The sequence below is a fragment of the Mauremys reevesii genome, linkage group 8 (genome assembly GCF_016161935.1).
Source record: "Mauremys reevesii isolate NIE-2019 linkage group 8, ASM1616193v1, whole genome shotgun sequence".
Classification (NCBI taxonomy): Eukaryota; Metazoa; Chordata; order Testudines; family Geoemydidae; genus Mauremys; species Mauremys reevesii.
Window position 1 is genome coordinate 74,740,443 of NC_052630.1, and position 468,280 is coordinate 75,208,722.

At 43.6% G+C, this 468,280-nt stretch overlaps 6 protein-coding genes and 2 long non-coding RNA genes across 17 annotated transcripts; 5 read left to right on the forward strand and 3 right to left on the reverse strand.

Annotated features, from left to right (window-relative positions):
* The first annotated feature begins 27,600 nt into the window (after window positions 1-27,600).
* On the forward strand, window positions 27,601-36,810 carry F3 (coagulation factor III, tissue factor). Its single transcript, XM_039486778.1, has 6 exons — window positions 27,601-27,820; window positions 29,504-29,618; window positions 32,963-33,147; window positions 33,603-33,784; window positions 33,917-34,076; window positions 35,824-36,810. The coding sequence occupies exons 1-6, from the start codon at window positions 27,733-27,735 to the stop codon at window positions 35,967-35,969; spliced, it is 876 nt and encodes a 291-aa protein (XP_039342712.1). The 5' UTR covers window positions 27,601-27,732; the 3' UTR covers window positions 35,970-36,810.
* Window positions 36,811-40,765: 3,955 nt separating this feature from the next.
* On the reverse strand, window positions 40,766-59,300 carry LOC120369710. 2 transcript variants are annotated; one of them, XR_005583349.1, is made up of 4 exons: window positions 59,117-59,300; window positions 48,938-49,039; window positions 41,735-41,814; window positions 40,766-40,789 (listed from the first exon to the last, which is right to left on the reverse strand). It is a non-coding gene; the product is annotated as an uncharacterized LOC120369710 (long non-coding RNA). The 2 variants fall into 2 exon arrangements; XR_005583348.1 differs by lacking the exons at window positions 40,766-40,789; window positions 41,735-41,814 and adding an exon at window positions 44,630-44,733.
* Window positions 59,301-67,790: 8,490 nt separating this feature from the next.
* Window positions 67,791-134,039, reverse strand: ABCD3 (ATP binding cassette subfamily D member 3). 2 transcript variants are annotated; one of them, XM_039485858.1, is made up of 23 exons: window positions 133,829-134,039; window positions 111,025-111,061; window positions 100,749-100,847; window positions 98,548-98,636; window positions 92,353-92,422; window positions 90,910-91,007; window positions 90,560-90,683; window positions 88,847-88,903; window positions 86,100-86,242; window positions 85,667-85,736; window positions 82,042-82,111; window positions 81,814-81,911; window positions 81,628-81,719; window positions 80,822-80,913; window positions 80,658-80,730; window positions 79,862-79,925; window positions 75,196-75,273; window positions 75,023-75,088; window positions 74,822-74,911; window positions 74,105-74,224; window positions 72,854-72,958; window positions 71,190-71,246; window positions 67,791-69,614 (listed from the first exon to the last, which is right to left on the reverse strand). In XM_039485858.1, the coding sequence occupies exons 1-23, from the start codon at window positions 133,939-133,941 to the stop codon at window positions 69,537-69,539; spliced, it is 1,983 nt and encodes a 660-aa protein (XP_039341792.1). In that variant the 5' UTR covers window positions 133,942-134,039; the 3' UTR covers window positions 67,791-69,536. The 2 variants fall into 2 exon arrangements, with proteins under 2 accessions (XP_039341792.1, XP_039341793.1); XM_039485859.1 differs by lacking the exon at window positions 133,829-134,039 and adding an exon at window positions 133,296-133,317.
* Window positions 134,040-183,454: 49,415 nt separating this feature from the next.
* On the forward strand, window positions 183,455-264,588 carry ARHGAP29 (Rho GTPase activating protein 29). 3 transcript variants are annotated; one of them, XM_039484803.1, is made up of 25 exons: window positions 183,470-183,597; window positions 185,113-185,294; window positions 187,039-187,384; window positions 229,067-229,210; window positions 241,317-241,413; window positions 241,752-241,824; window positions 244,013-244,079; window positions 244,586-244,723; window positions 245,010-245,074; window positions 245,679-245,789; window positions 245,890-245,970; window positions 246,281-246,469; window positions 246,802-246,939; window positions 248,659-248,849; window positions 252,043-252,206; window positions 252,886-253,014; window positions 253,198-253,296; window positions 254,626-254,789; window positions 255,088-255,276; window positions 255,471-255,608; window positions 258,091-258,323; window positions 260,300-260,606; window positions 260,774-260,882; window positions 261,312-261,431; window positions 262,697-264,588. In XM_039484803.1, the coding sequence occupies exons 3-25, from the start codon at window positions 187,123-187,125 to the stop codon at window positions 263,602-263,604; spliced, it is 4,116 nt and encodes a 1,371-aa protein (XP_039340737.1). In that variant the 5' UTR covers window positions 183,470-183,597; window positions 185,113-185,294; window positions 187,039-187,122; the 3' UTR covers window positions 263,605-264,588. The 3 variants fall into 3 exon arrangements, with proteins under 3 accessions (XP_039340736.1, XP_039340738.1, XP_039340737.1); XM_039484802.1 differs by lacking the exon at window positions 185,113-185,294 and having other exon boundaries at window positions 183,455-183,597; XM_039484804.1 differs by lacking the exon at window positions 185,113-185,294 and having other exon boundaries at window positions 183,455-183,597; window positions 252,889-253,014.
* Window positions 264,589-280,391: 15,803 nt separating this feature from the next.
* Window positions 280,392-390,249, forward strand: ABCA4 (ATP binding cassette subfamily A member 4). 2 transcript variants are annotated; one of them, XM_039484729.1, is made up of 49 exons: window positions 280,392-280,457; window positions 288,755-288,848; window positions 292,190-292,331; window positions 294,872-295,011; window positions 297,745-297,872; window positions 304,138-304,335; window positions 307,986-308,075; window positions 308,480-308,720; window positions 309,735-309,874; window positions 310,663-310,779; window positions 311,641-311,838; window positions 320,466-320,671; window positions 322,915-323,091; window positions 325,564-325,786; window positions 328,053-328,274; window positions 331,659-331,863; window positions 334,462-334,560; window positions 339,764-339,988; window positions 342,806-342,983; window positions 344,146-344,277; window positions 346,579-346,718; window positions 347,582-347,719; window positions 348,863-349,056; window positions 349,902-349,992; window positions 350,620-350,825; window positions 351,268-351,316; window positions 351,897-352,141; window positions 352,619-352,743; window positions 354,154-354,252; window positions 356,003-356,192; window positions 356,731-356,825; window positions 358,578-358,610; window positions 363,412-363,517; window positions 363,633-363,707; window positions 364,972-365,141; window positions 366,022-366,199; window positions 368,722-368,837; window positions 375,262-375,409; window positions 376,465-376,588; window positions 377,522-377,651; window positions 378,628-378,748; window positions 380,185-380,247; window positions 380,356-380,462; window positions 382,048-382,189; window positions 382,702-382,836; window positions 386,257-386,360; window positions 386,460-386,552; window positions 387,512-387,761; window positions 389,836-390,249. In XM_039484729.1, the coding sequence occupies exons 1-49, from the start codon at window positions 280,392-280,394 to the stop codon at window positions 389,944-389,946; spliced, it is 6,999 nt and encodes a 2,332-aa protein (XP_039340663.1). In that variant the 3' UTR covers window positions 389,947-390,249. The 2 variants fall into 2 exon arrangements, with proteins under 2 accessions (XP_039340663.1, XP_039340662.1); XM_039484728.1 differs by lacking the exons at window positions 280,392-280,457; window positions 288,755-288,848; window positions 292,190-292,331; ... (6 more) ...; window positions 310,663-310,779; window positions 311,641-311,838 and adding an exon at window positions 319,614-319,856 and having other exon boundaries at window positions 389,836-390,244.
* Window positions 390,250-391,337: 1,088 nt separating this feature from the next.
* LOC120370281 (very-long-chain enoyl-CoA reductase-like) lies at window positions 391,338-433,105 on the reverse strand. 3 transcript variants are annotated; one of them, XM_039484730.1, is made up of 13 exons: window positions 433,004-433,105; window positions 416,961-417,011; window positions 416,338-416,389; window positions 415,918-415,962; window positions 413,520-413,623; window positions 411,158-411,273; window positions 410,935-411,040; window positions 396,286-396,358; window positions 396,152-396,195; window positions 394,682-394,739; window positions 393,527-393,615; window positions 392,744-392,789; window positions 391,338-392,635 (listed from the first exon to the last, which is right to left on the reverse strand). In XM_039484730.1, exons 1-13 carry the CDS (start codon window positions 433,028-433,030, stop codon window positions 392,508-392,510), a joined length of 939 nt encoding a protein of 312 aa, XP_039340664.1. In that variant the 5' UTR covers window positions 433,031-433,105; the 3' UTR covers window positions 391,338-392,507. The 3 variants fall into 3 exon arrangements, with proteins under 3 accessions (XP_039340664.1, XP_039340665.1, XP_039340666.1); XM_039484731.1 differs by lacking the exon at window positions 433,004-433,105 and adding an exon at window positions 421,442-421,474; XM_039484732.1 differs by lacking the exons at window positions 410,935-411,040; window positions 411,158-411,273.
* LOC120370282 lies at window positions 397,423-423,053 on the forward strand. Its single transcript, XR_005583685.1, has 3 exons — window positions 397,423-397,531; window positions 421,022-421,120; window positions 422,983-423,053. It is a non-coding gene; the product is annotated as an uncharacterized LOC120370282 (long non-coding RNA).
* A 5,616-nt stretch (window positions 433,106-438,721) lies between the features above and the next one.
* On the forward strand, window positions 438,722-464,991 carry GCLM (glutamate-cysteine ligase modifier subunit). 3 transcript variants are annotated; one of them, XR_005583996.1, is made up of 8 exons: window positions 438,722-439,289; window positions 445,798-445,863; window positions 448,355-448,439; window positions 452,001-452,057; window positions 455,466-455,668; window positions 458,402-458,516; window positions 458,842-458,939; window positions 461,221-461,311. XR_005583996.1 is itself a non-coding variant. In XM_039486120.1 (7 exons), the coding sequence occupies exons 1-7, from the start codon at window positions 439,164-439,166 to the stop codon at window positions 461,388-461,390; spliced, it is 822 nt and encodes a 273-aa protein (XP_039342054.1). In that variant the 5' UTR covers window positions 438,725-439,163; the 3' UTR covers window positions 461,391-464,991. The 3 variants fall into 3 exon arrangements, 2 of the variants coding, with proteins under 2 accessions (XP_039342054.1, XP_039342055.1); XM_039486120.1 differs by lacking the exon at window positions 458,842-458,939 and having other exon boundaries at window positions 438,725-439,289; window positions 461,221-464,991; XM_039486121.1 differs by lacking the exons at window positions 438,722-439,289; window positions 458,842-458,939 and adding an exon at window positions 441,189-441,259 and having other exon boundaries at window positions 461,221-464,991.
* Window positions 464,992-468,280: the final 3,289 nt, after the last annotated feature.

Consider the following 468,280-nt stretch of genomic DNA (forward strand, 5'->3'; position numbering starts at 1 on the left):
GCCATGCTGATCTACAAGGAAAAAGTGATACAAACTAGTGTCAATTTAAAAACAATTTAAAATTAAAAAAATCAAGCCAACTTTTAATAGAATAATAAATTTTTCAAAGGCTGAGTTTTCTTTCAGGATTAAAGTGGGACAGTTTTCCAGTGTAAAGTACAGATGAAAGACAGGAGAGGTAGTCAAGGATACTAACAATGCACGCTGTGTTCATGCTGGCTTTTTTTCCCCAATGGGGAGTTCACATCATTGAGAACTAGCAGAATAACAAACTCAGCCTCTATTTTATTCTTGGCAGCAAGAAAGTGTGAATACCCTTCACCAATGCACAATTTTTAGTTCCTCTGGAATCCTGCTTTTATGTCATCGTGGCCAGAATAGGTGATGTCTGGTCTCATCCTTTCTTGAAAGTAATTCAGTGTCGGTATTAGATGTGTGATCAGAATGGGCCAGTGAATGATGCATTTGGAATTTCTGGATAAGTATCTATTCCGAAAGTGTGCCTGTTCCACATGCCCTGGGTCTACCACCTTGTAGATTCAAATTACATGCAAAGTGAAAGGATCATGATTAAGGCTAAGATTTAGTCACAAATATTTTTAGTAGAAGTCACAGACAAGTCACAGACAATGAAGAAAAATTCACGGAAGCCCATGACCTCTCTGTGAGTTTTACTAAAAATATCCATGACAAAATGGGAAGCTGTGGAGACTAGTCCCCACACCACCCATTGTAGATGGGCAGCTGTGGAGCCCTGGCTCAGAGCTCCAGGGCCCCAACCATCCCTGGAGGTTCATAGCTGCACGGTCCCCTGCTGCCTGTGGCCCAGAGGCATGGGGTTCCCCCCTCCACCCATGGCAGCCAGGAGCCCCCAGGGCGTCCCCGCCAGCTCGGGGCGGCCAGGAGCCCTGGGGGAACCCCTGCCAGCTCAAGGTGGCAAGGGGTACCCTGCAGTTCCCAGCCACCATGGGCTGAAGTCACACAGCTCTCTAGAAGTCACGGATTCTGAGATTTTTGCGACCTCCGTGACAAAATCGTAGCCTTAATCATGATTGCTCAACTGTTGCATGTAAGGGTTTAGGAATTAGCAGCAGTACTGAAGGAGGTAAATCTCAATGTCACTGTAAACACACAATAATTCAAAGAACACAGCTGAAGAAACAGAACTATTAACTGAATATTTTCTCTTCACCGCAATGCAGGATTTTCCAATTAGTGCAGGAAGTCTTTTCATAAACTCTCATTGAACTTTTAAACTAAATGTTCCCTGCAGAAGAAACGACAAAGTATTTGAAAGTACAATGATACACTCATGAAAGAACACAAGAATCAAAACTGGCAGAAGGATTTATTTCAGGGTGAGGGGACATAGTTTTGGAACTAACACTGGGCAACAAGCCTGGACAAGAGTAGGATTGTGAGAAGCAGGAGTGTGAAAGGAGTTTTGAAATCTCATTAACCTCAAACTTACAGGAAAGTAATTCCAACCTCCTATTCAGTGACCATCCCTGATTGGAGTGGCAGCAATAGTATTAAGTCAATAATTTTTTTTTAAAGAGTAATGTCTCAAGTTCAAAAACAAAGTGTAAGATTACCCTCCCCCACATTTTGAGAGGTTTCAAGTTCCAAGGCAACCACAGCCTTAGCTCAAACTTGTGTTTGATATGAGGGTATAATGCCTGTGCCAAGCTTGCCTCCCTCAGGGCAAAAGGACAGAGGGAAGAAGGAGCTTTGTCAGATATCATATAAAATACAATGCAAAATTTTATTTGCCATACAAGACTTTACATGTTAGTTACAGGATTTAAAGGCTGTTGAGAGTCAAACCATAGCATAACAAGGTTAAGTTGAATATAATGTGCAACGTGTACTACCACAGTGTTTGTGCCTTTTAAAATAAGCATTTTGGGAACTTATAGAGTCTGATCTTGTAAAAAAAAAAAAAAAAAGTCAGTGGTAACACTCTCACTGACTTCACTGAAAGCAAGACCAGGTTCATAATCCCCACTCTATTTATTCTGGACACTTTACCTACATTATTTATAATCAACACAACCTTTACCAAGCATAATATTTTAAAAAGATTAAGTAGCAAGTAAAGCAAGGGGCCACTGGAGCTGTTGCAGGTCACTAGCAAATAGATGTAATGTACACATGTGTTATATGAAAACAAAAACCTTGCTGCTATTCTAGAGTTAATGTTGGCTGAATACTCAGTATAATCCATGCTTTTATTGATCCATAGACACCTGAAGGCAGAAACCGTCTGAATTGCATTTATGAAAGTATTTTTCTTCCCACCTCTTAGTTTGCATTAGAGACTGAAAATACATCTGATAAGAATTAACCTTTGGACATGGGTGGATCTGCATATGAAACATTAGTACTACTCTTCGGTTAGGTACCTCAGTAGGTATGAAATGGGAGTGTCTGAGGTATAAATCCTTGCAGAATTGTCATCTCTGTCCTCAGACAAATCTCCACAGTACTGTCTGCCTCTCAATCCAAAGGAGATTTCAGATGTAATGTAACGCTGTCTGTCACTGCTTATGTTGTTTTCCTCTGCATCCAGTGACCACCCTGCGAATGCAGTTTGGAGACAGCAAAAATTGCCAGAATGGCTCCTGAAAAAGTGATTTTATGGGACTGGGAAAGCTGGAAGGCAATGTGGGAGTACAGGACCTCTGCCAGGTCTATTAGATTTCTTAATGGCAATTCACAGTACATTGTTGTAGTCAGGGGCGGCTCTAGGCACCAGGGCAGGCGCGCGCGCCGCTGGGGGGGCCTGGGGCAGAGGGGCGGGGCTCCTGGGCTCCCTCCGCGCCGGCCTGCGGACGCCGCGGCCGGCCCGGACGGAGCGCTGCTGCTGCCGCATGCCTGCCGCGGCGGGTCCCCTTCTCCCGGCTCTCGCTCTGCAGGCATGGGCATGCCAGGTCCGCGTCGTCCGCCCGGCCCGGGACTGCCCCCGCTGCCGGCGGAGCTCCACCGAGCCAAATGCCGCCTCCCCCCGATGCCGGCGGAGGCGGGAGGGGGACCGCCGGGGGGGGGGAAGGGGGGCGCGCGCCTCGCGCTGCTTGGGGCAGCCTACTTTGTAGAGCCGCCCCTGGTTGTAGTTAATAACAACATGCTGAAATGATTCTGGATTTTTTTTAAATTATAGTTATTCATTACTTCCACAGGTGTACACATGACTTTACAAACATATTAGAAGATGAGGCTTTTCTTCAAGCACTTGACAAGCTAATCTAGATACATATACCCACATTAAATACCAACCACAAAAGTGGGAGCAGGTACCGCTGAAGACAAACTTAATGTTTTCCTTTTTATTGGGATCTTATTGTAGAATCCCAGTTTTTACTAACAATGGGCATGAAGTTTGTGTATTTTAAGGGTTTCCTCTATCTTCTTGTTAATACATCCAATTCTTTGTATGGTTAGATTAAAAGAAATTCCCTATCTAACCCAGTTATTTATATAGAAGGTTCTTTCCCTTCCATGCTGAGAGTTCCCTTCCACTCTAAGAGTTTATTGACAGTATACGGAGAGCCTGATCCTGCACCATTTAAATCCATGGGAGCTTTGCCATTGGCTTCAGTGGAAACAGAATTAGAAACTAGATAATACTGAGATTGGCCATTTCCTCTTCTAAGTATTCCTGATGGCCATGGCAATATTGTCTAGTGCTCTGTGTGCTCTGATGGTGAAGATCAAGAGGCAGAGCTCAGATGGCCAAAGCATAAGATTTTTAAAATTAGAGATCAAACAGTAGAATAACAAACAGGTTCCAACTAACATCAGCTTTTCAAGACAGCTTATAAATTTTACTCCCCACAACTGTGGGCTGCCTGTGTTTATCCATTGGCACCATTAGCTAAACACCACTAAGTAAATAATGTTGTTTATCAGCTAAAGTGCCTGGAATGCAGACAGATCCACACAGTTATGCTTTTTAAAATTTAAAACAGTCAACCTACGATGTTTTTTCCCTTTCCTGTGTCTACTTTATATCCTATTAAATACTTGTTCTGAGGTCCAGAAGGAGATGAGAGGCCAACCAGTTGAAAGTCTCTGAGTAAAGACAAAAGGGGGACAGAAAATAGAGTTATGGCCTTGTAGGGTCTTCTATATACCACCAAATCAGAAAGTGGAGGTGGATGAGGCATACTTAGAACAAAGAACAGAAATATGCAAAACAAGACCTGGTACTTTGTGTGACTTTAACTACCCAGACGTCCGTTGGAAAAGTAATACAGCAAAACAATTTTATTAAGTTATTCGAATGTATTGGGAACACCTTTGTTTAAAAAGGGAAGGAATTGCCTTCCACCTTCAGATTCACAACCAATTCATCCCCGTTGGTCAGGATCAAGTCTAAAATGGCTGTCCCTGTGGTTAGGACAGCCATTTTAGACTTGACCCTGACCAACAGGGATGAATTGGCTGTGAATCTGAAGGTGGAAGGCAATTTGGGCGAAAGTGATCATGATTCTAAGGAAAGGAGGGAGTGAGCAGCAGAATAAGAAGAGGGGACTTGGAAAAAAAACAGACTTTAACAAACTAGAGAACTGGTAGTAAAGTCCCATGGAAAGGAAATCTAAGGGATAAAGGAGGTCAGGAGACCTGGCAATTTCTCAAGAAGACAATATTAAAGGCAGAACTGCAAACTATCCTGATGTAAAGGGAAGATAGGAAGAATAATAAAAGGCCAATATGGCTCCATCAGTAGCTCTTTAATTACCTGAAAATCAAAAAGAATCCTATAAAGTGAAAACATGGACCAGTTGTAAAGAGGAGTACAAAAAATAGCACAACCATGTAGAGACAAAATCAGAAAGGCTGAAGCACAAAATAAATTACACCTAGCAAGGGACATAAAAAGGCAATAAGAAGAGATTCCTTAAATACATTCGAGCAAAAGGAAGGAAAGTGTAGGTCCCCTACTTAGAGCAGGGGTCTCAAACTCAATTTACCTTAGAGGCAGTGGCAGTCCTCAAATCCTCCCAGCAGGCGAATAATGTCACTGAAGATGGTGTTCAGTAAAGAAAACATTTATATTGTATTTTTTATTTTCAATTTCTTAGAAATAATAAAACTGTCATACAACTTTATACAATTCTTTGCCTGCCAGAGAGTTTTTAGTGTTTGCCAGACACCTGACAACGCTTCAGCGCTGTCAGTTTGTTGATGTTTGGCCTCAGTGACTGAGCAGTTGAAACCTTCAGGATTGCAGCAAGGTATGCATCAGATAGTTGTGTTCGGTATTTTGACTTGTTTATATTCATTGTGGAAAAAAGTGACGCTGCCTCCATGGCTGACTCTGCCTGGCAACTAATGATGCTGCCTCCATGGCTGACTCTGCCCGGCAACTAGTGATGGTATCTCTGTCCCTCTCCCCCACCCAGTGAGAGCTGTCGGAGAGGGGCGGAGGGAGAGGGGGGTGCCTGCAGCAGACATTGCCAGCAACATGTCTGCATGCGCCTCTCCTCTGCAGGCCGCGGTGGGGAGGTTCTTGGGCTGCAGGCCCACAGGCCTGGACTTTGAGACCAGGGCCGCCCAGAGGATTCCGGGGGCCCGGGGTCTTCGGCGGCGGGGGGGCCCTTCCGTTCCGGGACACGCCGCCGAAGTGCCCCGAAGACCCGGGCCGGGAGCCCCCCGCCGCCGAATTACCGCCGAAACGGGACCCACCGCCAACGTGCAGCCCGGTCTTCGGTGGTAATTCGGCAGCGGGGGACCCCCCGCCGCGGGTCTTCGGGGCACTTCGGCGGCGGGTCCCGGAACGGAAGGGCTCCCCCGCCGCCGAATTACCGCCGAAGACCGTGCTGCACGTCGGTGGCGGGTCCCGCTTCGGCGGTAATTCGCCAGTGGGGGGGGGGAGTCCTTCCGCCCCGGAGCAGAAGGACCCCCCGCCGGCGAAGACCGGGAGTGCCCTCTTGCGCCCTCTTGCCCCGCCCCCTCTGGGCGGCCCTGACCCTATCCACCCCCCCCAGAACACCCACAATCCAACCCCCCCCATTCCCTGCCCCCTCCCCCAACCTCTGCCCTGACTGTCTCCAGGGCTCCCTGCCCTTTAGCCAACCCCCCCGGCCCCAGCCTCTTACCCCCGGCTCCCTCCTCACGCGCAGCCTCAGCGCCTCGGCTGAACAGCCGCAGCGTGTCTCCGGCGGGGCCTGAGCTCCGTCCCGCTCAGAGCCGCGTGGTGAGGGGGCGGGGCTGGGAGCTCCGGGCCCAGCGGAGGGAGCAGAGCTCAGGCCGGAGCTCCCAGCCCCGCCCCCTCCCCACGCGGCGCGGGGCGGGGCTCAGGGGCCCCGGCTGAGACACGCCGCTTGATGTGCTAAGGCTCCAGGAGAGGGGCGGAGGCGGGAGCCTCCGCTGTTCTCTTGGGGGCCCCTGCGGAGCCCGGGGCCCGGGGCAAATTGCCCCCTTTGCCCCCCCCTCTGGGCGGCCCTGTTTGAGACCCCTGACTTAGAGGGTAAAGGGAGCTAATAACTGATGACATCAAGAAAGCTGAGGCGTTTAATGCCTATTTTGCTTCAGTCGTCACTAAAAAAGATTAGTGATGACCAGATACTCAACACAATATTAACAAGGGGGAGAAGGAACACAAGCCAAAATAGGGAAAGAACAGGTTAAAGAATATGTAGCTAAATTAGATGTATTCAAGTTGGGCAGGGCCTGATGAAATTCATGTGTGGGTACTTAAGGAACTAGCTGAAGCAATCTCAGAACCATTAGCAATTATCTTTTAGAACTTGTGGAGGATGGGTGAGTTGTCAGAGGACTGGAGAAGGGCAAACATAGTACTTATGTTTAAAAAAAAAGGGTACAAAGTGTGGATTGGAGGAATTATAGATCAGTCAACCTAACTGCAATACCTGGAAAGATACTGGAACAAATTATTAAACAATCAGTTTGTAAGGATCTAGAAGATGACAGGGTTGTAAGGAATAGTCAATAGACAACATGGATTTGTCAAGAATAAATAATCCAAAATTAACCTAATTTTCTTCTTTGACATGGTTACTGATCTAGTGGATGGGGGCTGGGGTAGGGAAGCAATAGAGGTGATATATCTTGATTTTAGTCAGGCTTTGAACAGTCCCATATGACATTCTCATAAGCAAATGAGGGAAATGTGGTGTAGATGAAGTTACTGTAAGGTGCATGCACAACTGTTTAAAAACAGAACTCGAAGAGTAGTTATTAATGGTTCGCTGTCAAACTGGAAGAGCATATCTAGTGGGGTCCCAAAGAGGTTAGTCCTGGGTCCGATACTATTCAATATTTTCATTAATGACTTGGATAGAGGAGTGGAGAGTATGCTTATCAAATTTGTGAATGAAAGAATTACAAACACTTTGGAAGACAGGATTAAAATACAAAACAACCATGACTAATTGGAGAACTGCTCTGAAATTATCAGGATAAAATTCAATAAAGAGAGGTTCTCAGCATTTGATTTAGGAAGGAAAAAATTAAAGACACAACTACAAATGGGAAATAACTGGTTAGTTGGCAGTACTGCTGAAATCGTTCTGGAGGTTATAGTGGATGGCAAATTGAATATGAGTCAATGTGATGCTATTGTGAAAAGGACAAATATTCTGGGATGTATTAACAGGAGTGTTATATGTAAGACATGGTGCTTTAGTCAGTACTGGTAAGGCTTCCGCTGCAGTACTGTGTCAAGTTCTGGGGGCCACACTAAGAAAGATGTAGACAAATCGGAGAGAGTCTGGAGGAGAACAAAAATGATAAAAGGTTTACAAAACCTGATCTATGAGGAAAGGTTAAAAAATGGGCATGTTTAGTTTTGAGAAAAAGAAGATTGACTAACAGTCTTCAAATATGTTAAGGGCTGTTATAAAAAAGACTGATCAATTGTTTTCTGTGTCCACTGAAGGCAGGACAAGAAGTAATGGGCTTAATCTGTAGCAAAAGAGATGTAAGTTAGAAAGTTCTCTCTAATAAGAGTAATTAAGCTCTGGAATAGAGTTCCAAGGGACATTGTGGAATCCCCATCATTGCAGGTTTTTAACACGAGGTTGGACAAGTACCATTCAGAGATGGTCTAAATTTACTTGGTCCTGCCTCAGCACAAGGGGCTGGACTTGATGACTTCGAGGTCTCTTCTAGCCCATACATTTCTATTATTCTACGAAACACCCCTCTTACACATACACAGGAAGAATGTTAACATTGCAAAGTCAAGCACTCAGTTAGGAAATGCCAAAATTAAGGCTGCCTGTGCAACCTTAATTTGTCCCCCTTACACATATGCATTATGATAGTCTTCAAATATACAATCACGTACAGTTTTTCACAGGATCCCTGCCTCATTCAGTGCACAGGATGCATGGGGCTCACTTAATGAGTAGTTATTCAATATTTTGTTTTATACTAATTTTTCAGTGTTTGGCCCCAGGCCTTACTTTACTGCACTCTAATCAAACCCTACTATGAATACAAAATTAATTTTACCATGGCTTTTTCTGTGGCAGTCATCATACAGTGTCTGTGTTTTACAAACATTAATTAATGTGAGGTCAGAGGATGTTATCCCAATTTTTATTGATGGGAAGCCGAGACAGAGAGATTATTAATTATTTGTATTACTGTAGCATTTAAGAGCCCTAATCATGGACCAGGACTCCATTGTGCTAGGTACTTTACAAACGGAGCAAAGACATAATCCCTGTCCCAAAGAGTTTACAGTATAAGGTCAAAAGTGTCCACTAATTTTGGGTGCCCAATCTGAGAGACCTAGGACCTGAGTTTCTCAGAATGCTTAGCACAGGGGTAGGCAACCTATGGCATGTGTGCCGAAGGCGGCATGCAAGCTGATTTTCAGTGGCACTCACACTGCTCAGGTCCTGGCCACTGGTCTGGGGGGCTCTGCATTTTAATTTAATTTTAAATGAAGCTTCTTAAACATTTTAAAAACCTTATTTACTTTACATACAACAATAGTTTAGTTATATATTAAAGACTTATAGAAAGAGACCTTCTAAAAATGTTAAAATGTATTACTGGCACACGAAACCTTAAATTAGCATGAATAAATGAAGACTCGGCACACCACTCCTGAAAGGTTGCCAACCCCTGGCTTAGAATTTTATAGCACTTTACATATTAAAAGCAAATCTGCCTATGATTTTGAGTGCTCAGACCCTGGTCTCAGGTTGGGAACCATAAAATACAAAATACACAATTAATGTGAAAAGTCTTGTGTAAGTGACTTGCCCAGTATCACATAGGAACTCTGTGGCAAAGAAAAAGATAAAAGCTAGTTCTCCAGAGAAACATTTAATTGCCTTAGCCCTGAGACAATGCTCTCTCTTTGTACAGTCCCTTGCCTTACTCGTTACACACTTTCCAACCTCTTTGTGCGCTCTGATCTGGTGCTGGTGTGGAGAGTGAGCTCAGGATGCTGTGTGGGTTACATGGTCTCAGCTGTCCTGTCAGCTCCTCTACGAGTCCCCTTAGCATGATTCACAAACTCCCCTGACGCCTGTACTTTCTGTGGAAAGAGGAAGACTCCAGCGCCCATCCACACAGAGTGTGTCAGGTTCAGGGCTGGCATCAGCACAGTAAGCAGGTGCTTGGGGGGGCCAACGGAAAGGGGCGGCATGTCCAGCTCTTTCACAGCAATTCGGCAGCGGGTCCCTCAGTCCCTCTTGAAGGGAAGGACCTGTGCCGAATTGTTGTCAAAGAAGAATGAAGCAGCGGCAGTAGGGCTGCTGCCAATCGTGGCTTTTTTTTTTTTTTTTTGGCCGCTCGGGCGGCTAAAACACTGGATCCGGCCCTGGTCAGGTTGCAGCCCCTCTTCCAGCTGCTCCAGAACCTCTTACTGAGATTCTGGATGCACTCTCCCCCACACCTCCTAATCCTTGCACATCCCATCCATGGCCGCACAAAGTCATGGAACCTCCTCATCAACCTCCTCCTGGCACTGGCCAAGATGGCTGTCTATAGCCCCAGGAAGAGGAAGTTGGACAGGGGGTGCTCTGCAACTGTGGGACCTATTTCCATTCCCTTATCCGATTAGGCCTGTGGGCAGAGTTCCTGTGGGTGATGTTCACTGACTCCCTGGAGCCTTTGAGGAGCAGTGGGCGTTGTCAGGGGTTCTCTGCTCACTGTTTGCCTCTGGATCCCTGATTTTTTTCCCTCTGACCTCACTCCTGCTCCTGTTTTCTCATTTGTTATCCCCAGAAATAACTAGTAGCCTGGACTCAGCGGTTCCTCCCACTGAGTTGGGGGGCAGGCCTTTAAACTTGGCCAGTCCTACACCCACCTATTCTGGTTCTACTGGTACATTCCATCTAAAATCTGCAACAAATGAGGAAAAGGTCCTAGAGACAACAGTCTCCTTCACTCCACAACCCTGGATCAGCTTCAGAGCATCCTGTGAACCAGATGATTGCAGGGGTTCTGTGGAAAAGTTAGCATGATTATACAGAATCATAGAAATGTAGGGCTGGAAGGGACCTCAAGAGGTCATCTGGTCCATCCTCCTCCGCAGAGGCAAGACCAAGTAAACCTAGACCAGGGATCGGCAACCTTTGGCACGCGGTCTGTCAGGGAAATCCGCTGGCGGGCTGGGACGGTTTGTTTACCTGCCGCGTCCGCAGGTTCAGCTGATCACAGCTCCCACTGGCTGTTCCAAGCCAATGGGGGCTGCGGGAAGTGGCATGGGCTGAGCCACTGCGCCCCCCCATGCCTGCTGAACCCTGAACCGCAGTGAGTGGCGGCTGCGCTCGGCCTGCGGACGCTGCGGGTAAACAAACAAACCCGTCCCCCCAATGAATTTCCTCCACAACAGGTGTGCAAGGCAACAATCAGTGTGCCCAGAACCTGACTGACCTATGTTTGTTTGTTTGTGGCTTCTGCAGGGGGGTCAGGACCCCTGGGGGTCGTGAGTTATTACATGAGGTTCGTGAGCAGCTGCGCCTGCCCTTCACCCCAAACCCATCTTTGCATCCAGCATTTATAATGGTGTTAAATATATTTAATTTTTTTTTTAATTTATAAGGGGTTTGAACTCAGAGGCTTGCTATTTGAAAGGGGTCACCAGTACAAAAGAAAAAGAAAAACTCACCATCTAACTGTTCTTAAAAAAAAACAAGTCCAGTGACTTCACACAACCCCCCTGAAGCCAATTCACACTCTAAAATATATTATAGTTGGAAAGTTTTTCCTAATATCTAACCTAAATCTCCCTTGCTGAAAACTAAGCCAATTATTTCTTGTCCTATCCTCGATGAACATAAAAAAGCGGGGGTTCTGAGCGCCAACGAACCAAACTGTAAACCCTGTATATGATGGAAACCACTTCAAACCAGGTGGAGCTGCAGCAACCCTCTGTGCCCTTAGTTCCAGCACCTATGTAAAAAACAACTGTCACTCTCTTTAAAACAACCTTTTATATGTTTGAAGACCATCATCATGTCCCTTGCTCAGTCTTCTCTTCTCTAGAGTAAATGTGCCCAATTTTTTCAACCTTTCCTCATAGGTCATGTTTTATAAGACTCATCATTTTTATTGCTCTAATATGGACGGTCCCATATTTGTTCACTTCTGAAAGTGTAATGTCCAAAACTCTATGTTCTTAGTCTCATTTTCTCAGTAGCCTCTTTAAAATAGAATTTTATCCAATGAAAAGTAGTGAAAACAAATAAAGAGAAATACAGTGGTAGCTTGCAGTGTGTAACAAGGACCTTTTCATGACCCCAGGTTTCCTTCTGTCTTTACTAGGCTTGAGTAACTGCTGCCACCACCACCATGACCTTGTCTCCAAGTGCAGAAGGGTGAGGAGTGCCTCATTGACAGATATGGTAGGTGGTCTTTGAAGCCAGTGCAGGAAAACCCAGTCACCACAGCTCAACTCCAGACTCGACTAATGAACTCTTACTTTGTTGATTACAAGTAAGCCTATGAATGAATGTGGATTCCCTTCCTGGCACTTTCAGCCAGGTCCCAGAATAACTCTGCCAACCAGCCTCAACCCTCTCTCCCAACCATCTTCACCCACCTGCTGGAATTCAAACATTCCATGGTGGCTCCTAGCACCCAAAGGGGCCTTGTGACGGGGTAGGCATACCCTGCATTGGAGAAGAAAGGGTTAATCCCACACTATGGGTGGTGGAAATCCCACCACCCAGGCCGTGCTGGGCATGCTCCAACTGCTGCCTCAGTATAAAATGGAGCAACCAAGCTCATTCTGGGCTGACTGCTGGAGGGGAAATGCCAGCTGAAGAGCCGCCACAGCCCTCGCCTGCAAGAGCCAGAGACCCTGTGAGCTGGATTGGAGGCCTGGAGCCCAAGGAACGCTGGAGAACCACCCACACTGAGGAGCTCAGAGACCCTGACGCAGGGCCACCCAGAGGATTCAGGGGGCCTGGGGCAAAGCGGGGGAGCTGCAGCGCTTGTACTCACCCAGCGGTGGTCTGGGTCTTCGGCGGCATTTCGGCGGCAGGTGGCCCTTCAGTCGCTCCGCGTCTTTGGCAGCAATGAAGGGCCCCCTGCCGCTGAAATGCCACTGAAGACCCAGAGTGACTGAAGGGCTCCCCGCCACTGAAATGCCGCCAAAGACCCAGACTGCCGCCGGGCCAAGGCTCGTGGGGCCCCTGCGGGGCCTGGGACAAATTGGCCCATTTGCCCCACCCCTGGGCAGCCCTGCCCTGACGCCACCCAGACAGCAGAGTCTGGAACTATGGTAGGAAGTGACCCAGGGAGGGTGAGCAAATGGTATCTCCCGCCAGAGTGAGGTCAGTATGTTTCAGTGGGATTCCCTGCTGACCCTGTGACGGACTGCTCCGTCACTGTTAGGGCCCTGGGTCGGAGCCCGGTGGAGTTGGACAGGCCCGGGCCTCCCTACCTGAGCTGTCACACACACACCCTGGTAGCAGCCCCCACCTTTCCCCGCCATATTGACTCTAGCCATTAGGCTGCACTGCCCTCCATCCAAGGGCTGCCATATTGACTCTGCGCTCGCCCAAGGACCGCCGGGGAGATTCACTGCAGTGATATCACCACCCTGCCTTGCCCCAAAGCGGGATGGGGTATGCATACATTGTGACAGGCCTCTACAGAGTGCTCAGATGTTACATCACTGTCTCCTGTCCAACCATGGATTTACTTACTACAGCCCCATATTTAAAACATGAACTGAACACATTCCCTTATATTCTCCACAACCTGTTAGGAGATTTCAAATTAATACTGATATGCTTCATTTTTGTATTTATTATTTATATCCAGGGAGGAGGGAGAATCAGGGACTGAGCGCCCTTTTCTCTGCCCCACCTCTGTGCCTTACAATGCAATCCAATCTGTAACAAGCACGCTATTCTGGAACCGAGTTTGGTGGAGAAAAAAGTCCGCATTCAATGTTCTAATTTCAAACTCCCCAAAGTGGGCTTTGACACAAAGTGCAAGGGAAAAAATGCTGACTGACAGGGTAAAGGAGATAATAGATGCTATAGAAAAAGATGTTCATCGTGAGTAATTTAAATATTGGTAGGTGTATGTAGTAAATGGACTGGATATGCAGGGATGTCCCTAAACATCCATTAACCCTGCCAGTGCACCCCTTTGGGAAACAGTAGTGAGAGTGGGTGTAGTTTTCACAATTTTGTGAAAGGTACAAATGCTTCCTATTTTATAGTCTCAAGGGCCTAATGGAATCCCTGACTGGGAACTTAAGAGTTTAGCAAGTTCTCTCTTTCCACTCTGAAATAAGCTAATGGTATACATATAAAGTGATGGCACTTTCTGGGCCAGTTAAGTCTTTCAACTTTCACCCCCTTCTAATTTCTTTATAAGAAGCTTTTATGTGTTCCTTTGGGTGGAAGGGTGAATGCACTAAAGCCACTTCATATTTACAGTTGTTCCTCCAGTTCAAGAATGATTTAACTCGTACACAAAACTACCATTGATTTTACAGTGGTTTAATTAGACAGTAGCAGTTTTTGATAACTTTGTCAGGCTCTTTCGATTGTATGCCTAGTATTTGGATATTGCTTTCTCTATTATTTAGAGGATTTTGTAAGTACACAAAGATATCAGAATATCTTCCTGTAAAAAAAAAATACAGGTGTCCCTATATCACTATTGTCCCTAAACAAGGAAAAAAGTATATATAACCATAAATAGACCTATGGCACTTAACATGTCACTATACTAACTTGCGTTGCTATGTTTCGTTTTCCAGAAAAAGCCCACTCACATGGATACAAGACTACTAACCCTCACCATATATTTGCTTAGTAAGTTCACTGCAATGTAAATACAAAAACCTCACAACGCAAACTGCAATCCGTCTCATAACTGTTCTTGCCATGCAAATTCTTTCCCACTAGACAGAGAGCTTTCAGAATTAAACATTGTCTCCACTCTGTTGTTTAGTCTTTCAAATGAAAGATGCTGGATTGACAGGCCTGGTGATTTAAATCTTCTATTTATCCTCAAAACAGAAAAAGGATGACCAGCAGCAAGGTATTCGGGTTCATGCAACTCATGCAAAATACCTCATCTCTGATCTGGAAGGCAATTTGCTCTACATCAGGGGTTCCCAAACTTGGGTTGTGGCTTGTTCAGGGTAAGCCCGTGGCAGGCCGCAAGATGCTTTGTTTACCTGAGTGTCCGCAGGTACAGTCGCTCGCAGCTCCCAGTGGCTGCAGTTCACCGTTCGTGGCCAACTGAAGCTGCAGGAAGTGGCGCGGGGGTGGGCCACCGCTTCCTGCAGCTCCCATTGGCCGGGAACAGCAAACCGCGGCCACTGGGAGCTGCAAGTGGCTGTACCTGTGGACACTCAGGTAAACAAAGCCTCTCACGGCCTGCCAAGGGCTTACCCTGAACAAGCCGTGAACCAAGTTTCGGAACCCCTGCTCTACATGTTTGTTTAATTCTTGACCTCTCTGCTGAGACTGCCAACAAAAAGGGCAACACTTGTGAAGTGAATAGCTATGCGTCATTGGAATAAGAGTTAATGTAAGGAGTAGGTTCTCTAGGCCAGCAAACAGTTAAACAACAATTTATCTTTCAAACTAGTGAGCCACAGTGTAAATAAAATACTCCATTTCCCATTATCAGTCTCCTGAGCCATATAGTCCCCCCCTATTGTCTCATATGTAACAAAAGTAAATTATAAACTAGAGTGTGCAATTGTGCTTGATTAGAGTTAGTCAAGAAAGGACACAAACTACAATACTATGGTGGTAGATTCCTAAAGATACACTTAATTACATTATAAAAGATTGAAGCAATATCACAAACCATTGTCTGGTATCAGAATTACAGAGTCATAGCTGGCTTGCATAATTATTGGTGTATAGATGGCAAATCAAGATTAGAGGATTCTGAAAACTGCTTACATGTTTTTGTCTTGTTTTCCATGCTAAACTGGAATGTCTGTGACAAATTTTTTAGACTATAGGGCTTGGGTTTTGTGATCCCACTGGAGTGTTGAATGAGGAGTGAACTTTGGAAGTGGAGTAATTACTCCAGAATACAGTCACATTTATTCAGAATAGAATGTCCACTCAGGGGAGTTGTACCAGCATAGCTGTAGCAGAATAATTATAGACTTTATCTTTAACCTATTCCATATCTGGGTGAGCAATTATAGACGTGTCTACAAAGTAAGATAAAGTCAAGTAACATCACAGAAATGAAACTTACTAGAGAAATACCTAGTCTAGGTTTTGCTGGAGAATTTCAGCCCAGTTATATTTTTAGTTCTTATTAAATTTCCACAAAGTCAGAGCTATGCTACAAGAGATTTAAACACTTAAATAGCCAAATCAAACAGAATGGGCTTTAGGTTCTCTCTCCTACAATTCCCAGCTGTGGGTGTAATGGCAATCTGAGGACTGCATTAGCTCAGACTGAGACTTTGTGTCTTCAAGGTCAGACAATTAAATGGGTAAATTAGACAATCATATCCGTTATTTTAAAAGCTCTGAACTGGGCTGTCAGTGTGTTTGTAGGAGTTATGTAAGCCACATACAGCATTAAAAACAAGCAGCCATCCCTTATTTTAACAAGCATTGGAGGAAAATTTAATCTTTATTAGCAACTGTAATTGATTAACTGGATGGATTAACCTATTATGGTTATCTGGTGGACAGGTTGAGAGCTAGGACTGGATTTAGCACTGAAGGAGAAACTGCCCTCAACTTACATACCTCCTTTTATCATCATTTACTATTTATATTACAATAGTACCAAGAGGCCCCAGAGAGAATCAGAGACCCACTTTGCTAGATGCTGTACAAGCGCATACAAAGACACTGCTTGCACAAGAACAGCTTACAATCTAAACTATATATATAATTTAGGACAGGTCAATTAAAGTGTAGATGTTAGTCACACTTTAAAAAAAAGTTCCCTGTTTCCCTGGACATATGCTATTGCCCCTCTTCCCACATGTTCTCTTAAGGCCTGATCCAAAGTCAATTGAAGTCAATGCAAACATTGACAATGGGCTTTTAATCAGGTTCTCAGACATGATGGACTGGGTAATAGGTAGGTACTTTTTTCTTTTTAAACTGTTAACACTTAGAGTTTTCAGAAGATTTCAGCCATTCTATACAATAGGTAGAAGCAGCAAAAAGTTTTCACAAATATTTATCATTGAAAATTTTTGACAAACTTGAGTAACATAAAAACCTGAAAGCATAGTAGGCCTGATTCCAATCTCACTTTCACTGTAAATTAGGAATAACTCCACTGAAGTGAATGGAGTTCCACTTTGTAAACTCAGAATAAATATGAGCAGACACACTGACTTTACAACGGCATCCCTCTACATCACAAGTTCAGCCACATTAAGAAAACATCTAAAAATGGCCACGTATGGTTGTTCCATGGGTGTCTTTGTTGAAAGACTAGTCATTTAGGGACAAATTCTGCAACGGAGGTGCAAAACAGATATAAAATGAGAAAAGGAGTAAATCCAAGATGCTATTCTGCTGTGTTGGTGTAATCCCTGGTGAAACAGCAGGACAAACTGCAATACAGTCTGAGTGATGGGCCAGATTTACTGCACCAATGTGGCTAGCAAATCCCCAGAGGAAAATCACTCTGGGACAGAGTACATGCTACAGTTTAGTAGCACAGTTTAGGCCAGTCACAAGAACCTAGACTCAGAAGGAAATTCACACCCCTTGCTGTTTCTTTCTACATCCATATCTGCTGTGCTTTGATGGCATATCTTATTAGCAACTTTGGAGCTCCTGCCAGGTAATCAGTGGAGAGCTAGTCATGACACAGCAGCTGTATATAGTGCTACAAAGGAACCCTACTACTCATGGCAATATAGCTCTGGTATTACTATAGCCACTCCGGTTCATGGGGTATTCCTTCCTTGTGAATGTCCATTGACTGGTGGCACAACTTTAAGCCTGGCAAGGCATTTTGTTCCAAATGGTGACTTCTGTGACACTGGGAGCTTTGTGTGCTGCCCTATACAGTGAGCACAGAGGCTGTTTTAGTGACATGATCCTACTAGTCACTTTTAGCTATGTGACTTTTCTTAAATATATTAATCCCACACAGGCACATGCGTGCACACACATATATCAAAACAGCCTAGTACTTCCTTTTTTCAAATAGGAATGCCTATTGAAAAGGTTTCCACAATCTTACATGTCAAACCAACTAAGCAAGGAGCAGTTTCCAATTTCAATTGCCCCCACACAATCCTATTTGTGCTGTTTCTGAGTAAAATATTTCAAAATAAAGGAAACCAAATTAAATGTATGAACCTGTGTAAATATAAATCCCTTCAGAACAAGAAGGCAGCAAAAAGTGGACGGCTAATTGTTGCCTCTGGCACTCAGAGCTCCGATGGAACGGAGCGAGATGGGACCACCGGTACGCCTCTGGCGTGATAGTACGCCCAAGGTGACTAGAATGACCACTGATAGGTTTCCTGGAAGACTCTGGAGGGCACATCAGAAACAGAGTACTGCGTATATGAAGTGTCCCATGGGACAACACTGATGCGTGGCTGGATGGCCCTGGAGGAGCTGAAAAGCCCTTGGTAGCGTCTCCCTCTCTAACTGACATCGCTCGACGCGGCACCGGGGATCGGTACCGGGAGACATACCGGGAACGGGACCTGCTACCGGAGCTGTGCCGGGCGGTCGACCGAGAGCGCGAGGCTCGATGTTCGGGAGTGGCTACGGGCGTCCCGGTGCCTGGGGCGGTGCCGGGAGCTGGAACGGTGCTGAGTGTACCGGACCGGAGAACGGGACGCTGACCGGTGCCGTGAGTACTACTGGTACCGAAATGGAGAACGGTGCCGAGACTGCGAGTGGCGTCGGGACCTCGATTGGTGATAGGACCGAGAACATCTGCGGGACCGCGATCATGAACGGTGCCGCTCTGCGGTGCCGACAGAGGGTGGTCTGATCAAGACAGGCTTGCCGATCGACTATGTAACGCATACCGGCGGTGCCGGGGGTTGAGGCAGCGCAGGCTCTGCCCTTGCCATCAACTCCCTCGCTATGGAAATGTTTCCAGCGTGGAGGGAATAATGAGCTCAACCACAGCTCGCACCGGGGAGCGTTCAGGTGCCGGACTCGACGGCTCTTGCGTGGCCGGAGTCTACGGTGCTGATACTGTCGGTGCCGCAGCAGGTACAGGTGCCGGCAGTGCGACGTAGTAGAGCGCTCGGGCTGCGGAGCAGGCGGCTCGGACGCAGTGTCATAGCGAGCTCGACCACGGTTCATACCGGGGAGCTTTCCAGCACCGGACTCGACGGCTCTTGCCTGGCCGGAGTTAATGGTGCGGATATTGTCGGTGCCGCGGCAGACATCGGTGCCGGGCGATCCGACTGAGCATAGCGCTCGGCTGCGGAGCAGGCGGCTCGGACGCAGCAAGGATATTGTGCCTCTTCATCCTCCAGGAGAGGGATCCATGCCGAGGAGACGTCGGAGCCCGTGACGGTCAGTGCCGAGAGGTCTTGGTGGTACCGGCGATCCGGTGCCGAGGGAGCGCTCCTTGAAGACTAACCAGCGCTCGGCGCCGAGAGCGGAGGAGCAAGAGCTGCCTCCCTCAGGAGCTGTTTGAGACGAAAGTCCCGCTCCCTTTTGTTCTCGGATTAAAGGCCTCACAAATGTGGCACTTATCTGTGAGGTGAGATCCCTCGAGGCACTTAGGAGAGGATCTCTTGTCGGCAGCGGCTTGCGGCCGGCCGAGCCTTATAAAACCCTGTGGACCAGGCATCGGACCCGGCACCGGGTGAGGGGAAGCGGATAAATCCCGAACCCCTGTGAAATAAATACACTATACTATACTACAAACAAATAAAGTTAACTACAACTATAAACATCTGAACTATATATTTAACGAGAGAAACTACGAATAGCTAGGGAAGTGGAGGTCAGCTCCACTGTTCCAACGACCGACACGGGCGGTAAGAAGGAAGTGAGGGGCGGATGGGTCGGCAGGGGTATATATCCTGCGCCATAGCAGCGCCACTCCAGGAGGCGCCCAGCCGACCCACCGAGTGTTGCTAGGGTAAAAATCTTCCGACGGACGTGCATGCGGCGCGCACACACCTAACTGGAATGCATAGGAGCAATCACTCGAAGAAGAAGTGATAAAAACATCACAGTTCACATCTGTATTGAGAAACAGATGAGAAGTCAGCAATTTTGAGTTAATCAGAGGAATGTTCATCAGTATGTTCAGTGTCTGAAACTGTCAGCAAAGTTTCTAAGGGTACAGCTTCTCATGCTGAAATGCAGGGATGATTACTGTACTAACAGGAGACAAGAGCAAATCCAGACCAGAACAACCCCCACATAGTTTCTGCCTCTGGGAATGCCTGGCTTTAAACTACTAAAATAATAACGGATAATATCAGGCTATGTTTCCAAGATTAAAGTAATAGAGGATGAATTTTAAAAACACAGTATCAGAAGTCACATTCTTGAGTAATCAGGAATTTATCTAACTTTGGCTTGCTGAGCTTAATGCTGTGTATGACCAGTGCAAATACAACATAAAAGACTCTGTATCATTCTGGGTGAAGTTCACCCAGGGCAGAGGGCTGGTACAAGTTGATTATTCAACTTTCTAGATATTTAAAGAGATATCTGAAAAAATATTTTTATTTTTGGGGATTTCTCCTTTATCATCATTATAATACTTCAATTTTTCCAGTGAGTTCAAACCCTGGTTATTTTGCTTTTTTAATCAAAGAGGAAGGATGATCTTGCGTAAAAGCAAAGGAATAGAAGTCAACAGGAAATCAAGACAAGAAGGAAATGTAAAGTGGAGATAATACTTCCATGTCACTGGGTGTTATGAGGTTAAATTAACTGATAGCTGCAAAGTGCTTGAATCCCCAGGTGGAAAGTGCTGCTGATACAAAATCCCCCTCCCCCACAACACACTTTGTGATGTTTAAAATGGGTCTTTTCTGTTGGCAAATGGGTTGGAATTGGATAAGGAATTGATTTGTGCAGTAATTTGGGACTATTTCAGCATTACTTACTAGTACTAAATACAGTTATGTCCTCATTTGCCATACAGCCTTTTATTAATCCAAAGTTAAAATTTTATAATGCTGGACAGTTCTTAAAAGACAGTGGAATGTGTATGCACATCTTTATAGGAATACTGTATCTGAAAGCATTAGATCTGTGAATGAGATTTTAGGGTACAATGTGTATTACATTACTATAGGTATGAATAGGTTAGAGTTGTTCCTTCAGAGTTGTTCCTCTTACACAACACTTTATTTGATTATGCTGCAACCTGCTGCACTTAATTCAATGATACAAGATATATAAATTCATCTCACAATAAGGTAGGTCATTAGGGTTTGTTGAATAAAGATTTGAGAAGCAGGGTGAAAGCAGCAGCCATCTATAAATATTGTGAATGTATTTCAGTATAAATGTCTTTTGGAGACAAAAAAGGCTAAAGGAAAATTTGTACCCAGTATTTCAAGTCTTATTCATGAGAGTACGGCCATGTCTACGCTACACATTTCTGCTGGCATAGCTCTATTGGTCAAGGGTATAAAGAGGTGTGATCCTTGACCAACAAAGCTATGTTGGCAAAAACTGTTAGTTTAGATGCAGTTTTACCAGCAAAACTAAGCTTTTGTCAGTACAGTTAACTTTGCTGGCAGTAGAGGCTGGAATAAGCTATACGAGTAAAAGCACAGTTTTGCCAGTTGCATGCATATGAGACACCTTTTGTTGGTATAGCATACTGGTATAGTGATACAGGCAACGTGCTCCTAGTGTAGAGAGCCTCTGTGGTGGATATTGTAACCCTATGCAGTACCTTTGGGACCATTATTGAATTTATGAAAGGTTTACAGTTGTGTTCTACTCCATGAGGGAGGGTTACTACAGCTCCTCCAGGAATTAAAACCAATGGGGCGTGATTACCTCTGGGACTAAAAGTACCACCTTCTGAGTTGGTTTGCATATACTGGTTCAAACTGGGTTTTCCAAAGATCAAGACACAAAGAAGGGGCTTTGGGTATAAGAGGCTGAGTTTAAACAGAGTCAGGGGCTTCTTTTTGATTCAGCAAACAGGAAGGGCCTTATGCCCAAGGAAAGGCCTCAACCCTTGCTGAAGGGGATATTGGCCTACCAGACTCCCCAGGTAGAAGAGGAGGTGATTTCTGGTATGTTTAGTAAGCTTGTAAATCCATCTAATTTTTTTGTATTTTCTCTGTATGCTTTTTTATTCTGAATAAATGTAATCTGCTGAGAAAGACATGTGTGGTAACTTATAAACTGCCAGCAATACACTGGTCCTAGCCCTTGGAGAGAAAGCAAAGCACAGGCGCTCACCTTTAGGTAGACTGGATGCCTGGGACATTGCTGTGTATGGCAGGGGACTATGGAGCTTCAAACCCCCATTCAGAAGGGAGTGGGATGTGGGTCCCAGAGACAAGTGATGGCTAGAGACCTGACTGGGCACTCCTGGAATGGACAAAGGATGGAGGAATACCAATACAGTTACCCTGAAACTGACAGACTCTATTAGTAGGATTATTCACACTAACAACTAACTACTACTCAACAAGAGGAAGGGTTACAGAATTAGGAGCATTGCCTGTAGCACAGGTGAAGCTGAAATTGTGCAGGTGAAGTGGTATAGGCTCAGCCTTCTCAGGAAACTATGCTTTACAGTTGTGGTGTGCCAATAGCAGAGAAGAAATGTAATGGATCTTTAATATCTATTCCAATTATTCTAAGAGAAGGCCAAAGTGTTAAACACACTAGTTTAAGTGTTATAAAGATTTTGCATGGAAAACAGTTTCAAAGCCCCATCTGCCCTAGGTAATGGATCTATTACCATTACTGGTGTCAGTGTATGGATTCTATTTGTGTTAGTAATTTTGTATGAAGTTTGTGTACGAAGTGGATGGTGTTGAAACTGTTTTGCTCTCCACTGCCAGGTCTGTGCCATTTCCTCAGTGGCTGGTAGGGGAACCCAGGCCTGCCCTCTACTCCGGGTTCCAGCTCAGGGATCCTCTCCTCAGCAGCCAATGTCTGCACACAATCCTATACCTTGCGGCTCTCCCCCTGAACCTTTCCCACCTATCTAGCTATCCCCACTCTCTGGCTTTGTTAGCCACATGCCTCCCTTCTCTCAGGGAGTGATTGCAGACTACTTCCCTGCAATTCCCTCTGTGCTCAGCTCCTGGGCTTTATACAGGCCTCCAGCTGAGCCTCATCTAATTAATCTCTGCTCCTTGGCTCCTCCTCCAAGTGCAGCCTGGATAGTTAATTGGCCTGCCTAACCATCTTCACCCCTGGAGGCCCTGTGCAGGACACATCTCTGGGCATATTAATACAAAAGATAATGATAATGCAACATAAATGGTCATTCTATAGAAGGAATGTGACCTGTCATTGACAAAAGTTGTCAATAAAGGTTTTCCTGTTGGTCCCACTCACCTGGTGTGGACTACATTCCACCAGGGTGGTTTTATCCCATCTATACTAACAGATAAACGGTTTTCAATATTAGTTGAGGGGAGACGAGGGTCACTCTGTGCTGATGATTGTCAGAAATGGGTCATTTTCCCACCTCAGACAGGGCCTAAGATTCAGTACCACAGCCAGGATTTATTGGACCGAGGACATGATATTGAAATAGTGGCCTTGGTATCACACCTTGTTCTCTTTGAGGTGCAACCACTCCCTCAAACGAGACAGGAAAGGAGCAGCCCTAGTACCCCCCAGAACACAGGGACTCAAATTCTATATGCCATTAGACAACGAGCAGTGAAAAGGGCAGTGGGGCAAAAGCTCCTTGTTTCCTTTCCCATCCACAGCCCTTCCCCTGCATGGCACTGTAAAGGTCAGGCAGAGTTTGTCCTCACATTAGTACGAAGCTTTACTTCAGTGTCTTCGCTTTCATATTCACAGTGAAAAGTCTGACTTCACATTTTTTCTACTGATTTCTGACCTGGGGAGTTTTAAGACAGATATGTGTAAGATAGCACTTGAGTGATTTTTTTTTTCTACATAACTTAACATTAGAATTATCTTCTGTAATCAGTACATCTTATATATGATAACTGCAGACTACTACTGCTTATATTATTACTTCCTGGAAATTCTACTGTCTGATCAATAGTTTTCACAAAGCCTTCGCAAGAAGACAGATCTTTAGTGGCTCTAAGCACCCCTTGCTCCCACTGATTTCAATAGGAGTTGCAGGTGCTTGGCCCATCAAGAATCGGGCAACAGATCTAAACTTATTTGCTAAACATTACAAAATGGCAAATAAAACCTCTACATCCTGTTTAATGGTTGAGATTCCCTGAAATATGCAACACAGAATGAAAATCTGGAGTGTATACATGAGTATGCACCAGATTTCGCATACCTTCTCCGTGCTGAATAGCCTTCATTCCAATGTAAGCATGTAAGAGGGCAAAAGGTCATCCTCCTGACTAGGGAATGCAGCTCAGCCGTGAGTTATGGTAACTGTCTGTCTGTGTTTCATCCATACTTAAAAATATAGGGTGACATCCTAGCCCCATTGAAATCAGTGGTAAAACTCTCATAAACCTCAATCATTCAAAAACCATGAGACAGGCTTAAAATCATGAGATTTTAAAAAATAAATATATTTGGGAATCTTTTTATTTGCTCTTTGAGCCTTTAGGATACACTCAGGTCACATTTTCAAGCTTTTCTTTGTAAACCTAGAAACACACTTCCTTTTTTAAATGAAAACTGAGATTCAAGGAACTGGGGAGGGGGGAGTTAAAAAAACCACTGCATTTTGCAAGGCTTCTGATAAAATTGTAGGAACTGGCAACTCTGTGAAATTTTTGCTTTTTCCTAAAAGCGGATGGCCTTTTGCATCTTGCCTCACAGTAGACGCAAAGGGTCAAATTCTGACCTGGCACTGACACTCTGAGCTGCATATGACAATCTTCAGAAGTTCAAGAGCCGGCGCGCACCTGCCGGGACTCACGTCTTTAGCCCTGCAGGAGGTGCCTGACAGAGCTCTGGAGTCCCCTCTGCACTGGGCAGTCTGGTACGTGGAGATGGGGGCTCCATAAGCCACACTTTAACAGTATGTGGCTTTGAGCTACAGTTTGGCCACCCCTCCCATATATCCATGTAGCTCATATCTGTATCTATATAAAAATCTGCCACTCTTTCTTATCCCCCAGTATTGGCCCCTTGTAATCAGAGGTGTGTGAAACTTTGGAACAAACGGCAGGATGGTAATTTATTTTTATGCTTCATTACAAATTCAAAACTTTGGCCAGGTGAGACAAATTTCTTGAGTGCATGTGGGCTGATTTGTGGTTATTGGTGACATATGCACAAATAATTGCTTTACATAATTTACATCTGAAACCAGGTAAAGCTGTGAATTGGGCTGAGTTGTACTTTGTGATGTTGGTCCATTCAAACCCCAGACTCAAACATTCAGGAGGTATAAACCCCATCTGGAACCTCCCCAAAAAAACCCCAAAACTGGAAAAAATGTTTTGCATGAGATCAAGCGCATAGGGGTTTGCACAACCCTACTTGGGATGAATTTGTGAAGGTGTACCATTATTGCCATCTATTGGAAATAATTTCCTGCTCATATAAGATATCAGAACAACTAGAGGAATTGTTCTTATTCAGCAAATTAGAATCTTGTAGCTTTTGAAAATGAAAGTTTTCTGTGCATAGGTGCTGGAGGTCCTGCTGCACCCCCTGGCTTGAAGGGGTTTCCATCATCTACAGAGGTCACACTTTGGCTCAGTGGCTCTCAGCACCCCTGCTATACACATTGTTCCAGCATCTCTGTTTCTATGTAAACTCTCATGCCTTCCCATGATGATAATCTGATATGGACCATTCCATGAACTGTCCTACCAACATTCCCCCCCCCCTTTTTTTTTAATATTTAAGTATTTATATAGCACTCATCACCATAGTATTTGAATACTTCTCAAGTGTTTATGGAGTTGGTCTCATATCATCTCTGGAAAGGAGGAACATATTATACCCGTTTTACAGATGAGGTGCTGAGAAGATAAGTAACTTGTACAAAATCATGTAGAAGCCTGTAACCATGTCTCATTGGATCCAAATCTTCTGAGTCCTAGTTAAGAGCCCTAACCACAAGCCTATCCGTGCTCTGACTACATCGTCCTGACTTCTCTCTCCATCTCTTTTTCTGACTAGGACTGCTTACTTCTCTGCCTCACTTTTTTATTTTTATTTTTTTTTAAACTCAGCCTTAGAAACAGAAGTTCTTTATGCTGCATGTGGATACTAGATATCCTGTTGCACTTTCCTTCCTGCATGGCACCCTACTTTATTTTGCAGTGACCCCTCTGGCTGTGGCATTTCAGTATTGTATTTATTTGGAGATCTGAAAAGTGCCAAATAAAATGTAAAATAGCAGCAATGCTATATATAGAAAATACTATCAAATGAGAAAGCGTATGTAGATTTTATGGTATGAAGCTGACTTCCTCTGTAATCAAAGTTGAATTTGACAAAGTCTAATGCTTGGAGTCTGTGGTAGAGAGAGAGGAGAGAAAAGGAAGGAGAGAAGAAAGAGGAGGTCAGCATCTGTATATGTTTACAAAACATTTCAGTTTTAATTGCCTTTTACTTGCAGGCTCAGCACATAAAATCTTTTAAACAGTCAGTTCTGTTTTGTAATTTAAAAATAAGTATTTAAAGACCAAGCTAAATTCAACCACCCTGTGTTGCATCATAATTAATCTAATCTATTTTAAGGTGCTTACATAGCTCATAATTTAAAATTATTAATCAGCACCAGCCACAAAGTCTAATTTTTCTTCACTGTTTTAGATTAAATTTCAGCATTGTATCCCACTATGCAGCTGCACTTTTCCAGCAGAAAGCTTGCATTCTTTAACTCTGTATAACATTTTTATTGTATATGTGGGATTAGATTGTCTTCTGCAATAAATTCTTTGATTACAAGATTATGACCTTGTAAATTCATTGGTCTGTGTATTAATTTGAAGAGAAGTTTATATGGAGAAGTCTTTTTCCTTTGGTTATAGAAAAGAGCCATTTATGTGAAGTTTTTACGCTCCCTTAAACTTTTATTTTCATTCAACTTTCCTTACAGTTTTGCTATAAGGAATGGAAATTAAGAGCATAAGAATGGCCATACTGGATCAGACCAGTGATTCATCTTGCCCAGTATCCTGTCTTCTGACAGTGGCCAGTGCCAGAGACTTCGGAAGGATTGAACAGAACAGGGCAATTTAGTGAGTAACTTTGGCCACCCCGATACATGGTGCAGAAAGGTGTTTCTACCACCTTGAAATCCAGGTACTAAATAAAAGAACACTGCAAAACCAGGCCTGTTTGAATGACTTTCTCCCCTCTCCTTTCCAGTTTGAGACCCTACACCTGCTGCAACCCCCCAGGGGCATATGGCCCCAGAACTGGCCAGTACCAGAGGAAAGGTGGAAATGCTGTCATGCACATGAGGGTCCAGCATTTGTTCCTTTACCGCCCCACCCCTTGATGGGACCAGCAGATGAACTGAACCGCGATTTTGTGCCCCTCTCTGGAAGGAAGGGGCTTGGGGCGGGGGGTGCCACCGAAGCACAGGCTACAGACTCCCGAGGTGCGATCCCATCCTTCCTGAAGGCCCGGCCAGCGAGCCCTTCCCCCGAGGCAGCCTGCTGCGTGCTCGGGGTAGAGCAGGGGAAGGGGTCAGGCTAGGTCAGAACAGCGGAGCTCCCCGGACTGTGCTGCCCTCTTCCGCCAGGCAGGGAGGAAATAAAAAGCGGGTTCAGGGAGAAGCGTCGCCGCCTCCCCACCCCCGGCTCTCCCAGGAACTGGGGTTTCACTTCTCTGCCCGCCTCTGTATTGCACCATTCGCAGCAGCACAAGCAGCTTCCGCGGTTCAGCCCGCAGCGCAGCAGCGCCGGGGCCCCCGCCTCGGTCGCTCTGTCCCCTGACCCCGGGCACCTGGCCTAGGGGAGCGGCTCAGAGCTCCGCACCTCCGTGCGGCAGGCGCAGCAACTGAATCACCGCCCGTGACTCATCCCTCAGCCCGCCCCGTCTGGCTCCCTGGCCCGGCGATAAATAGCGTCAACTCCGCCTCCTTGGCAGACTCCGCTCCGGCAGCAGCAGCCGCTACGCTCCTGGTACCTGCCTCGCACCGCTCCGGCCGGATCCCCGCTCCCTTCTCCGCTGCCGAGGGCGCAGGACGCGACGCGACGCGACACGAGGGATGGCGAGCGCTTGGGACGCCTTAGCAGCAGCCTGGAGCCGGGCGCTGCTCCTGGCCGCGCTGCTCTCCCGGTTGGAGCCCTGCTCAGGTGCGTGCTGCTGCCCCGGGGCTGCGTGCCCAGCGCCACCAGGTGCCTTCGGGGCTGCCTGCACCGGTCCCAGGTTACTGTACGGAGCTGCCTCTCTGCGGCTTGTCCCAGCGTGGAGCCAGTCTGCCTGCGCTGCGCCGGCCCGAGGGGCTGCCCGCGGCAGGGGACAAGGGGCACACGGAGATACGTGTGGGACATGCTGCTCCGGGGGTGGGGGGTGTAAAGACTGGCGAAGGGATAGTTCAGTGGTTTGAGCATTAGCCTACTAAACCCAGGGTGGTGAGTTCAGCCCTTGAGGGGGCCATCTGGGGATTGGTCCTGCTTTGAGCAGCGGGTTGGACTAGATGACCTCCTGAGGTCCCTTCCACCCCTGATATTCTGTGACAGTGTCTGGAATGGAGCCTGGGTATGCCAATGGAGAAGTGAGGTTGCAGGAGGGATTTTGAGGATAAAACATAACCCAGGAGCCCTCAGTGAGGGAGCATCCTGTGTGGCACAAGGTGCTGTAACTGGTTTGGTTCCTGCACCTGGCATGATCAGTGGCCAGAAACCCCATACAAGTTTTCTGTAGCTAAAGGGGCAAGAGTTACTTTGTTGTGTTGGAATTCCCCATCATCTAACTTGGCTTGCCTCCTTTGCTGGGGATGTTTGGTGGGAGCTATGTACTTGGGGCCAGACCCCGCAAATGGACCACATGCCTCCATGAAACACCAGTGAAATCAACAGGGTTCTGCTGAAATCTAAACTGATGCCAGCGGAGCCCATGAGCGATTTGTGATTGGAAATGGTTGAAAATTAAGAAATTAATACTAGAGTAAACAATAATACAATACATGCACTTATTTTTCTTGACTGATTTTTATTTATGCACAGAACACTATAAACACGTTTACATAAACATAACTATTTAACTGATTAGACACTTTTATAGAATGAAATTGTGCATTTATTTTAGTATGCAATTTGCTTGTCTGTGTGCTTTTTAAAAGAAATACAAATAATATACAATTACTATGGCTGAGAATTCATCTGAATAAAAATCAGGAAATTCAGTTATTGGATTCCACAGCAACTATAACTGTAGATGAATTTTACCTATACTGTATATGGTAAATATGAATGTCAAATATTATGCAAGTATCAGAGGGGTAGCCGTGTTAGTCTGGCACATCCGACGAAGTGGGTATTCACCCACTACGAAAGCTCATGCTGCAAAACGTCTGTTAGTCTATAAGGTGCCACAGGATTCTTTGCAAATATTATGCAAAATCTCACATTTTCTTCAAGTCTTTGCAAACTCATTATAAAGTGCTTGTGTTGGCTTAAACAGCAGAAGGAAACACTAGAAGCAAGCACAATTCTGAATTGTTCCTAGATGTATCAAATGGTCTTTCTGCACATTTGATTTGGTGGCCAGGGAAACAACTATGCTGAATTACAAAAGATTCAGATCACCAAGGGGAAGAAGAGGAACTTTCTTCCCACATTCAGCATTAAAAAGGAATTTCCCATGGCAGAAGTAAAATAAGTATGATTTCTGTGAATTATTTCTCACAAACAGAATTTTATTATAATCACAGATACTTACTTAGAGAAATCTCTCTTCTGCTAAATAGGGAATCTAATCAATTTAGAGCTCCACACAGTGTGACTCATAACTTCTTTTTTTTTTTGTCTCTAAAGGTAATTCAGAACTGTCAACAGCAGTTAATATAACTTGGTCATCAATCAATTTCAAAACAATACTACGGTGGCAACCTGTGCCAACCAACTATGTCTATACAGTAAAAATATCTGGGTAAGTAGATATAATTGTAAGTACGAGTGCCTGGTGTACCCCTGCCCTTCTCTCCATGCTCACTAGAAGTGAATGTAAATTTTAAAAAGACATTTGTGATTGAGGCAGAAAAAAGTGTAGTCACGGTAGAATATTTGAAATATCTTGAGTCTATGAATGTAATGCAGAGTGTACCTGATTCCTGGCTCTGATTCTGCTCGTTCTAGAAATAAAATGTACGCATCTAGATCCTGACACTGCGGTTTAAGTACAGGCCACCTGGTACTGGAAAACTTGGCCCAAAATATTTTGCAACATTACACCCATTCAAGAAGACTGTGTAGATTTGATCTTCTACATTTAAAAAAACACCATAGTTTTCATCTGTAAAACAATTCCCTCTTTTTAATGTTGAGAGAATTTTCAGAGATATGACTAATTTTATTCTAATTTAACTAATACATTAATCATTAAGTGGATCAGTATTACTTAATCTCACTGGGTAACCTTAAAAAAAATGACTCCTCCATGTAACTTCCTAGACTTATACCAATTCATGGTTTATAACATTAATGTTAGACTTCTACAAAACACTGGGCTAATAAAATCCAAGCACATATTAAGTGCCTAATTTTATTTTTTATTACAAAACTGACAAATATGAAATGCTCACTGTGCACAGAGTCTATGAATTAACATGAAAACAATGACTGAACATGCCCCAAAGAGAAACTGCATTATTAACCGTCTGCACATTTTTAGAAAGCATTGTACTGTAATAGTTTCTGGCATGTTCCAATGTCTACAACTGGAGGCTAAATTTCATGAGTAATGGGTGAAATACCCAATAACACTTGTGGATTTTTTTCTCTGTGCACATGGGGTGGGGTTAAACGTACTTTGCCATGTTCCTGACACTGGCTTTATAAAATCAATATAAAAACAAATGTTTAAGCAGAATGGCATAATGCAGTTTGGTTTTCAACCTATGGTCCATGGAACCCTGGGTGTCCGCAGACTGTCTTAAGATTTCTAAAGGGGTTCAGACCTCCATTTGAAATTTTTTAGGGGTTCACAAATGGAAAAAGGTTGAAAACCACTGATATAATGCAATCTAAAGGCCCAAGCCGACAGACACAAATGGACATAGGCCCCAATCCTGCATTGTGATCCAGGCACGTTTACTGCTGCACCCACACTGATTTCCATCTATCTTAGTGGTACACCATATGAGTGCAGCAGTCTGCTCACCTGACTTGCGGTGTAAGATCCAGACATTATGGAGTTAGGCATTAAGCGCTTTAAAAAAATCCCACTAGATAACGATTTTCTTCTTCAGGTGCCTAAATCTAGTCCTTTTACTTTTATTTGGCTCTTTTGTAGGGCTAAATTCTCATTGTATGTAATCGAACTGAATTGAATATGACTGTTTGTGCACGTAAGGCAAGCAGGATTTGGTCCTAATTCAAGAATATGTCTCAGATTTTCTTGCATGTAGTTTCATAGGCAGAAGCGTCTTTAACACAATTAGTTTCAATTAATGATTCACAAGAAAGCTAAAAATAGTATTTTAGTTGATTTAGACTTCCAAAAGGATGGAAACTTGAGAGAACTTCTAAACAATGTAAGTTTAAGTAACCTTTGTTACTTGCAATGAATGGGTGTGGCCTATATAGTTGTTAATTTTTAAACTGAAGACAGCTGTACAAGGAGATTTGTTAGTAAGTATTGTAGATCTCCACAGCTGTACTAATATGGACATAATTATTCTTAGCATAAGCACTGTTTGTTTTGTTTTTCAAATCTTGGAGCCTTAATTTTTACAAATTATATAGATAAATTAAGGGTCCAAAGATTTCAAAAACACAGTGCTTGTGCTAAGAATAATTGTAGGGCATTGTGTCTCAAATAGGATTTCATTTATGGGAATTTTTAAAAAGTTACTGTGCACCGGCGAGATGGGATTTTTCATGGGCAGAGAAAAAAGATAAAGATAACTTAACTTTAAAAGTTTGTGTCCTTTTTTGCTTCTTTATTGTGGATTTTAAAAAATCCGCAAAGATGGGTTATTGGTGTGTGGGTTTTTTTGTTTTTTTTTTGTTGTTTTTTTGTCCTGTTTATGAAGATCAGGTATTATCATCCCTGTCTTTTCTAGAGGACTCTGTAAACCACTTTGAAACTAATAGAATTATGACATCACAAGAAACTGAAATCTGAGCAAACTCCTATTTAATTAAAAATTCTGACAAACACGTGGAGGAAAATCCCTTTGTTAACATACACTCAACACTCCTGCCATTTCAACTGAACTACGTGAAAGCCCTCACACTTGTCCTTTGATTCTCCAGCAAAAACAGAGGAGGCCAGATTTGATATTTCTGCTCTTAAGCATATATAAGCTTAATTTTTTTGCTTCCTTTTTATATCATCAGGAAGCAAAAAGGGACAAAGACACTTTTTCCCATTTGCAAATATCTTTAAAAAAATCTGCTTGTTTTAATTTCTGAAAAATACACAAACTTTGCCATTTAGACACCCAGAGAAGTGTGTGTCATTTTTTGCAGTCAGTTATTATTTAATGTATCTGAACTGAAACTTTTATTCCTGTATGACTAGTACTGATTATGTTGTTACATGGTTTTAATTATGCCCAGGCCCATACCCATATGCAGAATATCTAGTAAACAAGTGACAACATTTGCTAGAATAGTCTCTTTTATGAACTATGTATAGTGTCCCTATCAGATCCCTCTCCTCCACATCCCTAACAGTGCATTCAAGATAGTTAGAGGTTCTTAAGTTACTTAGAGCCTTTGAAAATTTTACTCAAAAGCAATAATACATTTCCAGATATGTCCTAAAGAACCTCTAAGTCCCATTGTCTTCAGTCACTGAGGCATTTGTGAATATTTCACCTCTTACTGCTTTCTATACAGGGGGGAAAATGCCCGGTGTCAAAATTATTCAGAGTGGCAATTTCCTGCTAAATGTACAGACATGAAAATGTTATCAAATCAAAGCATACCCTGAAGAAAACATGTTTCCTTAATTATACATTGCATATTGACAGAGAAGGCAGATAGATTGGTTCATTGCGAGTTAAATTTTAGTTGCTTGATTCAACTTTTTAAACTATGAATCAAGCATGTTTGCATAGTATGGATTTTTACACTCAACTACGCAGACTATGGTTTACAGGTACAAGCATGATGTATTCAGAACACATTGTAAAAATTCTGGACTTTGACGATTACTGAGAACCATTTTATCCCAGGCATTGTATAGGACATGCATGAATGTATGCATATGCATGAAACTTTGTTCAGAAAGTGTTATATCAATATTTCATTCTTGGTTCCTTTCAGAATCAACTCAAACTGGGAAAAAGTGTGCGTCCACACAAAAGAAACAGAGTGTGATGTTACTGACAAACTGGAGAAGGTAAAAGACACCTATACTGCACACATAGTGTCTGAAATGCTTTCCGGGACAGAAGAGTTTGAGGAGCCGCCTTACGCAATCTCCCCAAAATTCACACCTTACAATCAGAGTAAGTAGGATTGCCTAGTAATGGTCTGTTATATCACATCCCATTTTTTCCTATCACCCCAATTAATTCAATGGGGCTTGGATTGAGCCTAGTTTTTCTGTTTAGGTTCTTGCTCTTGTGGTGCTTGACCACCTTTTAGCTGTAGCTGAAATCTTGCCCACTGCGGGGGACTTCATAAGACCTCATGCACCACTTTATCTCTTAACACAGGATTTAAGTGGTGCCTAGAGCTTTGCGTGAACCCCATGCACTGGGTTGAAATTTTATTAATATGCATTGACTGCGCCAGTCACTGTGTTACATAGGCACTGTGTTTAAACCTGGTAAAGTAGAGAGATTGTGTGTGGGGTATTTTGTTTTGTTGAGGTGGTAGTAGAGAATGTTGTGTGGAAAGGATATTTTGCAAATAAAGTTTTTACTATGCCTAGAATTAATTCTAAAAATGTTTTTATTAGCTACAATTGGGAAACCAGGGATTCAAACTTATGAACTAATTGACTCCAAGCTGAAAGTGTTGGTTGAAGATCCACTTACACCATACAGATTTCCCAATAAAAGCTTTAAAAGTATCAGAGATATTTTTAAAAATGACCTGGAATATACACTCTATTATTGGAAAGATCAAAGTACAGGAAAGGTAAGCCCTTATTTTCAACTTCCTATACCTCTGATTGTGTATGTTTTATAGTTACAAAACTTCTGTGCTATTAAGAGCTAACACTTTAAAAAGAATGTCTTGAAGAAAGTCTTTTTTTTTCTTTATACATAGAAAGAGGCAATGACAAAAAGTAATCAGTTTGAAATAAGCATTGACAAAGGGGAGAACTACTGCTTCTATGTACAGGCAACTATTCTCTCTCGCAGAGAGAACCGCAAAAGTCAGGAAAGCCAGATGAATTGTACCCGTCATCAGAGAGACGGCTTGGCTGGTATGTATCTGGTGAAACAAGTAAATAGACTGTTTTTCTTGCTGTCTCATGCATTTCAACAAAAAATTCTAATTCTCTGTATGAAACATTGAGGTATAGAAGTTTTATTGATTCCAGAATAAATGGCTTCCTGTTTAAATTACTATGGGCCGTTTTACCCCTCCCACATGGAAAACCCATGAGAAGAAATCTCCATGAGGTAACCCATCACTGAGATTTCTACCATATCACAAAATTGCCATTGACTTCAGTGGGAGCTGAGTTAGGCCAACACTGAGCACTTTTGAACATCCCACCTTTGTCCACCATACACAATTACCTGTTCACTTAAAAAAAAATGTTTTTCCTCTTTGGGTGGCCTGCATTGATGACTTTTCACTGAGATTTCAAATTGCCTCATCATTGGGCCTATATTTTTCTTGTTTCCCTTTTCTTGCCTTTGATAAATACTAGTTTACATATAATGAAGTTTTCCCAACTAGTGGCCCAATAGTGAGTGCTTGCATAATGAAGCCTTTAGATATGCATGCCAGTAAACTATGGAAGACTTAGTCAGTAGGAGCTGTCCATATATTTGAATGAGGCTAACTCCTGCTTTTTCCCTGTGCTCTAGTCATTTTCTCAAGTGCAGGTGATCTTTTAAGGCAGGGGTTCTCAAACTGGGGGTTGGGACCCCTCAGAGGGTTGCAAGGTTATTACACGGGGGGGGGGGTGGTTCGCAAGCTGTCAGCCTCCACCCCAAACCCCGCTTTGCCTCCAGCATTTATAATGGTGTTAAATATATTTAAAAGTGTGTTTAATTTATTGGGGTGGGGGGTGTCGCACTCAGAGGCTTCCTATGTGAAAGGGGTCACCAGTACAAAAGTTTGAGAACCACTGTTTTAAGGTTTACTGTCCTTCAAGTTGCAGCGCCCATAATCCTAACTATGTTTTCCCCAAATTTTGTACATTAAAAATGTGTCCAACCAGGCAAATATATAAGCTCTTTATGAAACAATGAAGAGGTCAGTGAGGGAATGGCACTGGAAAGAAGACTTATCCATTGTGCCCTTTGATAGTAGTTGCTTTGAAGGGGAGGGGAGGAGGGAAGGTGTGTGTATGTGTGTGGGTTTTTTTTGTTTTTATGGGGGGGTTTTTGGGGAGGTTGTTTGTTTTTAAGCTTTATCCTTCATTGGTATCAACCATTTTACTGAAAATACCGTATATCAGGTTGTAAATCAGTGCTGTCAGCTCTCCCTTATACTCCCTCCTCTTTCCCAATAGGGAAAGAATCTGTGCATTTTATATTAATAAGCAGAAACCTTTTCTTCTCCCAAAACGTCATTGTCCTCTCCCCACCACCCAAAAAATAAACCATTCCCTCAATATAGAATTTTCAATGTGATATCACAAAATATTTGAGTTCAGTAAACTTTGTACAAACTATTCTTGTTTTTGCCAGTTTAAAACCCTAGAATAAGTTTGTTAGTGTACAAAACGGTTGCACAAGCATGACATTTATGGCTATAACTGAGGGCCTGATCCTTTGAGGTGCAGAGTCCCTCATAGGAAGGGACTGGCTTCAAGGAGACCTGAATGGTTTTCGCACTTCATGGGAGGTATTCAATACCTTTGTAGGATTGGGTCCCATGTTAGTTATGACATTAAGGTAAAGCAAATTACCACTATATAAAAATCTGTATGCACTGATGAGCTATTAATTCTTTGCTTGCTTTTTCTCTCTTCCCCTCCCCTCTCCTCCAACCAGCATATGGAACTGAAGTGTTTATTATCATAGCAGCTGCAGCCATTGTAATCCTCATTACAATCATTGGCTTGTCTGTGGCCCTGTATAAATGCAAGAAAACAAAAGCTGCAAAGGAAAAAGAAACCATGCCGCTTAATGATGTTTAGGAAAAACACAAGTGCCTTTTCTTACTACTTCAAATGCTGCTGCATTCCCAGACAAACGCTTATGGTACTTGTGGGGAAAAAACTACTGTCTCTAAATATTATTAACCTTTACTTAAGTGTAAAGGAACACTCCCTGTTTCTGTGAAACTTTTTTTTATATTTAAAGCAAAAAACACTACTTTTTAAACCCTGTTTTATTTTGATTTTAACAATGTTAGTAAACTGATGAAATGTTAGCTCACAAGTATGAAAACACTACTGTTCCTTCTGCACTTTTTGGATAAGTCAATTTTAAATGGGTTATTCTGTATATCAGTTGATATTTATTTAGTTTTGATAACCTATGACTGTCTATATGACATCCTAACAAGTTCACTTGTGAGGTAGTGAGAGTACCATATCAAAACCTTAACATTCAAAACCATAATACAACAGATCCAAACTAACAGTCATTTTCAAAAGAGGAACCTGCTATCAATATAGACACAGAATTACTTGTCTAACCTTTTAAATATACTTTAGGACAACTCCAAGTAGTAAACTTAGTAATTTGCAATATTTGCAATTCATTTGAATCAATAGGTAACTAATTTCCTGCACATACTCAATAGGAAGTAGAATTTATCACTTATATTTTATACTGATGATTAAACACTTGAGAGATTACTTATTTTTATAATGGGATGTCTATATAAATGAACTACTTTGGTGATGTGATTTGGAGGTGCTACAATTTTTAATATATTTATGATTTTTATAAATGGGAATAATTTTATATTGGTATATTTGTATATATTGTGGTAACTTATTTAATGTACTTTCTTACTGAAATAAAGGTGAATGGGAAAACAAAAGACTCATTATTGCAGAGCAATGTTCCTTCTAGAAATAAAGTTAAACATGGATCTAAGAAATATGTGGAGCAGAGCTTGGCCTCTTTTAGAAACTCAGGCCTCAGATTATTGTTTTGTAAAACAGAACACCCAGTCAGCTACCCCATAGAGGGGAAAAACACCATATGAGAAGACACAACTCTTGAACTGGACAAAAAGTCATGAAGTGTCCTAGATTGCTCTTACTTTTGTATTAATTCCTGAGTAATCCCACTTCATATGTTACTAGTGTAGCCTGGCTTGCTGTATCATCTCTAGAGATTTAAAAATATATACTGTAGTTATGTTTAGTGCTTGTCAGCTGTTGCCATCAAAGCATTTTAACTGCCCTAAGGAACAGTCCTATTGAATTTATTAGGGAATGAATAGCATCTTGAAGAATTTTTATACCAACCTACAGTAGGCATGTCCCATTCCTTTACATTCTATAAACGTTTAGAGCAATTTATATAGAACTCTATTAATATAATCTCTATTGCATTATACAGGACTTGCTATAAGAGAAGGTAAAATACTGTAAATATTTGTATGCCTGTTCCACAGCTGAGGTAGCAGAGTCACTGAGATGTTTCATAACTGGGCTAAGGCAACACAGCAACCCAGTGGAACCAGGAATTAAAACCAAGTTTTCCTAGTTCTGACTCCTGTACTCTAGCCCAGTTGTGCGCAAACTGGGGGAGCATATATAATCAGAGTTCACCCCTTACTTCTAGTATAGCAAACTCGGCTCTTTGCAGTGGGGGAAAGTCTGCTGCTGAGAGGCATAAAATGAAAATAATGTGATTATGAGCTTAACTTGGATCATTACTCATATGACAACTCCGGACAAATCGTTTATGGGCTTGCATAAGTGACAAACTGTGAAAGAGATTACACGCCTGCATTTTTGGAATGCTGATTATTGTTTAGCCTGGTACTAAATACTGCACCATTCCAGAGCCTTGCAACACAGGAGACTATTACAATTCTACCAAAGAAAATGTATAGCAGATTAAAATAGGCAGAGGGCCATGGTGTGCTCTCACTTGTTCCTGCACAACTCCACTGCTTTCAAGGGGCTTGTCTGGGTGTACACTATCAGAAATTAGAATTTGGAACATAGTCTTCAGTTTAATCAGTGCGGTTAGTTATGTACATGCAAGTAGTCTCTCCTTTCATGCATGGGTGCCTCACTGAATTCACTAGAAGAGAGTGTGTGTGAGAAAGTGAGGTATGCTGGAGCAGATCCAGAAAAAGGTGTGGATTTCTATTTCCCATTAGATGAACTAACATTTGCCTGTTCTCATCACATCTGCCTACTCCTTGTAACTAGTTCAGCATACTCACCTTCTTAATAGCAGACACCTGTGCAGAAAGGAATCACATCCTTTCCTTATTTGTGATTTATTGTGTGTACTTATAATATGGAGAGTGAAACTGTACAGAAGGCCAAAATATAATAAAAGAAAAAGCCTTGTACAGAGCAGGATGCTGTGCGTTTCTCTCCACATCGGTGGTGGAGGCGAGGCATCTTCAAGCTTAATGAGAACCCCCCATTTCTCCCTAGTTGAGCTCCATTTTCAAATTGCCAGAAATTCTCCCTTTAGTCCATGGAGCACAATTCAGTGTCTCTCAGGGTATGTCTACACTATGAAATTAGGTTGATTTTATAGAAGTCGATTTTTAGAAATCGATTTTATACAGTTGATTGTGCATGTCCACACTAAGCGCGTTAAGTCGGCGGAGTGCATCCTCACTACCGTGGCTAGCATCAACTTACAGAGCGGTGCACTGTGGGTAGCTATCCCACAGTTCCCGCAGTCTCCATTGCCCATTGAATTCTGGGTTAAGCTCCCAATGCCTGATGGGGCAAAAACATTGCCACGTGTGGTTTCAGGTACATGTCGTCAGTTGCTCCTCCCTCCATGAAAGCAATGGCAGACCATAGTTTTGCACCTTTTTTCCTGGGTTACCCGTGCAGATGTCATACCATGGCAAGCAAGGAGCCCACTCAGCTCACTGTCACCGCTGCTGTTGTGAGCATTGTAAACACCTCATGCATTATCCTGGAGTATATGCAGAACTGGGCTAAGAGACACCAGCATGAGGAGGATTTTGATGAGGACATGGCACAGACGTTCCTGAAAGCATAGGCTGTGGCAATTGGGACATCATGACAGCACTGGGGCTGGTTGATACAGTGGAATGCCAATTCTGGGCCAGGCAAACAAGCACAGACTGGTGGGACGGCATAGTGTTGCAGATATGGGATGATTCACAGTGGCTGCAAAACTTTCACATGCATAAATCCACCTCCCTGGAACTCTGAGTTGCTTTCCCCCACCCTGAAGCGCAAGAATACCAAAGATGAGAGCTGCCCTGACAGTTGAGAAGTGAGTGCCGATAGCCCTGTGGAAGCTTGCAATGCCTGACTGCTACCAGTCAGTCAGTCAGGAATCAATTTGGAGTGGGCAAGTCTACTGTGGGGGTTGCTGTGATCCAAGTAGCCAATGCAATCATTGATGTTCTGTTATCAAGGGTAGTGACTCTGGGAAATGTGCAGGTCATAGTGGATGGCTTTGCTGCAATGGGGTTCCCTAACTGTAGTGAGGCGATAGACGGAACGCATATCTCCATCTTGGCACCGGATCACCTAGCCAGCCAGTACATAAAGTGCAAAGGGTACTTCTCAAAGGTGCTGCAAGTACTGGTGGATCACAAGGGATGTTTCACCGACATCAACGTGGGATGGCCGGGAAAGGTGCATGACGCTCGCATATTTAGGAACTGCGGGCTGTTCGAGCAACTGCAAGAAGGGACTTACTTCCCAGACCAGAAAATTACTGTTGGGAATGTTGAAATACCAATAGTTATCCTTGGAGACCCAGCCTACCCCTTGCTCCCATGGCTCATGAAGCCATACACAGGCAGCCTGGACAGTAGTAAGGAGCAATTCAACTATAGGCTGAGCAAATGCAGAATGGTGGTAGAATGTGCCTTTGAACGTTTAAAAGCTCGCTGGTGCTGTTTGCTGAGTAGGTCAGACCTCAGCGCAAACAACATTCCCGTTGTTATTGCTACTTGCTGTGTGCTCCATAATATCTGTGAGAGTAAGGGAGAGACGTTTATGGTGGGGTGGGAGGTTGAGGCAAATCACCTGGCATCTGATTTTGAGCAGCCAGACACCAGGGCGATTAGAAGCGCACAGCTAGGCGCACTGCGCATCAGAGAGGCTTTGAAAACCAGTTTCATGACTGGCCAGGCTTCGGTGTGACAGTTGTGTTTGTTTCTCCTTGATGCAAACTCGCCCCCTTTGTTGATTTTAATTCCCTGTAAGCCAATCACCCTCCTCCCTTTGAAATAAAGTAACTATTGTTTTGAAACCATGCATTCTTCCTTTATTAATTTTTTTTAAAAAGAGAGATAACAGATAAGGAAGCCCAGGTGGGGTGGGGGAGGAGGGAAGGACAGGGCCACATTGTTTATTGTAGCCACACTAACAATCAAACTGTTTGAATTACAGCCTTCTGTTGCTTGGGCCATCCTCTAGAATGGAGTGGCTGGGTGCCGGAGCCTCCACCCCCACATTCTTGGGTGTCTGGGTGAGGCGGATATGGAACTTGGGGAGGAGGGCATGTGGTTATACAGTGGATGCAGCGGGGGTCTGTGCTCTTGTTGGCTTTCCCGCAACTCCAACAGATGCTTCATCATGTCCATTTGCTCCCCCATTAGCCTCAGCATCACCTCCTGCCTCCGCTCTTCGCACTCACTTAATTCTTTCCTGGCCTCTGCCATTGAATGCCTCCAGGCATTAACCCGTGTCCTATCAGTTCAGAAGGACTGCATGAGCTCGGCAAACATGTCATCGCGAGTGCGTTTTTTTTTGCCTTCTAATCTGCAACAACGTCAGGGACAGAGATGATAGGGGGAGCATAGAAACATTTGCACCTGGGGGGAGATAAAAAGGGAGAGTAACATTTAAGATGATACATTTCTGAGAACAAAAGGGAGACTCTTTCACAGTGAATCAAGAAATTCACAGCAGACAACACATGTGCTTTAGGTACAAGGTCACATTTTGCCTTTTATATTGAGTGCCTGCCAGTATGGTGACACATCACACACACACACGGCTGGGCAACAGAATTTGATTTCCAGGCAGCCATGGTAAGCCAAAAGGTACGCGGGGTTGGCTTCTAACACCTTCATAACATGTGGGAATGTTTTCATACTGCAGCGCCCTCCTTTCCCAGAGCAAGCAATGGGTTGAGTTTCACATTTAAAAGGAGGGGCTGAGGTTTTTGGGTGGATGTGCAGCACACACCTACCCCCACCCCACCATGTGGCTATTCTCTGGGATGATCCCTTTATCCCCCGCCCCCCCCCCCCGCCACATGGCTATTCTCTGGGATGATCCCTTTTAGCCAAGCGCAAACAGCCCAGCATGAACGGGGTCCTTTTACTGTTCCCTTACAAAAATTCCCATATTTCAACCAGGTGACCATGAACGATATCCCTCTCCTGAGGCTAACATGGAAAGATATAGACCGAATGTTGCTTGAATGCAACCAAAACCAAGGACCATTCGCTGCCATGCTTTGTGCTGCAGTGATTCCAGAATACTTGCTACTGGCTTGGCATAGTAAAGTGTCCTACCGTGGAGGACGAAATAAGGTAGCCCTCCCCAGAAACCTTCTGCAAAGGCTTTCACAGTACCTTCAGGAGAGCTTCATGGAGATGTCCCTGGAGGATTCCTGTGCCATCCCCAGACATGGTAAGAGACCTTTCCAGTAGCTGTACTGGCCGCGAATGCATCCCAGTTCTTCAGGGCAAATCAAACATTAAACACTATTGCCTTTAAACCCTATACTGTAGTTACAAATGTGCACTCACCAGAGGTGCCTTCTCCGGCTTCAGGGTCAAGGATCCTGCCTTGGGAGGGTATCGGCTCCAGGGTAATGAAAAGTTCCTGGCTGCTGGGGAGAACAGATTCACTGCTTGCCTGCTGCGCATTCTCCTCCTCCTCCTCCTCCGCAAAATCCTCCTCCCTGTTACGTGAGCCTCCCCCCTTGCATGTGTCCACGGACAGTGGTGGGATAGCAGTAGGGTCCTCACCTAGAATGCCATGCAGCTGGTCATAGAAACGGCATGTATGGGGCTCTGACCTGGAGCGACCGTTTGCCTACTTTGTCTTTTGGTAGGCTTGCCTGATCTCCTTCACTTTCACACGACACTGCTGTGTGTCCCTGTTGCAGCCTCTGTCCAACATGCCCTGTGAAGTTTTGGCAAATATATTTGCATTTCTTCTTTTTTGACTGGAGTTCGGCCTGCACAGATGCTTTTTCCCATACAGCAATCAGATCCAGTGTCTCCCTTTCGGTCCAGGCTGGAGCTCATTTGCAATTCTGGGGGGACTGCATGGTCACCTGTGCTGCTGAGCTCGCCACGCTGGCCAAACAGGAAATTAAATCCAAAAGTTTGCAGGGCTTTTCCTGTCTACGTGGCCAGTGCATCTGAGTTGAGAGTGCTGTCCAGAGCGGTCACAATGGAGCACTCTGGGATAGCCCTCGGAGTCCAATACCGTCGATTTGCGTCCACCCTACCCCAAATTCAACCCAGCAAGGTCGATTTTAGCACTACTCCCCTCGCCAGGGAGAAGTACAGAAGTCAATTTTAAGAGCTCTTTAGGTCGACGGAACGGGATTGGTTGTGTGGACGCAGTCATTTTTAACAACCTAACGTGGCAAAATTTGACTTAACCACGTAGTGTAGACCAGGCCTCAGTGGGACACACTCTATATCCCCAGTGCTCCTCCAACTGCAATATGTTGTGGCTAGGTTAGGCAAATATGTGATTCTATGAATTCTATTAAAAAGCGACCTAAGGGGTGCTTCCTCTTACTGGAACCTTAGACATCTGAAAACCAGGAGGGAAAGGACTACTTTTTCTGGGTCAGGTCCTTTTTCTTCAGTTACATTCTTCTATGGACTACTGAAAAGTGAGGTAGGCATCACCAATTCTTTATGCTCTGTTCCCATCCCAGGATTTTCTGGGGCCAAGAATTGAGCCGAGGGCTCTTTCTTATTATTCATAGATATTGACAGAAGTGCTCCTGAATAAAGTTGCAATATCCCAGAATTTTTCTACTGCTCCCGCAACAGCTTCTTCTAATCTCCCACCTTCTCCCTTTACTCTCACTACCTGCACTGGCCTGCAACTGCTTTCCGCTCCCTCCCTCAGGAGGCAGTAACTGGGCCTCAGGAGGCAGTCAAGTGCCTGAGGATTAAAGCAGGAGGTGGGTGAGGAAGATGAAGGGAACACAGCTTCTCCCCCTCTGCTAAAACCAAAGAGGGGCTCCCGCCCTCATGTCTCTGGCTTGGGTAAGCAGTGCCTCTCACAGCTCCTCCTCCTGCTTGGCTGGTGCAATGAAAAGTCCCCATCCTCTTTAAATAAAAATATGGAATGATTATATTGAATCAGCCCTTGGATCAGCACAATTAAGATACTATCAGCATTTCCCAGCTCTCCATAGCTTCTCCTGGCTGCCAAAATTAAACATGTATACAAATAATGGCAAACTAACCCTAATTTTCCTTAGACTAAACCTTTAAAATAAACCCTATTGAAAATGTGATTATTGTGCTCTGATTCTTTTTAAGACCCTTCTTTAGCACACACCACGCTGCTCACCCCCCAGCCTCTGAAGCAGCTGCAGCTCTGGGGCTGGCAGGCTGCGGCTGCACTGCTTGGCCCGGCCCACCAGAGCAGGCTGTGGCCACGTCACCCTGCCTGCTGGAGCATGCTGCGGCTGTGCCACCTGGCCCAGCCTGCCAGAGCATGCTGCGGCCGCACCGCTCGGTCTGGCTCCCAGAGCAGGCTGCGGCCGTGTCGCCAGGCTGCTGGAGCAGCTCCGGCCAGGCCAGAGACATCCTCCCTGGGCCTGCCCCAGCTAAGGTGGGAAGGGATGGGATGGGGAGAGTGTGGAGGTCCCGGGACAGGGGTGGGGTCACCTCATCCCCAGCTTCTCCCCATCAAAAAATTTTCCCCACCAGTTGCAGTCCCGGCCCGTCAGGGTAACCAGCTGGTGGGCCAGAACACTTTGTTTACTTAGGTTTACCTCCATGTCTGCGGATGCTCGAGGTAAACAAACCATCTCAGCCCGCCAGCGGCTTATCCTGATGGCCCGGGAGCCAAAGTTTGCCAGCCCCTGAATTATAGGGTCGGCTTATGAATGCGTCACAAAAAATTTCCAATTTTACTTATCCACTTTGGGGGGGTTGGCTTTTAAATGAATGAGTTTATGATCGAGTATATACAGTAATTAATTTAACCGAATAGCTTTTACACAATGTAGTGGTGTCCTGCATGCTTTATTCGCTGTTCGGATCACATCACAGACACTTTTGTTGCAACAAAAATGGCAGTGGATTTGGTTTCTTGCCCTTCCATTTTATTCTCAGTTCATTTGTTTCCACAAAACATCAAGAATACAGCCAGCTCCCCTCCTTGTGAGGTTGCTTTAGTCAGCCACTTCGGTAACATAGCCATAGATAATATTACATACAAAGGGCCTGATTCTTCACTGTTTTCTCTCTGTGTAATCCAGTAGAAACAGTAGCATTCCACACACACACACTTTGCACTGCATGAGCTATTTATATCATGTTAATCCCAGGACAGAGTGATTGGTATAGGAGCTCATTCCCAGTACGAGTCTTCCAACTAGTCCGCATAATCTGCTTTTCTAATTTGTTTGAGCAATCTGCGTCGCATTATGAACATTTTATCTCGGGATCTAACTTTAAAGTATTACCAGAAACAAGGCTACATTAACATTCCTTGGATGGGTAGTATGATTATCTACCCTTTGCCTGCATGATGGGGCTGATGCCTAGAAAAAAGCATATTAAATTCTGTTTGCAAACAAATTCTCTTGATCTTCTGAATGCTTGCAAAATACAGTAATTGTTCCTAATGCCAGAAAATCTTGCCATAATATTACCATTAACATGTTGGACTTTTCTTTCTCTTTGGTGTATTGTAAAGATGCTTCACATAAAGTAAATGGAGTGCTGTCCTTCATGTTTTAACTCATGGAGAATGGATTCTGAAGCTTCAAAAAGTGGTGGAGATCCTCCAACGTCCCTAAGTATTGTCACATTCTTTGCTACAAAGACTGCAGTGCATGGAAAGTTCACTTGCTTTTTTTTTTTTCCAGATCAGAGCTCACAGCATTTGTCTTGCTTCATCAACAAAAGCTCCAACCTCAGTCCTTTGTACTTCCTATTTATGTTCACCTCTTACACAGTTACCACACTGCCCTTCTAAAAATATGCTAGAGTGTTTGACCGTAATCACATAGTAATAGCAATACACCTCTACCCCGATATAATGTGACCCGATACAACACGAATTCGGATATAATGTGGTAAAGCAGTGCTCTGGGGGTGGGGCGGGGTGGGGCTGCGCACTCCGGCGGATAAAAGCAAGTTCGATATAATGCGATTTCACCTATAACGCGGTAAGATTTTTTGGCTCCCGAGGACAGTGTTATATCGGGGCAGAGGTGTATAAGCAATAAGGTTTTGAACTGTGATAATGTGCCATCTCCTCAGCAACAGGAAAGAAAACTAAAGGATGAGTGGAGCATAACAGGTACTTACCAGCTGGAAGAGAGAAAGATGCAGCCATTTGTACAAGTGGCTCCTTTGAGTATTGTCTACACAGTTGCTGAAAGCAACAGACTAATGCTAGCATATCTTGGACTAGTGCACTAAAGTTAATTTGCAAACTAGACACCATTAAATTAGGCTTGAATAGAGACTGGGAGTGGATGGGTCATTACACAAAGTAGAACTATTCCCCCTACTGTTACTCACACCTTCTTGTCAATTGTTGGAAATGGACCATCCTGATATCACTACAAAAGTTTTTTCTCCTGCTGACAATAGCCCACCTTAACTGATTACTCTCGTTACTCTCGCAACACCCATTTTTTCATGTTCTCTCTGTGTGTGTGTATATATATCTTCCTACTGTATTTTCCACTGTGTGCATCTGATGAAGTGGGTTTTAGTCCACGAAAGCTTATGCTTAAATAAATTTGTTAGTCTCTAAGATGCCACAAGTACTCCTCGTTCTAAAAACAGCTGTGTGGCTGTTGCATTGACTGGTTCCCTAGGCTTCAGAGCCTGAGCTCCAGTCTGAGCCGTAATATCAACAATGTTACTTTGAGTGAGCTAGCATGAATCCCACCACCACAAATCTATGGAGCCAGGCTGTGAGACTCGCTCGCAACAGCAGTGTAGACATACTCTTAAGAGCTACAGCTCCTTGGGCTCTGCCACATTTAATGGGCCAGCCCCAGAACAGCCTCTGGTGGAGAAAAAAAAAATCCTTGAAGGGGACAACCTTGCACTTGGGAGATACAAGGGATCAAGAAATCACCAGGAAGGGACTGCTTCTCTGTGTTGTACATCTCACCACTGTATCACATGGACCATTATGGTAGGATATTATATAACATTTGTATGATGTTAAAATGTATTAAATTGTGAACATAGGAATTGCCAGACTGGATCAGATTTATAGTCCTTCTAGCTCAGTATCCTGTCTCCAACAGTGACCAGCACTAGTTGCTTCAGAAAAATGTGCAACAAACCTCATAGGAAGCAGATGGGTGGTAATCTGTCCCCATTAAAGTCTCACCCTAATGCCCAATAGTTAGAGACTGGTTTAAACCATGAAGCATGCAGCTTTATATCCACTCCAAAACTTTTTATTTAGCAAACTATTATAATTCTGGGTGCCCTCTTTGAATTTTGCTAAATATTTGGTCTTATTTATATTAATACTCTAGCACTTTTTCTTTTAAATATGAATGTCAGGCTGCAAATTTGAATTGTAGCCTTTAACTCCCTATCACATGAAGAAAATAAACATTTTGCATATATGACCTGCCTGGTTTTCCAGCAAGGTCCTGTATCAATATAAAAGATCATGCCTTAGGTTTTCAGAGGTGCTCTGCACATCAAATCATTAATTTAACCACTGCTTCTCAAAATAATTTAGCTCATCTTCCATTTTTTTGGTTTTCAGTTTCTCATACATCATATTTTGTTGGTTGCTTTCACAAATGTCCCACATTAGCAATTCTCACAAGTAGTTGTCTCTGGCTGTAACAGCCACTTTCTGTGTCAATACTTTTTACTGTGTTCCTACGGTAATTTACCATATTTTTAAAAAGGCATTAGAAGGGTTTGAGGCTTGCAAACTCTATGCAGCAGTTTGGATACTAATATTTGTTTCATTGCTGTGTAGCATATAAAGCTTATAATTAGTCAAATAATTTTTGCTGCCTGCTTGTTATAAACCATTCAATCTAAAGCAGTGGTCACCAACCGGTCAATCGCGATCGACTGGTCGATCCTAGAGGATCTCCCAATCGATCACGATCTCCGACGGTGCAACGTGGCTGCCGTTAAGGCAGCATGGCCCTCGGGGTGGGGAGGGGCAGGGGTCTCCCTCTGTGCGCTGCTTCTGCCTGCAAGCACTGCCCCCACAGCTCCCATTGGCTGGGAGAGTTGTAGGGGTGGTGCTTGCAGAGAAGGGCAGCACAGCGGCATGTTGGCCCCCTCAATGAGCGGTGTGGGGCCAGGGTAGGGAGGGAGCCTGCCTTAGCCTTGCTGTGCCCGCCACCGACCGGGAGCCACCAGAGGTAAATGCTGCCTGGTGGGAGGCCGCATCCCAACACCATCCCTGAGCCCCCTCCTGGAGCCAGCACCCCATACCCCCTCCTGCACCCCAAACCCCAGCCCTGAGCTCCCTCCCAGAGCCAGCACCCCATACCCCCTTCTTCACCCTGAACCCCCTCCTGTATCCCAAGCCCCAGCCCTGAGCTCCTCCCAGAGCCAGCACCCCATACCCCCTTCTTCACCCTGAACCCCCTCCTGTATCCCAAGCCCCAGCCCTGACCCCCCTCCTCGAGCCAGCACCCAAAACCCCCTCCTGTACCCCAACACTCTGCTACAGCTCAGAGCCCCCTCCCAGAGCCAGCACCCTCCTGCCCCCAACCCCCAGCCCCCCTCCCAGAGCCAGCTCCTGAAACTCTCTCCTGCACCTCAACCCCCAGACCTCAGCCCCCCTCCCAGAGCCTGCACCCTGCACCCCAACACTCTGCCACAGCCTGGAGCCCCCTCCTGCACCCAAACTGCCTCCTAGAGCTTGCACCCCTCACCCCCTCCTGCACCCCAACCCCATGCCTCAGGCTCAGCCCAGAGCCCCCTCCCACACTGCGAACCCCTTGGCCCGAGCCCAGAGCCAACACCCTCCCCCCCGAACTCCAACCTCCTATCCCAGCCCAATGAAAGTGAGTGAGGGTGGGGGAGAGCGAGCGACGGGGGGGGATGAGGGGGTGGAGTGAGCAGGGCAGGGCTTTGGGAAAGGGGCAGGGCCTCGGGGAAGGGGAAGGATAGATCCTGAGTTGCCCTTAGATTCAAAAAGTGATCTTGGATGTAAAAAGGTTGGAGACCACACATCTAGAGGTTCATCTCTCCAGACCCCTCATCTGACTTTGATGGTATTGTTGCAGGGATGAATTTGGCCTAAGCACTCTGCCTCCCCTATCCCAATATGGTATTAAGAATACTGAAGTGGAGCTGTGATTCAGAGACAGCTTTTTTGTACTAATACAGTACCATCGGTGTGTTACTCAACACTGCTCTGCACAAAACTTACACCATGAAATAGTTATTCAGTTAATCTTTCTGGACACTGCAAGCACCATTTGGTACCTTACCAAACAAACGTATCAAATGAGCAATCCTTAAGTCATTTTCTTTCAGTGTTAAAATGATCCATAATTATGAGTCAAACAAAAATGTAAGATCTAACTAAGACATGAAATTCATGAAATTTGAAAACGTTGCTTGGACGGTAGAGGCAGTAAAGAAACCTAATACCATAGTACTCTAAAATCAAGCTGAACATGATAGATTAGGAAAGCAATGGAATAAAAATGTATTAATGAAAGAACAACATTTTCTGAAACGCATATACAGTGAGACTTGTCTAGAGTAACAAAAATTGGTTGCTACCTGATGATGATCTTCTAATACAGATGCAGCAGAATTTACTTTTTACATTTGGATCAGTCTCCTACTACGAGAAGTTGCCTAATATTTCTTGTGCCAGTTTCACTGTAAATTGAAACAAAAGGCATAGATTATTCTCCATTACATTGCTAACCCCCTAAAAGCTGACTATTTTGGGGGGAAAAAAGGTTATATGGCCCTGATCCTGCTCCCAATAAATTTTGCCAGCAAAACTCCCACTAACTACAATAAGCAAGAATCGCACTTTAATATGTTTGCGAGAACTTCTTCCTATAATGCTAAGATTAATGGAATTTTGAAAGATGATTAAAGCAATGTAATAGACCATAGTAGAAAGAATTCCCTAGAATTCTTCTGAATATACTAATGGAAGTTATATCAACCATTACACAATCTATAACCACATAAAATGCAGCCAGAGGACATAAGGTCTTTCTGAGCATAGCCTTCATTGATTTGAGATCAATAGGGAAAACCTATAATGGCAACAGGCTGTAAGAGAGACCCAGTTTGGGAATATTTTAATGAAGTTTCTCTACCTATGGGTAAGACAGGCATGTGTTCAAAATGCAAACAGTGCAACAAAGAAATGCAAGGCCTGGTTGCCTGAATGAAACATCATGAGAAGAGTTCCTTCTGAGGAGGAAGCTGCGTTGAAGATGATGAAAGGAACATGTCTGAACATGCAGGATCTTCAGGTTGGTAAACTTTTTTATTTCATACTTCTTTCTCAAGGACTGCCTGTCTTCCTTCTGGACTAGTCTTGAATTCTCCTATTTGAGAAAAAATCTACAGTTGTTACTCTATGGTACTATCATTTTAGATGCAGTTGTGATAAAAAATAAATAGCTGAAATAGGCAGATCTTCCTTTTACAATTTCACCGTTAAAGTAGAACTGAATGTCAGTGAATGCAATGAATAATACTAGATGAGCAATATGGTAATAATAATTAAATAACTGCATTGGCTTATTTTGTTTAGGAGAATCCATCCTCAACATACAGGATTCAGAAGACTATCCACCTTCAAGATCACCATCATTTTCTATAGTTTCAGAGTTATCTGCCAATGATAGTGTCTCAGTCACATCATATGTCACATAACCACAGTATATCACCTCTAGCAAAAAGAAAAAAAAAATCATCATCCAGAAAAAAACAGATAAGTTTGTGATAAGAACCAGAAGATTACAAAAAGAGGTAACTGATGGAAAAAACTGCCCAGTTTGTTTATACAACAAAAACTCTCCTTTCCATAAGATTGAGAACCCACACTTCATTAACATGGTTCAGACATTAAGACCAGGATACAGTCCACCCAACAGAGCAGATGTCTCAGGCAAATTGCTGGATAAAGTGTATGAAAGAAAAATTGAGCAGTGTGCTAAAGGTCTAGAGGGTAAAATTGTTAACCTGAGTCTTGATGGGTGGAGTAATGTCCACAATGATCCTGTTGTACGTGCTTGTGTGACAACAGAAGAAGGGAATGTCTTCCTTACAGAAACAATTGATACATCAGGAAATGCGCACACAGCAGAATACTTACAAGAAGTAGCAGTAAAAGCTATAACAAACAGTGAAAACAAATTCAAATATCTAGTATGCAGCTTGATCACAGACAATGCTGCAAATGTATCCAAGATGAGAAGAAATTATTTAGAAGAGTCCCAAGCTAGTAACATATGGTTGCAGTGCTCATTTGATGCACCTCCTAGCCAAAGACTTCAGTGTTCCAGAAATAAAGGCTAATGTTGACATTGCAAAATACTTCTGTAACAACCACTTTGCAGCAGCTACTCTGAAAAAAATGGGAGGAACCAAGCTAATTCTCCCACAAGACTTGCCATGGAACCCAGTAATAGACTCTTTTGAGTACTATATCAAGAATTGGCCTAATATGATGACAGTTTGTGAATAAAATCGTGAAAAAATAGATGGTACTGTCACAGCCAAAGTTCTCAACATTGGGATAAAGAGAAATGTTGAACACATGCTGGAGTACCCTGAAGCCTATTTTTGTAGCCTTGAACAAAATGCAGGGAAATAGCTGTTTTATTGCTGATGCTGTTGAAATTTGGAAAGAACTGAGTGAGATCTTAAAAAGAGAAATATGCAATGACAGAGTTAAATTACAAGCATTAAAAAACCAAATGGGACAAGCATTATCTCCAGCTCATTTCCTTGCAATATTCTCAGTACTCGGTACCAGGGTCAAACCATAACTGCCGAAGAAGAGGAGTTGGCTATAACATGGACATCCAATAATCATCCCTCCATAATTCCAGATATAATAAACTTCAGAGCTAAGGGTGAACCATTCAAGAAATATATGTTTGCTGATGTTTTAAAGAAAGTCACACCAGTGAACTGGTGGAAGTCACTTAAGCAATTGGATTCGGAGACTGCTGAAGTGATAATCTCACTTTTAACTGCAGTAGCTTCTTCTGCTGGTGTAGAAAGAATATTTTCTTCCTTTGGACTAATTCATTCCAAATTTCCCTTTTTATCGGATTTATTCGATTGTTTGTTTTTTTGTTTGTTGTGTCTTGTCAATACCAATGTTGTTAGACAAACACAAACAAAACAAGCAGCAAGGGCTGGAGCCCGCTTGCGCCCTCTGCCCCCCCCCCCCCCCCCCCCCCCCTCCCCATCATCCCTTCCCCCCCCCCCCCCCCCCCCCCCCACTGCCCCCTCCTCCCTCCCCCCCTCCCTCCGCAGCATGCCATGCCCAGGAGAGAGACTCAGAGGGGGGAGGGTGGGGTGTGTGAGTCTGGCCTGGCAGCAGCAGGGCACTCGGGCGCGTACCTGGAGAGGGAGAGGGGGGGGCCCGTGGGGCTAGGTGGCGGCTGTTCTCCCGGGGAGCACTGCTGCTGCTGGCTGCCACAGCCACTGCTGGGGCGCGGGCTGGCGGGGCGCCGGGGCGCGGCCGCGGTGGGCCCGGGCCGGGCCGGCGCCTGGCTCGGGGCGGGCCTGCGGGCCGGCGCGCCCTGGGCGCCTGCCTGGGCTGCTGGCTGCCTGGCTGGCGGGCCCAGGGCGCTGCGGCCCCAGGCCCAGCGCAGCGCTCCCCAGTCCCCGGCGGCCTGGCGGGGCTGGGGGGGGGCCTGCTGCTGCGGCGGCCGCCAGGCCCACACCAGGGCAGCAGCCAGCAGGGCAGCTGGGGCCAGCCGGGGGGTGGCCGGGCTGGCGCGGGCGCGGCGCGCCCGCTGCAGCCCCGGCCCAGGCCCAGGCTCAGGGGCCAGAGGTGCCAGGCCAGCCCAGCCGGCCAGCCCAGCCTCCCCCCCGGCTGGGAGGAGCACGGCTGAGCTGTCTGCTGCTTGGCTGCCCTGCTGGCTGCCCGGCTGCTGCTGCAGCGCTGCTGGCCCTGCAGGCCACCCTCGTCTCCTCGCTCCTCCTGCCCTGCCTGCCTGCCCTGCTGGGACTCTCACACCCCCCAGCCTCCCCCCCCCCCGCTCCCCTGAGTCTCGGCCCTCGCTCAGAGGGAGGGGAGGGAGGAGGGGGATTTTTTTTTTTTTGCCTCCCCCCCCCCCCGCGCCGCCCCCCGCGTCCCGATATTTGACGTGGGTGATCTGGTCACCCTATTCCAAATTGAGAAATCATTTGGCACTTGAAAAAGCAGGAAAGCTTGTTTTTATTTTCCAGATTATGAACAAACAGGAAAATGAAGGTGAAGACAACTGAGTTAGCTGCAGAAGCCAGTATTTTGAGTTTCTCATGTTGACCTGGCTGACGTCCTCGATTTAATTTTTTTTTAATATTTAACGATTTTAGTTAAAAACAATTTTAACAAAAACAAACCTGATTTAAAAAAAACGTGAATGTTTAACTAAATTCAAAAATTCATATGCTTGTTTTGTTAATTATTATATGTTCGCTGTTAAAGAAAAAATCCAGAATACATAAAGTTGTTTTTTTAGTTAAATAAAACAATTTAAAAATCTGTCTGGTGATGTTCTCCTCCTAATACAGCATGGCAAAAAAATCCTCCAAATATTAATGATTAATCTGTTGAATTGGAGATAATTATGAAGTCATTGGGAGGTGAACTATCTGCTTCAATTACCTTTGGTAAATGAAATAACCAAACAATCATTCATTTTCTGATATAGCTTTAAACTAATCTGAAAAGTTTTCAAAATAAATCACTTTAAAAATGTTTAGTGTGTACCTTCTAAAAATGAAACCTACATCTATCTCTGAGTTGTGAAGAATATGTTTGAAGGTTATAACAACCAACAAGAATGAACTTTTATGTAGAAATCCATTATTAAATTGAGTCTTCCTGACTAGTGATTCAAATCAAATCCACCCAGCAGTCAGCAGTTTATAAGCAAACTACTGACTGCTGGAGTCTATACTAATTTATAACACTTGATTAACCACTTATTAAGACATCTATTAATCATGTATTAATCCTGTATAAGCCATTTATATAAATATAAATATAAAAGTGTATTAACTGATTCTTAGAAGATGCACCAATCACCATGGTATTTAGGCACAAACCACTACCCTAGTTTTGTGATCCACGCAAACAATCATATTCAGCTGCATAAGAAGTTTGTATCAGATATGGAAACTATATCAAATGAAATTAGCATTCAAAATAGAGTCAAGGGTGTGCAACAATGCTTATTTATCTCCTTCTCAGTACAGGTGTCTGCACCATATTAAACATTTGAGAAGACATTTCTAGCTCTTGACCAAGCTGTAAAACTCCTAGTTATTAAAAACCCTGGGTGATCCCTTTGGAAAGTTTCTAGTTGGGTAAATACATGGGCCCAAATTCTAGCCTCCTGTACAATGCCTGAGCAAACAGACCTTGTAAAGTGCAACTCCGTTGGTCAGGAGAGGTAGAATCCTGTCCTCAGGACATGAAACACCACATGCTGTAACAGTAGCTGTGGCTGCCACATTCCTCCTTCTCTTGCACAGAGATTTTACATCTGTGGATCATCGTACTATAGCTAGTCTCTCTGTGGCCCGTTTTCCCACTCCCAAGACTCTGCTCAGCACTGGTGTGAAGAGTTGACCCATAGCACTTCTGTTTTATGCGCAGAAGATGTGCAGTCCCCATCACCCCATTTTTTCGCCATAGCCATCCACTCTGCACAGTGAAAGCAAAGAGGTTCTTCTGCATTTTAAAAGTCTTCTTTGCCTGCAATGTGAAGGCAGGACTTGAACTTAAATGGAAATGTAAAATAGAATGATTCAACTGGGGAAGATCTCATTTCTCTAAAAAAATTGCTGAGTAGCATTATTGGTGCAGCGTGACTGCTGAATTCCACTCCAAAGGTGGGTATATTTCGGAAAATAAAGTATCTGGGGATTGTTCTCAATGATGAGCACTATATTAGTTATCTTCTGAGAATTTCACAAACTTTTAGGGTTTCTCTTTCAGCAGGTGGAGAAATATAGCCCCAGCAAAAAAAGTTTCAGAGTTGGTAGCCTGAAACCACAGCAAGTTCCCAAGTCTGGTCTTTGAAAGATATTTTCCATGGAAATGACCTTTCCTTTCCCAAGGGGAGTTGCCTGAATGCCCCCATGTCTTACATTTCATCAAAATACCAACTGCATGAGCATCCTCATATTGCACTATTTCTCACTGAAATACTGGCACCAAGTCCTCTCTTTATGAGGAGGCTGTACCCACAGAAACGTCACCAGATGTTTGGAAACATGATTTCAGTTTAAAGTTGAAGTAAAAAAAATTGTGTGACTGAGATTCAAGTCTCCTTTGAATCATGACCCCCTGTGTCTGTGGCTTTTATGGGTGTTTTATCTGGCTCTACTCCTGCTTCAAGCCAGAGGATGTTGCAGCATTTCAAAGATGACTGGAACAGCTTATCTGATAATTTATTTAACTAACAGGAAGAAATAAAATGTAATGTAAACATATTGTTTCTGTGATAATCTAGCCTAGCTTTATTCTGTCTCAGTATCTGCAACTGGTTCCTGTGTGTGTGCAGAAGAGAATATGAGAGAGTCAACAGGAAGTGTAGGACTCTACATACACCTCTACCCCAATATAATGCGACCCGATATAACACAAATTCAGATATAACGCGGTAAAGCAGCGCTCTGGGGGGGGGGGGCTGCGCACGCCGGTGGATCAAAGCAAGTTTGATATAACCCGGTTTCACCTATAACACGGTAAGATTTTTTGGCTCCCGAGGACAGCGTTATATCAAGGTAGAGGTGTATTGTTCTACAAGATGTATCAGAATTTTAAACTTCTAGCTGAAGTTTAATGTGATGGAGTCGACTTTGGAGGAGGATGGGTGGCAATCTGTCTCTTTGTACAAACAGTAGAAAAAGGAACAAGTGGCAGATGGCCATTTATTCATTTTAAATAATATAATAAGGAAAGGCTGTACAACAGTAGATTAAGTTGAACTATTAATTGAAAGATACCTTTAAAATCGTAAATTACATTCTCACTAGCAGCAACATGTGGAGTAATAGCTAACCACATTCATATATTTTCCAGCATGCTGTCACTTTAACTTACAGAGCAGAAGTTCATGTGTCTTCAAAACTAGGTGTGATCCCTGGAGCAGGACCAGGAGGGATCATGTGACCCACACCACAGAGGCTCCCTGGTGATTAGAGCAGAGGTGGACAAACTACAGCCTGCGGGCCACATCCAGCCCAGAGGACCCTCCTGACCGGTCCCTGAGTTCCTGCTCAGGAAAGCTCACCCCTGTCCGTCTCCCGCTGTTTCTCCTCCCCCACAGTCTCAGCTCACTGCGCCGCTGGCACAATGCTCTGAGTGGTGGGGCGGCGAGCTCCTGGGGCAGCACAGCCGCAGAGCCCAGCCTGACCTGGTGCTCTATGCTGTGTTGCGCAGTGCGTGGCTAGCTCCAGCCGAGCAGCGTGGCTGTAGCACCACCAGCCATCGGTGCTCCAAGCAGTGTGGTAAGGGGCGGGAAGGGTTGGATAGAGGGCAGGGGAGTTCGGGGTGGTGGTCAGGAGGCAGGGGTGTGGATAGGGGTCGGGGCGGTCAGAGGGCGGAGAACAGGGGTTGAATGGGGGCAGGAGTTGGGGGGGCAGTCAGGAATGAGAGGAAGGGTTGGATGGGGCAGTGGGGGGCAGTCAGGGGACAGGGAGAAGGGGTGGTTGGATGGGGCAGGAGTCCCGGGGGGGCAGTCAGAAAGGAGAGGAGGGTTGGATGGGCAGTGCAAGGCAGTCAGGGCAGGGGTTCCGGGGGTCAGGGGGGTGGATGGGGCAGGGATTCCAGGGGTGCTGTCAGGAAACAGGGGGGGTTGGATGGGCCAGGAGTCCGGGGGGGGCAGTCAGGGGGCCAGAAGCAGGGAGGAGTGGATAGGGGGTGGGGGCCGGGCCACGCTCCCCTCCCCTCACAGGCCCGCCATACAATTTCCAAAACACAGGCCTCGGGCCAAAAAGTTTGCCCACCCCTGGGTTAGACCCTCATTTCAATGGGAGTGCTCCATGAGGAGACCTTGAGGAAACCACCCTGAATGAACCAGATTTGAAACACTGATCAGGGAGATTTTAAAATTTCTCAATGAAATACAGTGCAAATTCCTTTGTTATAAGAGGGAGATTATTGGAAGTTACTCAGCTCCCAAACGAATGCACTTCCCTCTCAGTGAGTGAGACTGGGCATGTCTCATGAAGAAATTTTACTGGAAAAATAAAATAATCTATTTTAAAAAAAATTGAAAATATAACCTCAAACACACTGATGGAAAAGAACCTCAAGAAATGGGTTTATTTTGAATATAAGCCAGGCTTTTGGTCATGGGTAGCTGTCTATCTACCCATCCTGGTATTTCTAGTGCACCCACCGCCATAGTTGGGCACCAGATAACAGTTGTATGAGAAACATATTTTGATATTTCAGAAGACATGGGGATGCATTAGAGAAATACAAGTAGTTTCAGACAATGGAAACAATTAGCACAACAAGTGGGAAGCAAACTGGAAAGCTACTGGGAAGCAACAGTGAGATTGTCAAGAAAGATGTACATTACACTGGACTGTGAAAGACATTGTCTATATTACTAACAGAAGATGATCACACTATTAGAATTAAAGATCTACATTTATCCAGCCTTTTGCTTCTCTTGTTTTCACACAGGTCGTCAATTCACTGGACACATAAAAACTTCCACTGACGCTGGTGCGCAAGGAATTTGGGATTTTTATTTATTATTTTATTTATTTATTGCTTATCTGTTAGTTTCACCCTAATAAGGAACATCTCAAACTTTTGCATTGCACTTTTCCAGTTCTCCTTCTGAAGAAGATTGGGAAAGATTTAGTCACTTACTGATCCTTTGTACGAGTTTAGGAATAATTCCTTTATTAAATAAATTAGTCAAAATAGTATATTTATAATGGAAAAAGGCATTCTGAGAAGGTAGTTTTACAGCTTGGTTTGGAAAACACATGCCAATCATTCAGCAAAAGGATGTAACAGTGACACATAAAATGTGCAGACACAAGTAAACAATAGTAAAGCTGTTTTGGTTATGGTGCCATCTACAGCTTATGAATAATATTTCACAGCTGAACAAAATACTAAGGCTAAGTTTTTGTCAGGGATATTTTTAGTAAAAGTCAGGTACAGGTCCCGGGCAGTAACCTGTGACCTGTGCCTGACTTGTCAGGGATATTTTTAGTGAAAAAGGGGTAGGTGGGATCAGCAACCATTGCTGCTGGGGCTCCTGGGTCCCCCACCACTGCGGTGCGTGGGATCTCCAGGGTCCCCCAGCCTGCAGAAATTTCTAGAAATGAAATTAGGCTTTGTCTTGACTGGGGACATGCCCCAATTACAGCCTTTAACGAAACTGTACCAGCACAACACCTAGCATCGACAGGCAAGCTTCACACCAGTGGTTTACCCTCAGGCTTTCAAAGCCGGGATAAACCCAGTGGATCCAATTAGTGCCTTTGGCTGCCTACATCAAGGATTGCACTGGTAAAGTTACACCAGTTGCTGGAATTGGGCAAAAGCCCAGTTTAGATAAGGTCCTAGAGTGACATTGCATGGCCTCCCAGCCCAGTGACAGGGGAGCTGTTGTGTGCTCTCCCTCCTGGGCTCCCCCTCACACACACAGCTAGAAACCTCCAGTCATCTGACTCCAGAGACTACCCCTGTTATAAAAATACAGCTAAGGATAGCATAAAATCCCTTCTTTACCTGTAAAGGGTTAAGAAGCTCAGATAACCTGGTTGGCACCCGACCAGAAGGACCAATGGGAAAAAGAAAATACTTTTAAATTGGGGGAAGGGGGAGGCTTTGTTTTGGGCTCTGTGGGTGTTTTTTTGGGAGACAAAGGGAGAGACCAAGCAAGTAATCCAGCTCCTACTGAAATGATACATTTAATATTACAGAAATAGTAATAGCGAGGAAATGCGTTAGAGTATTTTTTGTTATAGCTTGTGAATTTTCTCTATGCTAAGAGGGAGGTTTATTCCTGTGTTTTTTTTTTTTGTAACTTTAAAGTTTTGCCTAGAGGGAAATTATCTGTGTTTTAACTCTTATTACCCTGTAAAATTACATTCCATCCTGATTTTACAGAGGTGTTTCTTTTATTTTTTTCCTTTCTAATAAAAGTTCTGTTTTTAAGAATCTGATTGGGTTTTCAGTGTCCCAAAAACCCAAGGGTCTGGTCTGTGCTCACCTTGGTTACTCTCAAGCCTCCCCAGGAAAAGAGGGGAAAGGGGCTTGGGGGGATATTTGGGGTAAACAGGAACTCCAAGTGGTCCTTTTCCTGAATCTTTGTCTAACTCACTTGGTGTGGCAGCAATACCATCCAAGGACAAGGAAGAATTTGTGCCTTGGAGAAAATTTTAACCTAAGCTGGTCGAAATAAGCTTAGGGGGTCTTTCATGTGGGTCCCCACATCTGTACCCTAGAGTTCAGAGTGGGGAGGGAACCCAGACAACCCCCATCAATTGCTGTGTCCCCCCATACAAAGGCCCCACTCCCAGCTATCTGCTGCTCCCCTCAAATTAATCTGTCATTTCCACCTCCCCCCCAAAAGAGGCCTCCTCAATTGACCTGCTCTTCCCCCTACAGACTCCCCCAACTGAATTAATCTGCTGTATCCCTCACCTTGCACACAGAGACTCCCTCATTAGTTAATTAGCTGCCCCCTCACACACTCGAGTAACTAGGCCTGGCAAACACACCTCTTCACATGCTGCTGCTCCACACTGTGCTAGGCCTCTGCTCCCCTCCTGGTACTAGCTGAGGGTGGGGCTCCAGGGCTGGGGAGTGTTTCTTCTCCCCCAGGCTGCCACAGGACAGCACAGGGGGCCGGGCAGTCCCTCTCGCAGGAGCCAGGCGCGCTCCTGTTCCTTTCACGGGAGGGAACTCTGCCTGCGCCTCCAGCTGCTGTGGGAAGCCCCCCCCCATGAAACACTCTCAGTAGCTGCCTTTCCCCAGTTGGTGGGAAAAGTTAGCCAATCAGAGGCGTTTATTGTGTAAACTGACAGATTTCCTTTCCCCCTAGAGCTATAGAAAGGTCTGGAAACTCAGTGTCTACTATGGAATGAAGCCACAGCTGGCAGTGGTGAACTCGAAAAGGGAGGGAAACCTGTTTTAGTAACCACACAAGGGACCTGCAGAAATAGCTGCCTATTGCGGTGTAGTTTTAATGAAAGACTGAATAAAATCATACTGGAAGGCTTGGAGATGTTTTAAAGTGGTCATTTATAAGGCTGCGATTTAGTCACGGAGGTCACAGAGTCCATGATTTCCAAAGACCTCCATGACTCAGCCAGCACTGGGAGCTGCAGGGTCCCCCGCTGCTTGCAGAGGCAGAGAACTGTGGAGTGCCCCCGCTGTGCCAGGCAGCAGGAGCTCCCCGCAGCTCCCCACCACTGCAGCCAGCTGAGGGGACTCCAGGAGCTACCTGCAGGCAGTAGACCCCCACAGCTCCCCATCACTGCAGGGGGGACCCCTGCAGCTCCTGACAGCAGGAGGAACCCCCGCAGCTCAGAGCTGCCAGCTGGTGGCAAGAGGAACCCCCACAACTCAGAGCTGCCAGCAGAGGGAGACCCTGGAGCTCCAAGCCCCCATGGGTGGTGGGGGTCCTGGAGCTGCCAGCCCACACAGCTGCCCGGGCTCCCCATTTTGTCACCAAAAGTTTTAGTATAAAGGTAATAATTGGAGATATACTAATCTCCTAGAACTGGAAGGGACCTTGAAAGGTCATTGAGTCCAGCCCCCTGCCTTCACTACCAGGACCAATTTTTTGCTCCAGATCCTTAAGTAGCCTCCTCAAGGATTGAACTCACAACCCTGGTTTAGCAGGCCAATGCTCAAACAACTGAGCTATCACCAGCTTCTATGAATTTTGGACCTGTCCCTGACTTTTACTAAAAATATCCGAGATAAAATCTTAGCCATAGTCATTTAACAGTGACCTCGCAAACAAAAAGAGTCTCCCCATGTGTTTCCCCCACTTTTTTTTCTTGGCTTCTTTATTAGGTTTAAAGGCCTGAAAAAGTTGATTGGGTTTTTATTTTTTGTTTAAAAACAAAGCCGTATTTTTTTCTTCTGCTTGTTTTTCATGCTAGAAATTGGGGTCTACTCCCCATCCCACCCCAAGAAGGTCTGCTAGGATTATGACATCACAAACACTATGGCAGTGAAGCCTGATTACTAGAGAGGGGAAGTGATGTTTAATCAGACTACTTAAAACTCTGATTTATTGACTGATTTTGACAGCACCTTCTTAGGACACACACCTAATTATGTCACTGGCAAAACTTTCATTACCTTCAATTTGAGCAGTAGCAAGGCCTTATGCCTTCAGTAGGTACAGAATCAGGGTTTTTTAAAAAAAAGACTATCCAAAAACTTTTGCTCTGTTAGAATGATAACTTCTGAAGACTGTATAAATTAAAAGCAGGAGTAACGGGCAACTAAAGATGCAGCATGTTCAGGCCAGAGGCATAAGGGAGGAGAGTGAGTCTCATTTGCTCCTTATCTGGAGTGGCTCTGGCAAAACAGCCTCCAGCTCTCAGGCAGAAGCCATTTAAAGGTGGTGAAATCCATCCCTCTACAGAGGACCAGCACACCATCTGTACACCACCATAGGCCTCAAAGCATGATTTAAGTCAGGGGCGGGCAAACTTTTTGGCTTGAGGGCCGCATCAGGTTTTGTAAATTTTATGGAGGACCGGTTAGGGGAGGGGGGTTGTGGCCTGGCCCCCACCTCCTATCTGCCCCATCCAACCCCCCATTCCCTGATGGCCCCTCTGGGTCCCCTGCCTCATCCACACACCCCTGCTCCTTGACTGCCCCCAGGCCCCTGACACCCCATCCAACCCCTCCTCTCATTCCTGATGCCCTCCCCCCGGGACCCCTGCCCCATCCAACCACCCCTTCTCCCTGTCCCCTGACTGCCCCCTGCTGCCCCATCCAACCCCCACTCCTTCCAGCCTGCCCCTGGGACCCCTGCCCCCATTCAACCCCCCCGACCACCATCCACACCCCACCCCGACCACCACCCCGAACTCCCCTGCCCCCTTACCACGCTGCCTGGAGCACAGGTGGCTGGCGGCGCTGGAGCCGCACCACCCGGCTGGAGTTGGGCCATGTTGCCACCACCACCACATAACACAGAGCACTGGGTCAGGCCAGGCTCTGCAGCTGCGCTGCCCCAGGAGCTCACAGTCCCACTGCCCAGAGCATTGTGCCGGCAGCAGAGTGAGCGAGATGAGACTGTGGGCAAGGGGCCACAGGCGAGCCTCCAGGGCCAGGAACTTGGGGGCCGGGCAGGCGGTCCCATGGGCCAGATGTGGCCCGGGGGCCGTAGTTTGCCCACCCCTGATTTAAGTGGTTCATAGATCTCATTTACCCCCTGCTGAGGGTCAGCATTTCAACCAGGAATCACTGAATGTATGTCCCCCTCCCTCCCGCCTCAGAGTTTGGGGCCATTATTCCCTCTTTCTGGACATAAACACTGTGAAGAGATGAAAATCCCTATGGGTTTGAGTGGAAATAGTCTTCTAAAGAGTTACTAATTGCCATTTAGTGGAAAGGACTATCAAGTGGTGGCTTCTATTTCTGCACAAGTTGCTCCTGAATGGAAATACAGAAACAGAAAGCCACAATGAGTGTCATACACTTATTCCTTTTCTCACCACCCTACTTCATCCTATTACGTAGCACTGAGTTTATATTTAATAGTGTAATACTACGTTGCCATTCTCCTCATACTACAAACTATCTTCAGGTGGTACCTATGGGAATTTGACACTTACCTTTAAAAACCTATATATAGAATACTTTTCTTACTGTAATGCGGGGAATGTAGTATCTGAGCACCTGGCAATAATGCATTAAGGAACATGAGTAACAGCTGTTACATTCAGTTCATGCTCTCCTCTCCCGGAGGAAGAATTGTGTATGGAGTGGTTTGTTTAGGGAGCGGGGGGGAGATTCCTTTGGCACACAAGGGCAGAAGATGGTGAAGGTTTCCTTAGTTCCTACTGGAGTTCATTCCACAGTTTCAGAATAGCGGTTGAGTTAGCACTGACTCTTGCACAGACAAGCTTTAAGCCTTGTGGTAGAAAGTTCCACTGTGCCTGAGGAGCAGAGTTGTGGACTATGCTCTTCATCCCAGAGTTTTAGGTGGTCTTTTAGACATGCTCATCCCAGGTTGCTGGAGTATCTTGAAGATAAAGTTGAGACCTTAAACTTGATTCTTGAAAATGAATTTGATGTTGTGTAACTAGGTCTCATTGTGCCATGAGATCAACTGGAGCAAGACTGTAAGGGAAAATTACTTCATGTATTAAATAAATCAGACTATTACACAAAAGCAAAAAAAATTGAGGTTTTAGCATCAGAATCCATATTACGCAGCACAAAATCTATTACTCACATAAAAAGATTAAAGTTACCACCATGACCGCAACTCTACTGGTGAAATTCCCAGCAGGAATCAATGTGAGTTTCCTTTGCATAGACAAAGCATGTTAACTTTGACTTACTGAGGGAATGGATTTGCTCACAAGATTAGTAAAAAGAAATTACATCTCTCACTTATAAGTTATTCGTTCAAATTTGACCCAGTAAATAATTATTGCTATCTGATAGTTGGCTAAAGGTGCATATGAAGTGACCTGGTTGTTTTAGGCTCTATCTACATTAGGAATTTGATCCAGTGCTGACAACGTTTTCAGCAACTGGTCCTCCGGACTTCAATCAACTGGTGTTGAAAATGGTTTTACTGCTAGCATAAAATGGATGTCCCTTCTACTACTGCCATAAGACAAAACATGCTTCGGGTTATATTCAACAAGGTCTCAGCTCTACTTTATGTAATAGCAATGACTATCATCTTGCACCATATACATTACAAGCTAAACTACTGTCAACACCATCTGGAATCCCTGGTAAAAATATGAGAGATGCCAAAGAATGAACAAAAATGCCCAATTTCTAGGGATGATCACTTCGGAACACAACTGAGGACCAGTGGAAAGTAGCTTGGAAAAGCTTGCACTGCTACTGCCTGTCCATGCTTTTTCAACAAAAAAGCTCAATTTCCAGTGGCGCCATTGTGGCACTTTTCACAAATATTAGCATTTACTTAAAAAAAAAATCAAATCCTATTATCCAGGCATTGCAATTCATATGGTCCTCTGCTACAACGACTCAGCACTGGGTGACTGCCTATCTTGGTTAGCTCTTTACTAATAGATCACATTTTACACTGAAGCCACACAATGGTCTAGCTTCTAGGTGCTACTGCAACAAAAATAATGAAAAACAAATCACCTCTTACTGTCTTAGGCCCTGATCCTGCAGTGAGTGCATGCACATGGACTTCTGTGCCTATGCAAAGCTTTGCTGATTTCAAGAGGACAATGCAGGGGTGTAAGAGTCCACCCATGTAGATCAGTTTTCAGGTTAGTTCTGGTTAACTGGTGATCTCTAAGGGTTGTCTCTGGGAATCAAGTTTTCAGCTGCTTTGCACTGCAATTCTGTAACATCTTGTCAAATATGAACTCAATCCTGCAATTTGGAATAAAACTTACCACCTCACTTCTCTCTGTGCAGCAGGATCCAATTCCAGCGTTTCCCCCAGTACTGTATGTTTTCACTAAGACCATCAACACAACACCATTATAGGGGAGTCCGGCAACAATGCAATTAAACTGTAAGTCTTATGTGAGCAGTGTGTATCTCATACTGGTTTTAATTAGATTTTGTGTCTAGAAGGGACTTGATTTACTCAACAACTGAAATTTATAAATAAGTACTGTAGTAAAAGCTGCACGTATTAAGACCTTGATACCCATGCAGAGTCAGTTAAAAAAACAACAAATCTAGGCCCTGATCTTGTATTCCCCAGCCCCCCATCTACATACTGATCCCACATTGGTGAAATGGTATTCACTGGAATTTTCTAACAGAGGGCTATATCCCTTGAGAAGACTAGACAACATATTTTTTTATAATCTTATGATTATACTCAAGATCTATATCTCAATTAATAAAATGAGGAATAGGTATATCAGGATTAAAATGAATGAAAAGTAAACTACATCACAAGCTGCTTAGAATTAATTCACGGTGCAAAGCTTGGTTCATCCTTCATACAACTATACTCTAAATGTTCAGATACTGGAGAATTTTACCCTGGGAAGGAAGACTGAGGAAGCAAGAGAGGACAGAGTAGCCAAACATAACTGGAAAAATTTTCTCTACAGCTTAAGTAATAGACTGAAATATAGAGCTTTGGTCTGCACAGCTCCGTTCAGCTTAAGTGGAGTTTACTACTCACGCTCCTTAGCTATTTTTCCAAATGTAAATATTTTCTTTCCTGGATATATAGTCAAAGGCACAAACACTCAGTCTCTGATTTTTTTTTTTTAAATTAGGTCTTTCCCCTTTTTTCAGATACAGCCTGGCAAAAATGAAAAGGATTTTATCCCTTTCATGCCAGAATTATTTGCTGTGTCACCCATATCTATGTTGTATCAAGTGTTGTGCTGGTCCCAGATATTAGAAAGACAAGGTGGGTGAGGTAATACCTTATTGGACCAACTTGTTAATGAGGCAAACTTTTGAGCTTAGGCAGACCTGCATAAGAGCTCTGTGTAAGCTTGAACGCTTGTCTCTCACCAACAAAAGTTGGTCCAATAAAAGATATTACCTCACCCACCTTGTCTCACTCATACCTATAGCATTTAGCTCTTCGTTCCATTAACTTACACTGATTACAGTTTGACTGATTGTATGAAATTCATACTTTGATGTAATAGAATTTTATAAAGTTGATCCTAAATAATTCAAAAGTCTCATTGGTTCTAGGTTTGTCAAACATCTACCCTTCCTGTATTGTTACACAAGACAATTGCTAATTACATGATCAACAAATATAAAAAGCCTAATGCAATTTTCTCTTCAGATTTATTATTCCAGAGGCACTTAAATGTCTTACATTTATATAGCGCCTTTCTTCTCACAGCGCTTTACAAACTACAGTATGTACACATACAGGAATATCTCCCAACACCTAGGAAATGCAACCATCTCTGACTACCACTAGTGCAATTTTGAAATGTCACCAGCTTGAGACTCCGTAGTTGAGGATATGGATATGCTTTTATCAATATTTTCATTCTCGCTATGACTGATTATTTTCAAACTCCCAACTTGAGCAATTAAAAAAAAAAGACTACAACCAATATATACCACAGCTCCGTTTTAAAACTGAACTAAGATTCAATCATTTTCACCGGATTAAAAATCTCTTGACAATACAAGTTTATACTTTAAGGTATTTTTATGTAATCTTTTAAAGAACAGTGGTCTAGAATATCTTTACAAATTATTTTTACTATATGTTCCTCGTTGCTCACCAGGTTATTCTTTGATATATCCACAATATAAACTAAAGCTTTTAGGAATTAAATGAGAGGACCCTTGGTTCTCAAACTGACTTCAGTACACAACAGGAGCAGGCCCATTTCTCCTTGTTTATGAAGCTGGATTGGTTTTTGTTTTTAAAGCAAAATTGAAAAAGTTTATGCTCAGTGCTGTTACTAATCAATGTTGAATTGTAAATCACCCTTGGACTTGCTGCAGAGGAGGATATATAAATGTGCTTTGAGTGGTTTCTGCTTGTTAGTGTCAAAACTACACAAATACATTTAAAAAAAATCCCAAATCCACTACTTTACATTACCACAAACTTCTCCTTAGCCAAAAGAATAAAAACAGATATTTGAATTTGGAGAAATATTCTTTGCTTTGTCTCTCTAAAAAGCTACTAAAACATTTCTTTTTAAAAAAAGTTGCAATTGGGTGACAACTTTCACAAAACAGCCATTATGGTAAACCCTGAAAATATAGGGCTATCATTAAAGCACTAAAATCTCATGTATAGCAGCACCACTTGCTTCACTATAAATTAGTTTGATATCAGTGTTTAAGAATTTGAATTAAAAACTGGTAAAAAAAGCTAACTTTGCCATCTTGCGGAATGAAAGTTTATTTTAGTGTCAGGTGATCCATGGATGCAGTTAAGCTTCAAACACATGCCTTTTGGAGTTTCACTGATGCTATTTAACATGTTGAATTTATCGCCTATGTCAGTGGGTACCTGTACTAAGACATGAGGGCACTAGCATTTCTTCTGCTATGTAAGAGTATTTTAATATTGAGAGTGGTATGGGCAAGAAGTGTAATAACCTCAAGTTTTCAAGTTTCAAGATAAAAGGGGAAAATAATAAGTAATAATATTAATACGAAAGATGGTATTCAGTATTCACAGAGCTGAATTCATAGAATCATAGAACTTAAGATCAGAAGGGACCATTATGATCATCTAGTCTGACCTCCCGCAAAATGCAGGCCACAAAAGCTGACCCACCCACTCCTGAAATAATTCTCTCCCTTGACTCAGATGTTGAAGTCCCTAAATCCTGATTTAAAGACTTCAAGTAGCAGATAATCCTCCAGCAAGCGACCCCTGCCCCATGCTGCGGAGGAAGGCGAAAAACCTCCAGGGCCACTGCCAATCTACTCTGGAGGAAAATTCCTTCCCGACCCCAAATATAGCGATCAGCTGAACCCCGAGCATGTGGGCAAGACTCTCGAGCCAGACACTCAGGAAAAAGACTTTCAATATCCCAACATTGACCCTCGGTACTAATTACCAGTGGTGGCACGTTATTGACCTATTGACTAAATCACGTTATCCTATCAAACCATTCCCTCCATAAACTTATCAAGCTTAATCTTAAAGCCAGAGAGGTCCTTTGCCCCCACTGTTTCCCTCAGTAGGCTGTTCCAGAATTTCACTCCCCTGATGGTTAGAAACCTTCGTCTAATTTCAAGCCTAAACTTCCCGACTGCCAATTTATATCCATTTGTTCTCGTGTCCACATTAGTACTGAGCTGAAATAATTCCTCTCCCTCCCTGGTATTTATCCCTCTGATATATTTAAAGAGAGCAATCATATCTCCTCTCAACCTTCTTTTGGTTAAGGAAAACAAACCGAGCTCCTCAAGTCTCCTTTCATACGACAGGCTTTCCATTCCTCGGATCATTCTAGTGGCCCTTCTTTGTACCCATTCCAGTTTGAATTCATCCTTCTTAAACATGGGAGACCAAAACTGCACACAGTGCTCCAAATGAGGTCTCACCAACGCCTTGTATAACGGGACTAGCACCTCCTTATCTCTACTAGAAATACCTCGCCTAATGCATCCCAAGACCGCATTAGCTTTTTTAACGGCCACATCACATTGCCGACTCATTAATTAGTCACTAAGAGGAAGATATATACCCGAGTATATATTGATTATAAAAAAAGAAAACCTTGATAAAAGATGTACAGAGATCACATTTATTGTGTATTTAGTGCATGTCTTCATGTAGTGCATTCCTATGTTACATCATGTGTGCAACACTACTGAGCCACCAGAAGAACATCAGTGTATGGCAGGGATTTTTAAATGTTTTCATAGTCTACACAGTCTCATGGACTATCAGCCTCCCATTCCTGATCACACAAACCATCTCTTTTTGCATTTGTGATCACTTAAAAACATGTGGCAACTACAGTAATTGTTTACATGGAAAAGCAATATTAGGAAAGAATTTAATGTATTTTTAGCTGTCTTTTTATGAGATTTGGCAGTTATAATAAAAGAACCAGCAATCCATAGACTAGTGGTCCACGGACCACTGTTTGAGGACCATTGTCATATGATTTACTAATTTACATTAAAATTGCCTAAAAAACCCTCAGGATATGGAGTCAAATTTTGATGAATTTTGAGATGTGGCATCCCAGACATCACATAAAAAAAGTGGATAGCAAAACAGAGGGCACCATCATTATCACTCCCTCTTAAAACCCAAATCTATATAGCAGCTGGACAGGGTACATCCTATTTTAACAAGAGGGACAAAGAAGGACTCTGATGGAAGACCACCACCACATATCCTAGGAATGGGAGCAAAGAGGACAATTGAAAGTCTGCTATTGAAAGCAACAAAATTTTGCTTTCAAGGAGGGATGCTAAGTGTTTTAGAAGGATACACTTTGGGCCCAATTCTTGATCCCATTAATGTCGGTGGCAAAACTCCTCTGACTTCAATAGGCAGATTTGTCCTTTAATAATTCTCCCTCCTCCACCTTGCTGTGGGAACTAAAATCATACTCCTCAACTTCCCAGAGCTGTCAAGTGTGTCTACGCAACTCCAAATGAAAAATATTCAAGGACCCTGACCCCTGAAATACAGAATACCATTTTCACTACTATTATTTTTTCTTTCAGTTCCCTTCCATCTCAATTTCTTCCCAACTCTCCCTATTTGCTTCCACTCCTTTTTCTGGGGGAGGAGGAGAACACAGTTCAGCATTGCTTTTGTTGAATGGGGGAAGAATGGGAGACAGTGAGAAGCACAGGAGAGCTGTGGACCGACAGGCTGAAAAGGCCTAGGGATCCACAGTGGATCAGGTCTAATCTCTTTAATAGCAGAGGGAATTAGGCTCCTGCCATCTTGGATTCAGTCCATCCTGCACCATAAATGGTGTGCATACAACACCCATCACAAAGCTTGGCCTCTACCCAGGTCTGGCACTGTACAGGATAGCAGGATATAGCTATGAAAAGGGGAGGACATCCTGCATCATGTGAGATAATTCAAAAGTATGCATAGACTAGATAGTGAAAATCCAGAATTGTTGCCAGAAACAGGAGAGGCAGTAACCCTAATTTTAGCAGAGTTCTTCACTGAAGGAAAGGAAGGTCCAATAAAAGTCAAATCAGCTGACTGATTTACATCCCAGGATGAATCAGGTTATATTGATTTAAGCCCAATTTAATTTAGGCAGGTTTTTAACCACAAGAATAAGGACATTCTTAGTACATATTAATAATTAAACCAACATATACACAATTAGCAATATCCTACATAATAATAAATGCTTAATAGCTTGCTTTGGATTATCCTATACCTAGTTAATTTGTTTAAAAACAAGCCAAGTAGTTTTATCTTGCTATGTACTTTTCCTTTCTACATGTTCTCTGTAATTATCAGTCTTTGTAGTAGTTGCAGCTTTATGGATTTTAAGATCCAAATTCAACTGTGTCTTCAGTTATCTTCTTGAATTCGTAATTTCCTCTACCATCCATGTGCAGGTAAAACTGGAATGAAAAATTTACATCATCAACCAAAAGACAAAAAATATTTTTATATTAGCTTTATCATAATAAATTATATAAGCAAATAATTTGTTAAAGAACAAAAACTAAAACCCTAAATCAACTGGTCAGAGGATGATCTCCTACTGCAATACTTAGCCAATTCAATTGCCTTTGAGGAATAACACTATGACTTTTTGGATATGTTCTGTCTCTATCTTCTGTTAGTTGGTCATATTACTCATCACTGGGATTTGGTTTGTTGTGACAGATGCCTAATTTGCATGCATAATTATAATTCTGTGTACAAATCTGGTATTTTTACACATAGTGAGCCACTTACACCAATACCTGAATTGCAGAAATGTGTGCATAAATTAGGTGTGAAATGGTGCACATCGGGGTAGTTAATAGGCGCCTCATGGGCCAAACCTGGACCACCAGACACTTTTGAATGGACCTCAACATCTTTTTATTTACTTACCACCACCACCACCACTAATGGTTTTTTAAATTATTTTCTCTGGAGTCTGGATCCCGACCAAGAAATGTCAACTTAGACAATTGACTACATTTTTGCATACACAAACTAGGCATGTGCTTTTTGAAAATCAGGCCCTTGTTAAATGAATATTGATTTAAGATTTGGCTGGTGCTGCAGGACAGAAATTAGTGAAGGAGTATCCCCACAGAGCTTCAAATTTCATAGATTTTCTAAGATTAAAATTATTTCTTCAATTATTATTTATTACAAACCTTATGTTATCTACTTCAGAACAATGATACCACATGAAATTATGAGAAAGAACTTAGGGGAGAAAAGGAATACCTTGTATCACAGTTTTACATGTTTAGAATGTTTAACATTCCTTTTCCCAAATATCTTCATGAACATTGAATTCCCCAATCCCTATCTGAACAAAATATCCACAGATTTTATGCTTCACCACATACATGCCCCCTCTAGGGGGTAATCCTATCTTACTGTAACTGGAAGGGGAAACATTTGCCAAAACGATTTTATAGGATTATAAAAGCCTTGTATATTTCAACTATATCAGATTTATTTTTTATACTTAAAGAAGCGTTCTCTTCATTATACCTCAGTGCACACACAAAATTTAAATTCCCACCAATAACAAAACCCATTACTTAGTTATAGAGTAAACAAGGAGTAGCCCCATAATTAAAAATACATCTTGCACTGCACAAAGACCCTTTATAAACATGTGCATTAGCAGCTTCGTAAGAAAAGTTTTACAAGATTGTTTAGCTACAGGCTCTTTTAATCAAGTTTCCACAGATGAAGAAACACTAACTTTGAATATTGTATATGGATAACCCTTCAGAACAGATACATTTAGAACTGTCAATTTCTTAGTTTTTCATAACAGCTTTTTTGTGAATCCTTCAAATACTGATGTTGGACTATGAAAATATAATCTATGATACTATTTTCTGAAAAGAGTGTGTCTGGCTGGAAGGCAAGACACCTGAATGCAACTGAACTCAAAGTTCATTTAATACCTACAAAAAGGCTAAATTATATAAACATCAACAAAAATAAAAATGACATACATCGTGGTGTTTCCAGAGGGACTTTCTGTGAGAGACAGTGAAGAGAGTGATGCCAACCTATAATAAAAAGAGAATACAAACATTAAGTAAAACTTCACCCATAAGACAAATTCAAGTAATTTCCTCAATTCCTCACACTTGGAAACATTTTAAAAGATGAAACTAAAAGCTCATACTAATAAATAGGAAAGTTTTAAAGCCTTAAATCATTTATACTATGCGTGTGTAGCCTCAATATTGCACATTTTAGAGGAAAAACAAAAGAGATTTTAGGTTTGGTTTTTTAAACCTACTGATTTAAATGTTCTGTTTTTCCTGCAGGAGCTGAAAATGTCAGGCTACAAAATTCACTCCCTTGTGCATAGAGGTTAGCAATATCATAGTTTCTTACAGAAAAGACTAATTCCTGAACTTGAGCCCTAGCAGGTAAGTAAGAGAGGAAATTATTTCCAAATATTTTGTTTTTAAATGTATTTGATTGCTAACTAAAGTGTATGATGTTAATGATTTAAGAACTTAAAGTGCTTCTTAAATGCAACGAAAAATTCACCTTTAAAATCACCTGTGTACTGAATGGTTAAATTGTAAATGGTTAATGATTAAAACAAATAGAAATGAAAAAGTGATAATAATCAAACTATTTATTTTTTAATCTTCTGTAAGAGACAGCTGACAAGGGATTTGATTTTCCAGAGGGATGCATTATCAGCCACTTTGCAATGGTAAATCCTCAAAATAGAAAGCAGTACAACCTGGCATCCAAATGGTAAATGTACTTAAACAATGAAATAGAAGAATCATAGAATATCAGAGTTGAAGGGACCTCAGGAGGTCATCTAGTCCAACCCCCTGCTCAAAGCAGGACCAATCCCCAGACAGATTTTTGCCCCAGATCCCTAAATGGCCTCCTTGACGACTGAACTCACAACCCTGGGTTTAGCAGGCCAATGCTCAAACCACTGAGCTATCCCTACCCCTATAACTGATGCTTTTTCGCACAGAGCCCACCCAGCGTCAAAATTACTACTATAAAAGGATCTTAGGGCCTGCTCCTGCTCCCAGAGAGATTTGGATAAAGGTTTCAGTACCTGTAGAGTTTCTGTTTCCTTTCCAAGGACATCACTACTCCATAATTAAATTCAAAGCAAGTTTCCCATTATAATCTCTATTTTCAAATCCTTCTCCCCTTCCCCAAAAAGAAATCAACCCCCTTGATATTTCTCCTACCACATCTCATATGACGGCAGACATTTTTTTGTTGAGAATTCTGGGGGAGGATGGGGAATAGAAAAGAAGTTAAATCATCATGCTTTTTTAAATACTCCCTTTTCATTTACTTTTTGAAAGTTCTCCTAGTGTTGCTGGCTCCTATCTCCAAAACAGGTTCACTTACAAGTCCTTTTGTTTTGTCAGCCTTGCTGAGAAGGGTTATTTTCCATAAGGAAAGTATAAGATTGTTTTGGGTGTTATCTGGATTCCATTTCACATTTTAACCAAGTTTTGGAAATTTAATATTATCATGTCTAATATTGTTGCTGAAGTCCAGTTTTACCAATCCGTCAAGTTGACATTTTCCAAATTAGAAATTACTTTCACAAAGAACAATTTAAATGCATCTCAGCCTTCTTTCTTTATCTAGAAAAAAAGAAACAAAACAAACTTACTTTCCGGCAATGACTGTAAATGTAGCCTTCTACATCAACGCTAACAGCACTTGTACATTCATCCAGAATTGCAAACTGAGGTTTATGATAAAATAATCTTGCCATCTGGAATGCAAAACAATACACCATTTGTGAATAGAGAGAACAAGGACAATGCAAGTTTCTTCATCTTTATAATAGCATAACCTATTGTCTAAATAAGCATTTAAGAGCTAAAACTACTGTAATCTATTGGAAATATAACAAACATTTTAACAAATGGTTTGAAATATTTACACAGCTGCTCAAAAACTTCAGTTTTTGTGCTGCCATTACCTCTCTCCCCAAAAAAGGTATAAATGAAAACTATGAAGCTATTTAAGTTTACAACTAAAAATGGAGATAAAACATTTGAAATTTAAAGACATTTTAGTCTGATTTCACCCATTACTCCTAAGTTCTCAGCAGATACAGTAATATGTACATTGCCATGCAATAATCAGAGACTTGAGTAATACTGAAGCACAGTGAGTTACATCCAGCATGAAATGAAAATTTCCTTTGCTGTCTTGTCAGTTTGTCTTCTAGCAGACAGTTAGGCAGATCACAGTCAATATGAATATTTAATTTAAAAAATGGTAATAGTTTATCATACAACATAATCTTAGGTGTATGTGTAACTTATAAGCAGCTTTCCACAATTATGTGGCTACGTATTAACCCAGAAATGTTGTGTATGTACTGCCATATCATCATTCTGTCTTGATTTTTGCTAGAGGAAAAAGGATGAATGCTGAAATATTTACATATATAATGATCAATGCTGTTAGTAGAAAGTCAAGTTTTCTCAACAATCACAACTAATACTGTAGTCTTAGAAGTTTTAACCAGAAATTATTGACTGAAAATTAAAAGAGGAAAGAATTTTTTTAACCATCATTTACTGAACCTCACTGAAATTTGAACATTGTGTAGTATTCTCTGTATACTTTCCAAGGGTACGAAATCAATATTTTACAACATCTGCTTACATAATAGAAGAGAATATGTTGATCTGATAAGAAAGCATTCAGAAATCTGTATTACAATGTGAAAATAATAATGCCTACCTGTAGTAATTTAAGTTATTTTCATGCGCACTAAGATTATAAAAACCTTAAATTATTTCTTTAAAGAATAAAGCAGTAGAAAAATGTACTGACTAGATATCAACATTTCAGATTAGTTATACTAATTTACAGTATTTTTCAAGTACATATAAGAAAGACGTACTGCCATCCTCTGTTTTTCTCCTCCGCTGAGCACATCCATCCAGTCCTGAACACTATCCCAGCCACCTTCACGTTCCAGGATTTGACCCAACTGGACATTATCCAAGTACTCCTTCAGCACCTTTTAGCAAAACAATAATGCTTACAGATACACCTAAACATATTTCATGTTGCATTAACTTCTCAGATTTAGTATACTATACTATAAAATATTAAAATCACTATCACCCAAGATATTGGTACCAAAACAACATTTGAAAATGTAAACAAATCTCATGTTCTTACTTGCTATACCAATACAGTTAAAAAAATGAATGATACTTCAGAACAAGTTTAAATGAACAGTGAAACTGTCATTAACAGACAGATGACATCCTTGACATCTGCTGGCAGGTAATATTAGAGGCTGTGTATGACACATTTAAAGCCACAACTGATGACCTTTGGTTAGGTGAACCTTTATTTTACAGCCAATCAGGTTCAAGAATGGAAAGGGTGAATTAAGAGAAAAACCAAAATGCTATGAAGTCTCCCAAAGCAAACAGTTGTAGGGAAGCCATGGTTCCATCAACATTTCCTATTTGGACCTATGTGAGGAGAAACAACTTGGGTTTCTCTATCATTTAACAAATTTAAAATACAAATAATCCCACACTACAAAGAATCAGGAAAAGAAATGGCTGCAAATAATGGTTATTGAGGAGAATGTCTTTTTTACCTGGTCAGATATCCCCTTCTTCCTCTGGTCTTCTACAGTATCTGGATATATTACTTGGTCTCTGAGGGTTCCTAGTGTCATATATGGTCTCTGGGATTAAATTGCAAATTATTAGAACAGCATTACAGATATGTGTAACAGTCATAAAATAAAGAGGTAACAAAAAATACAAATATCAATTACTATGGTACTTTGTTTTACCTGAGGAACATAGAAAAGCTTTCCTCTCTCAGGCTTGGTTAAACATCCACCAAACAGAGGCCACAACTGCAACAAGAAAACAAATGTCATAAAGAAAAAAATTCTCTTAAGAAATTAGGATGAGAGGTTTTGTGTTTTTTAAAATGATCAATTTCATTTTAGTATTTCTTTACCTCGCCAAGAACACGGAAAAGTGAACTCTTCCCACATCCGTTTGGCCCACAAATCAGAACATTTGCACCAGACCGAACCTAAAATATATGGCAACACATTAAACAATAGGAAAATAATTGGAAAATTTGTACTGCTGTAGAGATGCCAGTATCCCCATTATTAGACTGGAAGCCATCCTTTGCACAGTAAGTCCAATTTTGACACACATCCACCAATATTAACTTTTGCCTAAACTAAATCAGTCTGTCTGAAGTGATCTGATGACACAGTAAAATTATTGCATAGTTTTTTTTAAAAAGGCAAACTGAATAAAAATCATTTTGGAAATACTAGTGTTAAAAAAATCAGATTTTAATTATTGGAACATTTTCTGATTTTTCGGGGGCGGGGAGGTGTTACTCAACCTAGAAGAAGCTTAGTTTAGAAACTTCAAGTTTATTTTATTTGATTGGCCTCAATGAGCACTGGTAAGTGACTACTTGATGAGTTTCCTGAATTAATGGCAGAGCTGGTTTGAAAACTGATGAAAACAACACTGATATAAAATGGAACTGAATTTTTTTTTTTTTATGAATTTGTCTTTTCTGTTTTGACCACCTCTAGTTAATAGTCTAATTACATATCATTTTCGCACTATTTGTTAAACCTTCATAGGTCACCACGTGAAGATTATAATCCCTGCACAGCCCTATAAAATCCAGACCATGACTTCCCAAGACCTCAAAACTGGAGTAAGCCTCTTCATGTGCCATGATGGAGGGGTGGTGGGGGATTGCATGCAGTTTGGTCTGGTACAGGGGGAGAAAGCCACATTGGAGAAAGAGTGGTGAGCAGAAAACATTGCTGAAAAGTTTTGTGTTTGACTGGATGGAGTAAATTGGCAAGGCAGTGGAGGAGGTGGGAGAGAAGGAAAGTAGAAGCCGTTGTTGCTCTTGAATAAATCCACATCAGAGAGCAATTATTTGATTAAAATAGTTAAGAAGCCTAAAGAAATTCTAACACAAAAACGTTTCTTAAATTTTAGTTAATATTAGAAACATGAGGTTTTGTCTACATAAGGGGACTACACCAGCAGAGCAATGGTGCCAAAACTATCCCACCATAACCCCATAGTGTAGACACAGCCTACATTGATAGAAGGGGTGTTCCCACCAGTGACGGAACACACCTCTATGACAATCATGGTCCAGACACCCCAAAAGAAGAATAGGGGGTCTGAACCTCAAAGAATAAGCAACTGATTTACACAATATAACTATTATAAAAGTGTATTGAGTAAGATCTGGTATGTAAGCCTGTCACACATTGGTGATTAATATCACTGTAAAATGTATGTATTAATTATATGAGGAATTATGGTTACTCACCGATACTATATTTCAAAATTTGCAACCAAAGGGAGAAACAGGTTTTCTCCCAGATTGGAGACAGGTAGATAGCTACCTTCCCTCCTATGTAAATTAAACATTATGGAACCAAAACAACAGAAGTGCCATTTACATATGAATCATCAGGAAAATAGGACGTCAACAGGAAGGGAAGAATAGTAGGAAGTCATCCTGACTCTGGGGACAAAACAATGAGTTTTGGGAAATATAAGCAGAAACTAAAAGCCATTTTGGCATCCATCACTTAGGGGACATAGGGAACAGCACCCTGTGAAAGCTGGATCCCATACTCTGGTGGGCTAGTGATGCTGGTAACTTGATGTAAATAAGAAAGCGGCTTACGCAAAGATTGTAACTTGTTAAAATTAAGTTTTAAGTCACTAGAAAGCCTGTTTTGTTTAATTTGTAACCATACCTCTCTCTTTTATTTTTACTTAGTATCATCTCCTTTCTTTGCTAATAAACTAATTCTTGTTTTATTAAAAATCTCAGCGTTGTGTATTTAAGTGAAGCATGAGTCTTCAGCTAACCTACCAGACTGATGTGTGCCCTGTCTCTTGCCTTGTCACTGCCTATTAGGGAAGTGACCATAATAATTTCTGAGAGTGTCCAGCCAGAGGGACTGGACACTGCAGAGAGATGTCTCTGGGGAACACTGATTGTTACAAGAAAGGCAAGGTTTAGACTGAGACAGGACCAAGTACTGATTTTTGCCCCAGATCCCTAAGTGGTCCCCTCAAGGATTGAACTCACAACCCTGCGTTTAGCAGGCCAATGCTCAAGCCACCTTACCTCTACCTGTACCACCACCAAAGAAATGAGCAAAGCCCCTTCTACAGTAATAGGTAACTACCATTTAACTTGAGATATAGACATTTCAGCATCTCAGTGGCTTTTCAGAATAATATCAGAATTCAAAACAGGTTTTTTTCTCATGAAACACACGTTATGTTTTTAAACCATCATGAGATGAGCTTAAAGAACCTGCAGGCACTTGTTCTATCCATCTTTACGTCTGTCCACACGCAAACACACAAACAATAGTAATTGGGGATTTATAATCTTAAAGCAACAGATTCTTATGCTCTTATGCCTGTAATCCTTCCTTGGCCAGTCTATCACACCCTCCACACTTCCTCCTCCTAACATACTTCTTCCAAGAGCCCTAACAACCTTAATGCTCCCCTCAAAGAAGTGTCTATTAAATCAGTAACACCTGATCTGTCCCATCTACTTGCAAAGAACCAGACATGTGCCAAACAACTGCATTTATCATCTTGCTTTTGTTAAATCCCTTCCCTACTTTTGTCTGCAGGTTGTCTACTTGGAAGACTAGCCCTTTAGGGCTGGGACCATATTGCCTTGACTGCCTTTAGCACACATAACAAAGGTAGGCACTATATAATAATGTCAAGATTCAAGGCAAATGACTGAAGTTTAAAATTTAAATGGTCAAGCCTGTTACGACACTTGTGAGATTAAGCATACGTAATCATCTTGTTTATCAAAGATTATCTACCAGTCTAACAAGCATCCTTAATTTAAACATCAAATGTACCCTAAGTGTAATTATGCCAAGATTTAACAATCTTAAGAACTTAAAACACTAGATCCCACAGGGAAAGTTAAGGATACCCTGTAAAAATACAATGTGAAATTCAATTTCCTAGCTTTATGATTTTTTTAAACAAAATTTTAAGGCATATCCACTGAAGTTACAGGTTTATTTTTAACTGTAATTCAAACCTTTTTTTTTTTTCGGCCTTGAACTTATCTACTGTGTTGATGGGTACTTTAAAAGAAACTTTAAAAAGTTTTATTTTCATTCAAACGTTTTACTTAAATATTTTTCAAAATTACAAGATGCCATAACATTCTAGAAAGCAAAATAATATAATCAAGTCTTCAGGAATAGAATATAAAACTAGTATAATTGTTTAATGGGATTTTACTATTCCTGCTTTATGTCATAACTGGAACAAAAGCATCAGATGAAACTGAGTACTGACTATTCTACTTAACTAACTTTGCACACCTATGGCATTGCAATTTTGTTTTCTAGAATGACAATGAATTTTTTACTGTAAATCGATCATTAAAATCTCAATCCTTGAGGGGGCCACTTAGGAATCTGGGGCAAAAATTGGTCCTGCTAGTGAAGGCAGGGGGGCTGGACTCGATGACCTTTCAAGGTCCCTTCCAGTTCTAGGAGATGGGTATATCTCCAATTATAAAAACAAACAAACAAACAAAAAAAAACAGAGGAAAAACCTTCCAGTGCCACCTACTGGATATGCTGTATAAAAACAGCAAGAGGAAAACTGCAAACTGTGATACATCTGAGCTGACACAATCAATCTTACACCACATAACTTACACTCTGTTTCAGTTGTTGGCACAAACAGGTTTTTATCATAAAGAACACTTCACTGATAATGTCTGTTAACATTTTAATTAGGCAGACTAATATCCAGTAACACTTTCTTTTCATATTCTTTCTCCCTCTACCACTCCATAAATTGTTTTCTCATTTGTTTACATCTTAGGTTAAATTATTCATGCTATTGTGTGTACATTTCTGCTATATATTTGTAGATGCAGAAATGCTATGATAAGGAAAAGATCAGTAATGCTTTCAACTAGTTTAGACCCAAAATGCGTGTTTGGGTAGAAAAGAGGGGGAAGTTTTTAAATATAATGAAAACATTTCTATTTACAATAGATTTACAAACATTTACTCCTTTCTACTCATGTCAATTTTTAAAAAAAAATTACTGTATGTATTCATCATTTTTATACTTTTTGTGTCATATACAGTGGTGTAGAGCTGGTATTTGAACAAGACTCATATAAATTCCCAAAGATGGGTAAAATTGCTGGTTTCCTAAAACTATAAGTTGAAATACACACAGACACTTCAAGACAAGTTTTGTGAGTTTGTAGTGCCTCAGCGTCGTGCTAGTGCAGGAGAGCCCAAAGTGAAACAGTTTTTAAGTTTCAGTGCCATTGCCAAGCAAAATGTTAAAAAGTGGTATATGTATAAAGCAAGCATTAAATGTGAAAAGGGAATAAAATTTTGAAAAAAGTCCATTTTAATAGCCCAGTATATTAACACAGTTAATTAAAAAAAAAATATGACCACCACACTGACGGTATCCCTGTCCTACACACATCTTTTGTTCTTATTCTTGATTGTTCATAACACAGAATAAGTTTGTGGGAAATACTCACCTTCATTTTTGAAGTGTTACATGAAGATTTATATCTTAGAACTTACCTCAAAATTAAGGTCTCGAATCAATATGTCTCCATTAGGCGTTGCTAACGGAACATGATCAAACCTATGGGTAAAATTGACACATTACTACTACTATTATGTATAGTTCTTTACCAACTGGTCAACTCTGAGGAAGAACAGGATGCTAGAACACAAGCAGGTGCTATGAAGGTATAGAATTGCATGTGGCCAGAACTGGACTGTTTCTTGGATTTTTTTTAATTTATTTTTTTTATTTATTTAATTTAATTTAAAGAAGAGTAGGCGGTATCTTGACAAACATTAACTGAAAGCTTCTTCCTGGCATATATAGCAAGACTTGGCTAAAAGGGTTGTAAAAGTCTAAAAGGGTTCTAAAAGTCGCTAAAAGGGTTGTAAAAAAAGTCAAGGACAACTATATAGGCAAGCCATAGCTCTCAAGTGCCTCAATGATGAAGTGGCTTGACATGTATATGGAGAATGTTGGAAAGCCAATGCAGAAATTCTAGTAAGAGATGGGGTCTAACTAATGGGAAATATAATGATCTGGGTAGTCAAGTTCCAGGGGAGAGCAGGACAGGTCAAAATGGATATTGATTCTGGAGAACAGATAGTACCAGTAGTCCACAGTAAAGAGTACTAAGGTTGTAGAACGCCTTATGCAGTGAGGATTGAGAAAGAAATTCTGAAGACATTGTACAGAAGGAAGTGGCTATAAAGTATTGTTCTATATAACAAACTGTATTAAAAATAGTGATATAAGGCAAGACTAAAAAGCAGGTTTACATTTTCTATACATTACACTTTCTATACATACTTGATAAGATTATCAGTGTTGATAATTTCTCCAGTCCCAGGTATCAAGGGAATAGTTTGGGTTCTATCGCCATCTTACATTTTAAAAAAAGAAACAAGTATTAGAGACTAGATTTGTGTCTGCCAAGGTGAGAGTATTGCGCATTAAACTTACGTCATAATTACCTTTTTCATGTTGCGATATCATAGTACGCTGATATCTGCCCCTGTTCAAGTCCTTTAGTACTTGCATTAATTCTGTAATTCGAGCTGTGAAGCTAAAGTAAGGATGCATTAAGAATTCATCTTCAGAAACATTTCAAGGATTTTATTGTTATGCAGAAAAATAAACTTTTAATAAGTACCCTAAATTGTCAAAATTAAATTCATAATAAAGAAGAACTGGAATCACTATTTTGCAGCATGATTGGGATACAGTACTGAATGCAAGCTGTTTCAAAACATGTGCATTTATTTTTTGTTGTATGTCTTGGGCTGGTTACCTCAAGCACTGGATACTACAAAACACTGGAATATACTCAATTTTGCTCCAGAACAGCATTAAAAGCTTCCTAATTCCAATAAATTAATCTCCCAACCTCTGCAGTTCACAAAACTGGCCCTTAAGATGGTGAAATATTTAACACTTTAGAAAGTTAAGCTTTAAGGTAAAACTTTGATATTAAAATATACCCCAACAACATTACATTAAGATGGACAATGGTTTACTTCCATACTGCCCATCACTGCTGATCTCCCATTCAAAACATCTGCAACTACTAATAGGCTCAGAAATTACCAATGTAATTGAAAACATTAATTTTCCCTAATTCTCACAGTTAATATTAATGTCTATATTTTTGCTGCACTGTGCAAAATGAGTGCACGTTTGTTTTGTTTTAATCTACAGTCCATTTATAAATAACAGTTATGGAGGACAGGAACTACATATATAGTTTTAAGCAGCTGTGAATACCAGTTATCAATCTTACCCAGCCAATCTGGTCATTTCACGGCCTGCCAAGACTATTCTGCCCAGAGCTTGAGACATTCTCAACAACATTCTTCCGCTTTGGTAGTAATCCTTAAATAGCAAAATACAACTATGTTTACTTATGCGAACTAACAGAATTCAAGCAATTACTATATTTTACTCATTTCTATTCTGCACTACTTACCTCCAGGAGTTCTGAATGGGTACTCTTTTGATGGCGAGGATGAGCTAGGTTCAGAAACGGACGACTAACGACCAGGTAACCAACCACAGTAGCTAAGTCTGGAATATTTAAAAGTAAATGTTTTCTAGCAAGAAAAGTTAAATCAGAACATAAAATGAACACATTAAAATATTTGTAACACCACTTGTACTATCAATAGCAGTCCACTAGCATTGGGAAAACACTTACATTTGGCAATGATAGTATCTATGAATCCCATAGAAAACCGAAACAAGATGAAATTATGCAAATGTTCCACCTGGGGGGAAAAAAAACAAAAACAATAAATGTGAAAAAATGTAGCGTACACAAATATTTGCCATGCACCCTGCAATTACAATAGAGAAGCAAATTTAATTCTAAAAAAAAAAAAGAATTTATTTTGCAGTAAATCACGAAGGCCCCAATAAAGATTGTGACCTAATTGTGTTAGGCACTGAGCAAATCCAGATAGACAAAGTCCCTACCAGCAAGTGCTTACAATGTAATCTAAAAGAACACACAAACAACTGAACAGTAAATGAGAGGAAAGTTTGCAAGTGATGGAAAGAAAGGACCAGGTAGTGAAATAAAGGTCATTGTTAGATAGGTTAGCTATAGTTTCAAATAATCAGAAAATGAAAAAATATTAAATAAAATCAGCTAATCCTAACTGCTAAAATATCTAGCAATAACTGGTTCACCTTTTTGGAGGTGTCACAACAGAAGTGGATCTGGAGAAGGCATTCGATGAAAAGGCTAATAGTTTCACAGACTAATTCAAGGAGGATGTACCACTTACAAGGAAGTATGGAAAAAAGTGTGGAGATGTTTATAGGAGAAGTGGACAGATATTAAAATCTCATGTCACTGGCAGAACGAAGATGGGAAAGGCAGCAAAAAACAAAAGTGGATAGGTAATGGAACAAGAGTTGAAAAACCTTCAAGGTGAGGACATGAACTCTGAATTTTGGTGTTATAGGAAAGAAAATTAGTGAATAGATTAAAAGACTGGGGGTTGTTCCCATAGTCAGGACGACAGGCTAGAAAGAGTCGTAGTGGCAGTTTTTTGAATGGGCCCAAGTGAGGTAAGACGGGTGTCAAAGAAGTCCAAGGGGGGGGGCGCGTCACAGTAATCAAGATGGGAGATAAGGGCCTAATCAAGAATTTTAGGGTAACAATTAAATTATATACTTTTGCCAGTGTGTGGGCCCCTCATGCATTTCCAATTAAAGTCCACAGCTTTCATTTCTTCCTTCATATTTCCCACTTGATCCTATTCCTTTGCTGAATACACCAACCATAATTCTTTATGGAATAGGAGATGCATGCTCTCTCTCAAGACTGGCATTGCAGTCACGCAATTTACTAACAGGGGCTACTACAGAGGTTAGTACATGTCATCTTTTCATTAGGGTCCAAATAGCACATTCCTCAAGACTGCTTCAAAATCTGCCATCTTCTGTATGACACTAGTGAGAATGCAGTGTAATTGTAACTATGTTGGTCCCAGGATGTTAGAGAGACAAAGTGGGTGGGGTAATATCTTTTACAGGACCTGAAGAGCTCTGTGTTGCTTTAAAGTTTGTCTCTTTTTCACCATCAGAAGTTGGTCCAATAAAAAAATATTACCTTACCCACCTTGTCTAACTAGTGAAATTATCACTCACTTGGCCAGTAGCACTCTTGCAAGTTTACTTACTGTGTGCTAAAACTAATTTAAGTAGTAAATTTTACACACACACACACACACACACACACACACATACACACACACACCTCTAAAGTGCTGGCACATATCAGTAGTTTCAATGAACATTATCTTTCAAGACGTTTAGAGTTTAAAAAAACATTAGAAATCCAGGAAATTTAGAGTTACATTTCTAAGGGTACGTCTACACCTGGATTAAAAACATCAAGAGGACTGTATAATGCAAATGTAAAACTCATGGCTGAGCAACAAGGCAGATGAGATTTAATCCTATGCAGACACAAATGATATGAAGAACTTCTATGATACTCTGAGGACAATCTATGGGCCGAAGGCATCAGGAACATCTCCAATACTGAGTGCCGATGGCACCACACTGCTCATTGTCAAAGAAAAGATACTGAAAAGGTGTGCAGAACATTTTAACAATATCCTCAATCAACAATCATCTATTAGTGAGGAGGCAATTGACTGTTTTCTGCCATGCTTACAGATGCCTTTCATGACTGTGACACTGGGATTGGCATCAGATACCAGACTGATGGCAAGCTTTTCAATCTGAGGAGACTACAGGCAAAGACCAGTGTACAGGAAGTGACTGTTCGTGACCTTCTGTTTGCTGATGATTGTTCCCTGAATGCCAAATATGAGCCTGACATGCAGCAGTGTATGGACTATTTCTCTTCAGCTTGTGACAATTTTGGTGTAACAATCAATATTTAGAAGACAGAAGTGATGTACCAGCCTGCACCATGAAAGCATTATGTAGAGCCTATTATCACAGTGAATGGTCATATCCTCTAGGCAGTGGACAAGTTCACCTACCTCAGCTGTACATGGTCACGTGCAGTTCACATCAATGATGAAACCAATACCAGAATTGCTAAAGAAAGTGTCACCTTTGGCGGACTACATACAAATGTGTGGGAGCGCAGAGGCATTAGTCAACAAACAAAACTGAAGGTCTACAAAGCCATTGTGTTGCCAACTTTGATATGTGCATGAGAAACCTGGACGCTGTATAGACGCCGTGCTATGAAGCCGAATCACTTTCACGTGGGTTGTCTGAGGAAACTAATGAAGATAAGATGGCAAGACAAGGTTCCAGATAATAAGGTTCTCATGTGGGCAGACATTCCAAGCATCCACACACTGTTGATGAAGTCACAGGTAAGATGGGCTGGCCAAGTCACCAGAATGTCAGATGAGTGACTGCCAAAGATGATCTTTTATGGTGAGCTAAAGGGGAGAAAGCACTCTCAGGGAGGCCAGAAGAATGTTTCAAAGACTCCCTCTAGTTATCCTTGAGATGTTTCAACACTGACCCAGAGTTATGGGAAGATCTTGCTAATGGATCGTTCTACCTGGCAAAGTGTCATCCATACTGGAGCTAGTGTCTATAAGCAGAGGAGCACTGAGGCAGAGCAGAAGCACCAGCAGTGTAAATCTCACAACAGCGGCATGTCTGTTGTTAATCAAGTAACCCATAGTGGCATCTCTTGTTCAGTGTGCCACAGACTGTTCTAAGCTCAAATAGCCTGATCAATCACTCATGTGTTTACAGAAACTAAATCAACCAGTGATGTAATGGTTATCTTTGAAACTGAAGGATGAGCACCACCACCACAACCACCTTTTAAGAAGTTCAGAGTTTAACAAAACTCAGTAGAAATCCAGGAAATTTAGAGTTAAATTTCTAAGGGTATGTCTACACAGGAATTCAAAACCAATGGCTGGCCTGGGTCACATGATTTGGGCTCTGGGGTTGAAAAATCACTGTGTGCATGTTCAAGCTTAGTCGGTAGCCCCCACCCTCGCAGGGTTCCAGAACTCGGGCTCCAGCGTAAGCCCGAATGTCTACACAGCAATATTTAGCCCCACAACTCGGTCTTTTACCCCTGTACCTTAAGAAGCTACAATCAATTTGGTGCATGTGTGCCAGACTGTTTGCAGTAAGATTTCTCCCCCCCATAATACAGTTTTGAACTGAAGGAAGGATTGAGGCAAAAACAAAAAGACTAGCACAAATTCAGCATTATGAACCACCATAACAATATTCCTTAGAATTTGGTTAAGTGAAAATTTAGCATTTAAGCTATAATCAAGTATTTTATGCTCTCTTACCAGTTTATGAAAGGTTTTGTGAATTGTCTGTTTTTCCCTTAAATTCCCATTATAAAAAGCAATTTCTTCACTAAAAAAAAAAAGAGAATTTATTTTTAACATAGACAATCCTTGCAGAGAGACCAGCCTGAAAAAGTTAGCTATAAAAATAAAGCTCTAATAAAAGACATTATTTTAATTACCTTCTCACCAAAGACGAGTTCATAATATTACCACAAGATAACTGTAGGACAGAGGTTTATAGTATCTCAACTACAGTTTGCCTTTTAAAATGAGTAAATAATGGATATGGGAGTTATTAAATAATTAGTCCACATAGAAATATAAACATTTTCCTCAAAATTAATTCACTAAGTTTTAGAATTTACTTGAATAAGTACCTTGCAATACTACAAAGATTTCATTTACAGTTAGTCAACAAATAAATCCATACCTGTTTGTAATGAGCCGGGAATTGACAAATCTGTACTCCCCTTCATATTTTTGTTCAGCAATTGTCATCTTGCCAATGGGCCTCCTTAGACGTGTAAGGAAAAAGCCTGAAACTATCAAGTAAGCCATCATGGTAGCTGGACCCTGTGAATATTAAAGAAAAAGATAAGACTATAAAACCTCTAGAACTAAGGGGCTGCACACTTGTAATTTCTGCAGGTCAAGCACACTGGACCCACCAGAGGCTCCTTGCACCCCTCTATTCCTCCTGCCAAGTTCCCTGTGTGCCACCCTCCCCGACCCCTCTATTTCAGGAACTCCTGTCCCCTTACCCACTATACCACTGTCTCCCATTCCTCCTCCATGGCAGGGGCTCTGTGTCCCCTCCGCCCCATTCCTGGTTCTCATTTCCTCCCCTACTTCCTCCCTGCTTTCACCTCTCCAGATCCCTGCTTCTGTGCCCCCACCCCCTACGTGTGTGTGTTAGGGGGAGCAATTCCCCCTATGATCACCAAGTCCACTGCCCTCCAGGTGCCTGCTTCTCCCACCATCACCAACACCCCACTCCTCTGAGTTTCTGCTTCCTCCCCCTCCACCACCACTGCTCTATCCCTCCAGTCCCTGCTGCTATCTCCCTACCCTCACATTCTTGCCCCTGTCCACAATGGATCCCCATTCCATCTCCCTGCTCTCACACCCCTTCCCCCTCGCAGTTATTCCCCCACCCATCCTCAGGTCTCTGATTCACACCCTATAATCCTTCCCTGTAAAGGTCTCTTATTTCTAGTGCAATCTAGATTTCACATACTGTTCCCACACAGCAAGTTAAGCAGCTGCTGCTCTGATGTATGTAGGCAGCAGCCACAGGTGGCAGAGAGATTAGTCTGGGGCCTAATATTCCTGAAAATCAAGGAATAGTATTCCAATTTGCACCAATTCCAATTTGTGCCATATATTTCTAGAATATTCCCTGGAATTTTGTAATTGATTGGACACAGCATTCCAAAGTTATGGCATTGCAGATAAATGCCATCAAGTGTTGGACCTTGCTTCACTCAGCCATAAAGGATAAGCATTTCTTTTAGCAATAATTTTACAACTTCAAAATCATTGAAAAAATAGTATAAGTCATGCCATCATAGTGATGAAGGATTAAAATCTGATTTCAATTCAAAGCTAGAACCTGGACATTTTAATAGGTGCTTATGTAACAAGTTAAACTTTCAGAGGGCCATATCACATGCATGGAAGTTTTGGGTTTTTTTATTTTAAAATCAAATTTATTTTCTTGTAGTTACTTTATAGTTAATGCTGCATTAACAGACTTACTAAATTATGTAACATCTGAAAACAGCAAGAATTAATTTGGTTTATTTGAAAATAAATCTTATGTTAACACTGGCCACAGTTTTGCCACAATTAGTCAAAAGATTTGCCACTTAACTATCTTGCTTACCCTTACTCCAAACCTGACAATGCACACACTAGTTACTTGCTGCTGGAAACTGAACATTTTTGTTAATGTATAAAGTTTGTAAGATTTGGCTTTTAGACCAGTAACAGGATTGGAAAATACTTACTAATGTTACTATTTTGACAGATTTTTATTTTTAGGTTTACTACAACTTTAGCACCACTAAAGCAGTTACCCTAAACAAAGAAAAAACTTCCATTTCCTTCCTATAGCAAAAGTACAGTACACAGCATTTCCCGTTAACAAGGCAACATTGAAAACAGTTGTATAGTGGAATCCAAGATGATATCATTTGCTATTCCAAATACAGAGAAATAAATGTGTTCTCAGATGTAACTGAGAAGAAACTCTCTTACTAGAAACTTGAGACTATCACATGTTCTACAATTCTGAAGTTTAATAATTATTCAGGTCACCTGTAATTTTTAAGATAACCCTATACATTCCTCCCTCTTGAGGCACATAGACAGAGACCCTACTATGAATTCTCTGGTGCAGTCTTCAATGTGAAATTATGGGAAATCAGTAAGCAACATTTATCCAGGGGAAAAGAAAGGGTGATGTATGCTAAAGGAATACTCCTTGAAAGAAAATTAGGGTCCCACTGTAAAGTATAACTTCTTTTATCTTTCTACAACTCATGAATAGAAGTAAGATTAGCAAATAGTAACGAAGCAAGAATTAGACAGAAAACAATTGGTCTGTATGAGGACTTTTTTCCCCCCGAGAAGATAAAGCAAATAATGTAAAAAGAGCTTGTACTGATTCTTTTAAATTGTATGTTAAGCCTAAGATGTTGCTTCACACATTTCTGTCTTCTGTCCCAACTCTGAGCAACAAACAGCTCCCCTTTGGTGTTGGTGTAGTAGGTTTTATAGAGACAGGAAATATGTTTTTGCAGAGTGTAAACAACCATGGTACAAAGCATAAATCCAGCTAGAAAAGGTACTGCACAAAATGAGCCTTTTGTGCAACTGATGAAAGGAAACTAAGAACCTGCAGGTCTTTCTAGAAGTCAGCTGTTCTCCTGAAAGTCTCCAAATTCTCACATATCCGTTTTTTTATTTTGTTTGCTTCAAAATAGTGAGCTTTTATCGCACTTCATAACTAGTATGAAAATGGATGCCCATTTTTTGAAAGAATACAATATATTTAAAAGTAACTGAGTCTATGATTTTCATCAATCTCTAAATGGATAAAATAGCCAAGACACTGAAGGGTTTATTTATTCATTTCAAGCATAGTAAACTTTTTTTTTTAAATAAATTTTTTACCTGAGCTCCTATTGCATTTGTCAGCTTGAAGATATACAAAACTATATCCAAAAATGGCTGCAACAGAAAAAAATTTGTATTAGAAGACAGAAGAAAATAAGGATATAAACAGTAAAATAATCAGATTTTGTAGCATATTAAACTGGTACATACTACAGTTGACACATTTATAAAAATATACATTCCATAATTTAACAAAATGCTTAAACAAAAAGCAACATTTCAGACAGCCTGATAATTTAGGCTATATATTTTGCTCAGCAACTGAAAATGGCATCACATGTGCTTAATACTAATTTTCAAACAGCCTGCAGAGTACATTAACAAGCTTAAACAAAATTGGGAAGTATCATTTTTTTAAACTGAACAACACAGGGGTAAATCCTACCCTTTCTAAAAACAATCATGCAGAGTGGGGATGGACTGGGAGGAGTGATAGCATACAGTTGGTCATGCATATGGCACAAGGGACACTCAACTTTGAAGGCAAGGATGGCACCAGGCTCAGCCTGGATCCCGCTCCCTCACTGCAAACCCCTTGGTCCCAGCCCAGAACCTGCACCCCGTCCCAAACCCCAACCTGCTGCCCCAGTCCAGTGAAAGTGAATGAGGGGTAGGCGAGAGCAAGTGACGGAGAGATGACGGGGGATGGAGTGAGCGGGGCAGATCCTGGGTTACCCTTAAATTCAAAAAGTGATCTTGGATGTAAAAAGGTTGGAGACTACTGACCTATTGTATAACTCCAGATACATGAATATTTCATTTTAATCTATAGTCAATTTCTAATATTTGGACTGAAATACTGCAAGGGAATATTCTTCTATAAAATTAAACTGGTTCCTTTAAAGAAAAATATCTGTTTCATAGACATTTTTCTGTTGATGTTCGATTTTGTGAAAGTCTTTTGCTTCATCCAACCAAGTCCTAATGAAACATGCCAGATGCTACTCTTATAAAATTGCGAAGCATTACGTTTATATTCACCACAAATCTAGCACTGTCCAACCAAACTTCCATGCAGGAGTAATTTCAAGGACAGAAAGTCATCCTAATAAGTATTTTTAAACCTGCTAGCTCTGCTCATTTACCCACCCACTTACTTCTGCACATAGAGCCAACTTCTAGCTACTTCGACACTAAATTACAAAATTGCCTTCAGAGTAGGCACTTTTGCTTCCCTACTCCAAAGTTAGGAAACACACCTGAAACCATTTAGTAAAGACGGCATTTCCTTATTCATCCCACTCCTTCCCACCCTTGAAACACAAACCACTCACATATTAAAATCAAAGAGAAAAGACAAATAAGAATGAGAATTTTCTTTCCCTTGAAAACTAAATAATTGACAAAAGACTGTGCTCTCGCAACCTTCCCAAATGGTGAACATTAAAAGAAAACCAAAGGAAAAATTACTGTTTGTGGAAGGAGCATGGAAGAAAAAATCACAAATAAAGAAAAAAAGACAACTGTGTAAGGAAAAAATATTTTCCCTCACATAACTGACTGAAATTAACTCACTAAATACAAAGTGGACTCAATACTATACAATAATTCATAAATGAAAGTGATCTTCCTAAACTGACAAGATTTATCACTCATACATTTATTCAATGCTATTTGTATTCCTTGACTCTTGTAAATGTTTGCACAGTGTTTAACAATTCCAAACGACCAGTATTAATAAAAGATTGAAGTTTTATTAAAGGAACTCACCTTACTAAGGTTTGAGTAGAGGTCCACTACACTGTTACAGAATTTTTCCACATCCTGTGTGAGCAGTTGATCTGGATTAGCTATTCTGTTGTCCAGATTTCCCATTTTGTAATACGTATAAGCCCTAAAATATTAAACAACAAAACAATCATTGAAAAACTTGTTACGTTTTACCTAAAACGAATCAATGATTCAAGTAGTATTAAATGAGCAGCTGAAAGCCACTTCAGAACATTTATAAAATCCACAAACAATCCCATCTCTTATTTGATATTTACGTGGATTTATTTTACGTTGATACATTACACCGCACTTTTAACATTTTAAGCATTAAAAAAGTTATGACTTACTGTAGATATTCCTCATAGAGGTATTTGGTGAGTCTTACTCGGAAACAAAGTTTAAGTTCATTTAACCCATACTTCAAAAAGTTGTTTACCAGGGAGATCTAGGAATAAATAATAGCAATACAAGTTAATACAAACAAATCAAAAACAGCTGGATTTTATAATTGGAGATATACCAATCTCCTAGAACTGGAAGGGACCTTGAAAGGTCATTGAGTCCAGCCCCTGCCTTCACTAGCAGGACCAATTTTTGCCCCAAATCCCTAAGTGGCCTCCTCAAGGATTGAACTCACAACCCTGGGTTTAGCAGGCCAATGCTCAAACCACTGAGCTATCCCTCCCCGCTGGATTAAATACATCATGCAAATTGCTTGCTTAAATTGGTGAAAGTACAAAACACAATTTTACCTAGTCAGACTTTGTACACAAATTGATTTAAATTAACTAGATCCAGATCTTGCAAATGTCTAAAACATCAGAGTAGTCTCATTTAAGTCAATGACACTATTCACATACTTAAAGTCAAGCAAGTGCATAATTATTTGCAGGTATCATGGCCTAATATTTCTATTTCAATTTTAAAAATCTTTGGATTATCAAAGGAGTATTAACAATACATACTATAGTATTTATAAGAGTTAAAACTGGTCTTATTGTGTCAATAGATATAGCTCAGAACTCTGTTACAACCAAATATCATGCATCTGACGAAGTGGGTATTCACCCACGAAAGCTCATGCTCCAATACATCTGTTAGTCTATAAGGTGCCACAGGACTCTTTGCTGCTTTAACCAAACATTTAACTCTCAATCAGTTTTAGAATGTATTTATCGTCTCAGCCCCACGCCCCACCTTTAAAATATCATTTCTGGCCTATTATATATTTCTGGCCTATTTCAAAATTTGGTTGCATTTTTCTTTAATTGGTGAGAATCATTCCCCTTAATGTGCTGGGTTTATTTCCAGAACACTTTGTTTTAGCATTCCTATATGAACAGGGTGTAAGTCACTTGAGAAAAAACCTGAATGTTAAAAACACTGTATGTGTTTTGAAAGATGGTTAATGTGAAAAATCTTACCTTTATTTTGAATCTGCTTGAAAAACAAAACTAACTAAGTAGTTACCTCATCACAAGCCTTGACAGCTTACTGTAGTCAATTGGCAACAGGGATTTTAAATTACTCATCAGTGCTAACAGACAAACCTAGCAGTCTAAAAGAGTAAGTCAATTCTGCTAAATCAATAGGCAGCCAATAGTGAAACCTGCACTCAAATATTTCCCTACTTCTTACAGCCAGAAAATGAAATGAAACCACCCATTTAAAAAACAAACAGTTTACTTCTAAAAGTTCTGAGAAATTCATTTGGAATCTCTTCATGATTTCTGAATTTATATTTTAAATCACTTTTAACAAAAGGATGGCAAGGGAAAAAAAGCACTTACAGCAGGCATGGCAGCGATGAAGTTGAACAAGTACTTCTTGAAATCTTTTCTGCTGCGACCGATGATAGCACTGCAAACCACCACATGCTACATGTTAGTTGTGAGAGAAAGCAAGTACTACATGCACCAGTGTTTCCCCAGGGGAGGGCAGGTGGGTGTCCCTGACTAGTTCAGGAGGGCAGGGGTAACAGGGTATAAGAAAGGATCACTGTGGAAAACTGTAGTACCAACTGTGTCAACTTCATCTTCAGGTAAAGCAGAAGGTGGCTCACTGAAAGCCACCCGCCTTCTCTCCTCTTGTTCTTGTTGTGGCCCCTAACATAAGAGGCTACAGAGGGAGCTCTCATATACTCTTCTCTGCTCCCATGGCACTTAGTAACCTTGGGTAACAAATGGACACTACTCACCCCAGCACCATACAGCCTTCAGGGGTGAGGTGGGAGGGAGAAAGGAAGGTGCAAGGTGGAGAAGTTAAGTTAGCAAGAAATATGTAGAAGAAAAAGAGGAATAAGAAAGAGGAGGGGGGAAATACACAGAAGAGAAACAAAGAAAAAACAACAGAAGATGAGAAGTGAGAAAACAAATGGACAGGAAAAGAGAATGAGTACTTGCAACCATATCAGAACATGGTGTAAAGAGATTGGGTAGGGCCATCTGCCAATCCAATAAAATGTGGGGGAGGGGAAGAGAGAAGGGAGTGGAACCATGGCTCCAAGTTGTTTATGGTCTGGAGTAGAAATTAGCCAAGACAAAAATAATTCTTTAAGCTTACATACATACCAAGTATCACAGTGTTCCAGATTTCATAAAAAATTAATGGCATTTTAGAACTATATTTAGCACCTAAAAAAATCTGTATGTCGTCTCAGCTAGAAATTATTCAGTGTATAAAGTCTCTTATACATAAAAGATAACTGTGAAGCCAAAAAAACTAAAAAACTTTTCATACGGCACACGTTCCAAACCCCTAATCATTTTAGTTGCCCTTCTCTGAACCTTTTCTAATGCCAGTATATCTTTTTTGAGATGAGACCACATCTGTACGCAGTATTCAAGATGTGGGAGTACCATGGATTTATATAAGGGCAATAAAATATTCTCAGTCTTATTCTCTATCCCTTTTTAAATGATTCCTAACATCCTGTTTGCTTTTTTGACTGCCGCTGCACATTGCGTGGATGTCTTCAGAGACCTATCCATGATGACTCCAAGATCTCTTTCCTGATTAGTTGTAGCTAAATTAGCCCCCATCATATTGTATGTATAGTTGGGGTTATTTTTCCCAATGTGCATTACTTTACATTTATCCACATTAAAGTTCACTTGCCACTGTGTTGCCCAATCACTTAGTCTGCTTTGGTCTTAACTATCTTGAGCAGTTTAGTATCATCTGCAAACTTTGCCACCTCACTGTTTACCCCTTTCTCCAGATCATTTATGAATAAGTTGAATAGGATTGGTCCTAGGACTGACCCTTGGGAAACACCACTAGTTACCCCCTCCATTCTGAAAATTTACCATTTATTCCTACCCTTTGTTCCTTGTCTTTTAACCAGTTCTCAATCATGAAAGGATCTTCCCTCTTATCCCATGAGAGCTTAATTTATGTAAGAACCTTTGCTGAAGGACCTTGTCAAAGGCTTTCTGAAAATCTAAGCACACCTCTACCCCGCTATAACACAGTCCTCGGGAGCCAAAAAACATCTCACTGCCTTAGAGGTGAGACCATGTTATATCCGGTTTGGTCTGGTACGGTGTACCGGCAAGAGCCGGTACGCCATGCCGGAGTGGACCAGCTTCCTCGGCGGTGATTTAAAGGGCCCGGTGCTCCAGCCACTACGGGGAGCCCCGAGCCCTTTAAATCACTACCGGAGCTCCAGCAGCAGGGCTTGGGCGGGGATTTAAAGGGCCCGGGGCTCCCCACAGCAGCTGGAGCCTCTGGCCCTTTAAATCACTGCCTGAGCCTGGCTGCCAGAGCCCCAGCAGGGATTTAAAGGGCCCGGTGCTCCAGCTGCTGTGGGGAGCCCCGGGCCCTTTAAATCACCGCCTGAGCTCAGGCAGCCGGGCTAGGGCGGTGATTTAAAGGGCCCAGGGCTCCACACAAATTCAGATATAAAGCGGTAAAGCAGAGAGGCTTGGGTGGCACTTTAAAGGGTTCGGGGCTCCCCGCTGCTTTACCGCTTTATATCCGAATTCGTGTTATATCGAGTCGCGTTCTATCGGGGTAGAGGTGTATACTATGTCCACTGGATCCCCCTTGTCCACATGTTTGTTGACCCCTTGAAAGAACTCTAATAGATTAGTAAGACATGATTTCCCTTTACAGAAATCATGTTGACTTTTGCCCAACAATTTGCATTCTTAACTATTATTTTAACTAGTTTGCCTGGTACTGATGTTAGACTTACCGGTCTGTAATTGCCGGGATCACCTCTAGAGCCCTTTTTAAATGTTGGTGTTACATTAGCTATCTTCCAGGGACTGGGTACAAAAACTGATTTAAAGGACAGGTTACAAACCATAGTTAATAGTTTCGCAATTTCACATTTGAGTTCTTTCAGAACTCTTGGGTGAATGCCATCTAGTCCTGGTGACTTGTTACAGTTAAATGTATCAATTAATTCCAAAACCACCTCTAGTGACACTTCAATCTGTGACTATTTGTCACCTACAAAGGATAGCTCAGGTTTGGGAATCTCCCTCACATCCTCAGCCATGAAGACTGAAGCAAAGAATTAATTTAGTTTCTCCGCAGTGACTTTATCATCTCTAAGTACGCCTTTTGTATCTCAATCATCTGGGGGCTTCATTGGTTGTTTAGTAGGCTTCCTGTTTCTGATGTACTTAAAAAACATTTTATTACCTTTTGAGTTTTTGGCTAGCTGTTCTTCAAACTCCTTTTTGGCTTTTCTTATTACATTTTTTTACACTTAATTTGGCAGTCTTTATGCTCCTTTCTACTTACCTCACTAGGATTTGACTTCCACTTTTTAAAAGATGCCCTTTTATCTCTCACTGCTTCTTTTACACAGTTGTTAAGCTATGGTGGCTCTTTTTTAGTTCTTCTACTGTGTTTTTTAATTTGGGGTATACATTTAAGTTGGGCCTCTATTATGGTGTCTTTGAAAAGTGTCCATGTTCTTACCCTCATGCAGGGGGTAACATTAGATTGCAAACTCCAGAGCAGGAATCTCATCTATGTTTGTAAGGCATTTATAGCACTCGTAAGGACTTTAAAACAAATCTTTAACAATCACCCCCAAAGAGAGGAAGCAATCACCGACTATTTCTAATGTTAAAAAATAAAAATAAAACAAAACCATCTCCACACAACAAGCAGTTAAAAATTAAGGTATAAAAATGGTCTCTAACAAAAATATATAAGAAATAAAAGATTCACCTTCATGAAGACACTGTACTAGAACCTATCCCATTCTTTATGTTGAGATAACTGTTGCAGGGAAAGCTATTCTTTATAATAGTTTCCCTGATACTATAACATTGGGATTGGAGGCTTTGAGATAGTGTGCACCATTGGGAAGAACAATGAAGGACCCATTTGGATCCTTCATATCTTTACTTTTAATAAAAATTATCACTGTTGCCTTCGTAGACAGTTTAGAAAGGAAAATGGATATGAAAAGTGACAAGAGGATGAAATTAAATGATGGGGCATCTATTTAATTCATCAAAAAGAATACACGTTGTATTAAACCATCTGAGAATTGCAAATTTATTTTTAGGTAAGCATTTAAACTACATTTAGAATCAAGATTTATTTTTCTACATCTGTTTGTTGAGAAAAATTAAATATAGATTTTTATTTTCAGAGAGATGACAGGCAAGAAGGAAGAATCCACACCATTTAATTTAAATATCACAATAAACACAGATTTTGAAGCAAAAACAAATAGGAAAACATAGGAGCAATGGAGATTTTTTTTTAATTAGCTGAAATTATTCAAAATAAATCTATTATAGCAAAACATCTTTAAGATCAAAAGCAAATTGCTTCAGAACTGCATCAGTTATGAAACATTTAGCATCAGTAGAGCATGTGCATGCTACTATTTTCAACAACTGTTTACCAAGTCGGATTGACACTATAAATGTAAAAAAAAAATTCTTACTTATGATTGCACCGCAAGAAAAATAACATTGTACATAATTCAACAACTATATATATTTCTGATTATAGAACCAAAGAAATGTAATGCTGGAAGGGACCTCAAAAAGTCATCAAGTTTAGCCTCCTGCGCTGAGGCAGGACCAAGTAAACCTAGACCATCCCTGACAGGTGTTTGGAGGTTCTTAAGGAAAGGTTGGACAATGATGGGGATTCCACACCTCCCTTGAAAGCCTATTTCAGAGCTTCACTACCCTTATAGTTAGACAGTTTTTCCTAATACCTAACCTAAATCTCCCTTGCTGCATGTTAATCCCATTAATTCTTGTCTTGCCTTTAGTGGATGTAGATAACATAGAAAATAATGTTGCTTTAATGACTGCATAACTACACATGTCAAAAGCACTGCAAAATACATTACTGCAGAAGTGCAACAAGAAAATTGACTTTTTCCATCTATTATAGGGAACACTACAGCAGTATTATATTATGGATTGCTCTCTGTAGGAACAGTTGATTTCTATCTCATGAGCCGATAGTGCCCTCAAAGACTCCACTATCCAGAAAACAAGAGGGACTGATAATACCTACAGTATGAAAGAGCTAACTTCAATTTTAAAAAAATGCATCCCGCTTTAGAATCATGTAACTCAGATTTAAAAAAAATCAAATCTTCTTTCCACCGCACAAGTTAAACTGGGGGAACATATACAGTGGGGGTCTGTGCTGGGTCTAGTAATATTCAATATTTTTATCAATTTCTTAGATAATGGAGTGGAGAGTACTCTTATAAAATTTGCGGCTGACACTAAGCTGGGAGGCTTTCTAGACCTTTAGAGGACTAGATTGGATTAGAAATCAAAACAACCTTGACAAATTAGAGAATTGGTCTGAAACCAACAAGATGAAATTCAATAAAGACAAGTGCAAAGTACTATACCTAGGAAGAAAAAAAAATCACAACTACAAAATTAGGAACAACAAGCTAGGTGATAGTATTGCTGAAAAGGATCTGGGGGCTACAGTAGATCACAAGTTAAATGAGTGTGAACTATGTGCAGTTGCAGAAAAGGCTAATATTCTGAGATGTATTACCAGGACTGTTGTATGTAAGACACATCAGGTAATTGTCACATTCTATTCAGCGCTGGTGAGGCCTCAACTGGAATACTGAGTCCAACTCTGGGTACCATCCTTAGGGAAAATGAGTGTGTCCCCAGCGGAGAGCAATAAAAATAAGAGGTTTAGAAAACCTGACTTATGAGCAAAGGTTTAAAAAAGGGAACATGTTTAATCTTGAAAAAAGAAGACTGGGCGGAACCTAACAATTTTCAAATATGTTAAGAGCTGTTATAAAAAGGATGGTGATCCATTACTCTCCACATCCACTGAAGGTAGGACAAGAAGTACTCAGCTTAATTTGCAGCAATGCACATTTAGGCCATGTCTACACTAACAAACTTACAGCAGCACAGCCGTACCGATGCAGCTGCGCCGGTGTAAGATTGGTCATGTAGCCACTCTATGCCAATGGGAGAGAGCACTCCCATCGAAATCATAAACCCACCTAAATGAATGGAAGTAGCTATGACACACCCCTGAGCGACATAAGTTTTGCTGACATAAGTGGTAGTGTAGACATGGCCTTAGGTTAGATATTAGGGAAAAACTTTCTAACTGTAATGATAGTTAAGCACTGGACTAGGCTTCCAAGACAGACTGTGGAATCACCCTTGCTGGAGGCTCTTCAGGAAAGATTAGACAAACACCTGTCTAGGTGTCCTTGCCCTGCCTCAGCACAGGGAACTGGACTAGATGACCTCTCAAGGTCCCTTCCAGTCCTACATTTGTAGGATCCTATATGTATCGTTTTATGTTTTTCTTTTTAAAATATTACCATTTAATCAGAGTTGCAGATATTCATATTTTATATATCATGGCAGTTCATATTATTTGGCTTAGACAGTTCATATTTATCACAGGATTTTCTTCCATGATCATCATCATATCATTGTATATGAGAAACAAGACAATATTTAAAAGTAGCTACTTAAATAATTTACAGGTACCTTTCAATAACTGTTCCATTTTGAATCATCCAAATATCACAATATGTGCGCACTATCAGCATAACGGCAATAAGTATCAAATAACCTGTCTAATACAAAACAAGCAAGCAATTAATCAATGTTTAGTAATGACAACACAAAAATTAAAATAACCTAATGGAAAATTATCAGGAAGGTAGAAATCTTCCACTCCTTTTTAAGGGAAACACTTTGCTTACTTTATAGGTCAGATTCTAATACATAAATGTTTTCTATAACAAAAGTCCGTTACTACACTTGTTATCAGGAAGATCTCTTTTGTAGAAGAAGAGGTTACTTTTCTGCATTCTAAATGCTAATATGGTTTATTACATATACATAAGGCTACATTTTAGTCACGGGTCTTTTTAGTAAAAGTCATGGACAGGTCATGGGCACTAAACAAAAATTCATGACCCGTGACCTGTCCGTGACTTTTACTGTATACCCTTGACTAAAACGGGGAGGAGGGCAGGCCCGGAGGGCGCTGTGGGTGGTGATCTGGGAGGAGGCATGGGTGCTTGGGGGGGGGGCGTACAGCCCAGGGAAGCGCCGCAGATGCTGGAATGGGGGGCGCGGCCTGGGGGGGCATACAGTTGCTCGGGGGGGAAGGCACGTGGGTGCTGGGAAGAGGGGCGTGGCCTGGGGAGTGGGGGACAGCCCGGGGAGGGGCCACAGGTGCTTGGGTAGTGCAGCAGGTGCTGAGGAGGGACAGTTGGTGGGTCTGGGGCAGGTTCCCTACCCAGCTCCTGGGAAGCAGCAATCCCAGCTCCTAGCTCCATGTGCTGCCTCCGCTCTGCCCCAAGCCCCAGTTCTGCAGCTCCCACTGGCTGGGAACCACGGCCAAGGGAAGCTGCAGGGGCGGTGCCTGCAGGCAGAGGCAGCATGTGAAGCTAGGAGCTGAGGGAGGGAAGTTCCTGTCACCCTTCTGGGGAACCCCCCCCCACCCCCCGTAAGCACTGCCCTGCATCCCAATCCCCAGCCATGAGCTAAGGAGGTGTGGGGGCCGAGACTACCCCAGAAGCAGCCAGTGTGCGTGGCCCAAGGGTTGCCCGAGCTGCTCAGGTGGCTCCTGGGCCAGCCACACCAGGCTGCTGCAGAAGTCACAGAGGTCACAGAATCCGTGACTTCTGCAACAAACACAGACCTTTACATATTTACCCACTGAAAACTGTACACCACACATGACACAAGTATTCTAACAAATGGAGAGAAAGTGTAGGCATGTTAAGGAACAAGCTTATGTACCAAATTTAAGCATTCAGGGGCAACTTTTCAGCCTAGAAAGCCAAACAATGCAATCCATAATGAGCCTCTAATGCCTGTACATCAGAACTTGTGTTCAGAGTTCAACTGATTCTCTCATTCCAAAAATATCTCCAGATGCTTACAGAATATACAAGTTTGGGGTATGGCGACCCACGGTTGGTGCATACAGCAGAGAATTTTATCTTGAAAATTCTAGTCTGAGCAGTTTTCCTACGAAGACATTCATTGATTTTGGCCAAAATGGCCCTTTAGTAGGTGGAACTTGGCCACCAAAAGCTAAATCACGATTCACAATGAAGGTTATTAAACTCCAGAAGAAATCACCAAGAAAGGTAATCAATTCTCCATCATATATAGTAAATCAACACTAGCTGTCCTTCTAAAAGGATACTCTACAGCTCAACCACAAGTTACTGGGCTCGATGCAGGAATTACTAAGCGAAGTTCTATGGCAGTGGCTCAAACTTTTTTTTACTGGTGACCCCTTTCACATAGCAAGCCTCTGAGTGTGACCCCTCTTATAAATTAAAAGCACTTTTTAATATATTTAACACCATTATAAATGCTGGAGGCAAAGCGGCGTTTGGGGTGGAGGTTGACAGCTTGCGACCCCCCCATGCAATAACCTTGCGACCCCAGTTTGAGAACCCCTGTTCTATGGCCTATATTATAACTATCAGACTAGATAACCATTTAATTTTAAAATTATCTACTTGTGAACTTGAATTTCTAAAATTTAATCCAAAACCATGACTTTCTTTTTAATGTGCCACTAATGTCATGCTATTTTTCTAGTCTAGTACAAGAAAGAAAGCAATCCAAGTATTTATGTTTTCAGACCTATGATTACAACGAAAAGCTACATGACTAAGAAATTGGATCATTTTTATTTGTAACCGGATGGCAATGCTTACCTCTTTACAAAATGTTCTAGGGACCATTATTTTCAGGATTCGACAAATTCTTGCAACGAATACTCTGTCCACAACTGCTCGCTCTTTCTTTCCTTCTTTCTGCATAGGCATGGATAACATGACAAGAAAATTTTGTATTAAGTTAAATTGTTAAAAGCAGCAGATATGACCTTTTCCCCATCCAAATTATGAACAAGTTGCCTTGTGCAGTATCTTGACATTTCTCTGTAATTAAGGTATGTTATAACATACCTTAATTACATGCCAGGATTATAAAATTGTAGTTCAATACCTATTTACGTTAAGAGTAATAAAAAACTAAACTAAACTAGATAGATACAAGCAATGCAGACCATAAGCCATAACAATAACTGGTTATGGTATCTATGAATGCTATTGCTATATTAATAAAGGTAGCTCCGTCGGATAATATAGACCTTAAATTTGTCATCTCAAAATTGCTAGACTCAGACATTACCCTTTTGATCATGCAGTATTTTTTTTTAAATATATTCCCTCTCGTCAAGGAGTTAGAGGAAAAACAATAGTTCATGTTAATACTAATCCTTCACACTGGGCTCCGTTAGCGTCAGAACAGCTTACCTATATATGTTTAAAAAAACATGAGGAGTCCTTGTGGCACTTCAGAGACTAACAAATTTATTTGGGCACAAGCTTTCGTGGGCTAGAGCCCACTTCATCAGATGCATGGAGTGGAAAATACAGTAGCAGGTAAACCCTGCAACAAACCCCGGTGCCAATTCTGTCCACATATCTATTCCAGGGACACCTTCATAGGACCTAACCACATCAGCCACACCATCAGGGGCTCGTTCACCTGCACATCTACCAATATGATATATACCATCATGTGCCAGCAATGCCCCTCTGCCATGTACATTGGCCAAACCGGACTGTCTCTATGCAAAAGAATAAATGGACACAAATCTGACATCAGGAATTATAACATTCAAAAACCAGTAGGAGAACACTTCAGTCTCCCTGGTCACTCAATAACAGACCTAAAAGTGGCAATTCTTCAACAACAACAAAAAACAGACTCCAAATGTGAAACTGCAGAACTGGAATTAATTTGCAAACTGAATACCATCAAATTAGGCCTGAATAAAAACTGGGAATGGTTGGGTCATTACAAAACCTAAGACTAATTTCCCCCATACTAATTTCCCCCTACTGTTACTCACACCTTCTTGTCAACTGTTTGAAATGGGCCACTCTCATTACCATTACAAAAGTGATTTTTCCTCCCTTGGTATCCTGCTGTTAATTGAATTGTCCCGTTAGACTGACCTCCCACTTGGTAAGGCAACTCCCATCCTTTCATGTGCTGTGTATTTATACCTGCTACTATATTTTCCACTCCATACATCTGATGAAGGGGTTCTAGCCCATGAAAGCTTATGCCCAAATAAATTTGTTAGTGTCTAAGGTGCCACAAGGTCTCCTCGTTGTTTTTGCTAACACAGACTAACATGGCTACCACTCTGAACCCTATTATTTTAAGTTACCTTAAGACAGATGATATAGAACAAAGATACTGATGAAAGGCTCATTTTAAGACTCATCAGAACTGAGTAAAAAGTAGGTTTGTCAAATGTAGAACAACAGCCATTTGGAAAATAAACAATTTTCAACCTTTAAGAGGGTATGACAGAAAACTGCAATTAAATTTTAAGTCTATATATAAAAAAACCTCACCCAGGCTTATTTAAATCACGAAGAAAAAATATTATAAGGATGGGATCAATTTTAGTCATGGTAATAAAATATTTTCATCTAAATTAACAACAAATCTAAAAGACAAGCAAATATAGCACAGTAACTCTTCACTTAACTTCCTCTCGCTTAATGTTGTTTCAAAGTTACATAGCTGCTCAATTAGGGAACATGCTCGTTTAAAGTTGTGCAATGCTCCCTTATAACATTGTTTGGCTGCCTGCTCTTTCCACTGCTTGTCAGATTCTGTGGAAGAGCAGTGACTTTACAAGGGAGCATTGCACAAGTTCTCTTCTCCACCTCATCCCCCTTCCTCCCAGCACTTTCCCCACCGCCAAAAGCTGTTTGGCGGCGCTTAAGACTTTCTTGGAGGGCGGGGGAGGAGCAGGGAAATGCTGCACCTCCGCTCCTCTCCCTCTAAGCGTTGCCAAACAGCTGTTTGGTGGCAGAGAAGTGCTGGGAGGGAGGGGGATGAGCGGGAAAGTGCCACATCTCTGCTCCTCCCTCTCCCTTCCAGAAAGTCCTAAGCGCCTCCAAACAGCCGTCTGGTGGCACTTAGGACTTTCGGGGGGGGGGGGGAGGAGAGGGGATGCAGTGTGCTCCGGAGAGGAGGTGGAGTGGGGGTGGGAAGAGTTGGGCCTGGAGTGTAGCGAGGTCAGGAAGAGGCAGGCCTGGAGCATCCCCGGCAAAGTCAGCGCCTGTTCTTCTCCAGAGAAGCTGCTGCTGCGAAAGTGCTTCCTAGCGTCCTTGCCTGCAGAGGGCTAGGGCTGTGCCTGTGTGGGGTAAGCTAGGGGCACTTCCCAACCACAGTACAGTACTATACACTATATAATGCCTTTTGTCTGCCCCCCCCCCAAATTCCTTGGCACCTAACCCCCAGCATTTACATTAAATCTTATGGGAAAACTGGATCTAACATCGTTTCAATTAAAGTTGCATTTTTCAGGAACATAACTATGACCTTAAGTGAGGAGTTACTGTAACAGTAAGGCCCCGATTCTGCACACTCTTATATGCAAGATACCCCATTGAAGTCAATGGGGGTACTGCGGTGCATGAATTTGAACATGCACACAAATGTTTGCAGGATCATGGCTTACAAATGCAGTGAACAGACAACAGATAAGGCAACAAGAAATTCTAGCAATGAACATTTATCTTGGACCACTGGCTTGACCAAACTCTCAGGCATTCTCTACTCTCTAGAATTCAACAGTTTGTAACTGAACTGATGGCATCACATACAAACAGTTCATTGTGCCCATACTAGCCATGCTCTTTTGCATCACATCCACATTAGCACTGATCTAAACTGTGCCACTTGCAACCTGCTCTGGATACCCATCCCACAGTTCCCAACACAGTTTCCAGGAACAAGACATTCTGGAGACTTCAAAAAGATAGCGGTGCACTAAAGCATTAAGAGGGTTACTTGAACTTCAGGTAGCCTGTATCCATACCATCACTTACAATAGTTCACGCATTGTATTCAGCCCTGCTGTAAACAAGTACAGTCCAAATGGTATTTAGCACATTTATTCAACTGTTTGAGAGAATTTACATGTGGATGCAGAACATGTTACAAACATGCCACAGCAAACATACACTTTTTAGCATGATAAATTTCTCTACTGTACACAGGCCTACGACTATGTTGCAGAAATTATACGTGAAAATTGCTTTGTGCAAAGCTGCTTAATTGTTCTGGAAACTATTACAACCTACGTTTCTGTAAACTGCACCAGCCTATTTAGCGCCATGCAGGCACTCAGGGAACCCGCCTGGGGACCGGCTGGGGGAGGGGCACCCTACCCCCTTCCTTGACCCTCCCCTGCTGCCTATCCTGCAGCCCCAGCGCTGCTGCAACAGAGAGAGGTGCCACTCCCCGGCCCTCCCGACCCAGGTGCTGCTGCTGCAGGGAGAGAGAGCTGGGAGGAGTCCTCTCTCCCTGCTGTAGCCCTCCCGGAGCACCCTCCTGCACCCCATCCCAGGCCCCACCCCAGAGCCTGCACCCTCAGCTGGAGCCCTCACACCCCTGCACCCAATCCTCTGCCTCAGCCCTGAGCCCCCCCATCATTCCACACCTCTCAGCCTCCCCTCCACCACATGAATTTTGTTATGTGCACCAATATGAAGGAGATGTGTGACACATCTCCATATTGGTGCACATAACAAAATTCATTCTGCACAAGGGTGGGAAAAATTAGAGGGAACACTGATTACAACACATTACAAAAAATTAAAGGTGACCTGCAAAGAATTTCTTTTAAAATTAGGCTTGTGCTCTTTTTTGCTTCGTTATAATGTAGGAAAGGGACACCAACGTTGTTTTTTATTTTGTTTTGTTTATTTTGTGTGTTCACTTTTCAGTTTAGAACTATCAGAAATGTCAAGCCCCGTCTCCTCTGGTTCTGGTGGTGGATGTGCTAGATCATGTTTATCATGAGCTCTCACTACTAATTGAAGGGGTGGAATAAAATCTTGGACATACATTCTCACTAAGGTGTTAGTAACTGAAATTAAATACATTGTTAATAAAAAAGCCAATCAAACAGTGACTAAAATATCACTTCCCTGCCCTAACTTTCACTTGCTTTGTTCATAAAATGTCAGTTTCACTAGGTCTCCAGTCACAGAGTGTCTTTCCAAACTAGAAAGGACATGAATTTCTAATATTAAAAACAAGCAGAAAAAAATTTCAGGCCTTTTTTATGAATCATAAAGCAGCCTACTTCTGACATTTACTCAGTAAGCCTAACGCTACTTTTAGCAACTTTTGAAAACTCATTTTATATTGTACTTTAAGATCAAATGCAAACAAATTTTGGCTTTAAAAAGGTACATTTTTTTTAAAAGAAACCCGAAAAAGTTGAACTTTTCAAAAGCTTTTGTTTTTAAAAAAAGGATTATAATTATGTCAGATTTGACACTAATTTCCACACTGAAAATTGAAAAAAAAAATAGTGATGATCACTTTAAACATCAAATGAACTATTCCAATCAACTAATGCCAGTATACGAAGTTTATAGGCAGTGATTGTTACAAGAAATGTGGCCAAACTTGTAACACTGGTTAACTTAATGTCTGTAAAATGTCATGATTTTACAATCTGCTTCTAGCCCACAAAATGGTCCTGATTCTTCTCTTGGTTACTGTGATATGATATTGCAGTAACTTCATCAAAGCCAATGGCATTACACTAGATTTACACTAATGTAAACAAGACTAAGATCTGTCCGTAGCTATCAAGAGCAAAGGCATTTTCTCACATCATAAGATTTATTCACAGGAACAAAGAGGCTGGACCCTGCTCCCATTGTAGTTAGTTCAGCAGGACTGGGCCCTGAATCTTTCTAGCCATTCCTTTGCTATAGCTAAATTATCTGTTACACAATGAAAAAATACTGAAATAGAAAAGTTTAAAAAATTATCTTGTTTTAGGGTACAGGATGATCTTGGAACTAAACAATGCATGTCTCTCAGCCTCTACAGATAAAGGTCCCAAATATACAGACCTTATATTTGTTAAAGACTATCTAAAATGTCCTTTGGGGAATGGGGGGTGGGGGCTATGGCTCCTGCTGCTGAATACTGCATTAACAGCCTGAAGAGGGTCGTCCTCCATCCCCCATCCCCCCCCCCGTCGCCACCCTTAAAAACACCTTTTTAAAAAAATAAAAAATAAAAAAATCAAGAATGCCAAATCTGGTATTCCACAGTTTTACTTGTGTACTTTCTTTACATATCAGGGCTGATCTACATTTGAAAAAGTTGTAAAAATACAATTAAACTGATCTAGCAACTTAAGATAAATTTATTTAAACAGAATTTAAAACACTATGTGCTTTTACATTCAGGGCTTGGCTACACTGGAGAGTTGCAGCGCTGGTGGTGGGTTTACAGCGCTGCAACTTACACACCGTCCACACTTGCAAGGCACATCTCCCTGGCTGCAGCGCTGGTTGTACTCCTGCTCTGCCTCGGGTATAACTATTGCAGCGCTGGTGATGCAGTGCTGCTCCGCCAGTGTGGCCACCAAAAGCGCTGTTATTGGCCTCCAAAGGTATTTGGAGGTATCCAGGAATGCCTGTTCAGCCACGCTGCTCATCAGTTCGAACTCTACTGCCCTGGCCTCAGGTGACCCGCCCTTTAAATGCCCCGGGAATTTTAAAAATCCCCTTTCTGTTTGCTCAGCCAGGTGTGGAGTGCAATCAGTGAATCTTTCCAGGTGACCATGCCTCCACGTGCCAAACGAGCCCCAGCATGGAGCAATGGCGAGTTGCTGGATCTCATCAGTGTTTGGGGGGAGGAAACTGTGCAGTCCCAGCTGCGCTCCAGCCGTAGGAATTACGATACCTTTGGCCAGGTATCAAAGGCCATGCTGGAAAGGGGCCATGACTGGGATGTGGTGCAGTGCAGGGTTAAAGTGAAGGAGCTGCAGAGTGCCTATTGCAAAGCCCGCGAGGGAAACCGCCGCTGCCCCCACAACCTGCCGTTTTTACAAGGAGCTGTACGCGATACTTGGGGGTGACCCCACTGCCAATCCGACGACCACGATGGACACTTCAGAGCAGGGGGAGGAAGAGGAGGAGGGGGCGGGGGGGGAGGAAACCGAGAGTGAGGGTACTGCTGTGGGGGAAGACACCCTAGAGTCCCAGGAGGCATGCAACCAGGAGCTCTTCTCAAGCCAGGAGGAAGGTAGCCAGTTGCAGCAGCCGGTACTTGGTGAAGGAGAAGCAGAGGAGCGGGTTACCGGTAAGCGGCTTTTATTTTCAGGATGGAAATGTTTCGGGAGGGGGGGGGGGGGTTAGGGCTGCATGCATGCCTAGATGTGGAATAGCCCATTGATGTGGTCTATCATGTCGCGGTAATTGGCCTCAATAATCTCTTCAAAAGTTTCAGCCAGAGCATGGGCAATGTGCTTGCACAAGTTTATAGGGAGAGCCACTGTGGTCCTTGTCCCAGTCAGGCTAACGCGTCCGCGCCACTGTGCCGCGAGGGGTGGGGGGACCATTGCTGCACACAGGCAAGCTGCATAGGGGCCAGGGCGGAATCCGCATTGCTGTAGAAGAGCCTCCCGCTCTTCCCAGGTGACCCGCAGCAGCAAGATATCTTCCAGGATTAACTCCTGTGGAAAATGTTGGGAGGGTGTTCAGTGCAGATGCCCCCTGTAGCTGTTTGCTGTCCCCAACGCACAGAAACCCCTGCACAGCCCTGAAGCAATCAGTCCCCCTTACTCACCATTTCGTGGCCCCTGTTGGGTTATGTGTGCTCTGTTTGGTATGGGAAAAGTATGCTAAAGTGAAGACTGTAAACTCCTTCAGTGTGTGGGAATAACTGTCTGGATGAGATTATAAACTATGCTGCCTCTGTTAACTGTTGCCATTTTTGCCTTTTGAAAAGTGTCCTTGACTACTGGATGGCCCGTATCATCGACTGCTCAGAGGCTACAAAACCTCAGGAAGAAGCCGCGAAAAAGCAAAGAAGACACGCTGAAAGCAGTTATGGATCAGTCTGCCAGAGAGAGTAAGAAACTGCAGGACTGGAGGGAAAGGGAAAGCAAAAGCAGGATCTGCCAGAGAAACGCAGCGGCTAAGAAGAAAAGCACAAAGCAGCTGATAAGCATCCTGGCACGCCAAGCGGACTCTATCCAGTCACTCGTAGCCATGCAGGCAGAGCACTACCGTGCCGGCCTCCCCCCCCGTCCCAAAGCTCTTTCCCTTGTGCCCCAATGTCAGCTCCAAACCCCCTTCCCCAGCATCCAGGTTCTTACCACCCCCAGCTGCCCCCAACACCTGTACGTTCACCAACCAGCCCTGAGAACTACGACCCTTACCCTCTGCACTCAACCCCCATCACCAAGCAGTATTTTCATCCTGAAGTGCAGCACTCATTGCACAGCACTCCAGACAGGACATATTCAAACCTGTGATTGTACAGTCCACCACCCCACCCCCCTGCCCTTTTAGGTTCCCAAAATGTTGTGTGTCTGCCAATAAAGTTATTTTCTTTTCAATAAATGAATTCTTGGCTTTGAAAAGTCTTTATTATTGCAGAAATTGAAAGATACCGTAGCCCAGGAAAGAAACAGGCACTGCAAATCATTTTAGGAAAAACAGATTCCTACTAACATTGTAACCACTGCACTTCACTCCCGTGCAAGGCAGCAAACATTACTGTTGGCTTTCAGCCTCAAATTCCTCCCTCAAGGCATCCCTAATCCTTGTAGCCCTGTGCTGGGCCTCTCTAGTAGCCCTGCTCTCTGGCTGTGCAAATTCAGCCTCCAGGCATTGAACCTCGGCGGTCCATGCCTGACAATGTTTCACCCTTCCCTTCACAAATATTATGGAGGGTACAGCACGCGGATATAACCGCAGGGACGCTGCTTTCCCCCAAGTCTAGCTTCCCATACAGAGATCGCCAGTGCCCTTTTAAACGGCCAAAAGCACACTCCACAGTCATTCGGTACCGGCTCAGCCTGTAGTTGAACCGGTCCTTGCTCCTGTCAAGCTTCCCTGTATACGGTTTCATGAGCCAAGGCATTAAATGGGTAAGTGGGGTCTCCAAGGATCACAATGGGCATTTCGATGTCCCCTACTGTGATCTTCCGGTCTGGGGAAAAAGTCCTGGCCTGCATCTTCCTGAACAGGCCACTGTTCTGAAAGATGCATCCATCATGCACCTTTCCAGGCCAGCCTGTGTAAATGTCAATGAAATGCCCACAGTGATCCACAAGCGCCTGGAGAACCATAGAGAAATACCCCTCCCGATTAACGTCCTCGGATGCTAGGTGGGGTGGTGCCACAATAGGAATATGCGTCCCATCTATCGCCCCTCCACAGTTAGGGAAACCCATTTGTGCAAAGCCATCCACAACGTCCTGCACGTTCCCCACAGTCATGGTTCTTCTTAGCAGGATGCGATTAATGGCCCTGCAAACTTGCATCAACACGATTCCAACGGTCTACTTTCCCACACCAAACTGGTTCCCGACCGATTGGTAGCTGGCAGGGCAGTTCTCAATCTCGTGTCCTTGCGCCGCAGGGTGGGGGCGAGCTCAGCACAAAGTCCCATGAAAGTGGCTTTTCTCATCCGAAAGTTCTGCAGCCACTGCTCGTCATCCCAGACTTCCATGACGATGTGATCCCACCACTCAGTGCTTGTTTCCCGAGCCCAAAAGCGGCGTTCCACGGTGCTGAGCATTTCCGTTACCGCCACAAGCAATTTAGTGTCATACGTGTCAGGCGACTTGATGCCATCATCGTCGGACTCCTCACTGTCACTTTGGAGCTGAAGGAATAGCTCAACTGCCAAACGTGATGTGCTGGCGAGACTCATCAGCATATTCCTCAGCAGCTCGGGTTCCACTTCCCACAGAAATCGTGCTGCACAGAAACCGTTGGGAGAGTCACAATGACGCCAAATGTGGACGGAAAAACAGTGACTGCTGGGATGTGAAGCGATTCATCACGGGGCGTTGGGACAGGAAGTGGAATGACCCGCACCCTTCCGTCCCCTTCCCACAGTGCCAAAATGGGATGAGGTGCTCTGTGGGATAGCTGCCCATAATGCACCACTCCCAACAGCGCTGCAAATGCTGCAAATGTGGCCACACTGCAGCACTGGTAGCTGTCAGTGTGGCCACACTCCAGCGCTTTCCCTACACAGCTGTACGAAGACAGCTGTAACTCCCAGCGCTGCACATCTGCAAGTGTAGCCAAGCCCTCAGGCTTTGCACTGCTGTAGGTTGATTGATTTAAAATTCATTAAGTTATTCCATGCAACATCTCTAGTCTAGGCCAGAATTCAGAGCACTTTGCCAAAACTGTCACTTATTAGACTCTCTTTCCCATATTTCTAGAACAGACTACCTTGGCATATTATTAAGGGGTAGGCATGCTGAATCTGTAAGATGTCCTTCCTCCAAATGTTAACAAAGCACAAAAATTTAACAGACATTAAAATTCTAGAGTGGCTAAAAATCTCCTTCCTCTCTCAGTTTTCCTTGTATTATGATAATTTCTTCAGTGATCATGGAGTATTCCCAGGCACACAAGACCTGAACATCTAAAGAAAGACCACAGACAAATAAACAAACAAAAACAAACCAACCCACTCTTTCAGGCCTTGATTATATACCTTGACAAAAGCAAAAAGGCACAAGGCTATTTTTTTTTCCTTTGGAAAGTAACCTTTAAAGAATTTGAAGACATTGAAGCCTGGCACTTTCAAAATGTACCCACTTTATTTATTGCATTTATAAAATGCTTTGTGTTTTTCCCTTAAAAGGAAGCTTCCGTACTTTTTTTTTTTTTTAAATAAAGAAACATCACAATCCAGTACTCAAAATCTAGAAACCAACCACCGCAAACCTATGCATCCTTCTTAGCTGCATTAGTTCTACAACCACTATAGTTCAGATTTGAAAAAAAAAAAGAATACAAGAAACTCAATTTTGGGAAGAAGAGGATTCATTAAATCTAAACCACATTTTATTGGAATTATTTAAAATAAAATAAAAAGACAAGAAATAATTACCTCATTATTCTGCAATGTTGGTTTTTCATTTTTCTTACTGTGGAGGAAAAAAGGATTTTACTTAGCTTTTGTCTAACATTTTTTGGTACTTAATTTTGCAATATCTTGGCCTCTTTAGAAAGTTCTAACAGAGCAAAGGGATTCTCAGGAAAGACATTGCATCTATATGGTACAGTACATACACTGTACAGTAAAACATCTTATGAAATCTGAGAATTGTAAGTACAGTTCAGGCACCTGTACCAAATCTAATTCAGAATTTCTGGTCATTTTGTTTATATTTAGGCATATAGTAGAACTAAACAATCAGTGAGAATTCTCACCTGATACTATAATCTTTAAAAAGATTAAGAGGATTATGTTTTTGCCTATGTTACACAAGCCTGATTAATCACTTCAAAGAACACTAGACCGTAATCCTTTAATTTCTTGTATATAATTACCAAAAACCATGGACTGATTTGCGGACTCTATTAGTCCAGATTTCAAAGATTCTAAGCATGTTTCCATTAGTTTTCCATATTCATACCAAAGTATTTACCAACTGTATTATTGGAGAACATTGATCTAGGCATTTACCTGGGCCTCCCATCACTATTGTATTTGAGTACCCTACATACATAAATGGATGTCATGTTATGAATACTCTTAAGGGATGGGAAGCATTATCATCCCCCATTTTATAGAGAGGGAATTGAGGCACAGAAAGCTTAAGTGGTTTACACACAGGAAGTCTCTGACAGAGCTGGGAACTGAACTCCTATTTTCTTAGTTCTAAACCACTGCCTTAGCCACAAGACCACTCTTCTTCTCAAAACTATGTATTTAACAGAAACATTACAACTTTTTTCAGTCTAGGTGACAGTAAGACACTTAATCCCGAGACTTTATGCTATATGTCGTTTTCTATACCAGGGGTCGGCAACCTTTCAGAAGTGCTGTGCCGAGTCTTCATTTATTCACTCTAATTTAAGGTTTTCCGTGCCAGTAATACATTTTCACATTTTTAGAAGGTCTCTCTCTGTAAGTCTATAAACTATTGTTGTATGTAAAGTAAACAAGTTTTTAAAAATGTTTAAGAAGCTTCATTTAAAATTAAATTAAAATGCAGATCTTATCAGTTTAGTGCAGTGGTTCTTAACCTGGGGTGCACGCACCCCCTGGGGCATGCACCCGCTGGGGCAGGGCACCGGTGCAAGGATATTTTGCGCCCTAGGCGAAACTTCCACCTTGTGCCCCCCACACACACACATTAGTTCATTGAGGGGCAAATCGCAACAACTTTTTATAGACCCCAGGGGCCAGCTGTGCCCAGGGGCTGCTCCCCAGACCAGGTTCCCCCCCTCCCTGAACTCCCCTGGAGGGTGCATAGCCCCCCCGCGAGCCCTCCCTACCCCACCCCAGTGGCCCCCGCCCCAAGTCCACTCACTGGTTTTGCCAGGCTTGGGCTGCTGCAGCAGCTCGGCAGGGAGGAGCTGCCTTCCGGAGGCACCAGAGAGCCAGAGCGTCCCGCTTGCGGCAGCAGCGAGCCCCAGCCATGAAAGAGCTGGTGCGGTGCAGGGGGGGCAGCAGCCCTGCAAAGGCAGCAGTTCCGCTAGCAGGGAGCAGCCGTGACACCCCCCCTGCCCCTCCTGCCCAGGCTGCATCCCAGTGCCCCCGAGGGGGCTCCTGCAGGCTGCAGTGGATGTATGCGGGCGCCAGCCCACATGAGCTCCCCAGCTCCCCCCTCACCTAGGGTTACCATATTTCAACAATCAAAAAGGGGAAGAGCCCTGTCCTAGCCCCGCCCCCATCCACACCCTCCCACTTCCCACCCCAACTGCCCCCGTCAGAACTCCCAACCCCCCCTGCTCCTTGTCCCCTGACTGCCCCCTCCTGGGACCCCCACCTTAACTGTCCCCCAGGATCCTATCCCCTACCTGTCCCCTGACTGCCCCAACCCTTATCCACACCCCTGCCCCCAGACAGACCCCCAGGACTCCCATGCCCCATTCAAGCATTCCCCACCCCCTGACAGGACCCCCCAGAACTCCCGACCCATCCAATCCTCCCCCTGCTCCCTGAATGCCCCCCAGGACTCCCCTTACAATGCCCATGCCGGTCAGATACTGGCTCCACGTGCAGGCAAAACTCCCTGTGGAGTGCTGAGGCAGCGGGAGGGGGAGAGCCACAGGAGGGGCAGTGGCGGCAGTGGCTCACACTTCTGGGAGCCGCAGAACCCGAGTGCGGTGAGGGGGGAGCTGGGGAGTGCACCTGCCTGGGCTGCGGCCCTGTGTCCCCCCCGGGGGGGGGGGGCTCCTGCAGTAGATGCATGTGTGCAGTGGTCCTTGTGCGCCCCTCGGCTCCCCCCTCGCTGCGCTCGGGCTCTGCAGCTCCTGGGAGTGTGAGTCGCTGCAGCCGCCCCTCCGATAGCAGGCTCACACTCCTAGGAGCCGCAGAACCCAAGCATGGTGAGGGGAGAGCCAGGGAACGTGCCTGCTGCTGGTCCGGGGTCCTGGCCACCAGCCCGGGGTCCCGCCCACCAGCCCCGCTCAGCCTCCTGCTGGCTGAACGGAACGCCAGGCTGTCAGGACACTGAGCGGGGCCGGCAGCCGGGACCCCGGCCAGCAGCTACATGCCAGGCAAAATCAGCTCACGTTCCACCTTTGGCACACATGCCGTAGGTTGCCGACCCCTGTTCTTTACTATACAGTGCTGGGATTTTCATCTAACAAATGAAGACTCTCCAAGCATATCTGCAGTTGCTCCACTGACTAAGACTGAGAGATCTATGCCCAGGTACAAGTTAAAAAAATAAGTCATTTTAGCTTTGCTGTTTCAACCCATATACAGAAGCTGAACTATTATGTTTTGTATGGCATTTGACATGAAACTGCAAATAATTGTATTATAATAGAGATTTTAGATAAACTTTTTACAGAAGAAATTAGACTTCTTGAAACCAGATTTCGGAGAGAACTTTTTTCCCTCCTGTATTTCTCAAAATAGTTAAAGAAAAACTTGTTTACTAACAACTGCCATTAATTAGGAGTTCTAAGCCACTCCCTCTCCCATATTTCTAGAACAGACTACTTTTGCATATGAGAACACAATCACTGGAAAGGAAGAAAAATGGTAAGCATTCAGAAAGCACGCAGAATAAATGGAACATTTAAACATGCAAAAGTTTAGAGCATACCCACATTAAGTTCTCTCAACAAATGTATTAGTTCCAAAATACGTTTTTATCAGAAGCCCTGAGGCTGTAACAGCATGCAGTTGCAGATGGCACCTCAGGAACCCAAGATGGGGTATCAGAAGTAGCAGGCAAAAAGAGGAAGGCAGGCACAAGCAGGAGCACCAATGTCTGTGCTGGATGGCTACTAAAGTGCCTATAATATGTCCAACCATCCTGCCACGGCAACAGCATCCTCCTCCAACACTTGCACCTGAAAGCTCTGTTCTGACAGCACTGAAAAAGGGCCCAGAACGAAGTGTAAGTTGTAACAAATCCCTACTGGAAGGATCCATGTGTGTCATGGCCCAATCAGAAGAAAGAAGAGACTGAACTACAAAAAAGCGGAGGAGGTAGGAGGAAAGGGAGGAAAAGGGAAAGAAAGAACAAAGGTGATGGAAGAGGAGACCTGCAAAGTGGAGCAGGGAGAGCGAGGAGAGGTCTACACTTGGAAGGCTTTGCTGGTATAACTATACCAGTACACCGGTCCAGTGACACAGTCGCACAATTAGGACAGATGAAGCAATGGTAATTTAAGGTTCAGTGTTTCACAAGTCATGCATGCCATGAACATTACAGCAATGATGAGGAAATGCTTGTTTTATAATCAACCTCTACAAGGAAAAAACCCAGAGAAATGTAAATTTCATTACACAACAAAGAAACTAATGACTGTCAGAAACTAACAAGTGAATCCATTGTCATTTTATCTAGTAAAAATTGTATGTCTTAGCTATAAGGGCATTCTGTTGATGATAAAAAGCTGTGTCACAGAATGGTTGTTACAAACTTACTTCTAAAGGCTGATTGCTACAGGGTTTGCTTCGTTTCTTTGTTTTCCCCACCTTAGGAGTCTCATTTCTTCAGCTTGGTACACACTGACGCTAATCCAGATTCTATTATCCTATTGTAAAGCTTTCTGTGGAAACTGAATCCACTGAACATGTAACCACAAAGACCAAAGAACACCCTCAAAATCAGTTAGCAAGACTGGTGGCTGTGAGCAATACTGTATTATATTGTAACCAAGTATATTTGGGTTTAGAAAAAGATTCAGTTCTCCACTATTCCAGGCCTCTCTCTTCCATACAAAGAGGGTCACACACTTAGATGCTCACGTAAACCAGTGTTATCCAGTGTAAGTGAAAATGACGGTTCAGGTGTAAGGGCCATCTAAGGGGTACCCAGAGAGCAGATTATTAGTTCAGCTGCCCGCAGCACTGAGGCTGGAAGCATCCTAACAGTGAAATCGGGCAGGGAGCAGAAAATTCCCAAAAGATTTGGATGGGAGTAAAATCGTGATGGTGATGTAAAAAGTGTCCTGATAGAAGAACATGAACTTGTTGTAGCTTCTGTAGGCCAAGCGAATGGCACATCAGTGGCTTCTTGCATTCCTCCATTCCCTACCACAAGTTCCCCAGGTGCCACCCTCCCATCCACTTTTATTTCATGGATGCACTCTGATCCACTCCTACCCCCTCCATGCCAAGTGCTCTGTGTGCCCCTTCTCATCTCTCCCCTCCCACATGCCAAGGGCTTTGTGTACCTCCACATTCTCCACTCATGCCAGAGCTCTGTCTCTCACCTGCACCATTATCAGCCATTTCCCACCTATGCCAGGGGCTCTGCATGCTTCCCTGCTCCCCCTCTTCCCCAACCACAGGTTCTGTGTCCCCCGCATTTCCCCCTTTCCTCCCACCATTTTCATTTCTTTCTGTATGGGAGACAAGTCTTTTGGGGTGTCAACATTTAAAACTGTAATAGGAGGCTGTGCAGAGCTTCCATGGGGGGAGGGGGAGGTATTTTTATGCTGGAATGTGTTAATGGCTGTCATCAACATGTTCTTTGCTCTATAGCAGGGGTTCCCAAACTTGGTTCGCGGCTTATTCAGGGTAAGCCCCAGCGGGCCACGAGACGCTTTGTTTACCTGAGCATCCGCAGGTACAGCCACTCGCAGCTCCCAGTGGCCTCAGTTAGCCGTTTAGGAACCCCTGCTCTAGAGACAATTACAGAGGTGCCTGAAGATGCTGGTGCTGCCAACCAGATGCAAGGGGCTCTATGTGTCCCCCATTTCCCCTTTTCAGTTTCTCTAGTTTTCACTAAAATCAACAGGGTTCTGGCCATTGATTTCTGGAATTCCATGAAATTTTGGAACCACAGAACCATAGGGATAAAAGGGACTGTAAGGGTCATCTAGGCAGGTCTTCACTACAGGGCTAAGTCAACCTAGGTTACGCAACTCCAGCTATGTGAATAAGCTATGTCAACTCTTGCTACCTTAGCTCAACTTATTGCAACGTCTACACTATGCTAGGTTGACGAGAGAAACTCTCCCATCAACTTATCTTATGCTTTTCGTTCTGGTGGAGTACCAGAGTCGATGGGAGAGCCATCGGCAGTCGATTTAGCGGGTCTTTCCCCCGGTGAATCGATCACCGAGCATTGATCCACGGTAAGTGGAGACAAGCCCCTAGTCTAACCCTCTGGAAAGATGCAGGATTTGTTGTGTTTAATTCCAAGGTACAGCTGCTCAGAGGCAGCATTCAAAAGTTAATACATTACAAACAGAAAGACAAGTGCCATCACATTGAATTTAGGACCTTGCTTTGCTCAGCCAAAGAGTTATACTGAAAGAATGTGAAGATTGCAAGTACAAGAAAAAAAAAAAAACAACTATGTGAACATGCAAATGAAGATTGTACCATAAGGCATATATGCCAGGAGACTCAATTGTGGCCTCTCCTAACTTTTACAATAACGTGATCCGCCTGTACCTGGAACAGCAGGCACAGTTTTAAGAAACGACTGCACAACAATTTTTAATGCTTGACTTTGCAATCCTAATGCTCGCTTACTTTAGTATTTTTTTATGAAAATTTCTTAGTTTTTTTTTTTTTACTGAACTCTAATGACTCAGAACAGTTGCAGAGATAACCTTGAAAAGGTGACCTGATTGTAAATTTTTATAGTGACATCTGCCTCAGAGCCAGTCTACACAGAAAAATTAAGTCAACCCAGCTGAGTTGCTCAGGGGTGTGAAAAATCCACACCCTAGCAATATAGTTAAGACAACCTAACTCCACCATGTAGACAGCACTAGGTCAATAGAAGAATTCTTCCATTGACCCAGTAACAGGCTCTCGGAAAGGTAGATTAACTGCAGTGATAGGAGTACGCTTCCTATTGCTGTAGTGAGTGTCTACACAGAAGCGCTGCTGCTGTGCTGTTGTAGCGTTTAAGTGTAGACACAGACCATGTCTACACTAGCACGTAGGTCTGCAAAACTTTTGTCACTCAGGGATGTTTTTTCATACCCATGAGCGACAAAAGTTTTGCTGACATAAGTGCTCATGTGCATAGTGCTATGTTTCATTATGTCGATGGAAGACCTCTCTCCTGTCAACATAACACAGTTACACAAGCGCTCTTAAGGTAGCATAGCTATATCAGTACAACTATGCCGCTATAAGCTAGTAAGTGTAGATATGGCCATAATGTCATTCTACACAGAAACTCATGTAGCTCTGAAAAGTGTGAAATGCCCCATTCATCTCAGTCAGGCCCTATGGACACTGTCTGGAATTTGGTATTTTCCAAGATGCCACAGAATTCAATATTTTTGTAGTATTTGACATTTTGCTATAGCCAAGGAAACAAATAGTTGGTTGCCATCTACTTGCAGCTGCTTCTTGTCCTGCACTTTTCCCCACGGGAGGGTGCTATTACAGGGCATGCTCCCTGCACAGTTCAATTGAGCCAACCAGGTAGCAGTATGTCAGGGAGCCAAAGATTGAATTCAATTTGCAGCCAGGAAGTAGCAGAAGAGTAGGATGTCCAGGTGGGCTGCCTGAATACCAATACAGCAGCCAAAGCAGGCAGGGAGATGAAGCCTACTACAAACTTCCCCACTTCCCAGGGAGAGGATGGAAGAAAAGGAGGTTTGAGCAGGGTTACACTGACAACACTGACAGCGAAGGCCAACTGACACGAGCCATCTGAAGAACATAATGAAAAAAGTCCACTATTGAAAATCATTGACTAATTTTTCAATCAATGAGTATTTTCAACTGTGAGCAATAATTGTGAATTTTTTGTAAGGGAGGGAATAAAGCATATTCTGTGGAGATAGAATTCTGAAGAACCACAGCAATATTATTCATTCTTTCTACAGAATTTGGTTTCATCATGTCATCGTGTACATGGGACACTATTCAGAGAGAAGTGTTAGGTTTATCACTATGCACTTTACGTGTCAGCAACAAGTACTACCCTACAGTTCAAGTCCCTGCCAGTCAGCTTCCGATGCTAGTTTAAGGGTATGTCTACACTACGAAATTAGGTCAAATTTATAGAAGTCGTTTTTTTAGAAATCCTTTCATAGTCAATTGTGTGTGTCCCCACACAAACTGCTCTAAGTGCATTAAGTCAGCAGACTGCGTCCACAGCACCGAGGCTAGCATCGACTTCCGGAATGTTCACTGTGGGTAGCTATCCCACAGTTCCTGCAGTCTCCGCCTGATGGGGCAAAACTAGTGTCACAGGTGGTTCTAGATATATGTCGTCAGGCCCCCCTCTCCCTCCCTCCCTCTGTGAAAGCGATAGTAGGAAAAAAGGCGCGAGACAATTGTCTGGGTTACCAAAGCAGATGCCATACCATGGCAAGCATGGAGCCTGCTCAGCTCACCGTACGTCTCTTGGGTGCTGGCAGACATGGGACTGCATTGCTTCACAGCAGCAGCTCATTGCCTTTTGGCAGCAGACGGTGCGTTACGACTGGTAGCCATCGTCGTTGTATTCCTGGGTGCTCTTTTAGCTGACCTTGGTGAGGTTGGTCGGGGTGCCTGGGCAGACATGGGAGTGACTCAGCCAGATCATTCCCATCTTCTGCCGAGCACCCAGGAGACGACGACGGTTAGCAGTCGTACTGCACCGTCTGCTGCCTGCCTAAGATGTAAAAGATAGACGGAGTGGATCAAAACAAGAAATTGACCCAATTTTTTTGTGAAATCAACAGCCTGCTAAACCCAGGGTTTTGAGTTCAATCCTTGAGGAGGCCATTCTGTGTGACAATTGTTCGTGATTTTCCTTGATGCAAAGCCACCCCTTTTGTTGATTTTAATTCCCTGGAAGCCATGTCATCAGTTGCCCCTCCCTCCATCAGAGCAATGGCAGACAATTGTTTCGCGCAAAACCAGGCGAGGAGGCGATGGCAATGCGGTGACGAGAGTGATGAGGACAAAGATATGGTCTTAGACTTTTCACAAAGTACAGGCAATGTGCCCCAGAAATGTGCACATCATGCTGGTAAGCTCTGCATGGTCACCTGTGCTGATCAGCTTGCAACGCTGGCCAAACAGGAAATGAAATTCAAAAGTTCACGGGCCTTTTCCTATCTACTTGGCCAGTGTATCTGAGTTGAGAGTGCTATCCAGAGCGGTCACAATGGAGCACTCTGGGATAGCTCCCAGAGGCCAATACCGTCAAATTGCGTCCACACTATCCCAAATTCGACCCAGCAAGGCCGATTTCAGCGTTAATCCCCTCGTCGGAGGTGGAGTAAAGAAATCGATTTAAAGCACCCTTTAAGTCGAAAAAAGGACTTCGTTGTGTGGACAGGTCCAGGGCTAAATCGAGGTAACGCTGCTAAAGTCATAGTGTAGACCAGGCCTAAGACATTGATCTTAATTTTCAAAATAATAAGTGGATCAAGCCCCAGCTACATCAAAGAATTAATTTTGATCTAAGAACCACATTAATACCTACACTCCTCTGGGACAATGTAGATCAAAAAGCCCAGGATGAAGCACAAATGCTAGGACAGAGCATTCTTGATGGAGGGGACCCAATTACTGAACAAGTTTCTACAGGAGATCATACAAAACTGACAGTCTTTAGGAAATCCTACAAAACTGACAGTCTTTGAAAAATTTTTCCACCAAAAGAGCCACCTGGATATTTATAACTTCCAATTAATAGCAACACTTTGCCCAAAACCAATCCTGTCCCATTGACTTTAACATCAATGGGATTTGGATATTGGCAATGGCATGTTGCTTAACAACATTTTTTGGAACAAACACCTCACCTGCAGGCAGGTTTGCAAGGCTCCAGCCAGAGAAGGAAGCACTGGGATGTGCCAAGCATGCAGGTTTGCGGGGCTGCAGCCTGGGAATGAAGTGTTGGAATGCACCTTCCCTGGCCATCACCCTGCAAACTTGCCTGTGGCCAGTGCTCAACCCATTCCAGCACTTCCTTCTGGGGCTGCAGCATTGGAAATCAGCCTGCACACACAGGGACTGCATGGGAGCTAAGTAGCTGCAGCCCAGAAGCTGGAGCTATGGGGCACCTCTCTCTGCACAGCCTGGGCTGCATCTCACTGGAGGACTGTACCTAGAGAAGGAATCGCTGGGAATGCTGAGTCCCAATTCCTGGAGAGTGCAGAGGAAGTATGGTGCAGTCCTCTCAAATGTCCCATACTTCCACTCCTGTAGAAAGCCTCTACATCAATCGTCAGCAACCTTTCAGAAGTGGTGTGCTGAGTCTTAATTTATTCACTCTAATTTAAGGTTTTGCATGCCAGTAATACATTTTAATGTTTTTAGAAGGTCTCTTTCTATAAGTCTATAATATATAACTAAACTATTGTTATATGTAAAGTAAATAAGGTTTTTAAAATGTTTAAGAAGCTTCATTTAAAATTAAATTAAAATGCAGAGTCCCCCGGACCGGTGGCCAGGACCCGGGCAGTGTGAGTGCCAGTGAAAATCAGCTCGTGTGCCGCCTTTGGCACGCGTGCCATAGGTTGCCTACCCCTGCTCTACATCCAGGCTGCAGCCCCACTCCCTGCTGCTGCCCTGCCACAAGCAAGAATGCTGGACTGCAGCCAAGGAAGGCACATCGCAGCGCTTCCTTCCCTACCTGGTGCCTTGCAAACTGGCCTTCCATTTATTAGCATCTGCTGGATAATAGCAACTTTTTGCTGGCAACAGAGGAGTTGCTAATAAGCGGAATTTACAGTATGTCTTGTGGCAGTGGTAGAGAGAAGGGTATTCTCAATGAAGAGTCTATAATTATGGAACAAACTTGCACGCAAGTCAAGCCACAATCTCACCATTTGCAAAGCAAGGTACAAAATACACATATAAACAAAAAGACTTCCCTCAACAATTATGCAGTAGTTATACCTACACAGAAGGAATTCACCTTCACTCTACTCTATAGAGAAATGTCAAATGGATAAGGAAGAAGAGATCTATCTTCTTGACATAATTTGGATGTAAACAATTATTGTGAGTTGTTGAGGTACTTTTGTGATGAGTGCCACAGAAATGTCTATAATTAAATGTTGGTAACAGACAAAAGCATCAAACAAAGTCATTAAGTACTGTACAGTTACAGTTGCTTAGGGCAAACAACAAAACCATAAAAATCAGGAAGTATGGAATAAAGCCATACTCAACTACTCAAATCACCTTCCCAAATGGACACACCCAGACAGTCTTTACCATAAAAAAAGTCAACAATTATTGCAATACTGGGTGTTGCAGCCATCTAGACAACTTTAACTCTGCCCTCTGTAGGATGATGCTGTATTTCCTAGTTTATGTGGTTTGATTTGGGTGATGTTTATTCTTTAAAACTTTAACCATTTAAGGACTGCTTGACATATTGGATTTGTGCACTACTATAATATGTTGCTATTAATCAGAAGTGTTCACAGGAAGAGGTACAGTGCATGGTGTGTAGAGTAATTGTTATTGATTGTGGGCCAAGGAAGAGGGATACAGTATTATGGCAGGAGTCACCAGATGGTGCTACTAGTCCTACAAGTTCTTTTTCTTAGATGCGAACAGTGCACACACTGGGGGGGGGGGGGGGGGAGCGGGGAGAGAATGTATTGTTGCTAATTTTGTGGTGCACGTTATTTTGGAGGACTGTTGCAAACAGTGAGAGTGTTTGCTCTATTCTCAATATTTCAGTTGCTTCCTGCAAACTAGGCATCAGTTTTTGGATTGAGATTTCTGAAAGGGGATTGCCTTCACACTGTTTGTGACAACTCTGTTTAAGAGCTGGTGTATACAGCATAAATAAATAAGTTACATTTAGAAAGTAACCTGACTCCATGAAATTGATTTCCTTTTCAATGAGAAACCAACTCGCAAAACTCTGAAAATGAGTGCTGAAAGGTTTCCAATGTCCCTGAAAAACCATATTCACTTCCAAACCCGCCCCCAGAGCCCAAGGATCCAGAGGGAGAAACAATCTGATGCTGGGTCCTGGGCTTGCACAGAGTTTCTTGCGCAGTGCCACCTCCTTCCTTTAGCATGTGCCGGGAACTGCAGCTGCTAGGAACACTCCAGTTCCCTCCTCCACCCCGTCCTTATCTTCTATTTGTGAGCTGTGCTCGGCCAGGTCAAGCAGACCCTAGCCGCAGCCAATGTCTCTGCATCCCATTTCAGGGTGGGGGGGGGGGGGGGAGGGGGATTTTGTACTCACAAAGTTCATTTCTGCATTGCACAGTGGCACAAAATTCCCCCAGCAGTAATTTTTTGTGTGTACTACACATGCTAAAACGCTTATCAGAGGTCACTTCAACTCCAACCTAGGGCTCTGGTAGGTTTTTAGTCCTTCAAAACCCACAAGTGAGGTTTCCCTGTGGCTACAAGTTCATCTCTCTTAGATCCAGAACTAGGATCCAGGCTGGGCAGATTGCCATTTCTTTATATAGCTTGGGCCTTTGACTTTGGCCTTCTGTAACAGGTAACCAGCAGACAATCACCCTCTTCTCGGGGCACATGTTCAAAAGACTAGGTTTCTGCATAACCAGAACTGGGTAATTTGCATTAACCTCTGCCTAGAGATTTCCCAGGAAATCCTCTTAACACCTATCGTCCCAAAAGTCTTTACTTGTCTGGCACATTTTCAATATAGTATTTTGAACTCCTGGGTCTTACATCTATCACATCTCCCTTCTAAAGAGGTTACGTACAATCCTAGCGCACAATAATACATAAACTTAACACAATATGGTCTTTCAAGCTTATCACAGGAAATTGCTCTGTTGCACCATGCACTGCAGATTCTTTGTGAATTAATTTCTGACAGTTTTTATTAAACAATTTATTATACATAAATCAAAAATAAACCTGATTAGAACAACAAAAAAACATCTTAAAGTTAAACAGAGTAGTGGATGGTGGGGGGCGGGGAGAGGAGTGCCTCCATTTCATAGGCAACTACACTTCTTGCCTCTGCCTCTTCTCATTCTTCTCCTTTCTGGTGTTACTATTAGCCAGGTGGGCAGGGATGGTGTTTAGCCTTTGTTTGCCAGAAGCTGTGAATGGGCGACAGCGGATGGATCATCTGATCACTGTTCTGTTCATTCCCTCTGAGGCACTTGACACTGGCCATTGTTGGAAGACAGGATACTGGGCTAGATGGCCCTTTGGAATGGGTTACCATGGGAGGTGGCGGTATCTCCATCCTTAGAGGTTTTTAAGGCCCGGCTTGACAAAGCCTTGGCTGGGATGATTTAGCTGGTGCTGGTCCTGCTGTGAGCAGGGGATTGGACTAGATAACTTCCTGAGGTCTCTTCCAACCCTAATATTCTATGTTTCTATAACCCAGTATGACTCTTCTTACGTTGAGTGTTGGGGCCCAAAGTTACCAGGGATGTTTGATGATTCAATGAGCTGGGCTCCCACATGCAATTGACTTTGCTGCCCTGAGCTGGGACCAGGAAAAGAAAGGGAGCATGGCTGTAGGGGTACAGTGGGAAACATCTGTTGTGCAGAATATATCTGGGTCCTGAGGGCACTAGATTGACAGTGGGCCAACAGACAGTATGCACTCCAGCAGAGCATTCAGCTTCCGTACTGTCTCCAGGAGTTGCCTCTGCTTGTCCCTCTTTAATTAGTGTCTTTGGCCACTGCAATGCTGTCTCTGGCCACTACAACTCTCACTGGATAGTTGCTTTTCTTTTTCCCCTCTCTGACCTCAAAAATAATCCCCAGCTCTCCGTTGCTTTCATTTGGGGAAATGAGGGGAAGGAAGCAAGCCTGCAATGAGATCTCCAAACACGTCATCCTGCATTCTCTGTTTCTTCCCCTTCGGGTTAGGCAGCTGCTCAGCCACTGATAAAAGCCCTGTCCAGAGGTCTAGCCATTGCAGATGCCATGGCAGGGGAAATATAGAAAACAAACAAGTGGTTACTGTTTCCCAGAGAGGCAATAATACATTTTTAACATGCATTTCTGATTTCCCTCCCTGAGATAGATAAATGGGTACCGTATTTTCCGGCGTATAAGACGACTTTCTATACTAAAAAACAACCCCCAAAAATCAGGGGTCGTCTTATGCGCCGGGTATAAACAGCGGGCGGCTGGGATTTAAAAGGCTCTGTGCTCCCCGCCGCAGCGGGCGGCCCAGAGCCCTCTGATTCCCGGCCGCGGCTGGGATTTAAAAGGCTCTGGGCTCCCCCCCTCGGAAGGGGGGGTCGTCTTATACGGCGAGTATAGGCCAAAACCTATGTTTTAACTGTAAAATTAGGGGGTCGTCTTATACGCCCCGTCGCCTTATACGCCGGAAAATACGGTATGTGCTCTTCATGACATGGGCTTGTAGGCAGTTGATGGTCATGGCTAAGGCTGCATGTTTGTCATGGCAGGAAAAAAGTCAGAGTGATTTACCGGGTTGTCTGTGTCTTTTTTTGTGTCTGTGACTGACCCTGCACCAGCTCACATGCCACTCAAGTTAGACCCACCTGACCCTCCATCATAACAAGGGGAAGAGGGGCAAACATGACCAGTGTTACAACCCCGCATGCCAGGTCTCAATACCTGGAGCCATTGTTGCAGGGTAAGTGCAGGGCAGCAGGCCTAGCCTGTGGGACACAGGAACCACTGCTATGGGGCGAGTGCAAACCAGGCTTGCTCTCCAGCCCCCTGCCCCCTCTGCTCTGCACAGGGCAAGGATAAGGGCTGCAGTGCCAGAAGAGGAGGGTACTGCTGCGGGAGATCAATGCCTTTAGATAGTGCAACGAGGAGGACAGCATTTTAAAATAAAAAATCAGGGAGCAGTCACAGGAAATGTAATAATCAGGGGGAGGGGAGGGAGAGAGAAGAGGAGGGCAGAGTCCACAACCTCCTTGGGTTCAGTAGTGGTCTAACTATATAAAATCCTGTCCACCTCCTCAAAAAAATGGACAGGTAATATATCCACGGCCCAACAGTTTCCTACCATCCCTGGTTTTAATATAAGTTCTCATGAGCTGTTTGCTCTTTATCTGGCACTGGAAGGCATCCTGGTTGTGACTCTTCTTGAACAGCTGATTAGCAATGTCCACGAACCCATCTTTATTCTGATGGCTGGGCTCAAGAGCTTCCTGCACCGTTGCTTCTCCCCAGATGGCGATTAAATCTAGGGTCTCAGAGCAGCTCTAATCAACTGCTCAAGGCATGTTGTAAAGGGTGCTAGAGGAATATTGAGCAAATAAACCAATTCTGGGACTGAGCCTGCTTTTAAACAGGGGAGGGGCCATCTGGACAGCTTGGCCCCGGAGCAGTGGAGGGCACAGCTAAACACACAGCTCAGTCATTGATATTCTCAAAGAAGTGTAGATAGCTGCTGGAGGACTATCAAAGTAGCGTGCGGCAACAATACGTGCACATGAACAGATTAGGTAATAATTGGAGATATACCAATCTCCTAGAGCTGGAAGGGACCTCGAAAGGTCATCAAGTCCAGCCCCCTGCCTTCACTAGCTCAATTTGCATTAGTACTCCGAAGTTCACAGTAAATGCAGTTACAACACTCTAAGAAGTTGGGTTATGTTTACGCAGATGTTTCCAGACCAGACCAACTCAAGTTAGTGTTGACTAAACCAATCAACTATCAGCACTCAATAAGTAAAATATATTTATTTTGCTGTATTTTTACTCAATCAAGTTTTACTAAACATGTACACATACACACAAAAAGAGGAACAATTCTCATTACCTGAAACATTAGCGTATCAAGTTTCTTTAAGAGATTTTATTTGTAGAGTAGACAAGCTCAGAACATTTTTTTTGCTTTTCCAGGCTTCTTTTTCTATGTGGTATGCTGACCACATGGTAATCAGAGAGCATAAGTAGTGTAATCAGATAATACATTACCTTTCAACTAAGAGGACCCGGCTCCAAGTGTGTTTTAGGTCAACAGTAGAGTATATATTGCTTTTCACCTGAACCACAGCAGGTGTTTGTTCATATTACAAACAGATCATACGATTACTTTCAAAGGTCTCTTCACAGGGAAAGGGTGGGTTAGTGGTGTTCCAGCAGCAGTGTTTCAATCCATATTGATTTGTAAGGAAGCTTCTACAGTGATGTAAGAGCACTGGGATCTAAAGAGGGAGACCAATCTATTTATTTTTATTGTATAGCACTGGGAAATGCTAGGCAGTTCTCAGAAGCTACATAGCTGCTCTGCTGAGTTTACAATTTAATTAGTTTCCAAGCACTATATTTCTTAAAGAACTTTAGAAACAATCAAATTCATAGCTATTACATTTTAAAAAACGTTAAAAGAAAGTTAAAGTTGCAAAGTCAAACACTCAAAAAGGAAATGATTGAACTAACTTTGCCTGTACAATCTTAATTTGGTCTCCTGGTCTATTATGCATTAGGATATATATTACACGATCCCATACTGCTGTATAGGCAACCTTAATTTTGGTATTTCTTAACTTCTGAGTGATTCACTTTTCAACCATAACATTTTCTTAATGTCATTTTTTGGATTTGAATTTCCTAAACCTTTACGAAAGCAAACGGAAAAAAACAAATACCAGCCTGGAACCATACTTATTCCCTACCTTATGCATTATCAGCAGGGTCAGGACCTTCAGGTCTACAGAACAAACCTTTATCACTTGAGCTAAAAAACCTATAGGACTAGTAAATTGTTATCCTCTAGATCATGGGTGACCAACCTGAGCCTGAGAAGGAGCCAGAATTTACCAAACATATGTACATTGCCAAAAAGCCACAGTAATACATCAGCAGCCCCTCAAAAGCTTCCCCTCGCAGCCCGTGCCTCCCACCCACCGGCAGCCCTGCCAATCAGCACCTCTCCCCGCACCTCCTGATCAGTTGTTTTGTGGCATGCAGGAGGCTGGGGGCGGGGGAATGGAGTGGGGGCAGGGCCTATGGTAGAGCAGTGAAGTGGCACCCCAGCACATTGGAAAATTGGCACCTGTAGCTCCAGGCCTGGAGTCGGTGCCTATACAAGGAGCCGCATATTAACTTCTGAAGAGACGCCTGTGGCTCCTGAGCCACAGGTTGGCCACCCCTGCTCTAGATGGCCCAACCACTACAAGGAGAAGTCAAGTTTTGCCAGTAAATTTCATAGCTATTTGCTAGAGATGATAAAAGAATGTTAGGCTCAGGAATCCTGGGTCAATTCCAGGTTCTGGAAGGGAGTATGCTCAATGGTTATAGAATGTTCTGCCCCCATGCTCTAGCAGCCTATCCCTATTCCACCCCTCTGTTCCTATCCTATCCCTTTCCAAGCTCCAGACCATGTTCCCTTCTGTTCATATTGCTCCCAGACAGCTTCTGTCCCTCCTCACTTTGCATTCCATGTAGGCACCTTTCTCCTTCTCCACACTGCCTGAGCACCAGTATGGAGCAGTGAGCGCACAGGAGAGTCTCCTTGATTTCAGTTCTCATTCCTGGTGCTACAGTGCCATTGAACACCCAGGAGGCGCAAATGCAGAAGTCCTGCTTGGCTCTTCTAATCCTGGGATGAAGTATGCTTAGTCCTGGTGGCATGTAGGAGCTGCGTGGAGATGGAGTATGGTCAGTACAGAAGGAATCTTTGGAAAATTTAACTGCTGGCCTCCAAAACTCTAACACTGAAAATTGCGATTTGCATAAAGAGTTGCAAAGCGGCCAAATTTGGCCATATTTCGTGGGAATAGTGAAAAAAAACTGAGCTATACCTATCTCATAGAGCTGGAAGGGACCTTGAAAGGTCATCAAGTCCAGCCCCCTGCCTTCACTAGCAGGATCAAGTACTGATTTTGCCTCAGATCCCTAAGTGGCCCCTCAAGGATTGAACTTCACAACCCTGGGTTTAGCAGGCCAATGCTCAAACCACTGAGCTATCCGTCCCTTCCAGAACCTGGAATTGACCCAGGATTCCTGAGCATAGCATTCTTTTATCATCTCTACCAAATAGCTGTGAAATTGACTGGCAAAGGGTATATCCCTAACAATAGGGCATCAAATTTTATGTTCCTCCTACAAAACATGAAGGCACTAGAGTGTCTCAATAACTGTAGACATTTTAAACATTGTTTTCCCTATGTATTTTCCCCAACCTCATTCCCAGAACTGGTTGAACCACTTTAGCTGAAACTTTCCACAAAAATTCATTCTGAAGCAGACACCAAACTTGAAAAATGTCGGTCCAATTTAAATTTTACAAAGATATAAGCAACTCAAAACAGTCTTATAATGGAAAATGTTAGGCAACCTTAACTAGAGTGTCACTAACAGTTCTACCCTTAGATGTGACTGACTTAAAAGGAGGGTGACACCAGTGCATCCAAAAATAGCATTTAGCCCAGTGTTCTTAATCTCAAAAAGTAAAATATTCAGAGATGAATTGCTTCTTTTATGGCAAATTCTTTAAGGATACAATAATTATATTACATTGGAATTCACAGGTCTTTAAACACCAAAGAATTCTACTCTTCCAGTACCACTTTGAATTAATTTGAATATGTCTAGAAAGCCAATTAAAATTTAACAGCTACCCATTAGAATGTTTTGACCAGGGACCACCTACTACCAAACCAAAGATATTTTTTGTTATATTACAAATCACATGATCTTTGGGCCCATTAACGACTTCTAATCACAAGAATAAAGTGAAACCACAAGAAAGTTGCTTATGACCAACTTACTTATTTCCTGTCTCTGCATGAAGGTTGTTGGTCACTCTGTCAATGGCATATTTTTCCCACTGATGGTAATTCACATAAAGAGCTCTTAGATCTTGCAAAATATTATCCCTCCATCTTCTTTTTGGTTGGACACATCCCAAGAGATGTGGTATAACAAAATATATGCAGAAACTTCCTGCCCTATTGAAGTCAATGTACGTTTTTCCATTGACATCCAAGGGGCCAGAATTTCACCCAGGATGCAATCAGATATTATGATTATACCATACCAAAACAGATCTCTGCCTAGAGACAATAAAGTTAGAATGTACTAAGCAAACCAGTAGGTGTATAGATTGAGAGTTATCTCCACTGGTTATGCATATATCTATATTTTCATGTACTTTATGGTTCACACAATAGTTTTTTCAGTATCAGTTATTTACTTGATTACACTAACAGCCATTCCAAAAATCAGACTTCTTTATGACAAAGTACTAAAGATTAAACTTGCTTATTGATCTCTGGTGATATGGTGCAAGAACTGGGGCAGGTTTTCATTCTTGGTTGTCCAAACTTTCTTTTTAATTTATTTCAATGGCTGCCACTGTAGAATAGAACACCTTGCTTTTAAAAGCTAAAACACAGATTTTAAGAGTCAGTCCCTTTAACAGAAGCAACAATTTTCAGCTGTCAGGCACTGACCATCACTATTGGAATAATTTTTGTTCACAGCAACAAATCTTAATTGATGTACAAGGGGGAAAAAAACACATTTCAGCATGATGTAATCTCTCAAATAGGACTAGTTTCCTATGTATCACAGGTGTCTACATTTAAAATTCTAACAAAAGCCACAACTTCACTTATATTTTTATGCAATAGCCTCAGCTCTGGAAGTAAACTAAGCAAGTCTAGTCCACTCCGGAAAAACAAAAAATAATGTCTGAGAGGATAATACTGATTGAAAATCAGGGAAATTTATTGTGAAACATTCCACTATATGGATATTTCAGTCAGAGGTATTAATATAGAATACTAAAAGTAGTTCCAGTAAAAAACTGTTTTGTACCACTTCTTTTTAATAACTTCTGCATGGTTTGGTTAGGAGAATGCATCACAATGCAAAAGAACATATGTTCCTAAATGATACTACACTTGTAAGTTTTATAACATCATTTATTAGTTTTGTGGATCTTCTAAACAAAAGGTTGAGACTCATTCAACTGGAAGGTAGTAATTTACCTTTCCCCTACTAAGAATGTAATATATGATTATTACACCACTTAAGGAACTTGTATGTTACTACATGACTTGAGTCATACTTTACCCATGCCCTTAATCCCAAAGGCATCAGAAAAGCAGGTGAAAGTTGACAGAGAAGAAACATTTTTCTAACTGCCTTGCATAAAGCAAAACTAGGATAGGTACCATGATACTTTATACAAGATACATGCATTCTGGCTCGCCAAACAAGCACCTCCTTGATTTACTTAAGAAAATGGTTTTCTAACCTTTATTTTATATGATTTTATTCCTATATTAGGGCTTACAATACCTACGCCATCCTTCATGATACTCCTCAAACAGGATTTCAAAACCCAGAAATTTTTAAAGGTGAAATTCATCTTTCCCTGCACTCAGGCAATGTTATTAAGCACTGGCAGAGACTCTACATAGAGGAAAGAATTCCACCCACAAAAAAGACAAATGTATAGGCTGGAATAGAGGCCACAACTCCTCCACACCCCATCCTCAGTCACAAGAACCATAGTTCCAGCCCACTGCCCCTTCTAGAGAGACCTGGTTCAGGACCAGCAAGAAGCTCCCAGCACATCCACTCTGCCTGCCCAAACACACATATACCCAGCATAATAGCCCCACAGGATTTAAATGGTGCAACACACTTTGAAATTGTTTTTTCCAGTATTGCACAAGAGCTTACTGTTGATTGTTATTTATAGTTTAAAAACCTCAGAGGCCCTATTAACAAAATCTGGTAAAATGATCCCTGCCCCAAGTAATTTACAATCTAAATTAATGACAAGATGCAATAGGTAAATGAAACTGACAGACTACAACAGGGCAAGGCAACAGTAATAAGAGTGTGCTTTCATGTAGCCTAATGGTACACACAGTGTAACTCATCATTTGCCTAGCTTTTGACTGGTAACATTCTGTAAGCTACATGGCTGAAATAAGTCTTACGGAAAAGTCTGTAGGATAGGTAGTGGAAGACTGGATTTTTGATGGAAGATTGTATCAGGTAAAAGGGACATCATGGAAAAAAAGCATAAATACTTGTGAGATAATTGGCTGTATATGTGATAAAGACTGGAGATGATGGCACAATAAAATACTAGAACTACTAGATAGGGTCTAACTAAGTTGTAGGGGGCATTAAAAGTACAGACAGGAGACATATATATTGGATGCTCTGGAGAAGAGGAAGCCAGTGGAGGAATACTGAGGAGAAGGTAACATGACCACAGTGACAAGCAATGAAAATTATTTTAGCAGAAGCATTTGGATTAGATTTGAGGAAGGCAAGGCTGCATCAGTCAATGGTGTGGAGAATGAGATCATAGCAATCAAGATACATTTTTAAGGGCCTGGAAGATCTTTGGCAGTGTGGAGAGAGAAAGAGGGCCAAATTAGGTCAGACAGTTTTAACCAAAACCACCTGTTTAATTAGTTGGAAGTTCTCTACTCTCCACACCATTCTAATTCATCTTGTAATAACAGCATTTGGGCTCCTCTCTATAGTATATAACTGATCATTAGGAACAGTATTTTTAGGGTTACACCTGGCAAAACCCAATGCATCACACACAATGACACACTCCAAATGCAAGTCTCTTAAATTAAGGTTAAACCCCCTTCTGCATGTTCACTGACACCCATGAAAATAAATCTATTTGACACTGAGTTTCTTCTTACCACGTTCAGAAGTATAATATATTTAGATATGTACAGTAATGAAAACTTAGGACTACAGTACCTGACTACCTCTTCAATCTCACCACTTCCAGCTCCTCAAACAAAATCAGCATAGCAATATTATGCCTAACAACTTGTCCAAGTAAAAGTAATAACTACAAAAATCCTATAAGACCCCAAACCCTTTAATTTTGAAACACAGGTTTGGCTCATCACCTCAAATGGCTTTGGCATATTTTGCTGAATTAAAAAAATAGCCTGAGATTACCTGTCATTCTGATAAACTGATCATTTCCTACAATACCTGTCATTACCTGTCATTCTGATAAACTGATCATTTCCTACAATAGCTGGAGCCCTTTCTTACTGTTTCTGTCATTGTGCAGCACATCATCATGAAGCACTTTTCAGAACCTGCCCTATTAGTAGCTCTTCATGTATACTGTATCAATTATTTTTTTAATATTGTGAAGCTTTTATGATAGTTTGTATGAAAAACACTTATCAAAATAAAATGCAGTTATTGTTCAATCATTGCTAAATTCTTACTTAAATCTGCTATTTACACCTACTACAGTATATCTTGCTACAAACCATTTCATCTTCTAGATCCACCATCCTCATTTGTTTATGTTGTACAACACTTTGAAGTTAAGTGCTGTATAGGTGGCTAAGCATGCCATATGCCTGTAATTCATGTTTAAGTACTTAGTCCAGCAAGAGTAACAACAAAGGACAGGTTGAATGTAGTATGCATTCCTAGCATATCACACACCTTCCTCTACATTTCCCCAACAAGAAAAACTTCACAACACAACTCACTCTTCAAGTACACAGATTAGCTAACACAATGACACATAAAAACAAATATACCAAAATTTCAACTTCATATGCTACATAACTACGGTTGCCAACCCTCCAGGATTGTCCTGGAGTCTACAGAAATTAAAGATTAATCTTTAATTAAAAAATAAAGTCATGTGATGAAACCTCCAGAAATTCATCCAACCAAAGTTGGTAACCCAACCTGATACAGAACCTGATCTCCCTCTCCCTGAATTTCTTATTGATGGAACATACTTCACTATTATAACATACAGCATAGAACAGAGCTACATTATTCACAGTCCAATCTCCGTTCTGTGCAACAGGGCCCATTATTTGTTAAGGATGAATATAATTTACCTTAACTCTTAAAGTTGTATGTGAACAATTCTCTCTCCAGCAGCACGTAGCGGACTGAGGGAGAGTGAATGGTGAGGGAGAAAGCCAGCTTTGTCTGCCGAACAGAAAGGGTTTTCTTGGCAGAACATGGCATGCACAGGGGGGAGGAGATCACCCTCTGGCATTAAAGGCAAATAAACCGCAGCATTCGCCTGGCCTGGCCTGGCCTAGGGGTGGCGGGAGACTAGCAGGGCTCTTCACACCATACTTCTGCCCTTCTCCTCTCTCCTACCCCAAACTCCACTTCTCAGTCCCTCAATCACCCCACCTACACCTCCTGCACCCCCTCCTCTTCCCCATAAAAGCCACAACTACCCCTCCCCCACTTATCCATCCTTTTCACCCCCTCTGATCACCCCCTTCCCCGCAACCCCTCTATCCCCTCCTCCCCCCGCCTGCCCCCAACCCCCTGCAACACCCCGCCCCCATTCCCGTCCTGCCTCCTCCCCCCCGCCCCCCGGGAACCGGCGCTGCCACCCTGGGCCGCCCCTCACCCGTGCTTGGCAGCCGCTCTCCGGCGCTTCCTGAGCAGGCAGAGCAGGGCGCAGGCGGCCGCGCCGGCCACCACGGAATGGCGCGCGGTCAGGTACTTGCTATAGGCGGCCATGGAGCGAGCGACCGAGCGCGGCGGCCGGAGGACTGAGCCGAGCCGAACCGAACCGAGCCCGGGGGGGGGAGGCTGACGCAGGGAATGCCGGGAGCGGACGGGGGGCGGGGCAGAACGCCCCGCCCCGCCCCTCAGGCCGGCTCCGCTACGGCGGCCCCGGCTCCTCCTATCACTCCGGCCGGCTCCGGGGCAAAGGCGGTGTGGGCGGGCCCAGGCCGTCAGACTCGGCTGCTGCCGGTATGGGGGCGGCCTGGCGCCGGGGCCCTTGTGCCCTAGGCTGAGTGCCCTGCGGCTCCCCTGTAACGCAGAGAGACGTGTCCCCTGTGGCGGGCGGGCGGCTGTTTGCGGGAGGTTCGGGGGAAGGCGGAGTGTGAGTGAGGGGGTTCCAGTGCCCTCTTGCTGGGCGAGTCCCTTCACCGCCCCGAGGCTCCGCTTCTGCACCTCCGCGAATCCCGTAATTTCCCCCAAGCCTCTGCTCCTTCACCTCCCGAGTCCCTGCACCTCACCCAATCCGTGCACCTCCCTGAGCCGCTGCTTCTGCACCTTATCTCTGAGAAACTGAGGTTTGTCTACACTGCGACGTTGTCGACAAAACTTTTGTCTTTCGTGGGTACTTTGTCCTGCCGACAAAGCTTATGCCGCTCATGGGGCTGGAAGTATTTTGTCGGAAAAAGTGTCGACATAGCCTCAATGCTAAAAGGTGCGCAGTGTAGGCAAGCCCCTTCATTCATAAAGACACAGTGAGAGCCTGGAACAGCACAGCTGGGCCAGTTTTTCACCCCTGCATTCATACCCCGCACACTATTGTAATAATCTTTGTACAAACTATACCTTGTGAGGTATCATTTGAAAATTAATAGCTTGCTGGTCAATATTATCATGGTGACATATGTGCAGCTACATTATATGAACATAAACTGAAATTATGACTGATGTGTTTCCCAGACAAGTCAAAGACAAAGGACAAGCTAAGGCCTCTAGCCAGGTATCATCAAAGTTGATTGACAATCACCTGTCAAGTGGCCATTCTTTGGCAAGGAAGGAGGGCAGGAATAGATGGATCTGCATTTTAGCAAGCAACAGCATGGAACCTCTTTCACCATGAGACTGTGGGATGGAACTTTATCTTGGGGAAACCCTCAGGAAAACAGGGCTTTGAAGCTGTGCTCCGGCTCTGCTCCAGCTCCAGGCAAAAATCTGCAGCTTCACTGCTCTGCACTCCAGCTCCGGGCTCTGCTCCAAAGCCTTGCAGGAAAATGCTTTTCAAAGGGTGACTTGACTACAAAACGGAGGGGCATCTCTTTCTCTTTCTCTTGCGCCCTTTCACCTAAGAAGACAAAGGAACCAGCCTAGCCGTTTGACTTTGGGGGAGTTCCTGATCTGAGAATTTGGTTAGCAATGTTGCTGGGAACCTGTAATAAGGATTTTACCTTGAACCAAGTCTAATTTGGTAAGTTTTAGCTAATATAAAGTGTTTTAATTTTATTTCTCTTGTAACCATTTATGATTTTAATACTTTATTCTTGTACTCACTGAAAAATCTTTTTGTAGTTAAACAAACTTGTTTTATTTTTTAATCAAAACGAATCCAGTGTTGTGTTTTATATTGACCCTTTATGGAGCAACAGACTTCTAATATCTGAACAGTCTAGGAGAGGGCTGGACAGTGCAGAGCACATGCTTTTGGGGAAAATTCAGTGCTGGGTATGTGTGGAGGTCATCCTACAGGTAGTAACTCAGGCTGCTGGAAGCCAGAATGTGGTTGGTATGTTGCTGACACTGGAGTCCGCATTGCTGGACCAGGGCTGTAGCTATACCCCGATACTCAGGGTGTGACCTGCATGCTGTTTATGAGTAACCCACTTTGGGTGCCACAACAGCAAAGCACTGTGAGGCACCCAACATTGCAGGGAAGGTGCTGATCCAACCCCTCACTGGTCTAGATTGCACCCCAGCATGTTACAGGCCAACTCCTGTTTAGACACCTAAATAACTGCTGAAAAATTGGCACCTATCTGGGAACTGTACTCTTCGATACACGCCTCTATTTTCAGACAGCAGGGAGGGACTGTGGTGCCTTAGGTACGCAAACAAGTGTGTGTAATCTGAGACAATATCTGCTTGTGTAGCTTCCAGATTGCTTGTATATCTTCTTTCTCTTTTTGCCCTTAGAACTTGTGGTATTTAAACTGCATTCACCACTGTGATGTTTGACCACCTTATTTTAAAAGATTTTTTCAGGGCTTTGGAGCAACATTTCTTGGGTGGTGACTCTACGCTCCACTCTACGCTCTACGCTCCAGCTCTGGGCTCCACTCCAAAGCCCTGGATTTTTTCTTCCTTTTTTCTCTCTATCTACTGATTGTGGGGAATTTTTTTTAAGCAGTGGAAAAGTTAGCTCAGAGAAATAGGTTTTCCATTTTGTTCTGAAATGTATTTTCTAGTTCTCACTCCAGTTCCTATTTTAATCTTCCAATGTCAACCTCTCTTTGGCCTTATTTGCATGTAAAGAGCTTGTCTACATGCAGAGTTGCACAAGTTTAAAAGCCGAGTTACATACAGCCTTGCCGTGGAATAACAAAATATGTGAATTAAAAATATTTTAGTTATTTTGGTGCAAGTTAGTTTGTGTGATACTTTTATTGGGCGGGGGCTGCTAAAGGGGATTTTGCCAAAGTTAGCTTTAGTTAGTTGAAGGGATAGGTTAAAAACCCCTGTAGTATGGGCACAACTATATCAGTAGAAAAGTGCATTATACTACTATAATTATTCCTGTACAGGAAATGGGAATAACTATACGAGTAAAAAGCTATGTCTACACTAGAAAGGGTTTGCCAGTGTAGCTATACCGGCAAACCCTCCTGGTGTAGGCCTAGTTTGCCAGCAAAAATTGCTTTTGCTAGTATAGCTAGTACTGTTTTGGCAAGCAAAATAAACTGTATTGTCCAAACCACTTTCATGCTGATATAATTGCATCTACACTAGTGTTTCTGCTGGTATAGAAATATTGGATGAAGGGAAAGGAAATAATCACACCAATGCCAGATCTGCATTACAGAGCCTTAGCCAGTATAGCTATGCTGACAAAGCTGGTTAGTGTTGATTTAGCATAAACTGGCAGAAGATGATCTGCTGGCATAGCTACACCGCCTTCCCAAATGACATTCTGTTGGCATACCTGTGTCTGTAGCATGGCTGGGGGTTCCTAGCATAGCCATGTTGGCTGGAGGTTTATAAAAAAACAAACAAACAAAAAACACATTCCTGGATGAGATAGCAATGCTAGCAAAACTGCAGCGTAGACCAAGCCTTACGTCAGAAGAGCAGCCCCCTACTGTGGACGCTTGTATCCTGATAAAAAGGTGATCAGCAACTATTTCTAAACTAATATAGTTAAATTGATACAAAAACTGTGTAGACCAGCCCTTGATTATCAGACTCTCTCCTCATAAAAGTTTCTGTTTTTTTCTCTCTTTACCAGCAGCCCCTTTCTTCTCTCTTCCTGCTCAAGCCCAGGGCCAGCCCACAACATCTTGGCACCTGAGGCGGGGAGCTCAAATGACGCCCCCAAAACTTGGGCCAAAACTTTGAAAGGTCTCAATTCTGCCTTCTTCCTGTTCTACTGCTCTCATGGTACTGCTCTGCTACCTACCCCAATAAAGGAGAACTAACAACTTAAAATGCCTTGTTCAAAAATTTTAAGTAACACTTAACTTTCAAATTCCTGAACAGCAAATGTAACTTTTCTTGTCTGAATAGCAAACACTGGCATTTTAATCTGTTTGAATAATCAAAGTGGTGCTTTCCGTGCCTTCTCGGTTGCAATGATTTGAACTGCATCCTGAAGGTCCACAGTCTGGGCCAGCTCATCCTCTATTGAGATGGTTGCAAAGCCGACCAGCCTCGCCCGGGTCATTGTGGAGTGTAGATGTGTTTTTATTAACTTCAGCTTGGAGAAGCTCCGTTCTCCACTGGCAACTGTTACAGGAAGTGTTAGAAGTATGCGCACAGCAACAAAAGCATTTGGAAAGAGGGTAATCATCTTATTTGTGCACATATATTCCAGAACAGCCTTTGGAGTTCATCCTGCTGAAATGTATCTTGAAAGGGCTTTCAGTTCATCACCTAAATCACTTGACCAATATCGCGCATGTCATCATGTGTCAACACTGTCTCTAGTGCCCTGCATTGCTGGTGTAGGTCTTCTTCAGGTATAGTGAGGAGTTTTGGAATATCGTACAACATCTCAAATATACTGCTGTGTTCCTTGAGCTGCATGAAACTTTCTTCAACTGACTGCATTGCACAATCTAGCACCTGGTTAAAGAATTCAACTTTGAATTGTTGTTTGGGGTCTCTTATGGGATTATCCCGTGCCTCGTAATCAAAATGTCGTCGTCTTTGGTGACTCTTGTGTTCTTGAATGGGTGGGAAAATAGCTTCAGTGTGAAGATCCTCTACCAGCTTCTGTGCACTCTTCAGAACATTTTGAAATCCCTCATCTGACAGGTAAGACTGTAGGTAGGACTTTGCTTTGTCCAGTTGTTCCATTGCTCCAGATATATCAAGGTTAACAGCTTGGAGTCTCTTGCTTACAACATTTATTTCAAACAGTATGTCATGCCATAACACTAAGCCACACAGAAATTTGAAGTTATGTATGTTTCTTGTGATTCCATTTCCCTCTGCCACTGTTCTCCCACGAACAGTTCCTGTCATAGCATTATCCTCCATAATGACAACTATGGCATCTTCTATCTTCCCAATTTGGTGTTTGATAGGCTTTATCACCTCCACTCGACTTTCCCATCGTGTGGCACTCAGTGGTTTCAGTGTCAGAGATGATGTTCCCAGATGTTGCTTCAAAATTTGCCATCGATGAGTTGATGCAGAGAAAAATACATAGATGCTTTGAATTACATTAAAAAATTCAGCAGCCTCACTAGAAGCTGATGCTGCATCACTGACCACCAAGTTCAATGAATGAGAACTGCATGGGACAAAAAAAGCTCAAGGGTTTAACTCTCGGATCCGTGTCTGCACTCCTCTGTTCTTTCCTCTCATGTTAGCACCATTATCGTAGCCCTGACCTCTCATGTCAGCTATCGCAATTCCCGTATCTTCCAGCTTTTTACGAAGCACATTTGTCATACCAGCTCCTGTAGTATCATCAATGTCAATAAATTCTAGAAAATGCTCTGTGACAGTCACCATTGCAGGGACATTTTCACTAGGTTCTGTTGTTGTTACAAAATGCACCATTAAAGTAATTTGTTCCGTATGGCTGATGTCAGGTGTGCAGTCCAGAATAACAGAGTAATATCTTGCTGACTTCAGATCTGCCACAATCTTACTTTTGTTGCCAGTAACAGTATGATCTCATTTTGAATTGTTTTTCCAAGGTAGTGGTTTGTGTACATTTCTTGGGTGGTGACTCTTCTTAGATGCTGCTGGAGTACAGCATCTAACTCAGCCATCAGCTCTACAATTTTAAGAAAGTTTCCATTGTTTGGCACATACAGCTGATCTGAAGTGCCATACAGTGCTAGGTTTTGGGTATTCTCACAATGGCAATGAGCCTTTTCAGAAAATTTTGCCAGTAAAGAGACTCTGATGCAATCTTCTCTTGATGCTGATCATCTATGGTGGCCTTTAACCTTAGTCTCATCTCAAGCTCTTTCCACCTATGGAATGCTCTCTGGTGACTTGCTGCTTTCTCCTGGCATGCCAGATTTTTCTAGTCCTTTGTTCCTGTAGAACCCAATGTGGCTGGAACGTTAGACTGGAAGAGTTTGCAACAAAAATAGTATGCAGCATTCTGGGTTTTTGAGTACATAAGCCATGGCCTCTCCACTTTGTCACCATTGGGAATTTCATGCCAGTAATGTGTTGGATAGAAACTTCTATTTTTCTTGTCTTTGGGGAACATGAAGTTTTTCACTTGCTGTGGCCCATGCAGTACAAGGAAGTCCCTCAGGCTACTGCTCAAGTGGGTCCACAGTCCTGGATCATCTAGACTTAAGGAACTAAACTCAGCAGCAGCTGTTTCTTGCGCCTCCACCACGCTTTTCTCTGATCTACACTTTTCTTCATGAATGTGCATGGTTACATCCATTTGAGATGGAGATATGGATGCTGCAGTAGCTGCCAGGTCACCTGCACTCTGACTAACTGGAAAATCAGGCACCTCCTCACCACACACATCCTCACTGGGGCCAGAAGGCTCACCGTGAACATTTGTGTCTATGTATCTCAGGAGAGCTCCTTCCTGCTTAAATAGAAAAGCTTCCTTTGCTTGCTTTCTTTTTCTGAATACTGCCCCGGACGGGTGTTTTCTTCTTTCACTCATGACTGCTGTTCTGTGCCAGCTATAGTGGCTCTCAAAACTCAATTGAAGGGGACAAATAAATAGGTTGGTAGCAGGGCCTGAGTGAGGGAAGATAGCGTCTTAAGGGCCTAACTGTCTCCTACTACTTCAGTTGACTGCCTGTTCTCCTCAAGTGGGTTCAGGGAAGCAGCAGGAAACAAGAAGCTGGTGTTAATCAGTCCAGGCTCCTGGGGGTGCTAGAGACGTACATAAGAGGCTTCTCCTCTTCTCTCTCTCTCTGCAGTTCCTGCTGCTTTCTGTTATTCCCTCTCATCTTTTCTCCTGCCTGCCTGTTATGTCTCTCGTGCCCTCCTTCCTCCAGCACAGCACTCCACCATCTCTGTGATCTAGAGCAGAGAGAATACATATGTACCAGCAGCAGACACAATTTTCTACACTCTGGGTCCTAGTGGCACCGCCCCACAGTCTGACACCAGAGGCAGCTGCCTCAGTTCGCCTCATGGTAAGGCCAGCCCTGCTCAAGCACTTGGCCCAGGGGAGGGCAAACTACAGCCTGCAGGCCGGATCCGGTCCACCAGCCATTTTAATCCAGCCCTGAGGTCCTGCTGAGGAATGGGGTCTGGGACTTGCCCCACTCTGGCGCTCCAGCTGGGGAGCAGGGTCAGGGTGCCATTCTGCGTGACTCCCAGAAGCAGCAGCATGTCCATCCTCTGGCACCTACGTGTAGGGGCAGCTGGGGGCTCTGCTCCGCACGCCACCCCCGCCCCAAGCACCTCTCCTGCAGCTTCCATTGGCCAGGAACTGCAGCCAATGGGAGCTGCAGGGGCGGCGCCTGCGGATAGGGCAGCGTGCAGCAGAGCCACCTGGCCATGCCTCTGAGTAGGACCGGAGGGGGGATATGCCACTGCTTCTGGGAGCCACTTGAGACAAACACTGCCCAGAGCCTTCACCCCTGAGCCACCCTCCCATGCCCCAACCCCCTGCCCCAGCCCTGATCCCCCTCCTGCCCTCCAAACCCCTCGGTTCCAGCCCGGAGCACCCTCCTACACCCCAAATTCCTTATCCCCAGCCCCATGACAGAGCCCGCAAACTCAGCTGGAGCCCTCACCGCCCCACCGCACTCCTCCTGTCCCAGCCCAGAGCCCCCTCCCTCACTCTGAACTCCTCATTTCTGGCCCCATCCCGGAGCCCACACCCCCAGCCAGAGCCTTCACCCGCTCCTGCACTCCAACCCCAATTTCTTGAGCATTTATGGCCCGCCATACAATTTCTATATCCAGATGTGGCCCTCGGGCCAAAAAGTTTGCCCACCCCTGCCTTAGCCTCTGGCTAGTCCCCACTCTATGTTCATATTCACTATTTTGCCTTCAGGGTGGTGTTTTGCATACCTGTTGTCAGTTTTCTCCTGTTCCTGCCTCTTGGCTGGCCTCCTACATCTGACTTGCTATGACCGGGAAGGTAGAGAGTGCCAGATTGTCATTCCTATTCCCTATAACCACTCTTAACTGACATACAAACAACAAAAAGGTTCCTCTTTAAGGACATTTCAAACCCATAGTGGCTAGGAGTTTTCTAAACTTCCAGTAAATTAGCTGAACTTTTTTCTAGTCTGATTCCTTTCTCAGTAATTACAATAGTAACTGGTCATACGGGTAACCCTGCTTCCTTGAAATCCTCAGCCCAGAACCCATCCTGAATAGCTGGGCTGAGCACTCTGTTCCACCTGTTTAACAGGAAAACCTCTGTCCATCTTGTCTCTCTCACCCCCCACCCCCAACCCTGAGTTCTGGACATGTTATCGTTTTCATCCGCCACCGGCACAGTATAGGCATTTTTGGAGTGAGGTGCAAGAGAAAGTAGTAGGAAGAGGTATAGGCAATCACATAGCTTCATGGTGGCCCCAAATTTTATTCAGTTGGCCCTGCCTTGTGCACTTTTCGCTTCTTCAGTGTGTCTGCATATGCCTTTTTCTGCATTGTCAGGCACTGCACATATTTTGGTACATTTGTGATGATCTAGTCCCTGGAATCTCATGTCCTTGTATAAAAGTAGAGTCAGCATACAGAAAGACAGAGCATGCATCTTCTGGAGTCAGGATTACTGAATCTACTTTTTTTTTCTGCCACTGCCTCACTATATACTTTGGACAAGTTGGTAATTTCTCTGTGCTTCATTTTCCCCATATGTTAAGTGAAACCTCACAACAATGTTTTGAGGAATAACGCATTAATATTTTAAGGGCATGAGACAAGTCCAACAGCAACCATTTGACATGTTGAAACCAATGATAATGCATGCCCCTATCCTGAAGTACTGCCAGCCAGGAGAGCCACTGACACTCCAGCATGACACATTAGAGAATGGATTGGGTGTAGCTCCTTTGCAGGAGCAAAGAATCCCTTAGACCAGCAGAGACTGAACAGGGGTATACACAAATAGAAAAAGAGCTTCTGGCGGTGATATCTGGAATGGAATGATTCCAGCAGTATACCTGTGGCTACCCACGAATAGTGCAATCATATTACAGATCCCTAGGCCTAGAGGAGATCACGGCAAAGCTCCTTCCTGGTCTACACTATGATTTTAGGTCAAATTTAGCAGCGTTACCTCAATTTAACCCTGCACCCGTCTACACAATGAAGCCCTTTTTTTCGACTTAAAGGGCTCTTTAAATCGATTTTTTTACTCCACCTCTGACGAGGGGATTAGTGCTGAAATTGGCCTTGCCGGGTCGAATTTGGGGTAGTGTGGATGCAATTTGATGATGATGGCCTCCGGGAGCTATCCCAGAGTGCTCCATTGTGACCACTCTGGACAGCACTCTCCACTCAGATGTACTGGCCAGGTAGACAGAAAAAGTCCCATGAACTTTTGAATTTCATTTCCTGTTTGGCTAGCGTTGTAAGCTGATCAGCACAGGTGACCATGCAGAGCTCATCAGCAGAGGTGATCATGGAGTCCCTGAATCGCAAAAGAGCTCCAGCATAGACCGAACGGGAGGTACGGGATCCGATCGCTGTATGGGGAGACAAATCCGTGCTAGCTGAACTCCGTTCCAGTAAATGAAATGCCAAAACATTTGAAAAAATCTCCAAGGCATGAAGGACAGAGGCTATAACAGGGACTCACAGCAGTGCCGCGTGAAAATTAAGGAGCTCAGGCAAGCCTACCAAAAAAACAGAGAGGCAAACGGCCGCTCCAGGTCACAGCCCCAAACATGCCGCTTCTATGATGAGCTGCATGCCATTCTAGGGGGTGCAGCAACCAGTACCCCAACGCTGTTCTTTGATTCTGTTAATGGAGTACAACACAACATGGAAGTGGGTTTGGGGGACGAGGAAGATAGCTCACAGCAAGGAAGCAGAGAAACCGTTTTCCCCAACAACCAGGATCTGTTCCTCACCCTGGACCTGGAGCCAGTAACCCCTGAACCCACCCAAGGCGGGCTCCCGGACTCTGAAAGCAGAGGAGGGACCTCTGGTGAGTGTACCTTTGTAAATATTAGACATGGTTTAAAAGCAAGCGTGTTTAATGATTAATTTGCCCTGGCATTCGCGGCCAGTACAGCTACTGGAAAAGTCTGTGAACGTGTTTGGGGATGGAGCGGAAATCCTCCAGGGACATCTCCATAAAGCTCTCCTGGATGTACTCCCAAAGCCTTTGCAAAAGGTTTCTGGGGAGAGCAGCCTTATTCCATCCTCCACGGTAGGACACTTTACCACACCAGGTCAGTAGCACGTAGTCGGGAATCACTGCAGAACAAAGCATTGCAGCGGTCCCGGTGTTTGCTGACATTCAAACAACATCCATTCTTTATCTCTCTGTGTTATCCTCAGGAGCGTGATATCATTCATGGTCACCTGGTTGAAACAGGGTGGTTTTATTAAGCGGACATTCGGAGGTGCCCGTTCTTGCTGGGCTGTTTGCCTGTGGCTGAACAGAAATGTTCCCTGCTGTTAGCCATGCGGTGCGGGGAGGGTGAAGCCATCAAAATGCGACCTTGTAATGAAAGTACATGTGCTATGTAATGTTAAAAGCAAGGTTTACCGTGAAAGAGCATACACATTGTTCTATAAAATGTGTCTTTTTAACTACCACTCTCCCTTTTTTTTTCCTCCACCAGCTGCAAATGTTTCAACGGCCACACTATCATCTCCTTCCCAGAGGCTAGCAAAGATTAGAAGGTGAAAAAAATGCACTCGGGATGAAATGTTCTCTGAGCTCATGCTGTCCTCCCACACTGACAGAGAACAGCAGAATGCATGGAGGCAGACAATGTCAGTGTGCAGGAAAGCACAATCTGAACGTGAGGAGAGGTGGCGGGATGAAGATGATAGGTGGTGTCAGCTTGCTGACAGAAGGCAGGAGTCAATGCTCAGGCTGCTGGGGCATCAAACTCATATGCTCCAGCATATGGTTGAGCTGCAGGAAAGGCAGCAGGAGCACAGACCACTGCTGCAGCCCCTGTGTAACCAACCGTCCTCCTCCCCAAGTTCCATAGCCTCCTCACCCAGATGCCCAACAACGCGGTGGGGGGCCTCTGGCCACCCAGCCACTCCACCCCAGAGGACTGCCCAAGCAACAGAAGGCTGGCCTTCAATAAGTTTTAAAGTTTTTACGCTTTAAAGTGCAGCCTTGTCCTTCCCTCCTCCCCCACCCCTCCCAGGCTACCTTGGCAGTTATCCCCCTATTTGTGTGGTGAATTAATAAAGAATGCATGAATGTGAAGCAACAATGACTTTATTGCCTCTGCAAGTGGTGATCAAAAGGGGGAGGGAGGGTGGTTAGCTTACAGGGAAGTAGAGTGAACCAAGCGGGTGGGGGTTTCATCAAGGAGAAACAAACAGAACTTTCACACCGTAGCCTGGCCAGTCATGAAACTGGTTTTCAAAACTTCTTTGATGCGCACCGCGCCCTCCTGTATTCTGCTAACTGCCCTGGTGTCTGGCAGCACATAATCAGCGGCCAGGCGATTTGCCTCAACCTTCCACCCCGTCATAAACGTCTCCCCCTTACTCTCACGGATGTTGTGGAGCGCACAGCAAGCATTAATAACAATGGGAATATTCGCTGAGATCTATCCGAGTCAGTAAACTGCACCAGCGTGCTTTTAAATGTCCAAATGCACATTCTACCACCATTCTGCACTTGCTCACCCTATAGCTGAACAGCTCCTGACTACTGTCCGGGCTGCCTTTGTATGGCTTCATGAGCCATGGCATTAAGGGGTAGGCTGGGTCCCCAAGAATAACTATAGGCATTTCAACATCCCCAATGGTTATTTTCTGGTCTGGGAAGAAAGTCCCTTCCTGCAGCTTTTGAAACAGACCAGAGTTCCTGAAGATGCGAGCGTCATGTACCTTTCCTGGCCATCCCATGTTGATGTTGGTACAACGTCCCTTGTGATCCACCAGTGCTTGCAGCACCACTGAAAAGTACCCCTTTCGGTTTATGTACTCGCTGGCTTGGTGCTCTGGTGCCAAGATAGGGATATGGGTTCCTTCTATCGCCCCACCACAGTTAGGGAATCCCATTGCAGCAAAGCCATCCACTATGGCCTGCGCATTTCCCAGAGTCACTACCCTTGATATCAGCAGCTCTTTGTTTGCCTTGGCTACTTGGATCACAGCAGCCCCTACAGTAGATTTGCCCACTCCAAATTGATGCCCAACTGACCGGTAGCTGTCTGGCATTGCAAGCTTCCACAGGGATATCGCCACTCGCTTCTCAACTGTGAGGGCTGCTCTCATCTTGGTATTCTGGCGCTTCAGGGCAGGGGAAAGCAAGTCACAAAGTTCCATGAAAGTGCCCTTACACATGTGAAAGTTTCGCAGCCACTGGGAATCGTCCCAGATCTGCAACATTATGTGATCCCACCAGTCTGTGCTTGTTTCCTGGGCCCAGAACCGGCGTTCCATGGCATGAACCTGCCCAATTAACACCATGATGTGCACATTGCTGGGGCCCATACTTTGTGATAAGTCTATGTCCATGTCCTCATCACTCTCGTCACTGTGCTGCCATCACCTCCTTTCCTGGTTTTGCTTTTACAGGTTCTGGTTCTGCATAGACTGCAGGATAATGCGCGTGGTGTTTTCAGTGCTCATAATTGCCACGGTGATCTGAGCGGGCTCTATGTTCCCAGTGCTACGGCATCTGCGCTGAAAAAAGGCGCGAGATGATTGTCTGCCGTTGCTCTGACGGAGGAAGGGGTGACTGACGACATGGCTTACAGGGAATTCAAATCAACAAAGGGGGTGGCTTTGCATCAAGAAGAAACACAAACAACTGTCACACAGAATGGCCCCCTCAAGGATTGAACTCAAATGGGTTTAGCAGGCCATTGATTTCATAGAGGGAGGGACGAAGGGAGCAGGGAGCAAATGAATATGAAACAAATCTGGTCTATTTCTTGTTTTGATCCACTCCATCTATCTTATACATCTTAGGCTGCCAGCAGATGGTGCAGTACGACTGCTAGCCATTGTCATCTCCTGGCTGCTCACAGAAGATGGTGCAGTACGATTGCCATCAGGACTGAGTCTCCAGGAGACTAAACTTAAAAAGGGAATGACCTGGCTGAGTTACTCCCACTTCTGCCCAGGCACCCGTGACCGACCTCACCAAGGTTGGCTAAAAGAGCACCCAGGAGTATGACAATGATGGCTACCAATCGTAATGCACCGTCTGCTGCCAAAAGGCAATGAGCTGCTGCTGTGTAGCAATGCAGTCCCACGTCTGCCAGCACCCAGGAGATGTACGGTGACGGTGAGCTGAGCGGGCTCCATGCCTGCCATGGTATGGTGTCTACACAGGTAACGCAGGAAAAAAGGCGCAAAACAATTGTCACAGGGGGAGGGAGGGATGGAGGGAGAGAGAGGGGGGCTTGATGACATGCACCCAGAACCACTCGTGACACTGTTTTTGCTCCATCAGGCATTGGGATCTCAATCCAGAATTCCAATGGGCAGCGGAGACTGCAGGAACTGTGGGATAGCTACCCACAGTGCAACGCTCCAGAAGTTGACGCTAACCTTGGTACTGTGGATGCAGTCCACCGACTTAATGCACTTAGAGCATTGTGTGTGGGGGGACTTACAATCGACTGTATAAAAACAATTTCTAAAAACCTGACTTCTATAAATGTGACCTAATTTCGTAGTGTAGATGTACCCTTTTTTAGTGTTCCAAAGAGACTACAGCATATGTTGATGCGTCTCTGGTCCTACCATAGACATATTGTCCAGGACAATTACTTATGTTAGTTGATAACCAGAGCAGAGCATATGTACCCACCACAGCAAGTCTGTGGAAGAGAATCAGGACATTGAATCCATTAACATGCTGTATTATCTCCCAGCTTCAGTAGCAAAGCTTATGGAAATCAAAAAGGCTATGGAAAAGGACATCAACTATAGGCAGTCATGAAAGCAATAAAGCAGGGCAGCCAGAAGAGAGAAGCCAAGTACCAATAAGAGAAAAAACACATTTTCAAATTTAAAATGAGCTGTATGTGCATGATGGAATCATTTTGGAGACTGAGAGCTGATGTCCCCACCTTATTATGTAAGGTTGTCATAGAAAAGCAAAAAAAAAAAAAAAGCATGCCTGACACCTGTGCATTGACAGCTGTATTAGACAGGCTCTAGGGTATGTCAACTTGCCAGGAATGAACACACAACTACATGCCTTGATAAAAAGCTCTGACCCCTGTTGGTCATGTGATAACCACAGCAGAAAGACTGTTAACACATGAGCTATTGACCCAACCATAAAAAAGGGTCAGTGTGAACTTATTTACTTTCAAGGAAAAGCAATACTTGATTATAGTGGATTAGCATTAAAATTTTTGACAGGTCAGTGCCCTGCCTGATACAAGCAGCAAGTCAGTGATTGGCAAACTGAATGCCTACTTTGCGAAACATGGCATTTCAGACTCTGTATTCACTGAAAAAGGACGAATTAAAGCAATTTCCACACCTCCTCATCAGTTTACACACAGAATAATGGTATGGTGGAATCAGCTGTGAAAACAGCTAAGAGACTTACACATGGTTGTTTTTTCAGATGCATTTTTGACACATAGGAATACCCTTCACAAGGGTGCCAAAACAGTCCAGTGTAGGAACTGATGGGATGAAGGACCAAACCCCTTCTATCAACAAAGGGAGACCTATTGCAACCAGAAGGATGGGGACAACATCAAGAGGAGGCAGCCAACAACCAAAGCAAGCAAGCATCAGAGTATGACTGGACTCCGGCCCTAAAAACAGGCATTCCTATGAGTATCCAGCCATTAGAGAGAGACCAGAGGAGTGGACTAAAGGAGTCAGGAGGGGTGCAGTGCTACTAGGTCATACGCAGTGACTACACAAAAGGGACAAGTGATCCAAGGAGAAGGAAGCCCTTATGAACCAACAGACACAACACTCAGAAAGAGCCTACAGAGATCATCACAAAACAGAAAGATAACCTACAGGAAAGGAGGAGACTCCATGGAGAGGTGGTTTGCTAGACTCGGAGACAGGGAGACAGAGATCAGCAACCACAGCAGGAGTGACCTGTTTGAAAGGCCAAATTGTCTCGAAAACTACATAACAAGCTGACTTTGTGGTAAAGACAAGACTCCAGCTTGGCTATGTGTTAGCAGCTTCTGGCTGAAAGGGGAAGGGTCTGGGAACCAATTATTTGTTTATCATGTTTATATTCAAATGTTTGTAAAATAGGGAAGAGGTATCATGATAAGTGGAACTGGAGTTAGAGGACCCGTGGTTCCTGGAAGGACTATTATTTAGGGGATGCTAGCGGACAGGGAACAAGAGGATTTAGGCTGGGAACAACTGAGCCACATGGACAGAGCCATCCACAAGGTTTAACAAAGTTCTACTTGTTAAGCTTAACCTGCATTCAGTTTCACCCTTTGCTAATGAAACACTAGTGAGTGCCCTTTCCTGGCCACCCACTACTATTGTGAAGAGAATCCAAGTCTCTGTGCTCTGGATTCCTTGGGGCATAGGCACTGATTCCGTGGGTGCTCCAGGGCTCGCATATAGTGCAGTAACCTCGGGACTCCGGCAGCGGGGCTCGGGCAGTGCTTTAAAGGGCCCAGCTGCTGTGGGGAGCCCCGGGCCCTTTAAATCACCGCTGGAGCCTTGCCGCTGCTACCCCCAGGGCTGCGGCAGTGGGGCTCAGGTGGTGATTTAAAGGGCCCAGGGCTCTGGCTCTGCGGTGAGCCCCGGGCCCTATAAATCACTGCTGGAGCCCTGCCGCCGCTACCCCGGAGCTGTGGCAGCGAGGCTTGGCTGGCAATTTAAAGGGCCCAGGCTCCCCACAGCGGCTGGAGCCTGGAGCTCTTTAAATCACTGTTGGAGCCCTGCCGCTGCTATCCTGGGGCTCCAGCGGTGATTTAAAGGGCCCAGGGCACCCCACGGCAGCCGGAGCCCCAAGCCCTTTAAAGCACTGCCCGAGCCTTGCTGCCGGAGTCCCAGGGTTACTACGCTATATGCGAACCCGTGTTATATCGGGTCACGTTATATCGGGGTACAGGTGTATGTCTCCTTTCTAAGGTAAACAATCCCAGTTTTTTCAGTCTCTCTTCATATAGGAGTTATTCCATGCCTGCAATAGTTATTTCTTTTCTCTAACCCCCTTTAAATTCTGCAATATCCTTTTTGAGATGGGGCAATAAGTACTGTACCCAGTATTCCAGCTAAGGACTATCCATTGATTTATATACAAATATTGTAATACTTTCTCTTATTATGCTCAATCCCATTCCTTATGGAATTTAACATCTTATTCGCTTTTTTGATGGCAGCTGCACATTGAGCAGAGGTCTTCATTGAACTGTCCACAATGATGCCAGGTCCCTTTCCTGAGTTAATACAGTTAATTTAGAATCTTATGTGGTATGTAAGAGAACTTTACATTTTCCCCCTTCAAAATGCATTACTATGTATTTATCAACATTTAACTTCATTTGCCATTGTGTTACCCAGTCATCTAGCTTGGTTAGATCTCTGAACTGCCTCACAGCCCTCTCTGGTCTTGACTAAACTAAATAATTCACTACCTCACTATCACCTCCATTTCCAGATCATTACATATATTTTCATTAAATATATAAATAGGGCTTCTGTTTTTCAGGGTTTATTAATTTCGTTTTTCTGGGTTTATTTTCTGCAGTTTTTGAGTTCTACGTAGATGCCAAAAAACCAGGGGACTTGGGGTTGCTCTTTGTATGTATACATAGCACTTTTTCAAACAGAGCTACGTTAAAAAACACTAGGGGTTCTTTAGTGCTCAGCAGCAGGGTCTACACCAGAGGTGGGCAAACTACGGCCCAAGAGCCACATCTGGCCTGTGGGACCCTCCTGCCCAGCCCCTGAGCTCCTGCCCTGGGAGGCTTGCCTCCGGCCCCTCCCCTGCTGTTCCCCTTCCCCTGCAGCCTCAGCTCGCTCCTCCGCCGGCACAGTGCTCTGGGCAGCAGGGGCTGCAAGCTCCTGGTGCAGCACAGCTGCAGAGCTGGGGCCTGACAGTGCTCTGTGCTGCACGGTGGCATGGATGGCTCCAGCCAGGTGGCGTGGCTGCCTGTCCTGGTGCTCTGGGCGGTGCGGCTGTAGTGCCACCAGTGCCACCGATGCTCCAGGCAGCACGGTAAGAGGGTAGGGAGCGGAGGAGTTGGATAGAGGGCAGGTGAGTTCAGGGTGGTGGTCAGGGGGTGGGGGTGTGGATAGGGGTCAGGGCAGTCAGAGGGCAGAGAACAGGGGGGTTGAATGGGGATAGGGGTCCCCAGAAACAGTCAGGAAGGGGGGGGGGTTGGATGGGGTGGCAGGAGGCAGTCAGGGGCAGGAGTTCCAGGGGCAGTCAGAGGACAGGGAGAAGGGGTGGTTGGATGGGGCAGGGGTCCCGGGGGGCTGTCAGGAATGAGAGGAGGTGTTGGATGGGATGGCGGGGGGCAGTCGGGGGTGGGGGTGATACCAGACACCTCTGTGTTCTTGGGGAACTAGGTTGCAGTATCCCGCCTGACTTATGAAAGACACCCCGCCCCCCAGCCTCTGCTTAAACCAAAACCCATCAGAGGAAAAAAACTTACAGAGAGCAGTGAAGGGTGTTGGGTGACACACCTAGACCTCTCCTGACAAGGGTGACAAGATTAAGACATCTCCATTACCATACAGAATGGAGAGCAGAAACGACTCTCCTAGCCTCATCTGCATGAAAGATGAGACAGAAAGACATCTCAATTTACATACAGAATGAAGAACAGAGAACCACACTGAATTCTGGGACCAGAAAAAGCAGGGAAGCACTGCATCATGGGAATCTCTGCTCCAGATGCTAATGAACCTATGTCTGCACACACCCAACTCAGCAATTATCAGACCAATTCTAGTAATGAATCCTTAATTGGTTGCTTAGTTACATTGTGAGCTCCCTGGAAGAAAACACCACCCATAGCCAAGAGTGATCAGCTCCTTTTGTCTAGTCTAAAGAAAACCCTTGAGTTATCAGCCTTACCTATAAACAAATCTATTGTTCTCCCTTGAACAATTGTATTTTCTCTACAAAAATCCCTATTCACCCTCCAGTCAGTGTTCTGATGCTTAGGCTATGGCTACACTTGCAAAGCGCCGGCGCTGGGAGAGAGCTCTCCCAGCGCTGTCCGTACTCCACCTCCCTGTGGGAAATAACGTACAGCGCTGGGAGGGCTTTGACCACACTGTCGCTTTGCAGCGCCGCAATTTGCAGCGCTGGAGAGGGTGTGTTTTCACACCCTGCTGCAGCGCTGCAAATTTGCAAGTGTAGCCAAGGCCTTAGATCCAAACTAGGCATCAGTTCCACTGGAACTCCATCTTCTCCTGGCTGATCGTGCTGGGGACTCTGCCTGTCTCCAGCCCTCAGGACCCTGAGCTACCAGCATCACCTGGGAACCCCAACAAGTTCAAGCCTCATGGAGTGGGTGAGATCCCCCTCTTTTTCTCTCTCTCTCTCTCTCTCTCTCTGTTTTCCTTTCTACCTTAGGTATTAACCTTTAATAATGTATGTTATGTTGGTTTAGCCCTCCTTGTGTAGTTATCACTGTTATTCAATAAATAACTGTTATGGTTAAGCTGGTTGCTTCTCTCTCTCTTGCTGAACCTTACTCTTTTGTGTTTTTAGCTTCCCCCATTTACTCTGCAGCAACGCTTCTTTTACCTAAGCTAAAGATCCCTGCAGCGCCCAGAATACTGTGGGGTTTGCTCATCAAGTAGGTTACTGCCAGTACAATTGTGTTGTGAAGGTGGGGATAGGGACGTGCTGAATCTGGGACACATAAGGGTAACAGCTTGAAAGTGCTGCTTGACCCAGTCCATGGAGCCCAGGGGCATATAAGGAGAGTCAGCTTGAAAGTGCTGCTTCATCCAGCCCAGTGAGTCCAGGGACATATAAGGGGTCAGCTTGACAGTGCTGATTGACCCGGTCCACTCAGACTTGCTCTATTAATATATGTGTGGGTGGGTGTGCTCATCCGGTTTTGGAGCTGGAGAAACCCAGCCCTAGGGAACCTAGGTCCTGCAAGATAGCTCCATTGGGAAGGGACTTGCAGAAGGGAGAAGTAGAGCTCCATATGAAAACACAAGTGACACAAGCAGTACATTGATAGAATTACAGAATCCCCTTCCCCAGAAAAGTAACCCGAATAAATGAGCATTCCCTAAAGTAATGGACAACTCTGGTAACAGGGGTTCCAGGGGCTGTCAGGGGACAGGGAACAGGGTGTGTGTGGATGGGGCAGGAGTCCCAGGGGGGCCATCAGGGGGCGAGAAACAGGAGGGGTCGGTTAGGGGGCAGGGTCAAGCCACGCGTGGCTGTTTGGGGAGGCACAGCCTCCGCTAACTGGCCCTCCATACAATTTTGGAAACCTGATGTGGCCCTCAGGCCAAAAAGTTTTCCCACCCCTGGTCTATGTAGACTAATTAATGCACAACACATTAGTATGCTTTAGAAATCACACCCCCATGGTCCACATTATTGCTCTAGGGGTGGGCAAACTTTTTAGCCCGAGGGTCACATCTGAGTATAGAAATTGTATGGTGGGCTATGAATGCTCACAAAATTTGGGGTTGGGGTGCAGGAGGGGGTGAGGGCTCTGGCTAGAGGTGTGGGCTCTGGGGTGGGACCAGAAATGCGGAGTTCAGGATGCGGGAGGGGGCCCCGGGCTGAGGGGTGTGTGTGTGTGTGCAGGCTCAGGGCAGGGCTTATCTCAAGCGGCTCCTGGAAACAGCAGCATGCCCCCCTCCGGTAGCACAGCCAGTCAGCTCTGCTGCATGCTGCCCCATCTGCAGGTGCCACCCTGAAGCTCCCATTGGCCACAGTTCCCAGCCAATGGGAGGTGCGAGGGCAGCGTGCAAAGCGGAGTCCCCTGGCTGCCCCCACACGTAGGAGCTGGAAGGGGCCAATGCTGCTGCTTCTGGGAGCTGTGCAGAGTGGCCCTGACCCTGCTCCCCAGCTGGAGCGCCGGAGTAGGGCAAGCCCCAGACCTCGCTCCCCAGCAGGAGCTCAAGGGCCGGATTAAAATGGCTGGCGGGCCCCTGCTCTATGTAAACAAGCCTTCAGATAAAAGTCAGGGAGCAGAGATACTGACTACATAAATAAATAGCTCTAGAAGAGGGGAACACTGATTTTAAATTTTTTTCATGTATTCATTTATTTATTTTGTATTGGGGTGTTTTATGGGTGTTTATCCGTTGAGAAGCCCTATATATAAAACAATGTTAGACTCTGTATGAACCTCTGAGGTAGCCCACTGTTATTTTTACCACAAAGAAAAATGTTGCTTAGTTAGAGAACTCAGAAAAAGGGGTGGGGGAATTTTAAGGGGTATTTAAATGTTTCTATCACTGAAGTAAGATATTTTACTGAAAAAAATAATAGAAATTCACTTGTCCTTTGAAGAGTTAATGTTCCATATTTAGAGACTAGATTTAATAATTAAAATATAAAACAGAAATTGAAATGAAATTTACAAGAGAACCTTAACTACAGTGAACCCAAACGGGAAGATTAGGACTGGCTGGACAAAGGCAGTGGGACTGGAAAGAGAAGCCTAAGGAGTTGAGATTGGGTAGGAAAGGAGAATGTGAAACGAACAAGGAGCCAGAGATAGGAAAAAAAGGACTGGGACAGGTTGGAGGAGATGGGACAGAAGGAGTCATGTTTGGGGGCAATAAACAGAAGAGTCTGTGCCCACTAGAATACACTTTCCTTCAGAGCTTGGAATGGAACCCAACATTTCTGAGTCTCACCATTCGTCTGCTGTAAGCAAATATCTGTGAAACCTACAGCAAAGTGTATGTCTTATCTCCCTCTACTGGTCCACATACAGGTAGACAACCTATAACTGCCATCAGTTACTCCATTAACTCAAGTGGCAGAAGTCTGTGTGATGGATCTAAATGTTCCAATCCTAATGATGAACTATGTGACTGTCAATATGATACCACATGATGGAATTTCTATTTTTAAATTTGTTTTTTTTTTAAATGTAGGAAATTACAAAAAAAAAGTTAAAAGACTATTAAGGCTGAAAAATAAAACACTCAAAAGTTAGGAAATGCCAGAATAAAGGTTTGCTGTGCAACCTTAATTTGGTCCCTTTATGTATATGCATTATGATAATGATTAATTATACAATCACGTACTAATTTTTCCACAAGAGTCCTGCCTCATTTAGTGCTCTGCGAACAAATCAGGGTTGTGTAGTGAATGAGGCTGGTGCTTGTAGGACTCCTGCAGACAGGGGTGGCTCTAGGCATTTTGCCACCCCAAGCATGGCAGGCAGGCTACCTTCGGCGTCTTGCCTGCGGAGAGTCCGCTGGTCCCGCGGCTTTGGCGGACTTCCCACAGGCACGCCTGCAGGAGGTCCGCCGAAGCTGCGGGACCAGCGGACCCTCCGCAGGCAAGCCGCCGAAGGTAACCTGCCTGCCGCCCTCGCAGCGACCGGCAGAGTGCCCCCAGTAGCTTGCCGCCCCAAGCACGCACTTGGCGTGCTGGTGCCTGGAGCTGCCCCTGCCTGCAGAGGTGCCATTTCAGATTTTACTGGGAGGGGGAACAACTTTAACAGTTATTCCAAGGGCTACTTAGGCACCTGAAAACTCTAGTTTTTTTTTTTTTCCAGATAATAATTTTGATTAGATTACAGGAGCACTTGAAAGAATTTTGGATTCAGGGCCTAAGGTCCCATCTCAGACAAGCCGAGCAAAGACTGTGGAGGTTGCAGAGTGGAAGCACTTGGTGCACAGAGATTTCTTACGCTGATGTCCGAAGTAAGATCTGAACAGCTGGTCCTGAGGGCAAGCTTTGTCTGTCTAGGCAAGCGTGTAATGAACAGCTGGTTTGTATGTGAACCTCTCGTGGTTCCCATAGCTGTCATGGGCCCTACATTACTAACAGATAGCTGAGATTCTCCATTAGCTCAGGCATCAGGGCCCTGGTGCTTTGGTGCAAGTGACAGGAGTTCTGCCCCAGCTGCAGGTGTGAAGCTCTCCAAGGCTGTTGTGTGCAGCACAGTGGCATGTGGCAGTTCCAAATGGCTATGGAACTGTCACAACAGAGCAGTACCTCCCTGAGTTACTCCTTCACCATCCTAGTGCCTGGTGAGCTGCTCAGTGCCTTGAAAAGTTGTTACAAACAGAACAAAGGGTCAAATAAAAGCTGGCCACTGTCATTTGAAATCCACGTGTGAGTGACATGGACCATCATTTCATCAGCAGCTGTGAAAAACTGGAGTCTCCAGACCCCCTCAGCTGGAATTCCAGCCTGGGGCTCCCCAGTTCCATGGAGCTGAATGCCAGGGGGCACTTGCTGCCATGTGGGGCTCTAGGAGGCCTTTCCTCCTTGCCACCACCAGGGAGTTGTGTCAGGGTCAAAGGTTTGTCAGCAGCTGAGGGACAGAGGTCAGTCCCGTGTGCAGCAAAGGCCCCAGGACGACACTGACTCTGTGAGTGGCCTGAGCAGTTCCCCGTGGGTGTGTGTCAGTGAGATGTTTAGCCAGGCCTCCCAGGCCACAGCTGCATAGCTCAGCACCCTGGTTTTGTCAACAGAGAAACCCTGGCCAGGGATGAATCTGTTTAAACACCTGCTAGTCAGGTACAACTGGTGATTAGCAACTTTAATGAGAGCCTTCACCTCATGTGCCCTCTCTCCCCCAGCGCTGGGAAGGGCCAGGCCCCAGGCTGGCAACATGGCTCTGCCAGGGCTCAGCCCTGCACACAGGTTAGGGAGCATGAGCAGAGCCAGTGGAGCATGGCCAGACAGTGGGTCTGGAGAAGGCAATAGCTCCATCCTCAGCTAATTGACCACACAGTCCCTTATGACAGATCCATACAGCACCTAGCACATTTCATGTATGCTCCATCACATAACCCCACTTGCAAACCCCTTACCCTCCTAGCACCTATGCTGATGCTCATGTATCCCCTTCTCCCCTAGCCCCTCCTGCACCCCTTCTCCCCAACCTCCTCCTACACCCCTTCTCCTCTAACCTCTCCTGCATCCCTTCTCCCCTAACCCCTGCACTCCCCTCCTGCGCCCCTTCTCCCCAACCCCTTCCTATGCCCCTTTTCCTCTAACCTCTCCTGCACCCCTTCTTCCCTAACCCCAGCACTCCCCTCCTGTGCCCCTTCTCCGCTAACCCCTGCATTCCCCTCCTGCACCCCTTTTCCCCTAGCCCCTGACCTCCCCTCCTGCACCCCTTCTCCTCTAACCTCTCCTGCACCCCTTCTTCCCTAACCCCGGCACTCCCCTCCTGTGCCCCTTCTCCGCTAACCCCTGCATTCCCCTCCTGCACCCCTTTTCCCCTAGCCCTTGACATCCCCTCCTGCACCCCTTCTCCCCTAACCCCGGCACTCCCCTCTTGTGCCCCTTCTCTCCTAACCCCTGCACTCCCCTCCTGCGCCCCTTCACCCCTAATCATGTAGCTTGCCAGGTATCACCCGTGCAGCCCATTCTCCTTCTGGCCTACCCACCAGACACTGTCTGACATCTACAGCATTGTGATCAGCTCCCGCACCGCAAAACGCAGCCCTTGCTGGTGCCACTCCCCAGAGAAGGGGCACAGGGTCTGGCAGCGTGAGCCCGACATGTTGTGCCACAGAGCTGGCCCTCTGGGGAGCCATTTAGGGGGCGGTACCCCTACCAAACTCCCCTGTTCCGTTGTGGTACAAAACCTGAGGGGGGGAGCAGGTGCTTCCCCCCTGCTCCCTAAATAGCATCCCTGCCACTTTCATAGAAGCTGAAAGGTGTGTGGTGAATGAGGCAGGGAACTGCAGGGAGAGAAAGGAAGGTCTCGTGTTTAAGGAAGCTGAATGCCATCCTGGAGATTTGGATTCTATCCCTGCCTCTGCCACATAGGATGCTGCCACTTAAGGTGAGTCAATTAAACTAAAATATTCACAGTTGGCTCATAATTGCATATTCCTCATTTTCCTCACAAGATGCATATGGTCCGATTTACAGAAGTGTTTAGAGCTCTTCCAACTTCAACTGAAGTTGACTGAAGCTTTGTTTTGAACATATGAAGTGCTATAAAAATGCTAAGAACTTTAAAAAATCAGGCTGTAGGAGTCTCAATTTGGACACCCAAAATCTGTGGACACTTTAGACAATTTTGGCCTTAATCTCTCTGTCTCAGTTCCCCAGCTGTAAAACAAAGACAATAATACCATTGAATCTGAAAGGGGTAGTGTGAAGATAAATTCTTTAATATGAATGCTTCATAAACATTATGATGTGTGCACCACAGAAATACCCAGAAGAAAAATTAATACGTTTTTATTCTGTACAGAGTTTTAAGGCCTGGAGCCACACACTGAATGTGGAGGATAAAAATAAATATTAATGTCTACCCATTCACGGAATGAGACAGGAGTCCTTTGGTTAAAAAAAGGTATGTGATCATGTCATCATAATGCATACACATAAGAAAACCAAATTAAGATTCTACAGGCAATGTCATAGAAAGAGGAAAAACAGCAAGATTTGGTGACATGTGACACTGGAAGGGCACACCTAGATTTATGTAACAAGGATAGAGACTTCAGTATCATGCAAAAAAAAAAAAAAAACAGGAGTACTTGTGGCACCTTAAAGACTAACAAATTTATTTAAGCATGAGCTTTCGTGAGCTACAGCTCACTTCTTCGGATGCATAGAATGGAACACACAGACAGGAGATATTTATACATACAGAGAACATGAAAAGGTGTCTGTGTGTTCCATTCTATGCATCCGAAGAAGTGAGCTGTAGCTCACGAAAGCTCATGCTTAAATAAATTTGTTAGTCTTTAAGGTGCCACAAGTACTCCTGGTTTTTTTTTGTTTTTTTTTTTTTGCGGATACAGACTAACACGGCTGCTACTCTGAAACCTTTCAGTATCATGCACATGGATGGAGGAGATCCCCAGGAATATGACATAGAACAAGAAAAGAAGGGGACAAAGGAATCAATCCTAAGGGATACTGCTAGAGAGCAGTAATTGCGAGGGAGATGCTGAAGGAGTGGTCAGAGAAACATGAAAGAACAAGACCACAGAAGCCAAAAGAGAAAGGTATGATTAACAATACGAAAGGCAGCCAAACAATTAAGGCAGTTGAGGTGAGTAGTTGGCCAGGAAGAGGTTGTTGGAGATAGTGGAAAGAGATTTCATTATGTGAAAGAGTGAACAGAACATAAGCAAAACTGAAGGTGATCCAGGAAAAAGGCAGAGCAAAAGAGGTCAAAGTTACGGAAATAGGCTACCAGAGTTTTGAATGGGTCCCTATTTTATATGTTCTTAGTTTTTTTTAATTTATAACAAATAATATTTGTTAGAAATTCAAAGAGGAAATGAAAAGAGAAGCAGTAATATTTCAAGAAATAGAATTCTACAGTTCCTCTGAGCTATACTGTTAAGAGCCCAAATATACAGGGAAGTGGTAGTTCTCCCTTGTAAAGAGTTTATTACTAGTTGCTATAAATAACAACCCTACTTAGTGATTCTGATTTTATTCTAGATGGGCCAGGAAAAAAGGAAAAAAGAGTTTCCATGCTCAGGATGTCAAAGCAGACAGATTTACTTCTCAGTGTCAAACAACTTTTCCTTTCCTTCTTGGCAGGGTCTCTCTCTCACACACACACACACACACACACACACACACACACACATACCCACCCACCTCCACCCCTCTTGTCTCTCTCATACAGGAAAAAATAAATACATCAATCTTTCTTTCACTAGAGGAAAATAACTGCTCAGCATACTCCTTTCTAGCAGGAAAAAATACTAGATTTCAGCTTCATAGCTTATGGTGATGTGTCTTCTGTAATCTGTGTGAAAAGACATTCAGTTCCTTCCCACAAACACCCTCAAAGCCCCACCCTTCTTACTGCTATCCCTTGAAGACTCATTTCTTCATGCCCAACAGCTAAATCACAATTTATAGCATAGGGAAGAATTTCCTCCTTCACCCAGTGAGTTTAACCCAGGGATGGGCAGATCCGGCCTGCCAGACGTTTTAATTGGCCCTCAAGCTGCTGCTGGGGAGCAGAGTCTGGGGCTCATCCCACTCCGGTGCTCCAGCCGGGGAGCAGGGTCGGGGGCTGCTCCACCCAGCTCCCGAAAGCAGCGGCATGTGCCCTCTCCGGCTCCTACATGTAGGGGCAGCCAGGGGGCTCCACACACCACCCCAAGTGCTGTCCTTGCAGCTCCCATTGGCTGGAAACCGTGGCCAATGGGAGCTGCAGGGGCGGCGCCTGCGGATGGGGCAGCACGCAGCAAAGCCTCCAGGGGGGAGACATGCTGCTGCTTCCAGGAACCGCTTGAGGTAAGTGCCACCCAAAACCTGCACCCTGAGCTCCCCCCCCCGCACCCCAATCCCCTGCCCCAGCTCTGATCCCCATCTGAACCCCTCAGTCCTAGCCCAGAGTACCCTCCTGCACTCCAAACCCCTCAACCCCAGCCCCACTCCAGAGCCCGCACCCCCAGATGGAGCCCTCACCCCTCACACACACACACACCTCACCCCAGCCTGGAGCCCTCTCCGGCACCCTGAACTCCTCATTTCTGGCCCCACCTCAGAGCCTGCACCCCCAGCCAGAGTCCTCACCCCAATCCCAATTTCATGAGCATTCATAGACCGCCATACAATTTCTATACCCAGATGTGGCCCTTGGGCCAAAAAGTTTGCCCACTCCTGGTTTAACCTCTTCACTGTTCAGCTGAGTGCAGAGCACATAAAATAAATAATATAATAAGCAGGTAGTATTCCCACCCTGTTCCTACTACAATAATCACACAATTGCTATAGGTCAAGCCTTCCTGAAGTTTGCCTTTGTCGTTAAACAAGAAACATAAAACTCATCCTAAACTTTTTCCTGAGCTTGGTTATATTTCCCTCTGCAAGAACTCTCTGGTCCCAACCCTAGTTCATAGAAATTATGAATCCTTTTATAATCCTGGGTTGGAAATAAGAGGACTTTTCTGGTGTGGCTTCCAGGGTGAGTTAGCAGAAAGACTCTAAATGTATCCCATTAAAAGTACCTTTCAACCTAAAGGGTCCTACAGTGCCTTGCAGTCTGCACAGCAATTACTTCACCCACCACTGAAATCACATGACCTCCAGGCTGGAAGCTCAGCAGATGCACCTGTCCTGCTGTTCCATCCTAGCAGCTTGATGCAGCTGTTCTGATTACTGAGGAGTCTTCTCTCCCCCAGTTACAATCTGTCCGGCTTTCTTCAATTCTCCATGTTCTGACTTCACAGAGGAAGCAGCAAAGGTGGAGAGAAACCTGAACCACAGCTGGCCAAGGAGAGGATGATTGTCAGACAGTCTAGCAGTAGAAACCAAAACAATGACCCCAGCTGCCCAATTGTTGGGGAGCCAAAACCTGGGAGAGGAGAAGGATTCCAGACCTTTGGGTGAAGTGGGATCTGGGAGTGGAGAAGTGAGGAAGGGAAAGAAAGAAGTAATTAAGATCTCAGAGGGAGAGAATTAAAAAAAAAATAGGAAGAGGGGAGGCTGGAGAGAGAAAGAAAAGGTGCCACAAAGACAGTGAAGCAGAGAGGTAAGCGTTCTGCTCTTGCTGAAGCTACCAAAGATAGGTAGCAGCCCAGTGCTCAGCCTTGCAATGCCTAAGTCCTCTTTATGAATTTAGCTAATTAACTCTGTTTGACAGATGGGGAAACTGAGACTCAAATAATTACAGTATTATAATCAGCTGGGGCTGTGAAACACACCAAGTAAGTATGCATAACATATCTGCTGCAACATCATACAATATGTGCATCTCATATGAAAAGATTCTATAGCAAAGCACTGTCATATTGTAAATTATTGTACTATTAACATGGAAAGTGGCAGGTATATCACTTTACAATCAAGTTAAATATGTTTAAGATGGAGGTCTATAAATGTTAAAGTAACTGCATAAATTACTTTAGAAAAACACTTCAATTAAATTTTGTAACCTCTTACTATCATATTATGTTCTTTCCATAATATGAAAATAAATATCATTTTGAAAAGAAACCTAGGGTTGATATGTAAAGTAGAGAAAATAACAATTTGATCGTGCAGCCAAAGAAGTCAAAGACAGAATTTCAGTTGATTACTATGGTTGTATGATCAGGACCTAACAAGTCACCTCATATCATAAGCCTTTAATGTGGCTTATTTAGAACCTGTCTAGACAAAAAAATAAGCAATTTGTTTTGCACCTGGAAAACCATAATCATGGGTTCTTTTGTTTTTGAGAAGATCCCCAGGTCAAGTTTAACACTAACGGGGGAAGAGGGTTACAGGCTACCACTTATGGCACTAGAACAAGCTTCCTCCCAGGCAGCAGCCAGTAAATGAGCTTCCTCTTCTGATGAGTAGTTGGTGTGACCTGTGGCCACAAGGAAGGGCAGCGAGGCTGAATGCAAGACACTAATCCCATAGCTAAGGGATTCTAGACATTCATTGGGGAAAGGCCACAGTCAGTTACAGCAGCTGAAGGATTGTTTCCAAAATTAATGTAATTCCTGAGTGTGCCACAGGATGGTGCCAGCAATTTAGTTTTGTAAACTCCTTTCAGAGGGAATCTGAGAATAGTTATTTGAAAAAGCTAATGGTAAAGGAAGTGATCAATACCAGTATTAAACCCATTAGTTGAGGGCATGCTCTTATAGGCTTCCCAGTTGCTGAGCTCCTGACATTGTGAAGATCTGTCACTACCATGCACCTTTTAATTTGCTTTCCTGACTTTAAAAAATATTAAAATTTTATTTTCCAAAACATACATAAAAATATAACATTATAAACAAAAACATAAAACATGTTAATTGCATAAACTAAGATTTTTTCTAAAAGATTTATCTACTCTGTTTATAGTTGCAGGAAGTGAAAAGAAAACAGTATATTCAAACTTATAAACAGTGACAAGTACATTAATCATTTATGCAGCCCTCAGAAATTGGACCACATCTAATTAAATAGGTCAGATAGTTTAGATAGAAAATTTAGATATTGTGGGGTTTTTTTAAAAAAAAGCTTTACAAACCCTATGGTACTGTTACTAAGTAAAACAAATGGAACTGGTATTTTGTTTGATTTTTAAACTCTTTTGAAGCTGACTAGAACTAAAAAGAAATGTACTAATCTATTTTCACTACAAGAGGTCCAAAATGTAAGCCCAGCAATAACCAGTAACAACTAAACCCAGCCCCAACCCACAAACCCAGCCTCAAGCATGTAATCCTTATGAATTACATGCTTGAGTTAAGATTTGTGTACCAAATCTTACATTTCTAAAGTTCTTCTCATTATAATAAAGTATTATAATACAGGTAAAGAATAAAAAAAACTATATTAATTTTATCCTTTCAATGTCTCTTTAAACTTCTGCATACTATACACAAATACTTTTCATTTTTGTAACAGAGCAATTAGCTAGCTTTAAAGTGTATTAAAAACTGATTTCTTTAAAACCATGTTGAATGTATTTATGTGCAGAAAAAGCAAAGCTAATAATAACTTTTCTTTCAAATTAAACTCCTCCATGCAGTGGAAACTTGGCGAACAAAATGGGTACCAGCCAAAACATGATTCTTTTTTTACTTTAATCTGGTACAGTGCTGCTCTTCAGCAATGTCATGCTGAGAGAGAGAGATGAGGGGTGCATATAGTATATAAAATAATTGACCAAAATTGCAACCATTCTTGAGGTGTGCACTGCTTCCTTTCCAAAATGTCAGAATGCATACAAAAAATTAGCCATTGGGTGAAAAGTAGCTGGCTGAAGCAAAACCCAGGCAAGACCAAAATGAAGCAGGGTGGAAGGGAAAATGCTTCCAAGAAATGTCCAAGATGTTGTCTCCACATTCTACTGAAGCATAAAGTCCTAATTTGTCAAAGTGGTGCCAAGCCTTGGGATCTTGTTTGATTCCTCAGTAAGCTTGGATGATCAGGTACCATCATTTTCCAAAAATGTTTTATTTCACTCCAGCTTGCTAAGAAACTTCATACTTTCCTTATAGAAGAGGACCTAGTCACAGCAATCCATGCATTTGTTACCTCCTTGCTAGATTACTGTAACTAATATTGAAAACTGAATGTGAAGATGATGCACAGATTCCAGCTAATATAAAATGCAGCCGCGCACCTTCTCCATGGTGCAGGCCACCTTAAGTACATCAGGTGTGAGTTCAAGTCCCCCCACTGGCACCCAGTCAGCTTCCAATGGCAGTTTTAGGCTTTAGTGCAAATTTTCAAAGCACAAAAATGGATCAAGTGCCAGCTACAGTGAAGATCAAATTTTGATCTGTGAACTGCTGTGACAATTGCACTCCTCTGAGACAATGCAGAGATCACTAAACTCAGGATGAAGCTGGTGAGAGCTAAGGACAGAGAATTCTCAGTCAAGGGCATCCAGCTATGGAACAGTCTTTAAAAGATTAGGTGATCCACAGTTTGACCAACTTTAGGAAATGTTGCTTTTTCACCATGAGTGATGTTCACTATTTGACTACTCCTTTTATTCCTAAACCCCTCAACTGCCACCTCCTAAAAAAACAAACAAACAAAGAAACCTATCCCAAGCAGTGTTTTGACTCTGAAAAGGGAGAAGTGCAAAAGATTCCATGAAATTCACTAGGGATTTCACTAGTACAATGGATTTTACATGGATGGAGCTCAGATGCTATGGTGAGAGGCAGCAATACAAAAATTAAAAATAAATAGATACTGAACAGTACATCTTTTTTAAATTCAAGTAGATTATTCAATCTTATCTAAGCCACATTATCTATTTGAAAAAAATTATCACCAAGTCAGATCATATTTACCTATTATGAATCAAAGTTAGAAAATTTATTCAGTTCATACTGCTCCAAATCTTATCTGATTTTATCCTTTACTAATGCTCCTAGAATCTTATGTCCCACCAAGGCCAGTTTTACTAGTCTTTAATTTCCTGGTTCTCCCTACTGTAATTCCTTTCTGATTGAATAGTACATGTACTTTGTCTTGCTCAGAGTTCCTCCCTTCTCTCCAAGGAGCCATCAGAAGTATTCATTATGCATCAGTAATCTGCTCAGCCATCTCTTTCAGGATTATAGGGTGTAACCCATTCCATTCACAGTTTGATCTGTCTTTGGAAAGACTATCAAGATTTGCTCAGGTGGAATTGCTAATGTCCTTAATTTCTCACTGTCATTCCCCCCCACCCATCAAATTTAATTCCATTAAATTCCATCTTGTTTCTTATGAGCATTAGCAAAATAAACTTGTTTTTGCTGCTCCTTAGTTGTCAGCAGCTTCCCTGGTCATTCAGTTCCATTTTATGCATTTAAAGTGTTACTGTTTTAATTCCCCCCTTCTGCCACTCACTAAGTTAAAGATGACCAGGGCCAGCTCCAGGCACCAGCGCAGCAAGCAGGTGCTTGGGGCGGCCAACGGAAAGGGGCAACACATCTTCAGCAGCAATTTGGCGACGAGTGCCTCAGTCCCTCTCGATCGCAGCTTCTTTTTTTTTTCCGCCGCTTGGGGCGGCAAAAACGCTGGAGCTAACCCTGAAGATGACAATCAGTTTTGACTCTCTTTCATCTTCAAAATGGGTCTGAGTGGTGAGGTTCAGAACTAGCTTGAGACCCAAAGGCTACATTTCCCAAGAGAGCAGGAGTATTTTGAGTCAATGTTTTAATTTTCTCGACTGTTCTGAGTGCATTGTTTTGCTGCTTTTAAAAGAACCTGCATTGTTTTGCTGATGTCATAATCCCATGGTGTTTTCAGTCATCTGTGATCTCCCAGGAAACTCAGGGTGAATAACACCTGAGTTTCTAGTGTAAAAAACAAATAGAAAAAACACCTCTAATATCCATCAGAAAGAAGAAAAAACTGGCTCAAGGCCATGCCTTCCATTAACTCTAATAGGCATTGAATCAAGTTCTATCAACTGGTAGAAACAAACTTTGACCCATAGATTGCTTAGGGAAAGGACACAGTACACTAGATGACCCTAATACAGAACATTCACTGGAAACCAGGAGGCATTGCATTGTGGAATAGAGTTACTGCAATCAATTGAGCCGGGCTAGCTGCATTGCTGTCAGCTATCTGCACTTTGGAGAAATCACTGCAGACTGTAAAAACAAGGAGGAGTCCTTGTGGCACCTTAGAGACTAACAAATTTATTTGGGCATCAGCTTTTGTGGGCTAAAACCCACTTCATCAGATGCATGGAATGGAAAATACAGTAGGCAGATATAAATACATGGCACATGAAAAGATGGGAGTTGCCTTACCAACTGGGGGGTCAGTGCTAACTGTAGAGTGTACTGTTTCAGTCAAACTCAAGATAAAGAACTCATTCCAGATGTCCTAACCAGGCAGGGAACTTGAGGATGAATGTTGATGCTGATGTTATATTTGTGTTCATATTGCTGCTGCTTTTACTGTTAGTATCCATCCTTGCTCAAAGTAATACCAGTATGTGTATACTGTAAATAAAAATAGACTAGGAAAGAATATTTTTCCCAACAAGTAAATAACTTTTTCCTGTATTCCAAGTTCTTCTTGACTGCTGAAAACCATAAAAATGTATAATCAAGAATACCAGTGATCCCTTACTGCACTGCTTAATTTGTTGCTCTCAACTACTGTTATTGATGCTGGATTGCAGGAAATATTTCCCACCCTTCTCTGCTCCTGTTCAAGTGACAAAGTGCAGGCAGGTAGCATACCTTTTGCTTCTCTTCATGGCACTTGCAGCAGTGGTGAACTCTGGTGTGCTAGGGGTTTTCAGTTGGTAATATGCAGTAGTGCTTTTTGCTTCCTCAATTTGATTTCACAAAATTTGTGCAAAACATAACATTTTGAAATAATATCAGGGATGTAACTAGTGGACTTATTATTGTGCTATAGAAGACATCTTCTCTTTGCTTTTAACCTTTCCAAGGCTTATTTAAGCAGCATACAAGTCTTGCTGCTGCAGTAGTTGAACTAATACAGATCTCTCTGTTATAATCTAGGTACAGTTTCACTAGCAAAGGACAGGCAGAATTACTGAAAAACACCTGTCACGGAGTCCCCAGGCGATGCTCTGGAACTGCTCCCCACAAAGCCAGTCAGGACTTTGGGGAGCCGCCTCCTCTCCCTTGGAGCAGACTTTTTCAGGGCAAGAAGCTCACACGTCTTCACCTCCTGGGTCTCTCCTTGGAGCATTCAGCATCCTCTGCCTCTCTGTGCGCTTCCCACAGCGAGTCCGCCCCAGCGGGGTCCTGGGGAAGCCACAGGGTCCTGCACCCCCACTTCGCAGTCAGACGTGACTCTCAGCCAGCCAGTAAAACAGAGGTTTATTCGATGACAGGAACATGGTCTAAAACAGAGCTTGTAGGTACCGCGAACTGGACCCCTCGGCCAGGTCCATTCTGGGGGGCAGTGAACCAGACCCCCACGTCTGCACTTCACTCCTCGCCCCCAGCCAGCTCCAGCCTGAAAACCCCCTCCAGCCCCTCCCTTCTCTGCTCAGTTCCTTTCCTGGGCCAGGAGGTCACCTGATCTCTTTGTCTCCAACACCTTCAGTTGGCACCTTTGCATGGGAGGGGCCCAGGCCATCAGTTGCTAGGAGACAGAATGCCAGGCATTTAGGTGCACTGGCCCCTTGCTCTGCAGCAATCACACACCCTTATTCCACCACCTAGATACTTAAGAACTGCATAGGGAACACTGACCCCCCCACACCCCCCGCCCCACAGTATTCAGAGAAAACATTAAGAACATTCCCAGTTCGTCACACCACCTAGGAGCAAATTCTATTCCATTTCTGTGGGGTGCAGTGGGAAGAGTTACTGGGAACACAGAGTTACTGGGAAGAGTTTCACATAGAAGGAAGAGTTATTGGGAACACATACTTAACCAAGTTAGATCATGTAAATAATCAGAGAATGATTTTTAAGATCTACCTCTATGTGTAGAAGAGTTTCTGACTAGTATATTCTGATATTTTCTATGCTGGGCAGAGAATGGGAAGAGATTTCCATCACTGGCTCCACCACTGTTATGGAAGCCCTAATCATACTCAAACCCTTCTATTAGCCATGTTTATTTTCATTGCAGTCACATGACTCTGCAAGACTTTATTTATTGCAAAACACACTTCTAGCTTACTGGACATGACCATCAGTTTGCCCACACCAAGCATACACCACTGAGAAGTACTTGGCACTTGTAGCCAACCTCCACAATATATAGGAGGAATTCCCATATGAATTAAAGCTCTTATTTGGGTAAGCACTCACTCAAATGTAGGCTGTATAGAGTTAGTGAAAAGATGCCAGTGGCGCTGGAAGGGGGGGGGGCATGGCCTTCCCACTTTTCCTGGGGCAGACCATGCCCTCTTCCTCTTCTCTTCCCCCTCAAAGCCTAAACCCCTGGCCAGGCCAGCATGGAGCCTGCCCAGGGAGTCGCGCAGACCTTCCACCTGCCCACGATCACTAGGGTTGCCAACCCTCCAGGACTGGCTTGGACAAAGTTTCCAGGAATTAAAGACTAATCTTTAATTAAAGATTATGTCATATAATGAAATCTCTAGGAATACATCCAACCAAAATTGGCAACCCTGCATGGGGGGCTGCTCTCAGCCCCTGGCCTATGTCCCTGCTCCCCAGGCTCCCTGCCAGGCCCGGTGGAGGGTCCACAACTCCGCACCAGCTCCCCATGTGATTCTCCCCTAACTGGCTCTGGCTGGGGGGGAGGGGGCCTCAAAGCTACAGCCCAGCCATGGTAAGAGCTGTGCGGGCAGGGGATCTGTGGACCCTCCACCTGCCCTGGGCAGGGGGATCCAGGGGATGGGAACATGTGTCAGGAGCTGCTTGAGCCCCCTGCACTGTGGGCAGGTGGAGGGTCTGCATCGATTTCCCCATAGCTACCCACACGGCTCTTATCATGGGTTGCAGCCCGGCCAGAGCCATGTGGGCAGCTGTGGGGAGCCTGGTTCCTCCACCTACCCTGGGCGGTGGGTACAGGGGGCAGGTACAGAGGCAAGGGGCTGCTTTTGGCCCACCCCCACCCAGGTGGGGTGGCCCCCTCACTCCAGCTTGTGGCTTGGGCAAGGATGGGGCCCCCTGAAACCCCCCCCCACTTTTGGGAAGGCTCCGGCACCCTTGAAAGATGCCTTTCCTCATTCAGAAGTATTTTATCCACTTATTATCACATAATGCTCCTAGCAGTACAATTTCGCCCCAATTTGTTGATTGAGGCTCTGAACCAAAATCAGACTTCAAGTCAGCAAGAAAAAGTGGATACATTAATATTATCAGTTCCCTCCATCCACTGCTAATCTGCATGGTTGCAGTCTTGCAAACTCTAATACATCAGTCCACAGTAATACACAAAACATTCATAAAATTAATATACATGGTCCCCAAAGATATTGCAGTTGCAATATCTGTCACAAGCTTTGTCAACATCTACTCTCTTATGCAAATGGATGTCTGAATAAAGAGCTGACACTGTTATTCATTAGTACGGTCTATGCTGACGCTTATGCTGGCAACAGGTGTGATACTGATTTGTCCTGGAGAACTTCTAAGTACCTACACAAAACTGCCAGAAAGCTTTTCTAGGTGGAGGCAGTTGTTTTCAAAGCTATTCCAAAGTCTTTATTCCTAATAACAATGTTTCCTAAATCTGATCTGTGCAGAGTTAGATTATATAATACTTAAAACGCTAATGGTGGAGCTGCACTGGTATAGTAATGCTAGGGTTTTTTTCCTGAAAATTTCCCATCTGTACTTCCTGCAATTGTGCACTAGGACCTTAATCCTACCTGTTTATGTGGTTAATTCTATCATAAATCATGACTACTGGATGATCCCCTTCCATTGCTTACAATTTGTCTCCCCATTCTGATCATCCAAGAAGTAAAATGGAGAGTAACATACCATTCCAGACGGTGGAATGCAACGGCCACCTTCTTATTTTTAATCCTATTTCCTGTTGATTGTCCTGCACGGGGTAGAACTCGAAGCTCAGTCACAGAGTTCCAACTCCTGCATCTTTCATAACATGCCTGTCCTAGTAAAGGTCAGATAGTGCTGCAGACCTGCGGGCACCTGTATGCCATTCTGCCAGAGTACCCATGTCATGCCCTTGCAAAATTCTACTTGCATGGGGTGAATAACTTTGGATGGTTCATCATCATTGTAAGAGTGAGTAGATTTTGTGCCTGGACTGGTTCATTCTCATGACAGTTTTACAAGACTGTCTGTGCATCTGTCTTGGGCTCTGCTCATCTTCACATGACTGCCAGTGCATCTGTCTTGGGCTCTGCTCATCTATCTGTGGCATGTTCTTATTGCTGATCTCAATGAACCTCTCATTTTTCCTCAGGTAATGGTCAGTTATGTTAGTGTGCAAAAGAGATTTTTTTTTACCCTATTGTCTAGCTGTGCATTTAACTGGCATTTCAGGCACACATCTGGTCTCTGAAAGTTGTGCTCCATGAAGCAATATATTAAGACCATGCTATATGCTCAATACAACTGCTCATTCAAATAATTAATGCCACTTTGATGCCATCACAAACAGTGATATAACTAAATCTGGAAAGGAAAAACAGACAAGAGCATCTAAAAATGCACTAGTCCCAAATTTAGAGAATCTCAAATAAAAATAGTGAGCCTACTTCTGATGTGACTTACAATGGTGTAAATCAGGAGTAACATCATATATGGTGTAAAACCAGCATGAGATCAGATCATCCCCAGAGGTTTCTTCCTTGTCCTTGGCAGGCTTTGAGTTCTTGAAGCCAGGATGTTTCAAGTCTCATCATGGACTACTACCTGATGTAGAATTGTAAGAGCAGGAATATTACAAGTGCTGCTACTTTGATTAGGTTTGTATACTGTTGTCTGCTAGTTATCCCCTTTTTCTAGTTTTGTTTGAAAATAAGTATAAACTTTATTGTACATTATTGATTCCAGAGTTATTTACAGTCCACTGTGATTTAGGTCTCATGACTCCCCCGAATTATTCTGTGTGATTTTTTTGTCATTAAGACAACTCACACCTTTAGAGAACTGAATTTGGTCTTTTATTGATCCATCCTGTGAGAAGGATTAACTGGTGTCTGGATTGTGGAGATGGCTTTGAGATATTTGGGTTACCCTCTGCAATAATAGTGTGCACCAAATAGTGCATTGTCACGCTTTACTGTTTTTCTGCAAAACCACAAGCAAAAATAGCCTTTAGTTTGTTTTGCCCTCAGACAACTCTGTATGGAATAATTATGATTAATTATAAAATTAACAACTAATTAACCTCACCCATCACCTCGCTCCATTATGGTACAAAATTCCCTTATTTTCCTTTATCTTTTATCAGTTCTAAATCTATGATGATAAACTGCACTCAAAATATTTACCACACCTATAAACATGTACTTCTAGAGAGCCATTTGCACCTACATAGCTCACACATATTTACATAAGTGAAACTATGGAATTACATATGACTGTGGGACAGGGTGTATAATCCGATTCAGGACTTGGCTTTGAGGGGTTGGGGGAAGAGAAGAATTTTCCGTTCCATAAGGTTGCAGTAGTGGACAGGAATTCAGGTAAGAGCCTCCAGGTGAAGACAATTAAGGTTTCCTAGCAGATCTGGAATGTGCTGGGAGCAATCAAATTACTGCTTATAAAGAAAGGAAGGAATGTGTCCTGATTTTACTTGTTGGGACTTGCTATCAGAGTGAGGACAAGGGAAATATTTATTTTCCACCCCAGGAGAAAAGGTGTTCCACCTTGGAGAAGGATAATCTGAACAATTTAACCCTTTTCTAGTGTATCTGACAATAGACCATAAAATTCCCTTTAAACCTTAAACTGACTGATGTTGTATTGTTTTGTGTGGCTGTGAAGCAGGACACTTATTTGATGCAGCACAACCACCTGCCCCCAAACTCTTTAAATGCTTTACTTTGCTAACCTGTCAGAGATCCTCAGAAATCATTTTTTTCCACCCAGTGGCAAATAAGTGAAGTCTTACCTCCCAGCCACTGCAAGTTTTAAACTCTATTAAGGGAATTATATTTTTAATGATTTGATTTTACTATAACTTTTAAATTCCAAATGAAATTAAACCAAAACATTTGTTAAGATTGTAAATGGAGCCATGTCTACCTTGCACAAAGCTACGTTAATTTTGAACACGCTATAGTGTGCCACATGGAAGTTTTTAAAACTGTTCTGGAAAGCACTTTACTACTCCATAAACAAGGTCATAACACTGTTACTCAGCCTCCCTGATTGATTGTTGCATCCAATTGTTGCACCTTCTCATTAACTAAAGCCTGAACCCTGACACCTGCTCAGAAAAGTACAGGGATCTATCCAAGGACCATCTTGCAGGACAAGGACCTAACATTGTAAGCTAGGGCAAGGACATGTCTAACTAAATGTTTATATGGCATTTAGCACAATCGGGTCCCCATGGCTCTCAGTTCTCTCATTCTGAAGCATGTCACTAATTTCAGTCCCTTCTACATAAAGTATGTCCTCACTTTAATTTTTTGAACTTACATAAAAAATAAAGAATGATAAAGGTTGAGGTAAGAAAATAGTTCATTATACTACAGGAATTAATTCACAGGATTTTAAGTTTCCTGCATAAATATACTTTTGTGCCCCTCACTTTGGGTCTTCATCACATTGCATCCCACATTGGGGCTCTGGCAAGTTGAGTGGCATGTAGGGCTCTGACCCTTTACTGTGGCCTCTAACTACTATTATATTACTACTACTGTGTTTAAACAACACCACCACCCTAACATGAGTTTAAAAGATGGGAGGTGTAGGCACAAACTATTCTTTTCACTTTAAAACTGCACTGTTTACTGTGATGCTAGTGCACAAGTAATGTTAACACTATTTAGCAGTCAGGTTTTTGTTTGTGTGGTTTTTTTTTTATTGAATACAACTATTTTTTTGCTATTTTAAGAATGCTGTAGAACTATCTCATTCCTATCAATTTATACCAATCAAGAACTGAGGGGAGTTAATTTTCAACAAATATTAACACTTTACTAGTAAGTGAGAGCCATACAAATGTAATTTTTGTCCATTTAAGCATAAAATTCATTCAAAAATCCATTTTAATTACTTCACTATTAAAAAAGAGTAGATTCATACTCAGTATATTATTATGCCATGTACATTTCATGAAAATATATCAAGAGTTTTCTTATTCACTTCAATTGACTTTGGATCAGGCCCATTGGAATCAAATTGGATTTATTAACTAAAGCAAACTAACCAAAAATGGATTAGTTCCACTATCTTGTTATCCTCTCTTATTCTCCTGACTCCTTCTTACACTCCCAGTCATGTTCTCAAGTATGAATTTTATTTACTCACTCCTGCTCTATTAAATAAAGTAATCTTTGATTTCCTTACATTATTTAATAATAATGGTCCAGATCTTGTACTTGTTCAGGCAGAAATCCATCTAAAATCTATGACAGTTTTACTTAAATAAGGTATGAAGGAGCTGGCTCAAGTTGTATAACAAAATATTAAATAATAGTATTAAGCAACAAAGATCTCATTTAAAATGGATCTTTTTTTTTTGCACTGCTTGCATCCGAAGAAGTGGGTATTCACCCATGAAAGCTCATGCTGCAAAACATCTGTTAGTCTATAAGGTGCCACTGGATTCTTTGCTGCTTCTACAGAACCAGACTAACACGGCTACCCCTCTGATATTTAAAATGGAGACCACCAGATTCTATTCCCAAATTATTCTAATCTGACATCAGCATTGCCTCTACTGTCCTCAAACTAGTCAAATTCATCATCACTATTCAAACTAGCAGAAACAAAACAAGAGAGAGCCAAGCCAGCATTGCTTTTGGAGTAGCAACTTTGTGATTTTTTCCGAGGTGCTGTTTTTATCATTTAAAATTCTTCTAAGGAGCAATCCCACAATGAATACTCTCTAAAAATAGTAATACCCACTATCTGTTTAATCTGACTCAACAGTAGCCACAAGATGACATGGATGATGCTGTTACAATCGTGACCAAACAGCTGAAAATACAATTCTACTTCCTTGGTGAAACACCAGCTGTCTTCTATAGAGCTACCAATAAAATATTTTCTTGGCAGGGATTTCAGCATCCCACTCTTACATATAATAACATTTGATTATATTCTTCTCCCCAACACTTCACATCTTGCTTGTCTTTATCATGCAAAGAATTACACCCATGCTTAACTTTCTGCACAGTGAATAATCCAACTGAGGTCTGGAACTACTTTCAGCATGTGGTTAGGCCTCTATAATGTCTTTGCAGGATCAAGGCCTTAACCTGCAAGCTTTTTGTGTATGTCGTCACTACTGAGTTATCCCAGATGATTAGCACCTGAGTCTGAGCATAAAAGTTAATTTAGCCTGTTGTGAGCTATCGCACTACACAGTCATACCTGAGTTAGCACACCGGTGAGGATGCAGTATCTTGTGTGTGTACCTAGGACTTCTTGGGGCACGTCCCATGGTTTCCTGTATGCTTTTTTCCCAGTGAATTGTGGAAGAACTTATTTATTTATTATTTGGTGTATGCAATCTGGTCAAGCCAAGCCATAGCATTTGTATGAATTATGTTCAAGGCATGACGATCTCCAGGAAGTTGAGTTATTTTGTAGTCCTCAACAGTGTGTCTCATGGCTTGTGGCTGTCCCACATTGGCATAGAGAGGATGTCTCTAAGACTTATCTGTCCTTCTGGATGCACAGACAGAATTGTGGGAAGGCACTGGAGGTCCATCAGCACTCAAGTGATTTAGCCTGCATCCTCACTGCACAGTAGATGGGTTACCAGCCTGATTGAAAATGAATCACTGCTGTAATTCATACCCCCAGCTAGTCCAGGTTGAAAGCCAGTGCCAGGTTTACAATGGCGCCAGGGAGCCGGGCCCATGCTCAGAAGGGATCTCAGCCTGCTCTGCTTGCACTGCACCCTGAGATAGGGTGAAAAAGCAGGGCAGAGGGTGGGGGGTAATAGGCGCCTATATAAGAAAAAGTCCCCAAAAATGGGACTGTCCCTTTAAAAATTGGACCTCTGGTCACCCTAGTCCTGAGACCCCACCCTGCCCACCACTTGCTCCTCTTGGCCTGCCCACCGAGGGCTCCTCTTCAGACCCCTGGCCCCACCCACTGGCTTCTCTCTGGCCCCTGGCCAGACCCCAGTGCATCTCCGGCTCCAGGCAGTCTCTGCTTTCATCACCTGTGGGGTCCCACCTGTCTCCCTGGAACTGAGCCGCTAGGAAGTGGTGCAGAAGCCTGGCCAGTCTCAGCCAGTTGGGGGGGGGGGGACAGTGTGGGGGGCTTGGCTGGGCCCCTCCAGGCAAGTGGGTCCTGAGGGAGGCTGGCTGGGGCAGGTCCTGGCCTGGCTGATCGCACCACTCCTGGGGCCAGAGCGATTCCCTGCCCCGGGAACTGCACTGGCAGTTCAGCCTGGCAGACAGTCGCCTTCCACCAGGGTTGGTGAATGCGGCCGGGAGGCAGGGCATAGGGGAGAGGGTATCTGGAGGGTGGGTGGGGGTGCTGTGCTGTGAGGGGGTGGGGAAAATCTGTGTGCTGGGGCACTAGGGAGTGGCGGTTCTGTGTGGGGTGCTGGGCAGTCGTGGTGGGGTTGTGGGCAGGGTGTGCTGGGCAGGGATGGTGTTGTGCAGGGCACTATGCATTTGTAGCAGGGTCTGGGGGGGGCACTGGGCATAGTGGGTCCAGGGGGCTTTGGCCATAGGGAATCGGAAGGCTGTTCCAGTGTTGGATGGCATGGGCCCACCCCCGAGGGGAAGGGGCATGCTGGCAGCACAGGACTGGGCGGGCCACTGTGCGTCTGGCACCTGCTGGTTTGTAAATAGTGCCCTTGCACTGGGCTGGGCAGAGCAGGGCTGCCCATGCCAGGCCCCTGGCCGGCCCCTCACCCTGGGGACCGACACCCCCCACACCATGCTCCACTGTCCCCATGGGGGCCCACAAATATGTTTGGTGACGGGTCCACAAAAGGTTAATCCAGCCCCGTTGAAAGCACTCCTGAGTAAGAGCCCGAGTTAACTTTTCATTGAAGACAAACCCTTTATGGGAGAATGCTTACCTTCCTATGTTTTGTATAGGACCTTCTACAATAAGATCTAGATCCTTACTGGGGTCCCTAGCTGCTATTGCACTAGAAATAATGGACATTATAATCCTGATTCTGCAGCTGCTAAAATATGAAACATTTGGCTTGGGATAGAACACACATCTTTCCTGCATGCTAATATGCTGATGTATTTCTCTGCAATTCAGAAGAACTGCTCTTCCTAAAATCCTAGTCAAACCTCATTAAACAGCTACCAACAAAAAAGGATGATTAGCTGTTAGAAGTAAGAAGTAGTACAGGGGTTAAGGGAGGATTTGCCTTTTCCCACAACATACATCCTTGCACAACTGCTGAGGTGAGCTACCTGTTCACTCCCCCACCCCCAACTTTCTCTGGAGTGTCACATGTTGGCCACTACCTCTTGAATAATGAAGGACATCACAGATACCTGGTTTGAGCTGGTATTGAAAGTCTTATGAGTCTGATCTTGCATCCTGACAATGCAATTACTTCTGTGAGATAAAGTCATTGGGCAACCGCAACTGGAGCACCTTCTATCAGCAGGCCACAGTATGACAGGCACATCTAGCACAGGGTCCCTCCTCCAAAGTCCCAAAAAATAGTCCACAGTGTCTAAGGGTAGCCCTTGTGGGATTCATTTATTAAGAGTTCCATGCATGTATAAATCATAACAGAAGTTCTACTACCATAGTGTAAACACTACATGCAACATTTATCTCTGGCATCTCTCACCATATCCTGATTTTGCACTACAGCTCCCAAATCTCTCATCATGTCTTAGCTCTCCAATGCAATCCCCTCCAGTCTTTATACTAGGACAGCACCCACACACCCTCCAACTGGTTTGAAATCTTACTCTTCCCAGCAGGAAGCCCCATAGTCTGTCTGCTGAGAGATCATCTTTACCAGGGCAATATCCTTCATTCCCCTTGGAGTCACAGTTCCTTTAGGCTCAGCTCTCCAGCCCAGGATATGTTAGTACGTAAACTCCGCCACAACTCTCTTGCATTCAGCCCTCATCCCCAACTCTCTTGCTTAGAGCCAAGAACTCCATCTGCTGGTCACTGGCTTTCAGTCCTCCAACACTGCTTTTCTGGTTTGGAGACATCAGCCAGCAAGCCCATCTTACTATTTTCTTCCTGCCTTCTCCTAGGAACTGCATAATTTCCAGGCACTAGCCACTCTAATCCTCCCCTGACTAACTCAATCTTCTCTAACCCTGTGCATCACTTCCTGAACTTTTATAGCCTCCGGGTCCTTCCCCACCTTCCCAATTGACCAAACTGGGAGCATCTGTTCTGGCACAGGGGTGCTGGACTACTTCATTTACAGAGGTCAGCCACCCTCTGACAAAGGCTATTTGAGTGAGTAAGGGATGGTAGGGTTGAGCTGTATGTGAGTGGCATTACATAATGCTATCTGTAGTATGGCTCTATTACAGTGGTACCCCTGAGTGTACGCAGAGGTCTTCCAGAGGGTATGTCAACTTAAATCAGGGGCCAAATTTAAATTACAGTTTTTCAGTGGCAACAGAGTCGAAATTAAGGCCTTATCTAAACACAGAAATTGTACTGTTTTAACTATACTGGTACAGTTAAAACACTACAAACCTCCTAGTAAGGATGCAGTTATATCAACAGTTTATTCCCACGCTAGCGGGAAATAATAAAGAACCTTTACAGGGAAGTAATTGCATTCAGGTGTTGTACTAGTATACTGTAATTATTTTGGTAAAAATATCATACCCCTAACCAAAATAGTTACACTGCTCAAAATCTGTGTATACACTAGGCCTTTCCTGGCATCCAAAAGCAGTTGTTACTGATATAGTAGTGCAGTCCCCAGCATAATTGGGAGCTCTGGCAATAAAACTGCTTTTGGATGCCAAACATTTTTGAGATTGGCACAAAAACTAAGCGTCCTTCTTTACCACCTGATCTCCCCTGACACTAAAAGCACCATATTTTCTTTCTTCAATTTATTAATTTTTGTAACCTTTTCCACAAGCCATCTCTCTCTAGAGACCCCTTTTCAATTATTGTAAAAAGATATAATGGATCCTTTTTCACACTTAAAAAGGCATATTTTGTAGCTGTGACCAAATCCATGTTCATCATTGTTGTGAAATATCAGTTTCTTTGCTAACCTAGAGTGGAATTTTTGCTTCATAACTGTTTTATCTGACATCAGGGTAACAAAAGCTGATCAGCACAGTGTCCAAATGGCACTTTGTTTTAATGCTGAGGGCAATCAAAGCAGGGAATAGTACTTCTAGAAGGATTCTGAAGGGCTCTGGAATTAAGTGAGATATACTAGTCAGTAGAGCATCTGGCAACTGAAGGAGGTTCTGGGATTTGCTACTTTACACAATCTTTCCTCCTATTCCTGACTATTCACTGGCTTTGCAGTTGATCACCAACTGAAGGGTAATATTTTTGAGAAATGACTTGTTAAAATTTTGGAAACACAGCACTGGTCACGTACACTGCAATCCTTTTATCTGAGGTTGATTGAAGACTGGGTCATTCTACGTCCAGTTGCATTTCTCACAAAATACCTCTAGCCTTGCATCATCTTCAAGAGACAGTTTATGATTTTCAGGGCCACTAAGTCTGTGCAGCCTATCATGGCTAAATATGATAATAAGTATATATATTTGCCCTTCACTGTGGCATTTCCCCCACAACCTTCCAAAGACATAGCCTTAGAGAGTAACAGTCTCAACTTTTTTGGGTCCTATCTGTTGGTGAATAAAGGTGGAATTTCTTGTTTCCCTTTTTTACTACTGCTGTGCACTAAGCTGATGATTTCAATGACTTACTCATAATTCCTCAAGTCCTTTTCCTTATTTTATGATGGATCATTGTAGCATTTAGAACATATTCCCTAACTTGGTTTCTTGCTCTTCCACTAAATTACTTTACGGTTATTTACCCTTCTGTGATTTTGGCATCTGCTGGATCAATCCCCTGATTTATCCAAATCCTTTTGAACCTCATTGCATTGTTCTTCTTTGCTTTTTCTCCAAATTTAGTATCAGCAGAGTGATTGCATTGCTTGTAACCATTTAATAGATTTATAAATTTATCTTAACATTTATTTAGGCTAATAGTTACAGGAAAGGAAAGAAACAAAATGTTGATTAAAAGTGCCAAAATTTAATCCAGTAAAACTACTGTTACCAAGGGATTTCAAAGACTTTGTTATTTGTCGTATGCTGATGGACTGCTAATTAGAGAGATAAGTAATGTCATAATTTGGTTTGTTGCTCCAGGAGTGGACCACAGCCCACAGAGTTCAACAGTGTGCTCTGCAGCCACAGGATCATCATATTTGGTGTGGGTTTTTTTCTAACCAAAACAATTTGATACTGCACAAATCCATGAATGTCACTCTTCTAATTTTTCTAGGTGCCATTATTACTGCAGGAGCTGGTAATGCCTCCTATAGTTAAGTTTGCCCAACACTTCCCATTACAAGACCCTTTTTTTTCCTCCAGTTGCTTATAACTTTGCCAACTCCTGTGGTTTGGGCTGCAATTTTCCATGCAGGGTGTCTGCATCAAGCTGTTTTTTTATTTTTGTTTTATTTCAGTTAAAATAGTTCAACCATTTCTGAGAATAAGATTAGGGTAAAATATATTGTTTTGCCCAAGTTAAACAAAATTCTTACAACAATTTTGTTGAGCTCTAGCACCCCCATGCTTTGGAACAGGGACTTGAAATTTGGCAGGGGTGCAGGGCTGGCTTTGTTATCATCTCCATGACAATTTGCCTAAATTTGGCTTAGTTATAAGGTTCTGAAAAAAAAATCATTTTGCACATGCTCAGTAGAGACTTGTTAAAGTCTGGCAGCTTAATCTCTCTGAAGATTCCACCTATATTGAACATGCTCCAGCCTACGACTGCAGTGGTGGAGCAGGACTTTCCCTTCAATTGCTCCTCTCAGGAGCCAGGGGCCACTGTGGTACTGGGCACAGGAACTGAGAGGAGGAAGACTCTCTCTCCTGTGCTCCCAGTGCTCCCCCAGCTGGTGCCCTGGCAGCATGGAGGAGTCGGAAGCAAGCTGACTGAAGTACAGAAGGATGCGGTGCTGGGACTTGAGGGAGGATGTGGGTAGGATGCATGGAGTAGATTGGGTCCAGTAGCCTGGGGGAAGACTGGTTCTTGGAGCTGGGAAGAGATATTGGGACTGCTGGACAAGGAGACTTGGATCAGGAGCCAGGGGAGGAAACTGAGACCAGGGTTCAGGTGAGGTGAGAGACTGGGAGCTTGTCTGTGGGAATGGAAGTAAAGACAGATTGGATGAAGAGCTGGCGAGGGAAAGATAGAGACTGGCTGGGCAAGGAGACTTTCCCAAGGGGGAAAGACAGGAATGAGGAGCACAGGGAGGGAGACTGGGACCGGGCACCAGGGTGTGAGGCAGGAGTAATCCATAGGCAGACCGCAGGCCAAATCCAGAGTGCCAGATGCTTTTGGAAGGACCCCAAAATCTTTTTATTTACTTATTATCATTATTGTTGGAGGGTTTTTTATATATATATTTTTCTCTCTCTGGAGTCTGGACCTTGACTATAACTTAACCAAGAAATTTGGACCTTGGCAAAATAATTGACTACCCCTGGTGGGCGGAATGTTGGCCCTTGGACTCAGAGCCTGGAAAGAGAGACTGGAACTGGGATGGGGACCTTTGGGAGGTGGAGACTTGGGGTACATCTACACTACCCACCAATCCCCGATCGCTCTGCTGTCGACTCCGGAACTCCACTGCAGCGAGAGGCAGAAGCGGAGTCGACGGGGGAGCGGCAGCAGTCGACTTGCCGGCGTCCTCACGGCCAGGTAAATCGACCTAAGATATTCTGACTTCAACTACGCTATTCATGTAGTTGAAGTTGCGTATCTTAGGTCGACACCCCCGCCCCCAGTGTAGACCTAGCCTTGGACTAGGTAGGCCAGTACTGGAAGAAAAAGTTTGTGTGGGGGTAAAATGGAGAGTGATCCTCTCCAGACCCTGGAATTTAACCCAAAATTCCTAAATCCAAACATTCCTCTGTTGTCAGCAAATAGCTGTCACTACTAGCAAAATGTGTGTCTTTCCCCTCTAATCACAGGACCAGATAGAGGATGACAATTTATTCTGCTATCAATTATTCCTTTAGCTCCAGTGATAGAGATCTGTGCAGTTTATCTAAAGGTTACAACCTTGCCGATGAACCATATGGGTTTCAATATTATGCCACATGAGAAAACATTAAAAGAAAATTAAGATTGCAAAATCAAGTACTCAGGAATTAGGGAATGCTGGAGTTAAAGTTGTCCCTGCAATATTAATTTGCTCTCTTTTGCATATGCATTATGATAGTCTTTAACTCCACAATCACATAATATTTTTCCAAAATGCCCCTGCCTCATTCAGAGCACAGGAAAGACTATACTCTGGGGATGAATCAGGGTTATGTAGTCAAGGAAGTTGTTGTTTTTAGGACCCTTAAATAATATACTGCAGATGTTGAAAGGTGTGTAATGAATGAGATAGGGAATTACAAGAACAAAAGGGATGTTCTTGTGGTTTAGGAAGTTGAATATTGCCCTGGAAGTAGGGTGACCAGATGTCCCAATTTTATAGGGACAGTCCCGGTTTTGGGGTCTTTTTCTTATATAGGCTCCTATTACCCCTCACCCACTGTCCCAATTTTTCACACTTACTGTCTGGTCATCCTACCTAGAAGATTGGATTCTATCCTTGCCTCCGCCACAGAATTCCCTGGTGATGCTGGGCAAATCACTTAAACTCTTCACAGGTAAACCTGGCACAGACAGCTTTAATTCTCACATTTCCTAACTTCTGAGTGCTTGACTTTGCAACATAAATGTTTATTTAACTTATTTTTGTATTCAATAGTATGCTACATTAAAATAAGTCCTTGTCTTAGGCCTTGTATACACTAGAGAAATTTGGTACGTTAACCACTATTGGGGCTTCCTAAGATGAGTATAATATACCATGTATTCATGATTCCAACAATGTCTAGGCACTCACACCAATATTTTGAGTAGACTTGCTTCAAGTAAGGCTAACCACCTTGTAGTCCTCCTCCATCCCAATATACACTAATGCAGAACCAGCATAAACAACAAATGCTTAGTGCCCTGCATAGTACTAATACTCCTCCCATTGTTATCCAACAGTGCACCAATTAATGCTTAGGAGGTCTGTCTGGCCTAGTTTCTGAAATGTATAGGCCTAGGGTAAAGGTTTGTGGAAGCCCCTTTTCCAAACAAATAGTGTTATACACACCATAGCATTGACTTCTCCATGGATGTAGCAAGATAATTTTTTATCGGTGTCTCAGAAGACATCTTCTTACAATCACGTGGTGCAGCTTTTTTTTTTTCCCTCCTGGTATGTTGATAGTGAAGTTTGCCAATTATGCTTGGTGGTATAAAGCAGACATTTTGGCAGTGATGACCAACAGGGGCAACAAGAAGATCCAGTTGCAGCTGAAGTGCTTGTGGGCCTATGACCACACATCCAAGTGGATGCTGAATACAGCATAATCTGGTCCATTAATCAGTACCGGGGGCAAAAATTAAAAGGGCTGGAGGCCAGAGCAAGGCCCAAGGCAGTGAGGAAAATTTGATTATTTTATGAAGAACTAAAGCATACTCTTGGGATTTACCCATCAATCCCACCTGAAATACTGAGGACAGCACCAAGGCATCATGTACAGTGATGGTGAGGGGGGTCAGAGCGAGAGAAGGAAGAAGAAAACAATGTCTCCATTGCCCCAGTAGAGATCAGGAATGAGTAGGAGGATTGGGAGATCGCTGAAACAACACCAGCATCCTCTCTTTGGAGAAATCAGGATTAAGAGGTGACAGCAGAGATAACGGTGATGCTGCCTTGGGAATGGAGAAGCCTGATGAGGGGCTTGCTGTACAACGCAGGCTTTCCCAGGAAGTATTATTGGGGCTGGGTTTGCAAAGTTGTGGCTGGAAAGAGGCCACCAGATTCTTTCCACCGTCTAGTATTGCTGCGAGCTGGGTGGGGGCAACCTCACCTGGGGATGAAGGCGCCCCTCAGTTCTGACACTACAGCGCAAGTAGCAGCGGCCCTATTCCCACACCCGAGCTTTTCGCCGCCGCATTCCAGAGTTTGCCGCCACGTTGGGCCGCATGGGCCAGTCTTTGCAACACGAGCGGGAACCCCAGCACGCCCGCCGCTGTCCGGCCCCTTGCAGGGTGCTACGGGCTAAACGCTGCGTAGCGGTGCCGCCTGAGGCACACGCCGCGCTGCCCGCGGCGTGCTCCCCTCTCAGCGGTGCTCTCGGCAGGCGGGCGGGGCGCGTCCAGCACAGGCTGCGCACAGTCTGGTGCTCCCGCCACCTCAGCGCCGAGCCCTCACTCCCACTCCCGTTCCCAAACTGTTGCGCTATTAGCATAGCCCCGCCTCTGGTGCGGAGCTGCCCAATGGGAGGAGGCGGGCGCGAGGGGGCGGGGCTGGGAGCGGGCGCGGGCCGGGCGGCTGCGGCACTGGCCGCAGGGTGTGAGTTCAATGGGCAGCGCGGAGGGATGCGCAGGGGCCCGTCGCGGCCCGGCTGCTGCCTGCGCTCGGGGACTCGCTTCTGCTGCCATCTCACGGCGCCCCCCGCCGCCGCCCTCAGCCCGGTAAGGACCCCGCCCGGGGCGCGTCCTGTCCCCGGTGTCCGGCCCGGGCAGCTGCTGTCGGCCGGAGCGTTGGGCGCCCACTTGGGGTTGCAGGGGCCGTGCCAGGCGCCGCGAGGGGCGGGTGCGGGGGAGCCGAGGGCGCGGCCTGGGGGGGAGCAGGGTCCGGCCGGGGGGTCTGAGGGGCTTCGGGACTCGCCTGTCGCCGCGGGAGTGGGGGCTCCCCGCGATCCGCTCCCCTCCGTCCTCTCCAGGCAAAGTGCGCCCTCGGCGGGGCCGGTCCGTCTGCCCCCTGCGTCCCCATCCGCTCCGGGCTCCACGCCCGGGGGCCCCTCTGTTCGGGGCATCCTCCCTGCCTGCGGCCAGCGAAGGGGACCGAGGGGCGGCTAGGAGCGTCCCCTAAATCTCCTGCCCCATGAAGTGCCCCGTTCCCCTCGGCTTGGCCCTCGGGGACCCTCCTCCCTGGCCGGGCTGCTACCTGCGCCCATTGCGCTCAGCCTCCCCCTTCCCCTGCGGTGTGTTTGCGAGCGGCTCCTCTCCATTGTATGTAAATCCTGGGCAGGAGGGCGAGGACGTGCGAGTTGGCAGCTGGCTGCAGCGGCTGGGCGAGGGGCCCCTGCCTGCCGTACAGAGTCCTGCTAGGAATGCGAGACATTCCGTGTGGGAGGCAAAGCCTCGCTGTACTCGGGCCCAGTTGGAGCTACACGGCAGCACTGCTGTGTGCTCCGGCTGCATTTTATAAACAACCCGGGTTGAGAGCTTTTTACTGTTCCTTTAAAAAACAGATTTGTAGATTTTCGCTCTAAAGGAACTCTTCAAAATGTGGCCCTGGTAGGGAATGTTATCGTCTGCGAGAGAAAATTGTGCTGAGAGTGCAGATTTCTGAAATAGTTGGTCTGGGGTGTGTGTGTGTGTGTTGGTTTATTGAGGGGGAGTGGGGAGAGGATGGTTTGTGATGGGAACTACTTGTTCTTAACCGAAGTCTGGAGATATTTATAAGAGTTGGTTTGGACTTTCTTCAAGAGATTCTAGCCTAAAAACAAGTGTCTAAAATTGAACATGAAACTTTTTTTCCTAGTAATTAAATACGTGTGTTCTGGGGGGAAAACTTTTTTTTTCCTCCTACCTCTGTCTTGTGACAAGTACAAGTGAGGAAAAAATAGAAGAGGTATCTACAGCAAAAATTTGACTAAAGGAGATAATTATTATGTAATTCCTAATATTACAACTGAAAGAGTATAGGAAAATATCTTTAAATTTTTGTGTTAAGTGTTTATACATGTCTTACTGTGTCTCCTGAATAGTCATTGCTGTCTTCCCCTTTTGTGTGAGTTAGTCACACAGTAGTAGATGAGAGAAAAACATTTTCAGAAGAGGGAAATCTAAAAGCATAGTCATATCAAGGGGGACTGGTCAAGTACCCAAAACTATGTTAAATTCATTATTGAAACTGTCTGTCTTTAAACTTTGACCCTGTGTCCTTTTTAAATACTGTGGAAAATTCTGCTTATGTCTCAGTAGTAGAAGATGTTACACTTGTTGAAGGAAGGAAGAGGTTATGTGAAAGACAAGATTGCAAAGTAGCTTTCTGGCTTGGAGACTAACACATGGGAACTGAGGAAGGTTGCACAAATGTTTTGCTCAACAGTGTGTTTAATGTAAACTTCACCTGTAATCACCTCCTCCACACGCTTTAGCAGGTTTCTATTAATGTAGTTGTTATGTTGGAATTACTAATTTCATTTTCAGCATTGTTTATATATTTTCTTATAGTGTTATATATTGTTTTGAAGTAGTATGTATATTACATGTCAGTTAAACTGGGTTAGCTAAACTCTAAATTTTCTTTCTTTTTAAGCATCTGACAAACCAGTAATGCTGTAGTATAAATTTTTTTGACCTAATTTTCTCCTTTTTATTATTCCTGGTAGTTTTAAAACAAAAGGAGAAAAGTAATGGAAATGCATGAGAATACTACCTGTCAGAACATATAGTAGGAGTATTCAAAACAGAGGAGTTACTGGCTTCTTTAAATTGTCTAAACAGATTTAAAAAAATGTATACAATACCCTTTTCAACCTGCAGTGAATACCTACAATTGTATTATAATAAATTCTTGCTTTCTCGTGTTTATAATAAAAATAGTTAAACTAGCAACTTCACTGAGGTGCAAACAAATGTAATCTCTGCAATTCAGAGTCTTAAACATTTGGCCTTTATAATGTTTGCAATTGTGTTTCCTCTATGAGCTAGACATACAATGTAAACATAAATTCTCTCCTCTTAGTGTTTAGAGGATAAATGTAGTCATTTATCAAAATGGAACCATACCTGACTTTGCTTCCTGGAGCTTTATGCTTTGAAGTGAATTACTTCACTTGGCACAATGAAGTAGGAATGACGCTGGTTTTCTTAAATTAAATGAATACAGATGGCTGCTTAGTTATATCAATTTATTCATTCCAAAGTACAAACTTTCTTTGGGAGTGAACTTCCTAAAAGTGCTGTACTAAAATAAAATAGAACCCCCTGAAATTAACTCCTGTAGGTTTTACAGATTGAATCTCAATATCTGACACACTAAAGAAGTTACATTTTTGGAATCTCAGTAGCTTCTTTGCCTTCCTTTATGTTTTTAGTGTGAGTTACTGTTATTAAAAACAAAAAAATGGCAGTTGGCTTAAAATCCCATGTTGCAATTAAACTTTAGCCTTTTTCAGACTATTTTCCTTTTTCTATCCAACTGTGGTAGGCCAGTAAGATCCCTATGAAATTTTACCATGTTTAAACATGGTAACCAACAATCTTATTAACTGAAATGGTGTTGAAAGTGGCGGGGCTGTCCAGAGGATTCAGGGGGTTTGGGGCAAAGCAATTTCGGGGGCCCCTTCCATTAAAAAAAAGTTGCAATACTATAGAATACTATATTGTGGGGGCCCTGGGCCTGGGGAAAATTGCTCCCCCCCCCCCGCCCGGGCAGCCTTGGAACATGGCCTAGTTGTCGATGTGTTTTTTGTTCAGCATTATGTCAATTTTTCATGGTTGTTGGCAACTGTACAGCCATGGTAAAATTTTATAGTGTAGACCCGGCCTCAGGTGTATGCATTATAGAGTTTATTACAATTAGGGATTCATGAACACATGTTCAGGAAAGAGAACAGTTCTTTGGAGTAAATTTAGAGATTAGTTTGTGTAGCTCCAGGACAAAGCTTATAGACTACCTTCATGCACCACCTCCACCTGGTCTTCAGGTAATGCTAGCATTAATTAATTATTTGCTTTATAATTTCAGATAATCAAAGGATTTTAAAACAATTTGATTAAATGTTTCAATATTGAAAATATTTCCAGGCATTGTCAGTATGAAAATTTTACCTTTCAAATGTTGTTCTCTTCCATTAAATATCACCCTCTTTTCTCTCTCCCCCCCCTTGTTAATTTAAGGGCTTCGTCTTTGGCCTTTCAAATGGACATTAAGTGACACTGAATGTTAGCTGCAAGAATTTTATAAGTACTGCATCAGCTGGGATGTTGCGACAGAACGGTGGAAGTAACAAGCGTGGTTTGGGATTAGCCCGACTGTCTACATCCAATTTCTTCACCATCTCCAATTCAGGAAACTGGGGAATGGGGCGCAGCGGCAAGAGCAACTCTCTGAGCAGTATTAGCTCCAACTCTGATTGCTATGACAGTCCTGTTGTGGATCCAGAATACATCATGCAGTTGGTGAATGATGTCAGAAAATTTGCAGATGTGCTACTCTATTTGAAAGAAGCCATTCTTTCAGAAGGTATGTCAGCTACTTTATCCTATTTCTTAGCTGGTTTGAAATTCACACCCCCACAGCTGTACCCAATAGGAACAGTAGCAAACATTACTGTGGTTTTTACTTGTTTTTTCTTTCTGCCAAATACTTGCATGATTACAGGAAGTGGTGAATGTTACTTTAGGTGCTACGTTTCCTCATCAGACACAGTGCATTCTGTTTCCTAATGAGACATAACATATAAAGCTGATACAGTTGGTAAGACTTGAGTAAAAAGAAGGAGGGGAAAGTCTGGTTCCCATCAGACTGGCTGAACTGACACTGGAAAATAGTGAAACTTTAAATCAGTCCTTTAAACAACTGACTGTTTTTGTAATTACAAAGTATAGTGTTGATATTTTGGCTAAGATCCAGTTTTCCATGCTATTACAACTGTTACCAGTCTAATTTTAATGGAATTTAACTTTTCTGTAACGCTCGCTATTTCCAGGCCAAGGTATTTGTTTACCATCTTCTGATAGCACGTGGAAACTACAAATTTGTTTTCTTAGCCCATCCTCCTGGAACACGTCACTTTTTTTTTTTTTCCTCTTCCTAGGGTGACCAGATATCCCAATTTTGTAGGGACAGTCCTGATATTTAAGGCTTTGTCTAATACAGGCGCCTATTACCCCCCACCACCTGTCCCGATTTTTCACGCTTGCTGTCTGGTCACCCTATCTTTTCCTGAAAGGGAAATGCTATCAATTTTTCTTGGTCAACAGCCAGAAAGCTTTTCTGAAGAGGTGTTCTCTTGTTAAAACTCTGAGCTATGTCCAAACTAGTCTGGTATGGGATCCATTGACTGCTATTAGCAGTTTCTCTTACCCGTTTTTACCTGTAGATAGTTGCACCTCCTTTTCCTCCTTCCACCACTACCATCTAATTGTCCCTTTTCTCTTAGTTGCAATTCTAGAGTTGTAATGAGCAAGTTGACTTAATTATCTACTTTTAGGAAAGGAAAAATCCATTGAAGTTCTAATTTTCATGAAGTGTGTGGCACATTAAACGTTTTTAGTAGACGCAGTAGTCTGTATAATAGCTAGAGCTAGTTTGTGGATATGGTCTAATACTTACAGCTTCAAGTGGTTTCTCACTGAGAAAAACATTATTATTGCTGTTACTAATGTGGCTTCAGATTTCTTACAAACATAACCAAAGATCAGATTTATCTGTGGTGTGGGGCGTCCTCTACCTTTCTGTTTAGATTTTGGGTCAGTGTAACAATTCTCACATAAATATTCTGAGGATTTCTGACTTAGCATCACCCCAATAACTGCCTTTGGTTACAAACAAGGATAATAAACGTTAGCTGGAATGGAAAATGCTACTTTCCTGTCATTTGAGGTATTCCCACTTATGTCGAGGTGGCCTCCAGAATCTAAGTTTTATTTAGACATGGAAAAAAGAGAGATTCAGGGTGTGAATGTAGCTACTGTGTTGTAAACAATATACTGTTTTGAGTCTGCAGTTACAGTGAAAGAGTTGCACCAGAAAACTGGTGAATAAGTCTTAAACGTACAGGTAACTTTAAAGCCTAATATTGACTTAAGTGTCACTATTGTTCGCCACAGCTTGACACATGGGTAGATGTGGTCATTTGATGTGGTCAAACGTCTGTCTGGCACCTCTTAACATCTGAATGGACAGTCCACAGGAAACAACTGCCAGAATACAAGTGTATTCTAGCAGCCATAGAGGCAGCTTTAATAAATAAACTCAAAGGCCCCAAAATATAGTGTGGAAGGTAGGTTATGCAATCTCCTTTTAGTCTAGATCACACAATAACTTTAATAAACTGTTTTCACTTTTGTCAGCTTATGAAATTAATCTTTAAAAAGGATGGATCTTTAAAAATTTTCTGCATCTACGGGGGGAGGGATAGCTCAGTGGTTTGAGCATTGGCCTGCTAAACCCAGGGTTGTGAGTTCAATCCTTGAGGGGGCCACTTAGAGATCTGGGGCAAAAATTGGTCCTGCTAGTGAAGGCAGGGGGCTGGACTCGATGACCTTTCAAGGTTCCTTCCAGTTCTAGGAGATTGGTATATCTCCAATGATTACCTTTTATTACCTTTATTGGGTGCTGTTACTTGACACTTTGTCCAAAATACATCTACACAGACTAAGAATGTGTGTAACAGTAACTATAAAAAATCTCACATATTGAATAATACAAAGGTAAACTTTCTTTCAAACTTGAGGTGCTCTTCTTTGTACTGCTGACCAATAAATTGGCCCAGCATTTAGGCTGAAGTTAGCAGCTGGCAAATTTCAGAGTAAACAGGGAAAAGCCACTTCACGCAACATGTAACTTACGTGTAGAAATCTCTGACACAGGCGGTCACTGAGACAACACACTGTTTACATATAAAAGGATGGATAACTTTGGTCATTAATAGTATTTATGATTTACCACCTTCTGAAAGTATCCAACTAATTTCAAGTTTCAGAGTGTAAAATAATCAACTGTAGGGACCAGGAAGGAATTTCTCCTGACTTCTTTGGATATCATTACTTCAGGACTTGGTGCATTTTTTATATATATATAAATTTGAAACTTTCCTTTGCATTATCTGGTATTAGTACTGCCAGAGTCAGGATACTGGACTTCGTGATTAGTATGTCAAATCATATCTTTACAACTAGCAGTGAAGCTGTAATTAATTTATAATTTTCCAATTGTGTGCACCTTCAAACAGCTGTAAAGCAACCTGTTGGAGGTGTTGGTGTAACTTTCTTCAAAATTATGCTGTCTTCAGAGATTAATTAAGATCACTGGACCAGACTTTTGAAAGGTATATAGGTGCCTGGTGGGATTTTCAAAAGCACCTAAGGTCCCTAAACACCTTTTAAAAATGTGGCCTATTGTGCCTAGAGTCACTAAAACATTGTTCCCTTGGGGACAGGCAGTTGCATTTATAGCACATAACACAGTTGGAGATGCAGCTCTCAACTGCTGCTTTTTCTATTCCTTCAGGTGACCTCATGATGTGACTTAAAAGCAGGCAACCAAAGTCCATGTCTCTCCTCCTGCTTGGGTTAAGTTCCAGCAGACAGTTGCAAACCTTGGTCACTGTGTACCATCCTAAATGCTCTTCTTTGCTGTGTCTAGGCTTTCTGAAGCCATCTATCTAGATTTATCTACTGCACTCAACCATTATATAGTTCCTAAGGCGCTTCCTCCAGTTCTCCACCAGTCTTCCTGGAGAGGATAAGAAGAGCTGCTTTATTTTAGCAGACTTTTATCCTTGGAAAACTTCAGTCTTTCAGAGAACCCAAAGTCTACTTGCTGAAGTTTTCTGTGCTACCGTCAACTATTTCTCTGTCATATAGTGTGCTGTAGCAATGCATCATCGATCAATAGAACAACCTCATGTTGTCCATGCAAAGGCTGATCTCATACTGGAAGTCAAAAGACACTGGATGTAGGTACTTTATGCTGTTTCACCTGTTGCTGCCAATGGATCTCTCAGTTTTGAATTGAAAAGGTAAAATAAGTTCTAGGTTAAATAGTACCAGAATTCTCTTGGAAGGGCAGGCCTGGGCAAAGTGTTTATTTTGCCAAACAAAAATTTGTGTTCAGTAGCATACGTAGGTATGTTAACTTCATAACAGGCAACCATTTATTGGCCTCTGCGACTTCAACATTGCTGTGTTTTACCTACTAGTCTTCCATTTATCTGACAAACATTACCTGATTCTATTAAGTGTGATGTCTTGACTCCATAAATATTTTTCCTTTTCAGTGCAGATTGCAACTTCTTTTGCAACTATTATTGTTAGTGCTAATATTGCGGGCTTTGACCTGAGGAGGAAGGTTATATAATGCAGAGGCTCACTTACCCAGCACCCTGACCTGCCACAGATTGCTTCAGCTAATTTTCAGGGGCTGACTCTTCTTGCATTGGAGTCAATATCAGAAGTCCCATTGATTTCAATAGGCTTAGGTGCTAAATTTCCAACTGGATTAGCATTTATTTTCCCTGTTGGAAGGGTTTGGCAATTTTTTCCATAGTTCAGTTTTATCATTTTTCTGGTTCTTCTGAGGTAGTGGTGTACTCCTGGGTAAACTATTCAGGTAAGTTACCTTGTATTGATGAATGTATTTGTGTCTGAACTAGATCATAAACTCCTTTTGAATGTGGACTTTATCTAATGCTTTGTAAAGCAGCAAACATTGCATTACATGAATACTGAACAGCAGAGATTTCCAGAGAGGAGAATGCTACATGTTTGTCTTCTCACTTATGTCCACTGCAGTAGCATTTCCATTTGCACTATTTAAATGAACCTTGATACAGACTTTAAAAAAAAATAAATTTTTTTTTGCTGCTTGGACTTCAGGGAGAGTGCTGCTTTTAACCTAAGGTAAAGTAATTGGCAAATCACTGCAGTACTGTTCTTCATGGTTTCTAATAAGCTTTAATCAGAACTTTGTCCTATCTAGCAATTGTTGATGTTGTTAGATAAAGTGAGACTTAAACAGAGTTTGCGAAATCCACTCCGCTGGTAGGAGTGGGAAGTTTTATCTCTTGCAAAATTGTTTCTAGTGCTTATGGATAGTGCTTGGTAGGTTCTCTCATGAACAGTGTGCAAACTATCCAGTGCCATTTTCCTGAGCATGCAGACAGCTTTTGTACTTTTGCTCTGGTTCATAGCTGTATCAGGTATGATACACCAAGGCAATATTAATCAGACTTGGATCACTGCATGGCTGTTCAGAATCATTTGGGAGGCTTCAAAACTTTTGAATCGTCAGTTTCATGTTGCTTTGTGAGCAGCAGCACTGTTAGCCTCTGAAGTTATTCACAGAATATGAAGAATGGTAGTTGGGGGAAAGAGTAGAGTAACTTTGGTCTTCTTTTCTACCCTTCACAGCAGCAGCAGCCTGGTAGCTGTAGAGTAGGGGATATCTGTCAAGGAAAATTACAACAGCCAGGAGGCTCCAGGTTGGGGAAGTAAGCCAAAGCCTTTTTCCTTTTCAAAAACTTTGGTTATAGGGGGCTGAGATGCTCACCAGCATGATGCCCAGGGACCTCACTGGTGGGACCACTCCCACTCTTGTTTCTGTGTCTGCCTCTATTTAGTAGGTTTAGTCTTCCAGTTAGCAGATACCTGATCCATTTTTTAAGCCCCAGGCTTAAGGCACCAAGCTATTGAAATAGTTTACTTATATGGAGAAACTGAAATGGCAGCTTGTTTGAGTAGATCAAAAATGGAGCCTTCGCTCTAAATTAATCAGAAGAGGCTTTTGAATAGCTCTTATGGCGCATAATTGTCAAACTTTATAAGGCAGTGTACAGACTAAAACCTGGATTCTATCCCTCTCTCTGAATACCCCTTCCTTTTGAGTCCAGGCATTAAGTTCAAAGTGAGTGTGCTTGTGAGATGTGAGGATCAGCTGAAGCAGGTCCTCCCTGAGAGGGACTTTACCCAACTCCCAGATCTATCATTGTCCATATGTTGTTAAAAGATCATTCTTCTCTGTTTCTCTAGCCAGATAATAAATCAGTGTGGCTAAAGGGGAAAGTCTTGGTCTAAGATCTGCACTTGAGTAAGAATTTCAAGACTGGATCTATTTTGGCTAAATTACATAAATCAAAATTAGTAGATCGCTTGATGAAAACAGCTATTTCCCACCTATCTCAAAATTAGGGTTAGGCATCCTTATTCTTGTTGGGTAGTGTCAGAAACAGCTGACTCTCCAGATTTGACCTACATTTCCCTGGTGTCTTGAAGTAATAGATTCCGTTGTCCCTCCGGGTCACTGTCAGTTGCGTTAGGGTCTTATGAGATTAAAGGTACTTCTCCGGCATTGAGGGAATCAAAATAATGGGCCAACCCAGTATAAATACATCAACACTCTTCTAACACAATGGAATGAAAATGGACACACAAGCTATTTGCATGAAACTAGATTTTGAATTCCTGGGACGCTCTCTACAGTCTGTTAATGACCTAGAGGAATCCCTTTCCCCTAGTGATTAAAAAAATATAAGTAACCCTTTTCTTCGCATCTTTTCTGGGGCCTGATCTGGTCACTTAGAGTTGCATCAAGCAGTGGAGATGCTATATTCTTAGTTGAGTGGTGCCTCGGATTTCAGGTTTCTTTATGTACATTTAAAACATACCAAAACAGGTGCCAATCCTAAACTCCAGACAGCCTTAATAAGAGTTTAAAAACACAGCAAAACACTTTTTTAAAAATCCCAAAAATAACTCAGGCCATTTAGCAAATAGAAAAATGACCCACATTTAAGTCGCATCCTTCTCTCAAAAGCACCTGTATGGTGGTCAGCCCTGAAGTGTGTCCTAAAGCTGCCTCCTCGGACTGTAACTTGCAGCAGTAATGCCGGGAGAGGGTGGCAATCTCTTCAGTAGGAGGCTTCCAGGACACCTAAAGGGAGACTTTCAAAGGCATAGGGCAGTCAGGTACCTGTTAAAAATCAATGAGAATTGGATGCCTGATTGTCCTTTGACTTTGAAAATCTCCCCATTGTGCTTTCTGTATAGTGTGGGGATGAAGGTACCCCAGTGCATTGAACTACACCTAGTAACTTGCAGATGACCAGTTCACATAGCACAAGTGTTGTAGGTGCACAAGTGAGAGAGGCCTTTTAACAATTATGCTGCTGCGCTCTGTACCAGATTCAGTATGTGTTTAATTTGTAGCCACAAGCAGAGCACATTGCTGTAATCTGATCTTGGCTTGACAATGTTATGAGTAGGCTTGGCAGGATTTGATTAAAGTTGAAGTTCAGTGTCTTTCAACTGAGACACTGAAATTGATGAAAAAATCCATGGATAGCAGTCCTGCACAAGTGCAGCCTTCCCCCTGCAACTTGTGCCTGCAGGGATCAGGTGTCCTCAGCACTGCAGCAGCACAGGGAGCCCTCTGCAGCCCTGTGTGTTCTCTTTCACCCTCTCACCATCTGGGAGTCCAGGCGCTGTTCCTGGGCAGGAGTCATTCAGCAGCAGGTGGCCTCCCTTGTATCTGGGGAGCTCATCCTCCCTGGACTCCTGATTGGGAGTCTCTGCTCCACCAGGCCAGGACCGCAGTCTCCCCTGCTCCTTGTGGCTGGGTGTTTTGGGCCCTTCAACCATAAAGGGAGCCCCCTGTAGCCCTTGCTGTCAGCGCTGTCCAAACCCCCCTTTAATTTCATGCAACTGTAAAAGTTAGTGGTTAAAAATAGAATAAATTTCTTAAAAATAAAAGTTAATTGTCAATTCTGTCTAGTTATGAGTCATCTGGGAGAGAAGGCTACAATCTCCTAATCAATGAGTTTAAATCAGCAGAGACTATTCTGGCTACTCGTAAAAGCAGGTGTCAGGGGATCTAACCAAACACCTAAATTGAAGACACACCCCTTTGGTCCAGAGGAACAAGTATAATCTTTACCATACGATCCAGTTGCTTTTCTCAGCCCACCAACATCACCTCTTATCTGGACTAAGTTTCAGCCAGTTTGCTCTCATCCATGCCTCAGTCTCAAATAGACTCTGAGAAAGGTGATGAGCTGTACTGTTGGGAACCAAATTTGGTGGTGTCTTCATATGGAAGGTGTCTCATGTAACCCGTGCAACTAGCCCATTTGCTTCTCACATGTTGAACAAGAGGGAGGACAGGATAGGATTCTTCAGAGCCACAGGATTGCTCTTGAAAAAGAAGTGATTGCCCTACATTATCCAATTTCTCCAAGAGATAAGAAAAAAGCCACCTTGTTCATTTTGTAAAGGAAAAATGTATAGCCACTGAGTGGACATTCTCACCCATTCGAACTAAAAGCATGGGACAGAGCTTGCAAAGTTTAATATTGACCCCCCAAAAAATCCAAAATATTCAACTTTGCAAATTCGTGCAGTATGCCAGTTTTTGAAATAAAAAAAAAACTTATGTAGATTGGTGCCACTACCATTTCGTTTTGTTGTGATGTCACCAACATAGTGCATGGTGGAGCATCATTCTGAATGATCTCATTGATATTGATCCCCATCAGTTTGACTTAAGGGGACCAGGTGGGAGTGCTTATAGAAGCATAGTTTCTGTTCCTAGTGCGAGTCCAGTTCCATTAACTCAGCTTATATAGGATGTTCAGGAAACTCTACTAAAACCATATTTCACTTTGTTACAATAGTGATCCTTAATTGTATCAAATTAGAGAAGGAAGAAGGACTTCTTTTGCTCTTTGTCTTTGATGTAGTAAATGACAGGGATTTATATTTCTGCCGTTTCCACTGCTTAGAAATGTGTAGTGTACACATGACTATACCTGCTGAAATTTACTGTTTTGCATCTTTAGTCAGTATCACGATGGTACATTGAGTAATTAGAAGCGTAAAATTCACATCTGGATATTAAAATGCTAAATTAGCTATACTATGTGCTTAGATTTTAATTTTAGTATATCTGAATGTACTTTTGAGTGTAGAATAACCACTTGTTACTCTTTGAGGTAAGAGTTACCTTGAAAGTATAGTTTTATATGCGCTATGCGTGGTTCTGAGTTCTTTTAATGAACAATGGCTTCTTTCTTTCTGGATTCATACTAGCTTCTTCCTGTCTCCAATCACTGTAAGTAATATTTGTAGTTCTGCTCTAAAATGGTAATCTAGTATCTTGGAATTCTGCTTTCTTGTATAACTACAAAATAGAATTATCACCCTTAAATATCAAATGTCTCTAAAGATCAAATTCTGCAATATGGCTTCTAGGAGTCTGATAACGCCCTGGTCTCAGATACTAGCTACCACTGAAGTAGATACTAGAATACTTGAGTCCATGGGGCTGGGAAGAAGTGTGTTACATTTAGTATCAGAATGAGTAGCAGGCTTTCCTCTTTTATATGTAACAAAATAAATACTTTCTATTTGTTAGAAAAAGTATGGTACTGCATAGAGGCTATTTTCCTCTCAGTACAGGGGAGATATAGGTGGGCACCTCTTCTGCTCATGTATTTTATGTCCTGGTAAAAAGTGAGGGTGTTAAAAGTGCGGAGTTGCCTTGGTCAAGGCTGGCATGTTTTATGATTTATGTAAAACCAAGTGTCTTACACATGTGCAGATCAAAACTCTTGTGCACTCTATAAGATGTCTTTGCCTTGCTGTCATACAGCCAGCCAAGGGCAGAGCAGAGAAAGCAGCCTTGCCAGAGAGATTAAAGCACCAATTATGGCTCTTTCCCGTTCAGTAAGGCAGAGCAGAATAGATGCCACGTTATGGGAATTGCTGGATCAGCCATGAGGGAACGATGCCTGTGGATGGGTCCTCTGCCCCCAAAGAAGTGGAAGACAAGGAGGGTTTTGCAGGACAGGAAGGGAAATAGTATAGGAAGGAGAGCACCTACTCTCCTGTTTGTGTTTGGGAGCTGGGAGGATGACTTCCATGAAAGAGCATCTGCATTAGGACTTTCCATTGATCCAGCGTTTGTGCAGCTGGATGACACTAGTTAGAAATGCCTGCACCCTAGTTACACTGGGACCAGGATTTTTAAAATTACTAGTGATTGAGTGCCTCGTTTTTTGAGAGCTGCCTAATTTCAGACATCTGAGTCCTGATTTTCAGAGTGAGGATGTCCAGCTCTTTTGAAAAATTGGGCCCCTTTAAGGTCTTGTCTGAAAATCTTGTATTAGTGCTACCAGCTCTTAATCTAGTGTAGTTGGTGAAGCCTCAGAGTCAAAGATGAAAGATCCCCTGCTTCCTGCATCCCTTTTAGTTCTTGGTCTTGATGGTCCTGTCGTGGTCAATGTCTTAATCAAATTAAAAATATCGTAGTATCATTGTTGCGTTCAACTTTGTTTCTTTACGGACCTTTTTTCTTAGACCAAAACATAAACTTCCACATTTGCTTCCTAGAGCCTGGCTGACTGGAAAGCCTGCCTATCTTGAATCAATGCAGAAATCTGACAGCAACCATTGGCTGTAGCATGCATGGGTTAATTAAGGAGAAAATACAATGTTCACTTGTTATAATACCAAGAATAGTTTGTATTCCTTTAGTAAACATCTTCAAATCTGTTATTCTCATCAGTGCCTTTCTAGTTGAATAGTTCTGGCATGTCAATGAAAGCTACTGCTTTCCCAATAGGAGGATTGGGCTGATGACATCTGAGAGTCCCTTGAATTGCAACTGAGGATCTGAATGCATGAGAATGGCAGGTAACTTAGCTGCTCTGAGCCAAGCTCTTGGTGGTTGTTTTGTTTTTTTCTTTTCCAAGTGTTGAGTGTGCCCAGCACCAATTATGGAGGCAGCATATGAATTCGCGAGAGGCAAGATAAGCTGTTTCTTGCCTCTCAAACGGTTTTCAGACTGCCATTGTTGACTTCCTCTTTGATCATGTCTTAGTTTCTTTATGAATTTAATTTTATGGAAGTACAGAAAGCAAATCATTACTTTATTACAGAGCATCTATCTTTAACAATGGCCACAGGAGCATAAAATAATGTCATATACCTAAACAGTTAATTTGCTCACTAAGTAACCTTCATGTATCTTGGAGAAAGGTCAAAACAATTCAGGTAAAGAATGGCAAATTGATTCTGCCGTGACAGATAGCACTGAACAAAGGGGAAAAATAAACAAACATCTACCATTAAATGGTTGAATCCTCTTACAACAACTGCAGAATTTCAGGACGTTGGCAACTTGGGGTATGTCTACTTTGCAACAAAAACCCCACAGCACTGAGTCTCAGAGCCCAAGTCAGCTGGCTCGTGCTTATGGTGCTTGGGTTGTGGGACTAAAAATAGCAGTGTAGGCAGTCGGGCTCAGCTGGAGCCTGGCTCTGAGGCCCTACCTCTTCGCTGGGACTCAGAACCCAGTCTCCAGCCCAAGCCTAAATTTCTACACTGCAATTCTATAGCCCCACAGCCCAAGCCCCAAGATAGCTGACTTGTGCCAGCCACAGCCATGTCATGTGTCTTTGACTGCAGTGTAGACAAACTGAACTACAGCAGTATTTAGTAGTGTTATCACTTCTAGGATAATTAGTTTGTCTCATTTCTCTGATGGTTTTATAGCTATACCAAAAACTAATTTGAGGTTGAAACATGGTGCTTCAGATGCCTTTTATATTCCATAGCTGCTGCCCAAACCTAATCCATAATGGACTAACTGTAGATTTAAATGCATCTGACTGCATTTGTGTACGAGTAAAGCTCCATGTTTGTCACAGAAGTCACAGATTCCGTGATATCTGCAGCAGCCCCATGCAGCTGGCCCAGGAGCCACCTGAGCAGCTCGGACAATCCCAAGGTCAGTCACACTGGCTGCTGCTGGGGCAGTCTCATGCCTCCTCCCCCTCCCCCCCCCCCACACTTCCCTGCAGCAGGAGTTTGGGTATGGGAAGGCTGGGGGTTGGGGTCGCTGCTTAACTTGGGGGGGGAGGGGCTCCTCTCCCTCAGGTCCCCTAGCTCCACATGCTGTGTCCACCTGCAGCCAAGCACTGCCCTTGCAGCTCCCATTGGCCATGGTTTCCAGCCAACATGAACTGCAGAACCAGGGCCGGGGCGGAGCAGAGGCAGCATGTGGAGCTCTAGGGAGCTGGGGCTGCTGCTTCCCAGAAGCTGGGTAAGGAGCCTGACCCAGTCCCACCAATCCCTTTCCTCAGCACCCGCGCTGCTTCACTGGGCTGCTCCTCCCCTCCCAGCACCTGTGGCACCCACCCCACCCCAGTTTTAGTCAGGAGTATTTTTAGTAAAAGTCATGGACAAGTCATGGGCTGTGAATTTTTGTTTACTGTCCATGACTTTTACTAAAAATACCCATGACTAAAACAGCCTTATGTATGAGTGACCATCTGGCCTGCAGTGATTCTGGGGTCTGCAGTACCAGTACTGTACCTAATAGTTGAGCTCATGTTAGCTTAAAACTGGGGTGGTGAATGTGAGGTAAGACTTTAATATCCCTCTTGGTGCTCTGCCACCCCTTCCCTGCAAAGTACCCGTAGTTCTGACTCCCAAGCATCCTGCTTGCCATTTCTTGCAGACTCTTGGGTAATCAGACATTAGAACCTTATAGAGATTCATGAGAGTAAGGCTCTTTCTGCAGATTTCGGATCTGCACCATCAGAACTCTCCTTTACAAGGTGGTTAATAGGAGTCTTTGTAGCCATCAGACCAAATAGATACCCTGCGCTCACCAGGCTCCTAAGATCTGCTGGAGAGAAGCAGAGTTCCTTGTTCCTCTGTTGGGTAGCAGACCTTAAGACCACTTAAACATACACAGGCATAGAACTTGCTAACTTTACATTTTCTGGATTTTTAACTTTTGGATTTTTATTAACAATAAAGTTCTTGAAAGGTAATATACCGTCAAACCACTGATGTGCCTGCAATTTTAACTTCACCTTATGGTATGTTGTGTTCCATATGTATAGATTTCTAAATGGCTGCCAAAGAGAGAATGGTATGGGACTGTCAAAAATAGGTGAAGATGGGGATGGGTTTCAAGAATAAGTGTATTTAAAAAAATAATAATCTTGCAACCAAGACTTTAACTAGGCAGGAAATAATTGCCATATTAATGTTGCTAGCTCATTGCAGAACTCTTTATCTTAACTATAAAATATCACATGCATGGAAAAATTATACTGCTGTATCTTACTCAGTAAACAAAAGAAATTGTGAAGTTCACTTCTAGCAAAGTTGTTTTCTGGGTCTTTACAGTTGGTGCAGAGTATCTAATGCATATTGTTAATGATGGATATTAAATACTACTCTTTCAATTAGCTTGTTGTTAGTTTTAAAGTTAAATAACAACCAAATGGACCCTTTGGTTAGCAAACTGGGTTGTGGTTGATAATACTTCCCCTCCCCCAGCCACATAGTCTGCATTCCTTCAGAACAAATATTCACTTGTTGCTATAGTCTAAGATCAGCAGTCAGTAGGGGTGTGTATTTTGAGCACATGTGGATGTTCAAAGTGTAAAATAAACATTTATAGGAAACTTCAGTTTTGTTGACTTAAAATAATTTACATATCCACCTTTAAGAACAACTTAAAACTAGGGCTGTCAAGCGAGTAAAAAAAATTAATCGTGCAATTAATCACACTGTTAAACAATAATAGAACACCATTTATTTAAATATTTTTGGATGTTTTCGACATTTTCAAATATATTTATTTCAATTAGAACACAAAATACAAAGTGTACAGTGCTCATTTTATATTTTTGATTACAAGTATTTGCACTGTAAAAAAAAAAAACAGTATTTTTCAATTCACCAAATACAAGTACTGTAATGCAATCTCTTTATCATGAAAGTTGAACTTACAAATGTAAAATTATGTACAGAAAATAAATACATTCAAAAACAAAACAATGTAAAACTTTAGAGTCTGCAAGTTCACTCAGTCTTACTTCTTGTTCAGCCAATCACTCAGGCAAACAAGTTTGTTTATGTTTGCAGGAGATAATGCTGCCCACTTCTTGTTTACAGTGTCACCTGAAAATGAAAACAGGCCTTCTCATGTAGCTAGTGTCACAAGATATTTACGTGCCAGATACACTAAAGATTCATATGTCCCTTCATACTTCAAACACCATTCCAGCAGACATACGTCCATGCTGATGACGGGTTCTGATCAATAACAATTCAAAGCAATGTGGACCGATGCATGTTCATTTTCGATATCTGAGTCAGATGCCACCAGCAGAAGGTTGATTTTCTTTTTTGGTTGTTCAGGTTTGGTAGTTCCCCATTGGAGTGTTGCTCTTTTAAGACTTTTGAAAGCATGCTCTGCACCTCGTCCCTTTCAGATGTTGGAAGACACTTCAGATTCTTAAACCTTGGGTTGAGTGCTTAAGCTATCTTTCGAATTCTCACATTGCTACCATCTTTGCGTTTTGTCAAATCTGCAGTGAATGTGTTCTTAAAATGAACATGTGCTGGGTCATCATCCGAGACTGCTATAACATTAAATATATGGCAGAATGTGGGTAAAACAGAGCAGGGGACATAAAATTCTCCCCCAAGAGTTCAGTCACAAATTTAATTAACACATTATTATTTTAATGAGCGTCATAAGCATGTCATCTGGAATGGTGGCCAAAGCATGAAAGGGCATACTTTGAATGTTTAGCATATCTGGCATGTAAATACCTTGCAATGCCAGCTAAAAAAGTGCCATGCAAATGCCTGTTCTCACTTTCTGTTGATGTAAATAAGAAGAGGGCAGCATTATCTCTTGTAAATGTAAACAAACTTATTTGTCTTAGCGATTGACTGAACAAGAAGTAGGACTGAGAGGATCTGTAGGCTCTGAGGTTTTACATTTTGTGTTTGAGTGCAGTTATGTAACCAAAAAAAATCTAAATTTGTAAGTTGCACTTTCGCTACACAGAGATTGCACTACAGTACTTGTATGAGGTGAATTGAAAAATAGTATTTCTTCAGTTTATCTTTCACAGTGCAAATATTTGTAATCAAGAATAATATACACTTTGGTTTCAATTATAACACAGAATACATTATATATAAAAATGTAGGAAAACATCCAAAATATTTAATAAATTTCAGCTGGTAGTCTATTGTTTAACAGTGCGATTAATCACAATTAATTTTTTGTTAATTGTGTGAGTTAACGGCGATTAATCGACAGCCCTACTTAAAATATTTTAATTAAGAAAATACCAGTATGCACTTTTAGAGAAGTTACATTACACTTGCTGCACTTAAAGATGACTTGCAAAAAGGGGGAAATTGATGGCTAGATAATTTTATTTATATATACTTCATGATGTACAGAGAAGACTTTAAATATTACTTATTAAAATTCCTCTCTATTCTGTTAAAAATAGTAGTTCTTTACTTTCCTGTAGTTGCTAGAGGAATGAACAGCTAGTGGGACCAACATCAAAAGAGGTTAAACAATTGAAACCTGATCAGCTGAGTGGGCAAGGATTTTTAGTCAAATTGTTTTTTGCATTGTTTTTTTTTTAACTGAAAAACGCTGACAAACAGTTGGGGGAAGCGATTTGTTAAATATTCAAGCATCCCCACCTCATGAGTTGAGGCTTGAGAACTCCCTTTCCAGCTCTTGGATCCTTCTAAGAATCCTCCAGTAAAAGTTAAGAATGCTAGATTTGATAATTATGATATTTATAAAATAAAAAGGAGCAGAAGGAAATTTGTGGGCGGAAGCAAATTGTTCAGGCCTTGTCAGATCAGTGGTCCCCCAACCTTTTTTGTCTGGTGGGCGCCAGATGACGAGCCACGGAGGACCATGGCGGCGGACAAGCATCCGCCGAAATTCTGCCGACAAGTGGCAACATCAATAGGTGTCGCCGCCGAAACGCCACCAACAAGTAGCGTCATCCAGAGGTGTCACCACCGAAATACCGCCAAAAATCGGCAGCATTTCGGTGGCGATGCCTCTGGATGACGCAGCTTCTCGGCATCATTTCCGCGGATGCTCGTCCGCCAACCAGTGTGCGGGTGCACTTAGATGCCCTGGCAGACGCATGGCACCCACAGGCACCGCGTTGGGGACCCCTGTCATAGATCATTCAGAAGTGCAGAAGAATGCAATCCTTTGTCTTTGCATATCACCTAAATTTCAATAGCCTTGTCTTAAGAAAATTATTTAAAAATCTTAAATGACACACTTCAACATATTAAATTTTATAGCGAAAACAAGGGTCAAATTTTCAAGTACACACACTTCTGTGTGATCCTAGCTTTGGATATATATGCATATACCTGTGCAAATTTCACAAGCATGATATTGAAGCATTCATTACGTGCCCAAGATGACCATGGTTTTGAAAACTTGTCCATGAATTATTTTAGTGTTGTTTTGATCTCAGCACAAAACACTGTAATGAGTCCTCTGGAATCTTTTTATACATAGTTTTTATTACATTTTGATAGCTTGTTCTTAAAGGCACTTAAATTAGCAGGAGTCAGGTTGATGCACAACTAGTCTGTAAGCTGCCTTGCATCAACCTAACCATGTAGTGTAGACTAAGACCTACAGTTAATCCAGTCCTGGATGTTGATGTGTGTAATACAGTGTGGTTTAGTAAAAGCCTTAAGACTGGGGGTTCAAAAACACTCGCCATTGCTCAACTCTCTACCCAGTGAAGTCAATGATAAAACTCCCACTAACTTCAGTGGGAGCAGTTAGGCCAACGCGAAGTACTTTTGAAGTTCCCACCTTTGTTGTCAGAATTTGTTTGTGTTCAGAAGTGGAAAAGGTCTCCATGTTTCCTAGTTTTAGAAATGTGGCTCTTCTGCCTTTATATTAACAATAGTTCATCTATAGCAAATGAATGCTGTTAATCTCTCTATATAATAATTTAATTAGAATGAATGTACTCTTGCATTTTATAGCAGCATTTCTAAAAGTGATGTCAGAAACTGAAATAAATATCAGAGGGGTAGCCGTGTTAGTCTGGATCTGTAAAAGCAACAAAGAATCCTGTGGCACCTTATAGACTAACAGACTAACGTCTGTTAGTCTATAAGGTGCCACAGGATTCTTTGTTGCTGAAATAAATATCAGTGTTGTGCATGTGATCCTGGAAACAATAAAAAGCTTGATTGTCTTCCTGCCAAGCCCCTCTCCCCCACAATAAAGTAACTTGATCATGACTCAGTTGACTCTTAGGACCAGATACATTGAGTTAGAAGGTTCCTTGTTCACATAAGCATTTTGATTATAAGCATACTTTAAAATGACACAACTTCTATGGCATCAAATGAACAGATAAAACGCACACTCAAACTTCATTGTCTAACTGTTCCTCTTGTATCACTTAGCATTAATGTTCTAAATGGGAATTGGGGTTTGGGGAATGTACAAGGAGCAAAGGAATTGCTTCAGATTTTCAACTACTTCTGCACCTCTTCTAAAGAATGGACGCATTAATTTACTATATATTTTCCTGATTCAGGAACTTCAAATCAAAGAGTAAAGAGAAGTTCTGCTTCCCACATTTGAAGAAATATGAGCACATGATTTCTTTTGCAATTAGTTTGCTTCCCATAAATGCTTATTATGCGTGCCTTTTATCTCTTAGAAATGAAGTTGAAAAGGATTCTTAACTTGATATTTAGTAATTCTGATCAAACTAGACAAATAAAGGAACCTAACACTGTTCCAGCTATTAAAGCAGACACTGGACTCAGACATAGTAGGACTACTTTAGATAAGTTGTGTGTAGTCATTGTTCAAAATCTGAATCTAAGGTGTTGAAGTTGCTATCATATTTAAGGCAATGCAGAGATTGTGCTAAGCTCTTTTTGCCTCAGTGCACATGGCAATTAATCATTTTAATTCTGCCTTATTTGTATCTGAAAGGTATGATTTTAGGACAGACATTTGAATTCAGTATTTTGTTTACTAAAGTAACTGATAATGCCTTTAGAAGGTTTTTTCCTTCATCTGTTTTGTTAAAACTGTGCAAGGGTTACATGGATGCAGTTCTCTAAACTGAGATTACTTTTGCATTAAAAATAAAACGCATGAAAAAATGGGGAAGTATCACATGACTACTTTCAGAAGGTGGCTGACTGAAAAATACTGAAACCTGTGTTTGTGAAGTTCAGTGCTGTGGGATTCCCTTGGAGACTTCTCTTCACTCGGCTTCTCAAGAACTTTCGACTCCAGCCTTTGTCACTCAGGTATCTATCTGGCATACAGCAGTTCTAGGCTGAGTTGATTAGCATACATCTCAGCTGTTTAGGATCTGCAGAACATTGGAGAGAACCTGAAGGGATGTCCCTCTACCTCACAGGCAGCTGTTTTCCCTTTTGTCCTCCTTTGTCCTTCCATGGAGTTGCCAGATGGCCAGGCAAAGGTTCTGAGGCCATTTACACAGTGCTTCCTATCTAGCAATTGTTGGATCTAAGGCTCCAATTTGGAGGAGCCATTGGTGGTTACCACAGATAGGACAAGTCAATGTTATGACCAGAATCTGAAGGCAGACTCCTAGGAAGGGGAAACTTTGTTTAAGCTACTAAAAAGACTCTGGGCAAGTAACAGTGTTATTATGTAGCTCAAGTTGCAAATAGATTATTTTAAGTTCAATATATATTATTTTAGTCATCTTGTTTGCATGCCCTGGCTTTTAAGTAGTATTCTACCAGACTGAATTGGGAGTCGTACACAGTTAAGTCAAATTGAGCTCACTATATAGTAAGAGTTACATGCAGTTAGTTTAAAGAATATATAGCCAGATAACTTGCATTCCAGGATAGTTTGGTATTAATCTCTCCCAACCTCTATTTTATCTGTATTTCTAGGGAGATACAGTATTCTTCTTGGTTTTTTGTTTTTGTTTTTTACAGCCAAGTAGTATTATCTGTAGGCTCAAAAGCCATGCTTAAACTGATTCCTCCCCAGTGACTAAAATCAGTAAACCAAATAATCTAAGTAATAAATTGCTGCAAAAAGCCTGGAAAATGTATTCTTATTTTAAGGATTCTAGTCTATTTTTAAGAGCCTGGAGACAATTTTTAACTATGCAGATAACTATGCACAGTGTGTAAACATTGAGAAACAGTTTTAAAGTAGTTTAAGTAGGCTTCAGTGTGTTAGGGTTGTAGTTACAGTTCTGATGGAAGTGTTGAGGTACTCCTACTCTATGAAATTGTTCTTTTGATAATGAATCCTTCCAGCTATGTGTGTGTGTGCCACCACCTCTCCTGGATGTGACAAAAGTTTGACTTCTAGTGCACAGAGGGATGAATTATTTGTAACACCTGTTACACACACACACTCTGTTCTAGGCATCTTGTTCCACTTGTTTGGGATTACTGTAATGTGTGCAAATGGTTTGCCCGTTTTTTCTTCCACTAGTGAGGGCCGGTAGGGGGATCCTCTACTTCCATTGCTGATGCCAATTAACAACAGAGGGTCCATTTCTTAGTGCGGAGTAGGTATTGATGTTTCTTGAATCAGTCAGTTAGTAGCTTTGGAAGGATTGACTGAAATGAAGTTGCCGACAGAGTTCAGAATAGAGAGTGATGCTAAATTATTCTGATTGGCTTTCTCTGCCAGTTAGAAAATGAATTTCTGCATTGCGGATGGCCACCTAACAGGAATTATGCTTTCTGGGAGGTAAGGGTCTAAATACAGGTGTCAGTTATTCATCTCTTTTTTTTGTTTTAAGTCCTGCATTCTGTAATACACTCTCTTAGCCATGATTCTTGAGTGTTAAAGTATGTGATCTCCAAAAGGTGTACCTTAAAAGGCAGTTATGGCAAGGGTTCTCAACTTGGATGCTTGATTGGTCTGGAGTTTCTCTATCGTGGTGGTGGTGTTAGTTGGTATACAGTCCAAATTTTCCTTTTCTTTATATTTCAATCTCCCTGTGTTCTCAGCTGAATTCATAAGCCTATGGTTTTATGAAAAGCTATTTCTAATTTTGTTTGCTGAAGTAGCTACAGATAAAGGGCACTTTTGAAGGGGTAGTTTACAGGGAGTGCTAAACGTTCACACAAATCCTTTCTTTACATTGGAGATAGTGATATGAACCGAGCATTGTAGTGAAGCAATTTCTTGCATTCCTGGACAGTTGTTTAATAATGTCAAATCATTATTAGTAATAGCAATTTGTTACTGTAGTGCTTAGGATCTCTAGTCATGGACCAGGACTCCATTGTACTAGGTACTGCACAAACACCATGCAAAAAGACATTCCTTGCTCCAAAGAGCTTACAATCTATTATAACTGGATATGATTTTTGTCAAGGTAAAATTATGCAAAATTCACAGAGCAGTCATGGTAAAAACGTACAGAATCAGAGTATGGTCACGGGGGCTGGAGACAAAGTCCGAGCCCCTCCACGGGGGGCTGAAGCCGAAGAAGTCTCAGAGATCTGATAGTCAGGAAATCCGTGCCCAAATCTTATCATTAATTATAAGACAGGAGACAACAGATGGCTACAGACAAAGATGCGGGTGAGTACAAGGAAGCAATGAGACAATATTGGTTACATGATAGGCAGAGGTCTCAGCACATCTGTGGTCTGACTGTTGTCAGTGTTTTGTCAGCATCATGCAAAAGAGAGTTTTAAGGTTGAGTCTGAAGGGGGATAGTTACAGGGAACTTCTCTCAAGTGTGAGAATCAGAATTAAAAGGAGGGTAATATAATTAATGCTAATCAACATGGGTAAATGGTAAATAGATCTTGTCAAACTATCATGATATATATATTTTTTTATGAGATTACAAGTTTGGTTGATAAAGGTAATAGTGTTGCTGTAATATATTTAAACTTCTGTAAGAAATGTTACGTATTGCACAACACTTTGATTAAAAAAACTAGAACAATATAAAATTAACATGGCAGACCGTAAATTGATTAAAAGTTGTTTAGCTGATAAATCTCAAAATGTAATTATAAATGGGGAATGATTATGGAGCAGTTGTGTTTATAGTGGGGTCCTGCAGGGTTCTTGGCCCTACACTATTTAACATTTTTATTGATGACCCGGAAGAAAACAAAATAATCACTGATCAAGTTTGCAGATGACATAAAAATTGGAGGAGTGATAAATAATGAAGAGGACAGCTCAGTGATATAGTGTGATCAGGATCGCTTGGTAAGCTGGGCACAAGCATACAATATAATGTGAATGTATGTATCTAGGAACAAAAGAATGTAGGCCATACTTGCAGGATGGTGGACTCTAGCCTGAGAAGTAAGGACTCTACAAAAGATTTGGGGGTTCATGGTGGATAATCAGCTGAACATGAGCTTCCAGTGTGACACTGTGGCCAGGGCTACCATAGTCTTTGGATGGATAAACAGGAATCTCGACTAGGGGAGTAGAGAGGTTATTTACCTCTGTATTTGGTATTGGTCAGATCACTGCTGGAGTCATGTGTCCAGTTGTGTCCAGTTCAAGGAGATGGCTGATGAATTGGAGAGGGTTCCGAGAAGAACCGCAAGAATGATTAAAGGATTAGAAAACTGCCTTATAGTGATAGATTCAAGGTACTCAGTCTATTTAGCTTAACAAAGAGAAGGTTAAGGAATGACTTGATTACAGTCTAAATACCTACACAGGGAACAAATATTTGATAATGGGCTTTTCAAATTAGCAGACAAAGGCACAACAAGATCCAACAGCTGAAAGTTGAAGCTAGACAAATTCAGGCTGGAAGTAAGGCATACATTTTTAACAGTGAGGATTATTACAGTTTACTAAGGGTCATGGTGGATTCTCTGTCCCTGGCAATTTTTAAATCAAGATTGTAAATTTTCCTGAAAGATATGCTCTAAGAATCATTTTGGGGCAGTTGTCTGGCCTGTGTTATACAGGAAGTCAGACTAGATCAGGGGTCCCCAACGCGGTGCCCACGGGCGTCATGGCATCTGAGTACTGGCCAGCGGACAAGCATCCGCCGAAATGCTGCCGACAAGCTGCGTCATCCAGAGACATCGCCACCGAAATGCCGCTGATTTTCGGTGGTATTTCAGCGGCGACACCTCTGAATGATGCTACTTGTCGGCAGAATTTCGGTGGATGCTCGTCCGCTGCCACGGTCCTCTGTGGCTCGTCGTCTGGCGCCCGCCAGACAAAAAAGGTTGGGGACCACTGGACTAGATGATCACAGTAGTTCCTTCTGGCCTTTGAAGCTTTGGGAAAAAGTAGAAAGGTGCATGCTCAGAAATTAACAAGTAGGCTGTGGAGGCTGACATCGTTGGTCGATGGGAGGCATGAATCGACATGTCAGTAGTGAATGCAAGGTGAAGGGCCTTGTAAGTGGAGACAAGTAGCTTAAGTTTGAATCTCTCCACTGGCTCCCACTTCTCTATTGTATTAAAGAAAGGGGTGACATGGTCAAACCAATAGGCTAGGACAGGGTTCTCAAACTTCATTGCACCGTGATCCCTTTCTGACAACGAAAATTACTACACGACCCCAGGAGGGGGGAACCAAAGTCTGAGCTCTGCTGCTCTGGGGAGAGGGTACAAAGCTGACCTCCTAGGTGGGAGGCCTGTAACCTGAGCCTCGCCACCGGGGCTGAAGCCCTTGGGCTTCGGCTTCAGCCCTGGGAAAGGGGCTTGGGCTTTGGCCCCGGGGCCCAACAAGTCTAACGCCAGCCCTGGCGACCCCATTAAAACAGGACTGCGACCCACTTTGAGGTCCTGGCCTACAGTTTGAGAACCGCTGGACTAGGAGAATTATGGTTGCAGCAGCATTCTGAATGGATGTGAGAGGGCAAGACTGCATGTATCAAGGCCAGAGTATTGTAGTGATACTCTAGTAATCGAGATGCAAGACTAGAGCCTGGATGAATTTTTGCTGTGTGGATGGATAGAAAATGATGTATCTTAGATGTTGTACAGAAAGAATCTGCAATGTTTAGATAGATCTCTCTCATTTCTAGACTATAAGTTGAAGATGACTCTCAGGTTGTGGGCCTGAATGACAGACAGGATGGTGCTGTTGTCCAAAATAACTGAAAAGGAGATGGGTTGGAGGAAAGATTAAGAGCTCTGTTTTAGTCATGTTGAGATTGATTTGCTGATTAGATATCCATAGGGAGATGTAATAGAGGCCAACATTTTAATTTGAATTTAAAGACAGGTCTGGAATAAAGTGGTAGATTTTAATAATAAAAAAAAATTGTCGTCAGATGTGGCTAAAGTGCTTAATGACATCAGCCCTGACTGATGATGGAAATGTAACCTCAATTTACATAGGCCTTATGTTGGGAATAGGAGAGAGGTATTAAATATGTAGCTTATTCAAAAATACTTCCCCCAGTGTGGCCATCACCTTTTCCCATTCTGTAGCTTCTGGACAGCCCCACATGTTCTTTGGTATTGGTTAGTGTTTAATAGCTAGGCAAAAGGTTTTGTGACAGTTGGGGACAGTCTTGTACAAATACATAGCCAAAAAGTAAACATATGTACAGATTTGACCTCTTCCTGCCATATATTCTGTGTCATTTTTAATTGTAAGCTGTTCATAGCTGGGATCATGTCTAATTACATATGTTCAGCACCTCCTGCAATTGAGTGCTCTTTGTGCAATAGCCTAAGGACCAGTCTTGAGTGTCTCAGTCCTTCTCTATTTCAAAAGCTACATTGTATGTCTGTTTGTGGTCACATTGCATCACGGCAACTGAACTAGTCACATGCCCAGGTTTTTGTGTCTAATGCTAGTTGGGACATTCTACCCACAGTAAAATTTTCATACACTTCTGTATATTTTAGTACTTTCCTCTATTGCTCCATGAATGAGCTATGTAAAATGAAACTGAGACTTGTCTTGATTTAGCACTTCTTTGTCCAGTTCATACCCCCTGATGGTTACTATATTGATTTGAATCCTACTTAGAGTTCAAGTTTTGCTCAATTTTTTTTATTATCAAAAGAAAAATGAACTTTACCACGCAGTATCTAAAACACTAATAATAAAGTGTAGAAAGTAGCAAGGTTCCTTTTTTATGTTCTTTTGTTATGTGTTTTTTAATGCTCTTTGCTAACATCCTATAATCTCATAATCCTGGTTTTGTGTGGCCTTTGACTAGGTGGGCTGTCAGTAAGTAATAGCTTCTTCATTCAATCAGTTGCTTAGGCCAAAAGAGGAGGGATTGGCTGTGCAGAACAAATAATAGATCAGGATGCTAAAACGTAAAATGAGTGAAAGGTTAAGTGATGTTTGTAATCTCTTGATATGGGTTAGCAAAGGTTAATTTTTAGTCTCCAATTTAAGGTTTTGTTTTGTTTTTTATAATCAAGAATGTTTTTTTTCCTGATCAGGGGATGGTAATATCAACTTTCTGAGGATAGTCTTTCTGAAATGTTTTCCTTCTTGACTTGTTTTACATACTTCTGTACTATAAATGTAACAGTATGACTTTTTTTTTTTTTTAAAAGAACTTGGACCAACATGTGAGGTAGCTATTTACTTACAATAGAATTAGAAAACGCTATGATATTCTGAGAACATGTTTGAACAGTTTACAATCCAACAGGGGACTGTCAACATTTCTGTGAAATCTCATGTGCACCTCATGCACTGAAATAATTACAACATAATGTTCCCAATAATGTATAACTATTTTTAATTAATTTCTGACTTTCCAAAAGGATTATGAGCACTTTGATTTCATTGCTAATATATTTATGAAAAATGTAATCTTAAATACACAAAGCCACTTACAATTTTAACATCAATATCAATACAATCTAAGTGTTTCTGTAATGATTAAAATGTGCCAAAAGTAAAGGCTCCAAAGCAATGCATTCATTTAAGCTTATTCCCTGAAATGTATATTGTCAAACTATTGGAAGACACTAGAAAATTAGCAAGTTATCGGTTAATAGGGCCAAGCATTGTGTTCAGTCTTCCTTGTCAAAAGCAGGTAAACAAGGAGATTCCAATAATTATCTGTACTATATTTACTTCTTTTAAAGATGAAATATAGGCTTTAAATCTGGTTTAAAAAAAATAATATATTCTAAAGATTAAACTGCATGGCTGAACACAACTAGGTTTCTTGAGACTGGAATCTCAAGTCTAATACAATACAAAAGTTGAAGGAATGTGGCATTCGGCATATTGAAATAGAGTGATGAAAAGCTACTTTGTGGTAGGCTTTTTCCAAAGGCTCTTTTCCCCTTGCAAGGAGAGTTAATCTATGAATTTAAATGTAAAATGGATGCAAAGCAACAATTGGCTTGCTGATGTCAGTTGACAAGTCAACTTGCTGAAAATATTTAACTGCTTTAAAGGAATATGAAAATGTAGGATTTTTGACAGTTTCACGTATAAAAGTGTGTGCATTTTTGAAGACATACCTGTCACTGCTTCTTTTAGGACAAAAACTACATTTGGTATGTATTAGTATCTCTTTTGAGAAGTAAATAGTGCAGACATTTTGATTTGACAACTTTGTTTTCCTTTTAAAAATGATAAATCAATTTAGCTTTTAAGTGTCCTAAGCATACAAATGAGAGATTGTCTAGAGTCTTCCTGCAAAGCTGAATGTTCAGAAAGATCAGGCTGTAATCACTCAAGTGGAGATCTGACACTTGGTTGCAAATATTTATTTTCCTAAATTGTGCTTCTAATTCCAGAATGGAAAATGTCTGTTTCATCAGATAAAACATCTGATCATTTTGGGGAAATAAAATATATAATCTCATACTTTTTGTTAATTAAAATCTTATAGCTAGATCTGTAATAGTCTGCTGCTCAAATCTATCAATCTGGATTAATGTTCCTCTTTCACTTTCTTCATCAGATTCTTATTTATGCTTTAAAGTGTAATTATATTAGTACTCTATGGATTCCAGTACATTTTATAAAAACAACAAGGAGTCCGGAGGCACCTTAGAGACTAACAGATTTATTTGGGCATAGACTGAAGAAGTGGTTTTTTTACCCGCGAAAGCTTATGCCCAAATAAATCTGTTAGTCTTTAAGGTGCCACCGGACTCCTCGTTGTTTTTGTGGATACAGACTAACACGGCTACCCCTCTGGTACAATATAAAATGTATCACAGTTGTGAAGGGATAAGGGAAGAGGTGTTCCACATCCGGGCAGCAAATCAGAGTTGGATCCCAATATTCTTTAACTTTTTTTTGCTCCTGCCCCATTGATTGTCCTCTTCCAGTGATCAGGATGAGCAAGTAAGTGTGTGAATTCTCATTCCTCTACAATGGATTAGAAAGATTACCAAGAAACAGATTAGCAGAACTTCCATGTAACTACTGCAACCTGGAAAATCTAGCTCACACAATCTATATGAAAGTCATTCTAGCCAATACCAGTTAGTGAGAGGCAAACATGAAAGGTTTGGGTTGGCTATGCATCCAAAAGTTCAGAGGCTTATCAAAACCTCTGGACTAGAAATTTTATCTGGATCTGTAATGCTTCTGGGCGCAGATTTGAAATGCCTTTTTGGCATAATGATTTGAAGTCTGGGGCTGACAAAGTATTGAAGCAGTTTGCCGCAGAAGTCTTTCTGGGTGACAGCAGAGCGAGGCATCTACCTTCCTAAAAAACTTAGACAAAATCTTAGATACTTTACAACTCAATATTTAATCACTGATTTCCAAAATATGAAACACCACCCTATACCGAAAACCCACCGACCGCTATGCTTACCTTCATGCCTCCAGCTTTCATCCCGGACACACCACACGATCCATCGTCTACAGCCAAGCACTGAGGTACAACCACATTTGCTCCAACCCCTCAGACAGAGACCAACACCTACAAGATCTTCACCAAGCATTCTCAAAACTACAATACCTGCACGAGGAAATAAGGAAACAGATCAACAGGGCCAGACATGTACCCAGAAGCCTCCTGCTGTGAGACAAGCCCTAGAAAGAAACCAACAGAACTCCACTGGCCATCATCTACAGTCCTCAGCTAAAACCTTTCCAAAGCATCATCAGTGATCTACAACCCATCCTGGACAATGATCCCTCGCTTTCACAGGCGTTGGGAGGCAGGCCAGTCCTCCCCCACAGACAACCCACCAACCTTAAGCATATTCTCACCAGCAACCACACACCGCACCATAGTCACTCTAACTCAGGAACTAATCCATGCAACAAACCTCAATGCCAACTCTGCCCACATATCTACACCAGCAACACCATCACAGGACCTAAAAGATCAGCCACAACATCACCAGTTCATTCACCTGCACGTCCACCAATGTAATATATGCCATCATGTGCCAGCAATGCCTCTCTGCTATGTACATTGGCCAAACTGGACAGTCCCTACGTAAAAGGATAAATGGACACAAGTCAGATATTAGGAATGGCAATATACAAAAACCTGTAGGAGAACACTTCAATCTCCCTGGACACACAATAGCAGATTTAAAGGTAGCCATCCTGCAGCAAAAAAACTTCAGGACCAGACTTCAGAGAAATTGCTGAGCTTCAGTTCATTTGCAAATTTGACACCATCAGCTCAGGATTAAACAAAGACTGTGACTGGCTAGCCAACTACAAAAGCAGTTTCTCCTCTCTTGGTGTTCACACCTCAGCTGCTAGAAGAAGGCCTCATCCTTCCTTATTGAACTAACCTCGTTATCTCTAGACTGATTCTTGCCTGCATATTTATACCTGCCTCTGGAAATTTCCACTACATGCATCTGACGAAGTGGGTATTCACCCATGAAAGCTTATGCTCCAATACGTCTTTTAAAGTGCCACAGGACACTCTGTCACTTTTTACAGATCCAGACTAACACAGCTACCCCTCTGATACTTTTTCATGTTAGAAAATGTATTTATGGTACCAAATAGTTGTACCATAACTGTACATAAACATTGGTAGCTTCTGTATATTACCTATCTTAGGAACAAATTTAATTTTTGTCCTTTTTTGGGGGGGGGAGGTGTTGTTTTTAAGAAGAGTAATTTTCAAATGTTTTCCATAGACCCCGCTGAATTAAATCTTTGTTGTCCTTCTCAAGGTAAGTTCCTGAGACTGATGCATCCTGTTGCAAACTGCTTTCAAATCTAAGTTCTGTTCTTGTTTTGATTTCTTCTGGTTTTCCCTCTCCCTACTCATCAGATCTCGTCCTTTCCTTCAAAGAGAATAACGTTTTTGTTTTGGTGTGTTAGATAACAGATCTGTATCATACTTGATTCCCATTTGCTTTCCATATAATGCTTCACTGGCTTGAATTTACTACCTTTGCTACAATGTAGTATACTAGAACTTTGCTATGAATTATGGTGTATACATTATTGAACCAAAAATGTATGAACTTGTTGTGGTGCTTTTTTAAAAATATGATTCCTTGATAACGAGCAGCCTGAATTCATGGTTACCATGATATTAATTAACAAAAAAGAGGCATTAGCCAGCTTACTATTTGTGGCTTTTCTGTACTTGTAGCTTGCAAGCTGAATTAGAGGTCTAAAATCTTTTTAAGGCAATTTATTCTTTCAAATCCATAAAAGCAGACAGCTCAGTATGCTGAAGGTTTTCTGAATACAAAGAGTTGAAAACAAAAAATGGCTGCATGTTGTGTACAAAGATATGGCTTTACAGAGCTGATCAGTGAAAGTGGAAAGGCCATTTGTTAAATCAAAATCGGCATAGATCATCCTTAAAGGAGTCTTACAGTCACTTTTTTATATCTATATCTGTTACAAGCCACTTCAAAGCCATTGATAGTGTATTGATGAATTAAGGCAGCTTGAAAAGTTCATCCCGTTTTGGAACAAAATGTACACAGTATTCTTGGGGTTTTTTCCTTATGAAAATAGGTATGATTCCTTCTTTAGTGTTCATTTTTAATTTAGAAGTAAGCATAAGCCAATAACCAAGAGACCGATCCTTGGAATGTTACACTGTAATAAAAAGCTAAGCTTCTTTTGAATGAACATATTCAAATTTTCAGTAATTACCATACAACGGTAAACATAAGATGATAAAGATGAATATATTATGTTGATATGGAGAATCATAATTTAAAGATGGAAAAAATGTAAATATCAGAGAGAAATGTGTGGACCTAAAGTACCAAAGCATACAGAGTGCAAGAAAATGGCTGAAAATGGTACAAAGGATGCAGTAGAGACTACAGCTAATTTTACTATTCTGTCTCGACATATCCACTTATCTCATCCTGGGCTTGAATTGCAAGTTCTTTGGGCCAGGAACCATCTTTCTGTTGTCTGTTATGACTGCCACAGTGAGGCATCTATCCCTGATTGGGGTGTGTAGGGGCTTCTGCAATGCACAAATCATGGTGTACGGCTTGATTAATGCCAGCTGGCCCATGCGTATTGTATGGTGTTAAAATAATGTCCAATGCTGGATCATAAGAATTTGTAAAACTACAAATAGTACATTTTAAGTTGTAGCAGTGTACTTGTGAAATTACCATTTTAACAAGTAAATACTAGGTAATAGTATATGTGCTCTAGTTACGTTTCCACTACAACTCTAAGGATATGATCCTAACAGGTATCACACAACATTTACTACATTGGGAAAAAAAAAAATCACATGTTGGCAAACAGCAAACCTCATGGTAAAAAGGTTCTAGTCTTCATAGTTGCAGAGAAAAACTTGAAAACGCGCATATGAAAGGCTCAAAAACCAGAAAGCAAATTAAAAACTCAGCACTAATTTGTCAGATCTCATGATTTTTGAACTCTCTGCACCAGCACTGCCCATTGACTTAATATAAATGTGAGTGTACTTGGAACATTTCAGGATCTTGTAGCTCGGTTGCCTTTAAGTGACACTGGGCAGAGTTGTTACAGTGTAAATTCAAAACAAAACCAAAATGCCTTTAATGTTGAAACTACAAAATAGTCTGATTTTCTTTCGTCATAATAGTAGATTCCCGTCTTTGTCCCTAAAAATGTTTACTCTCATACTAGTTGGTTATTACAAGGTATCTAGCATTGTGATCCAAAGGATACTTAAATATTTAAGCTATAAAAAGTAAACATTTTTTTCTTGTTAATTTCTTATATTGTGCTCCTTCAAATCTGCAATCCACTTTAACAGTTAGTCAAAACCCCACGTGCTGAATACAGTAGGTTCCTGCCCTCCTGCAGTGAGAGCCATTTGGGCATGTGGGTGTGAAACAGGAACAAAAATAAGTCAAATGGTAATCCTTATAGTTGGAATAGGAAATATGGGTGATGCTGTAGAGTTGCTACTGGTGGTAATGCTTTGTCAAATTGCACCCACAGTATTTCAGAAAACAACTTTACTCCTTGCTTCTAATGGCACATCACTTCCAGAAACTCTGGATATTCAAATTGTAAACCTTGTTAGTTCCATTGTAGATTGACTAACTAGGTGAGGATGTACCATGGTACTGTAGGAATTCCATTTCTCCAAAGACCTGTTGGTCTCAGAAATGCTAGAATCCCCGTTACTCGATTCCAACAACCTCTTGGTTCCCTAAATTCCTCATGGTACCACGATAATCACCATCTGCATCCTTAACTGCTCTACCTCTATCGAGCAATGAAGAGGAAGACAATGACATATATTGTCTCAGTGGAGAGCTTCCCAGGGCAATGTCAAGGGACTAATCACCTAGAAACAGTCACAGAGACACAGTACTGCCATGAGAGACGAGGCCCACCCTCTTGATGTGGACATCCTTGGGTAACGCCACCTGTGTGCCTTTTGCACCACCCCAGCGACTGTACTGGGACCCATAGGCAACCTACAGACACTAGTTCTCTAGGACCTCAGGTGTCTCTCACTGGGATAGAGGAAGATGATCTCCTTCAGCTTCCCCTTCTAAATCCCCTGATCCTCAAGAGGAGACTTTTGAGGAACAGGAAGCAAGACTGGACTCTAGCAACAAACATCTCTTCATCCTCTCCTGAGTAAGCCATTATGTCTTCTCCATCAACCATGGCAGATGACTTCAAACAATTCCAGGACCTTACTAAGAGAGTAACGGACTCATTTCAGGTCCCCCTGGAAGAAATGAAGGCGTCGCAACACAAGCTGCTTGACATCCTGCATGCATCCTCAGCAGCTCGTATTTCACTCCCTATCAACAAGGCCCTTCCAGACCCAGCAAAAAACATCTGGCAAACACCAGCCACGATACCGCCCACACACACAAGGGCAGATAAAAAATATTATGTCCCCTTTGAGGATGTGGACTTTTTATTTTCCCTTCCATCCCCAAATTTCTTTATTGTAGATTCTGTAAATAAATGGGGCAGGCAGCACAACGCTAAATCAACACTGTACAACAAGGACTGGAAATGGGACTATTTGGCAGGAAATCACACTCATCAGCAACCCTACAATTTAGGATTGCTAATGGTCAAGCCCTTACAGCAAAATATAATCATGTCAATTACTCAAAGCTCAACACCTTTATTGAACATCTCCCAAATGATCAAAGAGAGAAGTACTAAGCCACTATCGCTGAGGGTCAACTTCATGTGAGGACATAGTTGCAGACTTTGTTAGATACTGCTGACACAGCTGCCCATTCCATATCAACAGCAATAGTAATGAGGAGAGCTTCATGTTTCTGGTCTCCCAAAAGAAATCCAAACTACTGTGGAGGACCTTACAGTCGAAGGCTCCAAACTGGTTGTGGAAAAAACAGACAACTCCCTCTATACACTAAAAGACTCAAGCCACGTTGCATTCTCTGGGGATGTATACACTTGCACAGAAAAGGAAATACAGCAAATCTCAGACATCACAAAGATTCTGATCTGCTCAGTTCCCTCCATCCCAGAGACACTATGAACCCCAGTGGAAAAGGCAACGAATATGAAAATGAAGACGGATAGAGTCCCAAACCTCAACTTCACAACCTTCAACACCAAAATGCCAATTTTGATGCATTGGTCAAGACCCTGAGCTAACCACTCCCACTATTGCTTGCTGCAAAACTTGGATCATCTACATCCTTTCGGAAACCACCTTGTTGTGTTTTTGACAAAACTGGAAAACGTATAACAGAAAGTGGGCACTGGAGATCATCTCCAATGGTTATTCAATCCACTTTTTTTTCCTTCCCCATCCCTCTTCTCAGCAACCCTTCTCATGAGCACCTTTTACATCAGGAGATCAAGCATCTCCTAAACCTGGGTGCTATAGAACCAGTTCCCAATCAACACAGAGGGAAGGGTTTCTATTCCAAATACTTTCTGATACTGAAAAAGAACGGTGGATGGAGACCCATTCTGGATCTGAGATTATTCAACAGATATGTAAAGACACAAGGATTCAAGTTGGTTGTTAGCAGCAGTAATTCCGTCGCTGGACCACGAAGGCTTGTTCTCAGCCCTTGACCTACAAAATGCTTATTTTCCTATCATGATCCAACTATTCCACAGGAGTTTTCTAAGAGTCATCATTTTCAATACAATGTACTTCCATTTGGACTATCATCTGCAGCTAGAGTGTTCTTGAAGGTCCTGTTTGTGGTAGCAGCACATCTTTGCAAACTAGGAATTATATTTCCATATCTAGATGACTGTCTACTCAAGGCACTATCCTTTGGTGCCCTGTCAGCCAGGCTAAAAAATATTGATGTATTCATACAGCTGGGACTGAAGCTAAATGTTCAAAAATTGACCGATGCCAGTACATCTAGAATTCATAGGCACCTAGCTAGATGCAATAAAAGTCAGCACCTTTGTAATAAGTCATACAAGACTCAACATGCGTCGCCTTCAAGCATAGCTCAAAACGGTTTACGCACCAAATACGGACAGATTGAGCAAACTGCTGTTGATGTCCTTGACAGTCAAAAATTCTCTTGAATACTGGAAAGATCCGCAGAGTGTCTGTGCAGTGGTTCCCTTCACTCAGCCACTTCCGACTTTCATATTGACAACAGATGCATCTCTGGTGGGCTCGGGAGTTCATCAAGACAACCATATGGTTCAAGGCAAATTGTCCCCCTTCAAATTCCCACTGCATAGCAACCTGCTAGAGCAAGGAATGCCTGTTCATATTTCCTATCACTAAAGGCAAACACAAAGGTTATGATAGACAATATATCATGTATGTTTTACATAAATCTCTAGGAAGAGGAGCAAGATCATCTTCCCTTTGTGCCAAGGCAATGAAACTATGAAATTGGTGTATTCAGCACAGCATCAACGTAGCAGCAGCCTACCTTTCAGGCATACAGAACAGCACAGCAGGAATTTTTCTCAGGGACACAGAATGGGAAGTAGGCCATGCTATTCTCCACAGCATATTTCCCCATTGGGGAGTCCCAGAAATAGACTTCTTTGCAACAGCCAAAAACAGGAAATGCTCCCAGTTCTGCTCCAGAGCCAGATTGGATCACATTCCCTTGGAACCCAGGTCTCCTTTGTGCCTTTCCTTCAATTCCTCTAATATCAAAGGTCATGCTCAAGATAAGAAAAGAGAGAGCAATGGTTATTCTCATAATTCCCGCAGGCCAAGACAAACATAGTTCCCATACTTTACTCTGTTAGCGATTTGCCTGCCAATCACTCTTTAGCCCCTTCCTCATCTCCATTCTCAGGATGCTGGACAGGTCCATCACCCCAACTTGCAGGTTCTTCCACTCAAGGAATGGCTCCTGGATGGTTCGAAAGCATAGAGTGTCTTGTTGAGAGGATGTGAAAGAGGTGCTATTATATAGCAGAAAAATAATGACTTGTCACATGTATATTCAAAAGTGGAAAAGATTCCAATTCTGGTGTTACTCAAAACGTGTTACCTCCACATCCTCTCCCTTCCCACTGGTGCTAGACTACATCCTAGATCTAAAAATATCAGGATGATCTCTAAATTCAGTACCGGTGCTTCTCACAGCCATACCAGCCTTCCATCATAAGAGAGACAGCTACTCCATATTTGCTTTTCCTATTATGAAAAGATTCCTCAAGGGTATGGGTAACCTCTTCCCACAATGGGATCTTAACTTTCTCCTCAAGTGCCTCACAAGGCCTCCTCTTGAACCCATGGCCACATGCTCGCTTACACATCTATCTATGAAAAGGGCATTCTTAGTAGCCATCACTTTGGCTCAAATTATCAGAGAAATAGGGGCTCTAAGAGCACACCCCCATTTACAGTTTTTTATCAGAGATATAGTTACATTGTGACCACACCCCAAATTCCTCCCAAAACTATCTTCCACCTTCACATAAACTAACCTATACACCTCCCAGCCTCCTTCCCCAAGCCACTCTGGGATAAGAGAGAGGCAATATTACACACCCTTGATATCAGGAGAGCGTTGGTGTTCTCTCTGGCTAGTACTAAGCCTTTCAGAAAATCTCCTAGACTATTCCTTTCTATTGCAGAGAGATCTAAAGGATCTTCAGTCGCTAAGCAAAGACTCTCTAAATGGATATCGGACTGCATTACTTGTTATCGTACTCCCAATCTCCAACCGGAGTTCAAATTCATTCCATGAGATGTTTCCACTTCCATAGGTTTCATCAAAAACATTCCCAAACAAAGAAAGATTTATTCACCTTGTGCAGTAACAGTGGTTCTCCAGGATGTGTCCCCCATGGGTGCTCCACTAACCACTCTCCCCTCTACTTCGGCGTTCTTACCAATGAGCTTTGCAGTAGAGAAGGAATTGAGAGCAGTTTGCCCATGCAGCGCTAGATAGCCTCGAGGCAGAGCATGAGACGGAGAGAGTGCATATGAAGTCCAAACAGACACTACCTAAAATCTCTGATCTGAGGTGCAGGGACACGGATACACCTACAGTGGAGCACTGATAGGGGGACACATCTCAAAGAACCACAATTACTGCACAAGATTAGAAACCCTTTCATGCTGCATCTGATCAATTCCAGAATTTCAGGGAGTGCTGTAGGCATCAATGGACAGAACGCTATTGATTTGGAGGGAAATTGGAAAACCGAAAGGGGAAAAATGGGAGACACAGGGAGCCCGGCCATCTGATTAACAGAACCACAACTATTGGTTCTGAAGTTGTTTTGAAGATCAAAGAAGTGGTTGATGGCACCCAATAACGCTTTCCAGCCATAGTTCCTCATATCTTCCCATCCTCCCAGTAGTTTAACATGTTGGCACTCTGAATGACTTATCTCCCAGATAGAAAGAATGGTGGTGATGGGGAGAAGGAGGAAGTGGGGATGTGCACACAGCCCCTCAAATGGGGAGGGAAGGAATATGAGACCCTGGCATCTGAGGAAGGGGGTTCAGAGTCCTTGGCTTGTGGGGAAGAATTGGGGATGGAGTAGGGGAGGTTGCAGGGAGTCCCTGAAATAAAGTGTAATGGGAGATGCATAGGGAACTAGAGAGGAGAAATGCAAGGAGCCCCTGGTGTGTGCAATAAGCTCAGCCTTCACAATCTATAAAAGGCTTCTCTATACAAATACTTAGTTTGCAGCAAGCTGAGGTGTAAGTCTACCCTGTGCTAGTGTGAAGTGCACTAAATGTTGGTGTGGCGCCTACTGCCATGCTAAAAAAATCTGTAGTGCGCTTTGATTTACCCCACTTTGATATGGGAGTAGATTGAATGGCATCACTTAGCGGGCACTTAGTACATGGCAGTCTAGTGTGGGATAGAGTTACACCCTAGCTTGCTGCAAACTATATTCATATAGACAAGCCGAAAGTGTGGGACCTCTTGGTAAGTACTCTGAAATGAGGAAATGCCAAAGATAAGATTAGGTGCATAACTTAAATGCATGCCCTTTTGAATATACAACTATAGTAATCTCTAATTACATAATTGTATTCTGTTTCTCAAATGTAATTAATTACAGTTTCTTTGATCTTAGGGGAAAATTTGCATGTTATGTGATTTTTTGTTTATGACTTGTAACTTGATCAAATCAAAACTTTTGTTTTCTGGAATAAGGTTAGTTTCTGTTCCCAGTAAGGGCTTTTCCGTGCCAGACTTCACCTTTCAACCCCTAGATATTTCAGCTGTTGGGCTGTTCAAAAGTGATTAGAGACTTTTTTATACTAATAGAAAATATATCCCTCTTTACATTTCAACCTCCTTCTGCTCAAAAGCAGTTAATTATTTGCTTCTTTCTCCCCCAAAAAATCACTTTGGGGCAGAGGCAAGAGCCTTAAACCAGAAATAGGATCTTGCCTCCTCGGTCCTTAACTCAGCGTGACTCTGTAGGTATGGTTTGGGTTGCAGAATGGGAAGTTCCTGGGGAAACTGTTGTCTGCAAGACAGACGTAGAAACTTGATTGGCTGAGACCACAAGCTTATAATGGCAACTGTTGTGAAACCTTAACGACAGCAAGCTGTGACCCGTGTGCTAGTATACTGACAGCAGAATAACACCACTTGTGTCAGTCTTTCAGCTGATTGGACTTTTTGTTGGGTAGCAGCAATATTATGTTGGCCTTGGTTGAGGGATATCTTACCCATTCATTCTTATGGTGATAGTAAAGCAATAACTACATTTTTAAAATTGAAAAATAGGCTTGTGTAGGATCAGAAGTTCCAAAATCCTGAAATATCTCGATATTTAATCACCGAGGATCTCCTTTGAAATGCCACACTGACTGTAGACATCACAGATTGCCTTAAACGACAAAATTCAGAGTTAACCTTGTGGCTGCGTTAACATATTTTCTCTATTCTGTTAATTTCCGGTGGCTTCCTCTGTGCATGATTTCTGTTTCCTGTTTAGGGAGCTAAATGCATGTTGTTGATTTGGTTAAGGTTTATCTACACATGGACAGGAATACCTATTGCACTTAAAATTCAGGCCTCACGTTAGTCTGAATTAACTTTCAAGTGTAGATATTCCCTTAGTTGTTGTATGGTGTACAGAAACATACTTGTGCGTTCGGAATCAACACACACTAGTTTACCTTTTATGCATCTATCCATCCAAGCATCTTAAAGTGTCTTCTGATAGTTATTAAACTTTTCAAAACCTCATGATGTCAAATATGACTATCCTTAGACATACCAGTAGGAGTTGCTGTGATTGCTTGTCTGATAAGAATATCTCCTAGGACTCAACTAAAGAGCAATGGTAACTTTTTGTTTTGGCCATATATTATGCTGATCTATAGCAATATTAAAGAACATTAAGAAAAATTTTCAGTGTTTGACTACAACTGATCATGACCTCTGGCAGATTAGACAGTAATGCAATAGAGTCTTGTCAGTCAGTGTGGCTGGTGAGGGGAAAATACAAAAGTGAGGATGGGCTAATCTTGGACATCTTCCAAAACCTGCAGATGCCTGGGTTAGACAGTTTCAGCACAGTTCATTGTTGTACGATCATTTTGCTTAGTCTGCGATGCTCATTGGGGAGTCTCATAGTCTGGATCCAGTGCAGATCAGAATGCTGATTGTTTCCTACTAAACAGTATGGGAGTTGACTGAGTTGGCATGAATGAGACTTCAGAATAAAGTTGTCTTTAAATAGATCTGTTTTGTTTTTATGCTGATTTTCAATCATGTGATCTAGATGGTGTAATTGCAGATAATATATTTTAATCCTTCTGAAGAATTTAATGGAAACAGCATTTACTCAATATTGATGTCTAGGGGGAGCCAGCCTCTACTGTCCATGATTCTGGAATGGAAATTTCTGATAAATTTGATAAATTTCTGTTAAAATCTCACTTCATGAGGGCTAGCATCTAAAAAAAACTATAGTTTGCCCAGATATATTTCCTCTGTTAACATTTGGGGTATACCAGTGAGCAGAGGTAATAGGCCTTGTGGTAACTTTGAGTCTATCATGTACAACTTCATATTAAACTGAAATCTTCATTAAAAGCTTTGGGTCTGAATAGTTTGGAAGTTGCTACCTAGCTTATAATTTAGTGTGTGTTTTCCATAATAGTGCACATGGATGATAGTCCAAAGTGATATTGCTAAAGAGCTCTGCAGAAAATCTATAAACAGAAACTGTTAAATTGATTCTAATATTTGATCTCCTGCATAGATTTAAAGAACAATGTAGGAAATGCGACAGCTAACCATATCTTTTTCTTTGCTTTTAAACAAAGCATAAAGTAATCTTAATTTTAATCTCTGCATTTTACCCCTTGTGTAACCTGTTTTCAAAAACACTTCTTGGAACATACAACTTTTCATAAAACATTTGGGCTTGGTGAAAAGCCACGGGAAACAAAACAGTACTTGACCCCACTGATACCACAGTGCTTTTCCCAACTGTATGTAATGTAATTGAAACTGACTTGGCAGGAAGTTGTGTTGAAGCTGACAAGCTTGATTATAGAACTTTATTTTGTTTTGGATGAGCAGAATCCATAGTTGCAAAGCTGTTATCGCTAGCTAATCTATATTAGACAAAAGCTTGTCTTTGAGAAGTGTGTCCAAAATTTGAAAATAGGGTAACTTTTGTGACATTCTGACACTGATGAAGATGAATGAGTAGCCATAAAGCAATAGGAGACTGGAATTCCTGGTGTCTTTGGAACTGAAGGCTAAACTATGTGCTGACTAAGTTTAGTAGTAATCTTATATGCTTTTCAGCCATTTAGCTTATATTGCTTTCTGAACTAAAGACTTGCTGAAAACTTTGGAGAAAAGACTGGCTGGCAATATTGATCACATTTTAGCCTGATTTGTGATTGATACATTTATTCTGATTCCCCACCCCCATTCCCCTTCTCCATACCTAGTCTGAAAATGACGTTTCTTATGGCTGTATTTTAATTTTAGGATGGTTTTGTTTTCTACTAGAGAAAGGCAGGTGTTGAATTCAAACTAAAGTTTATCTGTCATAAACAAGCTACTGAAATCTTTAATATCTAAAAAAACCACTTTCTTAGCTTTGTGAGAACACCTTTAGACTTTACTTGCAAAAAACAAAAACCCAAAACAAAAGAGAACTGCCACATCTCTGTAGTCGAGTTTGGGGGTTGGATTTCCCCCACACACACACGACTCCCCCCCCAATCCAGGCCTCTTGCATCCTTTGGAAAATGTCTGGTTTTGTGTTGCTGATACAACTTTAAAAAACAAAACTTTCACTATGAGGAGTGATAGTGAAGGAAGCAGAAAGTCCCGGATTCACAGCCATATCTTTTCATTTAGGAGATCAAGAGGGCCAATGGTTGTTGCAGGAGGTCTCCAAGAAAACTCTTTTCTCTTACACAAGCCAGCTTAACCTCTGCAATAGTTCGATAGTTCAGAGTAGTCTATCACAGTCCTCATTCTAGAAACCTAGGTGTTCTTTTAGGTATTGCAGCCCAGAACAATAAGGACGGAGGGCTTGAACTTGATGCAATATTCACTGATGGAAGAAATTCTCATTTGTCTTCCAATACATAAGGTAAATTGGATGGTGGGGGAGAGAAGGAGGAAGGCAAATTGAAAGCAAATATGATCATGTGACTTCTTGAAAGTGGAGTGAGATTGAGTCAGCATAGAAACTTGTTTTACATTGTTCTGGGCATTGTCTTCATTGTAAACTGTATTTTTTCTCATCTAAGGTGATAATTGAACTAGATAGGGCAGCTTGGTAATAGAAATTCTGTTTTTATTAACCTGGCATATTGCACTTTTGTTTCTTTCCCCAGTACTATATATTTTCCCCAGATGGACAATAACACAAGAGACTTCCTGTCCTGGATGAATTAAAATTGCTGACTGCAGTTCACCCATAGTTCATGATGGCATTTTTCTGTCAGCATTACTTTGATCACAGACCTTTTTGTCTTTTCCTGCCACTGGAAACCATAAATGTTTTTCAAATATTTTTGTAAACAAAATAGTGCAGTATCATAATGCAAACAGATGGCAGTTTTAGCCATTGGACAGAGCTTTTTTTTACTATTTTGTTAGATGAGCCTAATTTGGACCTAGCCAAATTTCTCTTTTAGAGAGACTTAAGTAGAAAATGTGTTCATACTCCAATGTATTAAAGTGTAGACTTTAATATGTATTTGAGACTTGAGTTTGGCACCAGTTGTACTTTAACTGTCTGTAATTTTTGGCTTGAGAAATATTCTGTTACTTTTAATGCATAAATGGAATGTGGTTTTATAGACTCTAATTCTTCAGGCTCCAAATTGCTTTAGAATGAGTTGCATATTAATAATGCAGTACTCTTGGGATTGTTTGGATACTGTTGTGATCCAATTTTAGTTTCAGTTTAGGTCAGTATTGCACTGCCATCTATTTTTTTCCAGCTGCTCCTTTTCTATAACTGCTCCCAACCTCAAATAGTAGTTAATAGTCTTGTGAAGACCCACTAAATCGACAGTAGAGCACTCTCCGGTTGACCCCAGTACTCCAACTCTCAGAGAAGAGTAAGGGAGGTCAACTGGAGTGTATCTCCCGTTGACAGAGCGCAGTGAAGACACAGGGGTAAGTCGACCTAAGCTACATTAGTTATGTAGCTGGAGTAGCGTAACTTAGGTCGACTTATCCTGGTAGTGAAGACAAGCCCATAGACTGAGGCCTGAAGGGACTACTGTGATTATCTAGTCTTACCTCCTGTATAACACAGGTCAAAGAATTCCACCAGGCAGTTCTTCACCAGAAGTTATGGGTTTGATTGAAGCTAGAGCATATCTTTATTTTTAGAAAGATGCTCCATTTGCTCCAATGGTTAATTATTAACATTTTTAAAATATTCACCTTATTTCTTGTCTGAATTTGTCTAGCTTCAGCTTCCAGGTATTAGATTTTGGGGGGGGGGTGTCTCTCTCTCTCTCTCTCTCTCTCTCTCTCACTCTCACACCTTTTTTTAATCCTCTATTATTGGAAATCTTCATGTAGATATTTGTAGACTAAGATCAAGCCGACACTTAACCTTCTCTTGGATAAACTAAATAGATTGAGCTTCTTTAGACTCTCACTGTCAGGAAGGTTTTCCAGACCCAGGTAAGTGTGTGAGGTTGCAGATTTTGGGGGTTATTTTTTCTAATACAAAAGGAAGATCTGAAGTTGTGGTGAAGCTATATGTAATTAATTTAACCCGAAACATAAAACATTGAAATTCTTAAAATAGATTCAGAGTATGACCACCACTTGATCAAATGCTATGCAATTTCTCAATCAGAAAGGTCATCTGGTAAACCATCTGTATGGGATTTGCTCAGTTGGGATGTGGAACCCGAAGCACTGAGCTATCTATGTGTTTGAGCTGGAAACCTCTTTATCCTGATGTTGGGACTGAAGACTTACCGTGTCCTTCTCTAAAAGGCTATGATTTCTCCGGTAGCCACTATGTGACAGAAAATCGATCCATCCCAATAGTTACATCACACTGACGCACCAACAACATGTTGGTGTTTTAATCCAGAGCAACCTTTTACAGTGAGTCCAAAACTGTTCAGATGTTCTGAAACTACCATTTAGGGAACCGTGTGTTGATTTCTGTTGCTGTTATCACAAACTTCACAGTAAGTCGTCATCCCTTTTGGCTCTACAGGGAAGTGAATCAGCTAGTATTAGATCCTCTTTTTATAAGCTAGTCTTTCATGAATCTGACAGCTTTTTACCACAGCTTACAAAGCAGCACTCTAGTGCACATGAAACTTAAACTCTGTGCACCAAAGCCATTTCCGTAATGGAACGGAAGAGTCTGTGGTTCAGCCTGTACCATGCATACAAAAATACCTACCAAAAAAACTGCATATCAAGAGATCTGTGCTGTGAAAAAGGCACATATGCCATTTCATAGCCCTGCTTGTTAGTTACTAGTTTTTCTGGACTAAGCACCATAGGTTGCTGAAAACCTTTTGGTTGACCCTTAGGCTAAAAGCTAGCTAATCTTAATGTGCTCTCTTGCACTAAACTTGCTATTATGCTTTTGGTTGATGCCATATTTCAAATATATTTTAAAAAACGAATATTATGTTTCATTAGACATTATTCATACTTTATCCTGAATTCCTTCAAATAGAGGTGGATGAAATCAATTCCCTAATGCTGTGGTAAGGGAACAAGAGGGACATGGTTTAGGCCTGTTTATTTTCTTAAGTATGAGGACCTCAATCATAGCATCCCTAGCCTTCTAGTGATTTGGTTGGAATTCTTTTTGGGAAATTAATTTTTAAATCTTGTAGATAACAATGAAGCAAAAAAACTACTGGCAAATACCAACACACAGAGTAACTTTTGTTAGCTTAGAACTTATTAGTGAAGTTGAACTTTCAGTGCAACCTTAACCATTGCAGGGAACACAACCCAAAAGACTTGAATGTCACTGTGAGTCTGGACTTACAGAAGTCAAGGATAGTTTTCTAATTTCTTTGACCCAATTTTTAAAAATCTCTTTCAGAAAATGAAGGCTGTCTGCATCATGTTGTTCATGAACGTTTAGGGGAGCTGCTGCGTGTCCTAAAGGCAGTGATAAATAAACATCAGACTCTCAATTCAGTTGACATTCTTAGTGCTGCAGGAACAGTCATCGCAAAGGTGAAAGGTAAGGAAATATCACCTCTCAAATTCAGGAAAAATGGGGAACTAGTAATTTATAACACCAGGGTCTGTTATTTCAGTATATTAGCTATGGAACAAATAAAACGTTATGACCTAGATTGCATATATGCAAAAGGAAAATAGCCTTATACAAATTATTTTAAACTTCTGAGTAGTCCAGTACGTTTTATCGTCTCTTCCCCCACCATTCCGCTAAGTCAGGTGTATTATTAAATAAGCTTGCTCTTCCATTTTTAATAAAGGAAAAATTGAATTACAGTACTATAGGAAGCAAACTGTAATAATACCTAGTGCTTTGAAAGCTGTCTCTTTATGTCAATCTTTAACTGTACATGTATGTAATTGAGATTAACACTAATATATTTGTCATCACGTGAGATTTACCTTCCTGAATAGGCTTACTATGATCTTCCAGCAAATGCCTCTTCAATATTATCAGATTTCAGTTGGTTCATAATATAAATGTATAGAGGAGCTATGAGATCATATTCTGATTGAATAAACTTCCAGATCAGTAATACAAATCTGTAATGCTCGCTAGGCCTTGTTTTTGTAGTCCCCAAACTGGAGGATGAAATAAATGTGTAAAGTTGTCCATAAATGACAAATATCAGAGCTGGAGATGTTGGCACATGCTGCTCTGGGCACTTGCTGCTGCCGTTCTCCAGCTGGCTCCAGACCCAGCCAGGAAGAGATATCACTAGGGTGACCTGCATAATCATTCTAGCTCTCGCTGCACTGTCAGTGCTTTCTACTCTTAACCTTTGACAGACCTTCCAGAAGTCCCAGGTTTTATAAGACTGCCCACAAAAGCTCCTGTCCTGTTTGAAGGCCTGGCTGGCCTCAGCTCCCCATTCTGGGCATTGAGACCTGGCCCTGGCAAATGGGTACAGTGACACTCACATTTGGGCTGGCCCCTTGATGGGGGACAGCCAGTCCAAATTTGAGTTAGCAGCACTATGACTCCATGCACCAGGGTCCAGGGACCGATGCCCAGAGTGAGAAGCTGAGCCCAGCCATGCATGAGGGACAGGAGTCACTGCTATGGGTACTAGTGGCTTGCGTCCCTCACAGATGGCTGTGGGCAGGCTTGCTCTGCAACTCTTTCTCTCCCCACCCTCCAGGCTTGCCATCCCCTGGAATTTGGGAGGTATGCTTGGATACAACTTTCTGTCTAGTCCTGGGATCATCCTGTCCCCCCAGGATGCTACTGTAAAGATAGCTAGGGCTGCTGTCACTAGGCCCTGCCTACATGACATGGAGAATGCTCTGAAGTGTAAGTAAAAATCCCACCTGCTTTTCTTCTTGTCAAGAGCCAAGTGGAGGATTCTCTGTGTTCACATCTTGTGTTTCTTTATATAACTTTTTCCTTGCTCTAGGTATTTTCTCTTGTTCTCTACTTATCTTTTGTAATGATGCCCAACATATTATTTCTTCCCCTCCCCTCTGGCATAGATACTTGTTGCTATGTCAGTTAAGAATGCTGTTTGGTTTATCTGTATCATTCTCGTACATGGAGGTAGAGCCTCTTATGGTTATTTTCTTCTTGCCGAGTAGCTCCTCCTGCTTGTGGTTTAGAAGTACTGCAAACACTAGAACCCTAGTCTTCTGTCTCTTCATGGTGCAAGCATGTAGGGCTCTCCCTGAGATGAAGGTTCCTGTGAAGTCATAACTCCACTGGTTCTGTACTTGCTGTCAGCACTGTGGGAGCAAATGACCTGAATTTCTAATATAAAAAACAAGCAGAAGAGTAAGGTTTAAGAACACTGGCTCAAAAATCCTTTTTTTGTTTTTGTTTTTTTGTTGGTAATAATAGCATTGGTACAAACTCCATTTGACTTTCTTTGCAGGTCATCTTTAAAGCCCTGGCTTAGTCCATGTAATTAGTACACACACCAGAAATAGACTTGATAACTAGTGTTCAGTTTAGTGCTAATTAAACAGAACATATGCTGTTAGTTCATTTGGAAACTAAATGGGCAGTTTTTGTCAGCATTTGAGAGTAATAGAGCTAGTACACAGTTTTAGTGAAACACAATTGTATATTGTGTAATAGTAGTGCTGCAGATTTGTCATGCTATTTTTTTAATACAAATAGCAGAGTAGTCATGCTAAACTTAGTAAAGGTCATGTTTTAGGGGGAAATGGTGTGTAAAGTCAGAGTATGAAAACAACTATCCCCCTTTAAATACAATAAATATAAATCTCATTGCCTCCTCACTCCACTGAGGGGGGCACTGACCACCTGCAGCAGCATCCTCCACCCTCGCACCACAACCCTAATCCCAACTTGGTCAAACCGAAGTGTAAGGCCTGGTGTGGGAAGCTTTGTCCAGCCCCCACAGGACAGGAGCCACCTCTGCAAGCTGAGTGCAAGGTTGTTGACTTTCTCTCCATCCCTCACACCCTGGTGGGGCTTCCCCTCCTCACTGGGCTGGTGACCTACCTTGAACCTTCCTGTTTCCCACCATTTGGGAAACTCTGATTTATTAAAACCACAGACAGAAAAGTCGTGGTCAAACAGAAAAATTACAGTATCCATGATGCTTTTACCCCCATGACAAACCAGCACCTTAGTAATGAGTTTATGGAAGTATTACTATCAACATGCTTTAAATAAAACGGGCAGAGTATAACAGTGCAGTCGCATCATCCAGTCTTTTTTCAGCAGGTGAGCCCAGCTAGGTCCAATAGCATGGCTATAGCTTTTTATGTACACATGAAGAATTGGCATGCAGCCGTAGCTCGTTTAGAGAATTTAAGGTCAGGTCTATGCTGTGAATTTATGTCAGTATAACTGTGTCATTCCAGAGTGTGAAAAATCCACACCCTTGAGCGATGTGGTTATACCGACCTAACCACTGTGTAGTTAATGGGAGAGCTGCTCCTGTCAACACAGCTATCACCTCTTGGGGAGGTGGATTAACTATGCTGACAGGAAAAGCTCTCCTATTGGCATTGTAGCATCTTTAGTGAAGTGCCACAGCAGCACAGGTGCACCAGTGTGCTGTATATTAAGACAAGCCCTAGTAGGGACTTGGCTGATGGAATGAGAGACCTTTACACAGGGAAAATGGGTGTGGTGCACAGTGATTTTGCTGTTACAGTATGTAACATTCTTTGCCTTAAGCTGGAAAGGAACCAAAGTTCTAGCATGTTTCTAGTTTGAATGCATCACACTTCTTGAAGAGCTGTTTCAGACGAGATTTAAAAACCCAAGGTTCTGATTATTTTGGGGGATTTAAAATTTAATGGAACTTATTGCACATTTTGGGAGGATCTGCTTTGGTGACCTGATTAAATTCTAACATGTAGCTACTTTCTTCCTAACTAAATTTCCCTCTTCCTTTTAATAAAATACTGTATTTGTCACTTGCTGGCTATCAAAAGGCTTCAGTGAAAAATGTTTTAATGTTGGTCTTAGTCATTCACTGTTCTCCTCATGTGCCTGGGGATTTAAATATGAGTGGTTATGTGAACAGTGCTCTTTCAAATAGTGCCTGCAATTTTATTCTTCCCTGCCCCTCCCCGCCTCCCCCGAAGAATTTGCACTTGTATAAAAATGATCTCACTTTGCCTGAAGTATAATATTTGCTGAATGCAAAGTCCCTTTGTCGTGCTCAGCTCTTTTGAGCCACTTTGCCAGATTGCTGGAGGGCTGAGGGACCTTCTTGAGACTGCCTTTCCCACCAGTGTTCCAGGATCCACTTTCTGCAACTCCATTGTGAAGGGGAAGGAATCTGCCCTGTGGAAAAATTTCCTAGAAGTTAAAAGCATGAAAGTTATAGACTTTTACAGAAAGTACTTTGAACCCATAGGTTATCTCTCTTTATTATTTGCTTTCTGTGGGTTAGGAATCACACTGCAGTACACTCTAGCACAGATATAATTCTCTGTTATGCTCTGTGGAATGGCTCAAAACCACCTGCACCACTTACTGTTAAATTCTGTAGGAGTTTTCCACAAGAGTGGTATTAAGGTGGGTACTTATCCTGGGGCAGCTGGCATATCACTCCTCATGCCCTCCCCAGAGGCCAAGTGCAGAACTACAGTTATCACTGCCTCAGTTTCCCCAATGAGACATGTATGTAGCGAAGTGTGCCCCTTCAGTCTAATATCAGAGGGGTAGCCGTGTTAGTCTGGTTCTGTAGAAGCAGCAAAGAATCCTGTGGCACCTTATAGACTAACAGAAGTTTTGCAGCATGAGCTTTCGTGGGTGAATACCCACTTCTTCGGATGCTTGGAGTGGATCCGAAGAAGTGGGTATTCACCCACGAAAGCTCATGCTGCAAAACTTCTGTTAGTCTATAAGGTGCCACAGGATTCTTTGCTGCTCCTTCAGTCTAATTTATTCATCCAAAGGCCAATCAGACATGCAAGCAAGCCTTCACCCCAGCATCCTTAGTGGGGGGCAGAGTTAATCTTAATCTTAGTCCCATCTAAATCCACTCATCTCCCCCATTTAGGCTCCTTACCATTAAGGTGCTCTCAACCCAGCCCCCCTCCCTCTCTCCCTCCCTAGAGGGACTCTTATGATCACCAGGGGAAAGATTCCTTCTCAGGACTCTCTGAGCTCAAACTGCTGCAGCTGTTCTCCAGAGTGGCATGTAGTTCCTCTGTGACATGGACTACCTGCTGCTGTTTAGTAAAGTCCTTCTCCTTAGGCACGTGGCACTCTTAGTGTGCTCCCCTTTCAGAACCTCTCCGGTTTAGGAGTAGTTACCTAGGTCCCCCTTACTGGTGAGCTCCCTAACTAGCTTCCCTGAGACTTCCTTTTCTGCTGGAGTTTCCTTCCTGTCTTCTGGAACTCTGTCTGAAGCCTCATCATTCTTTATTGGACCTTGTGGGTGTTCCTTAGCTAATTAATTGCTGCCCAGCCAAGTAGGCAATTAACTACTTGCAGGTGGATCTGGGTTGGCTTGCTCTCCTTAGCAGAGCCTATCACAGGTAGACTGGGAGCCTGGCCCCCTCAGGAGCCAGCTATTCTGTGACAGGCATGTCTACAACATGTATGCTTTGTGTGCAGCATGTGCTTTGTGCCAGCTGTTGAAGCAGAAGGTGATTTTAGAGGAAGTAGGCACCTATCTTAATCTGAGCTCTCAACCACAGGAGTCTTTGCACAGCCTGTTCAGTGGTCATGAAGTAGATGGACGCTCCACTCCCACATCCCAACTTCTTAATTCCTTGCTGTGTCTCCCCACCAGTCTCAACTCCATGGTTGCTCTAATCTAAACTAGTTTGGGCAGTTGAGGACGAGAGTTCTAAAACTGCTGGCTCAGACATCCAGCAGGCTGTCCCATGGTCAGAAAAGCAGAGTAGGGCAGGCCAAATGTCTGTATCAGCTTCTCTTGACATTGCAACTGCAGGAGTGGATCCTTTCACTTGTTGGGGGAGGCTGCCTCTTGAGCCACTTTCCCAAACAGACTGCAGAGGACCAGACACCTGAGAAGTGCCTTCAGTGCTGAAGCCCTGAAATTAAGCCTCTGATCAAACAATGCAATGCATAGAACTGTTCAAATATTTCCAATTTGCCCCCCCATTGAGATAAGTGGACAACTTGCAAACATGTCCTCTCTCTCCCCCTAGTTAGTCTGATGCAAACAAGTTATAAATTTGGAGCCAAATTCACTGCACTGACTGCTGTGGAGATGTGCATCCTTATCCACAAGTGAATTTGAACCTTAGTTCTTCATACCAGCTTAAAAAAACAAAACAAAACATCTTATTGCAAAGTTCTGGTGAGAGTTTCATTTGTAGCTGATGTCTAGAAAGGCATGGATTGCAGCTGTTGAACAGCCAATGTATGTTTGCTTATACACATGGCAAAGAGGTACAGTGAATTGTTAAGGACTGGGGGGTTATTGGTAGAATTCGAAAGATAAAGTCAGCCCTAAAATGGTGGTAGAGAACTGTTCACAATTGAATAATTTAAGATTTAATCGCAAAAGAATAAGCTCTAGCAGCAACTTCTGCTCTTTTTAAACAGGACACTTTGTCTCAGTTAAATCATGTTAATAATAGAAATATGTCAGCATCTCAACTAATTAAATATATGAATATGGAAGTTCAGTTTACTTTTAGTTAAGCGTTTTTTCCTATGTCGGTCAATATACCAAGATTAAAAACTGCCACGATTAACTGTGATATAAGATTAGACCTTCCATTAGCTACATTGTGTTTTTGCCCTAAGGACCTCTAGTAAATGATATTGCAACACTGTTCCATACACATTTGTCCTTAAACATTTATGAAAAAATGTATATTTCTCAAATGCATTTAGTTATTCATCTCAAGGCAGATGTACAGCGTGCAGTGAGCATGTGTTGTGTTAAGAAACAAAGTGAAAAGAGCTCAAATAAGCCAGAACTCATGCATCCATCCTAAATCAAAAGCTTAGGAAAAAATTGTTTTCTATCAGCTGCTAAAAGTAACAAACTGGCATGGGAAACAGCTATGTTGTGAAATGCCATCATGATAACATAAGCATGATATATCTCTCTGTAGACATATACTGTTGACAATTGTCAGCTGGTCACAATTAATCCTAGTGTTCCCTAATTAACATGTACTAAGGCAGGTGCAGACAAGTCCTCTTTTAGATCAGCTAGGAAGCAAATTCCCGTGTTGAGAGCACTCTCAGAAAATGCCAAGTCCTAGCGCTGAATCTACAAACTGTTGGCTTGAAAATCTCATACAGTTACCACTCCTGCTCAGAAGTAAATAGGAAGCTGGTGCCAGATGATTAGGTCTAAAAGGCTCCTAATGGCTATTACAGTAACTCCTCACTTAACATTGTAGTTATGTTCCTGAAAAATGTGACTTTAAGCGAAACGATGTTAAGCGAATCCAATTTCTCATAAGAATTAATGTAAATGAGGGGGTTAGGTTCCAGGGAAAAAAATTTCACCAGACAAGACTATATTTATATTTATATATATACACACACAGTATAAGTTTTAAACAAACAGTTTAATACTGGTACACAGTGATGATGATTGTGAAGCTTGGCTGAGGTGGAGAAGTCAGAGGGTGGGATATTTCCCTTACTGCTAAATGATGAACTAGCAGTTGGCTGAGCCCTCAAGGGTTAACTCTCTCACTCTACAAGGCAGTGGTAATGGAGGGAAATATGGCATTTCCCGTTTAAGTACACTGCCTTGTTAATTAGATCAGTTTGCTGAGACCGCAGCTGCTGCAAGCTCCCTCTGTCCTGAGCCCTGGTGTGTCCCCCGTGCTCTATGGAAGATGAGGTAAGCAGAGTGCAGGAGCAGGGGGGAGGGGGACACCCTGACATTAGCCCCTCTCTTCCTTCCCTCCTTCCCCCCCACCCCCGCATAGCAAGCAGTAGTCTTGGGGAGCAGCTCCAAGGCAGAGAGCAGGAGCAGCACATGGCAGTGGTGGGAGGGACAGCTGCAATTGCTAGCCTGCTGGGCAGCTGCTGCACAGGGAATGTAGGGGAGCTGGGAGCTGATAGGGGGGCTGCTGGTCCTCCCTGGTTCCAAGCCCCCACCAGCTAGCTGCAACAGGCTGCTTTTCCTGCAAGCAGTAGACAAAGCAGGAGCTGCCAAACGACGTTAGAAGGGAGCATTACACAACTTTAAACGAGCATGTTCCCTAATTGATTAACAACGAAACAACGTTAACCGGGACGACTTTAAGTGAGGAGTTACTGTACTACCAAGCAGACCAACAACCACATTGCACATGCACTATTAGCTATAGCAGGGATGGGCAAACTACGGCTTGGGGGCCACATCCAGCTCTTCAGACTTTTTAATCTGGCCCTCGAGCTCCCGCCAGGGAGCAGGGTTGTGGGCTTGCCCCGCTCCATGTGTGCCGTGGCTCCGGGAAGCAGCAGCATGTCCCACTTCCAGCTCCTATGTGTAGGGGCAGCCAGGGGGCTCTGCATACTGCCAAAGCGCCACCCCCGCCAATGGAGAGCTGCAGGGATGGTGCCTGCAGACAGGGCAGCACGCAGAGACACCTGGCTGTGCCTCCATGTAGGAGCCAGAGGGGAGACATGCCACTGCTTCTGGGAGCTGCTTGAGGTAAGCGCTGCCCAGATCCTGCCCCTGACCCCCTCCTGCGCCCCAACCCCCTGCCCCTGCCCTGATCCCCCTCGGTCCCAGCCCAGAGCACTCTCCTGCACCCCCAACCCTCATCCCCAGAGCCTGCACCCCCAGCCGGAGTCCTCACCCCCTCCTGCACCCCAACCCACAATTTCGTGAGCCTTCATGGCCCACCACAGAATTTCCATACCCAGATGTGGCCCTTCAGCCAAAAAGTTTGCCCACCCCTGAGTTATAGCTTCCGAGTGGTCTTCCAACCCTCCTGAGGTCCCTTTCAACCCTGATATTCTATGATTCAATGATTCAAGGGTAGCCAAAGGTAGAATGCATAGTGTTGTTGCATCTCTTCTGCTTTAATGTATAACTTGATTGCATTTTTTTCACTGACTTCAAGAAAGTATGCTTGCTTAAAACCCTACTCTGCAAATTTATAAATTGTAGCCATTTTACTACCTATGAAAGGAATGGTGACTATAAGCTAGTATTTGGAATTCATGGCGTTTTGATGTTTGTTTTGTCAATAAAGTCCTACATTCGGAGAAGCGATTAAACTGAAAGTTCATTGAACAGAAGAACTACAACTACAAGGCTTCAAGTAATTGGAAAAAAAAATTTTGTTTTAGAAGGCTATTTAAAGACCTTGGAATACAAAAGCCAGTGTGCCCCCCCGAGTCATCCAGTTAAGGAGATAAAACAAAATTGTTTGAACTTGTCGTATAGATAATAAGTAACTGAATCATTTGGCAAGAGAGGGAGGTTAGGACTGTAGACATCTTGTTGAGAAAAAGGAGTAGTGTTAGATCTGTTCAACTGGGTATGGTAGAATTATCCTTTGAAGAGAAGAATATCACACACAAGGTTTGTCAGTCTAGCTATACCAGGAAACCCTCCTAGCATGGACACAGACTGGCAAAAGGACGGTTGCTGGTATAACTGTGTCTGCTTTAAGGGTCTTGCCAGCTGTAGCTGTATCGGCAAAAAATCACAACCTAACTGACATAGCTATACTCGCAAAACTTTTAAGTGGAGACCATAGTTTGACTATCTCCTCATTCAAAAGAGCAGATTCAAAGTCTCTTGGCTATAGAGAAGCATGGGTAACTATCTCCAGGAATATCTCTGGAATTCTTATTTCTAAAAATATTCATAATCATAGTGTTCTAAACAGTCTGTTTTGTGTTAGGCATTTTATTTGGATTAAGCTTCTGGTTTCTTTGACTTTGAAGATACAAACTCTGAAATCTGTTTTACAATGTCCTGATATTGTTAGTCAAGCTGACTGTCAGTACATATCCCTTTTGTTCCTTTAAGAATACAGCTCACCTTTAATATATTACACATATTGCTTTTCAGGCACTAGATGGCAGGTATGTTATCTTTACAGTGTGACTACAAAAAATTAACATTTTCCCTTGCAAATACTATTAAGTTACATGCTCACTTTGAAACTTGCACCACTATAGATAGATGCCATTTCCAGACAGGGAAATATTACTACAGTCCATTGTTGTCAGTAGCTATTGTGTGCAGTCAGGATGTCCTGGGGAAGAGTGTGCATGTTTAAAGTAGATGTTAAGTACATCAGGAATGCACTAGTAAGAGACATGAAGAAAGCTGTCTATATCCAACTTTATTGGTAGGATTTTTTGGGAATCTTATTAGATGAGAGGTGGGAGTACTGAAACTTCTTTTGTCATATACTTTTTGTTACCCTGCTTAATGTGATGGAATCTGAAAGGGAAAGTTTTCTCTATCACTGAAAATGAAGGCCTAACAAGACAAGCATAAGTCTTCCTGGAACAGGAAAGCTGATTCTTAGTGCAGACAGCCTTTCTTTAGTGTGAGGTTGCATGTTAAATGTTTCACTAGTACAGTGAGAGAAGCACTGCTTCTCTGAAGATATTTTGGTTAAGGATTTATTAAATATTTTCATGGTAAGTCCTTTGTATTTGTATTTGTGTTTCAAATAGGCAGGATTTTGTGCTTGCATTTTAATGTTTTTTTCCAATCATGGATGGCTGGTAATTCATAAATCCTTGAGTTAAATGTTGTTGCTTAATGATTAAGTTTGGAAGACTTTATTTATAGACTTCGATTATTTCTGGAAAGTTGAGGGTTTTCAAAACGTTTTCTTCTGTTGATTTTTACAAATCCACTGAAAACTTGTAATCTAACGTTTACTCTGTGGAACTTCATAGCGTGTATTTCTTTTTCTTCAGAAGTACCAGAGGCATTATTTTCATGTTAATCACACAATATAAAATGGGAAGGGAGAGAAAAACCTTGATCTTAACAGGGAATAATGACTGCAGTAGTAACTGCTGATATTTTTGTCATGTGACTACTATTAAACTATTGTTGCCATTTCAGTACAGTATGTTCTTCATATGCCAAAGAATTGTTATACAGCACAGGACTGTTTAATGTCAGGCTAGCATGCTATAAAACCACTTTCAAAAAATATGTTGGCAAATCAGTTGACATGCTGAGTACATGCAAGGAAGGAGGAATGAATTTGTGTTAATTTGCTAGTGAAAACGTTTCCTTTCACAAAGGAAGTCTGAGAATATCTGATTTACTTACTGTATTTTCTTTGTTTTGGTGACCCATTAGGGCTTAAGCATCTGGCAGGAAGCCTTGATATAGTTTAGACTGAAGCCTTAAAAAGCATAAGCTTATTAGGAAAATTCTGTACAATGAATAAACTTTTCACTTAATGTTGGAGTTACTGATTCTAGAAATAGATACAGTGAGTTTATTTCCATATTTCATTTTTTGTATGTTTGAAGCGCTACAAATACAAATAGGTTGAATTATTTGTGTTGGGTTAATATTGTCATGAATGTTGCAAAGTGTGTGTGTGTGTGTGTGTGTAAACTTTATGGCATCTGGGTAAACCAGAATTTCACATTGTCCAACTAAGCTTTCAGGAATAGATATTAATCTAAATTCCATTGGCTCGGGCAAGTCACTGAGATTGTCTACCCGAGGTCCACCTCGGGTTCAGGGCAGAGTATTTTGGAGAGAACCAGAAAGAAAACTACTCTTTGCCTCCTTGCTGAGGGTTTAATTTGGGAGTAGGATAGAAAAATCCTGCTTTTCCCACTCGTGTCTCTGCCACCACTTGCTTTTGATTACGCCTGTTCACTCCTACCCCCGAGGTATTGACACAAGCTACCAAAATAAATAATTTTTCCCTTCTCATTATTGTTTGTATTACAGTAGCACCTTGAGGCTCTAGTCAGGGTCAGTTGCTCTAATACTACAGTGTTAAATACTAAGATAGTGTGAAGAGTGACCTTATCCTTTTCCTATTTTGAAATCACATGTGATGGTGGTAGAGAGATTCTTTCTCTATTCTCCACTGCCCCCAACTTGCACAGTGGAACAGAACAACTGTTACTAAGCTGGGTCTCCAGATTGCAGGACTAATGAAGGTTTCTGCCAAGGAAACAACCTATGGTATTTCCCTGGACATCTCATCTAGATACAGGATTTCTGTTTTCAGATATGAAATAGGAATATATTTGTATGGTTTTGTTTTGGTAAACTGTTTTTGGACTTCCTTGACCAGCCTGGAAGATAGAGCAGCAGTTTCCTATATCAATATTTAAATCATTTATGAGGTGTGTGTTGCCACTGCCTTGTAGGTGACTGAATCACTCCTGTGAGTGGCCATCCTTCCTCCTTTGCTCGACTTCCTCTCTCCTCCCCCTTCCCCAAACAGCTTCCACACAGACTTTAACTGAGAATAGGGAAATGTAGGGAATTGAGTGATGGTAACCTTATTCCCAGTTGGGAAGTTTTCTGGGTTATTGTGCTTATCTGTTTGCCCTGAACCTGAGTTACATTTATTAGTTTGCTCCAAATGTTCTATAAACAATTCTAGAAATATACTTTCATGAAGTTTAGGGTTACCTTTCTCTATAGATGTTTTCCACAAGATTGTTGTGTGAATTTTCCTGTATGATTTGTAAAAATGAACAATTTTTCTTATTTGGATTCTGTTTGTTTCCTAAGCTGTGAACTTCAAAGAAGTGAATGAAGAAAACAAGAGAGAACTCTTCAGTGAAATATTTTCGTCTATTGACACATTGGCATTCACCTTTGGAAACGTGTAAGTGGTCTAGGTTGGAATTTAAAGGGAATAATACTGAACAGAATTAATGTAGACTAATAGTAAATATTCATTTTGTCTTCTAGATAAAGTTTGGTTGAGACATGAACTTAAGTAAACCACACCTTGAGCAGTCTTAGGATTTTGTTGCTCTTGTAGATAGATTGAATATGCTAAAAGAAAATAGATTTTTTTGAACATACTGTTTTGCAGAGCTTTTAAAAAATAGATAGATGGATTCTTTAATATGCACCTAACTTTCTGTTTGGAAGGACTTGTAGAAATTCTGTTCAGAAGTAACAAACAAATGAAACAGTTTTTTTCTGTTTTTGTGGCAGTGTTTCAGACTTCCTTATGGGAGATGTAGACAATGGTTCTTCACTGGGACTTCCTGTATCTCGTAGAAGTCGGGTAGGCTGAACGCATTCGTTTGGGAGTATGAAATCATATTTGTAAAGGAAATTTTCATAGTCTTTTCTCTTATTTTGAATATCCCTGTTTCTGGATGAATTTGTTTATGATTTTCTGAAAGATAAAACCAGTTAAAATGTAAATGCCATTTTATAGTGTCATTAAGTCTTCCCTGTATAAAATATTTTCATGTTTTTAATACCAGTGATGTTTCACTTTTGCCAGTCTTGTTTAGATTTTCATGTTTAAAATAAGTTTATCCAGCAGAGCAATTACATTGCTTGATTCCAGTAAAGTGTTAATTTTTTTTTTAAAGTTTGTTCTGGTTGTTAAAAGTAAGCATTTTGGACCTAGAAACAGAGCCCAAGTTTAATTATCCATGAATAAATATATAAAATATAGTACATTATCAGTGCTGTGCAGGCTGGAAAAAAAACAAACTTGGTAAGCCATGCCCGGTGTATATTGTATGCAAGAAAATGTAGTTAAGAATCAGTGTCTATGATGATCCAGACTGTTAGAGTATCAAGAACGAAAGCTGAAATTCAAGCCCAGATCTTGGAGTGCATGATTTTAAGCGCTGTTTCTGCTACTAGAAAACATCTTTAAGATATAGTTCTGTAGCATTGTTATGGTCAAGTCTTGCTATGTTAAGTTTTCTTGCCTGTACTGTTAAACATTTTTTTTAAACTTTTAGAGATCTATGGTCATAGCAAGGCTAATACACTGTTCTCCATGGCCTTGTCTACACTAGGTTAAGTGGGGTTGGTTGGTTTGTTTAATTTCAGAAGCCCTCATGTGGACAGGCTTCCAGCAACTGGAACAGTTTTCAGCATTATGCAGTTTAGACTTGTTCCTAACAGAGTTAGCTGAGACAGCCAGTGGGCCGTCTACATAAAGGGGCTCCCAAAGTTAACACTTGTTCATCTGCAACAGTGGGGAAAACTTTTCAAAAATGTTGCTAGTGTTTAATCAGGGACTTAGAGAAGTGTGTGTTAATTCTGGGTTCAGAAGTAATTATTACTTATTTTTCTGTCCAAGCAGGCAAGGAAAGTACTTTTATGACATACTTTGGCCTTGGCAGTTTTACACAAATTTGCTTAACCGTGGTTTTTTGGAAGTGCATAGGGCATCCTAAAGAGTAAATCATGAGTGTTATGTAGCTAAATGATTAGAAGAATGAGAAAATATGAAGTTGGGGTGAAAAGACAGTAAAACCAAACAATAATGGAAGTTCAAAGGAACTGATGAAGAAATTCTGAAATAATTTAGAAAGCAGAGCCTTAAAACTAACTGGCAAACAAGCCCCCTTGGAATCTTAGGAAATCCATGAAGAAGTTTCAGTGGTTTCTGCTTGGCAGCTGAATGGACAGTCCGTGGTAGTGTAAGTTAGTGTATTCCTGTCTGCAAAGCTGTTAACGAAACTAGTGCTACCAAAACCTGAACCACGAAGTTACCAAAACAGAAACAGGCTATGATGATAATTTTAATCTCCATTTGAAAAGTTAGAAAAATCAGGAAGAAAAATTGCCTAAACAAGTAAACATATTTGATAGATAAATTGATAGATAAGGCTCACTGAAATCATTTGCTTCGTCAGTGGATCAGATCATAGCAGTAAGGGCGTCTGTAATGAAACTAGTGGATGAAAAATGTGGAAATTACTTGAAAGTTTTTACTAAAGGACTTGTAAGAGAAAAAGGGAGAATGGAATGGAGAAGTTGCAGGATAAGAGTAAATCTGTGGGAAGTTTATATGCTTAGCCTTAATGTACATAATGAATTCTGGTGAGCGGGTGGGGGAAAAGTTTATCGTAGTTCTATCCCTTTCCTGATTCTTGTCCAGAACTCCACTGCTTTGCTGAAAGGTGTGTGTGTGTCTGTGTCTGTGTCTGTGTGGGGGTAGGGTAGGATATGTGGATTCAGTAAATGTCAACTGCTTTGTTAAACAATTAGACTACTGCTCAAAAGTATTTAAAAGACAAGTAAAAATTCCTTGGCATTTAAACTGTCTCAGGAGCTTAGAAGTTCTTAAGCATAAATAGTTAGCAGCCTAGCTCTGTCTCTTGCTATGTCAGTGGTAAATTATGAAAAATTAAAGACAGGTAGCTCCTCTTGTTTTGTTAGTATGCTTTCGGTCCTTGGTTTGACTATTCTGCTCTAACACACTTTATTTTATTACATGCAAGTCTTTTGAAAACCTTTCCGTGGAGTCTGTGGGATCACTACATGAACGGGAAGATGTTCAAGATACAGGTAGATGTTTTTACATTAATGAGCATCTTTCTTTACTTTATTTGTACATTCTGTCTTGCATATGTTCATAACTGTGAAAATATTCTCTAAATAAACTAGATACATCAGGGTTTTTTAAATCAGGCATATTAAGATTAAGACTAAAAATGAATTCAGAAATCTAAATTTTGAGAGAGAATCCATATTTGTGCTTATTAACTTTTTGGAGAAAATAGACTAGCACTGAGCTACATTTACGGTATGTGTAATTGAGACTAGTGTTTTTGGTTATCTTTTTTTTTTTTTTAAAGAAAGTTATCCTGACCATACAACTAGGCAAGATAAAATACCATGACCCTTTAATTTGTTCTAAAACCCCTGTCAGTCCTATTTAGAGTCAACTAGCATTAAAGAACTACTCTAGATCAGAGCTGCTTTAGTGTTCACAGTTGGCTGATACTGGCTTTGCTGTCGGTGTGTGGTCATGTCTAAAATTCACTTCTTTGCATTTGACATTTTATTTTCAGGACATCTTCGGGCTGAAGAGGTCGATAGCATGCTCCTAAGAAATGACAGCGGAATTGAATCAGCTCTGTCTTATGCTAAAGCTTGGTCAAAATATGCCAAGGATGTAGTCATATGGATAGAAAAAAAACTTAGCCTGGGTGAGTGGCTCTTTCTGGCATCTAATCAGCTTTGTCACGGTGGAATTAAATCTGTTGTCAGGCTTGTGCTGCGGACTGTCAATAATCTGATTTCTAAATTAGGAGCTGTTCCACTGAAGTGAATAGGATTGTTACCCATTTCCTGTAATTGAAAGATTGTAACAAAATGAAGATGGTGTGTGTGTCCTTTTTTGTTAAAATAAGAATGCAAACCAAGTTTCATGTTTGATGCAATTGCTGTTACTGTTAACATTTATTGTGTGAAATCCAATTTTTTCCCCCACAGAAGTGGAATGTGCTAAAAACTTAGCAAAAATGGCTGAAACTGCAAAAGCTATTGTTGGACCCCAGGTGAGTGTTCAGTTAATTCTATTTTTTTAAACTTCTCTTATGTTTAAAGAAATAAATAAAAAACAAATGGGATATTTAGGCTGGTATCCAATTTAAAAATTAAAATAACTTCCTTGCTCTCGGAAGTCCCAGTTCTGGGTACTGAATAGTTAATTTTTGTATAAGTGAATACAAAGGAGATTACATGGTAAATTATCAGCTCAACCCTTCTGAATCTCATTTGAATCTGTGTGGAAATTTTGATGACTGAACATATCTATTGGAAGTATAGAGTGGTCTTTATGTAATTAACTTCAGTAAAAGTTCCTTACATTCCTTAAAAAAGCTACCTTGCATCATGCTTCTATTTTGTGTGCTATTTTTCAGTGTGCTTAGTAACCACAAAACTTAGACTTGTAGGAACTTTCTCTTTTTAAGTATTCTCTTAATGGAAGTGAAATTGTTAGAGAAAATTATAACAATAACCTTCACGTTACAGCTTTAATTCTGGGTTTCACACATGCAAAAACCTGAGGATCTAGTTAAATTCTACTAGGATCTGGAATGACTACATCCTCCTCTTCTACCCTGCAATGTTACTAGTTTCTTTTGTGTTTAATCCTAGGATTACATGCCATTCCAATCTATATTCATAAACGCTTTTCAAAATGATATTGAGAACAGTCAGCTTTGGCAAAAAACAGCAGCTGCTCTCCAGACTAACAAATTTGTGCAGGTAAAATTTTATTTCTCACGTAATTGTTACAATGCATAGCAGCATACTTTCTAACAAAACATGACTTTATTATTTAGCTTATAAACTTTTTCTTATCTAGCCTCTTGTAGGAAGAAAAAATGAGTTGGATAAACAAAGGAAAGATATCAAGGAACTTTGGCAGCGAGAACAGAAGAAAATGGTTGGTATTTCTGTGTACTGAACACTGAGTGTCCAATGTTTTCAAAAGTTGCTCAATATGCAGGCCAGAACTTACAAACTTGAGTGCCTAAAGTTAGACATCTAAACCCATATTAAGCCACCTACAGCTTTCGTTGGCTGCAGTTCGTAACCTATTGGGTTATGCTGTAGGGTGCAGGCTCCTCAGATGTTGCTTGTAGTCAGTACTGTAAAATGGAGGCATTTACATAGCAGCCTCTTTTCCAGTAGCATAATTGCATTGTTTGATGCAAAGAGATTCATTCTTTGCTTTTGCACTGTATATTGTATAGCAAGAACTGGAAGCTACTCTAAGAAAAGCAAAGCTACTGTACCTGCAACGTCAAGAGGAGTATGAAAAGGCAAAATCTTCCACCATTCGAGCTGAGGAAGAACATCTGAGCACAAGCAGCAGTCTTGTGAAAGATGTCAGCAAACAGTTGGAGAAAAAGCGAAAGCTAGAAGAGGAGGCTCTTCAGAAAGTAAGAGCTCTATTTGCTTATTCCAAAAGTGTTTTTTTGCAATGACAGTGTTCTCGGGTTTTACTTGTGCTTGGACAATGAGGGGTAAGTAAGCCAACGTTTTGCTTATAATTTACCATAATCCATGCTTTTTTAGATACTGTTGGTGTTTTTTTAATAGGAACCCTCAATTACAAGCTTGCTGATCCATTTTTTTTTCCTTAGCTTATTTCTGGTACCAAATCTCTGTGGTCCATAAGTTACCTCCCCCTCCCCCTCCTTTTATTTATATTTATATTTATATTTATTTATATATATAGATATAAATAAATAAAAATCTTTTTTTTTTTTAGGCTGAAGAGGCCTGTGAACACTACAAGGCCAGCATGGCAGAAGTTGAAGAAAAGCGAAATGATCTGGAAAGCTTCAAGAGTGATACCTTAACACAGCTTCGGGAACTTGTTTTTCAGTGTGATCTTACTCTTAAAGCTGTAAGGAGACCCTTTTAAAAACTATTTCTGAACTCAAAAAGAAAGTCAGACTTCAGAAAATAACGTTTAAACAGCTGTTTATGGGAGTGCGGTGTTGATACATTTACCTAAAGGGGTAACAGAGTAAAAGAAAACCAGCTTATGGTGCTGACTACTTAAAAATAATATCTTTTTCTCATGCTAGTGGCATCCTATTGAAAAGAATAGAAAGGTCCCTTAAGATATTTTCTTCATAAACTGTTGCCTTGCAAGAATTTTGAACGTAGATAGGATTTTTGTAAACGTCTTTATGAACCCCACTGATCATTGCAGAGAGCCTTTGCCCTGTGTTTACTTTGTGCCTGTTGCTCATGAGTACAGCTTTTGTTCAAATTATGTTGGTTTTGTTTGAAGGTTAGAAAAGACATTTCCTTGTGTAAAGTTACTAGCTTTCATTCTGTACTCTTGAACAAGTACAGTTCTGAACCCATTAACATTGATGTGCTTGAAGCTGCCATGAACTCAGTTTTGATTGGCTACAGTATATGAAATTCAATAGGCCTGCATAAGCAAAAAGGTTGTTGTATTTAGAAATGCTGCTTCCATAAGGCTCGAAGCTGTCATGTTAGTATAATCAGTCAGGTATTAGTTTGAGGAAGGATGAAGGAGGGAGAGAAGCTAAGCCCATTGCTTTGTTCTTTTAGATGACTAATCTACTATGCAGACTAACTCACTACTTTTAAACTTTGTTAGAAAAGACCAAATACAGAGGAGGAGGAGATGATATTTCAGTTCACAATGAGGACAACAGCTTTGCTACATAATATTTATATACTTACTCATAGGGCCCATATCTGTTCACATTGTTAAACTCAGCTGTATGGGGTTCCCTCCTTGCTAGTGCAAAGCAGCAATGGTGGTGGAGCATTGAGAAGCCATCTCCTCTGGAGGAGAGTGGAAGTGCAGCAGTGATTACCGAAACCCCGAGGCTGCAGTAGCAGCCATGAGGGGTGGCTCTGCTCCTATTTCCTGGCCTGTGAGGAGAGGATTCCTTCTTTGATCCCTCTGCAGACCTCCTCAGCCAATATCCTTTTAAATTAGTCTGCATCCTGGGGATAAATCTTGTCATCTGTTACCTTAAAATATAGGATATAGGCCAGCCTGGGTTTGGAACTCCAGATCTTTCACCCTGATAGAGGATTTTGTGCTGTTGATGGGAGGAACAGAAATCTCTGCTGGTCACACCAATCCAGATGGAGAGACACTGGTGCTATGTTCACCAGCTGGAGATGGGATAGATGTATGGGGAAAGCAGTTTGTGACATTGAGGATAAAGAGGGTACAACTAGTGCTTGGAAATCTGTGGAACATAAGAATGGCCATACTGGGTCAGAGCAACAGTCTGTCTATCCCAGTACCCTGTCTTTCAACAGTGACCAGTGCCAGATACTTCAGAAGGAATGAACAGAACAGGGCAATTATCAAATGATCCTCACCTGTCGTCCAGTCCCAGCTTCTGGCAGTCTGAGGTTTAGGGACACTCAGAGCACAGGGTTCTCTCTCTGACTAGTCCAGTATTAGAAAATATTTATGATGATAGAGTTGGCTAGCTTGTTTGAGTCCTCAATAAAGTGGGTTAATGAATTTTTTTCCCCAACAAAGGTTAACTTAGGGGTGGATTACGTATAAACTGTCTTGTAAATGTTTTAAAATGCCCCCAACTTCTTTATTTCATAACAGGCAACAGTTAACCTGTTCCAAATGCAGCATGCCCAGGTTGTATCTCTTCCAGTTAACTGTCAGACCCTCTGTGAGAACGCCAAGCTCTATGACCCAGGACAGCAGTATTTGGAGTTTGTGAAAAGTTTGCCAAAAGAAGACATTCCCATTGAATCAGGTTCTTTTGAAATTCAGAGTTCCGAGGTTGATGGGTGAGAGCTAATATTAATGACACTTGTTTACTTGAAATTAAATGTGAGGAAAATGTTTACAGAAGGATGCATCTAGCAGTGAAACAAAATTCATACAGGAGTAAAATAGAACTTGCCATTTTACCATGAGTTGTGACTTATGCCCTTTTGAATTATGCAGTAACCACGTTAAATTAGATATCAAAGCTATAACTAAAATCCCCACCACAGTGTTGTATTTTCCCCTTAATTTATACTAGGGCTAAATAGAACATAGATAAATTGTTTTGATTCAATCACTAGAATCAGTTTGCTAATGTCTAGGTATAGCTATTTGGTAATATGAAAGATCTTGATCTTGAACTGTGTGTGTAGTTTGTAAGACATGCTGTAACAGGAGTGAACGTGAATTTAGTGAAGCAACTTTGGAAGGTGGGAGAGAAGGCATGAGAAATACATGGGTTGTGCAGCTTTTGCTGCCACCACATCCTCATGGTTGTATATTGTCTTAAGTTTTTAAGCGTTTTGTTGCATGGAGTGTTTCAGGTGTACAGTAGATTCTGCTTATTAGCAACCTCTCGGTTCCCAGCAAAAAGTTGCCATTATCTGGAAATAGCTACTAAGCAGAAGGCAGGTTTGCAGGGCTGCAGCCAGGGAAGGAAGCAGTGGGTCGTGCCTTCTATGGCTGCAGTCCTGCAGACCTGCTTGGTATGTCCCAGCACTTCTTTCCACGGCTGCAGCCCTGCAAATCTGCCTGCAGGGTTGCAGCCAAGGAAGTATGGGGATGTGCAGAATCCGGGCCCCCAGGGCAGGACGCAGTTTGGAGAGTGCAGGGAGAGGTAGTGTGCACCTCCGCCGGTTGTGGGGAGGGATAGTTCGGTGGTCTGAGCATTGGCCTGCTAAGCCCAGGGTTGAGAGTTCAGTCCTTGAGGGGGCCATTTAGGGATCTGGGGCAAAAATCTGTCTGGGGATTGGTCCTGCTTTGAGCAGCGGATTGGACTAGACCTCCTGAGGTCCCTTCAATCTGATATTCTATGATTCTATGGCCCTCAGTGCCCTGACATCCAGGCTGCAGTCCCTCTCTCTGTTGCTGCCCTGCCTGCAGTCTCCCATTTGAGCACACAGTGCCAAGACTCTGGCTGGGGTTCCCACATTGGGGAGGGATGCAGGTGCCCCAGTCTATTAGCTCCTGTGTGGCCGATGGGTCCCCAATTGCAGGCAGGTTTGCTGCACCCAGGGGAGAAAGTGCTGGGATGTGCTGGACCAAAGCCACTGGTGCCCAGGGTAGGGCGCAGCCTAGAGAGTGCAAGGGGAGGTTCTATTCAGCCCCAGCACTTCCTTCACTCCCTGCAGCCCCACAAACCTGCCTGTGGCTGTGGCCTTTCTTTTCCTCCCCCCCTTCCAAAAAAAAAAAGTTGTTAGGAAGTGACATGACTGTTGCCAATATCCAAATCCCATTAATAATTAAAGTCAATGAGACGGGATTGGTTCCTGACAAAATGTTGCTATTAAATTAAAGTTGTTAATATCGGCATCACTAATAAATGGAATGTACTGTGGGTTTGTCCAGCCCCTAGCATAGTAGTGTCCTGATCTGGTGAATCCTAGATGTTACTGTAATACAAATTGTTAATAATGACAAGCTTTTATTGGCATGAGTTGCCTTAATCACAACTGTATTAGAACACTTACCCCAAACAAGTACCATTTTCTGGGTACCATGGGAACTTTTACTGTTTCACCTCAAATTCTGGTTATGTATATTGCGATGCTGGAAAGACTGCAAAACAGCATCTCAGCTGAGCACATCAATAGGCTAAATGCCTTTCAGTCTTTTAAACTCAATGTAAAATTGTCATTGTGGCACTTTACAATTTAAGAGCAAAAATAGCCGTTCAGATTTCTGTTTTCACAATTCTACATGAAAGTGTTGTCATTTTGTTTCAAAAGGGAGCTAAATACAGAAAGTTAGTGCTTGAGTCAGACTTGCACCAGCCCAAGCCAGGAAATTCAAAGTTAAGGCTGAGATTCTTAGTACTTGTCGGTAAATGTCTTGCCTTTCATTAATTTAGACCCATACTCCTGAATTTTCAGAGTTAAAGGGCTTTAGCTATGCAACTACCAAAAAATCAGTAGGAATGGCATTCCAAAACCATTGCATATCCCTCAAAATATTTACCTCCTCGAGTTTGTGTGTTTCATAGCTGATTCTTTTTCCGCACCATGCTACTCTTTTTTTCACATGGCATTGTGATTCCCCATGCACTTGAAATGGTCACTTTTAATTATTCTTTAGAATTGTATTTACCTAAGACACTCTGTTGTAACTGCTCTCTTGTAAAGAAGACTTCAAAACAATTCCCTTTTCCTGGGTAGAGGAGAGCTGATTAAGCACAGGCTTTCCTCAGGCTATAGTTGGCCAATAAGCCATTTTGTCCCTAGCATGTTTCAGCATTTTAGACTAATTGGATTGTTAACTGCTTTCCTTCCTTGCATCTTGAGAGCTGACTTACCAGAGACTAAAAGCTTTCTGCAGCACTGTGAAGTCTTTTATGTACGCCTAAAAATATATTAAATAGTGTAACTATTCTGAGCCTTATTAAAGTCTATATGCTATAGATGCATAATCATGTTCAAGCCAATGGCACAAAGATTAAAAATCTTAAATTTAGATTAATTTTAAGTAGCAAATAGCTATGTATTATGGGAGAAATGATATTTAGGCCTTGTCTGCACAGCTTTTAGCGACGTGGCTGTACTGTGCTCCTGCCAACAAAGTGTTGTGCACACCAGCGCTTTTAGAGACAAAGCCTTAGAGGGGAGTACAGGACTGGAAGGCAGGAACTGCTGAGGTTTAATCTGAGATCTACCACTGAATTCCTCTAGTCTTGGACAAGTCTGTTAACTTTTGCTGTAACTTCACAATCTGCAAAATAGGGGTCATAAGCCCCTTATGGAGACATTTCAAAGATTGATTGTATGAGGAGTACTACTGGTACATGAATACCAAGAGCCAAATTCTGCTCTGTTACATAAGTGGGACTCCCCTGATGTAACTGGCAAGCAATATTTGGCCCTAAATATTTGCCATGATACACTCTGAGATTGCCATTGATGTGAACAGTACAAATATTAAGCATTTTAATGCCTTGGGAGCTTTTAATTGCATACTGTATTCAGGCCCCTTTCCAATGAGTGGCTTTTTTCTTCAAAGGGCTTTTAGTAAACAACCAACAAACAGTGCCCATGCATCACATGGAAACTTATCCCAGTGTTCAGGAGACTTTCCCACCCAGTCTTTAGAAGATGGAAGCCCATCTTATCGTCGTTTCCAAAAAATTGGGGAGAAGAGGTCTTCCAGCAGCACAGATATCCAAGGTAGGTTTTTCATATTTCATTATACTTTCATTTCTAAATAGAAAGGTCATCTTAAGCAGGTGTGACTATGATGTGTCCCATTGCCATTAATTGGATGTACCATATGATGGGTAATAGATACCAGCATTTTTTAAGAAGAGCTTTAAGTAGCTTAGGCCCACAAAATAGCATTTGTTTAACAACAACAAAAAAAGCTGTATTTTAAATAAAGCTTTATTTGCATCCTAAACACCGTATGTGTGCTAGTGCATATAAACCAGTTGTAGTACTGACTAGCTGAGCAATCTAGTTTCATTGCCAAAAACAGTGAAATGCAAGTCACAGCAAATCCTCATAATACATTTATGTATTAAAATTTTTGTTTCAATAATAGAGTAAAACAAGCAATTTTAAGATACTTTTTAATCTAACGCTTAAAGAATACCCTTTTGGTTTCAGCTGGTCACTAAAACATGACAAATGTCAAGTTTCTAAAACTGTTTTTTTATACGTACTGTAAAGCTTTTTTCAAGAATACATGCAACAACTTTATTTTCAGTGGAGACTGTTTATATAACTTGGCTTGGTTTAGCTTGCAGTAATATTCCTCTGTTTCTACAACCCTGCTTGAAGATGCCCTCAGTTAAGAAGAGCATTCACAGCCGGCTGTGTTTAAGTCTTAGTGTTTTGGTTTTTAAAGCAGTGCGAGGACCCCCGCCATTCAGATCGTGGTCAGTTGGCAACCAAAGTGGAGGAATGTGCAGTGATTCTGAAAGTGCAGGAGGAAGCAGCGAATCACGATCCATGGACTCTCCATCTGCTAGTCCAGGTACAGCTCATTCCCAGTTACACTTGGATTTGAAATCCTCTCATTGAACCTGACCCAGAGTCTCTTTGAATCTGAATTCTTCCATTGACACTTCAGTGGAAGTTAGATTGAGCCCATATTGAGAATACGCAGTTGGGCAGGTTGTATTTTCAAGAGTCTGAAAATACGTCTTCTCTTCCATAGCGGATTTTAAGAGAAGGCTTCCCCGAACACCATCTACTGGCACTATGTCATCTGCAGATGATCTTGATGAAAGGGAACCACCTTCTCCTTCAGACTGTGGTAAGGTACTATGTTTTTGAGCCCTATATTCCACTAAATTAGTGGAAGGCTTTTGTTGGTCTTGAGTGATTGTGTTTTTAGCTGCTTTGTGTAAAATCACACTGAATCCATCTGAAGTTGACATGCTCACAAAATTGTTTTATACACAGTCAAAAAGGACCACCTCGGTCATCTAGTTACTTTCTATGAAATAGTGTAGTATTGTCCTTCCTATATGTAGATTAATGTACTATCTTCATTTGAACACTTCTAATGATGGTGCTTCATTGATCACCCTTGGCTCATGTTATCTCAGCATCTGATGCCAAGGAGTTTTCAGCATTAGTGCTCTCAGCAAGAGCTACGCTGCTGGATGCCAAGTATTTGGGTCTTCTCTATATTGCCAGGTACAACACCCAGACAAGGAGAGAGAGTTATCTGCAAGATCCAAATGTTTAGGATGTTAACTGAGGTTTTATCCTTTAAGTCCAGTTGGCTTGGCATCATGTTTGATGCCCCCAGCTTAAATGTGAAAAACATACTGTTAGGTTGATGTGGGGAGTTTTTTGACCGTATGACAGCCTTGGAGAAACAAAACCAAATACCATTTGAGCTTCTAGATGGTTTTCTTATATTTCATAAAACCTAACTGAAAGCACAGAATTATGAGTAAGATTTTACGTTTTTGAGGCTTGTCAACATTAATTTGAATAAAAACTTAGAGTTACATTAAATAACAAGTCACAAGAATTACCAGTGATGGCACAAATTTTCTAGAACTCTAAAATACTCTCTCTGGGGTCATAGGAGTGAAATAGAATTATTTAGAGGTTTCTGTGTATTTTGATATTCTCTTTTGTGTCTGTATATATAATTTGAATAGATTTGTGGCAGTGAAGAAGCATTAGTCAACGGATGTCTAGAGTATTTTAACCATTATAGGCCAAATTCTGTAAAGGCAGCTTCCATTTTTGTATGTACAATTATTTGGGCACATATGATGGAACTTGCACAGCTAGCTGACTGAATTATAGGGGGTAATCAGTTAGAAATCTAAATGCCATCATTTTAAACCCATAGTTAATCATGGGCACAAAAGTGGACTCTGAGACCATTTATTAATATGATTGATTAAAGTTTATATTAGGGCTGATTATTCAACTATTAATTTCTATGTATTGTATTATGCAGGTTATATAATATAGTATTGCTTTCACAGGTTTGGTGTCATAGTAATTTCCTGAAAGGTGATTACTGGTTATGGAGTAATGTAACTTAATCTGTATCCTCATAATATATGTTCGACCAGTTATTTTGGAAATTATCATAACAGCAAAATTTTGTTTCAAGGTTTAAATGATTTAACGTCTGAAATTGCCAGTTCACCGGGACCTTTTAGAAACACTCTTCTGTCCAAGGCAGCTCAAACACACAAGCTGCGAAAGTTGAGGGCTCCATCTAAATGCAGAGAATGTGACAGCCTAGTGGTATTCCATGGAGCAGAATGCGAGGAGGTAAGAGGTTGGAAACACTGCGGTATATTGTACAGCTTCTGATTGTTGGCGTTCATGTGAAGATGAATGGGAAGTTTAACACTCGTATTCTGTTGGTAGCAATAATCTACAAATTCTCAGACAACGTTGTGACCTTTTAGCATTAACATGTAGCCAAAGAGCAAGGCACTACAGAACTGTAAATTTGCCCTCTAGACAACATATGGGATAATATAAACAAACAATATGAAACATTAGTGCTGTCCAATTATGTTGAGGTATGTGACGTTATTTTTCTTATGTATCTTATTTCTTTTAGTGCTCACTCACTTGCCACAAGAAATGTTTAGAGACTTTAGCTATTCAGTGTGGGCACAAAAAACTTCATGGAAGACTTCATTTGTTTGGGGTGGAATTTGCTCAAGCTGCTAAAAATGTCCCTGGTGGCATCCCTTTCATCATCAAAAAATGTACCTCTGAAATTGAAAGCAGAGCCCTGAATGTAAAGGTACAGCTTAACTCATCATTATAAAATTTAAATACTAACAATCCAGTCTAAAAATAGTTTAAACTGATAATACTGTATTGTCACATTCAAATCTGTGTTTCACAGTTGCGGTTAGAGCAAAAAACATTTTCTTTGTTTCGTTTTTTGATTGTTTTTTCTCTCCTCCCACCCTTGCCCCCCACCCCACATTTCAGGGTATCTATCGTGTGAATGGAGCCAAATCAAGAGTTGAAAAGCTTTGTCAAGCTTTTGAAAATGGAAAGGACTTGGTGGAACTGTCAGAGCTCTATGCACATGACATCAGTAACGTCCTTAAATTATACCTTCGTCAGGTCTGTACTCTGACCGCTCTAGAGTCCAGATGGCAAAGCAAAGCTATTGTTATAGCAAACCTCTTCTTCCGTGAGAGTGGAGAAAAATACTTTTCAGTAGCCCTGTAATTGTTGAAGAAAATTGTTGAATAGAATATCCTGTATTTTCAGTCTGCAAATTGGATTTCATGGTGCTAGGCAATCGCAATAATGAAACTATCATTAGAATTGATACTATATTGTGCTTTTCCACCCAAGGCAGAATACATAAGTATTGATGCCATTTGCGGAAGTCTTTTTTTTCCCCCCCCCTCCGGTAGCCACTTTCTAGTGAGGTTCAGTTTTAAAATTAATTTGGGGGCATGATGCACCTTTTTGACATTCATGAAAGTTCATGTGAAAGCACAATCCAGCCCTTTAAGTGGTAGCCACATTTATTAAAGGTCTGACCAAAAAATTGGGATTAAACGCCTATAAATGAGTGTCATGTTCCATAAAATGGTCAATACAGCATGATTAGACCATTTTCTTTGGGGAAGAATTCCATCTTAAAGCTTTAAAGGTGACTTGGGAACACAAGTCCCAATGGCTTCCAATGGGATTTGTGCTCATTGAGTTTCTTAGGTGCTTTTGAAAATGCCACTTTAGTCTTTTACTGCTACTTTAACAGATTAGTCAAAATCTCTGTGCATTAAAATTAGGATTTCTTGTGGCACTATAGGAAGACTGAATTTTAATTACAACACTTCAAAAGAAAATCTGAATAAGTAACATGACTACCTGCTGTCTTATTACTTCCCATGTGTCTAATCCTTTCAGTGCAGTTCTAGCTAGGCCTGGCTGTTAAGAATGATTCTTATGTGCTGAAAACACACGCACACAAGTGCTGGAAACCTGTAATTAAGACACTTTCAAGGTCTAGGAAAACATTTTTACCTTGAAGTGCATTCTTTGTGGCGTTAAAGTTAATTTCAGTACAATTAGGCTGTAAAATCTGACTGGCTATGGATTTCTGGGGGATTATTACATGCCTGAGGTGTATTGTGAGGCAGAGTGACGTTAGCCACCCAAGAAGTACAGTAATCCCCCAGAAGTGCTATATTTTGTGAGGCCAGTTGAAATAATGGGTTAATGTTCCAACCTTTCATATCTGGAGACTTTGCTTCAAATCTGTTTGGGGTCACAGGTAAAACTAGTTTGCCTTCTCAGCTTGGTCCTTGGCAAATGGTGTATCCTACCAATGAACCACCTCACAGTTACAGTGTTTATTCAGGAGATGGACGAGGTATCAGTGTTAGTTTTTTAGATGCAGTGATAAAATTGTGAGAGGAAGCCTGTCCAAATTTTAAATGAGGATAGGTGGCAGAAGGAAGAGTAGTACATTCTTAAAGGTACCGATGGTAGTTGAGACTTCCAATACCTCCCATGTTAGTGAGAGTTCAAAGAAAGTGCTATAACATTGTTTAGAGACCCCGAGTTAAATTCTGTTGTTAACACTGCTGGTGATTAAAACTGATTTTTAAAAGATCTGTTCAATTTTGCTATTTTGTGTTATCTGAGTGTGAGCAATGAAAATAGTCCAAGTCACTTAATCTTTTTTATGCTGCTGTCCTTTTGAGACTCTCTTCAGATTCTCATGAACTACTGCAATGCACAGCAAGGGAATATTTAATTGGAGAACATTTTCATTGGAATTTTGAAAAGAACAAAAACAATAGAAATGTTAGAAAGCTATGTTAAAATTGTTTTTGTAACAATTATGGACCAAATTTAGCAGCAATATTTAATATAATATAACACAACATATACTACTTCAGTGCCTTTGATTCTGTCATGCTAATGCTGTGTCTCAGGGTATGTCTTCACTACCCGCCGTATCGGCGGGTAGCAATCGATTTCTCGGGGATCGATATATCGCGTCTCATCTAGACGCGATATATCGATCCCCGAACGCGCTCATGTCGACTCCGTAACTCCACCAACGCGAACGGCGGTAGCGGAGTCGACATGGGGAGCCGCGGACATCGATCCCGCGCCATGAGGATGGTAAGTAATTCGATATAAGATACTTCGACTTCAGCTACGTTATTCATGTAGCTGAAGTTGCGTATCTTATATCAATTTTCCCCCATAGTGTAGACCTGCCCATAGTGTTTATATACACACATTGTGTGTGTGTCTGCACGCATGTGCAATATTACAATAATATGCTACTCCATAACAGTCACCGTTGATGTAATATGTGCCTCTTTACCATGAACATTCATTATTTGAGGCTGTTATTTACTAGCACAATGCCATGGTATTTTGAGAGGAATGTTTGTTTTTTAATCCAGGCCTCTCTTTGCTAAGTTGTGGTGTGAATTTTAAGAGCAATGATTAAAAATCTCTTCCAGGAAAGGAAAGGCTCTAGACTAGACAGCAGTTGGTAGTAGACAGGAAGGAAATAGACGAGGTAAAATGTAGACATGAATATATTTCTAACATATTCTTATTCCCTTAGCTCCCAGAACCTTTGATTTTGTTTCGGCTTTACAACGAATTCATTGGACTTGCGAAAGAGAGTCAGAATGTTAATGAGGAACTGGACATGAAACAGACTAGCCCCAGATCAAAGAAAAGACAGTCAGTTTGTATTGAACTGAACAGAATAATCATCAAAATGAAAGATCTCCTCAAACAGCTGCCTATACCAAACTATAACACTCTTCAATACCTTATAGGACATCTTCATAGGTGAGAGACGGACCTTAAAGGTAACCTGCAAATGTTGTTTTGAAAAATAAGCAGTGTTATATACTGCAGGCTAAGAAAAAAAAATTAAGGTAATGTGTCCACAGTTTTGGATATCTGTCCTGAGTATTGCAGAGTTTCATTTGTAAATGTAGATCCATTCATTTTCAAAATTAGTTTGTGTTCCTTAAGGATAAACCACTGCTCTGACCTGAATCTAGACTTTCGGGATGTATTGCCTGAAAATGAGAACCAGCCTCCTGATTATTTTTTTTCCTCCCAAATAGAAATTGTACCCCATGCTGCACCTCAAACAGAAGGTTTATGTATGTAGCCGTTTGCTGTTGCCAGAGAAGAAATTTTGGCAAAGTGACTGGCAAAAAAGATAGATCTTCCATTTCTTCTGAATTGCTAGTGTTTCTCTGGAAAGAGGCAGGTCTGCATTTGGATGGGCCAGTCAGTCATTACATTCAGGCACTTCAGAGGCAGGTTGGTGTCTTGACCAGCAGGCAAGACATACATTTATATTTTGTTTGAGACCAGCATTTGGTTGTCCCATCCCTGTTGTCAGATGACAATGGGTTTTTTCTTTTCCTAACCTGATATGCTGAAAGCTGCTTCCTTACCAATACTGCTGTTTGGGCATTCAACATATCAGGAACACTAAACCTACGCATCTTCATTTTTTGGTTCCCTGGAGCTATGACCAACCACCTCCTGTTCTGTCATTCTACACGGTTCTGCAAGGTCCTAGCTACCACAGAATCCAGCTAGAGCATGGAGGTGAACTGTGGGGAGCGTGGAGGAGAAGAAAGGAGAGTCAGGTTAACATCAAGTGATGATGCAGAGTTGCAAAATTTATATAATTTTAAACGACTAGGAGCCACTTTGCATCCTGTAAGCCTTAGAGCAGCTGGAGATGGTCAGTGGAGAATTCTCTCTGTGCAGGGAAACACTTTGCCTGTATATAGCAGTTGGAGGTGACTCCATTGTCTCTTCCCACCCCCAGCATATAATGCGTTCTGAGGAGGGGGCATGGTGGAGCAGAGCTCCACTACACCAATTCTCTATGAGCACAGGGGTCAGGTGGCTCTGAATCATGGAGCCACAACTGACTCCCTGAAGCTACCACTTCACTACATGGGAACTTGGACTGGATACAGTGGGTGAATCAGGATCTATTGTTTTTTTTAATGCATATTTTAAAAAAAAAAAAACCCGAACTTTGCAGAACTACCTTGTACATTTTAACAACCATTTTCCAACTTTTGCTTTTCCATCCTCAGCATCAGGTCAAGGCTCCTATGGTACGGCTGATATAAAGTTAGGTTACATGGTAGGGCTGATTGTTAAACTGGTACATGCTGTTAGATGACAGTTGTGCGTAGAGCTCTCTGGCTACAGCTTCATGATAACCAAGGGAAAAGTCTGACTTAGCGACTGATTTATCAGAGCTGCTGAGCACCCACAAATATCACTGAAATAAACAGGAGCCAAGGGTGCTCAGTACCCTTGAGAATCAGGTCAAACTTATAGAGGCACCCACTGCTGAAAAGTTTGGCCTTTGCAAAATTTTTAAGAAGTTACATATACACTTAAGGCCACCGTTAAGTTTAATGTATTTATTCATCAATAGGAGTGTACAGTACTGTGTGACCAGAATGACACTGATTGACATATTAAAGGTGAACTGCAAAGCTAAAACAAAGTATAAAAGTATAATAATGTGTTGGATGTCATCTCCCACATCCTGATTAATGGTATCTGGCACAAGTCACTTCTAATGTACTTTTCCTAAGTTGAATTGGAAATGTGCTTCCATGCTGAATACTGCCTTCCCGGTTGTAGGTAAGAGCTCCCAGCCTATGGGTGGGCTTTGTAGTTCTTTTCAGCATAGTTGTTGAAAAATACAATATCTATAGTATTATTTCCAAAGAAGTAAAAACCCTGTATAACCTGACATATTTTCTTTTATACAGAGTGACTGAACAATCTGATGAAAATAAAATGTCAGCTAGCAATCTTGGCATAATATTTGGCCCAACTCTAATCAGGCCACGACAGACAGATGCCGCAGTTTCACTCTCTTCGCTTGTGGACTATCCATATCAAGCTCGGGTGGTAGAGCTGCTCATAACTTACTATGAAAAGATCTTTGATGTTTTGCTGCAGCCACTCTCAACTGCAATTCAGTCTGAAGAAAATGCTGCTCCATTTAAAACTGCTTCATCAACAGGAGAGAGCGAGCCACAGCAGCAAAGGAAGTCATTTATTGCTGTAAAGGAAGTGAGTAACTGTTGTGAAACTAGAATTGCTATCATGTTGAAGGGGGTGGAATTGAGCTGCACTTTTGAATGTTGCATACATCACGCTGAAATCTCTTAACATTTTAGTCCTGAGATATATATTTTCCTTAAACTTTCATTCACTTCTGATGTGATTTCTATTGACAGGGCATCCTGCTAATTCCAAGTGAGAGTAAAGCTTCAGAAACTGCTTCATCATTTGAGCAACTAGATGACAGCAAGAACACGAGAGAGAGATCAGATGCATCTGTGACTGGTTAGTGGCGCTCTGTGAATCTTGGCAGTATATTCCATGTGAACTAATACCAATCATAAATACATTAGGATGAAATACATCTTTTTACTCTGTGAAGATGAATTAAGTGCAAACAAGGGAAAAGTCTGCTAAACTCCCAAAGCTACTTGGCATTCACTGTTCTGATGTACTCTTCATGTTTGTTAGAGGAAGGAAGGACTAAATGCTTCAGGGGGCCCTGAAGAAGCCTGTATTCATGGAGCCATATACCTGGTGTATGTGTTTTTAAAAAAAAAAAAAAAAAGGCAACAACTCTTTAGTATGTTAGGCTAAATTTGAATAGGCTGTTGCAGTCTTTGGATTGTTGTATTTATATAGGTGATTTCAGCAAAGGGAGTGGGGCCCAGGAGCAAAGATGCGTTTGACAGCTGCTTTTCTGTTCTTCCCTAGAACGTATCTCACTGCCACTCACTGGAACTAAAGAGGAGGACTTTGGCAAGAGGAATTCTCCATCAGAACCCCCAGCTACCAGAGTTCTGGATATTAATATTCTTACTCCAAAAGCGCCAGGTTAGCTGCTTTAATTACATAACCATTTTCCAAAGAACATTTTTGCAGGTCTGTCTTGTGCTAGATAGTTTTTGTGCAAAAAACAATAATACATTTGTACATAGGTATAATAACAACTATTTGCCTACTGCTGGCAACACACAGCTCTTTTTACAGTAGCAAATAACTAAATTAAAATTTGGGAGCAGTGGAGGAGAGGATGGCACTGCAGCAGAAAATATACTTTCAGTTGTTGTCTAGCGAAGTTAAATGTCTCCTTGGGCAATACCTCTTTGAACATCTGCCTAAATCTAGGTTAGGCTGTCTGCAGCCCCACTTCCTGGGAGAAGAGTCAGGCAAAACTAAGTGCCCCACCACAAATTTGGCCAATTAAAGCCCAGGCCTGGAGCACTCCATCACCCCTCTCCAGATTCCATGTGTGTATTATCCAAGCTTGAGTAGAGAAGTGTGGGATGCTCAAAGCTCACTCTTGCCAATACTCTGCAACTCCTTGCTGTGCAATTTTTTTCCCTGCAGCATCCTTTTGTGGCTTACATTATGAAAAAGACACACTTTACCAGGACTGTGTTCATGACTTAGATCAGATGCAGTAGTCCAGTATTTGTTTTATCTGTACTGGATTTGTATTTGGTACCTTCAAAAGAAGTAGGCTTATTAGTTAATAAATAATACAATGAAACAGTGCTCCAGCAGGATTAGTTAGTGTTATCCAGCATGATGAGGCAAAATCCCTTATTCTTCTGAATAAGCCATGAAGTATACATCTAGATTAAAAAGTGTATATTTAGGGTTTGTTGCTTTCAGGGGGGTGGGGGTGGCGCACGTTGGTGAGTACTTGGAACTGCACAACCACTGCAATCTCTTTTTAAAATATGTGTGTAGTTTCCATGGCACTTCATACTTGATTCTATCAAATTCTTGTTCTTTGAGTCCAATAGACTGGAGAAGGGGAAACATACAACTTCTAGGAAATGCTATTTCAACTGTTATTTTGGTGGTGAGGGGCTTGGTAACAATGCGTTGGGATTGGTTTAAAAAACACTTGTGGAATTGCAGTCCAACTCCTTAGAGGCACTAATGGGTTCTACAGTGACGTGTTGGCTCAATTTTGAGGTCACAAAATTCGAAATAAACGTATTTCCTTTTCTTCAGCTATCATATGCAGTTGGGTATATTAATAAGCCCAAATGGTCAAAGTTGCACTGAATCTGTGAAGTATTATCTAGTGAAAATGACAAAGTAAAACTCATTTGTGTTCCCTCTAGGCAATACTCTGACTCCAGTTTCAGACAAAGACAATGAACTCTCTCTTGCTCTAGCTGAAGATGGCTGTAAAGTCAATAATTTGCTACCTATAAAACCTAGTCGCCAAATAACCAAAGTCCAGTTACGATCTCCAAGGACAAAGCCAGTTATTCGTCCTGTGAGTTTACCTGTAGATCGAATGCTTCCTCCATGTGTTTTGAATGAGAGAAACTCAGGAAATGTAGCAGTTTTAAGTCCAGAAAAGCTTGGCAGGAGTCCTACCATTGAAGAGGTTTCAGAGACTAAGGCACTTCCTGCTGTTAATGCCTGTTGCAGACTTTCTTGTTACGACACACAGACTCTGAGGAAAACTTGGGACAAGCAGTATAAACAGTATGATATGACTCCAAGGACAGCAATGATTATGACCAATATACCCCAAGAGAACCGAGCACATGAGAGTGGAAGTGCATCTGCCTTATCTTCATCCTACAGCATTGGTAACAATTCAGTGAATGCCATACTTCCCAATAAGCCATGCACTGTACCTGTCAGATCTGTGAGGATGACAACAGAAGGGAATGGTCCAGATTCTAATCCTCTTGCTGCTTTCAGACCACCAAGAACTTTGCAGCCACCGCCAGGAACTTTTTATAAACCACCTTCTAATAACAAAGCCAAGCAAAATGAGGAGGGTTCTGTTCCTAATGCTTGTGCGGCAGCCAGTGCTAGCTCTGTTCTTGCCCAAGATAACACTGTGAAATTGATAAGGAACTCTGCACTTGTATCAGGTGCTCCTGGACAGCATGCAAATCAACAAAAAATGAGCTCAGAGGACCTTCATCCTGTAGACCTGAAGCCCACCTATAAGAGACTAAGACCAAAACGTATGCAAGAATTAGAACACAGGGAAGCTCATTTTGTATAGGGCAGCAAATACTTCTTGGAATGTTAATACAATTTACTGATCTTGTCAATATAGATTTTTTTTTCCTCCCCCCATTGAGGATCCCACTTTTGTGCCATACTGGAAATATATATATACACATAACAGCATTTTAAAAGTGGGGGAGGAAACTGTGAAGGAAAAATGAAGTTGAATTTTTTTAATTCAGTACATTTTCATAAAGGTCTATTTAATTAAATGCATTCCCAGTGTAGCTAGAGCTGTAGAAGGTGCACTTGGTAAGACACTGAGCTTCAATTCCCTGGGTGAAATGAATTATTTATAGCAAGAAATTATTGCTCTTGTGTGCAGCAATGGAAGGAGCCATTTTTTCAATATAAATTTGTACTAAAGATGGAGAGTTTGATGCTCAACTGTTTAAGCATAAACCAAAGCTTGTGCTTTGCTCTGTAAAGCTTCTGTTCAGTTTTCCAGTCTTTGCAATTAAAGCTTTGCTCCTGAATAGATTACATACTGGCCAACATGGCCTATAATTGTGTATTATATATGTATATTTTATGCCAATATGTTCATCTGTTGCCAGTTTTCAATGTTGTCACTTTAATGTTATTTGTACAGAAAGATGCACTTACTGAGCTGTAGTAGTGAAAACCAGAAATGACTTCATATCCAGTTACAGGTAGTATAACTTAGTGAGTGGATCAAATACACACAGCCTAGCTAGTTCAGATGACCTTCGGGTGAGTACCCCTGGCAGTGGTGCTGTTGTTCCTGGTTACAAAATAGCCAGTGCTTTCCCGTGCTGTAGGTCAGTTTCACTTCTTGCCTAATGTAACTGAAATGAAGAGTATAGTTTTGCCATATGGTGAAATAGGTGAAAATAACAAATATATATATATATATCAGCATTAGTAGGTGCATCTATTGGTTTTTCACTTTGTATTAAATGTTTTATATGTACACTGCTATATTTGCTTAAAAAATATATTAACTTGTTAACATTTTGCTGACTCCATGGTTTCTGTAATATTTTGCTTTCTTCTAAATTATTAAAATACAGACTTGGTCTTTGCTAGGGTTTAGTACTGAAATACTTTCATGTTTCAGTTTGAAAGAGGAGTCATTTTTGTTCCTGCTTTAAGAAACTAAAGGTCTCATCAAACTTCCCTTCCTGAAAACAAAACAAACAAAAACCCTGATGCTGCAGTCAGTGGCTATACCCCGAACTTAGTTTCTGGAACAGAAATGTTTGATTCACAAAGCTGAACTTCCAATTTCCCAGGGAAGCATTTGCAAAACTATGACACCTCTGGGCAGTTCTGAGATGGTCAGAATTATTTCTTTCATTTGAGCACATGGCTTACAGTAGAGCAATTTATATGAGAACCTGGCTAGTAGCAAATTCTGTCTGATTCTGGCAGCAGTAGGCAGGTCAAAAATGACAAGTTAGGAGAGGTTGAAGATTTCTTCTTGAGATGTGAGAACAGGTTCCACTTCAAGAAAGAATAAGCTTGATCTGTGGGCAAAAATAGTAGGTATTCTTGAAAAGACTATGGGCAAAGTGGTGGACATGGCATAGAGCTAGTCAGAGGATGGTTATAATACTACTTGCAAAATCTCCAGTAGACAAAATAGAGTGTTTAAATTTAAATGTAATCATTAAATCTTTCCTCTGCCCCATCTGATTTTTTTTCTTTCGCTTTGGGAATGTTTTACATAGATTAGTAAACTATCTTAATGACTTTTGAAATGCTAATAGAAACTATTTTTCATGAAGTTGTAGTACCAGTTTGGCAACTACAATCCGTGGTCAGTCTCGTCTAATAGACCATCTCTGGTAATGGTCCATACCAGATGCTTCTGAGGTGCAAGATGACCATAATGCACATAACTGTGTAATAGTATACCAGGTGGGTCTCCTAACTCTTCTGCCTTTTTTATTCCCTGAAGCTTGATCTTTAGTATTACTAGTCGATTATATCACACCATTCTTTATACCCCCAATTCCAATGCCATGCTCCCAGCACACACTTCCATTCTTTTTGAACACATGAAATCTGGGCTCTACTACACCCCACCTCAGGAAGGCATAAATGATTATCTCCAAGTCACTTTAGTGTTCACTTATGACCTGTTACTTTGAATCTGGCAGAGTTTTTGCTTTCAAACCCTTTTGCTGATGTAGAGTTGGTCAAAAAATTAAATTATTTTCACTTACAGGAAAAAGAACAATTTGCACTCCGTTTTAAAGGGTTAAATTGGGTCATTTTATAATTTTTTTTAAATGTTACTATTACATCAAACATCAAAAATATCAGTCTTTTGTTCAAAAGCACAACTTGTATGGAGAAACACATTTTGACAACGTCGATAGCTTTCAGGGGGTTTTAAGAAAAGGCCATATTTCAGTGAAAATTTTTTAATTTCTAAATTTCAGCCACATCTAGATATAAATACTTTCCAGACATTGCCACTTATGCAGCCTTAAAATATCCTCAACCAGCTTGGTGGTGTATCTACCATAAAAGAAATGGTCACCGAACCAAAGATATTGTGTTCCTTTTTAGCATTGAGTGAGGTTTTAGACCTTGTGAAAAAGAATCCTTTAAAAACATAGTTGAAGTTTCTAGCACTCCCCAGACAAGAGCTATGGAAATGTAAAACACTGGTCAGGAGAGCTGGAAGAAATACTCAGCTGACATTCATTTCTGCAGCAGGAAGCTTAGTGGGATACTAAATATCCACACCCACATCTCACATAAAATGAGTCATGACATTTGGGCGGGTGTTCCAAAGAATCATCTCTATCCCCAAACCCTCAGGCTAGCTCTATACAGTGGGCTATTAGAATGGTGGTTAGGAGTTTATGTGGGGGGACAGCATGGCTTAAAAAAATTAATGCCTGCTCTCCTTGTCTAAAATAACTTCAGCCCTCTCAGACTAGCCTGGCTGCTGCTCACTCAGGCAGTTACGGTACCATGGGAGAGCACACTATACTGTACAGTGGCTTCTGAGAGAACGCCCCAATCAACCCATTAGGGAATTGATGATTGTGGGGAAACCACCATTTCCACCCTGCTTCCCCCAGCCTCAAAAACCTAAGGAGACCCATTCTCTAACTAATCAACCAGCCCAGCACCAGTGCAAATTCACATTGTCAGCCATGCAAAAGTCAGAGGCCAAAGGTCCCTGTGTTTGCTCGGCCCACTGCTGCTGTTAGGAAAAGTTGACTAATGGGGAAGCAACACAGAGGAACTTCCATGAGGTGTGAAAGGGGGAGTCCTAGAGATGAGAGATTGGAACAGGACCTGGGGACAGATGGATTTGGGGGTAGGGAAGAGTATAGAACTGATGGTGGAGGAAAGAAGTACAATTTCACTGACATGCACAGCGGATAGCTGAAAATGGTGAACCTCTTAGACTTACTGAAAAACTGACTGGGCAAGGCCAGTCTCCTCCTGAAAGAGAGATCCCTTGATCTGTGTTCCACTTACCCTATTGGCCAAAGCTGCTTCAGATGGTGTTTCAAATGGGGAGAAAATTAGGGTCTTTCAGTGTGTGAGAATGTGGCTGACTCTGTGTACAAGAGAATAGATTCATGTAAGTTGTGGGTGCTCACTAATGTACTAAATCCTGAACTGTAACCTTGTCCAGCAATAAGGGAAAGCCATTCCTATTCCCTCCTCTAGTTAACTATCCACAATGCAGGGCTGTCTTGTTTCCAAAAAAGAAGTGCATGGTGTCTATTAAATGTATTGGGCTCCCACAGCATAACTGATGAATGCTAGGTACAGTTTCCACTCCAAGTGCGTTAGTTATATTTCTTCCTGAAAAAATATGGAGAACTATTTCTCTATATTCTCCATATTGCCAGAAAGTGAAGAGTCCACCCAAATTCTGCACTGACTCGTGCTCCTGGTAACCCTGCAACACATCCAGTGGGAGTAAGTTATACATTTTAGAAGCTACTACAACAAAGGTTCAATCACCTGCTAACCCCCATGCAATGGTAAAGCCTCCCAAAAGGAGGCCAATGTCAGAGTCCAGCTAATCAGCAGCTGGAGACTTATGAATATTTGAGAACTCAGGTCCTTTCTTGCCAAGAAATGTTTTTAATGAAATCTGCCGTTTTCTAGGTAGCCAGTGTAAGGAATGCCGGGTAAGTTGGTCGGTGTGGCTGCTCAATCTTGTGGGAAAGATTTTTGTGACCATTTTGCAAGGCTATTCTAGCACAAAGCTGTAATATAAAACTACTTTATTTACAGTTATTGGTGTAAATTCATTGCTTTTTAAAAATAAAATTGTCATTTAAATTTGTTTTTAAAGTTTTTGACTAATTTCTGTTCACATTTCCCTGTATTTATGAAAATACAACAAACTGGTTCACCTTTTTGTTACTTGAAAATCTTTTCCCCCCTTTTGTGTAATTTAGAAAAAATCTTGTATGCTAGGTTTCATCTGGTAAAAAAAAAAAAAATAATAATAATAATTTGCCATTACTAGATCACCTGCTGTTTGTGTAACAGTAGTGTTCAGGAAGCCCAGCTGAGATGGGAGCTCAGTTGTGCTAGAAAGTCCTTGCCATAACGAGCTTATTATCTAAACAGGCAAGACAGAGGGTGGGAGGGGCAATAGATGCACAGAGGTAAAGTGACCTCCCCAAGGTCACGCAGCAAGCTAGTGGCAGAGTCAGAAATAGAGCCCAGTCCTCCTGACTCCCAGTCTCCTAGACCAGCGTTTCTTAAGTGGGTCATGACCCCAAAGGGGGTCACACAAAAAAATTGTGATTGAGGTGCAAACAAATTCTCACTCTGCACACCCTAACCCTTGAAGCTCCAGTATTCTGTCAACGTCTCAAGATACGCACACCCATTAGTTTTATAGGCTGATCATTGTTAGCATCGATACATTTTACTTTTTCTGTAAATATAATGGGGTGGGGGATTGTGACAAATATTGACTTCAGATAAGGGGTCACCACCCTGTATAGATTGAGATGCTGCCCTAGACCACATTACCCCTTACAAACCTTGCAGAGAAGATGTTGGCTTTGTTTTTAACTGGAGATGCTAATTTTATATGTAATTTCTTTAGGTTTTAATGCAAATCTCATAGGGAACTCACATTTAGACAATATTCAGTGCAATTAAGAGCTTATCATAATGACTGAACTGCCTTTACGATATCATAAGCTTGCCAAGTGTGATAGGGCTTGGGGTCAGTCAGTGTTGCTATCCTGTGGGCAAGCCCTTTGGCAAGCTGTTTTCCATGTGCCTGATTTGCATGGTAATTACATTCTCTCTAGTTATATTACACTTATGCAGTCCTGCTGGAGCTTTGGGAGAGTGCTGATTTCCATAACTTCCTGACCTAATTAGTCATGACAACTCTGTTTTGCAGGGGTCCCTAATGCTACTGGAGCTGTAGTCCCTGAAGCCCTTGTTTCAAATGTAGCATTTGTTCAGGTCACAAGACAATTCTCAAGGAAGGATCAATTTTCTGGTGCAGGCTCCGTAGTATGTGCACAGTGTACATCATATGTTTGTTTTTCATGCAGCGGCGCTTACACTCTGACTGAGTTGTTGCACATCAAGCTGGGGATTAAAACAATCTCCTTACAACTGAGCTGTGTTATTTTGCAAGTGCTAACTGCTCCTAAGAGATGCAGTCCTGTCCAGCCATGCTGAACATCCCTTCAGAAACCTTTTAATTTCCTCTAGCAGGGCAATGCTCTCCATGCCTCTTCGCAGGTGAGGTAAGTTGGTGACTTTTCCAGGCTTTTATTGTTACTAGTTAAATCCTTGCTTTTTCTTGCAAATCCATGAATTCTTTAGTTTCTGGACTCTGGCAAGGGCCTAATTGAGTCAATTTGAATGCTTACTTCACATGCTCTGTGAAGCGCTCAGAGTGTGGTAGGGAAACGAGCAAACCAATTCAGGGTTCAATTGCAAAAGCTTTTTGAGTGTTGTCTATTAATGATATGCTGCTACTTATACAAAAATGAAAACAACAAAAGCAAAGTAGGTGGTATAAGTACAACTCCCAGGAGGAGGCTGTAGAGGCCAACTTGTCTGTACAAAAGTTCATTTCTAGGGGGCAAATGTTGCTTTGGGAGTCCATTTCTATGACGGTGATACAAAGGAATCTGGAAAAATCTTAATGTTTGTGACTCTAAAAGAGAGAGGAACAGCCCTCGCCATTCAAAGACATCAAAGGTCAATAGTGTTAAATAGCGTGGGCAAATCCTGCTTGCTTTCCTCACACACAACACAACTGGCCTGAATGGAATCATTCTTGTGTAAAATCAGGCTTTGGCCATAAGCAAAGAACAGATACACTATGTGTGCATCAAGTATGCTTTGGACTTGTTTTACAAGTATGTGCCCCATCCATGTACAGATCTTCTATATTGCCCAACTCTCCAGGTACACGCTGCAGGAGGAATCAGTTTGTGGTGCTAAGTTTGTCCTCGTTGTGACGTGCAGTGGATTCAGTAGTACTCTGATTGCTCTTTGATTCTTAAACTGCTGTCTTTAGAAGGAGGTTTCCTTAGCCCTTTCCTCCTTCTCTTTACTGATTTTGTATCGATGATCTCTTCACATAGTTATATCAGCAACAATATGCACAATATTGGTCCCGTGAGCTTCTCTGCTCCCCCTTCCCCTTCCTTCCACTCCCTTCATTTCCTTCCCTCTCTCATCTCCATGTTTACTTCCACCTGGCTTCATATCCCTGTAATGCCCTCTCTGATCCAGCCCACCACAACTCCATCCCCTCCTTTAAGTCTCTCTTTACGTGCTTCTTCAGGGCCTAAGAAGCACTCCACCCCCCACCGCCACCACCACCCAAGGGAAGTGGTCACAAAATACATAAACCCCTCCAAAACTGAAAAAGATAAAATGAATGATACAATCAAGAAACTTATGAAACCAACAAGATACATCACCACTCCACCACTTGCTTTGTGTTGCATCCCATCCTCCATCTGTATGTTGTCATTTAGATTGTAAGCCCTTTGGGGCAGTGATCTATGATATGTAGACATTTTGATTTTTAAATATTTCTCTATAGTGTTAAGACAGTACCTTACTGACCTGCTGTGACTCCAGGGAGAGGAATGGATTATAATTTGCTCTTTCTGAAAATTGATCAGAACAGATCTGAGTTGAAGCCCATACTCCCTTGATGCCCTTTGTTTTATAGAGATGAACAAATAGTATCTAAAGCCCAGCTCCCCAGGGTTAGACGAGAATACATTCCTAGTATTCAAAGAAATGTTTAAAACTCGAAAGATTTTCTGCTCATACTTGCATGTCTAAAATGAATTGCTTCAGAAGAAGGGAGGTTCCTTTTGGATGATGTAGGGTCATGCTGCACTGAGGCACCTGCCCAGGTACAGACACAGGGAAAATGGCTCCTAGCTAGGCTTATTAAGTTGTTACAGGTCTTTTTTGTGAAAGTGAAAATAGCCTTTGTCTATCAGTTCTCTACCCTTAACCTTCATGTTTCCCATATAATGTTAATATAAGATGTACTTGGTTTGATGTAGGGGCAAAAAAGGACACATTTCTGTGTGCTCATCTCACCTGTGCTGAAAAACCTCCAGGCTGGCTGGGATTCTCAAAGGAATTTAAAAGGAGTTGCTGGGGCACCCAACTCCCTTAAATTCCATTGGAAGCCCTAGCCCCAGTGAGTACGTGTCCATAGGGACTTGGCATGTGTACATACCTTTATATGTAAGCTTAGCTCGGCAAAATGTGCAAGCAGTTATTAAAATGTGGGTCCATATGAGGCTAGGAGGGGGCAGAGGTCCTGACCTCTGTCTGCAAGACAAGACATATAGTAACTAATTGTATGGAAGCTATAAAAAAGTGGCATTGTCTCTGAGACTACAGAACACTGGCAGCCTTTGTTCCACTACCACACAGAGGGGTGTATTAACTACAGTACTAGCATGAGATTGTGCAACACACTTTATTTTTTCTAATTTTTTTCCTGCTTGTGCTTATCTGAAAAACAGCAGGGATGTGAACTCTTGTCTTCCCTAGATTTGTTGGAGGGCTCTCTCCTAAATTGATTGGACTCATGACACTTACGGAAATTTCCTTTTGCAAACTGAAGGAACAAAAGTGTCCCAGTAATACTTTGCCATTTTAAAAATAGCTTCTCTGTTAAAATTGTGGCATGTCTGGAATACATGATGGGGTGGGATGGTTTAAAGGTTTTACTGGGACTCAGGGTGACCAGCATGACTCACTTATGGCTTTGTAATTTATAAGTCATGCGGCCACCCCAAACTCATGCATGTATTGTGTGAACATGTATATACACACAAATCATAGAGAGCTTTACGCAATCCCTGATAAGTATAGCACAAGGGCTATCTTCAAATATGCATTTATGTTATATGCACTTATTATTATAGTCTGATATTTACTTTAAGTGGAATATCTCATTTACTAGCAACCAATAAAGGATGGTTCGGAAATCCTTAATGATAAGATGCTGACTGTAGTGGGGCTAGCTAAGATCCTGTAGGTGCTATCAGTTTGAATTTGCCAATCCCAGTGTGTACTGAAATGCTCCACAAAAACATTTCATGTTTGTTCTCACAAATCCCACCCTTCACACACAGCAGAAGTAGGTCACAGGCACAGCCTAGGCAAGGGAACTGAAAAGCAAATTCACCCCACCTTCCAATGTGATGGTATTATCTAATTAGGGCGATTACAGTTTAATTTAATCCGTTTGTCAGATGCAGCCTTCTGTGCAGGCCTGCGGTCAGCAACCGGCGCCTCCTCTCTCAGAACAATTGACTTTTGGTTACAAAGTTTAATGTTCATTTGTTGAATGTGTGAAGTAGTGGATTGTTGACGGCCTTGGAGACTGAGTCATCCATTTATCTGTAGAACAGGTGTAGCACAAGGCAGAAGCCATGCAGGTTCCCCCACTCTGCATTGCCAATGTATCTCACCCTGGCCTGAATGGACCTCTGCCCCAGGCCTCATTCCACCCCTCATCTCTTTGCTGAGTTTACAGCAAGGGGGCCCAGTTGTAATCTGAACATCTGTCCAACCGAAGCTGAACCAGGACCATCAAGCTGATGGTAGAAGTCCCTGAATGCCCTGCATCCACACATTGTTGCAGTTAGACAGTGCCATGGTTCCTGGCAAAACTCCATGATGCAACAGCTTGTGCAAGATTGTGAAAAGCCTTGGGAGCCCAGTAAAAGGCCAGACTCCCCATTTCTAAGTCCTTTTCTCCCTGGATGAGCACTCCTCTCTTGGTCCTTACTCAGTAAGAAATGCTTCACCTGGAGCACAAGGTTGAGGCAGTGGAGTAGGTTGTGGCGGTGCCTGTGGAGAGTGTGACATGAGCAGCTGATGCTGCAATGCTTGTGTGCCCCAACCCGTAGCGATCTGGAGCTATGCAGTGCTTGTTCGTTTTGTGGAGCACTGCTTTTGGCTCTAGACCACTGGGCACGACCGAGTTGTTCTTGAGACTTGGGATGAGCCATCCAGGTCCACTATGTAACTTTTATTTACTAAACTGTAAATAAATAGAGCAGGACACAACTTACCAGTGAGCTTCCTGAATGCACCTCTGTGGAGCTCTGAGTCAGATAATATAGATAATAGTCCGCTTCCTTAGGGCTCTTTTAGCTCGAATGCTTCTCTCTCTCACCCACAGAAGTTGGTCCAATAAAAAATATTACCTCACCCACCCTGTCTCTCTAGTATCCTGGGACCGACGCGGCTGCATCAACACTGCAGTCAGCTTCCTGTCAGCCTGATATACTGTATTCTTCAGTGAGCTTGTCACTGAATTATGGAAGAAACATTGGTAACTTTTTAAAATCTAGAGGGAAGAGTAGGATGGAGAGTGGACTTCATCAGCCTGCAGAGACATTGGCTCTCCAGCCATATTGTGTGGCCTCTACCTTTATTTCTTCCTGTCCCTACCTCTACAGAATGATGATCCGTGAGGAAATTGAAAGGCTGACAGAGAGGACAAACTGACCTTATCTTACAGGTATTTCTGGAAAGCATTGACTGTCAGACCTGAGAAATGCGAGGGCACAACGGAAACAAAACTAAGGTATAAAGTGAACCTGTCTGGAATCCTTAGCAAGGGTAATATGTCAACAGAACTGAGTTTTGAGAGTACACATCCAGCCAATATGTCAATTATATTTAATGCCCTTTAGCGGCAATTGAATCTCCAAGTTACTGGGCCTGAACATCAAGAGGATCTGATTTATCTACAGAGCCTACAAAATTCCCACAAGGCAATTAGGTTGTAGTAGAAAAAGGTGAGACTTACGCCACTTTATCAGACACCTAGAGCTCAGAAAAAGTGGTGAAAGCTGTATGGGTTGATGAGATTTTTATATAAGGGCAAAAGATCCTTTCTTTTCCAGGATCTGTCTCGTCAAACATGCATCTAGAGGAGAATTTCTGGCACTTTAGGCAGTTTGCTGTTTAAGTTCTGAAGGGTGGTGATCATGTACAGGAACAATTTTGGGGGGAACAGGAATTTCTCAGAACTAATGAACAAGTGAACTATTGCTAAGCAAATGGAAGGGAAGAAATCTGCAATGGATATTCTGTTGCTCAAATTCCTAAAGCAGAGTTGAGCATGCTGTAGATATTCTTAAAACTTAGTTGTTTCGATATTGCTTAGAGATACGCTGGTCAGCCTTTGATAATGTGGAGTTATTGATAGTGTAATGTTTTATAAGGGATCCCTATCCTGAAAGAGTGGCTTTACTACCTGGCTCCAGGATGAGATAAGGGAAAGCCATTGCTTACTGCTCAGGAGCCAGCTGAGATGCACTAATTCTTATACACAATATCCTTAACTCTTTTCTAAACCCTAGTACTGCAGATCTCAGATGAAGTACAGTATAGAAATTTCTTGACTTGTCATATGACTGTCTTCAGCCAATAAGGGACAGGGTTTTCTTTCTAGGATATAAAAATAATTCTTCTACTCTAATAGGACAGCAAAGAAAACTAAACAAGAGCTGTTATTTTTTGATTTTCCTATAAGCAGGAACCTTGGAAGAGACTTCCCATGCTTTGCTAATACTCTTGTGATAGAACTATTTTATTTTTCTTGGCCCTTTTGTCAAGACTCCTGGAAGGGAGATCACTTCCTGTAAAAGGAAAATTAACAAAGCACAAATGAACACATGCAATGTATCTAGCTCACATCCTGTGTGTGCGTGAGCATCGGGAGGGAGCTAAGTAGCATTCTAAATAGTAATGGACATTAATTTACACTAGCTTTTTTATTCAAAACTGAATTACCCATTTGTAATTTGTTTCCCCCGTGCCCCCCCCCCAATAAAATAAAATAAACAATTCAAGTTTTAACATGCTGGAGAACTGTATTTCTTCTAGTACCTGCTATTGGAAGCTGACAGTTAAGATGGCTCATTAATACAAGGATTTCAAGTCTACACTGATCTTTCTGGCTGGCATGCTGCCTTTAAAACTGAAGATAGAGCAAAACTAATCTCATTAGAAGTTTGCATACCTCTGAGCCTGATTCCTTTATCCATGATTTTATTATAATATTTTGCTCTATTTGACCTAATGGGGCCTGTATCTGAAAACTTACAATTCTCTTCTTTCTGTAGGTCTTGCCAAACCTCCAGGCAGGAGGAAGGAATACTTAGGGGATACCCTGGGTTATTCTAAACTAAAGTTGTCCTGCTGCAGAATCTGAGATCTGTGTCTCATCTCATTTCTCTGCCTAGTCCTTATATCACTAAGATTTTTTCCTATGCAGGAGTCTTAATCTCAGCCTGTGTAATTATAATACTCTAAAAAGGCTGAGTTCAAGGAAATCTAGCACCCACATCTTTTAAAACTATTCATTTTTTTAAATAGGAGATTGAGGTTCTTTCCTTTTGTAAAGCCTTCACTAATGATGATGCTTTTGGAAGCAAAAATATATTCTCCTTCATCTTCAGAAAAACTGGAGCCATTGTTGAAATGTGACTTAATAGCTGATTGTGATCTTCCCTCTTTTGTTTTCTGTGCCAAAAATACTTCAAGTATTATTGTCATAAAGGGAACTTTAATCGTTTGTTTTAGGCCAAGAGGAAAAGTCCCTTTAAATTCTTCTTTTAATTCTTCAGCATTAGCGGATTCTTGACACTGTCAAATGAACAATTCAGTGGTTTGTTCCTGTCTTAATAAGAGATTCCTTTGGGAATTTCCACATGATCATTAGCTTGTCCCTTGTTAATGAGTCCCTCCCCTGATGAGGAACGCTTGTATTATGACTCTTTCCCTACTACCATCAGCAAATCTAACTAGCCGATTAAATTTCTAAGCAGGGTCTGGATTACCCCATTTACTGTCCCTTCTCTTCCCCAAGATTATTCCTGCTGCTGAAAATCTCAACGAGATTCAGAACACAGTGGCAAAAATACCTAGATCTCCCAGGATGAATGTAATTGTCCCTTGTGGCAGTCCTCACACTGCTTATATTCTTCTTTTACAAGTTTCCTTTGCTGACAATAGTAAAATAGAGTAGAGTGTTCCTTATATAGGACAAGCTTATGACTATCTGTATGATTAAGAGAGTCCTCATTAAGATATGAACAAGCCGATGAATGGCTCAGCTAATGGGGCCAGAAAGAGGAATAGTATGTGTGGGAGACCATAGGTGCCGACTCCATGGAGCACTCCCGGGGAAAAATTGGTGGGTGCTCTGCACCCACCCATCTCCTCTTCCTGCCCCAGCTTGCCTCCACCTCCCCTCCGCCTCTTCCCTGAGTGTGCCGTGTGCCTGCTTCCCCCGCCCCCAGTTCCCAGAGCTTGTGCTGCGAAACAGCTGTTTCACGGCGGCAAGCGCTGGGAGGGAGTGGGGAGGACGGGGAACTCAGTGCGCTCAGGGGAAGAGGTGGATCCAGGGTGGGGATTTGGGGAGCGGTCCAATAGGGGATAGGGAGGGGGTGGGGCGGGGACTTTGGGGAAGGGCTTGAAATGGGGTGGGGTAGGGGTGGAGTCAGGGCAGGAGTGGCACAAGCACCCACCAGCGACGGGAAAAGTTGGTGCCTATGGTAGGGGCCATTGCCAGGCAGTGTGTATAGGCATAAACACAGCCTCGAATTCCTGTCCATAGTTGTTGCAGAAGGCCTGTGGAGCTGGGGGAGCTAGACTAGGCATGCCTAATTCCCACCCTACTGAGCTGCCTCTGCTGGGTGTGGGTGTGACACTGTATGGAATTGAGACACTTTATATCAATACCAATATTGTAAAATTGCAATGACTTTTGCCAGATATGTCATGTAAGGCGTCAGTGAAAATGTTATGATTTGCCAAGTATGATGATCTTGTTTATATGTTTGTATAACCTTTGTACTATAAGTTATAGATATGTATGTTATATCTGCATTTCAAAACTTGTGCTGTGTTTCTGGGTAACACCCCCAGATAGACTGACATCGGCACGGCCTGTTCCTTGGCCCATCAAGGGTCATCAGTTGTACAATGAACCCATTGAAAAAGCCAGGGACTACACCTTATGAGTCAGTAAGGCATGCAGGGGCATGCCTATGGACAGAACCTATGGTTGCCAGGTGTCCGGTTTTCAACTGGAACGCCCAGCTGAAAAGAGACCCTAGCAGCTCTGGTCAGCACTGCTGACTGGGCTTTTAAAAGTCCAGTTGGTGCGGGGCTGACAGGCTCCCTACCTGGCTCCATGCGGTTCCCTGGAAGTGGCAACATGTCCCTTGGGTCCTAGGCAGAGAGATGGCCACGGGCGCTCCATGCTCTGCCACTACCCCACCCCAAGCGCCGGCTCCCAGCTCCCATTGGCTGAGAACTGCAGATAGTGGGAGCTGGGGAGGGGGGGCAGCATCTGCAGGGGGAAGCAGTGCACAGAGCTGCCTGTCTGTGCCTCCGCCTAGGAGCCGAGGGACATGTTGCAGCTCGTGGGGAGCCCCCCCGCGGTAAGCACCACCCAGAGCCTGCACCCCAAAATTCCTCCCACACCCCAGACTGGAACCCCCTTCCGCACCCAAACTCCCTCCCAGAGCCTGCACCCCCTCCCACACCCAAACTCCCATCCCCCAACCCCCATCCCTAAGCCCACACCCAAACTCCCTCCATCCCTGGCTCAACCCCAGATTCCACACCCCCAACCACAGCCCTCACCCTACCCCAGCCAGGATCCCCTCCCACACCCTGAACCCCTCATTTCTGGCTGTATCCCAGAGCCCATACGCCCAGCCCGGAGCCCGTACCGTCTCCTACACCACAACCCCCTGCCTCAGCCTGGAACCCCCGTCCACACTCTGGACCCCTCGGCCCCAGCCCAAAACCCACATCCCCAGCCCAGTGTCTGTACCACCTCCCACACCCTAACCCCCTGCCTCAGCCTGGAGCCTCCCCCACACTCCAAACCCCTCATTCCCCACCCAGGCCCAGAGTCCGTACCACCTCCCATACCCCAACTCCCTGCCTCATCCTGGAGCCCCCTTCTGGATCCCAAACCCCTCATCCCCAGCCCCACCCCCGAGCCTGCATCCCCACCTGACGGGCTCACCACCTCCTGCACCCCAACCCCAGTGAAAATGAGCAAGTGAGGGTGGGAGAGAGCAAGCAACGGGGGGCGGGGATGGAGTGAGCAGGGGCGGAGCCTCATACGGGGTGGGCGGGGCCTCAGGAAGGAGCGGGGAAAGGGATGGGACAAGGGTGTTTTGTGCAATTAGAAATTTGTCAACCCTAATAGAACCCTAAGGCTTTTCCATGCCGGGTGCTGTGAAGCTTTGGTTTGGGGCACAGGAAGTACAACAAGCCACATGGCAAAAGGAATATAAAGGGCAGCTGCATCATCTCCAATTTGTCTTCATTCTTGCTTCTTACCTCTGGAGTAACTTTTCTGCAAACTGATGCTCTGAACAAAGGACTGAACGACCCATCCAAGCTGTGGATGTGTTCCTGGACTTTCAAGCCACCAAATTCACCGATATTGCTAAGAACCTGATACATGGACTTTGAGTCTCTGTATGTATCTGAGTGCTTTATCATTTAGCTCTCCAGAACTGAATATCTGTGTCTCCACACTCTCTTGTCTGTAAAATTCTGCTTAACTGGTGGGTAGCTGGCTGCTTTTCACCTGAACATGGGTGAACAAGATTTAAGCATCTTTATGAAGAAGTTTTCTTGTTCCCTTGCATTCAATATTTTGTTCTTCTGTAACTCTGTCAGGTCGTCTTCCTTTTCCAGAGTCCCAATTAATGTTCCTTCCCAGCACAAGTAGTGCGTTAGGATTGGCCTCAAACTCCACCAGCAATATGAAAGGAAACACACACACCCTCCAAATACTGGACCTCCCTCTCAGAGTGTGATCCCTGTTTTAGGTCTTCAGTCTGCTAACACCCATTAGGAAGCTTTATTTCTTCAGTTGCAGCATTATTATAGCATTCAACAACTGTTTGTGTGAATAATTGATTTTTTTTGTTTGTTTGTTTTGGTTAGGTGGCTAAACTGAAAAAAATCCAATACTTATTTTGGGCCAAACTAAATATTTCATTCAACGCAAAACTAAACTTTTTGTTTTGTTTTAAAGTGTTTTGATCCCGTTTTGTTTTTTAAATATAGCTACATTTTGAAACACAAAGTTTTGAATTGGGGAGGGGGGGGCATTTTTTTGGATGAAACTACTTGACCCAAATTTCACAGATAGTTTTGGTCAACCCAAAACTTCATTTTTTGGTGAAAAACCTGTGTGTCAGAAATTTTTTCCCCAGCTCTGTTAGACAAGGCAACTACACACTGTGTTCGGTTGGTTCCCTGGTGCCTCCACCCAAGGATAACACAGATGCAGAGGTGCATCCTTTCAAAACATCAGACATAATCCATTTGCTTTCTTGTGTCACAATAGCTTTTTATAGCCAATCTGACTTCCTTTTCTGCTGTGTTTGTAATAGGAGCAATTAGAGCTGATGGGATGATGTTGAAGAGTGTATGGGACTGTTGCCCTACAAAGAATGAGAACCCTCCAGGCGTTAGTGCTGATAATTTTGCATGAAAAGTCCTGCTGTGGAGTTTTTCTCTTTTTGTCTGACAGATAAGCAGCACAGTCAGTGTGAGCTAAATTTGGTCTTAAATTTCCTGCCCCAAACTCTTCCATGCTCAAAATGAAAAGAAAGAGGTAATTTCTACCAGGTTTTGTCATGATGAGTGCCACGTCTTCTGTCCAAGGCTGGCCTTTTTTTATCTTTGGTTGAGGTTTAAGTACTTTCTCAGGTGATGAAAAACTCACCTTAAATGTTTTCCTTGAAGTGTCAAGTAACTAATACTGATTTTATTCTAACACTTCTGAAAATCCAGGTATCAGAGATATTAGATTAACCAAACATACTGACTCATTGTCATCTTTGATTCTACCCCCAAAAAAAAGGAAGTAGTTACAGGTAGAAAATCCAAATGTTTCCTTCCATGCCAGGGTAATAGTTGAAATGAGTAAAAAGAGGTCCATTATTTTAATTTGAAAACTATGTCCTCTCGTTTATTGACCCAGAAAAATGAGTCACGAGAACCACTCTCCCAACAAGGGGAAAACACCATATCCCTTAGATCAACATTTGTCTAGAACAAGATATATAAGGCATGATTGAAAAGCCCTGGCCAGGAAAGGGAAAGAGAGATGTAAAAAGAACAGAAGCTAAAGGCGGTTATTCTGCTGAGAATTTTGTTTCAGGTATTATCTGAGCCCAGGTGTGAGAGATAAAGATGGATGCATTTTATACTACAGGTTTGTGGCGCTGTTGATGCAGAAGAGCAATGAGCTTCCTTAGACAGGTCAGACTTCTGCTGTGGAAGAACTGGACACTCAGGAAAAGGCAAAAGGTAAAAGATAAAACCTTAGTCTTCAGGTTTCTGCTTTAGAACATGCTGAGAATAATACAGTGCAGATAGTCAAATGACTGGTGCATTTATCAACCTGCTAAACACGTGCAAACCAGAGAGTGAAATCGTCTGTGCTGTGTCTGTAGGCCTGCCCTCAGAGGCTTAGTCCATTTGTTTGCAAGATGCACTTTACAGAGTAAATTTAGAACAGAGGTCATCGTACTGAGTATCTGACAAACAGCATGGCATTCAGTGAAGATAGTTCTGGGTACTGAGGTTTTGGTGCTTGGCTGTAAAGATAGGCACCAACAAAAATGACTTGTGCACCCCACAACTTAGAGCAAGTCTGACTCCAAATCTTAGTGTTGCCACTCGTGCACTTATATTTAGATGTGAATCCAACTGCACAAAGTGAAGCTCAATTTTTTTTATTACGTGGTTGAATGACAACAGTAACAGGGTAAGCAGGAATTGGAGAAACATAAGAACGGCCCTACTGGGTCAGACCAAAGGTCCATCTAGCCCAGTATCTGTCTACCGACAGTGGCCAATGCCAGGTGCCCCAGAGGGAGTGAACCTAACAGGCAATGATCAAGTGATCTCTCTCCTGCCATCCATCTCCATCCTCTGACGAACAGGGGCTAGGGACATCATTCTTTTTAAATCCTTTCCCATAATACTTTCTCTAGGACAGAGCAACTAATACATATTACGTAAATACCTTATTTACCTTTGTTCATTTTTTATTTCTTTAAACCAAATTATCTTAGGACTAATCTACACTGGCACCGCTAAAACACTGCCGTGGCAGCGCTTTAACGTGGCTTGTGTGGTCACGGCGCAGTGCTGGGAGAGAACCACCTCCATGAGAGGCGTAGCTACCAGCACCGGGAGCACGGCTTTATAGCGCTGAAACTTGCTGCACTCAGGGGGGTGTTTTTTCACACCCCGAGTGAGATAGTTGCAACTCTGTAAATTGCCAGTGTAGACAAGCCCTTACAGCCTGGTTCTCTGAGGTGCTGGAAGCTCTCCGTTTCCACTGGCTTCAAGTCAAAGGAAGCTGAGGGAGTTCAGCAGTTCACAGGATCAGGCCCTATATTTCTAACTCAAGATAGGTTACCATATATTGCCCAAATAGAGGACACTACCAGGTGGAGGGAGAGGGGAAAGTGGAGCTGGAGGTAGGGTGCTGGAGGGAATATTTGGGGGATGCTGGTGGGTTTTGTGTCCTAGGAGGAGGTATTTGGAGGGTGCTGTAGGAAGTACCTGATGGATGCTGGAGGGGGTACCTGTGGCCTCACACTCAAGGTGGGTGGTGTCGTGCTCCCTGTCATCGTAGCTGGGTGGCTGGCACAGGCCCAGGATGCAGTGCCAGCCCATCAGTCAGAGTTTCCCTGCAGGCCTCTCCCCCTCCTTAGGGCAGGGAGCCAGGGCAGGCCCTGTGACCCTTCCTCGCTGGGTTCTGAGGCCCTGCAACAGGGCAGACGGTCCAGCATAGAGGCACTTGGTGGCTCTGCTTACCTGGCAGGCTGGCTGGGGCCAGGGCAAGCAGAATGCAGGGGAGGGACCAATCAGGGCATGGAGACTGCTCCTTCTGAGCTGCAATGTTGGGAGCAGAAAAAATCCCAGATATTTCCTCTTATTTCAAAAATCTGCCCAGAGGATGGGAAAAAGGGGTCATGTCCAGGAAAACTTGGATGTATGGTAACCCTAACTAAAGACAATATTGCTTAAACAAGAGACATGAACTATGGTAAGTGAGACATTCCTGTGGCTATCCCAGAATCATGGGATGGGTTGAAATGGGTCCCTGTGTGTACCTTTGTCTTTGAGCCCTATAATAAAAATAGACAGTCATCTGCCACCGGATCTTAGTTGAAACTGCTTTAGGCCACCCCTAATGTTGTGTGCAATTTTGCAAACTCAGCTGAGACTTACTCATATGAAATCAGGTTTCACAGAGCATCTTTTACATTCATGCTAACACCAAATATTTTGTGGTTTAAAAAAATTAATAAAAAAGGCGGCACTGGAAATAGCAGCACCTGCAGGAAATACAGCAGCCATTGTGCCCTCTACAATAGCTCCTTCAAACCTTGAAGTCAATGGAGACTAGACTACCTGTGTGCTTAAGGACTGCAGGATCCAATCCATCAATCTGCTTGTCCCCTCTCCCATTGCTGCTGTCATGGAGTGTGGGGGAGTCAGGGCCCTGCACCCCCCCCCCCACTTCCTGCGATTCACTGTGACTCTCAGCCAGCCAGTAAAACAGAAGGTTTATTAGAGGACAGGAACACAGTCCAAATCAAAGCTCATAGGTACAGACAACAGGACCCCCCTCAGTCAGGTCCATCTGGAGGGCAGGGAGCTTACACCCAAGCCCGGGGGCTCCCTCAGTTTTCTCAGTCACCTCCCAACTGAAACCCCCTCCAGCAGTCTCACCCACCCTCTGCATGGCTCCTCCTCCAGCCTTTGTCCAGTTTCCCGGGCAAAGGTGTCACTTGGCCCCAACCCGCCTCCTGGGCTCAGGTTACATGCTCAGGTATCTTCTCTCAAGTGAAGTCACACCCTGATATCCCCATCACCAATGCAGACAGTCCCAGTAAAACTCCCACACAACATTCCCAGGTCAATCCGCCCCACTCCCTACTCAGTCACATCTCTCCCCCCTTTGAGACTGAACTGAGTGGGGTCACTCTAACCACTGACATGGGGAAGTTCAGGCCCCCTTGCTCAAGTATACGAGGGGGTGTCTCTCCCCCTTTTCATCATCCTGCATTAACACCACACCCAGCCCCATGTCTGAGGCAGCGGTGAACACCATAAAGGGCTTGTAAAAGTCTGGGTTCACCAGAACTAGGCCGCTGACCAGAGCATCCTTCAGCACACAGAGAGCCCTCTGACACTGCTCGGTCCAGACCACCTTGTCTGGCTGCCCCTTCTTGCATAGTTCCGTGATGGGGGCGGCTATGGAGCTAAAGTGGGGTACAAATCTTCGATAGTACCCCGCCATCCCAATAAAGGCTTGGATCTGCTTTTTGGTTTGGGGAGCAGGCCAGTCTTTGATCACTTCCATCTTGGCTGGTTCTGGCTTTAGGTAGCCGCTCCCTACCCAGTGGCCCAGGCAGTGGTAAGCTGGAGCTGGTTCACACCGGTTCACAAGAACCTATTGTTAAATTTAGAAGCCAGTGTAGAACCAGTTATTAAAGGGGCCAGTGGGTGGGCAAACTCCAGCCCACAGGACCGTCCTGTCCGGCTCACCCGAGCTCCAAGCTGGGGAGGCTCCCCCGGCCCCTCCCCTGCTTCCCCGCCCTCGCAGAGCCCCAGCGTGGCGCCAGCGCTCTGGGCAGCTCTGCAGCTCCTGCCGCTTTGAGCAGCATGGTAAGGGGGCCGGGCTGGGGCTGGGAGGAGGGGTTGGATGAGGGGCAGGGAGCGGTTGGAGGGGACGGAGGTTCTGGGGTGGGGGCGGTCAGGGGATGGGGAAGGGGGGGGTTGGGTAAGCGTGGGAGTTCTGGGAGTCTTTTGGGGTGGTGGTGGATGGGGTCAGGGCAGTCAAGGGACAGGGAGCGGGGCGAGTTGGGTAGGAGCTGGGATCCTGGGGGACAGTTAGGGTGGGGGGGGTCTCAGGAGGGGGTGGTCAGGGAGCAAGGAGCGGGGGGGTTGATGGGTTGTGGGTTCTGAGGGGGGCAGTCGGGGGCAGGACGTGGGTTGGGGTCAGATGGTGGAGGAGACAGGCATGTGGGCCATGTACTCACTGCGCGGTTCCCTATCGGGTCTTCGGCGGTGTGTGTGGGGGTCTTCACTCACTCCAAGTGAAGGACCTGGCTCCTAAATGCCGCCGAAAATCCGGAGCGAGTGAAGACCCCCCCTTGCCATCGAAGTCCCGCCGAGGACCCAGTAGGGAACCGGTTATTAGGATTTTGGGAGCTCATCACTGGGCCCAGGTAAAATACTTCAGCCATCCCCACCTTGCACTTCTCAGCTTTTATGGTCAGCCCAGCCTCCTGGAGTTGTTCCAGCACCTGTTTAACCTGGGACACATGATCCTCCCAGGTCTGGCTAAAGATACAGATGTCATCAATATACGCCACAGCAAAACTCTCCATCTATAGCTGATCCAGCAGGCGCTGGAAGGTGGCCAGAGCCCCTTGTGGCCGAAAGGCAGGTTTAGGAACTTATAGAGTCTCCGAGGGGTGATAAAGGCCAATTTCAGCCTGGTACCTGCATCCAGTGGCATTTGCCAATAGCCCTTTGTAAGATCCATAGTGGTAAGGTAATGAGCTCCTCCCAATTTGTCTAGGAGTTTGTCAGGTCAGGGCATGGGGTAGGCATCAGATACAGTGATGGCATTGAGCTTCTGACAGTCCATACAGAACCGGATCGACCCGTCCTTTTTGGGGACCAGCACCACAGGCGAGGCCCAGGGGCTGGAAGATGGCTGGATCACCCTCAAAGCCAACATATCACTGACCTCTCTTTCCAGATCCTGAGTAGTTTTCCCTGTGACTCGAAAGGGGGAGCATCTTCTAGGAGGATGTGATCCTGTCTCCACCCAGTGGACAGTCAGATTAGTGAGTCCAGGCTGGTTAGAAAACAGCTGTCGGTACAGATGCAACACCTCTCTGATCTCCGCTTGTTGGGCCAGGGTTAACTGATCAGAGAAGGGAATTGTTTCTGGAGGGAGCCAGCTCCTGCCTCAGGGAATAGATCTACTAAAGGGTCATCTCCCTGCTCCTCCCACTGTCCACACACGGCCAACACCACATTCCCCCTGTCATAATATGGCTTCATCATATTCACATGGTACACTTGGTGGTGGTGTGCCCGGTTAGGCAGCTCCACCACATAGTTTACCTCATTTAGTTGCTTGACAACTTGAAAGGGCCTTGCCAGGTGGCCTGTAGTTTGTTTTTTCTCACGGGGATTAGCACCATCACCTGGTCTCTGGTGGAGTAGGTGCGGGCCTGCGCCATGCAGTCATACCAGACCTCTGCTTCCTCTGGGCTCTGGCCAGATTCTCCTTGGCCAGGCCCATGAGCTCCGCATATCTTTCTCGGAAGGTCAAGACATACTCCACCACCGACTCTCCATCGGGAGTGGCCTTCCCCTCCCATTCATCTCTCATCAGGTCCAGGGGCCCCCTTACCCTCCTTCCGTATAACAGTTTGAAAGGCAAAAACCCAGTAGACTCCTGGGGCACTTCCCTGTATGCAAACATCAGGTGAGGTAAGTACTTGTCCCAATCATGTGGGTGCTGGTTCATAAAGGTTTTCAGCATCAGTTTTAGTGTTCCATTGAACCTCTCCACCACCCCATTGGACTGGGGGGTGATATGCTGAGGCCCAGCTGTGCCGGACCCCACATTTCTCCCACAGGCACTGGAGCAGGGCTGACATGAAATTGGATCCTTGGTCTGTCAAGACTTCCTTGGGGAACCCCACTCTGCTGAAAATGGTCAGCAGTGCATCTGCTACAGTGTCTGTTTCCATGGAAGATAAGGGCATTGCCTTGGGGTAGCAGGTAGCGAAATCTATCACCACCAGAATGTATTTCTTTCCTGACTGCATCGTCTTTCTGAGAGGCCCCACTATGTCCATAGCCACCTTCTAGAAAGGATCCTCTATGATGGGCAAAGGTCTCAAAGCCACTTTCCCCTTGTCTTGGGCCTTCCCCACACTTTGACAGGGGTCACAGGATCGGCAATACTGTTGGACAGTAGTAAAGACTCCAGGCCAGTAAAAGTTCTGTAGCAGCCTCTGCCTGATGTACCGGATTCCCTGGTGCCCTGAGAGTGGGATGTCATGGGCCAGGTACAGTAGCTTTCAGCAATACTTCTGAGGGACCACAGCTGCCTGTGGATTCCCCCATGAATCCACTTCCCCTGGGGGAGCCCATTCTCAGTACAGGAATCCCTTCTCCCACAGGAACCTCTCCTGGCAGCCTCTCCCCATGGTCTGTGCTGCACTGAGGTCGGCCAGGTCCCTTAGTTTCCACAAGGAGGGATCTTTCTGCAACTCAGCCTGGAACTTGGCGGCTGGGGAGGGGATGGGGACCTGCTCCTTCTCAATGGCTGGGTCTGAAGCCGCCGCCCCCCTGAGCTTTGTCCCTGGGCACTTCTCCCTCACCAGGATAGGGTCCTGCGCTTCCAGTGAGGTACCCTCCCCGAGGTCAGGCATAGTGCCCCTCACTGGCTCTGGCTATGGGTCATGACCTGGGCATTCTGGGGGTTGCTTGGCCAATCCTCTAGGTCCCCCCCACCAACACCTCAGTGGTGCACCCCCCACATCCTTGGGGCCCTCCTTGGACCCCTATTTCAGATATACCCTTGCCACGTGCACCTTGAATGGGGTCCCACCCACCCCTGTCAGGGTCAGATAGGTGTTGGGCACCACCCGATCTGGGGCCACCACCTTGGGCCGGGCCAGCGTCACCTCAGCACCCGTGTCCCATTACCCATTGACCTTTCTCCCATCCACCTCCAGGGGAACAAGGCACTCGCTCCGCAGGGACAGCCCTGTGCCCACCCTGTAAACTGAGAATCTTGAGTCCAAAGCATCCAGCCCCCCAGAGGAGCTGGTCTGGGAAACTTCTCCCTCCTGAGCAGTTGGTAAATTGCCAGCCCCCCTTGCCTGGGAAGCCTGCCCCTCCTCCGGCTGTGTCTCTACCTAGTTAACCCGGTGTGGGTTCGGTCTGCTCAGTCTGTCCTTGAGCCTGGGGCACTGGGTCTGTATGTGGCCTCTCTGGCCACAGTAATAGCAGATCATGTCACATTGGTCCCCTTGAGACAGTCGGTTGGTCCTGAGGCTGAATATTTCCCTTGGGGGCGGTTCTCTATAATTCCCCTTTGGGAGGTTCCAGGGTGACTTTCTCTCTGCATCATGGCGGGCCTGTTCCTTTGGGACTCCTCCCTGCCACCCCCTGACTGGCTGTTCACAAACTCGTCAGCCAGCTGCCCTGTGCATCGTGGGTCCTCTGGCTTTTTGTCCACCAACCATAGCCTCAGGTCAGATGGGCAATGTTCATATAGTTGCTCCAGTACAATCAGGTTAAGCACATCCTCCTTAGTGTGGGCCCCACCTGCCCACTTGTGGGCATATCCTTGCATTCAGAGGGCCAATTCTAGATATGTGACCTCAGGGGTTTTATGCTGGCTCTGGAATCTTTTCTGGTATGGCTCGGGAGTCGACCCATACTAGTGTAGCAGGGCCTTTTTTGAACAGTTCATAGTCCCCTGCATCCACCCCCTTCCATTCTGCTGTACATAGCCGAAGGCAGCCTGCCTGCCACCCTCGCGGTAACCGGCAGAGCGCCCCCTGCGGCTTGCTGCCCCAAGCACACGCTTGGCGTGCTGGGGCCTAGAGCCGCCCCTGAGCCTAGGATAAACTTAATTAAAGCTAATAGACAAAGTTACAGTGGAAAAGACAGGGCAACTCCAAACTACTTCAAAACTCCAAAAACTCTGTTTTTAATTATACTGTGGAATTTCTTTCTGCTAGATCCCCTGTCACCGTTTAGCCTGACAGGCACGTGTTGCATTCTGCAGATTGCTGTACATATCTGGGGAGAATTTCCTATGTGCAAACTAACTACTCGGGATTTGGGGAGAGTCTGTTGTAGCTGTTACAGAAAATGTAAGGCAAGGTGGATAGGCACAGAATAACACAGCAAGCCCTCCCAGCCCAAATACAGCACAGACAACAATAACAACAAAGGGCCAGAGAAGCGGGTAATGTGTGGTAGTTGCTATATGCTATAGCTATCACAGAAAGATATCAAAAGGAAAAAAATTAATAGTTTTAACTAGTCAGACAAGCATCTGAAGGGAAAATATATTTTGTGGGGGTACAACTGCTAGCTCAACAGAAGGAGTTGGTTGCAGGTGTGCTCCATGAACCTTGTCCTTTTTCATCCCTATAATTTCCTGTGGGCCACAGAAGCTGTTAATCCCATTTCACAAGAAGCTCAGGGACGGTTGTTATTCTTTCTCTTCTCCAACCTCCCCCACCCAGCCCAGCAGTCCTGCGTCACTGTCTGACTAGCTGCTCTTCTCAATAACTGTCTAGAATTATTATGTTTTGCTGTTAGTTTAGTCATCTATTCTTAGCTGTTTAGCACCTGCTGCCTCCTCTTTTTTTTCCACCTTAGCTCTTTAATCAGCCTTGGTTTTTAAACATTCTTCCAGTGGAGGGAGAGGAGCACTGAGTTCATGGTAATGTTCAGTAGGGCTCTGTTTCTTTGGTAAATTGCTGGATTAATGATGTTTCATTTCTTTTGTATACACCTTTTTTTCCCTCCAGCTTCGTTTTCTGGTGGAGCTTGCATGGCCTTTGTCTTTATTTCTTGTCCTTGTCTGGCTGAGGAAGGCTAACCCAGTCTATTGCCAACATGAATGTAAGAATATATATTATAAAATTAAAACATAATAATAATTAATAACTTGTATTGCAATAATGTCTAGAGGCCCCAATCAGGACTCAAGGCCCAGTTGTGCTAAGTGTTGTACACATAAAAAGATGGCCCTACCCTAAGTAGTTTATAGTTTTAGTAATTTTTAGGCATATAATGTCCCTGAATTAAAGTAACAAAACAAAAAATCCTATGTTAACAATTTATGGGCCATTTCCCTGCTTATAAAGGCAGCAGTCATACCAATATTATCCTAATAGTAGATACTAGGGGTTGTCTAATCTGACGGTTCTGAATGCTGTTCATTTCTTTGCCATTGATGGCACCCTGCTCTGCCAATAACCCCTCCTCTCATTTCCAAATGTAATTGCTTGGCTCTATGCACATATTGATCTAAACACTGGTCTAACTTACCCTCTGGGATATCGGTAGGGTTGCAAGGTTATAGATCTAGCCAGAATTAGGCCTGTTGGAAATCTTTCCAAGAAATTTTCCAGAAGTTTCCAGATCACAGGTCCTGGTTCTCATGGGGGACAACAATCACCCTGACATCTGCTGGGAGGGGAGAGAAATACAGCAGTGCACAGACAATCCAGGAAGTTTTTGCAGAGTGTTGGGGACAACTTCCTGGTGAAAGTGCTGAAGGAACCAACTAGGGGCCATGCTCCTCTTGACCTGCTGCTCACAAACAGGGAAGAATTGGTAGGAGAAGTAGAAGTGGGTGGCAGCCTGGGCAGCAGTGACAATGGGATGGTCAAGTTCAGGATCCTGACAAAAGGAAGAAAGGAGAGCAGCAGAATACAGACCCTGGGCTTCAGAAAAGCAGACTTTGACTCCTTCAGGGAACTGATGGGCAGGATCCCCTGGGAGGATAATATGAGGGGGAAAGGAGTCCAGGATTGCTGGCTGTATTTTAAAGAAGCCTTATTGAGGGTGCAGGAACAAACTATCCCGATGTGCAGAAAGAATAGCAAATATGGCAAGCAACCAGCTTGGCTTAACAGAGAAATCTTTGGTAAGCTTAAACACAAAAAAGAAGCTTACAAGAAATGGAAACTTGGACAGATGACTAGGGAGGAGTTTAAAAATATTGCTCTAGTATTCAGGGGTGTAATCAGGAAGGCCAAAGCACAATTCGAGTTGCAGCTAGCAAGGGATGTGAAGGGTAACAAGAAGGGTTTCTACAGGTATGTTAGCAACAAGAAGGTGGTCAGGGAGAGTGTGGGACCCTTACTGAATGGGGGAGGCAACCTAGTGACAGATGATGTGGAAAAAGCTGAATGCTTTTTTTGTCTTGGTCTTCACAGACAAAGTCAGCTCCCAGACTGCTGCACTGGGCAGCACAGTACGGGGAAGAGGTGAGCAGCCCTCTGTGGTGAAGGAGCAGGTTAAGAACTATTTAGAAAAGCTAGACATGCACACAAGTCCATGGGGCTGGATATAATGCATCCAAGGGTGCTGAGGGAGTTGGCTGATGTGATTGCTGAGCCATTGGTCATTATCTTTGAAAACTCATGGCGCTCAGGGGAGGTCCTGGACAATTGGAAAAAGGCAAATATAGTGCCCATCTCTTAAAAAAGGGAAGGAGGCGAATCCGGGGAACTACAGACTGGTCAGCCTCACCTCAGTTCCTGGAAAAATCCTGCAGCAGGTCCTCAAGGAATCCATTTTGAAGAACTTGAAGGAGCGGAAGGTGATCAGGAACAATCAACATGGATTCACCAAGGGCAAGTCATGCCTGACCAACCTGATTGCCTTCTATGATGAGATAACTGGCTCTGTGGATATGGGGAAAACGGTGGATGTGTTATATCTTGACTTTAGCAAAGGTTTTGATACGGTCTCCCACAGTATTCTTGCCAGCAAGTTAAAAAAGCATGGATTGGATGAATGGACTATAAGGTGGATAGAAAGCTGGCTAGATCATTGGGCTCAACGGGTAGTAAGCAATGGCTTGATGTCTAGTTGGCAGCTGGTCCTGGGGCCAGTTTTGTTCAACATCTTCATTCATGATCTGGATGATGGGATAGATTGCACCCTCTGCAAGTTCGCAGATGACACTAAGCTGGGGAGAGAGGTAGATATGCTGCAGGGTAGGGATAGGATCAAGAGTGACCTAGACAAATTGGAGGCTTGAGCTAAAAGAAATCTGATGAGGTTCTATAAGGACACGTGCAGAGTCCTGCGCTTAGGATGGAAGAATCTCATGCACTGCTACAGGCTGGGGACTGACTGACTTAAGTGGCAGTTCTGCAGAAAAGGACCTGGGGATTACAGTGGATGAGAACTGGCTATGAGTCAACAGTGTGCCCTTGTTGCCAAGAAGGCTAATGGCATATTGGGCTGCATTAGTAGGAGCATTGCCAGAAGTTCGAGGGAAGTGATTATTCCCCTCTAGTGGCACTGGTGAGGCCACATCTATAGTATTGCGTCCAGCTTTGGCCCCCGCTTCCCCCCTGAAAGGATGTTTTGAATAAATTGTAGTGAGTCCAGCGTCAGGCAATGAAAATGATTAGGAGGCTGGGGGAACTGGGCTGCAGAACAGAAGAATGAGGAGGGGGATTTGATAGCAGCCTTCCACTACCTGAAGGGGGGTTCCAAAGAGGATGGAGCTAGTCTGTTCTCAGTGGTGGCAGATGACAGAACAAGAAGCAATGTCTCAAGTTGCAGTGGGGGAGGTCTAGGTTGGATATTAGGAAAAACTATTTCACTAGGAGGGTGGTGAAGCACTGGAATAGGTTACCTAGGGAGGTGGTGGAATCTTCATCTGTAGAGGTTTTTAAGGCCCAGCTTGACAAAGCCCTGGCTGAGATGATTTAGTTGTGGTTGGTCCAGCTTTGAGCAGTGGGTTAGACTAGATGACCACCTGAGGTCTCTTCCAACCCTAATTTTCTATGATTCAATTAAATTAATTAGTTGATTTGGAAGTCCTGGGATTACTCCCCACTTACTCTCACATTTACGAATATTAATATGACATGGTCCTTAACATATTCATTTTAGTAAACATGGAGGGTGGGATTTTCAAAATGCTCATCATCGACCTAACTCTGCTTCCTTTGAAATAAATGGGAGTTCTACTACTGACTTCAGTGGGAGCAGACTTAGACCAATTCTGAGTGGTTTTGAAAATAATACACAGAACATATGTCTTTTTATTTGACAAAGACAAAAACCTGAACATTTTTTCCTGGCTAACAAAGTAACCATAACATTCCTCTTGCAAAAAGAAAACCTGTGAAGCTCCTAATGTTCATTCAAGCTGCCTTAGGAATGAAACCCAACAATTAATATTTTGTCTTCTCTTCTCTGTTTCATATACACAGGCCATTTTCCAAATAAGGCTATGCCCTCTGCAGGAACGCTGCCATGGTTACAGGGCATCTTCTGTAACATGAACAATCCTTGTTTCCGAAGCCCCACCCGTGGAGAATCTCCCGGAGTTGTGTCTAACTACAACAATTCCATGTAAGCAAAGAGGAACCTCCTGCATTCAGGGAAAAGAGATGTGTGTGCTAGGTTGGGGCTGCATTAATATACTGAGGTCCTGGAGAAATGCATAGCAGCCTGTCTCTAATGCATATCACACATGTGACAGATCTTGGTGAGCAGTCATGGAATAATGTCAGCCACAAAGTCCACCCTCAAATTGGCTGTAATCCCCATCCCCTATCAATGGGGTGGGTAAATGATAAAGGATATTTTATAGAATTATTCTGCAGTGTGAATTCAAATCCAACCCTTGGCAGAAAGTTGAGCGTCCAGGAAGACTGGATTGTTCAGGATAGAGATAATGGAATATAGAGCTTTTCAACTGTAGCATGTAGATTTAGACCTAGCCGTGGTCAATAAAAAAACAAAAGGTTGCATCTGATGGCTGTTCTATGGCCTGTGTGAAATGAGTTTGGTGGTGTCCCTCCAATTGCCAGTGAACAGGTGTCCACATCACAGAAACCATCTCTTCAGTTGCCTATTTTAGTAGAAGTCTAAGAACAAAGGCCCAGGATTTAAGAGTATAGAACCTGAATTGTCTTTTTCCACCATTTGAGATACTTCCTCTAAATCAGGGCTGGGGCAAACTGGCAATGTGGGAAAGCTTGCATTGACTCCGCCCATGCTGTACCTGTCTTGGGAACATATAAAAAACTTCCCTCAGTCTGGCAACTCTCAAACACTAAATTCACTAATGGGGAGATGGGCAAAATTCTGATCTTTTGGTCAGAATAATCTTTGCCAGTGCTTCAGTGTATTGTGTATTATAGCTGACTCATGCAAGTCATGGAGTTTAGCAGGGCAAGGACCTCTAGAGTAAAATGAGGACAATTGCAAAATCTGTTAAAACACGCAGAAAATAATGGCCACATGCCCACTTGTTGGGGGCGGTTTTATCTTTTGAGCAGTGATACTCAGACTTCCAAAGTTCAAGAGCCTAATTAGCAATCCACATTGCCTAAAAGAGCCACATTAGTGTGAATTCATTGTTTCATTTACTATAGTACTATATATTCATATTTAAACAGTATGATGGGGAAATATTTAGTTTAGTTTATTCTCACAGCAAAATGACTGACCAAGTATTATTATTTTATCAACTACAGTTGGTTAATAATATAGTAAAAGCATCCTGGTTGCTTAATAACTTAGATTGGCTAATAATTAAATCAGTGTTTTAATATCATGTGCTGCAAAGAGCCACAGAAAGACACATTAAACAGCCATTTGCGGTTCATGAGCCTCAATCTGAGTATCATTGCTTTAGAGACTCCAAAGCAGAAACATTCATGAGCTAACAACATCAAGGCCATCAAAGGTGCAGCCATCTGAAACTGGCCTACTTTGGTTTTCCCTTTTCATTCCACTTTCTTTTTTTATCTGATTTAACATTTTAAATGTTAAATCAAACAGAGTAGCCTATGAGCTAGTGCATTTGTTTTCTGTATAATGCACCTTTACTTTTCTAGGTAGTCTCTTTTTCCAGCTGCAACTTTGTGAAGCAAATCAGACTCAACACATCAGAAGAGGCAAACACACTGTGCTCTCTGAGAGACTTGACTTTACTTCCTTCTTGTTTTCCTGTTTCCTATACTCTTAAAATAAGTTATTTAGGTTGAAAGTATCACTCTTTGTATGGAAAAATATAGCACTTTTAAAGAAATGCAGTGTTTCAGCACCGATGTGTGTCCAGGTTCTAGCTCATGACCACTGCATAGGGAGTGGTCATCTGGGACAGCTCAATACCTAGATGTGCTCTGTTTCTCACTGCAACTTTTTAGAGTTTATTTGTACCTGTCCTACAAATACAGAGTCTGATTCTTCCACCCTTACTTCTATTGTACTACACTGTACCTTACTCTATGGGGTGCTGCTCAGTATGAGTAAGTGTGACCAAATTGGGCTCAAAGTAATTTTCATTTTCAAATTGGGCATGTAGGTTGCTGCTGTTTAGTGCATGAAAAGACAGGCTCAGCAGAAGGTTTGGGGAAAATAATTCAGAGGTTTCCTCAGAAGGATTGGGATGACACTCCCTTTCCACAGGGAATAGAGATGTACAGGATGTTTTTCCTTACCAGGGGACAATATACTGAACTACCTTTTCAAGTTCCCAAATATAATTCCACATTTCCACATTCCACAATTCCAAAATTGCTGTTTAGTGGAAACTTTGATTCTCTTACAATAGCTCAAATAGTCTCTCTGTAATATCCATTAGAGTGATGCTGCTGTAATGAATCCATAGAGATTGACATGTCTGTAGCCTGACAACATTAAAGCCATTCCAAAGGGTTTAAGTACAGAAATAGGCTTTAACCAAAATCCCAAATCTTAAATTTGGATCCTAATCCAGATCTGAACATTGCCCCCTACATCTAGTGGACAGTATGACCAGATTAACCTGTGTATGAAGAGCCTCATTCTCTTTGTTTCCATGTTTCCCATGACATGTAAGGTTTGTCTTACCTGCCCTGTGTCATTAGTCTTTACTAATGACTCATTGATTCTTCTTTCAGCTTAGCAAGAGTGTATCAAGATGCTCAAGAGCTCCTACTCCAAGCACCTGAAATCCATGACCTGGGCAGAATCTGGGAGGAATTGCGCATTATGATCCAGTTTATGGAAACAATGAGGACTAATCCTGAAAGAATTGCAGGCAATTTGTTTCATTATATTCTTTAGACTGTAGTACATTCCTGCCCAAGACCTGGGTAATCCTCACCTCTGCAGACAATGTCAGGAGTGACAATACAATTCACACCTGCCTGTTGGTAAACATACATTTAAACATTCTGTATTTGAATGGCCTTAGAAATGATTGATTTAAATTCTAAAAGGACACTCCCAAAATTAGTGGTACAAAAATGGATTGGCCCTGAGAGTGACAGTGGCCTATCTTAGCTACAAATCCTTCACCTCAGGAGGAGATATATATATATAATTGCTAAAATCTAATATTGTGACTCAGCAAATATTTGTTAATAAGACAATATATACAGTGACTCCAATAAACCATAAGATACAGGTGTTCTAGGATGTGTGTGCATATACTATATGGATGCCATGAGGGGACTAACTCATTGTGAAGAGCTTGGGGCACCTCAAAATACTCCAAAATGTAGGCTTTTTAAGAACACAAATATATTCTGAGCTGCATTTTGGAAGCAAGCTGCAAAAACCGATCCCAAACAATCAGCCCTGTGGGAGTAAGGGAAAGCACAAAATGCCAGAGCTTTGAAGTTCAGAGTTCCAGGGCTGCCCTCCAGGTTTTTAAAGCTTTTCAACTTTCTTTGCAATCCCAGTTCTGCATTCAATGTTCCTTTACAGGGCATGTCAACTCTATTTAAGTCAGAAAATAAACAAGTGTGTTCCAGCTGCCAGGCATCCTGTGTAGCCCAATATTAGTGCTGCTTCAGAATCCCAGTTTAAAGTCAACAGCCTGATTTATTTTAAAATAAAAGTTGCATTCTGCTTGTTCATAAAGCAACCAGCAAAACTAATGTTGGTGATAAAGAAACAGGATGAGAAGCGCTACTGGCTCTGTCTGTGTGTGTCTGTGTGTGTAAGTATATTACATATATAAACTGTGTTAAGAGAACATTAAGGGGGAAAAGTCAAGCACTCAAAAATTAGGAAATGCCACAATTAAGGTTGTCTCTGTCTGTGAGCCTGATCCCTCGTCCACAGATGAGGCACGAACAGTGGGGAGTACAAAAGCACAGGATACAGTCTCCCTGCTCTCAGTTCCTGACCTTGGTGCCACAGCAGTCCTAAGTTTCCTGCAGGAGCAATTGCAGGGAAGGTCTTTCTCAGCCCCTGGACTCCTGTGCGTGTTCAGTGCTGATGGAATCTTTGGAGTATTTACCTGCCAGACCCTAACAAGTCTCTACTGAGTGTGAACTGAGATATTCAGAAGCTCATAATTTGGCCAAATTTAGCAGATTTTCCCAGGGTTGGCAAAAGATGACACATGCTGACACCTGTGCAACCTCCCTCCCTCCTCAGGCTCCCCAGCCACATTTCAAGAGCCTGCTGCAGAGCATGGAGGACTAGAGTTTCTCAATTAAACAATTACAAGAATTGTTTTTAATATGGGCAAAATACCCATTTCCCCCTAGTTTCATTCTGAGAAACAGCTGAACTGTTTTTGCTGAAATTTTCCAAAACAATTCAGTGTGGGGTAGACATCTAGCATGGAAAATTTCACCCAAACACTAGTCTGGTGAAATTAAAAGCAACTGAAAACAGGGTCTTGTAATGGGAGGTGTACAGCAAACTTAAGTATGGGTGGCACTACCTGCACTATCCTAAGATACACTTAGAAGATTTAACAGTAATGGTACAGAACTTATGGGCCAAATTCTGAGATCTTTACTGAGTTTTTAGTTGGACAGTTCTCATGCAAAATTCCCATTGACATCAGTGAGAGTTTTAACTGAGAAAAACGGAGCAAGAGCTTTCAGGGTTTGGCTCATTAGTAACCTTATCAGGAGTTAAGGTGTTTTGGACCCATTACTGTAAATTATATATATTATCATAAAGATGGAAGGAATGGACTTTTGTGGCCTTTCGTGTGTGTGTGTGTGTGTGTGTGTGTTGTTTCTTGAGTGGGATTTGTTCAATAGTAGGGACTACAAAGCTTTAATGCTGTTCCTTGAGCCATGACCCTTGAAAAGAGTAATGAAGTTTTGCTTGTGAAAGGTTTTAAAAGGGCCATTTTTACAAAATATAAAATCAGGCTGATTGCCCACGTTGCTGTTGACAGTGAATGCCAAGTGAGTGTAAATGACACAGATTGTCAAAGGTTGTTTGTAAAACACCCAGCAGGATGGGGAGGGGGAGACTGGGACATCACAACATCATAGTAACTGAAAATGTAAAACAAAACATGACTTCAAAAGAAAAGGCCAAGATTTCCAAATGTGACCAGTGATTTTGGGTGCCTCAGTTTTCAGTTGCTTATCTTCAGGTGCTTTTAAAAGCAGTGCTCAGTTATGGGGGAGGTCCCCTTACTGCTTTTAGGAGCTACCTCACTTCTGTCTCATTCAAAGTGCAAGGGTGTGGTGTGTGGGGAGGGAGATGTAAGGTTGGTGTGTGTGTGTGTGTGTGTGTGTGTGTGTTTTAAAATGCTTATGTTCATTAAGCACCCCCTACTTTTTCCCCCATAATTCAAGCACTGTTTAGGAGATCTGATTTTCAGGCGGTGGGTACTCTATATTTTCTGAAAACAAGGCCCTATTAAGGTGTCTGGTGAAGGAGCTCAAAGTCACTAGTAACTATTGAAAACCTTGGCCAAAGCATACGGTTTCCAGGGGTCTAAGCAGGGGATTCTTTAATTCACCTTGTCCAGCTTCTCAGTGCTCTTTACATTGCTTCCCTCTGCATTCAGGAAGAGGGTTAAGAATCCGAGACATCTTGAAAGAAGAGGAGACTCTGACGTCCTTTCTGCTGAATGATGCTGGCCTCTCAGACTCAGTGGTTTTCCAGCTGATTAATTCTCAAGTGCGCCCTGAACAGGTGGGTTGATATAGGCTATGTCTACACTTACAGCAGCAGGTAGAGAACGTACACTGCAAATGCCCCCAGCATCGGTATAAATAGCAGTGTAGAGGATGAGGCACTGCTTAGGTGAGAAGAGTAAAGACATGCCAGAACCTAGAGTGTGTACCCTACGTGGCTCTCTACATGCCTAAGCAGTGTCTCCCCTGTCTATAGTGCTGGTTTTAGCAGTGTAGTGTTCCGGAACCTTTCACAGCCATGCAGGTAGCTATACAACAGTGTGGACGCAGCCTGCCTTTCACTGTGTTATGTAGCTACATGTACCCTACCCAGTGTAGACAAGGCCTTTTGGTATAACAGCATCCACCTGCTACTACAAGGCAGTTATCTGTGTGGAATGAAATCTTTGTACATTCAGGAATAAAAAGCAGCCCAGCTGGAGGCACTGGATGGGTGACAGCGCCTCTTCCCCCTTCATTAGTTTTTCCAGAATCCAGACTTATTTTGGTCTTAAAAAATACCTGGGGGATGGACTGAACCAAGGTACTATGGTTTGCTGCCTGTGTTACTCCAAAGCAGCTGAGTTTAATATCTGGTAGCTACACTGCCTAGCAATGAATCTGTCCCTATGATCAAAGACTTGGCTCAGGAACATCATGCAGCTGTGCACCATTTTAACTCAACAATGTGGTGAACAGCAAGAGAGAACTCTGTGGGTAGAAACATTTAACTTCGCTGCCCAATGTCAGCTGGGTCACACAGGGGCTTTATGGCACTGTGTCATGGAGAAAGGTGGGAGCAGTGAAAAGCAGACCAGCTGTCCTGGATCCTTAACGAATAATAGATCTACTCAGAAAATTCACAGTGAAAATTGCAAGTCAGATCATTCCTGAGATAGCTACTCAGAGGACTGTATCTGACTAAGTCCAGGATGTCTTTGGCCTTCTATGTGCCAGTGGCTGGGGAGCTCTGCGAGGAATGCTGTGCTGATGAATGACCATTGCTGAATCAGACCTCTGGGATTATTGCTCTCCATGCTCTGTGTGTGTGTGTGGGGGGGGAATAATTCAGGCTGAATGACACAATTCTTCTTTTTCATTGTCACATAAAGCACAAATGCTGGAAATGTGTGGGCCTGCTTGTGGCCAGCAGGAGAGGGGATTAATGAACTTGCATTCACTTCTTCTCAGACTTTACAGGTTCTAGCTGCTGTGGCTGGTTGCCAGATTACTCATCCACTAAAGGTCTGACTAGAGCTACGGGAAGCTCCCTCACCCAGTGAGCCCCCCAGGCCAGATCCAGAGCTGGTGTAAAGTGGCATATCTCAGCTGACTTCAATGCCGCTTTGTCAATTTACACCAGCTGAGGAGCTGAAAAGCTAGGTCTCTAGTGCTCATGAAATAAAAATATAGAAAAGGGCCCTGTTGGGGTTCACTTCACATTTCCTTTCATTCCTCATCCCCCTCCTAGGCCTGCTATACTAAGGAAATGACCCATTGTTTACTGGTTGTTAGTAGAGGGTTCCCAGCCGCCTTTACTTATCTAGTATTGAAACCAGTTTGGCTATATACAGGGCCAAAATATTTTCAACACAGCTGCAGAAAGCATGATCCTGACTTCCCGTAACGTGGATATCAGTCACGCTTTCTGTAATGGTGTTGTGAAAGGTTTGGCTCTTTCTACATCAGAAGCCGAACCATTTTCAACGCCAGCTGAGGAAGAGCCAAAGGAAACCTATTGTTGACTGTAAGCGCTGGTCAGGATTTTTCCAACCAAATAATTTTTAATTGGAAAATGCCAATTAGAAGAAACTAGGGTGACCAGATAGCAACTGTGTAAAAACAGGACAGAGGGTGGAGGGTAATAGGCACCTATATAAGAAAAAGTCCCTATAAAAACGGGACATCTGGTCAGCCTAGAAGAAACCAAAATGTTTTGCAGAAAACATTCTGAATTTCAACAAGCTCCATTGACTGGCATTGTAGCTTTCCATGGGTACAGTTTATTTCTAGGCTTTTGGAACTAATCACTGTAGCAGCAGCTCATCTTACAAAGGTTAATTTCACCCTGTGAGGTAGGGCATGTATTAGCCACACTTCACCCATGGGGACCTGAGAGACAGAGAGATTAAGGGCAGGTCTACGCTTAAAATGCTGCCTCTGCGCAGCTGCACCATTGTATCATGTAAGAGAAGATGCTCCTACGCCAACGGGAGAGCTTCTTCCATCAGTGTAGCCCTGTCTACATGGGGTGTTATAACTATATTGCTCAGAGGTGTAGATTTTTCACACCCCTGAGTGATTTAGTTATATGGATACCGGTCTGTAGTGTAGATCTCGCCTAAGGCTGTAATTTTCAAAGGGCCTCTGGGAGTGACTTTCAGTGGGAATTGAATGCCTCACTCCCATAGTGAAAATCGCAGCCCATGTAACTTACCCCTGCTGGAGGAGGTGGTAGAGCCAGGACTAGACTACAGATCTTCCAGGTCTTGCTCCAGAGGCTTAATCACAAGACCATATGTCCTCTCAAGGATCTCCTGCTATTCCAGATTTGGGTCTTTTATGCATATACATAGTTAAACACAATCTCACCCTCTCTTCCCCCCAACTTCAAAGCAACTTGTTAACAAGAGTCTCACTCCTTGGCAAAGCTAGCTGCCTCCTACTATGCTGGGTGTGCAGGAAATGACACACTGAAATGAAAGCAAAAACTGATCAAAAAGCCTGCTAGTTGAAAAATAGTTTGTACTTCAGCTTGCATGTTCTGGCTAAACAATGACACTGATAAAATTAGTAGAGTTTTCCTCTAAAGAGGTGCTTTTGGGTTGCAGCACAGAGAAAGATAAGCACCTTAGAAAAGGTTGGCTACAGCCCATATTGTAGAACAACTTTAAAGGGTGGAGATTGGGTGTTTTTCTAACCTCTTCTATTCCTGGGCAGTCTCAGAGGGCAGCTACATTGTGTAAATAAAATAACTTCTTGCTGTTCTGCGATGAATCCCTATCAGTAACATCCACATCATGGTTTCCTCACTTGCTTTACAAACCCAAACAAAACATTCTGACTAGCCATCAGTTCAGCTCACTTTGAGCCTGGAACTTAAGTATTGCCAACCCCATGCCAGGCATCTGGAACATTTGTGAAACACTTTGAATACATCTACACTGCCTTGTAAACTTGGGCTCAGACTCAGATTTGAGCCCAACCCCCCACTACTGTAAACACAGGAATCTTTCTGACTCAAGTCGCCAACTACTCAGAACAGGATTGACTGGGGTGGCGGGGAGTGAACCCAAGTCTCACTGTGACTTGGGTCCAAGCCCTGTCATTTTGTAGTGTGGACATAGCTCAAGCCACAGACCCAAGTCAGTATTAGTGCAGTATGGATGCGTTAGCTTGGTTGTGAGACCCAGGTCCAGGAATTGTACACCCAGGTTTACAATGCAGTGTGGACGCTTAAGCACTGTCTCCACAAGCACAGGTCCCACAAACCCGGGTTTACAATGCAGTGTAGATATAGCCCTTGTGTCCACATTCAAAAATGCTACCTATGCTTCCCAAGCTTTGAGCAAATCCCTTAACCACAATGGGTTAATTCAGTCAAACTGAAACAATCTAACTCTTTGTAATGACACAAGCTGTATTTTTTAACGTATTCTCATGCATCCCTCTTTGGATTTTGCCTGAAAAACACAAACCAAATCTAAAAGTCCAGTCAGTACTGACATGTCCTCTGTTGCTTTCTATCCTCTCCCTTACTATCAGAATTGTGCTAATAAATATAGCCATGAGCCCTTAGAATATCTGGCTCGCCACAGTGTTCATGAGTTTAGGCATCAGTATAAAGTAACTTTGCTTTCCCAGTGATGCCTGCAACAGCAGATCACCCCTAGGGGACATCACATGGCACAGTCACAGGCCACACTCCATTGATCTGTCATATTTAACTTTTGAAGATTGATCATCTAATGACTAGATTATCACTGCTGCAGATTAGCCTGAAGCAGTGCCATTGCAGAGTGTGCTTATCCCAGCACGGTTCCCTTAGAGGGCGAGAGCCTATCCTTCCCAGAGTGCGACGGGCAGGGCTGGTTCTAGGGTCCCATTTGGGGCAGTAGGAGGGGAATTGGGTATTTGGGGGTCTCTGGATAGTCCTATTTAAAAAAAATAAACAACAACCTTCCAGGTGTCTAGGGACTAGTTAGGCCCCAGGGGAAAATCTTATATTTTAAGAGTTTAAAAAAGTAAAATTTGGCTACTGTGTCAGGATTTTGCTGTGATTTATAATTTATATCATGGATGAGGACTGTACATACTGCACATATTTTGGCCTTTCTGACAATAATTTGGGGGCCCTCAAAGATCACGGGTGAGGGGGAATGTCTCCTTAGATCCTGTGCGATGCTAGGCCTGCCTATGGGTATTGCATTGTCTAATAACTTGGATTGCGCACACACTCAAAATATAAGCAGTCGTTTAAAGTATCAGAAAACTGATTGATTTTTATTTTTATTTTAATTTCTGTGTGCGCTATATTTCATATGTGAATGTTGCTTTATTTGTGTCATATGGTGCATTCTCTACAGCCTTGTCTACACACACAAGTTGTGCTGCTTCAGTATACTGGCATAGTTAAAGTAGCACAACCCTCCTTGTATGCACACAATAAGCTATATCCGCATAAGGAACCTTTATACCAGTATAACTGCAGCCACACTAGGACTTGTACCACTATAACTATTTTGGTAAAAAGTCACACCCCTAACTGAAATAATTACAGTGGTACGAATCTGTGAGTAGACCAGACCTTTGTTGTCATTGGAGGTTTGAGAATCAGAATAGGGTCAGCTGGGGTTAGGAGCATGCTTGACCCATGCCAAAGGTAGAGCCACATGGCATGTTTGGCAGGTTCTGGGGCAACACTGACATTCACATGGGAGCCACATTCATTCCTCCTTAGCCAGCAGGATGGCTGGGTATGACACAGGCCCTTCTTGAGGTGGTGGGGAGGGAGAAGAATACTTCTGTCTCCAGAGGTGAAAGTAAGCGGGTATGGTCCGGTGGGCAGCCCAGAGCCCTTTAAATCCCTCCCGCGGCTCTGGCGGCCGGGCTGGGGCCGGGATTTAAAGGGATCAGAGCTCCCCACAGCGGCTGGAGCTCCGGCCCCTTTAAATCTCACCCCAGCCCGGCAAAGCTCAGGTTTCCCCCCGGTGGCCGGAGCCACGGGCCCTTTAATTTGCCCCTAAGCCCCGGGGGCCTCCCAGCCACCTTTGCAGATGGAAGCCCCTGGTCGGTTTAAAGGCCCTGGGGCTCCCAGCCACAGCCGGTGCTCCAGGGCCTTTAAATCTTGAGAGGCCCTGTCTTTTCCGCTTGAGGGCCTGCCTCTTTTGGATGAGGCCACGCCCCCCTCAGGACTCTGGCAGTACCGATAAGTCCTGTAAGTTACTTTCACCCCTGTCTGTCTCTGAAAACAACTTGGATTCCCCAGTGAGGGGAGAAAAACCTTGCCTAAAGTGGAGGTGATTACACATGACATCAATTGGTGGTCACTCGAGGGCTGTGGCTTCAGATGGCTGTGTCACCCTACACATAGGCGCCAACTTTCTCCAGCGCCAGTGGGTGCCCGCGCCCCCCCAGGCCCCGCCCCCATTCCAACCCCATCCCCAAAGTCCCTGCCGTAACTCCACCCCCTCCCTGCCCCTATTGGATCCCTTCCCCAAATCCCAGGGCCGCCCAGAGGATTCAGGGGGCCTGGGGCAAAGCAATTTCAGGGGCCCCTTCCATAAAAAAAGTTACAATACAATAGAATACTATATTCTCATGGGGGCATATTGCCCCACTTGCCCCTCCCCTCTGGGTGGCCCTGCCAAATCCCCCCTGGCTCCACCTCTTCCCCCCCTGCGCCGTGTTCCCCCTCCTCCCCCTCCCTCCCTGCCCTGCGAATCAGCTGTTTCGTGGCACAAGTGCTGGGAGGGAGGGAGGAGAAGCAGGACTCAGTGGCATGCTCGCGGAGGAGGCAGAGGTGGAGGTGAGGTGAGCTGGAGCAGGGGGGGCGGGGCGGGGCCACGGGGAATTGCCGGTGGGTGCTGAGCACCCGCCAATTTTTTTCCATGGGTGCTCCAGCCCCGGAGCACCCACGGAGTCGGTGCCTATGACCCTACAGTCCATGGAGGCATTGGTAGGTTCTAATCATAACCACCAAGGTATTAATATTGTCTCTGGTTGTTACTGAAAAGCCTGAAGGTTCCACAATGATAAAAGTGAATTGTTGTTTTTGGCTGCAGTTTGCCTATGGAGTCCCTGACTTGACCCTGAAGGACATTGCCTGTAGCCAGACCCTACTCAACCGCTTCATTATCTTCAGCAGCCAAAGGGGTATGCATGCTGTGTACAATGCAATGTGTGCCCTTTCCCAGGAGAACCTGCAGCAAATAGAAGACTCCTTGTATGCAAATGTTGATTTCTTTAAGCTTTTCCAGCTGGTGAGTACTAACACAAATCTTCCTGCTGTGCGTTGTTTCTGGTATTCTACTTCAAGGATTTTCTTTGCATTATAGAACCCATGTTCTAAGCAGTCATTTACATTTTTGCTAGGGCAGATAATTAGGTCACTGGTTATAAGAAAGGCTAAGATTTAGTCACAGGTAATTTTGGTAAAAGTCATGGACAGGTCATGGGCAATAAATAAAAATTCACGGCCTGTGACCTGTCCATGACTGTTACCAAAAATACCCCTGACTAAATCTCTACTTCTGGGGCCCCACGTCTCTAGAGGGCCCCTGCTCCAGTGCTGGGGGTTGACTGCCCCTGGCCACTGCTTCTTGGGGACCGCTCTCCGGAAAGCCTCCGGGCACCCCTGGGGCTGCTGCTTTAGCTGCCCTGGGAGCACTGCCTCTCGGGCGGTCCCCAGGGTGTCCCCAGGACCGCTGCTGAAGCGCTATCTGGAGCCAGCCACACTGGCCGCTGCTCGGGTGGTCCCCGGAGCCAGCTGCCCAAGCAGTGGCCGGTGCAGCTGGCCCCACCCCTGGGAGGGACCACTGCTCAGGCACTCGCCAGGGCTGCCCCCAGGACTGCTACTGGCACAGCCCTGGGGCCAGCTGCACCGGCCACTGACGGCACAGTCCCCAGAACCACCTGCCCAAGGAGCGGCCAATGCTGCTGGCCCTGAGAACCGCCCGAGTGGCTGGCCCCAGGGTTGCTACAGCAGCAGCCAGTGCAGCTGGCTTTGGGGTGGCCCCCAAAACTGCTGCTGGGCACTCCCGGGAGCCGCCCCCAGGACCAGTGCCTGGGCGGTTCCCGGAGCCAGCTGTCCGGGGCCTCCCAAGCAGTGGCTGGTGCAGCTAGTCCTGAGGACTGCCCGAGCAGCTGACCCTGGGTTGTTCCAGCAGTGGCCAGTGTGGCTGGCCATGGGGCCCCATAGCCAGCTGCTTGGGCAGCCCTGGAGTCAGCCACACCAGCCACTGCAGAAGTCACGGAGGTTGCGGAAAGTCACGGTATCTGTTATAGGAGACATATGATTATTTACCTACAGGATTACTAGCCTAGTGGATAAGGGGAAAATAGGTGACATGGTAGATCTTGATTTTTAGCAAAGATTTTGAAATAGCCCCACGTGACATTCTCATAAGCAAACTCGGGAAATGTAATCTAGATGAAATTGCTATGAGGTGGGTGTACAACTGGTTGAAAGACTGTATTCATAGAGTAGTTATCAATGGTTTGTTTTCGAAGTGGGAGGGCATATCTAGTGAGGTCCTGCAGGGGTCAGTCCTGGGTCCAGTGACTTGAATAATAGTGTGGAGAATATGTTTATAAAATTGGTGGATGACACTAAGCTGGGTGGGGTGCTAGCACTTTGGAGGACAGGACTAGAATACAAAATGATCTTGACAAATTGGAGAATTGGTCTGAAATCAACAAGATGAGGTCTCACCAGTGCTGAGTAGATTGGGACAATTACCTCCTGTGTCTTACATACAACAGTCCTGTTAATACATCCCAGAATTATATGAGCCCTTCCTTTGCTATCTGGGCTTGTTTTGCTGCAGTGAGGAAAGTGAGCCTCTTTCCAGAGCACTGCTGTTATTGCAGCTGGTTGGATAGTTGTCATGTTTACTCCTTTTCAGATTCTCGAGTTATATGGAGCATAAACACAAAGATAAAGTTATTTAATATCTTAACACAGCTCAAGGGGAATTACAGTTGTACTTAATGCTGAATCAGTTGCTCACTGAAACACAAAAATCCACGTTGAACAAGTGTTTCTTCACCTGCTCCATGTGTAATCAATCTTGGCTCAATGCAGTATCAGGTGGATTAACATGGAACCACTTGGATTAAGAATATCTGAGTTTGACACTGGCTCTGTTTCTCTTCACTGCTTCAGACCATTCTGTATTATATGGCCCTGTGGTTACACTTGTACAACATAACCCACCACATAGCTAAGTTTGTACTCCTAGAACTTCTCAAGTAAGTAAGTCACCGGACCTGATTGTCCACTGCCAGGCACTTTTTCCAGTTGTTTCCTCCTATGTGAATGGAGAATTCTCACTTGTACCCATTTTCACACTTACTTTGCACAGAAGTAAATGACTGCACAGAGTACAAGGCAGTGCAGAGTCAGCCAGCCCATTGGGAGTAAGGTTTCCAGAATTGGGCCCTATATTGGCTCAAAGAATCCCTTCCACTCTGAAGGGCTCCATTTTCTAATGATGTCACCTTCTCTCCCAGTGAAACTGAAAATGTTTGGGCAAATTTCCATCCCACTCTGTGCTGCAGCTCCTAGTACATTGGGGTGCAGTAAGCCTCTGTAGAACTGTGCTCTATGATATTTGGGGTGAGAGAAGCTCACTGCCTGCACACGCCCCGCTCCCCGCCAATCCTGTCTCACCCCCATGCTGCGGTAATGTAGGAGGATGTTGGTGGGGCAGGATTTGCCTCCTAGTGAATCATTCAGTCATTCCAGAGCACATCTATTTAGAAGGCTTTCTGTGATCTATGAATCGTATCAGATGCATCATGCTGGCAATATTTAAAAACAGTAATTAGCGCACACAGGCATTGCTCTGTGCACTATGGAGGAGGAGGTGACAATTTCTTCTCTGGCTAATGAAAGCTGTTTCCATGTAGGGTACTTATCATGGGCTCTTTTCTGTTTGCTTAGGAGGAACTTTGCTAGTTTTTTATTGTTTACACTGGTTGCTGTTCAGTGTTGCAAAATCTTTCAAAGAAGAAAAGCCTGCTCTCTGGCGTTTCACAGTTGTATCCATTTTCAGGCTCTTGGAGGCATCAGGGGAAAGTGAAAACATAATTTGAGGCAGTGTTGGTAGCAAGCTCCTCCATTCATTGTAACTGACATGTTAAGGTACAAGCATGTGCTTTCCATGAAACTGCTACTTTTGTGATTCCCTGTTAGTTATCTGCAGAGTGCAGCTTCTTCTGCTTTCTTAACTGCTGCCATCTGAAAGGAGGAGAAGAGGCTCAGAAAGCAGTATGACATGCAGTTCCAAAGGAACCTTTTTAAGAGACAGCCTGATTATAAAGTTTAATAGTTAATTTAAAAGACCAGCTTTATATTTTGTTGTAATCCTAAAGAAAACAGCAGCCTGAGGAAGGAGAGTGAATTAGATACTCCAGTGCAGGATGGCCGCTTTGTGCCACACCACTGGCATAATCTGGCCTAAAAGCCATTTTTACTGGTCTAGGAGGATAACCCCAATACAAAGCACCTGACATGGGGGCTTTTAAGCCATTTGCCATACTTGCTGCTGGTGAAGCAGAGGGAAGGGACGTAGCCAGGACTACCATGCACCACATACATCTCCAGCTGTTTTCAGTGCCCCATGGCCATTTCATCCCATTGAGAGTTAGAGCAGTTAGTTACTTTACTCGGACTCCCCCCCCGACACACACCTGTAAATAAATTGTAGCCCTCCAGGATTTTACAGTCAATAGCTGGGACAGAACTCTGAACCTTCTGCTCAAAAACAGACTCCTACCACTTGAGCCAAAGGAGAATCTACAGCCCTTTAGACAGAGCTTTCCGTTCCTTGTCGTGTAACTGGGTAATAGACACCATTGTTTGGTAGACACTGGACTCATTTCATCTCTATTTTTAATTTAATCACAGCTTCCCACTGTTCTAGACAGTAAGTCGCCAGGTGTTGACCTGAGATCCTGGGGGAGAGTGCTGTCTAATGTGTCTCAAGCAGTGCGAGAGGTAAGCAGTCTGATAATGAACTGAATCACCTGGTTTTGGCAGTGCCCAGCTCTCCTCTGCCCTTGTTTGGTCCATCAGTTTGTCTCACAAACATCTGACTTATCTGAAAGAATCCAGACTACATCAGTGGAATGGTCAAGGAGTGACAATCTCTGGAAAATACATCTTTAGTCTCTTTCCCCACCATAAATATGGGTATAAACTTCAGTGGCTATGAACCATGACAGCCTTTTTCAGTAGGGCAGAAGAGCACAAGCACTGAAACTGTCTTGTTGCCAAAGTGGGGTAAAAGAGGAGAAGGTCCCACTGCTCACCACCAGGAGGGCTGGGCACAATCAAATCCAACCCATTCTGGTTTTCTTGTGGAGGGCTGCTGTTAATAAAGAAGTCTTGTTTTGCTACAGTTAGCCAGGAGGCCAAGCATTCAGGACCTTTTGTTGGTTCTGCAACCCTTTGTACAAGGCGGAGGGCCAGAATCCTTCAGCCACCTGATGAGCGCCTTGTCTGATCTTCTCTGTGGCTATCCAGAGGGAAGTGGTTCCAGAATATACTCCTTCAACTGGTATGAAGATAATAACTACAAAGCCTTCCTAGGGGTTGACTCCACCAAGAAGGAATCCATATATTTTTATGACAATACAACCAGTAAGTCTATTTCTGCTGTACCTTAACAGCTGTATCATAACTGGTGCTGGGTATCTTTTTGTCTGATAGAACATGGAACACTTAGTGATAGATATTGTTCTTGGGTCAGTTACACCCCAGGGTCTGAGCTCCGCTGCTATAGAATCCTTCCTGTATTTTACCCTAAACCCTGCTGCCATTTAACTCCCCTTTTTCTCTGTGAATGTATATCCACCAAGGATTATAGATCTGTCTACACATGCCTGGTACTATGCTTCCTGGGAACAGGAACAGATTTGTATCTTAGGATCCAGTTGCAAACCTTTCCAGAGTTCAGGGTGTTCAGTCCCAGGGCTTTTAGTTTGGACTCACCTCCTGTTAGTACCATGTGTGGATTAAACTACCATGGGCAGGCATAGAAATAACTATGTACAATTCAGTAACCATACAAAGGAGCTAGATCACTGGAGGAAAAGCTCTAGATGTTAGAAAAGAGAGAGGGGATCCAGGTGGGTTCTCTAGTTTCCTGCCATCTGAAATGTCCTATGAATGAAAACCAGCAAATATTGAAATTCAATGTGTCTCAGCTTCCAAACTGCTTTGTGTATTTGTTTTGCAGCCCTAAAATCTACTCAGCAAACTTTCCGGTAGCACCTTAAAGACTAACAGATTTATCTGAAGAAGTGAGGGTTTTTTACCCACAAAAGTTTATGCCCAAATAAATCTGTTAGTCTTTAAAGTGCCACCGGACTCCTTGTTGTTTTTGTGGATACAGACTAACACGGCTACCCCCTGATCTTGCCAGCAAACTTTGCCACTTGTTCTCCTGGGTGAAGATGTATTTGAGATCCCACACTGTTTTGTTGCTTTTCAGCTATGGTGTGTCTATTTAGGGACAGCACAAAGTAGCCTATTCAGACCCAAGAGTCAAAGCGGTTTGCATTTGTCATACGGGTAGACTGAAGCCTGCAGGATGTTATAAACAATAGAGCGTGGGTATGGTTACATAACATCTGTTCTAATTTCTTCCTGCAGCACCCTTTTGTAATGCATTGATCCAGAGCATGGAATCAAACCCTTTAACCAAAATAGCCTGGAGTGCTGTGAAGCCCCTGCTGATGGGAAAAATCCTCTTTGCTCCTGATTCTCCTGCTGTAAAGCAAATACTGAAGAATGTAAGAGATTCTGATATATACACAACTAGTATTTTTAACCAGCTATCCCCCCAGAGAATAAGCCAACCATTTTGCCCTCATGACCTTTTCTTCACAGAGTTCTTTTTGCTTTGATGTCTAGAATGCATCATAGGAAGGAAGAAATTGTATTGGACCCGTTTTTTAACACTGATTAGGAACGGCAGAGAAGAGAGCAGAAGATTATATGGGGTGTAGGGAAGGGGGCAGGCTGGCTGCTCCAGCGGCAAATGGAAAGGAAGGGTGGTCTTGTGGTTCAGACACTGGACTGGGAATCATAAGATTGGTATTTAAATCAGCTCTGCTGCAGGCTGTGGCAAACTTCTCTGTGATTCCATTGGTAAAACTGGGTAGTAATATTTCTGTTCTTCACAGCGTGTTAGGCTGGAATAAATAAATGTTTGTGAAGTGTGCAGCCACTATTGCAATTGGGGGAGGAGGGTTATATAAATAGATTTATCCATCTATCTAGTCACGCTTGCTTCTGTTAAACACACAGAAGAAATGTGCTGTGGGTGTCTTGGATGAGCCTAATAGAATTCAAGGAATGCCCTTTGTGAGGCGCACTCTTTCTGTCACACTCCGTTGCCACAATGTCTCTTCATGTTTATTGAAATATTGTAATTAAATTAAATTAAATTAGTAAGCTACAGATTGCTACAAACCATCAGGGGTCAGCATCACTGCATGTATCTGGCCATGAGTGGTCTGTATGTGTTTAGTTCTCTCTCTAACATATTGATATTCCTTTCTGGTTGTTAATGCCTCAGGCAAACTCCACATTTGAAGAACTTGAGCGCCTTAGACTGTTGACCAAAGCCTGGGAAGAAGTGGGACCTCAGCTGTGGCACTTCTTTCAAAGCAGCCTGCAAATGAATATGATCCGAGTATGTTGTGCCTTGGCTGGGGAACTGTGATTAGAGCAGCCCTTCAGCTTTCTTTCATAGGGGATAGGAGAGTTAACTTGGAAAGTTTGGATGGAAGCACAACCTTTGCATGAAGCAGTGTTATGATTCCTAAGAACATATGGGTCTATGGTCACTGGGTTTGTTTTGCAGACCTGTCTGATATGCATTATGAAGACACTGGCCCTGATTCCCAGGTCTAGCTAAGCTCTGCTTGGTGCAGGAAATGAAAGGAAAGATGGTATTATACCTTTTCTACACCCACCTGATCCTTGGATCAGCCAGAGTTGGTTTGATCCCTTGCACAACTTAGAGAAGTCTCGGGGCTGCTCTAAGTTGCCCCCAGCTGCCCCTGGCCCCAAGGTCCATTCTGGCAGCTGGGGATAGCAGCTCTGTAGCCATGTCCTCTCCCTTCTGGCAAAGTCCCTTATATAGGGGCCTGCAAGGAAGGATTCTGCAAAAGTTACTATTTACATTGGCAAAAGAATCAATGTGCTGGGTCCCCTAAAGTCCAGAACAAACTGTTAAGTAACTCATGTGGCTTAGGTATGAAGAGAAATTCATATTGAGAAATACTGTGTTTGTTTGAGAGCTGTTTTCTCTGCATGAGGATCAGGTGTTTTTAGACTTATTCCAAGCCTTGTAAGGAGGAATAGAATTAAGAGTCAAACAAGGATCTGTTGCTTGTAACTCTCCCCTTTAGATGCCCCTTTACAGACATAACTCCGTGGCCTACCCTTTTCCACTAATTGGGGACTCAGTAGGATGGCATGAAACCTTTCTATCTAGAGTAGGCGTGTTCTAACGAGCAATGTAGTAAATCAGAACTGATGTGCTTCCCAGAACACTCTGAAGAACCCCACGGTGAGAGACTTCTTGAATGGACAGCTGGGTGCTGAAGGGTTAACTGCTGAAGATGTGATTAACTTTCTCCATAGTGGATGTCCAGAGAACCGTGAAGAGGGTGTGGCAGACTTTGATTGGCGGAATATCTTCAATGTCACAGACCAAGCTTTGCGTTTGTTTAATCAGTATTTGGAGGTAAGGTTGGCACTTGTCCTATGGTGATGGGCACCACTGGAAATCCTTAGAGAGAGAATACATCAAAGCATCACCATCCGTGTTTAGATGCTGTGGTGATGGGTGCTAAGACAGAGAGATTTAAATCACAAGGTATTTCAGTTATTTCACCTTACTTGTTTTAAAATAATGAAGGGGCAGAAGAATAAATACCTTACTCTGATAGGGAAACTTTCATCTGATGATCCCCACATGCTTTATTAAAAATATTAGCTGAGTCTGGAAACATCCACAGGAGACAGAAAAATGTCATCAGAGCCATTTTACAGAAGCGGCAAGTGACACACACAGAGTGGGAATTTCAGAAGGCCTACCATTGGCTTCAGAGGGAGCAGGGTTCTGAATGCTTTGGAAAATCCCACCCTGAGTTTAACCATCGGATCCAAAGTTCACGGAAAGTCAATGTTTCCACTGACTTTAATGGGCATTGGATCAAGCCTCATGTGAATTGCCCAAGGTCAGATGGTGTGTCGGTAAAAGAGCTTAGAATGGAACCCAGCAAAAAAACTACTGGACTCCCTTCCCTAGAAACTACTGTGTATGTAGATCCTAAAAGATTTAGCGGCTGTAACAGTTTCATTCTCAAAATGATTTTTGCACTGAGACAAACCACAGTTTCAGTGACTCTTTTCCTTTTACTTCTTATTTAAAAAGAAATATTAGCTCTCGGAAATTCATCACTGTACAATACCAATCCGTTTCCTTTAGATAAAAAACAAAAGTTAATATCATTGTGGCCACAGGTGATGCTAAAAAGGCTATCAGAGGTGTGAGGCATTAGTGTCCTTTCTACAGCCCACCCCCCAATGCATTAGGCACTAAGGGCTAGTCTACACTGGCAATGCCAAAGCGCTGCCATGGCAGCGCTTTAACGTGGCTTGTGTGGTCACGGCGCCGTGCTGGGAGAAAGCACTCCCAGCTCTCTAAAAAAACCCACCTCCACCAGGGGCACTTTACAGCACTGAAACTTGCTGCGCTCAAGGGGGTGTTTTTTCACACCCCTGAATGAGAAAGTTGCAGCTCTTTAAATTGCCAGTGTAGACAAGCCCTTAGTTAGAAATATGTAAACAGACAGGTGCCTGCCCCAAAGAGTTTATCACCTAATGAGATAACATCCAAACCATGGATGTATCTGGGAGGGGCAGGGAGTGCAGGGAGAGCATGAAAACACAAGGTGATAATTCGTTGTCAATTCTCTTTCCTGTTGTTATTTTTAACCCTGAGCTCTTTGCCTTTCCCTTAATTAACTCATAATCATTTGGTTTTTACCAGTTTAATTCTTATTTCTATTCCTCTCTTTTTGTTTACTTTTTTGTTTACCTCACTTTGCTTCATTTTTATTTAACTCCTGCCTCTTTTGTTTAATTTAACATATGGGTTATTTCATTATTTTGCCTTTTTCTTAGGACAAATATCCAAATCAACTCTCCCTCCCTACTGTCTATCTAAATAACCAACCCACTCTGCCCTCCTCATTGCTAGTATTATTTATACATGGGAGCAACCATAAAGTGTTAGCTGCTTTCCAAACATCCCCAGAGTTTACAGACTACCCAGAGGAGCTTATGTTCTAAAGCTTGTCCAGGTGCCTTGTCCCTATGAAGCCTACCTCTTTCCCCTCCCCTTATTCACCTTGCTCTACGTGTGGTGCAGTTACATCACACACTCGAGAGAAAAACGGTAAAAAGGCCATTCAGATGGTCCTCTATAATGGACCCAGAACAACTTCATTTATGGAAAAATCCTTTAGCATCTACTGGGAATCAACCAATGGGGTTCTAGAGAAATTGCTCTAAAATTTTTAGAATTTAACAGAGAGTGATATTCTTTCCATTGGTTTTTGACCATCCATGGTACTGTATAATTCTCTAAAATATATAGGATGGTTCAAAGATTCTACAGAATCGTAATTTTCTATTAAATTCTATGGGACTTCTCTGTAACAGGAATTCAGAGCAGAAAGCTTTGAAATAAAACCAAAATTATAATTATATTTAAAGATTGCAAATACAACAGAATGTTACAAATATTTCCCAAACAATAATAATCTGAAGGCTCTAGCTAGAGGTTTATATATGATCTTGTGCATAATGGGGAGTAGCCAGAAGGAATTCCAATTCAGACTGTCATACTAAGAGAATGCAACTGCCCAGCTCTGCTTCTTCCCAGTCAGATTTCATTATCCCTTAAAAAATATAACACTGTATTCTACAGGAATCAGTCCAAACACAGCAGCAGCACCATTGTGGATTATAATACTTTCTCATGTAAGGGATCTCTCCATGCTCTTTTGTAATTCAGATTATAAAAGCACCCCTACACCTTGGGTATGGTATGCTGACAAACTATCATACCTGAACTAGAAGAGAGACTGATGGCCACATTTTCTAAAATGGTTTCCATTTTGGAGTGCCCAAAGTGTTACAGTCCAGATGTCCTGAAACAAAGGGACCCAAAATCAGTGGCCACTTCTGAAAATATGGCTCTGTACCATTTTTTTGTCTTTGAGCTTCCATTCTCTAGGACTATCTTGAGGCCACTCATAGGCACCAAAGAGAAAGTTAGGTGCAATTTTGTTAGATAAATAAAGAGCTAATAGTATCTTTACATTCCCTTTCCCAGTGATACACCAATGGGTGTGTAATAGCCCATATCTGTTCTTTTCACTTCCAGAGCTAAAGGTAACATGACACATTCTCAGGCAGGTCCTTTGAGAAGCATTATAATCAGAAGTTGATTTGACTTGGGCAATCTAAACTTAATGATAGGTTCAGAATCCCATTCACTAAGCTAACAAGTTATGCAAATGTGTTACTTTCAGTCATGGGGGCCAGGCTGAAGGGTGGGTCAATTACTTCCCCAGGGTTTCTAGGAATGGCTTTGATGGGTAAATAAAGCTATCTGGAATTAAGCAGAAGATGGGTATGGGTGGGGTGGGGTAGGGTGGGCTCTTAATGAGGAAGGGAGAAAAAGAAATAAAATACAGACTCTGATTTGTAAATTTTTGAACACAGATAAACATGATGGGCTCAACCCTGGGGCAGAATAGGGCTGACAATCTGAAGCCATTGCTCATGGTAATAATACTTAGTACTTCTGTTTATATTATCTTACCCCTGAGGATCTGTAAGTGCCTTACAGATGTTAGTTATATCTTACAATACCACTAGCAGTTAAGAAAGCTGAAGCACAGAGAGGCTAAGTGATTAAACTGGCTAGAGACATGTCCAATAAAGAGAATGAAGTACAGTATATACTAACTGCATTTGTTTTAAAAAAATAATATATATATATATAGTGTATAAATACAGTACTCAGTAGGAAAAAAAAAAAAAAAAAAAAAAAAAAAGTGAATATGACTTGCCCAAGGTGACACAGAAAGTCTGTAGCAGAGCAAGGAATAGGACCCAGGTCTCCTGATTCCCAGTCCTGTGCTTTAACTACAAGGAAAGACTGTCTCTCCTGTGGAAAAAGGCAGGAAGTGAAGGCCTAATCAGCTTTGTCCTATCTATAGCTATCACAACAGAGGGAGAGAGAAGCTTTTGCATATGACCGTACTGTACTAACTTTACTTCTGCTCTCTGCAGTATGTTAGAGCAGAGTAACTTATCACGCATGCTGAACTGCAATACTCTGCTCTATGTGGGGCCTGCACTGGAACTTTCATAGCCAAGGCAGTAGCTGTGCCTGGCAATCATGTATTTTTGTATTCTAGTGTCTTTTAAGCTTGCTATATACACAGAGCCAGTGGTATTTAGAGATAGGATGAAATAAGAAGGGTCAAATAGAAAATGAACTTATTCTATCATAGTGACACAAACGCACAAATTATTCTCTCCATCTGTTACTGTTTCTTTTCAGTATAATTCATGTTAGAGGAAGCATGATCTAATGGTTAGAGCAAAGGTATAGGAGTCAGGACTTCTGGCTTCTACTTAATCTCTTTTCAATGGGCTAAAATATCATGACACTCAGAGAGAAATATTTATTCCAATCCTGGCTGGGCAACCCAACCAGGATTCTATTCCCACCTGAGAAGCAGGCCCTTTCTGTGTCTGTTTCCCCACCTGGAATAATACCTACCAGGGAAGTTGTGTGGCTTAATTAAAGTTTGTAGAGCACATTATATGAATTAATGTTTCTAAAGCACTTGACGATGCTTGTATGAAAGATGCTATCCAAGTGCAAAGCTACAAAGTAATAACATTGGTGGTTTAAGTGCCTCTTTTATTGTTTTCTTGTCAATTTAAAAAATATTATCACACATAATCCCTAAACGTAAAATAGTCTTTTGGAATATTATCAGCTATGGTAATGTAAGAACCTTAATTCCGTTACAAGCATTCTTCAGGGTTTTTAAAAAAAGCAAAGTATAATTCACAAGATGGAAAGGTTAAACAAAGGAGACTTTACATTTCAAAGATGTCTGCCAGTTAAATAACAAGTTGTCTCTATGAGCACTTTGATGTAGAGTAATTGTTGGTTATTGACCTGCAAGAGATGATCAAAAAGATAAAATCAAACAAGTTAGCCTCTTGGCGTTCTGTGAAGTGAGGTAATTGAATACATTTCTTCCCAGTCTCTGTAGAGGCTAAATATAGCTACTCTCTATGCTAGAGTCTCACTGATTTTGGAGTTAAGAGGCACAAGATACAAACATGGGATTGTAATTTTCCAGGTTGCTAACTCTGTCATTTACAGAGTTCACAATCTCTTTCTCTCATTATAGCAAAGGTGGCTGGTAAATGTAAAATGGACAGGGTTCCTCCGAAGTACATATAATGATGATTTGGTGCCTTGTGCATGTGGTAATAATAATATCTTTCTCAATGACAATAGAGACTGAGGAAGAAGACATTGCATTATGAAGTGCAAAGTAAACCTTTATTGATGAGCTAGCTAGCTGATGTTCAGTGGAAACAGCGGGTTAGTCACAAACCTATTACACTGCAAAATGAAGAAGGTAGATGATGATATCAATGAAATCAGTGACAGCCAATTCATTAAATGGCTGACTAACATGAGTTGCTATGTTAAACATCAAACAAATACACAAACAGCTGAGAAACTGTTATGCAAAAAGTACCAGTATGAGCTGTAATCCTGCAAACGCTCGCATGGCTAAGTGTTTTCCAGATGGGGTCCAGGGTTTCTTTGCTTTGTGTTATGAATGAGCTGTCCTTTAACTGTCAAAAACGCACATGGGCCTTGTTGACACTGGGGAGATTTCCCCCAAAATTAAAATTAGAAACAGTTCTATACTAGCTAGAGTGCTAGCGTAGAGAAAATCTTCTGAAAGCAGGTTGTATAAACAGTTCCAGCCTCTGGGGCTTCATCTACACTGTAGCTCCAACTCTTCCAGCCCAACTGTGAGGCAGTTTGAATTTCTGAGAGAATTTCCCCTGTCTAGTCAAGGTCTGCACAGAGTCCAGGTTTCCATGCCAAACAGAATGCGGTGCACAGCACTCTGAGGCCTTTGTCTGGGGTGCCAGTTAGGTGCATGTTATTTGTTATTAAAAATGGCACAGTGGATCCAGTAGGGCGCACCCTGCTCCCAAGCCACATTGTAGATTCATTCTGCATGACTTGAGTGCAGTTCCACCAAAGGAAACAACCCAAACATTTAGCATCAGTTTCTCTCACCAGGGCCGGCTCCAGGCACCAGCCAAGCAAGCTCATGCTTGGGGCGGCTTCCGTCCAATCTTAGAGCAGCACGACTGCCCTATTTTTTTTTTCTGCTTTGCCTCTGGGTCCAGCAGCCCTGCGCCCAGGGCTTTTTTTTTTTGCTTGGGGCAGCAAAAAAAGTCAGAGCTGGCCCTGTCTTTCACACCCACTCCATGGAGGCTCCGTGCTAACCTCAGTGCCAGCTGTGCAGTTTGTACAGTCCCAGCCTTATTTACCCTGTAAGGGTGACCTCACAACAGTCACAGATGCCCTCATGACTGAGGTGTGAGGACTAATTCCTTTCAGCAGGGCTGTTGGCAGAACTGCTCCATTACTTACAGCTTGCAGAGTGTTTGTGCACCATTTTGTGCAACTGAGATCAGGTTACACTCGTGCTGCATTCTTTACCATATGTTGGCTGCAGGTCCGCCCGGGAGGGGGCAAGTGGGGCAATTTGCCCCAGGCCCCGGGGCCCACAAGAATAGAACTTTTTTTTATGGAAAGGGCCCCCGAAATTTCTTTGCCCCAGGCCCCCTGAATCCTCTGGGTGGCCCTGGTTAGCTGCCTGTAAAGTGACTGAGTGGTGAAGGTCCTAGCTACATCCTGGCTCTGCAGCCTTGTTCTGATGGGTTTCTATGCACACACACACCATCAAGCCTTAAGGGATCTCAGCAGAAAGCGTATATTTGAGGGTAGAAAGCAAACATGACAGCCCACTGGTGTAGCACTCATTCCCCTGTGACATCCATTTCATACCCTCTCTTTGTTCTTTTAATCAGTACTTAAACTAATACTCTTTCCTAATGTATGTTTCATAACCACCCTTGACCCCTCATTTCTCTCCCCTCCAACTTGATCCCTTCTTCTCTTGACACCCCCCTCCCCCGTTGTTTTACATGTTTAAAGTATGCAGAGTTCAGTTAAATCAGAATGTTTGTTCGTTTTTATAGTGTTGTTCAGTGACCTAAGCACTTCCAGGGATAGGAGCTGCATTTTTAATATTCATTAAACATTCATTTAATATTCTCTGTCTGGGCAACTGTGACTCTACTGCTCCTGCATCTACTAGGTAAAATGATGAAATACATATTCAGTCAATCGGCATGACTGATAGAAAGTTGTCTGAGGAGCACTGTCTCCTAACATGCAAATAAATATCTCCTCTTCCCCCCACCCCGCCCCCTATGCCTGAACATGTATACAGTGGCTAACAAGCTGCTCTGAACCTCTGACCACAGCTTTTTGATTGTCTCACTCTATCACTTGATTTTAATCTAAGCTTTTCCTAAATATCTTGCTGCTGTTTAGAGCCATGAGATATCCTTGGCTGCTTAGCTGAGAAGCCTCTAGTATATCTTGATATCTGCAGTGTCACAAATGCCTGAAGTTATGGTTATTTGATCAAATAATTTTGGGGTGGGTGGGGAATTAAAACAGTGGCATTATTTTGAAGAGTGGAAAGTATTCGGACTGGGGGACTCTGTGGGTTGGTTAGTGGGATTTGGAGACTTTCATCTGTTGGGGCCTACACTATAGATCACATCAGAGAACCTGGGTCCTGATTGACCCCCCTTTGGGATAAGGCGCACAGATGTAGCAGATCATGGATTCTTTCAGCTGTTCTGGGAATGGGGTTTGCCATCTCTCCATTGAATAGGCTGTAAGGCTGTATCTCAAACAGCACAGATCTCCATAAAGTCCAGTATAGACTAGACTGGCAGGTTTGTGGCACTGTCTCCGATAGGAGCAGGCAGTGGATGGGGATCTCTCAGTTTACAACCCTGGTGCGGGAGGCAGTGTGTTCTCAATGCAGCTGAGGGAAAGACAGTAATAATGCTCCGATGTGCCCTTCCTCCTCCCCCCAACAATTATTAGCTTCCCATTGAAGTGACACACTCTGATTATCAATGACTGTTGTAGGCACCCCCTCATGCCAGAATAGGGCAGGATCCAGGAGGGCTTTTTCACATTTGTCCAGAGGGTCATAGTTTGTCATTGTTCCATGCAATGAGGTAATGCTTCAAGTCCTGCTGTCACTAGGCTACTGCTACCAGCAGGCTAGGACAGACATATGAGCAGGGCCTACTGGCTGTCACATGCGTTTTATTCGGCTGTCTCTTCACCTCTGGGGCTATATTTTCAAAGGGGCCTCAACCCAAGTCCCAAAATTGTGCCCAAAGGCCAGATTGTGCAGATGTATAAAGAAGGTGGGGAAGGCCATGTAAGGAATCCTCCCACTCTTTGCGCCCCCCATGTGGGGGCCAGAAGAACTGCAGTCCCTGCACTACAGAGCCTCTGCTAATACTGCCTTGGGGGTAAGTTACGGGCTTTGGTTTTCACTAGATACTGTAATCCTGCAAAGGGCTAAGGTGGTGAATACTCCTCCACCCTTGTTTTAGCTGGTAGTTTTGATTGCCCTCCTGGTGGGTGCGATCCTTGTTTTCCAGGCAGTAGGTTCAGAATAGTCCCTCTGTTTGTGTTTTGTTTATAGAGATGAGGGTTGCTTGCAGCTTTAGTGTTCTCTTCTCTTTATCTTGATAGTGAGACACTTGCTTTTATGAGCTGTCTCCAAAAATGTGTTTCATGATTACTTCAGTCAATTCCTCCCTCCTCGGTTTGTTGTGTTAGCTATAAGGTTTACGGTTCTTTGTAAGGTGGTTGCTGCATTTTTTCAGCTGTCTTTAACAATGTCATGTGTATTGAATTTGTCATAAGAATTGGACCAAGTGAGAAATCTTCAGGGGGAGGAAAAATCAGTTTTAGGCACAATTTCAATACAAGTATTAAAGCTGAAAATGACATCTACTGCCAAAGTTAACTAACCTACTTTCCTGCCCCATTGTCGAACCAGTGATGTGTGTTTTCAGTGTATAACCCCTGCTACTGTAGTCCCATAACGTTGTTACCTTTGTGATTATCTGCAGTGCTTGACCCTGGATAAATTTGAAGGTCATGCTGATGAAACCCAGTTGACTCATCAAGCTCTTAATCTGCTGGAGGAAAACAAATTCTGGGCTGGAGTAGTCTTCCCTGACATACACTCCGGGGCCAGCAAGCTGCCACCACATGTGAACTACAAGATCCGGATGGATATAGATGCAGTGGAGAAAACAAATAAAATCAAAGACAGGTAATGATTTCTGCTTTCCTCAGCTACGCCTGCCATTGAACCAGTAATGCAAAATATGGGAACCCTCTCCAACATTCTGGGAGCCAGAGAGTGGGTCAGAGTCTGCATTCAAATACAAATGTGAGAGCTGATTGAATTCAGTGTTGTTTCACATGCATAACACAGAGCAGAAGTCATATCCAGACCCTAGTGCTTGGTACTGAGCAACTGTGTCAGGGGCTGGACAGGCGGAAGAGGGTAGAAGGGAGGACTCTGATGGCTGGAGTAGCCTGCACAGGATCTTTAGGTGACCTCCTCATGTATGGAGTGGACAGGGAGTTCTACTTATCTCCTCCCCTTCTGCCCCCTGCATGTTGCCAAACTTGACATGCACATCAAGTCTTCTCCCCCTATGCAACAGAATATACTGCTGCTTTTGCTGTACAAGAGTCCTCCGCCACCTTGGATTTGCTTCTTAAAGTGTTTGCACCAGAGGTGAAAGTAAGCCGGTCTGGTCCGGTACGGCATACCAGCAAGAGCCAGTACGCCATGCTGGACCGCACCGGCTTCCACAGCCAGGATTGAAAGGGCTCAGAGCTCCCCGCCGCTGCGGGCAACCCAGAGCCCTTTAAATCCCGGCTGCAGCTGAGATTGAAAGGGCTCAGAGCTCCCCGCCGCTGCGGGCAGCCCAGAGCCCTTTGGATCCTGGCCGCGGCTCTGGCGGCCTGGCTGGGGCCAGGATTTAAAGGGATCGGGGCTCCCCTCAGTGGCAGGAGCTCTGGGCCCTTTAAATCCCTGCACCAGCCCCACAAAGCTTGGGGTTCCCCCTGGCAGCCAGAACCCTGGACCCTTTAATTTGCCCCTGAGCCCCAGGGGGCTCCCAGTCACCTCTTCAGCTGGGAGCCCCTGGCTCATTTAAAGGCCCTGGGTCTCCCAGACACAGCTGGTGCCCTAGGGCCTTTAAATCTTGAGAGGCCACGCCTCTTCCAGATGAGGCCACGGTCCCTCAGGACTCCGGCAGTACCGGTAAGTCCTGTAAGTTACTTTCACCCCTGGTTAGCACACATGTTTTCTGAGACTACTTGTATATGATCTGGGAGTTTCTAAGCAGTGTTACCGGTGCATATCATTTTATGTCAAGTCACATAATATTTGCAGTTTTCCTAAAGCTGCCAATGCTGGAATCACATATTTACCTGAGAGTCTCAGCTTTCAGTTTAAATAAAAGCAAGTTTCTAGACATCATGACTGCAGAGAAAAACTTGAAAACATGATATCTAAATGCTCCAATGCCACTTGGCAAGCCAATCTCAGGAGTTTTTGGGGCCTGACGCATGATTTTTGAGCACTTGTGGTTGAAAATACTATAATGGTTAAAGAAAAAGCTATTCACATTAGAGGTGTGTAACAGCTACTGAAAACTGTGGCTCCCGGTCTCACAAGGAGAAGTGGTCTGAGGATTTTTTCCACCTCTGCAGAAATTTTTGACAAACAAAAAAAAGTTTGCTTTCATTGGATTTTTTAACAGAAATTTTTGAGTTTTCACTGAAAACTCAGAAATGGGAAGATTTTAGCTAAAAACCAAAAGACTTCAGCTGAAATATTTTGACAAAAAAAAGTAAATGTTTCTGCAGAAAGTAGATATGTTTTGTGAAAGATTTAATTTAGTTGGAAATCCAATTTTCCATTAAAAAAACAGCATAGATGGAAATTTTTTGACCATGCCTGGTCACAAGCTTAAATTCTGGACAAATGAAATAGTCATCTGATTTGGATCTTGAGGATAGAAGCTGAAAGGTCAGACACATGTAATGGCGCAAATTCATTCAAAGCCTTCAACATCCAGAAAAGAACTTTTAAAATAAAAAGCTGAGATTTTACAGAGGCTACTGGGAGCTGAGAGTGAGTCCATCTAGTTGAGGCCATAATACATTTTAAATCAAACAAAACAAATCCATAGATACCAGAAACATTTTGAACAAATTTGGCACATTGCAATATATAATTGCTGTTTTATTTTGAACCCCCTTTATGCATTTTTGGCCAAAATTACTGTTTTACATAACGGTATAGAGAACTTAAAAAACAAAACAATAATTAATTTTTCTGAATCATAAACGTCTGACCCCTTCTCAAGCAGCGGAGCCTGACAGCCATAACTTGGAAGGAACAGCACTGGGTGGAGCCCCTGGGAAGTTCTCGACTAAGTGTTCTCTTTCTTAAAGTGCCTGCCTGAGTGATTTCCATATGTTTTTTCTTCTCAGGTACTGGGATCCTGGTCCAAGAGCTGACCCAGTGGATGATTTACGTTACATCTGGGGAGGGTTTGCGTATCTGCAAGACATGATTGAGCATGGGATTATAAAGACCCAGACCAACGCTGAAGTGCCATCAGGAATCTACCTGCAGCAAATGCCGTATCCCTGCTTTGTAGATGATATGTGAGTAAGGCAGCTAGTGATCCTATTTCTGATAACTAATCGGGTGGCTGGATGAGATGGTGGATTTTCAGGAGGCTTGACTGCTTTTGCCTTTGATCTTGTTTAAAAGCCAGAAAGAAATCCCAGGACTATGGCATTAGTGAAATACTCAAGGAGCCAGGGATGTGCTTCCCTGGTTAACAAAGATAAGGAAATTGGAGAAGCAGAAAAAGCCGGAGTACTTTGGAACTTTAAAAAAGGAGACTGAAGAATCTGATCCTGCTCCCTCTGAAATTAGTGGGAAAACCCCATTGACTTTAATAGCAGCAGGAGAATGCCTGGAAACTCGAGGCACATAAAAAGTTGCACAGTTCATAGCTGAGCCTGTGAGATCTGGAGGGGGAAAAGAAGATTTCAATTAAAATTAAATGAACTTTTTTGATGATTAAAATGGGCTCACACAGAGAGCATTTCCCCATAACACTGTGGCTCTGAATCATGCACAGTCCTACTTCCAGGAATCCCATGTCATGAATAGTGCTGTTCTCTCCCTCACTGACACCGCTGCTAATTGCAGATTGCAGATATCATTTGTGTTATCATTGCCCACCTCAATACCTGTTATTCTCACAGAAGGGTGCTAATAGGCTCTGGGGGGTTGGGGGGCTCACCAAAAGAGGTTATTGCAGCTGCAGGAACCCAAACCAGACAAAGGTTGCTGAGGGCTGGTCTACACTGACAAGCTACATTGGCATTGCTGTGTCTCTCAGGGGTATGACAAATCCCCACGCTGACAGACGTAGTTAGGTTGACCTAACCCCCTGTGTGGACAGCGCTAGGTTGACAGAAGAATTCTTCCATTGGCCTAGCTACCCCCTCTCGGGGAGGTGGATTACCTACAGTGGTGGAAGAACCCCTTCTGTTACTGCACAGAGTGTCCACACTGAAGCGCTACTGCAGCACAGCTGCGCTGCTGTAGCAGTTTAAGTGTAGACATAGCCTGAGGCCTGCAACAGTCACAGAAAACCACAGAGACCGCGTTTAGTTGTAGTCCCTTCGAAGAACCTAGTTAAATAAAATGGCTAGACCTTTTTGGAAGAGGTATGCTGCTTTTGGGTTGACATTGGGACCATGCTTGCTAATCTGGGGACCAGAGCTCCCACAAGAGGCAAAAGCAAGAGGCCCTTCCCAGCCTGCCTCAACAAAGCATTTTATTTTGGTTCAGCAGGCCAGGTTGCTCTCTGGAAGTTTTCAGCGGGAAAGTGATGTTTTCCTGCCTGTTTTGCTGACTGGCACTGTCCTGCTCCTGAAGAATGTCTCTTCCTTTGATTTTTACAGTCCCAGGCTTCTACCCCATACAGAAAGAAGTGTGGGGGAGGGGGCGAAGGGGCTTCCTCTGGCTTTTTGGTCAGTTTCATTCAAATGTCACCATCACGGAACTGGTGCAAAATGAGAGTCAGATATCTTACATAATGCTACTCTCACCTCACAACACATGTAAAAAGATGCCAGCAGGAAACGTGTTTCATCGTAGCTCATGGTCATCCTAAATGTATTCTCCATGGCCAGGGCCGCCCAGAGGATTCAGGGGGCGTGGGGCAAAGCAATTTTGGGGGTCCCTTCCATAAAAAAAAGTTGCAATACTATAGAATACTGTATTCTCGTGGGGGGCCCCTGTGGGGCCCGGGGCCTGGGGCAAATTGCCCCACTTCCCCCCCCGTCCCCCGGGCGGCCCTGTCCATGGCTACCTTTTACTGCTAATATCTGTTGTAGGGATGAGGAACAAAACTATGGCAGCCATGCATAAAAGGTTCCAGGTTGTGACCTAAAACTGACCCAACGTTAACGGAGAGAGGGAGCCCTCCAGCTGTCTGACATAGTAGTGCAGATGTTGTTAGCTAACTGCTAACACTGACCATCTGTGACAGGCTCAAGACCTTCCAAGAATCATGTTTTGCATACAACATAGCATCTGGCTGCTTTTAATAGTTAATATTTATTGATTTATTTGCTAATTAAACTTGGGGAAACATTTCAAAGATCTAACACACGGGAGACTCATTTCTTACCATTAGCATCTGTCTCAAAACATTCTTAGCACATTATAATAATTACAACATGGCACAGCGTTCAGAAAGTGAAGTGTGGAGTAGATCTGTACCTTGCCACAGATTCAGTGGCCTTGGGCAAGTCTCATAACTGCTATGTGCCTTGGTTTCCCCATGTGTAAAATATAGATAACACCTAGCCCTTGGGGATGGGGGCTGCACAGTTTAATTCATTGTTTGTAAAGTTCTTTGAGAGCTGCTACTACACTCTTAGACTGGGATTTTCAGAGAAGCCTAACCTTAGGCTCCTTTGAAATGCTCAGCCATAATAAGTGCAAAGAATTCTTTATACCTCTTTTCCTTTTCCCTTTCTTTTTTCCTTTTCATCCCAACCCTTGCCTGCTTTACTTGCATTTCACTCACTCCTCTCTCCCTGCATGGGTAGGTTCATGATCACCCTCAACCGCTCCTTCCCTATCTTCATGGTGCTGGCTTGGATCTATTCGGTCTCCATGATAGTGAAGAGCATTGTGCTGGAGAAGGAAATGAGACTGAAAGAAGCCATGAAGAACCGGGGAGTTACTAATGGGGTTATCTGGTACACCTGGTTCCTAGACAGCTTCATCATGATGTCTGTGAGCGTGTCTCTCCTAACAGCACTAATTACGGTAAGGATTATCTTGGGAGTGACTTTAAAAAGCCCCAAACCTGCAGTTCACGTTTGCACTGTTGATATTAGCTGTCCATCAAGAAACAATAGCTGTACATAAGGAGACCAGAACCACTGGTGGCCTACTCTGATTTTAGCACGTAGAATGCTCATTCTTGTAAGCAGTCCTCCAGGCTGCATCAGCACTTGGCTGAGACAGAGAGAGATAAATTCACTAATGAGACTTATTGTAAGACTGTCTGCATGAGGATGCGTCAGGCCTGATTACACTGACAGGTCATGTTCCATTTGTTGCATTTCCAGTATACAGGGCAAGTCTTTCAATAAATATCAGTGCTTCAAACGTAGAAGATCTCAATCTGAGGAATTCTAATCTTTTCATTCACTGTCTGAGTCATTTATCATAGACCGTGCTTGCCTGCTTTGAAACTAGGACACTATCACAAATGGGGGAGAGAGGCACCAGGGACTGACTCAAGCCTAATCTATCCCTCACTTCCTGGCAAGAACTCTCCTGGCTCCTTAGTCTCAAAATTGCTGCTTTTTCAAAGTGGTTTATGTTAGAACTGGACCCAGATTCCAAGGCCATCCAACCCTTTTCTAGATGATAGTATAACTCTTCTTTAACTGAGCTGGAGTGGTTGGTTCCTTAATGGGCGCTGTTCTGGCAGGGAAGAGTTGCCTGACGTTTTCCCCAGTGCACTGAATTGTTACAAATACAGAGTCAGAATTCAGGCTGCCCTCTCTAATCAATCCTGTCCTTATAAGCTCTCCCAGTGTATTTGCACTCTTAGGGCTTGTCTACACACACAGGATGTACTACTTTAACTGTACTGGTATAGTTAAAGTAGTACAACCTTCCTAGTGTGGAGGCTGTTGTACACCTCTACCCCAATATAACATGACCCGATATAACACAAATTCAGATATAACGCGGTAAAGCAGTGCTCCGGGGGGCGGGGCTGTGCACTCTGGCAGATCAAAGCAAGTTCAATATAACGCGGTTTCACCTATAACGCGGTAAGATTTTTTTTGGCTCCCGAGGACAGCGTTATATTGGGGTACCACTGTAAATGTGCTTATACCAAAATAATTATACCAAAATAATTGTTCTGCTACCCATGGGGGACTAGCTATCCCAGTACAATGGCAGCCACGGTAGGGACTGCATCAGTATAAGTCTATCGGTAAAAAAATCACACCTCTACCTGGCCTAGTTATACGGTACAAAAATTGTGTGGAGACCAGCTCTTAAGGAAAAAAACAGCCCTTCTCCCTCTAGGCGTAAGCTGACAGCTGAAACCACATTCTTCAGTGAGAGGGGACATTAAAGATTCAAAAGCATTAAGGAAGAAAGGTCAACACAAGTTCATCCAGTGGGTTACTTTCTACACAAAGGATTCTGGGAGATCTTAGTCATCCTCTTCAGCCCTCACAGGCTCTGTGAATGTGAATGTGATTCAGGTGCAGAATATAGTGCTTTATTATCTGCCTACTAGCTTTTCTTTGTAACTGTGTGTTGGCCAACTTTCCCCACAACCTCTCTCTGGTGTGGGGGTCACGGGAAGAACAATGGGAATTTGTTCTGACAGTTCAGACAATTTTATTTTAACAGAATTGGTTTCCATGCAGACACTTCTCACTTGGATTTGCAGGGTTGTAACCAGGGGCGGCTCCAGGCCCCAGCATGCCAAGCGCGTGCGTGGGGCGGTAAGCCGCGGGGGGCGCTTTGCCGGTCGCCGGGAGGGCGGCAGGCAGCCAGCCTTCGGCGGCATGCCTGCGGAGGGTCCGCTGGTCCTGCGTTGCTTCGTTGGAGCTGCAGGACCAGCGGCAGAGCGCCCCCTGAGGCATGCCGCCGTGCTTGGGGCGGCGAAATATCTAGAGCCGCCCCTGGTTGTAACATCTGCAGGGGACTTTCCTTTGAGGAACGCAGAGGGAGAACATCAGATTTTCGTCTTTTACAAAGACAACAGAGAGTCATCAAATAGAACTCTGGACTGGGCAACCAGTGAGACTAGTGACAATGCCAGGTGCCTCAGAGCCAGTGAGTAGGGATGAAGTTAGACCACTGCCTTACTTTGGCTGTGATTTTTTTTTTTAATTGTAAAGGTCTCAGATGCTGTGGTAAAAACGTCTGGAGAGACAGATTAAATAGATTAGGTAGAGTGGGTAGGATAAATTGATTAACCATTATAGATCTGGTACCAACGGTAGCTTGTGAGACAGCATTGTACCTAAACTCATTTGGTTTCCTTTGGTTACAGTGTGGCAAGGTGCTTCACTACAGCAATCCCCTCATCCTCCTCCTGTTTCTGCTGACGTTCACCACAGCCACCATCATGCAGTGTTTCTTGCTCAGCACCTTCTTCTCCAAAGCTAACTTGGCAGCTGCCTGCAGCGGAGTCGTCTACTTCACCCTCTACCTGCCCCACGTCGTCTGCTTTGCTTGGCAGGACCGCATGACTATTAACCTGAAGATTATGGCAGTAAGACGCCTTTTGCCTCCCTCTTTGAAAATCTATGACCTCAGGCTCTCTCTGGCTGTAGAATTCCTTTTTCTTGACTTTTTGTGCCCCTGTCTCTGTTTCTCTAGTCAGTGTGCGAGTAACTGAGAGTACAGAGGAAAGAGGAAGAGACCTGAGCCACCGTCCTTCCTCCTCACGCTGGTTTTGCATTGAGGAAACTCAACTGACTTCAGTGGAGTTACTCCTGACTCAGAGGGACACTATCAAGTAATTTAGGCTGAGAAGTTAGCTATCATAGGGGAATAAGCCTCTGACAAACCCTAGTCACTAGAAAGGTTTACTTGGCTTTTTTTTTTAAAGTTCAGTAAAACTAGTCTTTTTGATGTAGACATGCCCCTGCAGTGTTTGCAACCTGTACCTCCCTGCAGTGCACTGCTGCAGGAGAGCCGGCAAGTGCAACCAGCTTGAAACAAATAGGTGCACAATGTAAATAAACAGAGGAAGTGGTGAAGATGCAAATTATAATTTTAAAATGATTTCAGAATTAAATGTGCCAACTGTATTTTAACACATGTGGGACCGAGCTATTGTAACATGATTTTTAACTGACTTTTAAATTCACTGAAAGCTGTTTTCATGAAAACATTTGTATTCCTGTGAGCATTTGCCAACCTTTAAAAAGTGCATGTGTTTATATAAATAAAATTTGGGGCTCAAATTGACTTGAAAGTGTCCCCTTTAAACTAGATATGGGCCAAATCCAGAACCTCAAATGCAAACTCCTTTGATTTGAAGAATACAGTTGTGGTCCCATCTGTATTACAATTGTTGGCAACAGTGGTTTGACTGGTCCTCTAACTCTGCTGTAGATCAGGCTCTCTAACTGCACGGGATAGAGCAGGGGTGGGCAAACTATGGCCCAGGGACCGCATCCAGCCCTTCAGACATTTTAATCTGGTCCTCGAGTTCCCGCCAGGGAGTGGGATCTGTGTTTTTCCCCGCTCCGGTGGTCCAGCTGGTGGCTTGCCCCACTCCACATATGCCATGGCTCCGGGTGGCTCCCGGAAGCAGTGGCATGTCCCCTCTCCAGCTCCTACACATAGGGGCAGCCAGGGGGCTCCGCATGCTGCCCCTGGAACCATGGCCAATGGGAGTTGCAGGAGTGGCGCCTGTGGACCGGGTAGTGCACCGAGCCGCCTGGCTGTGCCTCTGTGTAGGAGCCAGAGGGGGGACATGCCGCTGTTTCTGGGAGCTGCTTGAGGTAAGCACTGCCTGGAGCCTGCACCCCTGACCCCCTCCTGTGCCATAACCCCCTGCCCCAGCCCTGATCCCCCTCCCTCCCTCCAAACCTCTTGGTCCCAGCCCAGAACACTCTCCTGCACCCTCAACCTCTCATCCCCAGCCCCATCCCAGAGCTCGTACCCCCAGCTAGAGCCCTCTCCTTCTCCCCCCCCACTCCAACCCCCAATTTCGTGAGCATTCATGGCTCACCATACAATTTCCATACCCAGATAGTTTGCCCACTATCGGGCCAAATAGTTTGCCCACTCCTGGGATAAAGCATTTTCAGGTTCTGTAGATGAAGGCAATAAAACTGGATCAAGGACCTGATCCTGTGAGAAGCTCAGTGCCCTTAACTCCGGAGCATTAACAGGAATTTAGAGTGCTGAAGTGGATGCAGTTACACTGGTGTAAAAGAAGGGAATCAGGCCCTTGCTGACAGAAACCAGGATGGGGAGCACTGGTGAAACAAGAGTTGCCCTGTGTGTTGTGTTTGGGTTTATGTCGCTTGTTTAGAGCTTCACAGACTGAAATGGAGCTGGACTGGGGGTGGGGGTGATTTTCCCATGGAAAATGTAAACTTTTTGTAAAAAATCAAAAACTGGGAAAATTTCACCTGAAAACTGAAAATTTTGATTCAGAGATCCAACCACAGTGGCTCGTGCCCCCATTCTGTATGGTCTGGGCCAGGCTACATCTTCTGTGATGCAGCACAGCGTCCCCTCTTGCTGAGCTGTTGCAGTGCAGCATGGGAAATGATGGCCAGAGATTATTCTGGTTTGGTTGAACAAGAACTGTTGTAAACCAAAAGGGTGGGGGTTGCAGTTTTGCTTTAGGCTGGGTCTCCTGTGAACTTTCCCTTCTGCTGCACAGACACTGGCACTCCATGCACACTGTATAATTCATAGAATCTCAGGGTTGGAAGGGACCTCAGGAAGTCATCTAGTCCAACCCCCTGCTCAAAGCAGGACCAAACCCAACTAAATCATGCCAGCCAGGGCTTTGTCAAGCCTGACCTTAAAAACCTCTAAGGAAGGAGATTCCACTACCTCCCTAGGTAACCCATTCCAGTTCTTCACCACCCTACTAGTGAAAAAGTTTTTCCTAATGTCCAACCTAAACCTCCCCCTCTGCAACTTGAGACCATTACTCCTTGTTCTGTCATCTTCTACCACTGAGAACAGTCTAGATCCATCCTCTTTGGAACCCCCTTTCAGGTAGTTGAAAGCAGCTATCAAATCCCCCCTTATTCTTCTCTTCTGCAGACTAAACAATCCCAGTTCCCTCAGCCTCTCCTCATAAGTCATGTGCTCCAGCCCCCTAATCATTTTTGTTGCCCTCCGCTGGACTCTCTCCAATTTATCCACATCCTTCTTGTAGTGTGGGGCCCAAAACTGGACACAGTACTCCAAATGAGGCCTCACCAGTGCTGAGTAGAGGGGAATCATCACATCCCTCGATCTGCTGGAAATGCCCCTACTTATGCAACCCAAAATGCCATTAGCCTTCTTGGCAACAAGGGCACACTGTTGACTCATATTCAGCTTTTCGTCCACCGTAACCCCTAGGTCCTTTTCTGCAGAACTGCAGACAATTCCTTTGTCTTGGTATTTCTTGTGCCCTCATCTGTCTCTCTTGTCAATGTGAGAGTACAGTACACCTGGTAAAGAAGAGGAGACCTGAGCCACCATCCTACATTTTATTTCATACATATATTTATTCTGATGATGCTGACTAGACACTTCTTGAATGAGCTCAAACTGCCAAAATCATCTCCATTAGTCTCCATATGGAGAGATAACAAATGAGTTACACACCCTCATCTGAGCAGATGCTGCTCCACTAAAATCAATGGAAGCTGAACCTGTTTATGCCAGGGCTAAATTTGGATCATTGTCTCTAAATCCTTCGTGGAGCTGCCACCAGTCCTGAAATTAAAGATGGCCCAGTGTTCTTTCCAGTCCTACTGTACCTTAGATTGTGTTTAAAGTAAAACCCTTTCCTTCTGTTCATCTTGATCATTCCTGTGCACAACCAAGTTTCAGACTTCAACTCAAAAAATATTTTTTTACTGATGTGGGCTTTCCCCTTGCCTGAATCCCTGTTATTTCACCTTTATTCCAGAGCTTGCTTTCTCCAGTGGCTTTTGGATTCGGTACAGAATACTTGTCACGCTATGAAGAGCAAGGCGTTGGGCTACAGTGGGACAATATCAGGATCAGTCCTCTGGAGGGTGATGAATACAGTTTTTTCTTCTCCATTGAGATGATGCTTTTTGATGCTTTGCTATATGGAATTCTCACATGGTACCTTGAAAATGTTTTTCCAGGTATGTCAATCTCCCACTCATATGTGGTAGTGGTTGTAAATTACACTGTCCTAAATTAATCTCTAACTATTAGGGAGTAGAATAGGACTTTAATGGGGGGAGGTTGGGAGAGCGATTACCCCACATCTGCCTATCTTCTTGCATCTTCCTCTGACGTATCTGGTGCTGGTCCCTGTCAGACACAGGATATTGGACCAGATGAACCACAAATCGAATCCAGTCTGGAACCCCCCTTTTTTTTCTTTTTATTAACCTTTTCTCACTTTTTCTTTTTCCCACCCTTTTTCCATTTTGCAAGTGAAAAGAGTGGGGAGAAAGGAAAACAGATTTTTGTGGTGTTTTTGGTCAAAACAATCTTTTCGCAAAATTTTCATGCTCAGAAAATGCCATTTTTCATCAAAATTCTTTTTCATTAGAAAAATTTTGACATGCTCTAGTGAAAATATTTAAGCCCTGATAATGCACTTTGAAGCACAAAATACAAAATCTGAGGGCCTGACTCACTACTGTGCTGTGACCCTTTTATGTCGGCTGTTTGTTCTGGTGTGGTTAAAATTCCTGTGGAGCATGAGACAAATGGTTCTTCTCACCGACTAGATGGTCAGGAACATTCCCTAAGGGACAAAGAGTCCTGTGGCACTAACAGAAGTATTGGAGCATGAGCTTTTGTGGGTGAATACCCACTTCGCCAGATGCACGCATTAGTCTATAGGGTGCCACAGGACTCTCTGTCGCTTTTTACAGATCCAGACTAACCCGGTTACCCCCTCTGATACTTGATTCCCTAAGGGGTTTCTTAAGGTTTTTATAGAGAATCCTGGGTGTGATGTTAGCAACATGGTACAAATTAAGAAGTGAGTATTTAATGGGCAAGAGCATTTCTTTGTAGCTTAAAAAAAGTTGTTTACCCTCATGTTAAACATGATTGAAATACCACATTGAAAGCTGTAGAAACGATGGGGGCGCCTTTGAATGGATTTGCTGCTCCAGCACACATACTGTAGCTCCCCTGCCTGTTGCTGAAGCAGGTGGCAATGGTTAGCCAAACTTCAGAGTGTGGAGGGTTATTCTGTTAGGAGGAGAAATTGATCATGTGATGCCGTTTAATTACAAAGAACGTACAGTCCTATATCCCTGCACACCATGGGAGTCAGACAGGAGACAGCTTCTTTGTTCATGGTTCCAAGCCTCTTTTTAACCAATAGTTTACCCCAAAAGCTCTCTCTAGGCTTTTTTCAGGGCCACTCTCCCACTGTTTGTTCTGGCTGTCTCCTTGGCTTTCTGCTCCTTCTCTGTTTCTGTGGTGTCTGTGTGTTTCTCATGGCTTTTCTCTCATATTCAGACACATACAGCTCCACCAATCAGTGCTCCAGCCCCTGCATTTTTCATAATTGTCCCCAGGGAAACCCCTTGGCCTGCATTGTTCAGCTTTTTCTCAAGCCTTTCCAAATACCGGTGGTTTGGGTGGTGGCTCCTATTGCTTCAACTATCTGGTTCCATAAAGGAGCTCAATTGTTTTTTACACTTATCCTGAATGAAAGGTGACTGTACATCCACCACCTTCAAGGAGGTTTAACGCAACCCATAACAAGCCAAGTCTGCTTCTGTGAGCAGACAGAGAGTTGAGTGAGTTAATGTGAGCACAGTATGTCAATTCTAAGAACCTAGAGGGTAGTATTTTAAGCGGAAATCATATACATACAATCATTGCAAAGTTCTTGTATCAGGTTTGAAGCAATGATGGAATAAACTGCTTCTTTGCAAAAAGTGTCTCTGGAAATTACCCAAACAGCTTGGGGGTCATCCAGTCCTTGTCTAGTGCGTCCTTGTTAGAAATCCAATACAGAGAAATGAAGTGGAAATAAGCAGGCATTCTAGTAACTATCACACAGAAATAAACTACACAGCAGTGTTATTGCACATCTCATTGCTGATTTTGAATAAGTGGCAAAAGACAGTATGCAGATAGCCTCACAAAGAATAAGACTTTAAACATAGTGAATCAGATGCTTAGCCAGTGTAAATCACCATCACACCACATTTTTTTAGTTGTTTTTCCTGGAAAGCTGCATGTTGAAATGTTGGCCTGAGCTGCCTCTTAATTTAGTTTTGATGCCTGTTGTGCATTCAGACCCAGTGTGATCTTTGTAAATATGATGAGCTTTTCATCCATTCAGTCTCTAGAATATTGAAGGGGACTTCAAAAAGAAATCATTACTTGGGGTCAGGAGCCTACCTGCTGGAACTGGGAAATTTCTTGGCGGCTCCTGCCTAGTATTAAGGGTTCAAACTAGCCCCAGGCAGGGGGTAGCCTAATTCCTTAATTAAACCACATTTTGCTTTAGAAAACGAAAGTTAGCTCTGATCACACGTAATGTGTTTATTTCCCCTCCCTCTCCCAAAATATTTGGAAACTGGGGTTAGTCTGCTGGAAGCATGGTAGGTGGCTGTGCTTTGTTAGATCTTCTAATATGCTGGAACATGATTGCTAATGAAACTCCAAGTACTGATGTTTACATTATGAGATTTGCATACCTGAGTTCCAGCCCATAGAAGAATGTGGACTCTCTGTATGAACTGTACTTGTTTGTGTTTTAGGGGAATATGGGATACCACGGCCTTGGTATTTCCCTCTGCAGGAGTCTTACTGGCTTGAGTCTGGCCACCCAAAAGCTGAGAAAACAGCAACTGCTGATGGTGAGTTATTTGAAAACTCTGGTGCTCGGAAATAACTTCAAAACCCACCGATCTGTTTAGAGGTGAATACATTGTACATTCATTATGGGAGCCACTGAAAAGATTAGAGACAGACGTACAGTGGGAATCTTAGCAGGTGGCTTTGAACTCTGAGTGGCCCACTATTATTAGAGAGTTATTAGAGGATGAGTCAGTGTTCCATCCGAGGGCTTTTAAAGCATGCGTAGGTTATCTGGGAACATCAGAGCCACATCTCTCTAATTCATGCATATGAGGATATTTGATGAGCTGTTATTACCCAACCCAGAATATTTGTAACTTGAGTCACAATGGACATGATACTGATTTTAATTACACTGTGTTTATACTGGGGTTATACCTCTCTGGACCTGAGTCTCTCCCACTTACTTTGTCATCAGTGTAATTATTAACTTCAGTGAAGCTCCTGATTTACACTAGAGTGAGATCAGAATTGTGCCTATTTGTGTGTATGTACACACATGTATGTATATATATATATCCTACTTAGAGAGTTCCTATCTAACCACTCCTAATTGATGCTAGTGTAATTAAGGACAGCATCTGGCTCAATGTTTAAAAAGAAAGAAATAGCAAATACTGTACAGTACAATACTGTATTGTAAACTGTAAATGTAAACTGCTAAAAAAATAAAGGGAAAGTTTTAAAAAAAGATTTGACAGGATAAGGAAACTGTTTCTGTGCTTGTTTCATTTAAATGAAGATGGTTAAAAGCAGCATTTTTCATCTGCATAGTAAAGTTTCAAAGCTGTATTAAGTCAGTTGTAAACTTTTGAAAGAACAAACATAATGTTTTGTTCAGAGTTACGAACATTTCAGAGTTATGAACAACCTCCATTCCCGAGGTGTATGTAACTTTGAGGTTCTACTGTAACAGGCAGAGAGATGAAGGAATCATTCTTTGTCTGTTTTTGCATGGTCAATCGGCTCATCACAATATGACCCCTCATCAGCTCTGATGAACTGTTTGCAAGGAGTCTGGGCACAAGAAGTTGCTTCTAGACCAGCAGGGTCTAATCTCCTCTGCAAACATTCTGAAATCCCCCTCCCAGTCTGCCCACATGTTGAGCTCAGGAAGAAAGAAAAAGCAACATTGTTCTCCTTAAAGGGGATTTACATTGTGGTATGTTCTGAACTGAATAAACAGCTTCCCACTAGCCTCACTGTGAGGGGAATTCAGAATGACAGAGGTTGGCCTGGATATTACTAGAGTCCATTCTCTGTCTCTGCTTCGGAGCCTATCAGCCAAAGAGGCATTGAGTACAGGGGAATGAACTGCATGTATATAGGTGTGAAGGGAGATTTTCAAAGGCACAAATAGGAGGTGGGCCATTCATTTCCCTTTGGCTCCTTTGAAAACCCCACACTTATAGGGTTTTAGCATTTAGCACATACCTTTGGGATGCCCCTCAATACTAATAGATAAATAATTTTACTTTCAGATTGTTCATAATGCCCCATAAGTGCTGTGTTTTCTGCCAGGTGTGCCTAGGAGAGGGGTAGACAGCCTTTAAACCAGGGGTCGGTAACCTGCAGCACGCATGCCAAAGATGGCACGCAAGCCGATTTTTAATGGCACGTTGCTGCCTCCTGGGGTCCCGGCCCCACTCAGCCCCTCCACCCACCGCTCTCTCCTGTGGGGGCAGGAGGCAGAAGCTTGGTCCTGCCAGCAGCCAAGCTCCCCCCTCCCCCGCTTCTTCCCCCAGCGTGCTGCTTTCCTGCCCCTCCTCCTCTCCTTCCCTGCGCCAATCAGCTGATGGCCGTTGCGAGGGGGAGGGGGAGCGGAGCTGCAGCGTGCTGGCTGCTCCAGGGAGGAGGCAGAGAAGAGGTGGGGACAGATGGGGCCCTGGGAAAAGGGGTGGAATCGGGCATATCCCCTCCAGCCCCCTGCCATGAGCCGCTCCCACATCCCCACCCCCACCCTGAGCACGAAACGGGAGCTCCTGCACCACCACCACCCCCATTCTTACCCGCACCCCCGGTCTGGGGTCCCGGCCGCTCATGGCAGGGTGCTGGAAGCACCCCCACGAGCCGAGCACCCCAACCCTCTGCCCTGAGCCCTGAACCCCCCTCCACACCCAACCCTCTGCCCGGACCCCTGAAACCCCCCCCACACACACCCAACCCTCTGCCCGGACCCCTGAAACCCCCCCAACCCTCTGCCCTGACCCCTGAACCCCCCCACACACCCCCAGCCCTCTGCCCTGACCCCTGCATCCCCCCCACACACCCCGCCCTCTGCCCCGACCCCTGCACCTCCCATACCCCAGCCCAGACTTCTGCACCCCCACATATACCCAGCCATCCCACACCCTGACTCCTGCACCCTCTCACACACCTCCAGCCCCCATTCTGACTCCTGCACCCCCACACATACCCAGCCCCCAACACCCCATGCCCTGACTCTTGCACCCCCACATCCCCACCCCACCCTGAGCACGAAACGGGAGCTCCTGCACCACGCCCCCCCATTCTTACCCGCACCCCCGGTCTGGGGTCCCGGCCGCTGGCCCCGCTCAGCCTGCTGTCGGTCTGGGGTTCCAGCTGCCGGCCCGGGGTCCCAGCTGCCGGCCCCTTACCAGCCGGGGTCCTGCAGGCCCCGCTTAGCCTGCTGCCAAACTAGATGAACGGAAACCCAGGCCGGCAGAGGGCTGAGTGGGCCAGCGGCGTAAGATCTGCATTTTAATTTAATTTTAAATGAAGCTTCTTAAACATTTTGAAAACTTTGTTTACTTCATATACAACAATAGTTTAGTTATATAATATAGACTTATAGAGAGAGACCTTCTAAAAAACGTTAAAATGTATTACCGGCATGCGAAACCTTAAGTTAAAGTGAATAAATGAAGACTCGGCACACCACTTCTGAAAGGTTGCCGACCCCTGCTTTAAACTCTAAAGTCTTCTGATATAACTTTCTTTATAGCACTTTTCAAATTGTTCAAGTGAGGTGTTACTGCCTAAATGAAATCTGAGCATTTGCCCCAAGCAGCGGTTCATTTTCCAGGATCAAAATTATTTTTTAAAAATTGACACATCATAATTATGGATGATGAATTACATGTAGTAATCTGGAGAACCTAGTGCTGCTCTTGGCCAGAGGGAAAGGATATTATCTCCGGTAACCTTAGGACAGGCCCCTACTGGCTCACAAGAATTCAATATGTCATAACTCACCCCCACCTCTTTTCTAGAGAGGGTAAAACTGAAAAGATCATAGCTCTCTGAGGAATCCCTCCATGGGAGGCACATAATAGTTCATCTATTTGAAGGACTTGGGTCCTTTAGTTCTTCAGCTTATTTAATTAGCTTCTCCCCCACCCCGCCACATCTGGGTCACAAGGGCAACAATTATAATGAACAATTATATCTTTCTTCCTTTAGAGAAACTGCCATGCTCTGGGAAAAACATGAGAGAAAAACACCAGGAAATGCAAGAGCAAATAAGGCTATGCCTACACTTAGAGCTAGGGGTGTGATTTCTAGCTTGATCAGACATACTCACACTAGCGCTCATCGAGCTCGCATGCTCAAAATAGAAGTGTCGCTGGAGTAATACGGTCAGTGGCAAGTGGCAGCATAGTCTAGCTGCCCAAAATATGTACCCACGGGGTCCAGGTAAGGTTGTGCTCAGATCAGCTAAGTCACTACTGCCAGCGCTACTGCAGCTACACTATTTTTTGCTCACTAGCTTGATGAGAACTGGCATGAATATCTCTTTAAGCTGGGAATCACATCTCTAGCTCCAAGTTTAGACATAGCCTAAGGCCTGGTTTACAATAGGAAATTAGGAAAAATCCACCGCCCTGAGCGATGCAGTTAAACTGACCTAACCCCAGTGTAGACAGCGCCAGTGGGAGAATTCTCCCGTCGACCTAGCTTCCATCTCTCGGGGACATGACATACCTACGCCAACAGGAGAAGCCCACCCATGGCGTAGGTAGCATCTTCAATGAAGTGCTGCAGTGTTGTAAGTGTAGACAAGCCCTAAGATGCTAAATCAACCTGATACATTTTAAAACTAAGTAGTTGTACCTGTGTATTCCCATGGCAATTACGTTGCTTACAATATGTCTCTACTGCAGCCAGGAACGTGCCTCCCATCATGGGCAGACAGGCTTGTGATAGCTCCATTTGGGGTAGCACCCTAAAAATAGCAGTGTGGACATTGCAGCCTGGCAACAGTCTGGGCTAGCCATCTGAGTTCAGAGCCAGTGGGTCGGGCGGGCTTGTACTTGGCGGCTTGGGCCACAGCATCCACGCTGCTATTTTTAGTGCACAGAGTTAGCACAAGACTGTTTACCTGGGCTGGGAGGTGCACTTCCAGCTACTGTGAAACCTGCTTATGGGGTCTAATTGTGTACCACTGAACTCCATTAGAGTTTTTCCATTGCCTTTAATGGGAACAGGATTGGGCAAGACTAAACTCTGATATAATGAAATGTTATGTGTAGACTAAGAGATCCAGATCATTTCAATGTATTGTAAAACAGCGAACCTCTGCTTCTACGTTGTGGGAAAAAAACCCATCAGAGGAGTCACTGTTCTTGCTTCCCTTGTCCCCGCTCCACATAAATTCACATAGCTGCTTTCCTTCCTAGAGGTATGATCAAAGCACATGATTGGGAACTGCACACTAACTTTCGCTCTGCCCTTGGTTACATCACTTAACCTCTGGATCCCCAGCTGCAAAATAGGGATCCAACAGGGAGGGGTTTGTGAAGATACAGTGAAGAATATTCGTAGATTCTAGGACTGGAAGGGACCTCGAGAGGTCATCGAGTCCAGTCCCCTGCCTTCATGGCAGGACATAGTCTGTAGTTACCAACACAGTCAGCGCATATCAGATCTCATGCTTTAGGACTTAAACCAGCCCACTATGCACCTGAGATTAGGAAGAAACTTCCACCATGGAATTGAAAAGATGTCAGTCTTGCCTCTGTAGTACCTGTTCTTGAGTACTTGGAAGAGAGGATATTAGACTAGGTGGATCGTTAGTCTGATGGGTCAGAGTGCAATTGCTATGTTCCTAATGTCACTGAAGGGCTTTGATGATGAATAATGCTCAGAGATAAGTACTGTTGTAATTTGTTACTATCTTACTTCTCCCAGCACATCTCCAGAGATGATGGTAATCATTAAATTAACTTTTGGTTAATGTAGAAAAAAGTCCCAGGAAAGAAGGCAGTCCAGCCTGGAAGGCCACAGGCAAGGAAAAGGCTGCAAACGTGAGGAAGGAAGCAGACGAGTCTGAAAAGCTGGAAGAACAGAGTGACAACCAGGGGGAGAAGGATGGTAAAGAATCCAAATGTAAACACAAAAGAAAAAAAGAGCGCGCCAAGCAGGGGAAGCCTAAGGCAGAGGCAAAGGACAAAGATGAAATGACTAGTAAGGAGAGAGAGAGAGCAACCTGAGTAACCGTGACTCTTTGTGTGAGACATTTTAACCCCCAGGTACTTCGCAGAAAACCAGAATTGTGTACGTGTGAGGAACAAGAGCAGCACTCCATGTTGGAGCATAGACCTGAGCCCTTATTCCTGAGAAAGCACAGAGCTGCCCACAAACCAGCAGTGATGGGCTGTATAGCCTATCCTGTGCTGGTTAGCTCCAATCTGCCATCAAGTCAGTGCTGTCCCAGGAGGGCAGGCAATGGTACTGCTGCTGGCAGCCCTTCACTGGGGTGCAGCTTTCATTTCTGCCAGGGACTCCACAGGTGCTCTGACTGAAGAACTTTCTCAGGAGATGTGTTGAAACACCCAGCCACTGCACTGTTGCTCCCTTGCGGTCCACAGCCACTACCCTTTGGGCTGCTCTGGCTACCTCTGGAGGAGAGTGTTCCACCATAAGGGCTCTACAGTTGGGTCTCTTCCAGTAGAAACCCACACTGTCTTTTCTTACAGCATGTTAGTACCCTTTCTAGGTGACAGCTGAGGGGGACACATGCTGGCTTGCTAGGGTTAAATTATGGCCATGACTTTCATACCAAGACTTGAGAGAGATGAGCTAAGATAAAGGCAAAAAATCCTCCCAAAACCCATCCTGCAGCTGGTCCTGTGTATGTAGGGGAATGGCTGGTTCCAAAGGGATTTATGTGAATTGTTCTGTCTCTACAGTGTGATGCTGACATTAGCCCCCATCTAAACATTCCTGAATATGACCTGGTTGGTATTCAAGGGCCAGTGGGGAGACAGATGAGCTTTCTGCATGTGGTCCCCAGAGGAATTCATGGCAGCAAGCTGGTGATTCCACAGCAGATTCCACCACTGCAGACAGCTAAGGGCTCAGCTCTCAGACTCTCTTGAAAAGCTAGAGGTAAAACTGGGGTCATGAGAGCTCATCCTCATGTAGGTATTGATGACCTGCATTCAGGGTGAATGGAAACAGGACAGTGCTTCAAAAGGAACCAGCCAGGCAAGGGGCAAAGGTCATTTTAGCAAATCTGCTTCTAGCACCTCTTTATCTTTGCTTTGCTTTGCTCATCAGCTCCCAAGTTCCAGCAGCTCTGAAACTGCAGTAGCAGGGGATTTGTCTGTCACTAAAAGGAACAGCCTACATTCCCCGTTCCTAGCATGAGGTCTTCAGCCAGCTACGTGGTGTGTGTGAACAGTACACAATAAAACAATCGCAGAGCTAATGTAATTCAAGGTTCCACTTACCAGTAGGAGGGGCGGGGGCATAAAATTCCGAGCTGGCATGAGTAACTGGAGTTGGACAGTGGTGCAAAGGATAGATGAACTTGCAATAAGCCAATCCAGAGCAAGTGCAAGACAGCAGAGCACTGTCTAAGGACTGGCACAAGATAAATCTGCCCTAGCTGGTGAACTTCAGGCAGTTTGCAGTAAGCCCTCATCTACATTACCAACAAACACCACAATATTATCAACATCCACCTGTAGAGTCAGGAGAATGACCAGTCCTTAGCCCCAGGGAAAGCCAGCAGAGCAGAGGAGTCAGGATGGCCACAAAAATGGGGACTTAGGTGTAGAGTTTGGGGATAGACTTCAAAACACATGCATTAACCTGAGTCCAGGAGTTTTACAGGCAAACGAGAAACGAACTCATGTCAAATGTAAGACTCATGGTGGGATCTTGACCAATGTTCCATGCAGAGCCAGAAGAGCCAGGCTGCTGGAGTCTGTGTGTGCTCGCTCCTGTCTTAGCATTCAAACACGCATCAGGTACTCCAGGGAGTTTGGGCCCGATCCAGTGAAGTGCTGAGAGCCCTCGACTCCCTCGTGGTGCAAGGCCCAAAGGAATGGTCTGCTGTGTCTTGTATTATGCACAGTCCAGTCCTGTGATTGTAGCAGCTCTGCGGTGTCCAGTAGACCCATCCTCCCACTTGGGGCTTCTCTGCTAGCTTTGTTCAGAATGTCCGACCCATGGGAGTTGCTGATGGAAACGGGGCTCACCAATAGGATTGGCCACACCCAGAGAACCTGGACTGCACCTCAGTACAGCCCTTCTGGGGGCTGAAGAGTGAAGTAAACTACAATTGCAGAATAACCCTCCCTGCAAATCCTTAAGTGCGTTGTGTAAATAGAAGTGCACAGGGTCTGTAGCATAAATATTCTCAACTCCTATCATTTGTCTTCTGTTGACCAAGGGTTTAATTTCCTTCACAGGGTCTTTGCTTTGCCTAGAACTTGATGGTGAAGTTTAAAATTATGCTTTTGTGATCTCTGGGGGAAATTCACCCCGTGTAGAGCTCATCTTAAGTGGTGCCTAGATCTGGGGCTGGCCCTTTGCCCAGGGTGAATTTCACCCCCTAGGATTAAAAGGAAGCTTTATGATTTTAAACAGCCTAGTAAAAGAAAAGAAAAGGCACATCTGGGCAGATGACTTGAATGGCTTAGTTGGAAATATAGCCCCATCTCCAGGCTGGTTTAATTTCTCAGCACATGGACAGACAATAAAACCTAAACAATCTCTTTCTGTCACATATGAACAAACACAAAACACCTTCACCTGACTGAGTGAGTTGTGTCTCCACAAAGCCTCTCATTTACCAGGTAAATAAGGAATAAATCTATGAATGTCAATAAACCTACCCCAGTTCAAAACTGGTGTGAGGGGACAACTGGGCCCTGGGACTTTGTGCTGTAGTTTACACTGTGATTATGCTGCTGTTAAGCAATGATGTGCTGAGAGCTGTGGCCAGAGTGTGGCTCTGACTCCCTTTTCATTCTTGATTTCTTGCCTTTCAAGTAAACACCTTTTTTGAACCTGAGCCTCCAGACCTGATCCCAGGTGTGTGTGTGCAGAACCTGGTGAAGATTTTTGCAGGCAGGCCCAAGCCAGCAGTGGATGGCATGAATGTTACTTTCTATGAGGGCCAAATCACAGCCTTCCTCGGCCACAATGGAGCTGGAAAGACAACCACCATGTAAGTGTTAGAGGAAGCTCTGGCTGTGCAAATCCAGGGCATTGCCCTACTGCTCTGACCCTGAGTTCTGTGGAGCAGCAGGCTGATCTCTCAGCTTCTCTCTTTCCTAGCTACCACCTCTTTAACTAGCACATAAGGGCAGGCTGTCCCCAGGCAGGGACGTGCGGACTATAGAAAAGGGAGATCATGAAATGCATGACACATACAAGTGGATGAAACAAAACATGTCCCTGGATCAAGCCCCTATAAGCATGTTAATGGCAACAGAGGCCCTTCTGTTTGAAAGAGCTGCGACGCTCTAAAACAAGCACAACTGATACTTTTGGACGCTGTTCTTGGTTACTTCCCTATAGATGCACTGACTGAAGTCCAAAGCGGTGCATGCCCTGGGTGCAGCTGAGTATAGAACGTGGCCCCAGTGTTTATATTCAGTAGATCTGGGGTGGGGTATTTACGTCACATACCATAGCTATGGATTTATGTACAATGTATATGTAAACTATACACCCAATTTAAAATGGCCCTTTAGTCCCACAACACCAGAGCACGGAAAAGACAAGGGTTACATGTGTTTTCTGTTTGTACCCAGCAGGTAATACCAAACCCACACATTAGTGAGCTACCATACAGTCTCCAAGTCTTTTCAGTCTACAGCAAAGCAGAGTGCAGGTCAGGAGGGCAGGGTAGCCCTAGTATAACCCATGGGCAGCGCTGTTATGTAACTCTGCATTCAAGGCTTCAGACCATTATTCTGGATCTCTGCCCCAGCAAGACTCATTCTAGGTCATGGGTAGTCAGGCTGGGGAAACTTGCCTGGTGAACTGGTTTGAAAAGTACAAGTTCAGGTTAACATCGTTTGGCCAGCTAGCAAGGACCAGATCAAACTTTTGTGCAAACCAAGTTTGGAATCAATTTTCTAGCCTAGGTGAGAACCATATAGAACCACACACTAGCGAAGTTACTGTCCACATTCCCAGAGTCTCACTTGTGTATTTTATTAGGATGAGATTTAGATGTGTCCATGCTTCACAGTGGGATTGTGTTTCAGCAGCCACTGGAATAAGAAGTCATCATGGGCCACCTAGTGGCCCATGCGAGAAGTGTATCCGCTTATCTGAAACCTAAGGACTGTCCATTTGCTTTTTTTCTCGTGTTTGGCCAGGTCAATACTAACAGGCTTGTTCCCACCCACCTCTGGAACTGTCCTGGTTGGTGGCAAGGACATCCAGATACATATGGACTCGATTCGGCAGAGCTTAGGCATGTGTCCTCAGTACAACATCTTGTTTAATCAGTAAGTGCCATATGATGCCAAACTAAAGAACTGAGCCCCCACCACCCGGGCTGGATGTCTGGGGTGTCCCAAAGCCCATGTTGTTTCTCTGTGCTCTTCTGACAGTGCATGTAACTCAGAGACAGAACCCTCCTTCCTTCTTCTCCTGTCAGTATTTCTAAAGGACAGATACTATTTTACCCTTTCTATAATTCCCAAGAGGAGATGCATGGGGGGATGCAGGGTCACATGCCTCCCAGATTTGCTGCTTGGCTTGTACTGAGAATGCTCACATGGACTGAGCATGCTCAGTAACACTGCTGAAGCCGGCTGCCCACATTTTATTCCCTTCCTACTATCGCAGGCATGGGTCGTCAGGGAATCTTCTACTTCCACTGGCTGGGCCAAAGTTGTTCCTCAGGGGAAATAAGTGTTCCTGATATGGGTACTGTCTGCATTGTGGTAGAGCTTGGGGGGGACTTAACATGAGAATCAAAGCACACAATAATTCAGGGCTCCATTCCCCAAAAGCCATATGAATCCCGAAAGTAGGCTGTGCTGATGGTTGGGGGTGCCATTTTGGAAAGGCAGGTAGGTGGTGTAGCGAGGCAATGGCTTACTGGTGTGGCGCCTCCTACTGGTTGTCCAGGGAATTAGCTCTCCAGCTCCAGAGCACCTTCTGCTGGGAGATGTCCCACTTGCCGCTGGCCCCCGTGTCCCTCCCAGACTCCAATGCCTTTTTATGCTGGGGTTCTGCCCCCAGCAATAACCCACAGTCGGGGTCTCCCCACCCAGGGGAATCCACAACCCTCTATTCTCATCTTGCCTCAGTGGCTACTGCCAGTCACCATCTAGCCCCCGCTCACTGGGGCAGACTGCAGTCTATACCACTCATCATGGGCAAGGGGGGGGTTGGACCTGCTGCCTTTGCCTACCCTGGGCTGCTCCTCTGCAACCCCAGTACCCTTCCCAACCTTTACCAAGGCCTGCAGCCTGGGGGTTTTCCAGCCTGGAGCTCCCCAGCTCCTCTGGCCTTCCCCTAGCCCTGCTCCACTCTAGGTACCCTGCTCAGCAGCCAGGCCCATCTCTCTCCACAGCTAGAGAGAGACTCTCACGTAGCTCCTGCCTAGCAGTCCCTTTATAGGGCCAGCTGTGGCCTGACTGGGATGTGGCCCCAGCTGAGGCTGCTTCCCCAATCAGCCTAGCAATTGGCTCCCTCGGGGCAGCCTTTTTCCCAGGCTGCTTTAAGCCCTTCTTGAGCCAGAGCGGGGTGACTGCCCCACTACAGGTGGATAGACCACAGCTCCTGTTTGCTGAGAATGAGGCAGGCAGGGGGATGAATGTCTACAGGTAGTGTTTGCTTGAGGAGAGAAACAGCACGGCGGGGGGGAGGGAAAGGGAGTCCGTCGGAGCAGCTGCTTATCTGGTCTGCAGGCTATTTGCATTTAAGAGTGAATGAGGGGTCGGGAAAATGGTCAGATTTTGCAAGGCGGGGAGCTGACACAGAATTTGCAAGGCAGGGAGCTGACACACAGTGTCGGCTCCAAAAATCCACTCTCTCTCTCTCTCCCCCACTCCCTGTCACACTCCACCCCACCCCCTTCTTTTGAAAAGCACGTTGCAGCCACTTGAACGCTGGGATAGCTGCCCATAATGCACCACTCCCAACACCGCTGCAAATGTGGCCACACTGTAGTGCTGGTAGCTGTCAGTGTGGCCACACTCCAGCGCTTTCCCTACTCAGCTGTACGAAGACAGCTGTAACTCCCAGCACTGCACACCTGCAAGTGTAGCCAAGCCCTGTGTTTGTTTTTTAGATAAGCAGCTCTGGGAGCCCCGAGTTCACAACAAAACAAAGAGAGGCGTCGTAACAAAACAAAGAGTTCTTTAGTTAAAAGCATTATGGGAAAATTCTGCTGGAGGCCAATTACAGCGCTTTTGGTGGCCACACTGGAGGAGCAGCGCTGCATCTCCAGCGCTGCAATAGTTATACCCAAGGCAGAGCAGGAGTACAGCCAGGGAGATGCAGCGCTGTATGTGCCTTGCAAGTGTGGATGGTGAGTAAGTTGCAGCGCTGTAAACCCACCACCAGCGCTGCAACTCTCCAGTGTAGCCAAGCCCAGAGAAGCAACAAGAGCAAGGAAGGGCAGGGTGATCCTGAGAAGTTGCTGGCCAACCATTGTAGGCGCATGTAAGGGATAAACCAATTCCTCTCCTCAAAGGGGTTAATCAGGTAATGCTATAATGAACTGACTGCTGTTGGACCAAGCAACCTGGTTCTTCATTTAACCTGTCTCAATGTCTTTCTGTCTAATTTCTCAGCCTCACTGTAGCAGAGCACATCTTGTTTTATGCCCAGCTGAAAGGGAGGTCTCGAGAGGAAGCTATGTTGGAGATGGAGATGATGCTGGAAGATATAGGCCTCCCCCATAAAAGGAATGAAGAGGCTCAAAACCTGTCAGGTGCCCAAGAATTTGTTCTCAAAAGCTTCACCTTTTTGTTTTAGTTCCATGGGGACAAATTCTGCCAACGATTCACTTTAAGTAGTCCCTTATCTCTTGAGTAGTGATTTGGAGCCCTATGAATTTCAATGGGCTTGCTCAAGCAGTGTGGGTAGCAGAATCTGTCCATAAGGCATCAGCTGTGAATGTATCTGTGGTGCATAAAACTTACTTTAGTGATGCTGAATAAAAATGTATATTAATATACAAAAATATGTTTTCCCTTAATAACATACCCCAACCCCACCACTGTTCTGTGGTAATGGTCCAAAATGCAACATCTTCCCATAGTGCTGCTTCAGTGTCCTGGGTGAATACCCTAGAATACTGTAATATTTTTATAAGGGCTGTTCATGTCATTTAAAAGGTAAAACTGTATGTAGTACAGTGGCAAGGAGGTGCAGCATGTGGGTGCAGTGACCTATAACTGTCCAGAGTTGCAGGTTGGATTAGATAAGTACTCAGGAGTTTTTATACTTCACTGATCTCTAGGTTCTGCAAACGTGGGCCGACAATATCATGAAACCAAGCTCCCTTAGACCATCTCTAGAACTTCCTGCTTTGGCTCCAGGCCAGAACCAGAAAATGCAGACACTGCATGAAAATGAAAGTAATGAAAAAATTAGCTAAAATTTTGGAACCCCAGCAAAAATGTGTGTATTTGTTCATGTTCTGGGCTAAGGTTCAGGAGTGAGAGTGGTTCTTATTTTACCTGGTCCAGTTTGTGTGTCTCCAGCAGACACAAACTGTCATCTATCATCACATGCTGCAATGGGTGCTGCTCTTCCTTCTCACTCCCACAGTTGTGTCCCTGCACTCTTTAGGTGGCATGCAGAGAAAGCTATCTGTTGCCATTGCCTTTGTTGGTGAAGCAAAGGTGGTCGTCTTGGATGAGCCCACCTCTGGAGTAGATCCATATTCCAGGAGGTCTATCTGGGATCTTCTACTGAAGTATCGCTCAGGTAACACACTCCAGAGAGGAAATTGCTTTTTAAACCCCTTCACAAATAAGCATGTCTGTTGCATAAGCTTTCATTAAAGGGTATGAACATGCACAAACAGGTTACACGAGTGGTAAATTCACGTAAGCCACTTGTCTCATGACCTGGGGGTTTAGGGCAGAGATCAGGAAAGCTAGAGATATGATATAGCAACTTAATGTTACATGGAGAGAGCAGACTAAACTGTGCTCAGAGAGCCCTGTTCTGCTAATCCAACTCACACAGAGTAGTGTCATACTAGGCAAGTGATCTAATTTATTTCAGTGGGACTCCTAACAGTGTGAGGCACTACTCAGTGAGAGTAAGTGAGGCAGAGCTGGACCCAGTATTTCAGAGGAGCCGAACAGTTTTGGAAAAGTTTGGGTATCCTGCTGCTTGCACTTACAACTGCTACAGAAAGGAAGAGCTTCAGCTTCTTTCTGAACCTATTAAATGCCTCACTCCCCTTTAAAAAAATAAAATGAAATAAAGTTCATTTCTGAGGATGAGTGCTGGAGAGATTTCTCATCGATGGGACCAATTCTGTCACTCTTATTCACTCTGAGTAGTACTTTACTCTGTGAGTAGCTCCATTCAGTGTGAGTAAGGGCAGCAGAATCATGTCAGAAATTGTATTTATTTATATACCTTTGCCAAGCTTTTAACTCTTGGTCAGTGGTTCTTCCCACCCTGGGTTAGCCAGCCCCTAGCTCCTTGTCAGCTTCTCCTTTTACGGATGCTCAAGCTAATATGTGTTAAACTATCGAGACGTGTTCAGTTATGTAACAGATGTTCTGCAAGGTCATCCTGGGATGAAGGTGGCGGTGCTGTTATGGGTGTTGCATGCTCGTGGGCCTCACCAGGAGTTTGCCTGCTCATGTGGGAACATCTGTTGCTTGTGCAGCTCTTTGTTTTTAATTTTCTCACTTGCCATCTTGCCTGCATCTCCATTATTTTCCATGAATACGGCCCAACCCTATAGGATCAGCTCATGGTGAAATCTTTGGCTCTGATTCCTGGGAATTTCTTTCAGAAGTACTGTACCAATCCCTGTAATCCACATACAGCCCTAATTGTACCGAAGGAACAGTACATTGCAGAGCATCTCTGTATTCCTTCTCCTAGGCAGAACCATCATCCTCTCTACGCATCACATGGATGAGGCAGACATCCTTGGAGACCGGGTGGCCATCATTTCCCAAGGAAAATTGTTCTGCTCAGGCTCTCCTGTCTTCCTAAAGAATTGCTTTGGATCTGGCTTCTACCTCACCTTGGTTCGCAAGATGAAAAACACTCAAGGGGGCGGAGAATGGGGTTCAGTAAGTTCTCTGCTCTCTTGTTGCACAAGCCGTCTTCAAATATTTATTCACTGCAACAGGTCAGAACCTGAGTAGTTGCTGTTTGTTGCTGTGGACAAAGCTGACTGTGCAGTAAATGGTGTGTCCTAGGAAATAAGGCAATGAGAACAGGAGTCTCCTCCTCATGAAATTAGAGGACTATTTGGGGATTTATATATTCACCAATTAACAGAGCTTCTCCAGTTTTATGAATGCATATGCCTTAGAGCAGAGGGCTTTTCAAAGGCACAAATGGCAATTGGGCAGCCAGCTCTGGAGGCTGATGCCTATCTGAAAATCTCCCCCACCACTTACATTGAACATCTCCCTGTGGAGTCCCATCTGTTCAGGCCTGAGTCCTTCTGCAATACGCTAGATGTGCTCACGTCTCCCTACAGCGGGTAGCTCAGGAACTATGGCAGCCTGCCACTTACTCCAGGCAAAAGCAGTTCTCAGGCAACTCAAATAAGAGGGACCTGGATTGTTTTTGATACTGTACGTCCCAGTTTGTAAACCCACTGACATCACAGTGTCTGTATGTATGGCCATTGTTCATTCAACTTCCCCAAGTAAATGCATGTAATTTAGAATTCCATGTGGTTGCCACATGCATGGTGGTGTGATGCAATGCTTGTGTGAAATTTAATTTTTGTCTGTCTTTTATGCTAGTCCTCAGACTGCAAGTCTGAGTGTAATATGTTCAAGATGTTCCAGCTAAGACAAATTTCTTACTACCCTGAAGCTGTGTAAAGGCTGATGAAACAAGTTTGCATGCATTATATGCATCTGAAGCACTTAACATCCTCTTTCTTACTTATCTGTACTAGCACTCCCCTAGCTGTGGATCTCAGTGCTCGTGTTCCTGTTCCAGGTGTGCACCTAAAGATACAGCGGAAGGTCCCGAGCAAGAACTGGATGGTAAGAATTGGGATCATTCACCTGGTCCAAGGCCTATTCTTCTGGAACAAGGCTGCTTCTCCTAGTGTACAGCTACTTAAAGCTTAGAGAACCCTGTTTTTGAGATTCCCCTTTTTCAGCGCTGTCTCAGGTATGTGTATTTTACTGTCACCTAGAAATCACTAAGGCTTCTTGGTGGTTTTGCTTACCTTTCTGTGACAAACCCCCTTTCTGAGACATCGTCTAAGATCTTGGGCTCAGACTGTAAAGTGGAAGCTTGGGTCTTCCTTGACTGTGGACTAATAGTTTCAGACTCCTGTGTATTACAATATGTGATTCAATCAAGAAAGGAGAAACATCTTTAAAGTGCAGCAAACAGAATCTTTCTGTGAGCACCTCTTCAGTTTTTCTCACCCTTGGGTACACTTTAGTAGATGCTTCTGAAAGTCAATCATGGTGCTGATAGGCCTTAAATCATTTCCTGCTACACAGTTCAAAAGTCATAACTGACCAGGATCCAGCCCAGTCTAGTAGCATATTAACAGAGATATGTGTGAGTCCTTCCCAACTTATGTCAGCACAGCCTTTGGAAGCATTCCTAGAATACTTAAATATTCATTTTCTGAACACTGTTTTGACTTTTTACAGGGGATGTGAATGAGCTTACAGAACTAATTCATCATCATGTTCCAGAAGCAAAGTTAATTGAAAGTATTGGTCAGGAACTCATCTACCTTTTGCCCAGTAAAGATTTTAAACAGCGAGCTTATGCCAGTCTCTTCAGAGAATTGGAAGAAACCCTGGCTGACCTGGGACTCAGCAGTTTTGGGATTTCGGACACTCCCCTTGAAGAGGTAATGGATGCTTTGAAATATTTCTCAGTCCTTCCAGAAATCCTTTTGGGAGAACTTGAGTTCCAAAACATGGAGCCATAATAATCCCCTCAAAACCTAGCATAAACCAGTAATGTCCATTGTAACACATACAACAGATCTTTAAAGATGGGAATTCAGATATAATTCAAACCTGGATGCCCATCAGATCTGTTTATAAATGGACCATGACTTATTAGCCTCAAGTGTTCCTCTCTTTTTATCTCGGTTTCTCTGCTCCCCCACACCATTTTGCTTCCCAAGCTCTTTCCTAGCAGATCTTTGATTCTGTAGTTAGCAGCTATAGTTTGCAAATAACCCAGAGTTATTTGCAAATGTCATTTTAGAGGATGATGGCTAGTGTCTCACAAGCAGGATGACTCCAAAGGTGTTGCTAACCAAGAGATGTGCATGTCTTTGGCAGGTTTTCCTGAAGGTGACAGCAGATGCTGACCCTGGATCACAGAATGCAGGTAGATATCCATGATATTCAGTGTCTGATGCTCTTTTCTTGGGCATTCTGCATTCTGATAGCTTATCAAGAACAAGAATAATAGCTTCCAGTCCCATATGTCTTTCTTGTCATTATATAGCTGGTCAGCAAGTGATGCTGATTTTGGCCTTAATCCGATATCCAAGAAGTCAATACAAGTCAGATTTCCATTTCTGCTGGATCAGATCATTAATTATATACATCAAAATCCATCCTCAAGTCTCTAAAGTATAAGTGGTTTTGGCATTCAGTACTCTTCTGTCAGTATGTTCACCACAGACTTGATTAACTCATCCATAGTGTTGGAAAAAGGGAATGGAATAGAGGATTAAGGCTTCAGTAGCCAGCCTGCCCGGGACCAGTTGATAGAGAAGCATTGCAATGGTTGTAATGCAAAACAATGTAGTTGTCAGGAATATATAGGTTTGGGAAAATCTGCTTCCACCAGGACTAAACCTCTAAGGAAGCTTACTCAGCAGCGATGAACAAGGTTGAAATAGCCTCTCAGCCCCTCCTCCTAGGGAGTAATGCACACAATCACTTCAATTCCCAATACATAGGAGGTGCTCAAGAAAATGGCTCCACTCTCAGAAAAACCTGCGTTGAGCAGAAAGAGAAGGCTGAACAACCCCCTTTGGCGACCAATGGAGCCTCTCGAACACCTGCAGGCCGAACAGGGGATGGGAAAGAAGGCAAAGGGTCCCGGCAGAATAAAGGTTCTCAGCTTGTCCATCAGCAAATCAAAGCACTGCTCATCAAACGGTTCCACCATGCTACCCGTAGCCGTAAGGACTTCCTTGCTCAGGTACCACTCGTTCCTTCATCACTGTCACTGTCTTCCCTAAAGAGTCCTCAGCACTAGTGGCCACAGGGACACCTCCATCAAAAGCAAGGGTGGTGATGATGATGGGTACCAATGTCCTTGTGACGGCTGTTCCAATTCATATCCCAGCTGCTCTACATCCCATACTCAAGCACACATACACATGCTATAGCCTCCCTCCCCTCTCTCTTTCTCTCTCTCTCTCTCTGCAATTTGCCTCCTCCAAAATTTTTTGCTTTGATTGAGACTGTCCCTGATGTAGTCCATGTTGATAAAAACCAACACTATGGCAACTCTGGTTGCTGGTAGTGCTGGGAATGAAATGGTGGTGCCTGAGAACAGAAGTATGTCTAATTCCTTTGTTACTGCTGTCCCTCCTTTGTGTACGTGTGTTCTGAGCTTTACAGAGCTGTTCACAAATGTTACTGCACATTATGATGTTTTTCCTGTTCCCTGCAGATTGTTCTCCCGGCTACTTTTGTGTTGTTAGCTCTAATACTTACAGTTATTATCCCTCCCTTTGGAGAATATCCCAGCTTAATACTACATCCTTGGATCTATGGACACCAGATTACTTTCTTCAGGTCAGAGGAGTTGTTTTTTAAAGTAGATCGCCAATCCCCTTTCCTCCTTAGCATTTAGGACCGCTGGGTTACATCTGCTGCTTCGTGGGCCTGATTCCCCTCTCACTCATCCCAGAATAGTTAATTAGCATGAAATTGGCATGAGTGGAGAATCCAGCCCATTGTCTTACTGCAAAAGAATGGTTCGCAAACGTTTTCATATTGTGAATGGCCTATCTCCCAACCTCCATGTGCCAAATCTAGTGTTTGTATTTAAAGTGTTGCGTTCCCCTCTAGTACCTGGTCCAATTGGTGTACTAAAGCCTACAACTTCCAACAGATTATGGAATTGTTCCTTTAGCTCCAGTGGAAGATCTGTGCTTTGGTGCTGAGGGTTGCAGCTTCAAAATCTGCTGATGACATGTGGTGGGGGTCGTTATACTTGGTTATATGTACTGCCTGGACAATGTTAAAGGGGAGATTAAAGTAAACGTGCTTTGATGTGAGGGGTGCTGCTGCTGCTTGGCTGTGTCCCTGTCATTTTAGTAGCTGCTGTTTTCCATTTCCTGGGCATAAGATTTTACATTTGTCAGTACTCAAACTCTGTTCATTACCTGCTGAACCTCTAGGTCACTCTGCAGTTTGCCTGTGACTTCCTGTGCATTTACTACCCTTTGTGCTGTCCAGAAATATGATCACAATTGAATTTACACCAAAGAAACACCTGGCAAAGATATAAAGCGTGCATGGTGCGGGGTGCAGAGAAACACTTTTGTTTTTAGTTTATCAGGTTTCTGGAAACCATACGAGACCTGGGCTGGACTGTAACCATCAGGAAGCATCAGCACTTGAAGGCTGTAATGATTGTGACACATTTGTACAAAGTAGCTTAACTGATCCCCCAATGGTGTGTGGAGCACAGTTTGAAAATCACTGGTGGATGGCACCTGGCACCGACAGTACACTAGTGTTATTAGACACTTTGTTGCCATGGTTAGAATTCTTTCTTTGGCCTTACCCTATTAAAAAGAGGGGATGTAATACTTGTCCTATGATTTCTCTGTGTTTGCTGAGTTCCAGTATGACAGTTTATGCTGGGTGGGTCTGAGATGAAGATCAGTGTTCACTTGTGAGTGTGATGATTCCAAGCTTACAAAGGGGAGTGTGTATTTGTATTAAGTTTGTTAAAATGGGTGCTTTAATCTCAGGAGAAAATGGCCATTGCTTTGTCCTTTAAGCCCTCTAGGAATCTTTCTAAGGTTTGGTGTACTTTATCCTATTAAAGAGACTAGATTATCGGCACCTGAGAGGACTCTGTCTAGATGAAGCTATGTGTTTACCTGTGTGATGCTGTCACCAGCTGGTTTTGTGTATTCTACTTCTGTAGTCTGACAGGTTTTTAATACAGTAAACCTTGTGCAATCTCCTTAGCAATGAGCGGCCTGGCAGTGAGCAGATGATTTCCCTCACTGATGCCTTCTTGAATAAGCCAGGATTTGGAAATCGCTGCATGAAAGAAGAGCCTCTTCGGTAAGTCATTGGATATTCTCTCTTGAAGTAGGAATCATCTCTTGTAAGATATAACCAGTGGGATGCGGATACCACACTGAGAGTGATGTGGGCTAGCTTTTCACTGAAACACATGCAGGCACTGATGTTTGGAGATGACAACAAATAGTGAGAAAATAATGCAGTCAGGCTAAGTTATATATTTATAGATAGAAGACAGCAAAGGCAATTCCATGTAGAACCTCAGTCATATGCATGAAGAATTAAACATGAAAATTTCCATTTGTAGAGCAATAAAATAAAGCCAGAATTTCCAGATCTCCCTTAGTTCCTATTTACCATGGCCTGCCTCCCTCCAATTTTCCATGGCCTAGAGCCTTTTCCCTCAGGCTCTCCTTCACAATAGCATGTTATCCCCAGGGCTACAGCAATTACTTAAGTGGAAAAGTAACTATTAGGGAAGTAACTGGTAATTTTTAACTGTTTGCTCTGATAAAAATGTCAGTCACACTCTGTGCCTTGGCTCTTAAATTCTTCTCCCTCCCTCACCCTTTCTATTCTTCCCCCTACGCCCCTGCATGTGTGTCCTTGTTGCCTACACCCCTTCACTGTCCTGTCTCCTGCTGCCCCACTGCCTGATTCCTTTCTCCTCTGGATGTTGCCAGCCCATTGATGGCTCCTGTTTCATCTCCTTTCCTCTATATAGTGTAGCAGGACTTAAAACTTAGGTCAATATAGCAGCTGTGTTAAGGGGATCTGAAAAATCCACACCCCTGCATGCTGTAGCTGTGCTGACCTATCCTCTGGTGGAGACGCAGCTTGGCTGACAGAAGAATGCTTCTGTTGACCTAGCTACCATCTCCTGGGGAGTTGGTGTTCCTCCCTCTTCCACTGCTGTAGGCTGCTTAGCTACAGGGCCGTGCAGGGCTGGCTTTAGGCCTATTCCACCCTTGAATCGCCCCGCCCCGCGCCCCAGGGCCCCGCCCCCCCGAGAATCCCCCCTTCCCTTCCTTTTTTTTTTTTTTTTTACTCACGGCACGGCACGCTTCTCTTCAGCGCCGGGGGCGGGTCCTCCTTCTGTCTCTTCTGTTTCTTTGGCGCATAGGTCCCTTCAGTGTGCCGCGAGCCCCGAGCAAGTGAAGAACCTGCCGCCGAAGTCCCGGAGCGAGTGAAGGACCTACCGCTGAAGTGCTGCCGAAGACTCTGAGCACCACCCGGTGAGTACAAGCCCCATGTGTTTTTTTTACTTTTTTTTTTTTTTTTAAGTCATCCTTGCCAGGGCCCTGTCAAAACTGTTCGAATTGGGCCCCGCACTTCCTAAAGCCAGCCCTGGGGCCGTGGTTAAGCCGCTGTGGTCCCTGTAATGTAGGTATGGCCTAAGTGAGAACAAGATGAAGCTCTAAGCATTGAGGATGGATGGGAAGGTACAGTGTGATGAGAGAACAAGGGAGGAAGGATGGTCTCAGAATAGAGAGCTAGGAGAAAAGGGTTAAAATATTGGCTCTGCCACAGACTTAATATGTGCGAATGGTCAAATCACTTAACCTCACTCTTCCTCATTTCCCTGCCTGCAAAATAGGGACAATAACCTCACAGGAGAACTCTGAGGTTCTCTGATTGAGAGACACTCTTCTCATTGGTAACAACACACTGCGGGGGGAGGAATGCAAAAGGAGCAAACATCTCAACTACAGCAGTATTTTTTCATGTGTTTGAGCTCTGGTGAGCTATGTGACGGCACTGTTAAGAGATACTGTGTTCCTCTCTACAGGGACTACCCATGCAGTAATATGTCAACTGCCTGGAGCATACCACCTATTCCTCCTAACGTAACCAACCTGTTTCTGACCCACAAATGGAGCCCTGATGACCCTTCTCCCTCCTGCAAGTGCGGCACTCGCAAGAAGCTCACTATGCTCCCGGAATGCCCCACGGGAGCTGGAGGCCTTCCTCCCCCACAGGTACCTTGCAATGGCCACATACACCTCTAAAGCAGCCCCAGTCAGTGGGGGGTTGGGATTATGTGATAAATAAACTACGCTGCCTGTATTTGTAGGGAAGAAAGTGCTTATCAAGCAAAATATGTGTGTGTGAGAGAATCATTTAATAAACAAAACTGCTGGGTATGGAAGAGATGGGAAATACATTTTCCCCTGGTCTGAGCCTGGATTCTGGATGACTGGATAGAGTTAGCAAGCAGGTAAAGTTTCAGAGTGAATCCAGGATGGCTTGTTTCAAGCCTTGCAGACTTCTGTGGAACTTTCACATGATTTCCACTCAAACCCCAGTGAAGCACAGACTTGACTCAAACCCAGGTGGAACTTTTTGGTTTCAATAGTGTTGGGAATCCACACAAATCAAAGCTGGATAAAAGTTACTTTTCAGGTGAGATCCTGTGAACTGAAACCAACTGTGTGGTTTTTATGGACAAACACCCACTTGATGGACTGTAACTGGTTGGTTTGCTGTAACTGATTGGATTTTCTTTGCCTCTGTCAGAGAGTGCAGCGCAGCACAGAAATTCTTCAAGATCTCACCCACAGAAACATTTCTGATTTCCTGGTGAAAACTTATCCCAGTCTGATCAGAGAAAGGTAGGGGTCACTCTCGCTGAGAGGTTTCTATTTGCTTGTCACATTCCACATATAATACACATTTGTGATATCCTCAGTAGCAGTAATATGACATAGCACTTTATTTGCTCACAGTGTACAGACATTAACCCTCACCAGCCCTGGGAGGTAGGTAAGGATTACTATCCTTCCTGGGTGGGATTAAACTGTACCAATATAAACACTTGTATACCCATATAACTGCATTCACCCTAAGCAGCTTGTACTGCTTTAATTATATCTGTATGGCCAGAGAAGTACAACTTTTGTGTGTGGACAAGCCCCTAGAGCCAGATCTGGCCTTAGACTTCAAGGGTACATATACACTGCGGTGTAAGCCTTTCAAACTCAAGCTCAACTCTACCCCCGCCCCTTTCCATCTACACACACATCATGCTAACCCAGATCCCAGGATACCATGGGGGTGGAGGGTCCAAGCCTCAGTCAAGCCGGGATCCAGGGTTCAAGCCCTATTGCTTTGCAGTGTGGACTTAACCCCACTAGACTTGTGCTCTTGACCTCTGACATTTTTTGACCTCTGGACAGTCAAGTTTTCCCACACTGCACCACAAACAAAGGGGCAGAGTGGTCACATTTTGGGAGGGCACTAGGAAGACATGGGATATGGGTGGTTGGACTCGGACCCACATAATGTAGTGCAGATGCTGGAGACCCAGGGTTCAATAGTTCCTAACCTCGGGTTACGAATGAGTATAGACGCTTAAGCCCTAGGTTAACAAACCCAGGGTCTGCTAACTTGAGTTCTACTAACCCTGGGCTTACATTGCAGTGTAGACATAACCCAAGAGTACCTGACTCCAAGGCTATGTCTACACTGCAATAAAAAACCTGCGGCACTGAGTATCAGAGCCTGGGTCAGCTGAGTTGGGCTCATGGGGCTCAGATTGTGAGGCTAAAAAGTGCAGTGTAGCTGTTCACCCTGAGCCCAGATATCTACACAGCAGGTTTATAGTGCCACAGACTGAGCCCCATGAGCTTGAATCAGCTGACGCAGGCCAGCTGCAGTCATGCTGCAAGTCTCCTATATACCCCAAGATCCGAGTTCCAGTCCTCGCTGCACTGCTTGAAATGTCCTTGAGATTAACTATCCTAGAGTGTTGTTTTCTCACTAGCCACCTCCCCTCCTTAGGCGACACCATGAACTCTTGTGATGTGTTGGTGTAAACCATGTTGATGTTGATTCAAGATAGAGCTAGAACAGCGCCGCTGTGTGTGACTTTACAAATCTTTTGCTCACCTCTGCTTAATTTGGAGATGCTCTGTCTCAATTCTATCTCAGTGTCATCAACACTCAGTATGCCTGGAGAGGTCTTAGTTCAGCAGAGTGTGTAAGTACATGCATCTGAGCCAGAGCAAGCCATTTAGGGTATGAGTATGCAACATTTTGGAACAAGCCTCCCAGCACTGGTCAACAGACTGGGGCTAATGGAGCTCATGCTTAGTGCTCTAAAAATAGCTGAATAGACAGAGCTTTGAAGATGCAACATGAGCTGGACCTCGGGCTCTGAAGCCTGACCCTCTCCCTAGGCTTCAGAGCCTGAGCTCCAGCCCCAGCCGCAGCTTCAAAAGCTGTTTTTAGAGCACTAGTGCAAGCCCTGCTAGCCTGAGTCAGTCAGCCAGGCTAGGAGGCTCGCTCTTGCTCCCTCCACAATGCTGTGTAGACATACCCTTCGTTTGATCTGACACGCTTCATAATCTCCTTTTCTGTTGCAGTTTGAAGAGTAAATACTGGGTCAATGAGCAAAGGTAGGAAACGTTTGTTTAATCAACTACAGTGGTAAATAAACAAAGCAGTGACTTTCTGTTTAACTTTGGAACCCAAAAATGTTTCCCTGAATGGGAGAAGTGAATTGTGGCAGATAGCATAGGGTAGACAAAGGGGTGGCTACAGAAACTAGTATGCTACATGAGATAGGGATGGAGGTCATTGGGGAATTGACAGCAGCAGCATTGTATTCAACTGGAGCTGTCCTCAGCAGCTGTGAAGGCCCAAGGCACACAATGAAACCAGCACCAGCTTCATTTTCTCCCAGGTCAGCTGCAATCTTATGTCTCTGACTCAAGAGTGTTCCCATGCCATTTCCCTGCTGACTTTTTCTCATCCTATCCACCTATTGTTTCTCTCATTAACACCTCATGAATGCTTGAGATGCTCCCTTGCGCTAAATATTAATGAAGTGTTAAGAAAACAATAGGTAATCAGGTGCTTCAGGTATCCATGCAGTTGGGTTATGATGCCTAAGAAAAGGGGAGGAGCCAGAATGGTCAAGATTGTAAATTGTTTTGATCTGTAGATTTCACAAGGTCAAAATCACTATCCTTTTTTAACTGTGTGTGTTAGAATAATCCCATCACTTTAAAATCAGTATGGTTTCATCTACACTGGTAAGTTTCTGCGCAGTAAAGCAGCTTTCCATGCTGTCACTCCCGAGGTGTACACACTGCCAAGCCACTTAGTACACAGCAACTGCACAGTTACAGTGCTGTAAAAAAACCACCCCAACAAGAGGTGCACAGCTTTCTGTGCCGGGGCTACAGCACCGCGGTGCCAGTGTATATTACAGTGCCGCAATTGACCTCGGGGAGGTGTCCCTCTCTGGTCATCGGTCTGAACTCTACAGCCCTGCCCTCAGGTGACCAACCATGAGCCCTACCCCTTAAATTCCTTTGGAATTTTGAAAGCTCCCTTCCTATTTGCTCAGGGATACGTGCAGTGGTCTCAGCGCATCTTTCTAGGTCACCATGCCTGCTCCACACACCAGGCAATCCCCCACTTGGAGAAATGCCAAGCTGCTGGACCTCATCGGCGTTTGGGGAGAGGAGGCTGTCCAGTCCCAGCTGCACTCCAGCAATAGGAGTTATGATACCTATGGACAGATTTCACGATGCATGACAGAAAGGGGCCATGACTGGGGGACACTGCCGTGCAGGGTCAAAGTGAAGGAGCTGCGGAACGCCTACCACAAGGTGCTGGAGACAAACAGCCGCCCTGGTGCCGTGCCCATGAGCTGCCGGTTCTCCAAAGAGCTGGATGTGATCCTCGGTGGCGACTCCACCTCCAGTGCGAAGACCTCTGTGGATACTTCGGTGGCTCACATGCCAGTCTAGAGTGGACCGAGCCAGGAGGAGGAAATCTTGGACAAGGATGTGGAAGGGGAGGGGGACCCAGAGGCAGAGGACGACTCAGAGGTCTGAGATGCATGCAGCCAGGAGCTCTTTTCTACCCCAGAGGAGGCTAGTCAGTCACAGCTGTCGGAGCTTGGCAAAGCACAAACAGGAGAGGAGGCCCCTGGTAAGTGGCTTTGATTTTGGGAATCGCTGAAGCGAGTTGTTGGGGGGCAGGACAGGAGGGTTGCAGAAAGCAGGCTTGTGTCTGTGTGATGCATGTACCACCACATGCCTAGTCTGAGCAGCAGAATAGGGTGTTGATTGACTTCCTCACTTCATGGAAATCTGCCTCAGAGATCTCCATGAAACTCTCATGGAGATACTGGGCAATCCACTGCCGCAGATTCCTTGGCAGAGCTGCTTTGTTTCTTGCCCCATTAAGGATAACTTTCCAATGCCGCTCTGCTGTCACTAGGCAAGAGATTGGGGGGGACCATTGCTGCACACAGGCAAGCCACATAAGAACCAGGGTGGAAGCCGCAGTCTTAGAGAAGACCCTCCCTTCATTATCCGCTCAGCCTCAGCAGCGAGATATCTTCCATAATGAACACAGTCTGTGTAAAATGTGGGGACTGTAATGATTATAAGGCCCCCCCTTACAGTGCTGGCTCTCCAAGAGCCACGTGTCCAGTGTACTGTACGGTCCTGGAACACTGATTTCCCTTGCGGTTACTCACCATTTTGGGGGTCAGCTGGTTAGTGATAGGTATGAGAATAGTGGCTGTGTTTTAAATCACTGAATCGGTGGTCTCTGTGTGGCAAACAATCCTGCTTCTGTACAATGTTGCATTTTAGCTTCACAGAGATGACCTTGGGAGCCCAGTCTCCCTCTTTGTTCCTGCGGGCTGAATGGCTGCACAGAATTAGAAAGGCCACAAAGAGGACTTTCTGCGAGATGTTATGATGCGCTACGCAGCCGAAAAACAAGAACTGAAGGAGTTGTGAGACAGCACGAAGAGGGACCAGACCGAAAGGAGAATGCAGCCCACCAGAATGAAGTCATGGAGCAGCTCTTAAACACTATGGAGGGCCAAGTGGACATGCTCCAGCTGCTACTAGCACTGCAAACCGAGCAGCTCCGCGCCCACCCTCTCCTGCAGCCGCTGTCGCAAAACTCTTTCCCATGCGCCTCCCAGACACTGCCCACACACTGTTATCAACCTCCTGGCTCCAGTCTCTACCTGCTGCATTCCACTCCTGCCCCATCACAGTCCATCCCTGGGGACTCCCAGTACCCATTGTACTCAACACCCGTCCCTCTGCAGTTTAGCCATGCTGAAGTACAGTACCCACTGCACTGTACTCCAAAGAACAAGGTTGCATATGATACACAAACACATACACAAATCTTTAACCGTCCCGGGACCCCACCTCCTCCTGGGACCCTCCCTTCCCCCATCCCCCACAGTGCTGCTGTGTTTTTTTGTTTGTCTCTCTCCTCCGGTTGTTGTTTTTTAATAAAAGAATTGTTTTGGTTTGAAAGCAATCTCATTCCATTAGTTGAAAGCAAACAGAACCCTGCAAAGCAACAGGAAATTTTCTTAAACCGTCATAGTGCATCGTCTGCACCAATCACAATCACCTACTAGCATTACAAGCACTGCACTCTCAAGCATAGCAACAAATATTAGTGGCTTTCAGCTTCATATTGCTGCCTCAAGGCATCCTTGATCCTTATGGCCCCGCGCTGCACCCCTCTAATAGCCCTGGTCTTTGGCTGTTCAAATTCAGCCTCCAGGCACTGAGCCTCAGTGATCCAGCCCTGAGTGAAGCTTTCACCCTTCCCCTCACAAATATTATGGAACGTACAGCATGCGGTTATAAGCACAGGAATATTGTCTTCGGCAAGGTCCAGCCTCCCATATAGGCAGCTCCAGTGGGCCTTTAAACAGCCAAAAGCACACTCCACAGTCATTCTGCACTTGCTTAGCCTGTTGTTGAGCCACTCCTTGCTGTCAAGGCTCCCTGTGTATGGCTTCATAAGCCGTGGAATTAAAGGGTAGGAAGGGTCTTTCAGGATCACAATGGGCATTTCAACGTCCCCTACGGTGATGTTCTGGTCCGGGAAGAAAGTCCCTGCTTGCAGCTTCCTGAACAGGCCAGTGTTCCGAAAGATGCATGCGTCATGCACCTTTCCAGACCAGCCTGTGTTAATGTCTGTGAAACACCCACGATGATCCACAAGCGCCTGGAGAACCATTGAGAAATACCCCTTGCAATTAATGTACTGGAAGGCTAGGTGGTCTGGTGCCAGAACTGGAATATGCATGCCATCTATCGCCCCTCCGCAGTTAGGGAAGCCCATTTATGCAAAACCATCCACACGCACATTGCCCAGAGTCACAGTCTTTGGGAGCAGGATGCGATTAATGGCCATGTACACTTCCGTCAACACGAGTCCAACAGTCGACTTTCCCAGTCCGAACTGGTTAGCGACCTATCGGTAGCAGTCTGGAGTAGCCAGCTTTCACTGTGCAATCGCCATGCGCTTCTCCAACGACAGGGCAGCTCTCATTCTCGTGTCCTTGTGCCACAGGGCTGGGGCGAGCTCATCAGCCAGTCCCATGAATGTGGCTTTCCTCATCTGAAAGTTCTGCAGCCACTGCTCATCATCCCAGACATGCATCCCAGACGATGTGATCCCACCACTCAGTGCTTGTTTCCCGAGCCCAAAAGCTGTGGTCAGCACCTCCGTGAATGCTACAAGCAATCTTGTGTCGTAGCTATTATGTGTGGCGAGATCAATGTCACACTCCTCTTGCCTTTGTAGTTTAAGGAATAACTGCACTGCCACTCATGATGTGTTGGTCAGAGTGAGCAGCATACTGGTCAACAGCTAGAGATCCATTCCTGCAGCCCGAAAGAGGCAGGGTGCACAATACACAAACTGATGAAAGATGGGGCCAAATGCAGACGGAAGCACAAGGATAGCTGGGATGCGAAGCAATGCATCATGGGACATTGGGACAGGACCCAGGATGCCCCAGAACCCCCTCCACCTTCCCACAACTCTTAGCAGCAGAAGAGGAAGAGATGCTCTGTGGGATAGCTGCCAAGAGTGCACCTCTCCGAATACCAATGCAAGTGCTGCAAATGTGAACATGCTATTGCATAGGCAGCTGACAGTGTGAACACACAACAGTTTCCCTTCAGCGCTCTCTGAGCAGCACTGTCACTGCCAGCAATTTAACTCTGTCAGTGTAGACATACTTGCAAAACCTCTAAGAGCTAAATGGTTTGTTAGCGAATGGAGACTGTTTTACACATAAATTATGTATCTAAAGCAAACGTTTACTAAGGCAGCTTTTAGTATTTCTGTTGATTAGAGAGATTTGGATATATAATATAAGTGATTGATACGAGTATGCTCTTCTGTCAGGTATGGAGGAATTTCCATTGGAGGAAAACTCCCAGTTCTTCATGTCACTGGAGATCAAATTGTTGATTTTTTGAGAGATCTTGGCCAAATGATTAATATAACAGGGGTAAGCAGGAATGTTTTGTCTGTTTATTAAAATACAGCAAGCAAATGTTGCAAATATGTAGCACCAACATCCCATTCTGCTGGCTGACTTTAGACTTTGTTTTCTTGACTTTTAGGGTCAAGCCTCGATGTCTGTTGCTAAAGAAATGTCTAATTTCCTTAAATACATGGAAACTGAAGACAACATTAAGGTATGTGGGGAGGATAGTCTGGAAACACACTGCTGTTTTGGAGCCAGATTCCAATCTGTAGAACATTGTTGTCCGTAGCTAAAAAGAGAGTTTAAATGTTATGTCCGTTATGTATGCAGTGTTGTAGCTGTATCGGTCCTAGGATATTAGAGAGACAGGGTGGGTGAGGTAATATTTTTTATTGAACCAACTTCTGTTGCTAAGAGAGACAAGCTTTCAAGCTTATACAGAGCTCTTCTTCAGGTCTGGGAAACGTATTTATTCAGAGTGTCACAGCTAACTACAAAGTGGAGCAGGTTGTTTAGCATAAGTAGTTAATACATATTTCCAGGGACCACTTCACCTTGAATGGTGCCTTGAAATACATGCTAACTATTTAAGCTAAATAACCTAATCCCCCTTGTATTAAGCTGTGACACTCTGAGGCTATGAATATTCCACCCCCCTGAGAGACACATAAGCGCTAGTGTGCACAATGCTAGTGTGCATAGCACTATATAGCAGGAGAACTGCTCCTGCCAACATAGCTTCTGCCACTCATGGAGGTGTTTTTTTTATGCTGACAGGAAAGCTCTCTCCCGTCGGCATAGAGCATCTTCACTGCGCCGCGCTGCTGCAGCACTGTAAGTGTAGACATGCCCTGAGTCGGGGTGCTGGAATTAGGTGTGTGGCAGCACCCCCTGGTTTTAAATGGTTTCCATCATATACAGGGTACAGCACCCCCACTATAAAAATCGTTCCAATGCCACTGCTCTGAGTAAGTTTCCCAGATCTGAAGAAGAGCTCCATGTAAGCTCAAAAGCTTGTGTGTCTCACCAAGAGTAGTTGGTCCAATAAAAGATATTACCTCACCCACCTTGACTGTGTAATGTCTGTTTCTTATAAGTAATTATATTGGACACACTGATACATTCAAAGTGATGTTTAATGTAATAGTTTTCTATTTTGTTTTGTTATCCTGTTGCCATTCTATTCACTTTTGACGAATATCTTTCAGGTGTTAAAAAGCTGACTTTGTAAAATCCATTACCCCGTTGTTGGAAAGCTTTTTAAAAACCACTATTTTGGAATGATCTCACTAAAATACAGTGTGTGGGCTCCCCCTGCTGGGTCACGTCAGGTATCTAACAAACCCTCAGAGCTGTGCACGTTCCTGCTGACATTTCCCATCGGAAAGTAAACAAAAGGCAGCCATGTGGCCTCCTGCTACTCTGTGTTAGTAGTGCAGGCTGCTTAATACACCTTTGCTTTCTGGCTCTTATAGGTGTGGTTTAACAATAAAGGCTGGCACGCCATGGTAAGCTTTCTCAATGTAGCCAACAATGCAGTCCTGAGAGCCAATCTGCGGCAAGGCCAAGCTCCTGAGGACTATGGGATCACTGCTATAAATCATCCTCTGAACCTCACCAAGGAGCAGCTCTCAGAAGTCACTGTGTAAGCTGCACTTGTTTCCCTGGATTCTTTCAGACATTTATTTCTCTTCCTCTCCATTCAGCCTATTCCCACCCCCCACTTCCTCCCTGAGAGCTCAAACACCACATTGAAGCTTGAGTGGTATAGTTTAATTCAGGGTGTATGTTTTTATGTGCCATTTGCATGGGGTCCCTTTTCTTCAATTTTATCATAGTCAGAAGTTAGGTATAAAATCTCTTCTGTGTTCTTTGCCCGTGAGACTAGCTCATTACTGTTCCTTGCAGAGAGGCTCTTCCATCCCACCTACAGGCTATCTCCATTGGTAACATAACTATGGGTGTAGGCACGCCTGTGCCATGTATTAGAAAAGCCAGAGTAAAGGCATCATCATTTGGCTCTTAGGTGCCCACAGGTACTTGGTGCTGTACAAGACACACAATCAAACATGGTCCCTGGCCCAAGGAGCTCTCACACCATGGCATTTTCACAGCTGCGCATGTTCCTCATATTGGGTCTTTTATTAAGCCACATTGCTGAATGTCTCTGTCTGGCTGCACCTGAGTGACAGTACTGTCTGTAGCAGTCCCTGCCTTGAGGGGAGCGAGTGTCATGTGGGTGTGCAGGGAACAGATTGATCTGTGTGTGTGTACTTGTTAGTTACAACCCTGAACTTAAGGCCACAGAATATACTAACAAATTCCCAACGTTTGAATAATACTTGTCTTACAAAATACCCTTGTTACGGCTGGATGTTAAAATTGCCTGTAGTTTTCAAGGATTTCCTGATGGTGTTAGCTAGTATGGGTTGTACCTGCTTGTGCTGGCTCAGAGCTCTCTAGTGGCATTGTGAATTACTTTCACTCTTGCTCATATGGTCCCTCCCTCCTCTGCTTTGTTGCAGGCTGACCACTTCGGTGGATGCTGTTGTCGCCATCTGTGTGATTTTTGCAATGTCCTTCATCCCGGCCAGTTTTGTTTTGTATCTGATCCAAGAACGGGTGACAAAGGCCAAGCACCTCCAATTTGTCAGTGGTGTTAGCCCTGCTGTTTACTGGCTAACCAATTTCATTTGGGACATAGTGAGTGACTGCTAGTTGGAGCTCTTTGTCTGGAGCTATTCCTGCGTTTGGTTTAGCTTGAAACCTGTAGACCTGTTTAGTGAGGTAGATCCCAAGCACAGCAAGCTATTCATTTTTTAAAACATTACCTGGGTAGCTTGTACTAAGCACCTTACTGGTTCCTAATTCATTTCAAATGACTAAATCAAGTCTGATGCACGGTTCGTTGTTCAGCTGATGAAGTCAGAAGTGACGTAACTTCATGGATTTCCAGTGCATACAACTGTATCTTGCTGTACATACCATTATATTGTATTGTTGCAATATAGAATAATGCAGTCGCCTGGGCTAGTTTACCAGTTGTGCTGAGCGCCTGGCTTTCACTTCCCAGGCCAGGAGGGAACAACTTCTCTGACCGACTTAGGCTATGTCTACACTGCTGCAGTAGTACCATAGTGTAGATGCTTCCAACATTGATGGAAGGGTATTTTCCATTGATGTAGTTAATCCACCTCTCCAAGAGGTGGTAGCTAGGTCATTGAAAAGTTTTTTCCATCAGTCTAGCCGTGTCTATACCAGGGGTTAGGGGCAACTTAACTACAGCAGTCAGGGTGAGAAATTTTTTACAACCCCGAACAACACAGCTAGGTAAATCCAATTTTTAAGTGTGAATCAGGCTTAAGGAGGGATAGTTCAGTGGTTTGAGCATTGGCCTGCTAAACCCAGGGTTGAGAGTTCAATCCTTAAGGGGGCCATCTGGGGCAAAAATCTGTCTGGGGATTGGTCCTGCTTTGAGCAGGGGGTTGGACTAGATGACCTCCTGAGGTCCCTTCCAACCCTGATATTCTATGATTCTATGATAGTGGACTCCAGAAGAAGCCCTGTTCCAGCCCTTCTCATTTAAAAAGAAGAGCATGCATTAGGGTTGGGTCCACAGGGTGTATAAAACATGAGCAATTGAAAGGATCCTCAGGGGGTTCAGGTAGGACCTCACAGGAAGGGTGTAGAGGGCAGTAATTTAGTGTATGAGGAGAAGAAAATTGTCTGGATTTTGTACACCATACTGAAACAAGTATCAGAGGGGTAGCCGTATTAGTCTGGATCTGTAAAAGCAGCAGAGTCCTGTGGCACCTTATAGACTAACAGACGTATTGGAGTATGAGCTTTCGTGGGTGAATACCCACTTTGTCGGATGCATGAAGTGGAAGTTTCCAGAGGCAGGTGTGTGTGTTAATATATACACACACACACCTGCCCCTGGAAACTTCCACTACATGCATCCGACGAAGTGGGTATTCACCCACGAAAGCTCATACTGAAACAGACAGTCGTGCTAGCCTTCCATCAACTTTTAAAATCATTGCAAGTAGAGTTGTTTGTTGTAGCACTTGGAAGAATGTTCTAGACATATTGGCTAGTGCTTCTTATGCTATTAAAATGCCTTTCCCTGTGCCTAATGAACCTTTGATCATTCTGGTCCTATAGCATTACTAAAGTAATAAACACAAATACCGGGCAGGGGGATGGCTGAGCTTGCTGTCACTTTATCATCTTATCTGTATACAGCAGCAGTTCAACTTAGTGGAGTGAGGCCAGCAAGAACTGTTCTTTTAATCTAATTGATCTGTGTTTCTATGGCCCCAATACCTTACATATATGTATCTGTTACATACGTTAGTTTGCAGTCCTCATCCTGCCAGCGCAGGCTGGAAATATAAATCTATGAAGTGCAGTTACATTTCTGTTGTTCCCCAAATGGCATGAAATCACCACCACCCTGGACAAATTTAGCATCCTAGGAACCTGCTATGTAGGAAGAGAGGGAAACCAAGCAAGGGATTGTTAGGGAATCCTGAGGAATTCTTGTACTTGCATTGGGTTACATTGTGTCCCTGTCCAAACACAGACATGAGGGCGCATGAGTGAGAGTGAGGGGGCCTCAGGCCTGGTCTACCCTACAGAGGAGCCCCACTGCCCTGGGGGTTACAGCCGGAGCCCCACCGCCTGGCTGTCAGAGGCAGCAACAGACAATGTAAACAACACAGTGTCTACACGGACACTGCGTTGACCTAACTACATCAACCTGTGGGTCTTCGGCTGTCAGCTCCCCCACAATACCCCACTTCAGTTGGTATAGGCGCTCCTGGTGAGGACGTGCACTGCTGATGGAAGGAGCATAGAGTGGACACACGGACCGATTTAATTGCTGCAGTGGCTGTAGGTCGACTTAACTTAAGTCAACTTAATTTTGTAGCATAAACATGCCCACAGAAAGAGCTGTTGCAAATTACTTCCCTTCCCCACACACCAGTACCATAGACAAGTGGGGAGGAGGAATTGTGCCTCTCTGAGGCATGGTGCCTCCATGCAGATCACTTACAAACTGCCCCTTCTGATGGGCTGCCTGCCAGCTAAAAGCATGATCTAACCCACTATTTCCAATGCCCCTCAATTTAAAACTGTTTTGGAGCAGACCAGTAGGTCTGGGAATGTTTGCAGTTCTACAGGGCTTACACATCACACTTCTTCTTTTGCTGTGACAGGTGAATTACACAGTGAGTGCTGGTATGGTTGTGGGTATATTCATTGGATTTGAAAAGAAGGCGTACACATCTCCAAGCAATCTCCCTGTGCTTATTGCATTGCTACTTCTGTATGGGTAAGTCTTCCATGCAATTTATTCATATAGAGTCCATTAAGCAGACAGTGACCATTATTTTCATAAAGCAACAGAGAGTCCTGTGGCATCTTATAGACTAACAGAAGTATTGGAGCATAAGCTTTCATGGGTGAATACCCACTTCGTCAGACGCATGTGGTGGAAATTTCCAGAGGCAGGTATAAATATGCAGGCAAGAATCAGTCTAGAGATAGTGAGGTTAGTTCAATCAGGGAGGATGAGGCCCTCTTCTAGCAGTTGAGGTGTGAACACCAAGGGAGGAGAAACTGCTTTTGTAGTTGGTTAGCCATTCACAGTCTTTGTTTAATCCTGAGCTGATGGTGTCAAATTTGAAAATGAACTGAAGTTCAGCAGTTTCTCTTTGGAGTCCCGTCCTGAAGTTTTTTTGCTGCAGGATGGCTACCTTTAAATCTGCTGTTGTGTGTCCAGGGAGACTGAAGTGTTCTCCTACAGGTTTTTGTATATTGCCATTCCTAATATCTGACTTGTGTCCACTTATCCTTTTACGTAGGGACTGTCCAGTTTGGCCGATGTACATAGCAGGGGGGCATTGCTGGCACATGATGGCGTATATTACATTGGTGGATGTGCAAGTGAATGAACCGGTGATATTGTGGCTGATCTGGTTAGGTCCTGTGATGGTGTCTCTGGTGTAAATATGTGGGCAGAGTTGGCATTGAGGTTTGTTGCATGGATTGGTTCCTGAGTTAGAGTGACTATGGTGTGGTGTGTGGTTGCTGGTGAGAATATGCTTAAGGTTGGTGGGTTGTCTGTGGGCGAGGACTGGCCTGTGAAAGCGAGGGATCATTGTCCAGGATGGGTTGTAGATCACTGATGATGCATTGATGAGGTTTTAGCTGAGGACTGTAGGTGATGGCCAGTGGAGTTCTGTTGGTTTCTTTCTTGGGCTTGTCTTGCAGCAGGAGGCTTCTGGGTACACATCTGGCTCTGTTGATCTGTTTCCTTATTTCCTCGTGTGGGTATCGTAGTTTTGAGAATGCTTGGTGAAGATCTTGTAGGTGTTGGCCTCTGTCTGAGGGGTTGGAGCAAATGTGGTTATGCCTCAGCCCTTGGCTGTAGACAATGGATCATGTGGTGTGTCCAGGATGGAAGCTGGAGGCATGGAGGTAGGCATAGCGGTCAGTGGGTTTTTGGTATAGCATGGTGGTAACGTGACCATCACTTATTTGTACCGTGGTGTCTAGGAAGTGGACCTCCCGTATAGATTGGTCCAGGCTGAGGTTGATGGTGGGGTGGAAGCTGTTGAAATCATGGTGGAATTCTTCCAGAGTCTCCTTCCCATGGGTCCAGATGATGAAGATGTCATCAATGTAGTATAGGTAGAGAAGGGGTGTGAGTGGACGAGAGCTGAGGAAGCGTTCCAGGTCAGCCATAAAAATGTTGGCATATTTGTTGCCATGCGAGTGCCTGTAGCGGTGCCACTGGTCTGGAGGTATATATTGTCACCAAATTTGAAATAATTGTGCGTGAGGATAAAGTCACAGAGCTCAGCAACCAGTTGTGCTGTGGCATCATCGGAGATACTGTTCCTGACAGCTTGTATTCCATCTCTGTGTGGGATGTTTGTGTAGAGAGCCTTGACATCCATGGTGGCTAGGATGGTGTTTTCTGGAAGATCACCAATGCATTGTAGTTTTCTCAGGAAATCAGTGGTGTCACAGAGATAGCTGGGAGTGCTGGTGGTGTAGGGTCTGAGTAGAGAGTCCACATATCCGGACAGTCCTTCAATGAGAGTGCCAATTCCAGAGATGACGGGGCGTCCAGGGTTTCCAGGTTTGTGGATCTTGGGTAGTAGATAGAATAACCCCAGTCGGGGCTCTAAGGGTATGTTGATTTATTCCTGTGTTAGTGTAGGGAGTGTCCTGAGTAGATGGTGCAGTTTCTTAGTATATTCCTTGGTGGAATCTGAGGAAAGTGGCCTGTAGAATTTGGTATTGGAGAGTTGTCTGGCAGCCTCCTCTTGGTAGTCAGACCTGTTCATGATGACAATCACACCTCCTTTATCAGCCTTTTTTATTATAATGTCAGGGTTGTTTCTGAGGCTGTGGATGGCATTGCGTTCTGCACGACTTAGGTTATGAGGCAAGCGATCTTGTTTTTCCACAATTTCTGCCTGTGCACATCGGCAGAAGCACTCTATGTATAGGTCCAGACTGTCATTTTGACCCTAAGGAGGAGTCCATGTGGAGGAGTTCTTCTTGTGCTGTTGGTGGGTATAGCTTAGTGGGTAGAGTACTGAATTGGTACTCAAGAAATCCAGGTATAATAGTTGCTCTGTTCACTAGGGTGAACTTGGTGAACATTTCATCTCTCTGTGCCTTGGTTTATCTATCTGTAAAATGCACAAGTATACTGACCCTGCTTTGTAAAGTGCTTTGAGATCTATGGATGAAAAGTCCTCTATCAGAGTTAGGTACTAAAGAGACACAGAAAGCCTATAATTGTAGGCTGACACAAGGATTCTGTTTCCCAGCTCTGCCAGATGCTGCAAAATGGGTGTACTAATGTTTACCTACCTCACAGAGGTATTCAGAGTCTTAAAGGTGAAATTGGACTTGTGTGCTGTTCCGCTGCCTTCTGATGGATAAAGATCTAAATGTTTGGTTGGTTTTTTTTAAAGCCATATATTTTGTTTGTTTTTTACCCCTAGAAATGCCAGAAATATCAGATCTTGTTTTGTGAGGTTTAGCTGAGGTACTTGTTGGCAATCTTAAATATCTAGTGTGAACTTTTTCAGCCTCTAACTGAAGGGGTGGAATGTATTCAATCTTTAACAAACAGACCATTTCTTCCAGCTGTTTAAACAATTCAGTTAAATAAGTGTTGGCAAAAAGAGTTTTTACAAGACTGAATACAATTCACTTCCCCTCTCAGTTAGTCAGGGTTCACTTTTAACATCGCGATCCTACTAGTTCTGCAGCTGTCCATAGTGTCCTCTACATAAAATAGATCAGACAAGATCTGAATTACTAATGTAAAACCACAAGCAGCTTTTTATCTTTAAGCACAGGGCCTTCCAGGCCCTCTTTATAAACCACAAAGGAGCCTAGAATGGGCAGAAATCCAATTTCGCTTTTTCTTTAGAGGTCACCTTTAATGCACTAAAGATTGTCAAGCACTTTGGATGGAAGGCACTATGCAACTGCTCAGCATCATTTAGTGTCTGCAAAGTACTTGAAGATGAAAAATGTTATATACGTGACTGCTACTGTTTTATTTCTAGTCACTTCCCCATGCTTTTTCAAAGTTACAATTGTGCAATCACTAAGATGTGAGGTCACTAGTCAGGGTGGGTGCAAGGATGTTTTGCGCCCTAGGCGAAACTTCCACCTTGCGCCCCCCTCCCAGCCCTGTGATAGCTCTCCCCCCAATCCGCCCTGAGGGCCCCCCTCCTCCCTCTCTGCCCTGAGGCGCCCCACCCCTGCGGCAGCTCCCCCCAGCCTGGGGAGCCGTGTGGCAGCTCCCCGCCCCAGCTCACCTCTGCTCCGCCTCCTCCCTGAGCACGCTGTCGCCGCTCCACTTCTCCTGCCTTCCAGGCTTGCGGCACCAATCAACTGTTTGGCGCTGCAAGTCTGGGAGGGAGAGAAGCAGAGTGGGGTGGTGTTCTCAGGGGAGGAGGTGGAGCAGAGGTGAGCTGGGGCAGGGAGCGGTTCCCCTGCCGCATCCTCCCTTACTTGCTGCAGGAGGCCCTCCCCGCGCCCCCCTGCCCCAGCTCCCTCTGTCTAAATGCCGACGACAACCGGGGCGGCCGAAGATTTGGCCGCCGAAGGACCCAAAATGCCGCCCCCCACATGCTAGCGCCCTAGGCAACTGCCTAGGTCATTTAATGGGTTGCACCGGCCCTGTCACTAGTTAAAGACACCTAAAAGCATTTAATCAGAATAGTCAGAGGAATTTTACAGGCATAAGAATGTACTATATTAAAAGAAGTGTGTTTCTGTTATTTTAAAAGCATCTGTAAAAATGAAGAAATGTTTGCCAAAAAGCATCCCATGTGAGTCCTTTTAAATTTCCACATGTGACCACAGCCAAGTTTAAATGTGTCTTCAGAGGCAAGAGCTAGTGCATGATCCTCACTCCATCCTCTTGTGATTTTCTTTTAGCAGCAAATTCTGAAACTTGTTGTGAAACTTTGTTGTGAAACTTTGTTGTGAAATTGTGTCATCTACCAGAAATGCATGACACAGTTTGGAGCAATTCAGCACTGTTGTCAGTGCAGTTTCTCCTTATCAGACTGTTTGCTGCTCAACATTATCAGTATGTTCAAGAAGCATACTGTTGTTGCGTGGCTGAATCAACACCCGATATAGTGTGACAGTTCTTTGGGTGCTCAGAGCTCTGAGGCCAGGTCTACTCTACAGACCTCAATTACTCAGGGGTGTAAAAAATCCACACCCTGAGCGATGCAGTTATACCAACCTATCCCCCTGTACAGACAAGAATACGTCAACAGGAGAGCTTCTCCCGTCGACACAGCTATTGCCTCTTGGGGAGGGGGATTAACTATGCTGATGGGAGAAGTTCTCCTGTCGGCATAGAGCATCTTCACGTGTGCTACAGCGGCGCATCTGCATCGGTGGAGCTGCACCAATGCAGCAGTTTAAGTGAAGACCTGCCATCAGTCATCTTCTTACCCCCATCTCTAACAAAGAGGAGTCTTTTGTGTGGTAGTGGGTGTCTTCTCCCTAACACTGTCAACCCTTCTGCCACTCTCCCCTGGGCTTATGCCAGCCCTTCCTTTGCCAGGCAGGTTAACAGTAAGTGTATCCCAATCCCCAAATCCCTATGAATCATTCTGCAGTGATATCCAGCCCCTGACATTGACTACTCCCAGAAATTCCAGATTCTCTGCACCCAAAAGTGCAGTGTACCCCAATTTACCAGTTTGTCCTTAAACCACCACTCCTGTAAACCATACAGCACTTGTGAGCACTTATAATAAAACAAAAGTAGGTTTGTTGAAGAAAGAATAAAGATTGAACTAGAAACAAGAGAGAGCAGGGGTGGGGGGAGAACAAGTGTTTACAATATAAATCAGGAAGCTGAATATACATTTATCCATAGTTACCTATCCAATATAATAAAGTAGATTTCCCCCAAAGTTCAGTACTTTGCAGAGCTGGCTGGTTTCTCAATAATCAGAATCCAAATATTCATAAAAGCCCCCTGCCCTTTAAGGGTTTCTACAGTGAATGGATCCAAAGCGTCTTTCCCCACACTGTGTTTTAGTGAAGAAAGTCCTTTGTTTCCATTCACAGGCAGGGCGAACCCTGACCTGGATGCAGAGTTTTTTTTCTACCTGTAAGTGGTTTTGATTGTCATTTTCTCTGATGGTTTTCCATTGACTGTTCTGTGATGTGGCAAGGATAGACAATAGAACCTTGCATTACCTGGCTGACTGACTAGGGAGGGTGACAACTCCTTCTTGGTTAAAGGGGTCCTCATTGAGACACATTACCTCCTGGTGACTAATTTCTACTCCAAGTCCATAAAGCAAACTTTCAGTATATATACATTGTTCCTTAAATGTTACCTGTATGAGTCTTGACAAGTTATAAGCTTTCTGTAGATACTCTACATGTTACTCTTTATGGATCAATATCCTGTAAGACATGTGTTTGGTGTAGTGAGTCTGTCAGGTCTGAGGTGAGAGCTGTGTGCAAAGAACAGGGGACACTTTGCCAAGGGGTCTCTGTGTCACAAGTAGTGCACAGGGAACCCCAAGATGGGTTGCAGATTAAGTGTGAGATGCTAAGTGAACATCTAAGTTTGTAAAGTATCTACCTCTGCTATGCTTTGCTCAAACCAGTATTGTGTTAGTGTCTCACTTTTATGAGCTCAAAATTTCACCCACAATATTTTTCATAATAGAACATTTAATCATGTGCAATTCCTTCGCTTGTGTGCAGTTGCTGCCCTTATAATTACTAAAGTCCTTGACTGATGAAGTGTTAATGACCTCTATTAAGTAATTGTGTCTGATTTTTCTGGCCAGTTCCAAGGGTTGGAATAGTGGTATTTGGCAAAACCACATAGCTCATTTACTACATCTAACCTTTACCTGCTTCTCTCATAGATACAGAGTTCAGCTGTGGCACTCATGGCTTGTCCACAGATGTCAGGGTAGTCACCTGCTGTGGTGGTGATTGCCATGCAGGTGTTCTGTTCGCTTCACATTTGAGCAGTGAACAGAACTAAGCAGATGGGGGTGGGGGGAAGCCATTGTGTGGCAACCAAGCCTTAGCGTCTGAGTGAAATCTCTGATTAGTTCTGAGATTTCACCATGTATGGGGCAAGGAGAAAGGCTCAGCATATGTCTCTGATAGACAAACTAAAGGGAATACTCAGAAGCTGATACACTGTGTTTCTGTCTTTCACACAGGTGGGCAGTAATTCCCATGATGTACCCAGCGTCCTACCTGTTCAATGTCCCTAGCACTGCCTACGTTGCATTATCTTGTCTTAATCTCTTCATTGGTATCAACAGCAGTGCCATTACATTTATCTTGGAGTTGTTCGAAAATAACCCAGTAAGCAATGCTTTCATGGAGACCTTGATTTAAAGAGCTGTGCCAAGACAGCATACTGCACGTAAGGTGTCCCAGCCTAGCATGTGGTGGGCGACCATCTGTAGTAATTGTGTTTTCCCCTTCTGCTGACCTTTCTGGGACTGAATGAGTAGGGAAGACACTACTGGCTGTATGAGGACTTGGAGGGTGGAGAGCTCTGAGTGGAGCCAAAGGAACCAAATGAAGTGGGGGTAAGCACAGTTGACTTGCTGAGCTACCAGCCACACACACCAACGAGTGACAGTGAAGTGCTTCAGATCAAGCAGAAAAAATCCATATTGAGCCACTGCCAGGAGCCAGCTTCTTCCTCAGAGTGGTACATGTGGTGATACACTGCTTTTGCTTGGCCTGGAAGAGATGCAGGTTTTGGTTCAGCTGCTTCATGATTTCAAGTGCCAGCTTTATCATGCCCCCTGGCACTGTTATCTATCCATTCTCCTGTGTATTTTCAAAAATCGTGTGTGTGCTCCTTCACAACTTCCTGCTGTGATAACCTGACAATACAATCCAGTGCTGCTCAGCTTGGGGTGCAAGAGGCCAATGTTATGTTACTTCTGAGACCTATTCTTTCCCAGATTATGCCCATCCTTTTATAGTTATACTCCTGGCATTAAAGACATCATGATTGGTGAGCAAGAATCTTTCTGTTCAAGAGTCCCTGTCCCAGTTTATAATGGATGGGGACAGAATTACACATTGCCTACAGTACATGCAATAATATTCCAGTGTGAAGAAAACATTTCTTTTCTCACTGGTATTTTTTTCCACATAAAACTCCCTGTTAATTTGCTTCATTTGCTAGAATCATCCTACTACAAACTATACCCCTCTGTTCTATTTTGCAAATCTTTGGTGCACAGACTGAGACACTAACATCATCTCTGTCTTCAGAGCAGAGAAGACCTAATTTCACTGATATGACAGAGAACTGAACATTCATTTCACTGTTTTCTTAAAGGAAATGCTTTAAGATGCCTGGGTTTCACTCCATGTGTGATATTATTTCTGTATGTTAGTCTTTGCAGAAATTCAATAATACGTTGAAAAATATGCTGATAATCTTCCCACATTTCTGCCTGGGCCGTGGACTCATTGACCTAGCCATGAACCAAGCCGTGACAGATGTCTATGCCAGATTTGGTAAGTAATAGCTAGCAACTTCAAGGGATGTTTTGAAACCAATGCTGGGCATGTCCATACCAGGGCTAAGATATATAAGTGTTGGAATCGGAGGACTGGTGGCTATTTCTCAAATTTCCAACTTTTTCATGTCCATGTGTGTATCATGAATGGTCAGAACAAAAGTTCAACCTTCTAAAGGAGTTGCAATACACCAATACAACTTTAAGTGCTGCATGGGGGTATGGCCTATATCAGTAGCCTGTGCCCTAAGTGAAACCATTTCTACTGTACTTGAATTCTGATCTGCCTTCATTTTTTGCCCTTTCATAGTGGGTGGGTTTGGGAAGACAGAAACACTAACATCCTCTACCAGACTGCAGGGCTTTGAAGACTGGCATTGAAACTAATAGGTGAAGTCATTGCTCTCCTGGCATTGAGCTACCTGATCCCCCTAGATAATCATAACTGGGATATATGTCTGCAATGTTAATCGCTATCTGCTATTTTGATAGCCCTCGTACTAATTTTAAAAATGGCTGAATTTCTTTAAATGCCCCCCCTGTGGTGCTGTGGCTGTCTTTGATAAAAGAGACCTTCTTGCTGGAAAGGCAGTGATATATCAACACAAAGTTTATTAATTTTTACTGAGAAAGGAAAATTGCCACCAGAATACCCCAGGCAAATGTCTAGATATGATCTGCCACTGACCTCATATCTATGGAGACAGCATTCATTTTCGCTCCCACATATCAGTGCCTTTAGAATTTGGTTTTGAGTTTTCAATAAGAGTCTTTATTAGGACATCCTGGAAAATTGCAGACATTGCCTGGTAATGATCACATAAATTACAGATTTGCATCTGAAGTTATTACACTAATGGGTTTTGTTCTGAGGAGCTGTGCTGGGTTTGGGCTATATTTCACTTTGCTTTCTCGTGATTTCACTCCAAAGGTGAGAAGCATGTCTTGAATCCATTCCAGTGGGATTTTGTTGGAAAGAACCTGGTTGCCATGGCAGTTGAAGGAGTTGTATACTTTGTTCTGAATCTCCTTATGCAGCGTCATCTGATCCCCACAAGATGGTATGTTCAAAAACCCTTGGACTCAGAGATAACAAAAAACTTTCATACAAGCTTAACAAATTTAGCGTCTTAGTTATCCACTGTGATGCCTTTTCTCTCCTGGAAGTCTCATGTTTGTGGTGGCTTTACAAGAGTCACCCTATTTACTTTGGCATCATCGTTAGTCACTAGGGCCCTGATTCAGGGAAGCATTTAAGAATCCACTTAAGTCCCATTAACTTCATTACTTCTGTGGGATTTAAGTAGATGCTTATTTGCTCTCCTAAAACAGGAATGTTTTTCTGAATCAGAGTTTCAGGGTGAACTTATTGTATTAGGTAAACTGTGGTATTTAGTCCAAAGTGAACTTTTAAAGCTTCTGAGTGACTTAAATGCTGATGAAAGGTGCTGGCCAGGAAGTCCCATGGACTGCAGCCCTCTGTTTATGCACAGCTCAGTTACAGCATGAGCAGCAGCTTCCCACACTGCTTCTTAAAACTGCCCCAGTCCCACCAGGGAAGTTTCCTCCAGGGGTGAGAGTGTAATTCATTCTCAGATGTGAATGCCAACAAGGGTTCCAAAGGGTGCAGTTTATGAAGATATAGTCTCACATGGACAGTTTTCCATTAAGAACTGGACTGAGACCATCAGCTCTGTATACCTAGGGCACCAAACAGTAAAGGCTTTGACTGAGCACTGAGTTGTGTCAGATTCAAACTACTGATGGAGGAGTGAACAGACCCATGTCCCATTGCAAACCCCCTTGATCCACCAAGACCCATGTGTTCACAGTACTTGGGGTTTAAGATTGAGAAGTCTCTTCAAATCCAAGAGTGCTTCAGCTAATGTCATATTATAAAACTAAGGTCTTCTCTCTTCCACTAGTCACATTTCCTGACAATCATCTAACCATGATTTCAGGCTCTGCTATTGTAATTTTATTGTGCCCCATACTGTTCATATTTTATTTTTCAATTAATCTGTTGCATTTCTTTAGGTTTTCTGAGCCTGCTAAATTGCCTATTAATGATGAAGATGAGGATGTTGCAGAAGAAAGACAAAGAATTATGAATGGAGGAAACAAAACAGATATATTAACATTACAAGAACTGACCAAGGTAATATTTTGAGAATTCTAAAATGTATGTTTGCTTTAGTTAGAAACTCATCTGGGATGCAGTCTACTGACAGAATATTGTTCCAGAATGCACTTGAACAAGTGGACAATATAGTTTTCAAAATCAATAACATTTTTAAAGCAAGGTCTTATACTTTTACTTGCCTACTGCCCTCTGATCAAACAAATCAAACCAAAGTCAGGGATTTTGATATAGAAAAGTCCAGTATGGACAGGACAAGCTTCCCTACTCACTCCTTGGCTAAAGTGCCTACGCTACCTGTCACCCATCCACCCAACCTAACCCTATCCAAGATCTACCATCTCCCCTAGACTGTCATTCCCCACCTAGCCCTTCATTATGGGCTGTTTGGTTTCCATTTGCGAATCCCAGTCTCCACCTTTTTCCCATTTAGCTGGTTTCACATTATAAGACTAGGAGACTCTTACAGGGTATGAGTCGGGGTATGTGATTGCAGCACATGCATGGACATACACAAACTAGCTTTAATCTAGCTAGTTCAGGTCCCAGAGCAGTGAAGCCATGGCAGCATGGGCTTCAGTTTGGACTGTACAAGCAGGGGCGGCTCCAGGCCCCAGCACGCCAAGTGCGTGCTTGGTGCGGCATGCCGCGGGGGGAGAGGTGTGCTGCCGGTCGCCGGGAGGGCGGCAGGTGGCTCCGGTGGAGTGCCTGCGGAGGGTCCGCTGGTCCCGCGGCTTCGGTGGAGCATCCGCAGGCGTGCCTGCGGGAGGTCCACCAGAGCCGCGGGACCGGCGACTGGCAGAGCGCCCCCCGCAGCATGCCGCCGTGCTTGGGGCGGCGAAATTGCTAGAGCCGCCCCTGTGTACAAGCCCACCTGGGACCCTGGGTAATTAGGCAGCCAGCCTGTGCTGAAGTCCAGCTAGCTCAAGTAAGTCTACATGTGTTGCGATCACACATCCTGATGGCAGTGTAGACAGACCCACTGGATGGTGCTAGCTAATCTTCTCTCCAAGGATTGAAATCATCTGCATGATGTTCTCAGCCCTTAGCCCCAGCCTGAGGAGCAGACGTCAAGATGTCATACCCATTGCTTTAGCCCTATGAATGGAAGTACTGCATCATTCCTCATAGTTTTAATTTCCTTTATTGTTCCATCTTGTTTGGTACATCAGAGACATTTTGTTACAGTGCAGATTCTGGGAGCTGCCGCCATACTGCCTAGAGCTGGACTAGCAGGTTAGATAAAGATGATAATGGGTAAAATGATTCCTAAATAGGGCAAATGTTTGACTCAGTGGAATGTTTGCACATTTTAATTGTTCTAAGATTATATTTTATTCTTGTCAAGCATTTGCAGTCCCCTAACTCCAACGTTAATAAACTGTGAAGTTCAGAGGATTCCCTCTGCTGTAGATGTCTTGTAATAGGAATTTTTATTTCTTCTCTCATTCTAGATTTATGCAGGTAGACACAGGCCAGCAGTAGACAGACTCTGTGTTGGCGTTCGTCCGGGAGAGGTGGGTCGTTCAATAGCTATAGATCACACTTCATAGATCGATTCATATTTCATGAGCCCATTGATTTTCAAGTGGAAATACTTAAGACTGATCAATTTTATAATTTAGTGCTTTGGTCTCCTGGGAGTGAATGGAGCTGGCAAGACGACAACCTTCAAAATGCTGACTGGGGATACTGACGTGACATCTGGAGATGCTGTAGTGGCTGGCAACAGGTAACCTCTTTAAAACACCACAAGAGCCCAGTTACCAATTGATGTGTCCAGGGACGGCTCTAGGAATTGCGTCGCCCCAAGCAGGGCGGCATGCCGCGGGGGGCGCTCTGGCGGTCGCCGGTCCCGCAGCTCCGGTGGACCTCCTGCAGACGTGCCTGGAGGGGGTCCGCTGATCCCGTGGCTCTGGTGGATCTCCCGCAGGCATGCCTGCAGATGCTCCACCGAAGCCGCGGGACCAGCGGACCCTCCGCAGGCACGTCTGCGGGAGGTCCACCAAAGCCGCGGGTCCACCGGAGCCGCCTGCTGCCCTCCCGTGGCATGCCGCCCCAAGCGCGCGCTTGGCGCGCTGGGGTCTGGAGCCGGCCCTGGATGTGTCTACATCACAGAAGCCATTGCTACAGCTGGCACTCACTGGCAACCTGTGTTGACAGTCTCAGCAGATACAGAGGGTGTGGAGAAGTTTGTACTGCCATTGCCCTTGCTGTACCTGTCCTGTGGATAGAGGGCTTCACCCTGAATCAGATCAATTAAGAGTCTAGCAAAATGAAGCTGCCGTATTTGAGAAGTTCTGAATTTCTTTTGCTCTGCGGTGACAGCTGCTTGCAAGATCCTAGGGCGGTTTAGACTGAAAAATGAACAAAAACAGATACAGGAACTCACTGAATGTTTTTTGTTGTGACTGATTTTGTGTTAGAAGATTTGTGACTAATTAATGTAATTGCTAGAGATGAGACTAAGCAACAAAAATCAACTCGTTTTTGAGCTCCCCTAGGTATGGGGGTATTCAGATCCAGATAAGGGTCTGCACCCTCTAACGTCTAGGTGTGTTTAGACCTGGGGGTAGGGACTTGGGGCCCATCTCTGGCGATTTCTAGCTCTTGCTTAAATTGCATTAGGGTGACACTGTGAATGGATATTTCATGATCTGGCAGTTTGAATGTTTCATTGTGCTGTAGAGATCTTTCTTTCCACATGGAATGCCATAGCTCTTTATGAATGTTTGATGTTTAATGCTTCGGCCCATACGGCAAACCCTAACTCACAAACGGCAGAGGCCGACAGTAACTCAGGCCACAAGAAATTATCTTTTATTTCACTTCTCCCTCCATTATCTCCCTACCCAGAAGCAAAGTCAGCACTGTTTCCTACTTACGGACACCCGGACACCGGAGGAGGCACTCTGAGATTAAACTGCCTGATTTGTTATCTAGAAATAAACACCATTAGCAAAATACAATTTGCTGAGTGGCTGCTTGAATAGGAGCTAACTTTATTTGCCTTTAAGTCAACTTATACAACACGATTTAACTGCAGCAGAAAAAACAGGGGAGGGGAAAGGGTGGCTTTACACTCTTAGTAGGGATGATTAGACTTTATTCACCACAATCCAGCCATCATACAGTAGAGCACCTGCTCTGCAGCTGAACATTTAGCAAGGTCTTACACTGTGAAATTCATTTCTAGGCTGGTTTCACTAATGAGAATGATGTTGCCCACGGTAAAAAGGACAGCTGTTTCTCTATCTCAGACCTAGCTATTAGTATTTCTACAGTCGTCAGACTTTGCTTTTTCCTTCTTTCTCCAGTATATTGACCCACATTTCTAATGTCCATCAAAACATGGGCTACTGTCCACAATTTGATGCTATTGATGACCTCCTCACAGGCCGGGAACACCTCCATCTCTATGCACGCCTGCGAGGGATCCCTGCTGAGGAAATCGAGAGGGTACGAACAGTCTCTTCTTCATCAGCTTTCTTGGTTATGATAAATATTTTAGACATTTGGTTGGGTCCCTCTAATACCCAGGACAATAATTTTAAATTTGGCTTGACTTTCTGTGCCTTGAAATTCTGGGTGCAGTTCATGTCATTTGGACAGCTAAGTTCATTATTGCACCAGAAATCCCGGTACCTAATCATCCTGGAGGCATGAACTGAACCTGCAAAAGTGAGGGATTAAAAACAGAAACCTGACTAAGGCTTGCCAAAAATGTGGAATGAAAAGCAGATTCTAAAGGGAAAAATTAGCATGTTGTGAAGAAGCAGAATTTTACCCATCATCACAAACAGTCGTGCTCACTGATGGACTCACGCTAATTCCAGTTCTGAAATACATGTGCTAAAAGATGAGGTTTTGCTGTGGCTCTGCCTAGCAATGGCAAGTGTGCGGCTGTCACCAGCTGTGCATGCAGTTCACTATCTGCTGTGTGAAAGAAGAATGACTTCTCTCTCCCACAGGTTGCTGACTGGGGGATTCAGAAGCTGGATCTCCAGATGTATGCAGACCAGCTGGCAGGCACATACAGTGGTGGTAACAAGCGTAAACTCTCCACTGCCATTTCCCTGATAGGCTGCCCTCCTCTTGTCCTGCTAGTAAGTGTCACAGGAAAGTAGCTCTGTGATAATGCATTGTGTGTGTTAGCAATAAGGGGCTGATCCAGAGAGGTGCTGAGTGCCCTCAAACCAATGGCACTGTCAGTAGTTTGATTTCAGTGGAAGGCAGGAAAGCTCAACACCTCATAGGATTGGGCCCTACATGACTGCCATAGGAAAAGTTTTCAACAGAGATGGGCTTGAGCTAAAATCTAGGATTCAAACACAACTGAATTTAGGGAAAATTCAAATCCAGAGCCACTTCTGCTTTTTAAATGGAGAATGAACCAGAGAACAACCATTACAGTCAGAAGAACATACCTGGCTGTGTATGGGCCATACCTGACTGACAGTGCCATCAGCTGTACCCAGCAAAACAAAAGTGTGGGTGGAGTATAGCTAGTCTTTTCCATCAACAGCATTTTTGGAATAAAAGATGCAAATAACATTTCAATTATTCCTTAAATTATAATGTTAGAGTATGTGACAGTGTGCCAGGCAAGAAACGTTGAGTCAGCACTCTGTTCCCAGCAGCTCCAGTCAAGCAAAGCAGACTGGAGCTGATTAAGTAGAGTTGTGCCTAATTTGTGGGTGGGGCAGGGAAGACAGCTAATTAAGTCATTAGGCAACCCATAAATAGACACAGGAAGGAAGTGGAAAGAGAGGAAGCAGGCAGCTAGGGAAGGGAGAGATTGCTCTCCCCTGCTTGACACAGGAGCTGTATATGTTATGAAGGGAATCCATTTGTAAATAAACTGCACAAGGTGTTGGACCAGCACAAGGGTCTCTGTGTAGCTGTTAGACCGGGACAGAAGCAGGAGCCAGGATGCCCTGTTACAGAGTAACACAAGTTTCCAATTGTTTTTGTTGGCAGTAACGATTTAACTCAAATGCAATTACTGTCAATAAGTATGCTATTAGATCATATAGTAACACTTCAGTTTGCATGATAAAAGGCAGGGCCGCCCGGGGGGGCAAGTGGGGCGATTTGCCCCGGGCCCAGCAGGGGCCCCCACGAGAGATTTTCGGGGCCCCTGGAGCGGGGTCCTTCACTCGCTCCGGGAGCACCAGAAAACTCTCGCGGGGCCCGGGCCCCCGGAGCTTCTTCCGCTCCGGGTCTTCGGCGTCAGGGGGTCCTTCCAAATTACCACTGAAGCGGGACCTGCCACTGAAGACCCCAGGCCCCCTGAATCCTCTGGGTGGTAATTCAGCAGCGGGGGGCTCCTGCCGTGGGTCTTCAGGGCACTTCGGCGGCGGATCCCGGAGCGGAAGGACTCCCGCCACTGAATTACCGCTGAAGCGGGGGCCCCCCACCGCCGAAGACCCCAGGCCCCCTGAATCCTCTGGGCGGCCCTGATAAAAGGGAGCACTGAGTGCTCTCTAATTACATTGTAGTCATGGGCGGTGGGTGAACCTCCGCTTTGGGGAGGCTGGCCCCTCCCCTTCCTCCTGAGGGCCCCCCACACACACAGGAGCTCTAACCCCCCCTTAACAGGAAGGGCCCTGAGGGCCTCCCACCCCGTGGCCAGAGGAGCCCCAGCCCTGTTGGGCCAAGCTGCCAGCTCGGCCCCAGCACCGTGTGTTCATGATTTCCCCCACTGTCTGGGTGTCTGGCCTCAGCCAGTAGGTGGCCTAGTCCCTTGACTTTTGGGCAAATGCCCAGGGCTGCAACCCCCACATCCACCTCGCTGACTGGAACTTCTGGCGATACTTCTCCACGGATAGCCCCCCCGATGTAGGACAGCTGCCTTTACCACTTCATAATTCCTGGCCTGCTCTTCACTTAGGGCCGTGCAGGCCGCTTGGGCTTTGCTGGCTTGGTAGGGAGCCAGTCGCAGGGCTCAGGTTGCCCTGTCCCATCCAGCCCCTTTGGCTACCTGCTCAAATGTGCCTCGGAAGGTGCCAGCTCATCTGTCGGGCCCATTTTACACAGTTCTAAGCCTGGTGCCCAAATGCCATCCCCTCCTGTGGGACTCACCACTTTCTGCAGGAGCTGCTGCTGGATGCCGGCCCGCTCCCGAATGAAGTCCTGCAGGCTCTTTTGCTGTTCTGCTTGCCAAGTGAGCAAAGCCTGTCTCTCCAGCTGGTGGGCTTGCTCAATACTCTGCATTGCCTTCTGCACCACCTCCTGCTGCTTGACCACCCATTGCAGGGTCTCCTCCATCTCTGGGATGCCAAACACTTGCACTGGCATGGAATCCCGGACAAGCCCCCTTGTGCAACAGGGCGTGACAAGGCCCCCTTGGCTCCTGCCTCTGCTAGGTCCACAAAGTCACTCTGAAAGCCTGGGGTTAGTAACCACAGGTGCAGTTTATGCACAGGCTTGTTCCCATCATGGTTTCACCATGTACAGTTGACCCTTCACTGTCAGAGGAAGGGACATGCTACCTGCGTCCACTCCCTACCTTTTCCCTTTCTTTCTGCTCCCCCTTGGGCTTCCTTCCCCTGAGGCTTTTATACTGCCCAAGGCTAATTAGGTGGCAGCTGTCTCTGCTTCCCCAATTAGGGCCAAGTTATCCCCAGCCAGCTCTAATGTATTCCCTTAAATGGGAGCTGGCGTGACAGAGGGCTGAATCAGCAACCCTTTGCCCAGCACCCTGTCACACTGAGCTTTACACACTCTGCAGCCTGGCTTCTGAATAAGCTCTGTTCTGCTTACCACTGTACTGGCGCTTAGATGCTTTGGTGGTGGCAGTATTACAAATGCTTCTGAGATCAAGAGATAAGACTCTGTACTGGCTGATTTTGAACCATTGGTGTCATGCTATGCACTGTCCACTGTAACATGCTGTGCTGGGTGCAATGCCCTTCCCAATAGCTGTGCCCCACACTGGGCGCACTGGATTCCTATCTGCATTTTACTATTAAAAAGACAAAACAAATTCAGCAAAGAATCCTGTGGCACCTTATAGACTAACAGACGTTTTGCAGCATGAGCTTTCGTGGGTGAATACCCACTTCTTCGGATGCAAGTGGTGGAAATTTCCAGGGGCAGGTTTATATATGCAAGCAAGAAGCAAGCTAGAGATAATGAGGTTAGTTCAATCAGGGAGGATGAGGCCCTGTTCTAGCAGTTGAGTGAAAACTAAGAGAGGAGAAACTGGTTCTGTAGTTGGCAAGCCATTCACAGTCTTTGTTTAATCCTGAGCTGATGGTGTCAAATTTGCAGATGAACTGGAGCTCAGCAGTTTCTCTTTGAAGTCTGGTCCTGAAGTTTTTTTGCTGCAGGATGGCCACCTTAAGATCTGCTATTGTGTGGCCAGGGAGGTTGAAGTGTTCTCCTACAGGTTTTTGTATATTGCCATTCCTAATATCTGATTTGTGTCCATTTAACAAATTCAGTTTTAAGGAATCTCAAACTAATGCCTTGGACATGTGTTTTATTAAAATCTTTGACTGTAATTAATATTGTCCCTTCAGGATGAACCCACTACAGGGATGGACCCTCAGTCCCGACGCTTCTTATGGAACTCTATTGTCAGCGTGATCCGAGAAGGGCGAGCTGTAGTTCTGACCTCACACAGGTAATGCAAACCTTGCTTCCTACCATCAGCACTGGAGTCAAAGGAGGGCAGAAATCCTGCTCTAATCCTGAACCTGTATTGTGTTCTCTGTTTTATCAGCATGGAAGAATGTGAAGCTCTCTGCACTCGTCTAGCCATAATGGTGAAGGGGACCTTCAAATGCCTGGGCACTATTCAACATTTAAAATACAAGTAAATTGAATGTTTGAATCCCGTATTATTAAAGAATTGTCTGGCGATTATGGGGACACTCAAGATACACCACAGCCTGTACTTCATGCAGAGTACAAGTTTCAAATAATCTGTGATTATGCAACCATCCGGGTGTTATGTAACATAGGCGCTAGACCTGTGTTCATTTAAAAATAACACACTGCCCACCTTATGAGTGCAACTCTTTAATATGTAACACTGTTAAGTTAGGCCCCTTGATCCTCAAATCAGCTGAATATATTACAGACCAATTCTTCAGAATACACGTGGATTCTTCAGCTTCCCAGAACAGTTCAATAGAGTTAGCTCTAGGTATTCCATTTCATGCATTTCTGCAGAGATGACCTGTAACTCTTGATGGTGGGCAGACACAATTTAAAGGTCTGGGGTGGGCGGAGGGCGGCATGTGACTGCCCCATGTGTCACCTCGAGGCCCTTTCCCACTCCCCCTGCGCCTCCCACACCCACTCCAAGCCAGCATCGCCTTCCCTCCACAGCTCCTTCCCCACTTATTTCTCCTATTGTCTCCCTGCTGTGGGTGCGGCGTGGGCCGGAGAAGGTTCTGGATGCCTGCTGCTGAGCAGGTAACTGCAGCTGTGGGTGAGGAAGGAACTCGACTCAGAGGGCTTCCCTGCATCGCCTCTGGTGGAGTAGCGCTGCCAGCCCTGTCTCTCTTCCCTGCTCTGGGTGCCTCCGCACAGAGCTCAGTAGGAGCGCTAGGTGCCTATGCCTTTCCCAGGCATGTCCCCCTCAGCCGCACTCAGCCCAACTCCCACCCTGGCAGAAATCTGGGGGGGGGGGGCACATGACCCTGCGTGGCCTCCACGTGTCGCCTCTGCATTTCTGAGTGTATAACTTACTGCTGAGAACTGATTTCTCCCACCTGAATAGTAAAACCATGTCTTCATAAAACAACCAAACCCATGTGTGTTTCTCAGATTTGGAGATGGATATATTGTCACCATGAAAATTAAAGCACCTAAACCTGGGCTGTGTCCAGATCCAAGCCCAGCTGAGCGTTTCATACAAGTCAACTTCCCAGGCAGTTTACAAAGAGAGAAACACTATAACATGCTGCAGTACCAGATTTGCTCCTCCTCACTGGCCAGGATATTTCGGTTACTTATCTCCAACAAAGAAAACCTGAATATCGAAGACTATTCAGTCTCACAAACAACTTTGGATCAGGTGGGTAAGAAAGCAGTAAAGTCATCCATGAGAAAATCTGTCTGGCAAGGGAGAAGAAATGCTATGGGGGTTCTGGCAAAACCCAGACTAAGTTTGGGTCTATAACTGTCTTGACAGTCTGTTAAACCAACTTTTGAAGGGCTTTACCTTACATCCCTAACTCAGTCAAAACTCTCAGTGCCCTCAGGTAAAAGTGCAGGATCAGATCTGTGCATACCCTGATGCCCTGTGAAGCTACAGTGACAACTGATTAGTTTTCTTCCATTTAGTTTTAATGAGATTTTTCCCCAAAGGCGCTGCAGTACCTAATCAACTAATTGAGCACCTATCCCCTCCCCCTCAGAAGCCACTGATTTCCATACAGGAGCACTTCTATAATAAAAGCCAGCAACATGGGCCAGTGCTCTTGGCAGCACACACTGTCATTAGAAGCAGCAAAGAATCCTGTGGCACCTTATAGACTAACAGACAGTTTGAAGCATGAGCTATACCGAAAACCTACCGACCGCTATGCCTACCTTCATGCCTCCAGCTTCCATCCCGGGCACACCACAAGATCCATTGTCTACAGCCAAGCACTGAGGTACAACCGCATCTGCTCTAACCCCTCAGACAGAGACCAACACCTACAAAATCTCCACCAAGCATTCTCAAAACTACAGTACCCGCACGAGGAAATAAGGAAACAGATCAACAGAGCCAGACGTGTACCCAGAAGCCTCCTACTGCAAGACAACCCAAGAAAGAAACCAACAGGACTCCACTGGCCATCACATACAGTCCCCAGCTAAAACCCCTCCAATGCATCATCAGGGATCTACAGCCCATCCTGGACAATGATCCCACACTTTCACAGGCCTTGGGTGGCAGGCCAGTCCTCGCCCACAGACAACCCAACCTGAAGCATATTCTCACCAGTAACTGCACACCGCACCATAGTAACTCTAGCTCAGGAACCAATCCATGCAACAAACCTCGATGCCAACTCTGCCCAAATATCTACACCAGCGACACCATCACAGGACCTAACCAGATCAGCCACACCATCACCGGTTCATTCACCTGCACGTCCACCAATGTAATATACGCCATCATATGCCAGCAATGCCCCTCTGCCATGTACATCGGCCAAACTGGACAGTCTCTAAGGAAAAGGCTAAATGGACACAAATCAGATATTAGGAATGGCAATATACAAAAACCTGAAGGAGAACACTTCAACCTCCCTGGCCACACAATAGCAGATCTTAAGGTGGCCATCCTGCAGCAAAAAAACTTCAGGACCAGACTTCAAAGAGAAACTGCTGAGCTCCAGTTCATCTGCAAATTTGACACCATCAGCTCAGGATTAAACAAAGACTGTGAATGGCTTGCCAACTACAGAACCAGTTTCTCCTCCCTTGGTTTTCACACCTCTACTGCTAGAACAGGGCCTCATCCTCCCTGATTGAACTAACCTCGTTATCTCTAGCTTGCTTCTTGCTTGCATATATACCTGCCCCTGGAAATTTCCACTACTTGCATCCGACGAAGTGGGTATTCACCCACGAAAGCTCATGCTGCAAAACGTCTGTTAGTCTATAAGGTGCCACAGGATTCTTTGCTGCTTTTACAGATCCAGACTAACACGGCTACCCCTCTGATACTTGACACTGTCATTAGAGGGCATCACACCCAGCTGGCGGCCCTTGGTCTGTGCAGATGACACCTGCTATGCAGCTGTCACTTGGACTGCCCGCAGGTATACTCCCTGCACACCTGTGTATGCTCGTGACCTCTGCACAGTGCCTCAAGAATACTGCAGCTTCTCCCTTGCCCACCAGTGTGGTGCATGTTCTATGTGCCCTGCCCTCTACCTCAGCTGACATAAGGGTGGATTTGTACATGTATTCAGTACAGGATAAAGAAAAATGTGTGACCTCTGCTGATGGGCAGCTTTCATTTCTGCACATACCTCTGGATTCTGCTTCACACTTCTTGCCTACAGAGAAGCTGATGTGATGCAAGTGGCAAGAGTAGTTCAACTGCCCGGCCCCCAGTGAGCTGGTTATATTGATCTGTTCTCCTTTCGCAGGTATTTGTGAACTTTGCTAAGCAACAGATGGAGGATGAGGAAATTCCTTTACACCCTCGTGCAGCTGGAGCCAGTCGGGAGGTGAAGGTGTCCCCAGCTTTTCCTCAATAGGCAGCTGCATAGAACTCCCCTGCAGCTGCTAACACTGAGAGTGTGTTAGCTCACAGGTGTGCCATATCACAGCTGTATGGGGAGTGAAGAAACTGCTCAGGGCAGTATTCAAATAAAGCTTTGTACCTTTCAGAGTACTGTATTCACAACTAACTAGCAACAAAAAACTTCTTCTGCCTTGGCTGGAGAGAGACATGAGGTATGCATTGAAAGGATCAAAGGAGTGGAAGATGCTTGGTTTATAATAGAATCTTCTCGTCACACAAGGATCACTATATCCTGCAAAGAGAGACAACTCTTTCTTCCTTGCTGACACATAAGAAAGCATTAAAGATGGTTTTTCTATGCTGGACTTTTAATATGGTCTTTAAAAAAAAAAATCTTCCAAATTAATTGCTACCAGTAGCATTGCACACCTTCCCACTGCACATCCAAAACCAGAGAGCACTGCCACCTCAGGAATGGGCACCCACCTTCTTAAAATGCAAAGGCCTGTGTCGGGCCAAGACATAAGTGCTGACAGACAATACTCCCGCTCAGACTGCCTCATTGTAATGTCAGGCAATTCCATTAGAGCTCCAGAGAATCATCAGGAATGGGAGAATCAGCCCAAATCTCACACCCAAGCAGAACCCTTTTATATTTGAAAAAGCTTGGTGGCTTTTGCTAATGAAAGTAAATATATGGCCCTTCGTTTCCTGGTTCTAGGAACTGAGGTGAAACTACCAAAAAGGTAGTGGGTTTTTGTTTGTTTTAAAGTCTGTGTGCGATATTCAGTATTTCTGATCTGGCCCAAAGCAGGAAGTAGGCAAATCTCACCTGAGAAAGTCTCCTCTCTTGGCCAGCTAGGCTGACATCCAGGGCCTGATCCTGTCGCCAGCTGAAGTTAAATCTCCCCTCTGTGCAGAGCCTTCAGGGCTCAAGCTGGGATGTAAGTGTTGCCCAGGCCTTCTGCTGGCCAGCTGTAGACAGGGGAATTTCAGCCTACGTGCCATCCCCTTTGAAGTCAATGAGAAATGAGGCAACTGTGACAGACAGGACCCCAGCATTTTTGGAGGATTATATGACTGAACCATCAAACATTTTGAAGTTCACCCCGACACCAGTTTTGCCTCTAGCTCTACTGGAGAATAGCAGAATGCAAAATCATTCATAATGATTTATTGCTTTGATTACTCACAGCACTAATCATTACATGCTTCTAAGCCATTCATCCAGTAGTAGAATTTGCTATATAATAGTGAACTCTGGGATTTTGTTTTTTTAATCCAGTGGATGTAACTTTTTATTTGACACAAGACCATTTTGCTTTATATTTATATATAAACTATGAAACTTCTGCAACCAGCTATAATCCATTATCTTTTGTTGCCACAATTATTTTGACAGAGTTCAAAATGTAGGCTTGAATTTATTGCATATTTTATCTTTACAAATAGTTGCAAAAATCTTTCTATAAGTCAATTCTAGGCAAATAAATCATCATGAAAAAACATTATATATGTTTTCTCTTTGTAGATACATTCTAAAATAGGTTCTTAAAAAAGTCATTAAGACAGGTTTTGCAGTAGTTTCTTGAATAGATTTATAGAAAACCTTCCAAGTTAAACTGAACACCTTGTGGAAAACAAAACATAGAAGGTTCACTACGTAACTGATTCCTTCTCCCTGCTTTGCAAACAGGGACAGAAGTATCATTTTGAGGACTGTAGGTTAGTGCATTTGTTTACAAAGTACATTAAAAACCTCTTCAGAAAACACTAACATAAAACCTCTAGATAAAAGTTTTTTGGTATCATAATGACTTGTTTTATGAAAACAGGCCAAGTATCACAGCTACAGAAGATACAACATCTTCAAAATCCAGTCAACTAGCTGGTGAGCAATTTATTGATAAAGGAGTTTTCCTAACAGGGGATGTTCTATTCGTAATGACTTGTGATTTAAGGTTGACTCATCAAAGTATGTGTTCGGGCCAACTCAGGCATCTGAGTTATTGCTCACCTCTTTATTCTGAGTACTCCTATTTCCCTCCTTTGTAACTCCTTCATTTCCCCATGAAGCACCTGTCCCCATAGCACTTTCTCTCCAGCAAGGGAAGGCAGCACACGCATCTACCTTTGAATCAGCTGACCTGATGATGACTCCAGAAATCTGTGGTCAATCAGCACATCTGTGGAATGCTGTTCCACAAGTTGGAGCTTCCCGGTGGCAAGGCTTCATGGTGATCCACAAAACCAACCAGGCCAGTACAGGAAGCTACAACTGTCACTAATTGAAAGGATCTAAGCCAATAGTGAGCCTTAAAGGCCCTTGGCTGCCAATGAAGCAATTAAGTCATGGCAACTAATATGACTTTCTGAAAATTTAGAAATATTAGGGAGATGTAGCTTCCAATTGTATAGAATTTCCCACAGCAATGGAGAGTCCATGCAGCAGAACCACCCTGGTTTAGTTATCTAAATGAATTATCTCATTTGCCAGCAGGTTTCTCAGTAAAAAGAGACCATTAGCTTTGTCCTCCTGTAGTTCCACTCAGGTATTCAAGCAGTTCTTTCTTCTTACAGTAAGAAAGGAATAATTGGCATCCTAAGACTTGGATAATCCTTGAATTCTCGTACGTAGGTGTAGTGTTTATCCTTTGCCCAAACTGTCATCTGAATGAAGCAAAGAAATGTGAACAATCCCACTATAAAAAGATATATAAAAAAAGAAACAATATCAATGCTAATGAAACAACATTCTCTTGTCCTGAGAACAAATCACCTAGTTGGGAGAAAGACAAAACCTTACTCACCCGGGACACACTGAGTCATGATGGTGAAGCTGATCCATGCCCCCACCTGTTATGGCCAAGGAAACTCAAAATATTTCTGATGATCACATTCACATTTATACCTCTTATCAAAACATCCCTCTCTAATGTAGGTAAACAATACATCCAACGTTACCTAAAGCTATTTTTGGTATCAATTATTTTTCACACAGTCAACGGCATCCTGTTAATTCCAAACAAAAGCTCCCCGTTTTTCATCATGGTTATTGTGTGTTGTTTTGGACATAAGTTTCCTCTCTCCCTTGTCTCCACCTATTTTGTAGTTGTTCCTAAATCAGTGCCTATAATGGTGACACTCTGCAGCCCTGGGAGCAAATGTTGTTCTCATTTACACCAATGAAATTCCCCTGAAATCAAGATTTTGTTTAAATCTGACCTCAGCAGGGCTGTGTACATTGAGGACACAAAGCCTGACACTCACTGCTGTGCACAGGACCTGTACAAGGTCTATGCACCACTCACATCCCATTTAGATCTTAATTTTGAGAGTCTGAGAAGTGCATAGGCTTCATGCAATCTTTCTGCACAGAAGTAAATTTCACTTAAAGGTACATTAGGGTGTCTGTCATGGGTTAACTGTTTGAAAGATTGAACCTAGAGTTTGGCAATATGAAGTGGGCTTGCATATTTTTGATTTTAAGTTTCTAGGGTTTCCTTACATGTTTGTTTTAATAATACAGTATAAATTGAGCTGTAACCTGCAAAACTTAAATCTTAGTGTGGTTTACTGATGAAGATACATACCTCGTACGTATAGTTAGGACAGGTTACAAAGAAAAACAGCCATGTGAAAGGATTCTTTGTTGGATAAGGGATCTTACGGATCTTGGATCCTACAGATTTAAAGAACCACAAAAAATAAATCACAGAACATTGACACTCCTATGTACCATGTAATTTGCTATAAAGACAATCCAAATCTGCCTATTGAAGAGATGGGCAAGATAGACTTGGGAAAACAAGGACTGCACTGAGCCCAGAGGAAGGTTTAGGGTGCCTGTGGGGAAGTGCTATAGGCATCATTAAGGCTTGCACACAGTATTTGGCAGTACCATGCCTAGAAGCATCCTTGGGAAAGATCATTGGCAATGCTGACTGGCCAGCACTAAGTCATTCCCATAGGAAGTATCTGCACCATTTCCTAGACCTCAGAAATGAAGGTTATTTCTAGAGATTACAATGGTCTCAAAATTGTGGATGCAGTTAGCAAATATGAGCCAAAGTCTACGCAGCCCTCCTACAAAGAGGGGGCAAAGCACAAGGGAGCAGGGGCGGCTCCAGGACGCCAAGCGCGTGCCTGGGGCGGCAAGCCACAGGGGGCGCTCTGCCAGTCACCACAAGGGCAGCAGGCCTGCTGCCTTCGGCGGCAGGCCTGCAGAGGGTCCGCTGGTCCCACGGCTTCGGCGGACCTCCCGCAGGCTGCCGCCGAACCCGCAGGACCGGGGACCTCTCGCAGGCGTGCCGCCTAGAGCCGCCCCTGCAAGGGAGCCATGCCCCTTAACTTCCAAGCACACACACACAGCTTGTGCCTTGGGCAGGAGCCAGGCACATTACCGGACCTTGCACTCTCCATAGCACAGCTCCTACTAGAGCTGGAGAACTAGCCAACCCGTATATCATGCCCACATCCCACTTTGAACCACCAGTGCAGCTAACACAGGCCTATGCCCTAATGGCACAATCTGGCCCTAGGTGCTTTCGTTACACACACACACAAACTTACTTTAGTGTCCAATCCTATGAGGTGCTGAGTACCCTCAGCTCCCACTGAGGCCAGCTGAGGGTGATTAGCCCCTCACAGGAGGCTCTCTGCACCTTGCAGGATCAGGCCGTTCATCAGTGTAGATCACTGCAGAAGTGCTAACTTAAGTGCACAAAAGCTAGAGAATAAACTTTTACCATCTCTTCTCAGGTCACTGAGTGCAACATGGATAGAGAAATTTCCAGCTTCACATATCTGCAAGAAGTAGCATACAATACAGTAAAGGAAATGCTTCTCTTCCATTTATCATTCCTCTTCCCAATGCTAGTTCCTAGACAAATATTTTTAAAGGGCCCCAAACCCCCATTGAAAAATAGACTAAACAACATAGGATTAAAAATGTTTAGATCTTAATAAAGCTCAAAACAAGATTTCTGACTGACTGTAAGGAGACGTCTGTTCTACTAATCATTCCATACACAAGAGGCCATATTACACTCTGCTTTGCGTTTGCAATGCTACTAGCAAGTGTTGACCAAGTCCCAAGAAGGTACAATGCACTCCACCTATTCTCCCAGCCAGACCTTAACACTATAACCCCTGAATAAAGTGGATCCAGCGTGTGTTTCCTTTACCTTTTGACTGGGCTGATTTGTTTAAAAAAATCAATCAGGCAGTTTGGATTTCTCAAAAATCCCAAAGCATATTTGTGCAGCTCCATAAATACTGATATGCTGGTCCATAACAACTTCTTATGGCAAGGGCTTGATGTGATTCACAAAGTTCCATTAACCAACTTTTCCACCTGCTTTTAGGTAATGCTTTCCACCATTAGTAAGGTAGAAAATAGATTGAAATGGTCTGTATATATGATTATGGCCAGAGTAGAGCAGAGAACTGGTAATCAGAGCTGCTGAGTTTTATTCCCAGCTCTGCAGTGCGCTGTATGACCTAGGGAAAGTCGCTTTAACCTCTGTGGCTCAAATTATCCACCATTGTCTATTTCACAGAAAATTTCACATTTGAAAAGTGCTATGAGCTCCTCCGATCATTGACACTATAGTAATTATTTTTCTTCTCTTAATGCAGAGACAGGTTACATCTGCACTAGAGAGAATGGATACTTCCTAAGAGAAGCAATGTTAGTATAGCAACGAAATAAAATAGAGGTGAGTGAAGAGGTGAGTGAAAGGACACTTTCAGGATTCTACTTCCAGAGGGATTCTGTCAGAATATATGGAAAGCCAGCAAGATGAAACCTGGCCCTGAATATTAATACTTTCATAATTCTGTAGTAGGCCAGCTATCGGCTACTTATGATCTACTTGATAGTCTCAACCCTTGATAAACTGAACAAATGTTAACACAGTGCTAGACTCTGGTAGTACCAGGATCACTGTGATGAATGTGGCTGAGTGTGAGTCTCCACATGCAAATTCTTATCTAATTTCTGCAGAGTAAACAGACCAATCTTGAAATTCTTACTCAGCCAAAACTTTCCCTGAAGTCCAGGTTCTAGTCAAAACGGACAGTTTTGTCTCTGTCTTAAGCTGATCAATCTTAGTTCTGTATCCTGAGCTTTCTAATAATAAATTGGACAGTCCCCTCCCACAACCACGAAAGTAATAAATAAAGGGGAGTCTTTAATAAAAAAGCAAAAGACCTACCAGAAACATGATCACAGCAAAATTTATCTGTTTTTGTCCATAGGCTAGAAAACAAAATGTTTAAAAACGGATCGTTAGCACTCAAATATACCCAGGTAAAGGTTCAAATCATTGAGGGCCATTTTGCTACTTACAAGGAGGTGTATAAAGAGGATGATTGATGTAATAAGCAATCCAAGCTGCAAATCCCCAGTAATAGAAGCAGTTCTGAAAAATAAGTAATTTTTCTGTTTTAATTTTTATAATAAAGATATCTACTGTCCTCTGTGTGAAGGGAAAACAGTAGCGTTATCTAGACTAGTGATTACCAAAAGAAATAGTGATAATGATCACTTGGGGGCAGATTGCAAGTTGCAGATAATGCAACAAAAATGACAACATACCAAGTTTGGTAGAGTGGAAGGGAAAGAACAGGAAAAGACAACAGTAAATAAGCAGGAAGTGTAGCTCTCGAAGTGACTTTTTTTTCCCTTCAGAGCAAAGGGAGTGTACAGGCTGTTTGGTCTAGAAATTGCTTTTGAAAATGTGGCCCGAAGAGTTAAAGCTAAAGGAGCGTTTTATCTGGAAGCTGTTCTGTTTCACTGCGCACAGGTCAGAGATGAGGAGCCATAAGGACCATGTGCTAGGGGAGACAGGACTTTTGCCACAAATAGAAACATCATGGGTTCTAAATGGTGAACTATGATCAGCCTCCCTCCAACCTCTTCTTTTCCTTCCCCATAGAAGCATGCTTTTATCCTCCTCCCTATCTTAAACACCTACCTTTGACCAGGGGCGGCAGGTTTGTAGAAATTTAGGTGGTGCCCAGAATGCCGACAGCCCACCCCCCCAAACTCTGCCCCCCCACCTGCCTAAGACTCTGGGAGGGAGTTTGGGGGCAGGAGGGGGGGTGGAAAAGGGGTGGGGGTTCAGGCTCTGGGAGAGAGTTGGGGAGGGTGCGGAGGGAGGGAGGGGTTGCAGTCTCTGAGAGGGAGGTTTGAGGCCGGAAGGGGGGGGGAAATGTGGGAAAGGGGTGGGAGTGCAGACTCTGGGAGTGGGTGAGGAGGAGTGTGGAGGGAGGGGTTGCAGGCTCTGGGAGGGAGGGAGGTTTGAGGCTGGAAGGGGGGGGGGGGATGTGGGAAAGGGGTGGGAGTGCAGGCTCTGGGAGGGGGTGGGGAGTGCGGCACTTACCTGGGGCTCATAGGCAGGGTGGGCCGGGGCCTCTGCGCACTGCTATCCCCAGACACTGCCCCCGCAGCTTCCTATTGGCTGCAGGGGCGCTTCGGGTGGGAGCAGCGCATGTCGACACAGACCCACCCTGCCCAGGGGCCGCAGGGAGGGGTCGGCAGCCACGCGGAGCGAGCAGGAAGGAAGCCGCTCAGCTCCGCTGCGCTGCCGGTGGTGAGTGGTGGCCCTGGGCCATTTTGAATGGCCTGGAGGATGTGGGGGGGCATCTAGGGGCAGAAGGCGGGGCTGAGGCCTGTGGTGCCTGGGCACCAGGAATATTCCTGGTGCCCAGGCACCATGGGTCCACAGAACTCACCGGCCATGCCTTTGACCCTACCTTATGTCCTCCTCAAACTAAAGCCCAATCTCTCTCCTCCCAACTCACTAAATGTATTGTCAGCAACCACTTGCTGAATTTCTCTTTCAGTTCTGTTCTTGACCTTCTCCAATCCAGCTACCACCTCTATGCTCCACTGAATTCTCACTAGATTATCCTTGGCCACTTGGAAGCTTTTGCAATGTCAGCTTCTCCCTACTTGAAACTTTGTCCTGTGTTGGTTTCCATGGCTCTGTTCTTTCTCTCCGATTGCTCTTTCTTCTTTGCCAGGCTCCTCTTCCCCGTTCACCATGTTAGGATGTCTATCCTTGGCCCTCTCCTCTGCTCCTTCTATATTCTAGCTCTAGGTGCTCTCCTGTGCAAGGAAGGTATTAACTACCATCTTTAGGCTGATGACTCATAAATCTATGTCTATGGATGCACCCTCCCCCTTCACTAAATCTAGTATCTCAGCCTGTCTTTCTGACATCTTTGTCCAATCACCACCTTAAACTCAACATGGCCAAAACTGAGCTCATCATCTTCCTTCCCTCACTCTTCCCCTATAACTGGGGTGTCACCTCTGACTTGGCTCTCTCGCAGGATGAACATATTCAGGACATTTCTAAATCCTTTCACTTTTTCTTACACATTCCAAAATCCAGCCTTTGCTCCCTGCCCACAGCCAAAACTCATCCAAGCCCTCATCACTTCATGTCTTGACTACCACAAGCTCCTCTTTTCTGGCTTGGACCACTGCAGCCTTACTCCCAAGTTTATTTTACGATTCAGAATGCTGCCATTGTTAAGATCATCTTGGCTCTACATCCTTCATCTAAACCCAACCATAAAAGTAAACTACAATACATACATAATTGTATTCTCATTCCCTATCCTTTAGCTGTTTGTGTCTTTAGATTGTAAGACCCTCTGGGCAGGGCTTGTATCTTTTCTCTGTTTGTACCAAGCCCAGGACAATGGGGTCCCAATCCTCATAGGGACTTTTGGGAGTTACCATAATAAAAATATTTACAAACGATACAATATAAAACATATGGGAACACAGCCAAGCTGAGGCCATATCACTCATGTTATAACAGTTCTGTTTATCTTTTATAAAAATGTAGTAACTAGATTTTGAACTGAGTTCCAAATTTACAATAGTAGAACTCAAATGTGAACTTCCATGTTTTATTCTAAATTAAGCATTCATAGTTCAGACTATAAACCCCAACATTTTACTGAAGGTCAATAAATTACGGACAAAACATGAGCTTGGCTGCAATTTTTGTATTCCCACAGTTGTCCTAGAGGCATGGCAGGTATTACTTTCAAATCAGAGTCTTTGTTTGCATATGTGATATACTGGGTTAGTGCATGTTAATGTCTTCCTGAAGTGACTGGCTCCATCAAGGATAGGAGCCTGTCACTATATAACAACTAGAGTTATTCCTTTTAGCTAAAGTGGCAAGAGATTATGCTCTTCACTGAAATTTCCAAATTCAATCCCTGCTGCCAGCAATGATGTTTGTATATATGCAGTCCTGGCTCCGCCCACATAGCTCTAGCTTTTATTTAATTAGAAAATCATGGTTTTAAATTCTGACACCAGGAAAATAATGGTTTAAATCAAAAGTAAAAATGTTTTAGGATATTCAAAATCCCAGGGCCAAATTCTCCACTGGCATAAGACCACTGAAGTTGATGGAGTTACACCACAGGAGAATCTGGTTCTGTCGGAGAAAAACTTAATTCTTGCTTTTTTGTTTGGGTGCAGCAAAATTAAATACTTTATTATTTTTTTAGTAATTACAATGGAGGGAGAGAGTGCCATAGGACACAGGGTCGCCCCAGTCCCGGACAGGTCTCTCAACTGGTAAACAATTACAGCAAGCCTTAAAAGTCTTACGTCATTAGGGTTACAGCTGAGCTAACTCTTGCTAACTAACTAACATGCATTAAAATCCCCTTCAAATCTTTATTAATTCTTTCCCTGCTTCCACACTTCCTAGTTTTGTTTATTTCTACAGATGTCACAAAATCAAACACACCAGTGAGTTTTACTAGGGGCCTGATACATTTTCCACTTAAGTCAACAGGGGTATGTACATAGAATCTGCTGAGTCAACTAAAAAAAACCCAAACTGTTTTCACTAATTAGAACAATGGCTTAAAAATGGACTTCCCAAATAGACTTTGTAGATGTTTAATGTTTTTAATTGTATAGAACAGCAATAAAAAAAGCATGAAAAATGAACATTTTAAAAATACATAATTCTATACTCATGCAACACGAAGCCTGATCCTGAATGGTGATGAATATTGTTAAACTGCATGATATTTTCCCCGTGGCATTAACTGTTTGTTGTTTTATACAATTTAACCCTATGAGTTACAGATTTAAGGAATTATGCCACCATTCTGAAAATCTAACCATTCAGTCCAAAACTGATGCAAATTTAACCTAAGCAGCAGTGAGGTGGAGGGGGATGGGTGGTAAGACGTATAGCTCTTTTTATATCCAAAATATAGTTTTTCCAATGATTTGCAGTAGCCAAAGCCTCCTCTACGAAACTGTCTCACATTTTTACCTTCTACCATTCCAAGATGTTCCCAGTTGGACTTGCTAGAGCCCAAAGGTAAACTCCTATATGGTAGTGGTGGTGGCATTAGAGACCCTGCCAGGAAACTGCTCTGACCTGCTGGTTGAGAAAGATGTTAGCAGCAGAACTGAACCCAAGCTGTAAAGAAAAAGCAGAGGCTGATGTGTGGAGGAAGATTTAGAGGAGAGGCCATCCTGACTTTAAGAAGAGAGACGCCTCCACAGGGACTGAGTGAGTAGACACAGTGGGTGACTGTGGTGGAGATAAGACTTTATGAAAAAGAGGAGGCGACCGGAGCACTGGGGGCAGGGAAGAAAGGAAGAGCACAAGAATCAAGGTGCTCTCACTATGAGGCAATCAGTCAATGGAAAACACAGCTCTGCCGAGTAGTCATTCTAAAGTAACCAGATTGTTATGGGTTTCAAATGCAGCACAATCTGCTTAGTCTAAAAGTCTCTCTTTAAAAATGAACGAGAATAGTAACTCCTACACTTTACATGAGCTTTTCTTTGGCTGCCAAGCCATCAATGGAAGGCAAATTCATGGCCAGCTGAAAGTCCGGGTCTTCCAGAAAGTTATTTTTCATACAGAGGAGAGTTATGTTACTTAGGCTCTTATTAAATGTAGAGAGATAGAGTAACAAGGCGGCCATTATCTACAGCTATATGGTGAAACAGCATTTCTGACAGTAATGCTCAAAGAGGTTGTGTATCTGAAATCAGAATCTTAGCATCTGCAAACCAGACTTGCTGAATGTAGTATATCTGACAATGTTTCTTTTAGCTGATGGTGTGAGAGACAGTAAAATCTCACATGCTCCAAGGGTTGTGGTTGCCTTCACAGCTGTGATGAATGTCAGTATCATTTTTCCTAGAATTGTTTCTATTACAGTAGAGCCCAGAGGCCTCAATCAAGAGTGAGGCTCCATTGTGCAAGGCACTGTACAAACACATAAAGAGACAGTCCCTACCACAGGTTTACAGACCACCAGACAAATGGTGGGCCAAAGAAAGCATCTCTGTTACAGATAGTGGAACTGAGGTGCAGAGGTTAAGTGACTTTCACAAATTTATTCAGAAACTCTGCAGCAGAACCAGACTCAGATATTTGTGTACCAGTCCAGCACCCGAACCACAAGACCATCCTTCCTCACTGTTCATTATTGTATTACAGTATCACCCAAAACACACCAGGCATGGTACAGACTAATGGGAAAAGTCTCTGCCCTGACGAGCTCAGACTCTTAAAATTGAATCTTACAAGGAAACTCTCCCATAAATTTGGGACTTGCCATAAGCTGAGTTGTATATGCCTATGGCTTTTAGTGCAGAAAAAAATCCCATGTTTCTTCTAAAGCAATGGTTCTCAACCAGGGGCCCGGGGCCCCCTGGGGGACTGCGAGCAGGTTTCATGGGGGTCACCAAGCAGGGCCAGCATTAGACTCACTGGGGCCCAGGATAGAAAGCTGAAGCCCTGCCACATGGGGCTGAAGCCTAGGGCCATGAACCCTGCCACCCGGGGCTCAAGCCAAACCTTGAGCAATGTAACTTCATGGGAGCCCCTGTGGCAGGGGGCCCCAGGCATGTGCCCTGCTTGCTACCCCCTAACACCGGCCCTGGCTTTTATACGCAGAAAATCAGTTATTGTGGCATAGGTGGGCCATGGAGTTTTTATAGCTTGTTGGGGGGGGGAGGGGGCTCAGAAAGAAAGGTTGAGAGCCCCTGTCCTAAAGCATCATCTAAACATTGGGATCGGATCCCAACAATAAATACTGTAATTAATGTGAACAACCAAAATATACAATTTTCTTGAAAAAACATAGTTCAGTATCAGTCATATCAAAACTGGCAGTATACAACTCATTCTTCATACACAGACTCCCAGCAGATGACAGTGCTTAGGAGGGCCTGTGGCGAGCCTGGCACCGCAGCGCCCCTTTGTGGCAGGGGTGGGATGGGGTGTCGGCGTCTCACCACTCTCCAGTCCTTGTGTCCGCCTCCTTTCGGGTGGTCAGTTATGGCCTCCCAGCCTTCTTCCCCCCCCATCGCCTCTGTCTGTCAGGGTAGCACGGCCTAGCGGCCTGAGTCCATGCAACCCCCTCTCACAAGCGGGGTAGCTCGGCCTAGCGGCCAAAGTTTATACACTCCCCCTTCATGAGCAGGGTAGCGCAGCCTAGCAGATAGAGTCCATACAACCCCTCTGACAAGTGGGGTAGCACGGCCTAGCAGCCGGAGTCTCTAAGATCCCTCATGGTTCGGGGGTGAGGGAGCAGGGGGACTCGGGCCCTTCCTCTCCACCGAGCCCCGACCCAGGGCCCTGGTAGTGGCAAGCTCTCCTTGCCACTCACTCAGCGGAGATCCGCCCGCAACACGCTGAGCGTCAATACAGCTCTAACGCCGTTTGTCTTTAGAGTTTCCCTGAGTCACTTCCTACCGTGAATACCAGTTCATCTGCGGCGGGGGTCCTCCGGTCTGTTCCTCCCCTGTGACGTCCTCTATCGGGGTCTCAGGTACTGCCTGGGCTTGGCTGACTCCTGGCGCGCAGACTCTCCCTCTTCAGGAGCTAGCAGCCTGCAGCCTTCTCCTCCAGTGGTCAGCCCCGACTGAGCTGGTCTGCAGGCTTTTATACCTGTTCTCCAGTTGGAGCATGCCCAGCAGAGCTTCTGGGGCGTGGCTTCCTCTGCTAGGAAGGAAGGGTTAACTCCTGCGGTACCAGTGCGGGGCTGCTCTGCCCCGTCACACACCTTCCCCCTTAAGGCAGCCCTCTGGCCCGGCTGACCCTTGGCCATTTCTTCCCCCTCCTCTTTCCTGACTTGGAAAAAGAAGTCCGCATTCCCATGGGCCTTTCCCGGCTGGTGTAACACGTGGAAGGAGTAGGGTTGGAGGGACAAGTACCACCACATAATCCGTGTGTTTGCGTCCTTCATGCTGTTAATCCATCTGAGGGGGTGCGTGGTCTGTTACCAATGTGAAGGGGTTCCCTAATCGGTAGTACCTCAGGGCCTCCCGCTCTATGGTGGAATACTGCGTTTCTCGGGGGAACAGCTTGTGGCTTAGGTACAAGATGGGGTGTTCTTCTCTCCTCACCTCTTGCGACAGTACGGCCCCCAACCCTACCTCTGAGGCATCAGTCTGGAGGATAAAGGGCCTTGCAAAGTCAGGCTGGATCAGTATTGGCTCCTGTGTCAATCGTTCCCGCAGGGCGCAAAAGGCCTTCTCGCAGTCTTCCAACCACTGGACCTTCCGTGGTTGGGAGCTTCTCGTCAAGTCTGTCAGGGGCAGCATGCGTGGCAAAGTTAGGCACGAACTAACGATAATACCCGGCCAGCCCTAAGAACTGCCATACTTGCCGTGGGGGTCGGGTAGTTCAAGGTTTCCACCTTATCTACCAAAGGGCGGAGTTTCCCCTGACCCACCGTATAGCCCAGGTAGGTCACTTCTCTTTGGCCCAAGTGACACTTGATTGGATTTGCAGTGAGACCTGCTTCACGCAGTGCTTGCAGCACCTCAGCGAGGTGCTGGAGATGTTCCTCCCAGTTGGCACTGTAAACGACGATGTCATCGATGTATGCTGCAGCATACACGCTGTGGGGTCTCAACACTTGATTCATGAGCCGCTGGAAGGTAGCTGCGGCCCCATGTAGCCCAAAAGGCATCACTGTAAACTGGTAGAGGCCGAATGGTGTTGGGAATGCTGTCTTTTCTCAGGAGGCTGGTGTCAAAGAGATCTGCCAATACCCCTTGGTCAGGTCTAGGGTGGAGATGAATTCTGCCTTACCTAGCCACTCCAGCAGCTCATCCACCTGAGGCATGGGGTAGGCATTGAAACGAGAGATCGCGTTCACCTTGCGGAAGTTGATAGAGAACCTGACTGTTCCATCTGGCTTGATAACTAGTACTATGAGGCTCCGCCATTCACTTCACGACTCTTCGACCACCCCCAGGGCCAACATCATGTCGAGCTCTCTCCTTACTGTCTCCCACATCTTCCTGGGGAGTGGGTAGTGGTTCTCCCTCACTTTGTGGCCGGGGATGGTGGCGATATGGTGGCTGGTCAGCATGGTCTTCCCGGGCTGTGTCGACAGGACTGTGGGGAAAGCTGAAATCAGCTGTCGTAACCTGCTCCTGCTGGACCGGGTCGAGCTCCAGGCTTATGGCTGCAGACCCTGGCTCCTCTGGATCTCCCGCCAATGGCCCCAGTTCGGGTTCTGGAGGGTACGGGACAATCATCAAGCCTTCCTAGTCTCTCCAGGCCTTGAGGAGGTTTACATGGTAGACCTGAGTGTCCTTCCTTCGCCCCAACATCCGTACTTCGTAGTCGACGGGCCCTATTCATCTAGTCATCTCGAAGGGGCCTTGCCACTTGGCTAATAGCTTAGACTCAGAGGAGGGTAGTAACAAGAGGACACAGTCTCCGGGCTCAAAACTTCTCATCCTGGCCCCTTTATTGTATTGAGCCTTCTGGCTACGTTGGGCTTTCATCAGGTTCTCCCGTGCCAAGGCTCCCAACTCTCGGAGCCGTTCCCACAGGTGGAGGATATACTGGATGGATCCTTGGATGTGGGTCTCCTGCTCTTTCCAGGTTTCTTTTAGGAGATCAAGAATTCCCCTGGGTTTCCTCCCTTGGAGGAGTTCAAAAGGGGAGAATCCTGTGGAAGCCTGTGGCACCTCTCGCACAGCAAAGAGGAGTGCTGGGAGCAATTTATCCCAGTGCAGAGGATCGTCATCCACGAACTTCCTTAGCATGGCTTTCAAGGTGCCATTAAATCTCTCTACCAACCGATCCGTCTGAGGGTGGTAGGCTGAGGTCTTGAGTGCACAGATATTCAGCAGACGGCACAACTCTGCCATTAGTCTAGAAGTTACATTAGTCCGTTGGTCCATTAGTATCTCCCACGGCAGGCCGACCTGTGCAAAGATCTGCAAGAGCTCATTGGCGATGACCAGTGCCGTGGCAGTCCGTAGTGGTACCGCCTCTGGATACCGTGTTGCATAGTCAACCATGACCAGGAGGTACTTGTGGCCAGAGCTACTCCTCTCCAAAGGTCCCACCAAGTCCAAGCCTATCCGCTCAAAGGGTGTCACAATCACCGGCAAGGGCACAAGGGGGTCTTTTGGTATGCTTTTTGGGCCGGTCTTCTGGCATTCGGGGCAGGAGGCACAGTAATCCTGCACCTCCCTATGGATGCCCAACCAGAAGAACCCTCTGGGCCACCCGTTGCAGCGTTTACTCCCTCCCCAGGTGCTCAGCCCACGTACGGAGTGAGCTAAGTGGAGCAAGTTCTGCCGGAACTGCCGCGGGACCAATAGTTGGCGCAGGTCTTCTTTTGTCTGTGGTTCCTGGACCACCCGATAGAGTAAGTCATGATGGATCTCAAAATCGGGGTCCTTGCTGCCTGCGTTGGGGCAGGTCTTCTTCCCTGGGGGGTCCCGTTGCCTGCTCCCAGGCTCGACTGAGGGTGGTGTCCCTCCCTTGTTCTTCCAGGAAGTCGCCGTCTACATCCAGCCATCCATGGCCCTCTCCCGTTCGGGCCTCAGTAGGGGTTTGGCTCCCTTCCTCTATCTCTGGACTCCCTGAGGTCCCCTCCAGGGGGTCGTCTGCCACTGGTTGGCCTAATAATTCAGGCCTTCTAGCCCGCCCCCCCACTTTTCCTCCCTGGATGTGTACCCCACTCCCGCAAGAGGTCAGCGAAGCCCGGCCAGCCACTGGGTAAGCCAACTTCGGGGCCACCCCGACTAGACACCACCTTCAGTGTTGAGCAGCATCGAGCTGCACCCAGATGGTGGGGTATGGCTTCACATCCCCGTGAATACACTGCAGGCTGGTGGGGGCCCCAGTGGTGCCAGAGGGCTCTACCAGCCCAGCCCGGATGACTGTCTGGCTACACCCCAAGTCCACCAAGGCCCAGGTAGACGTACCGTCTACTTTCACCGGTATAACTATCTTCACCAGCTCCCATGTCCATGCACGGTGACCCGCAGCCCAAACTTGCCCATAATTACAATCCATGTACAGGCACTCCCTTCGGAAGTGCCCTATCTGTCCGCACTCATAATACTGGTCCCGCTTCCCTTCTTCAGCTGGGGTATGATGGGGGCTGCTCTGCCTCCCTGACGCGTCATCTTGGCTTTGTACGAGGTCGGCCCTGGGTGAGTCCTTAGCACTGTGGGTCGTGTGTGTGTCCCTGCGGACTGGGAATACCGACAGGGGCCTCTCCCCTCCACCTTACGGGCCCCCCAGCACGGATTCAGGTTCCGTTCACCTGAGTCCCCCCCCTTTGGGACTGGCATTCTGTTCTCCCTCTGCTGCCAGGTAATCCTCCATTAGGGAGATCGCCTCCGCAAGGGTCTTCGGGCGGTGTCTCTGCACCCACTCTTTCCCCCCAGTTGGAAGGGTCTGCAGGAACTGCTCTAGGGCCACCGCCTCGGCTACCTGAACACTCATCCATCGTTCTGGTTCCAGCCACCTCCAACAGAGGTCGCGGATTCGCTGGGCCACGGCTCATGGTCTGGCTCCTGGTGTGTACCGTTCTTTCCGGAGTCGCTGGCGGTAAGTTTCGAGGCTGACACCTGTTTGGTCTAAGATGGCATCCTGTGGATCGGGGTTATGGTAAGCGGCTTGTGCTGGGCCCGTCAGGTAGGGTGCTAGAATAGTGGCCCAATGTAATGTGCAGGGGGCCATTGTACAGCAGTTGCAATCCGCTCAAAAGTCACCAGGAAGGCCTCGGGGTCATCCCCCGGCCCCATCTTTGTTAGGCGCACTGGTAGTCCTCCGAGCCCCTCACTGGCACTGGCCCCTGCCGTGCCTAGAGGAGGGCTTGATGCCTGTCCTATCAGCATTGCCATCTGCTGAAACAGTCGCTCCTGGTTAGCCTGTTGTTGGGCCGTCAGCTCCCGAATCAGCTGTTGCTGTTGCTCTTGCTGCTGTGCCGCTTGCAACTACTGTTGTGCTGCTAACTGCTGGAGCAACTGCACTTGCTGCTGCTGCACTGCCTGCTGCTGTTGGTTCTCCAGCAGCCATTTCAAAAGCTTCTCAGGGTCCATTTTGAGCATCTGGGTCCTTGTTTCAGGCCCTGATCGCTGCCTGCATTCTCCATCAGTTGTGGCAGGCCTGGCACCGCAGCACCCCTTTGTGGCAGGGGTGGGATGGGGTGTCAGCGTCTCACCACTCTCCAGTCCTTGCGTCCGCCTTCTTGTGGGCGGTCAGTTACGGCCTCCCAGCCTTCTTCCCCCTGTCGCCTCTGTCTGGTGGGATAGCACAGCCTAGTGACCTGAGTCCATGCAACACCCCCTCCATGAGTGGGGTAGCGCGGCCTAGCGGCCAGAGTGTCTAGGATCAGTCATGGTTCGGGGGTGAGGGAGCAGGGGGATTCGAGCCCACCCTCTCCACTGAGCCCCGACCCAGGGCCCTGGTAGTGGCAAGCTCTCCTTGCCACTCACTCGGCGGAGATCCGCCCGCAACACACTGAGCGTCAATACAGCTCTAACGCCGGTTGTCTTTAGAGTTCCCCTGGGTCACTTCCTACCGTGAGGACCAGTTCATCTGCGGCGGGGGTCCTCCGGTCTGTTCCTCCCCTGTGACGTCCTCTATCGGGGTCTCAGATACTGCCTGGGCTTGGCTGACTCCTGGATCCTGGCGCGCAGACTTTCCCTCTTCAGGAGCTGGCAGCCTGCATCCTTCTCCTCCAGTGGTCAGCCCCGACTGAGCTGGTCTGCAGGCTTTTATACCTGTTCTCCAGTGGAGCATGCCCAGCAGAGCTTCCGGGGCGTGGCTTCCTCTGCTAGGAAGGAAGGGTTAACTCCTGCGGTACCAGTGTGGGGCTGCTCTGCCCCATCACAGGGCCTTACAAAGTAACACAACCTTTCAAGAGTATATGCAGTGTTAGCAAAAGGAGCCTTGTTTATACCTAGTAATGTTTTTACTCGATTCCTACTAGGAATGAGTAGAACCTTCATGGATGGGACATGTCTGTTTCCATTTTAATTACATCTGTATCCTTTCTTTAAAAAAAAAAAAAAAAAAAGAATTTGCTCATATCCTCCATGTCCCAGAGAGCACAAGGAAGCATTGAAAGAGCCCAAATGACTCTATTGCCATGTATGTGAAACAAAGGTGAAGGGTCTCCCAGCCAATACAATGGATGGAATTTTTTCCTCCCTCTCAGAAATGGCCAATCCCATCCCCTCTAAGTCATGCTCACAAGGAACTTGATTACATTACATTAAGATGATTGACTTCTCCTAGAGGACAAACAAACAACAGCCCCTATATGAACAATGATGTATCTAAAATAGGAGGCCTTTTCTACCACCTATATTTGAGTGCTGGAGGAAAATGTGTAGTCAGACTAGGTAAAAAGATATACATACATAATACATATTATTAAACCATATTTCTGGCTCCAAAGTTAAAGCTGAGCTGAGCTTTCCTTTTAGAGTGGAGTGTAACAATTTGTCTCTTAATTAGGAATAAAAAAAAGCTGGGCCTAATATAAAATCATACACACCATGATAGGGGAGTGATTAAATTTTAGCAAAAGTTACACAGAGTTGTTTGGAAGTTCTAAGGTGTTTATTGCTCCATTTTGAAGTGTGTGGGGGAGGTCTGACATTTCTTTGCTCCTGCTATCTCTCAAATAGTTTCTTGGTGACCCAGATTCTCCATATAATTAAATGTCCTTGAAAATCTGTATGCCCACTCCTTTCTCCTCCCACAAAGTGAAAGTAATAAGGCAGATCCTCAAAGGGAGTTGGACACCCAAATACCTTTAAGGGTCTGGGCCACTGGACCTTTCATCAACTTGATCACTTAGTATGTTTACGCTCCTTTCCCCCCCAATTTAAATGGGAACTGTCTTTACAGCCCAGGAAGAACTTTCTACACACATGTGGGGTCATGGAAGAAGCACATCTGGCTGTGAGAGGGGGGAAAAAAACCAACCAAACAAAAAGTGTGTTGAAGCTGGTAAAGATAATGGAATTAGAGTTGGTAAAACTGTTCCTGTGAAATGTTTTTCACCAGAAATGCAGATTTGGGCTGACCAAGACTTGTTACAAATTCATGTTGAACCTTCTAAATTGTTTCACTCCAAAATATTTTTTTTAAATATACTTTAAAAAAATTTGAAACGTTGGATTTTGACATTTTCAAAATGTTTCAATTAAAAATGACTTTTCATGCTGAAATTTACATTTTATTTGACCAGAAACAATTTTTAGTGTGCTGATAAATTTGAAAAAAATTCATTAAGGGTCAACCTGATATGAATTTTTTCATCACAAATAACTCCATTAAAATCAACAGAATTACACCAGAGCAAGTGAGAGGTGAATCAGGCCCAAGTGCAGCTAAATAGGGAGACACATGGTTTATGTATAAACTTGATGCTGAAGACAAGTATCGTGAACTTGATGTGGTGGAGAAGGGGAAGTGATTCAAAGGCCCTGGTCAGAATGACTGGCAAAGATAAGAATTTTAGCAGCTGTATTTTGTTTGGACTGGAGTGGTGCAATGGGGTGTCAGACACTAGTGACAAGTGATGATTTAATGCACAGTATGAATTCACTTTAAAGGTACAGTTGTCCTGCTTTCAAACATCTAATGTTATTAATGTAAAATAGCTACCACTTGTCCAGAGTAGACATTTCTAAGTGAGCTGCTAGCTTGATAGAAGCCTGTGCATATCTCTGCTTTGGAAAGCAATGAAAATAGATCTGTGACTACTAGTGCCCAGCTCATGCTACTAGCTGAATATTTAGGACCCTTTTCCTACTTAGGAAGCACAAAGCTAAAGCGAATGCTAAGCAGCTACAGGGAATCAGATGATCAATAGGGTAATAACAAAGATAGGACTATTGGTAGGGTGTAAAAATGAAACTAGAGCCTTCTCATTCCCAGGTGAGACCACCACTCCCTTAAGATGCAGATGTATTTTAAAGAAATAGTCTAAACACAAAATATTAAATACCGTAAAACCAGGCTGTTAGGATATGACATAATCTGCTATCCTCCAGATTCTACATAACCTTGTTTTAAAATAGAGTATTCTGCTGCCTCATTTTTTTTAAATATCTCTAGTTACTGCAATGCCAGGCAGTCTATCATACCACTGTGCAGGCAGGCAGCCAACAGAGGGAGCACAGGTGAACCCCTGCTACCAGAACAGAGTTGTTGCTAGGTTGTGCTCATGACAGGAAGGAAATACAGAACAGCCATGGTGCTTTATGCTACACAAGAAGCAAAGGCAAATTTATAATTGTCAAGGAGAGAAATAATTCTATTACCGAAAAACAGATTTAAAATATTTTGAAAACCTCTAGTTATGTACTACTAGACTGTGCCCCCATAAAATATAACAGTGCTTCCGAAATCCTCACACCCAAGAGGGCTAGCAGGCTAAAAACTGAATGAATACTGAAGGTATTAAATCTTGAAAGAGCAATGGGAAAACTGACAGGAATTATAATGGCAGGGTGGCATGTAGGTTACAATGGGAAGGTTACTGTGAGAACTTGTAAAAGAATTACAGCTTTACATAATCAGAGCTGCTGTGCATTACCACAAAAGCCACACCAAAACACTGTGCTAATGAAGCAGTGCAGAGAGTGACCAGATTGTATTTACTAGAGGGCTGTGGGTAGATTTTTGTCACAATTTACCTTAATAATACTCCTCAGTGGCATAGTCCCATGGGAGAACCGATGAACAAATATTGTTTCAATCAACCTTTTGATGTAGTGGAAAGAATGGCAGATACATGCCAAGCTAGAAATAGCAAGACAAAAGCATTTAGGAATGCTACAGAAACAAGTGTGGCAAGAAATTTGGAATAAAAATACGATGTTTACAAAAATATTGCTTGAGGCTCATAACAGAACTTACTTAACCACTGGATGTGGGTTTGATGTAAGCTTGTCATCCAGGCCATAGACAAAAGGCATGCGAAAATAAAACAGAAAATAGATGAACAATGGACCTGCATATTCTGTCAAAAATACCTGCCAAAAAACAAACAAACAAACAAAAACCAAAAACCAAAAAAAAAAAAAAAGAGAGAGAGAGAGAGAGAATAATTAGATTGAGCAGATCAGTGGCAGTGCTTTGTTTTCTTTTTGTGATTAGTGAATTCCTCCACCAACCCAGAATGGAGGTGTGGGATTTTTTTTTTGTTTTTTTTTGCACCATAACAACATTTGGAATTATAGGCTGAGATTGTTAGAAATGCATACATATAATGTGCACTTGCATTTGCAGTAACTGCATACAACTTCAGTAATTACATGCACAAGTGAAAAGTTATGTGCAATTAACCTGGGAACACATACAGTTGTGATAAATGTGCATGCAAATTATATTTATAGAATGTTAGCCTTTATTTTTCATCTTGGTATACTATAAAACTACTTTTTTACTATAGGTTAAAAAGAATGCTGGGAAAGAATTTATCCAGGAAAAAAAGGGTGGAGGGCAAGAAACTAGTTTCTAATGAGTGAATTTGGTTTAAAATAGAAATACTTCATATGAGCATCACTTTAATTTGACCTCAATTTTTATAATGACTTGCTTCCATAACTAATTAAAGTAGGTTCATGTCTGAATTATGGAGAAATAAGGGAAATGTACTGTACTTATGTAACAAAAAATCATCACTTTTTTCTGATATACTTAGAGCTTCTCATATGTCCAGAAAAGTTGTTGAGGTACTAGTGATAGTACATGATATCATCATTACAACTGATGTAATTGCATCAGCACTCATCCTGGCAAAGGTGAAACTGACCATAGATGGGAAGATATTTTTTTCTTTAAACTTGCTGAAGCTAAAGCTTTTCTTAGGTTATGTCTGAATAAGATGAATGAAGGGCAGGGTGAGGAGGATCTAGATGGTTCACAGGACAATCATATGGCAGAGTATATGCTTTGATTTACATTATAATGTTTTAATATGCTGTGGTATTTCACTGTACATTGATATGAAAGCATCTTGATCTTATAACCTGCTCATACTGTAATTATTTGTTCTGATCATCTTACTGCATTTAGGATTACTTGGTAGGAGTCTTTTTCTAACATGGGCTCCAGTGTGATGATCTGAGGATTTATATTCAATGAAAAGTGATTTAAAATTATGGGGTGGGGGTTATCACTTTTATCTTTACTATTTGTCATTAATAATATTGTATTAATTATTGTAACTAAAAATGATATGTTTTCAAATTGCTGTCTAACTTTACCTTCATGCTGTGCCATTTAAATTAAAACTAAAGGACAATATGTGTATTGTGGAATTGCAGAAGGCTTTGTGCAGGGACAGTTGCCCAACTCATTTTAAAGCCACCTTTTCTCTTACCACCTAGTCAATGCTACAGGCTAACGCTGCCATGATGGGACTTTTCTTTGAATTAAGAGGGCAGAACATTTGATGTTTTCAATTTCTGTTAATGTTAGAGCTGAATGAATAGCTATTTTTCAGTTTGATGGCTGAACCAAAAAATATGAAAAAATATGCAGGTAGTTTCAAACCAAAACTGATTTTCTGTGGTGGTCTTTCTTGACAAAAAAAAAAAAAAAAAATCTTTGGGTCAAATGAAACATTGTGAATGGCTATTTTAGAAACCAAGTGTCACTTCAATGAAATGTTGATTCAAAACACAAAGTTGAAATGGTTCATTATGATAGTTTCAAAGCAAACTTTTGAGTTTCAAAATTTTTGTTTTCAGTGTTTATTCAGCCAAAACTATTCACCAAAATCAATCTGAATTCATGCTGCTACTGAAATAACCAGCTGTCATTAGTGTCCCAGGACCTGAACTGCAAACATGCATGTGAATAACTTTACTCTCATGAGTAGACCCATCGAAGTCAATGAAATTGACTGACATGAGTAAAGTCACTCATATGTCTTTGCAGGATTGATCTCCAGGACAACAAGATCTCTGACAGCCCAAGGAACAGAAGTTACATAGTCACTTAGTTCCACTGTGCCAGGCTACCATGTTGCAAGGTGATCACTGATGCTTTTCCATGGAGTGCACTGCCAGGAATTCATGATGTACTTTTATTGGGTTCTCTGGTTAAATGCTTCTTAAGATTAGAGTCACTGAAAATGAAGCTCCACTGTCTATATCTGCTGTCAGACCAGGCAGCGCATGGACATTCTAAATAAATGCAGAGAGAAAGCGATGCAAGAATTAATTAAGGAGAAGCATTAATTAAAATGTCTCAGGCTTGCAGCATAGCTCACCATAGTCCATCCTATTTGTGGCCCTAAATCTTTAAAATATAGTGTAGCGGTTGTGCCAACTGGGAGATGCTGCAGGATTTCCTCATCTCTCAAGGATTTTCCTTCTGAGAAGAAGAAGTAGTTATACACATCACAGTGAAATTAAAGTAAACTCTGGTAACATATTAACCCTAAAGAAATCTTTTAGTCTGTTTAGACCAATCTGTGGGATCCTTTGACCTGATACATGTTTTACCAGCATCTTAGGTAAGAGGGTGCCATTTGATAAAAACAAATTCAGAGTCCTTCTGTTTCCTTCTTTTGAATACAAAACTATAGGAAAAAAATATAGGAGTGAATTTTCTGTGCACCCACGGAAAACCACTGAAACCAACACACCATGAATTAAATCCTCATCCCCTGCTCTGCAGTAGCCACTATAGTTATTCCACTGCTGCTGCAGAAAATGGGCAGACGCTAATGGGGGGGGGGGGTGTCACTGTTCTCTCTGTAGGAACAGAGAATTTATATAGATCATGGACCCACTAACCAGCCCCCTTCTCATTCCTCATAGAATATCAAGGTTGGAAGGGACCTCAGGAGGTCATCTAGTCCAATCCCCTGCTCAAAGCAGGACCAATCCCCAACTAAATCATCCCAGCCAGGGCTTTGTCAAGCTTAAAAACCTCTAAGGAAGAAGATTTCACCACCTCCCTCAGTAACTCATTCCAGTGCTTCACCCACCCTCCTAGTGAAAAAGTTTTTCCTAATATCCAACCTAAACCTCCCCCACTGCAACTTGAGACCATTACTCCTTGTTCTGTCATCTGCTACCACTGAGAACAGTCTAGATCCATCCTCTTTGGAACTCCCTTTCAGGTAGTTGAAAGCAGCTATCAAATCCCCCCTCATTCTTCTCTTCCACAGACTAAATAATCCCAGTTCCCTCAGACTCTCCTCATAAGTCATGTGCTCCAGCCCCCTAATCATTTTTTTTGCCCTCCGATGGACTCTTTCCAATTTTCCCGCATCCTTCTTGTAGTGTGGGGCCCAAAACTGGACACAGTACTCCAGATGAGGCCTCACCAATGTCGAATACAGGGGAATGATCACGTCCCTCGATCTGCTAGCAGTGCTCCTACTTATACAGCCCAAAATGCTGTTAGCCTTCTTGGCAACAAGGGCACACTGTTGACTCATATCCAGCTTCTCATCCACTGTAACCCCTAGGTCCTTTTCTGCAGAACTGCTGCCTGCTCATCTCCATGAACTCCTTAATGAAGGGAAGCCATGGCATTCAAGAGGTTGCAGTGTGCCCCTACATGATCTCTTTGTAGCCTTCCATTTCCGTCCAATGGATATGTGATGGTTCCACGTGGTTTTGGTCCTAAGCAAGGGGTATGGAGCAGACCAGGATCTCTCCCTCTCTGCATAGTAAAATGCAATTTATATTCAACTCTTTTGTTTAACTGACATCTTTCCATTCCAGAGGTTTGGCCTATCAGACACATGCCTGCTCTGGGCTAGTGGCAGTGGCACCCAAGTTCCTGCATTTAGGGGAATCCCCATAGTTCCAGCTGTCACCCAGTGACAAGTTTCCCAGCATAAGCCACTGGATAGGGCCTGATAACGTAAATACTTGTGGAAGGAAACAAGCTGCTCAAGCACATATTTTCCCATGGACTGGTCTCAAAAAATGTGTTAATCTTTACTAGCATAATCATTTAAAGAGATTGTATAAATAACTGTATGCTTAACAGCAGGGGGAAAAAAGGTGCTACATTTTATTTGAATAACTATGGAGAAATAACATGTTTTTTCAGTTATGCTTTCCCTTGTGCATCAATGCCATGCAACAAGAGTTTTCTACCAGAAATACCTGTGACTAAATTAACTGAATCAGCCACTTGGCACCAGCTAAATCTGTAGATCCTATATTCCCATTAACTCATTTTGCATTAGCTTATCACATGACAAAACTGTAATGTCCAACTGAGATAAAAAGAAGTTAATGTGAATTAATAGCACTAGCACATAGCCCTTCAGACTTTTCACAGATGAGCATCACTTTGGGCTCCATCTCACTGCAGTTAGCTGCAGGTAATATATAGATTACATGCTGCTTCCATTGAAGGACAAGTGCTCAACAGTTGAAAACAAATTCAAACAATGTGCAAACTCCCAAATTAACTAAACAATGGGTAATGGTACCAGACCCATGTGTGGGACTCTGAGCAATAATGTTCAAAGAATTCAGCTTGTGGTGGGCTCCTTTTTGTAAAGTCCTTCATAATGTTAACTAGTTCAGCAAAACTCCCACTTATAGCAGATAATACCAGCAGAGAGGGCAGAACGTGGCACCCCTCTGTGCAAGCACTGTGTTCATAGCCTTATTACTCTAGGCCCGACTGGTACTTACTGGGGTCAAGTCTTATTGACTGCCTTGCAGGATACCACTGGGGATCTGCAAGACAAATTAGAAAACATAAAATTATCCATAGTATTTGCTTTTGGATTATCCACTGTTGTAATGACTGCAACCGAATGAGAGAAGCTTTTGGTTGGAGATTTATATGACTTCTTGTTTTATTGTTTATTATAAAAAATCATCAAAAAGTTACAGATCAAAGCACAGATTTGCAGAAATTAGGAGATGACAGCTAATGAAAAATTATTTTAAATCTCAGCTACATTAGTGTTCAGTTGCTGATTACTTGCGTTAATGTGTGTATATCACATGCTCCATCAAACTACATAATTTTATCTTAAATAATTATGCACTGAAAATTCTGACGTGATTTGTACCCTTAGTATGTTTCTTTGAAAATATTATACTTACAAGATTTATGGAACATCAATCTGATATCACCAATCGTGGCATGTGGTTCCACCTAGGCAACAAAAAATACTATTCGTGTAAGACATTTGTATTGGAAGATGATCAGTAGGTTCAAAAAATGTGCAGGGGGAAATGTGATTTTTTCAAGTTGACAGCATTCCTTTAACTTTCTAAAACAGGGCCAAAAAATTCTATGTCTAGTATGGACAATTCAAGCCACTCGTAATAGGAAAAAGGAGCATTTAATCTCTAGCTCATGTTGCAAATCCATCCATGTTAATAATGACCAAAGTTATTATAACATGATGATAGTTTGGTGGCTTATTTGAAATCTCTCCAGGGTCACATCACAACTGGTACTAACTGGCACCCTTGTTGGCCCCCTTCAGCTGAGAGGTTGAATGTGAATGAAGATGGAAGTGCTCCCTGCCCTCTGATCTTTCCAGAAGAGGGTTCATGGATTTTGTAAGGCGGTGTGGGCAAGTTTGCCCTGCCACTGCCTAGGCTGTTGTCTCCAGTGGAGGATTAAGGGCTTTCCATCTCCTTTCACAAGCATTCCATTTACTTAAAGAAAATTAAAAACTTCTAAATACTGTCACTGCCATTTTAACATTATTATTTACCTTATCCAGAAAGCACAGCTGTTGCTTTGTCTTCCAGTCGAGGATTTCCACCTGATAGAGAACAAAATGACAACTCTAATTGTTTGCTGCCTGATTAATCTTTCGGCTCTTGGGGCATTCTTTAGAAATATGATCATTGTAAGGATAAAGCACCACCTTTTTCCAGTCTACTGACTGTGCTAATATAACTGTTTCTGATATAACCAAGAGGCAGCTTTGATCAGGACCAACTGCAGGTCATTAAATCTCTAAGTGCAGCTGTACTCTGGAGAAATAGCACTTCCTACCAAGCAGATCTTCTCCCTGTGTGCAGTCAGAGCCAAAGTGCTTACTGTGTTGACCAAAATAGGTTTTTTGTTTTTTTTTTACACTTGTGACGTTCCCCCCTGGTGTTATCTGGACCAGTGATCTGCTAGATCACTAGAATCCTTGACTCTGGGAGCCAGCCTTACCCAATTCTGCTGTGAGACCCCCCACTCCTGGGATGTTCACGCACACCCTCTGGCATGTAAGCTGCTCCTTGGATTGTGCAACTGAATGACACTAGCCAATATCTCCGGTCCCAAACACAAGCCTAGGAACCTCTGTCTTGCAGTGTCCAGTTATGCCCGTTGGATGCTGCAAGCTTATATGAGTTTGTCAATTTAACAAAGAAATTGATATGTACCAGGCTTGTTATCCCAAGGGGAGTCTCTGATATGCTTCAGACCAAACAAACAGATTTATTAACTACAAAGATATGTTTTGACTTATAATCACTTAAAATCTAAGTCAGATTTGGTCAAATGAAATAAAAGTAAAACACATTCTAAGCTGATCTTAACACTTTCTCAGTGCCCTTACAAACTTAGATGCTTCTCACCACAGGCTGGCTGGTTGCTCTTCAGCCAGGTTCTCCCCTATGATCAGCACTTCAGTCACTTGGTGTGGTGTCTGTAGATGTAGGTGGAAGAGAGAGGAAGAGCATGGCAAACAGCTCTCCCTTATATCATGTTCTTTCTTCCCTCTTGGCTTTGTCCCCCCTCCCCCATATTCAGGTGAGCATTACTTCATCACAGACCCAAACTGACCAAAGGAAGGGGGGTGACTCACTCGAGAGTCAAACAGATCCTTTTGTTGCTGCCTAGGCCAGCATCCTTTGTTCCTGTGAGACTGGGCTGGGTTTGTCCCATACATACCTTGATGAGGTGTGAACTGCTCTTAGGGTAGGTCTACACTTACCTGCCGGGTCGACGGGTGGCATTCGACTTCTCGGAGTTCGAACTATCGCGTCTAATCTAGACGCGATAGTTCGAACTCCGGACGCGCTCCCGTCGACTCCAGAACTCCACCGGAGCGAGTGGCGGTGGCGGAGTCGACGGGGAAGCCGCGGACTTCGTTCCCGCGATGTCTGGACGGGTGAGTAGCCCGAACTAAGGTACTTCGACTTCAGCTACGCTATTTGCGTAGCTGAAGTCGCGTACCTTAGTTCGACACCCCCCCCTTAGTGTAGACCAGGCCTTAGAGAGTTTTTGCCTGGGCTTATTTTAAGCCATGAGGATACATTTTCACCCTCATAAGTATATACATTAAATTATAACTTATAACCTTACTGGGGGGGGATAGCTCAGTGGTTTGAGCATTGGCCTGCTAAACTCAGGGTTGTAAGTTCAATCCTTGAGGGGGCCATTTAGAGATCTGTGGCAAAACAACAAAGAAAAAACTGTCAGGGACAGTACTTGGTCCTGCTAGTGAAGGCAGGGGACTAGACTCAATGACCTTTCAAGGTCCCTTCCAGCTCTATGAGAAAGGTATCTCTCCATATAAAATAACATTACTGTAACAACAATGCTCAGTGCATCATAAGCTTCCAAAGGCACCTGACGTGACAAACTTTGCATTTGATACCACACAATCATATTATAAGGATGAACATGGGGTTGTAGGGTGTTCCCACAAGGTACAACACTTGTTAGTACAATAGAGACAACTTAGCTATGGGATAGCAAGTGGCAGGTGTAACTGAGGGAAGAATTTGTCCTGCCAAATCTTTATTACTGTTGCAAAAGTCAGACACAGCTTGGCATAGACACAAAAATCATAATTTTCACTTGTAAATAGAGCACACTGATCTATGTCATTGAGTGATAATAAACATAGAATTCCTCAATGCCACAAAGTCACTTTCAGAGTAGAACTACACTTCAGGTCAAAAGAAAACATACCTATTATAGAACTCATTTACAATGGTACACTTGGAAACTGTTTAACTAAAATAAACTAACATGTCTAACAGAAACCAACATAGATCTTGCACTGTAATAGATCTCTTCATGTACAAATACAGATGTACTATTGCTTACCTGGGCAACATCAAAGAATTTAAATATAATTTATTTTGTTTAATTCTGATGTTAAACATATACCTGACTTCTTTAATCTAATTTAATAAATTAGCTTGCTGATGTCCTCCTAGTGTCTCTGATTTCTTAGACACCTCTTTGATGTTCATTGAATGCTACTGTAATACAGTCAACCTTTAAAATTCCATGTGACACACCCAACATTAATATCTGTTTATTTTAAAGATGATATGTCAGTCCTGAAAATAATTTAGGGCCCAAACTTCCATGGTAGTCTCCATGGAGTAATTCTAGGTGAATAGTCCTGTGAGCAGAACCCTCAGGTGAATAAAGATTTGTAGGATCAGACACCAAAGTTAAGTTTACCCATTATATCACATGCAATTTCAGCACATTTTGTCCTTATGGAAAAATGCTATAGAACTTACAGATATTAAACTAGCAGGGTTCAAGAAAAGTTAGTTTAAACCACATATAGCATTTATCAGTAAACGATGTCCTTTCTGCATCATTTTTAACCAAGCTATAACATTTAACAGAAAATTAGATCCATGATATAAAACTTCAGGGGCTTGGTTAAAAAAAATTCTATAGAAAATATAGAATTATCTGATAAATTCTAACAGATAAAAATAGAAGTATAGAATCCATGAACCCCTAGGCAGCTCTGACAATGCTATACGGGCATGCTCTTGCCTCTGGGTAGTTATTAATACAGGTGATCCCATCATGAGAAGTACATGTCCATTCCCCATTTTCTACCAGCCTCATGTGAGGATAGGAAAAGAGAATACTTTAAACAGTGTTTCCCAAACAATGGGTCCCGACTCACCAGTGGGTTGTGAGAAGGTGCTAGATGGGTTGCCATGTCCAGGGCCGTACTAACCCATCACTGGGCCCTGGGCTAGGCAAACCTGGTGCCCTGGGGGGAGATGGAAGGTGAATCTGTCCCACACCCACCTTGCAGCAGTGACTCCTGTCCCACGGAGCTGGGCTTGGCTCCCTGCTCCAGGCATTGCAACCTGGCACAGGGGTTTCAGTGAGGGGCAGCCTGGTCAAACATGAGCCAAACAGGTCACAACACCCGGAGCCGAGTGTTTGGAAAAGACTATAAGTTGTGGGGGGGAGGGGGGAGGAACAGTCTCCTCCTCCTGGGATTTCAAAGCCCAGTTTCATTAGAGCAGCCTTTTTTCCCCTCAGTTTGTTCTCATTGACCCACTTTATAATGGAACTCCTCTCACATACCAAATGACTGGAACTTTTTCATTACTTAGTACTGGAGGGTTTTTAAATAAACATCTAATTTTAATTGTTTGGTATTAACTAACCCAAGAGAGGAGATTAATATTAGATCCTCAATATGATACTAACTAAACACAGAAGTCAATACCTTTATAATAGGAGTGTTTTGAAGTGATGTGACAGCTTATGTAATGTATTGTATTTCCTGCTCTCTCTTCTCTTGCCCTAAATAATCCTCACTTTTTCTACTTTTGCACTAACTGAAGCACTTGAGCTCCAGTCAGAAGTACCAGGTAAATGAGTCTCTTTGCATTGGATATGAATGCTGCAGCACCCTGAGACTCATTTTCGACTGGGGCTCCCCTTTCAAGGTGGCCAGAAGAGGGGGTGCCACTGGATTTGTGCCCTTTTGCTTCGTTAGGTCTCATAAAGGTTACTGGGATTTTAAGTGTTTTTCCTCTTTTTATTTTACCTTAGGAATATTGGGAATGCCAAGCTTTGTTGCCTCTGTTTGGATGGAGGTCTCTCTCCTTGGAGAGCCAGAGAAGAGAAGTCTGCTCCCAATGGAAAAAAATGGTAGAGGGGCAGACTCCTAAACCACTACGAGTGAGATTCACAGCCCAGGGGAGGGAGACTATGGGAGCTCTAAACCACCTTTACACCCTCCCAATCCTCATCTGCTCCAGGGGCTGGCAAGGCGACTGGCATAATTTAGAAAGCCCTGGGTCCATGCATATGTTATTTGGCAGCCTCCCCCAGCTGCCTTACAGGTGTCAGTAATGCCCAGAAACTCCACAGTGCTTAGTGTTGTGGACCCACCCCTAGTCATCCCTCCTGCAAAGACACATATCTTATGCCAGGGCTTGTAAGAGAGTCCTCCAGAGGTAGCTGCAATACCTGCACTGGAGGAAGCCTCTCCAGACTGGACACAGGGCATGCAGGGCTCCTTGGCCCACACCAGCCCTCTTACACAGTGTGAAGGGCTGGGGGCCGGTGAAGATCTCCCTCTCTCTCTGGTATCCAGCTGTGCTGAGGCCATCACATCACCCTTGGACTTTAAGATGTCTCGACCACTTTTAGACTCAAGACAAAGCTAAATATTAGAACAAAATCACCCTTTCCCTTTTCAGAAACACAGGGATGACAATCATGTAAACCGACTTGACTTTGAACATGCTTTAGCTATCAGTGTAGGCCAGTGGTTCTCAAACTGGGGTCCTGAGAGATTGCAATGGTCCTCAATATGCCAACAATCACACCAACAATAGATAGACTCTGCAGTAAGAAACAGGCACACCCATCTCACTGACATCTGTAAGTACTCTGCTCTTTTTCCTAAAGCATTACTAAGGACTTGTCTATGCCATGCAGCTTTCAGCGACAAGGCTGTGTCAACACAGCCTTGTTGCAAAAAGTCAGTGTGTGTAAATGCTCTTTGTTGGTACTTTGTCGCCTCGTCACTTTTGCCGACAATATACTTCCAGCCCCGCAAGCAGCGTTAGCTTGCGGGGCTGGAAGTATATTGTCGGAGAGTACTTACAGATGTCAGTGAGATGGGTGTGCCTGTTTCTTACTGCAGAGCACTCCTGCCGACAAAGCCGCGTTCACACTGCCACTTGTGTCGGCAAAACTTTTGTCTTTCACAGGGGGCCTTTTTAAAGTACCTGTGAAAGACAACTTTTGTCGACAACTTTGCAATGTAGACATACAATACATGTTTATACACACATACCTTTGTCCATCAGTTTCTCAGCTGGGGGTCTGTGATTAACATTGCATTTGAAAAGGGGTCTGTCGACAAAAAAAAAGTTTGAGAACCTCTGGTGTAGATGAACCCTGCCCCCAACAAAAATCCAGTGTGTTCAGTGCTGTGTCCGTTCACATCATTGTTGGCTTGGCCCCCAGTGTTCCTCCATGCCCTCCAAGGGGCTGTGGGAGTGGGGGAGCAAGGAGCAACACCAAGCGCTCCGTGCATCCAGGTCGCTTTTCCCACCTGATCTGTGCTGTGAGGTGAGTATCAGGAGCTGCTGCTCTCTCCCCACCTGGGCTGCATAAGGGAAGGGCAAAGTGACCTGGAGGAGGGGAGCCCTGACTTCGCTCCTCGCTCACCCTCCCCCCAAGGGTGCACAGAGCAGCAGCTTCAAAGGAGGAAAGTGAGCAGCAATTCCACCTGCTCCATGCATCCAGGTCAGTTTCCCCTCATGTGTGCAGGGTGTATGCAGGTGTTAGGGGCGCAAGGGTTAAGGGTTCAAGGGGGGGTGGGGAGCCAGGGAGCCCATGGGGGGCCAGGGACACCAAAATACAAGTTCATGCAGGGTGCCATCTTTCCTAAGGCCAGCCCTGCAGAGAAGGTGTATGAAATAGAATTACCTCATACTCAGGGGACCAAATGCTGTTCCCATTGAAGTCAACAGCCATTTTGTCCTTGACTTTAACAGAACCAGGACGTGGCCCTGAGGGAATAAATGTGTCCCCAAAGAGGCAGCAGCTACGTCTCTGAAATCAAAAGGTAATTATTATATGTATTAGTACTATGATTTGCAATGTAGTAATTAAATGTCTGTCAGTGCTTCCATTACCCCTCTTTCTGTAGAGCATTGTGTGTGTGGATGAGAGAAAGTAATATCTTTTATGGGACCAACTTCTGTTGGTGAAAGAGACAAGCTTTCAAGCTAACAGAGCTGTTCTTCAGGTCTGACCTATGTGTGTATGTCAGGATATATCAATCCTCTGTATGCTGTAAGATATATATGAAGTAGCTGATTTATGGGAAACACCTTTTCTTTTTTTCCTAATGGCATCAGATCCGAGAACCTTGTTCTTACCTACTGACAAGGTATTTAGATATTGCTATTTTTAGCGTACTAGCTCAGGCCCCACTAGCACAGGCCTGTCTACCTGGACAGGATGGAAGTAGGGTTGCCAGGCATCCAGCTTTTGACCTGGCAGCTCTGGTCAGCGGGGCTAAGGCAGGCTCTGCATGGCTCCTGGAAGCAGCCAGCATGTCTCTCCGGCTCCTAGGCGGAGGTGCGGCCATGGGGGCTCCCAGTCCGTTCGCTGCTCCCGCTCCAAGTGCCAGCTCTGTAGCTCCCATTGGCCAGGAACCAATGGTCAGCGTCTGCAGATGGGGGCAGCACAAAGAACCGCCTGGCCACACCTCCGCCAAGGAGATGGAGAGAAATGCTGGCCACTTCCGGGAGCCGCCTGAGGTAAGCGCCGCCCAGAGCCCACACCCTGAATCCCATCCCATGCCCCCAACTCCTTTCCCCAGCCCTGAGCCCCCTCCCGCACCCAAACTCCCTCCCAGAGCTCGCACACACCCCCCGCACTTCAAACCCCTCAGCCCCAGCCCCACACAAGAGCCTGCACCCCAAGCTGGAGCTCTCACCCCCCCATTTGCCCACCCCCTGCCTGAGCCCAGAGCCCGCCCCGCACCCTGAACCCCTCATTTCTGGCCCCACTCCAGAACCCAACCCCCCAGCCCAGAGTCCGTACCCTCTCCCACACCCTATCTCACTGCCCCAGCCTGGAGCCCCCTGCCACATGCCAAACCCCTCATTTCTGGCTCCATTCCAGAACCCAACCCCCCTGCCCAGCCCAGTGAAAATGAGCGAGGGTGGGGGAGAGCAGAGGGGGGATGGAGTGAGCAGCGGCAGGGCCTTAGAGAAGGGATGGGGAAGGGGCGGAGCAGGGGTGTTCAGTTTTCTGCAGTCCAGAAAGTTGGCAACCCTAGCTGGGAGGCCTGTTCCCAACTGCAGTGTAAAGATAATGTCTAAAATCTTTGGGGCTGAAGATGGCAGTAGAGGACTTTGAAGCCTCTAGGATTCTTGTTCTTTGTGATTTTCTGTTGCTAAGAAGCAGGATTAGCTCAGGGGTCTTATGAGGCAATATGGACAGGTGCTTGAAGCAGCTTTGACAGGCACAGATCATTTACTTAGTAAAGTTCATGGGACAAAGGCAACAATGGATATAATACAAGGGAAAAGAGCCCCTCAGAATTTTTTTTGCTTCTGGGCTTAGAATTCAGTGCAGAGGAGTCACCTAGGGCTCAACATGCAAAACTCCTACTTACCAAAAATTCTTTGAAACTTATGTCTGAAAACATATATTTATAATAGTAATAGACAAACATGTTTGTTCTCTTGAAGGAACACAGTGAACTTGAAATTCAGTCAGTTTCAAACACTGAGTCTTCCTGCCAAGTGGTGTTTCTTTACAATCACATTTTCCTGTCTTTAAAAATGATTTTCTCTCCCAAGACTCTCACAAACGGGGGCATGGCTTGAATAACTGTCTTAAAGGGGAAGCAGTGAAACTGACTGTATACAAAGTGTTGTCAAATGCACAATGTAAAGAAACTAGGGGGAAACTTTTTTCCTGTAAATCTTAAGTGTTGCTTGTAACAATAAAAAAACATTTTTCAGGCAGCAGCATGGGGTTTAGATTGGTTGCGTCCCTTCAGGTGTTCCCAGATCATTCAAATATCTTACGCATAGCTTCCTTATCTTTGTCATGCACAAAGGAGTGCTCTTAAAACAGAGAATCCTAATTTTCTTTGCAGTCCAAGCAACCCTGCCCCAGGCATTTAAACTCAGCCTTCTTACTCTGCAATCCAGAGATCATTAGAGCAAGGGAAATCTTTGTAATAGGACCTGCAAAATCCCAACAATGCTCTAGGCAGGCAGCACCACACCAGCTCTCATTAAGAGGGTTATCTTCACAGCCGACTTAATTGTTTTCAATGACCGCTTCAGTTTAGCGGAAACTGAAGGGACACCTGGAGTAGACTGTACCAACTCAATCCACCCCTAGTCAAGATGAAGTTTTGCTAACATTGTTCTCAAGAACAGCTTCCTATCCAAACCCGTTAGGGAAATCATGCTAGAACCATGTTATTAGCAACAGTAAGTTCCAGCATGATTTCAAACACAGTGAGGTCAGAGCCCAAATCTGTAAGTGCTGCGAAGTCTGCAAACCTCCCAGAAACAGGGATCCTCACAGCAGGCCTGATCCTGAGAGGTGTCAAGCACCTATAACTACGACTGAAGTCACCTGGAATAGCAGATGCTCAGGATCAGACCATACACTTCTGTAGCTGAATTGCACATGATCCTCAAACCACCTTTATCTGCAAATGAAGGGACTGAGCAACATGCTGGTTATTTAGTATAACCACTGGGGTAACATAAGGAATCATCACTCAGCTAGGTTAGACAAAACACGTGAAAAAATACAGGAGCGGATAACCCAGCATTTTCAGGGAGATGGGTGGATCGGGGTGAAGGTTTTCAAGAACACAAATGGGCACTCAATTCTTATTGAACTTTTAAGGGGAGTTGGACACGTAACTGCCTTTTGTACCTTTGAAAATTACCCTCCAGCTCTTTTTCAAAAAACCAAACAAACCAGCCTTCCCACCATCAGTAAACTTTAAATGTGCTTCTCCTTTGCCCAAGAAAACAGACAAAAAACTCTGTCCATCCTAAAGAAGAGATGGGGAAAACTGTCCTAGCACTTAAAGAATTTGGCATCACTGGAGAGAGACACCATATCTCTGTTTATCCAGTCATTTTCAGTTTGAAAAATCTTTCACCTAAGACATTCCCTAAATGCAATGAATTCATCAAGAACTAATTATGACTAAATCTGCCTAACTGGTGATTTGCAAACACATCTGGCTCAGAAAACCAAGGGCCCAATCGTGCAAACCCTTACTCACATAAGTAGTCCTCATGCAAGTAATTCTGTTGGTATCAATGGGATTATTATTTCATGTAAGGATGAGTAAAGGTTTGCAGGATAAGGCCCCAGATAATTCTATTCCAAACACTGATATAATAAGTGTAATTTGTTTATTGATGATATAATATAAGAATCTTAAAGGGACATGTTAACTGAGTGCACTTCTGTCTGAACATTTTTCTACTATATTTACAAGAAATACCTAAGATTACTATTTTTGAAAGAGAGTAGAGAAAATCAGTAAATGAGGGGTTTGAGCAGGGGGTTGGAGGTGCAGGCCCAGCTGGGGGTGCGGGCTTTGGGATGGGGCCAGGGATGAGGGGTTTGGGGTGCAGGAGGGGACTCCAGACTGGGGCAGGGGGTTGGCATGTGGGAGGGAGTTCGGGGTGCAGGGGTGGGTGCAAGCTCTGGGAGGGAGTTTGGGTGCAGGAGGGGGCTCAGGGCTGGGGTAGCGGGTTGGGGCATGGGACAGGGTTCAGGGTGCGGGTTCTGGGCAGCGCTTACCTCAGACAGCTCCCGGAAGCAGCCGCCAGGTCCCTGAGGCTTCCAGGTACATGGGCGGACAGGGAGGCTCTGCATACTGCCCTTGTGCCTGCTGCAGCTCCCATTGGTCACAGTTCCTGGCCAATGGGAGCTGTGGAGCCAGCGCTGGAGGTGGGGGCAGTGCACAGAGCCTCCCTGGCCACCCAGGCGCCTAAGGGCTGCAGAGCCCTGGTGGCCACTTCCAGGAGCCGCACAGAGCCAGGACAGGCAGGAGGCCTGCCTTAGCCTGGGGCCCCCACTGTGCCACCGACTGGACTTCTAACAGCCCAGTCAGCAGTGCCAACCGGAGCCACCAGGGTCCCTTTTCGATCAGGCGTTCCGGTCAAAAACTGGACGCCTGGCAACCCAACCTCCTTCCCTCTCTGGATGTTTTGTTTTGGGTCTCGCATGCAACTAGGCAGCCAAGTACCTTGATTGGGTGCGCTTATCTTCCCCCAGTTCATGGATCACAAGAAAAGCTAGGTGCCTCCGTGCAGCCCAGACTCAGGTGCCTATTTCCAATAGAGGGCCAGGGTTTACACACACCCCTGCTGGCATCTTCCACAAGTTAGTTTAGGCGGCTCCCCACCGAGCATGCAGGCTTTGTGGATCTCAATCCAAGGTGCCTACCTCTCCCCATTCATTGTATAGGGAGCCCTAGGCACCTAACTCCGACATTGTGGATCGCAGTGTTGTTTCTGTGCCTAAGCCCCTTTCTGGATTCCATCCTTAGGCCTCAATCTTGCAATGGAGCTCAATCAGGGCCCTGCTTCAAGTAACGTGGTGGGCTGTGCTTTGCAATGTCATGCGAAGCCTATTTCTCAAAGTTGCACTCTTTTTATAAGAATCTCTTCATTAAGTATTGTTTTAAAAACACTTTCTGATCTCTATCTAGAGCAACTGAAGGATGTAATTTGTTCTAAAAGCCACACAGCTCAGCAAAGCTGTCACTTCTTAAATGGCCATGTCTCTACCAAATATAACCCACAATGACTATATAAGAATTTCTAAAGAACTCAGCAAATCTGAACACACTAACATCAGAGGCTAGGGAAAAAAATATAAATTATTCAGAATGTAAGTGTTCACTTTGTTCATTTACAGTACAAAATATAGATACATCAGGCCAGATCAGTACATTTCTGAGCTTATGTGCCTATACTTTCCATAGCATAATAAATGTTTGCCATTTGATGAAAGAACATGCAGTGCTTCTCATATTCATGTGACTGTTTTTGATTTTTTGTACAGAGAGATGTTCTTGTGAAGTGCTTCTTCAACGTGTGGTACAGTTAGATTTGTGTTGTGAGTGTAATCCTGACTGATGTCCAACTTGATAAATAAGCATTGGAATTGCCTACTTTTGATCCACTAATGTTTTACAAAATACTCTATAAGTTGTTTGAAACTGAGAGGAGCCCTAAGTCTCTCATGAACTGACCAGTTTCCCCTCTCTGTAGTAGTCACTACTAGGATAAGTATTAAACTTCTCTTCTTGGTTACATTCCTGTATCCGGTAATCTCATGAGTCTCAGAATAGATATGGAGTTACATTAATTTATTCAGGCTAGAATGGACCCTCCCTTTGGCCTGCTTCATATCTAAACCAGTGCTGAGCCCAGCCAGAGAATGAAGGGAAAGGCAGTGCATCTCCCCTGTCCTGGCACTGCTAGGAGCCACTCTACTGCAGCACAGGTTAGAGTAGCTCTGAAGGCTGCCTGAATTTCCACCCCAACTGCAATGGCCCATGTGAACCATTTCAGTAGCTGGTGCTAGCCAGGACAAAGGGACATTTTGGCCACATCCTCCCTTCTCCCAGTAAGCCTTGAGCACTGGAGGTGATATGCAGCTAGCTATGATGGCTCTGTGTGTGTCAGGGAGGATCTCACACACTAGGAGTATTTCCTGGGGTGCGGGGTGGCGTTACAGCTACATTGCAGGAATTAATTCCCCCTTATATTAATTGTAGAAATATTATTTATATTCCTAGAGAATAGGGACCTCACTTTCAATTTTGTGCTTGGGGTTAACTGGGCAAAGGTGCTATGCCCACGGTACCCTTAACTCACATGCACATGGGCAATGTATAGTCCCCTTGTAGCTATACCCAAAAGTGAAACTGACTGTGTCCCAAGTCAGTCAAATGCATGAAATAAGATGGAAAAAAAAAATCTTTCAGTAACAATAATCCTAAATTTAGCCAATAGCAATAGTAGGTACAAATATTCAGAGTGTGATTTTAATGTTTGTAAAGTGCTTAGTGATTCTCAAGTGGAAGATGCTTCAGAACTGCACAGTATAACAAGGGTTTCAGAGTATATCATAAACAATGCTGGCCTACAACTTAGATACTTATCTTCTCTTTACTTAGAACTCCATTTTGAATTTATGCAAAGAAGCATTATAATTTTAAATACTAAAATATTTTGATTTTATCCATATATGTGTAATCAAATTGGTGAGGTGAGCTGTATGGGCAGTTATTCACTCCAGCCTTTCTCACTGCTATCAATAGTGCTCAGATTGGGGCAGTATGCGGTGCTTGTGGTATGCTTTCCCCTCTTTAAAGCTACTATCTAGTTCTCCAGAATCTCAGCTTTCATTTTTTTAAAAAGGATCTAGCTGTTATGGCTGCGAAGAAAATCTCAAAAAGGTGAACTGAAACCAGACATCTACTTGAGTCTGCAGAGAGACCTGATAGCTCTGAGCTATTGAGTTCTGCCCTGTTCAGCTCATTAGGCATTAGCTCAGATGCCTAGTGATGATTTAAATGCCAACATTGTTATCTATTTCATTCCTCGTGTAAGAAAAGAGAAGGAAGATCATGGATCTACACAATTTACTGTGTCATTTTGGTGCCACATGTGGGTGGCAATTGGGAGAGTCTCACTACTTCTATTTTTTCACCACTCAGAAACGAATCAAGCCCAAGGAGCCTAGCAGAGCCAGTGGGCACATTCAAGCAGCACTTGAGGTAGCCAGTAGAACTCACAGAACAATCATGATCTTATACATCCGCATAAGCTACAGCAGCATCTCATTTTGGCAACTCACATGGGGCAGAGCTTATTTTGTAGGCAGAGTTTAGAAGAGTGCCACTGCACGACTTTCCCTGCCTTATTGTGAACCCTGGTTGAAACTGGGAATTGTTGCCTATAAAGCCTCTTGACAAAAGATAGGTGAGAAGGGAACATAAGTGACTAGTGGTTGTTTGCTGAATCTCTACCAGCTTAAGGAACAAAAAAATTGTTGAGTTTCCTGGCAGTAGTACTGGCCAATAGAAAAAATGGCTGCTTGGCCTACAGAGTCAGCTTATAGGTGAATGAGAAAGCTTCTTAAACCAAAAACAGACTATTTATGATCCCCAAACATGGTGAGAACATATTTGCCAGGCCCTGTTCCCACCGAAGTTATTGGCAAAAGTCCCACTGATATCAGTGGATTCAGGATGGCGCTCTTAAAGTACTTAGATTTTTCCCCTTTCTTTTCTGACCTAATTAGACTTGAGTTCAGGATTCCTTACATCCTCTGAAAAGATTGCTGACATCACTAACATTGAGCAGCAACTGATAGTGGGCCAGATAGTGTTTTAGGCACAGCCTAATGCAGAACTGCACCAACCCAGCAAGGGCTCTGGGGAGCCTTTTGCCTGAGAGAGATACATTGGGCCAGGTCCTCGGCCTCCAATAGGTGTCCTTTTGCACTGCTCCATGCCACACAGGTAAGTTGAGGAGTCCTCTTGCACAGGGGAATCCTTGGCTCACATAAAGCCAGCTATACCAGACCAACACTGTCCTCTGTAGTAGGATGACATAAGATACAGGGCCTGTGGCAGAAACACTTTGCCCTGTGATGAGCCTCAACAGGATAACAGACCCTGTGGGGCTATTGTCAGTAAGTTAGAGCAGCCTAACGTATGCTGCTGCCCTCACACCCGAGGAATACAAAGCCATCTTTGTTGTGCCATCACCCACACCTTGAATCCGGCATGAAGTGCACCTCAAACAGACTTGATGATCTGGTCTAATGCCTCTCAAATCTCCCATGGAATGCAGCCACTGCACCACCCCTTAAGAAGATGGAGTCTTCAACGCTTTCATGGCCAGCCAGACAGCTCAGCTCTACTGTACTGGCAAGCATGAAGCACAGAGTGGATTGTTGCTCAGGGAGAGCTAGCAGAGTTTGTAGTTGTGTCTGTCCCCTTTAGTCTGGGCTACTGAGTACAATTGACACTGAGCTAAAAGTGCAAGAAGCTGCCACGTGCCTGTCTCTGCTAGGGCTAATGAAGCTAACACTGATGCAGCAGAAACATTGGTAATACCAATGGGAATTTCTTCTTAAAATTCCTTAGGGTAAGCTAGATAGGGCCATAGGAGGAAGGCTCTGTGCATCTTTATCTTATTCACCCATGCAAGGGCCAGAGATAATCTAGCTCATCCTGTTTAGGTGCTAGAGATAGCTAAAGTGTTTTCTAAGTTTTGGTAAAAGACAGAATCATGGACCTTAGGACTTGATGAGTAAATGGCGGAGGAGCTGCTTTTCAGACACTTGGTTTTAAAACCCTGTTAATTTTTAAATGGGCAGATTTTACTGATAATTTTGCATTTTACAGGGGTTTGTTTAATTAAAGAGGCCTTTGCATTTACTTTTAGGTTAATATGGGAGAGTCTCCTGGTGGAGAATCTGAAATGAGAGATTGCAAAAATGAAAGAGTTATCTAGATAGCTGCTAATTAGTATTATTTTGAAATTCCAACTCCCCTGCTTTGACATGAACCAATCTTCAGAACTTTCTATTAGCTGATATGGACACACTCCCTCATTAGAGCTTAGTGTAGCTGATTAAATGTAGATTCTTTGAGTTATGCCAAAAGGTAAGATAGATAGGCTTTTTTGTGATGCTGTGTTTAGTATACACACAGAAAAAGTTGAATGTATTAAATTCTTTCTTGTTTTTTTTATTTGACACATATTAATGCAAGAATCAAGTACATCATTAAAATCTATAGTCAATGACATTTACAAATGGCCAAGAATATTTCAGACAACTTTTCCCACCTGTCTTTCAGAACCAGAAAAGCCAGCTCTATTAATCAGTGACCATTATTATACATAGTTTATGCAATGCCCCAAAGCATAGCAGACACTGTATGCAAATGACTGTAATGTGCAAATGCCTTTATGAATAAAGAAGTCATCTCCTTTGATGAAAGAGACTCACAACAGGTGTTAGGGGTTCAGTGCTTTTGTACTGAAATACCTCAGGAATTAATTCATCATACCATGCATATGCTTTTAAGCTTTCATGCTATGTTTTAAAAAGGCTCCTACTATGTACAGCATTGCAACATGCAGCATTTAACAAGGGTCTTCCAAGAAGCTAGAGATGAACGTTGCCAGTGACATTTATCTCCCTCTGTTTTTTCAAACAGCAAGGATATATATACCCAGAGCAGAGTGAACATAACAGGGGGATTAGGAAGGGCTGTAAAAAGAGATGAGTGCCATTGATCCCGGACCTCCCCAAACCACAAGTAACCCTGTGAAACTATCCACAACAGGATACAGAGATCCTCTTCCTCTCCCGTGACTGGCCATCTGACCATGAACACTTCACCTGGCCACTCAAAAATGCCAAGTTGGAGTGATCAGCCCCAGGAAGAGAGGGCCACTAGAAAAACAGCTGCCTTGGAAGAGCTACATGGATGAGACAAACATAACAATTGGGGGGGGAGTCTAGTGTCATTTGGGATTCAGGCTCTGAACCATGGGTCTACATGGCCTAGCTTCTCCCCACTCACCCAGGGAAAGCCACAGATGGTTTGGCCTTGTGCTTACATTTTATGCAAGTCAAAGCCCCCTGCTTCAAAAGCCTGCAACTTAAAACTGCTTTTGAAAATCCCAGTAAGCTGAGTTGCTGGTAGCCTTTAGCTTCCCTGCAGATGAGCTGGGACACTGCTGCCGCCGGGAGGAGCCGAGTCGGCAGCCCACCCTGCTCACTGCAGCAGAAACTCCTCGGTCACTTTTAGCCTCCAGCCTCCCTCCTGTGCAGCTCCAGGGATCGGGCTGCTCCCAGCAGCGCCGGGCTCCGCGCGTCATTCCCTGCCCGTTCTTTACAACCCCACCCAAGTTTGCTACGATGCCAGCCCTGCGCCCACTCCGCTGCCCTGCATGATCCTCGGTGCCAGGCACCCACCTCAAAGAAAGTGACTCTGCTGCCCATCCTGGATGCTGATTGCGAGCGTTGTGCCCGGCTCTGGCTGCTGGAGCAGGGAGCGGAACCGCTGTCGCCGCCTCCTCTTCCTAGAGCTGCTGCACTTTAACTCTGGTCCCCGGCGCGCCGGCCAATCAGGAGATGTCCACTGCCCTCCCCTTCCTTCCCTTGGGCTCAGAAATCCTACCGCGAGGGCTGCATGCGGTTCAGGGCAGCTCTGCCAGCCCCTGTCCCGTGCATCACTCACTCCCCCATCCCCATGTGCTGTCTGCAGCCAGGCTGCGCTGAGTTCAGCAGCCCCCACAGCAAGGGGAAGGAAGATCCGGCCACATGCAAGCCAGGATGCAGCTTCTGCTGCCTTAGGAGCACGTCCAGGACTGCTGTTTGCTATCTGCAGACTGAACAGCATCGCATGCCTCCTGCAAACACAGAACATATAATGGTAGAAATGAAAGGCTGGAAGAGATCTGGAGAAGTCATCAAACCCAGCCCCCTCTGCTGAGGTAGGACTAAGTATACCTAGACCATCCTTGAGAGGTGTAAAACTTCCCATGATGGGGATTGCACAACCTCCCTTGGAAGCCTAGTCCAGATCTTAAATGTCCTTATAGATAGAAAAATTTTCCTAAAATCTAATCAAGCTCTCCAGTGAATATTGAATAATACTGGACCCACAACTGAGCCCTGTGGGACCTCATGAGATACATCCCCCCAGTTTGACAGTGAACCATTGATAATTACTCTTTATGGTCTTTCAAGCAATTGTGTATCCACATTATAGTATTTTCATCTAGCCCACATTTCCCTAGTTTGCTTATGAGACTATCCCATGAGGGTGTATCAGAAGCCTTACTATATTGCAGGGGTAGGCAACCTATGGCACACGTGCTGATTTTCAGTTGCACTCATACTGCCCGGTCCTGGCCACCGGTCCAGGGGGCTCTGCATTTTAATTTAATTTTAAATTAAGCTTCTTAAACATTTAAAAAACCTTATTTACTTTACATACAACAATAGTTTAGTTATATAGTATAGACTTACAGAAAGAGACCGTCTAAAAACGTTAAAATGTATTACTGGCACGCGAAACCTTAAATTAGAGTGAATAAATGAAGACTTGGCACACCACTTCTGAAAGGTTGCCGACTCCTGCTATATCGCATCTCCTACTTCCCCCCGTCACTAGGCCAGTAACCTCATAAAAAAAGGAAAGTATGTTGGTTTGGCATGATTTGTTCATGACAAATCCATGCTGGCTATTCTTTGTAAACCTATTGTCCTCTAAGTGCTTACAAACTGATTGTTTAATAATCTGATATATCTTTCCAGGCATCAAAATTAAGCTGATTGGTCTATAATTTTCCGGGTCCTCTGTGTTCCCCTTTTTAAAGATTGGTACTGTGTTTGCCCTTCTCCAGTCCTCTGGGACCTCATCTATCCGCCCCAAGTTCTTAAAGATAATTGCTATTAATGGTTCCAAGATTGCTTCAGCTAGTTTCTTAAATACTCTAAGATGAATTTCATCTTGGCCCTGCCAACTTGAATACAGTATATCTAATTTATCTAAATGTTCTTTAACATATTCTTTCCCTATTTTGGTTTGAATAGCTTCCCCTTGATTATTAGTATTAACTGTGTTGAGTATCTAATAACTGATGACAGCAAGAAGGCTGAGGTGTTGCCTATTTTGCTTCAGTTATTAGTTCTACTTGCCTGCTAAGAAGAGAACCTACCCTTTCCTTTTTCTTACTGTTAATGTATTTAAAGAACCTCTTATTTCCCTTGCTAGGTGTAACTCATTTTGTGCCTTAGTCTTTCTGATTTTGTCCTTACATGCTTGTGCTATTCTTTTGTATTCCTCCTTAGCCATTTGTCCATGTTCTCACTTTTTGTAGGATTCCGTTTTCATTTTCAGGTCATTAAAGAGCTTCTGATGGACCCATAATGGCCTTTTACTATTCTTCCTCTTTCCTTTGCATCACAATAGTTGGCAGTTGTGCTTTTAATATTGTCTCCTTGAGAAATTGCCAGGTCTCCTGAACTACTTTATCCCTTAGCATGCAGAACTCATGGCTGGAACTGTTTATGGCAGACACCAGCAGTCTGGCAGTGCTTTGACTTTGTTTCAACCCATCTCTCCAAAATCTCCCTGGGTTCCTCTCTTCTTTTCTCTTGGTGGTACAGTTAAGGGCACATGATTAGTAAAGCCTGGTTTCTTAGCATGAATCTGTATTTGTTTTATTTGTACATTGCCCAGAAGCATGCTAGGCATTTTCCACAAGTAATGGGTTTGTCACGAGAGAAGGCGCAGCACTTTTATTACTCACAACAGCACTCAGAACAGTCCCAATATGCTCAGGCTTCTGCAAACATCTAGGTTGGCATGATCAGGGCTGTAACAGCCAAAAGCAAAGCCTGGTCTCTCCCATATTTGTACCATGAGATTTTTCTTACACTACTTTCCATTATGTGCTGAGGAGGGTAGCAACCCCAGGTTGAAAAGCCCTGTGGCAGGTAGAAGGAAAAGAGCAGTGCTCTATTTCCTGAATCTAGAGATGGCAGAGGCCCTGTTGCTCCCCCTTCACAGGTTGGGGCTCTGCAGTTTAAGCAGGGAGAATACAAAGCCAGCTTATGGTCGTCCGCCATAGCATGTTCCCCTGCCTAGCCAAAGGATTTTTTTCATGCATATCTGCTCTGAAGCTATGGCTGCTGGGACAGCAGTAACCACCACAGCCTGCATCCCCTCCCTGCCTTCTCTCTCTCTCAAAGAAGAGGAGGCATAGACTTTGTGGAAATCATCTGAAACAGTTTGGTAGAAAAAGCTGTTTTTAAATTATCACTGGTACTTATTACATAATAGAATTTTTTTTAGACCTGAAAAATTAATATCAATTGCAATATTTTGAACTATTTCTGTGAGGCTTGGTACTTCACAGAGGGTACTGAAACATATCATACTGAGAGGTGAATGGATTTCACAAAACCAAATCCTCAGCCAGATCATTGCTATCAATCTCAGGAAGGCCTATGGAGAGACTGCTCTGTTATCTGCTGACAATTATAATAGACAATTTAGACTTTAGTGGAATAATTAAAGACTATTCAAAGGAAAAAGAAAATCTTGATTTCTAGCTGACATTAGTCAGTTAATGAAATCACAAAGCTGGCTCTGAGGTGTAATGAGATTTTAATAATAAATGCAATTTTTGTAAATTTTGAATGCATTAAAAGAATATTACTTTTTCATTACTGAATATTTCCCTCTAGAGTAGACAGGTGGGCTATATTCTGCATTCATTTACAACCCTATGCAACCCCAGAATTTAGCATAGTATGTGTAGAATTCAAAGCATGGAAACTTTATTAAAAAAAAAAAAGTCAAAGAATAGCTCATCTGAGAAAGAGAGGTTCCTACCAGAAAGGCAAAGGATTAAAAGGACCTATGGGACAAAATTCACTGCCTGTGCAAATAGATGCAACTGCATTGAAGGCTATGGAATTGCATCCACTTGAGCCAGTGGTGAATTTGGTCCCTTGTCTTGGCCAGGCGAAATGTTCTATTTTTATATTGGGACAAAAGAAAAAAATCATTTTATTATTGCACTTCAAAATTAGTTAACATTTCCCCAATAAGTGCTACTTCTGTACGTACTGTGTATGTGTACATATAGAATAATATAACTCAAACTTGTAAAAGTAATCAAAACAAAAATATTAGAAAATATAAAAATATTTTAAGCTGTTCTTCTAGATTAGAAACAGTCCATGCCCAATGTTTTGGAATGTGGGGAGATTATGCAAATTAATTTAATTCCATTAAGACAATACACAGGTCAGAGAAGGCGATTCCTACTAAACATACACAATTAAAATTCCATTGGTAATAGCAAAACTATAATTTTTAGCTCAAAGTTCTCTTCAATTATGTATCAGAGGGGTAGCCGTGTTAGTCTGGATCTGTAAAAGCAGCAAAGAATCCTGTGGCACCTTATAGACTAACAGACGTTTTGGAGCATGAGCTTTCGTGGGTGAATACCCACTTCGTCGGATGCATGCACGAAAGCTCATGCTCCAAAACGTCTGTTAGTCTATAAGGTGCCACAGGATGCTTTGCTGCTTCTTCAATTATGGTTACCCAGAGAAAGAAAGAAAAGCCAAGAAAAAAAACCTGATTCTAAATGTAAAAGCAACAGTCAAACTGCCCACATTAGAATTGCTTATAGACTGATGATTCCGGAGTCTTCTGATCTCAAATGCTGGGAAACAAAGCCTTGAGGGTAAGGGATGATATATTGTTACCTTGGTATAGCAATGTGTGATCTAGATTCAGCAAAAGTATTTGTAATTTATGTTTCAAGTGGCTGTACTGGGTTTGGTTCAATCTGTAAAGTGTCGTTCCTAGTTTGCTGTTCTTCAGACCGTAAATGAGTAACTAAGCTCTCTTCTGGTGGCCATCATAGGCCTGAAAGGATAATGTGATTAAATCGTGGCTATAGGCCACCAGGAAGCAAGCAAGTACTGATGTAACCAGATCTGGTGCATCAGTGAGAGGTGTTTAGCCATCTAACAACATTAATTGTGTTTTCCTCCATTCTAGCTGCAGCCCATTGGAATCATTCCAAGTCTTTTGTTAAACATTATTGGAGACCAACAGACAATGATAAATATCAGCTTGCTGCAGCAAATTCCAGGTAACAGAAAGGGTTATATCCCTCCCTAGTGTAGACATAAAGGGGAGGATTTATTATTCCACACATGAGAAAAACAGATTAGTGTTGATTGTGATAATCAGGAAATCTGTTTTTATAGCAACTGATTTTATCATTTCTGTTTCCTGAGATGCTGACACTTTCTTTTACATTTGTCTTCTATGTTTATTCATTTAGCTGGTTATTTAAAATATATTGTTGTTAGAGGTTTGTCTTATAGGAGCAGGTTTCCTTCCCAAGTACCAGCTGCAGACAACAAAAGAAGAATCCTCTTCTACTTTAGATCATATATAGTTCAATTGGGCCAAATTCTGGGCTTAAATCTGGAGTACTTCACTGAAGTCAATAAGGTTATTCTGGATTTTTATACTGAGTGGTAACGGAGCAGGCCTGTTGTGTTTATGTTTACATTTAACAATACCAAAGATTTGTTCTATTTTGGTGGAATTTTAGAAAAATATTATTTTACAGTTGTATAGCACCTTTCATCTACAAAGACTGCAGAATGCTTATAGCAGGGTGAGCACTGTACCTGCACAGAGACTCATTGTAAGGTTGGGCCACAGGGCTTGAGCCTGCAAGGTGCTGAGCACTGGGAGTACTCTGCACCTTGTAGGACTACTGGGCTTTTACAGTTTGCTCCTGCTCACTTTGAAGTCAAGGGTAAAACTCCCAAAAACTTCACTGGGAGCTAATCTGACCCCTACATACAGGGATCTTTTCATCCACTGCTAAATTGCAGACCCCCCTGGAGTGAAATGCTGTTACTGGATATTTTATTTTTTATCTAATGCACAGAGCAGTTTATCCAGAAACATACTGATTACATACATTCGTTTGCAGCAGCCACCCGGGGCGCGAGCGCTCAGCCCCCTGACACTGACTGTAGCCAGAGGGCGCTGCCCACGCAGCTAGAGAGCGGCACAAGAGCCCAGAGGGGGGCAAAAGCTTCATGGCGCGAATGCGCATGCTCGGATGTTTCGGACATGCGCCCTAACCGCAAAGGCCTCGCGGCGACAGGCTGGTTCTGCCTCTCGCCCGCAGGGCCGCGCCTGAGCAGCTCGCCCCAGCCTGCCCTCGCTCCCAGACTCCGCCTCCCGGCTCCAGTCCGGCCGCAGCTCGAACTCCCCGCCCCGCGGCTGTATCACCTGCTCCCCGCCCCGCTCCATTGTCCCAGCGCCATGTGACCAGCCGCGGTTACAAAGCACTTTTTCTCCTTAGTCATCGCCCCCGCAGAGCCGAGCCGAGCCCGCCGCCGGCAGCGGCAATCGCAGCCCGCTCCCGCCGCCAGCGCGCACGCCCCCCCGCCGGCTCCTCCTGCCCGGAGCCCCCCGGCGCCCCCTCGCAAGCAGTCGCTGCCGGCTCCGAGTCCTCAGAGCCGCGGGAACCTGCCGACCCAGCGAAGGCGACAGGCGGGCGGAGTGCGGGCTCCCATGGGGACGGACAGCGGCAGGGCCAGGATCCTCCTGGACCACGCGGCCACGCTCAACCTGCAGACGGGCAACCTGCTCAACTGGGGCCGGCTGCGCAAGAAGTGCCCGTCCACCCCCAGCGAGGAGGTGAGAGGCTGCCCCCGGCCGGCCTAAAGTCTCCCGGGCGGGTGGGGAAGTGTCTGTGAAATGCCCCCCGCGCCCGCATAGAGAGGAGGTGACTGCGGGATGAAGCCGCTGCCGCCCCTCTCCGCTAGGGCTGGAGGTGGGTGGCAGCCACTGGGGTAGAGCTGCTGGGAGCAGTCACTTCCCGGCCGGGCGGGGCAGGGCGGGGGGGGATGACTCACCTTCTGTAGCTTGTATCAGAGGGGTAGCCCTGTTAGTCTGGAGCAAAAGCGGCAAAGAGTCCTGTGGCACCTTATAGACGAATAGGTTAGTCTATAAGGTGCCACAGGACTCTTTGCTGCTTCGGTAGCTTGGGGATCAGGGCTCTAGCCTCGGATGGTTCAAGTCCTTGGTCTGCTTGATGCAGAGCAAAGTCTTCATACCACATCACCCTGACTAAGGCTGGAGGAGGGACTGGAACCTGGGTTTCCCCCATCCCAGGTGCTTAGGTTACAAGCCGGTAACAGACATTTAGGCATAGCTCCCTTTGGTGAAAACGTTCCAGAGGTTTCAGAATTTTTGAAACCTAAAACAGTTGCTGCAGAAAGGAATTGCTGCCCTCTGGGCAGCTCTAATGGTTGCTAAGGTAGGGCTAAATTTGGCTACCTTTCTTGTACCAGTACCCCATACCTCATCAGGAGCTGATTATTGACTGAGGAAGGAGTAGTTACCTGAGTAAAGTAGTAGGATTGGTTCCTCTTTACCAACTAAGAACACTAGACTCTTGAATAAGTGGGTGAACCTCAGTGGACCTGTAGCTGCTTAGGTTGGTTTTGAATTTGGTCTGTTGCGGATATTAACTTATCGTACATAAAATGCGGCAAATACTCACTGAGAGCATTGAACCCTAAGGGGCATAGTACAGGCCTCCCACAGGAATTTGGCTTGGCAGGATTTGCTGCAGGGAGTGTTGGTGCTGAAGGCTCAGTCATAGAGGCCATGGGCCTGCTACTGTGGAAATGTGTGGGTCTTTGGAGTCTGGCACACTAAAGGGCTGGTTTCAGGCTGAGAGACCAGACTGTGACTCCATGACAGTCCATCTACTATAAAAAAAAAAAAAATTGCCACCATGTTGTGTTCTGGTCTTGCTTGTGATGTGCCTCATGATTGTGATATGGAATCCTATTACAGCTATGGTCTTTACTGATATGGATCAAAGAGTACCCAGACTTGCTCTAATATATGTTTTCAAGGAAGAAGGGTGTTACCTTTCTAATAAGAGCCATAGTGAAACCTGGTTCTCTGGAAAGGTGCTAATGAATTTTAAAATGTGTATAAAGGGGCTCAAGCAACAATACTGGAGTTCACTTAGGGAGTAATTTTAATTGTATGTTTTTGGCTATAAAGTAAATAGGACCATTCCTTTGTGCCTTGCACATAAGAAGATGCAATAGTGCACAGTATGATGATGGTGATAGCTCTTAGGAAACTTTGATGTGTGTTTTAGTCTTGAGACTCCTCTTCATATCACAATCATTGCTGTGCTCTTCGAAGACTAGAAGCTTATGACACTTGTTAAAATTCTGAACACTCTTCAGACTGTTTTAAAACTGTTGTATGCCATGACTTTCCATGGCTATTACCTTTGTTAGTATGTATTTGGCACCAAACTAATCTCATTAGATTACTGTGGGAATGCCACCCTTTAGAGGTGGTGTTCATAGCGCCATGGGTTTCAGATCTTATCCATGCTATGAAATACATGAAAATTATCTCAGCATTATCACAAGAAATAGTAGTGGTAGCAGCTATCTAGCAATTTGAGAATTGTTCAGTAACTACAAGGATTGTGATTTTTAGAATAGTTGTATGAAAGCAGCATTGGCAACTTAATTGATCTAAAGTTTTATTTTTCATAACTATTAAGATGAGATACAATGCAGTAGACTTACGGATAAATGCTGAAAAGAGTGATTGGCTGGCACAGACTGTGGGTAAGGAGATTATGAAACATTTATTTTTAAAGTTACTGACTCTAATTGAGTTGTTGCTGTATGATGTGATTAATGTGCATAAGCCTTGTCAAGTAGTGTAAGTACTGTTAGGCCTCAAACTTCCGGAAGTTGTAAGAAGTGAGTACAGTAAAATCCTGCAAGCATAAGCATAATCTATCTAGAAAGCTTTATAGACTAAAAAGGAAACTCTGTCAAGGTAGATACAGACTTGTGGTTACTATGCTCTGCAACCAAATACCTCTTTAAGCTGAATCGAGCATTTTTGAGTCTAGCAAATTGACCACATACAGAAGAGATGAGCTGGGCACAGGTGCACAGTTCATAAGTTCAAAACAACCACAAATGCCACCCTGGAATATTTGGCCACCTTGATTGGTTGACTTGTTTTGAAGCACGGCCAGCAAATATCGTATAAATAAGATGCAGAGGCACAAGAGTGTGTGTGTGTGTGGTGTTGGCCTAAAAGAGATTGCTCTTTGTCAGGCTCACATACACCTCCTGAACCGAAGGGACTTGCGCTTCACTGACTATCTGTGCCTGGCCAGTGCAGGAAATGATCAACTGAAAGGTAACATATCTTTGGACGAAAGCAGGGTGAGGTATGAATTAAAACGGTCTGGTAGTGCTCGAGCTGATTAATCTTAAGTCTGTATTAATACTATAGGTTTAATCAATATATAGTAACTGTATATGTTTTGTGCCTTTCTGGAAACAGGTACAGCGTTGGTAAAGTCAAGCTGCTGTGCCTGTCTTCAGTATAAGTTATCATCAAGTTATCATAAAAGTAAGGCTACTAAAATTAAAGTCATTAGGCACATTGTCATTAGGCACATTCTGTCTGTGTTGCCTTTATAGTCCTAAGTCATTAAAAACCTTTCTTAAGAAATAATTAGTTGTTAGTTTCTCTTTTGCAGACGCTACTCAACCTCATTACATCTGTGTTGGGTGGTGGGAAGTAGCGAACACCCAGAGCCTCACTAGGGCCCTAACAGGAGTCCTCCTAGGGCTCTGATGTGTGCCTCCGCCTTCCATTAATCTCCACATATGACACCTGTTCAGTGGCCTCGATGAAGTGAGTGTGAGGTCTCAGACCAATTCCTAGTGGACAAGTTTCTGCATCACAGCTGGCATGCTTGTTGTCAGTCTCAGTAGAAAGCTTAAGAACTGAATGAGCATAGAGATCAAACTATATTCTCATTCCAGGAGTGAGCCCTCCAGAAAAGAAATTAGCTGGGGAGGAGGGCGGGGGTTGTATAGCTGCTGCCCTGGTTGTGCCTAGTCTGTGGATAAAGCCCAGGTAATGCAGAACTGACACTAAAAACGGGCACCCAGTTCATTGAAGTTGTAAACTAACATTGCTATTGGGTCAACTTAAGCCCAAGAGTTAGCTTTTATAAACAACATTTTACATAACGTGTGGTTAAGATAAAGGTTTCTATCAATTCCTGAGAGAGAGAAAATATTTTTACTTTTGTTTATAAGAATTAACTGTTCCGGGTGACTGAAATCCAAAAGATGAACAAACAAGATTAACTGTGGAAAATTAAGTTAAATTTTAACAACGCTACTTTAATATTCTAAGGGGTTTATTGATTCAGATAAGAATTTGACCAAGGTTTTACAAAATGTGAGCCTCAAGTTATGACCTGAGGAACCCAACTTTAAGAACCCGCTTACAAAAGTGATGGCCAAAGTAAACAAAACATAAGAACATCAGGCAATGATCAAATGATCTCTCTCCTGCCATCCATCTCCATCCTCATCCACTTTCTCAACATCACTCATGATTTTATATACCTCTATCATGTCCCCCCTTAGTCTTCTCTTTTTCCAAACTGAAGAGTCCTAGCTCTTAATCTTTTCCCATATGGGGGACCTTCTCAAACCCCTAATCATTTTAGTTGCTCTTTTCTGAACCTTTTCTAGTGCTAGAATATCTTTTTGAGGTGAGGAGACCACATCTGTACACAGTATTCGAGATGTATATTCTCAGTCTTATTCTCTATCCCTTTTTAATGATTCCTAACATCCTGTTTGCTTTTACATTTATCCACATTAAATTTCATTTGCTATATTTCTTGAAGAAAATGTTTTTTCTTAATCCCAATTTTATTTGGTGGATGTGAGAAGGTGGAAGAGTTGTTAATGAGCAATATTTATAATGTACACCTTCAGCAGTACGTTTTCTTCGCCCTGAAGGAAATGGATCCTAGGTCACTCCCCGGAGTTGTGCCCGAACAGTCTCAGTGCAGCCCCACCTCTTTTGTAATCACCCAGAGGCATTAATTCCTACCTATTGAGACTTGTGTGCAGTCTGCCTGGTGCAGAATTTTTATCCTTTTTTTACTATTTCAGAGGTTATAAAACAATCTTTAGACTCTTAACATTCACAAATATTCTTCTCTTATATTAAACTTTTACATTTGTGGATCCCCACTTATATGTTTGGGGCCTGTGTTGGAGTTGTTATTTTTGCAGGGTATTATCACAACACCGATTTAACCATAAATTCCTTTATTAAATCCAAAGAACAAATGGTATTTATACAATTGCTCTAAACATGCCTAAACAATAAGCAATTTACTACATGCAAACGGTAACAACACTTACAAGTATTTAATCAAATTACTTACAAACAGGCTAAGCCCAGGGTTTCTTGCATCCATATTGATTGGCTCCAACTTTGTCTGGCAGGTATTAGCAATGAACCAGTGGCGGATTAAGAGTTCGTGGGGCCCTGTGCTCAGCTTCATTTTTTGGGCCCCTCTTTGGGACCCAGCCAAGAAAAAGAACATTCTCACTTATCTCCCCCTGCCTCCATTTTTCATTCTTTTTTTCTTCATCCTCCTTCTATAAGTAATAGGAAGTAAATGAAAATAAAGTGAGGTACTCGATTGTTTTTGTAGTCTAACTTATTTTTCCACAGACCACTTGAAAATTGCTGAGGGTCTCGGCAGACCACTAATGATCTTTCCAAATATTGTTTGTAATAAAAAAAGGTAATAATTGGAGATATACCAATCTCCTAGAACTGGAAGGGACCTTGAAAGGTCATTGAGTCCAGCCCCCTGCCTTCACTAGTAGGACCAATTTTTGTCCCATTCCCTAAGTGGCCCACTCAAGGATTGAACTCACAACCCTGGGTTTAGCAGGCCAATGCTCAAACCACTGAGCTATCCCTCCCCAATAGTACTGTTAGCTAACTGTTGTAAAGTGCTTTGGATAAGAGCGCTTGATCAAAAAATATATATATAAAAAAGCATTGGGGTGCGGGGTCTGGCCAGGACTTATGATGCGGGAGGGGGCTCAGGGATGGGGTGTGGAGTGCTTACCCGGGGCAGGCCCCATTTGGTGCGAGGGGTGCATGTGGGGAGGAGGGGTGCAGGAGTCAGGGAGGGCAAGGGGCTGAGGGTGTGGGCTGGGGTTGTGGGAGTGCTCCCAGTCCCCTGCCCTGAATGTCTCAAGGCAGGGAGCTGAGGAGGGGGGGTATGTGCAGGGAGAGTGCGGGGGCCCCACCTTTGCTCTGCCCTGCCCCAATTCCACCCCTTTCCCCAAGGCTCCACCCCTGCCTCTTCCCGCCTCCTTTCCTGAGTGTGCTGTGGCCCCGCTCCTCACCCTCCCTCCTGGCAGACAGGAAGCAAATTGTTCATAGAATGGTAGTAAATGTATGAGTATCCATACAGATTTTAAAATAACCTAAAATGGCTTACAAATCAGTTGTGTCCTGTACATGTCCAATTACTGTCTTTCCAGCTCTCCACAGAATAACTGGCCCCAGAGAACATTCTTGTTTAGTAATGTGTTTACTAAAGCAAAACCTGCAGTATAAAATAATGTGTAGTAATGATATACTATGATCCATGTAGTTGTATGATCACAATCCTAATAAGTTTAATTCTGCATCTGTGACCTCAGGGAAAGTGTTACTGAAAGGTAGGATCTTAATTCTAGTCTCTTTGGTGATAGATGATCTGGGAGCACTGGCAGTACAAAAAATATATTAAAAATGCAGTTAGTAAATGCTAGAAGAGAGGAAAAAGACACTTCCTTTCAGGAGATGGACACCTAATGAATGGTTTATGACTGTTCTTGAAGCTCTGATTCCAGTGTTACGATATAATGCTCTTCTAATGTCTGATTAAATTGTTAGCTTACACAAGATTTTTATTGTCTTAAAGGAAGATGCTCTTTCTTTGCTGAAAGACTGAGATTTCAGGAGTGCTTTTAGGTTAAGGCAGTACTGGCCTGAGAAGTTTATAAAGTGCAGTACCCTCCACTACTGACCAACTCTTGGTAAAAGAGGAGTGAGAATAGCATATATAAGCAGAACCAAACTAATTTGTACAAGCAACAAATAGAACTTTGAAGTAAAAATCTTTTCTGTTCCTTTGTGGCCCTTTTCTCTCAATCAGCTCCTGTAACTTTCATATAAAGTTCATATAAACCCGTTTTGCCTGTGCAATTGTGACATAACTCTTAAAAATGAATTAATAATATAATGAAATGTTATTTTGTAGCTACGTGACTGCATTCAAAAAACGCTGAATGAATGGAGCTCAAAGATCAGCCTCGATCTAAACCAGGTGAGGGGTCTACAGTTTCTTTGCAAATAGAATTTAACTGATCAAATATTTTCCCTTTGTCACAGCTTGGTTCAATACTTGTGAAATTAAATAGGTTACTGGAAAGACAAATATTGCTTTTGATAGTTTAATCTATGTTGTTCAACAGAAATAAGACTTAATCAGCATAAATTCCTGGCTAATAAACATGATTTGTCATTACATACTGGGACAAATCTCAGATAGTATAGCTCATCTTGAAAATGAATTACAGCACATGTATATGCAAACATGATGGAGTTTCTGAGTTATAGATCTGTTTTGTAAGATCATGCAGACTGAACAATTAGGCCTGGCCACTATTTGTAAGGGAGTTCTCTCTAAGTGAAATGTTAGAATACTACAGGATGTGTTGTTGATTCAGAAGTGACACTTTTCATTTGAGGTGCCAGCTTTCAGATAACATGAGACCAAGATCCTGACCACTTGACGATATTGAAGATCCTGTGGCTTTTTGTATGGTCACATTTCAATATTAGAGCCCACCTACTAAAATTTGGAAAAATAAAAAAGGTAAAATGATATTTCCTGTTTTGTTTTGCTCCATGAATCATGTTAGGATACACTTACTAAGAAATTAAAAAGTTCCCTGCAGTTTTTTAACAAAGATTACTCTTAGTTTGGGATAGAACTAGAGATAAAATCTCTTCTCTCGCTAATGATACCGCCTTGCACCTTCCTACGTTTCCCTGTACACACACTCTTAGTTTTCCTTTTCTCCTGCCCATTCTCTAGTAAATGTGGAGCAATTAATTGAATTGAAAATAAATATTTATGGTTAATTATATTTTTGTCATTTTTTCATAACTGAAGGTGTCAGTCTCATCAGAGGCTAGGGCATGAAATTGTCTAGTTCATCAAAGCTCATGAAGAGTTCCTTTCTCTCTCAAAATAGCTGTCATTTCCCATTGCTCTCAATGAGAGTAGAGCCAAGCTGTCTTTGTGTTAGTGGCCTGTACTTTTAGGAGGCAGTGAAACTCTGTCCCATTGAGAATGATGAGAGAGAGATGGCTTTATCAAAATGGCCATTAACTGCGAGTAGCTTTGGTGTCAATCCCATTTAGAACAATGAGAAGTGGCAGCCATTTTGAAAGAGAGCAGTTTGTCAAATTCTCCAAAAGAACATTATTCATCCTGTGCTAAAAGAGAAACTTTCAGTTATGAAGTATAACTGGAGGAAAAAAAAACTAATCCCCCTCTTCCTTTCTTCAAATGTAGTTGATATATTAGGTTTTAGTAAGTTTTAACTGTATGGAAAGTTTCCCAGTATTTTGTTTCCCAAAACATGGTCTAGCACCTGGTGCACAGTTGTTTTAAAGGATTTATTTTTAAGTTAATTTTAATTTTAAGTAATAAAATAATTCATTTACTAGTGAATTCTCAGAAACTTCATCTTCCAAGTAAGTTCTGTAAATTGCGGGGGATATGTTGCATTTGTTGCTTTAAGTTCAAAGCTCAGCTAAACCTTAACTGTGGAACCATACGTAGGGCTTCCAAAATACTTTATTTCTAATTTTTGTTCTGGGGATTTTGCTCTTGGCCCCCTCTCCCTTGACTTGAGGACTGCGGCATGGTAGGTGGAGGGATGATGTCTCCCTGATGAGCCAAGTTAGACGTGTTCTTGTAGCTTAGCTCAGCGTTATGTGAGGAGAGAAGAGAATCTTGGCCAGTTGGCTGCTGCATGAGCCTGCAGCCCTGTATGTGTGAGCTTTTCCTATGGTTGGCTTCATATTAAAGATCCCTGTGGAAGCTGAAAGAACATGGATGGCTTTCAAGAAGCCATATGCTACTTTACTAGCAGCCTCAAAAGCACGTCTGTATTTGCGGACAGAGACAGACCTTGTCATGTAACTCTGGCTTGGTCTACATTTAAGTTAGGTCGACCCAGCTATGGAACCCAACCCTCAGGGCAGATGTGGCTGTGCTGATGGAAGATTTCTTCTGTCAACTTAGCTACCACCACTCAGAGAGGTGGATTACCTATAGCAATGGAAAAAACAGTGGTTCTCAACCAATTTACCATTGTGGGATGCATTCAGTACTACCTGTATGGTCCTGAGGATGACACATGAGCTACAGCTGTGTGCTGATTGGGCTGCAGGTTGAAAACCACTGGAAAAAATCCATTCACTTGCTATAGAAAACATCTACATTAAGGTGCTACAACAGAACAGCCGCAGTGCTGTAGCAGTGTTGCTGGAATGCCTGTACTGTAGATGTGGCCTTTCTCTAACCTGTTACCCACTCCTTCTCTGCTCTAGAGGGGCCCAGCCTACTCCAACGCCAAAGTGTGGAAGCACTCGGTTACTTCCTTTATTGTATTTTATGCTCTTTTTTTTTTTTTTTTTATCCTGGTATAAGGCTTTTGTTGTAACAGGTAATGCATTCTTCAGAAGATTATTAACTTTCTAATATTGACAAACTGCTCCTAAATGTTATGTATTTACTGCAGGAAATGCCGGATGTCCTGGAATGTACTGTAGATCAAGCAATGGAAAAGATAAATCCTGAAGAAAGGGAAGAATTGAAAGTATCAGGTAAGGAATGAAAAAATGTACTCTTGCTTTGCAGAATATACTTTAAATTTAGGGAACTTAAAAGAACTAAATAGCTTTACTCTGGCTAGCAGGCTTGTTTACTTGGGTTTGATAGCAGGATCTGTTCAGGTGGAGCAGGGCTTAAGTTTCTTCATTAATATTAATTAAATAGAGAAGGGTGTTTCTCGGATGGGACGAGGAGGAAAAGAGGAGAGTGGAAATGAGAGCAAAAGAAATTCTGGAAAAGGACATACTGAGTAATCGGATGAGACTTGGGTTCTGGGTCTGAAAAACTGCTATGTAGAGGTTCAGGCTCAGACTGGAGCCTAAGCTCAGGGTCCCTGAGTGGGTGGAGGATCCCAAAGCTTGGGCTCCCGCCCAACATCTACACAGCAATTTTTAGTCCCCTGAGCTCAAGCCCTGCAAGTGATCCAGGCCAGCTGCAGCCATGCTCCAGGGCTTTTTATCTCCATGTAGATATACAGTGAGATTCAAAATACTAGAATTCCATTCCCATCTTTTTGACTCACTTTGGTCAAGTCATTTAATTTCTCTGTCTCAGGCAGGTCATGTCTACTTGGGCAAATTGTATTGATTTAACAAAATTGGTTTAGAAATGGATTTAGTTAATGGGTGCAACTTCCTGATAAACACTCTTAGGCTGGTGAGATTTGCATTCATGTAACTAAATTGATATAGGGTATGTGGGATAGCACTGCTCCAGCAATCCTTAGCTGCTGGAACAGTCTTTGAGTGTGTTGCTGCGAGGGGCTGGTGTAAATGTACCTTGAGCAGCAGTTGAACTAAATCCTTAGGCCTGGTCTGTACTAGGAAGTTAGGTTGGTATAACTCTGTTGCTCTGGAGTATGAAAAATTCACACCCTTGAATGATGCAGTGCAGACAGTGCTAGATTGATGGGAGAATTCTATCTCTTGGGAAGGTGGAGTACCTACTCTGGTGGGAGACCTCCACCTTCCCCCACCCAGATGGTGTAGATAATGTCTTCACTGAGGAGCTGAAGAGGTTTATATGTAGACATACTTCTAGTTTTTAACGAAACTGAGGCTTGGTCTACCCTACAGAGTTAGGGCGATATAAGGCAGCTTATGTCTACCTAGTTATGTCAGTGTCTACGCTAGAATTCTGCTTCTGCTGAAGTAAGTGGCCTGCTACACTGACATCATAACTTCACCTCCATAAAAGATGTAGCGCTTATGTGGATATACACCTCTACCTCAAAATAACACTGTCCTCAGGAGCCAAAAAAAATCTTACCGCGTTATAGGTGAAACCGTGTTGTATCGAACTTGCTTTGATCCACTGGAATGCGCAGCCTGCCCCCCATGGAGCACTGCTTTACTGTGTTATGTCCAAATTCGTATTATGTCGGGGTACAGGTGTAGTTAGGGTGACGCAGTGTTCCTGTTGAGGCTGTGTCACTCACGTGGGGGTTGGCTGTCATTCTTGTCAGTTTCATGGCTGCTATTCTCTCTACTCTGGGAGGGGGGAAGAGACTCACAGCTGGAGCCCTGAAATTGACAATAATGTTCATTTCACTGCTGGTAGGCTCTCTGTTGTGAAATTGAGCCTGGTGCCAGGTTCACAGCTGCCCCTCCCGCAGCTATCAGCCCAGTGCCAGACTCTCAGCTGGATCCCCACCCCAGACTGATAGCTTGAGCTGTGGCCCAGCCTGGGGATCAATTTCAAAGCAGGAAGCCTATCAGCCATGAAATTGACATTCTTGTTAAATCAGGGCTCTGGCTCTGAGCCCCTGCTGCTTTGATCTGAGGCAGCCATGAAATTGGCAAGAATGTAAATTTCACTTGTGGCAGGCTCCAGGCTGTGAAATTGAGCCTCAGCCAGGCTCACAGTGCTGGCTGTCACCTCAAGGTAGGTGGGGGGCTCCAGCTGTGAACCCCACACTCAGCTGTCAGTGTACTGCAATGCCCCACTAAAGCTGGTGCAGGTGCTCCTGGTAAGGATGTGCACCGCCAGCAGAAGGAGGGTAGTGTGGACACCAACAGCTAACTGAATTACCGCGATGGTTGTTGGGCGACCTAAATTAAGCCGACCTAATTTTTGTAGTGTAGGCAAGCCCTAAGCTTAATCAGAGTAAGGCACTCATAGACCAGTTTGAGAGCCCACACCAGGGAGTTTCATTGACTTAATTAAATCAGTTTCTAAATGGATTTAGTTAAATTGGTGCTCAGACTGTATAAGGTAGTTCTTAAGGAAGCTTTGAGGCTTCCCTACATTGCACTGGGGATGAAGTGGCTCCTGGCATCTCTGAGGATTGTTGGGGAGTATCAGGGTGGCATGAAGACTTCTGTAACTAGCTTTGCTAGACCCAAGGGCTGTATCTCTATTTTTTTTTTAAAGTGTGTGAGTGCACGTAATATTTATATTGATAGCCTCATGGGCAGTCCAAGGATAAATCTTCAGATAGTGTTATAGAAAGGACCCATGTGCTGTTGTTAAAAGCAGAATATCCATAAATGTTACCCTTCAGTGCCCGATAAGACAGATGACAGCAGTACAAACTTTCATATCTTTATTTAGGATGAGTCAGAATTTCTCAGCTGTTCACTGAAAAGACCTGCATTAACATGTCTAGGTACTCTATACAGCTTTTAATGACTCTACCTTCCCCAAGCAGATTTTAAATGCATTTTTGCAAACCTTTGCCTCCTTTTTCCTTTAGCACCAGGGTTGTCTAAAAAAATGACTAATAAATCCTGTAATTAAGGAATGGCACTGGAGGCAATTCTGTTATAATCTATCCAAGTTATAGAATGGTAGTCCTGTTAGTTTGAATCAGCAAAAACAACGAGGAGTTGTGGCACCTATAGACTAGCACATTTCTTTGGGCATAAGCTTTCGTAGGCTAAACCCACTTCATCAGATGCATGGAGTGAAAATACAGTAGGAATATATATTCTGTCACCTGGCAGTACATGAAAGGATGGGAGTTGCCTTACCCAGTGGGGGGTTGAGACAAATGAATTAAAGTGGGCTATTATAAACAGGATGAAGTCGATACGGTCCACAAGTACTCCTTATTGTTTTTTTAATGATCTATCCAGTGGAATATGATGAATTTGAGGGGGGGAAGGTCAAACTAGAGAGAGAGAGGTTAAATTTTGAGCCTCAGTAAGTTGGGGGAGGGAGGTCTGTTGGTTCTATGAGGTTAACTGTTTTAAAAACAAACTTGTTATTCTGATTGTGTCTTAAAGTACCAAAACACTTACATCTCTGTTTCACCTGTACAAGAGACTACCCTTATTAGGTAGCCTCCTGTCTTAAGAGACTTCTGAAGATATCTCCAAAACATACTAACTACAGTTCAGTTTCACCTTTTAGAACACCACTTTTAAACATCTCTCAATTCCTTAAGAGGCTGGCATGTGTCCTAAGCACTCTTTATTAGATCTTGCCAAAATGTAAAATTGATACAATGCTAGTACATAGCTGGAAATGTAACTGCTCTGTGCATTTTACTGTATATTCTCTAACAGCTGGACCTGGTTTTAGTTATTAACTCACATTTCTTTGGTGTGCAGCAAAACTGTTCATCGCAGGATCAAACTCTTCTTCAATCAGAGATGCAGTTGATATGGGTAAGTGCAAAACTGAAACTTGTGTGCAACGCTTTCTACTTTCTGATTGCTAAAAAAATTCTTCAATTTGTAATTCTTGGGTTTTAGGTTATCTTCCTCTGTGCTGAAGAGGGGAATTTTACATTTGCCTTGATTTATTCTGCAATTTCTCTAGCAGTTGTAATACTCTTAAAAGTAAAATGGCCAAAATAACTAAATTAAGTTGTAATTTATATGTTGGTTCTGGTCATATTTAATGGATTAAATATAATATAGACTCTTAGATCCCCAAACTTCAACTGGATCTATGTGCACAGCCCCTTGTTCTGGTAGGTACAAGAGCCCATCTCTGTGGATCTAATTGCAGGAATAAAGTCGCCTTATACCAAAATAATTAAAAAAACAAACAAAAAAAAACACTATTCGGCATAAGATGTGTAGTTGGTTCTCTTATCTGATGCTGAGGTGATTAAATATTTTCCAATTTTAATTTGTTCCCTGCCTAGTTCTGAACACTATAGAAACTGCAATATTGATGTCTCATATTCTATATGATGCTTGTTTCAGCAATGTAACATTAATGCTGCAACAACAAATTTAAAATTTATTTTATGAAAAGCGAATATATAGGGTTACCATATTTGAACATTCAAAAATGAGGACGCTCCATGGGGGGAAGGGGATGTCAGTTCCACCCATGCTCCACCCCCACTCTGCTTCAGGTCCCACCCCTCCCCGCTCGGCCCCACCACCGCATCCCTCCTCACCCCCTGGCCTGCCACTGACATGCTGCTTCCCTCCTCAGTCCCCCACCCACTGCTTGCCTCCTCCCACCTGCCACCCACCTCCTCACTCCCCTTCCAGAAACTCCTATGCCCATCCCGAGAACCCCCACCTGCCACTGGCTCTCACCTCGCCTCCTCACCCCTGCCCACCCACCTGCTGCTGGCTCTCACCTCTTCAACCCCCGCTGCCTGCCACTGGCCTTTTCACCCCTCCCCCCGCCTGCTGCTGGCTCGCCGTCCCGCCTCTTCACCCTCCCACCTGCTGCTGGCTCGCTCGCCTCTTCACCACCCCCCACCTGCCACTGGCTCCCTGCTCGCCTCTTCGCCCTGCAGTGTGGGCGGCCCTAGGCACAGAGGTGGAAGGGGTCTCCGCGTGCTGCACCGGCTCCCTCCTGCCCAATCAGAGCAGAGGGGCTTGCAGGTGCTGGCAGCGGGCAGAGATCCCGCCACCGCCCCTCTCCCCTCCCCCGACCCGACCCTAGGAGCTAGATGGACCTGCCGGATGCTTCCCGGGAGCAGCCCCAGGTAAGCACTGCCAGGACTCCCCACCTCGCCCCTTAGCAGGTCCCTCTGGCTCTTAGGGTCAGGTTGGGGCGGGGGTGGAGGGCTCTCTGCACGCTGCCAGCGCCTGCAAGCCCTGCTCCGTGGTTCTGGCAGCTCCCATCTAGGGTTACCATATGTCTGTATTTTCCTGGACGTTTTTAGTTATTTAAAAATTCCTCCCGGGCGATGATTTAAGAACTAAAAAACCAGACATGTCCGGGAAAATACAGACGTATGGTACCCTAAAATATAATGCTAATAAAAGATGTTATATTGACAGCATCTGTCTGAAGTTTTGTTTGTCCAAAGAGGAGCTAAGCATGTACGGCAGATTCTTAAAGGAAGTAAGCAAGAACGCTGACCTTTTTACCACTTTGAAAGTTCATTGGGTTTGAAGGAGTCCTGAGGGTCAGAAAATGTCTAGGTCTCTTGTCTTTTGATGCTTAAAATTTGTTTGACAAATGTGTGTGAAAATCCTGGAATCACTTCTAAAAGTGTTTTGATTTTTAAGGATAGACATCTTACAGATGGTGAATCTCTTACTTAATTTAACTTTTGTACTTTTAAAATCCCTGAAGATATCATTAGTATCAATAAGGAAAATTAAATTGATATATCCACTTTTTTCAAAGGCATCAAAATCTGACTAATGACTGTCAAATAGTGTTTCATAGAAAACCATTAAAGGGGTTGGAGACCAGGTATAGATGAAAATTACAAATCAGAAATGGATTGAGTAAAGAACAGATATTCTAATTCCATTATAGTATTCTTTTCAGTTGTCCCCTTCTAGTCGCTTATGTAAAGATTTCAAAGTCACTTTCAGTTTTAATATAGTTTTGTTTTTATAGTTCGACTATTGATAGATTCTGCTCTGCTAATGTACAAAGTAAACTAGAATAATGTACATAATGAATCTAATTCAAATTATACCTTTCTTGTTGGACCTTGTCCTCTTCCAAATTTATCTTAATTTGGGTAAGTCAGCAGAGGGTGGAAAGAGGTCACTTTGAGGGTACATCTACACTGAGTTAGGGGTGTGATTCCCAGTTCATGTAGACATGCTTGTGCTAGCTCTCTTCGAGCTAGCAGAGTCAAAATAGTAGTGTAACTGCAAAGCACGGGCAGCAATGAGGATTGTCACAAGCTATATGTGCCAAGTACATACCCCTAGGTTCAAGCAGGTTTGTACTTGGCATGGCTAGCCATGCTGCTGCTCATGCTACTACGCTACTCTTTTTAGCATGTGTTCAATGGGAGCTAGCGTAAGTATGTCTATGTGAGCTGAGAATCACACCCATAGCTCATGATGCAGACCTACGCTGATAGCATGCCAGATGACCATGAGTTTGTTAGCAACAAAAGGAAAATGAGATTTACCTTTATGCTTCAATTCACTATGTAATTTATAAGGCTTTCAGATATGCATTTAACAGATCGTTCAGGGAGATGCGTGGGTGGCCTGCCTGTTTAAGTTGATTTTAGTTTCATTCATGTTTATCCCAGAAGCCTCCCATAACTTGGATAACCTTTACAAAGTTCTCCCATGTATATGATGTCCCAAACTTTACCACAATCTTACTTTTAATCAGAATCATGTTAAGTCCAGATCCATTCTGTTCAGTATTGGTTTTCAATTAACTCCTCAGTCACAGTGGCATGTGAATAGCCCTTCTGAGTGTTTCTTCATGGTCCTTTACCAGTGTTTGGCCACTGTGGAGTGAGAGGGTCATAAACTAGAACAAGAGGTCAAAAGTGCAACCAGTAATAAGGATGATATAAATCAGCCAATCTTGATGTAAAATCAAAGATATTCATAATGAAAAAGGAATAGAGAGATACAGACTCTGTTCAAGAAGTCATTTTTCACCACAAGATTGTATCTGAAATTCAGTTTTTAGCTCCATATTTGATTCTTAGCCAGCTACAGAAATTCAGTTGCTGTCATTGGGTACAAAGATTCTTTGAGGCTCTAAAATGGTGATTCAGAAATGAAAGTTACGTAAAGCTGAGTATATGCTCATGTTTTTTAAAGATATCTTATAATGCTTACTGTTTATCTTCTTATCTCAGCGTGAGTTGTCTTTTTTTTTTCCCTCAGCATGTTCTGCCCTTGGAGTTGCCCAATTAGATTCTGTGATCATTGCTCCACCTCCTATTGAAGATGGAATTAATCTTTCTTTGGAGTATTTACAGCCTTACTGGGGAGAACTTGAGAACTTAGTTCAGCACAAAAAGATTGTCTCCATAGGTACTTCTGATCTAGATAAAACACTGTTAGAGCAACTGTACCTGTGGTCACAGGTAAGGACAGATTATTCAACCATAGTAACTCTGAGGCATGGTATTTACTATTGTTTTCTTGGTATGCCACATATCCAGTTAAAAACAGCTATAAAAACAAGACTTTCATTTTAAAATTAAAATATTGATTACACTAATCTGTGTTTCTCAAAGGTATATTGGAAGGCAAAGGATGAGTTTTGAAGATTCTTGTAATTGATTACAAATTATAAGTATAAACAGTGCTATATTTAACTAAAACTCTTCAATTTTAATCCAATTTTTAAAAAAGAAATCCCCTTACTCCTGAGGGAATTCTGCACCAAAAAAATAAAAATTCTGCACACAATATTTTAAAATTCTGCATATTTTATTGGTCAATAAATAAATGTTGAGGCTCCAGCATGGCACAGAGGTAGGGAGCACAGAGGTGGGAGATCCCCCTGCAGCCCCTCTCTCTTCTTTCCCCCTCCCCTCGAACATGGACTCAGCAATGATGCTGCACCCACCCCTGACACAGCACAAGGACCAGGCCTGCCCCAGAAACATCCTGGGGCCCTGCTCCTCCATGCCAGGTGTACCAAGATGGCAAGTGAGAGGGACAGTGTTTCTCACACACCCCCAGCCCTGGCCCCCGATCCAGGTGTGGGGCAAGCAGGCTCGGCCTAACTGGATCCAAGATTGTGTGTGGGGGAGGTGGGGGATCCAAGTGTGTGATGAGAGGGTTCTGCGTGGGGCAATCTGGCTGCAGGCAGCTTGGTAGGGGGTCCGGATGCAGGGGAATCTGGATGCACAGGGGCTTGTTGTGGGGTTCTGCATAAGGGGAATGGGACTCTGCAGGACAGTCCAGGTGAAGGTGTGTGGGCCTCAATGTGGGGGGGAGGGGTCTGCGTGAGGGGGGATGGGGTTCAGTGAGGAGAGGTCTGGATGTGAGAGGCTCAGCGCGGGTCCAAGTGATGGGGCAGTGGGGCTTTGTGGGGTGGAGGTCTGGGTGCACCTGGTTGGGGCTCAGTGGGGTGGGGATCAGGTTCAGGGGAGCTCATCAGGGTGGTCCAAGCCCAGGGGATGGGGATATAGGTGTGGGGGGTTCAACAGGGAATGGTCTGGGTGCAGGGGTGGGGCTCAGGGAGAGTCCAGGTGCAGGGGGGTTCCGGATGCAGTGGGAGGTGATTTGGGGGGGTGCTGGATGCAGGGGTGAGGCTCAGTGAGGTGGGGGTCCAGGTACAGGGGGCTCAGTGGGTGATTCAGGGTGTGGAAGGGTGAGGCTTGGCAGACGAGTCTGGGTATGGGTTGGGCAGATGGGGGAGCAGCTCCCTGTACATTGACCCCTCACCCTGTGGTTGAGGAGTGATGGGGACAGGAAGCAGAGTGGGTGGAGCTTCCTGCAGCTGAGGGAGGTTTTGAGGGGTGGGTCTGATTCAGCCTTGCAGAGGAAGAGGACGGTCCTGTCCTGCCCAGCCCAGCAGAGACTGGCAGCTGAGCTGCTAGCAGGGTAGGAGCCACCTGACAGGAAGTCCCCAGCTGCCTCCCCTTCTTTTCCCCCACAGTGATTTACCTCTTTGCCAGCTGCTCTAGGAACCTGAAATGATGTCCCTGTGCTGCTAGAAAGGGCCGTGTGACCACTCTTGCAGCTTCCCTTTGCTTTCCTATCAGAAGGCATTTTTCTGTGGGGAAGTAAAGAAATCTGCAGGGGACGTGAATTCTGCACGTACGCAGTGGCACAAAATTCCCCCAGGAATATTACCTGAATCTTTTTACATTTTTTAGCCTCCATTTGGATACAATTCCTTTCAGGAAGATATCATTAGAATACCAAGCTTAACTGTAAAGGCGAGGCAACTTATGTGTCCTTCTGCACATGGATCAAACAATGGGAACTGTTCTTTGTGGAATGTAACTGACCTTCTCCCAGAGACTGAATGTGTCACTTCCATAACATTCAAATCATGCAAGTCTCCATTTATCTCTGCCATGTGCTTGTTATTGAGCTGATTACATTCTAATCATATTACCGTTAGTGTATGTTAACTGTTTGTTTGTTCAGAATCCTCCAAGCTCTGTAAAAGTGATATAAATTCATAACTATGTATCCTTATGGTTCCTGATAAGAGTCTTGATTTGTACTGTTTTTGCTGTCCTACTTAAGAAAAGTGGAGGGGGAAAAAAATCTTACTCTGGCCAGCATTGGTCACTAATGTTCTGACATGATGAATGTGTGTATTCTTTGTTTGTGAGAGCCCGATCCAAAGTCATTGAATTCAATGGAGACAAATACCTTTCACTTCAGTAGGTTTTGGATTAGGCCCCTAGTTAGGTGTGTGGACAGCTGCAAATTTATATCCACAAGAAGAATGAAAATTAATTATGTATTGCATTATTTGTAGTCTAGTGTTTTCCTGTTTTACTGAAACAAAGGGCTGCTGATATTAATGACCACAATAGACAAGAAGCCAAACATTATTCATTATGCAGAGTCTACTGAAGTGAGACCCTGTCATCATTCTGGGCCTGGTGTTGCAAGGAGATGAGTTCAGTTACTGCAGCCAATAGGACTTGTGTGCTTGACAGCATCTTGCAGGATCAGGCTTGTGCTTTGTTCACAGATTTTGGTGTCTAAAACAAGGTTCAAGTCAAAATGCCCAAAATAACCATACAGAGCAGATTTTATTCAACAGTAAAGAATGCTTATACCATGTCTAAAGTAGAAGAAACCTATTAATGTGCCTTTCCATCTGAAGGATCTCTCTCTTTCAGGTGAAACCACATAGTAACCAGGTAAATTTAGCTTCCTGTTGTGTGATGCCACCTGACCTCACAGCATTTGCAAAACAATTTGACATCCAGCTGTTGACTCATAACGATCCAAAAGGTAAGGCTGTAGTTGAACTTACTTGATAAAATTAACAATAATTTGAGTGCAACCGTTTTTTTAACCTTTAAAGCCCTGTGCATTGGATTCAGCTGTATACCTCCATATCATCTATTGACTTCAAGTTCTTATGTGCTTGCCTTAAGAACAAAAATAAAAGCAATCCTACAACAGGACTTCTGGGATATTGTAATAGGAAAACAATAAAGCAGTGGGAAGGGATGCCTTGTCTAAAAATATTGTGTACTGTACCATGTTTAAAATGTATGGTTTATTAATTCCAGCAAAGCATGTAGTCTCTCAAGTGTCATTCTGTACCCTTCAGAACAATGAAAGACATGGAAGAGCGTCACACAGAAGCTGGCAATGAAAAAGCCTTTGTAGCAACATACCCCTGGTTAACCTGAAATAGTATGTTTGAAGGTAGAGGATGAGAGAACCCTGTTTAACCTGTAATGTAATGTAAAGTTTGTTAGTGTGTTTTAATATCTGTGATGACATAGTGACATAATTACCACATTATAGTAGAATCACACAGTTTCTCTTCTGGGTTCCAAATCCTCCTATGGTGCCATCTCCTCAGAATGCTGTTATAAAATAATCTTCTTAAAATATTAAATTGGTTCTTCTTGAATCTGGACTAATCTGTTTCAGCCTATTCGCATCTAGACAAATGCATTGCTGGAACTGTAAACTAAAATAACTTGGACAAGATATTTTCTTTCACTTCCTCAGTTTAACTAAAATGGCTGTAGGCAAAAGTATAGTGGAGATCAATTTTTTTTTTTTTTAGTAAGGTACTTATTTCTGTGTTTAATTACCTGGTGAATCTTGCTAACAAAAATGAGTCTAGTAGAATGAAACTTTAAGGTCTTATTAAATATGGTCTAAATTACTTTATACTGTACCTGGATGAAGCTTGATTTGGGAGTGAATGAGACTTTGTAGTGGAATTGAGAAACTGCCTGGCCATTTATAAGTATCAGTATATTTTTAGCAATGGATATGCCAGCATAAGATGCTATTCATTAGTTAATTTTTAAATAGTAAAAATTAAAACTTGCGCTTCTAAATTTTTGATTGCTTATGTAAACTGTAAAATACAAATCTGCAGCTCTCTTTTGTTGCCTTGCAAGGGAACCTGTTTTTGCAAGTAGCTTTGGCTTTCATGCAGGTGCAGGTTGGATATAATGCAGAGGTAGCAAGTTCAACATCTGAAGGATGGTGGAGACAGGGTATAGTTTCCACCACTATTTAAGGAATCTCCCATCTTCTTATTCAGAGCCTGAGTTGAAAAATTATAGCTGCCTGGGCTACATTTGGTCTATGCTTTAGCTCCTGGGCATCCTCTGCTGCTAAAAGAAATATGTTTTCATTATTTAAGCAAATTTGTGAATGGCAGGAACCAGTAAGGACAAATATAGATATCTTGAATTTTTGGTCAAGAGGACGCAAATTTATTAATTCCATATTAGAGTAAGCTCTTGAGGCAGTCTGGCCTGGGAACAGTGAAAATGGGCCACCATCAATGCTCTCTCTGTTACTTGCCTTCCCCTTGTTCATGCTCAAATTCCAAGAATCACAGTACTAGGGCTTAGCAGCCTGCTTAAACCAAGGCCACCAAACCAGTAGCTACCCTACTGAAAAGGAGTTAACACCCCTGCTGCCAGAAGCTAGTACCCAGAATTGTGATACTGTACAATAAATGACTCATTACTAAACCAAGTAAAACCCATGCTGATTTGTCAACAAACCGCACCACATAAGTCCTTAAAGAGCCTATGCCAACAAACTGAATACGACTTCAAAAGGCTGCAGGATGCCCATGACATATTTCCAGTCCACCAATCTTTCATCAGGGATGAAACACATATCGGCAAAGTTGCTGTAGTCCAGGTGACCCTTGGAAATTGCTGTCTGGAACCACAGTATCCTCTGAAACTCCAACTGCAACCTGCAGACCAAAACAAATTGAAAATTAATACATACACTCCAATAACTATCATGAGAGGGGAGGCAGGGTGGTGGTGGGGTGCGGGGATGTGTGGGATTTGTTCCCTACCCTTCAACCTTATGCTGGCTAATAAGGGGCATTGTGCCTTAATTATAGACTAATGGAAGCATTTACAGTGCAGGACATGACCTTATCTCTTTAGACTTATAACTATTAAGGGCCCAGTCTGCAGGGTGTCGAGCACCCTTAACTGTGACTTTAGTGGGAACTGAGAATGCTCAGTACCTTGCTGGATTTGGTCAAACATTACATTTTTCTAAATATGAATCTAGATCTTTTAAACTAAAATCAATGTCAAACAAGAGACTGTCATTTTAATTCTCTCCTCCAAAATATATAGCTACCTCTTGATCTTATTTTTGGTATCTTCAACTAATGGTTTCAATGATTAATGTCATTTCAATCAACACTTTATGTAAAGCCAGTTCAGTTTATTACTTAGAGCAGGAGAGAAGTATATTCTGAAACTTTCTTATACTATAAATTCTTTAGCTTTTGAGTTTGTGCCTCATGAAAAGTGTGTGTGTGTGTGTGTGTCCAGCAATGTGACCATATACTTCATGCTGTCACATTGCTTATTGAGATAATTAACACATTTTTAACACAAAGATCACCTCTTACTAATTACAGTTTAAGGAATTATTTACATTTTTGTTTGGTTAAAATGTAAATATCTGTTTCTAATTTTAGAACTGCTTTGTGAGGCAAGTTTCCAAGAAGCTCTTCAGGAAAGTATCCGGAACAGTCGGGCACATGAATGGACTCCCTTGTGGCTTCTCCGGTATTCAGTCATTGTTCAAACCAGAGGCATTATTAAATCGAAAGGCTATATCCTGCAAGCGAAAAGAAATGTCTCTTAATACATTTTTCTTTTGACAACAGCCTGCTGTCTTAATGCTTTGGAAACATACCACCTTTTTTGCATAAAAACTTTGCACGGAGGTGAAAACCATCACAAGTTATAATGAAGACCAAAAGTGGTGACAGTAAGGCCTGGGTTGTCCAGAGGCACAGAGCTCTGACAGCATTGTCAAATACTGCACATTTCTTTCCTAACATAGAGACCAGTTTACTAATATATGAAATATTTTGTGTTCATTAAACTGTTTTCTAATTGAGATTATCTAAAGAAATTCAAAATATTTTTCTTTATGACTAATATAAAATTATCACTAAGTATATTTTGGCTGCCATCAAGGTAATATATAGAAATTTATATATTTTTGTTTTCAAGAAAGAAACTTAACATTCTGAATTTCTTCTGAAGTGCTTATTCCTACTAGTTAGGTAGCTATATAGGATTTGAGCGGTTGAGTAACTTTTAAGTAGTTTTCTTTTTTTTTATCCATAGGAAAATTCTCTAAGTAAACAGACTAATTGGAATCTGATTAAATGGTATAGCTAGTAAGCTGCTTAATTCACGTGAATGAAAACGTGGTTTTCTTTTCATTATGGTACAAAAGGCCTTTGTGTTTTAAAAAAATATATTTTTTAAATTATATTAGCTCATCCTGTTTGTTTCTGTACCACATTGCTCTTACTGTGTTTAGCATGTGGACAGGAGTGATGCCATTTTCTGTCTTAAATTGTGAAATGTATTGTAGTGTATTTACACCAAGATCTGGAATTACGTGGTCAAAACCAAATTAAACTGTAGCCAGAATGTGCCTGGTTTTGTCCTAATCTATGTACTAGATGCTCAAGAACCACAGATACTTTAAGAATGTGACTAAAATCAGAATAGATAAGTAGATAAATGTTGATGGGCTGTACATTGTATAATCACGTACAAAGGATATAATGTCTGTTAATTTTGGGTTACCTGGGGAATTAACTGATGTTCAGGTGTCATCCAGAGAACAGAATACCACACAAGCATTAAACCTGTGTTCTTGTTCCCTTGTGTTGCCAGCTTCACATGTGCAGTACTGTTGGCTTCTGAACCTAAAGGAAACTAATGCTGGATCTAAGACAGGCTATTGGTTTCTTTTTTCACCTGGAACATATCCACAGACTGAATTTTGCATTTTAAAAATACAGTCTGTCTACTGCAAAAACATTTTGTTATCCAATGTGGTTTAGATGGTATAGATCTCTTCAGTGCAATTCCTATCAGTAGTTCACTGTAGTCCAGTGAAGTCAATAAGTGTTTTGCTATTGATTTCAGTGGGAGCAGGATCAAGCCATAGTCTGGTAATTGTTAACTTAGTTTTATGTAGACTTTGAGCTTGTAGTTTAAAGGAATGAATTTACACTAACTTTTTTGTGTATTTTTGTCATAGAAAAATCACAATGTTTTCTTGCATGGTCAGATGTATAAACTTTTTAATCCATTCCACTGAGTTAGTCTTCGTTATTTTCAAAGACTTGGTACACTGATAAATGTTGTTTGGTAGTAAACTTCTGAGTCCTTAAATATTTAGATATGTGACTAAAATATCTAGGAAATACTCTAGACTTATTCAGTTACTTGATAAGTATGGGGTGGACAAGGAAGAGAATGGGCACTGATAATGCAGAGGCAACAATTTTAGAAACATTTTCTTTTGACAGAAGAAAGTGAATTTTGGCCATGGAGAGTCATCTGTGTATAAAATTTAAAAAATGAACCTTATTTAAAACTTATGTGCCAAGTGTGCTGCTTATTGGTCGGTATTGATGTATAGCATCTACTTGTGATCATTTTATTTATCCTTTGCATCCAAAGCATACCACAGTCTGACTGTTGACAAGGATTCACGTTTACTTGACATGTATATGTTTAAATCTACAATACTAAAAACATTAATACTGACTATTGAGCTAAGAATAGTTTAATAGTGCACAGATTTAGTTTAGTTCCTTATTGGGAATCATATTAATAATTACTTTTTTGTGGAGAGAGAAATAACTTTTGTACCAATTGGAATAGGCATGGTAATTTGTTAGCTCTACAAGCAGCATTACAACCAGGAAGTGATTTTTCAAGTCATTACCTGATTAGTGATTACTGTATTTAACCAAAATAGCTATTAAAGTTGGAGGAGAGACAGAGGAGGAATATAAAAGTTAAGATTTGAAGAAGTGAAAATTGGCATTACTGTATTATTAGTATATGTCCTTCTTTGAGATTTGCATTTTTGTGTATGCTTTGTATGAATTCTAAATTTCTCTATATCATTGCTTGCATTGGTATCTCTGGGAGGCAAGCAGGAATGACTCTGCTTTTCCATCATTAAATGACATATTGTATATGGTGAACATCAGATCACTCGAGATATGCCTTGATGTATTGACATAGTGGGGAGTCAGTGGTATTTAGAACATGTATGCCCTTCACCAATCTGAAAGCTAGATCCCACTTACAAGTAACAGCAAGTCCCAAATTCTTCAACGAAGCCACCATGTTAGTGCCACTTCCCTGCTAATCTCATTCATTTCTTCTTTTTGGGAGTTGGGGTTCCAGGGTTGTATCACTGCAACTGTCATTGGTCTACATGAACTGTTTGTGGGAAGGGAGGAGGGGGTGGGGGGAAATCAAAGCACCCTTTAACTGTATGTAACTTATTTCTTGCAGAAAGTGTGCTTTATGCAAGTTTAGATCTATTGATTATGTATTTAATCCTGGGGTATAGCCTCTTTAATTGTCTTAAAGGTTAAATTGGAGTTTTTGTGCTGTATATTGTTTTCCTCTAATTGTTTTCTCAAAAGCTTTTCCGTGTAATAAAATAAATGACTGGGATAAATTAAGATACATAATTATATACAATTTTGTTTTTAATGTTGGAACTAGACTGCTTGGTGTGGGCATGGTTTTATCCCTGTGATCAAATAATGACAAAGATAATTGCAAGTTTTCATTAATTTTATCTAGTCCCTGTATTGCACTTACTGAAGATTCCCTTTCATAAATTGAATGTTTGTTACTAAAATACAGATTATGTAAATTTTGCCAAGTATATTTGGAGAAATGTTGTTTTTTCAAATCTAACAAAGTACAAGACAACTTCCTTTGTAGCACATTGACACCACTTTTTTTTTTTGTTTGTTTAACTGACTAAATTGATTTTGAGTGACAGAGGCAGCACCTCCTCTATGAATCACCTCACAGATCTGCTGATCCCTAGGAGTAGTACATTAGGAATGAGACTTGAACTTGTTCTCCCATCTGGTAGTGCACAACATTCCAGGAACATAGCCTGGAATACTTTTTTCTTTTCTTTTCAAGTTAGATTTTTTGAGCCAAATTCTGCCCTATTTCTAGCACCTCAAAAGCCTAGAAACACTTGCTTATGATTAGATTTAGTAGTGGTCACTTAACTGTTCCCTTACTATTAGCTGCCTAATCTTGCTAATCTTAAAGTTTTTTCACTAATAGATTGTGAAAGGGAGAATCTTAATTAAGCCTTACTTCTGGGAAATACAGTAAAAATGTGTGACTTAGTCCTTTTAGGTCATTAGGCAAAATGTGAAAAAAAAAAATTAAAATACTGCATGGTTTTATTTAATCCTCTCTTGTTGGCTTTCTTTTGTTGGTAAAATGTTTAGCTAGAGCTGTAATGTATGAAACAAATAGAAAACAAAGCATTTGTTTTAACAAAATATTTATAGTGCTGACTGCTCCCTAGTAATTTAATGTGTTGAAATAAAATGAGTTGTTTGAGTCTGTAGTGGTGGATTATTGATTTCTAGCTAGACCTTTTCCAAACAAGTTGTCATGAATAGCAGTCAGCATGCTAGAATACTAACTAGAGCAGTGATTCCCAAACTTTTGTATTGGTGACCCCTTTCACACAGCAAGCCTCTGAGTGCGACCCACCCCCCTTATAAATTTAAAAAAACGTGTTTATCTATTTAACACCATTATAAATGCTGGATGAAAAGTGGCGTTTAAGGTAGAGGTGGAAAGCTTGCGACCCCCCCATCTAATAACCTTGTGACCCCTCAGGGGGTCCCAACCCCCACTTTGAGACATCCCCCCCCCCCCCCCCGAACTAGAGTATGAGCTCGAGAACTCATGGGGAGAATTTTAGCCACAAAGCCTAACCCATACTTTTGACCTAATAACTTGCTAGCTCTTCGTGTCCTGTACACTTCTTCTGCCTGACTGCTACACCCTCCTGCAACTCCCATCTAGTCACCGCTAACCCCTTCTTCCAACAGTGCTACCTGGTCTGCCAAATCGTTGGTGGCATTGTAGACCAAGAGTATTGGTGTGTGAGCTCAGAGTGGAACTCGGGTTACATGTGAGGTTATTTCTAGATTTGCTTTAATGCAGAAGGCAGAGGAATAATAGGCTCCCTTGAGGAGCTGAACTATTGTGCCAGGTTTAGAGGAGTGTAGAAGATCCTGTAAGATGAAGATTACTGTACCTAGGCTATGTGCACCATAAGGGAACATCTGCCCAAGATGTGCAGAACCCTGCTCAGCTGCCCCCGGGTGTTCTAGTGCAGTGAGGAAACACTAGCGAGACCCTGGCACTACCTGCGGGCTCTGTGGCTCACTGTGGGGTTTCTGCGGGCCATGCAGATATACCGCAAGTCAATGCTCCTCCTATAACATGGAGCACTTGGATAACATGGATTGGGACAAAAGAAATCTGATGAGGTTCAATGAGGACAAGTGCGGAGTTCTGCACTTAGGATGGAAGAATCCTATGCACCGCTACAGGCTGGGGACCGACTGGCTAAGCAGCAGTTCTGCAGAAAAGGAGCTGGGGATTACAGTGGATGAGAAGCTGGATATGAGTCAGCAGTGTGCCCTTGCTACCAGGAAAGCTAACGGTATATTGGGCTGCATTAGTAGGAGCATTGCCAGCAGATCGAGGGAAGTGATTATTCCCCTCCCCGATGAGGCCACATCTTGAGTATTGTGTCCAGTTTTGGGCCCCCTGCTACAGAGAGGATGTGGACAAATTGGAGAGTCCAGCAGAGGGCAATGAAAATCAGGGCCGAATTAACCTTTTATGGGCCCCCATGAGGGCAGTGGAGCATGGTGCGGGGGTGGGGCTGGCCAGGGGCCTGGCATGAGTGGACCTGCTCCGCCCAGCCCAGTGCAAGGGCACTATTTACAAACCCGCAGCTGCCCAGTCCTGTGCTGCTAGCATGCCCCTTCCCCTCGGGGGTGGGCCCATGCCATGCCACAGAGACACCCCCCAATCCAACACTGGAACAACCCTCCAATTCACTATGCCCAGAGTGCCCCCCCCAACCCTACCACAAATGCACAGCGCCCTGCACAACACCACCCCTGCCCAGCACTCCCTCCCCTATGCCCTGCCTCCCCGCTGCATTCACCAACCCTGCTGGGAGGCGACTGTCTGCTGGGCTGAGCTGCAAGTGCAGTTCCCGGGGTGGGGAATCGCTCTGGCCCCAGGAGTGGTGCGATCAGCCAGGCCAGGGCCTGCCCCAGCCAGCCTCCCTCAGGACCCACTTGCCTGGAGGGGCCCAGCCAAGCCCCCCACCCAACTGGCCAGGCTTCTGCACCAGTCCCAAGCGGCTCAGTTCCAGGGAGACAGGTGGGGCCCCACAGGTGGTGGAAAGCAGAGACTGCCTGGAGCCGGAGGTGCACTGGGGTCTGGCCAGAAGGCAGAGAGAAGCTGGTGGCTGGGGCCAGGGAGTGAAAAGGAGCCCTTGGCAAGCAGGCCGAGAGGAGCAAGTGGTGGGTGGGGTGGGGTGGGGTGGGGGGTGCCAGTGGGCTGGTGGGGTCTCAGGGCTAGGGTGACCAGATGTCCTGTTTTTAAAGGGATAGTCCCATTTTTTGGGACTTTTTCTTATATAGGTGCCTATTACCCCCTGCCCCCTGTCCCATTTTTTCACAGTTGCTATCTGGTCACCCTATCTCAGGGTGCAGTGCAAGCAGAGAAGGCTGGGACCCCTTCTGAGCATGGGCCCGGCTCCATGGCACCACTGGTGCCATTGTAGACCCAGCACTGATGAAAATGATCAGGGGGCTGGGGCACATGACTGATGAGGAGAGGCTGAGGGAACTGGACTTGTTTAGTCTGCAGAAGAGAAGAGTGAGGGGGGATTTGATAGCAGCCTTCAACTAGCTTAAGGGGGGGTTCCAAAGAGGATGGAGCTCGGCTGTTCTCAGTGGTGGCAGATAGCAGAACAAGGAGTAATGGTCTCAAGTTGCAGTGGGGGATGTCTAGGTTGGATATTAGGAAACACTATTTCACTAGAAGGGTGATGAAGCCCTGGAATGGGTTACCTAGGGAGGTGGTGGAATCTTCATCTGTAGAGGTTTTTAAGGCCCGGCTTGACAAAGTCCTGGCTGGGATGATTTAGTTGGGGTTGGCCCTGCTTTGAGCAGGGGGTTGGACTAGATGACCACCTCAAATCTCTTCCAACCCTAATCTTCTATGATTCTATGACACCTGTTGGCTGGGCTGAGCGGGCTGCTGTAGAGCCTTCAGGGGCCCAGTCCCCAACCATCAGGAACCAGCTGTGGGGCTGCTCCAAACACCCTGTGAGCAGCTTTGCAAACCAGCGCCACAGGCACTGGCCACTCGGGGCTCCCCTGCTTGGGTTATTCCCTGCAGCTGGGGTGCCAGAAATGTGCTGAATGATGCTGAGATGATCTGTGTGAACAGGAGTCCCCCAGTGGGGGATTAAGGCTCCCATATGGCCCCAGACTCTGTGAGGACGGGCCCACCCTGACACCGAGTAGTCAGCAGAGGTGGGGCCAAGCCCCCAGGTGGCCCCACATCTCCAGTGTATTAAATTGCTTCCTGTAGGAATGTGCTACTTAGGGTGTACTGAGCATGCTC

Excerpts from the sequence above, each read along its gene's own strand:
- F3 (XM_039486778.1), top strand. The coding sequence starts at position 27,733 with ATGGCGAGCGCTTGGGACGCCTTAGCAGCAGCCTGGAGCCGGGCGCTG. Across the intron at positions 33,148-33,602 it reads ATTCACACCTTACAATCAGA|CTACAATTGGGAAACCAGGG; the intron begins GTAAGTAGGATT and ends TGTTTTTATTAG. Across the intron at positions 34,077-35,823 it reads TCAGAGAGACGGCTTGGCTG|CATATGGAACTGAAGTGTTT; the intron begins GTATGTATCTGG and ends TCCTCCAACCAG.
- LOC120370281 (XM_039484730.1), bottom strand. The coding sequence starts at position 433,030 with ATGGGCAGCAGAGTCACTTTCTTTGAG. Across the intron at positions 396,196-396,285 it reads TCCTCTTTATACACCTCCTT|CCTATGGACAAAAACAGATA; the intron begins GTAAGTAGCAAA and ends TTTGTTTTCTAG. Across the intron at positions 392,636-392,743 it reads CATGACTCAGTGTGTCCCGG|TGGGATTGTTCACATTTCTT; the intron begins GTGAGTAAGGTT and ends ATCTTTTTATAG.
- ABCA4 (XM_039484729.1), top strand. The coding sequence starts at position 280,392 with ATGAGCTTCCTTAGACAGGTCAGACTTCTGCTGTGGAAGAACTGGACA. Across the intron at positions 377,652-378,627 it reads CATCTGATCCCCACAAGATG|GTTTTCTGAGCCTGCTAAAT; the intron begins GTATGTTCAAAA and ends GCATTTCTTTAG. Across the intron at positions 387,762-389,835 it reads CACAAACAACTTTGGATCAG|GTATTTGTGAACTTTGCTAA; the intron begins GTGGGTAAGAAA and ends CTCCTTTCGCAG.
- GCLM (XM_039486120.1), top strand. The coding sequence starts at position 439,164 with ATGGGGACGGACAGCGGCAGGGCCAGGATCCTCCTGGACCACGCGGCC. Across the intron at positions 439,290-445,797 it reads CGTCCACCCCCAGCGAGGAG|CTACGTGACTGCATTCAAAA; the intron begins GTGAGAGGCTGC and ends GTTATTTTGTAG. Across the intron at positions 452,058-455,465 it reads CAGAGATGCAGTTGATATGG|CATGTTCTGCCCTTGGAGTT; the intron begins GTAAGTGCAAAA and ends TTTTTCCCTCAG.
- ABCD3 (XM_039485858.1), bottom strand. The coding sequence starts at position 133,941 with ATGGCCGCCTATAGCAAGTACCTGACCGCGCGCCATTCCGTGGTGGCC. Across the intron at positions 81,720-81,813 it reads CCCATTCAGAACTCCTGGAG|GATTACTACCAAAGCGGAAG; the intron begins GTAAGTAGTGCA and ends TTGCTATTTAAG. Across the intron at positions 75,274-79,861 it reads TTCGAGACCTTAATTTTGAG|GTTCGGTCTGGTGCAAATGT; the intron begins GTAAGTTCTAAG and ends CATATATTTTAG.
- ARHGAP29 (XM_039484802.1), top strand. The coding sequence starts at position 187,123 with ATGTTGCGACAGAACGGTGGAAGTAACAAGCGTGGTTTGGGATTAGCC. Across the intron at positions 241,414-241,751 it reads GCATTCACCTTTGGAAACGT|TGTTTCAGACTTCCTTATGG; the intron begins GTAAGTGGTCTA and ends TTTTTGTGGCAG. Across the intron at positions 244,724-245,009 it reads AGAAAAAAAACTTAGCCTGG|AAGTGGAATGTGCTAAAAAC; the intron begins GTGAGTGGCTCT and ends TTTCCCCCACAG.